General features: G+C 40.7%; 2 protein-coding genes and 1 non-coding gene across 10 annotated transcripts; all 3 read left to right on the top strand.

The window, feature by feature from the left end:
- Positions 1 to 103,775: 103,775 nt before the first annotated feature.
- On the top strand, positions 103,776 to 511,566 carry TNIK (TRAF2 and NCK interacting kinase). Of its 4 annotated transcripts, XM_036850969.1 has the most exons (34): positions 103,776 to 104,163; positions 193,008 to 193,073; positions 346,650 to 346,706; positions 362,609 to 362,734; positions 377,911 to 378,021; positions 381,497 to 381,587; positions 383,944 to 384,074; positions 399,330 to 399,384; positions 401,345 to 401,423; positions 409,169 to 409,344; positions 413,633 to 413,699; positions 417,021 to 417,225; positions 435,328 to 435,438; positions 436,285 to 436,371; positions 437,435 to 437,623; positions 446,366 to 446,530; positions 454,953 to 455,192; positions 457,633 to 457,739; positions 464,427 to 464,590; positions 466,626 to 466,723; positions 467,598 to 467,621; positions 473,198 to 473,382; positions 485,366 to 485,495; positions 490,999 to 491,163; positions 493,279 to 493,390; positions 493,604 to 493,690; positions 494,193 to 494,363; positions 496,185 to 496,328; positions 498,933 to 499,067; positions 502,275 to 502,375; positions 504,627 to 504,776; positions 507,067 to 507,226; positions 507,467 to 507,606; positions 509,809 to 511,566. In XM_036850969.1, the coding sequence occupies exons 1-34, from the start codon at positions 104,107 to 104,109 to the stop codon at positions 509,890 to 509,892; spliced, it is 4,170 nt and encodes a 1,389-aa protein (XP_036706864.1). In that variant the 5' UTR covers positions 103,776 to 104,106; the 3' UTR covers positions 509,893 to 511,566. The 4 variants fall into 4 exon arrangements, with proteins under 4 accessions (XP_036706864.1, XP_036706865.1, XP_036706866.1 ...); XM_036850970.1 differs by lacking the exon at positions 467,598 to 467,621; XM_036850971.1 differs by lacking the exon at positions 493,604 to 493,690.
- A 21,353-nt stretch (positions 511,567 to 532,919) lies between these two features.
- On the top strand, positions 532,920 to 565,810 carry SLC2A2 (solute carrier family 2 member 2). Of its 5 annotated transcripts, none has more exons than XM_036850974.1 (12): positions 532,920 to 533,022; positions 540,624 to 540,716; positions 545,134 to 545,396; positions 550,273 to 550,397; positions 553,019 to 553,134; positions 554,039 to 554,201; positions 554,688 to 554,875; positions 557,319 to 557,423; positions 561,280 to 561,381; positions 562,041 to 562,244; positions 562,332 to 562,553; positions 563,541 to 565,810. In XM_036850974.1, the coding sequence occupies exons 1-11, from the start codon at positions 533,008 to 533,010 to the stop codon at positions 562,530 to 562,532; spliced, it is 1,575 nt and encodes a 524-aa protein (XP_036706869.1). In that variant the 5' UTR covers positions 532,920 to 533,007; the 3' UTR covers positions 562,533 to 562,553; positions 563,541 to 565,810. The 5 variants fall into 5 exon arrangements, with proteins under 5 accessions (XP_036706869.1, XP_036706868.1, XP_036706871.1 ...); XM_036850977.1 differs by adding an exon at positions 536,111 to 536,179 and having other exon boundaries at positions 532,938 to 533,022; positions 562,332 to 564,312; XM_036850973.1 differs by having other exon boundaries at positions 562,332 to 564,312.
- Positions 547,388 to 547,460, top strand: TRNAG-GCC. Its single transcript has one exon. It is a non-coding gene; the product is annotated as a tRNA-Gly (tRNA).
- Positions 565,811 to 567,316: the final 1,506 nt, after the last annotated feature.

Genomic DNA, 567,316 nt, shown 5'->3' with positions numbered 1-567,316 from the left:
TGGGTTCTATTATAAGAATTGTCAAATGGCTGTCAAATGCCATTCATAAAAAGGAAAATCATAATAGATTTACAACACCTGAAAAAGAAGCCCATCGTATTCAGGATCCTGAATCTCAAATAAGCCACGGTATTTTTTTGTTCACTTAAGCCAACCTCAACTCTTCTTTCTATTGCTGTAAGTAGTAGGATCTGTTTCACCTGATATCATTTCTTAAAATGTATTTGCAAATAGCATGTATATTAGTAAGATATCTAACCTTTTTTAAAGGTCAGAAGAGGTATAGCAGGGAGAAGCATCCTCTCTGATGCTTTTATATGTCAGAGAAAGCTACAACAAATGCAATGTGTGTTGAAAACAGAAAATGGCCATTGTAACAACTCTGACATTATACTGCATGAAACGTTTAAATGTTAAATACTCTTTCTGTTTCTGCTAGTCTGTGACCCTCGAGTTTTTCACATGTGAAGACATGGATGCACATGAAGTAAAAGATTAAGGATCATGGATAATAGCAATACAATGGGGAACCAAATGTTCATATTTCATTAGCAAAAATAAAAAAAAAGAGAGAAATTTATCCCTGCCATTTTTTATTTATTGAAGAAAAAATACTGTTCAGCACAAATGCAGCTATTACCATCCAAAGTGCGATACAGATGAGCATTGAGAGTCTGAGGGGAAAACAAAGTCCCTCAGCCTTGAGCGTTTTCCCATCACATAGACCAGAGAAATAAATTATTGAACTGTATCTGAGTTTATATGGTTACCACGATTGAGAGCCTCAGCACAGAAGCAAACTACTTCAATTTATTGTAATTTTTTGCCCTTCATTCCTATGCTATGATAAGCACATTATAGACCATTAACAGCCTCCTATGGGACACCTGTCTCTGGTGGAGATTATTTGTGTGATAACTCTGCTACTTAGAAGATGTACATTAGCTTCCTGTGCTTGCAAAAATCCCAAATGGGTGCTCAACCTGTGTCTAACCTGAGACAGACACAAGCCAAGCGACCACCAATTTATCCCCTTCTCCAATGGCACCCAAACCAGTAAACATCAAGCAAGACCAAGCAATTGTTTTTTGCCTTGCTTCATCTCTCTGGAGATTTGTACAGTTAGGGATAGAAATTCAGAGGAATAAAAGACAGATAATAACAATTGAACATCCATCATAGGCCAAGCTTCCAATTTTACTGTTGAAGGTAGGACTTGTAGTAAAGAATACATAAGTCAATCAGTGAAAGTGCCCTGAAAATTGTAAAGGGCTGTATAACTATAAAACATGTACCTAGGACCAGAAATAGATTCAGGATTACTTCAGGATGAGTGCTTTGGGCTTGGAAATTCCAGAGAGCATGCACCAGACTCAAGTAACCTAAATTTTTTCTGTTAAATGTATCTCCTGTACTTGATAGCAAGGAGTCAGGGCCAGGAAAAAAATTTGACCCTCAGATGATACGGAGTGTATGTGTGGGTATTGTCTCCATTGACTATGTTGCTGTTTCATTCACCACTTCAGGGCCTTTTTTCATCAGAGCATGCCAGTTATTGACCAGGTAAGCCTACAGGAGGGCCATATAAGACCACTAAAAGGTCCACCCTTCTCCAAAGAGCTTCAAACATTTCAAAGTAGGATCTCAGAATAGTTGCTCATGGCAGATCAGAGCAGCTGTTATATTTTCACATTTTATGGAGCAGAGAACTGAGAGATTAAGTGACCTGGATAAGGTCTAAATAATGAGTAGAGAGAAAGGAACAGACTCTCTCCCCCCGCCCAAGGTGTTTAGAGCTGACAGAGTTAAGCCCCACCTCCCCACAAGTTTGAGGGAATGAGCCAGGTGAAGCAGCCCATACCTGTTCTGTGCTTCCCTTCACCCTCCCACGCTATCAGGCTACTAATAACATTAACTGCAGCCCGGGATAAAATGCTTCATTGACCTTTCCTGACCTTCTCCATTCCATTTCCAAAAATCTTAATGATCGGTTTGATTCTTGACCTTTTTTTTCTTTTTTTCTTTTGAGTTTAAAAAACTGAAAATCACTCAGACCATATCTATGAGTCATAGTAGGGGTGACTAAGGTGGAGTGAACATGAATTTCACAAGCATTGGAATAGAGGTCAAGATACTGAGAGGTCAGGGTGTTAGAAGAGCTACCCATCTGGACAATGAGATCACCCTAGTTAACAGTAAAAAACACATGAAAAATCTCATCTAGGTTGTTTGAGTGGGAATGACTAAAGGATTGATTGATGACAGGTAGAGAGTGATGAAATATAGCTAGTGGGAAGCAGCCGCATAGCACAGGGAGATCAGCTCGGTGCTTTGTGACCACCTAGAGGGGTAAGATAGGGAGGGTGGGAGGGAGACACAAGAGGGAAGAGATATGGGGATATATGTATATATATATAGCTGATTCACTTTGTTATAAAGCAGAAACTAACACACCATTGTAAAGCAATTATACTCCAATAAAGATGTTAAAAAATAAATTAGGGCATATCACCATGGTCAGTTTTAGAATACATCCATCACCTCAAACAAAAACCTGTATCTTTCAGCTATCACCTCTCAAACATCCCCCCTCCCCCCCGCCTCACTCGTAGGCACCACTAGTCTGTTTTTATATCAATAGATATGCCTTTTCTGGATATTTCATATAAAGGGAATCATATAATATGCAATTTTTATAACTGAATCTTTTTAGCATAATGTTTTCAAGGTTCATTATGTTGTAGCATGTATCAGAACTTAATTCATTTTTATGGCTGAATAATATTCCTTTGGATGGAAATACCAAATTTTGTTCATCCGTTCATCAGTTGATGGACATTTGGGTTGTTTACATCTTTTAGTTATTATTAATAAGGCTGCTATAAACATTTGCCTAGAAGTTTTGATGTGGACATATGTTTTCATTTCTCTTAGGTTCATACCTAGAAGTGAAATTGCTGGGTCATATGGTAACTCTTTCACTTTTTGGGGAACTGCCAGACTGTTTTTCAAAGTGGCTGCACCATTTTACATTCCCATCACTATGTATGAGGGTTCAATATCCTCACCGACATTTGTTATTATCTGATATTTTTATTATAATCATCCTAGTTGGTATGAAGTAGCATCTCATTGGAGTTTTCATTTACATTGTCCTGATGGCTAATGATGTAAAGAATATTTTCACATGCTCTTTGGTCATTTGCATATCTTCTTTGGAGAAACGTCTACTCAGATCCTTTGCCCATTTTTTATTGGTTTGTCTTTTTGTTATTGACTTATAAGAACTCTTTACATATCCTATACAGAAGTTCCTTGTCAGATATATCATTTGCAAGTATTTTCTCTTATTCTGTGGTTTATCTTTTCATTTTCTTCATAGTGTCCCTTGTAGCACAGAACTTTATTTTTTTAACATCTTTATTGGAGTATAATTGCTTTACAGTGTTGTGTTAGTTTCTGCTGTATAACAAAGTGAATCAGCTATACATATACATATATCCCCATAACCCTCCCTCTTGCATCTCCCTCCCACCCTCCTTATCCCACCTCTCTAGGTGGTCGCAAAGCACCAAGCTGATCTCCCTGTGCCATGCAGCTGCTTCCCACTAGCTATCTATTTTACATTTGGAAGTGTATATATGTCAGTGCTAATTTCTCACTTCGTCTCAGCTTACCCTTCCCCCTCCCTGTGTCTTCAAGTCCATTCTCTACGTCTGTGTCTTTATTCCTGTCCTGCCCCTAGTTTCATGAGAACCATTTTTTTTTAGATTCCATATATATGTGTTAGTATATGGTATTTGTATTCCTTTTTCTGACTTACTTCACTCTGTATGACAGTCTCTAGGTCCATCCACCTCACTACAAATAACTCAATTTCGTTTCTTTTTATGGCTGAGTAATATTCCATTGTATATATGTGCCACATCTTCTTTATCCATTCATCTGTTGATGGACACTTAGGTTGCTACCATGTCCTGGCTATTGTAAATAGTGCTGCAATGAACACTGTGGTACATGACTCTTTGAATTATAGTTTTCTCAGGGTATATGCCCAATATTGGGATAGCTGGGTCACATGGTAGTTCTATTTTTAGTTTTTTAAGGAACCTCCAAACTGTTCTCCATAGTGGCTGTATCAATTTACATTGACACCAACAGTGCAAGAGGGTTCCCTTTTCTTCACACCCTCTCCAGCATTTATTGTTTGTAGATTTTTTGATGATGGCCATTCTGACTGATGTGAGGTGATAACTCATTGTAGTTCTGATTTGCATTTCTCTAATGATTAGTGATGTTGAGCATCTTTTCATGTGTTTGTTGGCAATCTGTATATCTTCTTGGGAGAAATGTCTATTTAGGCCTTCTCTCCATTTTTGGATTGGGTTATTTGTTTTTTTGATATTGAGCTGCATGAGCTGCTTGTATATTTTGGAGATTAATCCTTTGTCAGTTGCTTTGTTTGCAAATATTTTCTCCCATTCTGAGGGTTGTCTTTTCATCTTGTTTATGGTTTCCTTTTCTGTGCAAAAGCTTTTAAGTTTCATTAGGTCCCATTTGTTTATTTTTGTTTTATTTCCATTTCTCTAGGACGTGGGTCAAAAAAGGATCTTGCTGTGGTTTATGTCATAGAGTGTTCTGCCTATGTTTTCCTCTAAGAGTTTTATAGTGTCTGGCCTTACATTTAGGTCTTCAATCCATTTTGAGTTTATTTCTGTGTATGGTGTTAGGAAGTGTTCTAATTTCATTCTTTTACATGTAGCTGTCCAGTTTTCCCAGCACCAATTATTGAAGAGGCTGCCTTTTCTCCATTGTATACTCTCGCCTCCTTTATCAAAGAAAAGGTGACCATATGTGCGTGGGTTTATCTCTGGGCTTTCTATCCTGTTCCATTGATCTATATTTCTGTTTTTGTGCCAGTACCATATTGTCTTGATTACTGTAGCTTTGTAGTATAGTCTGAAGTCTGGGAGCCTGACTCCTCCAGCTCCGTTTTTCTTTCTCAAGATTGCTTTGGCTATTCGGGGTCTTTTGTGTTTCCATACAAATTGTGACATTTTTTGTTCTAGTTCTGTGAAAAATGCCATTGGTAGTTTGATAGGGATTGCATTGAATCTGTAGATTGCTTTGGGTAGTAGAGTCATTTTCACAATGTTGATTCTTCCAATCCAAGAACATAGTATATCTTTCCATCTGTTTGTATCATCTTTAATTTCTTTCAGCAGTGTCTTATAGTTTTCTACATACAGGTGTTTTGTCTCCTTAGGTAGGTTTATTCCTAGGTATTTTATTGTTTTTGCTGCAGTGGTAAATGGGAGTGTTTCCTTAATTTCTCTTTCAGATGTTTCATCATTAGTGTATAGGAATGCAAGAGATTTCTGTGCATTAATTTTGTATCCTGCTACTCTACCAAATTCATTGATTAGCTCTAGTAGTTTTCTGGTAACATCTTTAGGATTCTCTATGCATAGTATCATGTCATCTGCAAACAGTGACAGTTTTACTTCTTCTTTTCCAATTTGTATTCCTTTTATTTCTTTTTCTTCTCTGATTGCTGTGGCTAAAACTTCCAAAACTATGTTGAATAATAGTGGTGAGAGTGGGCAACCTTGTCTTCTTCCTGATCTTACAGGAAATGCTTTCAGTTTTTCATCACTGAGAACGATGTTGGCTGTGGGTTTGTCATATATGGCCTTTATTATGTTGAGGTAGGTTCCCTCTGTGCCTACTTTCTGGAGAGTTTTTATCATAAATGGGTGTTGAATTTTGTTGAAAGCTTTTTCTGCATCTATTGAGATTATCATATGGTTTTTATCCTTCATTTTGTTAATATGGTGTATCACATTGATTGATTTGTGTATATTGAAGAGTCCTTGCATTCCTGTGATAAACCCCACTTGATCATGGTGTATGATCCTTTTAATGTGCTGTTGGATTCTGTTTGCTAGTATTTTGTTGAGGATTTTTACATCTGTGTTCATCAGAGATATTGACCTGTAGTTTTCTTTTTTTGTGACATCTTTGTCTGGTTTTGGTATCAGGGTGATGGTGGCCTCGTAGAATGAATTTGGGAGTGTTCCTCCCTCTGCTATATTTTGGAAGAGTTTGAGAAGGATAGGTGTTAGCTCTCCTCTAAATGTTTGATAGAATTTGCCTGTGAAGCCATCTGGTCCTAGCCTTTTGTTGTTGGAAGATTTTTAATCACAGTTTCAATTTCAGTGCTTGTGATTGGTCTGTTTATATTTTCTATTTCTTCCTGGTTCAGTCTCGAAAGGTTGTGCTTTTCTAAGAATTTGTCCATTTCTTCCAGGTTGTCCACTTTATTGGCATAGAGTTGCTTATAGTAATCTCTCATGATCCTTTGTATTTCTGCAGTGTCAGTTGTTACTTCTCCTTTTTCATTTCTAATTCTATTGAATTGAGTCTTCTCCCTTTTTTTTCTTGAGGAGTCTGGATAATGGTTTATCAATTTTGTTTATCTTCTCAAAGAACCAGATTTTAGTTTTATTGATCTTTGCTATTGTTTCCTTCATTTCTTTTTCATTTATTTCTGATCTGATCTTTATGATTTCTTTCCTTCTGCTAACTTTTGGTTTTTTTGGTTCTTCTTTCTCTAATTGCTTTAGGTGTAAGGTTAGGTTTATTTGAGATGTTTCTTGTTTCTTGAGGTAGGATTGTATTGCTATAAACTTCCCTCTTAGACTACTTTTGCTGCATCGCATAGGTTTTGGGTCGTTGTGTTTTCATTGTCATTTGTTTCTAGGTATTTTTTGATTTCCTCTTTGATTTCTTCAGTGATCTTTTTGGTTATTTAGTAGTGTATTGTTTAGCCTCCATGTGTTTGTACTTTTTACAGATTTTTTCCTGTAATTGATATCTAGTCTCATAGCATTGTGGTCGGAAAAGATACTTGATACGATTTCAATTTTCTTAAATATATCAAGGCTTGATTTGTGACCCAAGGTATGATCTATCCTGGAGAATGTTCCGTGAGCACTTGAGAAGAAAGTGTATTCTGTTGTTTTTGGATGGAATGTCCTATAAATATCAATTAAGTCCATCTTGTTTAATGTGTCATGTAAAGCTTGTGTTTCCTTATTTATTTTCATTTTTGATGATCTGTCCATTGGTGAAAGTGGGGTGTTAAAGTCCCCTACTATTATTGTGTTACTGTCAATTTCCCCTTTTATGGCTGTTAGCATTTGCCTTTTGTATTGAGGTGCTCCTATGTTGAGTGCATAAATATTTAGAATTGTTATATCTTCTTCTTGGATTGATCCCTTGATCATTATGTAGCGTCCTTCTTTGTCTCTTGTAATAGTCTTTATTTTAAAGTCTATTTTGTCTGATATGAGAATTACTACTCCAGCTTTCTTTTGATTTCCATTTGCATGGAATATCTTTTTCCATCCCCTCACTGTCAGTCTGTATGTGTCCCTAGGTCTGAGGTGGGTCTCTTGTAGACAGCATATGTACAGGTATTGTTTTTGTATCCATTCAGCCAGTCTGTGTCTTTTGGTTGGAGCATTTAATCCATTTACATTTAAGGTAATTATCAATATGTATGTTCCTATTACTATTTTCTTAATTGCTTTGGGTTTGTTTTTGTAGGTCTTTTCCTTCTCTTGTGTTTCCTGCCTAGAGAAGTTCCTTTAGCATTTGTTGTAAAGCTGGTTTGGTGGTGCTGAATTCTCTTAGCTTTTGCTTGTCTGTAAAGGTTTTAATTTCTCTGTCAATCTGAATGAGATCCTTGCTGGGTAGAATAATCTTGTTTGTAGGTTTTTCCCTTCATCACTTTAAATATGTCCTGCCACTCCCTTCTGGCTTGCAGAGTTTCTGCTGAAAGATCAGTTTTTAACCTTATGGGAATTCCCTTGTATGTTATTTGTTGCTCTTCCCTTGCTGCTTTCAGTTTTTTTTCTTTGTATTTAATTTTTGATAATTTGATTAATATGTGTCTCAGCATGTTTCTCTTTGTGTTTATCCAGTATGGGACTCTCTGTGCTTCCTGAGCTTGATTATTTCCTTTCACATGTTAGGGAAGTTTTTGACTATAATCTCTTCAAATATTTTCTCAGACCCTTTCTTTTTCTCTTCTTCTTCTGGGACCTCTATAGTTCGAATGTTGGTGCATTTAACGTTGTTCCAGAGGTCTCTGAGACTGTCCTCAATTCTTTTCATTCTTTTTTCTTTATTCTGTTCCCTGGCAGTTATTTCCACCATTTTATCTTCCAGCTCACTTATCCGTTCTTCTGCCTCAGTTATTCTGTTATTGATTCCTTCTAGAGTATTTTTAATTTCAGTAATTGTGTTGTTCATCACTGTTTGTTTGCTCTTTAGTTCTTCTAGATCCTTGTTAAATATTTCTTGTATTTTCTCCTTTCTCTTTCTGAGATTTTGGATCATCTTTACTATCATTACTCTGAATTCTTTTTCAGGAAGGTTGCCTATTTTGTCTTCATTTATTTGGTCTTGTAGGTTTTTACCTTGCTCCTTCGTCTGTAACATATTTTTTTGTCATTTCATTTTTTTTTTTTTTTGATGGGTGGTGCTGTATTCCTGTCTTACTGGTTGTTTGGCCTGAGATGTCCAGCACTGGAATTTGCACACAGTTAGATAGAGCTGGGTCTTGGTGCTGAGATGAGGACCTCTGGGAAGCCTCACTCTGATTGATATTCCCTGGGGTCTGAGGTTCTCTGTTAATCCAGTGGTTTGGACTTGGAGCTCCCACCCCAGGAGCCTGGGCCCAACCTCTGGCCTGGGAACCATGATCCTGCAAGCTTCGTGGCATGGTTAAAAAAAAAAAAAAAAAGGAAGAAAGAAAGAAAAAAAGCAGTACAATATCAAAGGATAAAAAACAAAATAAAATTAGAAAGATAAAAAATATATTAGGAAAAATAAAACTATAATTGAAAAAAGTGCAACAAGGTAAAATAAAACTACAGCAGAAAAAAGAAGATTTATTAGGAAAAGTAAAAATATAAAAGAATCAACAACAAAGAATCAACAAGGTAAAACAGAACCCCATCTAAAAGAGGAAAAAAGAAAAGGAAAAAAAAAGCCTTGTCTATGGGGGCGGAGTTTAGGCGGGGGTGGAACTTAGGCAGGGGTGGGGTTTAGGGTGGGGCGGGACCTAGGTGGGGGGAGTGGTGACGTTCAAGCATGGGGCGGGGCCTCTGCTTAGGACCTGTGCAGAAGGGAGAGGCAGCACATGGAAAGGAGGGCCTCTGGAGTGTGGGGTTCTGGAGTTTGGAGGTAGGGCTGTGGGTGAGGGTGTGTGGGTGGGGTTTAGCCCCAGTGTGTTGGAGGGGGTCTCCGAGTGTAGAGGTGGGGCCCTGGGTGGGGGTGTAGGGGTGGGGCTTGGGCTCTGCGCAGCAGGAGGGAGGCTCCGAGGGCAGAGGATTAGCCCAACAGGCTCCCTGGTGCCTAAGTGGACTGGGAAAGCACTGGCCCTGTTCTCTTCCATTCCCTCGCACCCCTCCCCCACCGTCTCCACCAGGGTCTCCCCCCATCGCCGTTGGACCCCTAACCATAGGTGGGTCCCACTGGGTGTAGGAACTCCTCCCCTCCCCCAGCCACCCCTCAGGGGTGCCGGTCCCCTAGTCCAGCCTTTACTTTTGCTCCCCCTTCCCTCCCTCCCACTCCCTCAGGACCCACATGGCTGGAGGGGCCTCTGTGGGCAGAGGATCAGGCCCGGGATCTCAGCAGGTTCCTGGGGGCCCAAGTGGGCAGGGGAAACCTGGCCATGCTCCCTTTTGATCCTCTGCCCTCCCAATGGTTCCCCAATTTCCCTCTTCGGGCATGGGATCCCTTCCCCTCCCCCAGCCGCCCCTTAGGGGCACCAGTCCCATCCCACCTCCACTTCTCCTCCCCCTTTACTCCCCCCACACCCCACGTCCTACCCTGTCGCTGGGGGTTCCTCCTGTCCCCTTAGGTGTCCGTGGTCCCCCACCAGTGCCTGGTAGGTGCCCTAGTTGTGAGGAGACGCGAATTCCACGTCCTCCTAGTACACCATCTTGACTCCGCCCCCAGAACATTTAATTTTGATGAAGTCCAGTTTATCTTTTTGTTTTTGTTGCTTGTGTTTTGGTGACATATCTTAGAATCTATTGCTAAATCCAAGATCACAAAGATTTACCCTGATATTTTTTCTAAGAGTTTTATGATTTTGACTTTTACATTTAGGTCTTTGATCAATTTATAGTTAATTTTTGTATATAGTGTGAAGTAAGAGTCCAACTTCATTCTTTTGTATGTGACTATCCTGTTCTTTCAGCAGCATTTACTGAAAAGACTATTCTTTCCCCATTGAATGGTTTTCACACGCATGTTGAAAATTAATTACCATAGATACATGGGTTTATTTATGGACTTTCAATTCTGTTAGTATATGTCTATCCTTATGCCAATACCAGTCTTGATTACTGTTGCTTTGTAGTAAGTTTTGAAATTGCGAAGTGTGCTTCCCCCAATTTGTTCTGGTTTTCCAAGATTGTATTGGCTATTCAGGGTCCCTTATGTTTCCATACAGATTTTAGTATCAGCCGGTCAATTTCTTGCAAAGAACCAGCTGGTATTCTGATACAGATTGCACTGAATCTATAGATCAATTTGGAGAGTATTGCCATCTTAACAATATTACGTCTTCTAATCCATGAACAAGGGGCTTCTAAATCTGTTTATTTAGATGATCTTTAATTTCTTTCAGCAGTGTTGTATAGTTTTCAGAGCTTCAGTTTTGTACTTCTTTGGTTAAATTTAACAATGAATACTTTAGAATAAGTATTTCTCATGCATATTTATTCTCAAGTATGGACATACTTACACTAAAAAATTATACCTTGTTTATATGAAATTCAAATTTAACTGATCATTCTGTATTTTATTTGGCAATCCTACCTTAAAAGTGACCAAAACGTAGAGTGAAGCATATGAGCCTACAGCTGTGAAGGGCATCTGAGTATCCAGAGACTAGAAGAGAAACAAAGAGAATTAGGTCTATATAAAAGCAAATATTTAGCTCATAGGAGGTTATAACAGTTAATTAGCATAATCTATTTTGTCTCTAGAAGTTGTTCTGCTTTCAACTTTACTCTGAAATATCATGTTGCTTTGAAGAAGAAAGTAAACATTTTGAAAATAAGTGCCATTAACCTGACCTTAAAAAAATATTTTAGTATCAAGCTTCAAGATGGCAAACCCTGAGCTATGTCTGTTACTCTCAGCAAAGTCATCTCTATTCTCCCAAGAGCAGAAACTTTCAATGCCCATGAAGCCTATGTGATATGGGTGTGATGTAGCGATATAGTTACACCCTTGAGCTCTTACTGGAATTGTTTCATGTTTGAGAAATTATTTTTTCAGCCTGATATCTAATAGGAAATAACTCTTTATGTCAAAATTCTGATCTGAGCTTTACCAAAATTAGCATGACAGTGGAAGAGACAACAGCCAGCAAACATGGAATAGTGATGGTCAGAGAAAGAAAATATTCAAAGTACTTATAGGAGAGAGAATGCATTTTTGGAGTAACAAGTGGTTTAACAGCAGGAACTTTTACAGAGTAGATTGGAGAAAATAAAACACCACTCTAGAATCAAATTATAAAAACAGTATCTAAAGTAAATTTGAGGGACTTCCCTGGTGGCTCATTGGCCGACTCCACGCTCCCAGTGCTGGGGGCCTGGGTTTGATCCCTGGTCAGGGAACTAGATCCCACATGCATGCCACAACTAAGAGTTTGCGTGCCACAACTAAGGAGCTCATGTGCCACAACTAAGGAGCCCGCCTGCCGCAACTAAGACCTGGCGCAAACAAATAATAAATAAATAAATAAATTTTAAATATAAAAAAAAAATAAACCTGAAATATCTGGAGATACAAAGTCTATGATTAATAAGTGCCCTGATACAAAGATACAACATCCCAGGCAGATTAGCCTGGGCCAAGGATATCATGAGACTCACAGAAATGAATCTGTATACTAGGCAATGTTCTTTAACAAGGAATAAACTGGTCCCTCTACAGAGACTCTTTTCTAAGTCACATTTACTTAAGATTCTTACTAGATCTTTAGAAAAAGAAAGTTGCGTATGGTATAAGCTCCCTATGTGTCGTATACATACTCACATATAATTGAGCCTGTGTTGACTTTACAGAGAATTTAATTATTCATATATTTAGCTTACATGTATGAAAGGGCATGTCCAAGAACAAGAGATTGATACCCAGTTGGGGCCACAGCAGGAAACACTAGGCAGGTAGCAGTTTCTTTTCCATGAGACTCCAGACATTTTGCAGGCTGACATCTTAGCCAGGTTAATCCCTGTCCTGGTGTGCTTCAGGCTAAAAAGAGTAAAATCTTACTGTCAGAACATTGGAGCCATCAACCATGCAAGAGCCCATGGTCTTTGTTCTGAGCTTAAAGAACAGGCATGACTTCTTGTGTGCCTGTTTGCTAACACATGCTTCTATGTGTGGGAGAATCCCATCTGACATTCCTTTAGCTGAAACATACTACCCAGTAGGAGTGTTGTAGAGGAGACCTATAGCTCTCACAAAACTCCAATCATGGGAGGCTACCAATACCCACGACCATAGAATCTAATGTACATGAAAGGACAAATTGGCTTAAGGTAATACACAACATTGATTTTAAAAATATGTTTTCCTCTAACCTATTATTGAGGAATAGGCTAAAGTGGGCTTTTCCATGGGTGACAATGATGCGAAGATGTGAACAACAAGGTGTTATGAATTCAGATTCTGAGATCCCAGTAAAAATACATAACTGGCATAAAGTTACTGCTCAGCCTTCTTGTGTTTTATTTTTCTAAATCAAACTAAAACCATTTCCAAATCTTGACTCGCCAGTGTGCTGAGAGGTCCTATATTAGTCATTAGTAAGAAGATTCTCTCCCTCCATCTAAGGTCACTTAAGAAACTCAAGAAGCTCAAACAGTCCAGAAAACTTGGGGAAAGGCCCTTAGTCTTAAGGACTCTGTAGCCACTAATGTTATGTGCATTTTACAGCCTTCCTGTTCCACTAGAGATGGGTGACTATTGGCCTTTCTTCCAAACCTGGGCAAGAGAATTTTTGATGTGTCTCCCAATGCCATGGCAGTGGATTGTTACAGTAATGACCCCTAATGAATCACATCTCCCTATATCTATGCCCTTGAGTTCCCTCCCATGTTGACTCAAGCTTTTGCCATATGACTTGCTTTGGCCATTGGGACATGATGCAAGCTTGAAGAGTGCTTGCACACTGGGGCTTATGCTCTCTTGCCACTGTGGGACCACCATGTGAAGAAGCCCAGGTCATTCTACTGGAGGATGAGACTACCTGGAGCCACGTCAAGCTGTCCCAGCTGAGACCTCCTGGACTCGTACGTTCCCAGTCAACCTGCCAGTTGTCTGCAGTCACATGAGTGACCTCAGGTGCAACCAACAGAACTGCCCAGCTGAACCCAGCCCAAATTCCTGACCCCTAGATTAGTCATGGGGAAATTAAATTTAAAAACTGTTTTTATTAAAGCCACTATGTTTTGAGATGGTCTGTACGGCAGGTGGTTTATAGGAGGGCCCTCTGATTCCAATCTCTGGCATTTATATCCTGCATAATCCCCACACCTTGTGTGTGGAGGGGACCCTCAACTTGCTTCTAGCCAGTGGAATATGGCAAAGGGGAGGGGATTTTGCAGATGTTATTAAGGTCAGTTGATTTTGAGTTAATCAAAAGGGAGGTTATCCTGGGTGACCCTGACTTAATTAAGTGAAAGTCCTTAAGAGAGGGACTGAGTTCTCTCAAGGCCAGAGACTCTTTCTCTATTGACTTTAAAAAAGCAAGTCATCATGAGTCTTATAGATGCAAGGCAATGAATTCTGCCACAACCTGAATGAATTTGGAAGCAGGCTTTTCCCCATTCAAACCTCCATATAAACATACAGCCCGGCTGACACCTTGATTACAGCCTTGTACTACCGTGAGCAGAGGACCAGCTAAGCCGTACCCAGACTACTGACCCAAAGGAATTGTGAGATAATAAATGTGTGTTGCTTTAAGCCGCTAAATTTGTGGTAATCTGTTACGTAGCAATAGAAAACTAATACAGCTTGTTACTCAGCAATATAGAACCTATACAGCCTCATTACCAGGTATTCAGTCCCTTTGTATCCATAGGCTGACCCTTTGAAAGTTCTGTCAACTTCTAGTGCATAAATCCAATGACTGCCCCAGTATTAGTGCTGGAAGTCCTGGGTCCCAGGAAATCCGTCAGTCCAAAGCAAACCAGGATGGTTAGACACCCTAACACATGATAGGTCACCATCACATGTAGACTGGCCACCCACGTCTTTCCTCTCAAGGGAAGATATAGCTCTTTCTATAGGGATTGTGGCCCACCTCCTTTTTAGCTTCCATCTTCAACTCTCAGCGAGCCATGGACTTCATCCCCTTCATTGAGCCAGAAAGCTGTTATTCCCACAGAGGTGGGAAGTGGAGTAGATAGAGTTATATGTAAGGAGCTCAGGCATTTTGAAGCACAAAAATTCCTGGTTGGGAGTGGAAGAAAGAACTTTATCTAGCAAGTTGAAAGCACCTAAAAAGCTGGAACAAGGTAATTTTTTTCTTCCATTTCTTTCTTCATAACTCATCTTGTTCAAACAGAATAAGAATTTGAGTAAAAAAGCCAGTGTGAACTGAGATGGGCTCTCGCTGCTACTCATGATTGGCAGGCTGAGACCAGACAGCTTCTCTCTTCGGATTCTCCTTAAGCCTGGCTCCAGACTAGCTTGGAGCCCTAGCTGGGCAAAGCTAGCAGAACTTACCAAAACCCCTCCAGCCTTGAAGAGGGGCCCAGAGCATCTCTTCAGGCTCTGGTCCTCCCTGCTGTCCGTTCCAGTCTTGTTCTGACTATATTGCCTCTTATTGGTTTTAGCGTCTTTCTGTCCAGTCCTTTTGCATAGGTGCTTAGGATTGGTCCTTGCTAATTCCTCTGCTGTCCACCAGCCAACCCGAACCTCATACCCAACCCCGGCTTCCAGAGCGCCAGCCTGGACTCTGAGCCCTACACCCGCCATTTATCCAAGAAGGAGTGTTAAGATATATGGGATAGCGTAATGCTGGCCTCACAAGCAATTAGGAATGTCTGAAGTTCCAACCTAGACCTGGCCCCAAGCTCTATCTCAATTTCTGTGTCCAATCAGCTAAATTGGGGATTTCCTGGGCTGCCCGTATGGCTCCGACACCCTCTCCCATTTCACATTCATCCAAAGGCTCTGACAGCTCTTAGAAGTACGCCAGGGTTATTCTACAAGGCTGACAAATAAGAATTCATGCTGCACAAAATCCAGCTAGATTCATAAAGAGAGGACTTCAAGTGGAAAAACAGAAAACTGACAAGGGTTCTCATCCCCAGTTCTCTGTTATCTGGAAAGGGAGGGTGTGAAAAGATGAGAAGCTCCCTTCAGAGTGGGCTGCATGAAGTAGAATTAACTATCTCAATAAAAATATGAGCGCACTTCTTCCCCAATCCCCATCCTATATAAATCTACACAGAAATTGTTTTGTTTGTTCTCAAATGGTCCATCAATTTTAGATATAGGACATGCTCAGGTTTCTGTAGAAAATTTAACTTTTTTGTTATCCTTACAAGAGTAGTTGTGAAGATGAAGATCTGACAGTCTGTAGATGAATGTTTTCTCAGTCTCTCTTTCAACTAACCCTATAAAATAGTCATCTGTATCAGTAACCTATTGTCACAATATGCTGCTTGACAGCTTCAGAATCCAGGGGCTTAAAACAGCAATCACTTACTCTTGTTTGCGCATCTGTGGGCTGGCTGAGGGTGGGCTGGTCTAGGTTGAGCATACATCCACATCTGCTTCATGGATCTGTCCTCCTCCTCAGACCACTGGGTTGGCCATTTTCCTCTCCTGACAATGGCAGAAGCACAAGAAGAAAGCACAACTGAAAACACAAATGCCTACTAAGGATTAACCTGGAACTGGCACATGGTCACTTTGCCCACATTCCATTGGCCACAGCAAGCCACATGCTCAAACACAACACCCACACTTCTAGTGGGAGCAACTGCAAAGTCACAGGGCAATGGGTGTGGCTACAAGGCTACAAAAATCAGAGCTGATAAGTCAGTGTACCAGGACATCTAACAGGGCGCTGTTTCCTATCCTTACAGTATCTCTCACCAAATCAATTCCATCTGGCTTTCCCCTAAGAATACCAATAGCACTCTGAACACATTTGAATTTCTTTCTTTGCCTGCCAAAGTACAGTCTTGCAAAGTGAAGTCTGAGGAGTCTTTTCCTCCTCAGATTCTGGCTTTCCTCAACAGTAAGATTTCTGGAACTCAGTCACTTCCAACTCTTCAATGTATCACTTGGGTGAGTATGAAGGTGGGTACCGCTCATGGAAGACTCATCTGCCCGGCCTCAAATAAAATAAGAGCTTCCAACTTTTCTTGGGGGAAAATATCCTGATTTAAATACTTTTGAATATGTTGTTTTGTCACTTTAAAGATTATGGTTTTTTTGAGTTTTTGATGTATTTTCCTGCGTCAGGATATGTATTTCATTCCTTTGTTTTCCCAGAGACTTAATATGGTTCTGGCCATGTTTTCCTGACTGCAAATCAGGTGCACAGGCTGACAAGGAGAGGGACAACAGGAAGGACTGTTTAAAGCTGGCAGTTACTGCATTTGACATATTGCCTAGTATTGATAATTTGTATTCTTCATATTTCCCCTCACAGGGTATTAAATTTTAATTCAACCCAAGGACCTCTGACTGTCTTCCATAAATAGGGAAAACTCTAGAGTCCTAGGCAACATTTTTATATGCAAAATGAGTCGCTAACTTATCATGCTAATTGTTCCGATGTTTATCCCCCGAAGTCCTAACTGCTCCCTTCACATTTGCACTAAATCTTCCTACCAGCCTATGGCATGCTGGGTGATAAGCAGTATATTTTTTTTTATGAGGTTCCACTTCCACAAACTGTATCACCTCGGAAGGAAATTTCTACCTCTGTTTGCCAGGATCTCGAGCCAGAAACATCCAATGAAAAAATGTAAGAGGGTCTCAGGAATCAACAGAGGTCAATGTCACTGTTTCTGGGTATCTAGGGCACAATCTAATCCTATAAAAATAAAATCAGAACTCACTGTGTGCCAGGCCCTATGCTAAGTGCTTTGCATACACCATATTAGTGAGTCTTCACGACAGCCCTGTAAGGTAGGTACCATTGCCTCTCAGGATACTGATGAGAAAATTGACCAGCCAAGTCCTTGTATATGTTGACAGAGCCTGGATTTGGACCCAGATGCATCTGACTCCATAGCTTACCTTTAACTTTTAAAGGTAAAAGGGCTCCTTTGCTACTATCTTCACGATGAGGAGGGATTATAATGGGACCCACAACCTCAGATGTGTTACCAAAGTCTACATCTGCTACATATTGTATTGACCCAAGAAGAAGAGATTCTTTAAGAACTATATTTAATCCCTTCTAATCCATCAAAGCAAATCTTGAATTATTTCCCTGTATTTCTTCTGTGTTTCTGTAAGAATGTCATTCCAAGGGCCCCCTCGGTTCTTGGGTATACATATTGAACCCAGGACTCAGATGCCTTCCCTTTAGGCATCTCCAGATTGTGTATCCTAATTTTTCTCCCCAATACACAAAATGTATATAATCGTTCTTCTTCTACACATTTTATTCACTGCCCTGTTTAATAATGAAAATTTCTTGCTTAAAAAGATGACTTTTATGCGAATATTCATAGCAGCCTTATTCATAATAGCAAAAAATTGGAAACAACCCAAATGTCCATCAGCTGGTGAACAGACAAATAAAATGTGGTCTATCAATACAATGGAACACTACTTAGCAATAAGGAGAAATGAAATACTGATAAATGCTACACCATGGGTAAACCTCAAAAACATTATACTAAGTGAAAGAAGCCAGCCACAAAAGAGCACATGTTGTATGATTCCATTTACATGGAATGCGCAGAAAAGGGAAATCTATCGAGACAGAAAACAAATTGGTGACTGTTTGAGGCTGTGGGGTGGGAAGGGGGATTAAGTGTAAAAGAGGTACAAGGGATCTTGTAGTGATAAAAATGTTCTGAAACTGCATTATGGTGATGGCTGCACAACTCAGTACATTTACTAAATATTAATGAATTGTATATTTAAAATCAGTTAGTTTTACCATATGTAAATTATACTTGAATAAATTGTTTAAAAAATAATCGATTCATGGAGAGTATTTTCAGTTTCATAAAAAATTGGTCAAACTCTTTGCACAGTAAGCTCCTGAGAGATGAATTTCTTCATCAGTACAATGAAGATAGAAATTTCTAACTCAAAGATAATTACCTGAATATCAAATGAGATATTAAAATGAAAACGCTTTGAAAAGTGAAAAATGGTTAATAAAGATTCCTTCGATTTAGCAGTGGATGGAAATTATTTCATTCTCTCCTCTAGGTGGTGCTAGAATCTAAAAATGAGCATGCCACTGGTAAAAGCAGCTGCTTTACACAAAATTACCTTTCCCTATGAGGTTACATCCCTAAAGGGAGTTTATAGTCCAACTGTCCTTCAGTCCAGAGCCTCCTCATGAATTAATCTTAGGATAATAGACATCCAACTTCAGTGCCAGCCTTCTAGCCTCTCACAAATTGTCAATTGCACATTCCATGTGTTGTATGGTCCCCTCTTTGTCCTGGGGGATTATCCCTCAGATTAAACTACATTCATCTTCCATTTCTCTCCATCTTCATGGAAACTTTAGTTTCCAACATATTGATAATTGTATACTTCTCTTCCGTTGCATTTTCAATACTCTCAATTGCTTTTAGTGTTTAGTTCAATTGGGAACGAGGGTCAATTCATCAAACCATTTGTAAAATGCCTCAAAAATAAACCCAAGCCTAGCAAATGTGGCCACATCAATGAAGAAATGCCACAGAAGGGCCCCTTCTTGCTGGCGCCATGTGTTGGTAGAAGGAACAGCTGGTGTGCTGTTACTTTGCTGTGTGCCATGTAGCTTTAGACATATGAAAATTAAGGCTTCGAAAGTTGTAAGATGAGCTTCTGTCTCATGTTCAGGACTTCGATCTGAGGCCAGCCCCCTATCTCCCTTCCTCTCTTTCGAAAGAAAAAGAAGTGTTTTTAGATTATTGTTTTGCTCTTCATCTGATGGTTTCTAAAAGCATTTGGTTCAAGTAGGAGAGCCAAGAGCCCAGGGTGCAAGGCACATGGGCCCCGCTGTGCAACAAGGACACTCAGGGCCATTATCTGAGGCCCTGAGCTCCTGCAGGACCACTTAACTCAGTTCCAAAGGGCGCCCAGGGCTGGTCTTTCAAGAGAGCATGAAAGCCGAAGCTTGTGCCCCATGATGTGTCTTGCAAAAGGAAGAATACAGAAGCAGCACGAGAACATTCGCACAGGAGTTGTGCAAACAGACAGCTCATTATTGAGAATTCTTTGCTGGTGAAGATGCTTTCCCGCAAGGGGAAGGGTTTGAAAAACAACTCTTGCCTCCTGGAGCCTGCTCTTGGGTGGAAACAAACCAGCTTTGAAAACACAATACCATAAAAGCTTTAAAAAATGGTATTTAAGGAGCATGGAAATAGCCTACGAGAAATTAATGCGAAATCAATTCAGGCACACAGTTTACATCTGCTGCGTTACCCAGAATGGCTCTCTTCTATAACTGGAAATCTATGGACCTAAATCTGGGATGACTGGAAGGAGATTTATGTCTTCTGAGATGTAGCTGCACAATCTGTCACCAGGTGGGAAAATCTGTAACCCTTTAGGGCCAGCAGAAGCTGGGGCCCTATTGTTAGAAAACGCACATTTAAAATCAACACCCAACGAAGTAAGTGCTGTTCACAGGTCTAGGCCTTTAAACTTGGCCCTCTGCCCGAACGGGCAGTCTTTCCACACCCAGGAGGCTTTGTCTTTCCTAAATATAGTTCCTAGCAAACAATGAGCTGCTCGTGGTTTGAAGGTTGACAGTGACTGCCCAGAAGAGACACAGCCAAGCTCATTGCTGTGCTGGAGCTGGGAACCCGGCTTCTCATGGGATCGGTGAGCAAACCCAGGGTCTGCTGTGGGCCTTCCTCGTGAAGTTTTCCCATCCCCACCCCTTGTCATGATGTTGATTTTTTAGTTCATCAAAACCATCGTGAGTTAGCTATGCACAAAGCACCTTTCAATTTCCAAGTTTGGAAATTACTTATAATCAAAGAGACGGAGAGGGAACATCAGAGGAGTGGGAGGCGAACGGGAAAAGGATGGTCTTGGGAAGTCACTGGAGTTTCAAGAAAGGGGAGTTTCAAGGAAGAGAAAGTTGGTAAGAGTGTCAAATGCCACAGAGAAGATGGGCAAGATAAGGACTCTCCATGCCCATGAGGCCGGACCTTTAGGAGGGCACGGTTCACCTGGGGGAACATTTCACGACATGGGAGGGGAAGCCAAAGGTTGAGTGGATGCAGATGAGCAGGCAGTAGGTGTTGGCCCTGCCGCCGCCTCCTGTGAAGGGAAATGGGAGGAGTTTGCCATTAAATAGGAAAGAGAATTTTTTCACACTGCAAGGACTTTTAGACATGGCATGCCTCTATCCAGTGCTGAAATCACAGCCTAGGAACTCTGATCTCGCCATCCTTCTTTGAATGGCTCATGGTAGGGTTTCAATAAATATTTGTGGAAGGAAGCAAATCTGCACTCTCAGAACTGCCTATATGCAGGTTGTTGAAAGCAGAATTTTTTTAAAAAGTCATATTGAAAGATTTCCACTCCTTTGTTTTTTAAGATTTTGCCCTTCTTAATTGCGTGACCTTGGACAAGTAACTTAACTTCTCTAGCCCTCAATTTCCTCACGTAAAAAAGTGGAAAAGTGCATGGCTCCTGCATAAGAGCGCACGGCTCAGAGTAAGGAGATTATACTTTCTCCTTCTCCTTATTATTATTATTCTCTTCATAACTGTTTGTCATCCTGGGAGCAATGGGAGGCGTGTGACATCTGTACTACATATCCAAAGAACTCACAGAATATTTTTGCATGAGGGGAAAGGTTTGAAAAACAGCTCTTGCCTCCTGAAGCCCTCCCTCGGTGGAAACAGAATTGCTTTTAAAATGCAATACCGTAGGGCTTGCCTGGTGGCGCAGTGGTTGAGAATCTGCCTGCCAATGCAGGGGACACGGGTTCGAGCCCTGGTCTGGGAAGATCCCACATGCCGCGGAGCAGCTGGGCCCGTGAGCCACAACTACTGAGCCTGCGCGTCTGGAGCCTGTGCTCCGCAACAAGAGAGGCCACGATAGTGAGAGGCCCGCGCACTGCGATGAAGAGTGGCCCCCGCTTGCCACAACTAGAAGAAAGCCCTCGCACAGTAACGAAGACCCAACACAGCCATAAATAAATAAATTAATTAATTTTAAAAAAATGCAATACCGTAGAAGCCCTTTTAAAAAATATTAATACGATTTCAAAAACGTTCTTAAGAAATTAAAAAAGTCAACACCAAGAATAAATCCTAATATAAACTACAGACTTTGGGTGATTATGACGTGTCCATGTAGGTTCATCAGTTATAACCAATATCCCTCTCTGGTGGGAGCATTAATAATTTGTGGGGACAGGGGGTCTCTGGAAAGTCTTTGTATCTTCTGCTCAAGTTTGCTGTGAACCTAAAACTTCTCTAAAAATATAGTCTTTTCTAAAAATTGAAGTATAATTGATTTATAATGTGTTAGTTTCAGGTATACAGCAAAGTGATTCAGTTTTGTATATTTATATATATATATTCTTCTTCAGATTCTTTTCCATCAAAGGTTATTATAAGATGTTGAATAGAGTTCCCTGTGCTGTGCAGTAGGTCCTTGTTGTTTATCCATCTTATATACAGTAGTGTGTATCTGTTCATCCCAAACTCCTAATTTGGGATTAACAGATCCCCCTTTCCCTTTTGGTAACTAGAAGTTTGTTTTCTATGTCTGTGAGTCTATCTCTGTTTTGTAAATAAGTTCATTTGTATCATTTTTTTAAATTCCACATATAAGTGATATCATATGGTATCTGTCTTTCTCTGTCTGGCTTCCTTCATTTAGTATGATAATCTCTAGGTCCATCCACGTTGCTGCAAACGACTTTATTTCATTCTTTTTTATGTCTAAAACAATAATCTTTAAAGAAGTCTGAAGCAATTCTCTATCTAATCGTGTTTGTAAAAGAAAGGAACCACTGCATCATGCCAGGACGATGGCAGGGCAGCTGTGCCAGGGCAGCTGTGGCTCTGGGCGGTTGGGGAGGGGGAGATAGCCTCTGTGTTCTGTGAAAGGCAGCCAGAGGAAGGGACTAGGATGGGTACAAGCCCAAGACTGGACTCTGACAGCACCTCGTGAGCTAAATTCTGTAGATCTTCCTGCATAGCTAGGGTACAGGTGAACTCCTGGGGGAAGCCTCCAGGTTGGACTCAGGTTACAGGGAGCGCCCAGTACTCTTGCCCATGACCGTAATGAGGTGAACTGTGGGGTTTTCTAGAAAACACCCTAAAATGAGACAGAGTAGCAATCTTATAGAAGAATTCTGTTGATGGCAGAGGCAGGAGTGCTAAGAAGTGACTGCCCTGCCTTGGTAATCAAGCAGGCCTGCTTTGAAATCTTGGCCTCATCACATGGTTGACTGACCTTAGGCAAGTTACCTAACTTCTGACCTTCAGCTCCTCATATGTCGAATGGGGATAGTAATAGGACCCGATTCAGAGGGCTGATGTCAGGCTCTGGGGAGACAGTGTGAATATAAGGCACTTTACAGTACTCAGTGAACAATGGCCAACTTTTTTTTTAAATCAGTGAATCTAACTCTTACCACCCTCTGCTTTTGTCCTTCATGGAAAACAAACAAACAAACACATTTCTACATGTTACTTCCAATTCCTGTTATTTCATTAGCTTTGAGGGAAGATTTCCTAGTGCAGATTTCCTTCCTTGTTCCTACAAAGATCCAGGATTGAATTGGGGAGGGGTTAGTGATAAAAGTGTTTTTCTTCTTTCTAAAGGTCAGAACCTAAGTTCATGTTTTCATACTGGTTTCTCTCTGACTCATCCTCATGCCTGAAGCAAACTGTATATTTCCTGTCTCATTTTCTTTGCCAGAAAAATGGACTTTATTTAATCTTTTCTCTCCCTGCCTTTCAGTACAACCTTACCATTTGGGGACAGTCTATAACCTGCATTTGAATGTTTTGTTTCCAGTTTCCTCTTCCAGGAGATGTTTTAGATTCCTTTCCAACAATAAGAAATGGGGGAAGTATTTCTCCAGTGGTATCATAGAGAACAATACCAGAGAGCTGTGGTTCTCACCTTGGGGTGATTTTGCACCCAAGAGACATTTGTCATTGTCTGAACACATTTTTTGGTTGTCACAACTGGGGGCCCCAGATCCTACTGGATTTCGTGGGTGGAGGCCAGGGTTGCTGCTAAACGTCCTACAATGCACAGGACAGCACCTCCACAACAAAGAATCATCTGGCCCAAATGCCAACAGTGCCATAATTAACAAACCCTGCTATAAAGAGTCTCGATATGTTAACTTTTCTCATTTACTTGTTCTTTTTACATTTTTGTCCTTGGTCTCAGTTTTCTTTATCCCCCCAAATCCAACTTCTTTCCCTCTCTGCTTTCTCCCTCTTACCACTAAGTCTTTTTTCATTCTCTCTTTCTATCTTCTTCCCTGACGTCGTTTAGTGTTTGATGACCCTCCAAAGTTCCTAGTCCTTGAAAAATATTCATGAATTTGCTTTTCCAGCTTGGTCACTATTTCACCATGTGCCCTTGGGCCAGTCATTTCACTGGCCAGTCATTTCTCCTCTCTGGGCCTCAGCTTCCTCCGTGTACATGGACACAGGACTGAATGACCTCTAAGACTCCAATCTGTGACTGACAATTGTCAGGAGAATTCAAATGCCTAGCACTCTTACAAGAAAGTCTTAGTGTGAGAGAGGGCCCCTATAAAAAAAAACAAAACACTGAGTTTATTGGTATATAGTGAGAAAGAAAAATGTGTTTATGTGGGTGTGTGAATATATGGACATTCAATCTTGTGAAGGCAATTAGGGGTAAGATAAAATTTATGGGAAAATTAAATGAGCTAAAAAGATAGATTGCAGCATTATTTGTAATAATAAAAAGTTGTAAACAATATAAATAACCAACAATTGTGGATTGAGACAAAAAAATATGGTATATTTATATGATGAAATACCATGCAGCTATTAATAATAATTATTAGGAAGTTTTTAACAACGTGGAAAATACTGTAATGCAGGTTACAAAATCATATATACTTTATACTCATATTTAGTGAAAGTATTTTCTAGAATGAACTTTTTTAATTAAATTATTTTGTCTTTTCCTACTTCAAAGGTAATACATGCTTATTTTAAATAATTTTGAAAACTCAGATAAGACAAAAGGAAAAAATTATCTACAGTTTGACCACCAGAGTTAACCTCTGAGACATCTTTCCAGTCTTTTTTTCATTCTATTTTTAAAATAATAGTAGGGTTATACTGTTTTTATGACCTGCATTTCCTTTCCTTGTCATTACATAGTCTTCTGCAAAGGCATTTATTTATGTTGCATAGTACTCCTTTGTATCTGTACTGGATCTAATTGAGGGAAAGTAAGTAAACTTTTAAAAAATGAAGAGTGCCAATTCACAGCCAGGGACCTGGTGGACCTGAATGATTGATGCTTCTCTTCATGACTAAATCAATGGAATTTCCATCAAGTGACAGCTTGAGCAGTGTTGGGCTTGTTAACTCCTATCACCCAATCATCAAATAGCAAGTTGGGTGGGGATCATGGAAGTCATTTAGGGCAACCCCTTCCCCTCCCTCTCCCCACATCCCCACTAGATGTTTGACTAAGGTCCTAACCCTCCAACTAACCTATGACCTGGTGTACTTGGTTTGATCAGCCAGACGGGGAGAACCATCTGTGTGACCCTCCGCTCTCCTCCAGTCTCCCTCCCGGCTCCATCCCCACTTCATCTCGTTGAAATGATGGGGTTGCTGTTTCCCAACCCTTTCTCCCAGGAAGGGGGTGGGGCCTCAGGGCCTTGTTTGTCATCGAGTTCCCATAACACAGGCTCAGTCTCAGACGCTCTTCCCTCTGTGATTCACTGCCAAGTCTGCATTCTGCTTGCCTGTCTGGGGATGTTATGACATCAGATTTATCTGGTTAAAGGGGGGAAAAAGTGCTTACCAGCTCATTTTTTCACCGCGGGCACTCTGAAAATCTTCTAAAGTTCACACAGCCTCACCAGCAGGATCAAAGCTTCAAAAGGCCCTCAGTGACATTGCCCTGGTCAAGGCCGCCTGGCCTGATGAAATTCCAAAGAAGACAAAACTGCTTTGTTCCAGAAACTCCTCCCTCTGTGTCCATATCCCATTTCAGATCCCGTTTCCCAGTGCCTTCCCAGCAGGCAGAAAGTAGCTGACAAATGGATTTTCCCATATCCTTCGGGGATTCAACACACTGGCAGTTGTAAAGAGAGCTACAGTGGGGCTTAATCCAAAGATGTGACTGGGCTACTATGGGACCTCAGGTGTCTCCGGGGGGCTGTTTGATCAAGAGACGCTTATAAGGCTTTCACCACGGGCTGTACCCCCTTCACTCACATCTGAAGGGTTGGGGTAGGGGAAACCAAAATTCAGGAAGCCCCACAGTGTGCCAGGCATGGTACCAAGTGCTTTCCATTGGTTTCCACATTTATTCCTCACAGCACTGTGCACTGCACATTGTTAATCTAATTTTAACCTAGAAGAACAGAGACTTCAAGAGGTGATGTCATTGGCAGAAGGGGCAGTCAGGATTTGAACTCAGGGCTGTTGATTCTAATGTTACATCAGAATGTTGCCTCCCCATAAGATTAGAACCCGTATACTTTCAAAGAAAAACAGAATGCCTGAGCCCTAAATTAGCGTGCTTCTGTGCTCCAACTTATAGGTTAATACAGTGTCTTTGTACACTGTAAACTTCCCTAACTGAGCCCTTTTGCTCCAGACATCAGGCACGCTGTAGGTTCTAAGAACAAGAAAAGGGGCTTCCCTGGTGGTCCAGTGGTAAAGAATCTGCCTTCCAATGCAGGGGATGCAGGTTTGATCCCTGGTCAGGGAACTAAGATCCCACGTGCCACGGGTCAACTAAGCCCACACGCCACAACTACTGAGCTCACGCGCCTCAACTAGAGCCCACATGCTGCAAACTACAGAGCCCACGCACTCTGGAGCCTGTGCGTCACAACTAGAGAGAGAAAACCCTCATGCCACAACTATAGAGAAGCCCGTGCCCCACAACAAAAGATCCTGCATGCCTCAATGAAGATCCCGCATGCCGCAACTAAGACGTGACACAGACAAAAAAAAAAAAAAAAAATTTAAAAATTAGAAGAAATAGGGCTTCCCTGGTGGCGCAGTGGTTGAGAATCTGCCTGCCAATGCAGGGGACATAGGTTCGAGCCCTGGTCTGGGAAGATCCCACATGCCGTGGAGCAACTGGGCCCGTGAGCCACAATTACTGAGCCTGTGCGTCTGGAGCCTGTGCTCCGCAACAAGAGAGGCCGCGATAGTGAGAGGCCCGCACACGGCGATGAGGAGTGGCCCCCACTTGCCGCAACTAGAGAAAGCCCTCACACAGAAACGAAGACCCAACACAGCCATAAATAAATAAATAAATAAATAAAAAGATCTTCAAAAAAAAAATTAGAAGAAATAAAATAAAACAAAGGACAAGAAAAGTCTCCAATTCACTTGTAGTGACTCTAATTATTGCCTCTCCTGCCTCCCTTGTCCCTTTGCAATTGCTTCCCCAGAGTCACAAAAGTGAGCCACAGAGGACCCGGAGCAGTGGTTCACAAAGTGTGGTCCTCGGACCAACAACATCAGCAATTCCTGGGAATTTTCTAGGAAGGCAGTTTCTGGGACCCCACTCCAGGTTTGAATCAGAAATTCCAAGGGTGGGGCCCACAATCTCTATTTTAACAAGCCCTCCAGATGATTCTGACGTGCTATAGCTTGAGAACCACTGACCTAGAGAATGTGATTAGCATACATCTTTGACTGCACCCCACATCCAGTCAGCTGCTAAGCTCTGTGAATGCTGCCTCCGCCTCCTTGTTTGTCTGCTTTGTCCTAGTTCGGGCCCAGTTAACTCCCGCCTGCACCGCGGCAGTGCCTCCCAGGAATCTCCCCTCTCGTCCCTCACTTACTGCTAGTCCATGCCACCCTCTGATACTGCGTTATCTCTCTGCTATGAAGATGTCATGTGGCCACTGGAATAAAATCCAAATTCCTTAGTGTGTGGCTACTGGGATAAAATCCAAATTCCTTAGCTTGATATTCCAGATCCTCCAAAATAGGCATCAGACTTTTCTTTTTGATCTTATTTCCTACTTGTCCTTCCCTTTATGCATCCTAGACCCAAGCTGTGCAAAACGACTCACTGTTTGCTACAGATTCATACTTCCTCCCCTCTGTGCCTTTGCTTATGTTATTCCCTCTGCCTGGAATCGCCTCCCACTCATCCCCACATAGCTGTTAAGGGTTAGCTCAAATGTCATCTCCTCCATGAAGTCTTTCTTCATCCTTCTAACTACTTTCTATTCTTTAAAAAAAATAAATAAATTTGAAGTAATTTATTTAATTTCCTATAGAATTAGGTTAGAATTTTGTCTTTTTGCATTTTTAAAATTTTTAAATTGAAGTATAATTGACCTACAACACTATGTTAGTTCCAGGTGCACAACATAGTGATTCAATATTTCTATACATTACAAAATCTTCCTTCCTTTTCTTGAAATCGTAGAATTTATCTTTACTTCTCTTATGGCGCTGATTAAATTATACTGTATGCCTCTTTGTGAGCATATTTTATCTCCCTCCTAGGTAGTAAGAGGACAGAGTTGTGCCTTTTATCATCTTTGCACTTCCTACAGCAACCAGCACAGTGACAGAGCTTAATACATGGCTGTTGAACGGATGAATGAGTGAATGAGTGAATGCTGGATCCACATAAGTAAAACTGAAAGATTTTTCATCCTTTATTCTAAATATGCCTGTCAAAATCAATGATATTATTATTGCTGTTTTCTAACAGTGTCCATTTTACCTCCTCTCAAAACTGAACCAGTTAGAAAGAATAGATTATAGCACAAAGTTTTCAGGGATGATAGTGTGGGTAGAAACAGATTGTTCCCATAATATCTGTGGCTTGAGTAACAATATAGGAGAATGAAATGACAGTTTTGTTGCTAACCTTCACCTTGAGCTGCATAATGGACAGCCAAGCCCCAGCAGGTTCTCCTGCTAAGCAAAATAAGGATAAAGCAGAAATGATTCTCAAGGAAGCAATTACTGGAATCTCAAAAGTCCCCAGCCAGAGTTGCTGGCCTGACTTCATTCCAAAGTTGGGAAAGAGACTTTCTGCTCAGACAAAATTAGTTAGGTAGGTTGTGCAATACTCTGCTCCATCTTGACGACACCACTCATTGAAAAACTTCTTCTACGTGGGCTGAAAGAGGTGACCAAGGGCAATTTTTCAGGCCCTCAGCCCTGGGGCACCAGCAAGAGTGTGTTAAGCACTGAACAAAACCCACAGCAGAAAACATAACTCTGGGTCCCTGGCTTTACGGTTCAGTGGGTGTGAAGAAGCAGAAGTGTCTAGTGTTCTTTAAGGACAGTCATGATTTTGATGGGTTTTAAGTTTTCCTGAAAATCCAAGCATTAGAGATGCAATTCCTCCTTTCAACAGCTCCGGGCTTCTAGTTCTGTGTGGTACTTGACTAGCATCTTCTCTCTGACTCAACAATTGTCTTTTCTTGGAAAAGACTTTGTCATCTTTCTAGCCTCACTTCAAGAAGGCAGTGGGCCCTTTCTCTCCAACCTGCACTTGGGCAGAAAGAAGAGTTAGGAAATGACACAACATCACAGAGTCGTGCCTGGCTGTCATGGTTCCACTTGAAGGCAAGTGGCCCCTTCTGCTTCCACCTCACTAAGCGGGATGTCTCCCCAGCCACGAGCGGCTCTTTTTGGCTGACGTCTCAGCCCTGGGACTTTTCTATCGTGTGTGGTGGCTTTGAGAGATGAGCCTCTGGGTGATCTTCCACGGTTCTTGCTTTGTCTTCTCCTGCGTGAAGATTCTTCTAAGAAGCAGGCAAACTTCCTAGGCCCCATATTCATTTTGTGTCTATTGGTGAGAGTCTATCCTGTGAATGTTTTGAGTGCCTGGACACTTGTTTTTAGCAGAATGCTCAATAGTCCCCCCTGTATCTCCAGATGAATTCCTAGGTGGGCTGACCGCATCGGAGCTGGTGTCACTGTGAAGCAGTCTTCCGGCAGTGTCAAAAAGCGCTCTTGTAGAGGAATGAATGTCTCATGACATGGAAAGGCGATCGCCATATGTTAAACATAAAATACAGGTTATAAAGTAATGAACATTGTAACATGTATACTCACACACAAATATGTGTAAAAAGGACAGATATTAAGTATTAACAGTAGCTATCTCTAGTAATGGGACGGGTTTTTCTTTTTTCTTTATTTTCCTAATTTTTTACAATGAACAGATTTTATTTTGGTGATAAGAAAAGAGAAGCAAAAGTATTTTCAATTTTCTGGGACTTCCCTGGTGGTCCAGTGGGTAAGACTCCGCGCTCCCAATGCAGGGGACCCGAGTTCCATCCCTGGTCAGTGAACTAGGTCCCACGTGCATGCCACAACTAAGAGTCCGCATGCCACAGCTAAGAAGTCCACATGCCGCAACTAAAAATTCCACATGCTACAACTAAAAAGCCCGCGTGCCGCAACTAAAGATCCTGCGTGCCACAACGAAGACCTGGTGCAGCCAAAATAAATAAATAAATAAATATTTTAAAAATATTTCAGTTTTCTAAACAAAGAAGTCCTTGGTGGAAAGAAGTTTGCAAGAGGACCTCTGTTAGTACCTGTAGGGGTTCAGATATACAGCACAGTGCTCTGATCTTAGCAATATGGGGCAAGTGAGCAGGGGCTGCTGGGACTTTGCAAAAGCTCAACCGCTGAGGCAGGCGACACCCAGACTCCATCCCATTCCAGCCATGGCTGACACCAAAGGAGCCAGCCAGGCAGCAGGAAATCCTCCGGAGTCTGGCAGGTAGGCTTTCTGACTCAATCAGATTTGGCAACTGAAACCACAGGGCAGGAGTGGCAGTGGTCCCCACTCTGAGGAATGGGGGGCGCACCTGAGGAGCTGACAAGAGGTCCCCTACTTTCTCTCAGCCCTCTCCTTATTGTGCAGAGTGAGTTCTGTACAGATTTCAGCAAAGCTCTGAAGCATTAATGCCCCCTAAGTACTATGCCCATTTAGTAAACACCCAGTTTTAGACAAATTGCTTGTTTTCCAAGGTCTGAATAGATTAAGTGCTGGAATTTTGAAAGATGCTATTTACCTGGGCTTTTTGGGAAAGTTCACATTAATTGTGCTCCCTGCTCCTTCCATTTCCTTTCCTGCCTCCTGTTTCCACCTTGACGTGCTAAAGGGGTCGACCATGCTCATGTCTCTATTAACTACCACATGGAAAGGCCATCATCAGCGTGGCCCTGGTGCACATCTTAATCAGGGGCAAAGAGCCCTGAACACATCGCACCCTTGAGAACTGCCTTGTGTGGCAGCATCGGGGGTCTCCACGCCCTGAATCTGGGATTGGCCAGGCTAGAGCAGAGCAAGACCCGTTACTCCTGGTACTGCTGTCCTCCACCTTGTGTAATTCCTCAGCTACTCTTCATCTTGCAGTCTCTTCGCTGTGCAGATGGATATACCAAGGGCAATGTGTTTATGGGGTACTGGTTCTCTTGCTGAAGCTCATGTTTCCTAGACTGCTACGCAATCTGTTTAAAGCTTGAGGCTGAACACATCGTCATTTAGCATAAACTTAAAAATTTTTAACACCAGAACACTTTTTAGCTCCTCCTTTCCTTATGTGTACTCTCCCCAATAAAGACTACTTGTTTATAGTCCCAGGGCAAAATCCTTGGGATGTGGGGACTGCTCCCAAGGCTCCTTTAAAATCTAGAGGTTCTAAGTCAAATCTCAGAGGTTTGTAAGGAAATAATGATAGGAATAAAATATAGAGTTATTTTCGCAAGTATTTTTATTAATAGTGAATCTGAACAGATGGCTAGAAGTCATATCTAAGACGTATGTGGGTAAGAATTTGAGACTTTGGTTCCACAGCTTAAGTCTAATAAAACTATAACCCATGGCATTTTTAAAGAAGTATTGAATCTCCTGTCCTGATGGCTGAAACTCTGTGGTCCTGGACAAATGTTCCCATCTCTCCTAAACCACTGAAAATCTTATTACAAATAATTTAAATGACATAAGCCTTCTATCCTCCCTGAGAGAGATTTCATAATATCCTGAAAGAAAAATGTGACTTTAAGAGATGAGACTAGTATGATCTCAACTACTTTTAAAAAGATATTCCTAAAAGCTTCTGCACAGCAAAGGAAACCATCAACAAAATGAAATGGCAACCTACTGAATGGGGGAAAATATTTGCAAGTCATATATCTGATAAGGGGTTAATATCCAAAATATATGAAGAACTCATGAATTGCAAAAAAAAACCTGATTTTAACATGGACAGAGGATCTGACTAGATTTCTCCTAAGAAGACATACAGATGACCAACAAGTATATAGAAGATGCTCAACATCACTAATCATCAGGGAAATACAAATCAAAATTTCAATGAGCTATCACCTCACACCTATCAGAATGGCTATTATCAAAAAGACAACTAATAATAAATGTTGGCAAGGATGTTGGGAAAAGGGAACCCTTGTGCATTGTTGGGAGGAAGGTAAACTGGTGCAGCCACTATGGAAAACAATGTGGAGGTTCCTCAAAAAATTAAAAAGAGAACTACCATATGACTCAGCAATTCCACTTCTGGGTATTTATCCAAAGAAAATGCAAACACTAATTTGAAAAGATATATGGGGCTTCCCTGGTGATGCAGTGGTTGAGAATCCACCTGCCAGTGCAGGGGACATGGGTCTGAGCCCTGGTCTGGGAAGATCCCACATGCTGCAGAGCAACTAAGCCCGTGCATCACAACTACTGAGCCTGCGCTCTACAGCCCGTGAGCCACAGCTACTGAAGCCCACGTGCCACAACTACTGAAGCCCACACGCCTAGAGCCCATGCTCCGCAACAAGAGAAGCCACTGTGATGAGAAGCCCGCGCCACAACAAAGAGTAGCCCCAGCTCACCGCAACTAGAGAAAGCCCATGCGCAGCAACGAAGACCCAAGACAGCCAAAAATAAATAAATAAATAAATTTATAATGTGACAAATTAAATGTGACAAATACATGTAAGCATACCTAATAGCTGCAACTTGCCTTAATAAAATGGGTTTAAAAGAAAAATAACAGAAAAGATATATGCACCTAATGTTCATTGCAGCATGTTTTCAATAGCCAAGATATGGATGCCTCTTAATGAAGAATGGATAAAGAAGATGTGGTACATGTATACAAGGAATACTATTAAGCCAAAGGAGAATGAAATCTTGCCTTTTGCAACAACATGGATGATCCTTGAAGGCGTTATGCTAAGTGAAAAAGTCAGACAGAGAAAGACAAATACTATATCATCTCACTTATACATGGAATCTAAAAAAACAAACAAACAAACAAAACAAAACAAAACAAAACCCACCACCACCAGCAAAAAACCAAGCTCATGGATAGAACAGATTGGTGGTTGCCAGAGGTGGAGAGTGGGCAAAATGATTGAAAGTGGTCAAAAGGTACAAACTTCCAGTCATAAAATAACTAAGTCATGGGGATGTAATACAGTGTGGTGACGATAGTTAACAATACTGTAGTGCGTATTTGAAAGTTGCTAAGAGAGTAGATATTGAAAGTCCTCATCACAAGAAAAAAAGTTTTGTAACTATGTATGGTGACGAATATTAACTAGACTTATTGTGGTGATCATTTCACAATACATACAAATATTGAATCATTATGTTGTATGCCTGAAACTAGTATAATGTTAAATGTCAATTATACCTCAATATAAAAAAAGATATTACAGTGCACAGCAAAAAGTCTCTAGAAAATGTGCTAAAACGAAATCTTTGGGTAGTGAAGTTAGGGGTGATTATTCACTCCCTTTGTTTTCAACAGTGAGTATGCTTGACTTTTATGATCAGGAAGAAAATTAACCATTTAAGAAAGGAAGGTTGAATGCTAAGCCACAATTATTATGTGGCTCATAGAATCAGCTTGATTTTAATCTGCAGCTGGGTCCTTTTTGACTCTTGTCTCACTTAACTGTTTGGCCAACAGATCTTTGAGGTTACACAACTGCCTGGGTCCTGTTTAAGAGAAATATATTTTTTCAGCTACAAAAGAAAATTCCAAGTTGTCAGGGGGGCCAAGCTCATAAAAAGAAAGCTTTTGAGAAAGAAGCTGTTTTCCACCCTTCGTGCATTCCACCCCATGACCAGCACTGTGTTAATGACAGAACTCCTGTGTGCGAACGTGTGTGGGGAAGTTTCTACGATACAGGGTTGCATTGTACAGGCAGCCTGTGTCCCGGAGGCTCACCGCAGCTGCGTGCCCTGGGGTCAGCATGAACAAATTCCCCTGCAGAAAGGGAGCCCCCCCGGGGAGCTCAGTGAAACCTTCTCAACTAGGAAAGCACGCAGTAAGAGCCAGAAGTTTGGGGATCTACAAAAGATAGCCCTAGAAACGAATAGCCTGACTTTAAGGCCCCTCTCTAACTTAAATTCTGGGGGGGAAATCCTCCCACAGCATTTACCTTTCCTTTCCCACCTCTCTTTCCTCCATCATTGATTCAATCCTTGCTCTTGACAAAGCTTCTTTGCCCTGTGGGTGATTTCCCCTAGCTGGCCTCTAAGAGTCAAGGAGAGGGAATTAGAGAAAATAAATGAGGGACCTAAGCTGTGTGCTATCACTCACTGTGTACAAGAGACAGAAAAGGCTAATTCTGTGACTGCCATGGAGAGCTTGGCTGTCAGGGATCTATAGGAAGAGGCCTAGGAGATTATATCATCAGCTCACAGATGGGAGAGTCTGAAAAAGCACTCCAAAGCTTCAGAGTTCTGTAATTCTTCTCCTACCTGACTGCTGAGGCTTAGTAATCTCCTACGACCTGGTTATCAGGGCTGGAAGCAGCATCAGAGGCAATCTCAAATCTCACCTGGGGATTGCCACCTCAGATGCCTCCAGAGGTCGGGAGAGTGACAAACATGAGTGAGGAACACTTGGAATAAGGTCAGAAGGAAAGGTCAGGGCCGAGTAAAACCGGAAATACAGGCATTTTCAAAACACTGTGGGGGCCAAATAAAACAGGGCTACTAGCCAACATTGTCACGCAGGCTGCTCATTTGTGACATACGGCTCCAAACTCATCCAAACTAATTTTGTGGATGAAGAAAAAAAGGCTCAGAGAGGTGAAGTGACTCCCTCCAGGTCACACAGCCATGCCGTGGTGGGGCCAGTGCTGGCAGCGCCGTCCCTGGACTCCGTGCCAGCGCTCTCCCCTCCTCACCACACCACCTCTTAGCCTGCACCTTGGGTGGAGTTGGGTCATTGAACAGTGTACTTCTCTCCTCTTCTGAAAGCTGATATCAGGCATTTTAGTGAGACTCAGGGAACTTTTTCCTGTAACTCCACATTCTGGTTTACCCAAGAGGTCACACCAGCTGCAAATGCCACCATCAGTTATGGCTTTCCCACACTGGGAATTTCTTCCTTTGACAGCATATGAAGTGTTTCCTTCTGTTGGGTTTCCTTCTGTTCCCCTCTGGGTACAATTTGAGAACTGGTTGATCCTCATTCCAAGGCCTCAGGCAACAAAAGGATGGTCTGGGTCTAAAACTTCTGAGTAAGGTATTCTGAGCATCAGTGCTGGAAGTTAACTCTAAATTTGTCCCTAAGATGTTGGATAAATTAATTACTAGTTGTAAAGCACTTTGAGAATTAGGGATGAAAGGATATATGGATCTACAAAATATTATTATAATTAATGAATACCTATCAGTAAACTGTGATTAAGAATAACGGGCATTCTCCACAGGTTATCAAGCTGAGGCATCTTTCACACGAGTCCTTTTAGTATCATCTGCTTTGCCAGAAATATTCTGTTTGTAATTTGCTCATGGGAGTTTTGGTTCAATGTAAAAAGGTACATTTTGTGCTTTGAAGAGAATACCATTGATATTTTTATACACCATGAGTTAGTAACAATGGATACTACACTTAATTTCCATTTATAATTTCTTACTCTTGGGAAACTTTTTCAAATTTCCTCAAGCTTAGTTTCAAGGAGAATCTTGTCAGATAATATATATATTTAGGTTTCCTCCTGTGACTGCTCCTCTGTCTAAGAACTCAATGTCCTTTTGACTTTCCAACTAGGAGAGACTCTTTTGATGTATAAATATCAAACACCATGCAGAGCTCAGGGTCTACACATAGTAAATGCTCAATAAACATCTGATGAATGAATGAGTGAGTAAGTGAGTGACAGGCAGGCCATGGTTGCCTGAGTCCAGTTTGGGAGCACGGATGATGTTAGCCCTCTGAGTTGGGAGGCTATATTAGTTCTTCAGGTAAATGGACAGACTGTCCTCTGGTAGCGGGACCTGGCTGGAATCCCTGATTTCTGAGGCTTGGTTTGGATTTCCAGTCCATCGCTCAAGCCCGTTTAGTAACTGGTAGTGGTCTTCCTGCTCAGTGGTGATGAAGACTGGTTTCATTACTTCATTTGTTTGTGGACCATTTATAAAAATTCCGAAGTCATCAGGCCTGAGAACATAACAAAGCAATCGAAGTGATTCCCCTGAGACTCACAAACCACACAGGTGCTGCTTTGAAACAGACATACTTAGGTTCAAATTCTAACCAATAATGACAAATATTTAAGCAGTGATTACACTATGCTAAGCACTTTGCATGTATTATCTTATTTAATCCTCACCATTACCTTAATGAAAGCGGTACTATAATTATGCCCATATTTAAGTTGAGAAATAAGAGGCAGAGAAGTAAAGTAATTCATCCCAAACAACACTGGTAAGTAGCAGAGCTGGGATCTGGGCTCGGATCTATCTGGTTCTAGGGTCTGACCTCTTTTTTTTTTTTTTTTTTTTTAATTTTATTTCATTTTTATTTATTTATATTTATTTTTGGCTGTGTTGGGTCTTCGTTTCTGCGCGAGGGCTTTCTCTAGTTCCGGCGAGCAGGGCCACTCTTCATCGCGGTGCGCGGGCCTCTCACTATCGCAGCCTCTCTTGTTGCGGAGCACAGGCTCCAGACGCGCAGGCTCAGTAGTTGTGGCACACGGGCCTAGTTGCTCCGCGGCATGTGGGATCTTCCCAGACCAGGGCTCGAACCCGTGTTCCCTGCATTGGCAGGCAGATTCTCAAACACTGCACCACCAGGGAAGCCCCTGACCTCTTAATCTCTATAATATATTGCCTCTTGTCAATCACAGCTTTGCCACTTATTACCTCTGTAGCCTTAAATGAGTCGCTTGACCTCTCTGAGACTTGGCTATCTCATCTTTAAAATGAAGATCATCACATCCACTTTGCAGCGTGTGTACCTGAACATCAGCCTCTTCTTTATTACTCTCTCTGACTCTAATCATAAGGTTCAAAGGGAGTTGTTCTTTTCTTACAGCACCGACTCCTGACCCCACTGATAGGTGAAAGGGTGAGCACATGACCCCAAAAGGCCCAATCAGAGTAGCCTATCTCCTTGGCCATAGTTGTTTGGTGAGGGGATGGACAACTGACTCAAGTCAGGTCAGTGGAGCCTCTCTCTGGGATTTTCTTTTACTTGGCACCAGAGAAGGTGAGCTTTAGCCCCCCTCAGTAGTGATAAAACAGAGAGATGGGAGCCAGGCTATGCTTCCCTGCGATAGGAGAAAGCCTGTCAGAGAGAATGAAACCAATGTAAAGACTGAAGCAGAAGGAATAGACGGAGAAAAAAATCCAGGTCTAAACACACTCAAGCCCTAGCAGCTCCTCTGCCATTTCCAGTATATTTACAGAGCCAACAGATCCCCATTTATGCCTAAGCTAATTTGAGTTATGTTTTCAGTTACTGGCACCAAAGAAACAAACAAACAAAAAGGATCCTGTCAAGTACAACATTGCATTGCACCTATATAAGCCTAAATGAGCACATGTAGGGAAACCCATTTATAAAGGGTCCAGATTTTAGATATACCATTAGTAGGCTTACAAGGAAGCTTGGGCAAGTTATATCACTACTGAGAATGGTGTCCCCTGGAGTTTACAGTACATAACCTTTGCACTCCAGTGCCATAGATATGATCATTACATGACGCAAAACTTGATTACTGGCTCATCTCCTCCCAGTGCAAACGTATTGCTCATTACAGGCCTTTGGAATCTTGGCTTTTACCAGTAGTTTTATTTTGTTACAGAGCTAGTGTCAAATATAAGAGAGGAAATTAAATACTTGCAAAATGCTCAAAAAAGCAGGCAACAATGATTTTATTTAGGACTTTTCAAGATCACATGCATCAATGCCTTTTTAGGATCTAAACTCCTTAAAGATACTATGAGGATACCTTTTAATTTCTATTTCATTAATACCTGGAACTTGAACACACAAAAAAAGAATGGGATGTTTTCAAGTGTCAAGCAAAATTCAGAAGCAGTTTTTTTCATCCCAATCATTTGGCATGTTATTTGTCACAATTATTTCCTGCTAGAGATAAGAAACATGCATTTTTATTTTTCAAATTTTATAGATGGGGAATTAGACCCAGAGAAACAGAAATAACATTAGTGGCATAATCCATACTGTTATATTATGGTTACTAGTACAGTAAATGTTAACTATATACATAGACACACACACACATATAGTTATCTCTTGCTATCCTATCACTATTTGAACTCAAGAACGAAATGAATATGTATAAATCCGTCCTGTCCTAGTAATTCTCCCTTTGCTCTCCAGATCAGGTTTCCACCCTCCAGTGCCTACTCTATGCCTAAGGCCTGCATCACCAGGGATCCCTTACCCTCTAGCTTCTAGGTGGGTATGGTCAATGGGAGATCAATGGCGAGCGTGGTTGGGGTATTTATTTCCCTCCTCCCCTGTGGTGGACACTGTGGGTGCTGTGCCTAGATGCCGGTTTCTGTGTGTCCATTTCTGCTTCTCTGTGCTTTGCTTCTGTTGGCTGACAGCTATAACTTTCTTCAGAAAACCACCTTTGGGCCACCAGATCTACTTCATCCAGTACAGGTAGAGAGCTGGGAGTGTCTGGGAGTTCATGTCCCCCAGGGTCTGCTTCTAGAGAACCTCAACCAAGACCTCCCCCACTATCCGTTCCTCCAGAATCTGTTCACAACCTCAGCAGTGGCTGAACCCCTCTATAGCCACAGATCCTGTCGTGTGGCCCCTCTTCCAGGACTCCAGTTGTCACGGAGGCCCTGGGAACACCATTTCTTCTCCTTGTTTCTTTAAGTCTAGGGATATTAACCACTGGTGCTAGTCCTTGGGTTCTTGTTGGTTCCCTTAAACTTGTCCACAGAACTCTAAAGTGTCTTTCTTTTCTCCTGCTAGAGATAGGATACATGCATTTTTATTTTTTTAATTTTATAGATTAAACCTTTTAAATGTACCATCTATTTCTGAATAGGACCCTGACTGAGAATCCTCTCTCCTCCCAATTCTGCTACTCACCAGCTAAAAGTTAAGAACCAAATTGATCCAGATATCAAGGTATCCCTTATTATCCAAGCACTCTGTCAAGAATGTCTCCATTTGAATTTAGGATCTAACAGATTATGAATAGTGAGGATAATTAGACACAGTCTCATACTCACATGTATACACACACACGAACACACAAACACACACACATCACACTTGCCTCATATAGTTATTTTGAAAGTTATGCTGAGGATAGTAAAAAAAAATCACTTTGATGAGAAGTGGTAGAAAATGCCTAAAAAATGTTAAGTAGTTTTCTGATTCTACCCATTAATTATTAACTGCGAAAGGAATTGCCCCCTTAATATACACAACTAGAAAACCAGACAAAATATATGAAACAACTGTTTGCAGATTTTGGACAGGCAAAGTAAGACTGTAATGGCTAAGAGAAAGGAAACACACTACAGGAGCCCTCCCTGTGATTACCCCAGTTATCGCCTGGAGGCAGTTTCCAGACTAAAGGGCAGGAAAAGGGAAACCCAAACAGAGGGCAGTAGTCCCATTCAGATGAGGAGACGGACATTAGATTTCAGGGAAGCTAAGGCAATGGAATCACTAGGACAGAGTACTGGAAATGAGGAAAATGCAGAGAGAACTCTGGAGCTCTGCTGATAGGCCCCTTGAAATCTTTGGCTGAATACTGACCTGTGCATATGTGGAGTGAAAACCATGAGTCTGGAAAAAGAAAAAGAAGAAAGAAGAAAGCTAAACCGTTCTTGGAGTTCATACAGGGTTGGGAAATGTTCACTTTTTTATCAACCAGAGTAGAAAGACTGCAAATACACAGGGCATTAGATATAGTATTTTGCTTTCTTAAAGGGGCTAAATTAGCCCTAAACCAAAGACTTCTTTGGACCCCACCTAACAAAGCTTAAAAGAAAACCTTGAAAGAATCAAGCTGTTTCCAAGTAACTTGACTGCATGTCAGAACAAAGTCCACAATTATTTAAAAGAATGCAACAAAATCCAGCACCCATAAACAAAACAAAAGAAAACAAAAATTTACAATGTTTGTTATCTAATAAAAAATTACCAGACATGAACCAAGCAGGACAATATGACCCATAATCAGTATAACAATAAATCAATATAAAATCCAGAAATGACAGAAAGGATGGAATTAGAAGAAAAAGACCATAAAAGAGTTGTTAGAAATATGCTCCGTGTGCTCAAGAATATAAAGAAAAACATGAATACAATGATAAGAGGAATAAAAGAAATAAAAAGAAGACCCAAGTGGAACATCTGGAGATGAAAAATGCAACAAAAATAGTGAACATGAAGACATAAGGACAGAAATTATCCAAAATAAAGAGAAGAAAAGATTTTTAAAAAATGAACAGAGACCTTTGAAAAAATGTCAAGCAGCCTAGCATATGGTAAATAGAATTCTAAGAGGAGAGGAGAGAGTAAAAACATAAAATATTTGAAGAAATTATGCTTGAAGATCTCCAAAATTTAATAAAAATGGTGAATTTATAGATCCAAGAATCTCAACAAACTTCAAACAAAATAAACAGAAAGAAAATGACATAGACATATTATAGTTAACTTGCTAAAAAACAGTGAAAAAGAGCAGCCAAAGAAAAGAAGTAAGATATAATAAGAACATGTTTCTTGTCAGAAACTATGAGCCAGAAGACATCTTTAAAGCACTGAAAGAAAATACAATGGTCAACCTAGGATGTTATGCCCACTGAAAATGTCTTTCAAAAACAAAGGTAAATGCACACTTTTTCATACAGACAAAAGCCAGCAGACCTCCACTACAAGAAATGTTAAAGGAAGTTCTTCAGGAAGAAGGAGAGTGGTAGCAGATGGAAATTTGCCATAACAAGGGAATAAAGAACATTGGAAATGGGAAATACGTGAGTCATACAAAAAACATTTTTCTCATTCTTTAATTGTGAGGTTTCTATTATATGTAGAATTAAAATGAATGATATCAGGACTTCCCTGGAGGCACAGTGGTTAAGAATCCACCTGCCAAAAAAAAAAAAAGAATCCGCCTGCCAATGCAGGGGACACAGGTTCAATCCCTGGTCTGGGAATATCCCACAGGCCGTGGAGCAACTAAGCCCATGTACCACAACTACTGAGTCTGTGCTCTAGAGCCCGCATGCCACAACTACTGAACCTGCATGCTGCAACTACTGAAGCCCACGTGCCTAGAGCCTGTGCTCGGCAACAAGAGAAGCCACCACAATTAGAAGCCCATGCACCACAATGAAGAGTAGCCCCCACTGGCTGCAACTAGAGACAGCCCGCGCGCAGCAACTAAGACCCAACGAAGCTCCCCCCACCCCCTCCCCAAAAAATGAATGACATCAAAGACTAGATGAAAGATTTTATACCGTACATAAAGTTGAAGATCGACTATGGTAAACTAAAGATGTATAATATAGATCCTAGAGCAATCACTAAAAACAAACAAAGAGCAACAATAACAATAAAAAACTAAGGAAGTACAGATAATAAACCAATTATGAAGCTAAAATGGGATCATAAAACATAAAGTAAAATAAATGAGTAAAAGAGGAGGAAAGAAACAAAGAACAGATGGGGGAAATAGAAAATAAAGAGCAATATGGTGATTTAAACCTAACAAATCAATTGTTACATCACATATAAATAGTCTAAACATTCCAACTAAAAAACAGAGATTGTCAGCTTGGAAAGAAAAATAAGAACAACTATATATTATCTATAAGAAACATGCTTTAAATAAAAAAACACAGCTAGATTGAAGGAAGAGGATGACGAAACATAACTTTGCAAACACTAATAAAAAGAACACTAGAGTGATGATATTAACTTCAAACAAAGTAGACTTCAGAGCCAGATATATTACTGAAGATGGAAAGGAACATTATATAGTTACAAAGAAGTTAATTCATTAAGTCAAGATCCTTAACTTGAATGTACCTAATAATAGAGCTCCAAAATACTTGAAACAAAACCTAAAAGAACTGAAAAAAGGAATAGACAAATACTCAATTATATTTGGAAATTTCAATCTGCCTCCCTTGGGAACTGATAGAACAAGTTGGCAAAAATCAGTAAGTACATAGAAGACTTGAAGCACACAATTAGCCAACTTGATATATTTGAGTGGTTCTGGGAATCAAACTCTAATGATGGAATCCTGGAATTGGTTTACTCACCAGCCAGATGAAAATGACCTCATCACTAGTGGTAGGTATTGATAGTTCTTGGAATGCTGTAACAAAGCAATTGTTAAAGCTTTCACCTGTAGAAAATGGGGATGGCATACAAGGAGAAGGGTACGCACTAGCCTGTAAAATGTCTCTGACATTTGAAAGGTATGAGGGGAAATAACTCTAAAGACTGTGGAATTGAGTGGCCAATTTAAAGCAAAGGGTGAGGGGACTTCCCTGGTGGCCCAGTGGGTAAGACTCTGTGCTCCCAATGCAGGGGGCCTGGGTTCGATCCCTGGTTGGGGAACCAGATCCCTCATGCGTGCCACAACTAATAGTTCACGTGCTGCAACTAAGACCTGGCGCAGCCTAAATAAATAAATAAATATTTAAAAAAATAAATAAATGAAGCAAAGGCTGATTGCCAAAGGGAGCCCTGGACAGCGTATAAAGAGACCCTTATTTCTTTCTCCAGAGGGCAGCAGGAGCTAAATGCCAGGCATAATAATTAATTGTAAGAGAGGTAGAATTTAAGAGAAACTGAATTCTCAGGTAGAGAAGTCCTATGCCGAAGTTAGAGCCTCTCTGTTTGCAAACTGTATCAACACATGCCTCAGCATCCTATACAAAATTCTTCCCAAACTCAATTGCTTTCAAGAATTGACCTATAAGACAAATCCTGAGGCAGCCCCTGCCAAGGCCCAGGTGGACAGATGACCATGACTACAACAATTCAGAAAAGTCTACAGTTTTCCCCTGAGACCCCAGTTCTATCGCCTCCCTCCATCAGCAGCCAAGGGTTTGCCTTGTAGTCAGGGAGTAACAAATGCTTGGAGCAACTCCTCTCAGTTTGTCTCACCTCCCTACTGGTGTCATTTAAGAGGATAGGTGATCTTCTGAATGCATTTGATTTCTTTCTGGAGGGTGCTTCTAGGCATAGCAGGGGAGCTGCAGGCAATTTCTGCTGTACACTCAGGGCTGAACTTCAGAGAGGAGAGAAGCAGAATTATTTCCCTAGAGGACAATTCAAACTTACTAAAGAAAAAGTTATGGGAGTTCCCAGCTGTATGGGTTTGGAAACATTTTGCTAGGCTTGGTCAGTTCAGTAGAAAATCCTTTGTGTTATGATTCGAGGGGGTTAGTGCAGTGAGGAGATTCTCATACCTAAAGTTGTTCAGAAAGCTGTTTAATGTATATAAGAGTTCCCACCTTACTGTAACACATTGCAAACCATATTCCAGTTACTTGTCTCCTATATTTTCTTTGAAATCACCAATAGAATTAAACAGTTGGGCTGGTCTCATCTAAGAAAAGAAGGAGAAAAGGCTAGCAATAAGACAGACATATAGACATAAAGAAAGACAACCACTATCTACACTAACTACAAACCCTCTCTGATCACATAAAATGCTTTGCCAGGTGGCTCTGGAGCTAGCTACACTTGCCAGGTTGCATTTACCCACTTCTGTTGGATTGCATCACCTGTGTTTCAAATGCTCTGGCCTTGTGAGATCCTCTCCCACAAGGAGGCATTTTGTGATGAGAATAACCTTAGTAGTAGTAGCTAAACATGGTGACTCATTTTTTGTATTGCTATATGTTGAACAGTCAAGCCCTGTCACTGGAGGTGAGGGCCTGAGGCCCCAGAACAGACAGAACAAGCCCCTGTGGCAGGGCTGGTACATGAGCAGAGCTGCCCTGGCTTCTTACTGGTCTTCCAGCCACAAACCTGCTTCTTGAAGTAGCTCTTCTGGCTGTGAAACTATGTTTTTTAGTTTTGTATTTGGCAAATTGTATGATTTTTAGTTATTCTGCCTTAGCTTCTATCACTCCCTGATTAACCTTCTCCCCCTGCCCTGCCCTTGCCTTTCTCCCCTCCAACTCATCCTGCACAATGATGGCATAACTTTCCCAAACCCCCGCCCGTCAAGTCTAAAAGCCTATTAGGACTGCTGACTAGTCAACACTTTAACGATGTCTCATTTTCTTTCGTAGCATTCATGGCCCTTTCCAAGCACAATCAACTAACTCCCCACTCTCCTCTCCCACCTAATCTCACCCCTGTTATACATTTTGCAACGCTGCAATAGATGTTAGAGTGACTATTTTTCAAAGCCCAAATCAGAACACTTGCTTAAGCAAATAAAAGAATAACCTGACGCTATTGGTAAAGAATATTTTCAATCTGTACAGTACTGGAACTGTCTAGGTCTTATGATATAATTTCTCCTTCCCATCTCTTGCCTGCCTCTGTGTCACTGTTTTTTCTGCCTAGAAGAACTTTTGACTTCCTCAATATCCCCACTCTCATTCCCCTGCCTGTTGGTACTCTATGTGTCTGTCCAGTCCCAGATTAAATGCACACCCTCCATTTCACAGTTTAAATTAATTTCTCTCCTCTTTGTGCCCTCAAGCCATTTAAAAATCCATTTCATATTTTCCCTTCACTAAAGAAGTATGTGTCTGTTATTCACCTTTATGTTCCCCTAACATCTAGTTATAATAAACCTTTCTTGAGCTTCTGTTATGTAACCAGCCCTCTTATTACCTCATTTGAGTCTCACAACAAACTTCTCATACATTATTACCATTTTACCACTGAGGAAATTGCATCTCGTGATGGTTAAGCAACTCATCCAGATTCTCACAGTTCGTAAGCCGTAGGCCTGGAATTCAAATCCGTTATCTGTGGCATCAGAGCTCTGCATACACAGGAAGTGTTCAAAACACAGTCTTCAGAAACTGAATTGAGTCAGGTACAGCAAAAGATAAGCGAATCGCTCCGCAGAAGAAGTTAACACTGCGGAGATTAGCGACCCTCATATTTTTTCTTTATAACAAGGAAGATACCAAATAATTGATTAGATTTCAAAAATCATTGCAGATGAAGTATGAGGTAAATAAATGTGAGCAGAGTAAAAAACAAAACAAAACAAAACAAAAAAAAACCCAAAAACAGCTTTGTTCAAAATGTATTTCCTCTCTCCTTTATCAGAGGTGAACGTTTTCCTTTTTGCTGCTGGCTGCGTAGTTGCTTGGACATCCTGATATACACTGAGTCAGGAGATGTTGGCGGAGTGTGGGCCATGGGGGCCTGTGGGCCCTGGGCTCACCCCCAGGCCACACACTCACCCACCTCTGCCCCACTGACCCAACCCCCGTGAGAAGTGTCACCTTGACACAAAGTGCCGTTCAACCAATGAGGGCCCCAGGGATGACCAGACAACAAAACTGATGCTGCTCCGTTGGAAGTATGCTGAAAAGAAGGCCAGCTGTGAAAATGCAGCAAGCTTAAGTGTCCTTGGAAAAGGTTCTCAGTCTCCTCTTGGTGCAGCAAAGGGCCCAGCCTTGTTTCATAGGCAGGGACCGAAAGGAGGAGTGGTATCATAATTATTACTGCCATTAATATTAATGCATGGATCCCACTTCTATCAAACCATCTTGATGACTTTATAATGGGTTCCTTGCAGGTCTGACTCATCTAAGGCTTCCAGAATAAAATTGCTTCATCAAATTTGGACTTTCTTGATGAGATGCCTCTGGCTTCATCACATGAGCAGCTCTCATAGAGTTGAAAGCCGGCTGCTATTCCATCTTAATTTCTTTTTCCTTTCTCCTCTCGCCCTTAGAGATTTTGGATAAAAGAGTTTATTAGCTGAGTTCACTGGCTTGTCTCCCCGAAGCCTGGAACTATACTTCAAACTCAGCCAAGGCCCTTCCTTTGAGAGTGTGCCAGCTACAGAAGACAGACAAGCAGGTGCAAACTGTTTGTTCTAGTCAGCTTTCCTGCAGAAAGCTTGAGAACATCCCACCCGGCCAGCGAGTGACACTCCCGACAGCAGAAAGCACGAGCAAGTGATCATCTTCATAGTCTGTACACAATTTCACAATCCATTTTCCACAATCCTAAAATCTAAAAAGCTCTGAAAAACAAGTTTTTGTTTTGTTTACAGATCTTTAGCAAGCTCACTTGGTGGTAAAATCTGATTGATATGAACTGGAATAAAGCTATTTATAATCATTATCTCATTTTAATATGAATATTTACACATTGTGCTGCAAAAAATTAACATGTTTAATTAACGATATTCCCTGAATGTGTCTGTGTGTGTGTGTATCTGAAATAACTCTAAATATCAAAGCACGTACAACCCCAGAGATTGTAGATAAGGAATCGTACACCCATAGTACAAAAACACAGTAAAAATCCCTGTGTCATAACTTAAGAAAAAGTCTTCCTCCATCTTGACATTCATGAATTTCTATTTCTCTCTTACTGAGTTGGAACTTCCTTGCTGGCCTAACAAAAGTTACTTTATTGTCACGGAAACAGTCTTAGACTGTGAGCTGGGAGATTGTTTAATCTCTCTGAACCTAAGTTTCCTCATCTGTGAAATAAGAATGAAAATTCCAGTTCTAATTTCTTCGAGGGAAGGTTTGAGACTCAAATGGGAAAGCCCTTTGAAAGGAGAAACGACCGCAGAAGTATCAGATATGATTATCAAAGCCAGGCCACATGACGATTCATTTGGGGCCCTTACAAAATTCTTTCAGATTAAAAAAAATATTGATACATGCTCCATTAGTTCATCTAGGCCCAGCCTCATGACCATCAATTTGTGAGTCTTGATGCCCTTTCACTCCTCAATCAATCACATTGGGTAAGTGTGGAAGACCAAACCTGGGCAAATTTATGATTATATATTTGCGTGAGTTTAAAAGCATGGGAGCACACCTGCTTAGATTGCATTAGGGTTCAAATACTACAGAACAAGACCTTCTGGTACATTGATTAATAAATATCTTTGGTAACACCAAAGTATTTTTTAAAAAATTTTTTTCCTCTTTGGAAAGAGAGCAAGACTGAGTGAAAGAGTTTATGCAACAGACAACTAGCACAGCTGTGTATGGTGATTACTCTTAAGTGGTTTGTATACTCTTAAGTGGTTTGTATTGGTGGATCAAAGTAATACCCAAAAGTAGGCAGATAAGATCCTAGTCACAGGCTGGAACCAGAGGGAGCAGAAACCAGCCCAACAAAACCAGATATAAAAAATAGAGAAAAAGACATATAGCAAAGAACAGGGAGTCTAGAACTCCACAGGGCTTTTGGCTGATGTACATTTGCCTTCCATGGGGCAAATTACTCTCTGTTCTCAGAGCTGCAAAATGTACATCTGTGGAACATATGTATGAGTTAGCTACCTTAAATAAGGACCTCAGAGAGGCCTAGAATGAAATGTAACAATGACAATAACAATTTGCAGTTAACTGACTGCTTACTGTAGGCGTTTAAATACATTATCTCACAATCTTCATACCATTTCTATGCGGTAAGTATGGTTAGCACCTTCATGCATTCTACTTATTGCTATTTAACAAACCACCCCAAAAGTCAGTGACTTGAAACAATAATTCCTTATTATCCTTCTTGGTTCTGTGGGATAACGGAGCTCAGCTGAGCGGCTGTCTTTCGGGATCTCATACAGTCACTGTTGGAAGTGACTGGGGCTGGTGACATCTGCTGACTCAGTTGTGCTGGCCATCATGACGGCTTCTTCACTCATGACTGTCCCCTTAGCTGGGGTAGCTGGAGCATCTGGGGGCTGGCTAGGCATCTCTTCTCTCTCTGGGTCTTCTCCACAGGCCAATTTGCACTTTCTCCAAGCATGGCAACTTCTAGGTAGTTCGATTTCTCTCTTTTTTAAAACATCTTTATTGGAGTATAACTGCTTTACAATGGTGTGTTAGTTTCTGCTGTATAACAAAGTGAATCAGCTATACATATACATATATCCCCATATCCCCTCCCTCTTGCGTCTCCCTCCGACCCTCCCTAACCCACCCCTCTAGGTGGTCACAAAGCACTGAGCTGATCTCCCTGTGCTATGCGGCTGCTTCCCACTAGCTATCTGTTTCACATTTGGTAGTGTCTATATGTCAATGCTACTGAGTAGTTGGATTTCTTATATGGCAGCTTTCTTCCCATCTAGGGGAAGTCCCAAGGGAACTAGGTGGAGGCTGCAAGGTTTCTTATGACCTAGCCTCAGAAGTCACGTTGAGTCCCTTCCATGAATTCTCTTGGTGAAAGTGAGTCACAGGGCCAATCCAGATTCAAAGGGAGGGGTTTTACAAAGGTGTAGATAGTAAGCCATGTGACTCATTCAGGGACCATCTTAGGAGACTAGCAAATATATATTTATAACAAATAGAAATATAAATATCTATAACAAATCATGTTATAAGTGAGAGAATTAAGGTTTACAAGGTTAAGTTACTTGTTCACGGTCTAACACCTTGCAGGTAGTCAAGGTGGAGTTCAAATCTTGCTCTTTATGATTCCACTATGCTACACTTTATCTAAGTAAAATTATCTCTGGAAAATGACTTAATTTACTACAACACCATTTACTAAGGCACTGCACAAAAAAGCATAAACATTAAGATCTCCATCCTCTAAACACTGTATCTAGAAGGCTGTGGTTTAGTGTGAAAACAACACTGGGCTTGAAATAAGAAATTCAGAGTTGGAATCCTGACCCTGTAACCTTGGGTAACTCATTTAATACCTTTGAAACTCAGTTTTCTCAAGGTAAAGTGGAGATAACAATGCCTTTCCTACACGACTGTGTAAAAATCAAACAAAACAAGTTACATGAGCATGATTTCGTTAGTGATAGAGTATTATATAAATAGTGGGCTTTAAATGAGAAGAGAGGCAGGGACCCCCAATCAGTCATATAACAACATAAAAGAGGAGCATGCCTCTTCCCAAGATGTATGCAAGTTGAGGCTTGATGGACGTCAGCCAGGATGTACTAGAAGTGACCGATGCAATTGCTGAGACGTTGTACCAGACGCCCTGTGAAGCTCCTTCCCTCCCTCTACGTTCTGACACCATTCATTTCCCTAGGCAGTTCCAACAATCTTGACAGCAGGAGGCACTTACTCCTTCACAAGATGGCAAAATACCATTTTGTCAGGGAATAAAGAGGACACCAGGGCCCCAAAGAGCAAAAACGGAGAGAAAATCCACTCAACTTTATGTCACCTTTATTTCACTTCTGTTTTTTTCACCTTAGCTTCAAAATGCTTGATATGGGCAGATGAGTTGGGAAGGAGATACTACAGAAGTTCACGGGGAGCCTCAGCTGTAGCCTAGTTTGAACTTGAGTGTAACCGAGTCTGACAGTCCTGTAGAAGTAAATGGGTGTGGATGGAGGAGAAGAGCCCAGGGGGCGTCCTGAGCTGGGTCCCGCCACCAGTCTGAGCCCCGGGGAGAGGGCACAGCAGCTACAGGCAGCCGTTAGGCACTCACACTCACGAGGTTTCCTCTGATGCTCTGGGGAACAAGCAGTGTGTCTTTCAGGCCCAGGAGGCAAAGAGAGACAAAGGGGATTTGACCACTTTCTCCTTTCTTCCTGGAACTCCTTGTAGTTTGGCACAGAGAGGGCCGTTTGGGCACTAAGGGTGTTACATAGGAAGGGGGAGTGAACCTCTGAACTGTAAGAAGTAATGTGAATGTCACCTTGTTTGTTTGGATATGAATAAATTCAGGATACAGACAGCTGACTCCTAATATACATTAATCTGTGTATAGCAGTGTTTCCCAAACATCACTCCAAGGATTCATGTTTACCCTTTCTCTCTCATATCTTTTAAATAATACTGCCCATGAAGCAAAAATAACTTTTTAAAGTTTTTTTTTCTATTTTTTAACATATCCAGTTCAGTGGTTTTTTAGTATATTCACAAGTTACAAGCATCACCACGATCTAATGCCATAGCATTTTTATCACACCAAAATGAAACCCATTAGTGGTCACTCCCCATTCTTCTCTCCCCAGTTTCTGGCAACCACTAATCTGCTTTCTGTCTCTATAGATTTGCCTTTTCTGGACATTGCATATAAATGGAATCATACACTATGTGGTCTTTCTGTCTGGCTTCTTTCACTTTACATAATGTTTTCAAGGTTCATTTATGTTGCAGCTTCTATCAGTACTTTGTTCTTTTTTATTGCCGAGTAATATGCCATGGCATGGGTATCCACATTCTGTTTATCCATTCGTCAATTGATGGACATTGTGTTGTTTCCATTTGGGGGCTATTATAAACATTCATATACAAGTTTTTCTATGGCTGTATGTTTTACAGTTCTCATGGGTATATACATGCCTAGGAGTAGAATTTCTGGGTCACATGGTAACTCTATGTTTAACTTTTTAAGAAACTGTCAAACTGTTTCAAATAAAACATTTTCATCGGGCTTCCCTGGTGGCGCAGAGGTTGAGAATCTGCCTGCCAATGCAGGGGACACAGGTTCGAGCCCTGGTCTGGGAAGATCCCACATGCCGCGGAGCAACTGGGCCCGTGAGCCACAACTACTGAGCGTGCGCGTCTGGAGCCTGTGCTCCGCAACAGGAGAGGCCGCGATAGTGAGAGGCCCGCGCACCGCGATGAAGAGTGGCCCCCGCTTGCCGCAACTAGAGAAAGCCCTCGCACAGAAATGAAGACCCAACACAGCTAAAATAAATAAATTTAAAAAAAAAAAAAAAAAAAAAAAAAAAAAAAAACATTTTCATCAATAACTTTCATGTTTTTCCTTAATGAACTCACAGACATTAATCAGTGCTTCTGATCAGCATGAGATAACCCTTATTACTATATTGACCTTTTACCTTTTTAGCCACAAGCAGAGAAATTTGTGGGCAAATGATAGTTTTCTTTAGACTTTTTGAAATTTTGCCAGTAGCTCAAGGTATCCTCATTAGAGTACCTTTGAAAGTCCATAGGGTCCTGAACTCCAGATTGGGAACGGGGCAAAGAGTAAGAACAGCTTTTGGAAATGTTTCACAAGAGTTTAGGACATCTATCCTCTCCTTTTTCCTCTTCCCTCAACCAGAGGCCTTTATTTTTTTTTAACTCTTAACAAACTTGATTCCCAATCCCACTTTAGGATTTTATGAACTAGTAAAAAAAATTTTTTTAAATGGTGGACTTACATATGTTTGCCAACTTTCTATTTTGCCAAATAAGAACATTAAAAAACCATTTTCTATCACAATGATTTAATTAAAGAAAGGCCAGCTCCAGATACTAGACTAAAAGGCAGTTTTTAAAATTCATTTTAATAACTGTTTTTACAGGGCTTCCCTGGTGGCGCAGTGGTTGAGAATCTGCCTGCTAATGCAGGGGACACGGGTTCGAGCCCTGGTCTGGGAGGATCCCACATGCCGCGGAGCAATTAGGCCCGTGAGCCACAAATACTGAGCCTGCGCGTCTGGAGCCTGTGCTCCGCAACAAGAGAGGCCACGATAGTGAGAGGCCCGCGCACCGCGATGAAGAGTGGCCCCCGCTTGCCGTAACTAGAGGAAGCCCTCGCACAGAAACGAAGACCCAACACAGCCAAAAAATAAATAAATAAATAAATAATAATTAATAACTGTTTTTACAAACTTACTAGTTTGTTTTTCTCATTTTGTTATGGACCACTGAAAATAACCTCATAGACTAGAAAGACAAAATCAGATCATACCAAGTGGAGACAGAATAATTGTCGACAGCACTATGTTAAAGTACAACTGTTCCTAGTCTCACCCACCTTGCTCTCATTAAGGACACGCTATCATTTCCTAGTGGTATGTTTTTCCCTTTAGCTCCTCCTTGTTAAGAAAGTTAGATTTCTGTGCCACACATATTCCTAGGCTTTGCTGATTTAAAAATGTGGGGAGGGACTTCCCTGGTGGCGCAGTGGTTAAGAATCCAACTGCCAATGCAGGGGTCACGGGTTTGATCCCTGGTCCGGGAAGATCCCACATGCTGCGGAGCAACTAAGCCCGTGCGCCACAACTACTGAGCCTGCGCTCTAGAGCCTGTGAGCCACAACTACTGAAGCCCACACGCCTAGAGCCCATCCCGTGCTCCACAAGAGAAACCACCGCAATGAGAAGCCTGCACACCACAACGAAGAGTAGCCCCAGCTCACCGCAACTAGAGAAAGCCCGCACGCAGCAACGAAGACCCAACACAGCCATAAATAAATAAATAAATAAATAAATAAATTTTTTAAAATGTGGGGAGAAAGGCCAGTAAGGGATGACTAAAAGAGGTTAAGTTGATCTAAAGAGCTGGGAAAACAAATTCCAGGGAATAACATCCTCTTGGGCTGAGGGTAATTTTCTTTGGGTGGGCATGGTGCTGGGGATGACAGATACCAGAAAGTGTGTGTGTTGTGAAAAACTTAGGGAGGGGCGACAAGAATAAACAGGAAATGTTGCTGGGATAAAGCAGGTCCTCTTTACTATTTTTCAGAAATATTATACAAGTAGACTGGAATTCATTTTTTAGAAAATACAGAGAGTGGACTTCATGATCTGGGATTCATAAAGGTCATACAAAATTGGACAGTAGTTGATGTCCAGCTTTCAGACCATCAATCTCTCATTACCACTGGTATTCCTTCGCTTCTTCTCCAAGACACTTTGATTCTCTTCCTCTATCTCCTAGGCAAAACTTCTCTTAGGAAATAAAGAAAATTTATTGTAGAGGATAGTATGCATGTGCTATATAGATATGAGTAATTATCCTTTGGGACTGGAGGGGGTAACTTTAATGGCCGTCTTTAGTTCATTTATTTGTTCATTCATTCACAAAACTCTCATTGAGTATCTTCTAAGTGAAAAGATTTTGCCTGAGTGCTAGCTGGATATACAGATAAAATTAATGCCTAGGCCTTGAATTAACAGATATTTGACCTGAGATACGTAAACAAAAAAAATTACAATGGTGCACAATAACAATATTACAAGGCACAGAGGGTGTGGAGTGATCAACTCAGTCTTTGGAGGAGTGGGTGGGGCAGGGGGAAAGTTCAATAAAGACTTCCTGGAAGAGGTGACAACTGAGCCTAAGATGGTAAACAGCAGCATACCGGGCAGACTAGGGTGGGGAGAATAATCCTGGAAGAGAGAACAGGGAAGAGTGAACTATTCACAGTTCCACTGTAAAAGGTGTGAGGCTGGGAATGGTGGACGTTTAGGCTGGAGTACAGGGAGCAGTCGTGGGGGTGACAGAGGCCAGTGAAAAGGTTTACTCAAAAAGGCATTATATGATTTGCATTCAGAAAGCTCACACTATAAGGCTGCAGAGGAGAGGGCAGGCTAGATGAAGAGAGACCAACTAGGCAGCTCTTGCAGCAGCCTAGGTGAGAGAGAATCCAGAGAAGGGCTATGATACAGTCCGTTGAGGCTGGAAAAGGGAAAGATTCATTCTGCCTGGGAAGATCTGGGAAGACATCCAGGAGATGGGATTTGACTGTCTTGAAAGAACTGAACTTCAAAGGCACAAACAGAAGAAAATGGGAACTCGTTGGAGATAGTCTGTGTTGACTCTAAACCCCCAATGCCCTGCACGGATCATGTCACAGAGCAAGCTTTTAATGTCTGGTTGTTGGATGAATGGAAAACAAATTCCAGGGTGTATTAGTTATCTCTTGATGTACTCCAAACTTTAGTGGCTGGAAATAATCACCATTTATTTTTGCTTTCCTGTCTACAGAGTAGACAGACAACTCTACTGGTCCGGGCCAGGCTTGGTTGACCTCAGTGTCAGCAGTCATCATTCACTCAAGCACCTGCAGTCCTCTAGTAGGTTCGTTAGTTGTCGGACGGCTGTCAGGTTGAGAGACAGGGTGACTGAGCCACATGTGTCTTAACATCTAAGTAGACTAGCCTGGGCTCATTCCCATGGTGGCACTGGGGTTCCAAGAGAGTGAACAAAAGCATGCAAGACCTCTTAAAGCTTAGGCTCAGAACTTGCATTGCATCACTTCTGTTGCATCTTGCTGGCCCAAGCAAGTCACAAGGCCAGCCCAGATTCAAGTGGAGGGGGAAAACGCCATTTCTTGATGAAAGAAAATGAAAAGTCACATTCCAAAGGGATGTGGATACAGTGGGGAAAAGAATCATGGTCATGATTATAATCCATCACACAGGCAGAAGGAAGAGGCTGAACGGGGTTGGGAGGTCAGACTGTGCTGAGCGCCATCAGGGCAGCATGGAATGACAGTGATCACTCACAGGCAGGCTGCAGGGATCTGGTGGTGGTACATAGAAGACAAGGCTGGATGAGAACGTAGAAACCAGACCAGGGAGGGCTTTGAAGGTCATGCTGAGGATGTTTGGGCTGTGTTCTCCACTCCTTCTCAAAAGTTTTTGAGGAACTTCCCTGGTGGAGCAGTGGTTGAGAATCCGCCTCTCAATGCAGGGGACACTGGTTGGAGCCCTGGTCCGGGAGGACCCCACATGCTGCGGAGCGACTGGGCCCGTGCACCACAACTACTGAGTCTGCGCTCTAGAGCCCGTGAGCCACAACTACTGAGCCCACATGCCACAACTACTGAGCCCGCGCGCCTAGAGCCCATGCTCTGCAACACGAGAGCCCACCGCAATGAGAAGCCCGTGCACTGCAGCAAAGAGTGGCCCCCGCTCGCCGCAACTGGAGAGAGCCTGCATGCAGCAACGGCGACCCAACGCAGCCATTAATTAATGAATTAATTAACTTAAAGAAAGTTTTTGAGGTAGGAAATGACACCATCAGAAGAAACCTCAACCGATGTGGGAGGTTAGGGGAGCTCATTTTAGGCCCTGGGGGCTCATCGTTCGGGAGTGGGCTGTGTATTGCAGCTGTGAGAAAGGCCCGTACAGCAGCAGGCTCTCCCTCTGGGTCTCCCCACCATTTCTCCTTGGCCTAGTGCTCTCTAAGGTGGCAACTAGACCCATTCCAAATGCCAAACCAGGGGCCAGCCCAAGTTTACTGAGACTTCCACACGAGTAAAGATTACAACATTCTCAACAACATGCAACACGTTTGCCAGCCCAGGCTAATTTTTAGCTACTCCTTCCTCTCCTTTGGAAGTATTTTGGACATAAAATGAAGGCAAATAACAATCTCTTACATTGGTGGGACATAAATACTAAACCTGGTGGTAGAGCCTATTGGTTATTTTCAAAGCCCAACCACATTCTCTTTTTTTTTTTTTTTTTTTAAAGGTGCATCTTGGGCTTCCCTGGTGGCGCAGTGGTTGAGAATCTGCCTGCCAATGCAGGGGACACGGGTTCGAGCCCTGGTCTGGGAAGATCCCACATGCCGCGGAGCAACTAAGCCCGTGAGCCACAACTACTGAGCCTGCGCGTCTGGAACCTGTGCTCCACAATAGGAGAGGCCGCGATAGTGAGAGGCCCATGCACCGCAATGAAGAGTGGCCCCCACTTGCCTCAACTAGAGAAAGCCCTCGCACAGAAACGAAGACCCAACACAGCCAAAATAAATAAATAAATAAAAGTGAAATTCTTAAAAAAAAAAAGGTGCATCTTTTTTTTTTTAATTTTATTTATTTATTTATTTATTTTGGCTGCGTTGGGTATTCATTGCTGCGTGAGGGCTTTTCTCTAGTTGTGGTGAGCGGGGGCTACTCTTCGTTGCAGTGCATGGGCTTCTCATTGCGGTGTCCTCTCTTGTTGCAGAGCACAGGCCTCAGGCGCATGGGCTTCAGTAGTTGTGGCATGCGGTCTCAGCAGTTGTGGCTCACGGGCTCCAGAGCTCAGGCTCAGTAGTTGTGGCGCATGGGCCTAGGTGCTCCATGGCATGTGGGATCCTCCCGGACCAGGGCTCGAACCCGTGTCCCCTGCATTGGCAGGCGGATTCTCAACCACTGCGCCACCAGGGAAGCCCCACATTCTCTTTTAAACTTTAAGTATTCTTCACATGTCCCTTGTATAGATCTTGAACTAACTTGGGGGTTTGCCCTACCTGTTCTGCAGTGTTGGGAACTCAACCAAAGAAAGGCTAGCAACAGAGTGGTAGATGCTGGGTCACTGGGACGTGAGTAGACTTAAATCCTAAGCCATCTTAAATGACAAAGTTCTTCCCCTCTAAGGATAAACTCCTTCCAATGATCTTTAAGGTGTACCAACATGACAGAATAGGTCCCATCACTCATGCTAAAAATGGCAGCATTTCAGACAGTTTAGCTCTCTTAAGAGGAATCCTGGGATGTTCTTCTCCCCACTTTGCTGTCATTAATTCCTATGCATCCTGTAGAGTTCCACTTCGACAATGTGAACTCAGGACCGTGGCCGTCTGGCTCCCTGCTCTATCACTAAGGTCTAACACTTAAGTGGTGCTTGATGATTATTAGTCAAATGAATATATGAATGAATATTGGAGCCAAACACAGCACTCACCAGTGTCACTTGCCCGTTGTGTTTTCGTGGGCAGGTTATTTGCTTAGCCGTCCTAAGCCTCAGATTTACCACATGTAAAGTGGTGTTAAGAGGCTCTACCTCAGAGTTTTCAGGGAAGAAAGTACCTACATAGGATCAGTGACATAGCGGATGCTCAATAAGCAAAAGATGAGAAAGGCAAGTTGGAGAAAGAGACAGCCCAAAATTCTGGCAAGGTGGAGTTCTCTCTAAAATGTGCAGAAGGAGACATATGGAGCAAACTAATTCGATTTATCTGCAGCTGGCAGGAAGGTGTCATGAGCCCACTCTAGCTTTTTGGGTTCCTGCCATCTCAGCAGAGCCATTCCCTTCCTCATCTGGAGGAAGTGCAGTCCATATGTCACATGGCAGCATGTTGTGGACCAAGCGTGAACTCCCATTACTAAGTACAGCTAATACATACTGCAAGGGGTTCCATTATGCACCCCCCCCCAAAAGATCTATCCAAGTCTTAACCCCTGGCACCTAAGAATGTGACATTATTTGGAAATGGGGTCTTCGCAGATGTAATCCAGTTAAGACACGGTCATACTGGATTAAGATGGGCCCTAAATCCAGTGACTGGTGTCTTTATAAGGGAAAGGAGAGGGAGATTTGGACACAGAGACACACACAGGGAAGAAGTCCATGTGACCGCAGAGATAGAAATTGGACTGATGTATCTGGAAGCCAAAGAATGCCAAGGATTGCTGGCAACTACCAGAAGCTGGAAGAGGCAAGGAAGGATTCTCCCCTAGAGCCTAGAGCCAAAACCTTAATTTCAGACGTCTAGCCTCCAGAACTGTGAGAGAATACATTTCTGTTGCTTTAAGCTGCCCAATTTGTGGCAATTTGTTATGGCAGTCCTAGCAAACTAGTACACATACAAATAGCTTTTTATTCTAGTCTCCAGGATTTGTTCCCAGCCTTTCCTGGAAAAAAATTCATATCCAGAACAAAATACTTTTAGGCAACAGGACATTTTCAGACATGTGAAATTAGTAGTCATAGGAGTAAACAAGGGTGACAAAGGAGTCATGTCATCATGAGGAAGCAGCAAAGGAGAGAGAGGCAAAAGGAAAATCATCAAGGCAAACGTGGGCATCAGCAGGGTGACAGCGGGCAGTGTCAGCCAGAGCCGGCTTCCAGCTGAGAGGGGCCAGGTGGGGCTGGCCTTGACAGTTGCTGCAGAAGACAGGTGTCGTGAAGTCAGCCTGCCCAGGACAATTGCAAAGGTCACACAAGGTCAGGCCAGAAGCCAAGCCTGGAAATGTCCACGTCAGGCATTTGATCATTCTTTCCATCCTACGTCACAGGGGCTCTGGGTTTGCTTACACTTGCAAAGGGTTAGTTTGGCACACCTGTGGAATTTTGACCTAAATCATTCCTGGAAAGCTGTGTTTCCTGTGAGTTTATGGTCTCAATCTATAATGGACCTTTCACCAGCCACTAGGGTATCCCCTTATATGGATATTACCTACAGGGACTTGGGTCATTCCATCCTCCTCACCTCCTGTATCCTAAGATTGGAATCCAAACCCCCATGAGTGGGCTGAACTCACCAGGGCTCAGGGCCAGATAAAGGGAGTAGCATCGTGGGAGAGCCACCGGCCCCTCACAGAGACACACAGCGGACTGGTGCGTGGCCTGTTGTAACAAATGACCATGGCTCCGTCCCCATTACCTCCAGTAAGGGAGAGAAAACTGTGGACCACATGTAACGTTAACTAGAGTTCCAACTCACACGGCTATTTTTGAAAGACTCCAAGTCGACGGTTGATGGTTAATTTTATTTAAAGATTATTCGTGAGGGCCATCTCTGCACAGGTCTCTGGACTGAGTCTGTGGGACTTGGGAGTCAGAGATCATGACTGTTGGAGGCTCATAATTCTGTGTGGGAGAAGGAGCCATGTGAGCATGTGGAGGTGAAGCCGGATGAAGGGACAGGCAAAGGCCAGTGGAGGAAGGATCACTCCCATGGACGCACGGGGGTTCTGAGCGCCTACCCTGTGCCAGGGGCTGGAGACACTGAGAATAAGCGAGGGCCTTGCCTTGGGGAGATTGAAGGCAAAATATGTTCAACATAAGCAGCCAATTTCTGGCCACTTCTCTCTCTCCTCCCTGCTCCCTGTACTTCCCTGTCTGGGTCACTCTGGCCTACTTTCTTCACAGCCTTCATCACTCTCTGAAACAATCTTGCTGGTTTATCTGTTACTGGTTCATCGTCTTTCTCCCTCTCTGGACCGTGTGCCCAGTGAGAGCTTACAGTATGCTCTCCCCAAACCCTAGAATGGTGCCTGGCACTTCATAGTTGCCCAACGAATATTTGTTGAGTGAATGAAATACAGCCCAACAGGAGTAAAAGAGGCCAGTAATGAAAAGAGATTAAGATTATTGTCTTTGAATCCAGACTCCCTGAGCTGCTCCCCCTACTCACTCTTTGAGCTTGATCTAGTTACTCGACCTTCGTATGCCTCAGTTTCCTCAACTGTGAAATGGGATCACTAAAACAACCTGCCTCATAGGATTGTTAGGAGGATTAAGTGAGTTCATATATGCAAAAAGCACTTCAAGCAAGGATTAGCAAACATTTTTTTTAACATCTTTATTGGAGTATAATTGCTTTACAATGGTGTGTTAGTTTCTGCTTTATAACAAAGTGAATCAGTTATACATATACATATGTTCCCATATCTCTTCCCTCTTGCGTCTCCCTCCCTCCCACCCTCCCTATCCCACCCCTCTAGGTGGTCACAAAGTAAATACTGCAGGCTTTGCAGGCCATATGGTCTCTTTACAATGACTCAACTCTGCCCTTTAGCACAAAAGCAGCCACAGACAATACATGAAGGAGTGTGGCTGTATTTCAATTAACATTAAGAATTATAGCACAACATATAACATAAGAATTATAACCCTAAATAATAATTTATTGGCTGGGGAACTCAAAGTCTTTCTTTTGCAACAAATTCACTGTGTGATTTCAAAACTCCCTAAGTCACAGTCTAGTCATCTGTAAATGGAGATAATAACTACTCTTTCCTAACTTGCTGGGTTATTTGGTGATCACATCAGTTAAAAGATGAAATGAAAGTACAAACCTACTATGTACAAGTAATGCAAAACACCGTACAAATATGGTTCTCAAGCACTGTTTGTATCCCAGGTTGCCATGCAATAGGTTAGTCAGCTACTATTATACTTGTTTTACAGGTGAGCAAACCAGAGATATTAAATGATTCATCTGAGGTCACACAGCTGATAAATGGAGGACCTAAATTTGAACCTAGGAAAATTTTATTGTAGCACAATGCTTGTCAGCAATAGCACGACACAACTCCCCATATATAACATGAACCTTACGCACAGAGTTTCTCTTGAATTTTTCTCCTTCACCTTTCTTAAGTATCCCATTTCCCTAGGCTCATCTCAGGCCAAAGAGTTCCAGAAGAATTGTAGCAGTTCCTTCCTGTCCTGGTAGTTATCAAGAAATCATCATAAACTCAGCCCACACTTTTTGTCAAACCAAAAAAAAAAAAAGAAAAAAAAGAAAGAAACGAAAAGAAAAATTCAGTGGTATGACTGTTCCTTAATTAGCTTTAATGCAAAAGAGAAAATTTCACAACATAATTCCAACCCTATCCCTTGCTCCCAATCATACATTTTCAAGAGGCACAAATAATCTATTCTAGTCAGTTTTTATGTAAGTTGAGTTGCATATGTTGTGTTATTGTAAGACACTCACTCAGCCTAAGTTTATAGTAACAAGGAGATGAAGCTTTTGGCAGATGATGAAGACTTATCTTACGTTGATTAGAATTCTAGAGTCTGTGATTATGGAAACTCAAAACCCCAGCTTTCACCTTCTGTGTGAGTGGAGCTTACAACCATGCTACCTGCCAGCTAAATGCCTGTGAGTGAATTGTCCAAGGGCTATGTATTTTTCACCCACTAGAGTAGCTAAAATTAAAAAGACTGACAATACCAAGTTTTGGTAAGAATGTGGGGAAACTAGAACGCTCTTGCATTGCTCATAGGGATGCAAAATGGTATAACCACTTGAGAAAACAGGTTGGTAGTTTCTTAAAAATTAAACTTACACTTCATATATGAACCAGCAATTCTACTTCTAGGTATCTACCTGAGCAAACTAAAAGTATATGTACACACAAAGATTTCCATGCAGATGTTCATAGTAGCATTATTCATAAGAGCCAAAGCCTGGTAACAATTCAAATGTTCATCATCTGATGAATGAATAAGCAAAATATTGTGTTTCCATGCAGTAGAATACTACTTGGGAATAAAAAGGAATGAACTACTGATACATGTAACTATATGAATGCATCTCAGAAAGAAATGAAAGAAGACAGACCTAAAAGACTGTATACTTCCATTCATATGAAATCTCTAGCAAAAGCAAAACTAAATAGCAGCAGAAAATAGATTGAGGAGCTGGGGGTCGGGGGAGCAGGGATAGACCATAAGGGGACATGAGGAAACTTTTGGGGGCTTTGGAAGTATTCTACATTTTTGACTGTGGTGATGGTTACATGACTATAAATTTTCTAAAGCTCATATAACTACACAGTTCAAGTGGGTGAATGTTAAGGTATATAAGTTACACTTCAATAAAGCTATGAAACAGAAGTGTTACGTATTTTTTAAGTTCAGCTATATTATTCTTTTTCAGAGTTGCATATTTATTTTAGAAAGTGTGCATGGTATAAAAATGGAAAACAAAAACCTTGATCCCACCCACCAGACATAACCACTATTAAATTTTTAATGAGTTAAGATTGAAAAAAATGTTATACCCTGAGAGTTTTCACTTAATATTATATCTTGAGCATTTTACAAAATTCTTCAAAAATCTAATTCTTCAAAATATAAATTCTTCAAAAACTCTTCAAAAATATAATTTTGGGTGGCTACATAATGATCTGTTGTGTGTGCTACAGTAGTAGACTTACTGACCAGCTCCCTTTTGTTAGACAATTAGATGTTTCCATATTTTACTCTTGTAAAGTTAGATCTTTTTTTTTTTTTTTTGAGAGAGAGAGACTGCCTTTTTTTTTTTTTTTTTTTTTTAATTTATTTTTGGCTGTTTTGGGCCTTTGGTGCTGCGCAAGGGCTTTCTCTAGTTGTGGCGAGCGGGGGTTACTCTTCATTGCTGTGCGCAGGCTTCTCATGGTGGTGGCTTCTCTTGTTGTGGAGCACGGGCTCTAGGCGCACGGGCTTCAGTAGTTGTGGCACAGGGGCTCAGCAGTTGTGGCTCGCGGGCTCTAGAGCGCAGGCTCAGTAGTTGTGGCGCACGGGCTTAGCTGCTCCGCAGCATGTGGGATCTTCCCGGACCAAGGATGGAACCCGTGTCCCCTGCACTGGCAGGCGGATTCTTAACCACTGTGCCACCAGGGAAGTCCCGTAAAGTTAGATTCTGAAAGTATAATTTAGTTCCAAAGGTTATGAATAGATTTTGAGGCTTTTGATAGATATTTTAAAGTACCTATCCAGAATCTTTCAGAACTATTGTGTAATCAGTGTAAGAGAGTGACCATATATCACTGCTACTCTGGCACCACTGAGTGTTTTCTTCTTTCTCTGTTTCTTCAGAGATTTTAGACTTCTTTGATTTCTGGTGAGGTTGATTTTTTCTAGTGCTGTGGCCGTCCCTGGGGTTGTTCACACACAGTCCAGTCCTTCTCCCACTGGGAACAGGATAGGTTTTCATTTCTCCTCCTTTGAAGATAGGCTCGCTTTGGCATATGACTTGCTTTGGCCAGTGAAATATGAGTGACGTGACATGTCGCTTCTGGCAAGGAGCTTTAAGGGTCAGTGCAAAACTTGCCACGTCCCCGCTTCCCTGCCTGGATAACCATGGAAGCATGAGTCAAGATGACGCCTCTGCCAGTCGAGGTCCTTGAGTGACCCTGTTGACCAGAGGTCCCCACCCAACTCACATTGGGAGGGAGCATGAGTGAGAAATAAACCACATTAAATTAAATTACTGAAATTCAGGGTTAGTTGTTACTACGGCATAACTGAGTTTATCCTGTCTCATGTATTTTTGTACGATAATAAAGTGAAACTTTGATCCGTGTCCTTCCATTTTAGGAAAATGCATAAATTGGTACTAGGATTGTGTGATTATGAAACAAAGGAAACCATATGTCTTCATGGCCAATGATGTTTCAATTTGAAAGTAATTTCCTATTGCATTTCTATAAATAGAGTGAAGAAAGGAAGTTATTTGGTTCATAGGAATAAAGTAAACCATGGGTTTTTATGGAAATGGCACCAAAAATTCTTAAGGAAGGGAAAAGTCAATTCTGGGACTCTGAATTGATCTATATTTAATTTGCTTTGTGTCCTTCTACTATTGTTACCCAGACAACATTGTGAGCATTGTGATTTAACGAAAGCACCCCATGCTGCTTTGATGAGAAGTGTTTAGAGGGGGTACACAGGACATGTTGTAACAGTCATGCTGCTGCCGATGGATGGAGCATTTTGTGTTTGGATCTCAAACAGGAAGTCATTTTTCTTGTCAAAGGAAAGATAATAAATGATCTTTCCCAAGGCCACACAAGCAGAAACACACACAGGATGCAGAAGGTCAGGTAGAGCTCCAGGGGCAGGGAAACAGAGGCTCACATGAATGGCAAGGAGATAATATCTTGCAAATAATATCAGTGGATAGATCAGAAATGTTCTGCCATAGGTATCAAGGACCCCAAAAAAGTGGCCTCACCGTACAAGTAAGCCTGAGATTTAGGGCCAGAATCCACACAGAATCCACAGAGCTCATAAAATGTAAGAAGAAAAGAAATCATGCCAAATGCCACTGGCTAAGTATTTTCACCCTACAAAGTGATAAAGCTCTCCTACATAGTATTTTTTGTTGTTGTACACAACATGTCGTGTGTGTGTGTGTGTGAATGTGTGTGTGTGTATACATATGTATTCATAGTCTAAGTACAATCATTCTCAAAAATCATTTTGCCATCGTTAAAAAGTCCCAAGTTTCAGAACTCTTCTGGGCATTGCTATAGAGAGGTATCTGGGCTGGTGGGTTCTTTACATGACTATTACAGTCAAGATTCTGGTGCCCAGAATGGGAAAAACAATAAATAAACAGCACCTATACATTCCATTGTCCCTGCTAAACAATGCATTGCTGTGTGGGTTTTTTGTTTGTTTGCTTGCTTGTTTGTTTGTTGAGAAGAGCTTTTGGTAAAGCATGAGTGATTTTTTCATTTACTACTGAAATATTTATAGTGACCTTGATGTGACTGATACAGGGGAAAAAATATCAAATATCAAAGAAATAGTAGGAGAATTATAGCTGGAAACAAGGATTTATAATGAACTTAGGTTAAAATCACAAAAATCAACAAACAATTTTTATGTTTGGAAGAATCATTAATGATTTTTGTTAATGATTAAGGTTAATCATTAATTAATGATTAACCTTAATCATTAATATTCAGATTTTAAATTTTGATTTCAAAGCCATTTTTAGTGAGAATATAGGAGAATTTTTACTTTTTCAAAATCAGAATATAAGACCACATCTTTGCTGGATTTAAATAATCACAAACCATCTACTAAGCAGCACGATTGAGCACAAAGGAAAAAAAAAAAACTACAGAACTACTTCTGCTAGAGAAGGTGATAATAAAGAGGTAAGAAAGCAGGTTAATTTTCTTCCCCTGTATATTTATAAGTAAAATAGGAATAATCCTTATGGTCATGGGGATTGATTTTGAAGGTCGTTACATCTTAATAATAACAACTAATATTTATTGAGTATCTACCATGTGGCAGACAATTTAATCTTCACAAAAACCCAGTCAAATCAGCTGTAGTAGACACTTACATCATGGTCCCCAATTAGCCACACCTCCCAGTATTCACACCCTTATGTATTTTTTCTGTGATGACTCTGAGCTTGGCCATATGACTTGCTTTGGCTAATGAGACACTGGCAAGCATGATATAAGCAGAGGCTGGATAAGTGCTTAAACATTGGATTTGTCCTCTTGAGATCTAGTTGCAACCTAAAAAGCTCAGGCTAAATTACTAAGTGATGAGAGGCCGCATGGAATGAGGCTCTGGAACCTGAGAGGTCATCTTAGATGATTCCAGCCCTAGCCAAGCTCCCTGAATGCAGCTGTATAAGGTATTCAAGCAAAACCAAAAGAAGAACCACCCAGCTGAGCCCTACCCCACAGAATAAAAAAAAAAAAACTAATAAATAATTGTTGTTTTAAGCCACTATATTTTGGGGTGATTTGTTACAAAGCAATAGCAATGGAAATATGGGTAATATAATTTACAATCAACAAATATGGAAACTACAGCTCAGAGAGGTTAAATGTATTGTCAAAGTCTTATAATATGATTGTAATTCCAAATGTACCCCATAAAATCTCAAGTCCTTTTCATTATACTCTCCTCTAAATTCCAAATTGAATATCTAAATCTCTCCTTAGCTAGATAAGAGACATCTCAAACATAAAATGTCCCAAACCAACTCTTAAGTTCCCCCATCTCCTCTCTCTGGGTTCCCTACTTCAGTAAATGGCACCGGTACCCACCTAGTTGCTCAGGCCAAAAATGTGGAGTTATCATTGAGCTCTTTCGTCCACTCACACCCCTCAACCAATCTCTTAGCAAATCCTTTCTACTCTGACTTCACAGGATCCTCTGAATCGGACCCTACTGCTCATCACCTCCTCCTCAGCTACCCCAGTGCAGGTTACCATCATGCCTTACTTGAACTACTTCCATAGCATTTGGGTTGGAGGGGGTCAGTGGGGGAAATGGCACCAGAGAGAGCCAAAGGCAAACGGAAAAGGGACAATAGAGCAACACCTTCTGAGTTAACAGCTTTTGCTGTTAACCCCACCCCATCCCTAGCACTCTTGGTTATCTTCAAGGAAATGAGGTTGGAATCTGGCAGCAAGAGAGGTCTGCTACCTCTCTTTCCCCTTGCTACAGAGGCTTTAGCTCATTTCTAGAAAAGCATAGCAACTGAATGTTTGTGTAACACACCCCCTGCAATTGATTTGGGAATAAGTTTCTACCTCTGACTTCAGGGAGATTACAAGGGTAGGGGATTAAGGTCTCCAGCAGGTGTTACGCTTCCTCTGCACACTAAAATGTTGCTTTGGATTTTGAAGATTTATTCCTCAAGGGAGGAGATTTGGACAGGGGAAGGTTAATTGACTAAGCAAGGCCAGGACTTCCCACAGAGAATGTTCTTCAAAAAAAAAAAAAAAAAAGCACCAGGATGTGTTAGCTCAATAAATAATTAATCAAACTGCCTATTCACAGACTAATAGAAAAATATTGCAGAATGCCTACATGTCAATCAGTGTGCAGTTAGTTAAATAAACACTATGCAGATGTTACTTGTAAATATAGATTTATACATTAATTTTATGCCTTACACAGGCAAAAACATAATATCTAGTAACTTTACTTCAAATTCTATTAAAATCTCATGGCCTTGAAAAGGTGACCTGACATCTTGTAGGCCAGATCCAGGGCTGAATAGACACGTCCCCTGCCACTGAGTGTACAATAGCCAAACGCTCAAATGACACTTGCCGCCCATACAGAGAAACATTGAGGGCCGTGATCCCCTGGGCCTGCTGGAATTCTCCTGACTTCAGGGTGCACAGCTGCAGCAGCAAATGCAAAGGCAGAATGTGTATCTGCAGATGCCCCAAACCCAGGTCTATCAGCAATTCCCATTTTTATCTAAATAATTTCCTAATTGTTTGATATGCTTTTAAAAGAAAAAGGATGGTGAAGTACTACTACTACTACTACAAGTCCTACTATGTCCCAGGAATTTAGTGCTTTATATGCTATTTTCCCCCTATTTAATCCTTACAACAACCCTGTGAAGCAGGTTCTATTTTTACCCTTTTTTTTTCAGATAAAATGTCTGGAACATGAAAAAACACAGAATAATCAAAGTTAGCTCACAGATAATGTGACAACAAATTGACACCATGTAGCTCCTAATGAGATGCACTCAGAAGGAAATAAAATCACTTCTATGGTTTTCTTGCTAAAAGTGCATAGCCTGAATTCAATCAAGGTCAGACAAACTCAAATTGAGAGGCATTCTAAAACATAGCTGGGCAGTACTCTTCAAGTGTGTCGAGGTCATGGAAGACAAAGATGTTGAAATCTGTTCCCTGTTAAGGGAGACAAAACAAGACAACTACATGCAGCATGTGGACCTGGACTGGATTCTGGACCAGAAAAAGAACATTAATGGGGACAACTGATGAACTTAAGGACTGTGGATCAGATAACAGTATTTTGCTAATGTTAACTTTCTGATTTTTATCATTTCACTGTGGCATGAAAAATGATAGCATTTGGGTAAACTAGGTGATGGGTATTCAGGAATTCTTTGTGCTATTTTTCTCACTTTTTTTTTTGCAAGTCAAAAGTTATTTCAAAATTAAAAGTTGAAAAATGGAAAAAAGAAACAAAAAGTTAAAAAAAAAACCCATAAAGTATGGCATCCCAGCAGGGAATCTCAGGAGACATAGGAGGTGGTACCAAATAAGGAATGGAAAATGAGAATGTTTCTCTTCCCACACCTCTTGATACCATTTGAGGTTTGTTCTTGGAGTGGTTCATCCAGAAGATAAATTTCTCTAGTGTAAAATTCTTGTGAATGACAGGCTGTTAGATTTGGAAGATAACTTAGAGGTATTCTTAGGGGCCTGGTTTTGCAAAAAAGACACCTGAAGCTCAGAAAGGCATGGGGATGATGGGCCTGAAGTCACACAACAGGAGAGCCAAGATTAGCGCCCAACAAGTTCTTCTGAGTCATGGGATACTATTTCTGTTCCACCACTCATTTCTGAAAGAGGACACCTCTGTGCCAGATGGAACTCAAGCCCAGAATCCATGGTTTAGGGGCCTCATCCATTAGCTCTGTGACTCTTTCTACCCACCCGCTAGAGGTTTACTTCTGCAAGCCAGATAGTCATTCATTCATTCAGCATATATCTATTGAGTCCCTCAACTGTCTGGTGCTGCTTGAAGGGCTACAGATAAAGCAACTATCAAAAACAAAGTTCTCAAATTCTAGTGGACCGGCCTGGGTACTGATCCATTTTCCACCACTAATGACCTGCATGACCTTGGGCGCACTTATTTACAGTTTTCTTTTCTGCAACATAGAGAAGATAGAATTACTGAAAGGTTGTTCCAAGTATTAAATATCACACCTAAGTTCTTAGGAGAATTGTCTGGCATGGAAATAGTCAATAAATGTTAAATATTACTGTTTTTTTTTTCTCTCCAACCTGAAACCTTGTCAGTTATGTTAGTTGGTGGGGATACCCGAGAGTTCTCAGAAATTCTATAGAATATTTCTAAATGCATTGAAAACTCACATTTAGGAAGGTGAGTTTTTCCAACAGAGTGATTTTCCATTTCCCACTCCATTTCTTTGTTATTTTCAAAGGTAGATAAACAATAAAAAGAAAGGTCAAGAAAGGCCAGCTGAGAAAATCGGTGCTGAGCGAGGAATTCAAAAGGGAGTTGTAATATGCAGAATATCTGGTAGGTTTTATCTAGATTCAGATGAGACAGTTCTTGGAGGCTGGTTGCATCTAGCCTCTTCATGGGCATAATTTGAATGCCACTTTAGCCAACCCTTGACTATTTCCACAAATGGAAAGAATAATAGGTACCGTACATAAAACAAGACAAGCCAAACCCACTAATGCTGCTTGGAGCAAGCTTCTGGGGCTTGCTATACCCTGAGAATGTGACCACTGATCCTCTGCCACATTCCTTGTCACCTGCCTCCCCAGGATCAGGTCCATCTAGGTATCCACCTTCTTCCCCTGCCCCACCTTCTCCCATAGCACCCAGCAGAGGACCTCAAACATAGAATGTGTTCAACAAATGTATGTGAAATAAATAAATAAATCTATCTGGGGGAGTCAAGCAATCAGAAAATAAGGTCTAATTGTAGTGAAAGTTCCTTCAATTCATTCAAAATTCTGTCTGTCCACACAGAGATGGTTGCAACTCAAGTGAATAGAATGTATTTCAGTTTCACAGGCTTCCTACAGAACAACTTTCAATGAGAGGGTATGGTCTTATATTCTCAGTCACAAACTCTTTAGAGAAATGACACTAAATAAATCTAATCAATAGATCTATTTGGCTATATATCCTATAGACCTGTGAGCAGAATTCATTGGTATTACAGTATGTGTATCTTCACCTTCCTTGCTAAGCAGGGATGAATCAGTATTTTTTAAAAGTGCCCCTGGTGACACTACGGAGCAGCCAGTGTTGAGACTCAATGCCATGGATGCATTACGTGGTCAAGTACCCAGCCCAGCAGATCATGGCATTTGTCAAATCCCAATTTCAAATTTTTGGAGGAAAGAATCTGTGTAACTCAGCTTGGGTCAGGTAGCTACCTCAATTCCAGTCAAGTTGGCCGGGCAGGCAGGAACACATAGTGCAAACAGGTTTGCTAAGGACCCCATTCTTGTGGTAGTTCACGCACTTCTTAAAGAAAATGGGGGAGTGCTACTGCAGGTTGGGCAGATACCTAAAAATGTGATGTGGCAAATATATAGAGTTGTTTCTACTTGTTTCAGAATAATTTAAAGTAGCTTACAAAGACCAAAGCAATGTAAACACCTTTTTAGAGCATCATTTGAACGAAGAGACCTAGTGGATAAGAAAAGAAGTTGTAGGAGGAATCAGATGACAAAGAGGTAAGGTTGGTGCTCCAAACTATGACATGAGGCCCAGCACACTCAACTAGAAGTGAATCCCAAACTTGGCTGTGAGTTTCTTTGCAGCAAACACAAAGAAAGTAAATCGGCGACATGATTCCGAAGATAAGACATACCAGTCACTAGTAAAAGGGCAGCTTTCCCTGAACAGAGAACTTAGAAGAATTTCTCTTGTGTGGTTTAGTGAGCCCTATTCTCAATGATCTTCCTGTAGGAAATAGGGCAATGAATTGTTATGACATCATTCTCTGTAAGTCTATGACCTAAGGCCAAGGGCAGAGGGCAGGGCAAGTGTAGAGAGCAGAGTGTAGCATGTGGTCCATGTAGAGTGTTTGAGGATGGGTCCCAACTGGTGGAACAGAGAACAACTTTTTTGAAGCATGACTTCATTTTCTTTTTTGAAGCGAAACCTACTGCTTCAAATTTCCCTCAAGCCTGCCCTGTTCCCCTGTAACCTCAACCCCCAGCCCAGCCACAAACTCTCTGTTATAAAAGTTGGGTTGTTTACTTAACAAGAGCCTAGTAGTTAGCTAGACAGAAACCACATTTGGGTTGGTCCCCTTGAAAGAGCCGTGAGGAAGTTCTTTGAGGTTCTCTATGTCACTGACATTAGTCGGTTTACAGAGGACAGATGAGCATTTGTGAAATGGGGACATGAAACGAAAAGGAAATGAGAAAAGGAAATAAAGTTCAACAGACAGGGCACTGCCATTTTGGGTTCACTTTTCAGAAAACCCACACTATCATTTATCCTCTACCTAAACCTGTTTCTGAAACAGACTTCATTCTGAGTTCCATTTTTTCTTATCCAAGCAGGAGAATTTCTATCTCCATGAGTTGAGTAGGGTCAACATATTAAAAAGCAAAACAAAACAAAACAACTGTGGCAAAGAATGTCTGTTGTGTGGGCAAACAACCCGAGGATGGGAGAGAGTCAGCCATGGGCCATCTGGAGATCATTTAGATAGTTGTCCATGCCTGCGTGCATCCAGAAACGGACTGCTCATCTGTGCTCTTCTTTTTTCTGTAGATGTCTACTGGGTCCATTGAGAAAGCCTGGACCATCCCGGGGCACAGAGAAGGAGGCAGTGGCCTTGGAAGGGGCATGGGCCTTAGAGTCAGACAGGCCTGGGTTCTACTCCTGCTCTCTTTGATAACTCAACCTGTCCCAGCCTGTTTTACAACCTCTGAAATGGAATAATAATTCCTTCCTCTTGAGGTTAACCATAATGTAACAATGCCAAAGTGTAGAAGTCATACAGCACATAAATCAGGATCTGGCAAGTAAATAGGAGGTGCTCCATCAATGAAGGTAGTTCATCCATCCATCCATCTACTTATTTTTATTCCCTTTTCCTGCTCTTTGCCAGATTTGAGTAACAGCTACACAGTCAAGCTAGAAACAAGAAATGGAGTAGCCATGAGAGATTTCGTGGTAAAGAATCAGCCTCCTTCAGAAAGAATCAGTTCCAGGGGAATATTCCATGCCTCCAGTGAAGTGAATTCAGAGGTGCATAGCTTAGTATTTCCCAATCCTTTAGATGTTAAGAGCAATGGAAAGTGGGAAGGGAGCTGACTTTCTCCAGTAATGGGAGGTTCTCACTGCTTCGTTCACCCTGAATGTTTGTCTTGTGGCCCATGCACTGGCTCTTAGGAATCCACCCGTCCATCTGCCCTTGCCATCCTGTAGCATGGTTCTGGTCAAATACCTACTTCTATAGATACAGTCTTCTCACTCCCTACCCTTCAGAAAAGAGAGTTCTAATGCTACTTGTCTCTATACTCTTGAAATGGGCCTATCTGACCTTCCTAGGATGCTTTTTTTTTTTTTTTTAATTAATTTATTTATTTTTGGCTGTGTTGGGTCTTCGTTTCTGTGCGAGGGCTTTCTCTAGTTGTGGCAAGCGGGGGCCACTCTTCATCGCGGTGCGCAGGCCTCTCACCGTCACGGCCTCTCTTGTTGTGGAGCACAGGCTCCAGATGCGCAGGCTCAGCAATCGTGGCTCACAGGCCCAGTTGCTCCGCGGCATGTGGGATCTTCCCAGACCAGGGCTCGAACCCGTGTGCCCTGCATTGGCAGGCAGATTCTCAACCACTGCGCCACCAGGGAAGCCCCCTAGGATGCTTTTAATCCTTTATTTATAACATTAATTTCTTTCTGATTATCAAAGTAATATTTTTTTATTATAAAAATCTGAAAAGTACAAACAAACCAAAAACAAAAAAACAAAAAACTCAAGGAGGAAAGGAGCAAGTCCTGCTAATTGCCCCACCTAGAGATGTCAGGCCTGCTAGCATCTCCCCAGCCTTTTTGTACCCAGCACACAGGCATTCTCTTTTTCTCCCCTCAAAAGCATCACATGAGGCATAGCACGGTATGTGCTTTCTTTACACAGCAATATATTGTAAGCATTTCCACCATACCATTAAATATTTTGCTTTCTTCTTATTTGAGTCTTTCTAATTTTTCTCAGAACCATAGTGAGAGCACCAAATCAGGAAGTCAGGAAACCAGGGTCCCACTTGGCTGGGTGACTGGGCAAATTATCCAGTCTTCATCTGGGTGATCTATACACTCTGTCTCAGCATCAAAGTTTTATGGTTCCAAGCAGAATAGTAATCTTTTCTTAAAAAACAAATGGATTCTGGGGACTTCCCTGATGGTCCAGTGGTTAAGACTCCGTGCTTCCACTGCAGGGGGCGCGGGTTTGATCCTGTGTCAGGGAACTAAGATCCTACATGATGCCCCCTGGCAAAAAAAAAAAAAAAAATTGATTCTGGATTTTAAAAACACAGACCCTCTGTAAAGCCCAGGTTTTCATAAGTTCAAATATATATAATCTTTGTGGGGGGAAAGATTGAGGACCATCAGGGGTCTTCCATGCATGCCAGAAGTTATTCAGAAAGGGAGGAAGAAATGCTTAAAATGCGTCAGTGAGGTATGGCCCTCTCCCACTGCTGGCCTTGGTCACTGGTATAAGTCTCTCCAGTTGCTGCTTCTGTGGCTTGCTGAATCTGAACTCTGATCCCTACCCAACCTTGAGATCTTTATAGTTTACTGAGGCAAATTATTGTGGCTGTAGAGGGAGCTGATCATGCCTCTCCTGTTACTTTAGCACTGTGACTGCCCTCATAGAAGTCCTTACTTGTGTTATTTGTGGAAAATGTTTCAAGAAGCTCCAGAACTTTTGTATCCTTGATTAAAAAGAAAAAAAAAAAAAATCAAGATAGATCCTGTGGCCAACTGAATGTTCTTTTCACCGAGCAGAGTTTTCACCATTGAATCTACATTTTTTAGTCATTGCACCAAGTCACAAATTCCCACTGTTCTAAAACCTAGTATTTCAAGGATTATTTCCACCAAAAATACTTTCTAACCTCTTTGATTAGGTTATAGGTGGTTAAATGGAAACAAATCAAGACAAATAATAAAAAAAAAAAGATGAAATAAACAAGTAGTATTGCCAAGAGAAAATGAGGAAATAAAATCATATAAGACACACACACATATACACATACACACATACATATACTACATATATAATCACCATGTTTGGTGAAAACAATTTTTTCACATAAATATTTGGTGGAGTTCAGTGCAGAAGGTTTGGAATCTAAGGACCTACAGGGTGTGTCATCCTGAGTAAGCTACTGAACACCTCATTTGTAAAATGGGACAGAAATACTGTTCACGAGGATTAAATAAGAAGGTGAAAGTAAAAGCAAATCTAACCTGTAAAGTGATATGCAAATGTGAAAAAAGCAAAAGTTTCTTGCCGCTCACAATAGGCAGATGCACAAGATGCCAATTCTCCAAATGATTTTACTTTCCTTAACAGAGGTTCCCCAGAACGAAGCTGCTGCGTTCTTGGGGTTTGCACTGCTGACTGCACCAGCCTCCGCAGAGTCATCTCCGGGGCTGACTCACGTATGGTCTAGTAGGCGGAACAGGAGTTCATGAGCCTGACCATCTGATCTCAGTTTTACCAGCTGCCTTGCTTAACGAGGTGACATACTTAGCTTCTTAGTGAGTCATTCTCTAAGATTCCAAACTGGGACCATCAGCTTCGTCCTCTACTTCACTCAGTGGTCAAGAGGAAGTCGGGATGACGACTGGGAGAGGAGGGATTTTTTGACCCTGGGAGACACTTCCTCTGAACTGGAGTGGCAGGGAGGGGCAGGGTGGTGCACTGGAGAGTGTGCAGGGGTCAGGCCTGGGCCGCTTCAGCTGGTACAATCTCTGCCTGGTGTACCTCAGTTTTGTTATCTGGAAAATGACAATATTTTTGCCTCTAAATGAGTTTGGGTTTTTTTTTTCAGCTTTATTGAGGCATCATTGACAAATATAAATGAGTTGATTATAATACTTATCCCTGATATTATACAATGATTTAAATTTACATACATAATGTTGCTCGGTTTATTCTCAAAAGAATCCTGAGTGATAGATAGTGTGATAGTTATTAGTCTCCTACATTAAAGGTGAAGAAATATGGGCTGTGATGGTTAATTCTGCACATGAACCTCACTGGGTAAGGGATGCCCAGAGAGCTGGTAAAACATTATTTCTGGTTATATCCATGAGCCTGTCTTCAGAAGAGATTAGCATTTGAATCAGAAGACTGAGTAAAGAGTGTCCTCACCAATGCAGGTGGGCATCACCCAATCTGTTGAGGTCCTGAGTAGAACAAGGTGGAGGAAGGGTGAATTCCTTCTCTTTGCTCCAGATGCCTCAGCCATCTACTCTTAACCCTGGACTCAGTATTCCTGGTTTTCAGGTGTTGAGACTCAGATTGAGACATTTGAGTCTCTATATCAGACTCAGATGGGCCCCCCGATTCTCAGGACTTCAGACTTAGACTGAATTACACCACTGGCTTCCCTGGTTCTCCAAGTGATAGCAGATCTCGGGACTTCCTGGCTTCCACGATGTTGTGAGCCAATTCCTATAACAGCTCTCCTCTTATATAAATGTATTTGTATATATTCCATCGGTTCTGTTTCTCTGAAGACCTCTAATACATGGGCTGAGAGAGACTGAGTACTAAAGTGCTCTAGTGGTTAAAACTCTCCAGTAGTTCCACGTTGGCTTCATCATGTAATCCAAACTCCTCAGCACGGTCACTATTCTAACCCCTGATCATTTCTTCAGCTCCAGCTCTACTCAAAACACCTGCAGTTTCTCCAAGGCAGTGGTTCTCAAAGTGCAGTTCCTGAACCAGCAGCATCACTTCGGCACTTGTTAGAAATGAAACTCTTGGGGCCCTCCCAGATGCACTGAATTAGACATTGTAAGGGTGGAGCCTGGCAATGTATGCTTTAACAAACCCTCCAGGCGACGGTGAGGCATGCTCACTGTTAGAGAATGCCTCTAAGGCATCCCACCCTCTCTCTCTTACCTCTAGGCTTTACCTCCTGCTGTCCCACCTGCCTGGAACACCCTCCAATCCTGTCTCAAGCTCCAACTCTGGCCTTCTCCTCACACTGTTTTCTGAGATCAAGGAGTCTACTTTACTTACTCCTGTATCCCCAGGGCCTAGCATAGTGTCTGGAACACAGTCAGTATCGAACAAAGGTTTGTTGAATGGAGAAATAAATGATTAAATGAATGAGTCATTGTGTGATACAACTAAAACTTGCACCTGTGTCAGCGGACTCCAAGCCAGACAGGATTATGTACCAGAAGTGTCAGCATGATGCCTGGGTCACAGTAAGTGACCTACAAATGTCTATTCTTCTCAACTTTGCTTCCTTTTTCTCTTTTAAAACATTTTGCAAAAACTCAAACACCGAATAAAGACAATGTTCTATTTTGATTGATTAACTGAAGAAAGGTGAAGAATGGTTTCCAGCCATCTACCTAAATGTCATGGTTTCCGAGAACATCACCACACTCAAAACTATGCTCTGCTATCATCAAAAATAATTTATTGTTGACTACTTAGAAAAGATCAATTTTCCTTTCTTCTCAATTATTTTTCATTTCAAACTTCTTTAAATAAAAATCTAAAATATTTTGGACATTTGAAAGATTAGCACTTGCACCATGATAATCCATATTTCCAGGGGTCCGCAACCCCCGGGTCTCAGACCGGTACTGGTTTGTGGCCTGTTAGGAACCAGGCCGCACAGCAGAAGGTGAGCGGTGGGCAAGGAGCGAAGCTTCATCTGCCCTCCCCATCGCTCCCCATCGCTCACATTACCGCCTGAACCATCCCCCGCCCCTTTCACCCCCCCACCCCCATGCCTCCCCCTCCCACCCCCCCACCCCCCCCCCCACCCCGGTCTGTGGAAAAATTGTCTTCCACAAAACCGGTCCCTGGTGCCAAAAAGGTTGGGGACCGCTGCATATATCTACTACCTGGAAAAGGGTTTCTCAGACTAGGATATTTGCATACAGATAATTTTTTGTTGTCAGAGGCTGTCCTGTGCATTGTAGGTTGTTTAGCAGGATTCCTGGCTTCCACCCACTAGATGCCAGTAGCAACATTACCCCTAATTTGTGACAGCCAGAAATGTCTCCAAACATTGCCAAGTATTTCTTAGGAAGTAAAATCATTCCCCCTCCCCCATTAAGAATCACTTAGATCAAACAGCATTTTGCTATATTTGCTTTACTATACAATTTTTTAAAAAACCTTTTGAAAATAAGTTGCATATACACTGGCAGTTCACCTCCATATACTTTAGCAAGCATCTCCTAAAATTAAGAATCTTGACCTACATAATTATACCATTATACATATAAGAATGTTTAGAAATCTCCAATATTATCTAATACCCAATCCACAGACTACTTGTACAAAGTAATATTGGTATTTGAGTCTGGGAAAGGAAAATATAATTTACTGATTAATTCTGATCCTATATCTGAGAAATGAATGATTATACAGTTGTCTTTGCTATTAGGTTGGGGCAAGGAATTTGATTTCAAATGGCTTCTCTTAGCTTCAGTGTTCTGGTCAAGTTTTCATGATCAAACTATAGCACAGTTGCATTAAGACAATTGGTGATTTAAAAAAAAATAACAAAAATGAAAATAAAAGTCTTTTTAAAAAATAAACCACGGACCACATGGATTGGCTGGCTGTATACTTTGGTACTTTCAATACCTAGATATTTTCATTTTCTCCTTCCATCATTTCCTCCCTGACCTCACTTTTTTTTCTATACAGCTTTGACAACTGGTACATCATCCTATGGTTAATTCTTATTTGACTCCTCATTTCCTTTGCCCTCCCCCCCCCCATCCTTTAGTCACAATTCTTGGCAAATCTATAGCCTTCAAAGAATTGAACTGTTACCTTCCTCTCACTTGCACCAAGGATCCTGTGATTTGCTGCAGAAAAATCATTCAGATTGATGCCACTATAAATCCTGGTCCCCATATTCAGCTGGGCTTCCACAGCCTAGAAATCCTATGATGTCTCCCCTAATCTCTGCAGTGACCATTTCACAGACCTCAGACCTCTGCACACTCTCATTATAGATGACATCACCTCTTACTCAGAGTCCAGAGAAGTTATCTGAAAAGAAAGCCTTCAACTTCCAGGCATGCAACCCACAAATTCAGGTGCATTCTATTCTAGTCTTTACTCCTTGTTTCCTGCCTTTAGAAAGTTCTTTCTACTTCTGCCTAAGACCCATGCCTTTTGCTCTGTTATGGAGTCTCTTTGTCCCTTTCCAGGGACTTGGTCTTCTGCTTATTCCTCCTCTCTCCTGTTTCTTTAATCACTCCCTTGCTTCTCCTTTATCTGAATATGCCCAGGTCTCTCTCAGCTGAAAAAGAACTCTTTATTGATCCCATGACAGCCCTCAACTACACCCTGATTACTTTCATCCTCTTAACAGCCAAATTCTTTGAAGATATTTCTGGAAAAAAACATTCATAGAGTTCATCAGGTTCTCACTCCTTCACTTCCAAGGAAACCGAAAACCTCTTCTCTAGCTCTTTTCCTTGGGCAATCTTATCTACTCTTATGGCTTCAGTTGCCCTCCATGTGCTGCTGACTTCTGATCCTTCTTCTGAGTTTTCCATTTTCTGGATTTCCAATTGCACAAGCACCTCAAACTCATCAGGTCCCAGGGTCAACTTGTTACTTTCCCCCACTCTCAAACAAGCTCCTACTTGCTTCCTATCTCAATGACTGACACAAGCCCCTCTCGATTGTCCAAGGCTAAAACCAGGAGACAACCTAAATAGTTCTCAGTCTTACTCTCAGTATCCAATTGATACCCAAGTGCTACAAGAATTCTACTTTCTAGAAGTGTCTCAGGCTCACACACTCAATGCCCACTGTGACCATCCCCATCAACATGCCTGTGTGACTCCAACAGCCTTGTAATCAACCTCTCTGCCTCCATTCTTGCTTCTCTTTAGTCCATTTGACAGGATGCAATCACCATAATCCTCCTAATCTGCAGATCTAATGACATCACTGGCTTACAACCCATTAATGGTTTTTTGGTATCCTTAGGACAAAGTCCCAACTCTAATTTGGTCACCTGTCCCTTTGTTAGCCTTCTACCTCTCCAGACTCACCCCAAGCCCCTTGCTCTCAACACCACCCACTCATAGACTTAGTGCTCCAAATATAATGACTTTATTTATTTTTAACATCTTTATTGGAGTATAATTGCTTTACAATGTTGTGTTAGTTTCTGCTGTATAACAAAGTGAATCAGCTATATGCATACATATATCTCCATATCCCCTCCCTCTCGCGTCTCCCTCCCGCCCTCCCTATCCCACCCCTCTAGGTGGACACAAAGCACCCAGCTGATCTCCCTGTGCTATGTGGCTGCTTCCCACTAGCTATCTATTTTACATTTGGTAGTGTATATATGTCCATGACACTCTCTCACTTCGTCACAGCTTCCCCTTCCCCTTCCCCGTGTCCTCAAGTTCATTCTCTACGTCTGCATCTTTATTCCTGTCCTGCCCCTAGGTTCTTCAGAACCATTTTTTTTTTTTTAGATTCCATATATATGTGTTAGCATACTGTATTTGTTTTTCTCTTTCTGACTTACTTCACTCTGTATGACAGTCTCTAGGTCCATCCACCTCACTACAAATAACTCAGTTTCGTTCCTTTTTATGACTGAGTAATATTCCATTGTACATATGTGCCACATCTTCTTTATCCATTCATCTGTCGACGGACACTTAGGTTGCTTCCATGTCCTGGCTATTGCAAATAGAGCCGCAATGAACACTGTGGTACATGACTCTTTTTGTATTATGGTTTTCTCAGGGTATATGCCCAGTAGTGGGATTGCTGGGTTGTATGGTAGTTCTATTTTTAGTTTTTTAAGGAACCTCCATACTGTTCTCCATAGTGGCTGTATCAATTTACATTCCCACCAACAGTGCAAGAAGGTTCCCTTTTCTCCACACCCTCCCCAGCATTTGTTGTTTGTAGAGTTTCTGATGATGCCCATTCTAACTGGTGTGAGGTGATACCTCATCATAGTTTTGATTTGCATTTCTCTAATGATTAGTGATGTTGAGCATCCTTTCATGTGTTTGTTGGCAATCTGTATATCTTCTTTGGAGAACAGTCTATTTAGGTCTTCTGCCCATTTTTGGATTGGGTTGTTTGTTTTTTTGATGTTGAGCTGCATGAGCTGCCTGTATATTTTGGAGATTAATCCTTTGTCAGTTGCTTCATTTGCAAATATTTTCTCCCATTCTGAGAGTTGTCTTTTCGTCTTGTTTATGGTTTCCTTTGCTGTGCAAAAGCTTTTAAGTTTCATTAGGTCCCATTTGTTTATTTTTGTTTTTATTTCCATTTCTCTAGGAGGGTCAAAAAGGATCTTGCTGTGATTTATGTCATAGAGTGTTCTGCCTATGTTTTCCTCTAAGAGTTTTATAGTGTCTGGCCTTACATTTAGGTCTTTAATCCATTTTGAGTTTATTTTTGTGTATGGTGTTAGGGAGTGCTCTAATTTCATTCTTTTACATGTAGCTCTCCAGTTTTCCCAGCACCACTTATTGAAGAGGCTGTCTTTTCTCCATTGTATACTCTTGCCTCCTTTATCAAAAATAAGGTGACCATATGTGCATGGGTTTATCTCTGGGCTTTCTATCCTGTTCCATTGATCTGTATTTCTGTTTTTGTGCCATTACCATACTGTCTTGATTACTGTAGCTTTGTAGTATAGCAAACATAAGGACTTTATTTAAGTGCCTCAAATGAGCTATCTGGTCTATCACTCTTCAAACTTTGCATATACAATTTTCTCTGCCTACAGATTAAAGACAACCACTGTCTTGAAACTGTTGGAAACTATTGCATACTCTGCACTATGATAGGCCAAAGCCTTTATATTAATAATGGAAGGTCCTTATGGTTTATATAATACTTCATACTTTAAAAAAATTTTTTGGCCACTCCATGCAGGTTGTGGGATCCTAGTTCCCCGACCAGGGATCGAACCCGGGCCCTTGGCAGTAAAAGTGCAGAGTCCCAACCACTGGGCCCCAGGGAATTCCCAATACCTCATACTTTTTTTGTAAGTAAAGTTTTGGTGTAGGAGCAATGTATACTCATCCCAGAAAATTTAGAAAAAGCAGGTATGCATGTAGTGTGTATACATAGAGACATAAATATATATAGACATAGATAAAGATAGATTTAAAGAATAGGGTCATCCTGTACATGCATATATTTTTAAACCAAACACTTTTCTTTGTGCTGAAAATGTTAGTAAATAATTTAACGGAACATCCAATTATATGCCCCTCATAATTAGAACAGTAGCAAACTGTAAGAAACCACCATAGCTTTGCATGAGCATTGTTTTTGACCTTCGAAGAACTTCCTGCAACTTTCCAGCTACCCTATTTTTTTTTATTGTGGTAAAATACACATGACATAACATTTACCATTTTAACCACTTCTAAGTGTACAATTCAGTGCCATTAACTACATTTACAATGTAGCGTAACCATCACTACTGTCCATTTCCAGAACTTTTCATCATCCTAAACAGAAACTTTGTACACATTAAACAGTGACTTCCCATTCCTCCCTTTCCCTGGCGCTTGGTAACCTCTACTTGTACACATTGTTTGTAATTTTTTTCACTTAATTTTCCAATACCTTTAACTATTCTGTAACATAATTTTTAATGAATGCAAATATTCTGTTGATTATACCATAATTTATTTAACTGGGTTCCTGTGTTTAGATTTTTAGATTAAGCCCAATTCTAATTTTTCACTCTCAGAACAACACTACACTGAACTTTCTTGCCTTATTTTTCGTTAAGCAGTTTTTATCTTCTCAAACCCTGTGAGGATTCAGAATCAATCATGTTATTGCCACATTTAAGATGAAATACTAGGACAGTGAAACTACTCTGTATGATACCATAATGATGGATATATTATTATATATGTGTCCAAATCCATAGGATGGACAACACCAAGGATGAACTGTAATGTTAACTATGGATTTTGAGTGATTATGATGTGTCAGTGGACATTCATCAGTTGTAATAAATGTGCCACTCTGATGCGGGATGTTGATAATAGGAGAGGCTAGCATGTGTGAGGGTAGAAGGTATATAGGAAATCTCTGTACTTTCTCCTCAATTTTCCTGTAAGCATAAAACTGCTCTAAAAAATTATCTTAATTAAAAGCAAAAAAAAAAGGAAATAGAGTTCAAAGATTCTGAGTGGTCCAGTGTCTCAGGGCTAAGGAGGGGAGAGCTGGGCCTGGCACCCAGGGCTTCTAAGTGCATGCCACTGTTCTAGCCTGTCTCAGTCTCGTCATTTCTCAGCTTAGCAGAGATGGCAGTTTGGACAGAATGGAGTATCAAGGGATAACAAGGACGTGTGGAGATACAGCTGAACAGAGCTGCCAAGGCTGGGTTAAGTGGGAAGAGTGCAGGCTTGAGATAACATAGGCAGGGGAGTTGTGAAAGGCTCATGGCCAGCAAGTCAAACTGGGATACCACAAGTCAAAGCAAGGGCAGCTAGTGATAGGGCTGCAACCAGCTCTGAAGGCAGCTAGGATGCAAGGATGGGCACCACCTTGCTCCCCAGTTCCCAAAATCCTCCATGCGAACTGCTTGCCAGCATGGAATTCTTAGCATCTGGAATCCACCCCTGTACTATGTGCCAATTTGATCATGAACACAGTAGTAATAATCCTATTTTGGGAACTGTTTTGAACAAATCTAACACCGCACATATTTAGCCACAATAAGGTTAAGCGGGCTAGTTAAAATTCCAGTCTTCTTTGCTTTTTTTTTTACTTTTTTTGGGGGTTTATTTTATTTATTTATTTATTTATTTATGGCTGTGTTGGGTCTTCGTTTCTGTGCGAGGGCTTTCTCTAGTTGTGGCAAGCGGGGGCCACTCTTCATTGCGGTGCGCGGGCCTCTCACTATCGCGGCCTCTCTTGTTGTGGAGCACAGGCTCCAGACGCGCAGGCTCAGTAATTGTGGCTCACGGGCCTAGTTGCTCCGCGGCATGTGGGATCTTCCCAGACCAGGGCTCGAACCCGTGTCCCCTGCATTGGCAGGCAGATTCTCAACCACTGCGCCACCAGGGAAGCCCCTTCTTTGCTTTTTGGCCAAAATGATGTTATCTTGGTGGGAAAAAACTGGTGTTTAAAGCAGATTGTCTTTGACCTTCAAACAATAACTTTTATTATTACTTCATAAATACAATTTTTGTGTGGGGGAAAAAAAAGTAAAACATTAGATCCACAGTGGAAAAATAACAAGGGACTCTTCAAAACAAATAGTTTCTAACTTTTCAACCAGTTAATGCTGACTTTTAGCCATTTTTCATTTATATAATTTTGATTAATCTGGGCTTCCCTGAAACCAGAGACTGGGACGGGGATTTGTGAGAAGGGAGCTTATTTGCGAGGTGATCCTGGGAAGCAGAAGTGTGGGAGTTGGGAAAGAAGAAACGCCAATTAAATGCTTGTTAAGGAGCTGGTTTCTTCTGTGAGCAACTGTGGCTCACTACTGCTGAGCGTTTCTAAGGGCCGAGTAGACCATGCCCTGGAATTGTCCCATCAGGGCACGGGAGGCTGGAGAGTTTGTCCATCAACTTCCAGCCCTTCCAGCACTGAAGGTTCCACCCTCTTACTCTCTCCTTCCCTGGCACTTCTGGGCTCTAGGTCTGACTCAGCAGCTTCTGTGGCTGTGGAAAAAGCCATGAGGCTCAAAACAGATCCTGCAAGGCGTGTACACTCAAGGTGGGCACAGGAAATACGTGCATGGAACTGGCCAACTCAGTTGCCCTGAAGTCGAGTGGGCTGAGGGCGTGTGGTTCAGAGAGCACAAGTGTCCGTACATATTACTTTTGTACTTAAATCTCTTCATTTAAAAACAAAACCAGGACTTCCCTGGTGGCGCAATGGTTAAGAGTCCGCCTGCCAATGCATGGGACATGGGTTCGATCCCTCGTCAGGGAAGATCCCACGTGCCGCAGAGCAACTAAGCCCATGCACCACAACTACTGAGGCTGCGTGCCACAACTACTGAAGCCCACATGCTTAGAGCCTGTTCTCCGCAGCGAGAGAAGCCACCGCAATGAGAAGCCTGAGCACCGCGACAAAGAGTAGCCCCCACTCGCCGCAACTAGAGAAAGCCCATGCGCAGCAATGAAGACCCAACGCAGCCAAAAATAAATAAATAAGTAAATAAATTAAAATAAATAAATAAATAAAAACAAAAACAAACACAGACACACACACACACAGACCCCTACAACAAGGACAAAGCTTTTGCTTCCAGCTAGTGCAGAAAAGCAAATTAATATTTTATTTATTTATTTATTTATTTATTTTTGGATCTATTCTCTGTTTATTCCATAACTAAATATTTACTGAGCACCTACTATGTGCCTGACCCTGTTCCGTTCCGTGTGATACAAGGGTGAATCAGATATGCATCGCTTAGTTTTACATGGTGCCTAAATTATTCCCTGAGTGGTGTCCTGATGGCCTGGAAGAGGTAATGCAACTTTCAAAAGTGAGACACCTTGCAGAGAAACTATCATGGCATGTGGAAATGACTCTCCAGTTCCACATGACAGGATTGTCAGGAAGAAGCTTCGCCACCCTTCCCCAGGCTAAGAGCCCAGATATCCAGAGGGGTCCCGCTTAGACTTCAATCCCAAGCGCATTTAATTTCAGATTTGTGTGACCCTCATCAGGCTCCTTCATCAAGTTGCAAGTTAATATTTTAAATGTTATATTAAATTTGGAATGTATAAGATGGCTATAATGAAAGAAATGGACAATAACAACTGTTGACAAGAATGTGAGCAAACTGGAACCCTCATATTGCTGGTGGGAATGCAAAATGATACAGCCACTTTAGAAAAGAGGTTGGCAGTTTCTTAACTTAAACTTACACTTCCAATATGGCCACCCAGCAATTCCATTTCTAGTAAGAGGACTGAAAACATATCCTCACATGAAAGCTTTTTACACAAATGTTCACAGCAGCATTATTCATAATAGGCAAAATGGAAACAACCTTAATGTCCATCATCTGGTAATTGGATAAACAAAATGTAGCATATCTATACAATGGAATATTATTCAGCCATAAATGTAAGGAGGTACTGATACATGCTACAACAAGGCTAGACCTTGAAAATATGATGCTAAGTGAAAGAGGCCAATTACCAAAGGTCTACATATTGTATGATTCCATTAATATGAAATGTCCGGAACAGGTAAATTCACAGTATCATGCACAAAGATTCTGTGGCTAGAGACAAAAAGTAGGTTAGTGGTTGCCTGGGGCAAGAGGTAGGAATGGGTTTTAGAATAAGGCATCCCTGGATTCAACACTACGAGTTTTGAAATCTTGGGCATTGTATTTAAAAACTCCTGCCCTCATTTTCCTCAGCTGAGGAAATAATAATGCCAACCTCCTGTGGCGATTCAACTGAGCAACTTAATAAGGTATCTGACACGAAACAAATTTAGTAATTGCTAATTATTATTATTATTATTGATAAAGAATACTGGGTGAAAAGAGCATAGGATAAGAGATACAAAGGCTAAAATACAGTAGAGAGTGGGCACAGAACCTTTGAGCAAGGTCATCTGTGTTAATAATTCGATCATTTAAGGTATCAAGGACTGCTTTAATTGAATTCCAACTATCAATATGATAAAATGTGTTCAAAGAATGGAGAAAAATTAAAATTAGTGTGGAGAACTAAGGGGAATATAAAGATAATTTCTAAACAGTTCTGGACTTAAAAGGTGGAACTTCGGCCTTATTCTTAAGACTTATATCAACAAGTAACTTTTACCAAGCCTGCCCCTGGGCCAGCACTCAGACAGACATTATTTCATTTAGTCCACATGAAAACACCAGAGGTAAGTGTTATTATTATCCCATTTTTCTAAATCAAAAAATGAATACTTAGGTAAATCAGAAAGAGAAAGACAATTACCATATATCACTTATATGTGGAATCTAAAATATGACACAAATGAACTTATCTATGAAACAGAAACAGACTCACAGACATAGAGAACAGACTTGTGGTTGCCAAGGGGGAGGAGGAGTGGGGGAGGGAAGGGTTGAGAGTCTGGGGTTAGCAGATGCAAACGATTATATAGAGAATGGATAAACAACAAGGTCCTACCGTATAGCTCAGGGAACTATACTCAATATCTTGTGATAAACCATTATGGAAAAGAGTATGAAAAAGAATGTATACATACGTATAACTGAATCACTTTGCTGTACAGCAGAAATTAACAGAACATATACTCTATGTATACTTAATAAAATAAATTTTAAAAAACCATCAACGAATACTTAGAAGATTTAAAGTAACTTTCCAAAGGTTGTACAGCTAGGAAGTGGCGGTGTCACCATCCAAACCCAGGTCTATCTAAATCTGCATGGTGCGCTTTACAAGGAAAGGAGGATGTCACGGAGGAGGCAGAGATGAAGACAAAGGTGAATCTTGAGGAGGACTGGAGTTCAGCTGGGGGCTTTCCTTTGAATGGCCTCATCTGGGACTTTGACTCTGCATACCTCTGGGCTTCGTTCACATTGCGTTCACTGTGCAGGGCCTTCGCTTACATAGAACACATTGTGAGTGCTGGAAGCCAGCTGCCTCCTCCACAGACGGCCAGGTGAGTGTGTGTGGTGAGGCTGGAAGGCAGGAAAGCGCTGGGACCAGAAGCTGGGGGATGTGATCAGGAGCGAATTAGAAATAAATGAAAGGGCAGACTGCAGCAGCCAGTTAAAGTAAGGAGCAGGAAAAGATGGGGTCTGGCGTTGTCAGAAAAGCAAGGAAAGGGTAATTTTGGCTCTGTATACTTTAAGGAAGAGTAGCCTTGGGGAGCAAAATGTCCTACAAGTCCACAGGCTCAGAAGAGCTGGGAAGAACTGGGAGTTCCACGAGGTGGGAGACAAGGAGAGGAAGGCAGAAGAGAGTCATAGAAGAACCTTGCCTACTTTACAGTTTCACCAAAGACTATTTCTGAGTTGTTGATTTTGCTGTAGATGGTGAAGTGGAAAAGAAAATAGGTTAGCAATTGGTCTTTTCACTTAAAAAAGCAAGACTCAGGAAGTTTCGATGACTCAGTTATGAAAGTGATAATCGTTTTTGAAGTGTAAAACATACAAGGGGAATTTTCTTTTTGTAGTTGTTTTTTTCACCGTTTGTCCAAAAAAAAATTTTGGAAAAGGGAACATATATATCTCATTTATGGAAGATGTGATTTCTACCCACAAGTTAGCTCAGCTATAATGTGGTAGATTTCTCCTTTGATTTTGGATGCCTGGGTTTAAATGTTTCAGCAGACTTCTGGAGCCCATTCTCCTGTTACAGTCATCACAGTGCGGTCTGACACGCTTTCACCAAGTCACCAGGTAAATGAGTAGCAGATAGGGTCAGTCTCGAAATCACAGATATTAAGGTTCAGTCCCAATGAAAGTTATAATAATATTTTAAAATTATGATAAACCCAAAATCATATATGAAAGTATTCAGAAATTCTAAATAACCTTTTAAAAAAGATTTAAATGGAATGTAGATCAATTCAAAGACATTTGAGAAGATGTATTCATGGTAGTTTAAAATCTAATTATGCAGTTAATAGTGTATGAATAATTAGACATTCAAAAATGTATAGATGGGGCTTCCCTGGTGGCGCAGTGGTTGGGAATCTGCCGGCCAATGCAGGGGACACGGGTTCGAGCCCTGGTCTGGGAGGATCCCACATGCCGCGGAGCAACTAGGCCCGTGAGCCACAACTACTGAGCCTGCGCGTCTGGAGCCTGTGCTCTGCAACAAGAGAGGCTGCGACAGTGAGAGGCCTGCGCACCGCGATGAGGAGTGGCCCCCGCTTGCCGCAACTGGAGAAAGCCCTCGCACAGAAACGAAGACCCAACACAGCCAAAAGTAAATAAATAAATAAAGGAGTTCCTCTTAAAAAAAAAAAAAAGTATACAGACATCACCCTTTACATACAGATTTCAAATCTAAGCTAGTGCCTCCAAACCATTTGAAAGCCATCATGTTTTCCAGGTGCATGAAACATGCCACCAAGGTTGCGGGTTGATTGTAGTAAATATTTTTAAGGAGAAAAACTCTCTACTTCATTGCCGTAGAGTAATTGCACTAATATTTCCCATCTGAACAAGGCCTAGACGTTTACACAGCAGTTTCACATGGATCTTCTTACTTATCCCTCATAGTAAAATAGATATTAACGTTATGCCTCTTTTACGGATTTTGGGATTGAACAGTAGAGTGAAATGAAGTGGTTTCCAAATATTTTGGCAGCCTAGCAAATTCTAATTAAGAAATCATATATATATAACCAATGGGCCGAAGGTATCCCTCACCCCACACTGCCTGGGCCAACCATACCCAGGAGGTTCTCTCATGCACAGTTTGAAGACCACCAGCGTAATTTGGGAAAAAAATGTGAGTTTTAAATTCAGACAAGCCTCATGTTGAAACCTGACTAAATAGATACAAGCTGAATATTTCTTTGGATGCATTATTTAACTCCCTAATTCTCGGTTTCCAATTTGTAAAATGGAAATGATAATATTGTAGAGTTCCTTGCACTATAAGTTCCTAGGCTTAAGCTTGACCTATCTCTGTCTCCCTAAAGTGATTCGCTCGAAGTATTGAAAGAGCAACTTGGAGAATCTAGGTCTTCTGCTACCAAATCTATGGCACTTTCTACCTATCATGTGATTACAGATTGTATTGTCAGTCGAGTTTGGAGGCCTTGACAGTGGCACAGTGTCCTCTTGCAAGGAAACATAGTAATGTGCACGTCCTGTTGTAGTGAGAGCAGCAGAGTGACAAATCAGGAGGCAACATTGAAAGTATGTGTTCTTAACCAGGTCTGAGACCCCTTGGATGAGCTCAAGAGCCGCATGAACTTCCCTGAAAATTTTTAGATGTGTGCAGATGTGCTTTTTTCTAGGGAGATGGTCCGTAGCTTCAAATTATCAAAAGCATCCAAAATGTAAGAAAAGTTCAGAACCTGTGGACTCCGGTGTCATACCTTGATCATGGACTCTGCTGTTTCTCTTACAAAGAAAGCCAGAGGTTGTTATCAGCTCTTCCAGTCTGTCAAACAGGGGCCTGTGATTCCCAAACATTAGTGAGCTTAAGAATCATCTGAAAATAATACAAATATGACTGTGTATTAGATGATATTAGAGACTGTTATTTTTGTTAGGTGCTATTCAAGAAAACTTTTCAGGGCTTCCCTGGTGGCGCAGTGGTTGCGAATCCGCCTGCCAATGCAGAGGACACGGGTTTGAGCCCTGGTCGGGGAGGATCCCACATGCCGCAGAGCAACTAGGCCAATGAGCCACAACTACTGAGCCTGCGTGTCTGGAGCCTGTGCTCTGCACCAAGAGAGGCCGCAATAGTGAGAGGCCCGCGCATCGCGATGAAGAGTGGCTCCCACTTGCCACACCTGGAGAAAGCCCTCGCACAGAAACGAAGACCCAACACAGCCAAAAATAAATAAATAAATAAATAAATTAAAAAAAGAAAAAAAAGAAAACTTTTCAAATAATTTAATTAATTTTCAATTAATGACTTAATTTTCAAATAATTTATTACCATAAAATGTTGCCACCATTCAAGGAAAAAGGTCCTATCAAGTTCATTCAATGATTCACTCTTATTTTATAGAAAAAGAGATTGATAATATATTCAATACAGAACAAATTAAAAAGAAAAACTATCTAAAGTTCACTGGACCTTTAACTAGCAGCCAGCTGGGTGGGTCAGTAACTATTTCCAGAACAAGTTTTAATTTCATTAAAGTCCATCAGAAAAGTGCTTAAGAATTTTATCATGAATGTAAGTATTTTTGCAGAAGGTGGCTATGAATTACATTATGCAAATATGTCTGTCTCTGACCTGGTTTGAGACCAGTTTTCTTTCTGATGTGATAGTGATATTGTTGTTCTGCACCCCGCCTTTTTTTTAAACTAAGATTTTTGTAAGTATTTATTGAAAGGAACAGATGTTTGTTCCCAAAAGTTACTGTAAATTTAAAATGAGAATGAGAAAAATCACAAGAGATTGGAATTACATATTTTACTTTTTATTTTGATTATTAATTTCTATTTTATTATTTTCCAGCTTTATTGAGATATAATAGATATATAACATTGTGTAAGTTTAAAGTATACAATGTGATGATTTGATACATAAGTTTATACTGTGAAATGACTACCACAACAGGTTAGTTAAAACCTCCATCATCTCTTACAATTACCTTTTTGTGTGTGTGTGGTGAGAACCTTTAAGATTTACTATATTAACAACTTTCAAGTATATAACACAGTATTGTTATAGTCACCATTTTGTACATTAGATCCCCAGAACTTATTCATTTTACAATTGGAAGTTTACACCCTTTGACCAGCATCTCCCCATTTCCTCACCCCGCAGCCCCTGGCAACCATCATTCTACTCTCTGTTTCTGTGAGTTTGCCTTTTTTAGATTCCACACATACATGAGATCATATAGCATTTGTCTTTCTCTATCTGACATATTTCACTTAGCATAATGCCCTCAAGGCCCATCCATGTTGTCACAAATGACAGGATTTCCTTCTTTCTCATGGCTGAATGATACTCCATTATTCTTTATCCATTCATCTGAAGATGGACACTTAAGTTGTTTCTGTATCTTGGTTACTGTGCAATGAACACAGAAGTGCAGAAATTTCATTTCCTTTAATCACATTGTTATTTTTTGTTTTGTTTTGTTTTTTGCTATTGAGTTGTGTGAGTTTCTTATATATTGGGTTGGCCAATAAGTTCGTTCGTTCCATAACATCTCATGGAAAAACCCAAATGAACTTATTGGCCAACCCAATATTGTGGATATTAACCCCTTATCAGATAGATAGTTTGCAAATATTTTCTCCCACTCCATAGGTTGCCTTTTCATTTTGTTGATCATTTCCTTTGCTGTGCAGAAGCTTTTTAGTGTGATGTATCCTATTTGTTTATTTTTGCTCTTTTTGCTTGTGCTTATGATGTTATATCCAAAAATCATTGCCAAGATCAATGCCAAGGAGCTTTTTCTCTATATTTTTTTTCTAGGAGTTTTATGATTTCAGGCCTATGTTTAAGTCTTTAATTCATTTTGAGTTAATTTTTGTGAGTAGTATAGGATAGGGTCCAATTTCATTCTTTTGCATGTGATATACAGTTTTTCCAGCATCACTTATTGAAAAGACTATCATTTTCCCATTCTAGATTCTGTTTCATAGGTCTGTGTGACTGTTTTTATGACAGTACCTACCGTTTTAATTAATAAAGCTTATAATATAGTTTGAAATCAGGAAGTGTGATGCCTCCAGCTTTGTTCTTTCTCAAGACTGCTTTGGCTATTCAGGGTCTTTTGTTGTTCCATTTAAATTTTAGGATTTTATTTTCAATTTCTATAAAAAATGTCATTGGAATTTTGATAGGGGTTGCAATGAACCTATAGATGACTTTGAGTAGTATGGATATTTTACCAATATTAATTCTTCTGATGCATGAACACAGGATATCTTTCCATTTAGTTGTGTCTTCTTCAATTTCTTTCAATAAAGTCAATAGTGTTCAGTGTTCAGATCTTTCATCTCCTTGGTTAAACTTATTTCTAAGTATTTTCTTGTTTTTGATGCTATTGTAAATGGGATTATTTTATTTCTTTTTCAGATATTTTCAGGTATCAGTGCTAGAAACACAATTGATTTCTGTATGTTCATTTTTTATCCTACAATTTTTGTATCCTGCAATTTTACTGAATTTGTTGATTAGTTCTAACACGTTTTTTGGTGGAGTCCTTAGGATTTTCTATGTATAAGATTATATCATCTTCAAACAGAGACAACTTTGCTTCTTCCTTTTCGATTTGGATGCCTTCTATTTCTTTTTCTTGCCTAATTGCTCTGTACTATGTTGAATAGCAGTGGAAAGAGTGGGCACACTTGTCCTGATCCTGATCTTAGAGGAAAAGTTTTCGAATATTCACTGTTGAATATGATGTTAACTGTGGGCTTGCCATATTTGGCATTTATTATGTTGAGGTATGTTCTTTCTATACCTAATTTGTTGAGAGTTTTTATCATAAAAGAATGTTGTATTTTGTCAAGTGCTTTTCCTTCATCTATTGAGATGATCATATGATTTTTATCCTTCATTTTGTTAATGTTTTGTGTCACATTTATTGATTTGGGTATGTTGAACCATCTTTGCATTCCAGGGATAAATCTGTAAAATGAGTTTGAGTGTTCTCCCCTCAGTTTTTTGGAAGGGTTTGAAAAGGACTGCTATTAATTCTTCCTTAAAGGTTTGGTAGAATTCACCAGTGAAACAGTTGGGCCCTGGACTTTTCTTTGTTGGGAGGTTTTTGATTATGGACTCAATCTCCTTACTCATATTGATCTCTTCAGATTTTCTTCTTCATGAATTAATCTTGTATGTTTCTAGGAATTTATCAATTTCTTCTAGGTTATTCAATTTGTTATACTCCTCCCCCTTTTTTATAATAAACTTCTTAAAATTTTACAATAGTTTTAGATTTACCAAAAAGTTGTAAAGATAGTACATAGTTCCTATATACCCCATACCAAGTTTCCCCTATTGTGAACATCTTATATTATTCTGATACCTTTATCACAACTAAAGAATATCCGCACATTACTATTAACTAAACAACACACTTTATTAAAATTTTACTAGTGCCTTTCTCATTATATCTTGTCAGGTGTGCATTCTATCAATAAGACTTATCACTGATCATGTTAACCTTGATTACTTGTCCAAGGCAGTGTTTCCTGTTTGCTAAATTTCTCTACTGTAAAGTTACTTTTGCCCCCTTTCATATTTTATGCTTTGAAAGCACATCACTAAGCTCAACCCACACTCAAATCCCACCCCCTTTTTTTGAGATACATATTGAAATATTTAGAGGTGAAATGAAATGATGTCAAAGATTTGTTTTAAAATATTTTAGCAAAGAAAAAGAAGCATGGGGGAGGGGCAGAGAGATAAGTAACTATGGTGATATACTCTTGACTGTAGAAGCTGGTGATGTATATACCAGAAGTTGCAAAGAATTCTATGCAACTTTTCTGGGCCTTTTTCACTGAGAGATCACCAACAGCATCTATAAATGTCTAGAACCTCTGTCTAACCAGCTTTAGGATACTATTTCTTTTCTTCATAAACTGGAGTCTGTCCTGAATTCCTTCCACCCCTCTCAGCTTTTCTGACATCTGTACATTTAACCTAAGTTTCATTATGTTCATTTTGAAGTTGGATTTTGTCTCATGTTGATATGGACTGAACGTTTGGGTTTACTGCCCCAAAGATTCCTATGTTGAAACCCTAATCTGCAAGGTGATGGGATCTTTGGGAGGTGATTAGGTTATAAGGGCAGAGCTCTCATGATTGAGATTAGTGCCCTTTATAGACAAGACCCCAGAAAGCTCGCTTGCCCTTTCTGCCATTTGAGGACACAAATGAGAAGATGGCTCTCTATGAGGAAGCAGACCCTGACTCTGCCAGCACTTGGATCTTGGACTTTCCAGACTCTGAAACTGTCAGAAATAAATTTCCGTTTTTATAAGCCAACTAATCTATAGTATTTTGTTATAGCAGCCCAAACAGACTAAGATACTTATGGAGGTAAAATCAATACTCATTATTCCTTTGGTCTAAGCAAAGACCTTACCCATCAAAGATGCTCAATAAATATTTGGGAATGGGAAAAAAAAATCATCTGGGAGGGTGCTTGTTTAAAAGTGAAGATTCCTGAGCCTTGCTTCCTCAATGTTCTGGAAATCTACATGTTAATTAAGCCCTACTTCTCTTTTTGATACAAGTGCCCATGGACTACGGTTTTAGAAACAATGCCTACATTATAAAAGCAGGGACCATTTTGATGATCCCTGTATTCAATACATGTTTTTGATGAATAGATATATTAAGTGAATGAATCTATACTCTTTGTGAATGGATGCAAAAGGTGGATCCACAACTGATTTTTATTAGCTTTTGACACAGTCATAGCCATGGGACTCTTGGTTTGTTCTCAGAGTCAACTAGTCACGTAAAATCTAACAAATATAAAAATGTTGACACCTAAAGGGCTCAAAAGACTTGTCCAAATTTTTCTGTATTCAAAGGGCCAGTTCTGTCCACCTTTATCAGCTACTTCTTTACACTGATTTATTGATTAATCTTATAAGCACCACTTTATTGCAGGCATTATGCTAGGTACTAGAGAAATAGAGCTGAACAAGGAAAGTTGCTTGTGTTCAACAGCTGAATGGTGGAAAAGAAAACCAACAAAACACAATATAGTATCTTAAGTGTTATAAGAGAGATAACACATATTCCAGTATAGACCACACAAGTCATCCATGTAATTGCACGAATCTCTATTAAATTAGAGATTTCTATTTTAATAGAAAAAATTAAAATTTTAAATTAGAGAATCTCTATTAGATTAAATCTCTATTAAATCTCTAGAGAGGTTTGGCCTCTGCCTTCTTTGGCCAAGTGACCAAAACAATTCCTCATTCCTTGTTTTGTCTCCTGAGTTCTCTGCCTTAAAGAACCCACTTGAGCAAACTTCTGGGCTCCATTATTGGCACTTCTTCCCCCACTAGAGGCAATACCAGGCATGGCACACCCACTCCTTTAGCTTGGAGATCTCAGGCAGCCCACACATTAAGGGAAATATGCTTAGTTGTGTACTTTACAGTTTCTTTTAGATAAAAAACACAGCACAAGTGGATGGTATCTGGGGTGCAATATGGTATAGTAGAAGGAACAGTGGATCGGAATCTCAGGGAAAACAATAACAGTAAATACAGTAAATACAGTATTTATACAGTAACAGTAAATACAGCCTTTTTTTTTTTTAAACACAAAGCCTTTAGTTCCCAAAGCTTTTTCCTGTGTTAACTCTGTGACATTGAGCAAGTCACATACTGTCTCTGGACCTTGGTTTCCTTATCTATAAAATGAGAGGGTTGGACTCGTTATCTCAAAGGTTCCTTCCAGCTTTAAAAGTCTGATAGAAACGTTTATGTACCTTATGACTTCATGTAAAGATCCAGCTGGGCTACTTCTCCCCTCTCCCAGCTCCGGGCTAACCTGTGGGCCTACGCCATTCAAGTACATGGACATGAACTAAAAAGCTGGAAATTATTTTGTGTATGGTGGGGTAAGGGAGGCTTAGAATCTAAAATTAAACAGGATACAGTTCTGTAGAAAAGTTCTGTAGAAAAAGTGGGAACTAATTGAGATAGCCAGCAGGAAGCAACATACCACAGGCTTTTGACATGGTCCAGACAGGCCCTGGTGGTCAGAATAGATGTCCTTTTATCATTTCTATTAAAGTATGTTTGGTCATTGACCAGACATGTATGGAATGCTAACTGTTGCAAGACACTAGGTTAGGTCCTAAAAATATTAAGGAAAAATCAAGCTGGAAACTCCATTATTCGGCTAGAATATAATTCAACTTAAAACTGCTTTAGGATTTAAGAAGATCAAGCAACTCCCAAAAAAATTATAAACAAACTTTTACAGTAAATATTGAAAGCTTACAGCTGCATATTAAAATTTCTATACATGTTTGTTGCCAGAAGTTTCTCAAAAAATGAAAACAGAAAATGCTGTTTTGAAAGGGCTTGCCAAATTTTTAGTAAAAATAGTTTTTTGTATTTGGGGAAAGTGTAATACTGGTATTTTAGATCAAGTGTTGTGTTTGTCTTTTAGATTAAAAGGTGCTAGATAATTAGGAAAATTGCTCTGAACCCATTTAATACAAAAAAGATATAGTCACTTGGCATTATTATTCCGAGCTAACTAGGTTAAAAAAAATCTATCTGGAACAAGAAATGAGAACTATAAAACAACTGTATTATTTTTCTTTTTTCTTTTGGGATTTGATCTCAGGCAGTTCAACTCCAGGGACCATGCTTTTCACCTCAGATCATACCATATGGGACACAGTATATGGAATTTCAGCCTCCTAAACACTTTGAGGTCCATCATGGAAAGGGAAGGAAGAAAGGGTAAGAGAGAAAACCAACTGGAAAAGAAGAAAGAATGCCACCAAAGGCCGGATATGGGGTTTCTGTGAGGCTAAAAACAGTGGTAATATTAGCAAAGGCTACCAGGAAGCTCAAAGGATAGGCTGTGCAGTTGGACAATGGGAAGTTGGAGTTTTATTCTCTAAGGCAGAGCTGTTTAAGATGATGATAAATTTCTGATTGGATCCCTAGGAGTAAGTTTAACTGCCCGGAGAGATTAAAGTGATTCTAGTGAAGAAGGTCCAAGAATTGTGAATCTATTTAGATAAATCTGTGACATGAATACTGATATCTCTTAGTAATGTGGTCTGAGAATGTGGTATCCATAACTGCTGCCTTTTGGAAATTATGAAACCTTGTGCCTTGTAGCCTGGTCAAATTTTATCAATTTCCTATGGCAGATTTGTGTATTCTTGGGTTATTGGTGTTGTTTTGCTTTGCTTTTACACACTCTGATTCTAATAAGGCAATTTAAATATTTATTCTTATTGAGATATGTTTGTGCTTACGCCTGATACATTATTCTTTGGTTGAAAGCAACAGCATAAACCAACTCTGGTTAACATGAACAAAAGGCAAAGATATTGAGGTCAGAGAATTGATTGTATGGCTGGAAGGATGTGCTAGGCTTTAGTTTCCAGAATTACTGCAACAATTTATTCTGTCCTACATGCTTTTCTACAATGTGACTGAGACACTCCTCCCATCGAAAGGTGGGATGTTTGTGTCTTCCTCTTGAATCTGCGTAGATTTGTGACAATGGTGGAAATGAAGTCACATGACTGCTGACGCTAGGCAGTCATGACGCTAGGTGATAGAGCTTCTGTCTGGTTCTCATGGGACGCTTGTTCTTGTAACTCAGCCACCATGCCATAAAGAAGCCTCAACAGCCCATGGAGAGACCAACGTGGAGAGGAACCAAACCTTCCAGCCACCAGCCTTGGTGGCCTCAGCGCATAGCCCAGGACCAAATCTGCCAGGTACATGAGTGAGCCATTTCAGAAATGGGTTCTCCAGCTGTAGCTGATGCTCTGTGGAGCAAATGAAACTTTCCCATCAAACCCTGCCCAGATTACAGATGTGTGAGCAAAAGAAAGAACTTGTTTTATTCACTAAGTTTTGAGGTGGTTTGTTACACAGCAATAGATAACTAGCACAGAGACCACGCTTGGAAATGGATCGGAAAAAGGCAACTTCTGAGAAATAGGAAGGAGGAAAGGACTCTAGTAAACACCTTATGGGTAGGGCACCACAATTGGAATGAATGGTCACTAACCATTTTCAGTCTGTTGCCATTCTTCTCAACTTCCAGGTTTCTGTGAAGGGTCCTTCTACTGTTCTGATTTCAGACACCTATCACCCTTTGGATACCAATGGGCAGAAAACCCAAGGAACAGCTCCAATATCTGTAACCAAGGGGAAAGAGACAATTATTCAAAAGGAAATATGGATACAGGAAGTTGAATTAGGGTGTTTTTTTTTTTTAAATCACAGCTGTGGCAAATTACCACAAACTTAGTGGCTTTAAACAGCACAAATTTATTATCTTACAGTCTGGAAGTATGAAGTCAAAAGGGGTCTTACTGGGCTAAAATTATGGTGTCTGCAGGGCCACATTCCTTTCTGATGGCTCTAGAGGGGAACCCATTTCTTTGCCTTTCCAGCTTCTAGAGCCTGCCCATATTCCTTGGCTTCTGGCCCCCTTCCTTCATTTTCAAAGCCAGCGATGTTGCATTTCTCTGTGTCTTTCTTCCATTTCATCTCTTCCTCTAATTTTGATTCCTCTTCTGCCTCCCTCTTTCACTGTTAAAGACCTCTGTGATTATATTGGGCCCACTTTGCTTAATTCAGGATAATCTCCCCATCTCAAATTCCTTAATTTAAGCACATATGCAAAGACCCTCTTGCCATGTAAGGTAACATACTCACAGGTTCTGGGGATTGGAACATGAACATCTTTGGCAGGGGGAGGGCATTAGTCTACCCACCGCAGGATACAAAAGCAGAAAGGATGCTGAGTGGGCCCCACCACTCCACAAGCATGTCCTTTACACTACATATTCTGGTTTATATTTTTTCTTTTCTTCATTTAACTTGAATTCATCAAGTTATCCTTTGTTCCTTTTTTTTCTATTCAAGTAGTTTATAACTTACACGTCTATATTTGCCTATATGGTGACACATATTTATCTTGCATAATTGACTTACATTTTTTCTGTGTTTAGAGAAAGTATATATATACATCTCCAAATAAGACAAAAATCTTAACATGCTTTTCTCTCTCTCCTTTCCCTTTATCATGGTGATAAGATTATTTTAGTTTTAGATTATCATTTTTTCTTTTTACTTTATGAATCAGCAATAAAACTTATTAAAACTTATTAAAAGTTTTAATTTTTATTTTCCATAACAGGAAGTGTTTGGTTGCACAAAACAAAATACACAACTAAAAGGAGCTTAAATAAAGAGAGAAAAACTTATGTCACATAAAAAGAAGTTCAGAGGTTGTTCCTGGATTAATTTAGTGGCTCAATGATGTGATTAAGGATCCAAGTGCTTTTCATATTCTGCTTTTTTTCTCAAGCTCATCCTAACCTGGTGATGGTTAGCAAGATGGCTGCTACAGCTCCAGCTATTAGTTATCTACTGTATTAGTTATCTACTGCTGCATAACAAATCAAGTGGCTTATAACAACAACATTTATTTTTTTATTTTTTTTTTATGGCTGTGTTGGGTCTTCGTTTCTGTGCGAGGGCTTTCTCCAGTTGTGACAAGCGGGGGCCACTCTTCATCGCGGTGAGCGGGCCTCTCACTATCGCGGCCTCTCCTGTTGCGGAGCACAGGCTCCAGACGCGCAGGCTCAGCAATTGTGGCTCACGGGCCCAGCCGCTCCGCGGCATGTGGGATCTTCCAGGACCAGGGCTCGAACCCGTGTCCCCTGCATTGGCAGGCGAATTCTCAACCACTGCGCCACCAGGGAAGCCCAACATTTATTATTTATCATGGTTTCTGTGAGGCAGGGATTTGGGAGCAGCTTGGTTGGATGGATCTAACTCAGGATCTCTCATGAGGTTGCAGTTAGGGCCAGGAGGGATTGTAGTCATCTGAAAGCTTGACTGTGCTGGAGGATCCCCTCCAAGGAAGCTTACATGGCTGGCAAGTTGCATGAATGTCTGCAGGACACGGTAGCTGGCTTCCCCTAGAGCAGTGGTTCTCAACTGGGGGTGATTTTGCTTTCTAAGGGACATTTAGCAATGTCTGGAGACATTTTTGGTTTCCCCAAAAGGAAAGTGTTATTGGCATCTGGTAAGTAGGGACCAGGGATGCTTCTAAACATCCAACACTGCACATGACAGCCCCCTACAACATGAGTTCTCAGGCCCAAAATGTCAATAGTGCTGAGGCTGAGAAACCCTGCCTTAGAGCAAGTGACCCAAGAAAACAAGGTAAAAGCTGAAATGCCTTTTATTACCCAGTTTTTATTACCCAGTTTTGGAAGTCCTCTGTATTCTATGTTGGACGGAAGTACACAAGAGCATACACCAGGAGGTGAGCTTCATTGGGAGCCACCTTGGAGGACGGCTGCCACAGGCAGGAGGCTTTTCCTGGTCTTCCTCTCTTCTCTTGCTTCCTTCTTTTCTTCTTCTTCTTTTTTTTTTTTTTTTCAGTTTTTTAAGAGGGAAACCATTCTTATACCCCCCTTTTATTTACTTAGTGTCGCATGATATATCCATGTCTAAACCAAGCATTAGGAGAGAGAATAGATAACTATGATGAGTGTAGACTAGTTAACATTCATTCTTTCTCTGGGGCTGGGGAGAGCCCATATTCTTGAAACACATGGAGGATAAATTCTCAAAATCAGAATTTTGCTGGTAAGGAAGAATGAGAATGACTTTGAGCGGGTAACAAACAGAGTTTGCTACTTTTGCTTACCATTGTCTTTTGTATTGCATGTTTTCTTTTTTTGATTCAGTTTTCCCTTTGGTGGAATACACTTTTCAATAATAATTTAAGAGATGATCAACCATTTGAATCCTTATGTATCTGAAAATATGTCATTATTTTGTATTCTCTCTGAAATGATAGTTTAGTTGGGTAGAGAATTCTGAGTTAAAAACAATTCCCTTAGACTACTTTGTTCGATTTTCTACTAGCATCCATTGTTGCTGATGAGAAGCAGGTGATCTGGTGAGAATTTCCTTTGTATCCTTGATGCTCTGAAACTCCTTCATGATGTGTTCAAGTGTGATGCTTTTTACTTATACACTAAACGAGAGCTTTTAACCTGAAGATATTGGAACGTTTTGTCTCATGTCTTTGAGTATTTCCTTCCATCCATTCTCTAGCTCTCTTGTTAGAGAAATGTTGAAACGTCTGGATTTATTCTCCATATTAATTAAATTTTTGCTCATTGCTTTATCCTTTCTCCTGAAATCTAGGAGAAAACTGGGCCCAATCTTCTAGCTTACTAATTTACCCTTCAGTTCAGCCTAAATCAGTATAGCATGGTGAGTAAGAGCCTGAGTTCAAATTCTGGTTCAACCATTTATTACTGTGCTGCCTTCAGTAAGTTAATTAACCTTTCTATTTTTCGGTTTACTCATCTGTAAAATGAATATTCTAATAATATTGCCTATTTTGTAAGATTATAAAGATTAAATATGTTAATACATGAATGCTTATAAGAGTATCTGCAGCACAGTATTAGTTTTTACTGTCCAACTCATTAAAACATTTCAATAAATAAATTCTTAATTAGTCCTCTAACTAGTTTGCTTTCATAATAATCTGATTGTTTTATGAATGTAAGATTCTGTATTATCCATCTGAGGTTAAAAAAAATATATATAATAAAACCTATTTTTGCTCCATTAAAAATAACTTGGAGCTTTCAATTTGTTTATTGACTGAAATCAGTTTCTGTCTTGGACTTCCCTGGTGGCGCAGTGGTTAAGAATCTGCCTGCCGGGCTTCCCTGGTGGCGCAGTGGTTGAGAGTCTGCCTGCTAATGCAGGGGACGCGGGTTCGAGCTCTGGTCTGGGAAGATCCCACGTGCCGCGGAGCAACTAGGCCCATGAGCCACAACTACTGAGCCTGTGCGTCTGGAGCCTGTGCTCCGCAACAAGAGAGGCCATGATAGTGAGAGGCCCACGCACCGCGATGAAGAGTGGCCCCCGCTTGCCGCAACTAGAGAAAGCCCTCGCACAGAAACGAAGATCCAACACAGCCAAAAATAAATAAATAAATAAATAAATTAAAAAAAAAAAAAAAAGAATCTGCCTGCCAGTGCAGGGGACACGGGTTCGATCCCTGGTCCAGGAAGATCCCACATGTCATGGAGCAACTAAGCCTGTGCGCCACAACTACTGAGCCCACGTGCCATAACTACTGAAGCCCACGAGCCTACAGCCCATGCTCCGCAACAAGAGAAGCCACTGCAATGAGAAGCTCACGCACCCCGACGAAGAGCAGCCCTCGCTCGCCACAACTAGAGAAAGCCTGCACACAGCAACGAAGATCCAACACAGCCAAAAATAAATAAATTAAAAAAAAAAAAAGAAAGAAAGAAATTAGTGCCTGTCTTTCATAGTAATAGATTTCCACGAATGATTGGTGATTGGTCTACTCAGTGTCTGGAAATCTCACTTGCCTATCTGTGGTACCACTTCTAAGTCTGAGTGCTTGCTTTGCTGATTGTGGTAGGAAGAGGGGCAGGACAGGGCATGGTGGAGGTCAGGCGATGTAAGTATGTATAGTTTACCTTCAGCATGTGTGTGTGTGTGGTCTCATTTCTCCTGGAAATTGGTGGTAGTCCCTTGGGGTGATACCTTGTTTCCTTGGCCCAAGCACCCATTAGTAACAATCCAGACTTAATGATTCCAAACATTTAGCAATATTTGCTTAAGATCTCTTTTTAAAAATAAATTTATTTATTTTATTTTTGGCTGTGTTGGGTCTTTGTTGCTGCGTGCGGGCTTTCTCTAGTTGCAGCGAGCAGGGGCTACTCTTCTTTGTGGTGCACGGGCTTCTCATTGTGGTGACTTCTCTTGTTGCGGAGCACAGGCTCTAGGCCCACGGGCTTCAGTAGTTGTGGCATGCAGATTTAATAGTTGTGGCTCACGGGCTCTAGAGCGCAGGCTCAGTAGTTGTGGTGCACGGGCTTAGTTGCTCCGCGGCATGTGGGATCTTCCCGGACCAGGGCTCAAACCCGTGTCCCCTGCATTGGCAGGCGGATTCTTAACCACTTCGCCACCAGGGAAGCCCTAAGATCTTTTAAAAAAAATTAAATTAGATACCATTGTTGGAGCCTCCTTTGTGCTTTCCCATACTCTTTCTCTTCTTCCCGTCTCACTGCCCCGAAGTTCATGCTTCTGTATCCTTCCTATGTCCATGCTTTTTGTAGTTATCTACATATTTAGACAGACATAAACAGTGTATCATATTGTTTTGCAGGCTTTCAAACTGCACATAAATGATAACAATTCTTTCAACCCTTCAGATTACACCAGGAAGAAAATCTCACTTTGGTCAAGTTTTGAATGCCTTTTCTGGCATTTGCTAATCTCTCTTTTAACAAATTAAAGATTCAGGGTAGGTAGTTACTTAGAATTTAATAATACTGTTTTATTTTCCATTGTATTTATTGTAATGATTTCCTTCTATTTTTTAGCAGGTGTTGCTAGCTTTCCATCCACAGTAGTGACTTATGTTTCCTTTTAAGTTAAATATGAGAAAAAAAGAAAAGTGTTGATTTAAAGAAAAATGTTAAGTAAATAACAACTGTCCAGGAGGTTTACAGATATGGCAAAACATTAGTTTTTACAGAAATGGCTGAAATTTGATATATACTCGACCTAAAAAATAAAGTTCAAGTTCCTTAAATGGGTGTGCAAAGCTCTACCTGATCTGACCCTCTGCTTTCCTCCTCAGCCCAGTCAGCACAATTACTTCACCTCCAGCACAAACTGCCTGGAGTTTCCTCCTTCCCTTACCAGCTGGAGGGACCTTGACTATTGTAATCTCTCCTTTTATGGTATTTCCTGCAACCAGCATCCCTGCCTCCACCTGACTCTCTTATCATCCTCTCAGGCTCCTAGGAAGCCCTCCCCCACTTAGTACACACCGCTGTGTGGAATATACGGTTTTCTAATCGGATTCTAAACCCAAGGGTAGAATTTAGTGCCAGTATCATGACATCCTTATGTCCTGACCAGCTGATTAACGCTAAAAGAAATGACCTATTTGTGATGTTTCAAATAAAATTGGGGGTATAAAATGAAGGTTCCCCTTGAAAAAAATGTTTACCTCATATTTCATATGCTTGGAGTTTTAAAAATAGTTCTGTTCATAGATATCAATACCTGATCTCAATTATTTTCTTTCAATACTGAGACAATACATTAACTTGTCATCTAGATTAAGGGTAAAAAAGGCACAGAGAAAGGAAAAATAAGGGCGATGAGAAATGATAGGTTTTTACGTCATTTCGACATTACTTGGTGGCTTAGTTACTACCTCGAGCTGGATGATTTTATTAGAAAATGTGAGATCAAATCAAATGTTTTGAATATGACACATTTAAACGTTTGACGTTTTAATGGCAAAAGCTCCTAAACTGTTATGGCCACTGAGATGTTGGAACAATTTTCAAGTTTCATGATGCACGATGCATATAAATAAATACAATATTATTAACAAAAACAGCAGATCGCATACCGAATGCTGTTTGAAAGTCTTCTAACGTCTGCAGTCCTGAAGAACTAACTACATTGGGTTCTGTTCATTCATTCAAAAGCATTGTTCTGAAGCTGATATTCATACCACACGACTAAAAAACCCTCACGACACTTGGCCAGAAGAAAATTCTCATCTTAACAGAGGTGCAGATAATGCTTTCGAAGCTACTGCTGTATTGGGAGAAAAGTTCAGTTTTAGCGTTTCATCCTATGTATTTCGCGTGGCCAAGGCCGGACAGGAAGGGCTGTGCGAGGAGGTTGGGGGAAGTGACTTGACACTCCAGATTACAGAATGTCAGGTTTACCACTGTAAACGTACAGCCTATAAATGAGAATGCGGGTGGAGTGAAATCTCTCTCACGCCGTACATCTTCTGGGTTACATCTTATCCGCCAGCCAAACTTTCTCTATCAATTTGGGTAGGTCAGCCAGAAAGGACGATGCAGGGTCCTGAGGCGGCGTGTGCTGCCTTACCCAGTATTGCCTTCCGAATTACCTGAAGCATTCAAGCCATTGCACCCAGAGAACAATCCTCGTTTCAATTCGGTCGTTTCCGTGGGGGAATTGCGGTACGGGTAGGTCCTGGGTGTGGCGAGGCCAAGAGGGAGCTCAGAGCTCCCAGCTTTCCCGCTTTTCGCAAACCTTCCCAGCCCGGAGGCGGCGAGTCACCGGCCCTCGAGAACTGCCATGCGGGGTCCCGGGGGCCGCAGGAGGACCCGACCCAGCGGCAGTTGCAAATTGCCGAAGCGGGGGTCTGGGCGCCCGGCGCGAGTGCGCTTCTCCCCCATTCGTTCCGCGGCTGGAGGCGGACCCCCTTCCTTGCACACAAGTCCTTATATGCACCGGTTGCAGCAGCCCGCGCTACTCCAGCCCCACAAATAATTAATGGGGGAGGGAGGGCGTCGCTCTTTTCCTTTTTCCCTCCGGATTTTTTTTCAACGTTGGAGCATTTGAACCCTGCCGAGAACCCCTCAAAATGCGACTGAAGGGCCATTTTGCTGCAGCGCACGAATTGGACACACAAAAATAAAGTCCCCTTGTCCCTACGATAAGCACGGCAGGGTTCAGGAACAGCTCTTTAAATCCAGCCCGATTAGCCCGCAAAACCTGGGCTGAAAGGGTGCGCGCCCCTCCCCCATCCACGTTGGTGCAGAGGGACCGGGTCAGGAAGCGCGGCCTCTCCCCAGTAGGAGACCACGCCTCCTCCGCCTCTTCCCCCCCGCCCCCTTTACTCCTCCCAGGAAGCGGTGATAGACAGTTCTGTGTGGTTCTCCACCCCCACCCCCCCCCAGCTGAGTGGAGGAGTTGATGTGTCTCATTATAACAGCCAGTGCAGCCGCCATCCACGCACAAGCAAAGAAGCATGTCCCATTTAAATACACCCACGCAGCCCCAGCGCCCTTAGCTGCTCAGGGCGCGCAGCCCACACGCACCGCGACTCCGGGCTTGGAGATCCGCGCAGAGGCTGGGCTCCCGGAGCCGGCGGACTGACGCGCGGAGGATCGCGATCAGGCGCTGTGGGGCCGGGGTGGGCGGGGGAGGCTGGGCCCCGGGCCTCTGGCGCGACACCCGCATGAGGACGCGAGTGAAATAGACCGAGGTGGAATTTTCAACGGGGAATCTTCGGGGTGGTTTTGGTCCATTTCTCCCGCGAAGAAGTCGACATGGCGAGCGACTCGCCGGCTCGCAGCCTGGATGAAATCGATCTCTCGGCTTTGAGGGTGAGCGGAATATGTTTTCTGATTTCTTTCCAGTGTTTTGGGTCAGGGTGAATGGGCTCGGTGCGTGGAACTGGGGCTCGGGCTGGTGGGCAGAGGCGGGCGAATGCGGCGCGAGGGAACCTGGATTCTCGTTTAGATTCGGGTGTTGCTGAGGTGCTCTTGGCTAAGCACCCACAGCAGGGGCTGTGCGGTACGTGTCCTCCTTTGGTGGCAGCCAAAGCTCCCCTGAGAACTCGTGGAGCTTATACCAGTTTCATCGTAGACCGGTGTAAGAGCATTAAAATGAAAGGCTCGTGTGTGTGTGCGTGCGTGTGTGTGTACACAAGCCCCGGGTAGTCGTCTAGTGCCAAGGCTCTAGACCCCACTGTCCCTTTCTGCAAAAAGAATAACAACAGCGCGAATGAAGGCACTGGTCCCTCACGTTTTCTAGCTACCTGCTAGATGACATTGTGAGCCTGGCTGTCCCCGCGAAGCCGAACCTGCCGCTCCAAGGGGGCAGCTATTGCTATGCTGGTCTTGTAGCTGGCAACTGCCTCCCCTTCCCCCCCTTTTCTGCCGTCGGCGCCCCGACTCCCTCTCAGCGCTCTCTTAAACGCAGGTCTGCCGCTCACCTTTATTTATCGTTTTAACTCAGCCCTGCCTGTGCTTTCTGACTTTGTGGCTGTGACATTTCAGTTTTATGGCTGAACTTAAGCAGGTGAAAGGGATGTGTTCTCTGATTTTCCCCAATCAGGCCGGAACTCCTGGGAGTGTGAGTGAGTGTGTGTGTGTGCGTGTGTGTGTGTTTTTTCTGTGTCTGTGGCTAGTCCTTTGTAAAGCACCTACCCCCACCCCCCTCCAGACCCCCTGGTTTGCATTTACCCTCACGTGAATTGCTTCAGACGCCGTTTCATTGTATTGACTAAGACATCACTGATATAGAATCCATTTTGCTGTTGTTTTGAGATCGAAATACCAGGAATCCTAGTGCAGCCTCGACGCCTCCCCACCCCCCAAGCCCAACACACTCCTTCGGGGAAGGGGGCAGAGCTTTCTTGCGATGTTAATTAGATGCTGCCTGCCTGGAAGCGGGGGGAGGGGTGTGGGTGGCAGCAGCAGCGGGGGTCTGAGAAGGATGGGCTACCAATCTTAGCACGGCTTTTTCCTCTCTTGAACTAAAAATAAATTTAAAAAAAAGCGATTGTATATACATGAGGCAGGGAGGGTCGGTGAGACCGAATTGATGGTAGCTCTCAACACAGAGACAGGCAGGATGGGTGAAGCTTGGAAGTTCACACGCCCTCCTGAAGAATACATTGTTAGATGCTAAATCTTGGGGTTGTATACCTGAATCTTCAGTACTTGCCTTGACATTGCCTTCTTCTCCACTGTTATTTTAAAGAACTACCTTTATGGTCAAAGTGGTACTTTTTCTTTAGTCTCGTTAATCCTCTCTCTCCTGACCTACCCTCCTCTTTTTAACTCCTCCCCCCCTTCTCCTTAATCCTTCCATCTCAGAGGTGAGGTTTCTGGGAGGCAGCCAAGGGGCTGAGAAGGAGCAGAGATGCCATTTGAAATGGCTTTTTTTGATAGTTGGTTAGCAAAAGCTCATTCATGCGTTATTACAGTAAGCTATTTCCTTGGCGCCGAAAGGCCACATTCAGAACCCGCTGCCCCCTGGGCAGCTGGGGGTGGAGGTTGGTAATGGGGTGGGTGCTTTGGCCAAGTCTGTGGCTTCCTGCTTTACAGACTGTGTGTGTTCATTTGCCCTACTTTCTGTGCTGGGAGTTTCTGCCAGCGGGTTAATCAGGTGGATGGATGGTCCAGACTTCAGGGTAGAGGAAAGTGGCAAAGCTGGGGAGGAGGACGGGGCGGGGGGATGGGAGTCTGAACAATGGGCAAGTCTTGCGATTTCCCTGAGCCGGAATCTCAACGTCGCTTCTTTAATGGATAGCACTCTGATACGATTGTAAATTGGGCTTGGTCTGGAGGTGTCCCTTGTGGGCTTTTTCCTGGGGAAGGTTTTCAGAGATACCCAGAGCTTGCAAGCTTATGAGCAACCACAAGGGCTCCTCGGCCGACCTGGAGTTCGATTCACACCTGGGAGATCTGCGCTCGGGAGATCAGTATTTTGAAAAGATATCTTTGCACAATTCACTGAAATTGCTCTTTGTGGCTTGGGCTTTAGTGCTTTGCCACTGTATTTCTGCCTGCAGGAGGTGTGGAAAGAGGGAGGGCTACAGCTTCCAGCTAGCCCAGGAGATGGGGAACTGCTAGCAGGATGACTTAAGTGCAGGTGTGGGGACAATTGCCTCCCGGAGGTCAGGGGTCTGCGACCAGTCTTGTGGTGGGTGAGTTGTGCAGGCCTGGAGCTGAGTCCAAAGGCCACAGAGGTAATCTCCACAAATCAGAGGGCAGATGATCTTTTTCTGTTTTCCCAGATTAAGAGAGATGGGCTCATGCAGGTGAGAGGTCTCATTTGTTCCTAAACCCTCAGGAAAGCCTGCCTGCTGAGAACTTCCTGGGGAATGCCTGACCCCTGAAATGCAGCCAAGGTCAGTGGCATCTAGGATAATTTACTGCAGCCTTACCAGTCCCTTGCTGTTTTGGTGGCTCTTTACACAATCAATGCCCTTTTTGTAAACTCTGTGCTCAATGCATTAAAAGCAGATCCTGTCTGGAGAGGCCTTTATCCTTTCTCACTTTGGGGGCTTATTGTTCTCAGCCAGTGATCCCAGACTGGACCCAGTCTAAATTTTCCCCAAATAGCAACAATGCATAATTTAAACCAGAACAACCAGGGAAGCACTGATCACTTAAATTATGCAAGATTTGGATGGTGTTAAAAAGTAAGAAAAGAGAGGATGGTTAGAAAAGAGGTGATCTGAATCCAGTTTTATTAGTCCTGATTTTTAGAGCTGTGGAGATGAACTAAGTCTTGAGGGAGAGGAATGATTTCATAGATTTAGAGCTGGAAGAGAATTGTAGAACACTTAGCCACTCCTTTCATTTAATACGTGGGAAGCTGTAGCCCAGAGAGGTCAAGTCTATTGCCCAAGGTCACACAGCCCCCTCCCTGCTTGGAGGTGGGGTGAGTAGGGAAGGGGAGAAGGGTGGTTTGGGGAGAGGATATAGGTTTCCTGACTTCTCATTCAGTGCTCTAAGTCACATTGTCTGTGGCTAAATCAGATATCAATAATACATTTTCTGCCTGAGCACAAAAAAAATGGCAGAGAGGAATTAGTTCACCAGGGTCATGGAATTTTATTTAGCAAAAATAGAGAAACTGCTTTATGCAGGTAAGCTCATAAAACATTAAACCATGGAGCTTTAAAGTATCTTTGGAATTCATCTTGTCCAACCCCTTCAATTCCTCCTCTGCAGGCAAATGACTGTCTGAATCATCTAGGACAGATGGTTGTCCTGCATGGTAACCTCTCTCTCCGTAACCCTTTTCCATCTAAACATATCTCAAGGGGTTGGTCTAGACCTACACATTATTCAGATGTCTCTGCATGCAAGGTTTATAGAGTTCTATGTATGTTTTGTATAATCTATGTGGATACTTTTATTCTACATAGTTTTACGGATATAAACTATCCATGTGGGTGTATGAAATGTGTGTATACATACATAGGCTATAGAAAACAATCTACTCATTCAGATGCAGGGCTTGAGTCATTCTTCCTTCAAGATATGACAGTATTAAAAGAAATGAGATGTACCACCAGTATGCTTTATTGCATAGGAGGTGAGGTCAGCCCAGAAAGCTTTTTGGAGATTAGCATACATCTGAATCTGAGCACCATGGCTGTCCTTAGCTTGGCCCACAGAGGAAGGCAGTCAAGGCCAAGATTGGCCGCTGCTGACTTCATACTCTTAAGTTTCTGCCAGGACTCACACTCACTTTTCTATTTGAACAGAATTGGATGACCTCTGCTTGTCTTTCTCCCTCTACCCCTCACTCCCTGCTGGGCCTAGATATTTCTTTCTCCATTGAAACCTAGGTTTAAAAATTGACCTCATCTGGAAGACTTGCATGCATTCTTCCTGCTACGCTTTTTACGTTTGTATTATAAACGGTATGGGGTTTTCTTTCTACCTGCTCGCTAAACTGTGGGCTCCTTGGGGCCAGAGGCTAGGTCTCGTTCATCTCTGAGTCCATAGTCCCAGTTAGTTGAATAAATGAATGAGTTAATGGAGTGGACTGAGCACTGGGTTCTGTGTCCATGTCTTAATAATTCTGTGACTTTGGATCAGTCCTTTGTCCATAATTAACTCAAAAATGGGAATGATCACAACTGCTTGCCTTCCTCATACACAGGTTTCAAAAATCAATAAGTATTTATGGCAGTGCTTTGAAAACTGTAAAGCACTACACAGATATGCTATTCCATGACTGAATAGAATTTTATGGGAAACTTGATGCCACCAACATTTGATCCCAATGATTGTGTGTAACAGAAAATGATCCTGAGAAAAAGATGTCAGGAGGTCGTGCATCTTTTTAATAGTACTTTTCCTTTGAATGTATCAGTATGGCCTTATGTTGACCTCTCATGGTCTCTGTCTGACCCTCTGATGGCCTGGGTTGACCTTTGCTCGAGGTGAGTTCAGCCCGGAAGCTTTTTGGAGATTAGCATATTTCTAAACCAGTATCAAGTATCAGCATTATTCATTAAAAACTTTTTCTTTTCTTTTTTTTAAGACTTTTTCTCCTCTTTATGGATTAACCATGATGCAAATAAAAACACATTTATTGTGCCTGTGCCTTTTCAAAGTTTGTGTGTGTGTGAGGTGGGGCAGGGAGTGGGTGCCTGAAATGATACACTACTAGTCCAGTATTTAAAACCTTCTGGTCAGAGGTCTCATGGGCTTCAAGAAATCTTGAAACATTAGTAATTCATTACCCCAGAGCAATTAATTAAATTTGGTCTTAAATGAGAATTCAGTAAAGTTGCATGAATTGCTAAGATAATGGTATCTTAAAATGATAATAGCATAACAGTTTTTTAATTAGATACATGTGCTGTTTTTTAGAGATATTAAACAGGTGTTTTCTTTGCCATGACGTTGCCTCATAATAAAATAGGGTGTAGTGGTAGTTACCAGAACATCAGAGAAATATGTGTAATCATTTTCAGTATTCATTATTAACTGGAGTAATCTTTGTACAAAAGCTAATATAAGTCATGGTTTGCTGTTTGCCAAATTATTGACTTAGGAGGTCATGGAATATTTTGTTGATGAAAGAATACCCAACACTTTTCCTTTATGGGTATATCACATTTTCCCCCCTTATCAGTAAGGCTCTTTGAAATCTCGTAATTTTGAGTCTTGCTGGTTGGCCCTTTCTTCTTTCTGTGTCTCTGTCTGCCCTGGAATTAATCTTCCGTGCCCTTCTTGTTCTATGCCATTCCTTCTTTCAGTGATAGTGGTTCTAAAGCCCACCCAGCTTTGAGCTACTGTGATCGAATCATGGCAGCCCTGCCCAGCTGAGCAGAATCAGTCTGAGTCTGCGTTTCTCATAGAATTTGGGATAACTTGTGTCTGAAAAATGCTTTCATGTTCAGTCGGTTCTTCCATTTCTGTGGGGCGGGGGAGTAGCTCTGTGAGAAGAGGGCCTGAACTAGCAGCTTGCTGAGAATTCCAAGAAAATCTGGGTGATAGTTTTGAAAGAAATGTTATCCTGCACATAGAAATATAAGGTTCCTAGCGGAGAGAGAGGGAGGACTTAAATAGAAAATGTTGGATGAGTTCTGCTTATAATTTCTTCCATTCTGGTTGGAAGCTTATTTCCCTCTAGAGAAAGATGATTCTCTCTCCACTTTTTTTACATGCCCAGGCTGCCTCTACTTATCTCAAGGGGGTGCCTGGAAATTCTCAAAACACATTTTATTTTACCCCAACCTTAAACATCTTTCCTTAATATCTATTGCCTGGGTCCCCTTGTCTCCAGTCCTCCTGCTGGGCAGCACTATGTTTCTACCACCAGCCTTCTCCTGGCCAGTTTCCCTTGTGCACTGCAGCCACGTTAGTCTTCCTAAAGCACAGTTTCAGTCTGGGTATTTTTTTTTTTAATTAATTAATTTATTTATTTATGGCTGTGTTGGGTCTTCATTTCTGTGCGAGGGCTTTCTCTAGTTGCGGAGAGCGGGGGCCACTCTTCATCGCGGTGCGCGGGCCTCTCACTGTCGCGGCCTCTCCCGTTGCGGAGCACAGGCTCCAGACGCACAGGCTCAGCAGTTGTGGCTCACGGGCCCAGTTGCTCCGTGGCATGTGGGATCTTCCCAGACCAGGGCTCGAACCCGTGTCCCCTGCATTGGCAGGCGGATTCTCAACCACTGCGCCACCAGGGAAGCCCCAGTCTGGGTATTTTTAATTCACGGTCTTCCCTGACTCCTCACAGTCTACAGAACAAAGACTAAACTCTTTACTTCAAGACCAGTTAAAATTCAGCTGGGCCCCGCACCATGCCCTGCAGTTAACGACCATTCCTTCTCACCTGCCATAGGGAACAGCTTCCTTCTCCCCAGGGATGCTCTTTAGGGGGTGACCTACCTTATTCTCTTTTTCTGTACCTACTACCCCAGCACTCAGCATTCCAATGCCACCTTTTCCACCAAATTTGCCCTGATCCTTTCAGAGAGAAATTAGCCCTGATCCTTTCAGAGAGAAATTAGCCCTCTCACTTGTAAATCCTCTCCGAACTGATCTCATAACTTTTTTTTAGACCTCAGAATTTTCTCTCTTGGATTATATTTACTACTAGACAGCAAGCTTCATGAAGGCAATGTGTATTTTTGATTTTCTTAGGAATCCCACCAGGATGACCTCTGGGGCTCCAGGATCCGGAAAATGTAGGTTGGGAATGGGAGCAAAGACTGCTGAATTGTTAAAAGTATGTTTAAATTAAAAAAAGCTTTTTGTTGTTCTCATTATAAAAGCAATGCATGATCATTGCAGAAAACTTGGAAAATGGAGAAAAAACAAAAAGAATTCATGATTCCCAATGATAACCACATATATATTTTGGTATATGGCTTAGTAGTTTTTTCTACACATAGCTAAATGGATAGTTTTAAAAATTAAGATTATGTTGTATATATTATCTACAACCTTTTTAAAAAAACTTAATAATCAGCCATTTTGCATACTCTTAATGTTTTTCTATGGCAAAATTTTTAAAAATTCTTTATCATGGGGAGCTTAAAACTTATGTAAAAGTAGAAAGATTACTGGAATGCTCCTACATTGCTGGTGGGAATGTAAAATGGTGCAGCCACTTAGGAAAACAGGTTGGCAGCTCCTTAAAGTGTTAACTAGAGAGTTACCATGTGCCCCAGCAATTCCAGTCCCAGGTATATACCAAAGAGACTTGAAAACATATATCCACACAAAAACTTGTACACCAATATTTTTAGTAGCATTATTCATAATAGCCAAAGAGGGGAAACAACCTAAACATCCATCAGTTGATGAATGAATGAACAAAATGCATTATATTCATAAGATGGCATATTATTCAGTGATGAAGTGTTGACACACGCTATAACATGGATGAACATTATGCTAAGTGAAAGAAGCCAGACACAAAAGGCCACATGTTATATAATTCCATTTATACGAAATGTCCAGAATAGACACATCCATAGAGACAGAAAGTAGATGAGGGGTTGCTGGAGCTGGAGGAGAGGGGGAGCAGGAAGAGACTGCCAGTGTCCTGGTCGTGGTGATGGTCGCTCAACTCCGTGCATATACTAAAAATCACTTGTATACTTCAAAAGGGTGAATTTATGGAATGTCAATTAAATCTAAATAAAACTATTTTAAAAAGTAGACAGTGTAATGAGCCCCCAAATTAACAATTATCCACTTGTACCCAATCTTATTTTATCTACACCCCCATCCTCTTCCTCTCCCATATTATTTTGAAGCATCATATCTTTTCACTTGTAAATATTTCAGTATTTCTAAAAGATGAACAATCTTAAAAATCACATAACCACAATACCATAATCATGCCTAAAAAAATGTAATTTTTAATTTCTTCATTCAGTCAGTGTTCAAATTTCTAATCATATGTTTTAAGGACCACTTAGCATTTTACTGTGGGGATGCATCATAATATATTTAACCAATTCCTATTGATGAAACTTTTGGCTATTTCCAACTTTTCAACTCATGCAAATAGCGCTTTGGTAATCAAACATCCTTATATATGTCTTTGTACACATTATTTTTATACATTTTACATTATTTATCCTTATACATAAGTCTTTGTATACATCTCTGTTTCCTTAGAATAACTTCTTAGAAGTGCAATTTACAGTGAAAGTTATAAATGATTTAAGGCTCTTGACATTGTTAAATTATCTCCCAATTTCCTGTGAGGTAAGTGTACAGATGAATGCATGAGGCTTGGAAAAATCAATTAATTTACCAAAGGTCGTAAAGCTTCTAAATGGCCGAACTTACGATTGACCTACCCCAAAGCCAGTGCCCATAGTAACTCACATGGCCAGTATTTGACTCATGGACCTTGTCATGACATCAGAATTATCTGATGTATTATCTCCCTGGGTTCACAGATTTCCCAGAAGACTTCCGTTTGGGGCACAAGATCTCTTTGATGAGCATAGTTGTGTTTTAAGTGTTATTTCCAAAATATTTCTTCCTTTGTGATTTTGTTTTTTAAGTAACCAAGGTCAGCTTAGAACATGGTAATTGTTCTTTTTCTTGTCTAAAAACCTGAAAGCATAACATACGTTTTGCGATTAGCAGTGATTTCCTTTTACATTGTATATAAGGTATGTTTATGTTTAATCTGCCATTCTCTTTGGAGAAGTATCCAACAAGTGTGTTTGGAAGGCATGTGGAATCAGGCTCAAAGGTTTCCATTTTTTAAGAATTGAAGACCACTGAGTTTGCGATTATCACAGAAGATAGCAAGATGGGAAGACGTGTTAGAACAGGAGCCATTCTCAAGCTTTTATCTGCCAGATAATTATTAAAATCAAAATCTGGAGTTACACTTTTTTTCAGACAGATATAGATATTTTAAGATCAGAATGGAGAAAATGGAAGATGGAGCTGGCAGCCAAAAGAGTAAAGAGCCCGGTGTTTTTGACCACAGTCTACTTTCCACCTGGTTTATAAGTAAGAAACTTATAACATCAGCATAACTTTGTGGTTTTCAGTCTTGTGGAGGCCAGCTGCCTTGACCTCACTAGATTTTACAACCTAACCCTCCATTTAAAATGCCTATGAATTATTTATACCTAGGGTAAAAATCTGAGCTTCACATGCACATGGTTTCATCATTTCTACTTCTAGGTGGTTTTTTTTTTTTTTTTTGGGCTTCCTGTAATCAAATTATAGCAGTGTGGCGGGTGGAATAGGTTGTAAGCAGTAATTGCAAACTGTATTTAAATAATAACATTTAGCATTTATAGAGCACTTTATATCTCAAAGTACTTGCAAACAATATCTAATTAAATACGCTTTCTGATTATAATCTGGATATAAATGCACTTAAATCCAGAACAGGGTCATGAGAAAAGTATGCATTTGAAGTTAATGCTTTAAAAACCTATGCAATAATTGGAGAGTTAGAGCTTGGGAGTCTGTTGGATTGTTTGCGTACATCCTTTTGTTCAGCCTGATGGCAAGTTTAGATTATATCTGCACCTTATCAATGCCTCTGCTTGATTTCTGACCATTAAGGACTGAGTGTTGATCATGGCTTTGGTCCTTACAGACACTAGAATATCAATAATGTAAATAAGCTTTAAAATGGGCTCCTTCACCACATTTTGTGCCCTGGCCTCAGATGAAACTCCCATTAGTAAGTGAAATGAAGTGGGGTAGTGAGCGGGAGAATGGCTATGCATTGTGGTTTAGTAATTTCTGTCTGAGAAAAATACATTAAACTGCGCAGTAGGATACATCATAAAGAAACGCACTGGAGAAAAGAAACGTCTTTAGTCTCACCATAGTAATGATTTCTTGCTGTTTTGGGCATGTGACTGTGTATTGTCCTCTTGCATGTACATCCTGTGTTGGCAATTTTGAGAGTGTCTGGAGCAAGGACTAGCGTGGCTTATCCAGTAGATAGAAGAGGATTCTGCGGCTGGTTGATTCTCAGTAAATGTGATCCTGTGCATTGTGATTTTCTAAGAGCTGGTTGACAGGTTAATTGCTTAAACAGTGGTTCTCAAAGTGAGATCCTCGTTTCAGCAGCTTCAAGATCATCTCTTAGGTCCTGCCTCTCTGACCTACTGAATCAGAAACTGTGGGGATGGGACCCAGCAGCCTGTGCATTAAGAAGCCTTCCAGGTAATTCTGATGCACTTTAGAGTTTAAGAACCACTGGCCTAAATGTTTAAAAGACAGTTGTTTCTTTCATGTTGGTTCATTCATTCATTCAACAAATATTTACTGAGCGTCTGCTGTGTACCTAGCATTGTTCTAGATGCGGAGGATATGATGATGAAGACGCACGTGAACGCTGTCCTCGTGGACCTTAGTGCCTAATAAATGGGAGAAGTATATGTTAAAGAAATCATACAAATGATTTACTAAATGCAGGTTGCTTTGAAAAAACACAGAATATATCCATAGAAGTTTGAGTTTGCCTGACACTGTTGCAGAGTAGGAAATAGTGATTTATATAAGGTAACTGGAACTTTTTCTTAAGGCTTATGGCTTCAAATTGTGGGAGGCACATACTTTTAAGAATATGGACTTTAAAACTTCACACTAGTATTTTATGAGTATGAATTGTTTGTAAGAAAGGGGAATACTTGAAATGGTATCGAGTATCACCTGATACCATTTCAGCTGATAATCCTGGACTGTTCTTTGCATTGCCTTTTTTTTATTAGCAAGTTTATTCAGAGGCCAGAAAAAGCCCCATCTCCATGATCAGGAAGATGCATCCTTCTGGTGTTAATTTCCTGTTTTTCCCTATGGATCTGTAGGGATTCAGTTTAAAGTCCCAGGAGGTGCTGACTTTTGCCTAGAAGCTGAAAAAAAGAATTGTATTCACAAACTCTTTCATCCCTTCTTTTGTTTGCAGTCTGAAATCTTTGGGTTGTTTATTTTTTGAGACTTGGAAAATGGAATGGGCGTTTGGAATCTAGACAGCAGGTTAGAGGATTTCCTTACAGAGAAATTCCACAGACATTCCTTGTAACAACAATCCCTAAACATCTCTGACCTAGCCACAAAGATGCCCTATGTTGTTATTTAATCTACAGTTCTCAGATAAACACACTGCTTATATTGCATGTGTTTTTATTTGGGGGAAGGTTGACGACGATTAAGGTTGTTAAGGCAGCTTTGTACACAACTTGATAATGAGCATGTATCAACATTTTATTTCATCCTCACTGCTGGGGAAGATGCTTTTGAAAAATTGAATTCAAAGACCCCTCTTGGAACATCTATTTTAAAGGAAAAAGATATGATTAGATAATAATTGGTAGACTGGATATAAAAAGTATCTGGTTGAAGATGATTATGTTTTTTGCAGTATTGACAATTAGGGGGACATATCCAACTTTCTCAGGAGAGGTTTTAATATTATTAAAATGTGCAGCATTTAAATCAGAAATGTTAGTTACTCTTTAGATGGGGGAGTGAATTAATTGCATTATTCAAGGTGTTCTGTTTGGGACCAAGTTTGGGACAGTTTTGTTTCTAGTACTGGTGGTATCTTAGGTTCTGGGGAGACTACGAATTTGAAATGGCTTCTTTGCAGCCATTTGCACGGTTGAAAGTGTCCTTTGAGTTTGGGAATGCTGTGGTTTTCTATTTGAACCCTTAAGACTCTCTTAGAGGCCAGAGACTGGGTAGTCTTATGTTTCATAAGGTCAAAGCCAAGTGTTAGCTGTTCCTAAAAGGCTACCCCCTCTTCTGTTTTCTTTAACTGGTAACTCTAGCACCCGTCAGAGAGAATACAGTTTTCTTTCTGTGCAAACAAATAAATAAAAGCACTGCTGAGCTCTCCTGCAGTTTTATTCCCAGGTGCTGCTCTGGGAAGAAACTGCACATGCTGTTTGGTGGGAACAATATGTATGTTCTCTCTGTGAGTGTTTCAAAGATGTAACTCATGCTGGTATTGTAGTCAGCATTTCTTGAATATAAACAGCTTTTATTTTTGGAGAAGAACAGATGTAAAAGTGTGAAATACAGAAGTCTACACATCTTGGCAGGGGGAAGGGAAGGAGGAGCAGGGTTTCTTTAAAATCATGGTAACCCAATCTTAGTTACTCCTTTGTTTTCCTGAATGACTGAAAATTAGCAGGGGAAATCTCCTGGAACCTGACCAGCTGGGTACCTAAACCTCCACTTAGCTGATTGCACCAGAAAGAGTGCTAACGGGTAATTAGCATAGGTCCTCCTAGGTCTTCATCTCTAGGAACAAAAAGGGTTCCTCCAAAGGAGGAAACCTGTAGGTGAAGAGAGGAGATTGTACACATTCAGTGAAATTTATATGACACTTTAAGTAAAATGTTAGAGAGACAGAGATCCAAGCCCCAGACGGGGTGGGGGTGGGGGTTGTTTTCTAGTTAGGAAAAGTGTGTGTGGAAAGCGTTTGGTGTCCCTCTGTGGTCTCTGAACCAAAGCTCTTGCCAGTCCTCTGGGTGCCCACCCCCTCTTTTAATTTGTGAGTACAGTATGTTTGTAAGAGGTACCTGGGGTTTTCAAAGCAGCAGGGGCATTCCTGTGACTCTTCTGTGTTCCCTTTAGGCCAGGTCTGTTTCTTTTCTTTTCTGGAAGCAGGGTCTCATCTTTGCAGCTCATCACCTGATATAATGCAAGTTGCATCAGATTTAAAGGAATAGTTCCCTGACTTTCTTTCGGGTTCCTGGCTGTGATTGCTGCCTTCTGCAAGTTTCTGCTAGTTTGTAGGATTCACAGTTAAGATTTTGTCCCCTGGGAAACTCTGTTTAGTGTGGGAAACACATTCTCATTTGTCATGGTTCTTGATAACTCTCCTTTGACAAATATTTTTGTCAAATGTTCTATGATTAGGTCTATATAGTTTTTTTTGGTATTGAGTTTTGCTACGAAATGATTTCAAGCATGTTTCAAAAGAACATCTCTGATAATTTCTTTTCTAAATTTCAGTGAAATTTGGAATGTGAATAAATTACAAGGCCACAGGAACTCCCCAGTTCACAGAAATGCTAGTTCCAACCTTATTCAGGCTCTGCTTCATGCTGTAATAAATGTGAATCTGGATTTTAGAATATACTTGAGAATGTGGATAAACTAGAATGCTCATATGTTGCTGGTGGGAATGTAAAATGGTTAAGCCATGTTGGAAAACAGTTTGGCTGTTCCTGAAAAAGTTAAACATAAATTTATTATATGACCTAGCAATTCCACTTCTGAATATCCACCCAAGAGAAATGAAAACATATGTCCAGGCAAAAAAAATTGTACATAGCAGCATTATTCATAATAGCCAAAAAGTAGAAATAACCCAAATGTCTAGCAACTGATGAAGAGGTAAACAAAATGTGGTGAAAGATGATGGAATACTCTTGAGCAGCAAGAAGGAATGAAGTATTGCTTCATGCTACAACATGGATGTGAAAGAAGCCAGACACAAAAGATCATATACTGTATAATTCCATTTACATGAAATGCCCAGAAAAGGTAAATCTATAGAGACAGAAAGTAGATTACTGGTTGGTTAGGGCTGGAGAAGAAAGTGGGGAGTGATTGCAAATGGGCATGCGGGATCTTTTTGAAGAAACAGAATATGTTCTAAAATTGGATGGAGGTAACATGAGTGAATTATACCTCAATAAAGCTGTTAAAATGTAATATGCCTGAGACATTACTTCATAGTTGGACCAGCTCCATACACTATGAGGGCAAATTCCCCAGTCTGGTTACTCTGGTATTTCTAGGAAGGCCTTCTCTTCAGTACCTTGAGGGATGGGGACTCTGGTCTTATCTTCTGCTTTCTACTTACCTTCATGTCATCCCTTCTAGAACTTTATAATTGTTACTGTAATAATTTCCTTCAAGATAAAGTGGATGAGGCCCAGATAACTTATCTCTCCTTCCAAAGAAAGGAGGACTTTGGAGCCAGGACTAGGGTAACTACAGTAGTTCTCTCTTATCCATGGGGGATACATTCCAGGACCCCCAGTGGATGCTTGAAACAGCAGGTAGTACCGAACCCTATGTATACTATCTTTTTGCCTATACACACCTACCTATGACAAGTTTAATTTATAAATTAGGCATATAAGAGATTAACTACAATAAGTCATAATAGGCTCAAAGTGAGAGATTGGTTCAAGATGGTGGAGTAGAAGGACGTGCACTCACTCCCTCTTGCGAGAACACTGGAATCACAACTAACTGCTGAACAATCATCGACAGGAAGACACTGGAACTCACCAGAAAAGATACCCCACATCCAAAGACAAAGGTGAAGCCACAATGAGACGGTAGGAGGGGCGCAGTCACAATAAAATCAAATCCCATAACTGCTGGGTGGGTGACTCACAAACTGTAGAACACTTATACCACAGAAGTCCACCCACTGGAGTGAAGGTTCTGAGCCCCACGTCAGGGTTCCCAACCTGGGGGATCCAGTAATGGAAGGAGAGATTCCTAGAGAATCAGACTTTGAAGGCTAGTGGGATTTGATTGCAGGACTTCGACAGGACTGGGGGAAACAGAGACTCCACCCTTGGAGGGCACACACAAAGTAGTGTGCACACTGGGACCCAGGTGAAGGAGCAGTGACCCCATAGGAGACTGAACCAGACCTACCTGCTAGTGTTGGAGGGTCTCCTGCAGAGGCGGGGGGTGGCTGTGGCTCCCCATTGGGACAAGGACACTGGCAGCAGAAGTTCTGGGAAGTACTCCTTGGTGTGATCCCTCCCAGAGTCCACTGTTAGCCCCACCAAACAGCTGGAGTAGGCTCCAGTGCTGGGTCACCTCAGGCCAAACAACCAACAGGGAGGGAACCCAGCCCCACCCATCAGCAGTCAAGCGGATTAAAGTTTTACTGAGCTCTGCCCACCAGAGCAACACCCAGCTCTACCCACCACCAGTCCCTCCCATCAGGAAGCTTGCACAAGCCTCTTAGATAGTCTCACCCACCAGAGGGCAGACAGCAGAAGCAAGAAGAACTACAGTTCTGCAGCATGTGGAAGGAAAACCACATTCACAGAAAGACAAAATGCAAAGGCAGAGGACTTTGTACCAGGTGAAGGAACAAGGTGAAACCCCAGAAAAACAACTAAATGAAGTGGAGATAGGCAACCTTCCAGAAAAAGAATTCAGAATAATGATAGTGAAGATGATCCAGGACCTCATCCTGGAAAAACAATGGAGGCAAAGATCAAGAAGATGCAAGAAATGTTTAACAAAGACCTAGAAGAATTAAAGAACAAACACCTAGAAGAATTAAAGAACAAACAAACAGATGAACAATACAATAACTGAAATGAAAAATACACTAGAAGGAATCAATAGCAGAATAACTGAGGCAGAAGAAGGGATAAGTGACCTGAAAGACAGAACGGTGGAATTCACTGCCACAGAACAGAATAAAAAAAAAAGAATGGAAAGAAATGAAGAGAGCCTAAGAGACCTCTGGGACATCATTAAACGCAACAACATTCACATTATAGGGGTCACAGAAGGAGAAGAGAGAGAGAAAGGACCCGAGAAAATATTTGAAAAGATTATGGTTGAAAAGTTCCCTAACATGGGAAAAGAAATAGCCACCCAAGTCCAGGAAGTGCAGAGAGTCCCAGGCAGGATAAATCCAAGGAGAAACACACCGAGACACATAGTAATCAAACTGACAAAAATTAAAGACAAAAGAAAAATTATTAAAAGCAACAAGGGAAAACGACAAATAACATACAAGGGAACTCCCATAAGGTTAACAGCTGATTTCTCAGCAGAAACTCTACAAGCCAGAAGAGAGGGGCACAATACATTTAAAATGATGAAAGGGAAGAACTTACAACCAAGATTACTCTACCGGATCTCATTCAGATTCGACAGAGAAATCAAAAGCTTTACAGACAAGCAAAAGCTAAGAGAATTCAGCACCACCGAACCAGCTCTACAACAAATGCTAAAGGAACTTCTCTAAGTGGGAAACACAAGAGAAGAAAAGACCTACAAAAACAAACCCAAAACAATTAAGAAAATAGTAATAGGAACATACATATCGATAATTACCTTAAACATGAATGGATTAAATGCTCCAACCAAAGGACACAGGCTTGCTGAAGGGATACAAAAACAAGACCTATATATATGCTGTCTACAAGAGATGCACTTCAGACCTAGGGACACAAGCAGACTGAAAGTGAGGGGTTGGAAAAAGATATTTCATGCAAATGGAAATCAAAAGAAAGCTGGAGTAGCAATACTCATAGCAGATAAAATAGACTTTAAAATAAAGAATGTTACAAGAGACAAGGAAGGAAACTACATAATGATCAAGGGATCAATCCAAGAAGAAGGTATAACAATTATATATGCACCCAACATAGGAGCACCTCAATACATAAGGCAACTGCGAACAGCTATAAAAGAGGAAATCGACAGTAACACAATAATAGTGGGGGACTTTAACACCTCCCTTACACCAATGGACAGATCATCCAGACAGAAAATTAATAAGGAAACACAAGATTTAAATGACACAATAGACCAGATAGGTTTAATTGATATTTATAGGACATTCCATCCAAAAACAGCAGATTACACTTTCTTCTCAAGTGCGCACGGAACATTCTCCAGGACAGATCACATCTTGGGTCACAAATCAAGCCTCAGTAAATTTAAGAAAATTGAAATCATATCAAGCATCTTTTCCGACCACAACGTGATGAGATTAGAAATCAATTACAGGGAGAAAAACGTAAAAAACACAAACACATGGAGGCTAAACAATACGTTATTAAATAACCAAGAGATCACTGAAGAAATCAAAGAGGAAATCCAAAAATACCTAGAGACAAAATGGCAATGAAAACATGACAATCCAAATCCTACGGGATGCAGCAAAAGCAGTTCTAGGAGGGAAGTTTATAGCAATACAATCCTACCTCAAGAAACAAGAAAAATCTCAAATAAACAATCTAACCTTACACCTAAAGGAACTAGAGAAAGAAGAACAAACAAAACCCAAAGTTAGTAGCAGGAAAGAAATCATAAAGATCAGAGCAGAAATAAATGAAATAGAAACAAAGAAAACAATAGCAAAGATCAATAAAACTAAAAGCTGGTTCTTTGAGAAGATAAACAAAATTGATAAACCTTTAGCCAGACTCATCAAGAAAAAGAGGGAGAGGACTGAAATCAATAAAATTAGAAATGAAAAAGGAGAAGTTACAACAGACACTGCAGAAATACAAAGCATCCTAAGAGACTACTATAAGCAACTCTATGCCAATGAAATGGACAACCTGGAAGAAATGGACAAATTCTTAGAAAGGTATGACCTTCCAAGACTGAACCAGGAAGAAATAGAAAATATGAACAGACCAATCACAAGTAATGAAATTGAAACTGTGATTAAAAATCTTCCAAAAAAAAAAAAAAAGGGTAGCTGCTGCTGTTAATTTTTAAATAAGCATATATACGTGTGTGTGTGTAACTGAATCACTTTGCTGTACACTTGAAACTAACACAACATCTTTAATTAACTATACTTCAATTAAAAAAAATCATCTATATTTTGAACCTAATGGGTTGAACCTGCAGAAGGGGTATTGGAAGGCCTCTGCCAGGGATTTGTGTTGGCCATAACATGTTTGTTTTGAAGGTGTAGCTTGGGTTGTAATGGTTTTTAAGAAGGCACCTGGGGACTTCCCTGGTGGCACAGTGGTTAAGAATCTGCCTGCCAATGCAGGGGACACAGGTTTGAGCCCTGGTCTGGGAAGATCCCACATGCCGTAGAGCAACTAAGCCCACGAGCCACAGCTACTGAGCCTGCGTGCCACAACTACTGAAGCCCACGTGCCTAGAGTCCATGGTCCGCAACAAGAGAAGCCACCTCAATGAGAAACCCGTGCACCGCTATGAAGAGTAGCCCCTGCTCGCTGCAACTAAAGAAAGCCTGCGCGCAACAACGAAGACCCAACGCAGCTAAAAATAAATAAATAAATAAATAAATTTTAAAAAAAAGAAAGAGAAAAATAAGTCATAATAAAATAGAACAATTATAACAATATACTGAAATAAAAATTATGCGAATGCGGTCTCTCTCTCAAAATATCTTGTAGAAATTTAATGCCTTTTCCATCTCAACTAAGCACTTATCACACACTATGGCCATAACTTTTGCAGTCTGAGGTGCAACAGCAAAACTAGTATGAATTTCTTTTTCCTTCTTCACAGTTTCACAGGTAGAAGATTTGTTCTTACCATAGATCTTAGCAACCTCTGCATGCAATTTTTTTTCTTTCCTTATTAAGTTGAGGACTTTCACCTTCTCACTTAAAGGAAGCACTTTATGGCTTCTCTTTGGCAAATGTGAATGACCACCATGGCTAATCTTGCATTATGGGGCCATTATTAAGTAGAAAGGGTAACTTGAACACAAACACTGTGATAATGTGACAGTTGATTTGATAAAGAGTTGGCTACCAAGTGACTAAGGGGCAGATACACTGTTCAAAGGGATGATTCAGGCCTCGGCAAGATGAAGCAGGACGGCGAGATTTCATCACGGGTGCACAATTGAAAACGTATGAATTGTTCATTTCTGGAATGTTCCATTTGATATTTTCAGACTACGGTAGACCACAGGTAACTGAAACCACAGAAACTGAAACTGTGGAGAAGTGGGGACTACTGTATTCCTGTCTGAAACCGTTCCGTACTGAACGACTTTCAAAACGTTTCGGGCTGCGCCTCGTCCCTGTGCTGTCCCTCTGCCTGACTTCTCATCCAGTCCCGACTGTTGACAGGTAATTTGTCTCCCCACCCCTCCCCCAGGGGAGACTGTAATCTCTACAAAGACAGGACCTAGGTTTTGTTTTTCCTCATATCTAATTCTCAATGAAATGATTTCTCATGACTTACAGCCCAAGGCCAAACTCTTTAATTTAGGAAGGCCTTCTATGATCTGACCATTCCTCACTTCTTTACAATATCAGCGGTCACCACTCCCTCTCTACACACTAACCCAGTGATTTTCAAATTGTAATGAGTTGTGGAGTCACTTCAATGGGTTACAGTCAGCTTTGGAAAAAAAATTATTAGAATGGAGTAGACAGATATTACTGTGCATGTACTGTATTGTATATGTGTGTATTTGGTCACAATGTAGAACTGTAGAATGTATTTCTTACAGGGTACCAGGACCAGAAGTTTGAAGTTCACTGCTGCAGCTCAGTCCATAGGAATGCGTGAGACCCATTAGAGGGATTTTCATTTGCAGGTTCTAGTTCAGTAGTTAAGCCGGGGGCCCACAGATCTGTACCTCTGTGGCCCTCCCATAATTCAGATGTGTGTGGTCTGCATTCTAAGAAACTATAACAGAGCGCGGTTGCTAGTTGCTAGCTGATTTAGACCTCTTGTTCATTTATTAAACACCCACTAGGAGATAGGAGCAATGCCACGGCCCTGGACACAGTGGTGGACACAAGAGCTACAGTCCAGTTGGAAAGATGGAAGAGTGTAGGCTGTGGCTTCTTCTGCTTGGGAACCCCCCACCCCCATCTTTGCTCCATCAACTCTGTGATTTTTTTAAATTAATTAATTAATTTGTTTATTTATTGGCTGCGTTGGGTCTTCATTGCTGCGGGCTGTCTCTAGTTGCGGCGAGCGGGGGCTACTCTTCATTGTGGTGCACGGGCTCTAGGCCCACGGGCTTCAGTAGTTGTGGCATGCAGGCTCAGTCGTTGTGGCTCACGGGCTCTAGAGCGCAGGCTCAGTAGTTGTGGTGCACGGACTTAGTTGCTCCGTGGCATGTGGGATCTTCCGGGACCAGGGCTCGAACCTGTGTCCCCTGCATTGGCAGGCGGATTCTTAACCACTGCGCCACCAGGGAAGTCCCTAACTCTGTGATTAACAGCTATTCATCTTTCAAATTTCAACTCAGAAGAGTTAGACATGACTTCTGCTACTTTTTATAAAGTTCAATGACATTGGTATTTGGGTAGAGATTCAAGGAAGATGAGAAGCTGAAAGGAGCTATGATCACTTGAGAAAAGGGATCCGTGAGACCAGAGAAGCTGAGCTCTAGGGGTGACAGTGGGGGACTGAACGGGTCAGTTGTCACAGAGGAATGAGTTGCTGGAAATGACAGTAGACACCATAGCCATGGATCAGCCTCTGGGAGATGTGGGAAAGGAAAGAGGCTTGGGAATGTCCCCAAAATAGCAAAACTGGGAGGGGGCTCAGAGCCAATTATCACTGTGGTCATCCCCCAGGCTGGCATGGCCTTGATATCAAACAGAGGCAGAGGAGGAGCCATGGACACAGTCGTATTCTGCATAGGAAAACTGTAAGGAGCAGCCTACAGGCTTGTACCGTCTGGTGTGCACCAGTGAGGTTGGGGAGAGGTTGACTCCCCCCTTCTGAGTAGCTGGGATACAGGGTGGAATGTTCATGAAACCAGTGGAAACTGAGCGGAGGTTTAGCGTTTGGTGGCTGCTTGTGCCAGGTGTTGAGCCAGGGGCTGGCAGGCAGGTGGCGCAGGCTGGTGGCTCATGCTGGCCTTGGTTAGGGCAGAGATTTGGTCCTCAACTTTGCAGTTCCCAGACGTGATGTAGTCAGGGTACCAAGTTCCAAGTCACACAAACACATGGATGCACCTGACACTGATCTGGAACACGATTTATATAAGAATAATAATAATAGTAACACCAATATTAAGATCTAATACCTTTTTAGACCACTTGCCATGTATGAGGCATGGGCTAATTATTATAAAAGTCTGGTCTTATTGATGCTTTTTGTGATATGTACTATATTATTCTTCTAATTTTACAGATGTGGGAACTGAGGCTTAGGTTAAAAGACTTGTTGAAAATGATGGAGCCTGGTTTTGAACTCAGGCTGGTCTGATTTTGAAAAAAATTAATTAATTGGTTTACATTTGTATCCTTTATTATACCTATCACATAACTCAATGATGGGCACGCTCTTGGGGTTAGCCTGTTTGGATCCTGCAGCTTCACTGTGAACCGAATGGATAGGGGACTTGTTTTACCATTTAGTGTTTTTAGCCTGTAAGAGGAGAAATTGTGATATTGGGAAATGAAACCTTAAGAAAGTACAGCGGCGCCAAAGATATTGAAAAACCCGTGTACCAGGCAGCTGTGAGACCTAATGTTGCCATTATTTGAACCCTCCTAGGGTCTTAGGAAGTTCAATGGGAAGAAGCAGACAGGGATTTTGAGATGGTGAAATGGCCTTTAATTATTGCTTTTCTATCTCCTCTCAGACTTTAAAGTGGTTCATTAACACAGCAGACTATAAACCTCTTTATAAGCACAGGCCTGGTAAATGAGACACCAGTGAATTTTTATTGGTGACAAGTCACAGTGAATGTACAGCAATTATATTCCCAATTTTGTTCCATGGACTTTAAAAGGCACTGCATGTGGGGCAGCTTCACCAATGACTAGCAGGAAGGCAGGGTAAAGGACATTGTGTTACATCGTGGTATTGGATAGCTAGCTCCTAATCAGCTGGGTGTCCATCCCCTGGATTTCCTCAGCACCTGTCGTTTGTGGCACATTGTGGGCACTCGGATATCTGCTGAATGAAGTCATCTGAAACCTTCTAAGCTTACTTTGGAGAAGTGTATGAAAGAGAAAGATTCTCTCCCTAACCCAGGGGCATCAGATGAAGTTCCAGGATTGCCTCTTGGTGTGGTCAGCAGATGAGGGGTTTCAGTTACCTAATAAGAGCTGGGAATGATGGGGTCAACCCTGGCAGTAGACTCACTGACTGCTGTGGGAGAGAGTTCTGCCCTTGGCTGGTCTGCTCTGGGACAGAAGGAAGGACTGAGCTATTCTTCGTTGGCTAAGGTGCTTGAGTATCTCATGCAGATATAAATCCCAGAGCATCCCAGAAGCAGAGAGGTATTAGCCTAGAACTAAGTCTTGGGGGCATAAGAAAAAAACTCTTTTCCTTTGTCTATGCTGAAATCTGTCTATTTTGTTCGTTTTATTTTCAGCTTCTAAATATTGATTAGCTTTAGTGAGTGCTTTCTGGATCTTGTGGTCCCTTCCTTACAGATGTAGGGGGATAAGGCCCATGGCAGTTAAACGGCATTCAGGGAACAGAGCAAGCTAGAGGGGGAGCTTTTCCCATCAGGTCTGCAGATTACAGTTCAGCAACAAGCCTATCCCCATGTCTCCATGTTCTCTACCGGGTATTGCCTGTTAAGCTTGGATACTTTTTTCTTTTACAAATGCAGACTGCTGCACTTCACAGTAATTAGCCGATATGACTGTAATGGAGTCTGGCTTCATTGGATAGAATCTTTGAAATCAAGTGTATTAAATTGACTCTTCCTTTCTCGGGTAATAATGAGTAGAAATTCCTGCTATAAACATAGAATTAATAGATTCTAAGCTTTTATAGGCTTTGGGGCAGTAATAAAAGGAGAGGGGAGGGACTTCCCTGGTGCTCCAGTGGTTAAGACTTCGCCTTCCAATGCAGGGGGTGCAGGTTCGATCGATCCCTGGTCAGGGAGCTAAGATCCCACATGTCTTGTGGCCAAAAAGCCAAAACATAAAACACAAGCAATATTGTAATCAACTCAGTAAAGACTTTAAAAGTGGTCCGTATCAAAAAATAAATAAATAAATTAAAAAAAAAAAAAAAAGGAGAGGGGAAATGGCATGGATACAGCCGCACTTGATTTCATTCTTTTTGAGGTGTGCTGAGATTCTTGAGAACCTGGCCAAGTGATCCCAAGGGGGCAGATGCACCAAGGGCTCTGTGTGAGGATGGGAAAGGATGGCGAAGTGGATCCACTGCCTATTCCGATGCAGATGTGTGCTGGAAAGGTCAAATCTTCAACTTGTTCTCAGTCCTTCTAAAATCAGGGAGTGTCAATGAATGATGGTGGCCCCTGGCATCTGGTTAGGATTCTCCAGATGACACCTTGGCAGTGAATTCAGCCAGAACATTTTTGTCAGTTCCACGGAGAGTAACCTGTATGAGAGGTGACCATGACATAATTTGGGCTTATCTCATTTGTTTTCAGAGTCACAAGAAGCAGAATGGCTTAGAAGTTACATCAGGGATCAGACTCTGGATTTGAGTCCCAGCCCTACAGCTTAAAAGCTTTGCAACTTGGGGCAAGTTGTGTAAATTCTCTAGGCTTTTTCCACACCTGTTAAATGCAGATAATAATAGTATACCTAGGGATATTGTAAGAATTTAAAAAACATATTTCAGTACAGCAGAGGTTAACACAACATTGTAAATCAACTATACTTGAATAATATAAATTAAAAAATAAAAAGAACCATATTTCATATAAAGTACTTAGGACAGTGCTTGCCGTATTACAAATGCATGATAAAGTGTTCAACACATTCAATACCAGCATCATTTTTCCAAATAATTGGAAAGCCCACTATGAATCTGGAGCAGAGAAATCAACTGGGTGTACGTAGGTAGATTCACAAGGTATAGGTTCTGCTCTCAAGAAGCCCAAAGTGAGAGTTAGAGACAGATAGAAAAATAGATATATTCATTAGGATCACTGGGGTGGATGGTTAGTTGTATAGAGGCAAGGAAGGTGGGGGAAGTGGACCAAGATGGGCACTGAGATGTCCAGGGAGCTGAAATACCTTGAAGAAATTCAAAAGGATTCTGTGGTGGGAGTGCCAGTGATACAAAACATTGATGTGGATGAAGTATGGGTTGTTCCTTAGAAGTAGCCTTTGCATCTTTTCTGTGCTCTTCTGCCTTGCTGTCCCCACCCCAGAACAAGCTTTCTCTCCTGCTTGCCACCCTCTGACTCCAGTCTTTCTGTCTTCAATTTTTCTCTTATAGGATATGAAAAAAAATCATACGTGTATGAAGCGTTGTTTATTAATAAGCAGCAGTGTATGTGTCCTGCTTTGTATGAGAAAGTCTAAAAATTGCTAATCAGTATGGAACTGAAAACTTTAAAAAAATAATTAATTAATTTGGCTGTGCTGTGTGGCATGTGGGATCTTAGTTCCCCAACCAGGGATCGAACCCGTGTCCCCAGCAGTGGAAGCACTGAGTCTTAACCTCTGGACCACCAGGGAAGTCCCTGGAACTGAAAACTTTTAAGCTTTAAAATATCCTTGCTTCTGTTTCAGGAAATCTGTTAATACAACATATTAGTAGGCCAAAGGATATTAACTCTGGAATTATTTCAACTGCCATCAAAGATATGGGTAAAATTTAGTAGTCATTCTTGATTTAAAGACAAAACAAAACAAAAAACAACTACTCTTATTAAACTAACTCTTACTTTCCCTATTACGCTTATTAATAGGGGGATTCTTCTTAACTTGATAGGGAATGTGTCTGAAACCAACAGCCCACCTCATATCTAGTTGTTAAAAACCAGAAACTCTGTGTGGGCGACACTGTTGATTACCAGCCTATCAGCCATTCCCATCTCCTTTCTTGTTGTCAAAGCTCTGAGTTTGTTTCGGTGTTTACCCCTCCCATGCTCTCAGGGGAGTGGACCCCCTCCCCAGCCCCAGCATAGAGGGGGTGGGATAGATTAAGCCAGTCCCTTGGCTTCTGTTTTTTTGTTGTTGATGATGAGTTTAGGCAAGTCACGTGACACAGTCCTGGCCAGTGAGGGGCCTGGGGGAATCCTTCCTGGGAGCTCCTGGGAAGGCTTTCCTCACTTTTACAAATTGGTTTTTACAAAGGAGACTTTCCCTGTCCTGGACTTGGAAATCGTCTGTAAGACTGTGATGCGTAGATTTGCTGGAGCCATCTGGTAACCATGAGGGGAGAGCTTGGAGAGTCACAGAAAAACGGACTCAGGTCCCCCCTACATTGTTGGGCAGCTGAATTAATCAACCCTGGAACTGGCCTGATTCCAGACGTCATATTATACTAGCTAACAATTTCCTCATTGTTTAAGCCACTTATAGTTGTGTATTCTTTCACTTGCAGTTGCAAACATCCTGATTGATATATATTTCTTTTGAAATCAGGGACCACAGAAGGACGTTAGGGTTAAGATAAGGACCAATAATTATATATATATATATATATATATATATAATGTTCTGGAAATTCTAGCCATTTGAAATAAGGCAAGGCATAGAAGAGAACAAGAGTTATAAGTATTAGATGATAGGGACAATATCGTCATTTTATACAAATGGTGCCTTTAAAACTTAGGAGGGTCAACTGAAAAAAATTATTAAAACAGTAATAATTCAGTGTGGTTGGTTACAAAATAAGTATACCTAAATCAGTAGCATTCTTATTAGCCAGACAAAATAACCAATTAGAAAATACATTTAAAAAAATGATAGCTTTAATAACAAAAATGGCAAAATATATGGGAATAAATTTACCAAGAGCTCTGCAGGACCTATATGAAGGAAAATTTAAATCACAGCAAGGAGTATACTGAAGACTTGAGTCAATGCAGAGATACCCCATGTTCCTGGATAGCAGACTTAGTAATGTAAAGGTATCTATTCTTCTCATGTGAATATGGGATTTCAATAAAAATATCAAGCAGGAATTTGTTTTAGGACTTGGCAAAATGATTCTAAATGTCAGCTGAAAGAATTATCAGACAAGAACAGCTTCCGAGCCTCCTGGTAAAACTTGTTTCTGTCATTTGTGTTTGTGTGTGTTATAAATGTCTATATTGTATTATTTGCTGTATAAAAGTTTTAACAGTTATAACTTCATAGTAGATTAAGATTTTTATTAATATAAAAACACTCTGTCCCAGGTAGACTTTTTCTAGGAATTATTTTTGGTTTCTTGACTTTTTCTTTGTGTTTTTGCTTGATGTATTTGATCTTCCTTTTTATTTCTAGACTTTGTCTTGATTTATTTCACTGTAGGCAACATATAGTAAGATTTTGTTTTTGAACCTAATCTAAGGGTTTTCTTTTGTTTCTTTTTGGTTTTTTTGTTTTGAGTTTTCAAGAGGGTTAAACCATTTGGTTTTATTGATATGTTTGATCTTCTGTTATGTTTTTAATTCCACCTTCCTTAGTGTCTGCTTTGTTTTTCTGTGTAAACTGTTTTCAAACATACAATTTAAATATATACTTAAACCTGTAGTTCTCTAATTATGCAAATTAATAGTAAAATGAGATCCTTTAATGTCCTTGTTGCATAATAAAAGAGTGAAACCTTATTTCCTCTACTCTGATCCGATGCTTCTCCTGCACTTCCCAGTGTTTAATTCAACCTGATATTACAGATTGAGATCTTCTTTGATCTCAACTTAATACTATATCCTTCTTATTTTTAAAAGATTACATTTTAAATTAATATTTGAATATATTAAAACAATATATTGTTTTTCAAGGATGCTTTTTGTGATTTGCATTAGATTGGTTACACTAAATTGGTTGGTTTTTTTCTCTGTTATATTCTTGTGTTCCAAATTATGATTTATCAGTTAGCTGGAATGTACACTTTCCTTTTATTTTTAAGGAATATTATGTATGTTTGATATTTTATGAGTTCTTGCATAGCTTAAAAATTTTCTTTTCCCTTTCTTCATACACAATAATTTGGGAATACAATTATTTTATCACAACACTTTCCTCACCAAACTTTGGAGATGGATCATTGGCTTGTGGTGTTAAACATTGTGAAAGAGAGGTTTGGGGCTGGTGATATTACTTTATAGTTAACCTGATTTTCTGCCTGATTAGTTGTATGAGTTTTAAAAAGTACTTGAAATTACTTTTTTGGGGCACAGGTGGGGTCTGTTTTCAGTTATTTTGCTTGGAACTGAGTGCATTTTTGCTTCTGGGAGCTGGTTTTGGTCCATGCATAAATATTTACCTTTACCATTTTTATTATTCTCTGTTGAATTTCTTCCTGTGGAATAAATATCTATTTGCTTTGTTTGGATCTCTGTCCCCTGTGGTCCCTTTATGTCTCCTTTCCTATCTTCATTTTTTAAATCTGCCTTATAAAACTGCATCTGGTAGTGTTTCATGTTTGTCTTTCACGGCGTGGCTGTTATTTCCACAGTGTTAGTTCTGTCTGTACTACCTCCACTTTTCCATTTGCATTTTAGGCTCCCTTGTGTTCTTATTTCATTTCTGTCCTCATCTCAGTCTTTTCTTCCCTTTGGCTGCTTGCTTCAGTCTTAAGGAGGCCATCTCCTCTTGCAGTTCTACATTTTGAGGACATCATGAAGGTACATTCTAAAATTTTTATATGTCATATGTTTTTTATGTTTTCTTTTGAGTCATCAGGACGTAATGCAGACTAAGAGAAGTGGACTAATGTCCCAGTGTCACAGAGCTATTATTGCTGTTGTATTTTCTGTTCATACATTCCCTAAAAGAGGTGATGAACCAGTCCCAGGATTTGCCAAAAGGCAAGGTGGAAGTTGCCAGCCTGGGTGGCAGCTTCCCGGTGTGTGACTTTAGTGAACTTGAACGGCAGTTTGCATGCACTTGAATCCTGTGTACAATATACTTATTTTCTCGGTGACTCAGTTTTCTTATCTGTAAAATGGGGATAATGACTTTACCTATCTCAGGATTATTTGGAAGGTTAAATGAGATGATAGATATAAAAATACTAATAAAAAATTATCCTAAATGTAGAAATAAGCTACTGTACTATTGCTTACATAAAACAAAAATATGTCCTTAAAAGTGTTTTTTTTAGATTTTAAAGTTAATATATGCAGATTGAATAAATTGGGAGATACAAAAATAATAAAGAAGGAGTGAAAAAATTATGTGTAATCCTCTCTGAGATGTAACTCCTCTTACTATTTTGGCATTGCCTTTTCCAGTCTTTCTGTTCATTTAAGAAATGTATATATATATAGTATATATATATATAGTATATATATACAGTGTATATATATATGTGTGTGTGTGTGTGTGTGTGTGTGTGTGTGTGTGTATATACATACACTAAAAAGACTGTACTGGTATGGAACCCTGGACTTTTTGGCAATAAAACTCCAAAGAGACTAGATGTACAAAAATATGCTAAGATCTAATATGACTGCTACCACGGTTCACAGTAGACATGAATAAAAGAGTATTTTTTTAGGGATTAAATTGAACATATTGCAATATTCCAAGATATTTTTTACTGTTATTCTTTTTTTTTTTTCCAGGAGAAAAAAAAATTCATTCTGGGCCCTTTTAATTTAATTGTTCTTAAATATGGTTGTCTAAGTAGCCAAAACAAGTAGGGTAGACCAATCAAATAAGTGTAACTCATTATTACTGAATTTCCTGAAGGCATATTAAACCTGGTTCAATTTGACTTGGTTCTACTTTTCATCTTATCTAACATACAAATTGTTTAAAATTATGGTCTGATCATCTTGTGGTAGGTATTTTTTATTTAGCTACCTTTTCCTGTATTCACCATTAAAGTACAACCTCAGGCCTTCGGAACTATTTTCCAAAGTTGATATATAAAAGAAGATTCTCTGTTTATTTACTTAATATTAAAATATTTAGTGTTAGATAAAATAATTTACTTTCATGTTATTTATCTAATATTAAATTTAAAATATTTAAATAAGCTCTTGAGTAAAACAACATTATTTTCTTGGCTCATGTTAAAAACTTGCACACTTTCGTTTTTTAGTCTAAATTTTTTCCCTAAAATTAGGGGTTGGGAGCAAAATTCACTTGATATTTAATGGGACGATACCTCTAAAACAGTATTGCAAACTCAAGTTTCTCGAGAGACAGCTATACACTAGATAGTGTCCTTGGTATTTTGCATAGCATTTAGTTGGTAAAATAAAATAATGTAAGGCAGTATTTTATAAGTCAGTGGTTCTCAAATTTCAGCCTGCGTTAGCCTCACCTGGAGAGCTTGGTAAAGCAGATTGCTGGACACTAGCTCCAGAGATTCTGATTCAGTAAGTCTGGGGTGATGCCCAAGAATTTGCATTTTAACAAGGTGACGCTGATTCTGCTGGTGCCAGGGCCACACTTTGAGTTATAAGTGACATAGGAGTGGTAAGGTCAGTAAATTCTAGGGGAGGAGTATTGCAGACTGTTCTTGGTTGGGATGTGTGTGTGCAGTTCTAGGGCAAGATAAGGTAGATATGAACAGGACCTTGATGGGTGTATATGAGAGTCCGCCCTCTGTGTCTGCTTGTTCCCTACCTGTGGATTCAACCAATCTCTGATGGAAAATACTTGCGGATGGAAATCCCAGAAAGTTACAAAAAGCAAAACTTGAATTTGTCCCATGCTGGCAACTATTTACATAGCATTTGCATTATATGTACAACTACTTATATCTCATTTATGTTGTTTTCGGTATTATAAGTAACGTAGAGATGATTTAAAGTATATTGGAGGATTGTGGGTAGGTTATATGTGAGTACTATACCATTTTATATAAGGGACTTGAGCATACCTGGATTTTGGTGTCTAAGGGTGGAGTGGGGTATCCTGGAACCAATCCCTCCCCTCAGATACCAAGGGTTGATTGTACAGGGTACAGAAGAGAAGCTGGAGGAGAGAACAACCAGAGAGTGAACTATGTGAGCAGTGGTGCAGAGGTGAGAACGGGTAAGGTTTGCCTGAGGGGTAGAGAGACCATCTGAAAGGAGAAAGTGTTTTTTGCTGGACATTTGTAAAAATGATAGTAATAATAATAATTGTAATAAAATTGGACAGCTCGGTAGAGACTGGATTCTTAAAAGTCTTTAATATTTTTTAATATAAATTTATTTATTTTATTTATTTATGTTTGGCTGCGTTGGGTCTTCGTTGCTGCGCTTGGGCTTTCTCTGGTTGCGACCAGCGGGGGCTACTCTTCCTTTTGTGGTGCGCAGGCTTCTTACTGTGGTGGCTTCTCTTGTTGCAGAGCACGGGCTCTAGACACATGGGCTTCAGTAGTTGTGGCTCGCGGGCTCTAGAGCACAGGCTTAGTAGCTGTGGTGCACGGGCTTAGTAGCTCCGCAGCATGTGGGATCTTCCCGGACCAGAGCTCGAACCCATTGGCGGGCGGATTCTTAACCACTGCGCCACCAGGGAAGTCCGAAAGTTTCTTTTAAAAGAAAAGCAAAAATAACCAAAATCAGGCCTCCCTCATATACTCTTGTGCTCCCCCCCTCCTTCTTCCTTCCTTTCTCTTTCCCTCTTAACTTCTGAAGTAATGTGGAGCCAATAAATATCATTGATCAGATCAGCAGCATGATGGAAATTGTTTAAGAAAATTAAGCTGGTGGCCTTGTAAAATGAATTGAAGAGGGGAGAAGGGAGGATCTTGTAGAAATCCTAGGCTTAGGAAATAAAAGTTTTTATGCTGGGATTGTTAGATCCTTAAAGTGAACAGGGCAGTTAGAATAAGGTGGAGTGTTTGGTTTGGGCCTGGGGAATTTGACGGGGCAGCATGACTTCTAGCAGGAATGTGCAGTTCCTGGCTGTGGATACAGCGCTGGAGCTTAGGAGACAGGTGAAAACTAAATATAGAGATATGACAATTGATGGATGGATTGATTGATTCATTTGTCTAATCACCAGTGTTCCAGGCACGGAACTGGGACGGTCTGAGTGGCTGTAAGTGTAAGGTCCCGGTAGTGTGGCTTCAGAGGGACAGAGAAAAGTCAGAGGCTGTAACATCTGAGAGAAATAAAAGGAGGAGACAGTCAGAGAGAAAGGGGAGAATGTGGAAGGAAGATCACAGCCACCGCAGTGAATCAGGATACATCATCTTCCCGAGGTGAGAATCTGAGGAGGGAGGGGGTTAGGCAGTGCCAGATGCTGCAGCTGCAAGAGAATTGCAGCTGCTGGGCTGGATGCTTGGAATGTCCTGGTGACCCTGCAGGAGTGTTGTAAGGAAGGGAAGAGGCGGTGTCTTTTGTGGGAGAGGAGGGAGAGTCCTTAAGGGAAGGCGGTGGTTACAGTTCAATTGTGCAGGAAATGTAGGGTCAAGCATTAGGACAGCAGAAAGCTAATGTGCTTTCTTTCCTCTTCTTAAAGTGAGGAAGACCTTTGGGTGGTTGATGACAGGGGCCAGGAAGCAATGGTGGGGCAGAGATAAAGGCGTGATCCAGCTGTCTCGCCCATTTCAGTAAAGGGCCACTCTCTCCTTCCTTGGGATCATCACTGGCTCTTCCCTTTTCCTACACCGCACATCGGATCTATCAGAAAATTCTTTTGGTACTACATTCCCTTCAAAAGTGTATCCAGAATCGCAACCTCTCGTAACTACTGACCACCAGCCACTGTCGTCTTTCTCCTGAATTGCTGAGATAGTCTCCTAACTGATCTCCCAGCCCCTTCCTTGACCTTGAGTCTGTCCTTGACAGTGTCTGGAGTGATCCTAATGACCGTTACGTTGGATCATGCCACTACACAGATTTCACCTGGGGTTTCTTCTCTTTTACTAGATCAGAGTAAATGCTGATTTCCTTACAACGGCCTACAGGGCCCTGGCACCTCCCACCCCGTGCCCCCATACACACCTCCCTCATTGTTCTGCTCTCATCTGCTGCCTTCCCATCACGGGTGTCCGCCACACTGGCGTCTTTGCTATCCCTCAACCCTTCCAGGAATGCTCTTTTCCAAGTATCTGCTTGGCATCTCGCCTCTTTGAGGTCTTTGCTTACACACATGCCATCTCTTTTAAGTGAGGGCTCCCAGGACCTGCTTTCATAAATTGCACCTCTGTGGTGCTTAGCATCTTCTAACTCTATGTTTACATCTATGTTTTATTTATTGTCTGTCTCTCGCTCTGCCTACTTGGCTGTAAACTCCATGAAGGCAAGGATTTGTCCCTTGGTTTGGTTCATTGCTATATTCCCAGTGGCTAGAATGCCTCTTCGAAAGTTGGCTCTAAGTGAATTTTTAATTAATGTGAGAGAACGTGTGCATGGTGATTGAGGGAGACAGGCCTTAGAGGGTAATGATAACAGCTACTGTTTGTTAAACATCTCACTCTGTTGATGTGTTATTGTATTTAAATTTTACAACTGCCTTACACAGTGGGCATTGTATTCCATTTTAAAGCCAAGAAAGCTGAATATTGGAGAGATTAATAAACTTTCATAAGGTTAATAAACTTGTACCAGTTCTTAGATTGTGGAGGCACTCTTATATACCTGACTAAGAAAAGGGGATCAAAGGCAGAGGATTTAGTCTTAGAAATCAGGAAGAATTTTTCTCAAATTGGGAAGAAAGGTAGAGAAGATAGGTGAAGAAATTTAAGAGCTGAGATTGAAAGGAGAGTGTATGAGCAATCTCTTTTCTGATGACCTTGATTTTTCTTAGTAAAGAAGGAAACCAGCTTATCTATTGAGATACAGAGGAGGTGACTGGGGATTTCAGGAGGGTAGGGAAGGTATGAAAATAGATCTATCTGGGCAATCTGCTGAAGGATCTACAGGAGATCAAACAGTAGGATTCTTGAGATGTATTTAGGACCCGGTTAGAGTAACCAATCAGCCAACAAAAGGATGTTAGCAATGAATGGCATCTTTGAGATCATTTAATGTAGCTCCCGAATTTTATACTTTATCACTCTGTATCCCTTTTGTCTGCTATTTACCAAGACTAATGGTCACTTCCACTCATCTTTGAAGATCTTACATCAATCAGTTTTCCTTATTTTTTTTTTTTTTTTTTGTTTATTATCTTCATCATTCTTTATTTTTATTGAGTTATAACTGATATAACATTATATTAGTTTCAGGTGTACAACATAATGATTCAACATTTGTATATATGTAAAATGATCACCACAGTAAGTCTTGTTAACATCTGTCACCATGCATGGTTACAGTTTCTTTTTTCTTGTGATGAGAACTTTTAAGATTTACTCTCTTAACTTTCAAATATGCAATATAGTACCATTAACTATAGCTACCATGCTGTACATTACATCCTCATGACAATTATTTTATAAGTGGAAGTTTGTATCTTTTGACCACCTTTACCCACCCCTTCACCCCCTGCCTCTGGTAATCCCCAGTCTATTCTTTGTATCTGTGAACTTGTTTTTTGTCGTTTGTTTGTTTTTTAAGATAACACATACAAGTGAGATAATACAGTATTTGTCTCTGACATTTCACTTAGCATAATGTCTTCAAGGTCCATCCATTTCATCACAAATGGCACAATTTCTTTTTTATTGTGCAGTAATATTCCATTGTGTATATATCCATTCATCCATTGATGGATACTTAGGTTGTTGCCATGTCTTGGCTATTGCAAATAATGCTGCTATGAACAAGGGGTTGCAGATATCTTTTCAAATTAGTGTTTTTGTTTTCTTTGAATAAATACTCAGAGGTGGAATTGTTGGATCACATGGTAGTCCTATTTTTAATTTTTTGAGGAAACTCCATACTGTTTTCCATAGTGGCCACCGCTGTCGTCATCATTCTTGAGTAATTATTTGTCCAGGTCGACTACCATTCAACACCTGGATCTTGCTCTTCATTGCCCTGCCCAGCTCCAGTGACCATAACCTTTCCCCTCTTCAGTCACTGGTATCTGTGGCTGGACTTGAATAGTCTATGGCCTTATAAGGAAAGCAGTGAATGGTTGACAGTAGTAGGGTGTTGTGAGAAGGGGTTGACAGATAGATGATACCAAGGAGGGGAGGAAGATTTGGAGGGTCTAGAGAGAATAGTGCTCCAGTCAAAGTGGGGAGAGATTTGAGGCCAGATAGAACTGAATAAAACTCATTCCTGTTTAAAATAGGTTTATATGTATTCCAAGATGATTTTGATGTTTAAAAATATGCACTTTTACATTTATGGTGCTGTCATTTCTTATCTTTTTGATAAGTAGAACCCATTGTTCACATTAAAACTGTTTTGTTTAAAAATGGAAAAAGTTACCAATGAGATGTTTTCTGCATAGAATTAAGGGTTAATATTTACTCTGTAGGTATGGGTGATAAATATAGCATGAGTGTTAAATATTAATTTCTTAAAATTAGAATTTGTAGATAAATTATGCATCTTATCTATATTTAGCCAAAGAGATGCTAAAAAGTTGGCATTTATATTTGTGTGAATTAGTGTTACTATATATAACATTATGAACATCTATTTGAGAAAAATTGTTAGTTTGTGCACCCATGTTTCGGTATTTGGCAGGTTGCTTAAATTGTGGTTTCTATGGAAGTTAGTACATGCACATTAAAAACAAATATTAACTTCATTGCCTTCTTCTAAAGCACACAAATCAATCATATATAATTGAATGAGAGTGCACATAAATGCAATATACCAGTTTGTATGAATTCAGATTATGTTTTAATATAAAGAGTTTGGTTTTAAAGGATTTATGTAATTGTAGTCATTTCCTCTATTTAGTAACAGGTGCACAGGTTTATATAGCTGTTCAATAAAAAACTATTCACATATTGACAGGATGCCATGCATTGACTGATTTGCACATTGGCCAAAATGTCTGCAGCTTTAGCCATGGAAAACAGATGGAAAGTTCAACCTGGTTTAAAATGGCAGTTAGAATCACATATTCTCATTGGAGAAGGGATGTGATTAGCTTCTTAGTCTGCCTTTTCATTTATGCAGAGGAGGATTCCAAAGTTCTGAAGATTTCAACTACTCAAAGCCAACCCATTTGGGAAGTGTTAGAGCACTAACAAGAGCTTATTATTATGTCAATGAAGAGAATTAGTTTCGTTAAGAAATTTTTTTTTCTGGGACTGAGTGGTGGGAGAAGTGAAGAGATGTTGGTCAAAGGGTATAGAGTTCCAGTTAGAGGATGATTAAGTTCTGGGGATCTAATGTACAGCACTATCGTATTTGAAATACAGTAATGTATTTGAAAGTTGTTAACAGAATAGATCTTAAATGTTCTCACCACAAAAAAGAAATGGTAATTATATGACTTGATGGAGGTGTTAGCTAATGTTACAGTGGTAATCATTTTGCAGGATGTAAGTGTATTAAATCAACAGGTTGTACACCTTAAACTTGCACAGTTATATGTCAATTATATCTCAACAAAGCTGAAAAAATACTATTAATTGAAAAAAATTTTTTTTACCACAGTTTCACCAGACTGTGAGCTCTTCAAGGGTTAAAGCTAAGAACGGTCCTCATTACTTACTCATCTTTGTATCTCAGTGTGCAGTACAATTTCTGGTCCATATTAGGTATTTGATGAATGGATAACTACCAAAAGTAAGTTTATTTTCCTTTTTTTTTAAATTTGAATTTTATTTTATTTATTTATTTTTTTACACAGCAGGTTCTTATTAGTTATCTATTTTATACATATTAGTGCATATATGTCAGTCCCAATCTCCCAATTCATCCCACCACCACTCCCCCACCCCCGCCTTCCCCCCTTGGTATTTTCCTTTTTTCTGACAACAGTTCTTTTAAAAAAGTAATAAAACAAAAGAAGATATTCCGAGAAAGTAGAGATTTTGAAAAACAATGAATAATTATTGAATTAAAGCAGACACCATTTAGCTGGTTTTTAAAAGCTATATAAATATTGTTTTCATGTTTGTAATCTAATTTACTAATTCACAGAAGTAAATGGCCCAACTCTAAACAGTGTGTGTATATGATTGCATGTATATAAACACATATGTATTTGTGTGTACAATCAAATGGTGGGTGGGGCGGTGCCTATTTGTGGTGTACGACCATGGGCACCAAAAGGCTGATAATACTATGACCTCTGACAGAGAATATGCGTCAAAGTTGAACCCATAGCATCACTTTATACACAGTACCATGCAAGGGCCATGGAAAGAAGTGTGTGTTTTCTAGGTGGTAGGCTGGTAGGCTGTCTCCTGAGAGGACTCGCCTCACATGGGTGAAATTACCATGATGGGTCATTTCTGCCATTCAGGCTCAGGAATCTTGGTGTATGTTGGACACTGTGTATCACCTCATTTAATTCTCATGCCAACTGAGAACGACTGCAGTGCTTTCCCCCACTTCACAGATTAGGGGAACTGGGGGGTTAAAAGACTGGCCCAAGGTCACACAGCTATTGAGTGAGAGTGGTGGGATTTAAACCCAGGGCTTTCAAAAAGTCTTTATTCTTTCATCTTTAAGTAGTAATCTGGGGCCATGATTGTTTATTTTTTAAAACAGTTTTTTTGGGACATAATTCACAAAACATACAATTTATCCATTTGAAATGTGTGATTCAGTGGATTTTAGTGTATTCACAGAGCTGTACAGCCATCATCACCACCAATTGTAGAACATTTTCGTCACCCCAAAAAGAAACCTCTTACTCATTATGGTCACTCCCCATTTCCCTCCAACTCCCTCCTCACTCCAGCCCTAGGCAACCATTAATTTACTTTCTGTATCTATAGGTTTGCCTATTATGGACCTTTCATAAAAATAGATTTGTATAATATGCGGTTCTTTGTGACTGGCTTCTTTAGCATAGTAGTTTCAATATCCATCCATTGTTGTAGCACATGTCAATATTCCATTCCTTTTTGAATAATATACCATTGTACATGTATACCACATTTTGTGTATCCATTCATCAGTTGATGGACATTTGTCTTGTTGTCCCTTTTTGCCTAGTATGAATAATGCTGCTATGAACATTTGTGTGCAAGTTTTGGGTGGACATATGTTTTCGTTTCCCTTGGTTATAGACCTGAGGGTGGAATTGCTGGATCTTATGGTTTGGGCCACGTTTTAACCTCTAAGGTTATGTGTAGATCATTTTGGAAGTTGCCAGAGTACCCAAAATACATTCAGGTAGCAAAATATGGAAGAGCTACCCAACGGTTTATGCGGTATTTTTGAAGTTTGATAATCATGTTCCCTTCTCTGTCCCACATAGGAACACTCAATGGAATTTCGGAATCTTAGAATTGGAAAGCAAGTGAGAGGTGACCTAGTCTAATCGCTTTATTATAAAGATGAGGAAGCTGAAGCTCAGAGACTCACGTCTCAAGATTGTGCAGCTGGCCGGACCCAGACCAAACACAGTCTCTTTTTCTCCCAGGGCTTGATTTCCACTGGGTTAGCCTCTCAAAGAGGGATTGGTTCTTAGAAATGAGGCTCAGTTGCTGAAGGAAAGATGCTTCATGTGTAGTTTGCCACTGGCTGAAATCTATCAGGAGTGACATTCTAGAATTAGGTCATTGTAATTCTTTGGGATATGCTATGTGGCCTTGGAGAAAGCTTGTCTTGCAAAGCACTTTGATTACAGGAAGGGGGTGCATGAGGCCCCAGCAGAGGTAGTGGTCTTGGAGGTTGACACAAAAGAGTGTTAGTAAGTATAAAAGACATATAATTGTTGAAGTTCAGTGAGCAGTCTGATTTCAGTAAAGTAGAATGTGAATGTCTCAGAGCCTGATGATCCAAGAAATTTACAAATGTCAAGATTCACAAATGGAAATGGAAATTAAAAAAGCAAGGTGTGAGATGAAAAGCAGAAGGTTAAATGATTTTTAAATGTTATAACACCTTTCATAATACCGGAATCAATTCAATACGTACTAAAGATAAAGAAATAAGCAACTGTAAAATTTCTCATTGAAGAGGGTGAGTGAAGATGCAGTTGATGTGAATGGAGAAGGTGTATAAATCATGATGTGAGGATGATTTGGTGAAACAAGCCTTGTTAGCAGAGTATTCAGAAGAGCATACTAAATATTCCTAATGCCATCTCAATTTGAAATAAGGTGTGATACTGACTTACTGAGTCACTTATTTAATTTTTTATACATGGAAAGAATGTCTTGATTTTCCAATTTCTTCAAAAAACATTTTTTTGAGATGTGAAGAATAGTTTTATTGTTAAACATTTCATGAAATATATAAGAGGCTTGGCAATTGAATGTAAGTTGCAAAATATGAACGATGTATTAGTTCCTCAGTACCTTTTGTAGCACAGAGATTCAGGGTCATTTAAAAATTCAAGCAAATAAACAGTCATTACACAGTCTAAATTCAAGAATATTAGTTAAAAAAATTCAACAACCGGGCTTCCCTGGTGGCGCAGTGGTTGAGAATCTGCCTGCCAATGCAGGGGACACGGGTTCGAGCCCTGGTCTGGGAAGATCCCACATGCCGCGGAGCGACTAGGCCCGTGAGCCACAACTACTGAGCCTGCGCGTCTGGAGCCTGTGCTCCGCAACAAGAGAGGCCGCGATAGTGAGAGGCCCGCGCACCGCGATGAAGAGTGGTCCCCACTTGCCGCAACTAGAGAAAGCCCTCACACAGAAACGAAGACCCAACACAGCCATAAATAAATAAATAAATAAAAGTAAAAAAAAAAAAAAATTCAACAACCTATGTACCTATGAGCTATGTACTCCATGTGAGGCATTGTGTTAGCCTCAAGGAATGCCAGGATTAACCAGGTATCATTTCTACTCAAGGAATTTACAATTTAATGGTTGAAGTAGTATTTAACGAGAAGTATACTGAATGTTAATGGTGAGAGAGACAGAGAGAGAGAGAAATACACAAAAAGAATAATAGAAGTACAAGAGGCAGACAGGCTTAGGAAATACATGTTTCATAATCATCTTGTAAATAAGGATTTACAAGCCCTGTCTCCTCCAATTAACATTAAAGATGCCCTATGGAGTCTAAGCCCTGTTGAGCTCAGGGTATAGATCTTATTGTGACCAGGTGTATGTACTTGGAGAAGGACATGATGTATGTGGAAAATACATAGTAATTACTTGTGGGTGACTAATGATAAATTGTATCTTGACTTTAAATAAAGCAAATAGGTGTACCTGGTAAAACTTTTGTAACCTATGCAGTCCGTATTCAACTTTTCAGTTCCTCAATTTTTATAGCTATATTTTCCCAATCCAGGATCCAACCTAGTTTTGTTTTTTTTTTTTAAATTGGAGTATAGTTGATTTACAATGTTGTGTCAGTTTCAGGTGTACAGCAAAGTGAATCAGTTATACATATACATATATCCACTCTTTTTTAGATTCTTTTCCCATATAGGCCATTACAGTGTATTAAATAGAGTTTCCTGTACTATGTAGTAGGTTCTTATTAGTTATCTATTTTACATATAGTAGTGTGTATATGTCAATCCCAATCTTCCAATTTATCTCTCCCCTCCTTACCACCTGGTAACCATAAGTTTGTTTTCTAAATCTGTAACTCCATTTCTGTTTTGTAGATAAGTTCATTTGTACCTTTTTTATATTCCACATATAAGTGATATCATATGATATTTGTCTTTTTCTGCCTTACTTCACTCAGTATGACAGTCTCTAGGTCCATTCGTGTTGCTGCAAATGTTGCTGCAAATATTTTGTCCTTTTTTATGGCTAAGTAATATGCCATTGTATATACGTACCACATCTTTATCCATTCCTCTGTTGATGGATGTTTAGGTTGCTTCCATGTCCTGGCTATTGTAAATAGTGCTGCAGTGAACATTGGGGTACATGTATCTTTTTGAATTATGGTTTTCTCAGGGTATATGCCCAGTAGTAGGATTGCTGGGTCATATGGTAATTCTATTTTTAGTTTTCTAAGGAACCTCCATATTGTTCTCCATAGTGGCTGTACCAATTTACATTCCCACCAACAGTGTAAGAGGGTTCCCTTTTCTCCACACCCTTTCCAGCATTTACTGTGTGTAGATTTTTTGTTGATGGCCATTCTGACTGGTATGAGGTGATACCTCACTGTAGCTTTGATTTGCATTTTTTTTTAATCTAGGAGAATCTTCCTGTCTTTTTTGATTTTCCTGACATTAATGTTTTGGGGATTCCTGACCAGTTATCTTGTGAGACGTCCCGCATTCTGGACATGTGATGATTTTCTCATAATTCCATTCAGGTTAAATATTTTTAGCAAGAGTACTTCATGGCCTATGTTGAGTAGTTCTTATTGCATCAGATTGGAGCTTGTGAGGTCATGTTGTTCTCCTCTTACTTGATGAATGCCAGTTTACTGTCATACATGCAAAACCCAAGAAATAACTTGGCCCTTTTTCCAGAAGGATAGCCTGAGGCATGTGATAGAAGTGCCTTAGGCAATGAGAGGCCAGTTGGCTGGGGTAGGAGAGGTGTGTAGGTCATTAATCTGTTCTTATCAACTGAATGGCATTAGCTCCAGTGATGTAACCTGTTTGTAACAGTTGAAATCGTGGTCGTTCTGGTACCAGGGATTCTGCCTCCTTGTGCTGTGTCCCATCCATAGCACTCATTGTTCTTTGCATTTATCCTAGTTGTGAGATTGGGTTTTGTTCTTTTGGTTTCATGCGTAAGAATCTTTTCAAATTGGAAGAAGTAGAGGTTTTAAACAGGGAAGTTTATAGGCTGCATTCCTTTATTCAACACATTTTCATTGGGAGCTTCCTATTGTCGGGCACCATTCTAAGTGCTGGTGAACTATACAAAGATCTGCCCTCATGGGAGCTTACATTCTAGTGGGGAGACCACTGATAAACACAGAAAGAGAAAAATTTGTCAAATGTCACATAGTGTTAAATACCATGATGAAACATTACGGAAAGTGTTAACAGAGTATGTGGGGGGATGCTGATGAGATGAGATGGGCTGAAGGCCTCTTTGAGGTGACATTTATGCGGAGGTGGGAATGAAGTAAGGCAGCGCGCCGTGCAGTGGTGTGGTCCCTGAACAGGTACCCACATGGAGCATCCTCTGTATGTCTGAGGAGAGCCAGGAGACTGGCTGGGCAGCTGGAGGGCAGTGAGTGAGGGGAGCCTGGTAGAAAACTGGATGTAGGAAGAGTATTTAAATGCAGTCCCTGCTGAGTATGGTAACAGGAAACTCCTGCAGGTTGGAGCTGTATGCACCTACTTTACTGCAAGAAGAACAAGTATGGAAGACCCTGAAAATGGCTAGTGTAAAAATAGACTTTAACTGAGGTCTCCCACTTAGTCCCATGTGTTATAAAACTGCATTAAATAAATAGCATTTGACAATTTTGCTTTTCATTCCTATCTCCAAGGTGATAGTACAAGTACTTTAGCCAAAATACAGTTACCAGTGGGTTCTGCTCTTTCCAGCTGGGCATCTCTTTGTAAAGATGTGCAAATAGTTTTAAATCCTGTGGTGCCATAAAAGGAGCATTGAACTAGGAGTTGGAAGATTTGAACCAACAAACTGGCATGAGGGAAAGCTCTCGAACCTTCTCTAGCATTCCCATTTTTCACACTAAGATAAGCCCTCTGGGTGTCTGATGGGGCTGCTGGAAAGATGGAAGGCGATGATGGATTGGACGTGCTTTATAAACTGTGGTGCACTCTGCAAGTCTAAGGTATTATCATTTAGACCTTTATTATAGTTTCGCTAAACAGCGGCAGTCTATTATCTACCTCTCATTTGAAAGGGGGATGACAAATAGTTACTTCAAGGTAAAATGCTTCTCAAAGAGCAGAGTCTGATCAGTGCACCTTAAAGGACGTAATGAATTATTCAGCTGTTCTTCAAACTGGCATATCTGAAGTAAGGAAATGATCACTTTTCACTCCCTTTTCAACCTCCTGGAAATCAGCATGCTCAGTATGAGATCCTATCTGGAGAATCTTCTTGAGTTTCAATGCCGGATTAATACACTAGAAACAGCTTTGTGCTTCTTGGAGAAGTGGAAATTTGAGAAGGATTCGTGCATCTAACTGAGGCAATTGGCAAACATTCATTGAGTGTCTAACATAGATAGATGCAAAGATGGATGGATGGATGGATGGATGGATGGATGGATGGCTGGATAGGTAGGTAGACAGAGAAATAGATTAGATGATTGATGCTCTGGGGGATAGAAAAAATGTGTGAGAAATGGACATTGATAATAATTGTAGCAGACATTATTAAGCACTTATATGTACCTGCATGAATCCTCCCCCAAGCCATAGAAGGTAACTAATATTATTATCCTGTTTTACAGGGGAGGAAAATACTATTTAGAGAGGTTAATTTGCTTGCTCAAGGTCATAGAGCTAGAAAATTGGAGAGCTGGGATTTGACTTCAGATTTGCCTGTTATAAACCTATACCCGTAACCATATATGCTCTCTCAAGTTGTATATGGTAGCACTGGGGAGAGAAGAATTTTCTCTAAGGGAAGTTACATAACAATACTGAACCATGCATATATGCAGTGGAGAGGAGAAGGCCACACATGTAGGACTTCAGAGGAAGAAAAGAATAGATTACTGGGAGCTGAACTGGTCATGGGAGGTGTCTTAGTTTGTTCAGGCTGCTATAACAAAATACCACAGGCTGGGTAGCTTATAAACAACAGAAATTCATTACTTTGAGATCAGGGTACCAGTATGGTTGAGTGAGGGTCCCCTTCCGAGTCACAGACTTCTAGCATCTTTAGGTGGAGAAAGGGACAAGGGAGCTTTCTGGGCTTTCTTTTTTTTTTTTCCCCCCCTTTTATTTATTTATTTAATTAATTATTTAACATCTTTAGTGGAGTATAATTGCTTTACAATGTTGTGTTAGTTTCTGCTATGTAACAAAGTGTATCAGCTATATATATACATATATCCCCATATCTCCTCCCTCTTGCGTCTCCCTCCCATCCTCTCTATCCCCCCCACTAGGTGGTCACAAAGCACCGAGCTGATCTCCCTGTGCTATGTGGCTGCTTCCCACTTGCTATCTCTTTTACATCTGGTAGTGTATATAGGTCCATGCCACTCTCTCAGTGGCCTTTCTTTTTATAAGAACACTAATCCCATTCGTGAAGCCCACTCTCTTGACCTAATCACTTCCCAAAGGCCCACTTCCTAATACTATCATCTTAGGAGTTAGGATGTCAACATATGAATCTTGGGAAGGACGCAACCATTCAGACCATATCGGGAGGATTGATGGAAGAAGAGGCCCTTTAGCAGAGACTTAAAAGATTGAGGGGACTGGAATGGGAGAAAATGAATAGGAGCTGGTGCTCAGGGGAACGGGCCGGTGCAGATCCAGAAGTGGGAAGGAGCAAGGTACATACAGCCAGGGACAAGTGGGCTGAGGGGCCCCATCCTTCCTAAAAGGAGAATTCCATATGAGGCATTAGGAGAGATAGGATTAGAACAGAAGCCTGCATCTCTGCTGTGAGGTATAGAGGTGTCCAGGCAGCGGAGCCTGGGTCTTATTACTCCATTAACATCAAAGATCCTTTCACAGCCCTGAAGCCAGCTAGTGATTTAATGAGAGCTGTGTCTGAAGAGGACTTCATTTGGAATCAGATGTAAGGACCTACTAGAGTTGAAAAGTTTGGATATGAGTAAAAATACATTTTTGTATGATGTTATTACATATTTATGTATCTCTAGGGAAAAGGAAAAGGAAAATATGTACTGATTCCTTGTGCTATGAACACAGGCTATACAGTCTCTCTCAGAGTTATACCCAGTCCATGTTTAAAACGGGGTCAAGGCTGTAGAGAGGGAGCCCTGTCTAAGGTACAATCTCCCTGCTGGGCTTGGCAAGGGGTGTTCGTGTTCCTGATGATTCTAGGTTTCTTTCTCTTTCTTGTGATTCATTTGTATGTGCCTAATCATTTCCCCTCTGGTCTGCATAATAAAAATAGCTATCATTTGTTGAAAACTTATGTTCTGAGAATTCACAGCAACTGAAAGAATTAAGTGTTCTCTGTTTTGCTGATTAGAAACAGGCTCAGAGAGGTTAAAAACTAAAGTCACATAACTAGCACAGTAATTGGTGGCGTTGGGAATGATACTAGCTTTATGTAGTCAGAAAACTCCTGTTTCTTCTTCCATCTTTGTGGTAGTTAAGAGTATGAACTTAATTGTTGACCGTCCCCGCCCCCTTGCTTGCTAAGTGCTCTAGGGCAGGTTATTAAATGTATATGCGCCTCATTTTCCTAATCTGTAAAATGAGGACAGACAGAGGATCTACCTGGCATGTTATAAGGGCTCAAGTAATAGCTCTTTTATGATTAATTTTTAAGTATTATTTTCTATCACCAAATCCTTGTGTTGGCTGTAACTCTCTGGTGCTCGGAAAAAGACTCCAATTCTGGCACAAAGGAAAAAGGAACGTCTTTGAAAATTCATTCCAGTTTGTGCGTATTAATTTGAAAACTCTAATTAGCTGTCTATTTTTTCCCTGGGATTTTCTTAACCCAGTTTCCATGTCGATGCTGCACACCCTCTCCTCTGTACCCATCACCGGGATCATCACCTGCTGCTCCGTGTTGGACTCTGGATACTTCAAGTTGGTGAAGCAAGAGGGAACTTGATGTTGCCTCACTGTCAGTCTTGCCTTGTCCTCAACAGGGAAGAACTGCCTCTCCCCAAAGTGAAAAGAGTTATTCCAGCTGTCCTACCTTATTTGGACCTTGCGGGGCAAGGACGAGCTCAAGTGCCTTCAGGATGGTTTGAGATTTCTAGAGAAGTCACTCAGCAAATTTCTGGCTATTATGGAACCAGCCAAGCCAGGCAAATAAGGCTACTTACTTGGTAGCAGTTATCAGGAGAGGGGGAAGACAAAAGATTCAGAGAGTACCAATTCCCACAGGGCTTACTAATCATCTAAAACTGAAAACTCCTCTCCTTGTCCTTTGTGTGTTCTTCTAGGGCCTAGAACGCCAGAGATATTCATTAATGAGCCACTGGTAGGGATAAGCTTTGGTGTAATTGCTAAGTTGGCCTTTCCAGGAGTTACTTCTTTCTTGCCTGACTTTAATGAGCAGTTTTATATACAGATATATTCTCCAGTACTGGTAGTATTGATTTCTGGGTCTAATTTAAAACAACCCGAAGTATTCCTGCTCATCTCAATGACTGTTCACAACAGGAATTCAAACACAGGTTTGCATTGCTAATGTTCTGAGAATCTGTCCAGTACTAATTATCCATTCATTTCCACTTGGAAGACCAGCAGAAGAAGATGAGCAGTGAAGTCTTACAGCAATCAAAATTTGAAATTAAGGCTTCCCTGGTGGCACAGTGGTTAAGGATCCTCCTGCCAATGCAGGGGACACGGGTTCGAGCCCTGGTCCGGGAAGATCCCACATGCAGCGGAGCAACTAAGCTCGTGCGCCACAGCTACTGAGCCTGTGCTCTAGAGCCCATGAGCCACAACTACTGAAGCCCATGCACCTGGATCCCATGCTCCGCAACTAAAGAAGCCACTGCTCCGCAATGAAGAGTAGCCCCGACTCGCCGCAACTAGAGAAAGCCCGCGTGCAGCAATGAAGACCCAACGCAGCCAAGAATAAATAAAAAATAAAAAATAAAAAATAAAAAAGTAAATAAATCCTTTAAAAAAATTTGAAATTAAACCTATTGCAGCTCCATGAAAATACTAATGGTATTTTTTTCCCCAGAAGACATGATAACACTTGCAAGAGGTATGTAAATTTGATGGTTGTCAGTGATTAGAGCCAACTCTTTTACTTCTCTTTCTTTCTAATAACTTGCCCAGCCTTGGAGATCGGCAGTGAAATGAAAACACTGCAAATAGCTAACTCGCGTAATTCACCAATACCTCTTTTTATTTCCCAGCAATAAGACTGTGATAACCTGGGGGTGTGGGTATTCACATGTGCAGAAATCTGATCCACTGGAGCTCACTCTGCCTTCAGCCCTTTGTTTGTGATGGAGACCATGCAGGACTATCTGAGTGTAGTGTGTTAATGCCGGCTTCAGTTCTCCTGTTGAGAAGTAGGGTCTATACCTCCTTCCCTTTGAATTTGGGTGTGTTTGATGACTGCTTTGCCATGTAAAATATGGCAGAAGTGACTCTGTGTCAGTTTTCTGGGCAAAGGCTTCAAGAGAATGCAGCCTTCACTTTCTGTGTATTGGAACACTTGCTCCATGTAAGAAGTCTGAGTACTCTGAGACTGCCATGCCGTGAGGAAGCTCAGGATACTTGTTTGGAGAGGTTGCGTGGAACAGAGATGCCAATCGACCATCTCAGCAAGGTGCCAGACATGTGGGTGAAAAGTCTTCAGATGATTCCAGCTTCAGCAGGGAAGTGAGAGCTCCTAGAACCATGAAAGATAATAAAAAATGTTATTTTCAGCCATTAAGTTTTGGGGTGGTTAGTTATCCAGCATTAGATAACCAGAACAGGGAGATGTTTTATTCTTTACTGTCAGAGGAGAAAAGATGCTTTTGATGCCCTAGAATTGAGTATTTCTGTTTCTATAGTCAGATGCTGGGACCTCTTTAGACTGATGTTATCAGGGTTCTTTTGAGTTTCCTCGAGGACCAAAGAACCCTGTATAAATTTCTGCTCCTTATTGCTGGATTCTAATTTCTTTTTATTTAACTTCACCTTACTTGTTTGTACAAAGTTGTGGTGAATATAAATTTCCATTCCTCTGGCATAATATCCATGAAAAGCTAGTGTTGCACTGGCCAGAAGAAACACTGGGCCAGGTAGGAAGAACCTAGAAATTGGCAGAAAGGAGAGAGTAAAAATCATTGAAAACGCTGCTTGTACTAAAAAATGGAGAGAGAGAGAGAAAACTCCAGAAGTTTTGGTTTTGACTTTTTTTAACTTTCGGCATGAATGAAAAGACAATTCAAAGTGACTGGTTCCTCTGAAACCCCATGTGGTGTGTGTGGTGTTTAGGGGACCAGAAGATAAGGTCCCTAAGCTTTGTCTGTGTCCATCCAGTTCATCATCTTCTCAACTATACGGGTAATGAGGGTCGTGGAGACCTTTGTTTGGTCTGTTTATTTTCAACAGCTTGGGATTGAAGACTATATATTATATCTAAAGTTTATATGTGGCCCTTCTATGAATCAGTTAGTCAGTGGACATACATAGCAGTAAAATAATGTTAGTGCTTTTCAGATTTAGTGTTTAGCTTTTTCTTTTCACTCATAGGTGATGGTAGATTGAAATCATGTTTTCCTCCAGATAGAGAAAGTGCCCAGCACTTTGCTAGGTATTGAGAATTCTAAGGCAAGTTTCACTCCAGAGGAACTCACAGTGCTTTTGTTTTTGACTCTTGTTTTTGTTTGTTTTTAATTCCACTATCTGTTTTCCAAATTGAGTGGGGGAAGAAAAACCCCTACTGTAGTATTTTAGTTCTCTATGTAGACTTTTTCTCTCCCTTCTGTTTAATGAAGAAGTAGAATTTATACCAGGTACAGAACAAAAACATAATGCGAGAGATGTTATGTTTACTTTGTCCTTTTTTTTAGAAGAAGCTGCCACCAAAATGATTTTAATGGAAATTGTATCTTGTTGTGATTCTTATCATACTGTTAGGATTTTCTCTTTCATCTTTAGCGGTTCCTGGGCATTGTTGTATCAGAATGAGTGCTTCAGAGTAGGTGTGTCCTTCACTGCAGGTTGTGAAAGCTGACTCAGAACCATAGTGGCTGAAGGGGTTGGAGACAGGAAGCAGCCGTGAGGCACCTGAACTGCTTCCTTTCTGAATGGTCAGATGATACCGCGGATGCTCCCGTGGGCCTGATGAGACGGGTGGGTGCAGCTCATGGCTCTGGGATGCTCATATGTGTCCCATACTGGGAGATGCTGGTGTCTCAGCGTGCACACTTAGGGGAGCTGAGCCGCAGCAGGAACCACACAACACTTGTGAGAGTAAAGTTAAAAACATTAAACCTTTAGATGTTTCTGTTCCCTTGGAAAATGGAGATAAAAGTTCTGCTCTTCTGCTGAAGGGCATTTACTGAGTGCTGATTTGCAGAGGGGAGGCGCTGCTTCCCTGCCTGCCTTCTCTTTTCTGCCAACGGAGAACAGAGTTTGGGGGGGTATCTACCTCCCAGCCTGTTTAAGATGCTATGAACCCAGTAAAAATTGCTGTATTTATAATGGTGGCCAATTGTTCCCCTAACTGCACTGCATTAAAATGAGGGAAAGTGGACCAAAGCAACAAGGCAATTTTCATTTTACAAGTAAAAGAGTTTCTAAATTTGGAACAGAACTGTGGAAAGTTAATAGAGTCTTAGTGGTGTTGAAGGTCATCTGGATGGATGCTTGCTTTTTTAAAAAAACTTTTTATTTTATATTGGAGTAGAGTTGATTAACAATGTTGTGTTAGTTTCAGGTATACAGTAAAGTGATTCAGTTATACATATACTTGTATCTATTCTTTTTTTTTCTTTATTGGTGTATAATTGCTTTACAATGGTGTGTTAGTTTCTGCTTTATAACAAAGTGAATCAGCTGTATGTATACATATATCCCCATATCTCCTCCCTCTTGCATCTCTCTCCCACCCTCCCTATCCCACCCCTCTAGGTGGTCACAGAGCACTGAGCTGATCTCCCTGTGCTATGTAGCTGCTTCCCACTAGCTATCTGTTTTACATTTGGTAGTATATATAAGTCTACGCCCACTCTCACTTCGTCCCAGCTTACCCTTCCCCCTCCATGTCCTCAAGTGCATTCTCTACATCTGCGTCTTTATTCCTGTCCTGCCCCTAAGTTCTACAGAACCATTTTTTTTTTTAAGATTCCATATATATGTGTTAGCATACGGTATTTATTTTTCTGACTTACTTCACTCTGTATGACAGTCTCTAGGTCCATCCACCTCACTACAAATAACTCAACTTTGTTTCTTTTTATGGCTGAGTAATATTCCATTGTATATATGTGCCACATCTTCTTTATCCATTCATCTGTTGATGGACACTTAGGTTGCTTCCATGTCCTGGCTATTGTAAATAGAGCTGCAATGAACATTGTGGTACATGACTCTTTTTGAATCATGGTTTTCTCAGGATATATGCCCAGTAGTGGGATTGCTGGGTTGTATGGTAGTTCTATTTTTAGTTTTTTAAGGAACCTCCACACTGTTCTCCATAGTGGCTGTATCAATTTACATTCCCACCAACAGTGCAAGAGAGTTCCCTTTTCTCCACACCCTCTCCAGCATTTATTGTTTGTAGATTTTTTGATGATGGCCATTCTGACTGGTGTGAGGTGATACCCCATTGTAGTTTTGATTTGCATTTCTCTAATGATTAGTGATGTTGAGCATCCTTTCATGTGTTTGTTGGCAACTGTATATCTCACACACATATGGTCACCTTATTTTTGATAAAGGAGGCAAGAATATACAATGGAGAAAAGACAGCCTCTTCAATAAGTGGTGCTGGAAAAACTGGACAGCTGCATGTAAAAGAATGAAATTAGAACACTCCCTAACACCATACACAAAAATAAACTCAAAATGGATTAAAGACCTAAATGTAAGGCCAGACACTGTAAAACTCTTAGAGGAAAACATAGGCAGAACACTCTGACATAAATCACAGCAAGATCCTTTTTGACCCAGCTCCTAGAGAAATGGAAATAAAAACAAAAATAAACAAATGGGACCTAATGAAACTTAAAAGCTTTTGCACAGCAAAGGAAACCATAAACAAGACGAAAAGACAACTCTCAGAATGGGAGAAAATATTTGCAAATGAAGCAACTGACAAAGGATTAATCTCCAAGATTTACAAGCAGCTCATGCAGCTCAATATCAAAACAACAAACAACCCAATCCACAAATGGGCAGAAGACCTAAATAGACGTAAATAGACATTTCTCCATGTATCTATTCTTTTTCAAGTTCTTTTCCCAGTTAGGTTGTTACAGAATACTGAGCAGAGTTCCCTGTGCTCTGCAGTAGGTCGTTGTTGGTTATCTGTTTTAAATATGATGCTTGCTTTCTTTTTATGACATCCCTGCCAAGATGGTCATCATCCCCTGTGCCCACCTTCCCCCCTTTTCATCACTGACCACTGTAGACAGCCACCCTAGTTCTCTTTGACTTCTTTCGCCCACTTTCTTCAGCTCAACGGCTCTTTCTACTTTTCTACTTTTCCTTACCCCCTTTCACCCACTGAACACCAGTGGAGACCCCTTCCCCCAGTCAGGAGGTCAGGCCTCCTGACCTTTCCTCCCCGACCTCTCCTGGAGGGGCCTCTCCCCGTCCTCTTCTACTTCTCCCCACTTCCATCCCCTCCACTGAGCGTGACTGGGAGGCCTCCTCCACTCCCATTCTGCCTCTTTCCCCCGCTTTGCTCTGGGTAAAATCTTATGGGATCTATTATGATCCTTGTCAGCAATCACTGTGCTATCTAATGTGTTCAGTACAGACTCAGTGAATTGAGGACTGTTGCACTTCTGGATGCTTCCATTTTCCATCTGTAAAATGGGGACGTGGTCACTTACTCTGGCCGGTTAATTGGTGGGATGTTTTCTAGAGAGTTTTTGGCCCGTGATTGCTCTGTGTGGAGTGTCTGCTGCATGCCTCAGAGCTCTGGGTTCTGTTCAACCCCCGACTCTCTGGTCATCTTGCTCCAGATCCCTGCCACGTACTCACCCTGGCATCTGATTTCTGTTATCTAGGGAGGCACTTTAATGGAATAGCCATAAGGTTCTGCGATTAAGGACTGTCTGCTGGCAGCAGGGACCACCGCCGAACCAACAGCAAGCGCATGCTGTGGTTTTTTCTTCTAGCTCTTCTTTGGTCATCCATCATTGAATACCTAAGTATTAACTCGGCTGTGTGCTTGTGATCCTGGTATTATATACCCCAATATACTTGTCAACCTATGTTGTAGCATCAAACATAAATTATCACAAAGTTTAGGCCACACAGAGTTTTACTAATGGCTGCATTTTCTCCAGTCCTTTCTAGTCTTAGCTCTGTAGAGCTATGGATCTTCTGAGGAGTCAGATGAATGATTTCTTTGGCTATAGCTCAGGATTTTCCTTAAATTCTTACTTACCCTCAACTTGGCCTGTTTTTTTCAGCATGAGCATGACTCTTGTGGTGTTCTACTAAACTAGTGCTATTTGACAACTGTGAATTTTTATTTTAAGTAGCGTTTCCTAGCAGGGTATCATACTCTTACTTCTGGAGATTAAATTTGGTTTAAAAAAAATAGAGTTTTGGGATGCTCTGTGAAAGTTGTAGAGGAGAAAATCTATAAGTCTTCTGCACTGGTTATCAGTCGTGGCCAACGTAATCTGCTACATGGAGTAGAATAGAGTCAGCTTCTCCATTTCTATTTTGAAGTTGTTTGAATTGAATGGATCTATTTTCTCCAGATTGCTGTTTTACTCAATGGTTGCCTGTGTATCAGTGTTGCTCTGATCTTTCACCAAATTGGTATTTGGGAGTTCTTTGTACATTTACTTCTTTAGTCTTTTCAAGACATACACTGGTAAACTAAGAGTAGAAAAATTTTAAGACCATCACGTCATCCAAACAAGATGGTCAAGTGTCTTATATGATTATTTCAGGGTTACTTTGTTTCCACAGAAAACAAGGGGTAGAAAATTGATAACTTATTAAATACCCCTTACTTGAGTAATTAAAGTACTGGTTAGTTTGGCAAAGGACTAGTTATAGGATTGTTTCTATACTGTGAGATCACTTTTACAAATCAACAAAACGGTTATATGAGGGATGCTGACTTATATATTATTTACAAAGCTAAAGAGAACATTTCTTTGTTTATCTAAAGCATTCCACCTACTGGTTTTTTGGGTGATTTATCTCTATTTTCATGATATATCTTTTAATTTAATCGATTATAAGTTTTTCCTACAGAGTTAGACTGCCTGCATTCAAATCCCCACACTTACTAATGTGTAACCTTTAACACATTGCTTACCCCTTTCTCTATCTCTATTTCCTCATGTGTAAAATGGAATAATGATTCTACCTACCTCTACCAACCCGTGTGGGCTTATAAAGTCAGCTTTATTGATTTTTTTTTAATTGTACTGTTCTGAGGACCATTATATCTGACCTAACGATTTAAAAAGAAGATGCTGGGTTTCACATTTCTAATTGCGTTAAAGGTTTGAATTGAGCTGATATGTTATAGGTTTGGCATAGAGGAAATACTATCTAGAGTAAGTACTTAGCTGAGTGGAGAAACTGCCAACCTGGCAACCAAGAAGTCCTGGTCTCCACCCTAAGTTCTGTCAATTATGTGCTTGGAAAAATCACTGCTCTGAGCCGTAGACTCCCTGTCTGTGCAAATGGAGAAAATAGTATTTTCCTTGCCAAGCTTACAAGACTCATAAGAGAATTAATTAGCATAATCAATGAGAGAACATATATGAACTCTCTTTTTTTAAAATAAACTGTGCACTCTGCAGTTGTGAAGTAGATTTGACTGAAGGCTGGCAGGAATTCGAGATTCCTCAGATTTTCTTTAGCTCATTTTTTAAAAAAAACCCTCAAGACTCAAACCATCTTTAGTAACAGCCAAACATGTGTGAGATCAGATTGCTCATGATTTCTTAATGAATGTGTTATGAAGATTCATTAAATTAATGAACTGATGAAAATTAGTTGCAGTGATAGGAAATAAAGTTGGCAAGTTTTAATTTTTATTCTTTTTACTTAGTCCTTGTTCCCGAGAAGAGTGGTTCTCAGAGGCTTTTGGAAATACGGCATGTGGGAGGGGGTAGTTTTGGTTGTCATAATGAATGGGGCATCATAATGGCATTTGGGGGTCAGTGGCCAGGGATGCTGACCTCCATGCAATGAGCAGGGCAGTCCAGCTTAACAAAGAATTGTCCTGTTCAAAATTCTAATAGTGCCCCCGTCAAAAACAACTTGTTACCTGATTTCTTTTTTTTTTAAATTTTTTTTAAATTTAAAAAAAATTTTAAACTTTTTGTAATTTTTAAAAAAATTTTTTTAAGTTTTTGTTTTTTTTTGTTTATTTTGGCTGCATTGGGTCTTTGTTGCTGCGTGCAGGCTTTCTCTAGTTGCGGTGAGCAGGGGCTGCTCTTCGTTGCGGTGCGCGGGCTTCTCATTGAGGTGGCTTCCCTCGTTGCAGAGCACGGGCTCTAGGCGTGCAGGCTTCAGTAGTTGCGGCACGCAGGCTCTAGAGTGTGCAGGCTTCAGTAGTTGCGGTGCATGGGCTCAGTAGTAGTGCGGCATGGGATCTAGGGTGCGAGGGCTTCAGCAGTTGTGGCACGCGGGCTCAGTAGTTGTGGCACATGGCTTAGTTGCTCTGCGGCATGTGGGACCTTCCCCGACCAGGGGTCAAACCTGTTCCCCTGCATTGGCAGGCGGATTCTTAACCACTGCGCCACCAGGGAAGTCCCTACCTGATTTCTGTATCCTTACATAGGTCCTACATGTGACCTTTTAAAGTAGTACCCAGCCAGTGCCACTTTACAGAAGACAAGTGGCTGCACTTCATGTTTTCATTAATTGGAAATGCTTCTCCCACTTCTCTCATCTTCACTGATTTCATTTTCATTGCTGTAGTCGTGTCCCGGGACGTTTTACCTTTGAGTCTCTGTAGATGTGCACAGTATGAAGGCCAAGTATAGGTGAACAGTTGTTGCTGTGAAAAACAAGACCAACTAAAGCTACTGGCCTATCAACACCTTTTAAAAAATATTTAGAATTTACTTTCTTTTATTTTTGAGTAGGTAATACACTCCCATGGTTCAAAAATGAAAACAACATAAAAGTTATACTTTCAAAAGTCTCACTCCTATTCTTGTCCTAATCCACCCATTGCTTTCATCCACCTCTTATAAGAAGCCATTTTTATTAGTTTCTTACTGTGCTTCCATTGTTTCTTTATTTGAGCAAATGTGAATATATAGTAATTTACCTCTCTTTCTAATGCAAAGCTCTTATCTGTTTGTTTCCTTAGTTTCTTATGTGCTCATCCCTAGTGTTTCCCTTTATTCTTGCTCATGTGAGAACTGCCAGTATATTTAGCTACAGCAGGTGTTTAGCTCCTTCATCGGCTTGGAGTCATTTCTTTTGGAGCCTTGAATCCCTCCAGTCTGGATGGCCTGTTGTCCTGCTGTCCTGGGCCTTCCTTTCACCTTCATCCTTTGGCCCTCTCTGTTGGATCTCCTTTCCTCGATTCCATGTCTACTCTTTCTTAGTTTACTCCCTTATTTTCAAGGTGAGCATCTTTCAGGAGGTTTCAGAGAAAGGGTGGAAAATTTCAGACACTGCGTATCTGAGTATGTCTTTATCATGTTCTCATGATTTCTGGATAGTTTTGCTTGGTAAAGAGTTCTAAGTAGGAAGCCATACTTTATTTGTAGATGTGTGAATATATAGGTCATGTGTAAGTGTGTGACTTTATTTCCTCTAAAAGGTGAGAACATTAATTGATTTGAGCTGGATATATTTCAGTGTGATTCTGCCTACCCTGGAACAAAAAAGACTAATGAACAATATAGAAAAAATTCTGAATTTCGGAGAGCTAGCCTTTGATTCTAGTACCTTGTCTCTCCTACTAGGAATTAAGGGTGTTTTTTGAGCATGAAAGAAGGATACTTTTAATTAGGTGATTAAGTGTTGCTGTAAGGATATTATTGTACACATTGTTCATTGTATTACTGTCAGTTTATGAAGGAAAAAAATGTTCATGCTTCAGTCACAGCAATACCAGTATTTCCCCTTAGTTTTGGAAACCATCAGTTATTCTGCAGATCCTGTTTCACTCTTTGCATTCACTACTGTGTGATCACAGCCAAATATGTGACCCACTACTAGGATTAAGAAAAGGGACCTGTTTGCATGTCCATTCATTTCCATTGGGCACCAAATAAAATTTCCCCTACCCTTTAGTTCTCTTTAGACTGATTGCCTCACTTTCTTATTTTTGGTCTGTTGTCTTTGCCAACCTCCACACATCCTTTTCAAATGAGGTGGGAGCAGCAATAATGGAACACACAGGCTCAGAATGTCTTACCCTAAAACAGCCTCACGTGGGCTTTCTAAAGGGAGCATTATTTTCCATTCTTTTATTTTAAGTCTTTTGGCAGTAGCCATATTTATAGTAAAAATGGTACCAGTTATCTTTAGTCATTATCCCAAGAACGCTCAACCACCAACTATTCAATAGTATGAATGGAAACCTATAGAAATATATGGTTATTAGCATCTCTTGTTTGGGAGCTTTAACACCCAACATAGTTTGTGAATTTTCCTTTTAATTGAGCAGTAACTGCTGACTTAGATTTCACTAGTTCCTAAGAAACAGGGATCACCAGAAATAAATAACAACAGCAGTAGCAGCAACAACAATAACAGCTAATTTATTGAGCTCTTGTTTTGTGTGAGACACTGGGCTACGTTTAAATGCATTACTTAATTCTCCTAACTGCCCTATGAGGTTGATATTAAATTGCTTCTTTGCTCTTTCATGCCAGTTTCTCTGGAACCTACTACATTTATATTCATCTGACCATCTGCTTCTCATTGGTCTCTGCGCTACTGAGCCCTATGGGGGAAAACGATTCCAGGGTGGACATTGGTGTTACTAGATGTTCCATAAAATGGTGGTCCCCACCTCTTGCCCTCAGATGCCTTGCTCTGAGCAGTGCCCAGAGACCACGCTAAGACTTTACTGCTCCTAAAGTCCTCTACTCTTGCCTCCTCTCTCGGCATGACCTTATCCCCTAATTAAGAGAACTTTGAACTCTTTCCTCCTTCAGTTTCCTGCCCTTATGTCTATGAATGTGTTTTCTTCTGTACTCAGCATCCCCTCCTTTCTAACTAGTGATTCTTAACCAGCACGGTGCACCTGAATCAATTGGGAACTTAAAAAAAAAAACAAACTCAGCCTGGCCCGTGTCCCCGAAGATGATGGTTTAACAGATCTTGTGGGGTTCAGGTGGTTGTTATTCTTATCAACATGATTCTTTTCATGGCTGCCTAGTATTCTAGCATTGAGATGTTCATAGTTTATTTAAGTCATCCCCTGTTGTTGAACATTTAGGCTGTTTCCAATTTGTGCTCTTATAAATAATGCTACACTTAATAACCTTGAACATAATTGCTCGTGCATGGCTGATTATTTCTTTAGGATACCTTTCTAGATGCTGAATGCTGCTGGGTTTCAGGGTGGGACCAGCACTCTTATGTGTGGTGGTTGTAATATCTTCTCAGGAGATTGTGATGTGCTCCCTGGGTAAGAATCAGTGGGCCGGGCTCCCCGTGATGGAGTGACTCTTTTGTTTGACAGTGGTCCTCACCCAGGTTTTTGTTCCTAACCCCTCCTTCTGTTCTTCTAGAACTAGACCTGCCCCGCTCTTATTCCCTTCTGTCTTGAATTTTTGTTGACCCCCCCTTTTCCTTATATCCCTCACTGTAACTTCAAACACAGATTGGATTCTTCTCTTTACGCTTTGATGACTGGCCTGTGTCTCTCCTGCCATTCTCAGATAAGCCCTTAAAGAATAGTTTATATTTTTTACCCTGTGTGGTTCTGACTTCAGTCCAACCTAAATCATTCTGATAAAGAACATCAGTGCTCACTAGAAGCCAGATCCAGAGGGCACTTTTGGGATCTGTCCCATAGCGGCTTCCTTGGGGCATGTGATGATCAGAAGACTCTCTTCCTTTGCCTTTTGGTGACACCATCCACTCCTAGTTCTCCTAATTCTCTTGCTCAATCTCTTTCTCATTTTTAGTGTTTCTAAAAGAAATAATTTTTTCAGAAAGATTAAGAATAAAATAGAATTTTACTTTATTTACAGAATGGGGTAGTGGAAGAGCATTGTTGGGTAGGAAAGGTCTTTCTGGCAGGGGTCTGGATCTAGCATTTTTTTGTGAGGAAAATGAGGACCTCAGGGGATGAATTTGGCATTATTTCTTAAAACCCCTCTAAGTCAAATTCAGAAAACTTAAACTTTTAGGTTTTTGGTTTAATCATAGGATGACAAGAGAATTGTGGGTACAGAGGTTGGTTTCTACAATTCAAGAAAACCAGTCAATCCCTAGATCATTTTTGAGTCTGGTAAATTTACTGGAAGCTAAGTCAGATCTAGGGCACCCTTGTGTGTATATGTGTTCTGGGACCCCGACAGTGGACCTGCTTCACAGAAACCTATTGCGCAGTTACGTGTAGCCCAGAGCAGGACAACCCATCAATCAGCACTCTTGACTTCCTTATGCTTTGATTTTTTTTTTTTGTTCCTTCCCTCTCCCCTCCATACAAGAGTAAAGCATGCTTCGTGTAAAAAACAGAAAATATTGAAAAAATGATGGAGAATAAAATAAATTTTATTATCACCCATTATTTCATCGCTCAGATATAGACACCTCTAAACATTTTGGTATATTTCCTTCCATTATTCTTATTTATGCAAATACTCATATACATGTTTTTATCGATTAAATTTGGATCAAACTCTATAGAGTGTTGTTTATTCTGTTTTTTGGTAATGATCTTTATTATGTCATGAAAAATTCTTATCAACATGATTCTTTTCATGGCTGCCTAGTATTCTAGCATTGAGATGTTCATAATTTATTTAAGTAATCCCCTGTTGCTGAACATTTAGGCTGTTTCCAATTTGTGCTGTTATAAATAATGCTACACTTAATAACCTTGAACATAATTGCTCGTGCATTGCTGATTATTTCTTTAGGATACCTTTCTAGATGCTGAATGCTGCTGGGTTTCAGAGTAGGACCAGCACTCTTATGATTGATTGGCCTCCAGCTAAACCAGCCTCCAAGAGGGAGGGAGGCTCAGGGACCGAGGGAATTTGCCTGCTGCTTAAATTTGTTCACATTTGCTTGAGGGCTTCTAGACTGCATGCTGGATTTCAAAATAAAGAATTTTTTCAGGAATCCATAAATGGGAATTTCTTCAGGAATCCATGAATGGTAAGCTTTGTCACAGGTGAAATTGAATACATATGCTTCAGAATAAATTCCTATTTGCTAGAGACTGGGTCTGAATTTTCTCTGTTCTTTGTATGCTCTGGGTGAGTTCTAAGCTATTTCAAAGAAGAGCAATGTAGCATCTACTGTTTGCCAGCCAATGTGCTTACCTCCAGGGATACAAAAGTAACTAAGCCCTCAAGGGGCTTACTCGCTGTGCAGGGACAGACAGGGCAGAGGCTTATTGTGGGTAAGACTCGTCGTGGGAACACAGAAAAGTCTCTGATTTGGGGGGACTAACAGGGCCAGGAAAGCCAGCAAGGGCCTGGAGTGCAAAAGTGATGTCTGAGCTGAATCTTGAAGAACGAGAAATGTTTCTTTTTGCAGAGAAGGAAGATGCTCCAAGGGGAGGGAAGGGCATGTGCAAAACCATGGAATTGTGTTGGTGACATGACAAGGCAAGGGAACCATGCATACATTCCCATAGGTGGCATCTAAGCAGAACTTCCCAACCTTTGTGCCACACGAGGCGACAGGTCTCCATAGACAGTGATCCTGTCAGTCTCAGGGCTGAGCCCCTAGGCCCGGAGCAGGTTCACCCATTTACCTCAATGCACTATGTGAAAAAGCTTAGGTAACATGATTTGGGCACATGGTACAAGGATAGTGGGGGATAGGCTAGAAAGTTGGGCTGGGAACAGATTGTGAAGGGCTGTGTGGGCTGTGCAAGGAGGAGTTTGGATTCCTTTGTCAGCTATTTCGGGATGTCTGTCTATTACAGGCCACTGTGGAGGTAGAAGATATGGGTCCTCAAGTGGCTTAACAACTGGCATCCTTTTTTGCTATCTTAGCAATTCCACAATATGCATTCTTTCCCCCAAATAACAATCTGATGCTATTAGCTCTGTACACTGGCCTGTTTCACACATCTTTAGGGAAAATATTGCAGTGTTGGAACTACACGGTGGAAACTTGCAGTTGTGAAGTCTGTTTTGAGCTGGCAAAAGGTGACAGTCTAAGGAGGAATGATTTGAAAAGTGCTAATAGTAAAACATCAGTTATTTTGGTATCTCCAAAAGTTCTGTGCTATTTACTGTGACTGGTGTGAAAAGAATCAGTAAATGGGAAAATTGTGTTTTGGCCAACATATATTAAAGCTCCACATATCACTGCTGTATTTTCTTTTTCCAGCATTTCCTATTCATTACATCGCACTTCGTATCTGAGGTCTAAGAATTCCTTAGCAGTGAGGTTAAGAAAAAACAATGTTAAGATTCCTAAAGGGATATTAGATAGCCCTTTGCTTTACTATATTTTTGTTTTGTAGATAATGTGAATCTAGACCATAGAACTAAGCAGAAGAGAAAAAAATGTGCTTATGTCATGTAATAGAAATAGTTTCATTAAATAGTTTGATAAACTCTACATACTAGCGTCTGGTGTACGTGCATCATCTGAATGAATTTGGATTTTAGGAAACCATATACGTCTTGGTATATGTATTTTCTTTGAGGTATAAATATATGACAGTGGAAAAAAATATATGACAGTGATATCTCTGTTTTTAAAAGTAAATATAATTTTTTGTAAGTTGTCATTTTGCAAGTTTAATTGTTACTGCATGGAGGGACTTCATTTTTTTTCTCCTGTTCTTAACTAATTGCACTTCAAGATGAGGGGAGTATGGAGTTCCCATGAGTAGCTGAGCAGTCAGCATATTTTCATGGCACTTGTCATGGGGTATTTAGAATCCTTGCTTTGTGGGACCGACCCCACATCATTCTGAGCAGCGGTACGACGTGAGTCTGAGACACTCAGAAATACCACATTAAAATTCAGAGGCCCTTCTGTATTGGCTAACTTCTTAACCCCCTCAACATAGATAACATAGAGGTAAGTAATGTACTCCTTGGTCTGTCACCTCTCTGTGTCCATCAATCTGGCCACGACTCACAGAAAAGGCGTGCAGTAGACTGTGGAAAACAAGGCAGGCATTCAGTAGGAGAACCAGAGACAGGTGCCCTTAGCACTCTTGTAGTGAAGGCTTTAGAGATTGACACATCAGACCCACACTGATTGTTGAGGGTGTGAATAGATTTTCCAGATGCCACATTTCAGGGACTCTGAGATGAAGCTTCTGCACTTTAATCTCTCTCCTGCCACCCCCTGCCCACTTTCTGGTCATCATATGATGACATCATACAATGTCAGCATATTCCTGGCAATATAGACTCTTGGTGGGAAGTAGATTTATCTTAATTTTTATAAACATACTTGCTGGAAAATAAGTCTGAAAAAATAGACTATGCCTAATGGGTTGAGATTTCTGTAGGTCTTCAATATTGGTCCACTTTTATATTCCACCTTTAGTGGTCTCATTATTAAAATTACAAAAATTGTGGACCGGGTCTAAAAGGAAAATGCTTTTAAAAGGATGTTTTGGGAGTCCAAGGAGTGAACCAAGAATGGCTAGGAAGTGGGGACGCCTTGATTCTGTTAAGTTCAGTTGTCTTCTTGACACTGGCTGTCTTTAACAGCTAGAGGATTTCAGTTCTTAGAAGGTGGTGTCTACACATATGTGAATAATTGATTTGTAACTACTTATAAGGTTGATAAAACTTGCCACTGCCATTGAGCATCTACCTTTGGCTGAATAGGTTGGTTTAGCACCATAAGTCATTAATGTACTTTTATCTTTTTGTCTCCTGGGAATCAGTATAAAAGCTGGTGAACCCAGTTCCTCAAAAGGTTAAATAGAGTTACCCTATGACTGAGCAATTCCACTTCTAGCTATTATATTCCCAAGATAAATGAAAACATATGTCCACATAAAAAGTTGTATGTGAATGACCATAGTGGAGTTATCCTTAATAGCCAAAAGGTGGAAGCAACCCAAATGTCCAGAAGCTGACAAATGGATAAGCAAGATTTGGCATCTTCATACAATGGAATATTATTTGGCCATAAAAAGGAATGAAGCACTGATACAAGCTGCTACGTGGATGAACCTTGAAAACATTATGCTAAGTGAAAATAGCCAGTCACAAGAGATCACACAGTGGATGATTTTATTCATATAAAGTGACAGGAAAATCTACAGAAGCAGGAAGTAGATGAGTGGTTGCTTAGGGCTGAGGCTGGAGAGGATGAGGGGATGGGGGTGATAGCCAAAGGGCATGGGGTTTCTTTTTGAGGTGATGAAAATGTTCTAAAAATGACTGTAGTGACGGTTGCACACATCTGTGAATATACCAAAAACCCCTGAATTATACACTTCAAACGAGTGATTGTATGGTTTGTGAATTATATCTGAAGAAAACTGTTTTTTGAAAAAGGTAAGAAATGATAAGAAACATAAAATTCAAGGTAGCAGTTACCATGGGCAGTGGGAGGAGCATACCTCAAGGAGGGTGGTTTCAAAGAGTGGTAGTGTTCTGTTTCCTTAGCTGGCTAGTGGCTACATCGATGTTCACTGTGTTCAATTTATCATAATTTTTATTTAAACTGTACACAGGTATCATAAGCACTCCTGGCATCTATTATATTTCATAAATAAAAAAAATCTCTGATGCAAAAAAGCTGGTAACTCATAGAAAAGATCTCTTTTCAATATATAATTTTAAAAAATCAAACGTCATTCCATGGATACTTTTTTTTTTTTTAATTAATTAATTTATTTATTTATGGCTGTGTTGGGTCTTCGTTTCTGTGCGAGGGCTTTCTCTAGCTGCGGCAAGCGGGGGCCACTCTTCATCGCGGTGCGCGGGCCTCTCACTATCGCGGCCTCTCTTGTTGCGGAGCACAGGCTCCAGACGCGCAGGCTCAGTAGTTGTGGCTCACGGGGCCTAGTTGCTCCGCGGCATGTGGGATCCTCCCAGACCAGGGCGCGAACCCGTGTCCCCTGCATTAGCAGGCAGATTCCCAACCACTGCGCCACCAGGGAAACCCCCATGGATACTTATTGCTTCATTCGACTGCCATCATCATCATTGTCATCATCACCATCACCATTTTCCAGTTTCTTGAGTAGCTGGTGCATCTCCAGTGTCCTATGCACTGTAATGGAGCATGTAATGAGATCTCTGTGATTGGAGAAAGAGATATTAGTAATGCTAGTTGTAATAATAGAGACCATTTATTAGGGGCCTGTTAAATGCCAAGCACTATTAGAAGAGCTTTATATGCAATCTTTAATTTAATTCCTAGCATGACCCTATGAGATGTGTATGCAAATCCCTATTTTACTGATGTCAAAACTAAGGCTGGGAGAGATTAAGTGAAGTGTTCAGAATCACAGAGCTAGTTAAGTAGGAGAAAGATTTGGAATTTTAACCCAAAGTAATACCAGAGTCTGTACTCTTAACGACCATGCCATGTTAGCTTTTACTATACCAGCGCTCTGTGAGCTTCTAAAACCCATGCTCCACTTTATGAAAATATCATGCCCTCTCTTCCATTGAGAATCACTATCTTTTTTCTTTCTCCATCTGCCAAGATCCCTTTGTCAAATCTTATATTCTTTAGTTCAGTGAAAAGAAGAGAGTATTTGTTTTCTAGATATAAAATTATACTGAATATGCATTTTCAAATGACACATTTCCCCTGGACTTTTCGACATGCCCTCTCCCCCCCAACACACAACCTTGAAAGTTTTGAGCACAAGCCTCTTTCGCTAATCTCAGAATCCATTTTCACACTGGAAAATAGTATTGGATCAGGGCCAGGTATTAGAAGAGCAGGTAGCTTTCACTGGAGAGTAAATAACAGAATTGTAGATTGTAAGAGAACTTAGAGATCAGCAGTCTAAAATTTTCATTTTTCGGACAAGGGGGACCTGAGACTTTAGGAGTAACCAAGAAGACGTGAAATCCTATCTGATTACTGATGACCTAGAAAATCATGAACTTTGTGAACTTGTGATTCACCCTGTGAACTGAGGAAGAGAATGTCATGAGGTTTGTTCATCCATCCTTTCAATAATTCTGTTTTGATCTCAACTCCATCCTGGGAAGCGTCCCAAGGGCTTTGTATCAGAAACATGCAAGATGCAGCCTTTGCCTTCACAGAAATCATGGTCTATTGGAGGATATAGAGAAAGAACTCCAAATTATGGTATGATAATGCTATAATAAAGCAAGGAGGTTGTGGGACATCAGAAGATGGACATTTATTTCAGCCCTGGGGAAGGGGAGTTATCAGAGAAAGAGATTTTAGGTAGTCGATACTTGAGCTGAATCCTGAAAGGTATATGGAATTGAGAGAAATTTGGTACATTGAGGAAAATGCTCATAATTTGGCAGGAGGCAAGAGGAGATGATGCTGAGAAAGTAGGTCTGGGACATGTCATGGGCCTCTTACTCCTTCCTTACCCACAGGTAAAGGGAATTCATCGGCTCATTTAAATTAGGGGAAGGGTCACATGACCAGAGAGATTGCTCTGATGGCAGTGTCCAAGGATGTATTGGGGAGAAAGGACAAATTCAAGGGGAAAGATGGTTTTACTCTTGAGAAGTATTAAACAGTTCTGTGTGGTGCATATAATTGATTGTCAGATGCTATTTTATATCCTAAAAGAAGAAAACCAGTATTTTAATTTTCAGCTGTATTTCAGTTCCAGAGATGATCAAATGTGAAAACAAAAAAGTGTATTTTAGAATTGATGAAAGGCAGTCTTAAGTACTTAATATGTATTTGTCAAAGAATGGCTGAAAGATTTTTTTTCCATCAGTGTCCTGTGTAGACTTGGAATAAAAGAAAATACCTGAGAAATGAACAGTACATTTGGCGCATGAGTTGACACATTAAAATTATTAAAGAAATGACTGATTCTTTTCCTTGAACACTTGTCCTATTGTGGGTGTAACAGTCACTCTTGATAGCATATTTTGGAAAAGAGATTTCAGAATTGGCTGAATGAGGAAGTGCTCTTGGTGGGGGGGTGACGTTATTCCATTTAGATTTCAGGTCAAATAGTGAAGCTGTGTTTGTGGACCTACAACTGTCTCCCTAGGGGACCATCATATGGTTCAAGAGGCCGTGTTTAAAAATCAGTGATAAGGTCCTGGCGTGATTAAAAAGAAATACCCAAGGATAATTTACAGGTCTGCCCTTGGGGGCACTCCTGGAGGGAAATTGCTGTTTGTATGCTTAGCTTATGTTTTTCGATGATTGTTCTCTCTTGCTGCAGCTGGGTGTTTCCTGATCCTCGGGTCGGTCGTGTCTGCTCTTCCCCCACATTTGCTCAGTGGGATTCCAGCCAGGAATGTCTAAGAGACAAGGGCAGCTGGGTCTGCACTGACCTCGAGATTGCATTTTGCTTCTGTTGCTGTTTCGGCTCGGTTCACACCATTTGGGGGCACTTCTCCAGGCAGAATGCGGCGAGGCTGCCAAACTTGGATACATTCTTCACATTCTCCATGTGTTTGTACTTGTGCAACCCGAGAAAGCACACTGAGCCTGGAGAGAAGGGGTGAGGGAGGTGGTGGAAATGCTGTCCGCCTTTAGATATACTGATAAGGGGGCCCTTTTACGATCGTTCCTAGAAATGTGACTTATGTGGGCATGTCGCACCGTGTAGAAGCGGCAAGGACACTGCTTATTGGAAAAGAGGACAGAAAGGTTGTGGAAACTCTTTCTTTGGGACAGACTCGGATGGCTATTCTTGTGCGCAGTGAAAGGGTTGAAAGTTTCCTCTCTTAGGAGACTAAAGAATGCTTTTAAAAGATCCTTGTATAAGACAACTGTATTTTCTTAACAAGGAGTTAGAATAATTGCTGACTGTCTTTGGGCAGATCAAGGATGTGATCTTTTCATATACTGAAAATGCCACACGTTAATATGTCAATATGCCTTTCCCTTAGGTGGAGCCCCATGGACCTTCTGTGGGCGTTTCTGTCACTACTTTTCATCTGGTCTTGCCTACACCAGCCCTCTCCTCCCTTTGCTCACAGCCACCCGTTTGGATATTGTGACTAGAACTTGCTTTAAATGTCCAGCTCTCCACCAGGTCCCTTCATGTGTCCTTCATCTACCCCTGCCCTGAACCTTCTTGCCCAATTTTTAGTCCTGCTGTGTGACTCCTACCATTTGCCTTTGTCCAAATGCTGCCTTTCAACATCTGGGCCCCAACTCAGGCCCCTAAACGAAATATTCCTTGCTTCTTGCCTATTGGAAGGAATTTCTCCTTGCTCTGAACTGCCATGGCTTCGTTTGTACTTTTTTGTGTGCTCCTTAATTAGTTTCTGCCTTGCATGATGGATACAGGCATTAATTTTTCCTGGAAACCAGACATTCTGTTGAAAACTACCTGGGGCAGATTTCCCTTTCTTTAAAAAAATGAGAAAAATGATAATATGTTACATGTTAATTCCAAAGCCCCAACCAATTTCCTAAAGTGTAAATAAAACACAGTAGAGATATCTGTAAGTAAGCTCCTTTGTTAGGATATAAAATGCTTAAACCTCACTAAGGACTGTTTTGTGCATAGATATGCAGTCAGCAGCCATCCCAGACCACTCTTTGTGCTGACTGAGTTTGACACTTTCCAAAATCTTCTACACGTCACTCTGATGTTTCACCAGTTGAGTTTGAAGTATAAGTTAATACTTACCTCAGATCGTGTTTTGTTTAAAATATTCTTTTGAGTTTTGCAGTAAAAAAATTTTTGGATATATGCATTGGCCAAGATATTGTTTATTGAGGTGTGTATAGTCTCTGAGGCTTTAGAATTGAAAATCAAGAGGCACCGAGACAGTTAGGCTGCTTCCATGTCTTGGCTATTGTAAGTGGTGCTGCAACGTAAATGTCCACTGACAGATGAATGGATAAGAAGATGTGGTGTGTGTGTGTGTGTGTACACACACACACACACACACACACACACACAGAGAATGGAATATTACTCAGCCATAAAAAAGAATGAAATAATGCCATTTGCAGCAACATGGATGGACCTAGAGATTATCATACTAAGTGAAGTAAGTCAGACAGAGAAAGACAAATAACATATGATATCACTTTTATGATATGTGGAATCTAAAAAAATTACTAAACAGAAACAGACTCACAGACATAGAAAACAAACTTATGGTTACCAAAGGGGAAAGGTGTGTGAGGAGGGATAAATTAGGAGTTTGGGATTAACATACACACACACTACTATATATAAAATAGATAATCAATAAGGACATATTGTATAGCACAGGGAACTCTACTTAATATTCTGTAAAAACCTGTATGGGAAGAGAATCTGAAAAAGAATAGATATATGTATATGTATAACTGAATCACTTTGCTGCACACCTGAAACTAACACAACATTGTAAATCAACTATACTCCAATATAAAATAAAAATTAAAAAAAAACCTTACTCGGGGCTTCCCTGGTGGTGCAGTGGTTGAGAGTCCGCCTGCCAGTGCAGGGGACACGGGTTCGAGCCCTGGTCTGGGAAGATCCCACGTGCCGCGGAGCAGCTGGGCCCGTGAGCCACAATTACTGAGCCTGCGCGTCTGGAGCCTGTGCTGCGCAACAAGAGAGGCCATGATAGTGAGAGGCCCGCGCACCGCGATGAAGAGTGGCCCCCGGCTTGCCACAACTAGAGAAAGCCCTCACACAGAAAAGAAGACCCAGCACAGCCATAAATAAAATAAATAAATCAAATTAAAAAAAAGAAAAAAGAAAATACTCCCTATTAAAAAAAAAAAAAAAAAACCTTACTCTAAAAAAAAAAGAGGCATCTGGGAAGCTGTTAAGGAGGGAGATGGTCTGCAGGTATGTCTGTTCTTGTGTCTCAGTTTCCTCTCCCTCTGTAGTCCCTAAGCTCATTGAGGGCAGGAGGCACACCCGATTGATCTTTGTGTTTTCTGTAAGACCAAGCATAACTACCCTGGGTAGTTGCTTACCATTTTTTGGAATGAATTAGTTGACTTTGTGCAGACTTGAAGGGACATTTTGAGCTGTTACTTTGTTAGAATTTTAGTCAGCTATCTTCAGCAGTTATAAAGTGTTGGGAACTTTTGGATCTTGAAGTTCTTTCCTCTCAGTCATCGAGCAGATTTTTCTTTGTGTCTGCTATAAGTTTGTCAAAGTCTTGTTGCCCCACATCTTATGGCCTTATATACAGACATCAAAAAGTTGTCTTACAAGCGTCTTGTGACAGAAAACAGAAATAGATATTTATGAAATGGAAGATGCTTTCTTTCAGTTGACTGATCATGTTATTGTTATATACAAACACCCCACCCCCTAATACACACAGATAATACAAGACAGATAAAAAAGATAAAAATAGTTTCTGTCCTTAGGACTTGGAGTCTAGATGAGAGTGAGTCATGCCAGCCAAGGTGATCTGTGCGAGATGAGTCTTAGAGATTGTGGCTGCATCCTGTGGAAAGTTGTGGCTAAGGAGCAGGAGGGCCCCCAACCTCTTCTCAGGTGACTCAGGCGCGTAGGCAGCTCAGAGTTTGTTCTTCTCTTATGAGATGCGGGTGAGTGTACCACGAGGCCAGCTCGTGTTGAAGGATTATTGAAGGGTCAACCAAGATTCTGGATATTAGAGCCCTTTCAAATGATCAAATGTTTGGATCTTCTTCCTTCAAAAATGCACGTGCACAAAACATGGACTCTGGTTCCAGGAGGTTCACAGGCTGTAATGGGCACAGGTTAAGATCTGTTTGATAGATTATAGGGTAGAGGAGGAAAAAGAATTTGTTTCCTCTACCCATCTTAGGTCTGTTGGTGGGGCCCTACAGATTAGATTGACAAGAGAGATTAACAAGACAAAAACATATATTTTTAAAAAAACATGTACATCATGCATACATTCGGGAGAACCCAATGATGAGTAACTCAAAGGGGTGGTTATAACTTGGGTTTATATAGCTTATTAACAAAAAAGCAGTACATTTGTAGAGAAGAGAAACGACAAAGAAAATGGGTTTTAGGCTTCCAAGAGCTGCAAACTCTGGGAAGGTAAATATACAGGGCAAGCCAATGGAAGTCAAGGGTCTGTTAGTTAGATTTGTTATTTAGATTCCTCTGGTGCCATCTCTGGGCCAAAAGAATCTAGAGTTGTTTCCGGGGATTAATAAGAATCACACTGCCCTTCCTGGTCGAGTGGAGAGGGCAGAGTGTGTGTGTGTGTGTGTGTGTGTGTGTGTGTGTGTGCCTGCTTCTTCAGTTGTCTTCAGCTCAAAATAATCCTTATGTCAAAGTGGCATATTTTGGGGAGGCATATTCTGAACCCCACGCAACAGCTACAAACTAGCATATTCATCTCATGAAGGGCAGGTGTTAGGTTAACATGCATCTACTCAGCTAGTCAGGGAAGCAGGTTGATGGTCTTGGACTTTCACTTGAAAGATGCTGGGGTCACCAACATCACCCAGCATCAAGTGCTTCGTTGGAAGCAGAGACCAAGTGCAGTGTGGCAGTTTGTTGGCGGCTTCTGCGAACCTAACCAAGTCATTTAGTTTTATTAATTGAGTGGCTATGTGGGAGACCCTGTGAAATAGGGGCTGTTCAGAGGGGTGTGTGAACCATAATTGCTCAGCCCACGAGGGAATGATGGTGAGAACTGAAGGCCTAGAAAAGAGATCAGATGTGGTTACGGTGACAAAAGACATAAAATGAGGCTGCGATCTTGCTCCATTATTATTTATTATCCACTTTCAATCCTATTCGTGTTGCTTTCAAAGACGGTGTGGCAACTATTAACATGGAGTTAACACCGAGTGGGGATCTGACAAGAGTATATTCAGTTGGGTGGCGTTTTAATTAAAGTGCTGAGAATAATTACTCTTATATGTGGCTGATTGTGTGCACTTTGGGGCAGGAAGAGAGGCACCTTGATCATCAGGCTTTGCTTGACCTTGGTCAGTCAGTGCCAGGAGGGGACAGTGAATTTCTCACATGTTGCCTGAAAGTTGGATTTGCCAGTCATGGCTTGGCCACGGAAGGTGCATGGAAACCTTAATTCTCTTGGGAGTGAGGACCACTTCTGTTGCACACCATTCACGATGTATTCCTGTTATGTTGTGTTGTGCTGGGGTGCCGTTCACGTAGGACGCCAAGTGAATGGTGCCTTTCGGGGTTGTGAGCAGAGGTGCACCAGGTTGCCAGTCTCAAGGTGGACGTAATGGGTTGGTGGAAACAAGAGGTTCCTCCAGGGAGGGGTTGGCGGGACATGTGTGATAAAGTCTCAGTGATGGATGACTTTGATGTCTTGATGCTCACCGCTTTGCTGGATGGCAGTCATATTGCTGTTTCATTGGAAACCCTGAGCCGCTCTCTAAGGACTCATTTCAGTACCCCGGGAGGTAGGAGTCCCCATGTGGGCTGCTCTTCAATTGTAGCACGAACATTATCTTTGTAAAAGAATCTTCTGCGGCCACATACGTGGCACAGAGCAGGCTGCTCAGTGTTCCATTAAATGATTCACAGGTCCCCTAATGACAGACTTAATGGGCGTGCAACATCTGCCCATTAAGAGTATGTGCTCGGAGACACTCAGAAGTACCCATTGCTGGCGCTCTACAAATGCGGCACCTCCCGGTGTCTGCTCCTGGAAGACTGGGATCGTGACTTTTCATCCGTGGCTCTCCCAGTGCACAGTACAGAGCTGGCGTAGAGCAGGCACTCGGGAAATATTTGGAGAATGATTTTTTCCAACGTGCCATTGAAAAAATTGTTCATGAGTGCTGATGCAGAATTTGTTGAAGTGAGCTGTTTGTTTCAAATTTCCTAAGTTACAGCGTTGACCAACAGGAGTGAATTTAGTTTCTGATACTGCCTTCCATGACTGCAGTCACATCCTCTTTGTTGTTTGAGCAAAAGGAAGGAAGGTGCCACTTTCTGAGGCCCTAAAAAGTGCTAGGTGTTCTGCCAGATTCTTTGTAGGCAGGTCGTAGGTCAGTCCAGTCCTGACTTTAGTCACTTGTTTGCTGTGTTTGGGCTTCAGTTTTCTCATCTGTAAAACTGAAATACTCAGGTCCACCTTGTAGAATTCTTGCCAGGATTACAGATAATACATGTAAGTGCTTTTAGCACATAGTAAATGCTCAAGAAATGAAAACTGTCATTCACTCATTCATTCATTCATTCAACACTTACTGAGGAGCTCCTGTGAGTTTTGACACTGTCAGAAATTAGAGATACCAATATGACTCAGAACTATTTCAAGTAGCTCACTCACAGTTTAGAAGGGGGAGTCAGACGCTTGAGCACATAATTACAATACATGGCAGGTGCTGTAGTCACTTTCTAGAACAAATACTGTGAGAACAGAGAGGAGGAGCAACTAAGCTCTTCTGGGGAAAGGAAGTGGGTTTTAGGGAGGGCTTGGCGGACATGATGCTTAATCTGATTTGAGGGTGGAAACCAGCTGGTGAGGAAGATGCTTGTGAACAGACTAATTGAAGCTGGTTAAAGTAGAGCAAGGGGGTGGTGTGTGTGTGAGGGTGTGTGTGTGTGTGTGCAGAAGTGGTAGGGGAAGGAGTGTCTTCTGCGGTAGACACACTTTCTTCCCAAGAAATTTAGGAAACTCAACAAAATAAAATAGCACGCTGAAACTCACATGGGTAGCGAGTAGCCCGGCCTGAAATTGGAACTGAAATGATTTGTGCAATGCCACTACTCCTTCCTCCTTTTTATACCTAATTCTAAATATATGTAAATTACATTCTTAAGTGTGTTTCATATTACTTCTTAGAGCCCCAACCTTTTCAGGAGGAGAGTATCTCTAGTTAATAATATGTGTCAATGGCAAGTCCTCTGTTAGAAAGATGAGGTGCTGAGCCAGACCTTTCAGCAGTGGTTGTTTGGATGAGTGAGATCTGCTGGGTTTCTCCAGCAAGCCAAGCAGCCACCTTGTGAGGAGGAAATGAAGACCTGGCCTTGTGGTCAGGAGGGATGAGATGGTACTAAGAGATGGAGGCTCAGGGCAGGTTTGCCAGCTCCGTTCCTGGCCAGTATTTCCATTGAGTACTTTAGGGCATATAGAAATCACAAAAATGCACACAGGCAGTTTATTTATGTTATATTATTCCTGGAGAGGGTTAAAGTAAGTAAACATATTAAATACCCACGTCGTTCGCTGGTAGGAGCCCTTTTTCTACGTTGGAATGGTCTGCCCCATCCCCCAGTCCTCTGCCGTCATTATTGATTAATAATGATTGTACAGTCATTGCTTTGGTTCTCCTGGAGTCCAAGTTCTGAACTACTAAGCCACGTTAACTGTACATTTTGCCTGTGGAGAACTTAAAATTATTCCACTTGCACCTATAAGATGCAACTAGTACAAGAATTAGTGTCTTCTTGCCAGTTCTAGCTAGAACTTCACATGCCTCATTCTTAGTGGTTAGAATCTCCTAGTACTACAGTGGCTTTGGTACAAGTCAGATGGTTCTACTCAAGAGGGAAAGTTTAATGACATGTAGATTTTTCAGTTGTTTTCATTTTAAATTCATTGTTTGACTTAATAATCAACTGCACAAAATTCTACTTCTTTCTAAAAATATCTTCAGCCACGTATTCCCCAAGACTCTTGTCTCAAATAAGCATTTGAATATAGTGGCTGAGAAGGGCACATGAGAAGGCTGTTTGAAAGAACTATCCCTAGAAAGATTTGGAACAAGTGTGGAAGATGTGAGAGAGAGCTGATATCAGGTTTTGGGGATGTTACCACAGGCTCGTTTTAGGTACACATTCACTGGCAAACAGTATGTCCATGAAGTGGATACTTTGTCTACAAATATTAGATGCTTAGCATTATGCTGTATGGTATGGTCACCTACTGAGTGGAATTCTGTATCAGGGTGAGAATTTCTGCACGTAACAAAGGATGCTTACCTACTGGGTTTTAAGTAAGCCTTAGTTTACTGATCTCTGAAGCACTCCTCGGACAGGGAACTGGTATTTTAATTGTTGGATGGCTGCTTATTCTTCAAAATTGAATCTGCATTCTTCTTGATTAAGTTATTTTAAGCCTTTTAATTGTGAAATATATACTGAAAAGTGCACAGAACAAAAATGTTTAGCTCATTTAATAAACACCTGTGTGACCATCTTTCTATTTGAGAACTAGAATCATCCTATTTGCCTGAGAGAGCAACCTCACTAATCCAAAGAATTGGGAGGAGGAGGGGGCATTTTTATATTGGTGAAAAGTAAGACAATAATAATTTGTAAAGAGTCTTAATCCCTTTTAAGCTTAGATATCTGTGAGGTACAAGAATGGCAGTGTTAACACAGGTTGTGGAGTGCCGGCTTTAGTAGAGACGTCTGATTGTAATTAGCCAGTGATCGGATGTGAATGGCACTTGACTGCAATGTTTTTTAAAAAATAAGTATTCCTTTTATTATTTTTTAAATGTATTACTTTCTTAAACCCTATTCTGTGTGAGCAATAGAAAATTAAACTGCTGTCCAGCTGTAACTTAAGTAATTTCAAGTTCTGAATGAATAGAGGTGAAATAAAGGGCATTGACTCTATTAGAAAATTAGGGATATGGGTAGTATAGGTGAACAGTATACTTCTGAATACTGCATACCAAAACATCCCTGTAGGTGAAAGAGAGTAAATTTGAGCCCCTAGAGATGCTGGTGGACTGACGGAAGTAACTCCACTGGAAACCTGAAATTTATTAGAAGCTTTCTGCTTTATCTTTAACATGGACACAAACTTATCCATGCTTAATTTAATATATTAAAATAAATATGTAAGTCCTCAAGGAAAATAGGCTTTCCAGGAAGACGCATCGTATTCGAATGTGGATTCACAGATTCTCTGGCACCTAGCTGTGTACTCCTGAGGAATGCATATCCATATCTTCATGATACATAAAGTCTGCCTTACTTACTCTTTATTTCACCAATGAAAAAGTAAATAACAGCTTATATATGTTATCTTATTGTGAGTCTTGGTAAAATTATTTATTTACCTAACCAACATTTATTAAGTGCCCTCTGTGGCCTGGATACTGTGCGAGTTGCTAAGAATATTAATAGGAAGAGAGCCTGGCCCCTGCTTTTTGGGAAGAGGGAGCATAGTTGAGTGCGGACGGACGATGAATGTAAACAAGTTACTACAGCAGTGTAACTTTATTATATATTTGTTCCTTTGTTGCCTGGGAGAAATGAGGCTTCAAACATGGCATTTTGTTAAAAAAAAAATACTGGCTTTTTATTCGTTATCCCATGTGGGTCTGCCACTTTGTCATAGCTATGTGGGTTCAGTGCTTGAAATCTGTTTGCCTCATGAAATGCTTATGGACCCAAGGTTTCTAGAAATAATCTAAATCTTGCTGAATGAGGGTGCTGTCCTATGAGTGACGTTTCCAGGTTCGGATTATTTCTGACGGAAGTGATACATGCAGTTAACGTGTATCCTTTTAAAATAATACCATTAGAAAATAAACTTCTCCCCTCTGCTAATCTCTCCCTGCTTGTGCAAATCCTGTGTGTATTTCCAAGTCCAGCCTGGTGCCCGCCTTTTCTTTTCAGCCTTCCTTGACTGTGTTGTTTGTATCCATCTCCCCCTCCACCTGAACTCTCTTGGCATTTCCATTGTGTTCTGCTAAACTCCATCGCGTCTCCTTGAGTCGAGTTCTTGAGAAACGGGTTCCAGCAAATGCTGCCTCCTTATTCCTCAGACCCCAAAGTACCCTCCAGTCTCAGGCTCCTGCCCCAGTAGACCTGCCTGGCAAACTGGAAGCCTCAGGACTCCCTTAACTGTTCTTTCCCAAGCTCTGGAGCTGAGAAAGCCCCAGGTCTGCTATGAATTCCTTCTCCTGCGGCTTATGCTGGCGGCCCCTCCCATGCCTTCCTCAGCATTTTCCAAGCCGTAGGTACTCTCAGCTTAGGTACCTTACCATGACCACTGCTTGAGCAGGCAGAGCCAGATGCCCCCTTTATCTCTCTCCTCATTCCTTCCATTAAAACTCCAACCTCAAATCCTATAAAATGGAATAAGCTGAACATTATTTTGTAGTGGCCCTAATATGCAGTTTTGTCCTTCAAGGGTGGCCACCCTTGAGCGTGGGTTCAGGAGTGGAAAATTTGTGATGGGCATATTTTATTTTTGTACTAATGGATAACAACCCGACTTCACCCTGGCAAAATTCTTTCATGCTTGTGTTTCATTTCAACTTTAGTACAACCCTGAAAGGCAGGCAGGGAAATGGTATTCTTATTTCTACTTTATAGGAGAAAAAACCAAGAACTAGAGAATTTCAGTGGATTTGGTCAATGTCAGAAAAAACTGTAAATGATGAAGTCAGGTTCAGAACTATGATCTTCTAAAGCACAGTCCTTTCATTTCTCTTCATTTATATTATATTTATTTTCCTCTGTTATGACTAATTAGACATGCTCCTTGAAGGAAGCTCATGTTATGATATCTGAATCCTCCATAACACCAGACAACTCAATTTTCATTCCATTTTATATTAGGGAATTATTAGTATATTAGTAAATTATTAAACGTTAGTATACTCTTATCGTTAGTAATAGTTTCGTCATTTAGTGAGGATCTGTTAGTTATCATGCTCCTTGCTGGGTATTTTCCACAAACTTTCCCTCATTCTCACCATAATTCTGCTAAGTAGGTTTGATCAGTACTTTTGTAACATCAATCTTCACTCGAATCACCTGGGATCTCATTAAAATATTAATTCTGATTCAGTAGTTCCGGGCAGAGCCCAAGATTCTGTATTTCTAACCCCTCCCAGGTGCTGTGGACCCTGCTGGTCATGGACCACACTTTGAGTAGCATCTGGTCGCTAGGTGAAGAAACTGTGGCTGAAAGAGATTAAGTAATTTTTCAAAGATTACACACCAGGAAGTGGCAAAGCCCCACTCAAACCCTGATCGGTTGGTACACAAATTACAACTCACGCTCCCATGTCACACTACTGATGTGTCAGGCATCACTGTTAAACATCTTGGGAGATCAGAGGTAATGAAGACATAGACCTTGCTCCCTGAAGAGTTGCCTTCCAGGGCAGTAAGACAGACACATTTCAGGCAGCTTTGGGGATGCAGTTTAATGTGGAGTTTACACTAATGCAATGCTGGGAGGGTCTTAGGTGTGAAATATGACTTGAGTTGGACCTCAAAGGACTAGTAAGACTTTGACAGAAATGGGAGCAAAGGACTTTCTTGACAGCAAGAACAAGGACACAGAACGTAAGAGCATCTTCTGGGCCTGGTGAGCAGTTGGCTGTAGCTGATGCATGGAGACAGGCTGCCTGTGCTTTAAAGATACAGCCTGGGGTTGGATGGTGAAATAGAATAGGCCAGGGGAGCCACTGGGGTTTGGGGGAGGGGTCTACAATAGGACATTGCACGTACCCAGGAGATGGGCCCTGGTCAATTTAATGTGATCTAGGTGTTAGTAATCCACTGCCCATACTATGCTGTTGACATCTCCGTAGAATTCTGTGGCCAGTTACAGGTCGCTTACTCCACGGTGGCCTTTACTGTTGTTTGTATAGAGCCATCTTAATAAAATCTCTTTGCCGGTGGCAATAAAGGATATATTACGTTCTTGCCTATTCCAAATTTTCCTAGGCTATGAACATGCTGTTTTTCCACAGACCAGTAATAAACATTCTTCTTAAAAGAAGCATTGTTCCTTCGGTAGCAACTTGTAATGGGAAAAGTGGAATATAGACAAAATGCAATCCTGGTCTGAACGGAGACCGGTTTTTCTTTGTGTGAATAACCAACATTCCAGTCAGGTTGCCACGGTGATGCTGAGATTTTTTTAACTGTTCATGCCAGCAGTCAGAGAATGTTGCCCAATTAGTTATTCTCAGCTGCTAGGTTACCTTGACAGTGGCTCCAAAAGCAGGTTTTGAGTTTAAAGGCACTCAAAAGAGCATCAGAGGACTTGTAGTTCTGCTCTTCTCAGTGTGGTACTAGGACTACAAGCCCCAGCATGCCCAGGTTTAGTCCATACAGGTTGTGGTCAGCCAGGAGAGCGCAAACTCCATTTTTCAATTCGGTTCCCCCCACCCTCCTTAGTAACAAAGGGTTCCACGGATTCCTGTGTCACCAGTCAGCTTTGTAAGGGTTTTCATTGTTTCCAGGGCTGCCTTCAGATGTTGCAGGTTGGAGACAGTGGGGAGAATGTGCGTTTTGGCATTGGACATTGATCTTATGTAGGTTACTCTCTTAGTCTCAGTTTTCTCTCTTGTGAACAATCTACCTTACAGGATCAATGCAGAGATCAAATAAAATAATTTTTGCAAAATGTTCTGTACAATGTCTGTGGTATAGGAGATAACCTAGTAAAAAGTGATTCTTTGGAGATATTGTTTCAGATATCATAAAACATTATACAGTGAGATTATTATTATCACCATCTTTGGGTCATTTCTGTCAGTCAGAACAGGCTAAGACGTGCTGTGGTAACAAATAATCTTAGAGACTTAATACAACTAAAGTTTATTTCTTGACCATGCCACATGTCCAGAGCCCGTCAGGAGAGACTCTGTTCATCAGCTACCCAAGGATACAGACTAGTGGAGGCTTCATGTCCACATATGCTTCCATAGTTATCAAAATATCTCACACTAACAATCAAATATTCCCTCTGAAAGTGGCACATCACTTACACTCACATTGCATTGGCCAAAGCAAATAATGTGGCCACACCCAACTTAAAGAGGGGTGAGGAAGTGCCATCTTGTAATGTGCCAGTGGAAGGAGAACAGGAATATCTGTTGAACAACTATAATATCTGCAACCTCTACCAAAGCAAAGGCTGATGAAGAAGAGTACTTTAAAGAAGGACTGTTAGTTTAACACAAATAAATAAAAATATCTGAACAGTAAACTTCAAAGTAAATGAATTAGAATTCAGCTGTATTGGACAGAAAACCCTAAATATTAGAGAGTTTAGGAAGATATAAGTTTATTTCTCTCTCAATTTAAAGAAGTCCAGATATAGGCAGTCCAGTGGTGGTACGGTATAGTTCCATGGGTATCAGAGACTTAGAATCATTTTATTGTTCTGCCATAACAACCTAGCGTGAGGCTTCCATTCGTAAATTCACCTCAGGGTCAGAAATGGCTGCAGGGCTCCAGCCATCGCATATACATTCCAGGGAGCTGGAAGGAGGAGGTTGGAGGACAAAAGAGTGCTTCTCTCAGCTAAGTCAGCTCCATTTGAGCAACCCTTCTGAAAGTCCCACACAATAATTCTGCTTACTCATCACTGACCAGAACTTAGTCACATATTCACCCCTAGCTTCAAGGAAGATAGGGCATGTAGTTTTTGATCTGGGTGCTTTGTCTCCCAAATAAAATTGGGAGTTTTTGTTACTAAGGACCAATGGGAGAATGGACATTGGGTGGCACTGGGCAGTTCCTGCTCTAGTAACTTAAGATGGAAACTTTGCTTAAGCATGAATGAGAAGGGAAGGATTGCTGTGTACACTATCATTTTCTAACCTGTGCTCCACAGAACACCAGTGCTTAGAGAGACACAAGGGTCCCTTAAAAAGTGTTCTACAGCCAGACAGTTTTGGGAATGTGGAAAGCTTCGCCCTCTCTTGGAGATTTCCAGGGCATATTAATACATTAAAGGCTCTGAGAGGCCCTGCAATAAAGAAAGAACTAAATTGCTAACCTTTTAAACTCGGTGTTCCCAAACCTCTTTGACAATGGAAATTCATCGCCTTTGGAAGTCTGGAGGGACACAGAGAAGTTTAGTTTGAGTTTCTTGGATTTGCAAAACTATTTAGACCCTTGAAAAGATGGTCTAAAGCCCCCATTCAGAAAAGTATCCACCCTGTAAAACAAACAAACTTGTATATCCTTAGTGCCAGCCTAGTCATAGGGACAAAAGCCTTGAAGAAAAAAAATGGATCAGATGCCAGTGAAGCCTTGTCAAAAACAATCTGTATAAGGGTTGTTGTTAACCAGCCATCTGTGCCATTAGTGGCGACACCAAGTGATGAACCGGGATGGGCTCACACTGCCGTCTTCCAGATGACAGGCCCCTACCCCAGGTTGATGTTGATGGGCTCTTGGCTGTTTCTCCCGGCCTCTTAGCGGTGCTGCCCCTCTCTGGAAGTGAGAGTCATAGGGGATCCAGCCAGCCAGTACTAACCTCCTCATCCCACAGAGAGGGCCTGTTGTCCAGGGCATGGTTGCTTATAGGTGTGGGGAGAAAGACTGAAAATGCTTTCAAGCAAATGTGTGTCGTTGGTCTGTTGGAAGCAGGCAGTAAATGAGTACCTTTGGGGGAAGGGTTAAGGCTCCTTTTTCCAAAATGCAACCTTGGATGCTTTCCTAATCTTTCTTACTTAATTATTTAGGTAATCAGTTCTCGTCTTTAAAGTCCATCTGCTGCAATTGCTATCTTTTTTCTTCATCTAAGCATCTTTGAAAAGGCAAAATGCCAAAATCTTTGCTAGTCTGGTTCCCATCATTTCGACCTCGTGTTGCTGGAAATGCTGGAAAGTTACCTTGTCCTGACAGGCCTAGAGAGATCCCATGTTTGCATATCTGTAAACTGTGTGATACATTTCCCCAAACAGCTGTATAATCTCTGCAACAACCTGATGGTGGGAGGGAAGGGGCCGGGGTGGGAGGCCTTTATGTACATATTGACCTTTAGAGCAACTTAAATGTTAGAGCTGGAACAGACTGTGGGAGAGTTGAGGCAAGTCCTGGAAGGTGGAGTTCCCTTCCTTGTCCAAAATCTGCCATGTGACCTAGTATCCTGGAGAATTCTCTCCGGCTGCTTCATGGAGTTATGTGCCTTTCCCTGACTGCAGTCGTGTTGGAAATTGTCCCTGAAGAGAGTGGTGGGTTCTGTTTATTCCACATGTGCACAGGCAGGTTTGTGGCCACAGCTCAGGGACTCCAGGTCAGGAAGGGTGAGACGGGCTGGCTGGGAATCCCAAGAGTTGACAAAGGATTACAGTACCCAAATCAGAATAAATTTCCAAGTTAGATTATAAGCCTTTCTCAGCTCTCTTTTTAATTTTATGTTCCTAATTATGCATGCCCATTTTTCCAAGATAAGCCAACAAACAACAATCAACAATTATGTAGAATTCTCTGTTTTCTCTTGTATGGAAATACAGTTGATCCTTGAACAACATGGGTTTTAACTGTACGGGTCCACTTATAAGCAGATTCTTTTCAATAAATACCTACTACAGTACTACACCATCCATGGCTGGTTGAATCCATGGATGCAGAACTGTGGCTACACAGGGCCAACTGTAAAGTCATATGAAGATTTTCAGCACCCCTAACCCCTGCGTCGTTCAAGGGTCAACTGTAATTTGGAACTAAGCTAAATATGAGTGTGAATATACAAGGTCTGTGAACTGAGAAAAGTGTATTTTGAAAAATCCCATTCAACTATGCTGATATGTACTTGTGAACTAGTAAATTCATTGTTTCAATGATACCAACTTGGCGATCTGTGATAAATCTTGTTACATCGCTTCTGGGTGTGAAATAAATTCACTTCTCAACCCAAGTACCTGGAATTTACACCTGAATACTGGTGCCTACATTCCCCCTCCCCCCAGCGCCAGTTCCTGCTCTCTTCCCTTCTAGGTCCACTGTTTGAACGACAGTGAGTGATTACTCTGGTTTATCGAAGGATTTTATTGAACACAGAGAAAGACTAAAAGTCAAAGGACTTGGGGTCTTGACCTTAATCTGCAACTAACTAGTTGAGACCTTGGACACGCCACCTAAACTCTTCTTGTTGGAAAAACCTATGATTTTATGAGTATATAGGACTTGCCTGGGCCTCACTTTGTTCTTCTGTAAAAAAATGAGGAGAGGGATTTTGTTGATACAATCTCAGAAATCCCTGCTCCAGATGTCAGAGATCTTATCGTAAGGTGGCTTTTGGTGGTGGAACTGGTGACCCCAGTGGGGACATGATTCATCCGGCAGCTATTTATTAAGTTTATAATTTATTAGGTCTATATTATATATTTATATTAAGTCTACATTTATTAGGTCTATAATGTCCCGGTCACTGATCTAAGTAGTGGGGGCACTGCAGTGAACCAAACCAGTATAAGTCTTTCCTTCTTAGAATTTGCATTCTACGGTAAGGGATTATTAACACACACTTTTGAGTACTTACATTATGCCAGACATTGCTTTAAATGTTTTCTATATATTAATTATTTTGTAGTAATCCTTGGAAGTAAGTACGACTATTATCAGTCTTTTACAGTTGAGGAAACTGAGGCACAGAGAGATTAAATAATCTGTTCAAGGTCACAGCTAGTAAAGGGGAAAGCTGGGATCAGAGTCAGGCTTTCTGGCTGTAGTCAGTGGTCTTAACTACTATGGTTTACTGCTTCTCACTGTCAATTGATTGGTTAACTTAAAGTAGTCAGCGTTGATCCTAGCTGATGGCAAAGTAAGAAAAAAAGAAACGGTAGCTTTGGATGGAAATCTCAGCGCCCACTTGGTCTCCGTGTCTGGGACTCCAGGCTCTGATGGGAAGGAGGGGCATCGAGCAGCTGTGGTACATTTTACTTCCGGATTCCCAGCCACTTGCCTGGTTGCCTCCGCCTGGTTTGAGGTTACTGGCCCTTCTCTGGCTCCATGGTTAAACTGCAAGGCCTTCATCAACCCCACAGCCCCAAGTTAATTTCAGCATTGGCCATTTGTAGAGAAGTGAGAAATAGTGATGGGCTTGGATTACAAATATCTGGATTTGAATTCTGCCTCTACTACTGACAATGCTGTCATCTTGGGCAACTTTCAATGATACCAGCAGCAAGGGCAATAATAGCAGTAGCTTTTTTTTGTTAAGCACTACTGTGCATCGTGCTAAATGCTTTATATATGTTGTCTCTGATCCTCCGGACAATCCTCATGGGAGGTATTTTTTTTCCTCCCTTTGCAGTCTGCCCTTGGCTGCTGTTTCTACCACATACTATTTAACCTTGAGCCAGTTGATTCCCTGAAGCTTTTGTTTCATCATCTGGAAATTGGGGTTAGTAATATCTACTTCCCACCGTCGCTATGAAGATTAAATATGAAAAGGTATATAAAGCATTTAGGCCATAGTCTATCCCAGAGACAGTGGTAATGACCATTATAGCTTAAGGTCTCACCCCTATTAATCTGAAGAGCCAGGTTTCAGATCTCGTTCTAGAGGCTGCTTCTTGAGGACAGGCGGGAGATGCAGCATCCCGAGTGGAGCAGGTGAGCAGTGGCAGGCGTGGGGAAGCTGGTCTACTGCCGCTGGCTGCTGAGTAGCAGGTGGAACTGGGACCCGAACGGGAAGTGGGGAGGCTCCGGCCCCCCTGACCCGAGGGCTAGCAGCTATCAGCATCGAGGGCCGTGTCCCTTGGGGTTTGGCTGGGACCATGTCCAGAACCTGCCAGAGTTAGTACTGGTAAAAGGACGCCACTACCGTCTAGCCAAGCACAGCCGTAAGGGGCAGTGGGCATCCTGGAGTCAGCCTGCACTTAGCACTGCCCTTCCCAGCGGACAACCAAGGACATGTGGCACTGGGGAGGTGCCCAGCTTGTGTGGGATACAGCCTTGCAAAGACCGCAGGCCAAGCGGGACTCTCCCATTTTACAGATGGGGAAATCAGAATATGAGAGGTCAAATAACACCAGCAAGGAGCAGAATCCCGACGTGAAACCTAACATTTTTGCACCAATCCTCTGATAGCTCTGCGGAGCTTAATTTATACAGATGATCAAGTGAGAAAATTCAGCAACCAGTGTTTTAGCTTTGTGTTATTTTTATATGCATTTTTTACTTGAATTATCTGTTCCATTTGAGAGGCATGGCTTGGGCAGTATGTTAATGAAGAGAAATCTGGGCTGTTTTGTAGATCTCCCAGGAATATGCTCTCGGAGCACCTTTTATTTTTCCTGCATGTCGCTTGTCATTGTAATTTAACGGCTGTGTACGTGTAGTTATGTGCTCATGTCTATTCCTTCATCAGACTGGAAGCACCAAGAGACAGGGCCAGTGTACCGCCTGCTTCCACCCCAGACAGTAGGTGCGTGGGAGGGTGCCGGCAGCACCCAGGGACTGAATAAACCCCGTTGTGGAAGGCAAGACCTTTGGCTCCTCAGACCCTCACATTAGGAGGGAGGGCCAGTGAAAAATGATTCGAGGCACTTGGCCTGGCTCTGAGTGCAGCACGGACTAGAATTGGGGGTGCTGTGCTGAGTCAGCACGATGGTTCCCAGTGCTCTACTTACTGTGGAATAACGACGATGTTGAAAAGCCTGAAGGCTCAAGATAAATATGGAGAGTTCTCCTACTGTTCCTGTTTTCTTTGTCCTGTTTTGCTTTTGTAAGCATATGCTTGTCAGTTAGGGCTGAAACCGAACAAATCAGCTGCTAAGTATGGTTCTAAGAGAAATAACATTTTGGTCTTTTTAAGGCCCGTGAGTTTGGAGTAAGCACAGTCTTCTAGCAGATGTCAGTAGGGAAGCTGCGGGTAGGCAGTCGTTCTGGGAGCTGTATCAGCCGTCCACATTCTGCGAGGGTTTATTTCACCCTGACGCAGAACTGGTGACCTCAAGTGAAAGATCTGGCACAGAATGGCCATGTCTTGAAGAAGAGGAGTTTGGGAGAAGGGTTGTCTAGAGTCTGTACAAGCTCCCAATTTCTCTCTTGATTTCATTTTCAGAGAAGGGGGAAAGGGCTGGGAAGAATATGTATCACCTTTTATGATGCTAAGGAAGTAGTCATCCTAGTTGTATATTTAGGTTTGGCTTTTCCAATCTTTGGGATTTAGTCCAGAGATGTTATTTAGTATTCTGATAAATCCAGTGTCATTCAGGGGACCTGGAAGAATTAAAGTATAACTCAGTGACTGGGAATATTAACTCCTAGATCTTAAATCACGCCACCCTGCTGAGAAGTCAGACTTGAGCCTGCCAATGCCACCTGAATTTCATCAGCTGATAGACGAGAGAATTTATTCCAGCATCCCAGGAGCCCCGAAAAGTTAATGCGTCTTTCCAAATGTCTCGCTGATTTCTAAAGAGACACTTGTTTGTCCATAGATATCTGACTTGGTTTGTTAAGCATGTGGCGATCTTGGTTAATAAACAATCGGTGTTCTTATACTGGCTTTATGAGTTGAAAATATTTGAAACACACCCTGAATTTTTCTGCAGCATATTCCTTGTGTATTAAATGAATTCTTTTTTCAAAGGGAAAAAGAAAAGGAAGGAAAGAGGTTAATATTTATTGAAGTCCTATTAAGTATCAGGCCCTGAGCTAGTCTAGACACTTTCACAGTCTTCACAGTAACCCTGCCTGGGACATACTAGTGTTCCCTTTTTAAAGATGGAGAAACTGAGACTCAGGGCAGTTTTGAAACTTGCCCAGGGCTGGAGAGCTAGCAAGTGGAAAATCAAGGGCCGGGAATTCTGATTCTGTGAAGCTGATGGGGTGGTGAGTGGTTAAGGGCCTGGGGTTTGGAGTCTGACCCATCCCGGCTCAGCCACCCGTTGTTGGTGTGACCTTGACTTAGTGCTTACTTTCTCTGAGGCTCCGTTTCCTCCTCTGTAAAACAAAGGCAAGGACAGCAACCACTTGATAGAGTTGTGATAATCAAATAACCTATCCATGGAAAGTGCTTAGAATAGTACCTAGCACGTAAGTGCTCATGAAATGTTAGTGATTATTGTGATTTTTATTATTATGACTAATCAAATTTGCCTTCATCAGTAACTTGCTGAAAAGATACATTTTCTTTCATGGAACAGCATGTCTTTTGATATGTCGTTATATTTCATTATGAAATAATGTAACCTGCTCTACCTTAGAATTAAATTTTCTTTTCAGCCTCCCAGCAAAGGTTAAGATCTGAATAAAGGCATGTGTAGCCAACAGGGATTCCTGACTTTGGTAAATGTCAATGATTTGCTCATTTCTCCTTGGTGTATGTAACCTTCTTCCATGCTGCCCATCCTGGCTTTAGGAGCCTCTAAGCAAACATGAGAGGGAGGATTAAGCTGATTCTTTTCTCTTACCCTTCCTGTCTCTGTAACATGATCATTAGGCACAGCGGCTTCTCCTTGTTGCATTGCACGTGGCCTCATCCTGACAGCCTGTCTTCTCCACGTACCTGAGGCACAGCTTACAACAATGGCCCTTATGAATTTTCTTTAGAGCTGGGACGACCATAGGAGCTTATGCATGTGACAGTTTTGTGCAGCTGGGAGCCGGGTCAGGGGGGTGCGGAAGGGGCAGTGGCTGGGACAGCTATGTCTAGATGGAAAAAGAAATGACGTAAGCTTGTTAGACCTTTGGCTCTACATTCTGATCCCATTTTTTGTGACTTCCTCTACTTATATTGTGGAGCATTGTGGGACATCAACCTTATTGAGTAAATAGTTATGTCTAGCAGTTGTGTGTTGGACACCATGCTAAGTGCTGGAAACACTAAGATAAATATGCTCCAGTGCTTGCTCTCAGGCCATTTGTAATTCATCAAGAGAGAGAAATGGAAGAGGGGACCTCACTGTGTGAGAGCGGTTATCACGGAGCCATGCACAACGTGCTGTGGGGGCAGAGAGGCGGGGGCACTAATTTGAGACAGGCTTCACAGAGGAGGTGTCACACTGGACCTTCAAGGATGGGCCTTGCCTCATAGAGAACAGTAGAAGGAATAATCGTGGCAGGCAGACCGTATGAACTGAGGCAGAGAGACATGGCTAAGTGTGATGTGTCAGGGAAGTGAGGTTTGAAGTGGTTGGATGTAGCACACAATGATGGAACACGAAGCTGGGAATGAAAGCTGGGCCTAAGAATGACAGGACCTTGACTTTCAATTTGAACCACCTTGTGTAGGATTTTAAAGCGCGGTGTGTTGTGTTTAGAAATGTCTATTTTAGAAAGATTGGTGTGAAGGATAGGTTGAAAGGAGGAGAGAATTGATTGAAATAAACAGTCCCAGCAAGAGATGGTGAGGGCTGTTGTACGAACAGCGTGGAGTAGACGGACGTGGTGGACTTCTGGAGATAAAACCCTTAGCACTTAGTGAACAACAGGAGCATGGAACCTTGGGGTCAGCCAACCTTTAAGGTATGGGCAGAAGAAAGAAAAATCTCTCTGAGAGGCTGGATGACGGAAGAGAAAGGAGTGGGTGGATTTCAACAAGAGTGGCTATGCTCAGCAGTGTCAGTGCCTCAGAGGGAACAACCAGGACAGACTGAGAAGAGACCATTATGAACAAGAGATCGAGGTCCCTGGTGAGCCAGGAGAAGTTACTTTAGAGTCCTGCAAGAATGGAGAACACAGCTGAATGCTTACAACATTCAAGCTATATCAGTATTCCCCAAGAAAGTCTCTGACATTTATATGCATTTGTGTAAGGGAATATTCACAAACATCCAGCTGTCCAGGTACTTGGATTGGGGGAGAGGGAATAGGGAAGCTTAAGAGTCAGTGCTAAGTTCAAGTGTCCCTGAACAATAACTCTGCCTTGTGCTTTCTAGGGTCTCAGAGAGCCTCCTCCTTGCAAACACCATGACTCTAATTGTGTCGTTTTGTCTTAGTACTATCAGTATACTGTAGAAGGTAGATGCTTGGAGACTTCTCTTCCCTCCTTGCAAACACCATGACTCTAATTGTGCCGTTTTGTCTTATTACTATCCGCATACTGTAGAAGGTAGATGCTTGGAGACTTCTCTTCCAGTTCCAAGTGGGCCCTCATTTCTAGCCACGATGCTTGTAGCGGATGCCATGGTGTGTCACCCAGATTCCCTGTCCACTGCTGAGGTGCTCATGGTCTACCTGCTGGGAGTGTAGGCGGCTAGCGATGGTTCTCACCTGGGAATTGTCCTCGGCTGAAGAGTGTCCCTTCACCCAAGATCATAACCTCTGGGACGGGGATGGGGGACAGCCTGCACGCAATGACTAGTCAATGGAGGTGGAGTACAGAGGCCCCCATGCCTCAAGGTAGGGTAATTCTGAAGAGTCATCCCAACTCTAGAGCTCCTGTGGGAGCAGATGAAGTCTTGGTCCCACTGCATTGCACTGACTTCCGTCATCCGCTCAGTCCAGGCCTTCCTCAGTCACTCCCCACTAGCGTTGGTTATGAGGCACATCCCAGTGAACCCTCTGTGTAAATCTTGGTGATTCTCAGAGTCTGTTTCCCGGGGAACCACCCTAATTTGACGACTGTTTCCGGTTTGGTTGCTTACCCAAGGCGGGATGCCAATCAAACTCTGTAGTCCCTCTGATCTTTGCTTCTGAGCCCGTTGATGTGTCCAGTGGGAAGAGCCTCTCTTCCAGCAGCTGGAATGAAAGTCTTGGCATTGAACCTTCTTGGCTCCGACTGGCTGGACCAATATGCCTATGAATGGATTGTTTGAGGAGAGGAAGGAACCTAGGAGTCAGCTGCCTGGCTCATATTGAGACCTGCCCATTACACCCCAGCCCTGAGGAGAGGTCTGTGAGGTGGGGTGACCCCTGGGTGTAGAAGTGGGTCCCGCTCTGCACCTTGTTTCTGCTCCTGCCTCTCCTTCCACCCTCCTTATGCTTCCCGGGCTCCTTACGGCAGCTGGTACTCACCATCCTACATGTCCTTTCTTTTGTTCATATTTTTTTTTTAGTCAAGAAAAATGAATGTTGAAAACACAGTTGAGGGGCTTCCCTAGTGGCGCAGTGGTTAAGAATCCGCCTGCCAATGCAGGGAACACAGGTTCAAGCCCTGGTCCGGGAAGATCCCACGTGCCACGGAGCAACTAAGCCCTTGCGCCCCAGCTACTGAGCCTGTGCTCTAGAGCCCATGAGCCACAACTGCTGAGCCCGCGTGCCTAGAGCCCGTGCTCCGCAACAAGAGAAGCCACTGCAACGAGAAGCCCACACACCGCAAGGAAGAGTAGCCCCCGCTCACCGCAACTAGAGAAAGCCCGCGTGCAGCAACGAAGACCCAATGCGGCCAAAGATAAATAAATAAATAAACATTAAAAAAAGGAAAACAACACAAAATTGAGATATTTCAAGCAAATGTAGGACCTCTCTTGAAATTTGTTGCAGAAACACCACTGCACAAACAAACTACTGGGAAGCACAGCTTAGAAACAAACAGCAGCTGCCACCATTTGTGGGCTACTTCTCCCCCTTTTCCTCATTTCTTTCTAATTCCATTCGTAGTAAAACCTGCTGCTCTAATGGCCTAGTAGATTGACAAACACGATTTTTCTTTCCCATCTTGAGGCACCTCCCAGGTGGCCTTGACAGTGACTTTTAGCTCTGGGGTCTCCGTCTGCAGAGCTCTAGGTCCTTTTCCCATGGTCTCCTGTCTCATGGTTCCATCTGGGATGATGTCCACACCTCCCTGACCAGGTGGGACATAGCTGGAACTTCTGGACTTCTCCATCTGTCGGGACATGAGTCTGGAGTGGGGTTTCTTGCCTTCCTGGCTTTAAAACAATGGATAATGCTAATTGCAGTCTTTGTGAATGACTAAGTGCTTCAGCTATTGCTGTTTTGTCTTATTTCTTGCTTTTTAAATTTGTTTTCTATGTGAGATCTTTGAAGACGCATCACAAAGGGCTATTCTTGGGCCTGATTTACTGAAGACTGTCACTTTAAAGAGCTTTAACTTGTCACCTCCGACTCATTTGTCCCCTTCCCTGTGAATAGCAGCCCATCTCCCTTTAAATGCTACTAGAGGTGTGGGATTCCTCAGCTTAAAAATGATTCCTGTCCGATATTAGGTTTGCTGACTACGTGCAGGTGTGGTGCTAGGCCCTCACTTACTCTTCCCCAGAGCTCTGCTGGGTAGATGTCCTCCCCGTTTTATCTGTGCGGAGACTGAGTTGCTCTCCCAGGGGAGAGATCTGGGATCACGCCACCAGACAAGGCAGAGCTGGGGCTCAGCCCAGGCCTGTCTGAAGCTAAAATCCAGCCTTTCCCCCGCCTGCTTCTCAGTCACTGTCACACCATATGGCAGTGCTCTGTAAACCTGTTGACTGGAGAGGGGAAATGCTTTTTAGGCCAGAGGCTGACGTTTTTTTCATTTGTCCCCCAGAGTTTTTTTTTTTTTAAAGTGAGTTCGTGCCTAACATTTAAAAATGAGATCTCACATGAAACAAAATGTAGTTTTTCTTCAACAAAATCTTCAGACCTGGCAAGACTGTGCTCATAGGTTGACATGACAACGATTGGTTCCAGCTGGCCCCCCTGCCCCCCAAAGGGAACGTGACTTCCTCAGTTTGTCACAGGCCCCTGCGGCCCCCTCACTCTTTTCCGTTACTTGCCTGGCCTCTGTGGACATGTATGTTTGTGATTCATGAGCTAGGCCTTTAAAGAAATCATTTCTGTCCAGTTAGGAATCAGAGGAGGTCAAAGGCACTTTCTGTCTCTGAGTTGAATCTTAAAGCTTTGATTTTTCTTCTCAGCTTTCAGGGATGGTAATTTGGTAATAATATCCACGATTATTGGATATTTATTGAGCGCTCCAACACAGCTGACTCTTGAGGGTTAGCAGACACCTGTTCGGTGCTAAGAACTTGCATAGTTCTCCGGTTTCGTTTGCATTCTAGTTCCTGCCCGGGACTCTCCAGGTCCTGCAGGAACTGGAGGCCAGCCGCAAAAGCGTATTTTGCAGAAGCAGCATTGTCGAGAGGGGAGATGAATCCAGAGAAATACTTTCTGAGAGAGGAAGTTAGGTTGATTCCATTTTCTCTTGGAAACTGTTGACTTCTGCAGGGAAGATTGCCCCACAACACAGGAGCACTCCTTTCTGAACTGCCAGTGTTCGACACAATGAGCAGCTCAGAAATGTCAAACAGAAGGATCTTCAAAATTAGAACCCCTTCAGGATGATGAGCCTTTCAGTTTAGCCCGATGTACCTGCAAGTGTATTTCCATTTGACAGTGAGAAATGCATTAATTCTTTTTTTTATCGTTTCAACGAAGTCTTGTTTCCTTTTGTCTGATTTAAACACATCTCATAGAAATGTAAATTAGAAACAAATAGATTTTGACTCATTTCATAGCCGCAGCTGAATTAAATTTTAATGCTCTCTAATATTAACATATCAGAGCCCCCCCCAAAGCTAAAGTTGTTATCTATTTGCTTATTTTAAATGCGTATTTGCTTTTGATTAAGACAACGGCTAGCATATTGTTTTGACTTTTTATTGTTTATTTTCTTTCAGGACCCTGCAGGGATCTTTGAATTGGTGGAACTTGTTGGCAATGGAACATACGGACAAGTGTATAAGGTAAGTTCCTTGAGCTTGAACATGGCTTATGTGTGGTTTCGGTTCATGAATGCGGAATAGCAGTGCTGTCTGTTCTCACTCATACATGTCTCATAACAGATTTAAAATGAAATAATATACTTGTTAATTGACTCTCCATCTTTTTAAATGTATCTGTAGTCCCATTGCCTAAACTGGATTCTGGGATTTGGGCATTTCCCTTCATTATATATGATAGAGCTTATAGCTGACACATGCATTCTGATGGTGCATATCCGAAGCTCTTTAAATGTTTCGTTTCTTTACTTTAATCACTGCCAGAACTGGTTTTCAAAGGCGCGAAGGATGCTATTTACTTTAGAAATTTAAGCTATTAAAGTATCACAGCTGGAAAAGTAGATTTGTCACTGGCCTAGGGCATGAGTTAAATGAATTTAGTGAACACTGTTAGGAGAAAACTGGCCACCTCACAAAGAAAGGCCTAATGGCAGCAACGACTCTTACAAGATCGGAAATACTTAGAAGTTAAACTTGAGCTGAGATTGAGCTGAGGAATGAAAAGTTCTTCTTTCCCTTTTACTAAATTTGTGCTTACAAATTCACTCCAAACATGCTTTTAAAACATATTTTCTCCCAGAAAATGATCTGAAAAAGTGATTGTTTAGAAAAGTGGGTTGATTCTCCTGATTATCAAAAGAAAATGGAAATTAACTTTTTGGACTAAAGCTCAGGGGGTTTTAGTGAATGAGCTATTGAAATAAATGCCTTCAAAACAAACCAACTGTTTCCGCATGATTATTTCAAGGGAAATATCCGTCACTTTCCTGAGTGGTAGTGATATGGGATGGCATTTTCACTACAAATTCTCTCTTGTTGTTCTATTTTTAAAAAATTACTTCTTTGAGTCCTAAACTTCTCTTAGTTGATTAAAATTATTGTAGAAGTCATCCAGATTGTAATATTTCCGATTCTACAGAATGTCAAAAGTATATGTGTGTGTATATATATACATATATATATATATATATAAAAATATATAAATACTTAAGCCTTTATTTACCAGGAGGTACCCTTTGGTGTCCACTCCAGGGGAAAATTTCTCTCTTGCAAGAAATGATTATTTCCTAAAATGTCAACCCCCTGCAATTAGACAAAATGTAGTCTACTCCAGCTGTTCACTTGACACTGATTCTGTCTGACACAAGAAAGAAAGGTGTCTCAGCAAATGCTTTTAAATACTTCCAGTGAAGATAATCAAGTTGGAAGATCATGCTATTGCATTTTGAGAAGTTGGATTGAACTTGTGAATTAATGTGAGCTTATGAATTAAGCCCTGATTTAGGTAGAGAGTTACTTCTGATTCGCTGTCAATATGGAGAAGCAACTCTGTATAATGCTGTTGGTTTTATAGTCCATTCCATTGTCCTGTGCTTCCCACCTGTAGAATACACATCTGGGAGATGATTCACAGCTTTGTCCACTAATCTAAGAGGTGGACAGTACACTCTTGCAAGGCAGGATAACAAAGAGATAAGGATTCTCAATTAAGGATGAGAATGTTTGGAAAATCCAAAATTAGCTCTAATTTCTTGTTACCTGAAAAAAAAAGAAAAGGAAACAAGTGGCAAGATGTCTCAGATCTTCAGAGAGGAAAGAAATTCACCAACTACGTTGTTAACACTATTGTTCTAAAGGGTGCCCTTCTCTTAGTGGTTGATACAGAAATTTGGCCTCTCTCAAGCTGAGGGGAGACTGCAAAGATGGCCATGGTGATCACATTGGACTTTGAGACAGGAGGCTTGGTTTCTTTTACCAGCCCTATGTATTGTTTTGTGGTACAGCAGCTTTTCTGTGCATTAGTCAAGTGAGAGTGTTTGCTATAAATGTTTTGGGGACTTGGAGTGATTTACCTGAAGGATTAATCCTCCATGCCCAGTTAAGGGTTTGGTTTCTAGACGACCCAGATGATATTAGGTGGCACCCCCTCAAGAACAGAGACACCTGGGTTTTCTGGGTCACTAATCCAGTCCTGCTGTTACTCCGAGCCCTGAAGGATCAAAGCTTAATAAACTGCAAAACCTGAACTCAAATACACGTGAACCTAAAGAGAAATAATTGAGGAAGTGATTGTCCACATTATAGGTTATATTTAACTTTTATGGAATAGGTATATTTCTAAAATAGTGTAAACATAAATATAAATTTTAAAGCCCTAGGAACAGATTTCTATACCAAAAAAGTCTGTGATAAATACTTTCTTTACATTAAATATTAAATCTTTGATTTAAATTTTTTGTAACCCTGGCTTTTGTTGTTCCTGGATTTCATAAAATGAGGTATAATTTTATGAACAATTATACAGATGTAGCCTTTCTTTTCTGGAAAGATTCTTATAAGTTTCTTTTAATAAGCTGTCCTAAGAGAGTCATAATATAATTTTATTTACAAGTAGTTTTTAAGAAGTAGACTTAATTCAATAAACAAAAAGTATACATAGATATTAAGAGAGTATTTCTTGAAGTATATCTTCATATAAGCCACTTACATCTAGATGTGGAAACATATTTTATATAAAGGTCATTAATAACATTTAGCTTTTCAAAGTTGCTTCTAGCCTTACTCCCAAGTCTAGCTTGGTCTGTCTCTCCTTGGAAGGTTAGATTTGTTTATCATTTTGGTCCCAGGTGGTCAAGTGGCAGTTCAGTATCTGTTTTTTGCTTTATTTACTAGACAGGTTGCATAAATAATGAAGAGTAAAGAGGCTGTGTCAGGGTTTTTAATGAGGAAATCACCTTCTTGGGACTATGGCTCCCATGAAAAAAATGAACCAACAAAAGGCCACATACCCGTTTGCTAAAGGCTTTGGCTGTTAATTGGCATGCCACTTATTGGGACCTAATGGAATCCAGACACATTTTTGTTAAAATAGAGTAATTATTTTAATAGGTCCAAATAATTATTTAATGTTTATTGCTAAAACACCATTAAATCTTAGCCACAGATTTCAAAAATGAATGTTAGTCTATCCTGTTTCTTAATTTGCCCTTTGGAACTGTATATTGGTTATTGCAGAGATGGAGATGTACTTTATTCTGGGGTGACAACGTGAATTGGGAATATGGTGGATTCCTCAGTATCTCTCAGGTTTCTCTTAAAACCTCCTCCTCTAGGTTGTAAAGTATGAAGTAAAGAGGCCATATTGGTGGTTATAGTACTTGTTGAGAGAGAACACTGTGACTGAGTATGTGTGTGTGTGTTTTCAAAGGGTTGCAAAGGTCCTTATAGGTCATCTGGCCCAACCATGCCTCTGCCAGCGTCTGTTCAGCCCATCCTTGATCACCTCCACTTGTGTGGGATTCATTACCTCCCAGTCATTCCATTTGCCTGCAATTCCCTTTGAATGTTCATTATCATGTTGAGCCAAGATTCTGCCTTCCTAAAATGTTTACCGGTTCAAGCTCGTTCCACTCCCTCGGAGCTATTTAAAAAAATAAATGTAATCTTCTTCCACAAGAACATAGTCCTTCAGATATTTGAAGAAGACTTCTCCCTTCTTCCCCCAAACACATACTTGTGTCTCCTCATCTCCAGGCAATGTAGCCACAGTTGCTGAATTAATTCTTCGTATGACTTAGACTTGAGGTCCTTCATTATCCTGGCTTCTGCCCTGAAACGATTCTAACATATTAATAAAAATAATACTTCATACTTTAAAATAGCTTTCTATGTCATGAAACATTTTGTATGTATTATCTGATTTCTGATTTAATTTCAATAATAATTTCATGCGAACCTTTTTCTCACCTCAGGGTCTTTCTAGTAATAGTTTCTTCTGTCTAGAGAACTTGCCCCTCAACCCTCTCATGACTGGCTTTCTCTCCTTCAGGTCCCAGCTCAAATGTTACCTGCTCAAGGAAACCACTTTTCATCCTTGTGTCTAATAGAGCCAGCCACTGCCACTGCCTCCCACCTCCCAATGACTTTCTCTGTCAACGTGTTTTTTTGTCTTCATGGCATTGCCACTCTCCGAAATTATTTTACTTCTTTGTTTATGTATATATTAAACAATTTAAATGCATAATAAGGAAAAAATAAGGGTAGGGACCTAGTCCATCTAGCCATCACTGTATCCCCCATCTGGTACATAGTAGATGGTGACCTGTGTGTGGCCCAGAATTGAGCTCTGTCTTCCTTGATAATTCTATTTATATTCATTCCCAGTTCTTTCAGCATTTCCCATAAAATATCAGTCTGCTTACTTCAGATGTGCATATTTGGACAAAAGTCATCAACAGAATTCTCTCCCTGTTTTTTATGGTAGGGGTGTGGATTTTATGTTAAATTAATTATTGATAGTCTGTAGAAGCAAGACACATGCTGGAAATTTACAAATGAGGCAAATCCATTTTCTGGGGTTCACCCTCCTGGCAGAGGTTCCCAGAGTTTACTATGCAAAACAAATATTTGAGAAATGGTTAAAAATGTAGATTTCCAGGCCTAACCTCTCAAATTTTGATTCAGTAGGTCTGGTTGGGGTCCAGGAATCTGCACTTCTAATAAGTGTATGGGTTCATTCTGATGTTCAGGGCCCTGGGGCCACACCTCCAGAAACTCTGCAAAAATGATTGTAGATTATCCTGTTGTAGGGCCACTTGAGTGAATGTTAATCCTAATGTTTTTTGTAATCATTTACTTTAGGGTTTTTGTGCCGACTCTAACATGCATAAACTGAGAAAAGTAAAAAAACACAAAGATCTGGACCTGAGATGTGATGCCAGCCAGTTCTGACATACTCATTCTGAGATTTGACTTTCGCTGTTTTTATTTGACATGCTTGTGATTACAGTTTAAGGTTGTTTCTGAATAATTCAACTCAAGACCTGACAATTGATACGGTCAAAACTGACCTGGTATAGATAGAAGAATCTGAGCCTGTTGTATGAGATTTCCTTAAATCTATATATTGTGATCTCTTAATAAACTTTCTGTTGAAGTGAGACAAAACATTTTAATAGTAGGCTTATTAATATTCTTGCTATGGAGGTGATTCTATGACATACTCAGGATGCAATGTAGCTTTTCATATTCTGTTCTAATGAATCATGAATTATACTATTCACTTCTTGTTCGGTAAGGAGTGAGTATGGGAGAATGTTGTGTTTCTTAAATAATAGTGGCATTTGTTTTTTAAACAAAAATTCAAATATAAAGAATACATTATTTCACATTTGTTGAGTGCCAGTGAAAAAAGCCCTGTGCTTTGTGTGGGAAGAATGCAGAGCCAACCGAGGTGGTCCCTACTCTAAAAAGTGTGCAATCAGATTAACTAATTAGGACTCTGAAGGCTTACTGTGTGCTAAAGCTTTTCATATATGGTGTCTTAGTTACTCCTTATGATTTTATAGGGGAGGAAACTAAAGCACATTTTTTAAACCACATTATCCCTTCAAGGCAGGATTTCTCAGCCTTGGTACTGGGTTGAGAAACATTGGGGTCAGATAGCTCTTCGTTGTGGAGGTGCTGTCCTGTGCATTGTAGGATGTTTAGCAGCAACCTTGGCCTCCATGCATGAGATGCCAGTGCACCCCAAAGTCCTGACAATCAGAAATGTCTCCAGACATTGCCAACTGTCTCCTGAGGGGCAAAGTTGTCCACAGCTGAGGACCACTTCTCTAAGCATAAGAGAAAATAGCAAAAACTCTTAAAATTGATGTGCAAACAGAGACAGTGGGAGTGTAGAATATAGAGCAATGTGAATCAGAGTGGGGACCTGAATGAACTGTGGGAAGGGGATTTAGAAGAAGCTTAGAGGCCTTGGCACGTGCATATCTTGGGGTATAATTTAGCATTTTTATAAGTGGAAAGGAGTGTAATGGAAAGGACTTAGGAGCAGGACTGAGCTGGCGTCCAGTCTGTTTCTGCCTCGTTCTAGTTTTGTGAAGATGGCCAACTTGCTCTCTGAGTAACAGTACTGTTAGTAATAGTACAGTGTAGGGTTGTTATGAAAACTAAAGTGTAATGTGTGTGGAATCCCTCAGCCCAGTGCCTGACACATAGTAGGCACTCAGCAACCTTTTCTTCTTCCCAAACACACGCGCCAGGGGAAGCCTAGCTTACCAGCTCTTTCCTTGGTCTTGGTTTTGCAGAAGAGTTTCTGATGTGCAAGAAGCATTCATAGAAGATGAGGTCAGAAACACACACATCTTTGTGCTTCACCTTCTACCTTTGAGTTCTTGGTTTTTATGTATGTTCAGAATTGCATTATTTATATTAAATCCAATTCTTAATTCTTCTTTATGGCATTTGATGACATAATTGCCATTCAGATACTATAGTTGGTCTTTGTTTAAAGAAAGCCAATTTCTCAATAATTTGTAAGAAGAAGTAGATTATAGTTGTTCTTTGTTTAAAGAAAGCCAATTTCTCAATAATCTGTAAGAAGTAGATTATTAGAGGATAAGAAGAACTGGGTGTAGCACTCTGGGATTTTAGTGAGGTGAGAGTGATTTTTAAATAATTATATATTTTACAAATTTGGGGGGAAGAATCAACAGTTTTTCCCCTTAAGATAGTACAAGATCTAAGTAGAGAGCCCTTTTTATGAGATTCGTAAGGAGAGTGGGGTAGTAAGGACCTCACTTAGGAACTGAGGATCTGTCTTTATGGGTTTGGCTCTACCTCTAACTTGCCGTAGCTTTGAGCTTGCCATATCACCACTTAGAGCTTCAGGTTTTCTCATCTGTAAAATGAGGATAAAAATGCCTTTCCTGATATATCCTATCAGGTTACTGTGAGATTGAAATGAATTAAGGACTATGAAAGTATTTTGTTAAATTTAAACTGCTATGTACACTTAAGGTTTGATTATTGCTATTGTCTTTTATTACAAGGTAGGTGACAGAGTCCTGTATACAGGGACTAGGGAAGCTTAATCCTGAGTTGACCTTTCTCTTCTTCATCCTTATGCCCATTAAGCTGTGTGTTACCAAGTACATGAAAGTCCCCTCTGGGTGGCCCGACTCCAGCTACAGATTCATTCTTGCACCCCTTCTGTTTTGTGATCTTCAGGCAAACAGGGTCATTGGATTGAGTGGAGGTCTCTCTGGCTTTGCCTTTGCCTCACTGACATTTGTTAGCTAGACAGTCACATTTCCCAAAGTGTGCTTAGTGGAACCCCAAGATCAGCTCTGTGAAAAAAGAATAGAGTGACTAAAGAGGTTTCATAGTGCTCCTAACCATCCCTTACTCTTGAATATTAGCATTTATAGTACTTTGTTCTACCCAATATTTTCCCTATTTATTTAACTGTGGAATCTCCCCTTTCCTCTCCCTACCCAAGTAACTGCTTTTAATGCCTCTTGGAACTATTCCATAGAACACAGAAAATCAGGATGGTTTATGTCCGGGTACCGTAGCTGAGTACCCATCTCCCCATTGCCGCAGCCTCCGTATCATCCTTCGCATCAGGGGCATTTTATATAAAACATGGCTGCAGGGCTATCTTTCCTGTTCCCCTATAAACCAGGATCTTGGGCCAGGTCTAGTATGCCGATCACCTTTAAAAATAATTTTCGTACTGTTTATAGTAACAGATTATCTATTAAAATTGATATAGCCCAAGGGTACTGGTTGGTTTCATTCAATTAAAAAAAGTTGTACCTGCCAAAAATACCCAAGCACTATTTTTCTAGGAGTGCAGAAATTGTGATTTTTAACATCAAATAGACATGTCTCTAAGATGCTGTAGCACGTGCAAAGCATTGTTCTTAGTCATAGGTTCATTTGACTATAGCTAAGACTTTAGGATTACTTAGTTATTATTATTTAGTCTCAGAAGGTACCTTCATTGCAGTTGGCCAGAATTATAGGTAACAATTTTACTCCTGCCTCATAAGTAGAATCATTTACCCTTGAAATGGGTTGGCTTGATGAGCTTTTCATAAATCCCCATGTTCTTTGCATCTAATTTGGCTCAAGACAATGTCACCTCATGCTGTGATCATTGGGTGTAATGAATTAGATGGCTGCCATGTAAGCACAGAGGGAAGACCTTTGTGAGCCTGTGTGCCATATGCATAAGGAAGGTCACTTTCTCTGCTGGGTGGCCAGACCTCCAGAGTTGCTACTAAAACTTGCCACAGGGGACTTTGTAGGATTTCTTTTTGCTACTCGTGTTTCTCAGCCCTCACTGTTTACGGAAATCATCTGGATAGCTTTGAAAAACTAAACATATCTGGGCCCTTCTTTAGAGATTTGGTTCTAGTGGGTCTGGTGTAGGACTGTGTAAAGCTGGTTTCTAGCACTTCCCAGATGCTTCTAATGCAAAGCCAGAATTGAGGTCCACTGGGCTAAGGTATTGCCTCTCAGGTAGCTTACAGGCTCTTTTTGGTGTCTTTGCCTTTGGGGAGGAGTCTCTTCCACTCTTATCTCTATCCTGGGGTTTTGTTTACCTTGTTTGTTCATTTATTCAACATCAGCCTTTAGAATAAGCATCTATTATCGGCTTGGCACATGTGTGCCACCTTTCCTTAGAAGTGTTTAGATTACTTTAGTTCAAAATTCTTCCCTTCCATCTCATATCAGTGAATTACCAAATAACTTGGTGCACTGGCACCCTGGTGACTTGTAGTTTTTAGATCTCATAACACCCTTAATGATTTGGTGATTATAAGGCAGTCTCAAGTAATTAAACAATCAATAGTTACTATGTAATTACCATTATTTGGGGGTTTTTTGTAACCTGTGAAATGAAACTCCCTCAGGATTACAGGCACAGAATTTAGGGCCATGCACAGTTTTAACTCTTTAGACATGGGAAACATTTGAGACTCTCTTAAAAAGAATAATTAATTGGGGCCCTGGATTAAATTTCTTATCTTTGTGGTTTAACCTCAAATATAATTTTATTAAGTCCACTTGGATATTTTGCATGTGCAAAAATAAGTATCTACTGTTTGGCAAGCAAGTATGTGTTCTCTATTAAGTAGGAGCCCTGCTCGGTGGTGAGGATCTGGAATGGGGGAGTGAAGCCTTGCCCGGGCCTCCAAATCGGGCAGAGTACAGCCCCTTCTGTCGAGTGCTGTGGCCTTGGGCATTGCTTCTGATTTTGGTCCTGTTGCTAACTTTCCCAAGCAATGCACAGAACTGCTGTGTGTTTTGTTCCCATCCACAACAAAGGAAGAGAGGATAGCAGCTGGCTCACCGAGAACTCTTAATAAATACAAAATAGCTACCATAATAATAATGATAATAACGAGATCATCTTTTTGGACTGCAGGGAAGAGTTATGAACTAAATTATGTGAAGAGCTCAGTCTCCTTTAGGAGGAAGGTGCTCTATTGTTTTAGAAAACTTGCCCATGATTACATAATATAGCCCGTTGGGACATATAGTCTTTGGCAGGCCACTAGCATGTTCCAGATGATGCTTTTCTTTAGAGTATTTCTTGAGAAATTCAGTTTTATTTTGTGCATCACGTTCAGGAACGCAGTAGGAGGCTCTCAATTGAATTTACTAGAAATCTTACTACTTTTTAGTTTTGCCTCGTTCTTTCTCTCTCCCTCTCTCCTTCCCCCACCCTCTCTTATTGTGGTAAAATATGCATGCCATAAAATATTGTTCAGTAGCATTAAGTACATTCACATTGTTGTGCAACCACCACCACTATCCAAATCCAGAACTTTTTCACCATCCCAAACTGAAACTCTGTACTCAGTAAACAGTAATTCCCTACTGCCCACTCCCCCTCTTTCCCCCAGCCTCTGGTTTTCCTTTTAAAGAGTATTCCCAGTAAACTTAATTGTAGAAGTGATGGTTGCCTGGAGAGTTTCTTGTAACACCTGCTCTCCAACAAGGCCGGAAGGGTCCTGCACATCTGCGTGTCCGTGTGTCTGTGTTCCTCAGGATGACTCACTGGCTGCTTTATCCTCCAGGTGACTGACTGCCCAGCACCTGCAGAGCAGCATCTTGTTCCAGGAAGCTGAAACCGGCTGAGGCCCTTGACTTTTTCAGCCTGTTTATATCTAAATAAAATGATCCTTCTCAGGTGGAGGTAGAAGTAGAGGTAGAGGTCAATCAATGTGCAAGCATTTTCTATGAATCCTAACAGAGTCTTGTTAATGTTTTCTCTATTAAACTGGGCTGTGATTATTTTTATCACACTTTTATAATGAGATTCCCCTTTACCTTTAAATGCAGCACCTGTTTTCTTTTTTAGTAAGTAAATTTTTTTTTCTTCCATATGAAACTCCAGTATTTCATACGACGGCAGAATGTTCTGGAAGGAGGTGGTCAGGGTGTCCCCGATGCAGCTGTCCTTTCTCCAGTGTGCCACTCCCCTGAACACCCCTCCTGCATCCATCCACAGAGCAGCCCCGCACTGAGGTCCCCAGGCCCAGATTCCTCAGGACGTGACCTCTGTCTCCCTGTCCAGCCTTGTCCTGGGCGGATCCGCACTCACGCGTGCGCAGTGCTATCACAGTGCTAGCAGTTTCTGTTTATCCGTGCCACCTACCCGACAGCCTTAACCCTTGGCTCAGAAGCAGCCCTCCTTCTCTGCACCCTGGGACACTTGCTGACCTCTCCTCATCATCCTGCCCTCACTGTTTTGTAATGTTCTGTCTGGCTGTTTCCACTCTGAACTCTGAGCTCCTTGAGTTCCGGAACATTACTTTACTTTTTCTCTAGCGCCAATACAGAGTAGATGGTTAAAAATATCAACTGTAAAGAAAAGGATACCACTTTCACGTTTTGCTGAGCTTGGAATGCCCTATCTCAGTGGAATATGTGTCATTTTTGCTTAATCTCAACTGTTGAAGCATATACATCAAGGAGACTGACCCTCAATATAGTATTTAATACTAGCCAACAGCTGCTAAATACTGGTAAGTTACATCAAAACCGTGTCCACCTACTGTGCATTATCACAGAAAAAAAATAGGATAAGGAAAAAACTGTTTCGCCTTTTTTTTTTCCCAATTATTAATTTATTTATTTATGGCTATGTTGGGTCTTCGTTTCTGTGCGAGGGCTTTCTCTAGTTGTGGCAAGCGGGGGCCACTCTTCATCGCGGTGCGCGGGCCTCTCACTATCGCGGCCTCACTTGTTGCGGAGCACAGGCTCCAGACGCGCAGGCTCAGTAGTTGTGGCTCATGGGCCCAGTTGCTCCGCAGCATGTGGGACTCTCCCAGACCAGGGCTCGAACCCGTGTCCCCCGCACTGGCAGGCAGACTCTCAACCACTGCGCCACCAGGGACGCCTTTGCCTTCTTTTTGAAACTGGTTTCACGGACATGATCTAAAACTGTCCCTGTGGCTAAATGGCTACAGGCCGTTTAAACTTGTAAAGACCCTGTTACACACTTCTGGGAACAGAGGTGGGTTTTCTTAGGTTTTCCTTTTGCTCCCCTGTCTCCAGGACTGTGGAATTGAACATCAATATTGATGATTATAACAGTTTTTATAAAACCTTCGTCTTCATTCTATTTGACCTTCACAGTATCCTCACAAGTGAGACAGAAGGGATATGATTATCCCTGTTTTAAAGTTGAAGAAGTTAGGTCTCAGTTTATAAATGACTTTCCTGAGGTCAACAAGTAGGCGATAGAGCCTGACTCGTGGTCACATAGCCTAAATTCTCTCAGCTCCACACACAAGTTCCCCAGAAGGAAATCTGGGGTGGGAGGAGGGGATGGAGAATCCCCCTAGATGTTTGGCAGGGATTGGTCTTGCCCTGCTCTTGCATTGCATGTTTAGAATTCATTTCAAGTAGATCCCTGATAAGTCTGAATATATAATATAAAGCAGTGATGACATAACTTGTTTCAATATATAGTTGGTCTAATCTTTATATCCAAAATACTGAAAGGTGATTGATGGTTGGGTATTTAATCACTGGTTTCTTACACTATGTTTTTATACAACAAGCAAAATTGCTATTTCCCCAGAAAGATAGGAAGGGAATTCTTTTCCATCTACAAAAAGGAACTTGGGCTTGTTACATTTTACAATGTAAAATGCTGCTGTGCTGATCATCTGAGGGAGTTGGTTGCTTCTTTTCTCATGACTTGTTTTTGGTGGGAGGGGGCAGGAATAGCATATTTCTAGACTTCTTCAAAAATCAGCTCCAATATCCAGGTGCGTGATTTTTCCTCCAAAAGACTCTGCAATCAGACTGGAGCTTGATAAATGTTTGTTGAATTGAATTGATTTATTCTCTCAGCTGCAGTCGTGTACTTTTGGAGCAAATGGATGAATCTTACTGCTCTGGAGACCGGGCAAATATTTGCCAGTGCATAATCTGTACTTTTCTCTCCAGTTAGCTGTAACCTGGTGTGGCATTGTGGTAGATTGCTTACTCTTTGCCTTTGTGTTTTCCCCTCTTAGGGGGGCCTAGGTTTGTGTGTTTGGGGTTGAGGATGGGGAGAGACAGTGAAACAGAGGATAAAAGGACAGAATTTCTGGGTAATGTAGTTGAGAGTGATCTGGCAACAGTATCAAGATACAAACTATTTGTTGAATAATTTATCATGAATGCAGATTGGGAATCTCTCTGTAGAGACTCCATTTCTGTTTCCATTAAGGATCACACTAGTCACGTTTTTTTTTTTTTTCCCTTCAGATTTTAAGTAGGTAGTGCCCATGACCCAAGAACTCCAGCAATGCCTCTAAAGGCCATTATCAGATGCTTCAATGAGAAGTTTGACCTGTATTCACCTCATTCGTTCTCTTTATGTGTCAAAAGAGTGAAAGTTAGTGAAAACGAAAGACAATGAGTCTTTTCGTTTGGATGGAGGCAGAGTTGATTGTATATTCTCTTAAAAGGAGTTTCAAATGAAGCAGATTCTGATTTCCCCCAGCTAACCCTTCTGATGATTTTAGCAGAAGAGGAATGTTTTGTCACCTAAATGTTTGGTACATTTGGTTCTACAATTTTGTACCCACTTACCCACGTTGAGAGATCCTTCAGAACTTTCAAAACCTTTTATTCCCTGAAGAAACCTATCACGGAAGCTCAGCACCCAAACTGCTCCCCTCCCCACAGGGATCTGCCTGTCTGTTGAGTGCTGAAAGGAGGAAGTGCTCGGCGCCCAGCCTGAATGGTCTGCGGCAGGATGGGGATGGGGTGGGATGAGCAGATGCCTAATGAGGAGCCCAGGCTGCCCTCTTCCTTGCGTCTCCAGCTTACCCGTTGCTCAGGACGAGACTTGCTTGAACAAGACTAATGACTACAGTTAATCATCTGAGTAAATATGTTCTAAATTTAAGGTGTGTCCAAGAAACCAGTGTTGGAGTGTTGGTAGGGGATAAGGAAAAACACAAAATAGGGAGAAAAAAACAACAACAAGCCTACCATCAAAACCCAAAACAAAAATAGCAGCGTCCAGAACAAAAAGCTCGTTGTTTGACCATTCTTTTCCAGTCCAGAAGCAAAGGAGATTTATGAATACTGGTTCAGCTGATGAGTAATACCATGGTCAATTGTGGTCTTTGAAGTTCGTCCTAAGTACTACATATCGTGGTGTTAGTTCTCCTTCAAATCCATCTATTTGTGAACATGTAAAAGTAAGACAGGTACTGATGTGCTTCCCATCGCACTCCAGTCACAACTTCCATCACCCCCAGCATTCTGCCGTCTGCATGATCAGTGTTGAAGAGACTCCTTATTCCGTGCATTGGTCTCCAGGGAGCGTCTCGGCATTTCCAAGTCTGTGGTCCTCATGTTGTTGTTCTAACACTTGAATCCAGAGATTGGGTGGGATTATGATACCCATTTGCTGACTGAGACCATGAACATCCAGAGGTTTCAACGTCTTAGTCAGGATCTTGCCTCTCAGGAAGGGTGTGACCCACAGAGCTCACAAGCCCACAGAGCTCTGCTAACGAGCCCTCCTCTCTGCTTTCTGAGGTCCTGGTTAAAGCCCAGAGGTTTTCTTTCCAGATTTCCTTGAGGGACATAGCTCAGGGAGCTAACCAGCTCAGGTCTGTGGGCACATGAGGTTTAAGTGACTTCTCTGTGGCTGGTGTCTCTTTCAGAGTAAATATGGGGGAGAAAATCCCCTCTTCACAGTTTGTGTTTTGGGTTAAAATAGAAGCGGTTAAGTGCTTAGTGTTGAATATTAGTTAAAAAAAATGAGTAGATGTACAAGGGTATGTATATCTATTTGATGTTGGTGTTGACAGGGTTCTATGCTTTATTGGAATTGGATTTCTCCCTAAGAAGAGGTAGCAGTTGAGGCCAGTTCCTGGTGGTGCAGTGTCACCCTATGATATATATGTGGCCAGAAAAGCTGATTTTGTTAGAATAATGGCACTTCATACTAACATACACTTTTGGGGAGATTTGGAGCATGGAGGATATTTACAAAAAATTCTCCAGAATAAAAGTTGGAAGAACTAACAAATATCAGCTTTGCTTGGATGAAGGACTGGAGCATCTCGATGAAATGCTCAAAGCCTAAGAACTGACTTACAGGGGAAAACACAGCCCAGTGACCTGTGTGCCATGGAAGGTCACACTGAGGAAGAATGTTTCTATCTTTCTAGACTTGAACCTTAGAGGTTAAGATGCATTCAGAGCTCTTGGTAGTTTGTTAAAGAACAGTCTCCTTATATTTGTTACCCTGGGTCCTCTCTTGTGGTTAGGAGTTTCATAGATTTAATTTGTGCTTTAGGTGGCAGTATTTTTTTTTTTAATTGAAATATAGTTGGTGTACAATGTTATGTTAGTTTCAGGTATACTACATAATAGTTTGACATTTGCATATATCATGAAATGATCACCACCATAAGTCTAGTAACCAATTGTCCCATGCAAAGTTATTACATTATTATTGACCATATTCCTTATACTGTATCCCTGTGACTTATTTATTATATTAGTGAAGGTTTGGACCTCCTTATCCCCTTCACCTATGTCCCCTCTCCCTCTCTCTGGCAACCACCCGTTTATTCTCTGTATCTATGAGTCTGTTTTTGTTTTGTTTGTTTGTTTTGTTTTTAAGATTCCACATGTAAGTGAGATCCTGTGGTATTTGTCTTTTTCTGTGTGACTTATTTCACTTAATACCCTCTAAGTCCATCCATGTTGTTGCAAATGGCAAGATTTCATTCTTTTTTATGGTTGAGTGATATTGAATTATATATATGTATGTACCATATCTTTATCCATTTGTCTATCCATGGACACTTAGGTTGCTTCCATATCTTAGCTATTATAAATAATGCCTCAATGAACATTGGAATGCATATATCTTTTTGTTTTTGTTTTTTTTGGTTTTTTTAAATTTATTTATTTTATTTATTTATTTTTGGCTGTGTTGGGTCTTCGTTGCTGTGTGCGGGCTTTCTCTAGTTGCGGTGAGCGGGGGCTACTCTCTTCATTGCGGTGCGCAGGCTTCTCATTGCGGTGGCTTCTCTTGTTGTGGAGCACGGGCTCTAGGCGCATGGGCTTCAGTAGTTGTGGCACTTGGGCTCAGTAGTTGTGGCTCACGGGCTCTAGAGCGCAGGCTCAGTAGCTGTGGCGCATGAGCTTAGTTGCTCTGCGGCATCTTCCCGGACCAGGGCTCGAACCCGTGTCCCCTGCATTGGCAGGCGGATTCTTAACCACTGCGCCACCAGGGAAGCCCTGGAATGCATATATCTTTTTGAATTAGTGTTTTTGTTTTCTTTGAGTAAATACTCAGAAGTGAAATTGCTGGATCTTATAGCAGTTCTATTTTTAACTTTTCGAGGAGCCTCTATATTGTTTTCCATGGTGGCTTCACCAATGTGCCATCCCAACAACAGTGCACACCTCACCAACACTTGTTATTTGTTGTCTGTTTGATGATAGCCATTCTGACAGGTGTGCAGTGGTATCTCATTGTGGTTTTAAGTGGAAGTTCTTGACTTTTCTTGTGGTTCATGTGTCTCTTTAAAGCTCAAGGACTGACTTTGTTCTGCTAACAATAGAAGCAGTACTGGTATGTAAATATATATGTATAGTGTATATATATAGCACTTATGCCCATTAGAGGAAAGACTCCATTCCACAGCGTCATAAGGTAGATACTTAATACTTATGATCCCTGCTGTTCAGATGAAGAATCTGGCCTTAGAAAGCTTGACTTGCCCTAGGTCACTCCGACAACTGGAAGTTGAACCCACCTACAACCTTTTGATACCAAAGACTTAAGCAAATATAATTCATTGGAAGAATGAAAGCAAGGTGGGGCTGAACTCAAGCATTCGGTGATTTAACCTTTAATTTAAAAATTTCTGGCTTAACAGAGATCTACGGTCCCCAGTTCTTAGGGTCCCTTTTAAAGCGGAGGGGTAACACTAGCAAGCCATTATTCCTCAGCATTGTTTACATACTTTATTTCTCCTCTCTGACCATTTTAAAAAGGTTAAAGAGAATTATTTTTCTGCTTACAAGTGACCTAGTAATTCTGCTAATATGTCAAAATAAGTGTGCTTTAAAATATCCCACTTAAGAGGACAAGTGACTTAATGGTAGAAACCCAGCCAAAACATGTTGCTATTCTAGAAGGTTCTTTGGCTTGGGTCAATCAAGTAACCTTGACATCACTTCTGCATCTCTGAGTACCTTAAAAACTTATTAATTTTCAGAGAGGAGATGTGGGCTGAACTTGACCTTTTAAAGTGTCTTACAAGAAAGAGTTTTCCAAGTAGTTTCAGACTATAAACAGAAGTTTAAGAAATTTGTTGAAAAACCTGTCCTTAAGTGCCCTCAGGTATTTTAAAACTGCTGTTTATGTATTCCTATTGATATGCTAATCACAAGTTGTTCTTCAATATTAGAGCATTTCCTCCAGAGAATTTGTACTGCATGCATTTGTTTCATTTAACTATACAGTAAAATAGTTCCTTATTTACATAGTGGTGCCAACTCTCGCATCCAAAGTAGTCTGAGTTAGAGAGGCTTACTGAGTATTAAACACATTTAGGTCAAGGATTCACCATTTTGGAGAATCTGAAATTATTAGTTGCTTACTCTGTGGATCACTGGACACTAGAGAACAGGTGGCTCAGTGACGGAAGGGATGCCTTTAGCTTCATGTGTGGAATAATGGTCTCTCTCCCTATCCGGAGTGAGATATCCTTGTGGAGTCCGAAAGCTTAAAAAGTGAATGGATATTTCTAAGGACTGTCTAGAGTTTTTAATGCCACATGACTATAATGGAAATTTTTTTAGATCACTATGGATTTGAACCCAAGGTGGGCCTTTCAAAAATTCAAACAAATACCCCCCCCCCCCCTTTTTTTTTGTGCCTCACCATGTGGCATGCAGGAACTTAGTTCCCAGACCAGAGATCAAACCCTCGCCCCCTGCAGTGGAAGGATGGAGTCTTAACCACTGGACCTCCAGGGAAGTCCCCAGAATCTGCTTTTTAATGAGATTCCCCAGATGATTTGTAGGCACATTTAAATTTGGGAAGCATGAAATTAGGCCACGTCCTTGGCCCTGAGAACTGGAGACCACTTGATTAGGTGAAACACCTTTTCTAGATAAAGAGAAGGCATAAATCCAGATTCAGAATAGGCTGGGTGCCTGAATGGGACATCTAGCCTCTGTGTTGAACTCTTCCTCTGGGAAGTGAGAAGGTGAAGGCAAGGCCTTGATGCTCACTGCTGGCTGACTTGTCACGTCCGCAGAGATAAGTCACACACTTGGATCAGTGAAGGGGAGAAGGCAGATCTTCTTAGCTCTGGCGATAACCATGATGATGGAGCCTTACAGTCTTCAAGCGCAGAGTACATACAGATTGGCTGAGTATGTACAGAGACATTTGGCTGCTACTATGCCTTGGAGGTTTTCCTTGGAACTTTTATAAATTCAGCGATAGTCCTAAAACTCTGTCCTTTAAGATATTGCAAAACTTTCTCTGGTGCTGTTATATTTCACATTAAAATGAAATAAAAAGAACAAGAACATGAGAGTAAATGAATTCTATTCTTCTCAAAATAAAGATTCAATCAAATCACCTACTGGAAATATGAGAAGGTGATGCATAATGCAGTTTTTGTGTGAATACTTCATATGATTAATCACAGAGTCTCTAAGATGGCTTTCTTTCAAGAGTTGAGAGATTTGTCACATGTTTTAGGGTGATGGGATAGAAGCTAGAATCATTCACACGCACATATACACACACCTACTTCTATATCTGCATGCATATATACAATGTACCTACAAACACTCTTCCTATGGTTGTTGGGAATAGTAAATGAGATAATGTACATAAAGCATATACGGCACGTAATAAAGTATCCAGTAAGTGGTAATTATTATTATAAGAAGCAGCAGAGCAAAGTGGTTAAGAGCATAGGCTTTGGCATTAGATCCCTTGAGTCTAGAATCTTGACTCTGCCACTTATTGGCTGTTCGACCTAGAGTTAATTGCTTAACCTTTCTGTCCTTGGTTTCATCTGCTGAAAAATAGGAATAATAATAGTACCTATTATTCATAAAGTTCATATAGTTCATAAAGATTAAATGAGATGATACATGAAATGCATTTAGAAGAATTTAAAAATGAGTACTCAAAAAAAAAAAAAGTGTTAGCTCCTTTCTATATACAGTACAGTCTGTTACCTGGAGTCCCAGTTAAAGGATTGAGTTCTTTAGACATTTTATTTTTTAAAGGAACAGAACTTTAAGCTTTTTACATGGAAATCTTTCACTTCCTCTTGCTTATTTAATTGTAGTAGTTAATTTTTCTCATCCCAATGGGATGTCAACAAGCAGTAAAATCAAATATGATCTTGGGTGGCCTCGGCCTGCAGTGGCTTGAAGCAGGGTTTCAGTTCCCGGCCAGAGATTGAGGTTGGGCCGCGGCAGTGAGAGCGCTGAATGCTAGCCACTGGACCACCAGGACCAGTGGCTAGTGACAAGGCCCCGGCCCTTCGGCTTTGCAGAAAAAAATTCCCACCAAGACGGAAAGTAGTGAAACATGGAAAGTGTTTATTAGGAGGAAAAGTAGTACGTGTGGATAGACACCTGGGCAGACTCAGAGAGAGAGAGTCGTACCCTCGTGGTAGTTTGAATCACTTATATGGGGCACTTCTTCTGGGCTTCCTTTGGCCAATCATCTTGCTTTGCCTGGTTCTGAGTCCGTATTTGGTTCATCTCAGGCTCCTCCCATGTGTGCACTTGCATCTCTTAGCCACGATGGATTCTAGCGAAGAGGCCTATGGGTAGGTTGACATCACCTACTGTGGGTGGCACCCCCTCCCTTTTTGACCTTCAAGGAACCTTTCTGTGTGTGTGTAGTTGGGAGGGTCTCCTTGACTTCGAGAATGAGGAATATATGGTCTTTTTTATCTTTTACCTGGGCAGGGCTCAGCTTCTCCTCCCTCCTGCTATTTTGGAGTATCTGTCCACAGGGGACAAACTCCAGCCGCTCGGCCTGGGCCCATCTATCTCCTGCCTCAAATCCCCCCTTGGGAGATGTGAACCCCAAGAAATCTTTATTGGGAGAAGAAGGGTGGAGGTCTGTCTTCTGTAGCTTCTTTAGACTGGTATGGGCTCGTACATCCTACCTAGTGGGGTCACAGAGCTCTCTCCCTGTCTCATTAAGGGGCCCAGGGGACTTCTGTGTTGTTATTCCAGTAGGCTCTGTTCCGAGGAGTGGCTAGAATCTCTGCATCACTGTCATCTTTGTCTGGGAAACCGTTCCTTAGAAAGAATACTTGAATCTGGTATTATTTAATCTCTTCAGATGTTTACGGTAACTCCTTCATTCTGAGAGTTGAGAATAGCTGTAAAGTAGCTCCAGAAATACTTCAGGCATCCTGGGTCAAAAAGACCAGTTCCCTTAATCTAGATCAGATTCAAAAATATGTACTGACTACCAGCTTTGTCCAGGGGTTAAGAACATGACTTTGGGTCTAAGCAGACCTGAGTTCAAATTCTGATTCTGCTTATTACTAGCTACAATATTTTTGTCCAAATACTAGGTGAGGATGATGGTATAGCTAATATTGGCCAGAGCTGAATGAAACAACTGAGAATCTTATTTACTCTCCTCAAAAATGTTTGCAGTAGGTTGTATTTCTATGTCTTATTTGCTTTGCGGTTCCCGTAAATGTTCATGAGAAATATATAGACTTTTCTTTGGGCAGCCCTTCTTGCAGATCCCTGGAAAAATTTCATTGGCCATTAAAAACAACATAAGGCCTTCTTGCTTTGAGAGTAGTAAGTCCCTTCCCTCTGAGTTAACAACTCTAAGACATACAAGAGAAAAAAGAAGCCCTAGAATACTACTTTTCGAAGGTCCTGGATGCACTGGCTGTTTCGTGTGTCAGCAATGGGTCTGTGCTCTGGGGAGCTAAAGCATGCAAAGAATGGATTGATTTCAAGTACTAGCGGGGAAAATATCCTTCCCTACCTCCAAAACATGACTGAAATGGAATGGATTTTTGGAATGTTAGACACACTGGGCCAGAAAATTATTCTGACTTTCCATCATCGTATTTTGACGGGGGCCCCAGACAGGTAGTTTTGGGAAGATTGTGTCAAATTTGTGTTGAGCAAGGGTAAACAATCTAATCATGTGATGCTGCTCTCTTGGGAATCAGGAGGTGACTTCCTCCAGGCCCTGGAGTGATTAGTTTATGCCCCAAGGCTGTCTGACCCTCGTAAAATGATCCCAGCTGGATGGACTGGACTTGCTGATCTCATTTTTACATGAATGTCTTATTCTTGGAGGAATCTTTATCACTATCTGCCTCTGTCCGTACAACGCAAGACTTACGTAGGACCATTTCACGTGCCAGTAAAAGGAGATGCTTTGTTCCAACCAGCAAATATTTCTTGCTCTCAACATCGTGACCTACTAATTCTGAAAAACAATTATGATATATGATTTAAAATGGAATTAAGCAATCAGACCATTATCCAAATTTCTAATTTTCCAAAAAGGGAAACTTTATTGCTACCATGAATGGGAAATCCATTATTTTTAATTACACTTTAATATGTAATACATACTTTTCAAATTAAAAATGTTAGCCATTGTCCCATCACATCATGGTGTTATTTGGACCACCATACTTTAAGAAATATTATTGTCACCTGTGTTTTGAGGTTTACCAGCACAACAGTACCAACTACCCAGGGTCACAGTGTGATTCTCATGGACCCTAGGCTCTTACTTTTGCCTTCGTGGTCTCCTGACTCCGTAAAAAACATTTGAAGTTAGATTTTACAATTTCCTTGGCATAAAGACAAATATATTAATATTATATATTAAAACATTTACTTTGACCTAAGAGTTAATTGTTTTCTTCTGATTTTAAAATTCGTAGGACATTTCTGTCAGCTGCAAAAAGCATTGTGGGTCCCCTGCGCTGTACCCACAGTGCCCTGTGAAGGAGTCGGTCTGTAACTATGCATCTCCTGATATCAAGAGGTCTGGGGGCTTCCTTCCAGGTGGTGGTGGGGAAACCACAAAAATGAAATATATTTGAAATCTTGTGTTTTAGCTTGAAAATTCGGGTGGATTTTGCCTTTTATACATTGGAATAGTTATTGTTGCTTCAACTTAAGATTATCTGAACTTAATTCTTACAGAAAGGTAAATTTAAAAAAGAGTTTTGTAGTTTCCCACCCCTGCTGGGCATAGCGTTACCAAACCAGGTTCATTTGCCCAACATGCAGCAAGGCAAATGCAGAGATGCTGAGGTTTGCAGCAGAGAAAGGGTTTATTCACGAGGCAGCCAAGTGAGGAGACAAGTCTCAGGTCCGCCTCCCAGAAGGTGAGGGGCTCCGGATATTTATGAGATAAAGAAGCAGGGTGGCCTGAGGCGTGGGGAGCATGGGGAAAGGTGACTGGAGATAAGAAAAAAGTGAGGTAATTGTCGTTCTGCAGAGGCACAACTAAGCTAGCTACTGGCTTCTTCGTGGGATGCATGTTCAGAATATGGTGGCCTTAGCACGCTCTGAGGGTAGAGTTTTTGGCCCTCTGACCTCAAAAGTCAACCTAGTGGATACTGGTGCTTGCCCAGTTAGAGAGGGGTCAATGGTCCTAACCAGTCTTAACCAAACGGCCTGAGCTCAAACTGGACAGGGTTGACTCCAAATTTCTGAAAAACAACTTGGGCAAACGTCTTTTATATTTAGGCTATGTGATGCTTGAAGGACTTGCTACGTTTTTGTAAGAGCCATTAAGGCAAGTTTGATCAGCGAAGGCAGAGATTACAGTTTATTATTTATAATGGCTGACTGATGACTACCCTCACAGGTCCTATAGGATGATGTGCCCCCCGGAAGTACATGGTCCTGGTTTGGGAAACCCAGGCATAAGGCATTTAAAGCTTAGAGAGCCTTTTTAAAAAAAACAAACAAAAAAAAACCTATGGTCAAGGGTAGGAATTGGGTTATGATGGATTATGTCAAAAACAAATAAAACTACAGGTATTATCCTAATCTGTTGTGACCATAATCGGGTGATCTTAAGGTGAATAAAAGTCCATTAGGATTCTTAGACGAGCCTAGAAGAATCTATAAAGCACTGTTTAGCTTCAGGCTCATTGTAAGTACCTCCTTCTTAGGGGCCTCGAGTGATTTAGACTCTTAGCTATTTCTGGCAAAGAGGAAGAACAGCCACTCCTGATGACACTAAAATTCTTCTTTTCACCTGCTCCTTTTAAGAAGTCACTTCCCTAGGTTTCCTTGTTGTTTGGAGGAGGACGGTTTTTTCTCTTGTCCTCTCATTACTGTCTTAGCCAGGACAGGCTATTATAAAAGCTTTTTGTTTGTGAGATCAGTTCTCTGATTTCTAACTTCCTCTCTCAAACCTCAGTGCCACACTTGAACTTCTCCCAAATTGCTCCTGCTGCCGCTCAGATGTCTTCTCTGTATTGTATGCTAAATGCAAGGGTCTTTATTTAGGTACTTTGCTCTCTGGAAAGAAAATCCTAATGGGTCACCCAGTTTGCTGATTTCTCTGTAGGTGTGACCAGCTAAGTGCTACCATAATGGGGTTGAAACAGAGTCATTTGGATCAGGAGCTCATTTGTCCCGAGTCTAATGTAGCCTACAGGCTTCTCTTCTAATTTTTTTTGTGATAGCCCCTTCTCAGCCAAAGGCCAGCTTTGGGGCCACTGAGGACTTGAATACCAGGGATCTAGATACTACTTAGAACCAGCCTGACTGCCAAAAAGAAGAGACATAGTGTGCTCTGTGTGATTGGTGCCTGAGATAGGATGTCTTGTTCTTTTTTCTTTTTTCTCCAGCAAATGAAACCAATGAATGAAGGACATATTATGACTCCAAAAAACCAACTATGAGTCGTCCATAACATCTAATCTCCTGAGTTTGATTTTCATCACTAATCTCAGCTGGACTCTACTTTCTTATTTCTTCTCAATTCCCTCTTCTGTTTTCTGTCTCTACCACCCCTGTCCAGGTCCAGGCAATGCATATCCTCTCATCCGAGTGCCTGCAGTGGATTCTCCCCTGGAGTTATCCCTGCAAGCCCTGCATTCCCACCATGCAGCCATAGAGGTCATATGAAAATGTTTACTTGACTCTGTCTCTCTCCACCTAAAAGCCTTCAAATCGTTTCCCATTTGATCAAGACCAAACTTAGCCTACAAGGCCCAGCATGATGTGACTACGGCTTCTTCTCCAAACTCAGTTTTCATTGCTTGCTTTAATTAATTAATTAATTAATTAATCAATCAATCAATTAATTAATTAATTTTTGGCTGCATTGGGTCTTTGTTGCTGTGCACGGACTTTCTCTAGTTGCGGCGAGCAAGGGCTACTCTTCCTTGAGGTGCACGGGCTTCTCACTGCGGTGGCTTCTCTTGTTGCGGAGCACAGGCTCTAGGCGCATGGGCTTCAGTAGTTGTGGCATGCAGGCTCAATAGTTGTGGCTTGCGGGCTCTAGAGCGCAGGCTCAGTAGTTGTGGCGCACGGACTTAGTTGCTCCGCGGCATGTGGGATCTTCCTGGACCAGGGCTCGAACCCATATCCCCTGCATTGGCAGGCGGATTCTTAACCACTGCGCCACCAGGGAAGTCCCTCATTGCTTTCGTTTAATACAGCAAACCCAATTTGCTCCTGCCCATCTCAAGGCCTTTGCACATGCTGTTCCTTCTTCCTGGAATGCTCTTTCTCCTCTTATTAACTCCTTCATGTCACTTCCTCACAAAAACCTTTCCTCATCCTCCAGAAGACCCCGGTCCCTGTTTTCAGTTCTCATACCCCACCCCCGCCAAATCCTTCAGGGTGCTACACTCAGATTACGTGGTATGTATAGTTGAATAATGCCTTTCTCCTTTATCTGACTGCAAGCTTTGTGAGGACAGGGACTTATCTACTTTGCTCATCATATTATTCCCAGTAACTAGCACAGTACCTCGTAAAGACTAGATGTTTAATCAATAAAAGAATAAGTAGAATGTAGTGCATAGATTATGTGCTTCGTATGTCCATGAATAAAGTATGACACTTACCTATTGGAGTCATCTGAAAAGATTTAATTATGGACCATATCTCTTACAAGGCAGAGGGTTATATAACATATTTTCAATGATTTTGCTTCATAAATGGTAAAAATCAATGTTTTGGGGCTTAAAAGAGTGGTTATTTATCTACAGTGGCTCGATTCTGCAGAGATTGTTAAGCTTTTAGAGGAATTAGTGATCAACCGTGTCAAGCGTGGGCTGACTGCACTGCCTTTGTTCCTGCTGTCCCATCTGCCTGGAATCTTCTCCTCCAGATACCCCTGCTGCTTGCTCCTTCACTTCCTCCAGGTCTCTGCTCAAATGTCATTTTATTAGGGGCCTTCCAGACCACCTCTTAGAAAGTAACACCTCACACTCTGGACCTCCTATTCGTTGTTCTCCTTACTGTGTTTAATTGTTTCTTCCATAGCAATCATCATTAATCTGCCATTCATTCATTCTTTCATTTCAGCCTCTGTCCACTAAACTCCTCCTTGAGGATAAGGACTCTGTTTAATGAGTACTCTATCTTAGCATCTAGATCCATGCTAGATACCTAGAAGACATCGAAAGCATATTTTTGGAATACATGAATGATCATGGTAAAGAAAACCTCAACATTTTATTCCTTTGTTTCTAAGGAATAAGGAAGGAAAAAAAGTCCACTTTCATTTTTCATCTCTTTATGCCCTTCACGGAAACCTGCGTCTTCTCGGGTTTTCTCTTTGCTGATGCAGGAAAAGCAACTCTGGGTTTTCAGGTGGGTGCAAAGGTCGAGTTCCTCCCCACCAGATTGTGTGCCCCATTTCAGCTCCTGACATTCTGTTAGAAATCTCTAACCCTTAAAGACTTCTCTTTCTCAGATTTCTTCATGAGCCTCGGATACAACTATAAACACACACTTTTGCCTCGTGGCTAAAGTAAAAGAACTTAGGATATTTTCACCTAAAAAATAGCAGCTTGCTCTTCATTAAGCCGGCAGCCTACGGCCTGCTCCTGTATTCAATCCTTCTCCCGGCAAGAAATATAACAAAGGAGGAGGCTGGTGGTCACAAGCCAGGACATTGCAGGGTTCATTAATTACTTGGAAAATGGTGCCTGGGTTGCAGCCAGAATCCCAAACAAAGGAAGGAAATAGCTCCTGTTCTCCAATTGACAAGTTGTTGAGTGAGGTAAGAATGAAACTCATTTGGGTAAGTTAAGAAGGGAAAAAATCAGATGGTAGCAGTACTTTTGTTCAAGAACAAGGATACAGTTAAGACATATTCCCAACCCCAAGGGGGTTGATTCATATCAGTGGAGACCATGGAAATCATTATCTGCTCCTGGCCATGAGACGAATTCATTGTCTCTAATAAAGGGATTGGGAACTCCAATTTAGGAAAAGTGTTGATGGTGTCGGAGCTGGGGCCCGAGTACATGATATCTGTACAAATGAGTTATTAATCTCAGCAGTTTCTATATTGGTTGGATCCTTATGACAACTATGTTGTAAACATACAAAGAGTTAAATACTCTTACATAAAATAGTATCCATAATTTTGGTAAGGCTAATAATCCTAAACCATCTTAGCAAATTTGTTGTAATAAAATGGGGATAGTTTCAAGTAGGAGTCAGTTAAGAAAAATGAGAATTTCTTAATGTTGATGTGAAAAGAGATGATTAAGAAAAATATATTTAGTGGGTTGAGTAGTGGAATCTTGTTGTGATTATATTTGGGGGCAATGTTCGCAAAACTCAGGCTTTGGCTTTTATAATTCTGAGCTGTGCAAAATACAAAGGAAGGTCTGATCATCTAATACTTGCCTGAAATGAGGCCATCAGTAATTCCTTTCTTGGGTGTGATTTACACAGTTTTCAGTACTGATTGGCCATAATATAAAACTGTTGCATTAGAAAAAAAGGAAAATGAAAACACACACACACACACACACACACACACACACACCACCACCACCACCACCACCACCACCACCACCACCACCACCACTATCACCACAAAACCCCTAAACCTTCTTGTGGCTGTTTCATAACCTATAAAGAATACTTGTTTATTCAAAGAGGGAGCTACTTTTGGAGTTTGCAGGCAATCTCAAGGTCAAGCCCTTTGGGAGGAGTTTACGAAAACTGCCCACTGAAGGGTCATATGTTTAACTTCCCTGACATGTGAATGCAGAGTGAAAATTAAAATTGTGCTGTAGTCATGCAGAGAGAAATGCAAACAGTCAAGATTCAGGCATTAAAGGAGAATTGTTTGGTTTGAGGGTTCTTTTTTTGCATTGGGGGCTTGGAGGAGTTGAGAAATGAAATAGTACTATTTCTAGGAAGAGGCAAAGACTGAGAACTGAATTGAGTAATGGGAGAGGAAGGAAGAAACACACTTAGTTTGAAATGTTGATTTCTGCTCAGACCAGGCATGTTGAAAGCTTGGTCTGAAAATTGGCTGGGCAGATTCATGTGACAAAGGGGCTGCCCTTTTCATTTTACTGAAACGAGTGAGGCATTTAAGCTCATTTGTGCCTTTTGAGTAAACCACCAAACAACTCTTAAATAGCTGACTTGGTTGTGATGAGATACTGGGTCTGAGATACAACCAGAATAATCATTGAAGAAAAAGACTAGAAATCCCGATTATGATACATAACTCTAGGAGACCCTTGGAGAAGCAGGAGAAAATAGGTGCAGTATAAATGATCTCTAATGGAAACCATGTAGCATGCACAGTCATGGTGCCCACCAGTCTACAGGTTGACTCCAAAGAATCTGCAGAACAAGGCTTAAGTGAAACAAGGTTTTGTTTCAAAAGGGTGGAAAGCAGGTGTGGTGATAGTCATTACTACTGTTCATCCCCCCATTCTGGGTATGCAGTGGTTCTCACATGTCCTTATCACCTTGTCGGTGGGTGGGGCTATGTGACTAGTTAATGACCAATGCGTTGTGGGCAAAAGTGATGGAGTGGAGCATTTAATTACTGGTCTCAGTGCCTTCAGACTTCTCTTTCCCTTGGTCAAGGTGACCAACAACCTTAGAGATGGTGGATGCTCAGTGAGCCTCAGTGCTTTGTTTTTTAATGAAATGAAGTTGGTATTTTATTCGGTTTTCATTAGTTTTCCCCTAATGTCTGTTTTCTGTTCCAGGATCCCAGGCAGGATACTACATTACATTCAGATGTTATGTCTCCTTAGGCGCCTCTTGACTATGACAGTGTCTCAGAGTCTCCTTGTTTTTGATGCCCTTGACAGCTTTGAGGAGTGCTGGTTTAACAGTTCATAAGATGCCCCTCAATGGTCTGATGGTTTCTTCGTGATTAGATTGGGTTTAGGGTAAGAAGACCACAGAAGTAAAGTACTCATCACATCATCTGAAGGGTACACACAATCAAAATGACTTGTCCCTGTTGCTGTTGACTGTCATCACCTGGTTGAGGTTCCTCCACTGTACATTTACGCCCTTTGTTTCCATGTTGTCCTTTTTGGAAGGACATCACAATGCCCAGCCTGCATTTAAGAAATGGGGACTTATACTCATCCTTGAGAAAAGAGTATCTGCATACATTATTTAGAATTATTCTGCACAGGGGATTTGCCTTTCCCCCTGACATTTATGTATTTGTTCATTTATTTAGCTCAGTATGGACACACGGATATTTTTATATTTTGAGTTTTACGCAAATACAACCTTATTTATTTTGTTGCTCAAATTGTTCCAGCTTTGGCCATTGGAAGCTCTCAGTAGTCTGCTGTGTCTCTTTGACATAAGACACCATTTTTTAGGGGGGGAGCACTTCCTTTCTTTCTGGCACCACAAGATGCTTCAGAGCGACTGCAGTATGCAAAGCCTTTCTGTCAACCTGTAAAAAAAACCCATGTATTCTCATTAAGAAAACAAAACTCTATCAAGCTAATGAGATTCTAGAGTTGTTGGTTTCAAAGTGTAATGTAGATCAGTGATTCTCAAACACTCAGGTGTTTCTGGGTCCAGCAGCATCAGTATCAGTTGGGAACTTGTTAGATATGCATATTCTCTGGTTCACCCCTTGATATAATGAACAGAAACAGATGGGGACCCAACAGTCTGTGTTTCACAAACCCTCCAGTGTGTTCTGTTGCACTCTGAAGTTCAAGAACCTCTGAGCCAGACTACATGAATTTTGTGAATGGCAACATAAAAGACACAAACTCAGTGAATCTTTTGGTTGTCTTAGATTATTGTATGTTGTTCCAAAGCAAACCTTAAAAAAACTACTCTAAACCAAGGTGGTTGGTTTTCTTCATATGGAAGATGCAAGAAATCTTGAAAATATACTGATGTGAAGGAATATTTCTTAGAGATGGGGTAACAGGGCTTGCTGGGCACTGTCTCCATTTTATAGACCTCAGAAGCAGCTCTGTTAACTTCAGGAATTCCTCCTGAAGGAATAATAATATGGTGGATTCAACAGTGCTTGGTGAACCAGAATGAATATCTGGGATTATTTTTGTGTTGGGCCTCTCCTCCACTAGATTTTAAGCACCATAAGGATGAAGACTTTGGGTTGTAGCAATCACTAGTGCCTAGAACAATGCCTGGTCCATACATGGATGAACTCATTGAATGTTTGTGGAATAATCACATTATTTTTCAGTCTTTTGTTTCCACATTATACCTTAGGATTCCTACCTCATCTGCACACCACCTGTACTGTTCTATTAAGTTTTTTAAGAATTGAGGGAGAATTTACATACAATGGAATATACAGTTCTTCAGTGTACACTTTAATGAGGTTTGACAGATTCATCTATAGTATACTAATTTTCTTGAAGTTGACAATTTTATTCGATTTACAACTATATCAATAGCCATGAACTTGTGGTTTTGTAATCTTTGTTATATATTTTCTAGTCAACATTAAAATCAATGCATATTTATTAAAAGGGAAATATTAATCCTAATATTACCCAAAGTGCTCACTCACCTAAGCTATTTTGAGTAGCATTGCAGAGAAAGGATTGTCTACTGCAATGTGAAACTTCAAGCACCGGTTAGTGGATGGGGAATGTTTGAGTGCAGTGTGGCGTCATGGCAGATTGGGCTCCTGCAATCCCCTTGGCATAGCCTGAATTATCAGAGAAATGTCTGAGTCTGTTGTCTCAATGAAACAACATGTTTGATACACTGGACTGTTGAGATACCTCACGTACTTCCATCTGCCTCTTAAACAGCTTTCTTCATTCATCCATCTATCCTTCTTCATCCAACTTTTGTTCTGCCTTACAAGAGGAGGACAACTTGCTTGTTTCTGAATTTGTAGTTGTTTTTTATTTTAAAAGACCAAGGGCCTTTATGCCATTGTGATGAGAGGGACAGGGGAGGGACTTTTGGACCAAAGAAGGGATTGTTTCCATTGGACTGCCTGGTTATTTCTTCCATGATACCTTTGGAAGAAGTTGACTGCTTTGGAACAGTTTGGCACATTCTGAAAATTAATTTGCTCCATAGGCATCTTTGGTACACCAGTTACATGTAGGCTCTGTATAGGCACTCCAGGACTGTCCTTAGGGAGCTGCCTTTTGGGAGAAAGGAGTAGAGTCTGCAAGTAAGTACAATTAACAGAGCATAACGTCAGGCATTCCAGAAGACTCGAGCTGTGTGCCGTGTGATAAGGCTGTACTCTGTTCACTAGCTTGAAATAAGATGGGAGTAAATTAAAATTCGAATACTATTCATCTTGTTTTATTAAATTAGGCTTACTGGTAACCACAGGCTAGTAATTCAGACCCCAGTGGCTGAAAAACGTGAGCCAAGTGCTGTCAAGATGCAGTTGTATCTGCTTTAGTATGTGTTTGCAACAAGAAATTTACTGAGTTTTCATATTATAAAAGTAATATATGCTTGTTGGTGATATATTAGAAATTTAGAAATATGCAGAAAAATGTTCATGAAAAACCTTAATCATTCATAATTCAACTGTTATTGCTGGTATTTTTTTTTTTAAATGTGTTTTCCCATAGTTAGGATCATACTGTGTGTAAATCTTATAACTTTGTAAATATTATAAGCACTTTCTTATGCCGTCAGTATTCTTTATAGTATTTTGATGGCAGAATGCAAGCCCATTGTGTGTATCTGCCATACTTTATTTAACAGTTTTATTATTCATTCCAGTTTCTCGCTGTCACATCTTTGAACATTAATCTCTATGAATTTTATATGATTTTTGTATATAATTATATAAAAATATTTCTAGATAAAACTAGGCGAAGACCAGTTAATACTGCCAAGCAAGGCAAGCTGGGAGGGTCTGGAATTTATCCCATGAGCTGGTGTGTGCCAACAAACACACCTTGCAGGTGCTGCCAGGAAGCTTAGTCTGGTGGTCAAGGCATACAATCTGAAAATTACAACAGACCTGATTCTGGTTGTCACCTGGCATTAGGGGATCCAGAAAGCTTGCAGACTATCCCAAGTCCTCTTAGATGGTCTTAAGACTGGGCAAGAGGGAGTAAGTATCAGGAGGTCAAGTGGGAAGCAACGTGGCCATCAGTCAGCCTGGGATTCAGCTGAAGGACCTCAGTCTCATCAACCCACAAACATTATCCAGGGCCTACTGTGTACCAGGCACTGTGCTGGGAGCTTGGGAAACCTCAGTGAACAGACAGACACCAATCTCTGCCTTCATGAAACTTACATTGTAGTGAGGAAATTCTTCCTTGGACAGGCACTGACAAAAGCAAGGTGGAACTCTGGTTCTTGAGGAACTAGAATATTGAGTGTATTCCAAGGGAGTCTCAAGTACGGGGAAGGAACAGAGCTGATTATCAGAATGCACAAGGCCACAGCCAAACTCACAGCAAGGGTGACTTATCACTGAGTCACAGAAGAGACACCTGAAAGTGCACCTTTCTGGTCCAAGGTCACATTGGACTAAACAATGAGCACCTGCCTCAGCCTGCAAATGGGGGTCCAGTGCTGGCATCTGGATGCCAATAGCTGGTTATGGGAGATGGAAGTTAGTGCCAATGACTAAAGTGGAGAATTCAGAACTGTGTTACAGCATCTAGCTTCCTGCCTGGTGTGTATCATAGTAGGTTTTGAATGAAGTGTTGTTGAAGCAAATACGTGAATTTAGGAAAAAAGAAAGATTAGCATTATGGGCGAGGCATGGAAGAAAGAAAATAAGACTAAAAGATAGTCATTAGGAGTCTGGGTTCCAGAGTCAGGCAATCCTAGGTTCAATTCTTAACTCTTCCATTTTCAAGGTCTTTGAGATTTGAACTCATTACTTAATATCTCTGAGTCTCAGTTGCCTCATCTGTCAATTGGGCTAGTAATAGTAATACTAACCACACTTTAGGGTTGTGAGGCAGTTCTTATAAAGAGCCAAGCATATTTCTTGGCACACAGTAAGTGTTCAATAAATGTTAGCTACTAAAAACAACAGTAATAATTTTTTAAATGAATGGTTTTTGAGGGGATATTATAAATATATTACACATTCTGTGGTGAGGTCCAACTTTCTTTTTGATCAGTATCCTGACCTTAGAAGATGGAGAAACGTTATTGTTTCTGTAGAGAAGATGAACTATGATGAAATTTGATACACACACACCTCTGCACATCACCTGTTATTCCTACTGAAATGAGGGTTTCTCCCAGCTTAGAGATGAGGCAAGGAAAAGTAGAAGGATTAGCATGTGTGATATTATTCAAAAATTAATTGTTGGTTGATTGAACATAAAAGACTTGGAGGGGGAAGCCACATGATACACGTATCTTCCTTCAATCACATTATGATAATAATTACAGAAAAATGGGTCCATATAGGAGAACCTGGTTGAAGAGGCAGATCAAGCTGCCATATGGCTTTATTGTTCTCTCTTGTGGGAACAACATCTCTCCCTTCTGATCAGGCTAGGATGGTATAAAAGAATAAAAGACCCAGAGCTAGGGTCACTATTTATTAATGTTGTATTTTGGTTTGGATTCCGCTCGTTGAAACAGTGTTGATCCCGAGGGCATTTTTAAGTTCTCACATTGGGAAGAGTCTAGGAATCTTTGCTTGCACAGAATATTTTGAGAAAATATTTCTAGAAGTGAATCAAATGGCCAGGCATTTCCTTTGAGCGGATGATCTTCTACCTTTGACTACTGAGGAACTTGGGCCTGGATAAGAATTCTGTTAGGAACGATGCTATCACAGAAGATGCAGTAAGGCAGGGTGAGGGGTATATGTAATTGGCATCTGTTTTTATGGGTAGGGAACACTTAGGTGGGAATAGGGAGCTGAAGTTTCACTGAAAGTTTTACCCACTCCAAACTCCAGATTGACATATGCGTTGTACCATTCACAGCAACACGGATGGACCTAGAGATTATCATACTAAGTGAAGTAAGCAAGACCGAGAAAGACAAATAAATGATATCGCTTATATGTGGAATCTGAAAGAAAAAGATACAACGAACTTATTTATGAAACAGAAATAGACTTATAGACAGAGAAAACAAAGTTATGGTTACCGAAGGGGATAGTGTGGGTGGGGAGAGATAAATTAGGAGTTTGGGATTAGCATGTACACACTACTATATATAAAATAGGTAACCAACAAGGACCCACTGTATAGCACAGGGAACTATACTCAATATTTTGTAGTAAACCATAAGGGAAAAGAATCTGAAAAAGAATGTATATATACACACATGTGTGTGTGTGTGTGTGTGTGTGTGTGTGTGTATTTATATAACTGAATCACTGTGCTATATGCCTGAAACTAACCTGACATTGTAAGCACCTATAATTCAATTAAAAAAAAAACAAGAAATATGGCATTGTAGCTGTCTCTGCACCAATAGGATGCCCAGATTTAAACTGTACATACATGTATGCCCCTGTGCCCGGTGTTGCTGTGTCTTCATTCATCCTTTGGACTCCGTGTCCCTTCCTCACGCTTGCGTATCGGCGGTCTCTTGCCTCCTCCCAGCTGAAAACCTGTTTCTGTTCTCCCCCTTCCTAGGACTTCCTCCATGTAGGCAGCATGGTGTGTCCCTCTGTTCTCACCATGAGACTGTCATCCTTCTCTCGATCCAGTTGAAGGGGTATTTGTGTCTTTGTTGTTGTTTTTCTTCTTAGGAGCCTTCTGCCTTGGCATGAGATTGTCGTGGATGGACTCCTGATAAGTCAGGCTCCCCCTGGAGCTGTAATAACACTGGTCTCCTGTAGTCATATTAACCTTTATGCAGCGCTGGCACATTCTCTTTCCCGTTTGACTGGCACAAAATGCTCTGAGGTGGGCAGTACGTACTTTACTATTCCCATTTTATAGAACAGGAAACTGTCTTAGAGCAGTGAGGTCACGACTGCTGGAAGGGATGGAGCTGCTTTAGAAACGGAGGCTCTCCCAGGCAGGGAGGGGGCCCGTGCTTCTCATCCCTGTGAGGGTTTCAGTGAGCACGAGGCCATTAGAATCAACAAAAAGGGGCTTCCCTGGGGGCCCAGTGGTTGAGAATCCGCCTGCCAATGCAGGGGACACGGGTTCGAGCCCTGGTCCAGGAAGATCCCACATGCTGCGGAGCAACTAAGCCTGTGTGCCACAACTACTGAGCCTGTGCTCTAGAGCCCGAGAGCCACAACTACTGAGCCCACGTGCCACAACTACTGAAGCTCACGTGCCTAGAGCCCATGCTCCGCAACAAGAGAAGCCACCACAATGGGAAGCCTGCACACCACAATGAAGAGTAGCCCCCGCTCGCTGCAACTAGAGGAAGCCCGCGCAAAGCAATGAAGACCCAACACAGCCAAAAATAAATTAAATAAAATAAATTAAAAAAAAAAAAAAGAATCAACAAAAAGGAATTCTGGGGACTTATTTTGATACACTGCCCTGGAGCACAATCTCTATTCCTGCCCCAATTTGCTGTCCTTAAACATGATAATATGTTCAGGCACACCTCATTTTATTGCACTTCTCAGATATTGCGTATTTTACAAATTGAAAGTTTGTGTCAACCCTGCATTAAGCACCATCTTCCCAACAACACTTGCTCACTTCGTGTCTCTGTGTCATATTTTGGAAATTGTCTCAATATTTCAAACTTTTTCATTATTGTTATATTATGATGATCTGTGATCAGTGATCTTTGATGTTACTATTGCAAAAAGATTACGACTCACTGAAGGCCCAGTGAGTTGATGGTTAGCATTTTTAAGCAATGAAGTATTTTTTAATTAAGGTATGTACTTTTTTTAGACATAAAACTATTACATACTTAATCGACTAAAGTATAGTGTAAATGTAACTTTTATATGCACTGAGAAACCAAAAAAATTCATGTGACTCGCTTTATTTTGTTATTTGCTTTATTGCGGTGGTCTGGAAACAAACCCACAACATCTCTGAGGTATGCTTGTGTTTTGATATCGTTTATGGCTGTAGAACTAGAAAATTTGACTCAGAGATGCATCAGAGTTGGTTGGTAAGTCCCCTCAAACTTTCTGTGTGTCTGGAAATCCCAGGGACATTTATTAACTGACTCTGCCTATCTCTAACACAGAGCCCTGACCTGAAAATAAATCATAAAATGTATGTCATCAGGTCCCTTGGAGAAGCCTACAGGCTTGATTCTTGGAGAGTCTTTCAGGCCTGTACTCAGAGCCATATGCTTATTTTTTAAGTAATTACAGACGCTTGTAGCTGGCTAAACAGCAGATTACAGTGGCTGGCGTGGTGGGCCATTTGAGGGGAGCACAGAGACAACTGTAACATCCCTGAGAGGGAGGAAGATAGATAGAAAAACTGTGAAGATGAAATACAGACCTAATTTTTAAAGAAAAACATGTAGTTGAATGGTATGGGCAACATGACTCAGTTGTTTCCGCAAGAAAATGGTTAAGAACTCTGACTCGAAGAAGTGTTTAATTCACCTTAGAAATATTCCATGAAAATCAGAGGAAAACAAAAAACTATTTTGTCAGTTTTGAATATTAATCAAAATGTATTGGAGAAATCTAAATGAGTAATGTAGCTTTACTTTTCACTAAAAATATTTGGTTCACCAAAGAAGGCACATGCAACCCATAAGCACATGTAAAGATACTCAACATCAGTCATCAGGCAAATTCAAATTCAGATGGCAATGAGGTATACTCTGCACCATGTGTATAACTAAAATGAAAAAGACTGACAGTATCAAATGTTGGCAAGGATATGTAGCAACTGGAACTCTTAAGCATTGCTGGGAAGTATGTAGAACGATACAGCCACTTTCAAAAACATTTTGGCAGTTTCTTATAAACTTATTCATACACTTACCATAAGATTAGGCAAGTCTACTTGTAGGTATTACCCAGGAGAAATACAACCCATGCTAACAGAATGATCTGTATGTGAATGTTCATAGCAGCTTTAGTCATAATAGCCAAAAGCTGGAAAAGATCCAAATATCTATCAGTTGGAGAATGGAAAAACGATCTGTGGTACATCTAAACAGCAGGATACTTCTCAGCAATGAAGATAAACAAACTGATACATATTGATACAACAACATAGATGAATCTCAAAATCTTCACGCTAAGTGAAAGAAACCAGTCTCCAAGGCTATTTACCCCGTGATTTCATTTCTATGACATTCTAGAAAAGGCAAAACTATAGAGATGGAGAAGAGATCACTGAACTAGGATTACGGGAGAGGATTTGACTACAAAGAATCATGAGGAATTCTGGGGGGGCCGATTGTCATGGCGGCTACATAACTATTCGGGTTGGCCAGAAAGTTCATTCGGGTTTTTGGTAACATCTTACTGAAAGACCCGAATGAACTTTTTGGCAACCCAGTGTGTACGTTTGTCAAAACTCATCAAACTGTACACTTTTAAAAAGTGAGTTTATCATATATATATAAATTATATGACAATTTTTAAAAATCAAATATTTTGGAAACTGAATTACTAAATCAGTAGAAAATCTACATAGTTTCTTATATTTGTCTAGATTTTTAACAAAATTTTATTTCATGCCAATGTTGGCCAGGTGCCGTGCTTGCCCCTAGGGATAAAAATCTCAATAAAACGTGACCCTGCCCTGGCTACTTTTGCCTGAGTTCCGGAGACCCTTTTGCATTAGGGAGATTCCCCAGTATAACCCAAGTTTATAGAAGGTTGCTAGTGACTGGCTTTTATTTATTTATCTTGCATCTGTTTTATTTTATTTTTTTTAATTAATTTTTTATTGGAGTATAGTTGATTTAAAATGTTGTTTAGTTTGTACTGTACAGAAAAGTGAGTCCGTTATACATATACATGTATCCACTTCTTTTTAGATTCTTTTCACATATAGGTCATTACAGAGGATTGAATAGAGTTCCCTGTACTGTACAGTAGGTTCTTATTAGTTGTCTATTTTATGTATAGTAGTGTGTATATGTCAATCCCAATCTCCCAATTTATCCTACCTCCCTTTCCCCCTTGGTAACCATGTTTGTTTTCTGCATCTGTGGCTCAATTTCTGTTTTGTAAATAGGTTCATTGTGACTGGCTTTTAGAAGGAGAACATTTTTGAGGGGACATGTTATCAGTCATCTCTGTCTCTAAAAATTAGACTCAGAAAGTCACCTCAAATGATAGTGATCTGTTGTGAGCAGTAGTAGAATAATTCATTATCAGAGGGGTTTGGACAGTGTATGGTAAAAAATCAGCTATCAGTTATTCAACTGAATAGATCAACTATTCACGACACAGGTTTTTTAATTTAATGCAAGCTATGTTCCCCATCATACTTTGCTTTTTCCTAAGGAAATTTTTGGCATGTTAGAGGCCCAGTAACAATATGGTGCTGTTAGACTTGGTGAGTAAACTGCAGCACCCGCTCAGGCCTTCATGGGTCTGTCCCCCACCCCATCCCCACTACCCCTCTCTTTTTTGGCAGCCTTAGGTTAGTTAATCTGTAAAAGAAAGAAGAAGGAATGGCTGGAAGGTAGCTCGATGCTAGACTATATTTAGAAGGCTCTTCCACACTGCACTTGAATGCCATTTTTTTTTTTTTAATTTATTTATTTTTGGCTGTGTTGGGTCTTCATTGCTGCACGTGGGCTTTCTCTAGTTGCAGTGAGAAGGGGCTGCTCTTCGTTGTGGTGCGGGGCTTCCCATTGCAGTGGCTTCTCTTGTTGCGGAGCATGGGCTCTAGGCACGCGGGCTCAGTAGTTGTGGTGCACGGGCTTAGTTGCTCCGCGGCATGTGGGATCTTCCCGGACCAGGGCTCGAACCCGTGTCCCCTGCATTGGCAGGCGGATTCTTAACCACTGTGCCACCAGGGAAGCCCATGTCATATTTTTGAGATCCTTGCAGGGCAAGGCTGTTTCTGGATGCCCTAGTGTGACCATGCATCAGCCCTTTGGTCTGAAAAATCTCTGGTGCCCACAGGTCCTAATGGAAGTGAACTGCGTTCTGTGCACCTTCTGTTCTCCGTCCTCCTCCTTTATCTCCCCATGCACCTCTGCCAGTATTCTATTCCACTCACCCCATCTCCTCAGAGAGGGGCCCTCCGTTCCAAACAGTCACAGTGGAGGGGTTATGTGTGTGGAGAGAAAGACAGACCCACTAAAACAGCAAACAGGCTGCAAGCTGCTTGGGTGATCTTTCTAAAAGGCAACTCTGACACCATCCTTCCAGTTCTTAAAACCCTTCTCATTTTGGAAATCCAAGCCCTGCTGTGGGTCCTCGAGTTCAACCCTTGCCCCTCCTCCTCACTAGCACCTGCTGCATTAGTTATGCTAAACTACTTGTATCTTCTCAAAAGCACCTTGACACTGTCTCTTTGTCTTTGTTTGCATGGAGGGCCTTCTGTCTGAAATGCATCTCTTCTTTTTGTCTTCTAGATGAATTTCCAGTCGGCCTTGAGGTGAAACTTAAACCTCTCCTTTTCTTCCCTGACCTCTTGGGCCTCTTTCCTGAGGAGGTAGTCAGTCACCTTCCCTTCCCTGAGCTCCGCTGTGTATCTCTGATATAGGATTTATTAGACTCAGCGCTAATGATGTGCTTATATGCTTTTGTCACTATTCTTTGATTTTCTTGAAGTTGTCATTTTGTTCAAGACATCAGTGAATAAACAATGATAAAGGAAATGAACCCATTTGTCATCAGAAGTTACAGGAAGGAGCTAATAATACCCTGTACCCAGGCACAGATAAGACAACTGGTACTTTATTTTCCCAGGTGCAGCTGTCCAGACAGGGACATGTTACCCTGGGTGCAGAGGAAGTAAAATCATATTATTAACTAACTTCACCTTCGCCTAACATTTACCAAGCTTGTGCTGCATGCCAGGACACATGAAGGACATTGTCACATTCAAGATCTCATTACAACCTCCTGGCAAGCTTGTGAAGGATGTCTTGTTATCCCCATCTTACAGATAGGGAAACTAGGACTTAGAGGGCCTAGGTGACAAGGCCAAAGTCAAAAGAGAGGTAAAAACTGAGTCTGAACCAGAGGTTGTGGATCTGTCAGGATCTACTTCTTTGGCAGAGTTTTTAATGTTATATATGCCTTCTTTTTTCTTGGCCCTGTGCTGGGCTAAGGCTTTTGGGTTTGGAGCTTCTGATGGACCTTGTGAAGTTCCTCTCTAGTTTGTGGAGGTGGGGCGGGATTCTTTGTGGAGAAGGCACTGATGCTTGAGTGGTCCAGGGAGTGATGATGGTTGTAATGGTGGAGATGGTGTGGGGGAAGAAACAAGACCATGGCACTGGAAGACTTGCTCTCAGGCTCCAGGAGGAGGACTTCTGGGTTGTCCAGCTCAGTCAGCCAGGGAAGGAAAGGGGATGGCAATTAAAAGACAAACACACTGCCCCAGGGTAAATATTACCTTTGGCAGGAGAAGTTCCCTGTGTCATATCTCTCCTGTAATTGAGCATGGGGTGCAAGGGGGAAGGGCACTACATGGGGCCTTTCTAGAATTTCCCCAGTCTAGAGAATTGAGGAAACCTTTGAAAGACCTTGCAGGAGGATGGGGCTTGGAAAAAAAAAAAAAAAGGATGGGGCTTGCCAGGCAGGTAATTCTAATAAGTAAAACCTGTCAGTCCTCTCAGTCAAAGGGGGCTTGGCTACTCATTTCCCACCAGTTATTGCTGTGGGAATTTCGGCACAGTGTTGTCAGATCTTATGATTTTTTTGAGAGAAGCCAGATTTCATGTTAAATTTCCAAATGATTAAATTTGAATTTAAAATTAAAAAGCACAGGGAACTCTACTCAAAATTCTGTAATAACCTACATGGGAAAAGAATCTGAAAAATAATGGATATATGTATAACTGAATCACTTTGTTGTACACCTGAAACTAACACAACATTGTAGATTGACTATACTCCAATATAAAGTAAAAATAAATTAAAAATTAAATTAAATTACATTAAAATGAGACTCCATCCTCCTCCCTACCCTCCTTCTTGTCAAACAAAATGTCTTCAAGAATGTCACTGCTGAACGATTCTTATTTCTATGGAACTCACCTGCATATCACAGATTACCAGCACTACATCCCCTCCCATCCAATATTGCTTTCCTGTCATTCTGCCCAATAAGATGCCCTCAACTTTGCAAATAACTCCTAGGGAAACAAAAATCCCAGCTGAGGTTTTTCCAGTATCATCATAGACAGTATCCGGGTATCTCTGTCTGTGTTTCTTTTGCTGGGAATAGTCTTGGGCCAAATGTGACACTTGACACTCTTGGTAAACTCTTTCTTCGTCTCAGCCATCTTGCCCCTATTACTCCAATTTCAGTGGGTTTTGTTTGAGGAGATGCACCTGGCTTTTGGTTTAGCTGAATCAGGAGGTGGTTTGGCGGGCAGAAGGATTACCCGGAGACATTTGGGCATCTCACACCTTTCTTTGGCTCTAGCAGCCCTGACTCACAGTAGATATTCAGTCCTGAGGCGCTTTCCAGGAAGAGCCATAGCTTGTGAAACTGGCAGGGTTCCAGCCACTGTGGAAGGTTGTCATATGCGGCGGCAGCGCTTGGAGCTGAGGTTGGGTGATGCTTGCTCTTCAAGAGTAAGTTAATTTTTTGGAAAGCAGTTTGGCCGTGTCTAAAAATATGCATCCATCTCTGAAGAAATGATCAGAAATATGCACAATTATATTGCATGTAAAACTAATTCCGATAGCTAAAAATAGTAGACAAATTAAATGATTCACAGTAGGAGAATGATTAAAGAAATTTGGGCTTAGCCATATGATAAGTAGCCCTTTAAAACAGTGTTTGTGTGTATATGTAGCTTCATATCCTGTTTTCTTTGGATTAATATGGCATTTTCCCATGTCATTAAAAATTCCTCATAAATTTAGATATAGGTATATGTATACCTATTTTCATAGCTGTTTTTCTTTTCTATAATTTTTTGTATTTTCCCCAATATTCCACAGTTTAAAAAAACTTTTAAAGTATTACTTTTTAAAAAATAAACTTTTTATTTTAGTATAGCTTTTCTTTTTCAAAGAAAGGATAGCATAGAGTTGCAGTATACCTTACCCATTTTCCCCATACTCTTTATAAAATTAGAATAAAAGTTATTTTTTAAATGATAAGAAAGAGCTTTCTGTGGCTTATATTATCACAAGCCACATAATTATTTACTTTAAAGGAGGTTTTTAAGGAAAAAAAATTAATGTTCTTTATTAAAAGGCAGGTGGGACCACCACTTACTTATAATGCTACATTTAACTGAGATCTCAAGCATTTCACAGGTACTGATGGAATGTTAGAACATTCAGAGACCCTCTTTAACTTTGCTATCTGTCCTAAAGTGATTTAAAAGAATCTGTTGTTTATCATTGACTTACTTTTGGATTTGATTCCAAAATAGACTTGTATTTAAGACAAAAGAAGTTATTCATCCTGCCTCTTTAAGTATTTATTATTTCTTCTCAAACTTCCTTAGTCCTATAACAGTCAGTTTTGTATGGGTCTGTAATGGATATGAGTTTTAAGATCCAGTCATGTGAAATTGAATTTACCAAGTGGGTGCTATTTTCATACTTTGTTTTGACTGATCAGCTCACCAAAGCTGAAAGCTAAAAATAATAAACCCTGTCATTTTAGCAAGTCATCAGAGAAAACATTAAGAAATGACAGCAGTTGGAATTGAGTAGGTTTTCTCTGCCATGTTGTTCCTGAATGGAGGGTCTTTAGGAAAGGCCTGGCGGAGGCCCTAGATCTGGGGCAACCCCTTTCTTCACTCAGAAAGGATAGGAGCTGGTTCACCCGAGGGTTTGGGAACTAGTTAACGATCCCTAGTGCTTTGCTCTCAGTCAGGCACTAGAACGTGTACTGCAGTTTCAGAAGATCACAAAATCTTGTTTTCATGTCACAGTTTCAAAGGCTTATATTATTCAATTCAAGAATTTTGTCACAACTGGTACCTGCATAGCTTGAATTTTTCTGTTATTTTATGGGACGATCGTCTATGTCTTTTGTCCCTATATTCTGAAGTGAGGCCAAACAGACCCGTCCCACCTACTCACCTGCCACTTACTCTTCTTTGGGTAGGAGCCTTGTGGGTGTTTTAACTCAGGGGTCTGTTCGGGTAGGAAGAGGGTGTGTTGTGATGAATCGGCTCGTTGTCATCATAATTGGGATGGTAGGTCTGAAGGACAGAGCAGTGAAGGTTCTCCTTTGGGTTTGGTTTGGAGAATATAATGGCAATATCATTTTTCAGATTCTCCCAAGAAGATTTTGTCCCCCACGTTCTCCACCCGCAGGTTAAAAATACCCCAATTATGAAATGACCCCATCGCTCCTCCAGTTTATAAGGCAGAATCCCTGGCATGTCAAAAACAAAACCAAAAACCCACCCTTTGTTTTTAGAATACTGCTGCCTTCTCCGTTAACATTCTTAACTAAGGGAAAATCTATACATTCTATCTCTAGAAGGCCAGCTGGAGAGGGAGAAGAAAAGAAAATTAAGAAACAATTTGGTTGGTTATCATTAATCCTTGTTTAGCCCTGTGGGAAAATAAGCTTTTCTTCTTCCATCTTTGTTAGCGGGTAGATTAAATTGGTTAAAGGATACTGCAGCCTGTGAAAGAAAAAACAGTGGCACTTCACAAAGATACTCCAAAGCAGCTGAAAATATTTTTTCCTTCAGCTGCTGTCTAAGATTAAATGGCCCTTAAGTGATTTGGGGTCAGTATCTAATAAGCATATTTTTGTCCCAAATGAAAAACCAGCACAACTAGGCCTTCTCCACAGAGCATAAACCTAGGTGCATCTACTGGTACTTCTTAGGAAAAGAAGATCATTCAGTGTTTTATTTTTGCAAACCTTCAGTTGCTAAGATCTGAATCATCTATTTGGGGCACTCAGAGCTGCCTAATGGAAGCTGCATATTTGAGGGGAATTAAAAACCACTTTCCTTCCAGCCTCCCCATCCCTCCCCCATCTGCAACAACCTTTGACACTGCATAGATTTTGAAAGTAACACTGTAAGATTAGTGCCAGGGGTCTTTCAAAGGATGCTTGTAACTGAAAATCTGTTTTCTTATCCCTCAAAGCTGAAAGCCATAAAGAAAAGAAAAGAAAATGCTTTTAATGAACAGCCTTTGCAGAATCAGCTCCTTGTAACTTCCCTCCTTCACGTGAATCAAAAATAGCTGAAAGTAGGTCATATTGTAAAAATGAATTAGGCTTCGCTTCACATTTTATTGACTTTACTAGACTTTTTTTCATTCACAGTGGCTGATTGTTAGCTAATGACTGACCTAAATAAAAAGGGATTGATTCTCTTATTTTCTTTATTTTGCCATCTACTCCTTCAGAATATCAGTGGAGCCCACTATGTGCTGGGGGTTTTTACTTTTTTTGTTTCTCATGCTCACGACAACCCTGAAAGTTGGAATTTTTATCCTCATTTTATCTATGAGGGAACTGAAACTCATAGAGTTCAAGGTAAATGGCCCAAAGACACACAGCTCGTTAGTAAAAGATCTGAAAACTGGACACATTTCTTTGTCCAGAAGCCCTGATGTTTTCAACTACATTCTCTTTATTTAAAAAATTTTTATATTAGATAGTTATTAGTGAGAAATAAACTGAAATAAAATTGGCACTCTTAATGCCTCATAAAACAATGAAAAATATTTACCGTAATATTAAATAATTTTTGAAAATGACAACAACGCAACATTTATTTGAATTGAGCCTTAGTTTGGTCCAGGCACTGTTTAACTTTCACAGTGATCCAGAGATTGGGTTCCATTTTCTTGCCATTTTACTGATGAGTCTCCAAAAAGTTAAGATGCTTGTCCAAGGTCACAAAGTCAGTAAATGGCAGAGCCCAGACTCAAACCCTGCTGTTGTTGCCAAAATCTTGGCTCTCTGTGCACCAATGCCAAACAGAAATACGGAGGCAGAGTTATGGAGGAGAAAGAAAGAGTGGCTTAATTTCTTTGCCAGGCAAAGAGGGAACACAGTAGGCTAGCGCCTCAAGAACTGTGCCCCCCTCCCTGGGGAATAGGGAGAGGTTTACATAGTCAGGACTCATGGTCAGAGGTATGAGATAAGGATCAAGGCAGTAACAGTCTTGCATTCTTCTTTCTTCTGCAAGGTTTCAAAAGGGTGGGGTTGCTGACAAGATTAGGGTGTGTGCGGGGTGGGGGGGGGTGTCTCAGGTGGTCGAGTCTTCTAATCTTGATGAGCTTCCCTGATCCCTTTAATCTTGCCTCAGGTGGTTTCCTGGCTGCTCCTCCCTTGAAAGCAACTGTTCGTATATACACTAATATGTATAAAATAGATAACTAATAAGAACCTGGTATATAAAAAATAAATAAATAAAATTCTGAAAAAAAAGAAAAAAAAAAGAAAGCAACTGTTTGAATCTGCCCTTTGGAACTCAGGGACAGTCATGGAGGCTGGAGTCTTGCCTACGAGAAATGGGGGACAAAAAGCTTCTGTGCCCGGGAGCCCCACGGGGCCCTGCTCAGCATCACTGTCTTCATAGTCCAAGGGCTTTATCTCACTACAGCAACTTGAGTTTAACATAAAAAGTGGTCAGTATAAATGAAAATGAAATGAAATATTAGTCTTGTGAGTTCATGTCCTTATAATATTTTATCATAGAAAAATAATATTTTTGGGCTTAAGTATCAATAATTTTCATGGGCAAATTATTACAGAATGTGTTTCTCTTCTAACCCTCTTATTGTGAACAAAGTTTAAAGTGGTCTTGAAGGGTTACCCTTTCTCCCTCTGAAAGACTGGTTGAGGATGAAGTTGGGCTCTTGCAGAGTGGGGACTAAGTTCCCTGCAGGGGTTGAGACTGTGGCCTCAGAAGAGATTAGAAAGATCCTGGTAAAACACTGAAGGCAAACCTAGACTTTCTCTGCTTGCAGCCAGTCCTGCAGTGAGCTAATAGAAGGGTGACTCTCTCAACCTTCTCCTCCTGCTTAGGACATGCTTTCCCATGTCATGTGCTCGTGATTTGGTGGTGGGGAGGGGTTGCTTCTGTAGGCACCCCACCAGTGTGAACTGGCCACCATACCACTTTATAACATCCCTTTGAGGGGAAGCAGGCCCTGAGTTACATGTTTTTAGAACACAGCTCCTATGCAAGCTCCGGGCTTCCTATATATATGGTATTTTAATCTATAAATTTGCAAATAAAAAACAAAGTATTCAGTTCAAGTATATTTTTCTGAACACGAGAAATTAAACATTTTCAGGGCAACTCTTTTACTGCATCTTTACTTTGGTGGCAGATTCACCCAGAATGAAGCAAAACACCAAGCAGTATGAAATAAAAACTGTCCAATCCAAAGAAAACCCTCTCTTATTTGTGTAACCAAGATATCAGGGCCCAGTCCATACCCATCTTTTATGTAAGGCCCCCCAAATACTCAGGTTATTTAAATTCACTAATCTTTGAGAAGATGGGATTGGTCATTTATTCATTCAAAATATTTATTTAGCACCCACTTATGTGTCAGGTTCTAAACCCTAGGGATACATGGATTTCATATGAGTGAGATAAATAGACAATACACAAATAAACAAGTAATATTTAACAAGTCAGATGGTGAAGCTGCTATAGAGAAAAATTAAATAGGGCATAAGGAGTGTTGTATGTGTGTGTGTGTATGTGTGTGTGTAGTAAGGGGTTCTTGCTTCATTGAAGGCCTCAAGAATAGTGTAACATGTGAGCATATACATAAGGGACGTGAAGGAGCAAGACTTCAGGCTATCTTGAGAAAGGCCGTGGTAGAAATAGCAAGTGCAAAGGCCCCGAGGTAGAGTGGTGGTATTGTATTGAGAATCAACAGGGAAGTGGCAGTCTCAGACAACTCAGATGGGGCTCTTCTGCTCTGACTGAGAGAGGATCCTCAGGCTGGGCTTCCTCAGTGACTTCCTGTGACAGCCCAAGTCCACCCTATGACTGCCTCTATTCTCAAGGGGCAAAATAACTCCTTTAAAGGGGTTGGGGAAAGGCAAACAGAAGCTATACCCAAGCTGGAGAGGGTGGGAAGCCAACCATTTACATATTTAAATACTCCCTTCACAACCCATAAAATGCATATCATTTTAATTGAGCATTTAAATCTTTCTCAAGGGTAGGTATTTCAAGCATTTCAAGCTTTATGCCAATTATTGCATCATCTTAAAAGAGAAGCTTTTAAATTAATTAAACCCATTACACTTGAATATCTGATTCTTGCCAATACATAATTTAAAATCCTCACTTCAAAGTAATTTGGTAAAGTTTACTAACCCTATCAAAATGTCCTAAACTATGCACCTGGAGAAACATTACCCAGTTTCTGGATAGGAGCCAAATGGCCCTGTGAAAGGACTTTTCATTGTAGCCCCAGGAAGGCAAGTCTGAGGTGTGGTCTGGCCTCAGTCTTAGAGATTCTGATTCAGTGAGTCTGGAAAGGTCACAGGATTCTTTTTCCAAACAAGTGATTTTCTTAATGAGCCAACTTTGAGAGCCACTGATCTGGGGTAAAGAGAATATGGATTCTATGTTGTACAGAAGAACACAGTGGGCCATCAATCTGGTCTGGCTCAGAAGAGGAAGGGGCAATCATTGCAACTTCTTTTATGTAGCTGTATTAGTTAGGGAAGGCTCAGCTATGCCGCAGTAACAAATAACCCCCAAATCTCAGTGGCTTAATGCTCTAAAGTCTATTTCTTGATCTTGCAAAGTCCAGGGTCATTGTTCTGATGGGTGACTCTCTTCCAAGCAGTGCACACTGGTGACTTTGATCCAGTCACACTGTCCCTTAGGGCCTCCTCAGAGACTCCTGCAGAGACAGATGAAGAAAGAGAGTGTCCATCCTTGTGGGTCATTTTAGGGACCAGGCCTGGAACTGTCTAGCCCTTCTGTTCATATTCTATTAAGCAGAACTTGAGCCCTCCTAGATGAAAGGGGCCAGGAAAGGTAGCTTATGTGCTCAGTAGTCAAGAGAAATAGTTGATGTTGGCCATGGCAACACACATAGCATTGGGTCTGCAGCCACAGTCTATAGTCCTCTCCCTGATGCAATTTGCTACAGGTTCCCAGTATTTTTCCACCCAGGTCTGCTGGATACTCCAATCCATTATCTGGATTATTGACCTCTCCACCCTCAACCCTAATTTGATGTAGCATGAGGAAGAACCCACCCTGGTTCAAACAAATCCCACTGAGATAATAATTGCATAACAGGACCTCCCTCTCCCAACCTCAGCCATTCCAGACATCATTTCTGCCTTGAAGTAGGAGTCTCATCCCAGGGATAGCACAGGTTCTTTCCTTTCTTTACCAAAGATTCTCTAAAAATTCATCATTTTTACAATGCTTCTTGTGTTTTTGGCGACAGGGATGTTTACGGTCCAGAGCAGACATACTGTAGGAGTGGATGATTCTAAGTATGGTGTTTGTGAGTTGAGGACTTTCTAGACAGTCTAAAAATATAAGCAGATGAGATATGAATCCTAGGAAGGGCTCATTCAAGGGCAGAGATGGTTTGCCTCTACCGTATGACGAAGCATAAGTACTCAATATGAACTAATGAATTAAACGATATCATTACGTATAATTCCACAGATTTGGGTTTCTCAAAGGATGGTTTCAACCAGAAGCATCCGCATCACCTGGGAACTTTTAAGAAATGCACATTCTTAGGCCCTATCCCAGACCCACAGAATTAGACATTCTGGGCACAGAGGGCAGCAACCTGTGTTTTGACAGCCCTCCAGGTGATTTTGATGCACATCAGTGTTTGCGAATCACTGGCATAGATTTTACATGTTGATTGCAGTTTTATCTAAATCTAAGTAGTAATTAAGGAGTCTGAATGGGATTTCTTTTCCTGTGGGAGAAAGAGATGGACATAAGCCTTTTAAGACACTTGTTAGAGAAACTGCTACTCTTTTAGATTAGATGCCTGCTTCTTTTGTATGTCTGCCTACAATACTCTGTAGTGAGAATCAATATCTAGAAAGGTAGCTTGAGGCAGTTCAAGTGCCTAAGATTATCCATTATTTTTTACGTATACTACATAATCAAGCAAAAGAAACAGGATAACAAATTTTAAAAACGTTTTAAAAGCAAAACTGATTCAAAACGCCTTTGTATTGGGTTGGCCAAAAAGTTCGTTTGGTTTTTTCCGTAGGATGGCTCCAGTAGCTCTCAGTTGTCTTTAACTTCATCTGAAACAATTTTGTTAGATTGTATTGTGACAGCTGTCATATCAGCATGCATTTTTTAAGAAAAACTTATCAATTGGTGAATTTTTGTGTAGCCATTTTAATATTGAAGATGGAAGAAAAAAAACAACGTTTTCGGCATATTATGTTTTATTATTTCAAGAAAGGCAAAAACGCAAAAAAAAAGATTTGTGCAGTGTATGGAGGAGGTGCTGTGACTGATCGAACGTGTCAAAAGTGGTTTGCGAAGTTTCGTGCTGGAGATTTCTCGCTGGACGATGCTCCACGGTCGGGTAGACCAGTTGAAGTTTATAGCGATCAAATCGAGACATTAACTGAGAACAATCAACGTTATAGCACGTGGGAGATAGCTGACATACTCAAAATATTCAAATCAAGTATTGAAAATCATTTGCACCACCTTGGTCATGTTAATCGCTTTGGTGTTTGAGTTCCCTATAAGTTAAGTGGAAAAAAAACCTTCTGGACCGTATTTCCGTATGCGATTCTCTACTTAAATGTAATGAAAACGTAAAACAAATTGTGACGGGTGATGAAAAGTGGACACTGTACAATAAAGTGGAACGGAAGAGATTGTGGGGCAAGCGAAATGAACTACCACCAACCACACCAAAGGTCAGTCTTCATCCAAAGAAGGGGATTGTTGTGTATATGGTGGGATTGGAAGGGAGTCCCCTATTATGAGCTTTCTCCAGAAAACCAAACGATTAATTCCAACAAGTACTGCTCCCAATTAGACCAACTGAAAACAGCACTCGACGAAAAGCGTCCAGAATTAGTCAACAGAAAACGCATAATCTTCCATCAGGATAACGCAAGACTGCATGTTTCTTTGATGACCAGGCAAAAACTGTTACAGTTTGTCTGGGAAGTTCTGATTCATCCACCGTATTCATCAGATATTGCGCATTCAGGTTTCCATTTATTTTGGTCTTTACAAAATTCTCTTAATGGAAAAAATTTCAGTTCCCAGGAAGACTGTAAAAGGCACCTGGAAAAGTTCTTTGCTCAAAAAGATAAAACATTTTGGGAAGATGGAATTATTGCCTGAAAAATGACAGAAGTAGTGGAACAAAACGGTGAATGCATTGTTCAATAAGGTTCTTGGTGTAAATGAAAGATGTGTCTTTTTACTTTAAAAACTGAAGGAACTTTTTGGCCAGCCTTAGTTTTCCTGTTGCTTTTACTGATTACTTTTGGCCACTCTTCTCTTTGTCGATCCAAAACTCTGGTCATGATGACTTTTTAGGGCCCTGAAATGTGTAATCCTATTTATTGGAAGCATTTCCAACTGTCCTCCTCTCCTGCCCCATAACATGCCATCCTAGATGAACAGTCCCAGGGGGACCCTAGGACGCGATTATGGACCTCAGTCATTGTGATGTCTGGAGGATGGAGGAGATGAAGCTTGGGAACAGAGTGGACCCAACCCTGCAGGGCTCTGGGAATTGCTCTGGGAATTGCTTTCTGGCACAAGTCCCTGATGTCAGCAAGGTTTGCTTCTTTTTCATACAAGTGGTGGAAGCAGATTTAAAATAAAAATGCCACGGGCTTCCCTGGTGGCGCAGTGGTTGAGAATCTGCCTGCCAATGCAGGGGACACGGGTTCGAGCCCTGGTCTGGGAAAATCCCACATGCTGCGGAGCAACTAAGCCCGTGCGCCACAACTACTGAGCCTGCGCGTCTGGAGCCTGTGCTCCGCAACAAGAGAGGCCGCGATAGTGAGAGGCCCGCGCACCACGATGAAGAGTGGCGCCCGCTTGCCGCAACTAGAGAAAGCCCTCGCACAGAAACGAAGACCCAACACAGCCAAAAATAAATAAATAAATAAATAAATTTAAAAATAGAGCAATAAAGTCAAAAAAAAAAAAAATGCCTGACCTCCTGGCCCTCCTGCAAACATCAACTAATGAATGAATCAAAACTCAAAATATGCCCCTTCCAAAGTGGTCTTCTAGCATGTTAGAGAATTGTTGTCTGCTTCCCTGAATCCTTAAAATGTCACTGACCTTGGCTGTTTTTGTGGGCCACAACTAAAGCTGCCAAATAAAATACAGGACACTCAGTTAAATTTAAATTTCAGATAAACAAAAATAACATTTTAGTGTAAGCATGTCTCATAACCAGTAAGGATGAAATATTTGAATGTTGACTATTTGAATATAGAATGTGTGAACATTTGCATTTTAGGTAAACAACTAGTTTTTTTCTAGTCTAAGTATATTTCACATTGCATACTTAGTTATGGGACATACTTATACTAAGGAATTAATTTATCTGAAATTTAAATCTAGCCAGGCATCCAGAAGTATTACTTGTTAAATATTTTTTATTAGCCACAACTCATGGCAAAGAAATACTTGGAGGCCACTAAGATGTCCAGGGCTTCTTATCAATCCCTCGACATAGCCCCAAGTCAGCAAAGGCATTTGGCCTTTGGACTCTTTGTTTATGAAGCCATTGTTACTTTATCATTGCCACTCTGGTTTTGGGCAACCTGTCCTTTCTCCTCTCTTAGTGTTCAACTTCCTGGTCTCTGCCTTGTGTGGAGAGAAAGGCTGACCTATTAGAAACAGCACCAGCCAATGTGAGTTCTTCCCTTTAACCAACTAGTCTCGCCCTGAAGATTACGTTAATCTTTCCATTTTGGAGCTAGGTACTATCTGGATAGTTGTGGGTCAAAAAGCCTGGTGTTTCTGAAAGCTTAGCTAACTCCAGTTCTTTTGTATGATTTTTATCTTTGGTAAATCACAGAACCTCTCTTAACTCTCAAACCGAGTCTTTGTGTAGGTGAAGGTGGCCATCTAATTACCATCAATTAGATGAAGAGAACACCTGACCCCCACCAGCTCGGGTCCTAATGAGAGAACCAGTGTAGATAGTGTCAGATACAAATCGCTGAATGGGACTGTCAGCCTTCTGAGTGAAAACAGAGACCTAGCGGCAGCCGTGTAAAGTCATTTTGTTCTTTCTGTCCTAGATTTCAGTTGCTGCTTCTCTCTGGAGACTTTGTAGGCTTGCTTAGTTCTCTATCAAGTCAACAGGAACATAGGACACTGAGGAGGCCTGGAAGAGTGAGAGACTCTGACCCAGTTTGAATGTCCCCATAGTTCAGTTACTCCAAAGAATTCAAGCCTTAAAGGCACAGAACCTTGAAGTCACTAGAGCTTCACCCAGGGTCCTCCCAACACAGGGATTGCAGAATATTGCTGAAATCATCTTTTTCCTGTTCCTCTCCTTCCCTTTCACTTTGTGTGTATGGGAATTTCAAGCGTAGAAAAACCATAATGTGGATTTATTTTATTTGGACACGGAGTCTTTGCTATCTGGGTGGAGTTCTGCTTGGGAGCGACCAGCTGTCACTGCCAGTGGCTGCTAGGATCGCCTTGTGGAATTAGGCAGGGTGGTGTTTTGCTTTTAGTTTTAAATGCCGTTGGATGGTTGCTAGATGGGTAGTAGTCTCGCTTCTGTTTTCCATGGAGGGGTCTTGGTTTTGGTTACACTAAAACCAAATCAGATTAGATACACTCAAAAAAGAGAAATTTGCACTCACAATCTGTTGATGGTGCACAGCACTCACACTTTGACATTAGTCATAAACTGGATCGAGACCTCATCAGAGGCTCAAATGCTCCCTTTGCTCTAAATCACAGCTTGTAAAGAACAGAGTGTGAGAACACAGAGATAGTGAGGTGGTGGCAGTTTTTCTCATTGCTACTTGATTTTGGGGGTGGGCAGCAACTACACACTGTTTTAAGAGTTTTCAACATGATGATACTGAAATTACTTCAAATCTTTTCTAATCCCACCCTACCCCTCAGACCGTGTTTAGTCCTCCGATCTATACTTTTGTAATTTCTTACAGTTGTAACGAATATATTGGACTGGGAATCCCTGAGGGCAGAGTTGATGTCCACCTGTTGACTTTGGAATCATCATTGCCCAGCACTGACCGGGAACACAGATGCTCAACAGAAAGACGAATGAATTAGACTTTAGAGCAATGTAATCCATGGCACCCTGACTTCAATAGCAGATTGTAATACGCAGTGTTTTAGGACTAATCAAGTTTTAGAATGTCACAAAAGAGAAGCTGGAACTTGGTCCACATGGAAATTACCTATTTGCTCGTTAAGAGGTTAAGGGACCATTTTCTACTCCTGCCTCCCTTCCAACTTCTGGTCATCTTTACCCACTGAAAGAGGGTCCACATGACATATAAAAAAATCTTTCATTAGTAAGATATTGGGAAAATAAATCTCACATACTAAAACAGAAGATGGCAAGCTTTTTTTGTAAATAGCCAAATAGTCAATATTTCAGGCTTTGTGGAAATAGGGTTTTTGTCACACCTACTCAGTTACTGCCCTTGTAACATGAGAGCAGCCGTAGACAATAGGCAGAGGAATGAGCATGGCTGTGTTCCAGTCAGACTGCTTCTATGGACACTGAAATGTGAACTTCATATAACTTTCACATGTCATGAAATGTTATTCTTTAAGAAAATTTTTCCCCAAACATTTAACAATGTGAAATCATTTTTAACTCACTGGCTATTACAAAAAACAGGTGGTAGATTGGATATGGCCTGCTGGCCAGAGTTTGGCGACCCCTGCACTAAAAACAAACAACTAGTACCAAAGTCGAAGCTTTGTTGGGAAAAAGGGACATTTTTGCTCTATCTGCCGTATAGCTTTCCTACATAGCTAATCGCTGAAATGAGACACAAAGGAGCTTTTTCCTCCCGTCTTATTTTTGTACCACTTTTTGTTTAGGTATGCACGCATGCATGCTTGCCTCTGTGCCCACATACGTGTGTGGTAGAAAGACCAAGTTTTCAGATTGCATTCGATATATTTCCTGAGCCTTTTGGGATGGTGAAAGGGAAATGTGGAAAATACAGTATGATCCCAGTTTTTTTTTAAAAGCACATTATGCAAAAAATGATGTACTTTATATATGCTTGTAATAAGTTCTGGAAGGTATTTACTAAATGATAACAGTGGTTACCTGTGAGAATTGAGAGCAGGATTGGTGAAGGGGCAGTACTTGACCTTGTTCTGAATTGTTTACTTGAAAATAAAAATGATCCTTGCATTGTTTGTGGAATTAAAATTAGGTGTTTAATTTAAAATATATATTCATGAAAAAGTAAATGCTGCCTGCTTCTGTGACACTGTAGTCTTTTCATATTGATCCTTCTTGAAGTACAACTTTTCGGAAGTCCTTTCATGTAGGAGAGAATTGATAAATAGACGTGTTCAGATTTCGTAGGAGCAAGACTGTCTTCTCAAGGGATGCTGATAATTAAAATAACATGAAAGTACAATAAAATCCCACAATCTACTATACTATGGATCCAGTGCGTATACTCAGAGTTTCAGAACGCATTTCTTACTAACACACAAAAGGCCTTTAAAGCAGGTGGTGTCTTTGTCCCCTGATACCAATGTGTTTTAATAAGCTTCCTCTAGATTTTCAAAGTCTTTGGTCAAATTGGAACTGACATTTATGCTAATTAGCTGGGTTTGGGAGCTCAAAACAGGTAAAATTGAATTACAGTGGGCTCCAAATTATGTTTATTTTCAAAATGATGGCTCTGAAGAATATTTGGTTCCATTTGTCAGTTATTTCCTATCTTGCTACTTCTACCATCCTTTCCCTGCCTGGTGTGTTAATCTGGTAATCTGAAATCTTTTTGTCTGCCTGTAATGTGATAGGCTGTTTTCCTGTGGTCCATCTGTCTCCTACAGGAGGTGAAAGTACTTTTCAGAAATGTCTTGGGTTGATGTTATTAATCTTTATAAGCAGAGAAATTCCCTGAATAATTTAATAGCCAAATGGCATGAGGGGGACTTGGTATGAAAATGAATTTTTCTGTCAGCTTTAAAAATCACAGCATGGCCAGCCTTTCATCCATGCAACTCAAATATCAAAACACTGGATGTTTATTCTCTTTTATGCAGGTTTTTCTATTTTGCAACACCTAAGGTGAGGAGGCAACATTTAGAAAATTTGAGTTTACTTTTTTTTCTGTTAAAAAAAAAAACACAACAAACTAACCAGCAAAAAGAAAGGCTTTCTTGTTCTCTGAAGCAACAGATGCTGCCTTTGACCTTGGGATTTAAGGGCAAATCTATTCTTGTTTACATGTCTTGAATTTCTTGGGTTTGCCAGTATGAAGGCAGCAGTTGGGAATGAGTGCTTTTGAAAGTATATGAATGATTAAACAAAGAAATTAGTCTGCACAGCTGTTGTTAAAGAAATGGTTGTTCTCCCCTGTCCTTCTAGTTCACTAAGATACAATTTTAAAAATTATTGTTATTATTTTGTCTTCTTTTCTACTTTTAATTGGAGTGATCCTACTTATAGGTGTCACAGCCTCTGGGTATCTGGTCTTGCATCTGACACCCTGCTTCCTAATGAAGGTGTCTATGGAGTCAGACGCATGTGATTTACAGGGTCCCCTTGGTCCTCCATGTTGGATGAGGACATACAGCCAGTCCTGTTTAGGCAAGCCAGCAGGAGTGGGAATATTAATAACCAAACATGTTTTTTTTTCTCTCTGACACAACCTCTTTAGAATGCCATTTGTTTGCCCTCTCTTTTGGAAAGTCATTTACAAAGGTGGCAAAAGCTTTAGAAAAAAATATGAGGACCAGGTAAAATTACTCTGCATGAGGTATGCCCACTTGGGATTAATATTATTTCATTAGAAGACCATTAGCAAGTTTGTTGTTGTCGTTGTTGTTTGAATCAAAACCAATAGATATGCATTAAATATTTTTGCTTCATTTTTCATGAATCGTATATTTGAGAAGGAAATCTTGATGATGAGAAACTCTTACTTTTGAGCCACAAAGAATTCGTGTCTTTATGCTTTCAGATAGTACTGAGACCAGAAATACTTTTCCCCTCTAAGTGTCATAAAACACAATCACATCTCTTTCCACATTACCTTTTCAACCTAAGGAAACTGACAGTGACATAGATAAATCAATTTCTTTGTTTCCCTTCATAGATAATTTTACTGAGTTTTGTTTTTTTTTAATAATCTTCTAGATTTAACCTTTTATTTGTGGACCATTACAGTGAAGCCCCTAATAGCAGTTTATATAGTTTTATTAGTCACTCTATAGACAGAAGACAAGACATATTAGAATGTCATCATGGATATTTAGCTAGCAAATTTAAATCAAAACATCTTTGTTCCATTAACTTTGCCTGCTAATTAAAGAACAGGTAAGCTGCTCAGGTATAACAGGTCAATGTGGAAGAAGCCAGGGGGCTCATGGAAGGCCCCCTTTTCTCTGGCTTGATCAGTAATAAGAGATCAAATATACCAGGGAGGTCAACTTCCTCTGGGAATGAGGTTCTTTTGCAGGCACTGGGTGTCAAATACTTAGTGAGTAGCCATAGGATTGACTGTCCTTTCCGATGCTCTCAGAGTCATTTTATTCTTAAACTTCTCAGAATCCCTACAAATTTTGGTAAGAATAGATGTTTGACATTTCAATATTTAGAATACTGATTGTCCTCGTAAGGAGATACTTGACACCTTGCCTTCTCAAATTGATGCTTCTGGAAGGCAGCATCGGAATATCTATTAGGGTAGTTGGCATATATATACAGCAAGGTAGTTATAACCTTCTGGAGAATTTCTTTTTTTTTTTAAAGGTTTATTTATTATTTATTTATTTATTTAATTTATTTTTGGTTGCATCGGGTCTTAGTTGCAGCACGCGGAATCTTCGTTGTGGTGCATGGGCTTCTCTCTAGTTGCGGCGTGTGGGTTTTCTCTCTCTAGTTGAGGCGCAAGCTCAGTAGTTGTGGCATGTGGGCTGAGTTGCCCCGCGGCATGTGGGATCTAAGTTCCCTGACCAGGGATTGAACCCGCGTCCCCTGCATTGTAAGGCGGATTCTGTACCACTGGACCACTAGGGAAGTCCCTGGAGGATTTCTTAATGATCTTTTTAGGGCATTTTCCTTGTTAACTTCTGGTACCTTAAGAAGGTCCCAGTGCATTTCACTGAATGCCTTGAGAAACTGAAGCTATAAAGGAGTATTAAGAAACTTGATTCTCTAATCAACTGTTCAGAATTCCATTTTATTGGTTCAGGAATCCAAGATGGATGCTTAAAATTTGTTTATCCAACCAACCAATTACCTAGTCAACCAGCCAACCAGCCAACCAGCCAACCAACCAAGCTCACTGAATATCTTGCCTTGGAACTCTTTCCTAAAACCTTCCCAAATCTTTTCAACAGTTCCAAGAAAAGATGATAATGTGTGTTTTATAAACCGTAACAGTTAGACTTGTTAATTTATCAATAATGGGAAAAACAACCCTAACTGTCATTTTAACATGTCTTCATGCTTAATTTTTTCCAGACTGTGGTTAGAGATCAACTGGGGAGAATTCTTGCCCAATAGTGATAACATTTTCTTAAAAATTATAGAATGTTGCCCATTCTGTAAAACTCCAAAGTAAAAAGTATAAAGCATTCCTCAAGACAGAATTTATTTCCGGATGTTTTTACATGTAATTTTTAACACTATGGGTCTAGTATAAATTTTCTTTTACACTCATATTATTGGCATATTTGTAGGTACAATGTTAATTTTTGGAGTCCACTAGAATGAAATATATTGCATTAAGTGCCTAAGCTAAGATGTCTTAATTTGAGAGTTATAAAAGAAGTCTAGTGCATTTTAGAAGTTGCTTTTTTCAGTTAAAAATTATTTTGGTCTTTTGGCAAAAGGATAAAGTTCATAGGCCATGGGAGAAACTGCAGTTTAAAAATAATTAGCTTTGAAGATTTATTCTAATCTGTCTTTGTTTGAGTAAGAACGTGGCTGGGGGTTTTAGGAGAATGGGTTAGAAGAGGAAATTTACAATATTGCCTAATAAGAACTAGATTATACATAAAATAGGTATTGACTTTAAAAATTTTTTGCTTTGGGGCTTCCCTGGTGGCGCAGTGGTTAAGAATCTGCCTGCCAATGCAGGGGACCCGGGTTCGAGCCCTTGTCCAGGAGGATCCCACATGCTGCGGAACAGCTAAGCCTGTGGGCCACAACTACCGAGCCTGCGCTCTAGAGCCCACAAGCCACAACTACTGAGCCCGCATGACACAACTACTGAAGCCCGCGCGCCTAGAGCCCGTGCTCCACAACAAGAGAAGCCACCGCAATGAGAAGCCTTGCACCGCAACGAAGAGTAGCCCCCACTCGCTGCAACTATAAAAAGCCCACGCACAGCAACGAAGACCCAACGCAGCCAAAAATATAAATAAATAACTAAATAAAAAAATTTTTTTTGCTTTGAATTTCTCTAAAACCTTCTATGTCCACTTAAACTTATGTGTTTTTTTTTTTTTTTTTTTTGCCATGCCGCGTGGCTTGCAAGATCTTAGTTCCCCGACCAGGGATTGAACCTGTGCCCCCTTCAGTGGAAGCACGGAGTCCTAACCACTGGACCACCAGGGAATTCCCTAAACTTATCCTTCTTAAACAGAAATTTAGGAACATTAGTACCTAAAAATCTATATTTTGGAAAATGATTTCTTGGACTCAGTGTTTGGGATGTATTTGTTTTTGCATATGTTTAAATTGTGCTATGCTTGTATTTTGACTAGACATTAAATAATTGTTGGAGTACAATGGCTAACCTGTTTCCAAAGATATCTTAATCCTTTCACGTGGCCAGGTTTAGGCCAAACCATGTAGTAGGAAAAAGCATAGGTTTTAGGTGGAGACAGACCTAGCTCAAACCTAAGCCTCTTGTTAATTAGCTATTTAACTTCGTGTAAGTTATCTAAGCCCACTGAAGCTCAAGAATTATATACTTTCTAAATGTCAGGCACTATACTAGGAATAAGCAAACACTTTTTCTTTTCTTTGGGAGGTTACTATCCAGTGGGAGAGGTAGACTCATAGGCATAATTTTAATATATGTAGTGGGTATGTTCAAGGTCAGAGAAATGTGCTCAGAGTACCATGGAGTTGGGACCCTCCTGCCTGACAGCTCGCATTTATTGAACATCTAACTATGTGCTAGCATAGTGCTAAGACTTAAATACCAGCATGAGACAGATAAACACAGTTCTGACCCTGTCTTGGAGCCTAAATAACAAAGAGATGACTGTAAATTAGAAATTCTGGGGCCTACCTTGTAGGGTTTGAGGATGAAATGAGTTGTCTTTCTCCTTCATGCCATCTCCGTCCTGCTCACGAGACCCTCTGCATGCACCCGGTGCCCCATTTGCTTAAGCAGAACTTGCTGGCTGGGGCAGATTCTCTGTGGGTAGCTGTTTCTCTTGGTTAACAGTTCCATATCATGAATTCCTTTATAGGTGAATGGTTGAATACTTCTATCTAAGAATGTTTGCATTATTACCAAAGACCTTTGGAGGCAGCAAGACCATAAATAAACATCTCTTCATTTGGCAGAGTTTCAGCCGCTGAACAGATCTCCATGGGTAACTGGGGTGTCTCCTTCAGGTCCCACTGTAATGGTGCCTGGCGGCTCTCCAGATGTCAGTGGTAAGATGTGGGGTCCCTGGTGCTTCGTGGAGAGAACGACAGATGGTAACCCCGCTCCGTCTCAGATGTGAATGTTATTGGTCTGTGGGCTTGCCAAGCTCAAATGCAAACCAAAGGAAAAAAATCAGTCTTGATTCAGAAGTTGGAATGCTTTGCTACAAGTGAAAGGTCTTCTTACTGCTTTGATAGAAAAATCCATCTTCACCTGGGCTTTCAATTCCAGGTTGTCGTCCTGAGAAGAGGTTTAGGATCTGTGACATCACCCTATTTAAGTACTTCTCAGATATGATCTTTTAATTATAAAAGATATATAATTGTATAGTTTATATAATAAAATAATATAAATGATATACATGATATAAGTAATTAATAACTATAAAATGTAATCACTTATGTATAACTCTTAGTTCTTTAGGCAAATAAATACATAGTAGATTCACAGTTAAATATAAAATACTCCTTGTAGTAGTATAAGAACTATCACTTAGGCAGGAGGATAAAGAAAGAATATAAGCTTGAATCATATCTATATATTTTTTCCTTTTGAAGCACGGGTAGGATTGCATCATTTCCTTTTTAACAAAGATCAGTGGCACCTTATTGCACTCAGAACAGCCTGTGCTCAGGGGCCTCTATGAGCTGCCTTTCATCTGCTTTTTATCCCAAGTATTTTCACATCCTTTGGGTACCCTTTGCCTCAGCTTATCTGGTCTATTAGCTGTTCCCCTGAAGACCATGCTTTATATCTTGAGGCCTTTGCTCATACTGTTTGGTCAGTAGAGAATACATTTTACTCCTTATCCATTTATGAGATTCTACTAATCCCACAAGACTGAGTTCAAATGCCTTCTCTTTCATGAAACCTTCCACAGTCCTACTAATCAGAATCAATTATTTCTTCCTTTCTGTTCCTCATTGTGGGCCTATGGTGTGTATCACTATTACCTGTATAGGCTTCTGTCATTCCTGCTTATATTTAACTAATTCATTCACCCATCCATCTGTTCATTCAACAATTATTTCCTGAATGCTTACTGGAACTGTGCAAGGAGATGAGAATGTAATGGAGAGCAGAAAACAGACATGGTGCCTGTGCTCTGGGAGCTTACGGTGTTAAGGCAGAGATGGGCAGTAAGGACACAATGAAACCCACAGAGCTAAAACTGCACCTGTTATAAGAGCAAGGGAGATAAAGAGATTTGTATATCTCTGTCTCTCTAGACTGTAATCTCCTTAACATCAGTGACAGCCTCTTGCTTGGTAGAGAAGGCAATAAGATAAGCCAGCTATGACCCTGTGGTGGGGTACACTCTCTCTGTTGTGGTTGAATTGTGTCTCCCCAAAAGATGCGTGGACGTTCTACCCCCTAGTACCTACAAATACGACTTTATTAGGAAATAGGGTCTTTGCAGATATAATCAAGCTAAGTTGCGGTCATACCTGATAAGGTTGGGCCATAATCCAATATGATTGGTGTCCAATAAGAAGAGGAGAAAAGACACAGATGCAGAGGAGAATACCATGTGAAGACAGAGGCAGAGATTGGAGTGATGAGTTTACAAGCCAAGGAATGCCGAGGAGTGGTGGCAGGCACCCGAAGCTGGAAGAGAGGCAGGGAACAGATTCTCCTTCAGAAGCTCCAGCAGGAACCAGTTCTGGTGACACCTAGATTTTGGACTTCTAGCCTCTAGAACTGTGAGAGGATAAATTTCTGTTGTTTTAGGCCACCCAGTTTGTGGTAAATTGTTATGGCAGCCCAAGAAAATGAATGTGCTCTCATAAGAGGGAAGTTCATATGAACTAGGGCCCAACGCAGTAATGTTGGGTAAACGAATGAATTTGGATGAATGATGGAGTGAATGAATAGAGTATTGTGTTTGTTCTGTTCAATGCTGAAAGACCAGGGTGAGTTCAGGATATTTTTTCTGTTCCACCTCTCTTTTAGGAGTAAAAAATGTGAATTCACAGTTAACAACATCATCATCAGTTGAGGAGGCTGAACTGAATTACTTAATTGCCCACAGGACTCTGTCTTTAGAAATAAAGTTGTGTGTGTTGTCACTATGGCTAGTGAGGGAATTTATTTTATTTTATTTTAATAAACTTTATTATTAAGAACAGTTTTATTTACTTATTTATTTATTTTTAATATTTATTTTATTTACTTATTTTATTTATTTGGTTGTTCCGGGTCTTGGTTGTGGCAGGCAGGCTCCTTAGTTGCGGCAGGCATGCTCCTTAGTTGTGGCATGCAAACTCTTAGTTGCGGCATGCATGTGGGATCTAGTTCCCTGACCAGGGATCGAACCTGGGCCCCCTGCACTGGGAGTGTGGAATCTTAACCACTGCACCACCAGAGAAGTCCCTAGTGAGGGAATATAAAAAGTTAAAATCACTATATGTTGAAATAGTAACTCTTCCCCTTCTCCCTCCAAAGTAGAATCTTAGTCCTTATGTCTCCATCCCCTGCTTCCTCAGACAATTTGTGTTTGTCCCTCCGGTTGAATGGCTCACTTTAGGATAAAGCAGCAATTATACTTTTTTTTTTTTTTGGTTGTTATTAATGAGTTGTTAGAATTTGTGTTTCATTTTATATTTTACAGTTGTTGTTTGAATTCCATAGTCCTCAGGAATTCATGATATTTTAATTTTGTTTTATTTGTGAAGGAAAAACAATGAAAGGACCAAGATGTGCAGTGACAACTGAAAGCTATACTAATCAGATGTTCATTAAACTGAAGTGCTATCCCACCTTCTTCTGCCTGGAGGCCCTTCAACTCCTTCTGCCTCCTGAATCCTTCTAACTCTTGATCCATCACAACGCCAAGTCTGTAAAGCTTCCACGACCTTCTCAAGTCTCACACATCTCTATTTCACTTTATTTATTTATTTATTTTTAATTTTGGCTGTGTTGGGTCTTCATTGCTGCGCACGGGCTTCCTCTAGTTGCGGCGAGCGGGGGCTACTCTTCGTTGCGGGGCACGGGCTTCTCATTGCGGTGCCTTCTCTTGTTGTGAAGCATGGGCTCTAGGAACGTGGGCTTCAGTAGTTGTGGCACGCGGGCTCAGTAGTTGTGGCTCGTGGGCTCTAGAGCGCAGGCTCAGTAGTTGTGGTGCACAGGCTTAGTTGCTCTGCGGCATGTGGGATCTTCCCCAACCAGGGATCGAACCCGTGTCCCCTGCATTGGCAGGCAGATTCTTAACCACTGCGCCACCAGGGAAGTCCCTCCATTTCACTTTATTATATGAAGTTTTGTCTGTGTGTGTTTTCCCAAGTAGATTTTGAGTCCTGGAAGGACAGGTAACCAAACTCTCCCAGTGGGCATGCAGGAACCATCTCTTTAATGAGTGATCAAATAAATGAGTCAATGAATGAATGAAATTCCCAGAAATTCCTGAGTTAGGCCAGGAATCCCCTGACTTTTAGCAGCCACTTCCCTTTTTATATATCCAGGACCATAACCATGGAACTCTGCGGTGAGTCCCCATGCAAGTCACACAGGGGCAGGAACAGGATGGCAGTGCCAGCCTGGAGAACTTCCAGGTCAGCCTTTAGCTCTACATGGATCTCCTAGTCTTGTTGTCCATGAAGAATTGAGTCAGATATTTTCATAGGCTCTTCTCTTGAGACCATTGCTCACAGGTGCCAGCCAAAGGTCGCAGGGTCGTATCCAGATGGGGCAAGACTGGTCACTGTTGTGGTTCTTCGAACAGAGGGATAAGGCTGAAGTCAAGTCTCCTAATCTGGAAATCCCTGATGCCCAGAGCCTACAGGCTGCATCAAGGGGTAGGGTTGTCAGGTGACTCCAGCAACAGAGAACTCAGTGGTCCCTTACTCTGGAGAGTGCGGCTCATTTTCCTTACGTTCTTTACTTCTCATCTCCGCATCTGCAAGATGATGAACATACTGTGATATGACACCAAGCGTTCAGCATTTATTGAGCACCTAAAACATTCAGGATAGGATGTTGAAGTGAACTTGCAGCCAGGGTCTTCCTCCACGTACCCCACTCCCACCCCAGCACCTCCTATGCAGCCTCCCACATGTCAGATGACAGTACACGTATCAAATGAAGACCAGTTCTCAGGAGCACGGTACAGCACCAACAGAAAGGAATGGTCCTTGAGCAGTTAATTTCGTACAATAAATGATTTATCGGAGGGAATACATTTTCAAGAGAGAATTTCTATCACGTTTATTCTCAAGATTCGGGTGGTGGGATTGCAGTTCCCAGGGGGATGGATCTGCTCTTTGTGTATGTGTGTTTTTCCTCATTGTTTAAATGTTGGTACCCTTTCTCTCCCACTTCTCCCTGAAGCCAGAACCCTGCTTTGAGGAAGCATGGCTGCATCTTTGTTATTCCACAATACACTAATCTTTTATTATTATTATTAGTGAACATCACGCTGTTGGAATTATTTTTACGTGCAAGAATACTCTTATGGCATATCCCTCCAACGACAAAAGGAGCAATTATAGATTTTACTTTCTGGGATTGGTAGATAAGGAAAACAGCAGTAAGCTGTTTCTGGGACCCTCTCTGCCACTCAGTCTGTGTGTCCTTCATCAAGTCACCTAATCTCTCCACATTTTTAATCCACAATTTTCCTAATCTTTAAAACGAGCAGGTTGAAGTTGATCTCTGAATTCCCTTCCAGCTCTACTGTTCTGTGATTTTTTAGCTATATGTAATTCTAGCCTTTTTCTTTTCTTTTTTTTGGGGGAGGGGTAATCTAAAAGTTGGTAAACAACACCACAAATAATGATAAAGATAAATTTTTCAAAATTGGACAAGCTGGAATCCTTAGAGGCAATATTCCTGGTTTTGAATTTATAAACTACCTGCTGGTAAAAATCTCTTGAGTAGTTTCTAAACATTTGTATTCTTACTTCCTTCATTTTCAAAACGCTGTCTTCATGATTGCAAAGCGAGTTTCCTGGAATGTAATCTCTTATTCTGTGTAGCATGCTGGGAGCATTCAGGATCCACTCGGAGAAGTTAAGCACACAAGATCTTGAAGGTCAGAAGTACCTTTAATGACACTCTGTGGTCCATTACCCTCGTCTTTAAGCATTAGTAATTGCCATGTATACTCAAGGAAGTGCCCCACATGGGAGCTGCTGGATTTGGGCCACAAACCAGAATTCAGGAATATGCATCTTGTGAAAGCCAAAGTAGTTAGTATTGTCAGAGACACATCGGTGATGCTGCAGAATGAATGAACTGGGCATTGTGCCATTCCTGCTGGAAAAAAGTGGGGCAGTGTATTAAGTTTCAATACCATACATGAAGGAAACTGGTAAGTTTACTGGATATATTTTAGAAATGTGAAAATTGACAATGAAACAGAAAGGAGACCTCCAGTAAAGGAAGAGTCCTGGGACAAAAGGTTGAAAGCCTTCAGTTAAGAAGATCTTCTGACCTATTGGATACCCACCAAGAACAGGGCAGTTTGGGCAAACACATCCTAGGTGGTTTGTGTCTGTAGCAGTTAAATCCTCTGATTGACTTCAGTTTTCTGGAACCCATCACAGAGCAGCTGTTCTGGATAGTCAAGCTACCACCTTCTAGTTCCAGCGTTTTTTAAAATTTGAAAATGGAAATATTTAAAATGCTATACCACATATAGTTACAGAGATTTTCCTTGTTATAAAAATAACATTTTCTGATAATTTTGGAAGAAGAAGAAAAATACAGAAGGAACTCACCATTGGTAATCCCAATATCCTGGTATAACCTTTTGTTAACGTTTTGATGTATTTCCTTCTAGTCTTTTTTTTTTTAACCCATACTTTAAACATAGCAGATATACAATTGTGTACCCATTTTAAAAATCATATATGCCAAGCATTATCTGCCCTTTTTTGATCAGGAGTGGCCTCTAGGGACAGCTGAGGGCATGCAGATCAGTGCCACAAAATGTCTCCCCTCCCTCTTCCTTTCCACTCAGCCCAGCGGGTGGTGTGTGGGCAGGTAGCTTCCTGAGGAAGGGCTGCACTCTCGGAGACACCCTGCCCATGGTGTGCGGGCACCTTCCCTCTCCATCCTCTGGGGGAAATCACATGTACTCTTGGGGGCTTTGGCACTTTCTGGACTTGCATGTATGTTAGTTGCTGAAATTTTTCCTGCCCCTTCCAACCCAGCTATAAAAATCGAGGTGGCTAAGCTTTTGCTTATCTAAATTGCAGCAAAGATGATGAGGAAAGAGCAAAATATAAATGATGGGTTTTGTTCTCTAAATTCCTTTGTAAAGAAAAGGTATTATTTGATGTATTGTTCCACTTAACAGAACTTGTTAAAATCACAGGGAAAGCCAGGGGGAAAATGCTTGGAGAACCTTTACAGTCACTATTTCTGGGTCAGCTGATGTCAAGTGACACATGTTTGGTTGTTGGTGTCGACTGAAAAAAAAAACGCCCAACGTGATAGTTATGAATTAAGTTTTATTTGGGGCAAAATGAGGACTATAGCCTGGGAGACAGCCTCTCAGGTAGCTCTGAGGAACTGCTACAAAGAGGTAGTGTAGGAGGTCAGTATATATGTGATTTTAGTGAAGGGGATATATGTGCAATCAGGCACATATTTTGGCAGAAGCTTGCTCTAGTCACGAGGAGCAGATGTCTCCGTTAATGATTTTAGTGCTTTTCTAGGTATGAGAAGATGCAAGAAATTGGGCTCATAAAATCTCCTGAAAATATCTATCTATCTGAAGGCCTCTTCTGCAAGTTTTTCCCAGAGCACAAAGTGCCTCATTCCTGATCTCCACCCTGAACTCCTTTCAGGGTGTGTTGAAGGTCAGAGACTACAGTGGCTAGTGACTTTATTCTTGTAGAACCAGATGGCCAGTGACAATTTTTAGTTGGGACTGGGAAGGTTCTTGATATTAAGAGGTTGCTCCCAGGAAGCAGCCTAGTATGGAGGAACCAGCATGAGTCTTGGAATCAGATAGACCTGGAATTGAATGCTGGTTTCCCTTTACTTCTCTGTGTGATCTTGAGCGTGTTATCTAACTATTATGACCATCATTTTCTTCATCTATGGACCACAGATGGTGAGGCATACTTGCCAGATGGTTAGGGAGAGGAAATGACAATATGTGTGGAGTTCCTAGCACATAGTAGGTACTTACTTAGGGAACTTGTTTCTTCTGTTTTCCCTGGAGGTTTCTGGGAAGTGTGCAGAAGGAATACAATTCATCTTCGAGGCAGTGAATGATGATAATAAAATGCCACATAAACACCTTGCACAAAATATTAATCAGCAGAAAGGTTCTCATCATATATTATGAGTTTTCTTTTTCTCATATTACAAAGATTTGGGTGAGAAATTCACTGAATTGAAAAATATTTTTCTCTGCTGTCAGAACGTGCTTTTATATTTGTGAATAAAGCTTGCAGTGTACCTTTCTATTACATTCTCACCACTACCGCCCTTCCAAACTTTTCATGAGTGGGAGTGGTGAGTGGATATTGGGATTTGGGGGGGTCACTTTGAGTAGAAAGATATACACATTTGGGGAAACATCATGATAGTTGGATGATATGGGTAGAACACGTGTTTCATAAGAGCTTGATATATTCCTGGAAGGAAGTAAAAAGGTAAATATTTTTGCTTCGTGCTTGTAGCAACCGTTCCGAAGCGCAGCATCAGCCTTTTTTCCCTCTGCTTATCAACATATAAGATGAGGGACCACCATACGACCCAGCAATCCCACTACTGGGCATATACCCTGAGAAAACCATAATTCCAAAAGAGTCATGTACCACAATGTTCATTGCAGCTCTATTTACAATAGCCAGGACATGGAAGCAACCTAAGTGTCCATCGACAGACGAATGGATAAAGAAGGTGTGGCACATATATACAATGGAATATTACTCAGCCATAAAAAGAAACAAAATTGAGTTATTTGTAGTGAGGTGGATGGACCTAGAGTCAGTCATACAGAGTGAAGTAAGTCAGAAAGAGAAAAACAAATACCGTACGCTAACACATATATATGGAATCTAAAAAAAAAAAAAAATGGTTCTGAAGAACCTAGGGGCAGGACAGGAATAAAGACACAGAGGTAGAGAATGGACTTGAGGACACGGGGAGGGGCAAGGGTAAGCTGGGACGAAGTGAGAGAGTGGCATGGACATATATACACTACCAAATGTAAAATAGATAGCTAGTGGGAAGCAGCTGCATGGCACAGGGAGATCAGCTCTGTGCTTTGTGACCACCTAGAGGGGTGGGATAGGGAGGGAGGAAGGGAGACGCAAGAGGGAGGAGATATGGGGATATATGTATATATATAGCTGATTCACTTTGTTATACAGCAGAAACTAACACACCATTGTAAAGCAGTTATACTCCAATAAAGATGTTTAAAAAAAAAAAGTGGGTACTTAACAATTACTTAAAATAAAATGGCAAGTCATGCTCGTAAACAACAACAACAAAAAAGATGAGGGACTAGTAGATTTTTATCATAATGCTTGAAAAGACAAGCTTTATTTAAGTAATAAATATTAATATGTAACCTGAGATTGCTTAATAATAGTGTATAACAGGAAAAGGAATTGAGAAAATTTCTCATACAAAAAAATTAAAGAAATTAAGCAAAATTCCGTATTTTCCATCCTAGCTATTTACCTCACTTTTCTAAGCTCGATGCATTTCTTCTCAATAAACTTAAGTATGTCTCATTTTGCTTGGTGAAGTAACTTTATTTTTATCATTAAACTCATTCTGAAGGGAAAGACAGAGGTTGTAATACAGAAAGTCCAAAGTTCAATTCCGTCTTTAGAAATGGGTGACAAAGGTTCCTTCAGAAGTCCCACCTGCCCTGTGGAGCATCTTTAGTGATACCCAATATATCATTGAACAGAAAATTCAAATTTTTTCTCTTGAGAAGAGGCATCAGTTTACGAGGAGTAATTATTAAACGCCTATTCTACTAGATGGGGGAGTGGAACAGATAAAGTCAAACCCCTATTTTCTTTTCTTTCTTAGCCTTCAGGAAGGTCAGAACCAGATTTAATGCAGTATAAGTAGTAATTGTAGCTTTATTATTTTGCTCATTTGCTTCCCCTTTTCTCTCTCTCAGATTTTTAATTTCTAAATTTACAGTCCTATATTCATTAACTGATTCAGTCATCAAACGTATTTTCTGTGCTAGTTATAAGGGAAAGAAAAAGACCTATAAATCTCAAAATCATGGTGGGTTGAAACCCTGTATGTAAACAAAAACTAAGTTCAACAGAGTCTGTATTCCATCAAGCCCTGACCCACCATCTGTCGAGGGAGAAGAAGCATACCAGACGTAACACAGGGCTGCACAGGGGAACCTTTTCGTTTGCCAGGCAGAGAGCTATGGGAAAGACATTATAGGAGAGGCAGTAATGTGTATCTTTTGTGATAGATCACTTAACATTTTAAAAAGAGCAGATAAATTGTAAATAATCGTGAAAAATGAGTAAAGAAGTAAAGGTGATCATTACAATGGGGACAAGTTAAGTAATAGGCAAGGAGGTATGTGACCACGAGCTTCAGTGAATGACCATGTAGATAGCATTTCAGAAAAGGATATATTTGTAAGAACAGAATGGAGGAACAGTGGACGGTGAATTAGATGAATGCCTTCTCCCCAAGAGGAGAAAAAGCAGTTCCAGGCAAGGAAAAAGCCAAATACTGGTAAGAGCTAGAGATCGCTGGAATTCTACCACTTAAAGGAAAAAAGTTCAAGGATGTTTACGTTTTTTATTTTTAAACACCCAGCTGCTTGTGTGACACCGTGTTACAAAGTTATTACTTAGATTCTGAATGAAAGGGCTCTCTCAATAAGACTTTTACCCCTTATAAAATTTAGTTTCAGAATCCCTTTACATTCTTAAAAATTATTGAGGACTCCGAAAATCTTTTGTTTATGTGGGTTATACCTATCAATGTTTATTGTATTATCAAAAAATGGAAATTTATAAAATACAATGAGGAGTTTTAAAGTACAAGTATATGCAGGCAGCCATTTCAAACAAGGTCCTGTATAGCACAGGGAACTATATTCAATATCCTATGATAAACCGTAATGGAAAATAATATAAAAATAAAGAATGTATATATGTGTATAACTGAGTCTCTTTGCTGCACAGCAGAGATTGGCACATCACTGTAAACCAACTATACTTCAAAAAAATTTTTTTAATAATAAATCATTACTTATTATTGATTATTATAGAGTGATGGTATCATCTGGAGGGATGTAGCCTCTGAAAAACTCCATTGTACAATCATGGAAGATGAGAGTGAAAAAGGCAAGTTACACCATAGATAGTTTGACTTCATGGACCCTCCTTCCCCCCTGCCCCTCCACCCCAGAAAGGAAAGGGTCTCAGAGACCCTCACAGGTCCCCAAACTACTTTGAGAACCGCTCTACACCATCGACATAATAGCCGTTTATACTCAATTTGAGGTGATTGTACTAATTCAGTAAACTATCATTCACTTCTTTTTCCAAAATGAATAACTTTGTATGAAGGGTTAAAAATAAAGAAGGTTGAATTTCACAAATTGCTTTGTGGTCCGGCATTGGAACGGCTGGTAGTAAAAAAGAAAGAAAACTCAACAATAACAACAACAACAACAAAAGAAAAAATTCCATGGTTTCTAACTTTTCAATTGTTTTTAAACATGTTAAATTAGATTTATAAATCAGTTGAGTGGAGAGAATGTATTTTTGTCATATATCATAAGCAACTTCTTGACCCTGGGAGTAAGTGAACATGGAATGTGTGTGTGGTCCCCAGACTGGGGAGTATTTAGGAAGAGGCCTTCCCTCCAAGTCCTGGTTTATGTGGATGAGCCTGGAGGCAGGGTTTGGATTGATCACCGTGGCCTGCCAAGCTCTTCCAGCTTTCCAGGTTCTCCCCAGAGAGATAGCGCGGAATAGCAAGTCTGTCCCCACTACGCCCTCGCCCCAGCACCATGCATAGACTTCTGTGTCTGAAGAGTTCAAAGGCCAAAAGAATGATTTAGGAAATGGGGTTTGGAGGCCTATGCAAAGGAAGGTTTGGCATTAGGGCAGATTTTTTTTTACTATTTTAACATCTTTATTGAAGTATAATTGCTTTACAATGGCGTGTTAGTTTCTGCTTTATAACAAAGTGAATCAGCTACACATATACCTATATCCCCATATCTCCTCCCTCTTGCGTCTCCCTCCCACCCTCCCTATCCCTCCCCAAGGCAGATGTTTTTGACACTAGCTGCCCTTTTTCTAGTCGACCTCTGACTGTGGCCGTGAATCCCACTGTCAGTCTTTCTTCTGAAGATGCACAGATGAATCTCCCTAAAACATGAAGCACGCTGTTGACTTTGTTCTTAGGGCCTGTGTCTGCTAAATCTGCCCAGGCAGTTCCCATTGCTGCTGGCCGAGATTTCCCCATCACCACGACAGCAGAGCACACATGCCTTCCCTCTTTAAAGAGTTTGTTATTTCAAGAAAAGCTGAGCATGGAATTGCTGGGAATCACTGCTGCTGGGTCTAACCACCGAGAGCAAATTTTCCCTACTGGTTGTTTTTCTTTCTAGTTTCCTGGGCTTTGGTGGTATTTACATTTAGGCCCTGTCATTTCACTGTTTCATGAAAATCCACTTGAGCGAGACACTTGGCATCCAAAAATAAAATTTTTTTTTTTTGGTTCAAATTGAGTCCAAATGTCTAACAGTCTCACCATTGATCACTGAAATGGAAAGATTTTAAAAATTTCATCTGCTTATTTTTTCTGCTTTAAATCCGATAACAAGTCATTTAGCACGCCCTGAGGGGCACGGCTGGCATCTATAACCTGTCTTCTTATTTTAACGTTGCTTTCTACTCCACACTATCAGATCTGTGATGCAAAGCTATTGAAAGAGTTCCAGATGAATTTCCAAATTTCCACTCAGTGTGGCCTTTTTCTTCATGGTCTGGTTGAACAGAAAGAAGGAAAACAAAAAAACCATGTGTGCTGTATAATGGCCACACTAAAGCAAGGTCACATTTAGCTCTCTAAGACCGCTGTTAACCTAAGTTGTCTTAACCTAAGTTAAGACGCTGTTAAGTGTTTGTTAACGTTGTTCCAAGCCCCTTTCTTACTTAAGCTTGCCCATGGCCCCATCCTTCTTAGCCCCACTGTCGTGCATACTCCTTTGCTTTCCCAGTGGGGCTCTCGTATGGAGCAAGGATTTTTCTCCCACTCCTGCATGCTCATCCAACTGGGCTTGCCTCGCCTCCCTGCGGACATCCCACGCTGTATTCTTTCTGTCTCACCTTTTACATAATTCCTCTCACCTCGATTCCGCTCTGGATTCCCCTCCTGCAAGGTCCAGCTTAGGCTCCACTTCCTCCTGGGGCTTCCTCAACTAAAACGTGAGTCCATATTGCTTGACTCTTCCAGGTCCTCTGCATAAAGCCAGTCTACCCTCTACATTATCCTGCAAGTCCTGGTGCCTTCCTCCTGGGGACGAGACCACAGGCTAGCAATGACATTCTCCTTTACCAGACTCCGCTGGAGCCAGGAAACCATGCATAGAGTGTTTACTCACACATGCTAGCTTTTGAAGAGTTGGTCTTAGAAGAATAGTTCCATACACATGTTTGACAGACAGGAGACAGCGAAGGAAAAATGTGTGAGTTGGACCTTGGGGTGCCTAGTTCTAAGCTTTTTGTATGAAGTTTGTGCCATATAAAGCCCCAAATTTTTGATGGAAACACAAGCATTTAGTCCTATCATCTGAATGTTTTGAAATGTTATATATTCTATATAGAAACATGTTCTATTTACATATATATATAATGTATTTATGTATTTAGAAAAGTAAGGACATGTGTTGGGCTGTTGAAAAAATATTTTTCCTTATGTTGATTGAAAGGACACGTTCTAGTCCTACAGTGATATCAGATCCTTTGATACCTGAAATGTGTTTCATAATGTTAAGTAAAACATCACAGATTATTCATTTAAAAAATGCTAAAGCCATACATTAGGCCAAATAGAGTCTGGAATTTTGGTGTGGAAAAATGAAGGAGGAGGGCTGACTGTCTCCAGTTTCAAATTTTTTCCCAGTAGGAACTACCTTTTTCTTTTTATTATTGGACAATAAAAGATGAGGGAAGGGTCATTTTGATCCTGCTCAATTTTAATAGGAATATTACTTTTGAGCTGTGTGATAAACAGAAACTTTGACTTTATGAATTTGGTGTTGATTGGTGTTAGCTCCACTACCTTTGTTATAAAGGCATTTTTTATAATGTTAGTACTAGACAATCTGTAAAGAAAAACAATCACTTCATAAGCTGAATCTGATTTTGCATCACGTAGCTGCAACTGGAAAGACTGGTTGATAATGAGAAGGGAAACAGATGACCTGAGCAAGAGAGATTTGGGCCTGATGTGGAGCAGATGGTGGAGGAGATGGAGACCGCAGGGTAGAAATATCTCAGTGTCTTCTGCAGGTGCAAAGGGCTTTATGAAAGGGCAGAGAATGGGTGGAAGGTGGGACCTTGAGTTGTCATTCCTTTATGTACACATCACATCTTTCAATTTTTCTCTTTAGGTACCGAAAGATTATTTACAAAGAATTCATGACTTTCCTTTGAAACATATAATGTATTCATTCCTATGTGGACTTCTGCCAGCATTTTAAGGCATTTCTTATTGGCTAGTCAGAGAATTCATAATTGAAAAGAAAATTTTAAAGTCTAATGTTTAGGTTCCTACGTCAGCCAGGGCTTGGTTGGGAGCATGTTTGAGGGCATAGGCACACTCACCCACATTGTCCCAAAGCTCAACCAACACTCGAAGTGGGTTCCTCGAAGTGGGTTACTGAGCATTTCACACTATTTGGTTGTGAAATTTGTGCAACTTTTCATTGGCCTAGATAAGTGAGAAGTTGTCCCGTTTCTGAAGCATACTTGTTTTAAGTCTGTAGGTATAGTAAAACAGATGACTCTCTTCAGGTGTGGCACTTGAAGCATCTTTCAAAGTAGGAGTGCACCTGGGGACTGTCCCATCATTCAGATGAGGCCCACTGTGTCACAGAGGAGCTTGTGAGGCCAAGAGCACAGACTTCATCCAATTGGCCCCTTAGCCCTTCTGATTTCTGTGACCCACAATTGTAACCCAAGCTCAGCAAGCTGCTGTTTTTTACATTTTTCTCCTACTTTATTTATTTATTTTTAAATACATATTTATTTATTTATTTATTTATTTTGTTTTTGTTTTTTTTTTTTAAACATCTTTATTGAAGTATAATTGCCTTACAATGGTGTGTTAGCTTCTGCTTTATAACAAAGTGAATCAGTTATACATATACAATATGTTCCCATTTCTCTTCCCTCTTGCATCTCCCTCCCTCCCACCTTCCCCATCCCACCCCTCTAGGTGGTCACAAAGCACCGAGCTGATCTCCCTGTGCTATGCGGCTGCTTCCCACTAGTTATCTATTTTACATTTGGTAGTGTATATATGTCCATGACACTCTCTTACCCTGTCACATCTCACCCCACCCCCTCCCCATATCCTCAAGTCCATTCTCTAGTAGGTCTGTGTCTTTATTCCGTCTTGCCACTAGGTTCTTCATGGCCTTTTTTTTTTTTTTTCCCCTTAGATTCCGTATATATGTGTTAGCATACTGTATTTGTTTTTCTCTTTCTGACTTACTTCACTCTGTATGACAGACTCTAACTCCATCCACCTCATTACAAATACCTCCATTTCATTTCTTTTTATGGCTGAGTAATATTCCATTGTATATATGTGCCACATCTTCTTTATCCATTCATCTGTCGATGGACATTTAGGTTGCTTCCATATCCTGGCTATTGTAAATAGAGCTGCAATGAACATTTTGGTACATGACTCTTTTTGACCTATGGTTTTCTCAGGGTATATGCCCAGTATTGGGATTGCTGGGTCGTATGGTAGTTCTATTTGTAGTTTTTTAAGGAACCTCCATACTGTTCTCCATAGTGGCTGTATCAATTTACATTCCCACCAACAGTGCAAGAGTGTTCCCTTTCCTCCACATCCTCTCCAGCATTTATTGTTTCTAGATTTTTTGATGATGGCCATTCTGACCGGTGTGAGATGATATCTCATTGTAGTTTTGATTTGCATTTCTCTAATGATTAATGATGTTGAGCATTCTTTCATGTGTCTGTAGGCCATCTGTATATCTTCTTTGGAGAAATGTCTGTTTAGGTCTTCTGCCCATTTTTGGATTGGGTTGTTCATTTTTTTGTTATTGAGCTGCATGAGCTGCTTGTAAATCTTGGAGATTAATCCTTTGTCAGTTGCTTCATTTGCAAATATTTTCTCCCAATCTGATGGTTGTCTTTTGGTCTTGTTTATGGTTTCCTTTGCTGTGCAAAAGCTTTTAAGTTTCATTAGGTCCCATTTGTTTATTTGTGTTCTTATTTCCATTTCTCTGGGAGCTGGGTCAAAAAGAATCTTGCTGTGATGTATGTCATAGAGTGTTCTGCCTATGTTTTCCTCTAAGAGTTTGATAGTGTCTGCCCTTACACTTAGGTCTTTAATCCATTTTGAGTTTATTTTTGTGCATGGTGTCAGGGAGTGTTCTAATTTCATACTTTTACATGTATCTGTCCAATTTTCCCAGCACCACTTATTGAAGAGGCTGTCTTTTCTCCACTGTATATGCTTGCCTCCTTTATCAAAGATAAGGTGACCATATGTGTGTGGGTTTATCTCTGGGCTTTCTATCCTGTTCCATTGATCTATATTTCTGTTTTTGTGCCAGTACCAAACTGTCTTGATTACTGAAGCTTTGTAATATAGTCTGAAGTCAGGGAGCCTGATTCCCCCAGCTCCCATATTTATTTATTTATTTTTATTTTTGGCTGCGTTGGGTCTTTGTTGCTGTGAACGACCTTCTCATTGCGGTGGCTTCTCTTGCTGCAGAGCACGGGCTCTAGGTGCGTGGGCTTCAGTAGTTGTGGCATGCAGGCTCAGTAGTTGTAGCGCTCGGGCTTAGTTGCTCTGCGGCACATGGGATCTTCCCGAACCACGTCAAACCCATGTCCCCTGCATTGGCAGGCAGATTCTTAACCACTGTGCCACCAGGGAAGCCCCCTACTTTATTTTTAATGGAAACTTTAAAATTAAGCAGAAGAACTGTGAACATGGTACAATGCACACCCACATAATTTTCATCTTAATTTACCAGTTTTGCTTTGTGTCTCTTCTCACATATAAGTATGTATATTCACACATTTTTTTTTTTCCTGAACCATTTGAAAGTAAGTTGCAGACACCATGCTCCTTTACCCCCTCAGTACTTCAGCATTATCATCGAAGAACAAGGACCTATCCCTGTGTAATCACGAAACCATCAAGTGCCAAGGAATTTGACACCAATATATATTGCCATTTAATACACAGTCCTTATTTAGATTTCCCAAGTGGTTCAAATAATTATCTGTACAACTGGTTTGCTCAAGGATCGTGCATTGCCTGTAGTTGTTCTCTTACTTTAGTCTTCTTTAATCTGGAATAGTTCTCCACTTTTTTTGTCTTTTATAACATTGCAGTGCAGTGTTGAAAAAGTTCTCATCAGTTGTTTGGTGCAATGCCCCACAATCTGGATTTGTCTGCTTTCTTCCTTATGATTAGATTCAAGTTAATTAATTTTGTGAGAGCACCATGTAGACAATATTTTGTCCTTCCTGTTGAATCATATCAGGAGCCACATAATGCTTGTCCCATTACTGGTGGTGCTGAGTTTGATCCCTTGGTTAAACTGGTACCCACTAGATTTCCCCATTGCAGAGATTTCTCCTTTTCCTTTTTGTAATTAATAAGTAACCTGTTGGGTAATGCTTTGAGAACCGTGCGACTCACTTGTTCCCTTCCAAACTTTGACCCAATGGTTTTGACATCCATTAAGAATCTTTGCCTGAATCAATTATTATTTCAATGGTTGCTGAAGTCCAGAACCTTTTAACTAAGCACTACTGGTTATTGTAAGAACCAAGGAAGCTCCAAGGAAATAGAGCTTTAAGGCATTAAAAGCGCCAAGGCACTGATTGACCAAACATGTACCTATTCGTCCTCATACCCTTTCTGCCTAGCATCACGCATGGCACGGAGAGAGACCTAGCTGAACCTTCATGGTTGAGAGAATAATAAGAAGGATGGCACTTTACTATTTCTTTTTAATTAAATATAACATTTTCTGCTTAGAACACTAGTTATTTCTTTCAGAAAAACATGGATATTTGAGTGCTTTATCAGTGTGCTCTGTGGTTTTTACCAGCCTGCAGCATTTCTTCCACCACCATCATTTTCACTAAAAGTACAGATTTCTCCTCACCATTCTTCTCCCAGGATCATCTTTAAAGCAACATATTTCCAAGTCCTATAAGGCAATAATGTGTCTCTTCCAGAAATAATGTGAGGTATTTTCCCCCTTTCTCTTCCTGAGAAAATTTCTCCCTTACAACCATCAAAATATGTCATGTTGATTTTTACTCCCAATAGGATATTTGTAAACTTGAGAGGAGCAAAACTATACTACCATTTTCTGTGGTACCACAGGGCATGGCTATACTGTGTAATTGCCAACAGAGAATGCTGTGCATGGTTGCACCATTTTAATAAGTACAGTAGGTTTACCAGTCACAAAGTTACTATAAATCTCCTCATATCCAAGGGCTCAAGCCAGGGTGTGTTTCTGGATCTCACTGCCAAGTCAGAAATATTGCCTGTCTTGTAGACCTTTTGGTTTACATCTAAAGATGGAATCCTGTTTGTCTTTGTAAACCCTCTTCCTCACACAGTTCCTGATGGTTAGTAGTTAGTAAAAGAATTTGTGTTCTATTCATGTTTATTAATATTCAGGAAATTTAGTGTTAGCATAACTACTGATTGTTTAATTTGAAAGAAATGATTCATCCTTGTGATATATGTTTCTGGCTCATCAGAATGGCAAAAATATGAAATGCCACAAATTGCCCCCGTGCCTGTGAGGTAGTGTACTGACTTTCTTTTATGGACTTTTCACCAAAGTCTGTGGCCACCACTCAGCACGCTTCAGACTCTGTCACCTTGTGTTGCCACCAAACATCTGAAGCTGGACCTGGGTTGTTGGAGCTTTCTAACTTTTGTAAATCTTATGCTAACTTTATTAAAATGTTGAAGAGGCTAAAATGATGGGAAATCAACCTGGCTCATTTGTTCTCCAACTTCAAATTGGAAAGCTGTTTTATAGTTCTGCGTGGAGCCCCATTTCATTCTTTCAAACAGGAGAGAGATGTCCCCCAGCACACAACTGTCTGAAGCTGAGCGGCAACTAGTTATCATAAAAGCTACCTTTAAATGTGTTAAGTGGTCAAGCAGTCCCCAAGCAGCAGTGTCGCGGCTGGTAGGGCAGTTACTGCACTGGATCACCACACTTCCATAGGTTTGGCTCCTAAGGACACAAGGAGCTCAAATGGCTTCAGACATGTATCCCTTAGACAGTGAAAGTGAGATCAGCGTGGCGTCAGCGCCCTGCCTCCCTGGCCCCATACACAGGATGACACTGAACTGGAGGGGCCAAATGACAGGTGGCACTGGCAGTGGGTCGTTCTGTCCTAGAGGAGCCATCTCTAAATTACAGCCAAGTAGTGTTACAGACACGGAAGCCTGCAGCTGTGCCCTCTCTGCAGGGTAGGGGCGTGAGGTGGAAAGTCCTGTATTCTATTGAAATGAGGGAAATGGTTGGGAAATGGCCTTGTGGCAGGCTCCCACCCGACTGGGAGGTGGATGAGGACCTGCCGTGTGGCAGCCCCCCACAAGGCTGCTTATCTCCCTTCATTTCAGCAGGAATTGCAGGGCATCCTGCCAAGGCTTGGGTCAGACAGCAGATAAGCTTTGCCCCCCGTGGCTGGTTGGAGACGTGCTCGGTTGCCAGGGTGCCGTGATGGAGCTCTTCCCTACACATTGCCCTCCTTCTCATCTCTCAGTGTGGGAGGAAGTTGCAGAAGTAAAGCATCTGGAATTCTGTGAAGCTGGTTAGGTGAACATTTTAAGGTTTTTGGACTTGAAACATTATTTTATTCAGGATAGGAGAGATGTGCTGCAGGAACAAATAATCCCATCTTCCCGTGGCTTAACACACAAAGATTTGGTTTGTTTTTTTTTTTTTTTAAATTTTATTTATTTTTGGCTGCATTGGGTCTTCGTTGTTGCACGCAGGCTTTCTCTAGTTGCGGCGAGCGGGGGCTACTCTTCGTTGTGGTGCACGGACTTCTCATTGAGGTGGCTTCTCTTGTTGCGGAGCACTGGCTCTAGGCACTCAAGCTTCAGTAGTTGCAGCGCGCGGGCTCAGTAGTTGTGGCTCTCGGGCTCTAGAGCACAGGCTCAACAGTTGTGGCACACAGGCTTAGTTGCTCTGCGGCATGTGGGATCTTCCCAGACCAGGGCTCGAACCCGTGTCCCCTGCATTGGCAGGCGGATTCTAAACCACTGTGCCACCAGGGAAGCCCAAGATTTGGTTTTTGTTCACTTTACACATCCAGCAAGAGTTGGCGGTGGTGTCGTACCCCATACAGTCATTCAGGGGTCGCTGCTGGTGGCAGCAGCTTTACCACCTTGTAGCTCTAGTGTCTCAAACCTTCAGTCCCCACAACAAGAAAAAGGCACAGTCAGAAGATCTCGTACCAGCTCTTCTACGCTTTGGCCTAAAAGTGACACAAGTCACTTCTGCCCACAGCTTATAGGTCAGAAGTATCACATGGCCCAACCTAACCGCAGAGAGGCTGGGAAGCGTGGGGACAGACAGATGGAGTATTTGGTGAGCACACTGTCTTTACCACAGGCACCCATCTCCCCAGAGGCAACCCACCAGCCTGGCTTAGAGCTTTCACAGGTAGATATTGACCCATAAAAGTTCCGTGAGTGAATGCTTTACATTTTACAAAGTGTTTTCACAATAAATGCCCAAAGAAAGAGGCAAAGAATCAGAGATTCAGAGAAAGGGGCTTGCCCAAGACCCGGACAGCGAATGATGGTGTTCCTGCCATCAGAAAATACCCTTGGTCCATGCGTACTGCCTGGATGGAAAGCAGCACACACTTTAGCCTGTACTGATTTTGGTAGAGGCTAGGAAGATAATTCTGTACTTGTTCATATTGAATGGAAATTAAGAGGTAGATGAACACCATCCTGAATCATCAGAGACACTGCTACTCTTGAAACAGTTTGCATTCACCAGGCTGACCCTGGTCTAAAGTGTAAGGAGGTAAACCTCTCTCTGTAGGTGAAGGAAATGAAACGGTATCTGTATGGCAGGTGCAGAACATTTTCCTCTCCACGTAAGTCTAAGTAGAGATTTAATTGCTGCTCTTCAGAAGTGCAAAACAAGAGAATGTAATAATTAGAACTGTCATTATATACTTTCTCTTCTTCTGATGCTGATATTAGCTGGCTTAAATGTATTTTTAACCTTTACTTCAGTGATCATTATTCAATTTTTAACATAAAATTCAAACTGATTTCATTTTTTTACACTTAAAATCATTTAAAAGAAAAGATCCAGGTTAATTTAGCTGAGGAAGACATATGAAACAAGTAATAAAATTATATTCAGAGTTCCTTTTTTCTCAAAGACATGACGGAAAACAGTCTCTGAATTTCATATGATCTGTCAGTAATAAAAGAGATGTCCAGATTTTGTTGGGATACAAGTAAAAATGATAATTTGGGGAAAGTGTTTCAAATAGCCTTTCCCTGACATACACAATTTTGACATTATCATATTCAGCCCTGACAGAGATCACCCGTGAGTCAGTTATATTAACATAACTCGGGGGGAACCAGCAGTTTATGTTGGCGCTATTGGAGCTCCAGTGGGAAACCCTCTTTTTTTTCTCAGTGCATTACTTACATGTAAAAGTTGAGGTGAGGATGAAGAAGAAAAGTATATACTGAACCAACACATCACCTTCCTAGTCTCCTCTCTCTGTGGGCGTGGCATCTGTGTTTTGATCACTCCAGATGTTGAAGAGTCAACGGGAGAAAAACACAGCTGTGTGTTGGTGCTTGAAATGGAATGCGGACATCCCTTCCCTTGTCCTCTCCTCCTCCCACCTCCAATCGCTCTCCTTTTGGAAAGAGGAGGTATCGAGGGGCTGGCATCTCAGAGCAAACACTGAGAATGACACCAAATTATAGCTATGTCCAGACACCTAGGATCTTGACTGGCCTGTAAGAGGCAAGGACTGCAGTGAAATACACGTCAGGGAATTTGATTTCTTCCTCGGTCTGAACAGCTGAATGATAGAAGGGAAAAAAGGTAAAGTCCTTCTTGTTATATTACTAACATCTGAGAACAGGGAAGCCGAAAAGAAATTGTGCTGCAAAATAAGGATACAATTCCCAATGTGTTCTCTACCACTTATCTCTGGAATAGAAGAGAAAATTGTTCTGTAAAAGGACTTGGAAAATTATTTATGCTCTAGATAATAAAATGTGTCCTTTGAAAATTAGTTATAAAAATTTCAAACAAATATGAAAGTAGATAGAATGAATTACTTATATCTTAACCATCTTCAATAAATCATCAATATTTTGGCCATCCTGTTTCACCTACTCTGTCACCACCCCTGCTTCCCTTTTATTTTTTGGGTAGAGAATTTTAAAGCAAGTTCTAAATATTATGTAAAGTGACTTACTCCAAATCTCATAGCTAGAAAGTGGTGAATCCAGGACTCAAACCTCTGGCTCCAGCACCTCGTGCTCTGCAGGAACAGACAAGGCAGCTGAGAAGACCACTTAGGTGGAGTTGTTCTTAAAATCAATGTAACAAACAAATAAACAAACAAAACATTGTGGAGAACCTCCAAACTGTCTCTGAATCTAGGTGCTCCACATATTTTCTTAAAAGTGTGTGAGTGTGTGGAGTGTGGATTTAGGATTCAGTGCCAGAAGGCTTCTCCACTGGTGTAGCATTTTATTGTTGCACTCATGAAAGACTTGTTGACTGCAGGGGCTGCTTCTCTTCTGAAGCATATTTATAGAAATTCACGTCTGCTGATGCACTCTGCCAACAGTTCGCGAATTTAAAATAGCGGGTGTCAAGCATCGGTCACGTGCGAGTGAAGGCCAGCACCCATGGGTGCCTTCCACTGTGCTCTGACAAGTGTGAGGAGTTGACTGTTTAATTACAGCATTTTGGGAATGAACAAAGTTTTGACACTGATTATTCTTGATTGTTTAAAAATATACTGTTTTTAAGGAAGATGTAGGACACAATTTAAATCACTGCTGATGTCTCAGTGGTGATGAATCAGTAATTTGAATTTGATTCAGTTACATTTACTGAGCCCAAGCAGAGAAGTCAGACCCTGAATTGAGTCCTCTGTGATCTGTGGAGGTCAAAGAAAAATCCTGGAGTGGGGCATGACCTGCTTTTAAAAAGCTGGCACCCTTTCTTGCATGAGGGAGTAGCCAAATCAGAACAGGTCAGATACCCAAGAAGAGGGGTTGGTGTAGTGACAGCCGTCCCATCAGGAAGGTCCCACCCTCCCCGGTCTCCCTCCCTCCCTGGTCCAAGGTGGTCCAGGCAGGAGCCACAGTTGTAGCATCTTCCTAGGCCACAATGGAAACAACATCGTGGGCTCCAGGAAGCCACTGTGTAAAATGTTCTTAATTTCCCTGGAGGGAAGGGAGGAAGAGCTTTCAATTACCGTGAACACTGGTTACTTTCTCAGGTTAGCTAATTGGACTCTCGGATAGCAAAGACTTTGTGGAGAGGGTGAGAGGCAGGATTAGTAAATTGTGATTACCAAACCGCTAGGAAGGAAATGGGGGGACGTGAGCCTTGAGCACTGTGGAGCTGGAGTGAGTACCCCAGGTTCCTGTGTGGGGAGAAGTCTGCTGAAGTGGAGAGAACAGTTCTGAGGACGGCCTGTCTCTGCATTTCTTGGGGAGAAGCCTAATACTGGGGGCTAGAAGGTGAACAGGAAGCAGAGACCTAATATCCAGAGTCTTCCTTACAAAAGGGAGGTTTCTGAGACAGGATGGCTCCTTCCTCCCCTCTGCTTTGAAGGAACATAACCTAGCACAGAGCTTCCCAGATTTTAGTGCAGTTTCCCGAACTTTACGCTCACCAAAACCCCAGACTCTCTTTCTCCTGGGCATAGAATTAGACCCATTTCCTGGCTTCTGAGAGTTAAGTGTGGTCATAGACTGAGTTCTAGCCAGTGGCATGTGGGCAGATGGATCTACATTTTTTCTAAACCTGGCCAATAAAAACCTGCCATACTCTATGACATGCGTGTTCTCTCTCTTCCCTGACTGCCGGCCAGACATGCTCAAAGTGATCTTAGAATTCATGTGTTGAACTTGGTAGAGACTTTGTCATTCCTAGTCTCTGAATGAACATGTGGACAACTACGATAGATCAGAACATCCAGTTGGAATTTTCATGAGCAAGAATTAAGTTCTGTTGTGTTGAGCTACAGAGATTTGGGAAATGGGGGGATATCTGTTATAGCAACTAGAATTATCCAGTCTACTACAAATCTTTTTCCTATTCTTATCTGTATATGACCAATACTGTCATTTATTATTTTATAGTCCATTCAGTTTTTGTGAATTTGACTTTTAAATTAAACTTCATATGATTATCACAAATGGAAAACAGTTATCACTACAAATAGAAGGTAACTCTAAAAATACATCAAGTGTAAACAAAATAATGTTATTCATTTCTAGCTAGAAGCTATTGCCTGGAGAAGGTTCTTCACATGAGACCTGCTGTCTCTATGTTTGAAAAGGGGGAAATTAGCCACTATTAGAGGTGTTAAAGGCATATTAGCACCAAACTGAGATTTATTCCTTGACAGAATCAGAAGAGTTGTGATTCAGTGCTATTTAATGTTGTGTCTCAGCCACCTGATGGCATCTGGTTTACCAGCAATGCACAGCCTGCTCTTAGGAAACAAAGACCTACTAAGCAGAGATCAGATATAAATGAAGGTTTGAGGGTGAGCTGAAATGCACAATAGAAGATGCTCATTGGCCATCATAAGTAGACCCAAAACGATGTGACTCTTGTAAAGGGTTGGGTAAAATGAGATTAAAGTGGGTAAAGAAAGACTTGGCAGCCTGTGGTTCACCATTTAAAGTTTGATTATATACGTATATTGTTTTTTGAGATTTTTTAAAAATTGAGATATTTGTGCTTTCCATTCCTTGTATGATAGAATGAACTTTGAACACACTAACATTCCACAGATAACAACTATGACTCAGGACAAAATATTAAAAAGTAGCTACCTGAAAGTTCTTGAGAGTGAAAAAAGGCAAGCAGGTTTTGTAGAGCAGTGGGGCATCTGAAAGAAGGGCATCTGAGTTGTCTGTTTTTGTAGCTTTGACTTCAAAGCATTCTTCAGTTGTTGCCTGGCCCAGAACAGCTGAAGCTCTGATGAAACCTGCTATCTCTCTTGCCTGGGTTACAAAAGGACGGAGGCTGGAGTGACCATAGCTACCTGAAAGTAAGCGGGGGGGTGGGGGGCTACCAGAAAGAAGAGAGTCAGACAAGGAAAGCCCCAGTTGTATGTGTAAACTTTGCCCAAGTCTCTGGTTGATAAGCACTGGACAGACTCAAAGCAGCACAGTGAAAGTAAAAGAACTTAACTGAGATTTGATCTGTTACCTACAGCAGGCAAGACAAAGTTTGCAGTTTAACAAAGTTAATTACCATTAACATAAACATCAATACTGTTCACAGGAATATAACAAAATGGAGAGTCTTCACAAAGTAGTATTCGCAGTGTTCAGTATACAATCCAAAATTACTTGGCCTACAAAGAGGCAGGAATCTATGACCCATTCTCAAGAGAAAATGGTCAGAAGCCAACCCTGAGATGATCTGGTTGTTGGAATTATCAGACAGTGATTTTAAAACAACTATTTTAATTGAGATAAAGGAAAATATTCTTGTAACAAATGAATGGAAGTATAGGGAATGTCAGCAAGAAAGTAGGAAACATAGAAAAGCACAAATGGGAAATTTCAGAACTAAAAAATACAATATCTGAAACAAAAATATCCTCCATATGGACTCAATTAATAGCAGAATGGAAGTAAGAGGGGAAAGATTCAGTAAATGTAAAGATAAATCAATAGAAACCATCCCTGAAGAAAAAAAGAAAAAAGGGGTTAAAAAGTGAACAGAACCCTAAGGGACAATATTAAAGTCTAAAATATGTTTAATATCCCAGAAGGAAAGGAGAAAGAGAATGGGGCCAAAAAAAGGTTGAAGAGATAATAGCCAAATTTTTTTCAAATTTCATGGAAGACATAAATTTATAGATTCAAAAAGCTCAGTGAAACCCAAACAAGATAAATACAAAAAAAAAAAAAATACACCAAAGCACACTATAGTCAAGTTGCTGAAAACTAAAGATAAGAAGACAATCTTGAGGGCAGTCAGAGGAAAATGGCACACTACATACAGGATAACTGATTCAAATGACTGTGGACTTCCCGTCCAAAGCTGTGAAGGCTGGAAGAGAGTGGAACAGTGTATCTTTAAAGTTCTAGAGAGGGAAAAAAACCCTGGCAAACCAGAAATCTACATCTAGTGAAAATATTCTTTGAGAATAGAGGCAAAGATATTTTTAAATAAACAGAAACTTAAGAGACTTCATTGCCAGCAGATCTGTATTATAAGAAATGCTGAAGAGAGTTCTTTAATCTGTAGAGAAATATTATGAGAAGGAAACTTGAATTTTACAGGAAGTAATGTAAAACATCAGAAATGGTAGATACCTGTATAAATAAAAAAGACTATGTTTCTTCTCAATTTGATTAAAATACATAAGACTATTTACAGCAAAAACTATATCATTATCTTGTGGGCCTTTTAATATATGTAGATGTAATACATTTGACAACCATAGCATGAAGTACAGTGCATTGGGGGAGGGGACTTTAAATGGAATATATGGTTGCAGGGTTTCTGTATTTTCTGTGAAATTGGTACTGTATTAACTCTAAATAGATGGTGAAAGGTTAAGGATTATATTCTCTAGAGCAACACTGAAAAAAAATAGTGCAGAGAGCATAGCTAAAAACAACCCAGTGGGTATATTAAAAAGGAATTCAAAAAATTAATTGAGGTGTTTGTTTTATGGATAGACTAACGTAGTTAGAGAGCAGGTCTTTTTCGGTTCTGTGGGCTTGTCATAGAATCATCATATTTGATTTACCATTCCTTCCTTCTGCTTCTCTGGCTGCTTTCATTGAATTAACTCTTCCCATAGAAGTACTGCACTTTGTCACCGTGTTTCCCTATTAATTTCCCTATTAATGTGTGAGCTTCAGAGTTACAGTGCTGTTCCTTCAACACTTAAGGTGATGAGGATTAGGAAGTTTCAGATGAAAAAAAATATTTAACACATGTCTTCTGTAGAATACAGATTGTCCTCTCTTAAAGATAACCTGCTGGCAAGTTACAAGCCAAAGATTACTATGGGGGGCTGAGAGGTGGCTCATAATATTATTAGTAGTGGATAAATGGGATCTGATGTCCAGAATATTTGCGTTTTCTTAATAAAGTCAGATTTTGTTACATAATAATCACTGCCATTTATCCCATACCGGTTATGTGCCAGGCACTATACGGGGCTTTTTACCTGTCATATATCATTTAACGTTCAAAATAATGCCAATGAGAAAAATTATAATTGCACTGTTTTACAGATGGGGGAATAGATGTAGGGAGGTCAAGTAACTTGTCTTAGACCATGTAGTTAATGATGATTGGCTGGGATTTAAACTTACCCTTCACACACATCGCATTTCCTCCCATTTGAAGTTTTCAAATTTAAATGTTGACATCTGCTTTGTCATCATCATTCATCCACAGATATTTCTGAGGACTTGAGAATAACAAGTTGCAGCAAGTTACATGATCCAGTGGTGATGCTAGATGGTACATGCCTTCCCAAGAGCCCAAGATGCTAGAAGCTCTTTTTCCCATATTCCTCTACTTCTATCTTAAAATATTAGCCTACTTAAATCTCATAGCATTTGTAAAATGACTTGTTATTTTCTACTATACAGAGGAATAAACTGAGGCCCAAATGAATGGTAATGTAAGAGCTAGGTGTGAAATCATATATCTGGGCTCAAATCTAAACTGAAGCCTTCTCTTACACTTTAATTTTGAATCCCTATTCTAGAACTTCAGTGGTAAGGACATGTTTTTTGAAGTGTTCCAGGATTGAGCTGGCTCCTGGCAAAGTCAGGGTAGTGAGAGGATGGGAATAGCATTTACATAAGCCTGTCACATTTTCTCCTGTCTCATGTCTGGACTGTCATGGCAGGATATCAGACCGGTAGTGACATTTATAGGAGATGGCACATTTTTATTTGGAAAGACGAAGAGTTTTTAAGACCTTACTAAAACCAAATTCCAAGTTTACTTAGAAGTCTAGCCTTTTAAAGGTGTGAAGTAATCTTAGAGAAAGCCATTCTCATACTCTCTTTGTACAGGTGCTTTCAAGACCAAGAGAGGTTTAATGTCCACTTCAGAGGGAGGGACAGTTAGTCATCCTAGAACCAGAGCTACCATTCAGATGTCCTAACTCCCAATTTAGGGCAATCCTAACCACATTTTATTTCCACTTCCCCTTAACTATTCTTGAAGTAATGAGCTCTTCGAGAGGTTTCCCTTTATTCTTCTTGAACTACCTCTGAAAGGGCGCTTATAATGAAAATGTACATGTTATAACTTAAATTTTTTAACCCACCTTGGAACAAGTTATCATTTGAAGGTGATTCATAAGTTTAAAGAGGGGAAGAACTGTAAAGGAGGAAGTTCACTGACTGGTAATCTTGGATGTTTTTATCAGTACCGGCAACACTAACCTTGAATGAAACACTCAACAACATTTAAGACCTTATTTGACCTGCTGTTGCCTTAGATTTGATTAGAGTCAAAACTTGTAATCTTTTAAAACCATATCACTGTGAGATATAGTAAAATTTCTAGTAAGTTTCCAAAATACATCATTTTCACTTAAGTGGAAATTTTTAGAAGAGATGGTTGTCACCAAGCCAATCGTTAAAGCCAATAGGCACATAATCCTGTTAGATTCAGGTTCTGTACAACTGGGGTGACCTTCTTAGAGTTTGCATTAAAACCAAAGGAAAATTCATAAAATGAATTGATTAGATATACTAAGGCTATTTTTTAGATATAATGAATTTAAAGTTTAGCTATACTGAATTTGAAAAAGATCAATGATAAAAATAGGATTTGACATTATATACTAAGGTAATAGAGTTGAAATCTTTCTCAACAATTAAAATGAGAATTTTTATCTAGTTTTTGCTAGGAAAAAAGAAAGATTTGCAACAGCATATAATACCCGGGATTATCCTGATTTGGCTTGAGGACCATAGAGGACGCCCCTACATCTGCCTTAACATATTCCTGGAAACAATAGCACTGAGTGATTTATCCTAAAGCAGATATGTTCTTCTGTGAGAACAATATTATGAACAGGAGCAGCTTTTCTGAATAAAGACTTGGCATCGTATAAACCATCTTACCAACAATAAGCTATAAAAACAGATATGAAATATAGAGTACAATTCTAGTGTCATAAAGCTTCTACAGTAATTGATTATACAAGAGATCTCCCTGTACTAGAAAGTGGTACACAGCCCTACAAACGACAACATTGTATCATAAGTGAGATTGTGTAAATGGAAGTACTTTGCATGGCTGTGGCTTGTATTTGGTATCAGGTAATGTTACTTGAGTCAGAACACATATTAAAACATTTATTTGCTTTCCAAGGTGATGTTTCTGCCTTTAAAATTTTATGTCTCAATTTACAATGTATACTTTTGATATGAAAGATTATGAAAGAATTACATATGATTATGAAAGAATGACATAGACTTCCTGGAAGACCTAGGCTTCTTCCAGAGATGTCGGAATAGGTTCCCCACCTCTCTTTAATTTCCAGGTAATGAGTCAAGGCACTCGTGAGTTACCTCTTACTCTCAGTTTGTGTTCTAAGTACTTACTACAGGAGGGCCTCCTTAGGTATCGGTTATGGTGCCGATGATGGTGATGATGAAGGAGAAGGAAGAACATTTCTGAGAATAACAGATAACTCAGATCTCTGACTTTGTCCCTTTACCATCTTAGTTAATCCAGATACGCTATTTCAATGGCTCACCATCAGCATATTCCCCTCTCCTCCCACCAAAGGGTAACCAGGAAATATTGAATTAAGTATTTTTTTCTCCTTCATAACTGTAAGGTATATTTGACATCTCCCAGGAAACCTAAGGCGAATAAGACTGTGTCCTATTCCTGATTCTTCGGGAATGGAGTGGACCAGTCCACTCAATGACCAAGTCCCCAAACAGCCAATTTGTCTCAAACTGATTTTCATAAAGAATTCTCCTAGAACAGTGTTTGTCAAGCCTCACAAAGCACCAGAGCCACCAAGGCCCAGGCCTCATCCCCAGACATTGTGGTCCAGTTGTTTTGTGGTGGGGATGGCAGGGTTTTTTTTAAAGCTCTCCAGGAGAGTCTAATGTACAGCCAGGGCTGAGAACTGCTGCGATACGCCTTCTTATCTGCCAAATGGAAGAATAAGGATTAATTTTATTAACATCTGACAAATAGATTGAAAATGAAAATGGGTGCTTCTTAATAATTATTATTATTTATTCATCACCTACTCTATTACATTATCTCTACACTCTTGCTTTCTCATCATCTTTTTTCTTTGAGTAAATGCAGTTAAAATTAGGCAGGCTAGGACTTCCCTGGTGGCGCAGTGGTTAAGAATCCGCCTGCCAATGCAGGGCACATGGGTTCGAGCCCTGGTCCGGGAAGATCCCACATGCCGCTGAGCAACTAAGCCCGTGCGCCACAACTACTGAGCCTGCACTCTAGAGCCTGCATGCCACAACTGCTGAAGCCTGTGCGCCTAGAGCCCGTGCTCTGCAACAAGAGAAGCCACTGCAATGAGAAGCCCGCGCACTGCAATGACGAGTAGCCCCCGCTCACCACAACTAGAGAAAGCCCACGTGCAGCAACGAAGACCCAACGCAGCCAAAATAAATAAATAAATAAATTTATTTAAAAAAAAAATCAGGCAGGCTGGCATATTAGCTACTGCTAACAAATTCAGCAGCGTGAATATTGCTGAGGAATTTCAATGGCTGATGTGTTTGTCCCAGCCTTGGGTATAAATGATACATTATTAACAGCTTATAAAGATAACAGTTTTATCAAAAATTTATCTGCTTGAATTTTATCATTGAAGACAGGTAATTCCTGTCTGTAGAAGATAAATAGTCTGTATCCTTTAAATAATTTAAGGCATATTTCATGCTAATATTCTGTGCTTGCCTTATGTTTTTCACTGAAAAGGTGTTTACCTAATATCTTAAAGCAGGGCTATTATTAACTTAGTTCTCAAGGAAGGAAGGTTTTAAAAATACTTTTCCCTACTCTACATTTTTCTTACTGTAAGCGTGTGACAAAACCTTGGCATCTATTCAGAATAACTTTTCTGCTTCCTTTCTGCCTTTTAGTCAATGCGTATTTTATCTGAATTCGCCCCCTTCCACCTCCTCACCCTTTGGTAATCTATAGGAAACCAGACCTTACTAATTTGAGTGTTTGCTCCCCAAATTACTTATTATTGATTAGTTCATATTAGCTAGAGCTTGTGGAAGATTTGTATGACTCTATGGGTTATAAAAAATGTGTAAAGGCCTCTTAAATAATGTGCAATTTTGAGAGAAACTGCAAAGATAGAGGAATTTTTTAAAGACTGGCTATTGGCAATAGATTGCTCATTATAAAAGGCTGCATGTGAGGGGACATTTTTGGCAAAGTAAAATAATTCGGGAGTGGAAACCAGCTGTGGACAGAGAGGTTTTCTTCTATTCATGTACCTATGTATTGCCCAACATCCATCCAGATGTTGTTTTCAAAGCTAATTTTTGTGATGCTCTAGGATGTTCAGGGGTTCTGAAACTTCAGTGTGCATCGGAATCTCTTGGAGAACTTGTTAGTACAGAAATTGCTGGGCCCCTTCCAGAAAGTCTCAATCATAGGTCCGGTATGGGGCCAAGACTTTGCATTCATGAATGAGTTCCCAGGCGATGCTGATATTTCTGATTGAATAATGAGCAAATATTAGTGAAAACCCGAAAGTTTGGGTCTGAGAGATGAGATATTGATACCATTCAGCTGAATGAAGTTGTGCCACAACTCTGTCCTGCAAGTAACCCAAATTATGTCCACCTGAAGGAACCTTTGGGGGTTGTGGGAGACCCGAAGATGGCGGAGAGGCAGTTCCCACGTTAATTCTGGGGAGATGGGTCTCCTCGCATCCCCAGGCAGCGCCATATCTGCCTGGTTTCCTCTAGTCCCTGTAATTTGAGGAACTTCTGGGAACCAGTTACTGGTGTTGCAGCGCCTGGCAGTTTACCAAGGCTTCCAGAACCCTATTTGGGTGGTGGGAATTCCTGTTCCTCAGCTGCCGTCCCCATGGCCCTGTATCTATAAAGTTTCTTCCCAGCTACACAGAATTCTACTTCCTCCTCTCCTTGGTTTACAGAGGACAGGAGTTATGGTTTCTCCTGAATGGCCAGCTTTGTCTGGCTGCCAAAAGCCTCTCTTTTTCAGAGTCCTTAATTGGTCGTCAGCAAGACTGAACTCCTCAGCAACTTGGTGAGAGGGACCGTTCAGTGATGGTGATGGTTATGATTTTGAAGCATTAGCACCAAAGTTTGAAATTCTCCTAAGTGAATAATTTTGGGGGATCTACTTCCTGTAGTTATACAATTGGCTTTCTCATATGCGCATTGAGGTTGCCAAATCTCATATATAATCCTCATCTCCCATCAAAAAAGAAAAAAGGGTAGTTCTATTTTTGTGGAAAAAGAGGAAAGAATCCAGGAAACATTTCAGAAGACTGTTTTCTTAGCTCCTTTTCCTGGTACATATGAAATTCAAGGAGAATTTGGTCAGTTGCTAACATTACATGAGATTTTTAAGAAGTATAAAATTTAGCTTCCCTCCACTACTCCACAAGACACCGAAAAACTTCCAGTTTACACAGTTTAGATAAAATTATTCTTCTATAAAGGCCTCTATTTTCTTATTCATAAGAGTTTCCATAAGAAGGTAGTGTGGAAGGGGACCTGTGTGTGCTAGGGTCCCACTCTCATTGTGCAGCTGACATAAGCTGGGTCCCAGTGTCTGAGGAGCCCACCTACACCATTCCCCTGGAATAATTAAGAACAGCATTTGTCCAAGTCTGTTAGAAGATGAGGGTTCTATTCACCTCCAGGTGCTGTCTCTCCTCTTCCCTCTCTTTCATGGAGTTTGACATTCTAAATTTCTGCTTTGAATCTTACAGAAAGAAAGTAGTTTGTATTTTTCCTGAGATTTTTACATCATTTGTCATGAGCTTCTGAGAATAGTTCAGTATAGCTGTTTTGATATCTCTATTTTTCTTTTCAGTTTCAATTGTTATTTTAAAAAGCTTCAAGATACCATTAGGAGAATCCACAGATAGTTCCTGTGGCAGATATGGTGATTAAAAAAATACTTTTGGCCCTGCCTCAAGTCAGTGACCTATAAATACTCCTGCTGGCTCTTCTTTCTCTTCTTTGTGATTCACTGGGATGGAGATCTTGGCCTGATGCTGTGAGCAAAATGTTACTTTGACGATAACCGAAGATTGTAATATGTACCGGAATTGAAGACACTGATTGTGGCCTGGATGATTTCTTGTAGCCCAGACACTCATTGTCTAGATCACATCTCAAGCCTGTGCTATGAGTGGGGCACAGGATGCCCGTTCACATAATCACAGTTTTTAAATTGTACTGTACAATGGCGGTGAACATTGCCCTTACTGACCTTCAAGTATGGAAGATCCAGAGGGCTGTCTGAGATGTATATAAATGTGTATATGTATGTGTAAGAGAGCAAAGTAACCTATAGTTTGTACAGTTTTAGAGTTAACTGTTGAGATATCAGAAATATTAATGATACTTAAAATGAATTGTTTGCTCATTTGGACTAGGCACTGTGTTAAGCATTTTATGTGTATTAACTTATTTAATCCTCACAGCAGCCCTATGAGATAGATTCTGTTACTATCCCCATTTGCAGATTAAGAAACTGAGACTGAAAGAAGATAAATAACTTATTCATTATTTCACAGAGGGTAAATAGCAACATCAGAATTTGAACCCGTATCTATCCGGCTTGAAAGCAAAGTTCTTCTGCACTTTGCTACCCTGAGGAAATTTCTGTTTGTGGTCTTACATGATCAAAGCTTTTGTTGACTGTGTAATGCCATTCCTCTTCCTCGCCAACCTTGGATTTTTCATATGAGAAAGGGCATGGGAGGCTGCTTCCTGCTTTTCTTCCCCTCTGTTCTTGTGTTTCACCTTCAGAGTACTTTTATTTTTTTAAGGCACAAGAGAAATAGAAAGTAGCTCCCATCCAAGCAAAATTGGGGGACCAGATCTCATCCTTCTCAGTTTAACCAGAATATTATATTTCCCAATAATAGATAGGAACTATTTGTATTTAATGCTATGCATTCTATGAGGGTATTATTAATCCCTTGCTTCTTCATAGGGGTACTTCCTGGAAGTGTGGCCGAGACTGTTTATTCAGTAGGTTCCCAGCACCATCTGTTTTACTGACTGTTCTAGATGTCATCAGGGTATTTCTGTAGAGCCGTAGTCAGCATTATAGTAACATGAAATATCTATCTCTCTACTGTTATTACAGTAATTATTGTATGTGATTACATTAATATTAATTATTATAATTATTAGTTGACTGCATTAATATTAATACATAGTGTATTAATGTTGATACTTCATATTTATTGGGTAATAAGTATTAAAATATTAGCCCTAATTTATAGTAACAGCATTTAAGCTGAAGTTTATAGATACCTGATATTCAAAAATTTTATATAATATTATGCATTAATATTGATTTCTTTTAAGGTGAAGAATGCTTTTATTTCATCTTTTGATACATCTCTGAAGAATTGTTCTTTTGGAGGCAGTTCCAATTTAGAGACAGTTTGGACTATATAACATCATGATAATTCTCAAGGTGGGATCAAAAGGAATAACAAAAAGGAGCTAACATTTGAAATGTCTGGAAATAACAATAATTGCTATTTATCAAGAATTTACTGTGTGTCAGGCATAGTGCTGAACATTTTATAAACCTTTTTTCATATAAACTCTATGAGCTATAATTATTTTTGTCCTTACTTACAGAAAATTGACGTTCAGAGATTAAGCATCTGGTCCAAGGGCACAAGGGCACACAGCTTCTAAGTGGTGGACCCTGGAAGCTGGGACCTTGCACATGATGCTCAATTGCCTCTTAAAACCCAAGAGTCTGTTACCCTGTACAAAAGTCTCATCTACAGTGATCAGATAGAACCACAGCAGTTGTAAGAGCTGTTGAGGCTCAGTTGATGCTTCATGTGATTATCTGGATATTGGGCAGGGGCAAGACCATCCAAGAGGTGCAAGGCTGAGGGATGTGACCCACTGGTGCGAACGATACGGAGAGTTAGTGCCTATCTATTCGTAAGTGTCCTGTATCCAGGGGGGAACAGGCAGGGCATAGGTTCTGATTTAAAAAGGAAGAGAATCCAGATGGGAAAGTACTTGGCTAGTTGTATTTAAGTAAGCTCACATCTGTAAAACTGTAGAAACTGTAACTGTTTTCCCAAGGGTAGGAATGGATGGTGATGTCCCTAGTTTCGTGAATCTTCTTCCATGTGATGGATGGGTTATAAGCAGATATGTATTAATACCTGGAAAGGCAAGGTTGATTCTCGAGGACTCTAGCACCAGACTGCATGGGCATGAATCCAAATTCTACCTCTTATTAGCTTTGTGGGCTTGGGCAATTTACATCATCTCTCTGTGCCTTAGTTTCCTCATCTGTAAAATGGAGAGGATAATAATAGTATCCCATCATAAAGTTGTTGTATCAATTAAATTAGATAACATATGTGAAATGCTTAGAACAAAGCTATTGTTCTAAATGTTAGTGGCTGTTATCACCACCACCACCATCATCATTGTTGCTGATGAGAAAGATGTTAAGTGCTTGGATAAAGCAGCTCAGACAAAGCCCTGACCAAATTATGAACCATTTTGAGAGTCATGAAAACAGCAGTTATGGAAATGAATGCCAGTAGCTAGAGTTGGCAAAAGGGTGACTGTCTGGCACAGTCATATACTGGTAGTGGGAGGGCAAATTGATATAATTCTTGGGAAGTCAGGAGATCTGTTATCAAAGGTTCTAAGAAGGCACAAGCCCTTCAACCTAGTTTTGCTTCTAGAAATAATTTGACATGTGTCTAAACTGGGTACAAGGATGTTAATTGAAGATATTAAAAATAGAGATTTATGTTTATGGACATGGAAAGATGTGATAATAATAAAGTGAAGAAAAGCAAGGTACAAATACTATATATAGGAGTCTCCTATTAAAAACATATGTCTTAGTAGATACCTTCAAATGAGTTTGTTTTTTAGTTTATTTAAAGCCAGAGGTAATAAGTTAACATCCTATTCTCAGAATTGGCTTACCCTTTTTTTTTTTTTGCTAGTTATACACAGTTTTGTCCATAAATGTCTACATATAAACTTTTCATCCAAATACTAAGAATGATGAGATCCTGCTTTTTTTTATGAGTCTTTTTTTTCTCCTGTGGAGGAGAATTACTATCTTTTTCATCGACATTCCTGAGGAATGCTGCAGATTCTAATCAATACAGTAATATTTCTCACTAACTTGGGGAAGTGCAATTTTAAAAGACTCCTACTACCCTGAAATTTTGATGCAATTCTAAGGGAATGAATCCTACATATTCTATCATCGCACATCCATTGAGAATCCCTGATGTGGAATAAAGATTTTTGTCACAAACGTTAAGTTCTTTTGAAGGTCAGATGAGTTCTATGCAGAAAGACCTCCTGTAATACTGAAGAGGTATGACTGTTTGATGTTCACTTTAAATACACAATTTAGGTAAAGTCAGCCCTTGTAATTTAGAAGGAATACTGCTATTTTTTAAAAATGTTTTTATTAGCAGACCATTACTTTATTTCCTATTTTCTCTTCCGATAATTTGGATTTATGTCCATGCAATATGGCAACTTAAAGGACTGTGATGAAAAATTCCAAGGACATGGCATTCAGACCACTGTATCTTTTAAAAAAAAATTTATAGTATGTGTTTTGATGCCCAGCTGCTGCGTCTTTGACCTAGAATGCTGACTGCTTGTGTTAGTTGATGTTGATAGGCTTCATTCTAATATCTACATTGAGATACAGGCAGAAATTCATTTTTATGTGTGCATGTAAAGGTTGCTGTTTTTTTGACAGGTAATGTCCAGCATGTAGCAATAAAAATGCAAGAGCCAGGTTCTTACTGTTATCTGAAAGGTCAGGAGAATTACAATGTGATGACAGACTCTTCCCATTGCTGTATAATGGAGACAGGGATCTTTAACATGCCCCAAATGAGAAAACACTGGACATCAAGTCTTGGGACATGTCTGTTTCTATTAGGTGAGCTATGCTCATAAGAGAGGCAGCCCCCAACTTAGAAACTGACTCTTCTCTAAAAATCAAGCTGACCGTAGATAACATTTTCCCAGAAAATTAGTGTTACAAATCAGGGATCAGTGAAATTTTTCTGTAAAGGGCCAGATTGTAAATAGTTTAGGTTTTGTGGGCTATGCAGTCTCTGTTGCAACTACTTACCTCTGCTGTTGTAGCAGAAAGCAGCTCTAGACAATATGTAAAGACATGGGTGTGTGATTGTGTTCCAGTAAACTTTATTTATAAACACAGGCAATGAACCAGATTTAGTTTGTCAACACTTGTTATAAATGACCATTCATTTCCCAGACCAGATCACAGAAATTTATTTATCTTGTAAGTTGTCAATACATTGTACATATACAACAATACTATTTTTGTTAATTAAATTTTAGTTATAATAATGCTAGTACACTCACAACAAACAAAAGTTCAGGACCAGATGGCTTCACTGGTGAATTCTACCAAACATTTAAAGAAGAATTGATACTAATCCTTCTCAAACTCTTCCCAAAAATTAAAGACGAGGGAATACTTCCAAACTCATTTTACGAGGCCAGCATTACCCTGGAACCAAAACCAGACAAGGACAGCACAAGAAAGGAAAATTACAAGCCAGTATTTATGATGAACAGAGATGCAAAAATCCTCAACAAAATATTTGCCAACCGAATTCAGCACTGTCATACACAATGATCAAGAGTGATTTATTCCAGGGATGCAAGGATGGTTCAACATCTGCAAATCAATTAATGTGATGATACTTACATTAACAAAATGAAGGATTAAAATCATATGATCATCTCAATAGATGCAGAACACACTTTTAACAAAATTCAACATCCATTTGAGATTAAAAGTCTCAACAAAGTGGGTATAGAGGGAACATAGCGTAACATAATAAAGGTAATATATGACAAGCCCACAGTTGACATCATTTCATACTCAATGGTGAAAATCTAAAAGCTAACCCTCTAAGATCAGGAACAAAACAGGATTCCCTATCCTGCCACTTGTTTTCATCATAGTATTGGAAGTCCTAACCAGAAAAATAAATAAAAGGCATCCAAGTTGGAAAGGAAGGGAAACAGTCAATATTTGTGGATGACATTGATTTTATATATAGAAAACCCTAAAGACTTCACTAAAAAACTATTAGAACTAATAAATGAATTCAGTAAAGTTGTAGGGCACAAAATCAGTATGTGGAAATCTGTCGTGTTTCTATACACTAATACTGAACTATCAGAAACAGAAATTAAGAAAATAATCCCGTTTACAATTGCATGAAAAAGAATGAAATACCTAGGAATAAATTAAACCAAGGAGGTGAAAGACTTGTACACTAAAAACTATAAGACACTGATGAAAGAAATTGAAGAAGACACAAATAAATGAAGAGATATTCTGTGCTTATGGATTGGAAGGATTAATATTGTTAAAATGTCCATATGACACAGAACAATCTACAGATTCAATGCAATCCCTATGAAAATTCCAATGGCACTTTTCACAGACATAGAACAAGTAATTTTAAAATTCGCGTGTAACCACAGAAGACCTTGAATAGCCAAAGCAATCTTGAATAAAAAGAACAAAGCTGGAGGCATTATGCTCCCTGATGTCAAAATATATTACAAACCTATAGTAATCAAGACAGCATAGTATTGACATAAAACCAGACACATAGATCAGAGGAACAGAACTGAGAGCCCAGAAATAAATCCATACATATCGTCAATTAATTTATGACAAAGGAGCCAAGAATATACAATGGGGAAAGGACAGTCTCTTCAATAAATGGTGATGGAAAAACTGGACCTTCGCATAATAAAGGCCTTATATGACAAGCCCAGTCAATGGTGAAAAGCTGAAAGCTTTTCCTCTAAGATCTGGAACAAGACAAGGATGGCCACTCTCACCACTTTTATATGCCCAGTCTTGCCACATGCAAAAGAATGAAACCGGACCACTATCTTACATCATACACAGCAATTAACTTAAAATGGATTAAAAGCTTGAATATAAGACCTGAAAGTATAAATCTTCTAGAAGAAAGCATAGGCAGTAAGCTCCTTGACATCATTCTTGGTTTTAATTTTTTGGATTTGATCCCAAAAGGAAAGGCAAGGAAAGCAAAAGTAAGCAACTGGAACTACATCAAGCTAAAAAGCTTCTGCACAGTAAAGGAAATCATCAACAAAATGAAAAGACAACTTTCTAAATAGGAGAAAATATTTGTAAATCATATATCTGGTAAGGGGTTAATATCCAAAATATATAAATATCTCATATAACTCAACAACAAAAAAAACAAACTACCCCATTTAAAAATGGGCAGAGGATCTGAATTGACATTTTTCCTAAGAAGATGTTCAGATGGCCAATAGGTACATGAAAAGATGCTCAAAATTACTAATCATCAGGTAAATGAAAATCAAAACCACAATGACATATCACCTCACACCTGTTAAAATAGCTAATATCAAAAATACAAGAAATAACCAGTGTTGCTGAGGATGTGGCAAAAAGGGAACCCTGTGCACTGTTGAGGGGAATGTATTGATAAATTGGTGCAGCCACCATAGAAAACAGTATGGAAGCTCTTCAAAAAATGAAAAAGAGAACTACCATATGATCCAATATTTCCACTTCTGAATATTAATCCAAAGAAAAAGAAACCACTAACTCAAAAAGATATATGCACCTCCATGTACATTGTAGCATTGTTTACAATTGCCAAGATATGGAAACAACCTAAGTGGCCATCAATGGATGAATGGATAAAGATGTTGTACACGTATACAATGGAATACTATTCAGTCACACACACACAAAAAAAGAAAATTGCCATCCATCTACATGGATGGACCTAGAGGGCATTATACTAAGTGAAATAAGTCAGACTGAGAAAGATAAACACCATATGATCTCACTTATATGTGGAATCTGGAAAAAAAAAAAAAGAAAGAAAAAAGAAAAAAACCAAGATCATAGATACAGAGAAAGACCGGTGGTTGCCAAGGATAGGGGGCTTGGGTAGGCAAAATGGGTGAAAGGGGTCTAAAGGTACAAACTTTAGTTATAAAATAAATATGTCATGGGGATGTAATGTACAACATGGCAACTATAGTTAATAATACTGTATTGGATATTTGAAAGTTGCTAAGAAAGTAGATCTTAAAATTCTCATCACAAGAAAATTCTGTAATTATGTATGGTGATGAATGTTAACTAGACTTATTGTGGTGATCATTTCACAATATATACAAACGTCAAATCATTATGTTGTATACTTGAAACTAATATAATGTTTTATGTCATTTATACCTGAAAAAATGCCAGTATGCATCTAAAAGCAACAAACTTCTACTTACTACTTCCTAGACTTGTACCCTAATATAACCGCTTATTTCTCCTTTAGATATTTTTTTCTGCATATTGCCTTCAAATCTCAATGTAAAGGCTTTTTTTTAAAAAATTAATTAATTAATTTTTGGCTGTGTTGGGTCTTCGTTTCTGTGCGAGGGCTTTTTCTCTAGTTGCGGCGAGCGGGGGCCACTCTTCATTGCGGTGCGCGGGCCTCTCACTATCGCGACCTCTCTTGTTTCGGAGCACAGGCTCCAGACGCGCAGGCTCAGTCGTTGTGGCTCACGGACCTAGTTACTCCGCGGCATGTGGGATCTTCCCAGGGCTCGAACCCGTGTCCCCTGCATTAGCAGGCAGATTCTCAACCACTGCACCACCAGGGAAGCCTCAATGTAAAGGCTTTTATTGTTGTTTCCTAATTTATTAGTTTTAGACATCCATTGGCTTTCTGCTAAGATAGGTGAGAATTTAGTTCACTGATATTCTCACGTACCCATTCTTCCATACACACAATGTAATTGTTATTTTTTGTTTCTCTACTTGTTACTGAAATAAATATTCATACCAAGAAGTTCACTTCTTAAGTACACAGCTTGATGACTTTTCACTAACAGAATCTTTTAGATTCCCTATTTTGTAAAATTAGGACCTTAACTCTCCTGCATTCCCCACCTCTTTTTACTTTTGTGGAACAAGGCTCATAGAGTTTCATTTCTGTAGCTTTCTATTTTCATGGAATTTCCAAATGCTGTTTTTTCTCCTGCCCTTTCGCCCTTCAATCACAACTTCAATTTTGTGATTCCCACAACAGAGTTTACTTCTGTGTAAAGTAAACTGTGCCCTTTTTCCCCGGGTCCTCCTCCCCAGGGTCCTTCGTCCCTCTGCTTTTTAGGCCTGCTGCTCACCTGTCCTTTGGGCGTTTCCTGCTTCAGATCTACTGGTTCTACAAAATCATCCTGTCTTCATTCAATGGTCACTCCTTCGCTCTGGTTGTACATATCTTCACTTACCTTTCTACAAAAAGGTGTCAAGGGCCTAACTTTGTGTTTGAGTGTTCGAAGATGTTTTTTATTCTATTCTTATATTGGATTGATTATCAGGATGAATATAAAACTCTAAGATGAATGTCATTTTCCTTTGGCTCCATTCTTAGGGGTTGGGAGGGTGACTGGTAAGAATGGGGTAGAGGGAAAGAGGGACTTTTCAGTGGGAATGTGATTTTTCTTCAGTCTTCCAGCCTCCCGAAAAGTCTTAATTCTTACTCCTCTGTGATTTCTATTCCCCTTAGAGGACCAGTTTTCCTCTTTTCTTCTTTTTATATGAAGGCACATTTTGTGATGACTTCAAATTCTGAAATTACATCATGATTTTATGAGAAATGAGAATATTTTCTGATTCATCCTCTATTTAATTTTTAATTTAAAAAGTAATTTTTAATTAACAGGATTTTTTCTTGCTTGCTCATTCTCCTTTTTCTATAGCATTCTTTTCTTGTTTTATGGATATATTTTCTTGACTCTCATTGGGATATTTGAGGTTCTTTTCTATTGCCTGTTTTATTTGTATTTTCTTTAAGACCATTTTTCTCCCATTTATTTATCTTGTTTGTGTTCTTCTGTGTTCGAGGTTTGCCTCATTTATCATGTTTATCCATTCACATTGAAGAGTGAGGCCATTATCCAGCGGCTTTGTGATTCTCTATGTGAGCTTTATGTGGAGTCTTTTTCTCTGAGGCATTCCAGTTTCTTTATTGAAGATTGCTATAAATTTATTTTTTGGGCGGGGATGGGGTGGGCAGCAGGGGCAATGTCTGACATGAGAGAAAGAGAATGTTTGCTGGCAGGATGGAGGGGCCACATGGTTGGGGTAAGTGATTGGTTGTTGCATATACAGGCTTTCAAATAATTTCTTTTTCCTGCCCCTCATCTCACTCTCATCCTTTGTCCTACAAGGAATCTCAAGTGTTGCCAAGTTCTGCAAGGTCATTTGGGTCCTTTCCATGGATTTCCTCATTGTGGACTATTCTACCATATTTCATTATCACTCTTCCATCTTTTTTCTGACTTCTAGACTTGTTTGGATCTCTTACCTTCGCAGGGCCCTTTGCATTTAAAAAAATGTTGTGGATTTATGTGATTTTTAATCTTTTAACTCTCATTTTAGTGGGGTTGATTGAGAGAGAGACAACCAACTTGTATGGTCAATCAGAAGTCACAATATTGTTTTCTACACCTGTAGTTTGAATCGCTTTTAGACAATATTTTATTCTACTGTCCATTTAATATCTGTATATGGATTGGCCTGCCAACTTGACCTTCATCCGTGTGAGAATTAATCGGAACTCAAGATTCTAGGACCATATTTCTAGACTACATTATAACATTCCCCGTTCTACTTCCCTCTTCTTAATCCCTCCTCTTATCTTGTGTGATGCTTGGCAGAAACTCAGGGGGCTGGAGGAGGTCACTCCTTATTCATTAGTCAGCCAAAAGCTGTCGGTCGCTTCTGAGATGATTTCTACTCCTTCCTTGGCCCCTATCCCTACATGCAAGCTGAGAGAGAGAATGGGTTTATCCATAGCTTTGATAATAAATTGTATTTTGATACGTTAGAGCAGCCCACACATGACTGTGTCTTGCTTTTTGGTCCTGAAAATTCCCAACATCCCAAATTAACTGGAGAAGTACAGAAAATTAGAATGAGGATGTCCATGTGTCTTCTGTGCTTTTCCCTCTGCTAAGGCTTTTCCCTGCATGCTAAAGAATGTTCGCTAGCTGGTCTCCCTGTGGGATATAGGACTTTGGGCGGCTTATTTCACCTTAAACACAGAGCGAGGCATTGCTGGTACAGAGCCTGCTAACTCACTTCCTCTCTCCCATTTTCTATCGGGCCGTTATGAATATACATGTCTATGTTTTGCAAGAGGACGGAGAGAAATCGGGGGTCTGGGGTGTCGGTACTCAGCTCCTTAGGAAGACTTATGTCTTATTGATGTTCCAGGCTTCTTCATGAAAGTTTAAAGTAAATCAAGCTGTTAATTCACAGATTTTCTTACTCCAGTTTCCCTCCTGAGAAAACTAAACATTACAAATAGTTTCCGTGGTTCATTGTCAGTTGTCAGAAAGTCTCTGTCATTCCCATGCCAATTTCTTTAGACTCTAGTCACATTTTTTATTACATCAAATCACATTAAATAACAAGTTTTTGTGTTTTTTTTGTTTTTTTTAAGTAACACATACCCAAGTGGTAAATTTTGAGCTTCCAGGGTAAAAAAGTTATTGAAAAGCTGTAGACTTTTGCTTTTTTAACCAAAGGTAATTTTCTAAGCCTTTTTACAAACTCAGAAATTGTCAGACCCAAGGTTCCCATGAGGCTTCCCAGATGTAGTCCTGGTGGTGGCCTGTCCCATGGAATTTGAGGCTCCATCTAATGCCACTTGAACCCTTTACTCCCTGTGTGAGTGTGGGCTGGTCACTTCGCTACATCCACATCCCTTATTTGGATAAGTGTCCATGTGAGCACTGCACATCATCCCCTTCTAAGTGCTTGTGGATTTTCCAGGAAGCTTGTCCAGACTCATCTTCAGAAACCTGGGGCATATTTGCTGTTATGGGAAAGCATCTAAGTGGAGACCCACGTCCAGACTGTGATGGTCTTTCCAGTCCATCCCTCTGGACAGAACACTTCTGTCTGAAATGGGAGAATCTCTTTGAGCACAAAGTAGGCTACTGTGTATATTAAACCAAAATGTACTGAGAACTACGTGGTTGAACTATGTGGTTTTAAACTTGGGGAATGGTTAAAAGGGAGGCAGCGGCTATCAAGTCGAAATACGCATAATTCTGTTGACTACAAGTTACTCTTGTCCCATGATCTAGCACTCAAATTTGACCTCCGTAAATAGATGCTGGGGACTCCTCTTGGAGATGACTTCCTATGACAGCCCTGGCCTTAGCAGGTCCCAACTGTGTGCATTCAGGACCACTTGTGTGGACTTAAAAGGAAAGAGGGACTCATCAGACGTTTAAAAAGGGATTACTGCTAATGAAAATCCACATGAGTCCCTGGAAAATTACTTTTCCTGTGTATTTACTCATTCATCCCACACTGTTGTGCCCACCATAGAATGGCACTGTGTGAGATGCAGTGGGTAGCTTAGATATGGGTCACAATCCCTGCCTATCAGGGCACTGAGGAGCTAGGGCTGACAGCAAGGCAGGTTTTGAAAATAACTAAATAGATTTAAAGTGCAAATATAATATATTCGAATATAATATGGTATAATATGTTAAGTATATTATAGTATTTATTATATTATGATTTTATATTAAGGTTAAGTTGTCAGACCAACCCCTATGCAAATATAATAAAATATTTAATATACTCTAAATATATAATAACTTTAGTGCAAAAGGGGACACATTTAAATTGGGTGAGTAGACTCATGTGTTACCACTGCTTTCTCATAATTATGTAAACAAATATAAACTGATTTTTGGATAAGGTTTGGCAGCATTCAAAATACAACTTTTAAAAATCTTTAATAGACATTTCCAGCTTGTGAAAATGACATAAGCATAGTTTAAAATATGTTGTTGTTTTATGCACTTTTAACTATCACTTATTATCTGAGCATATGTGCATGTGTTTAAATGCAAACAAATTGTAGAGAAGGTACAGTGTAATCAGCGAGGCATGGAACATTGCTCTGATTCACTTGACCTTCTCAAAATCTTTTCTGATTTCTTCTTCCTATCCTCATGTAGAGTAGTTAGTGTGAAAGTCAGTCTTTAAAAGAAACAAACAAAATATCAACAATAAAAATCTCTTAGCAAGGGCTCAAATTGTAGCCAAGTCAAAATGAACAGAGTGCATTTTGTGAATCAAGAGCCTTGGACTCTTTTAAATTCTTCTTCAGCTGTGCCTGGAAATTTTTTTCCCAGAGTATTCATGATCCCCAGTAGGGACACAGGATCATGACAGGTATTGCCACATGTACTGGTTAACATTAGCTGCTAAACAAACAAACCCTTAGGTGGCTCATATATAATAGCAGCTTATTTCTTGCTTAAGAAAGGTCCAAAACAGGTGCTCCTTGGAAGAAGAGCAGCTATTTTTCAAAAGGTGATTCAGGGACCCGGACTCCTTCCATTTTGTGATTCTGCCACTTAAAAAATATATCTTGCAGTGTTTGTCTGCTTCAAGCCAGTGGAAGAGAAAATACTTGGGTGGGGAGAAAGAGACTATATTGGTAGGATATTACAGCCAAACCTGGAAAAATTGCACATCGCTTTTGTTCACATTTGATTGGCTAGAAATATGTGTCTAGGATTAACAGCAAGGACACAGGGTATTGTAGCCAGCTATGCTTCCGAGTTTGGAACACCTAACCAATCTCTGTCTCACCAAGTTTTGTGTGTTTTCAGGCTGTGTACACAAAAGTGGATGGCTCTGAAGGCTTTGGTATTAATTCACAGCTGGCTCTTACCTCAAATTTCCTCTTCCCTTGGAAAGCGAGTATGTGTGGTAAAGGAATACTGCCCTCCATAATAAAAATAGAACTTCATACCAGTAAAGTTTGTGCTGAAGGAGAATCTTTTGCTGATATAGGTCCTTCACTGACTTTGATACTGCTGTGGGGAAGAGGTGAAGGGTGTTCTAGCCAGGTGGTACTGCCTGGAGCTGATGGTGTGTGTCTCCTCCCAACTCTGAGTTTATTGACAGCACATCGGTAGTTTGAAATTGGCCATGGCAATAGCATTTACACCACAGAAATCGGCAAGCACTAGGGGTGTTTCCCCTAGAGAGCTGGTTGTAAACGTTTACCATCACACCATTGTTCATGCTTTAAGACGGCTGGAATGGCTAAAGGACACTTTACTGAAGACTGGAAGGGAGCATCAATCAACACAAGATTAAACAAATTAGGTAAACTCAAGGTAAAAGCAAGACAATTGTCTGGCTTATCCCTCCTCAGCCTGAGAGCAGCCTCTTCAAGAACTGTTTCTTCTTGGTTCCCCAGCTGTCTCCATGTGTATGGTGCCATCTTAGGAGAGGCCCCTCAGCGACTCGCAGCTAAAGAACTCTAACCCATGACTGAGATGTGGAAATCCTTTTCCCATTTGCTAAAGGCCTGGCTTCTGGGTCCTGGATTTCCTCAGAGGTTGACACTACAATTACCTTCTCTGTCAGTGAAACCCTTGGTGCTCACATCTTGCCTACAGACCCTCAACAGGAGGACTTTGGCAACCCCAACACTAGTCATGGCTCCAGTAGGGTGGAATGAGGGAAAGTAATGGTCAGTTCTGTAAGTCATGCATGTGTTTGCGTGGCAACCAGGGACCAGAAAAGGGAGCTAGTTTGTCTTTTCTTTCCTCCTGATGTCATCACGCAGCACCCTTACCATGACTAGATGGCGGCTGTAATGTTGTGGACTCCTTCTTTTGACACATTTGCCTGAATTTTCCAGGGAGAAACAATTCAACAATTAAATTCAACACATGTTTGGAGTGCCAGTTGTGTGCAAGATGCTTCAGACCATACAAAGGAGACTTTGAGTCTTATAATTGAATAGTGGGGTTCAGGCAAGTATCTAACACTCAAGGGTAATTCTGAGAATGAAACTTAATTGGAACTTAATTAAAAAATTTAAATTTGCTTGTAAGCAGATGTGAGTATTAGCATCCCAGGCATCAATTACATTTTTTCCTTTTTAATTCAATTTAAAAACTATATACAGTAGGTTGTGGAACAGTGTTCTAGGCACATTCCTGGATACAGACGTGATTAAGACATGGTCTCTGTTTTCTAAGAACTTAATATATACATAAATAACTAAAGTCAAAACAGTCACAAGTACTTTAATAAAAACAGCCTTTCTGTAAAGGGTGCTTTGAAACTATATGGGAAGTAGAGATTAATTTTGGAAAGAATTTTTATGGCGGAAATGTTATTTGGTTTTGATCGTGAAGAATAATATTTTAACAGATGGACATGAGTATTTCCAGAATGAAGGTCGAGTTTGAGCTCAGGCTTGGAGACAGGACATGGAAGGTGAGTTAGGGGGTGTATAGAGGGCAGGTCGTGGGAAATGACCTTGAAAAGCTAAGTCAGGGTCTTATTGTAAAGGAGTCTTAGTGCCAGGCAAGGGAACTTAAACTTGATGTTCATGATCTGAATGAAGCCAATAACCATTTTCTTTTTTAAAATAATAATCAGATTGGCTTTTACAAAGATTAGTCAGATGACAGGGTAAGAGGATGAAGAAGGCAAATGATAAGAATAATGCAAACATGCAAGTGATGTGTAAATGCCAAAACTATTAGAGTAGGCAACACAGTGGGAAAGGGACACATTTAGAAGCGGAGTCGTTACAGGACTTGAAGACAGGCTTTGAAACCAGACACAGTGAGGATAAGATTGTCCTTAGGGGAAGCTAGAACCCAACCACTCCCTGCTACATGTAGTGTGTCTTGATCTTGTATCAGGGGCCATGCTCAGAGGATGCAGGGGAAGTGACAAATAGTCTCTGAATTCATCTTAGTAGAGGAGGCAGAAAGGTGAACGAATGAGTGTTGTATTAAGAACATTTACAGGGTCCGGCTGTGGAATGAAATAACAGAAAAATGAGGACCATCACTCCAAATCCACCTATGAATGTGCCATTGTCTATTGAAATCATTTTATACCTATTAACTCAATTAACCTTTCTGATAGCCCTATGAAGCAGGAACTTTTATTACCTCTATTATGTAGATGAAGAAACTGAGGCACTGAGCATGAAAAGACTTCCCCGGGATCACCCAACTAGGTGATGGTAGAGACAGGATTCAAACCCAACTCCATGCTCTTGGGTTCAAACCCAAGAAGCAGGATTCAAACCCAGGTGTAACCACTGCACCCTGTCAGGAGTTTGTGTGGTGGGCAGCTGTAAGAGGAGCCAGCAAAGTTGGGGAAGGGTATTTCAGGAAGTGAAATTAACATGTGAAAAGGCATAGAGAGAGTTCAAGGATGAGGTTGAAGATTAGAGATGAGTTTTATTTGGGGCATTTTTTGACTGCTGCTGTGATATTTAGATGGGATGTCTCACTAAGGAGATGGGTGTTTTTGGAGAAGTTACCAGGCGTCTTCCCTTTGGCCTCTCTCCTGTCCGTGTTGGCAGACGTTCTCTAGTGCATTCCATATATGTTTCATCTCTATGTGAGCAGGGAAGTAGATCTCAAGGAGGAAGATGTAGTACACCTGCTAGCTCTTTCCTAAGGGGTTCAATTGTTCATTGAGAATCCACTCCAATTTAATAATTGCACAGTATTTTCAGTAACAGTGGATGCTGTGGGAATGCTGCCATGACCCACTTGCCCCCCAACCCTTGAGGAACTCACAATTTGGTGGGTGTCCAGCCCAACTGTGGCAGTACCTGAGTAGCTCCTTCCAAACTTGGAAAGGTAGGGTTAACTAAGAAAAAAACCCTTATCTTCTCAGTTTCCAGGCCAGAATTGAACTGCTTAAAATGAGTGTGAATGTGAGTGTGTGCCTGTGTGTGTGGTTGTGAGTGTATTTTCTATTGAGGTATAGGAATCAGCATAGATGATTGATCTCATAGGTGAAGAAGTGAAGATCATTCTAGATGTTCATTATTTTCGAAGTTCTCTGAAACATACAAAACATATGGAACTCTTTGTGGCCCTTGTCTTAGAACAGTTGCTTTATCTGCCCCTCATTTAAAATGTGTTCACTCTGATCTTAATACAGGAGTGAAAAAAAACCATTTCAGCGGTGATTGTCATACACACCACCTTCTTGCTGAAGATGAAAGAAAGTGGAACTCCAGTCTCTCCAGCATAGGTCATTCAGTGGTCTCCATGTAGGAAGTAATAAAAGAACACCAGCCATGGCTGTGGTTTGTGGAGCAGCTATCCCCTAATAAGAGAGAAATCATATTTTGAGACAACCAAAAAAAAAAAAAATTGCCATTGTGCCCATGGTTCTGTTCTAAGTGGTACCACTGAATTAAAGCTCTCCAAGAAAATTAAGTATTGAGGCGGGGAGGGGGCATTGTGTGATGTATGTTAGCTAAAATACTAAACACTCCAATATAACATCAATATATAATTTGTATGGTTACAAATATTACTGGCATAAATAATTCATGCTGTTGCTTTTTATTCACTTGATTCACAGCGTCTTTGTCATTTTTATCAGTCATGATGCCATTGCAATCTTGCACATTGTGTTTAAAGAATACTTGAGGAAATGTTTCAACTGTGTGTCTGGATGGTGTAATGTATTTATTCATTTAGTCAGATGAAATGAAATAGTGTTTAATATGCATGTCTGCATTACACTAGATACTCTCTAAATAAATTACAGACAGTATTACTTTCATTGTAAGAAAAATTATAGTTTGATTTTTTTCAAGAAGCCAAATGCAGCCATTTTGTACTTTTAATTACAATTTCTTGAAGCTTTTCAAATAAGCATTGAGTAATCCTGAAAAGTTTTGTATTGAGTTGTCAATACGAAAACTTTGGTACCTTGAGTGAGCTATATCAGATGAGTTGAATTAGTCTGAAGAAATGGAAAACAAGTTTTTTATGCATGGGGCTAATATGCTGGAAAGTGGGAATTGCTGTGCCATAGGCGTGCCTTTGTGTTTGCAGTACTCCTTGCCGCAGCTGTTGTTCTGGCCACGGAAGCATTCCTGAGAGCTGCCAGCTCTCGTCACTGGCACGGTGCATTTGGTCCCCTTCCTGCTTTCCTCTTCCAGTCCTCTCTCCAGCTCTCTGGAGCTCTGATCTTCAGCCTGTCCAGTTCCTCCTCTTGTGACATGCCACCCAGGTCTTCTCACTGCAATTACCTTCCCCCTCACCTTCGCCCAAAAGAAAACTCCAGTTCTTTCCCACAGCTGGTCTCTGCCTAAGGTTATATCTCAGGGGATGATTGAAGTAATTTATGTTCAGGTTTGGGTGACTGGTGTCAGAGAAAACCAGAACTGGACAGTAGTGAAAGCAGTAAAAACAGATTATATTCAGGACTATGGCAGTAAGGGAAAAGAGACCTCAGTATAGAACTGGGCTCCCCTCCAAGTACCACAAAAATAAGTGGCGATTTATAGTCGAGGATCAAAGTATTGGGTCTCTGGATGGAAAATTACTCAAAGGGTAGGGTGATTCTTGCTAACTGACCTAACAGGATTCTTGCAGACAGCAGTTCAGGGTCATCAGTTATTAGCTGGGAGATGGTGGGGTGTGAGGAAGGTGATCATATACCAAGGGTAGGGGATTCTGGCTAAAAACCACTGACAGAATTCTTGCTAAAATTGGGCAAAGATGGACATGAAAGTCCGAAAGTTGAGACCTAGCTGGAAAAAGGATACAGAAGAGCTGGACTAAACTTTAGTGAAGGAGATACTTGTTGTCACTGGTAAGCATATTATTCTTAAAAGAGGGGTTGTATATTAAATGAGGAGCAAATCAACTTGATGTCAGGCTCAAGTTTGAGACAGTCTTCTGAGAGGACTCTTCCCAGTGCAGCCCTGACTGTAATGCCGTGCAGTGGGAGAGTTACGTTAGGCTTCTTCTGATGAAGAGGGAAAGGGGAGATGAGGGTTCAGGGCCATTGTCAAGGTTTGGAGTTGGCAGGGACTGGCTGTGCAGTCTGTGTCTATCTTGCATATTGTGGAATCCTCAGCCCCCAGGGACAAATAGGGAGAGCTCAGTAAATTTGTTAAATGAATTAATTTCACAGGGCAGGAAACTGGCACATAGAGAGGTTGGAAAACCTTGCTCTGTTCTCTTACACATTTCAATCCTATGAAAAATTACCTTTATTTTTCCTGCCCTCTCCAAAGGTTATGGTCACTAGGTAATTGTCAGTACCTTTCTCATGGGTGGCACTGTATGTAATTCCTCCACACGAGGAGATAGGTTGATTGTCATCTATTTAGTCTCTGGAATCAGAAGGATGAAGACAAAGCATTTTAGTGTCATATTAATTTATTGTAGCCCATAGAGCTGCCTTGAGAGGAAAATTTTTTGAACTCATGACCATCTCCCATGACTGGAACATTCAGGCTGTAAACATATAGCCAGCGGAGGAGGGATAAATTAGACCTGGGATTATCTGACTCTGATTTCAGGCTCCTGTCTGCCCTGCCACACTTCTTTTCTAAATTAAGTGTACTCCCTTTACTGGATCTTATTTCACTTCGGAAGAGGTTGGCCCCTCATCTTCTGTTGCAATCTGCTGAGCCAGGAATCCTTTGGTACTGTATTGAACCAAGCCAGGTGAAGAGAGTGCCCCGCCCTGGCAGCCTTGGCTGCCTTTCTGAGAACCTTTTTGGCTCCTCTAAGCAAGATGTCAATTCTGTATTTACCAGCTCTCACATGGTGACTCACCCCTGCCACAGAGAGTGATACCACTGTAACACCAAGATGGATTGATCCCAAACTCTCCTTTAATATACGCCCTGAATAATATTTTTCCCTATTAACCCTTAAAAATGAAAAAAATAAAATTAAGTTGCATCCGAAGAAATATAGCATGGATTTATCTGTGCCAGCTTCTTATCACTAGAAAAAGTCTAGTAAAGCTGAAAATGCCGTTTGCCGTGTCTAGGCTTGCCATTCTAAGAGAGGCATTTTAAACAGCAATCTGAGAGTGAAATGTTTTTGGATTTTACACTGGCCAGGCTGTTCTGAACAGACTCTCAGTGAGAATAGTCAAATATGACAGTCATCTGCTTTGGGGAACAGAACGAAGCCCGTTTCACTTAAGCTGCACTGAGTTTTCAACTTGGAAGACAGTGGCTTCTGGTTTCTCAAAGGCCAGGGGAAGGAAGTGTTTTCAAGGCATTCTCTAATTTTTTTCAGGTTGTTTTTTCCAAATTTCTATTCAGTTCCCTTTGTGTAAAATGTACCCTTTTCCAGCTAAGATCCAGATTTTCCCATGTAAGCATCCAGATTTCACAACTCGGTTGGATTAGACTCTTGGCAAATCTCAAAGTGTGGTAGAGCAGGGCTGCATTCTAAATTAGCAGGAGGACAGAATAATGAGCGCTGAGAACCCCAAACAGGGATTTCAGATAAAGAGGAGTCCAGCCCTTGTTCTGTGTGCTTAGGTGACAGCTTTGGGGGCGACCTTAGCAAAACTCATTCCTCCTTTCTGTGGGAGAAGATGGAAGGAGACGAGAGGGGGAGATGCTCCCAGAAGCTTGGTAGTGGTTGTTCTTTAATGTTCCCAAGTATTAGACCCTAATGTAGGCTTTAATGGAATTTCAAAATATTTATGAATCCTTTATCTCCTGAGCAGTTACGCCCTGAGAAGGGTGGTGAAATGACAATTCCTAGAAACTTCAGCAGCTTACATTATTTTTGTGTTCACTTGGTAAAATTCATGTCCACGGACCTTTGTCAACAATGATCAGATTTGTGGAATAGGAACCCCCTTCTTCGCCTCCTTCCTTCCTTCCCCTTTCCTTTCTCCATTCTCTTATCCTCTGTCCATCCTTCTTCCTCCTTCCTGCTCTCCTTCCCCCTTCTTGCCTTCCTCGCTTTCTTTTTCTCTCTCAACTCTGACAGCTCTCTGGGATCCTGTCCCATTTGCATCTGCCCCCTCTTGATTCTAGACTGCATTTGGAGGTATGCTAAACCAGGAAGTATGTTAAATTCAAGCTGCCAGGACAAGCTGGCTGCCTCTGGAGGCCCCCAGGAGTTGCAGGGTTACTGAACAGGCAACTGTAGCTCCTTATCTGGTAGTTCTTGCCCTTTTCCAGACTTTACAAAGGAAAAATGCTTCTTTACAACAAACACCTAGTGATTCAGGCCAGTCTTTCATAGGACTCAACCACTGCCCAGTCTCTTTTTTAAAGTCCCCCTTTCCTCCTGTTTTCTAGTTAACCTTGATTCAATTAACATTGGCTTGTTGAGTCAGTGGTAGCATATTCACAAATGAATCACCTTATGAGGATGATTTTAATTACCATTTTCCTGCAACCTTTAGCCATTCTTGCATATGTGTTGGTTGGGAGCATCTGCTGGAATTGAAAATGCAAAGAAATTAAACACTTGAAGAGTGGCACTCTTCCAATTTTTTTTTTTTTGTTTTCACAAGACAGTTTTGAAATCTGTGTTGCTACCAGGATGAATGCAGATCTGAGACCACACAGTTCCCGGAAATACCTGTTGTGTCATCAAAAACAAAAGCATCAAGTTCAACTAAGGAAGCTCTTGTAGCCTGTGGCTTTTCTGAAAAGAAGTCAATGTAGGTTTTGAAAATGAGCATCCACACATCTGAACATTCACTGCTTAAAAATCCTATCCAAATTGGTCCTAAGTCACAATTCCTCCAGATTTTCTTTTATTATTTGAAATATTTTCCGTATTTGATTCTTCAAATGGCAAGCAGCTGTCCAATTTCCTTGGATTCTGTCATTTGCCAGCTTTCTCTTTCAAAAATACGCTTCGTGCACCATATTCTGCTTCTCAGTGCCCGCATTTCGGGAGAACCGGGGTTCACTTGCACGTTCTCACGTTACATGAGCAACCGCAGCAGAGCAACTTCCTCTAGTAAATGTTTAACGGGCGCGTATTTTGTGTGCCCTGCCATACGAGGCACTGACAAGGTTCCTGGCCTCACGGAGCTTGTGGCCCAGGTGTTTAGGAAGGTAAGAGCGGCAGTTCTCAGTACTTGGCAGCCCCTAGGGCCTCAGTCCACAGCCTCTGAAGGGAACCCCCCCCCCCCAAAAGCATCTCCGCTCTCTCATGGCAGAGGTCTGAATGCTGTGGGTGAGCGTGGGGGACCATTCCACAGCATTTCTGCCCCTCTGTTTCCTCACCTGTAAAATGAGTTGACCTAAACTTACCTCTAAGATCTCCGTAATCTCTAAAATGTGGGACGGTAGCTTCATTCCTCTGTGTATGCAATTGTACTTTAAGCTGTGCTCATTCATTTATCCCACAGTGTAAGCTAGTTTTTGGGATCTCCTTCCAATCTGAGAGCCTCCTGAGGTGAGATTTGCATAAGGAATGGGGGATGGGGTGCTTGGGCGTAGGGGAGGGAGAACACTATTGCAGACAAACTGCCTTTTGTTTCACAGTCCTCCCGAGTGCTAATAAGAGCTCCCACACTCCTTAACATGTCTCATGTGATCTGGCGCTAGCTTTCACCTCCACCTTCACAACTCTCTGCCTCACACCCAACATCCAGCCTCACTTAAACACTGTGTTCCCACGTGCACCAGGCCTCCTCTCACCCTTCACATCAGGCCCTCCTACTTCAAGTCTCAGCTTCAAGGTTGCTTCCATCAGGAAGCCCTCCCTGTACCACTTGCTCCAGGCCAGGGTAAGAGCCCCTTATCTGCCCTCTCTTAATCCTTCGGGCTTTCTCCTAATAATGGCTCTTGTCCGAAATGTTGTAATATCTTTTTACTTCTCTGGGACCTTCACTGTACTGTTCACTCCCTGAGGAAAAGAATTGTGCTTTACTACATCATTGCATATAGGCAATGCCTGCCGAACACTAGGTACTCCATACATGTTTGTTGAACAGGTAAATGAATGAGTGGAGGTTTTAAAAAAATTAACATTTTTGAAATTATTTGTTTCTGAAATTATTTTTAAGTCATTGAAATATGAAAGCCTTACTCTTTATTTTCTCCTCGAAAGTGTTTTGCTCTATTAACAGAAATGCAATCTGGCACAGTCAGTACTTGTATTTGTCCTAACTAAGTCCCTTTCTTAAACCCCTCTAGTTTTTTTTTTTTTTTTAATATATTTATTTATTTTTGGCTGTGTTGGGTCTTCGTTTCTGTGCGAGGGCTTTCTCTAGTTGCGGCAAGCGGGGGCCACTCTTCATCGCGGTGCGCGGGCCTCTCACTATCGCGGCCTCCCTTGTTGCGGAGCACAGGCTCCAGACGCGCAGGCTCAGTAGTTGTGGCTCACGGGCCCAGTTGCTCCGCGGCATGTGGGATCTTCCCAGACCAGGGCTCGAACCCGTGTCCCCTGCATTAGCAGGCAGATTCTCAACCACTGCGCCACCAGGGAAGCCCCAACCCCTCTAGTTTTTGATTCATTCCAAAAATTAGATTTTGAAAGCTTTCAGGCATACAAATCTCAATCTGCATCCCCCTACGAACAAAAACCTCAATGACTCTCTGGTCACCTGGCAGAGTTTTTGCAGGGAGCGTCACGTACATCATGGCTCTACTACCTAAATCAGTGCTACATGTGCCTTCCCGAGAATCCCACGCTTTTTTGAGCTAGAAAGGACTTTAAGACTTATGTGACACAACTCACTTGTTTTTAAGTGTGGGAGTTGCATGGTGACTTTTCAAGGTGACAGAGCTTATGAATTGGAAGGCTTTCAGCTTGTCTGTAGGCTGGTTTACTTGGAGGCTCAGCATGGCTGTTGAAGTTCAGTGTGTCAGATGTAGGTGCAATGACGTCCACAGCCTAAGAGGAGCTGTTTCTTTCTATGGGTGTTTCATCAGCAAGGAGTCTTTTCCCAGAAAACCTTCAGCAGATTTTGCCTCCTTTCTCATTGGCCAGAAGAGGTCACACTCACTTCTAAGCCAGTCAGTTGCAAGAGGGCTAGGATTATCAAGATAGGTCAGGATTCATACCTTTACTTGGAATAGTGCCATTTCATTGAGGGGTGGATACTAGAACAAAATTGGGGTTCCCTTATCCAGAAAGTAAGGGAGAATAATTTGGTTTTGGTAGACAAGCGACTGCTTAGCAACAGACCTGGAACTTGAATTCCTTTGTAATTCTCCATAGATGTATTAGTATAACTGCTTTCCACAGTGCTTCAACCACAGGGCTTGGCAAAGGCTACTCCCCTTGGAATGCCGGGTAGAATAACTTCAAGGTTAGGAATGGGTGACTTCCGTTCTCACTTGTCAATTCTGCCTGGAGCTTGAGAGGAGCTGCCTCCAGACATTGATCTTTCATCTTCCGGAGTATTTTTAAGAGTTGTGTTAGAATTTTTTGTTTTACTTACGGGCTCTGGGGGGCAAGCAGATAAATTGAGATGTGGAATGCCAGCTTTTGTTCTTTCTGTCAGTGTCCAGATGCATGTGATGAAGAATGGCATTCAGGCTCATCTCAGACAGGAGGTGGAGTGAGGTGGGGTGGGCTGTGATGGGGGCGGGGGGGACATGAGGAAGACAGGCAGAAGCTGAACCTGCTTGTTTTATTAAAAGGTCAGTGAAATCAAACAGAGCAGACAGCTTTTACAAGCAGAACTAAGGAAATGGAAACGTCTGGGTCAGTCTGCTCTTGCTCTAGGATGGCTAATCAGCAGCGTGGTGACACATCCCTTCGAGAGGTCTATGGTGAGCAGAGTTAGGCCGTGCTCCCGGTGACTCCAGAATGGTCTACCACTGACCCCACTGCTGCGTTAGGATCGAAAAGGTTACAAACAGGAATACTCATGTTTTATCCCAGTTATTCATACTGTGTTACCCAGGAATCAGCTCAAATGTTACCTCCTCAGAGAGACTTTTTGTACCCAAACCAATCTAAAGTTGTGTGTCCCCTCCCTCCCCTCCAAGCCATCTTGCCTCTGTGTTTCGACTCCAATTTTATTTTCTGAATACCACGTATGTTGATCTGGAATGATCTTCATTTATGTATTTACTTGTGTAACTTCATTAGAACGAGGACCTTGTCTGTCTCACCTGCTGCTCCTGGAACAATGACCCATAGGATAAATGCTCAGTTGTTGAATAGATGAGTCATGCTTTATACAAGGAGGTCATACTTTATCCAATGAAGACAGGAAATTAAAATAGATTTCTTTACCTTTGGCATTATAACATGGCCATTTGCCTTGATTTTTGCAAAAATGATATTCGTTTACCCATCCACCTAACAAACATTTCTTGACTACTAACTGGGAACTATCATTGGTGCTGGGGCCCTTGTTCAAAAGTAGACTGACATTTAGTAGGGAAGACAGACATTTACATGTAAATGTGAAGATATCATGATTAAAATTATATACAAGGAAAGGAGGAAACAATTGATTGTCCCTGGGAAGAAGTGTCAGGAAGACACCGAAAGTAATGCTTGGGCTGGATCATGAAATATATATGACTGTTTACCAAACAAAAGTGGGGAGAGCAATCCTGGCAGGGAAATCAGCACGAGCTAAGGTGGCACGGCCTGGAAGGATGGGAGAAACGCTATAGCCCTAAATGGCCAGAGAGGAGCCTTGCAAGTGTGAAGGTTGTGGGGAGGGGACATGGTACCAAAGCGGAGATTTGAGAGCTAGACAAAGGCCCTATAGGGAAAGCTTTGTATATTACACTAAGGATTTTGACTCTAATCTGTAAAATACATAAGAATAGAATATGAAGAGCTATCAAGAAATTTTAAACTATGCAATGTACTTATCAGTGTTGTGTCTTGAGACATCATTTATGAAAATATACTGGTTAGATAAGAGTAGAGCTGGCTTGATTTATGACTTCTCACACAGCCCTGTGCTGATTTATGGGCCATCATCTATCTGGTAGGAGGTTTCTAATGGCAGCCATCCTCTCCTCTCCTCTTCTCCCCTCCCCTCCCCTTCCTTCCCCTCCTCTCTTCTCTCCTTTCCTTTCCTTTTTAAAATCAGTGCCTTTAATAAAGACCTTGGAGGCCTAAATGTGGAATTTATAGATAAGACAAAGGTGGTGAGGATCACTAATCTAGGGGTTGATAAAACCAAAATGATCTTAGTGGGGAGGAGGTACTGTGAAGCAAGGTGACATTGTATAGGGCCAAATGTAACACTCTGAAATAAAACTGAGCAAGTCAGGAGAAGGAGAAGGGGCAGGCTCACAACTAAATCTTCTTATAGCTGCCTGGGTGCCCTTCATCTCAGGAAAATGAACAGCCCTGCTTGTCTCTGCCCAGCACTAAGGTTGTGTTTGGGTCTCCAGATCTTAGCAGGGATATTGACCATTTGGGGGTACTTCCAGTGGAGGAAAACAGCCAAAATGGTGAAGAGTCTGGGATTCATATGATATATAATAATAGTTACAGAAACTAGGGATCATTATTTGGGGAAAATATCATCTGAAACATGAGATCAATCTCTGAAATGTTTGAAAGATTGTCATGTGTGAGAGGGCTTGGAAAAGAGTTAGGATGACTTAGCAAGTCAGTAGAAAGGCACCGAGTGTCTGCTATGTGTCAGGTGTTCTGCTATGGAGACTGGTAAGAATCATTCCCTGGTGTTAAGGTACCCCACGTCTCTTGGTATTTGTTGGATGTATGTAAGTGTGTTTTGGTGTGCCTGTTGAATGAAGGAAGTAAGAGAAGAGGAGAGTGGACAAATTTGGGGGCTATGTTGTAAAAGATCCCTCATGCCATGGTTGGGATGTAATCCCAAATGCCTCAGCTCTGCTGGGTTTAATGAACTAAGTTTCCTTTGTATGTTTACTTTGGAATATAGGGAACATAGTCCTAATTCTGAGTTTCTATATAAGGTTGGAAATGGTGATGAAGGAAATATTATTTATGGTGTAAGATCTTATTAGCATTTGCTACAGAGATAAGATTGTATGTTGGATATATATCAAGTCCTATATTGTATGCAAGAGATTATATGAAAATATTTGTTAGTTTTGAGTGTTGCCTTGAGAAGAGCTGCATTAATGCAGTGCAGAAATGTTGAATACCTCCAATATGGGTATGCTTATTTGCATGTGATGAGTTAGAAAAAAAGAAGAATTCATTTACTTTAAAGTAATTGGGCTGTGTAAATAATATATTTTTATGTTTGCTTGGAATAACTACGCTCCCCTCATCACACCTAAAACTTTAAAATGAAAATACCACAATAAAAACAAATATATGACCATTGGTGGAATTGGTACACAAGAATAAGTAAGTTAACTTCTTTAACATCTCCTTAAAATGTACCTGTCACTATTCTGGGTCCTTTATATGTGCTACTCATTTCAGGAACATAGAAGCCCTAAGAAATAAGTACAAGTGAGGGTCTGATGCTCATGGAAGTGGAGTATTTTCCCAGAGTCACATGGCTTAGTGCCTAGCAGACCAGGAACTTCAGAGCCTTTGTCTTTTCCGTTGCAATCAGGAAAGCTTTAGGGATGCAACTGGGATGACCAAGGCTGCACCTGGACCTACTGGAAACTCTTGAGGTATACAATGTTAGTGAAAACAGTCAGCAGAATTATAGTCCAGAATTTTTTCCGTTATGTGTCTAGCTATTCTTTGCATTAGCACCCTTTCAAAGAGATAAAAAGATTAATAGACAGATAGATGACAGGCAAATGGATGGGTTTATGTGTGGATGGACAGATTGGCAGAAAGTTGTTAAGTATCAGTAGTCGTGGGATGTTAGGTTAAAGTTACAATTATATATGCTAACTTCCCAAGCTTATTGCCACCTTTGCTTTTCTTCAGCATTGTGTAGAAGGCAATTTGTGAAACGGACATGTAATCTTTCTTGTCTATCATATATTCTTCTGTGAAACTGTATTATAAAGATGTTTTGATTTAAATCCATCAGTCCCCTCCCTATCCCTTTATGAAATATAGTAGGTTAAAGGGCAGGCTGGTCTATTCCTTTATGAAATATGGTAAGTTAAAAGGCAGGCTGGTCTATTCCTTTATGAAATATGGTAAGTTAAAAGGCCGGTCATCTCCAAGCAGTTTCATTCAAAATGGCAGTGTTGAGGAAAATAGTGGTAAATACTACTGATATTCTTTTCTTTTTTTTAAAAATTAATTAATTAATTAATTTTTGGCTGTGTTGGGTCTTCGTTGCTGCGCACGGGCTTTCTCTAGTTGCGGTGAGCGGGGGCTACTCTTTCTTGCGTTGCACGGGCTTCTCATTGCAGTGGCTTCTCTTGTGGCAGAGCACGGGCTCTAGGCACATGGGCTTCAGTAGTTGTGGCACGCGGGCTCAGTAGTTGTGGCACCCGGGCTTAGTTGCTCCATGGCATGTGGGATCTTCCCGGACTGGGGCTCAAAGCCGTGTCCCCTGAATTGGCAGGTGGATTCTTAACCACTGAGCCACCAGGGAAGTCCCACTACTGATATTCTTACTCCTACCATTACCCATCCCACCCACACTAGAGGAAGGGCTTTTGCATCAATCCTTATTTAAATCTCACAAAAACCAGAAGTGGCCAGGTTTACCTTTGGTTTGCAAAAATTAAGCAGGCTGCTCAAGGACATGCACTGGGGGCAGAGCAGACCTTAGACAGAGGCTCTGAGGTCCAGGGCTTTGCTTGCTCCTTAACTCCACAACACTAAAGTGGACTGACTGTGTCTTTCTAGCTGGTGAATCTCCAGCACTTAACATTGTGTCTTGTGCACAGTAGGCCTTTGATGGTGGAAGAAAGGAAAGCAGACAAAATCTCTATAAAATATGATTCATATGCTTTTAAATAATCTAGTGTTAGTGGTCCTAGATTTTTATTAAACACCTAATGTAAAATAAACCCTTAGTCTAGGAAAAGATTTAAAAGAAAGAATCTGCAATATTTCAGTAGTAACCCTAGTTATACTTAAAGCAGTTGATTTTGGAAAAACACCTCAATTGACCCAAAGGGATTTGTAAAGCATTTTAGCCATTAAAGGAAAGGAAAGTTCTACTGAGTTTTTTAAATGCTGTGTGAGCCCATTTGTTTAAACTAAACCCTGAAGTATCTTAGATTTTAATGAAACTAGCTGAACATTTAGCTAAAAACAACTCATTGGGAACCAGATGGTGCAGCTGCCATTGTGAGCCAAGCCCAACTCTCTTGTTTTCTGAAGTGCATGTCAATTTAGCTTCACAGAACTCACAGGACAAAGATACTATTAATTCTGGGAGCCTCTGTACCCTAGTCACCCTCTCTACCCCATCCCTTCCAAATCAACACATCCTTCCCCTCTTGGAAAGAGCATTGGGTGAAGGGCGAGGGCAATGAAACAGGCAATGACAGAGTTCAGAACGATGATTCCATGATATGATAAAGAGTGCCTGGCTAAAAAGTACAAGAAGTGAGTGCTATTCAGTCGTGGCTACCACTTTTCAGTGTTTGACTCAGTTTCTGCAAATTCTTGACCTTTAGCCATTTGGTTAGACCGGTAGTTTGTTTTCTTTCCACTCTTTCTATACAGTAATCTACTGGGTTCTTCCTTTACATTTATGGGTACTTGGGTCTTCCCAGCACTTGAGGGAAGCAAACTGCGAAGCACAAGAATTATTTCAGCCCTCAGGGGCTTAGTGTTAGAGACTCATCACGTCTTCGATGGTCGTGGCTAGACTCCTGTGAGGGTCAGCTTCTAGGCCACCGGGCAGAGCTTCCAGAGGTGGTTATCAACTGCCAGTTGACAGCTACCAATTCTTCCTTCATCCTAAAACCTAAGGCTTCTTCCATCATCCATGAGATAAGTCCCTAACGGTGGCCCCTAAAAGAGCGACACGACTGAGTCCTGCTTAAAGGTGTCAGCACTGTGCCTGAATGTTAGGCCTTGTCTAAAATTTATTCCCTAAATATTTTTTAAGCACCCACACTGTGTGCCAGGTACACACATACACACTTAAAGCACATAGTCAGTTGCAAGACATAAGCTGTGCTCGTGGAAATCACAAACACAGGTCATTACAAGGCTGACAGACTCATGGACATTTGTAGGGAGAAATCAAACTTCAGTGGTATGTGTGTGTGTGTGTGTGTGTGGGTGTGAGAGAAAGTGAACTGAGCAGTCCAAGGAGTAGGCGAGGATCATTGGTTACTGCATTTGTAATGAGATCACCATCAAAGAAATTGTCTCTGCTTATACTTCACAGGGAAGATAAACACCACTCCCACAGTTTCTGAGAGGACCAGGTGAACAGAAAGTAAAAATCCTGGGAACTAGGCTGAAAGGGCAGAAAAGGGGCAGGACAAGGCATGGTGTCCCTGGAAGAGATGGAGAGAAGTCCTAAATGGGGCTTGGTGTGAAAGAACTTCCCTTTCATCTGTTGTAAGTTGGAACTTGGCTGACCCTCACCAAGAGGAGCCTGAGCCGTGCTTTCCTTTCCCGGCTCCACGGGCAGCTGGTGCCGGGACTGTAGGCAGTTGTTTTGAGCCCTGGCTCCCCGTTGGCTCTCCTTTCTTTGACTGACAGGGGGCCCTGGAAATAGGTGAGGGGAATTAGAAAACAGCTAGAGGGAGAAATAAATGAGTCATCTTCCCCTCTCCTAGGCCTTTATTATTTGCATTTTCTCTCTGAGAGTTGATTTGGGTCAGCTGGGAAATCACGAGCGGCATAGTGTGGCTCTTCAAGGGTTCCGTATTTATCGATGCCGAGGGCTCTTTGGAATGTGTCTTTCCTTTGTTCTGTTCCTCCGTAGTGGTGGGAGTTCTAGATAAAATATTAACCATAAAGGTTTTTTTTTATCATTTCCAGTTACACAGAGATATTAAGAGTTATGGCCACGAAGCCTTGGTACAGCTATATTTTACTGCCCACGTGTCTTCCCTGAGATGACACATATGCTCTTCATTTTGCTGCCATTATTCTTCATGAGATCTTGGGGGCATCAGTCATCTCTGTGGTGGAAAAATGAAGACTTAGGGAAAAAAAGCACCGGTCCGTAAGCACGGGTGGTGTTTGTCTGCATTGGTAAGGGACAATCTCCGAATGCAAAAACCAAAAAAGGCTCTGACCTGTACCTCTGGAATGAGATTCATCAGCAATGAAACCAGAACCCTGACCAGCAGTTGGTGTTGCAGAGGTGTTTGGAGAAGCTGTGCTGCTGTCAGCATATGCAGAATTCAATCCCCACAGGCAGTGTAGTGCGATCACAGGGTCTGGGCTGCGATGGAAGAGTAGGGATGCCTGCCCTCCAGGGCATCACATGAAGTGCGGCTTAGTTTATGGCAAAGATGAATGGGGTGTTAATGTTCCCAGAGAAGACGCTCTGGGCAAATGGCCTTCCTGGCTCTCTTGGGTACCCGTGAGAACCCAGGCTGGGCTTTACAGGCGGCATGGGTTCTCAAGTACCTGAGATGCCCAGCTTGCTTTTATTGTCATCAAAGTGTTATTTTCCATTCCGAGAAGCCAGATCACAAGGACAGGGTGCTGTGATGAGCACATATACAATTAAATTAGGTCTATGCTAATAACAATTGTCATCATATCTTGAGGATCTGCTTTGTATTTTACATGGACCATCTCCAAGCGCCTATCTGAGATGGGAGATGCTATTATTCGGAGAAGAGGAGACTGAGGGTCACATGACTGGTAGAGGTAGAACTGGGATTTGCATGCCTGCAATGCTAAATAAATTCACTTGCTGCCGTAATGCGGACAGGTATATGTAATGGCTTAAATTTCTTTGTTGTTGAGCATGTGGAAGGTGAACTCCCAGTCCTACAGCAGCATGTGCCCTGGTCCTCCCCGCACACAATTCCCTGATTCTTCTAACACTCCAGACCTCCGCAGAGTGCCACACAGCGGCGAGCAACATCCTCCTTTGAGACGGAACAGGTCTAGAGCTGCCTCTTTCATGGCTTCATTCTCCTCCTGACCATTTCAAGGCAGCCGTTCATTATGTCCTCCCCACTTTAGAGCTAGAATAAATAGTTCCTTGTGGGTGCTGTTCAAGTTTAAAGAAAGATGGAAAGGATGTTCAGACCTGGGGAAGTGGAAGTATCTCTTAGCGGTAGAGTTATTTTTTTCCTGATTTTTTCACACCAAACTGGAAACATGCACGGTCACACACCCATTCCTTGGTGAAGTGCAGAGGGCCCTCTCTGCATGAAGGAGGCCAAAGTTATTGTACTGTCCTGCATAAGCATTTAGTTTATTTTGATCCTTGGCCTCAAACTCCAGTCTTCATCCCAGCTAGGCTTCTTCCAAATGCCCTTCTGGGGTCATACAGAAGCCTAGGCATCAAAATGGGATGGGTTCCGAATCCATCCATCCCCACTCATGGAAATAAATGGCTTCTCTTTTGTGTCAGTAGGAAGTAAATCAGATGGCCCTTCAGCTATTCACCGTCTTTAAAGTGGTAACTGACCTTGAAGCTTAGAGGAAATCGGCTAGAGGTGAATATAGTATTTCCTGAGGTTTCATGGACTAGCTCCCCAAGAACCCTTTGTCCTTCCTGTCCGTGGCTTTGGTTTCTGAGTGTTTGTGAAGTAACGCAGAGAGGAGCTCCCCAAGCATCTCACTTGGTTAAGAAACTAGAGTGTCCCCAGGCTGTTTCCCAGCAAAATGCTCCGCCTCCCTGGACTGTAGCACATAAGCTAATCAACCTCTTTATAGATTTTTTTTTTTAATCAACCTCTTTATAGATTTTTTTCCTCCTTATTTTAATTCTCAGCTGGTATTTCTCTAGGCCCTGGGCCTTGGGAATTGTAGAGTCATTTGTTGAATTTCTGGCAGTGTGAGAATTTCTAATAGTCGGCTTTTGGTTCTCATGCGTGGTGAAGTAGGAGAAAATAACTGAGGAAGGAAACAAGACTTGGAAACATCCTGAAACAACAACCATGCTTCAAACAGGCAAGGCGGTGAGGCTGTGGACACTTTTCCTTTTTGCCTCGTGGGGTTTATGTTTTCCTTCTTTTTTCCCTGCATGGCAATGTAGTAAATATCTGTCTTACGGGCTGCTCAGAATACTTTGTTGTCTCCTCCTTTCTGTGGTTCTATAGAACCACCTTCCTTCTTGTTCCACCTGGGGAACTAGATAACCCTGTATCCACTCTAAATATGAACCCAAGGAGATGTGACAGATTTGAAACCATCGAGGGCTTAGAAAGGACAGAGCAGACTCTTGTGGTGTTTATGACTTCTCAGCGTCCTTTTAACAGAAGGACATTTCTGAAGCACTAAGCCGCAGCCCCACCTGTGGTGTCTAAAGGTACCCGGGGATGTGAGCCACGACACCTAAGGATATACAACAAAATCAGCTTTGTTCCTTTGGGCCTGTGACACAAACTATCCCTTTGCCCGTATTCAGGCTCCTCAGCTTGAATTCATCTCATCGTCTGACTTATCAGACAACTTTGTATTTCCTCTCTGCTGCTTTTGAAGAGTCAGTAGAGTGGGTACGTGGTTAGGCTACCTGTGAACACCTTCTTTGGAAATTTGCCACTGCAAGATATATTACAGTCTGTTGATGAGCAGGTGATGTCTAGGTAGTGAATAGAAAAATAGCTAAAGCTTGTATCTGGAGCTTGCAAAACACGGAACTTTCAAAATGATTTGTAGTTTGTTTCTGAAACTGCCTCGGCTCTACCTAAGCCGGGGAGCATTGCTTATCACCAGACAGCATTTGTCACCCAGATTGCTTTAGAAAAATCTACTGTTTCTTCATGGAGGGTTAGGGGATAGAAGTTGAGGGCTCTTTTAGGTTTATTTGAACCTGGGATTTTCCATAAACCAAAGGAGTGATTAATAGCATCTCCATCAGAGTGATTAATAGCATCTCCATCAGTATCACAGGTGTTGTTGGCCAGATGTTTCTTTCAAGAACTTCACTCCTTTATTTTCTAAATTGAATTGGCATCGAATAAAACACATTGCAACTTCAAAATCAGCTCCAGCCCGGCAGAATAAGATGTAGTTACGAACCAAAATTAGGGGATGAGGCTGAGGTGGGACGGGTGCTGCAAATTCAAAGTGATCTTTAGATACATTAAAATGGCTTTCTCATTTTGAATCTTTGGGAAAGCCATATCATTAATCTACAGGCTAAATCCCTTTTCATTTTGCTTCTTAGAACACAATTGTTAAAGCCATTGCCATACTCCAAACAAGAAAGTACTTATCTTGCTTATTTGAAAATAGTGAAGAATCATAAATATTTTCCATAAATAACATTTCTGTGCTTATATTTTGCATATCACATTCTGATTCTGAAATAGGATTAAAACATTGGGTCTCTTTTGTTGTGTTATCTGCCCACAAACTTTATCACAAAATGATGGATTAATGTTATAAAACTAAGATTTTCATTTAGCCCTTAAATCTTAGTTGGAAAGGGATGGATAGATTATGTGTCTCTATTGGTTAGCAGTTGAGAGTCTTCATCCAGTAATAGAAATTTGATTCGTAATAATATTGTTTGTTTTCCACCAAAAAGAGAGGCTTGTGGGTTTATTAATATCAACACAGTGTGAAACTTCTGGGTGATGCTTGTATCTAACTTAATTTATTTTGGTGCTGTATATCCAGAAACTGAATTTACAGTTGCAGGGAGTCTGGATTTATAAGAGGAAGTTGTGAGCAAGAGTTAAAACCCTAAGAATTGAGTTCTCCGGTAGTCTGGGTAAAGCCTGAAATTCTGTAAATTGATTAATCATCCCTTCATCTTGTGGCAGCCTGATAGGGGAAGAGTGTGGGTGGTTTTTGGGGTCAGAAGAATTGGAGAATGGACTTTAAGAAAGTCAATTCATCTTTCAAAGACTATTTGGGGATTTTATTCTATAAAATGCCTTTAATAATGGATAGCCTACATTAAGAAGATCAGTGTTAATGAGCTACAGAATGTCTTTGTTGTGTTGTTATACAAGTGCTAGAAGTTACTATCATTTCTTGCTAAAATGAACGTATCCTTATGAAAGAGGATACTTAATGTAGTTACTAGTCATTTGTATTTCGGTGTGAATTGAGGATTTAAGAGTGGATTTTTTTTTTTTAAGTGAAATATAAAGAGAGATTGAGATTGCTGGTTGTCTGAGCCATGTCCAGATCCTGAAAGTTATGAAACATTTCATAATTTTGCCAGTTGTGTGTTTTTATTTTTTTTAATTTTTAAAATTATTATTATTTTTTGGCTGTGTTGGGTCTTCATTGCTGTGAGCGGGCTTTCTGTTGTTGCGGCGAGCAGGGGCTACTCTTCATTGCAATGCGCAGGCTTCTCATTGCAGTGGCTTGTCTTGTTGCGGAGCACAGGCTGTAGGTGTGCAGGCTTCAGTAGTTGCAGCATGCAGGCTCAGTAGTTGCAGCACACGGGCCCTAGAGCATGCGGGCTTCAGTAGTTGCAGCGTGTGGTCTCAGTAGTTGCAGCGCACAGGCTCTAGGGTGCGCTTCAGTAGTTGTGACACACAGGCTCAGTTGTTGTGGCTCGTGGGCTCTAGAGCATGGACTCAGTAGTTGTGGCACACGGGCTTAGTTGCTCCGCGGCATGTGGGATCTTCCCAGATCAGGGATCAAACCTGTGTCCCCTGCGTTGGCAGGTGGATTCTTAACCACTGCACCACCAGGGAAGTCCCCAGTTGTGTGTTTTTAAAAAGAGGTTATTTAAACAATGGAAGGCCAGCTAGTTACATCTTTTGTTCTGTTGAATTCTCCGGAAGTACTTATTAGTAGAATAAAGACATTTCCTGCCATTTTCCAATCTTCGGTAACTAGTTTTTAACTTAATTTTGTGGATTTTGTTCTTTAAGGGAGAAGGTGGCTGGATTCATTGATCAGATTTCCCTGTGGGGAGGATGGTGGAGAAGGTTTGTCACTCGCCTTTACTCTAGGGTCGTGGTAACCCTGCCAGCCTACATTTCTTCCTAGTTGTGACATTTCAGAGAATTTAAAAAACTAACTGCCCTTTGGTATCTTACATTCTTGAAATCAGATCTAAAAGAAGGAGGGTTAAAACACCCATATGGTCCCAAGCTCAAGCTCAGGGTTGGGGTAACAGAGGAGCATGCAGAGGCTTCATGGCAGATTTTGCTTTTAGCTTGATTTACCAGACAAACCAAATCCGAAGGTGGAAGAATGGAGCCTGAGTGAGGGGCCTGGAATGAGAGGCCTTCGCAGCCTCCCACAGGCTGCCAGAAGGGCTGCTCTGAAGTCCTGGCTTAATATTCCCAGATACTTTTGTGAATTCAAAAAGTGAAGGAGAGTGGCTTACTTCTGCCCTAGTAAAACCATGCATTCTAAAATACGAAATGCTTCACCACCCCTTCCTTCCATTTAAATTTTCTTTAAATGCCCATTTTCTCTCTCTGACTTGGTAAAATCCCAGCTGTTGATTTTCACGTTCTAAGGGAACTGGATGGTGTCACTTGGACCTAGTGTTCCGCCCAACCCACCACCCTTATCCCTTTTTCGCTTTCTTACAAAACCCAGATTTGTTTTCTCTCTCCTAAAGAGATAAACTAACCAAACTGCTTTCTTACATCAAAGTTCCAGTATGAATGTCAAAGAACCAATTCTATACAATGATAGACAATATTGCTCTGATTGAATTCACACTGGCAGGCCACATGCTGGCTTTAGGACTTTCCCTTCTAAGTGGGGAGAGCAATGCAGTGCTACCACCATTATATTTTCATATGCAGGCTACCTACCTTGAATTATCAGAAGACAAATGGAAATTTATGACACTTTCAGGGACAATATGGTATACAAGATGCTGGTTCTTTTCATGATTTTGTTTCCATCTTCTCCTCTTCCCCCACCTCCAATGTCTAATGTCATCTGTTCATATAAATGAATGCGTAAAATTTTCTACCAGCTGCGCAAATCCCTTTGGTTTTCTAGTTCTTATGTTCAGAGTATTTATGTAGAGTTAAAATTTGAAGCCTAGTCAGTCGTTTATTCAATACCTACCATATGCCCGGCACTAGGCTGGAGCCAGGTGGCGAGCATAGGAAAGGTATAGAGGCATTCTCTCTCCATAAACTGCTTACGGTGAAGACGAATTTATGAAAACAAACACACACACAAACTAGAGAGTAACACAGAAGGTTTTACAGGTGACCAATTAAGTAAAGAGAAGACATGCAGACCCCAAAATTTAATTGTGCAAATCAATGTCCTTCCTTCAGAGTAGAGGACTATACCTTTTTCTTTCAAAAATAATGCAATTGCCTTATGTATTTGAGGGCTACCTTCTTTTGGAGATGAGGTGCACAAACTACCAAGTAGCTTTTTGGTCACTTATCATTTTAGCTTTACAGTGCTTTTATTCAACATGATCCTTCTCCTTCTTTACCTGTTTGGAAAGATATCAAACTCTTTCAAAAAATCAAATATGCTCTCTGACAAATATAGATGGGTCATAATTCTTTTTCAGTATTCAGAGGAATGTGGTGAAGGCAGTTTTAAAATGATTTAAACATCACTGGTATTAATGCCTAGAGACAAAATCCATTTTCAGTGCAAGTCCCAGTAGTTTTGTTAAATAAAACTGGACACAATATTTATATTAAATATCAAATAGTCTAATAGGAAATTAGAGTTTTTGGTAATTTAGGCCCCAACTAAGCACATATATTCTGTGGGTCTGAGTTAGATGAAAAATCTCATAATAAGGAGTATCGTGCAATGCCCTTGCACCCTGCTTCCACCCCAGCCCTAGGTTGCTAACCTGCTTAGGCCAGAGGAAATTACCCCAAAACAGTGGAAGGAAGGTTGATAACTATTATGGCATTTCCTACTTTTCACTTCTGGGCCCAACTATCAGTACACATCATCAAAATCATGCCCCAAACACGTTCAGACATCATCTCAGACCTCCAGCAGCAACAGTGACAAGCCTCATGCTGGAACAGACCAAAGCAGTCGACACTCTTGAAATCATCATCTTTTAAAGGTGTCAAGAAATTATCACTTCTCCTTCCTACAGTAAGTCCTTACATCTGTGTCCTGGCCTCTACTATTTGTCCAGGTCTGCCCAGGAAAACCATGAAGGTTACAACATGTGCTCTGGTTTATCTTCCCCATTACCCACCTTTAAATTGTCTGGCAGTCGATGTATATAGGTGATACCTTTTGTTGGGTTTACTGGTTTTCCCGCTGCAGTTTAGATGAGCTTCAGCCATTCCTTGGTCAAACAAACATTTTCAGATGCATCATAACATATTATGCTTGTGGTCATTTGCTAGTTGGTGCCTTTGAATAAGATACACTGTATTTAACAGTGGTCTTGGACACCATCAGTGGATGATTGCTGCAACAGAGAATTGTAAGGAAAAGAAAAAGTTTCCAACACAAGCGTCTGATATCCCAAATGTAAAGTAATAATGGAAAATTGTAGCATTTTCAGAGCATCATACATTTTACAAACTTTCATCTGCCAGCTCATTTAGTTCTTACAACAGCCTTAGGTATCATTACTCTTGTTTTACTGGTGGAAACTGAGGCCCAGAGAGATCGTAGTGATTTGCTGGTGGTCACGCAGCTGGTGGGTGACAGCGCCTGGTGCAGAACTGAGATTCTCCGAACACGGGGGCAGTGTTCTCCCTTCCTCCCACAGCTGAAGGAGTTGGAGTCCTTGCTGTTCTCTCAGTTGCCTGCGTGGCGTTGGAGGAGTAGGCTGGAAGGGGTTAATATCATTGCGCACAAATGTCTCCAACAGCTCTAACATTCATTTTTGCTAGTCTTTCAAGTCTACCAGGTTTGAGCACATGAGATTAAAGAAAAGACATAATTCAGATTTGCAGGAATCCCTATCCCTGAACACTTTGAGGAACCAGGGCTTGGATTACATCTTAGAATTTTTGAAGTGCTGACGCTATGTAACCCAACCTCATTTCTGTGAAGACACTGTCTCATCTGTCAACACCAGCTTCCCAGCAAACAGGGCCAGTGGGTCTCCCCAAGGTCCTCCCCATGAATGTTAGTGGGTGCTGATGCTGGCACAAAGCAAGGCTTCTATCCGGGCATGAAGAAGCTCCCTCTGAGAAGGGAGTGATCAGTGTGGACCCAAGTAAGTGGGGAGTTTTCCCGAACACGTGACCTCTGAGATGTGGAGCAGAAGTTGGGTGAAATCTGGATGGGGAGGTAGTAAAGGCTGAGGCATGGAGAGGGTATGTGGGAGTGGCTAAGAGCCAGGCCTTACCAGCTGTGTGATCTTGTGACTGTGCCCCACTCTCCTCATCTGTAGAATGGGGATGGGGGATGGTAACAGTACCTACTTCACGTGGGTGATGTGTGGATTAAATAGCAGTCCAGGTAAAGTCCTAACCTGGCAAATAATTACTCAGGAAAAGCAAGCTAGTAGCTACTAATAGTGAGAATAGGAATCCCAGGAACAGTTGGAGAATCTTGATAAGCTGGGTTGGATGGACCTTGGCTGACAGAGGAAAACCCTGCTGCTTCAAGAGTGGGTGAAATAAATAGCTATGGTATAACTGTATGTGAGAATGTGTGAAGAACATGCTTTCCTGCAGGCTCCTCACTTTAATATGTAGTAAAGGGCAGTAATAGCTAATGTCATAGGTAGCAAATTTGACATTTTTTCGTTTGCGTTTTGTAATGAATTATTCCAGATTGAATTATGTTTACCACCATCGTTCCATCTGAATATGCCTGTTCATGTATAATATCCTGAGGGCTGCCCAGGATGGGGTTAGCAGTAACTAACTGCAGTAGGGCTCTGATTTGCCATTTATGCCTGCCGCCAGCACCCTCAGCTTCCTTGGATTTTCTGGGCTCGAGTGACTCTTCTTAAAGAAAATGGCAGCCCCATTTACATTTGAACAAATCAGATGTTCACTTTTGGGTATATACCTAAATATACCTGGGTCGGAAATATGTGATGTTATATCTCCTTATCTTCCTAAATCATCCTAAAGCAGCCTGGTACTTGATAGCTAGTGGGGTACAGTGCAGTGAAATGATGGCCGACCTGCCACTTCAGTCTGGATTTATGTTTCATAAGCTAAAATGGTTCTTAGCTATTTTTGTTGCCATGTTAGATAGCTATTTATATTTAATGCTTTTATAATAAGAAAACACTGTGTAAAAAGGTACATTTTAACAGAATTTCATAAGCTTCTACACTAGAGGTAATAACCAGAATACTGAAAATAATACTGTCACTTTCACTTGCATTTTAAGTCAGATTTATAGCTTTCTTTTATTTATAACTTGGTTCTAGACTGAAAGCAAAATCACCATCTTATTTCTTATTCAAAGGTTGGAAGAAAAGAGTACCAAGTGAAATGATTTTGTATGAAATGATCACAGGATTTGGCAGCAAAGGTCTGGATTAAAACCTTGGTCTTGCCATTAATCAGCTGTGACTTTGAATAAGTCACCTAATCTTTGGCTCATTAGTGAAATGGGATAATATTGATACTATAATTGTATTACTATGACCTGTAACAACACCCCACTCTTGTGACTCACAGCCTGGACTTATCATGACCCAGGTCTGTTCTGCTTTTAAAATCTTAAATATGCAGCGTCCCAATCTCAGAACACAGTCTTTGACTCTCCTGTTTATACTCCCTCACACCCTGCACACCTGCTCTTTATGAATAAACCCTCTGGTCCCTTCTGCCAGTCTTGAAACTTTAATATCTTGTCTATCCAGCCTTGGGGCCCATGATTCCTTATTTTAATCATTGTAAGCCAACATGTGCTATCTCCTGTGCCCTTTGTCTACCCGAATATCCACCTTGCAGACACCTTACCTTAGATCAATCCAACCATTTGTTTCCTTTTTCTGCATTCGGACTGCATGACACAACTCAGGGAAAAGCACAAAACCCAACCCCAGTGGCACTTGGTACTACTTAATCGTCTATGGTACATACCTACTCAGTTCCTTCTCCTGTTCCTGGAAGAATTACTCCAAAACTTTTCCTCTCCTCCCTTCTACTGCCCCTGGCTTCAGTACTCTCTGCAGGTGCCCTTCCTGCCTGCCTCTTGGAGAAAGTAGAGCCAGTGGACAGGTGTCCCACAATGCTTCTCTCTCCCTCCACCAGCTCATCTTTGCCCACCTACATTCTTACCTTCTTCCATCCTGTCTTGGTGCAAGACCTCTCCCTTCTTCTGTTCAAGACTGGCCCTCCTGCAAGGGTGTAGGCTCCCTTCTCCTGTTTCTGGGGCCTCGCTCCTCTCTCCCTGTGTTGCCTCTTTCCTCTCAGCATAGACTTCTTCAGTGAGACCTCAGTATCAGTATCTATCTCTTTCCAAACTGAGCCAACTTTTTTCTACCTTCTTTGCCTCCCCTCGGTCACCTCCCATTTTTTCCCTTCCCTATGTTTAATCTGGCTTCTGTCTCTGCCTTATAATTCCTGCTTTTATCCCCAGAGGCCTCATCATTGCCAGATTGAATGAGCCCTTTTCAGTCCTTATTTCACTCGGTCTCCTGTAGCATCCAGTTCTGACTATACCCTCCTTTTTGAAACTCACCACACCCTCCTTTCTGAAATTTTCTCGTTCCTTAACTTCCTTTGACATTGCAACTTTCTCTTTTCTCAGCCTCTGGTTATTTTTTCTTAGTGTCCTTTGTGAGTTCTTCTGTCTCAATAAGACCAGCTCAACCCCCTGAAGCTTAGCCTCCTTACTGGCTGCCTAGTGGGCACATGAGTCTGGTGTTCATCAAGCCCCTGAAACCTTGTATGTTTCAGGCTGAAGTCACGCCTCCCCTCTTCATGTTTTCCTATGAGTCTTCTGTCTCAAGGAGTGGTACCCTGATGCACCCAGATACACACACCAGAAATGTCAGCACCTTCCTGTATAAAAGTCCTGTTGATTCTACTTCTTATTTATCCCTTGGATCCATTCTCTTCTCTCCGCCACAGACTGTGTTTCAGATCCTGACTGGTTTAATAGTCTCCAAATCATGCTAGAGGGTGGATGAACTGAGTCCTGGAGCTGATGGTGGTGTGTGAGGAGGTGAGGATGGGGTGTGGAAGACAGTGACAGTGTGTCCTTTCTGGAATCCAATCTGGTCCTGTGACTCCCAGCATAAACCCTTTAATGTCATACTCTTTAGTATGGCGTCAGAAGTTCTTCTTGATTGGGACCCTGTCTATTTCTCCAACCGTATTTCCTGCTGTTTTCCATACACATATGTTGTCACAGCCATACACAGATTCTGGCTCTTCCTAATACTTTGACCAATACCTGTGTTCAGTGCCTTAAATGTCCTTCCCTGTCTTTCTCCTGATCTAGTCCCTTTGATCCTTTAGGACTGAATTAAAGTCTTAACTTTGCTACCATTCCTGTCCAGCCCAATCTGTGTTGTCTGCTCTGGCTCCGATTCTGTGAAATATTTGGGCATCTGTCCATCATAATATCAGTTTCTCAAGCTGAGAGTTTCTGAAAACTCCATTTTGAGAAATCATAGCTGAAAACCCCAAATCTTGAGAGAGTAACTAGTGCTAGAAAGACTAAGGTTGCAAGTAAACTCCTGAAAGCCCTGTGAAATATTTTTGGGTTATTAAATGAAGCAATAAAGAAAATGTAGTAAGTGAAATGACCATCAATGAGAAACTACATCTCTTAAATAATAGATATTTTGGACAAGGTGTGTAACCGCTTTGTATCTTAGTTTCCTTGTCTGTAAAATGAGGATAATACTAATACCTACCTCATAGTTGGTCATGATGAGTTAAGATACGTAAAAGGCTTAAAACAGTGCCTGACATAGTAAGCACTAAGTAGGTATTAGCTATGAATGATACATTTCACTTACCATCTATTGTGACCACATACTGTTTATTATTTCCAGCCCCCATATTTTTACTGATGTAATTAGAATCTGTCTTGTTTTGAAGTGTGAATATAAAGGCACATTTTCTTTTTTGTTGTTTTGTTTTTTTAAATTTTATTTTATTTATTTATTTTTTATACCGCAGGTTCTTATCAGTTATCTATTTTATACATATCAGTGTATACATGTCAATCCAAATCTCCCAATTCATCACACCACCACCCCCACCCCGCTTCCCCCCTTGGTGTCCATACGTTTGTTCTCTACATCTGTGTCTCTATTTCTGCCCTGCAAACCGGTTCATCTGTACCATTTTTCTTGATTCCACATATATGTGTTAATATACGATATTTGTTTTTCTCTTTCTGACTTACTTCACTCTGTATGACAGTCTCTAGGTCCATCCACGTCTCTACAAATGACCCAATTTCGTTCCTTTTTAATGGCTGAGTAATATTCCATTGTATATATGTACCACATCTTCTTTATCCATGCATCTGTCGATGGGCATTTAGGTTGCTTCCATGACCTGGCTATTGTAAATAGTGCTGCAATGAACATTGGGGTGCATGTGTCTTTTTGAATTATGGTTTTTTTTCTGGGTATATGCCCAGTAGTGGGATTGCTGGGTCATATGGTAGTTCTATTTTTAGTTTTTTAAGGAACCTCCATACTGTTCTCCATAGTGACTGTATCAATTTACATTCCCACCAACAGTGCAAGAGGGTTCCCTTTTCTCCACACCCTCTCCAGCATTTGTTGTTTGTAGATTTTCTGATGATGCCCATTCTAACTGGTGTGAGGTGATACCTCATTGTAGTTTTGATTTGCATTTCTCTAATAATTAGTGATGTTGAGCATCTTTTCATGTGCCTCTTGGCCATCTGTATGTCTTCTTTGGAGAAATGTCTGTTTAGGTCTTCTGCCCATTTTTGGATTGGGTTGTTTGTTTTTTAATATTGAGCTGCATGAGCTGTTTCTATATTTTGGAGATTAATCCTTTGTCCGTTGATTGGTTTGCAAATATTTTCTCCCCTTCTGAGGGTTGTCTTTTCATCTTGTTTATAGTTTCCTTTGCTGTGCAAAAGCTTTTAAGTTTCATTAGGTCCCATTTGTTTGTTTTTGTTTTTATTTCCATTACTCTAGGAGGTGGGTCAAAAAAGATCTTTCTGTGATTTATGTCAAAGAGTGTTCTTCTTATGTTTTCCTCTAAGAGTTTTATAGTGTCTGGTCTTACATTTAGGGTAGACACATTTTCTTTGACTGCTTCTCCAATCCAAGTGTTCAATGGCATCTAATTTATTACTCACAGTTGTGGAGTCATCTTAGTTTCCACTGTTGTCTCAAACAAGTACCTTTTTATTTGACTTGGGAAGAGTTTGGATGATGTTTATCTAAGCAAGTCCAGCTCAGAGTATCCTAGTATGCATTTCTCAACTCCCTCAGGGCTCAGGATTTGCTCTGTCCCGTGACATCCAGAATGTGGCAGAATAGGCTGATATGGGTTCATTACCCTCTTCTGCAACATTCTCTCTCTTTCCCTGCCTCCCTCCCTTCCTCTCCCTTTCTCTCGCCTTCTTTCTCTCATTCACGCTCTTTGCCATCTGCCTGAAGTTCCACTCTCCCGTTTTCCTTGCCTTTACTTCCTTTATGTTTTCAAGACAGCCGTATACAAACACCTACTTCTGCTTCTTTTCTACTCCCCACCTCCAATTCTCTTTTTCTTACCATTTCCCACAGGACTTGATGTTCGTTTCCTTAAATGAAAATATTCACAATATTAAAAATGTATAATGTAGGGAAGCTGTGACTTTAAGTTCCATGAGGGCAAGAAATAGCGTTTTATTCATATTTGTATTAGTAGGTATTCAGAGGAAAGTTATCAATAGCAAATGAGATGATCTATAGGAAAGAAATGTATAAATTGTAAAAAACAAATCACTGTACAGATTTTTAACACTTAATCTGGGTTTCCCCTTTTCCATTATGGAGTACTATAACACCTTCATCATGCTAAAATCCTGAGGTTCTAATTCTGTTTTTGTAAAAGTATCTTAAAAAGATGTCCCCACCTCCCTAGGTAACTCTGACCCTTTAATCAAGTCTACTTTATAGAAAATTTAAATTTTAAATTATGAGTTAAATTTATTGTTTCTTTTATTTTTCATATAAAAGGTGATCCACTGTTCTAATGACATTCATATAGTTGATGCCTGTTACTATATATTTTTCTCAGCCTGTTCCTTAGCCTGTGATATCATGAATGTGTTGACACCTTCCTCCAAATCATTCAGATCACTCTCACAGGAACCTCTAACTTCTCTAAGTTCAATTTAGGTTGTGGAGTTAGTATTAATTACATCTTTACCTAAGTGCAGTGTTGAAGAGTAAAGGTCTAAGGTCTTTGTTTTATAGAACCCAAATCCCTACACCGCTGGCTCCTTTATACACAATGGAGGTTGACGTTTCAACAGATCTGAATTCCTGTTTCCTCTTATTCCAACTTCTTTTTTCCAAATCATTTGCTTTAATACTGTATTTCCTAAGAGTATCTGAGAATATCGGTAATCCAGAAAGAAATTGTTCATAAATAATTAATGGTGCAGTTAAGTGCAAAATAGTTAACAAACTTATACAAATCTTTCTAAGTAGCTTCCTTGCTCCTTTTTCATAATCTCATAGTACTTTCAGGTCTCTTGTTGAAGTCTAGTCAAGTTCCTATGATATATAGAGAGAGAACCAGTAAGTTGTTGTTATCTTACTGCCATTGAATTAATTTTTCAAGTAAGTGAAATATATCAAATAGAGGTGTCTCGATTAATAAAATACAATCATAAAGTTCATTTCCATCTGACCTTTGTAACACACAGGCCGGTAGATTAAATTTCAAATTGAAAAATATGATATTTTCTTAATAGCATCTTCCTCTAAAACTGTGGCAGAAATAATATGTGACCAGACTGGAGAGTGATTCTGTACCAGCAAATATAAACTGAAATGCAGGAAGTTCCTTGCTGTCATTTATCAAACTGTTTGAGAAAAGTTTTGTTCTTTCAGGATAAGTGAATATATTTGAGAATGTATTATAATGTTGATTATTTGAGTAAAAAAAATCTTTGATGAGAATAGTATAGCACTAAGCACAAAGTTAAAATTGTATTATGGCCTTTAAAAGACAGCCTCTCTTGCGCTTCCCTGGTGGCACAGTGGTTAAGAGTCTGCCTGCCAGTGCAGGGGACACATGTTCAAGCCCTGGTCCAGGAAGATCCCACATGCCACAGAGCAACTGGGCCTGTGTGCCACAATTACTGAGCCCGTGTGCTGCAACTACTGAAGCCCACGCGCCTAGAGCCTGTGCTTCGCAACAAGAGAAGCCACCTCAGTGAGAAGCCCGCACGTAGCAACGAAGACCCAACTCAGCCAGAAATTAATTAATTAATTAAAAAAAAAAAAAAAAAAGACAGCCTCTCTCAAATCTCAATCCTCTTCAATTTTTTTCTGCAGTAGGGTTGTCCTTGGAGGACCTTGCAAAATAAATTAGAAAAGAATATTCTGGATCTAATAAAAACAGTTCTCTCTCAATGAGATAAGGTGGATTTCTTTCTTGCTATTTTTCTTTAAGGTAATTATTGTGTCCTGTAAGGACCACGTATATTAGAGATTTTCTTTTTAATGGTGTCTTCACCAAAATAAGATGCCATGACTTGAGGAAGCCTCTGAAAATGAAACAAACAGGAAACAAAACCATATTTTTATAAATCTTCTTTTAGGAGTAAACTCTATTAAAATGAACTTAAATTAGTGCAAGAAATTTTAATAATTTTAATAATTATGATTATTATGACTCAGACATTCAGAGACTGACACAGCACTTTATACATATAACAGGTGCTCAGTAAGTAGTCTGTGAATTTAAATTTTAATTACAGGCTGCCATGTTGTTCAAGTCCAGGAAATTTCCATTTATATAGAAAAGAATGGGATTGGTGTTTCTTGGAGTTGTGTAACAATGTGGCTGTGACTAGGGTAAGAAGGTTTTTTTAAAACTTATTATAATTATTATGCCCATTTTATGTGAAATTAGTAGATTTCCTTTATAAAACCTTTCTTTGTAAAAACTTGACCACATTCCAACGTGTGCTGAAATCCATTTCCATTTATAAAAATGATGTCTTTTTGGAAAGTTTTTTATGGTCTTATTTTGCTTAATAAGGGAATCTTGTACTGATTGTATTTGTGATATGTCGTGAACCCCTGAACAGAAATTGTCAAGGTTAGACAACTCTATTGGACGTTATCATGAACAACACAATGAAATGTTGACTCAGTCAGTTGAGTCATAAGAACTCACTCTATCTGGTTGCTCTTGTTTGCATTTTTGTCCTATAAAACAGGCACAGCAAGTATTTCTCTTTCCTTTCTTCATAAAATGCATGAAAAGTTAAAAGAGATTTGCCTAGAGCCTTATTGAAAAATTGGAAACTGATCAAATTCTGAATAGAATGTATATACTGTTACCCTTCAGCTCCACTGCATTTACTATCTTCCGAGGATTTTTCGTCGATATTGAGCTTGTTTTCTAAAAGGTATTTTTCTCAAAGAGAAAAGGTGAATATTAAAACATGTAAAAACAGAAATATAATGTTTTAAAAAGTGTACAAGCCTTTTAAGCATAGTATGTACAGTTCTTATGTAGTTTTCAATGGTCGCATCTGTAAATTGTTGAATGTCCATCAATGATTAATAAATTAATACATTGTATTATTACTGGCATTAAAATACTATCATTTAATGGTTTGCTAAATCTAAGACAGATTTTTCTGGTTAGGAGATCTTGAGATGTCATAAGTCACACTTTAATAATAAAAACTATGAGTTCAGTTATTTGCTTAAATGAGCACCATTTTGATTTTCTTACCATCCTTACTGAAGACAGAAGCCATGGATGAAATAAGTCATTAATGTTGCAAATGCAAGACTGCTGGGCTAAATACCAAAGAAATGCAGATGGATACTGATATTTTGGCTAGTAGGCAAGTACCTAAGGCCCAAGGTGACAGAAATCAGGTCCTGGCGACTAGGTTTAAATTAGATTTGATATTTGAATCTTTGGCCATATGCCTACACCTATTCCACAACTGGAAATGAGGAAGAGGAGGAAGGAAAGGCAATTCTTCATTCTTTTGTGCAGGTGACCTTAGCTGATTGAGGTCTTACAGGTTTAGGTGAATATACTAGCTCCATCTTTCCACACGTGTGTCAAGGAAAGTTTATCCAGTGTCCTGTTTGGTTCAAAAAGCACAAACAACATCATCCTTAATTTCTACCTGTAAGGTTGAGCTGTTGGCTGTTGCTAGCAGGAATATAATTTGGAGATGCAGTCACCTCCACTTATATACTTTGTAATGTTTCCATACTCTTATATTATATAACTTTTCAATCCGTGTTGCTAATATTTAAATAGAACAATTATATATGTTTACACAAATAAATCTTCCAAGACAAAATATACTCTGATTGTCAGGCATTTTATTTTATAGTTCTATTCTTTACCCTTTAGCGTTAGGGAGATTTTTTTAAAATTGTTTTTCTTTTTTTAAAATTTATTTATTTTATTTATTTATTTTTGGCTGCGTTGGGTCTTCGTTGCGGTGCGTGGGCTTCTCACTGCAGTGGCTTCTCTTGTTGCGGAGCACGGGCTCTAGGCGCGCGGGCTCAGTAGTTGTGGCACATGGGCTCAGTAGTTGTGGCTCATGGGCTCTAGTGCGCAGGCTCAGTAGTTGTGGCGCACGGGCTTAGTTGCTCCGCGGCATGTGGGATCTTCCCGGACCAGGGCTCGAACCCTGGTCCCCTGCATTGGCAGGCAGATTCTTAACCACTGCGCCACCAAGGAAGCCCGAGAATTTTAAATAGAATTAAAAAGGAGTAATACATTTTTGCTTGGTTTACTTTTATTCAAGGCCAATCTGAATGGAAAATACAACCTGCAAAAAATTTGCTTCTCTGAGCCTCAGTTTTCTCATTTGATGACAGTACTTGTTCTATCAGTTGTTATGCCTCCGAATAAGAGATGCTGGGATTTTTTTATGAGAATAGAGGGACCTGGACAAGTGTTGCCACCAAGGTTGGGGATTCATTCTTACAGCCAGTATTGATTGAGTGCAGGCACTGATCTGCCACTGAAGACAGAGAGTGAACAAGACAAAGAGAAGTGTCTTCCCTCAAGACACCTCCATTCTGGAGTGAGAGCTGCCCAATGTACAAAATAAATAATAAAACTTATCATTTGTTCGATGACAATAAAGCAGGGGACGAGGATAGTAAGAGCTAGGGTGGAGCTGAATTTTCAGATAGGATGGCCAGGGAAGGACTCCTGAGAAAAGATGACTTTTGAATCAAAATCTGAAGCAAGTAGAGCAAGAAGGAAATGTAAAGTTCCAGGGCTGGGTCGGGGGGCCGGGGGAGGCGGACAGCAGGAGGGCAGAACAGAACCTTTTAAGTAACACTGACAACACTGAAATATCATCATCATTTACCCAGGCACTATACCACGAGTGTATATATATATTAATTGAATCCTCACAACAACCTAGCGAGTGAATAATTTTATACCCAATTCACAGATAAGGAAACTATCCACCAAAAGTAATTCTAGACCCAGGAAGTTGTACAAGGGCTCCTCACACCTCCTCCAAAGCTTTTCCTCTTAATTTCCATACTCATCTCTCAGGTGCTCAAAGCTCCTGCTCAGTTTGGTGATTTTCTCTGAGACTAGGTGAAATCCCTGCTTGAGACGAGAAGATTGGTCGAAAAGTCAGCCAGATGCTCTCCTTGTCCTTCTCACAATCCCTGATCAGTCAGTCTAGGCTGGAAGCATGAAACTGTGGTGGGAGAGAAGAATTTCACTGGAGTCAGGGGAACCTCACCCTCCTTGAGAGGAAGCTACCTGACAGGTCACAGTTGGATCGCAGCTAAATTTAGCTGCAAATCAATGCACTTATTAACTAGTCAGTGACCTGCCTAGATCCTGGGGCACATCATATTTACTTAAGAGCCCTCTTTCTTTCTCAGGTGTCGTCATCTTTCGCCCAGCATTATTGTTCTGGAGGGAGGGTGGAGGCTTCTGAGAGGCACATGAGCAGTTCCTCCCAGCAGCTTGCGTCCCAGGGATGGATGCGTTTGCTGACAAATTGCTGTAGTCCGTGTTGACCACCACTTTGAAAGATTATAAGTATGTAAGAGCCTTCCTGCATTTATAAAAGGCTTTCAGTTTTCAAATGTCATTTTTGTCCTCTTCCCTTCCTACCTAAAAACTGATTTGCCTTCGCTTGGAAAGCATAGTTGCTAATGCAAATCTGTGTTGCTGACACACAAGACCTCCGTTGGCAGGAGAGAGGTTTTAGCCTTTGCAGAGATCTGGGTCCTCTGCTGTTGCATGTGGAACCATGACAATGACATAACCATTTCATACACTGTGCTGGATCCATATTTGGGATGTTTTTCTTTGGCCACTTTCAAGAAACTTGAGCTCTTGAATCCCCAGTTGCCTAAAATGGGTGAACGGTGTCATTAATAGAGAATAATGTTGCTCATCTTATTCTTTCTTTTAAAAAAAAGAAATCCGCTTTCCTCATTTCTTGGAAACAGATCACTTACAACAACTGCAAGATTCCTACATCCCTTCATTTGAAGAACCTATGTTGGATAAAGGCAAATATCTTTATTCTTATATAGTTGACCTTTATATTTAAGCATAAAGTTTCATCATGAATTCTGTTTTAATCAAACAAAATAATGTATTCCTGAATTGAGCTGCCAATAGTTAAAAACTATAAACATTGGAGAAGGGGGAAAGAACACACACACACACACACTATGGAGAGTTGAGAAGATCTAACCGTTGTTGAGAAATGAAAATAGGATATTCTTTCCAAAATTAATGTAATTAGCAAAAATTATACTTCTGTGTCCAAGTTTTAAATATAAACCAAATTTTATTTAGCCCCAATATTACTTTATCAGTTGTTTTTTGAAATTTAGAAAATGCTGCTTCATTGGGAGACAGTGAAGATTTTAGAATTGGCCTCCTAACACACACAGAAGCCGGACGGAGAGTGGCTTCACAGGCTATTGGGTATTACCTGTGTTCTAAAAGGCCATGGATGTTGGAATTTGAGAAATATGCCCCTCATTTGTAAGTACTGCTAAGCAAAGAAAGGAGTGACATCTCCACTCCTCCCCACCTCCACTGGAGATCCCAGAGGGCAGGGCCTTATCTTTTGATCTTTGTAACCTTAGTGCCTCTGGGGGCTATGACATTTACCAGAATTCAGCATTCATTGAGCACCTATTAAGTGTCAAATTCTTTTACATCGGGGTTTGTCAGTCTTGGCCCCGTTGACAATGGGAGCCCAATAATTCTTTGTTGGGGGTGGGAAATGTCCTGTACACTGTAGAAGGTTACCGTCTCCGGCCTCTACCCACTAGATATCGGTAGCAGCACTGAACACTGGTGACCGTCAAAAAATGTCTCCAGGCATCCACACATATCACCTGGGGTGGGGCTAAAATTGGCCCTTAAAAGGTGTGAGGTAAAGAGGGTTTTTTTTTTCTTTTAGGCTAAAGCATAGATAACTATTCAAAATCCCCACCCTCGACCCCCATCTACATCTATATGCACACGCGCGCACGCGCACACACACATATTCTTGCAGAGTTCTTACAGAGGAAGCATTTGGTTGAGAGCACTCATTGTAGCCTTCCTTTCATGGAAATCATTATGACTCCAGTAAATTGCTCACTACATTTCATCTGTCGCCTGCGTTCCTGCTCAGATACAACTAAAGCCTATTGAAATTGATTTTTGTGTCAGTAACAGAGCAGGGATTCAGTGAGAACATGAAAGCTTCCCTCTTATTACTAGTCTTTTTTTCCCCGTATTACTTTAGATTTGGTGGGCCCTAATTATATTCCAGTGCTTCTTCTGCTGACACTTCCTTTGTTTTAATTAAAACTTCTGGAGGTTGGAGGACACTGTGGGAGAGGGTTTATGCACCAACAGCCCTGATGAAGAGTCAAATGGGTCCCTATTTGTGTTCCTGCCGCCCCAAGAATGATGTCTGGGAACGCTGTGGTCCTTTGCCTTTGTTTTTCTCTCCACCTCGGTGCGGTTCTTTCTCTTCCTGCACAGCTCTGAGATTCCAGACCCGCTCTTGCTGCTGCACAGACGTTCTAAGTGACCCAGATGGCGCTGTGGGTGGACTGGTTTCCTATTAAAGCCATAAATTAGGTGAAATGAAATGCAGTACTGTCTTTTTATTATTATTATTTATCTCTGCCCCCGTGCCTGTTGGTGCCTCGTGGTGCAACGCCAACCCCGCCCACTCCCGACCACGTGGTTGTAAATCTGACCACAGGGGCGGGGGCTATAATTGACAAACCTATGCAAGGCCTGGAAGGAAGACATAATATATCTTCTTAATCTGCAGCTGGGAGGTGGGATCTACCAGAGGTCCTCAGGGGAAGACAGAGTTGCCTCGTAAAATAGTCCGTAGAGAGGGAGCTGTTGATTGGAAATCTAAAAAAATGAGCTGCCCTTCCCCAAGAGGTTGGATCTGTGCTGCCTAGGGTTAGTACTCTTTCAGGAAAAGCGGAGGCAGAGATGGAGGAACTGTAGCAGGGCAGCATCTTGCTTCTCGCCTGTCATACCTTTGTCTTCCTCAGGTAAACTGTGAGATTCTGAAACGCAGAATGCTAAGGTCTCCTCAGGTCTCCAGGATTACTCCACGGCCCGGTGTGGGTGTTCACACTTGGGAAAGAGCAAAAGCGAAACCTTCTTGAGCAAAATACTCACATCGGACCAAGTGGCGTCTTCCTCCAGTCCCCAGACCGCGAGCCATTCTTACAGTCTCTCTTCCTGCCCTTCTTAAAGTAGGCATTTCCCCCAGTTCTATCAAGCTGCTCCCAGATGAAGCCGTGATGGGTCACTGGAATCTCTCTTCACTGTGGTTGGAGGCAGCTTACAGGGTCCACTAGTCCTAGAAACTTCATGTTTCCCAGTGTGATTTAGCACCTATTCTTTGTGAGATGCTGTCCTTGACGATGTCAGAGGATTAAACAGACCCAAGGCTCTGAGGAGCTTTCACTTTCGGTTCTAGCGTGTAGGAGTCCTGGTCCCATGGCCTTAGAGACTAACGAGGAAAGAGAAATTGGTCTCCATAGCATTCACATGGGTTATTTATTGTAAGCTGTTGAGCACTGTATACATTGTTACGTTTAACCTTTTACGGACAGCGTCAAGAACAGCCCATATTTGTATCTTAAGGGGATTCCTAGTGTTTCTACCATACTGTACCCATGTGTTCTAAAACACCTGTGCCTGACTCTCCGCTTTCATAGAGCACTAAAATCTCACCCTGCCACCCCAATGAAAAACAAAAATAACTGTTGGGAACCAACATAGGGTTGTTTACTTTTACTTTTAAACAATTGAGAACGTGTAATTAATGGACATTTTAATGCCAAAAATCCTAAGAAGCCTGCTTAAGTTGAATACTTGTGGCTTTCTGGAAAACTTTGTCATGAGGTTCTTATTTTTCTCCTTTTACTGAAGTTGGGTAAAGACTTCATCCTAGACTGGTGTCCAGGAACCAGGGCTTTTAAGTGCCATGCATATCCTCACGTGCCACCTGGACCTGGGGGACAGGGAAGGCTGTCATGCTGGGTGGGAAGAGGTAGACTATTGGGGAGGCCCCGGGAGCTGGCTGCATGCAAATATTCTATGCCCAGCCTTTGAACCCTCATATCTAGGGGGCTTTATCCTGCCAGAAGTTAATGTACAAAAGCCACAAATGTGATTGTGGTAATTCTGTGGCATACATTAGATGAGAGCCAGTAAGATCTTCTGTTTTGTGCTCATTTGGGGGGTTGAGAGAGGTTATTGGGCAGTGTGTTCTTGGCTTAAGGCCATAGCCAAGAGACTGGTTCTGCTACTTTTTTGAGCTCTCCTCACCTCACAGCCTGTCTGCTCGTCACTGCTGTCACTTCAGCTGTGTACGCCTTTCCTCGGTACAGGCAACAGGCTCCCTGCCACGGACTCTGCATACATTAACTATTGAATGCTAAAAATTGTGACTGTTCGATTTTTTTCTTTTAATCATCCATTTTGATTTTTATAAACTGAGCCAAACTGGCAGCCATGAAGACAGAGGAATGCTAGTTTCTAACAAAGAAAAATGAGACACAGTCTTTTCTTCCCTGCCCTGTGTCTGTGAGCAAGCCGCAATTCTCAGTTGGCCCAGCCCCGAACAATCTTGAAAACAATCCATTTTCTGCTTCTCGGAGGTGCCAAGCAGAGGAATTCACAGTGAGTGGTGTTGAGATGGAGAGCTGTTGCTTGGGAACTGTCCTGTATCGCTACCTTGCTTCATCTTTGCCACAGTCTGGGAGCAGTGAGGGCTGGATCACAGCTCTGTCTGTGTGGGCAGGAGGATTTTTTAAGCCTCAGATGAATGGCACATGCAGGCCAAGGAAAAATAGAGGCCCCATTAACCTGGGGAAACTCTAGAAGCAGACACTGTGCCAAGCATCTTCTGTGAACATTCTTGTTCCTTGATCATAAGGATTTACAAAGTCTTCTCATAAAGTTGTCTTGTCTACCTCTTTGCCTCAAGACATGTACCAAAGAATGGTAGTATTCCTGAAGATGTTCAGATAGGTATCTTAACTATGCTTTAATCTTAACTGTGAGTGGAAAATCAGAGTTCATCTTCACTCTCAGAGGGAAAGCTAAGACCAATTTCTAGTTTCTCTGTGATCTCTGCAGAGGGGAAGTAAATTGGCCTCTATAGAGTTTAAGGGAACTTCATCCACTAAAATCATCTTCTGATTTATTTAAGAGTGAAATGATTGTAATCCCTACTTACAACCCCACCTCATCTGCTCCTGTACACTTTGTGGCTGGATAAAAATTGTGTGTGTGTGTGTGTGTGTGTGTGTGTGTGTTGGTGGGGGGAGGGGAGGGGAATGGAAGAAACTGATGTGGACATATGGATGGTATTGACCAAGAACCTGAATACGACCCTCAAAGGTCATTACTTCATTCAGTCCATTATTTCGCAAATGTTTATTGAATCCCTGCTGTGTCAAGCACTCTGGAAAACATGGGGGTAAATATATATCCCATCCATCCCCAAGTCTTGTTGATTTGACCTCCTGAATATCTCTGGACTCTCTCTACCTCTCACCTTCTCCATTATTTCCATCCTAGTCCAAGTTGCCATTAGCTCTCAAATGAATTACCAAGCAGTACTGTGTTATTCTTCCATTATCTTTTCAAGTTTCCTCTATTCCCTGCCCTGCATCCAAAGTGATTTTTTCAAAATGAAAACTTGATGACCCTACATTCTTGCTTCAAACCCTTCAGTGGCTGCCCATTGGTCTTAAGATAAAGATAGAACTCCTCAGAGTGGCCTGTGAGGCCCTGCATGGACTCACTAGACATGTACTGTCTACTCCAGCCATACTGGACTGCTTTCAGTTACTCAAATGCTCAAGCAACTACACCACAGGACTTTTGAACATGTTGTTCCCTTTATCTGGGATATATTTCCCAATGCTTGACCTAGTTTTTTCTATTCATCCTTTAGGTCAGAGCTTTTCTAAAAACTTCCACCCCATAGTAAGAAATATTATTTTACATTAACACTGAGAATACAGATAGGTAGGTAGGTAGGAAGATAGAAGGATGATAGATAAATAGATAGATGAGTCTTTGATTGAGTTCCCTAGGAAACAGATTCTCAGGGCAGAGATGTGTTTGTAGGAAGTGTTTTGGGAGGTACGCTCAGGATCAACACCTATAAGAGAGTGAAGACAGATTTGGGCAGAGGAAGGAGTTGAAGGCAGTTTCAAAGCCCCAGGCAATCCCCCCAAAAAGGAGCTCTGGAGCTGGGATGGCCCTTCAAAGTTTTCCACTTTGACATAAATGATGTAGGCTTTTGTATTCCTACATCAACCAATCATTGAATGTTTGCTGCCTCCAGGTCAGGGACATTACCTTAGGCAAGGAGCATGACCTTGGGTCCAACTGCTCTCTTTGACTAAGGGTATTTCCTGAAGAAAGACTCAGAGTAGCCCAGTCCTGAAGGAGGGATCTGGGGAGCACACCACAGCATCCACTACAGTCAATTCCTTATGATGCTTGGATCCATCTGCTTTGCATAATAAGTTCTGGAAACACTTCCTCTGGGATTCTGGCTGGTCTCTTTTCCCAGGCAAAGTTGTGGGAAGAAAGCCCCCACCATTACATATTGTCTAATGGTTGTACCTGTTGCTCATCATATCCTTCCTCTGCTACCCGTTTTAATCTCCCCCACCTTGTTTAGCATCTTTGCTGGTCTATATGGCAATCTTGTTGGGGTGACGCACATATTTATTCCTGAGAAGTCCAATCTCCTGCTCAACACGCCTTTCTCAGGCTTGACTGCTGCTGTTGTCCATTTACCAAAAAAAAAAAAAAAAAAAATGGGTAGAATATAAAAAGACTCTTATCTTCTGCAGCCTGAGGGTAGAAAAAGCTGAGGACCAGATCCAGGAATTAATTATTAGGGTAAAGCAAAAGTTGAATCCTCAATTCAAGCCTGATTGGGAAGGGATGAGCTCTGAAACTTGGAATGGAGACGTCCAAGTTGATGCACTTAAAAGCTTGAAACCTCTCATCCCTGGAATCCTCTGCACATACAGAAGTGATGTTCCCATCCTTTTTTTTTTTCTTTTGGCCATGCCGTGAGGCATGCAGGATCTTAGTTCCCTGACCAGGGATTGAACCTGTGCCCCCTGCATTGGGAGCACAGAGTCTTAACCACTGGACCACCAGGGAAGTCCCGATGTTCCCATCTTGATTGAAGATACTGCACAGGCCTTGGAATTTAACCTGATCTCCCTTATGATTTTCACACATTGTCTTCAGCTGATCAATCACTGTAGCTTTCCACTGTCTTTCGCTAGAAGTCTCAGCAAAAGCCATCTGATTCTACTTTTTTAAACTACTGTTTCCTCAGGACATCGCAAAAGTCCGAAATATTGGACTCACCAGTGTGTTCCCTGGCACCTGTATCCCACTTCAGTTCCGCACTAGTGAACGTGTTGACAGTGACACTGCTACAGCACGCCAGGGGCTATCAGTGAGCCACCTGCCACCAGTGATGGGAGTCTTATTGACAGCTACTCTGAGAGCCTATCTCCTCAGGCCATTCCTGGTACCAATTGTCTAAGATGGAGTTTCCCCAGGAACAGATCCTGAGATGATTTATATGTAGGAATTTTACTGGGAAGTGTAGGATCTACACCTGTGAAGAAAGTAGCATTGTGTAGAGGAAGAAGTTTAACTGTAATACAGTCTCAACAAAGACCTCACCCATCCCGAGGAGAGGTCAGGAGCTAAGCGGGCTCTTCAGAATTGCCCAACTCTAAGACTAAAGGCCTGAGCCTTTATACTTCTGTATCAACCAGAAATTGGATTTGGCTGTCTCCAGGATGGAACATGACCTTGGGCTGAGGGCAATTCCCAGAGAGGGCCTTGGTTGAGACCTCTCAGATACTTCAGTCTTGAAAGGAGAATCGGGGTGGTACTCTACAGTATCAATGACAGATAGGTGATCGATGTAACCGTAACAGTTGATCCGTGAAACAACAGCTGCCGTTATTACATGTTCTACACTGTGATTTTTTTTTTCTATTTCATTTGATTTATTTTCATGGTTCTTATGGTGCACATTTTGAAAATCACAGTATTGGATTACGATCAGTAGGTTAGTGTAGGATGCTGTGAAAACACACAGGTAAGGGCATTTGCTTGCAATCAGGAAATTGAAGAACTCTTCCTCAATAAAGGTGAGATCAAATCTAAGCTAAGCACGAAGAGCTAGAAACACTACCTGTGTGAGTCCTTGGATAAGGAGGAATGGAGACGGTGGGTGGAGTGTCTGCATTTTCCACAACCCTGGTTTGCTCATGTGCTCCACTGGAAACAAATGTATTTCAGTGACCTAGAAATGAAAGGACTCTCTCTTCCAGGCTTGCCTCAATCTAGCAGTTCTAAAGCCATCTTGCTGTTCCTTAGAAAATAACAGCAATAGCAGAGCCCAGGCTTGCATGGCTATTTCAGACAAAACCATTGTTTTTCTCTTGTACTTATTTTAGGGAGTAGGTAAAGGGGCAACATAGTCCCTTGGTATCTGTGGTGGGGTGGGGGTCAGGGCTGGGTATTGGTTCCAGGACCCCACTTGGATACCAAAATCTGTGGATGCTCAAGTCCTTTATATAAAATAGCATAGTATTTGCATATAACCTATACACATTCTCCCGTATAGTTTACATCATCTCTAGATTACTTATAATACCTAATACAATGTAAATGCTATGTAAATAGTTGCTGGCATGCAAAAGTTTTGCTTTTTGGAACTTTCCAGATTTTTTTTCCCTGAGTATTTTCTGTCTGAGTTGGGTTGAACGTATGAGTGTGGAACCTGTGGATACAGAGGGCTAAAGGTACTATAATCCTTGAAGCTACTATAATCTTCAAACGTGAGGTAGAAGAAAAAAAAGAAGAGGAGCAGAGTGTGTGTGTAAATCTGTCTAAGCACTGGAATGGAGTATGCCCACCTGTTGTCCAACCCCAGTTCATGTGCCTGATGCACAGTGAGGCCAAACAGATCAAAATGTCAAGAGTTTGGAGCAGAGAAGGGTTTATTGCAGGGGCCCAGCAAGGAGAATGGGTGGTTCGTGTTCAAAAGACCCAAACTCCCCGATGGCTTTCAGGCAAGTGTTTTTAAAGACAGCGTTAGAGGAGAGGGTTGTAGGATATGTGACCAGCTTGTGGACCGTCTTCTGATGAGCTCCTGGTGAGGTTACAGGGTGGTGTTTCTGAAACTCAACCTTCTGGTTCCAACCAGTCTGGGGTCTGCATGCTTGTGGTCAGCCTGCAGTCACCATCCTCCACTTGGCTGGGGGTCTTAGTTTCCAGAGAACAACTCAAAGGTATGCATCAGATTGTTATCTATCCCCCTTTGGGAGGAACTAGGTGTCCCGTGACTCTATTGTCCTAATCATTAGCTTCTTGACCCTGCTCTTTGGAACTCAGGGAAGGCCTGGGAGAAAAAAGCCTTTTTCTACAAACAAGAAACGGGAGACACTAAGGGGCTTTTGTACCCAGGAGGGCCCCACAGGGTCCTGCTTAGTTTCAATCCCCTCTTTTCTTTGATACTCCTCAGTCTTGAGGCGAACAGCTGTAGAACTAGAAAGGGAATAGAGAGCTTAATCATAAACTCGGCAGAGGAATTCTGGTTTAGCGACACTCAACTTCACGCCAGCCGAGTGACCCCACAGCCTCTGCTTTCCCTGATTTGATTTGACGGGGTTTTTTTCTTCCTTTCTTTCAGAGGGCCTTTTTATGCTTGAGGTCATGATTGAGGCTTTGGGTCCCACTGGAATACCAATTTTGTTTTTCTAGATTTAGTCTGTTATTTTTGTTATTGTTGGTTATTTCAGTAGAAAAAAAAAATCTTACTTCATTCTTTATTAAGAAATGACTCAGCAATTGCAATCTGATGGGATATTTTCCCATAATTTTCGTGGATAAAAAATTTTAACTCTTTGTCTCCTTTAAAGTTTCTTTTCCCCCAGAATATCATTTTTACTCCTTGGTTGACTATGTAGTTTAGATCCAAACTAGAGTCTATGATTATATTTTTAATTTCTCTTTAAGTGGAAATAAGTTAAAATTAGGAGTAGTATTGAATTTTTACCTCAAAATTCTCTTGTAATAACATCCTCCCCATTGCCCTCAAATAAAAAAAAAAAATTAAATCCTACATGAAACAGAGACGAATGGGTCATGTTTAATTCAAGTTAAGTGAAGTATGAAAAGGTTTGTTTAAAAAAATTGTTTAAATTTTAGTGATAAGCGTTTCTAATTCATGGGCGATTGGGATTGACATGTATACACTGATGTGTACAAAACTGATGACTAATAAGAACCTGCTATATAAAAATATAAATAAAATAAAGTAACAATTTCTAATTCAGGAGCTGGAAGGCAGAACTGGAACAGGTGAGAAAGTGTCCTGGGTTTAGGTCCCCATTAGTTGTGAGATATTGGCCTCATCTCTAAAAGAAGGATTAGATTAGGCACCTTAGGGGCTATTCCTACTCAATTTATTTGTGACTTTATGAAGTTGTCTCTTTAAACACTGTCTGAACAATGATGTGCCTCAGGTTTCTAGTGGTCTTTAGGTCAGCTGATTCCTAGCCATTCCCTCAAAGTCTGCCTTCATCTGGATCCTAATTTGGTTTGGCATCCTCTAGTGATGCAAAAGGCAACTCACGCTGGGCAGCCTCCTTTGTGGCTCCCCCATCAAAGGATGACAGCTCAGCAGCCATCCTGTTCCAGAGCACAGGACGCCTTTGCTTGGGACTGAGCTGAGGCTGCTAATTGTTCCGCCTCCAGGATCTCATTTAAGCCCAAACTGCCATCCCAAAGGTGTATTATTCAGTCATCTGTCAGACCCATCGAGAACGGTTATTTCAGCTTAGAAGGGAGATTTAAAAATGGAGGAGAAGTAGGTTGTTTTCTTTTCTAGTGTTATGTCATAAGCGGTTGCTAAAACAAAAACAAAAACAACCCTGTGTCTTAAGTTCAAAAAAGTCACAGCTATTTAATTTATTTATTTCAAACCAAGAGCTGCTCAATGCCTGATGCCATTTACATTTGAAATGTAAAGTGCATTGTATCCTGTCCACTCCCTCCCTGGCTGCTGATGGAAAGAACTAGGTGTTGACATGTCCTTGTAACAAATTATTCGCTCAAAGAAGATTCCCTGTCACTTAAGGAGTTAAAAATAGAGTGTAACATTTCTCAAACTGTGTTGGCTGAGGTGACTTCAGGAGCTCCCTGGGGCAGTTAGGAGGCTGCTCAAACCCCTGCTTGAACAAGGAGGTTGGATGCCTTTCAAGATTTTTGGTGGGAAAAGGTTCTGCTGCAAATGGAACCAGAGGGGAAGCACAGGAGAGAGGGAAGGAGACCAGCGAGGGGGGGGGGGGCGGGATTAATGGTCCTGTGGGCTCAGTGCTGTAGTAGAAACATGGAATGTTCATTACTAGCACAGAGGCCAGGGGTGAATCTACAAAGTGAGTAAGCTTACTGGGGAGTTGGGAGTGAAGGGCATTCCAGGCCAAGAAAACACACCATCAGGGAGGCAAGAAACAATGCAATACGTTTAGAGAATGCAGTTTAGTGTCAGGGACCACAGTGTAAGAGCAGGTGGGAGCCCACCAAGGTGGCGTGGCAGACGGGGTCAGTTCTTAGAGGTCCCCTCAAGACATACCCAGGTGTTCCCCTTTCCTGGCTGCGTGGCACCATTAAAAGAATTTCAAGGTGAATCAGCTGTGTGACATCAGCCAGACCCTCTGTATTTGTCTGCAGTCCCCTACACTCCTTTAGTGCTTTAGTAGAGAAATACCCATTGTTTAAGGTATGATTTGTGGCCCTTACTGTAAAGATTTTCTGTTCTCGAAGAGAAGCTAATGACTCCTTTGTTAAGGTCACCATTACAGTATCGCAGACTTACTGGGACCTGGACAACCCTGGAGGTCATTCAGTGTCTATCAACAGAGGGTGCTGTAGCTACTTCACCTTTGTGCAAGATTGACCCAGGCTCTGCAGGAAGTTAGTATTGCTGGCCCCTGGGCACTAAGTGGCAGTAATACTACTCTCCCCACTCAGTCATTGTGAAAACTAAATTTCCAACTAATTTTCCTAAATTTCCTTGGGGTGGTGTTGACAGTGACACCTACTTCCCCCACCTCCGACCACTGAGCCCAGGCTCCCCACATTTTGCAGGTGAGGAAACCAGGGTCCAGATGGGTTACATAACTTGCTCCCAGTGAACCAGCTGGTCATGGGCAGAACCAGCCCTCTGGAATTCCGGTCCAGGGCTCTTGGTGTGGTAATGCTTCAGCCCCCTCCCTCAATTTCTTGAAAGTTGAAGTACGCCTGTGACCCTATTAGGTTACTGATTTGATGTCTTCTTCTTTGTGCTCTTTTCTGAGTGAGGAGGAAAGGGAGGGAGCAGAATGGAGGTTGAAAGGTGAAGGAAGCACTCTCAGAATCAGGTAGATCCATACACAAAGCTGAGATATATGAGAAGAAAAGGGGCAGGCAGCACCAAAGCAATCTCCTCCAGCTTCAAGTGGACATGACTCCACTACCTGCTGTTGTTGTTCATCCATAAACATGCTGCCCCATCTACGGGCTAGGCACCCACTATTCCAGGCACTGGAAATACAATGATGAGACACGGTCCCTTCCTTCATGAAACATATAGCTTAAGAGGGAAGACAACACTTAAAATTAATCACGAGACAGGACTATAAATAATTATAGCCAGCATCTGCTGACAGCTATTCTGTGCCAGGTACTGTCAAGCACTTTATATACATTATCTCATTCAATCCTCCTTGCAATACTATGAGTTAGGTACTATCATTATTTCCATTTTTCAGACGAGGAAACTGAGGCCTAGAAGGTTAAAGGATTTGCCTAAGGTCATGCGGCTGGGATTTGAATCCAGCTGATCTTGGAAGGTATATTATACTGCATAATAGCAATAGTAGGTAAAATGTATTTTAGAAGCCACATAGAAAATGCATTTAGAAGTAATGGATATTGACCATCTTTGCTGCTGTCTGAGAGTCAGATGTAGACTTCATGTTTCTCAAGGAGCAAGTACAGAGAAATCTCCTCTTTGGGATTGCCCCCTCACCACACCCTGTTCTCTTCCAGTTCCTTGTGGTTGGTGCTTCACTGTGGTTGCAAAGACCAGGGATACCTACTCTGGGGAAGCAGTTCCTTATGCTCAATACTGTCTCTTTGATCACAAATTCGGATTGATTGCTATCTGTTTTGTTTTAGGCCCCCTTTTAAGATGAAGATAAATTCATAGTCTGAAGTGAAGAGTAGCAGAATCATATCCAGTTTGAGGACTGTTACAGGATATTTTAATAATCAAGGAAACTAAAGTTTCTGCACATACCAAGTGTTTTCCAACCGAGGAGATGCTTATGTCTCCTCCACCCAGATCTAGCTCCCCTTCCATGTAAATCCTCCTCTCACTCAACCCCTTATCTAACACCTTGAAGAGGAGGTAAAACCAAATTATTCGACATTGTCTCTTTTATTTAACTTGCCAACCACTCTGAAAACAAACCCAACAGACAAAGTGATGGAGATGTTTTACAAAATAAACATTAAATAGAGATTGATCTTCAAAGCATTTAAGATTTCTGTGTGTGTGTCTGTCTGTCTGTCTTCCCCATTGGCACTCTGTAACATTGATCTACGTAATTGTTCTTTACAGTTGAAATCTAATGTTAATATTGCTCATCAGGACTGAATTATTTTTAAAAATTTTTTTACAGGGTCGTCATGTCAAAACGGGCCAGCTTGCAGCTATCAAGGTTATGGATGTCACAGGGGTAATGTATCATTATATTGCCGTCTCAAAGCTATATATTTGTAATAGAGAAGTTAGTGACAGAGAAAAATCATTTTTTGGAAATAGAATTTTTTTAGACATCTAAGACCTTTCCCCACTTGTGCTTAACATAAAAATTAGGAGTATTCAGCAGCTGACCAAGATGACCATGGGTAAATCACTCTAATTAAACTAGATACCTACACACTGCCTTATGTAGTCAGAGTGAAGAACATGTGTGCCAATAATTTACATAAACACAGCCAAGGACATTTGCAGATGAAGACAGAACAAGGATTTGAAGGTATTAAGAGAGTAATACTGAGATTACACAGAAGAGGTGGGTCTTCATAGTTTTCCCCAAAGTCCACCTAACACTGGAGTAGACAAGAGTTTGGATAACTCTAAAATCCTAGTAGGATGTGTAACATGAATATTTTCCTCCCCCAAATGTTATAGACCAAATAATCACAATAACTACAAATACTTATTATTATAAGCAACACTGAAACAAAATTTCTGCCTGGATTATCAAAAGCAATCTAAGGAATAGACTTTATTTTAAATACCATCTTATGCTTTCAATCCTTTTTGCTAGGTCTATTTAAAATATTTAAATGCCTTTTCTAGAGTACAGAGCAAAAATCAGACTTGAAAGGACTTATTGGAAATCAAAAGCATGTTAATGATTTTCTGTTGTCCCCAGGGATTTTTCTAAGATGTCTGTCAGCTGTACACAAAAGCTAAAAGACCAAAGTCTTCCATTTGGCCCAGAAGTGGATTATTTAATGTAAAGAGATGTAGAATGAATGGGTCACACAAAGGTATCAAGAACCAGTATACAAATAAGAAAAACACACAGTACGTCCATAGGTCAGACTTCAGTCCATACCTTCTCTGGTCCAGTTTGCTACCTTTGATAAGTATACATTATATGCTACACTATTAACCATGATACTAATTTCACTAATTTTCATTTATACCACACATTGTACTGTCTTCCTTTCCTTACTTATTATTTATCTGAATTCCTTTTTAAGTTCTATGCATTTTAAAACTTATATGCATTTTTAACAAGAAAAAATTTTGTTCCCATATGTTTAGAAGAACTTAGATAAAGTAATCCTTCCTTTTATTTGTCCTAAATGCATTATTCAAATTTCAGAGCTTGCAAACCAGTTCAAATATTTCATCCCAATTAGTTTATTAATTCACCTGGCCTTTGCTGAGTAAGAAAATACATGCAGATTATATTAATAAGGTTTAGGTTCTGCCACTTGCAGGAGAAAACTCAAAATAACAGAGGCTTAAGTATGATGGAAGTGTTATGCTCTCTTACGTTAAAGGAGTCTAGGGGCGACAGTCCAGGGATGTGTAACAGCAATGTGATGGAGTAGGAGGGTGTTTTTATCTTTCTGCTCCATCATTCTGACACGTGGCTTCCACACTTAAGGTCAGTTCTGTGATTTAAGGTAACTGTTGGATTTCCATTGATCACATTCTTTGGCAGGCAAAAAAAAAAGCAGTGCGGGGAGGGGGGGAGTAGGTGGGAGCAGAGTGTACAGAAGACAGCCCTTCCAGTGAAATTTTTTCTACTCGCATACAACGTTTCTATTTACTTCTGCAGTCATTGGCTACCTAGCTGCAAGGAAGCTGGGAAATGTGGTCTTTCATTCTACCAACCTGTCCAGTTAATTTGGGTTCTATTATTAGTCAGGAATGAAGAGAGAATGGATACTTGTATTGTTAATTAGCAGGGTCTGACACAAAAATCAAGGTCAGATACTATCAGTCTCTACATAGAAACCCATTAGAAATGTGTAAATCTTTTACAAAGCTCCCAGCACAAAACAAGTCAGAATTTATTTTGCAATTCTGCTAAAGTCATACTACTGTATTTTCCTTGAATTGAATAGGATCTCCACATAATGTGATGCACTTGGCAGTTGAACAACTAATGGATGTGGATGGAGCCCAAGACATTAATGCTGTAAAGTTCTGTTGTGTGGGTCTGCAGAACTACAGTTGAGTTCCACTGACGTCATTAATCTCAGTGTACAAAGCTGTATATTGATGCACAAAGTATGACTTGAGAGCACTGAATATCACTTTTTCTGGTTCTGTTTGTGAGATTTTAAATTGTTCAAAGAATCATTTACTATTTCTAGACCACCTTGCTTGGAATCAAAAAAGTTACACAGCAATTTATCCCAGAGTATGTATTTTCAGTTTAAGCAGTGTCAGTTGGCCTCTCTAAACTGGGTTTCACAAGGCAACTGAGACCTACAGAAAATGATTTAGAGTCTATTTTCTCAACTCTCCCCAGCATGGTACAGAGCTAGCACCATTTTCAATGCATAGGAGAGTCAATCTATTGCATACAATGGATGCTTTATAGTATTTAGGCTTAATTCTCTCGGGGGAACCTCTGTTGAAAGGGCTGGATAGTTCCTTGATTTAGACACATCATTGACCATTATGTAACCACTGACCCCTAACAAAGGCAAACATGGATACACATCAGGAAATGGTTTTCTTATTTCCCATGGTGTATGATCCAGCATCAAATGACTTTTGTATCACCCCCTTACACATCACAGTCAACATAAAATTTCCTTTGTGAAACTCATGTGGTATCCTCAGAAAACAATCTATTTCATTTTGTCATGTTGTCTTTTGTGTATTATGGAACGCTGCAAAAGCTTCTTACCAATTATTATAATTGTGCTCATTATAGCTGCTCTGAGATGAATTCTCAAAGGTCATCTTTGTTAATTGTTTGCAGTGATCTACTGCGAAGTTACTATAGTTTATCGTAATGAATTTGATAAAACTATAAGCTTGAAATCAATTTTTAAATTATTGTTTTCTTTCTATACCATTTCCTTTTTTAGAAGAAAATAACCATAGAGAAAACTGGATATAATGCTTATGTTCTTCTGTTTCAGAGCTGAGACACTTCCAAATTTGCTAATATTTGCTTCAGAATTAGGGCTTAAACTCAGACTCAGTCTTTGAAGTTCTTTTAGTTTCTGAAGTAATTATGAGAATTTCTGCATTTTGTCGCTTTCTGGGGATTTCTTCCCAGCTGGATTGTGTACGTTAATCATCTAAACAAACTGGACCCTCTCGGGTAGTGTTCCTCAAGGTGGACAGCCAGCATTTGCAGGCTGTCAGCACCCCTGGGGTGTTCATCCGAAAGGCAGATTCCTGGGCTTGCTGCAGAATTCTGGGTGGAAGAAGCTGCCTTTCTACAAGCTCCTCAAGGAGCTTCATGCACACCAAAGTCAGAGGAGCACTTTTCTAGGGACTTGTATTTACTGCTTTCTGGTTACCAAGTATGAAGAGACCATGATTCTTTGATAATCCTGCAAATAATACCCATCTTCATTTGAACCAAAATTCCTGATGTAAACTAGTCCCTTTACAATGATACCTTGAAGCCCATGTAGGACTTAATAAGATAATAACTTACTGTCATAGGCTTTCATCTTCACAATGACTGGTTGTGATCATTACCCAGGACACTTTGGGTTGTAGTACCAAAGCCCCACTCAGACTAGATGAAGCTGAAAACAGAATTTATTGTCTTCTGTATATTTTTTAAAAAAAGAAAAAACAAAAAAAGGCTCAGCAAGATCTAGGAAGTCACATGACTGATTAGGAATTTTGTATCTCTCCATCTCTGGGCTCTGCTTTCTTTCTACCAGCAGCTCCAGGCTCATGTTCTAATTACTTCATTACCCTTAGTCCCAGCAAGAGTGCCAGTGTGAACATCAGTGGCCCAGCTTGGGTCACCTCACCATCCGACAACCATACCCTGTTTCTCTCCAGCCACATCTGGGTTGGGTGCCTGGCCCTGGAACCTACCACAGGGACTGAGAGTTGGAAAGGATTCCTCAAACAAAAACCTAAGAACTGTTAAAGCAAAGGGTAGGATAGATGCTGGGCAGGGAAAAACAAGAGAATTCAACGTATTACTGTAAGATCAAATCATTTTAGTAGATGTATTTAAAACTGACTTAGTCCTTAAGTGCCTCTCTAGTTACATTTTTTATATTTCAGCCTGAAATAATAATGGTAGCTAACATTGATGGAGTGACTATTATGTGCCAGAACTCTTTACAATACTTTCTATATATTGATTCACTGAATGCCCTTAACAACCACCAGACTCCATTAGTAGGTCCGTTATAGAGATGAGAAAACCAGGCATATTAAGTATCTTGCTCAATGTAACATGTAAATGGTGGAGTGAATATTTCAACCTGAGTATTTCAGTTCTACTTTTTAAGTCCACCCTGTTTCTCACACTGCCATAGATCTTCAGTTAACATAGAAGGATATTTAGTGTTTAATTAATTTATTTGATAAACATTTACTAAACACCTACTTTATGACAGACACTTGAAATTCAAAAATGACAAATTGGTTCTTTGCCTGAAGGGGAGCTGACAATAATACAACCTTGCTCTAAATATTTGTAGGTAAATCTAATCCATTTTATAATAAAGTCGTACAAGTCATAAATAAAGTTACATATACAGTTTGATGTGACAGTGAGGGGTAGTAATTAAGCCCAGGAGGACAATCAGACTAGAACGTTCCTGGCCAAGAAAACAGTCTGTGCCAAGGCATGGAGGCTGAGAGAGGTGGAACATGTTCTGGAAACTATCACATAGTTTAGTTTTAGTATAAAAAATGTGCTGAGGAGAGAGTGATACAAGGGGAATCTGGACAAGTTAGGGTCAGGTCATGAGGGAATTCATTACAAGGTTTTCAAACTTTTTAATTTTCCCAATAGAACCCTGAGAGCAAAGAGTCTTAAGCAAAAACCCATTAGATAGAAGAGATACAAGGCGGGTTGTTTTTTACAAGGGGCGGGAGGCTGTCAGTCCCGGCCCCGGCCTCACACCACTGCTAGAGCCAGTGTGGAAGCCAGAAGTTAAATAGCAAAGTAACAGGATGGGATTTGCTTACTAGAAGGATCCATCTTAAGCCCTGCTTGATTGAGTTTCTATTTCTGTCTCACTTACTGAATTCCTGTGGGTGAAGCTTTCAACCAGTCTCCGTCTCTCTTTGAAGAGTAAGGAAGCAGCTTTCTCCCGGTAGCTTCTGGTAGAGTGCTTTGCCCATAGTTAATGGGCTCGTTGAATGTTTGCTGAAATTGGACCAAAAAAAAAAAGGAAACATCTTTTCATCTTCGGTTACTGGGAGAAATCAGGGGACACGCTGCTCCAGGCACATTTGATTCCTCCTTCCCAAAGGGAGGGCAATTCAGTGGAATGATTGGTAGCATAGAAGGTAATATTAGTAACAGTAATAACAACAACAACAGCCAGAGTCAAAAATAAAGATGGCTATCATTGATTGCTTATATGTGCCAAGCATTGTTCTTAGTACTTAATACAATATACACTAACTCATTTAATCCTTGAAACAATTCCCATTAGAGGAGCAGTGCTAATAATAGCCATTTTACAAATGAGGAATTAATTGAAAGCCAGAAATCCTAAATAACTTGCCCAAGCGCCACAGACAGTAAATGGCAGAGTTGGAATTTGAATCCAGCCAGTCAGGGTGTGCCCACCTTCCCCACGGCCCTGTTGTAAAGAATGAGAGATGGGGGTTGGGAGTCGGGGGGCATCACCAGAGCATGGCCTTCAGATTCAGATAGAGCTGGGTTCACGCCCACTCCTCTCCTTACTGCCCTTGGGCAAATTTTTTAACTTTTCTGAATCTCATTTTTCTTATCTGTTAGATGGGAATACAAACATTGCAAACTTGTTTTGCGACTAAAATTATATAATATCTAGTGCTTGGTACATAACAGTTCCTCACTAAATATTAGTCCTGGTAAGAGACGGTGAATGCCTGCATGGGGCAGGCAATAGGAATGAGGAGAGCATGTTATAATGTGCATTGGACTTATGTAGCTGGGGATGGTAGCCTGTGCTATGAACCACATGCCGTACATGCCATATGTGGGTTAGTTCATTGTCAATATATGTAAGTAGTTTGACTCAGCCCTGTCTTCACTACCTCAGTTACAAAGTTATTAGTCTTACCCTGAACCACAGGTAACTGTCAAAATGACTTAGTGTAGAGCAGGATCCAGGAGAGAGAGTGGGGCTGGATTCCAGAAGCTGAAGACTGAAATCACAATAATTCATTTTTTCATTCACTTAAGAATGAATGAATGTGCTATGCTCTGGGGTGATAGCGGTGAATAAGACAGACACAGGCGCTATCTTTTGGAATCTTACATTCCAGTGTCAGAGAAAGACGTTTAACAAACAGTTGAACAGTTATTTGACAGTTCTGATGAACTTTCAAGGAGTGTACAGAGAGTATTAAGGGAGAATTTCAGAAGGAAACTGACCTATCTAGGTGGCCAGTACGTTCGTTCTCTGATAAAGTAACAACTACATGAGATCAGAGGATGGGTAGATATTGGTGAGGTTGGTAGGGCGTTCCCAGCTGTGGAAGCCTGACTCTCAGCAAAGCCTGGGAATCCCCACCCCAGGCTCTTCTGCTGCAGAGACCCTTCTAGACACCTCTTTGGGACTTTTCAAGTAGATAAAGTTAGCGGAAAGACCAGTCAGATAAAGCACATGATGAGAACTTTTAACAGAGAAAAGATAAACAGATTTTTTTTTGTCTCTATAATACCCTCCACCTTTGGGGCTATTTCCAGTGTCTCAATTCTGTGTGTTGTACAGCACGTAGAACTTGGAAAGCTTCTAAGTTCTAAAAATGAACAAGCTGAGCTGCTTACTCCACGCACACTTCAGCATTTCTCCTTACATACTGATTACACCCCTTTGGTGGCTTATGTGTGTCTGGGTCTCTGCACGTGTGCATGCGTGCTGAGTGGGTGGCCTTGTAGTATGTGTATGCCTGCATGCTACAGAGATTGCTTAAGAGCAAAAAATGGACCTGGGGACTCCTGTCTATACCCCACACTAATGAAGGTGAACACTTAGGTGCACTAGTTGTTAGAAGTGTTTTTCCATTGTGATGGTTTGTTTTTAGTAGTGCCTTTCATTTGTGTACCTCAAAGTATTTGATCAAAACTATAATTAGTTCTTTTATCCCCCTAGTGGAATCGAGATGCATGAAGGTAAGGAGATTGGCCCACAGAGGCTGGGGTGCCTGGAATCATTAAGCAGGCCGTTCAAATCCAGATTTGTTACCAAGTTCCTCAATCATGGACAGTGGGGGGTCTCCTTTCGTAGATCCGTGCTCTCCTTTTCATGCCAGCACATCTTTGCCATCTCACATTTATGTCCCTCTTTTGACTTTACTTGGTTCCCTCTTGTTGAGCTCTTTTGAGGCTTGACCTCCTCATCAATACGTTGGCTTTCTGAATGACGTGAAGCTCACCTTTAGTTTTCCTTTTATGAAGAGTCCTCTCTTTCTCGTTTAAAGCCTGCTGACTTTAAGGAGCCCAGAACAGGAACTGTGCATTATCCATCTTGGTACCTCCTGCAGAGCCTGCTGACCTAGGACCTGGCACATAGTAGATGCTATACAAAATGATATTATATTTGTAAAAACAAGAGAGCAGAGAAAATATAAAGACTAGAAAGCCAGATGAAGAAAAAACAGATCCAAATTACAAGCCACAGGGAATTTGATAGTTATTTTTTCCAGTAACCAAAGACAAAAGGGAAGACATTATCATTTACACTGTTAATACCATCAGAAAAGACGACCCATTCCGATTCCTGTGGGCTGTTACCTGAATTGTAGGTGGAGGATTCTTGAGGATGTAAGCCATCTCATTTATTTATTTATTTTAATTTTCTTGAAGTACAGTTGTTTTACAATATTGTGTTAATTTCTGCTGTTCTGGAAAGTGATTCAGTTATATATATATATATATATATATATATATATATATATGTATACACATATATATATTTTTTTTCATGTTCTTTTCCATTTTGGTTTATCACAGGATATTGAATATAGTTCCTTGTGCAAGTAGGACAAGTAGGACCTTGTTGTTCATCCATCCTATACATAATAGTTTGCATCTGCTAATTCCAGACTCCCCAAACTCCCAACCCTACCCCACCCCTGACCCTAGCAACCACAGGTCTGTTCTCTATGTCTGTGATTGTTTCTGTTTCTTAGATAGGTTCATTTGTTTCATATTTTAGATTCCACATATAAGCAATATTTGTCTTTCTCTTTCTGACTTCACTTAGTATGATGATCTCTAGGTCCATCCATGTTGCTGCAAAAGCTGTCTCATTTATCATAGATTTTAAATGAATGACAACATTCCTAGGATTAAAACCTATTTTTAAGATTCATAGTCCTCTTGGGAGTCATACATCCATGCAGGCTTGGGTGTGAGAAGGATGCATGTCACCCTCGTGTTGTCTGCTTCTCTAAGGGATACTACTTCCTACTAAAGAGAGAGCAGGTTAGCCTAGTGGTAAAGAAGAGCACTGCAAACTGTCACTCATCTGGGTTTACCCTAGTTTTGACACTTCATGTCTCTCTTACCCCGGGCATGTTGCTTAACCTCCCCTTATTCCATATGTATAAATATGGATAATATTACTTCTCTCATACACTTAGTGTGAGAAGGAAATGTAGTTATTTATAAAGCATTTGAGGGACTTCCCTCGTGGTGCAGTGGTTAAGAATTCTCCTGCCAATGCAGGGGACTTGGGTTCCATCCCTGGTCCGGGAAGATCCCACATGCCGTGGAGCAACTACGCCTGTACTCCACAGTTACTGAGCCTGTGCCTCTATAGAGCCCACAAGCCACAACTACTAAGCCTGCACACCACAGCTACTGAAGCCCGCACGCCTAGAGCCCGAGCTTTGCAACAAGAGAAGCCACCGCAATGAGAAGCCCACGCACCGCAACAAAGAGTAGCCCCCGCTCGCTGCAACTAGAGAAAAGCCCGCACGCAGCAATGAAGACCCAACACAGCCAAAAATAAATAAATAAATAAATAAATAATAAAATAAAGCATTTGAGACCCATATGTAGAACACAGTGTTTAGTGCACATTGTTACTATTACGACATCTCTTGTAGACATTTTTCATTTTCTCTCCGTGGCACCGACGATTCCCATAGGAGACAATATGCCCTACCCTGTCCAGCTACAGGGCCTTGGTAATCACTGTTTCTCTGCCAGGAAACCAATCCCTCCTCAGTCACATCACATTATACTTTTTCTTTCCCCTAACTGGGTAACCTCCAGCATGGCTTTTAAAATTCAGCTCACACTTGGATTTTTCGGCTCTCTCCCCTAATGCGCCTAATAACATCAGCTACCCATACCTCTCAAGTTAGTAATTTTGCATGTATCTGTATCATTCTTTGATTTCTATTTGTGTTCTCCACGAGACTATAGTAAGTTTCACTGTGGAAGAGCTTGAATGTTTTATGTCCATTGTTGTATTACACTCGGCCCTCTGTATTCACAGTGTTAGTTGAATCTGAGGATGTGTAACCCAGGGATATGGCAGGCCGACTGTACTATGCTACTTTACATAAGGGACTTAAACATCTGTGGATTTTGGTATCCATGGAGGATCCTGGAACCAATCCCTTATGGATACTGAGGGACGACTGTATTATATTATTATTATTATTTAGCATTGTGCCTGGGATAGAGTAGCAGATAAATATTTATTGAATGAATCCATTTAGTTTAGGGTTAACATATACAACAAATCCAAGTGCCGCTTGCAGTATGCTGTGGCAAAGACCCAAGTTCTATCAGTGCTGCAATGAAGAAATATGGGCTTAGGCAACTCGTTGAATCATGCTAGACCTGTTTCCCTAGATCTGTAAATACATAGTTTGCAGGTGCTTACCCACCTTGAGATAATTTTAGAGGATCCATACACGCTTAAGTCTCATTTAATGTTTCATATATTTTAATATTTAATAAACTGATTTTTTAAAAAAACCCTCAAACTCAATGTTATATACCAACTTTGAACACACTAGAAAATTGCAGCTTCTCAAGGGGGAGTGAGGATGGGGGAGGAATGGATTGGGAGTTTGGGATTAGCAGATGCAAACTATTATATATAGGAAGGATAAACAACAAGGTCCCACTGTACAGCACAGGGAACTCTATTCAATATCCAGTGATAAACCATAATGGAAAAGAATATGTACATATATGTATAACTGAATCACTTTGCTGTATAGCAGAAATTAATACAACATTATAAGTCAACTGTACTTCAATAAAATAAATTAAAAAAATAAAAGAAAACAGCAACTTTTCAATTTGTAATCTGGGTTACTCCATTCATGTGCAGAATGTCATTCAGTATGAATTTTCCACTGAAATTTTAAGGCATGCTCTTTAAGAGTAATTGTTACCACTTACAATTACCCATCTGAGGAAATGTAGATTTTCTCTATCCTTTGGAACCAAAACAGAACTGAAAATTAATAAGATATTGAAGCTGATATGTGACTTTTTCTTTCAAAAATTCTAAATTTGTCTTCACTAAAATAACTCCTTTGTTGTCATTGATTAACTTTATATCTAGATATTACATAGTTTAATTTTTTTAAGAGTTTAGTCACCCTTTGTTTCTTTTTTAAAAAACTATTTTATATTGGAGTATAGTTGATTAACAATGTTGTGTTAGTTTTGGGTGTACAGCAAAGTGATACAGTTATAAATATACAAGTATCTATTCTTTTTCAAATTCTTTTCCCATTTAGGTTGTTACATAATATTGAGTAGTATTCCCTGTGCCCTACAGTAGGTCCTTGTTGGTTATCCATTTTAAATATAGCTGTGTGTACTACATATAATAGTTTAATTTATAAAAATAAATGTTTACTGATTTTAAAAGTCTAGTTTTTATTGAGGCTGTATATTGGCATCCTGAATAAAATTTCTGTTGGAGAAAGGGATTTTAGTGCTACAAATTATTAAATTTTTTTTTTAGATCACATTTTAGAAGATGTTAGTAATCCCTACAAATTCTAATAGTCTATGATTCTTTAACAATAACTTGTCTTCAATTTTTTGTCACATTCAGTCAGCAACAAAGGTGAAAATGGTAGACGTGTTAACACAAAAACCTGCCTAATGCCAGCAACCACTGTGGAGAGCAGGACAGGTGAGCAGGGGCAGAAGTGGTTCTAGCCAGTGTCCGAACATCCGGGGTGTAGTCGCATTTATGAGTCTCTACACCTCATACTTCCTTGCGAGTTCAAACTGACCAGTCCCTTGGATTGTTGTAAGAATTACACAGGTTTATTCCTCTTCCATGGGTTGAGAGCTGAACGTTGGGCAAACCCTTTGTTATAGAGCACACTAATATGAAGTGTCTCGTTAATTCTGTTTTTAAATCCTACTGTATCGTAGGTGCTTAAAGTATATTCCCCTATGTAATAAATATGCAACTTAAAATCCCTCCTTTATCCCCTGGAATCATTCATAAGCAAATATTAGTGTGTGCTAACAAGCTCCTTTAATTGGAGGACCAAAGGCAGGTTTCTCTTCAGCCCTGGCTTAAGGTGCTCCTAAACTCTCCTTTCATGATTTAGCAGCTTTGGTTTTATCACTGTAGGTAATTGCCTTTTTTCTGTCTAGGAGTTTTCAGTTTAGAATTAAGAGCACTGACTTTGAAGTCAGACGAATCTTGGCTTTGGTTCTTAGCTCTAACATTTAAAATAGGAATAAACTCTCTGAAACTCATTTTCCTTATTTGTTCAATGGGATCATTAAAAACATGTACTTCATAGAGCTGTTTTGAATATTAAATGAGATAATACACATACAACCTCTGGGACAAAACATTACATAAGGTTGGCTTTGGCTATATTTTATGACCACGGTTGTGATCATCATATAGTCATCAGAGGTGGTCGGTGGCTTGAAAGCATTGTCTGGGATCATCCGTTTCCTTGCATTTGAAAAGCACTGTCTCTTCACCTGTTTTATCATCTTCCAGGAGGCTGGTTCTCGTTTTTCACATAGAAGTGTTCTCTGCAAGCAGTGAGAGAAGTCCACCCCTACACACAAATACTTTTCAAGTCTCTGCTGCGTTGCATTTCCTAATGTCCCATTGGCCAAAGCAAATCACATGGCCAAGCCCAGAGACAAGCAGAGGAAATGGACTCCACCTCTTCATGTTGGGGGGCTGCCACATATCGGGCCGCTTTTCCTTTTAGTCTACCACAAATAGTAAGCAGTAAATAGATTCTCGTCATCTTGAGAAAAAACAATCTTCTTTATGTTGATAATAAAGCTGTGCTTACATAAGCACTTAATCATTTCTAAGCCTTAGGAGGTGACTTTGATAGGTATTCTTTTTCCCATTTACAGGTGAAAAAAACTGACATTCGGAGAGTTTAAATGGCCATGCCTGACTTTACATAAGTCAGCTTGGACAAGATTTTGAAGTCTTCTGATTGAAATAATGGTTCTTCCTAGAGTATTGGACTTAGCTTATTAAAATTACTCCCTTTTAACATTTGTGACAATTTGGTACCATTACTTTGTTTTTCACTGTGACCCAGTGGTCATTAGTTTCCCAGTGAGCTTGACCCCTGTGCTCAATTCTCAAGACATAAGAATAATCCATTTACAAAATAGAAGATAAGCTTCTTATAACTTTGTAATCTAATTCTAGCCTCAGTTGTTGTTTTGTCCTTTTGAAAGCATCGTAACCCATCTCCTTCAATGAGCCGTATTGTAAGAGGTTGGACTGCTTATGAAGGGGTTAAATGTGTTCTTATGGTCATAATAAGTGCCTCCCTTTCAGTTTCACTGAGTAACTTACGGCCATCATTGCACTAGTCTTGAAATCTGGATAAACAGTAGCCCTGAAGGCCTGATAAATTTCACGCTCACTTACAAGGTCATATTAGATGAAGATCAAGGTTATATATTAGAGCTACGTAACCATGATCCACAGTGGTTCCATAACTGTGTTTGGAATTTAAACAATTTAAACCTAAAACTCAAATTACTTACATTCCTGCCCTCTCCTACCTTTGTTATTTACTTATTGGTTGAGAAGATTAATAATAATGTTTATTTTGTATTATATTTTATAACTTTCACACACTTCATTTAATTTTCACAGAAGATTGGGGCCTATAATAATATTGATACTATTATAAAATCTGTATCTCCTTATAGATGAGAAAAATTAGGCTCCAAAAGGTAGGTTACTTTCCTGACATCACGCAGCCAGAAAGGAGTGCAGCTCAAGCCGAACATGCACCCCACCTGCCACCCCTCATTTTCCTGACTTAATGCATATGCTTTCTTCATTACCATGTTGCCTCAGTTTACCTTTGCAAAGCCATGGAGAACGTGCTGACTTCATTCTGGTCTCCAGTACTATTTATTTTGGATTTCATTATATACTGAATCACACTGTTATTTAACTGTTTCATAAGTTCTTGTTTCCTGAATGATATGGTGAGCTTTTTAAGGCACTTTTTCCTCCTCTCTTTCTCCTGCATCAGCCACCATCCCATTGAGAACCTGAGGCAGGTAGCAAATACTTGTAGAACCAGCCCCGCTTCTCACTAAGAATGACCCAAGCTGAGTCTGTCCGGCTGCCGCTGGAAAATGACGGGTGTTTTACTGTCTCATGTGCTTGCCTCTTTAATCGAAAGCAGATGCCAGACTGCCCCAGAAACCCTCAGGTTTGTTTTCTCCCCTTTTATCTAGGCTTCCCTAAAGTACATCTGCTCACATCCTATATTCATCCACAATTATCAGGCCCCGCGTGGTGGGTTTAAAATAGCTAATATGCACAATCGTCAGACATTTGGAGGCCTGCTGCAGGACCCTGCAACAAGTTGAAGGACTGTGAAGGTCAGTCTCTCCTTAGGCCTGCAGTGGAGGCGTAGGCAGTTTCTGATAGCCGCAGGGAAGATTTCTTTGGTCAGCATGTGCCATCCCAGCCCCTCACTCCTCTACTCCCCTCCTTTGTTAAGGCCACGTGCTTCCTCTTAGCTCAGCATCCCAAGCATACATTCTATTTTGAGACTACCTAGTCTTTGACTTAGTTAAGCCACGTCATACGTAACATACTCCGTTCTCCTAGATTTGCAAACCTCCATTGCTTTTTACTAAAACTTATTTTTGTGTGGTCAGCAAATGTCAGCATTTCACCACTCTCCTCCTCTTATTTTTACCAGTTCCTTTCAAGCTGTAAGGAATGCTGCTGTAACTGGTTGGAACTTTTGTAGGTATTCATTCTTTTATTCATATTTATTCACAGGCATTTTGCTTGATGCTAGGATGTTATTTATAAGGAGCAAAAGCAGGCAGGATCCCTGTGTTGATAGTTTTTATGGATTGACAGGGAAGAGAGGCTTCAATCAAATGTTTAGATAGATAAATGTGGATTGCCGTTCTGGTAGGTGCTGCAAAGGAAGAGACACGTGACGATCCCTGGGGCTAGAACCACAGGCAGGCAGATCAGAGAACTTTGCTGGGGAAGGGATCCTGGAACTGAGATCTGAAGGCAGAAGGGCGCTTACAATCCATGGAGAAGGGAGTCAAGTAAAAGGGCAATTATAACACAGTATGACCCATACCTCTGTTCTAGTACCAACAAATGTGTGTGCAGGTTTGGGGGTGGACAAGATATAGTGGGGAGACTTGACATTACCCGAGAGAATTAGGGAAAACATCCCTCAAGAGTGTCCATTAAACTCGGTCAGGAAGGATGAGTAGAAATTATGTGAAGAAGAGGAAGGGGAAAGAAGGCATTCATGGGAGACCACAGAAGGGCCCAGCAACGTAGAGACCAAGTAGCTGGAGGAGGTGAGGGTACAGACAGGGACACACCGTGAATGGTCTTTCAGGTAATGGCCATGTAACATCTTACACTCAGAGATTCTTACTGCTGCATCTAAAACAGTTTTCCTGGGCTAGAAATATTTTCCACCAACCTCAAGAATAAAATACTATGTAAAAGTCCAATTGATGTATACACTTCAAAGTGAAATTATGAGGGACTTCCCTGGTGGTCCAGTGGTTAAGACTCCACACTTCCAGTGCAGGGGGCCCGGGTTCAATCCCTAATCAGGGAACTAGATCCTGCGTGCCACAACTAAGGCCCAGCGCAGCCAAATAAATAAATAAATATTTAAAAAAAAAATTATGGGAGGACACACACACTCTTCACCAGTGATATCAGGTTCTCTTGGAAAGGCCCAAGTTAGTGGACTCCAAATTGAAACTGGGAATGAGTGAAATCTGAATTAGGAAACTTACTCTGTAGGAGGGTTCTTTCTTTTCACATTCGTGGCACTACCACATGTCCCCTTTCTTTTCATGTGTACTTTCCTGAAGGTGAGATGGGTACTCCTGCTTTGTGAATATCCTCAGATGGAGGGAACTTACCCTTGCTCCCTTTCCCATCTGACTTTCATCATCTTCCATCGGGGACTTCAATAAAAGGAGACTTCAAAGAAAATGAACCTAACAAATTTTAAATCGAAGAGCCTGTATTTTTTTTCTTCTCACTTTTCTTAATCTTCCCTATACCAGGTATGATCAGTGATAGGTACTTGATGGACATAGTACCCAGAGGCCAAGAGTGAGTTTTATCTTAATAGCTTGTCTACCTTAATCTCTTCCAGGTGAAAGGATGAGGAATTTTTTTTTTTCCTAGCAGGTTGCCTGCTATATTGGTTTGCTGTACAAACAGAAGACCCCCTTGGACTGCCAATGTGTTATCTTGTAAATTTTTTCTTTGTAGTCAAGGAAGAAAGTCAAGTTATATGGTAATTATGCTTGTTTGTTACCACAGAAGAAAAAACTTAAGAAAGAAATTATTGCATAGTTGATATAGATGGTGATGAAAAACAGAATCCTACTAAAGACACTGGATTTTCATGACAATATTTATTGTTCTAATATAGGATGAAGAGGAAGAAATCAAACAAGAAATTAACATGTTGAAGAAATATTCTCATCACCGGAATATTGCTACATACTATGGTGCTTTTATCAAAAAGAACCCACCAGGCATGGATGACCAACTCTGGGTATGTAGTGCTGCCCAAATTTGCTTTTCTTTTTTTTTTTTTAATTATTTATTTATTTATTTATTTATTTATTTATTTTTTGGCTGTGTTGGGTCTTCGTTTCCGTTTCTGTGAGAGGGCTTCCTCTAGTTGCGGCAAACGGGGGCCACTCTTCATCACGGTGCGCGGGCCTCTCACTATCGCGGCCTCTCTTGTTGCGGAGCACAGGCTCCAGACGCGCAGGCTCAGCAATTGTGGCTCACGGGCCTAGTCGCTCCGCGGCATGTGGGATCTTCCCAGACCAGGGCTCGAACCCGTGTCCCCTGCATTGGCAGGCAGATTCTCAACCACTGCGCCACCAGGGAAGCCCCAAATTTGCTTTTCTTACATAGAAAACACCCAGGACTGAATAGTGCATTTCTCTATCCTCATTACTAAGTTCAGTTGTTCTTCGAAATCCTTTACTCCATGATATCTATAAATTGTGTTTTCGACGTTTTCTCCCATTTCCTTGAATAACTCTCTATCTTCTATCCCTTAATGTGGACCGTCCCTAAAGCTAGTTGTTAGGCTCTCTGTTTTTTTTCCCACTAATGACTACCTTTACTGAGTTTTTATTATACTTTAGGTACCATGCTGTTTGCTTTTTATGAATCTTATCATTTATTCCAGCTCTTTGAGGTAGACATTATTATTATCTTCATTTTTTTGGATGACAAAACTAAGGTTTACAGAGAAGTAAACTCATGTCCTGTATTTTGGCTTAAACATCTTTGCTGCAGGCAGTTTCACCACAAGCAGTTTCACCACACAACTAATTGGCCATAGACAATTTTGCTGTAAAAGATAAAATAATGAATATAAAATAAAGGACAAAAGGAAACATGAAAAACTAATAACAATTTTTAAAAGATTTTACTGTGAAAAATGAAAATTCAAAAAATATTTGAATACGTTTAAAATGTGTGTAGATCTCTGGTTATAGTTGTATTCAGGTATATTTTAGAAAAAGCTGGTATTGAATTCAGGTATATTTTAAAGACTTTTTTGATGTCCGTCATTAAAGATTCAGGATCTAATATTGAATGTAAGTTCTTTACAATATAAAAAATACAAAAAATGCAATAATCAAAGTAAAAAATGCAAATAGCTTATTTAAGAAATATATGATGAGAAGGAATTTAGTAGCCTTTAGAGATAAAGAGTTTTTATAAATCAATAAGAAAATATGTGAAATGATTAATAGAAAGATTGAGTTAAGACAAGGCAGCAATTAACAAAGTAATAAATATCAATTACCAATAAAGATGTTTTTAAAGTGTAATCTTACTGACAATATAAATGCAAAAGAAAACAAGAATTAGATACCACTTCTTATCCAGGAGATTGGCAAAGATTTTTTTTAATGATATACTCAGAATGGACATTCACGCCCCCTGCTTGTAGAAATGAGTGTTGGTACAACTTTACACAAGGACAGTTGGAACACACACACACACACACACACACACAGACACAGAGATATCTATATCTGTATCTATATCTATATTTAATCTCCCAAAGAAAATGCCTTACTTTTGACCCAGTATTTTCACACACAGGACTGTATCCTAAATGAATATTTGGGTAACTACATAAAAATATATGTAGATGCTAACTAATAGGGAATCACTTAAGTAAATCCATTAAGGGACAATATTCAGCCAGTTAAAATGATGTAGATCTATGTTTACAAATGGATGAACATGAACAATTATAGTAAGGGTTCTTAAAAGCTTTTTTAGAGGCTATGATTAGATATAGTACATTTTCATTTTTGTCAATAAAAGAAAGAAAAAGGAAAAAATATATATACATATATTAACATGATGGGGATGTCTAGAATAATGTACGCCAATAATGTTGAAGATATTTGTTTCTGGGCAGTAATTTCAGTAATTTAATTTTGGAAACTTTTTTTCATGTCTTTTTTAATTGCTTCTCATTGGACTATCTTTGCTCCTCATATAGACAGGCTCTGAGGATAAGGAATGTGTCTTTTGCATCTCAGTGTCTTCCTCAACTCTAGGAAGGGGCTGGGCATGTGATGCTGACAAAATAGTTGTTTTGTGAATGAAAGTGATATTATTGGTACAAACTTGGTTGCTATTATTATGATTATTATTATTACTACTACTACTATTATTATTGGTTCAAACCAATAATTGCTACAGGTACTTGTGAGAGTTCAGTTTCCCTGTGGCCTGCATGTTCAGCAGGATATGATGAGATGGCACAAGTTTAAATATCTCTGTGTTCCCAAAGGACTTTTATATTGCCAGGAATCTAGCATTTTAGCAATGACCCTTGCCTTGCTTCAAGCTGCAGCAGATGACAAGAGGAGAATGATAGCTATTTTGATACTGTCTGCAGAAGCATTTTTTGGTTTGGTCAGAGCTATGGCTCCAGATTAAAAGAAAGCATTAATACGGCTTTGGAATCACCTCTGGCTTATCACCTGAGGTAGTACAACTATTTCCAGATGAGTCACACGTAACTATTAATATCACTCCTTTTGTGAGATGGGCCAGACAGGATAGTTTTCTTATTAGGCTGAACTATTAAAATTTGGGTATATATATTACAAATCATTGGTTGAGGAAGGAGAGGAGTGGTCAAGCAGGGCTTGACTTGTTTTCACCTTTTTCCTAATGCTGAGATTTTTTTAAGCTGGAAGGAAAATTAGTTGTCATTTATTTTACTGGATCCCAGTGAAGCTAATTGTCTTTCTCAGAGCCTCCGAGCTCATTAATGGATGGACACAGGACAAGAATGCAGATGTCTTGAAATGTGACTGTTTAGCTTGGCCTGAAGTTCTGTGAAAGGCACTGGAAGTTTTGGAGTTTTTTAATTTTTTTTTTTCTTAATGAGCAAAATCTGCAGTCCGTTTTCAGACTGGCACTGGAAGAAAGAAGCAAGCCTGTTTGCATCTGCACGGCACAAACAGGAGGTTTTATGCTCTGGAAACAAGTCACTGCCCACCATTTCGCACCCTGGCCAGTTGCTCTTCCCATGGAGATGGTTGTGGTTGCTGGGAGCTAGGAGCCTGCATGAGTATGTGTTCATTTATTCACCCATTCATTCATTCATCCAACAAATACATATCAAGCACTTGCTAGACGCAAGGCACTCTTACGGACACTTATGATATATCAATGAACAAAAGTGATAAAAGCCCCTACTTGCATGCAGCTTGCATTCTTGCTACAGACCACAAACAATAAACATAATAAGTCAGAAAGCTACTCAGCATGCTGGAAGAGGATAAATGCCTGGAAGAGCAGGGAAAGACTAATGAGGATTGCAGGTAGGTGCTGTAGTGGCCAGGGGAAGCCCCATTGTAGATAACTCGAGGAAGGGCATTCCAGGCCCGGTGTCTTCCAGGAATAACAATGAGGCCAGTGTGACTGGAAGATGTAGGAGTGAGACCTGGGGCCAGATCAGGCAGGGCCTTACAGGACATTGGCAGGATGTCAGCTTTTACTCTGAGTGAGCTGGGGGCCACTGGAGGGTTTTGAAGATGAAGGGATGGAATCTGACCCATAGAGTGAAGGGGTCCCTCTGGTTGCTGGGTTGAGACTAGACCAGATGGGGGCCAGAGGAGGAGCAGGAAGGCCAATGAGGAGACTTTTTCAGCAAGCTGATCCCCTTCCTGAAGTTCACAAAAGGGCGTCTACAAGTAGTGATCACTTCCAAACCTGCGCCATGTGGGGAGGAGCTCTGCCTTCACATTCCATTTTCCCCACCTGCAATCAAATGCTGGTGGCAAAATGCAGCAATTATATGCCCCACATTCTGCTTGGTAGACAGAGAGCCTCCCTTTTGTCAGATTTGTGCCCATGCAGAGGGCTCTTCTGACTGTCCCCACTAGAAATGGTCCATTAGCTTCTATGTCACTGGGGATAAAAATACAAAGCTATGAAATGCCTCATGGGTACAAGAGTATCATTTCTTTTTCTAGTTGTTCTTCTTCTATTTGATGGCAAACTAAGGAGGAACTTAGAAAATTAAAGGCAGAACAGAAACATAGTAGTTGGTAAATTAACACCAGATCACAATATTGATGGGAACTTGGTTATAGAATATAATAGTGTGTACTTGTTCCAAGGCCTCTGACTCACTAAATTTGGGCCATTCTGTGTTAATAACAATGGCAAGTAATATTTATCACCTACTTGCCATGTGCCAAGTACTGTATTTGTTTGCATTGTCATATTATTTCATTAGATCTTCACAACCCCTCTGCAAATTAGATATTCTCATTATCCCCACTTTACAGATGAGGAAATTAGCCTCAGAGCAGTTAAGAAGTTTGCTTAAGGATTCACAACTAATGAGTGATGAAGCCAGTCTATTAGCTAACCCCAAGCTGCCTCATGCTAGAATCAAGCCCCTGAACCCTACATTCTTCTCCTTTTTGTTGTGAAAAATAGTTCCAATAGTTGTGAAAAATAGTTTCAGAGGTTGGTGTTCCAAATAGGATTGAAGCTTTGCGTTTACACAAATTTATTTTGAGTTCACCGTTCATCTTCATTTGTCAGTTTCCCCAGCTTTCAAAGAGGACAGCAAGACCTGCTAGCTGCTAGGAAGACAGCATTTCTTAACGTCTAAGAAATATACTTTGAAAAGTACATTAAACCTTTTGGGAGTGTTTTAGCAAATAATTGCAAAGGTCACAGGTAGTTGACTCTTTGGGCTAATGGCATTCTGTTAGGATTACATTTTTATAAAAATATTATTATGGATTATATAGAGACAGAGCCTGTAGCAACCAAGGGCAGCACTCTCTAACATTTATTCCCAGTTTTCAGGTGACAGGAACTATTCCCCAGGTATTTCTTTTGCTGTGGCTGGAGGACAGAGGTTTGCACATAGGCCACCAACCAATATATGTGCTGTTTCAGGTGTCTGATTGAATTATAATCTGTGTGAATTCTATCAGTCTTGTCATAGAGATAAACTGTTGTTTCGTACCAGCTCTTTGTGGAAATACAACTACTTCTGATAATGGCCAAGTAATTCTCCCTTATCAACTGCTCAGGGCCTGATCCGGAAATCAAAAAAGGGAGCTCTTTCAATAAAGATTCCGATCTCTCAGAAACAAGGCGAACCCTGACACACAACATGGCCATCTCATTCTGCTGCATCTCAGCTAAGAGAAGCTCTCCACTTTGCTGCGTGCCATTCAGACACTGGGAGTGAGAAGGCCTGTCTATTAAATGGGTTAACTTCCTAAAGTTAGTGAGCGAAATCACAAATATTTTGCTACCTTTTTTTGATACCACCGCAACAATCACGGGGCTAGACTATCTCATAAAAGGAAAAACATTTCTGATTAGCTTCCAAAATGTAGGTTGGTCAAGTGACATAGCAGATGATTATACTGAGATGACTCAATAAGCCATTTATTAGACTGTATCCTTGAAGACTTGCAGAGCTAAGCGTTAAGAAATTATATTGCGTGCATTTAGGGGAAACATGCTAGCAGCTGGCTGAGACCTGGCCTGGCGTCCGGAGACCTGGAGTCTCACCTTGACCAGAGGCAGCATCACTGTCATTGGTTTCTTTCTTATAAAAACGATAACTTTGGACGAGGTCTGAGTTTTCAAACTGACGACCCGGAGACTAATTGCTGCCCAGGTAAATGGGTTTAGTTTGGCCCACAGAAGGTGGTGGTGCTTTAATGATGCCAACGTTAGAAAAAAAATACAGCAGTTCCACACAAAAGTCTGGATTCCTTGAAAGGTTTTGAAAAATCAGATGATCTGGAACTCTTGGGCCTGAAGTGCTGAATATCAGCAGCACGTTAGAGCAGTAGCTCAGCTGTCTAGAGGGCACGCGCCCACTCCGATTGCACAAGAGCCCCGTCACTGCCTGCTGTCTTCCATGCACACTCCACTTCATGCACTGACATTGCTTTTCCACGCCCCATGTAAGACCATCTGGGAATGAGATACTGGGATGAACCAAGATGTCTTTCAATCACCAATGGGGGATCCTTTCTAGAATCTGCAGTGATGTTGGCCACAGCCCCCGAAATCCAAGTTTCTTATAGTTTGGATTTACATTGCTGTAGCATCTTGGTTTGGCAAAAAGCATGCTTACTAACATTTTTGGTTGTCTTAAGATTGAAATGTAAAGTGCTGCAGATAGTACCATTAAAAATCCAGCCACCTGTATCTGAGTCTTCTGAACAGTTCATTGAAATTTACTCTTTTCTTAGTTCTGTGCATCAGAAATGAGGCTTTCATAGGGGAGAGGGGGTTAATTAGTGTTTGATAATTTTATTACTAAAGAATTCTCTTCCTTCATATATACAGCCTAGGTCACTTGTCTGGAGAAGTGATTGAATCTTATTATTTGTGAGTAGAAATTTGTAAAGGCTGAATTTGGTAAATATAGAAGCGTGCCTGAAATAGTAGGAGGAGGGATTGTAAACAGTCTCCAAGTCTTGGAGCTGCCCCATTGCATGACCCGTAGAGACAGAATGTAAGTTGCTTACATACAAACACAGAGCTAAAGCTGCACCTGATTTAATACTTTGCAACTGGGCTTGAGTTCAGCTTTAATGGAGTCATTTTTATGAATTAACGGGTGATTCTGTGACAAGAATGTGAAAATGATTTCTTCTTTTATCCCAAAGAATTTCATTTGAACTGTGCTTAAACTGCTTTTCACCTTAGCAAAAGGAAGACTTTATATATGCTTACAGTTACTCTGCTAATGGTCTATACAACCCTCTGTTTCCTATTCTAGATTAATTTTGAGCTGAAGTCAATATTCCTGTTTGTGTTGCACTTCTCAAAATTCTCAACTACCAAGTTTCTTAGTCCTAAGTCCTCTAAAGCCAGTGTTGCTTTTACTTTTCCTATTTTTAACTTTCCTGAAAACTTGCTCCCCTATCCCCATCCCAAATTCTTCTAAAACTAGCCTTTAAGGTTAGTTTCTATGATTGAGTCCATTACTCAAGTGGGCATGTGGTGATTTACCCCTGACAGGAAATACCCTCCAGAAGATCTTGCATGCATACTGAGAAATTTGAGTACCAGGTACCAAATCCAAGATGCAGCTAACTTCTCTTTCTTTTTTTTTTTTTTTTTTTTTTTTTTAAAGTTTAACCTTTAGGCCTTTTTTTTTTTTTAATTTTATTTATTTATTTATTTATGACTGTGCTGGGTCTTCGTTTCTGCGCGAGGGCTTTCTCCAGTTGCGGCGAGTGGGGGCCACTCTTCATCGCAGTGCACGGGCCTCGCACTATCGTGGCCTCTCTTGTTGCGGAGCACAGGCTCCAGACGCGCAGGCTCAGTAGTTGTGGCTCACGGGCCTAGTCGCTCCGCGGCATGTGGGATCTTCCCAGACCAGGGCTTGAACCCGTGTCCCCTGCATTGGCAGGCAGATTCTCAACCACTGCGCCACCAGGGAAGCCCCCTAACTTCTCTTTCTTTGAATGCTGTCATGCTGATTCTCAGATGGCTCTCTCCTTAGACATGGGCGACTACTGAGCGTTTCTAGCTGTCCTTTGAGCAGGCTTCTTGTTGCTAAAAATACCAGCTGGCTTAGTAGATTCAAACTGTGATTGTCATTCTCAACATATAAAGTGGTTCATATCCAGAAACTTTATTGACAAAACCTGAGACTTCACATCCTTGGGGCTCATCTTTTTATGTTTGGAAGACTTAGAATTTGTAGTTATAAGCATTCTGTTTTCAAGTCCAAGAATATAATTCAGAAGCCAAAGGAGTTTTTGTTTCCCCAAATACATGCTAGTTTAAAAATGAATGCAAGGGACTTCCCCAGGGGCGCAGTGGTTAAGAATCCGCCTGCCAACGCAGGGGACACGGGTTCGATCCTTGGTCTGGGGAGATCCCACATGCCGTGGAGCAACTAAGCCTGTGCGCTACAACTACTGAGCCTGCACTTTAGAGCCCGTGAGCCACAACTACTGAGCCCGCGTGCCACAACTACTGAAACCCACGCACCTAGAGCCCATGCTCTGCAACAAGAGAAGCCACTGCAATGAGAAGCCCGCACACGGCAAGGAAGAGTAGCCCCTGCTCAAAGCAACTAGAGAAAGCCCGCATGCAGCAACGAAGACCTAACGCAGCCAAAAATAAATAAATAAAAATAAACAAATACATAAAATTTTTAAAAATTAATAAAAATGAATGCAAAAGCCAGTATAGGTTGCTTTTCCAAATTTGAAATTCCCCACAGTTTTGCTTTACCTTTACATCTGAAATGTTAACTGAAATGATAAATGTATACCCACCAATTTTTGTACTTCCATACACACATTTTATATTGTGCAACTTAAACTACCTTTGGCAAATGAAGCAGCATTCTGTAACAAAGTACTGAGTTTGGGTTTTGTTAACACCTTCATAAATCATGCAGATGGGATCTTTGGCTATTCCCAGCTACACATGATAAAAATATCCTGTGCCTTGCTGATGTTTCTGGACCTTCAAGGTCAATAGGCTGATCCTTTGCAGACTTGTGAATTCTTGGAAGTTTATCTTTCCTCTCCTTTTCTTAGATTGCCCCTGCAATTGCTTGGTGCAGACTTCTTTCATCTTAGGTCGACCTTCATCCTCCCGCTCCCTCCTCTTCCTCACCCCTGTCTCCCACCCCTCCTTTTACTACAAAAGAGAAGGAATCTGTTAGTAGTCATTTTTCTTGTGGGTGACTGACTAGTGACATTTGGGGGGAATATGTTCTTGTCAAGATATTCTAGGCTAGTCCTGCAGTCTTAAAATAACTTAAAGCTTTGTTTCTTGTTATAGGAACTTAAAACCAATTAACTAGCAAGTGAGTGAATACTATAGGGACCCCAGAAATCATCCTAAGCCTCTTAGGCTGACTCTGCGAATAAACCTTTTTAAATTCTTTCAGAGGTGACTCGGGTTGGAAAAAAGCAAGTTAGAAGTGACCACATCTGCTGATTCCAAACCCATGCCCCTCCCGGTTAGGGGACGACCTCAGGGAAGACTCACATAGTGCTTCTGGGACTGCTTCTGGGATCAGCTGAGGCCAAAGACTCTTTTCTTTTCTTTTTTTTTTTAATTAATTTTTATTGGAGTATAGTTGCTTTACAATGTTGTGTTGGTTTCTATTGTGCAGCGAAGTGAATCACCTATACATAAACATAGATCCCCTCTTTTTTTTGGATTTCCTTCCCATTTAGGTCACCACAGAGCACTGAGTAGAGTTCCCTGTGCTATACAGTAGGTTCTCATTAGTTATCTCTTTTATATGTAGTAGTGTATATATGTCAATCCCAATTTCCCAAAGACCCTTTTCTTAAATACCGTCCTGAAGGAGGGGGAAAGCACAGGAGGGCATAATAAGTACCTCCTTACCCCACAACCTCTAAGAGAGAGTATCCTGCTCATCAGACAAAAGTATGTGATAAACAACCATGCAAATTGTGAAATATGTTAGAACTCTTTGTTTTAAAAAATTAACCATTTTAATTTGCATAGAAACAACTACCCACATTCAACAATCCAGGCAACCTTTTCCCTAACAGTTGGATTGCACTACACACTGTGCTGCTTTTTAAATATTTCCACCTTGACAAGGTTCCAGGTCCAGCCCAGGCCCAGCCCCCATCGTGCCTGAGCGCAGTTCTGTCCTCACTTTAACTTAACCTTCTTCCTTTCTTCCCAAGTGACATGCATGTGTATTTTCATTTTTCTGACCCAGTTATGTAGGTGATATTGAATGAGGATTTCAAATATAAGATTCTCTTTAAACCTCTTACACCGTCTTCCAACCCTCCAAATAAAAAGATCCAGTGTTTTAGGATGCACTGCTGTGTCTTCTTGCTGTATGATACAAGCTTGAAAAAAAGACATGTGTCCTTGGTACTCTTTCATTAACAGAAGTTTTAGAAACACATGTGCACCATGCCCTTTATAGGTGCTCTTTCAGCCATCTCCTCACCATCCAAGTGAAGCAGACCTTGGGGAGCTATTAATGCTATCTTCCAAGTTGGAAACTTTTTTTAATAAATGCAAACAGACCAAAGAATGGATAAGTAATAGAGTTTGAGATTTCTGGCTACCAGAAGCTTTCCATTCTGTAAAACACAGTGCTCACATCACACATATAAGGCTGATGCTTTTATTTTGTTTTAATAGTGATGGTGGCGGGGTGCTGAGCCCAGCGGAGCTAGGGAACATGCCCAAGGTCATACAGCTAGTGCTTGAGAAAGCATGATGCTTTCAACCCTGCTCTAGTTACTTAATGAGTATATATACCATGGATAAGGCTGCAGACCATAACTAAGCTTCATTTCCAAATAAATAAAGAAAAGGGAATTGAGGAAAAGGAGAATTAATGAAACAATAAGTGCAAATCACTCAGCCCAGTGCCTGGCACACGGTAACTTCTCAGTAAATGTTAGCAAGCATTGTTGCCCCAGTGTCAACTCTTTGAGGACTTTCTTTCAGGAAGAATATTAATGATGCATTATTTCTTGCTTGTGAGATGTGAAGTTATTGACTTATCACTGCTGGGCTTGGCATGTTGAGCCCTGTTTCTGTTTATTAATGTGATGAGGTTACTTGTGGTGAGGGAGTGTCCCCGCTTTGTGGTGGCAGTAATTATCAGTGTTGCTGTGAGGCTGCAGGAACCGATTGCTAGCAAAGGCTGGTTTCTTTCTTTCTTTTTCTTTAAAAAAAATCCCATTACATAATTTAACAATCATTTTGTTCCATAGTGAGATGAAAAGAACTTAGCAGCCTTCAGCTGGAGCTGAATGGAGAAGCAAATTATAGAAACCACTGACATTAGTGCCTGGCTAGAGCAGGATTGTTTCCTACTGAATATCTGAAAGTATTTTGTCCAATCTAATTTTGAAAGACTGGAGTCACTGGGCTTCCACTGCTTTCCTTGCGAACTATAATTATGTGGTTAATAGAGCTCAATGGTGGGACATTTTCCCCAGCTGATACAGGTGCAATGGATGCACTTGTAGGAGGTCTGGTTGCTGTGTTTTTCAAGATAAGATTTGGAGAAGGGGCACAAACATGTTTTGCTCACTTGAGAAAGTGTTCTTTTCTTTCTACCCAAAGATGTTTCTTTGGTCCATCCTGCTGCTGTTAAACCACAATTTACATAACTGAGATTTTCTTTAACTTTGTATTTATAGAGAATCCCCAAAATACACAAAAGTAGACAGAACAGTATAATGTGCCCAAAACTATCCCCAACAGTCATCAAACCAGTAGTCAATCCTGCCCCATCTACACAGCCATCTACTTCCTCCCTTCTATTATTTTGAAACAAATCTCATCATCTTTAAAAAAAAAAATTCTGGTAAAATACACATAGCTTGAAATTTACCATTTTAATAATTTTAAAGTGTATAATTCAGTGGGATTAAGTACACAATGTTGTGCAAACATCACCTCTGTCTAGTTCTAGAACTTTTTCATCACCCCAAAAGGTAACTCTGTACCCATTAAGCTGGAACTCCCATTCTTCCCTCCACCTAGTGCCTGGAAGCCACTAATCTGCTTTCTGTCTCTGTGTATTTGCCTATTCTGGATATTTCATATAAATGGATTCATACAATATTTAGCTTTTTTCCTCTGGCTTATTTCAGTTAGCACAATGTTTTCAAGATTCATCCAATGTTGTATCATGCATCAGTACTTCATTCCTTTTCGCAGCTGATAATACTCTATTGTATGGCTATACCACATTTTATTTATTCATCTGATGGTGGACAGTTTGTTTAATTCCACCTTTTGTCTATTGTGAACAGTGCTGCTTTGAACATTCATATGCAAGTTTTTGTCTGAACACCTGTTTTCAATTTTGGGGGGTATATACCTAGAAGTGGAATTGCTAGGTCATGTGGTATTTCTATGTTTTAACTTATTGAGGAACCATCAAACAGTTTGTCTCAGTTTACATTCCCTCCAGCAATGTAGGACGGTTCCAATTTCTCCACATTTTGCCAGCATATTATTTTCTGCTTTTCTTTTTTTTTAAATTATAGTCATCCTAGAAGGTGTGGAGTGGTATCTCATTCTGCTTTTGACTCACGTTTTCCTAATGACTATTGATGTGGAACATTGTTAGCTATTTGTATATATTTGTATATATTCTTTGGAGAAATGTCTATTCAAGTGTTTTGCCTGTTTTTAAATTGTGTTGTTTATATTTTTGTTGTTGAGTTGTAAGAGTTCTTTATACAATCTGGATACTAGACCCTTATTAGATATGTGATTTGCACATATTTTTCCCATTCTATGGGTTTTCATTTCACTCTCTTGATAGTATCCTTCAATTTTTAATGTTGATGAAATCCAATTTATCTCTTTCTTTTGTTGTTTGTGCTTTTGCTGTCTTAGTTAAGAAACCATTGCCAAGTCCAAGGTCATGGAAATTTACCCCATGTTCTCTCCTAAGAGTTTTACAGTTGTAATTCTTATAGTTAGGTCTTTGATCCATTTTGAGATATTTTTTGTATGTGGCGTGAGGTGAGGGTTCAACATCATTCTTTCACATGTGGATATCCAGTTGACCCAGCACTATTTGTAGAAGAAACTATCATCATATCGTTTTATCCATAGTACTCCAGTGTGTTTCTCTAAAATATAGGACGTTTTTTCACATATCCACACTACTATTATCACACTTAAAAAAGTCAACCACATTTCCTTAGTGTCAGCAAATATCTAGACTGTAGATTGTCTCAAAAATTTTAGCAGCATTAAAAAAAAAAAATCTGTATCCAGATAAGTTGCATCCATTGCAATTTGTTGGTATATCTTCTTAAATGTTTTAAAATCTACAGATTTCCCCTCCATCTCTCTTTATCCTTCTTGATATATATTTGTTGAAGCAAATGGGCCATTTACCCCATGGAGTTTTTTTGTTTTTTTTTTTAATTTATTTTTGGTATATGAACATCTAGTTGCCTATATATTCTTTTTTTTCTTTTTTCCAAATTTATTTATTTATTTATTTATGGCTGTGTTGGATCTTCGTTTCTGTGCGAGGGCTTTCTCTAGTTGTGGTGAGCGGGGGCCACTCTTCATCGCGGTGCGCAGGCCTCTCACTATCGCGGCCTCTCTTGTTGCGGAGCACAGGCTCCAGACGCGCAGGCTCAGTAGTTGTGGCTCACGGGCCTAGTTGCTCCGCGGCATGTGGGATCCTCCCAGACCAGGGCTCGAACCCGTGTCCCCTGCATTAGCAGGCAGATTCTCAACCACTGTGTCACCAGGGAAACCCCCTGTGGAGTTTTTTATTCTAGGTTTTGTTGATTATATCCCCATGATGTAACATGTTCCTCAGTCCTCTGAATTTCCTGTAAAGTGGTAACTGGAAGTAGAGGCTTGATCAGATTTAGTTTTGGGGTTTTGTTTTGTTTAGTTTTTTTGTTTTTGGCAAGACTACTCCTTAGGTGATGTTGTGTTATTCTAATCAAGAAGCAAATCATAACTGGTTATTTCTTTTCTTTTTTTTTATGTTAGCAGCCATTGATCATCAGTGCCTAAATCCACTAGTTTATTAGAGGCTGTGAAATAATGATATTGTAATTCTATTATGTCTTCTTCACTTATTAGATGGAATATTTGTTTTTTGTGAAGAGAAGTTTTACCTCTTTTATTATTTAATCACTGTGGTAAAACTTGTATAAGAAAGGCAGTGTAAATTCTTCATTCTTTCCCTTTATCTACCAGTCTCAATATAAGAAGTTGGTTCTTCATTTTCTTCAAACAGTGCCAATTATATTCTTTTTAAGGGGTGTCTTTATTAATGCATTTAGTTCAGCATATTTAATGTGTTTCAAGATATTGCAGTTTTTATTCTTACTGATGCTCAAATTATCCCATCTTTGGCCAGTGAGACCTCTTAAAGTTGATTCCTCAGTCCTGTCTAACATGATATTGTGGTCTTTGATAGCTTCCTGGCTCTCATATATGGTAATTTTACAACTCTTACTGGGTTGGAACGAGGTCTGTTGTGGCATTTTCAAATTTCCTTACAAAAGCTCCTGATCAGTCTCCACGGGTACTCTGGAGAAGATTGGAGGGTTTCATTACCCTTTGTAAAATCATAAGAAGATAAATCAGAACAGACATTAGAAACTCATTCAGGAAACTCATTTCATGAGTTTTTATTGTTTCAACCAGACATGCAGAAAAAAAAGGGAACATTATTTCTGCCCAAAGATTTTGCAGCCTGGTGGGGTATCTTTTGCGACCTGGTGACATGGTGCTGAGGTTAGGACTGTACATTTGGACAAAGCCAAAACCATCAATGTGATTTCATTATGGCCCCGTTTTAGTTCTGTTTCTAGTGTCAAATCAGAGATTGATTGCTAGTCATTCTAAATTATTGTCATAAAAAGATGACTTTTGTGGCAGACTTTTTGAAGAAGAGGGAGAATGTATGGAAATGGATGTGTTTCTCTAAACCTAGAAAATGAATGTAAAAGCAAATGGATAGCTTTTCCTCCTCTAGTCTCTACTTCTCCATTTAACTAAGGGAGATGTTCATTTTCTGCCTATTTTATAAAGTTGCTGAGTACTGTAATGAGTTTATATTTATAGAGAACTTGGAGCTTTGGGGATGAAAAGTGCTAAATTAGGGCTTATTGTTTATTGAATTTATTTGATATGTCCAGCCTCCTGGGAACCTTTGCTGAAGTTAATTAAAAGCAGATAGTCCTCACTCTGACGGCTTACAGGGCCACTTACAAGCCAATAACATAAACAGTGTGCACTGAATTGTTCTGACTTGGGATTGCCTAGACAACCACAGCTCTTTCAGACAGGGGAATGATGCTACTTTTATAGGAAAGAAGAGTTTGACCGTTGGATAAAAACACAGGGATATTCTCAACTACATCTGTACCACCTAGCTGCCCTCATTTAAAACAAATACTTAGAATATGAAGAGTTTCCTAGTTTTCCAGCTATAATTTTCAGGTTGGAAAATTAAAAATAATCTTTCCTTTCTTTCATTTTGGGAAAAAATTAAGATAAAAATTTAGGTTTTATATATCGTTTTATGGTCACTTTTTCTTTGCAGGAATGGCATTCCAAAGCATCCAGGTGGGACACCTTATGCTTTCTTAACTCATTGGAAGCCGTGAAGTGTAATTATAATAATGGCGTGTTTGCTTCCTTTGCCAGTTGGTGATGGAGTTTTGTGGTGCTGGCTCTGTCACTGACCTGATCAAGAACACGAAAGGTAACACGTTGAAGGAAGAGTGGATCGCGTACATCTGCAGGGAGATCTTACGAGTAAGTGACAACACGTGGTACCTTGGGAGGTGGTGAACTTTGCACTGACCTTCCACTAATTTGTAAACATGTTAGAAACCTCCTTAGAGCTTTATTCTGACAGTGATGATGGCAGTGGTAGTGTGTTGTGGTCTGCTGTAATGGAAGTGAGAGCCATTCTGAACAGGCGTGTGCACTCTCATTTGGAGGGTTAATTGGGTGATTTCTCTTAACTTGGGATTCATTTCCTATGGGATTTCCAATTGGAAATCTGATTTTAGATCACAGAGATAGTGTCCCACTTAGGAAATGGATTGTTTAGGGATATTTTGATCACTCATTTGAGTTTTCCATTTGTGAAAGTTTATAACTAATTTAAGGCTTGTGTGACTTTAGCCATTTTAGTACATATAACCTAGTTTAATTGATTTTACCTTAAAAAAATTCTTTGAGGCGATATCTAAAACCAGTCAAGACAGTGGACAAGAATGTGCCCATTTGCCCAGTTTTGCCCACAAATCCGACAATCAAACAGTCTAGACAATAGTGTCATGTGTTTGCTGAGTTCACTTCAGGGAGAAGGAGGTAATTGGTCATATTTTCGTTTGTTCAGATTAGTTTAATTTTCTCTTCCTACTAATAAGGAGGCTATTATATGTCCACTGAGCATTCTTACTAGATCTGCTTGGCAGCTATTTATTTATTTATTTATTTATTTATTTATTTACTCTGCCTTCTTAATATAAGGGGACAAAAGGTAAAACAGTTTGCATGATGTGTCCAAGATATGCCTTTGAGAGACAGATTATGTGCTGGGGAAGAAAGGAAAGGAGGGAGGGAGGGAGGGAGGGAGGAAGGCATTAAAAAATTATGTTTATCCCTTTAATTCAACCCACGTTAGGAAAAGAAACAAATAGAAAATGAAATTTTAAAATGATAGCAGTTGTATTAGCATAAAAATTCAAATACTTGAAAATAAATGTACAGAAACATGTGAGTGATTTCTACACTGGAAACTACAAAATATTACAGACAAATTAAAGAAGACATTAATAAATAGAGGTGCATATACTATTTCATGAATTAGAATGCTCAATATTATAATGATGTTATTTCTCCCTAATCTGATCCTTGGCATCATTAAACTGCCTATCAAAATCCTTCTAGGTACGTTTGTCGATCTTGACAAGCTGATTTTTAAAACATTGTATGGCAATACAAAAGGCCAAGAATAGCCAAGGCAATTTTGAGGAACAAAGCTGAAGAATTTATGCTGCCAGTTACCAGGACTTATTATAAAGCTGCTAAGTAATTTAAACAGAGTGGTATTGTCACAAGAATAGACAATGACCAATGAAACAGAATGGAGAGTCCATGAACAGACCCACTTCATACGGACACCTGATTTATGACAAAAGCAGTGCCGCAACACATAGGGAAAGGGTCTTTTAATCAGTAAATAGTGCTTGATCAATTGAATATCCATATAAAAACATGAAGCTTATACCTGCTTTATATCATGTTTAAAAATTAATTCCAGGTGGATTATGGTTATAAATACAAAAGATATAAAAAATAAAACTCTTAAGAGAAAATATAGGATAATACCTTCATGGTTTGGAGTAGGCAAAAAGATTTCTCAGAGCACAAAACAAAATTTGAGGGAAAAACAATGAGGTATGGTTGCTGAACTCCTTCAAATCTGACATGTATCTCCAAGTATTGATGTGCCATTGTGTAAAGTTAATTTGGATTTCTGATGTAGAATTTTACTCATTCAGGAAAGCATGACAGATTATTTAGTCATCCAGACCACCCTATGGGTGCCAAGAATCTACTGAGTCTCCAGGGCTGGTTCTGCCTACTCTGGCTTTCTGCACTCCTGGGTCACCCTACTGGGGATCAGTCATGTGATCTCCAGGGTTCTAAAAGCAGCAAGGATGTTTCACCCCATGAGTATCTCTCAATAGCTGGTTTTAAAACGTGTGAAAACATGGTTTTCTTCCTTCTTCCAGTACGTCCTCCCAAATGGTAATACTGGTATTTGAGAAATAGTGACTCATTGGAAGGGACATTTGATCACCCAAAGGTCCCTAGCCACAAGAAGTTTCAGAGACACTCCATGTATTTTATGATCTCATTAAATACAACCTTTGGCTTGCTTACGTGCTGTGGTATCTGCTTCCAACCACTTTGATGGTAAAAGAAGGAAATGGATCTTCAGTCCCTCTTTTAAGGATTCATGGAGTGGTAATATGCTGTGAAAACTATACATTTTAATCTATTTGATACCTACCTCAAGCCAAATCGACTAGATAAAAAAGGTAGTTTTATAAGACCCAAACTAGTGCCTCAAACTGTCCTGTCTCATGGTTTATGTTTACTGATATTCCTAAACACAAACATGGATCTTTTGGGGCATTCATATTCTCATGCTGAATTTTCTCAACAAAAGGGGATTCAGATATCTAGTTGTGTTTTTTTTTTCTTTTTGTTTCAACTTCATCTTTCATACCGTGGTTTTGTTATTGTGGAGAAAAAATTAAAACTACAGAAAATCATAAAGAAAAAAACAGCAACACTTGGGTACCCAATACCTTGAATTAACAAGTGTTAACATAACATGATTTACTTCAGTACTCCACTTTTAGATTCTCTTAGGTTACAGTTTATCTGAGAAACATGAGACCACCTTAGAACAAGTCTGTAGTTTTTAGAACCCACACCACAAAAAAACCCCAAAATCAGAGTAATTCATGGAGAAATGGAACACAATCAGGTTGAGATGTCACTGAATAATTATTTCACATGATGAGCACAAAGTCACAAATATAAAGCACGAAAAATGACAGTGATGAACATTAAAAAAGGAAATCGAAATTGCTGTTTTCCTTTTTTAATGTGAGACATTGGCTAAAGCCAATGGGAAATTTCTTGGCTGGTCTGAGTAATATTTTATTGTGTTTAATTCAAATTGTGTAATAACTTTTAACTTTTAAATTCAAAAATTGCACAAAAAAGTGGAGGGTAACTTTTAACTTTTAAATTCAAAAATTGCACAAAAAAGTGGAGGCTTCAGTTAAATCAGATTTCTGTACAGACTCTGTAGATATTACTGTTACCAGCTGGCAAATACAGGTGGTCCTCACTATTCACAGTACTGTTAGCTGAAACATGTGCGTGTTGAAACCGTGTCATGGCCTGTGTGGGTCCTTGTTACCCGAGATCAAAGCTGATATGCAAGTGTTTTCATTTAACACCGTACCAGGCATTGCAATGACCACCTGTATATTTCAGTTTATATTGATCATTGCCTGAAGTTTAGAACAAACAAACATTGTACTCCATTTAGAATTATGACCACATGAAAGATATAAATAAAATAATGAAAGTATCTCTGGGTGAGTTTAAATTTTTTGGATCATTAATACTCAAAATAATTTTTTACATCTGGATTTATATTCCTATTAACCTTCTCAACTCTCCTTCATTCCAGGGGCTGAGTCACCTGCACCAGCATAAAGTGATTCATCGAGATATTAAAGGGCAAAATGTCTTGCTGACTGAAAATGCAGAAGTTAAACTAGGTAAGAACAGAATCCAGTGAGCCTAGGAATTGCAGGAAATGATAGGATTGTTTCAGCTGTTTTTTCTTTTTAAATGATGAATAAATTTGTCACTGTGGATTTGGAGGTCATTGTACCTAGAATGGAAAGGAAAATGTTTCTTTGGCTATTTAAAAAAACATTTTCTAAAAGCACTTTGAGGAGTGAATTGGTATACAATATGGTTGGTAAGCAGATCCACGTGCTTAATTGGTGTGTAGAAACAATTGAGTTTGTTTTTTAAGCAAAGACCCTTTAGATTAGAAGTGACTGACCTTGGAATGGTTTCCCCTATCTTACAGTTTGTTTATATTGTTGCTGCTATAACAGACAATGATGACATTTTTTTAATTGAAAATATCCACAGTTAGACATTCATTATTTAGAAAAATGAATGCCTGCTATATTCCCATATGTTTTAAGTTATATTTACATCGATTTCATTATTATCTAGGGCACCTGTACAAAATGGACGCTCAATATTCTACTTCACGTGCATACTAATTATCCCACTTCCATCTGCCAGAGTTATCAGTGAGGGAACCCTTTTCTCTGGTCTATTAGCCCTACCCACAATAAGTCTGGGATTATCCAGATAAGGTAGAGAATCCCCACATGCATTTGACTACTTGATGTATATGAGTAAGAGCCTAGATTGACAGATACCCTATAGGATATGCAATTTGTCTTCTACAAAAGAATCACTGTCCGTATGATTGTTTATTTTCAAAGAGATTTAAATGTCTCCAATGGTTATATCCCAAACACTTGCTCTTGCCTTTTTGTTAAAATATACAATTTCCGTTTTTTTCTTAGTTAAAATTTGGGCCCAAACTTTCATCTCATGAATATTCCCTGTTAAAACAAAAGCATACGTTAGGTAGGGAGAGCAGTTATATATGTACTGACTACATAAGCTATCCTCAGAATAGTCACTCAGCACTAATTAACAGTTACTTGTTGAGAGAATATTATATGCCAGGTCCTGTACAAAATGCTTTTATGTAGATGATTTCACTTAAACAGCAGAGCAACACCATGTGAATCTCATCATCCTCATTTCATGGATTCGGATAATGAAGCTCAAAGAGGTCGATCTAGTAGCCCTAGGTTGCATCACTAATAAGTGTCAGAGATGAGATGCAAATTTAGGCAGTCTGACTCCAGAAACTTAGCTGTTAACTACTTTCTTTGCATCCTCTAAATACTATCCTTTATGGCCCAAGCTTGCCTTTTATTTAACACCTCTTTTTGGCCGCCCATGGAGCCCTGATGTAACCAGATATAACCCCCTGTGCTTTTCTCATTGGTACACTTTATCCATTTATACATGCAGTTTAAAAGTATACATTCACTAGAGATTATCATACTAACTAAGTCAGACAGAGAAGGACAAATATCGTACAATATCACTTATATGTGGAATCTAAAAACATGATACAAATGAACTTATTTGCAAAACAGAAACAGACTCACAGACAGAGAAAAAAACTTATGGTTATCAAAGGGGAAAGGTCGGGGGGAGGGATAAATTAGGAGGCTGGGATTAACATACATACACTCCTACGTATAAAATAGATAATCAGCAAGGACCTACTGTATAGCACAAGGAACTCTACTCAGTACTCTGTAATAACCTATATGGGAAAAGAATCTGAAAAAGAATAGATACATGTGTATGTATAACTGAATCACTTTGCTGTACACCTAAAACTAACACAACACTGTAAATCAACTATACTCCAATATAAAATAAAAAAAATTTTTTAAATATATACATTCACAATAGTGAAAAGGAAGAAGCAACCTGAGTGTCCACCAACAGATGAATGGATAAACAAAATGTGGCACCTACATACAATAGACTATTATTTGGTCTTAAAAAGGAAGGAAATTCTGATACATGCTGCAACATGCATTAACCTTGAGGATATTATGTTAGGTGAAATAAGCTAGTCTCCAAAAGACTAATACTGTATGATTCCACTTATATGATGTATCTGTAGTAGTCAGATCCATAGAGACATAAAGTAGAATGGTGCTTTCCCGGGGCCGGGGCCGGCGGGGTGGGGAGGTGAGGAGAAAGAGAAGTTAACGTTTAATGGCTACAGAGTTTCAGTTGAGGAAGATGAAAAAGTTCTGGAGTAGGATGGTGCTTATGGTTGCACAACAATGTGAATGTACTTAATACCACAAAACCGTCCACTATAAAGTGGTTAAAATAGTAAATTTTATGTTATGTATATTTTACCACAGTAAAAAAAAAAATACACATTCATTTTATCACTGTGTAAGACCTTAGATCATAGACTTTATTCATTTGTCTTCCCTTAACTAGTGGACTTTGGAGTCAGTGCCCAGCTCGATCGAACAGTGGGCAGGAGGAATACCTTCATCGGGACGCCCTACTGGATGGCTCCAGAAGTTATTGCCTGTGACGAAAACCCAGATGCCACATATGATTTCAAGGTATGACTTCTTACTTCTTCATTACGTTTCGAAGCCTGCCTAACATCTCACCCTGAGACTGATGGAGAATTCTCTCATGGCTTTGGGCTTGTGAGTTATATAATCCAAAGGGAAAACTTAAAAACATTACTTGAGTTTAAAATTAGAAGACATCCAAGTGAGAATCTTTGTAATGAACTCATCCGTCATATCTGATGGCCTATTTGTAAAAAATGTTTAAACCATTTTCTATATTCTTTTGAACTTCTCTTGCTTCTTATTAGAAAACAGATTTCTATTTTGGTTATAGTTTAGATTTTTGGCAAAGTATATATATTCTGAGAGCTTTTCATGTTAAAAGAAACCAAGGTATGAGTTTGCTTTTGGGGGTCATTTTTTTCTGATTAAAAATAATCATATTTACTCATTTCTACATTGCTCAGAATTTAATTATTAGAGCTTCTTTTCTTTTTTTTAAATATTTTTTTATGATGATGAAAGCTTGATGGTATTCACATTGCTTAATTTGTGTCATGCTTTATTTATTTATTTATTTATTTATTTATTTATTTATTTATGGCTGTGTTGGGTCTTCGTTTCTGTGCGAGGGCTTTCTTTAGTTGTGGCAAGCGGGGGCCACTCTTCATCGCAGTGCGCGGGCCTCTCACTATCACGGCCTCTCTTGTTGAGGAGCACAGGCTCCAGACGCGCAGGCTCAGTAATTGTGGCTCATGGGCTTAGTTACTCCGCGGCATGTGGGATCTTCCCAGACCAGGGCTCGAACCCATGTCCCCTGCATTGGCAGGCAGATTCTCAACCACTGCGCCACCAGGGAAGCCCTAGAGCTTCTTTTCAATAAGAGAGAACCAAATGGGATGTTGGTAGCTACTTTATGGTGTTTCTGTAGCCTGTTGCAGTGTTTCATAGAAATTTGATTTGTGGCTTGATACTTTGTACCATAAACTAGAAATTTGCTAATAAATTCAAAGCAGTGTTCAAGTAGAGTGGTGGAAGTTGTCCCCTTCTCCAAGAAGCCCTCCTCTTTTTCATTCTGTTAGGCGATAATCAAACATAATTTGTGTTTCCTGTCCCATCCATAGCTGCAATGTCAGGTGACATTGTTGTCGTGAATTACAGCTGCAAGTTGAGACCTTAAGGTTGGAGGTAAATGGGATGTAGGAACTGTGGGTGTTCAGATTGTCCAGTAGACAGAGAGACACCCTGTGGTCTCTGTGTAGATCACAGGACAACCTTGGGGAAAACCTGATAGTCATTTCATAGGTGAATGGACCTCTTTTTCAATTATTTGAGGTAACATTGGTTTATAACGTGTTTCATGTGTACAACATTATAATTCAACTTCTGCATACCCTACAGCATGCTCACCACCAGAAGTCTTGTTTCCATCCATCACCATACAATTGATCCCTTTTCCCCTTTTTGTGCCCCCTTTCCGCTATGGTAACCACCAATCTGTTCTCTGTAACTATGTGTTCATTTTTGTTTTGTTTGTTCATTTCTTTCTTTTTTTCTTAAATTTTTTCTATTGAAGTATAGTTGATTTACAATGCTGTGCCAATCCCTACAGCAAAGAGACTCAGTTATACATACGTACATATTCTTTTCCATTATGGTTTATCACAGGTTATGGAATATAGTTCCCTGTGCTATACAGTAAGACCTTATTGTTTATCCATTCTAAATGTAATAGTTTGCAACTACCACCCCCAAACTCCCAGTCCATCCCTCTCCCTCCCCTCTCCCCCCACAAGTTGGCAACCACAAGTCTGTTCTCTATGTCTAGGAGTCTGTTTCTGTTTTGTAGATAGGTGCATTTGTGCCTTATTTTAGGTTCCACATATAAGTGATATCATGATATTTGTCTTTCTCTTTCTGACTTACTTCACTTTGTATGATAATCTCATGTTGCATCCATGTTGCTGCAAATGGCCTTATTTTGTTCTTTTTTATGACTGAGTAGTAGTCCATTGTATATATGTACCATGTCTTTATCCATTCATCTGTTGATGGACATTTAGGTTGTTTCCATGTTTTGGCTATTGTGAACAGTGCTGCTATCAACATAAGGGTACATGTATCTTTTTGATTTTTTTAGCATCTTTATTGGAGTATAATTGTTTTACAATGGTGTGTTAGTTTCTGCTGTATATAACAAAGTGACTCAGAAGCTGGGACGAAGTGAGAGAGTGGCATGGACATATATACACTACCAAATGTAAAATAGATAGCTAGTGGGAAGCAGCCACATAGCACAGGGAGATCAGCTCCATGCTTTGTGACCACCTAGAGGGGTGGGATAGGGAGGGTGGGAGGGAGACGCAAGAGGGAGGAGATATGGGGATATATGTTTATGTTCATTTATTTCTTATATTCCACATATGAGTGAAATCATACAGTATTTGTCTTTCTCCATTTGACTTATTTCATTTACCATAATAGCCTCAAGGTCCATCCATGTTGTCACAAATGGCAAGAGTTCATCTTTTTATGGCTGAGTAGTATTCCATTGGGTGTATAGATATATATTTTATATATATATATATATATATATATATATATATCACATCTTCTTTATCCATTGATCCATTGATAGGCACTTAGGTTATTTCCATACCTTGGCTATTGTAAATATTACTGTAGTGCATATATCTTTTCAAATTAGTGTTTTCATATTCTTTGGATAGATACCCAGAAGTGGAATAGCTGGATCATATGGTAGTTCTAGTCTTAATTTTTTAAGGCTCTCCCTACTGTTTTCCATAGTTACTGCACCAGTTTACACTCTCACCAACAGTGTACAAGGGTTCCCTTTTCTCCTCATACTCTCCAACTCTTTGTTATTTCTTGTTTTTGTTTTTTATAATAGCTGTTCTAACAAATGTGAGGTGATATCTCATTGTGGTTTTGATTTGCAATTCCCTAATAATTAGTGATGTTGAACATCTTTTCACATGTCCGTTGGTCATCTGTATGTCTTCCTTGGAAAAAATATCTATCATCTCCTCTGCCCATTTTTTCAATTAGATTGTTTGGGGGTTTTTTGTTGTTGAGTTGTATGAGTTTTTAATATTTTGGATATTAACCTTTTGTAGGATATATGACTTGCAAATATCTTCTTCTATTCAGTAGGTTGCCTTTTTGAATTGTTGATGGTTTCCTTTGCTGTGCAGAAGCTTTTTAGTGTGATGTGGTCCCACTTGTTTATTTTTGCTTTTGTTGCCCTTGACTGAGGAGACATATTCAAAAAGATATTGCTAAGACTGATGTCAAAGAGTGTACCACCTATGTTTTCTTCTAGGAGTTTTATGGTTTCAGGTCTTATATTCAAATCTTTAATCCATTTTAAGTTAATTTTTGTATACCATGTAAGATGGCAGTCTAGTTTCATTCTTTTGCATGTGGCTGTCCAGTTTTCCCACCACATTTATTGATGAAACTTTCCTTTATCCACTGTATGTTCTTGGCTCCTTTGTCTTAATTAGTTGTCTGTATGTGTGGAGGGCTCTCCATTCTGTTCCATTGATCTGTGTGTCTGTTTTTATGCCAATACTCTGCAGTTTTGATCACTATAGCTTTGTAGTATAATTTAAAATCAGGGAATATGATACCTCCAGCTTTGTTCTTTTTTCCTTAGGATTGCTTTGGCTTTTCAGGATCTTTTGTGGTTCCATACACATTTTAGAGTTTTTTATTCTGTTTCTGTAAAAAATGTCATTGGGATTTTGACAAGGATTGTATTGAATCTGTATATTACTTTAGGTATATGGACTTTTTAACAATGTTAATACCTCCAATCCATGAGCACAGAATAGTTTTCTATTTCTTTGTGTCTTCTTCAATTTCTTGAAACAATGTCTTATGGTTTTCAGTAACAGTTTTCACCTCCTTGGTTAAATTTATTCCTAGATATTTTATTCTTTTTGTTGCAATTGTAAATGAGATTTTCTTAATTTCTCTTTCTGCTAGTTTGTTAGTGTATAAGAACACAATAGATTTTTGTATATTTATTTTGCAACTTCACTGTATTCGTTTATTATTTCTAACAGTTTCTTTAGTAGTGTCTTTAGGATTTTCTATGTGTAAAATCAATAGAAAACCAATGTCATCTGCAAATAGTGACAGTTTTACTTCTTCCTTTTCAATTTGGATGCATTTTATTTCTTTTTCTTGCCTATCTGCTCTGGCTAGGACTTCCAATACTATGCTGACTAAGAGTGTAAGAGTGGTGAGTGGGCATCCTTGTCTTGTTCCTGATTTTAGAGGGCTAGCTTTCAGGTTTTGACCACTGAGTATATTAGCTGTGGGTTTGTCATAGATGGCCTTTGTTATGTTGAGGTACGTTCCTTCTATATCCATTTTATTGAGAGTTTTTTTTTTTAACACAAATGGATGTTAAATCTTGTCAAATGTTTTTCCTGCATCTATTGAGATGATCATACGATTTTTATCCTTCAGTTTGTTAATATGGTGTATCACATTGATTCCAGATGTTGAACCTTCCTTGCATCCCTGGAATAAATCACACTTGATCCTTTTAATGTGTTGTTGTTTTGGTTAATACTTTGTTGAGGATTCTTGCATCTATGTTCATCAGAGGTATTGGCCTGTAGTTTTCTTTTTTTGTCTGGTTTTGGTATCAGGGTAATGTTGCCCTCGTCAAATGAATTAAGAAGTGTTCTAGCCTCTTCAGTTTTTTGGAAGAGTTTGAGAAGTTTAGGTATGACATCTTCTTTGAATGCTTCATCAGTGAAGCCTCTTGGTCCTGAACTTTTGTTTTGGAGGATGTTTTTGATTACTGTTTCAATCTCCTTACTAGTGATTGGTCTACTCAGATTTTTTATTTCTTCATAATTCAGTCTTGGAAGGGTGTATGCTTCTAAGAATTTATCTGTTTCTTCTAGACTGTCCAATTTGTTGGCGTATAGCTGTTCATAGTAGTCTCATAATTCTTTGTATTTCTATGGTATCTGTTGTAAGAGAAATGAACTTCTCTTTCATTTCTGATTTTATTTATTTGAGCCTTCTCTCTTATTTTCTTCATGAATCTAGCTAAAGGTTTGTCAATTTTATCTTTTCAAGAACGTAGGCGCATGGACTTTTCTTTCTTTTTTTTTTTTTGGAGTATAATTGCTTTACAATGGTGTGTTAGTTTCTGCTTTATAACGAAGTGAATCAGTTATACATATACATATATCCCCATATCTCCTCCCTCTTGTGTCTCCCTCCCACCCTCCCTATCCCACCCCTCTAGGTGGTCACAGAGCACCGAGCTGATCTCCCTGTGCTATGTGGCTGCTTCCCACTAGCTATCTGTTTTACATTTGGTAGTGTATATATGTCCATAGATACACTACCATTCTCTCACTTTGTCCCAGCTTACCCTTCCCCCTCCCTGTGTCCTCAAGTCCATTCTCTAGTAGGTCTGTGTCTTTGTTTCCGTCTTGCCCCTAGGTTCTTCATGACCTTTTTTTTTTTTTTTTTTTTTTTAAGATTCCATATATATGTGTTAGCATATGGTATTTGTTTTCCTCTTTCTGACTTACTTCTCTCTGTAGGTGCATGGACTTTTCACCTAAGTACTTTAATGATCACCTTGAAACACCCTCATCTTACAGCTATGGAAACTGAGGTCCAAGACCTTTGCAAGTGCACGCCCCATTAGTGATCTTGTCAGAGACTTGATCCCACATCTCCCACTCTCTGTTTAGAGCTCTTTCCAATATATTACCCTTCCTCGCTCTGATGCAATCCTATATAAATATCCAATTTACCAACAAAACAGCCTCTGAAGAGTATATTTGAAGAATTCCTCTATTAAAGAACATTTTTAGTTCTCCACATGTGGGGTTATTATGGAAATCAGGTCACAAAGATGCAGACACTGCAGTGTCTTTGGGACCCAGTGTCTCAGGGCATTGACAAAATTATTTGCTTCTTTGGAGAAATGCAAGCTTGAAGGTCTAAAAACAAAATAATCTCCTATAAATTTCCTCCTTCTTTCAGAGTTAGTCACTGTAATAACCTGACACCAATCTGTCTGGAAACAGCTGCCAAGTTAAAAATTAATCTCTTGCCAAAATAAATGTCATTTATTTAAACTGCTAATGATAAGCACATTTAAATAATTTGATTTGCAAATCCCTTCAGAGGAGCCACTACAAAATACATGTCCCAGACCAGATACGTGTATCATAATTGGCTATAAGCAATTCTTCAAACTATAGTTATACCTAACAAGTGCTAACGAGTCTACATCTGGGCCACAGATATTTTAGACTGCTTTATAACATACCATGGAGAATCACAGTGTTTCAAACTTTCAACCTTAGCTTAGCCTTTTAAGTATTTTGGCAGGCTGTAGTATATATGGGACTTTTGTTCTGAGGCATAAAGTTGATCCCTGTGGGACTTCCCTGGCAGTCCAGTGGTTAATTAAGACTCTGCACTTCAAATGCAGGGGGCGTGGATTCGATCCCTGGTTGGGAAACTAAGATCCCACATGCCACGCGGCGAGGCCAAAAAAATAAAAAATATATATATAAAAAAATAGATCCCTGTGATGTAGTTGTTTTCAGTAGAGTAACTAGAAGAGGATTTCCTCTGGTGAAGCCAAAGCTTGGAGTTAAACTGGTATCTTAAACCTCTTTGTTCAGATTAGGACTAAGAAATACAATTTGGGGTCAGTGAAAAAATTTTTGAGCCTAATGCATAACCCTAGGTGTGGACAAAGCCTGATGTATGAATAACCACAGGGGGCATCATGCTGCACAGGGTGATTTCAGAGGTGCTGGAAGTCCTTGTGACTATGAAAGTATCCTGAGACATTAATAAGTTGAAGATTAATTTCTGTGCCTTTTATTAAAAAATAAAGAATCCTGATGAGAGAACAGATTCAACTCTATCAGCCATTTTCGACCTTAGTACAAATTAGTTTTTTAGGATTGTCATAAATGTAGGTTGTACAAGAGGAAGAAGAAGTCATGGCAAAAATATGAGCTTCACTGATCACTTGTCCTGGGAGCATAACAAAAGGGTAGATTAGGAAGACCAAGCAGAAAGGAAGATTTGGGGGTTCTTTGAAGATTCATTTTAACTACTTTGTAGTTTTACTGTGGATCAGAGAAGAAGCTCTACTTTAAATAATCTTTCTACTTCTTCTTTGGCATCAGATCCTATACTTTTTTCTGTTCACTATTCTTAGGAATGTAGCCTGTCACCAGGAGACAGCTTGACAATATACTGACTTTCAAAACCCTTTATTCATTCACTCCGCGTGTATTTATTGAATACCCACTATGCAAAAGGAATTAGACAAGCTCTATCTGTATGGGCAGTTTTCATCTAGAAAGTCCATTTGCGACCCCGTCAAAGTTAAATGGTTTGTTACTGTGTGTTTGGTTGTCCATTTGAGCCAGAGTATATCCCAGCCTCAGAAACTGATGTCAGCATTTGGGGCTTTCACGTGCTGTAGATACTTTCAGCCTAGAGGGCATGTTTAGAATAAAAGATGACTTGAAGGCCACTGGGCTTTGTTAGGTTTTCTATCACAAAAGCCCTTTCTTTAAAATAAAGACAAAATGCAAAAGAGTATAGTTTGGTTTTATTACAAAGATTTGATTATTTCTTCATTATTTATTATTTTATTTGTCTACAGTGTCTTTAGAAACTGCTATAAATTTTTTTTTTTAAACTGGAGAAATTCAATAAAATAAGAGCCTCTGTGGAAAGTAGTCTGAAGAGCTCATGCTTTTTTTTGCAATCTGGTTTTGTCTGATAATCTACTGGGCACAGTAAGTAACTGACTGAAAATAACCCCTATCCTAAGGAGGAGTGCCAGAATCTCATTTGCCTGGTGTGTTCACTTTCCCCTAGAGGCCCTTCCTTTCTTGTTTTCAGAAAATCTGTCAAAACACTTCAAGCAAAAGGAAAGGTTTCATTCTCCTGATAAGTATGTGGGGCAATAATGAAAGCTTTCTCATTTAATAATAAGCATTCAAAAGACTTGAAATTAATAAAACTGTTCAAAATTCCTAGGCTGTTTAAATTGCTATTTTTTTTAACTTCAATTTCATTTCAGTTGGATGGGATTTGGCAAGTATTTTATAGTCCTATGTATTTATTGCTTTAACAGAACCACTCACTAAAGAAAGTTTTCTGTGGCCAAAAGCCCATTCATAGGGAATTGGCTAAATAAAGACTGGCACATCTGTCCACTGGAATACTACGCAGCCATTTGAACAATGAGGTAGTGTATATGTTGAAGTTGGGCAGATCCCAAGATACAGTGTTAGGTACACAAAGCAACTTACAGTATAGTACACATAATAGACTCTTATTCTCCCCTACCCCATGGATAAATGGCATGTGGATGGAGAACTTAAACTTTTTATTTTATGTATCTTTCTGTCCTGTTCTAATTTTTTAAACCATAAATGGTCATGCTTTCATAGTGGTTTAGTCAAGTAAGAGAAGTACAGTGAAATGGCATATCCCCTCAACCCCACCACACATCCTCTGGCCTGATCTGTGCTAATGTCATTTGTTATTCACCTAAACTCTGTTTATGAGACTGTGCACACAGGTGCTGTGGACCATTTAAAGTCATAGGTGTCTCCTGCAGAGTTTGGGTCAGTATTGTGCTCTGGCTGTAGAGCAAATACTCATTCTCCAGTGTTATGGGTAATTGGCTTTATTCAGGCAGAATGAAAAGAGCCCCTGTAGGTAAGAGGCTCGACTGGAGATAAAGCGAGCAAGCTGACTAGTCAGGGGAGCATCAGCAAGATGCATGCGGGGTGTCGCGTAAGAGGATGATATTCACATCGCAGAATGAGGTTTACCTCTCAACTGAGACCTGGCCTCTGTCTACTGAAATTTCAACAAAGGTCTCATGCCCACGCGATAAGAAGGAAAGATGATACACACACCGTTATTATTATGAGCGGAAACAAACTTCTATTAAACACATTTCTCATGCTCCACGTTCACACCCACCTACACAGCATTCCTTACTCAGATATATCACCACCTCCTCTGGGCTCCAGGCTGATCCCCAGGTGAAGAGAATAAGCTACTCTTCCAGTATTTTCCCTCTGGTCAGATAACAAATGTAGTTGAACAAGGGACTCTGTGGGAAATGGGATTATGAATAACTACCTGTACTTGATTATCCTCAGTCACCCTGAACTCACCACCCTGCTTCTGTTTATATATAATGTAGTATATAAGTATACGGCATAGGGAATAAGTCAGCGTTTTGAAGTTGGACAGGACTGGTTTAAAATGTAGACTTCATCTCCTTGCACTCTATTCCTTCAGGGAAGTTATTTAACCTTTCTGAGTCTCTGTGGGAATAACGATTGTATATTACAACGTTATATTAGAATAAAGTGAGCTAACATATGTAAAGGAATTAATTCAATGCCTATTTGTTAAGTACTCAATATACGATAGTTAATATTTGTGTTTATGTGTCATGTGAAGGTACTGCCATTTGGAGCCATTTTGACCTAAAATAAACCCCCAGCAATATCATAGGGTTTGAACTGCCTGTTTGCATTATACACCTCTAATTGTCTGCTTACATTGAGCCAGAATCTGTTTCTCTATAACTTCTATCTCTAGATTAAGGTGCTGCCCTTAGGGACCCATACAATAAATTCAATTTCCTTTTTCCAGCTGGAACATTTCCAAAAAGTGAATAAAGAATAAATTACATGACAAAAGACTAATTTCTGGTCTTGGTAAAATGGCCGATTTCTTGGTCTTGGTAAAACTTGGTAGAATCCACTGCACCGGTTATGCCTGGTATGAAGCTATTGTCTGTCAACTCTAGACCACCTTGCTACCCTCTGCTGTGGGATGATGGGGCCAGGATTCAGCTAACCCCACTTCTGCCTGTCCCTCTGGGTAGACTGCAAGGCTGGAGAAGGAAGGACACGCCCTTTCCTGTTTGCTTCCCCTAAGCTTCCTGTTTGCTCCTGCATCATCCCAGCAACTTCTTTGAGTACCAGGGCTCCTTGTCAGCTTACCTGACTCAAGTTTGCTGGTTGAACTGCCAGTCAGTGATAACTGGACCTCAGGATCTGTCTGTGCCACTATTTGTTAAATACCCACTATAGACACTGCGTTGTGTTATGAACTTTGCAGATATTATCTCACTGAATTCTCGATCAACCCTGCAAGATAGGTGTTCTCTTTGGGCTACAGGTGAGGAGATGGGTTCAGAGGAGTCGAGGGGCTCGCCCCAGCTCTGCTGGCTGCGCAGCATGTGTTCTTTCTGCCTCTCGGCGCACTCTGGGGCTCTGCTCCTGGGCCCCCTTTCCTCTCCTTCCTTGTGTGGCTTTGCACAAGGAAGTGTTCTTTTCTTCAAAAAGTGAAGTGTTCTTTTCTTCACTTGTTGAGCAGCCTAGCCCCAAGAGGAATGCTCTGTCATTACGTTCAAGTTGCCTTCGTGCCAGCTGGCCCCTCACCAGCCCGAAGTTGTGTGCTTGCCTCTGCCTTCTTGTAGGCACTAGAATTTGTCTCTGTTCTGTTTGTAATGCACACAGGACTGGGCTATTAATCATGCCACGGGCCAGGCTGCACAGCACCTCTAGAATAATGAATTACCCAGCTCCTGCCAAAATGAGTCCCACCACGGCCACGAAGGAAACTTATCTCTCCCTGACTCTCTCCTCATCTTGTTCCTCCCACTTCCCTCTCTCGTCTCCTGTGATCTGTCTTGACAGTTGTAATTGGAACATTTTCTCCCATATTTAAGCTCTGAAGTGTCTCTGGGACTCACTAATGTATCCAAAGGCTTAAACAAGGCCCGTCAAGGACGTTTATTGCTTTCTAGCATGGGCAGTTAAGCATAGCTTACAAGCAGCTCTGGGTATATAGGGCCAGGAATATAAATGTTCCTTTTGGAAAACAAGAGAATCCCAGGGGGAAAAAATGATCTTAATGATGATATCAAATGAAGGCTTAAAGAAGAAGTAATTTCTGGCTTGGTCACGTGACAAAGGATGCACAGGAGTTGGGATGCTGTGACCTTTGGTTTGAAGGGGTTGTTTGGGAGGTTTGGGGAAAGCAGCCTAAGAGAGGATCTGAGATGCTGTGTACTGAATAAAGGAAACATCTCTCTTCACTAACCCTTCCCTCTTCCTATGGGATAAATCCAGGATCACCTAACAACTGGGACCTCTCTTTTTCCTTAGTATCGAAATACGCTTTCTCAAATTATTGCTCTATACATATTATCACTAAGAAATGCTTTTAGCTGTACTTATGTTTCTTATGTCACCGGAATTCTGGAGGCAGGCAGTCCAGGGTTTGTGTGGTGGCTCGCTGATGTCTTCAAAACCCAGGCTCCTGCCTTTCTGCCCTGTCATCATTAATTTGTTGACTTATTGCCTCATGGTTGCAAGATGGTTGCTGTAGCTCCAGGTAGCATGTTTTTATTCAAGGCACTAAGAAGTAGGGAAGAGTTGTCAAGACACCAGCTATATTTGTCACTTATTTCAGGAAAAGCAAAAGCTCTTCCAGAAGCTCCCAGAAGATGTTTGCCTGAGTCTCATGAGGTCACATCCTTAACTGCCATCCTTAGCTGCAGGGAAATCTGGATAAACAAGTTTAGCTTTCCTATACTCTGAAATGGAGGCAGCAAGGGCAATGGGGGCTGAAATGCCTGTTGGGTTAGCCAACAAACGGTACTGGCCACAACCAAGTAGAGGGAAATCGAAGAAGACTAAACTGGGCAGGCAAAGGCAGTCTCACCTCACCGTAGAGGAGAAGAAAATGATGAATATTCTTGAGCCCACTGTGTGCCAGGTTTTGTGCTAGGCAGCATACCTACACGCATACATGTCACAGTTGTCTCTCTTGCGTAACGGAAAGCTAAGCTCTGAGCAGTCTTCCAGGTGCGGTTCAGTTGGGAACCTGGACTTGAATCCAGGTCTGTCTGACTTGAAAGCCTATTCATGCTGCCTCTAGGAAAAGCTGAGCACTGGTTTGGGGTGTGCCTCATGGAATCTCAGCACCTTCATCTGAGTTGCCACACCTTCAATTACTTGTAGACAAAGTAGGAATCTGAAGCAATTATTTTATGGGCCCCAAAAGGTTTTTTTAAGTGAATTCTCAGGTCCTTACAGTGTGATGATAGTTAAAAAAAGAACTAGCCTGGGAGGCAGGAGACCAAGCTCTGATTAAAACTTGGTGCTGAGTTGCTCTGTGATCTTGGGTGAGTCATTTTTTTCTCATCTGGGAAATGAAAGGTTGGACTAGATGATCTAGAAAAGGTCTAACAGCCTTAAGACACTTAGGTTTTGCTCCTTTCTCTCATGCATCTTTCATGTGTTCATTCATTCAGCAAGTATTTATTAAGTGCCTACTATGTGCCAGGCACTGTTCTGGTACTGTGTACCAGTCAACAAAGCAAAGATCCCTGCCCTTGTGGACTTCATGTTCTAGTGTGTGTGTGTTGGGGACAGGGACACAAACAATGAACAAAAAACATAATAAATTAGTGACAAGTCAGTTACACAGCTGTCAGAAGATGACCAGTTCTCTGGGGAACAAAAGTGGGAAAGGGGAAGGGATCTGGCAGTGCTGGGAGAGAGGTTCGGTGGTCCTCACTGAGAACACAGCATTTGAGCAAAGACTTTATGGAAGGGAGGGAGTCAGCCAACTCATAATTGGGCTTGATCCCACAGGCAGAGGGAGTACCAGGAGTTTGCCTGAGTTTCCTGAGCATTTTCTTCCCCTGTCTGAGGACTGGCCTGGAGCCTTTCGCATCCCAGTTCCATCATTTCCTTTCAGCTGTGTCGGCTTTCAAACCAGCTCAAGCTTCCTAGACTTAAAGGCCATTTAAATTTGACTTTGCTATGGCAAGTAGGTGCATAGAGCCTGACCACCACCTTCATATTTGCACCTCGGTTCACACTGCAGAAACACTCGGTTCCTCGAGATGTTGGGAAGGTGGTGGGAGAACTACCCAAGGCCTGGAGTCTTATCAAAACAGCCCAACCCACCAGTTCCAGACTGTTCTTGCTGCATTTCCTGTTGAATGCTTCCTGCACACTAGTGACTCAGGGTTTTCATCTTGTTCCCCAATGATTGTCTGTGTCAGTCAACCATAACGTTCCAGGTACAAGAGAGCTGTGTGGTCATCTCTACCAGTTACTGCTCCTGAGCCAGCCTGTGATGGGTGGCCTGGGCTTTCCCCATTAGCTGCAGAAGGAACCGCAGTGAGCAAGGCCAGCAGCCTGCGGGAAGACTCAGCCATTTGCTGGGCTGTGCCGGCTGTGTGTGTGTGTGTGTGTGTGTGTGTGTGTGTGTGTGTGTGTTCAGTGACAACTTTGAATACACTTGAAATGGAAGACAGAGAAAGGACAACAGTTGACTTCTTGAGTTGTGTTCTATGCAGAGAAGTTACTTAGAATCTGTAGTCAGTGGTTTTGCACAGGTGCATTGTTATCCCCATTTGGACTGAGAACTTTTATGAACTGTAATATTTATGTGGACAGGTTGATGGCTTGTGAATTAAAGAATCCCCCCTTGGTCCTAGTGTGGGGTTAGCGTGTGCCCCAGCTCCCTGCTCGAAGGTAGATCGCACTTTAGGCAAGAGTCTAGACCCCGTAGAAAGCCCCCTGTAGATTGTATGGGCCTCGGTCCAAATACTGAACAAGCCTGGGTATCACCCACTGGATATTGAGAAGTTTGGTCCTAGGGAATGGCTCAGGGTGGATTTCATAGTTCTCTTCCAGTTACATATCCTTTCCGTGTGGCCTTGACATTTGTTTGATAGGAATAGCAAGGGAACTTAACTTTGATCTCTGAAATCTGAGTGAGGTTACCGGTGAGAGTTTGGAATTATGTACAAAATGCAGGATACATTTAAAATGAAAGGAGGGTGAAAGTCTTCCTCAGGACTGTGGGCCATTGAACTGAATTTTACATGTGTTTTCTTATGGTTTTCCCATTTTTTGATTTGTTTCCCTCCTATGCACTATTTAGAAACTACTGAGCCATGGACACAGAGTAGGGGAGAAGCATAGTGCTAGAGATGGAGATTGCACAGGTTGAGGTGGAGACATTAGCCTAGAAAATTCTGATAAGAGCATAAAAGTCAGTCTGAGGATAAGAAAGACAGTAAGGCTATAGGATTTCTATTTTACATATTTGTCTACTTACAAGATAAAAGATATTGTTCATTCATTCAACAAATATATCAAACACCTACTACTACTGTGGCCGGCTCTATTCTAAGCACTGAGATACAGCAGTAAACACCACCATCTAAAAGCTTCCCCGTCCTCATCTTGTTTGGTTAAATGATATGAAATTACTGTTTCTGTAGGTTAAAAACAATTGATTATAAATACAATGTGATCTAGCATTTACTCTATGATCCAGCCATGCCACTCCTAGGTTTTTACTCAAAAGAAGTAAGAGCATGCATCCAAACAAAGACTTGTATGTGAGTATTTGTAGCAGATTTATTTTTAATGGCCTTGACTGGAAGCAACCCAAATGTCCGTCAACAAGTGAATGGATAAACAAATTGTAGTGTAGCCGTACAATGGAACACTACTCGGCAGTAAGAAGGACTGAAGTACTGATACACGCGGCAATATGGATGGACCTTAAATACATTGCGCCAAGTGAAAGAAACCAGAGGATTTCATTTTATACAAAACTTTAGAAGATGCAAACTAATCCATAGTAACAGAAAGCAGATCAATGGTTGCCTTGGAACAAGAGCTGGGGTTGGGGGCAGGAAGGGCAGGAGGGAGAGACTACAAAGGGGCAAGTGGGACCTTTTGGGGTGATGGATGTGTTTGCTGTCTTGATGGTGGTGATGGTTTCACAGGTGTATACACACATCAAACCCTTTCAAATAGTACACTTTGAATATGCACAGTTAATTATATGACAGTTATACCTCAACGAAGGTGTTAAAAACAGTCGACCAGCAGCAATTTCATATGTTTCGATCAATAGATAAATGTTAGTGATAAATTAATGTTTGAAACCTTATATTCACTTTTCATACCTGGATTGAAAACTCACCGTGTGTCAGGCACCGTGAAAGTTATTATCAATGGAAAGCGAATGAGGCTGTACCCGCTTTAAAGCTTAGCGGGCAAAATCAGTTTGTAAAGAGACGGCTGGACAGCTTTCCCACAGGCAGTTCTGAAGCAGTTGCCAGGTTTAACCAAGTTATCCTGTGTTGACTGCATTTACGCATGTGTCTGTGCCTTCCTTCTTTTTCAGAGTGACTTGTGGTCTTTGGGAATCACCGCCATCGAGATGGCAGAAGGTGCTCCCCGTAAGTACCTTCCTCTGGGTGAAATCTGTTGCTGGTCTGCCCTGCAGGTACTGACGCTTCCTTGCCAGGAGCTGCAGTAGCTTTATTTCTGCTACACCGAGCCCTGCATGGACTCAAGCTGGCATAGTGAGAAAGCAGAGTCATCCTAAATCAACCAGGAATCCCTTCATTTCAGAGGGGTGTGAGGATCTTGTGTTCATGAGGGGAAACAAGAAAGCAAACGGAAGCAAACTTTGAGAGTCTAATCTGTTTACAGATCTGGCGTGTAGTTTATTCTTGAACTACTCTTCGCCTGTAGTAAAACTGCGACCAAGCCACAAAGGCTGTAAACGCCAACGTAACAAAAATTCACAGCCGATTTTCAGTGCATGGGTTATGTGAGCACTTGCACTCCATTTCTCTCACTCCTATTAAAATACCGCTGTTTAGGGTTTTAGATTTCCCTGCTTATTGGAGGCAGAGTGGCCAGGGTTCTGCCTACCTGGAGAACCTCTCCAATTCCTGGAGATCTTGAGCACAGACCCCACAGAGAATCTCCCCAGCCCCGTGGTCACCACGAGCATGCACCTCAGAGATTCCACGCAGGAAGTGCAACTGACCAGGGGCAGCTGCCACCGTGACACCGAGGCTGCACCTCCCGAGGGCCACTCCGCACCAGTGACCGAGCGTGGCAGGAATATAAGGCAGACCCTTTCCTGGAAGACAGGGATTCCTTAGAAGGCAGCTTTCACTCCTTAGTTTCCCTCCTTGCTTTCCTTAGAGTGTGGGACAGCCTAGCACGCTCCACCTACTTTTTCTCCCTCCCAGCACACTTCACAGCAATCTGACAACTCTCCCAGCCTTCCCTCGCTCCCTCTCTGTTCAGACAAGAATTTCCCCCAGTAATATCCTCTCATGTTTAATACCACCTTGGTGTCTGCTTTCCAGAGGACCCGGACCAAAGCAGGCCCCCTGTTTGTATGACGGGTCATTGTGCTCATATGACTTTTTACCCTCAAGTTATCATAGTTTTCTTATTTCTCATTCCAGAGTTGGTAGAATTCATCTGTAGCATGACTGGAGTGTTTATTGACAAAAATCCCCTCATCCACAATGCTGATAGGCATTTATGAATCAGAAAAATAATATTGGCAGTCTTGAAACAATATCATCATTCTTAATGAGTAGTAGAGAGGGCTAAAAATAAATTTCCACCCACCGAATCCTTTAGCTTTGGGGGAGAATATGTTCTTATTCTAGGCACAAAGGAAAAGATACTCCCAGATGAAAAGTAAACTAGTGAAATATTCTGATTAAGATAAGAACGTATGAGTGTTTTCACTAAATGTCATCTTCACAATTTGAGATATTTTTATCTCTTCTGCCAGACTTCCTTTGCCTTAATCCTCTGGTCTTCCTGGGGCCATTGAACAAAACAAAACCCCAAAAAAACCCATCATGAAAAGCCATCCAAAGTGTTTGGAAATACAGATAGAAAGGTGTTCTGGTCTAGTGCTTTATACTCCAAAAATCCATGAAGGTAACATTGCATTTCCAGCATCTAAGAAATAGTGGATTATCAAATATCTTTTATTTTATGATTTGGGACTTTACTAATTAAAGATAACTTACTATCTCCATTGTAGTTGTTATCTTGATGTTGTTTACTTGGAGTCTTAGATGGTTATTTATAGCAAAGCAAAGGTTGTTGAGCCTTTAACTTGTTGTCCTTGAAAATGAAGTGAAAAGTAGACATGACATGTTAACAATCTCTAATTGAAATGCGTTGGATTATATGAGACTCCTATAATCAGCTCATTTAACTGCTCACCAAACGGAAGCTTTATGATCTTCTGACGCCGCTCACTGGTCATGCCTGGACTCAGGGAGCCATTTGGCAGCATTACCAGCACAGCTAGGAGGGGCTTGGCCTAGGTTTGGCCTCCTAACCCAAGCTGGCCCTTGTTTTGGTCTCTTGCAGCTCTGTGTGACATGCACCCCATGAGAGCCCTCTTTCTCATCCCCCGGAACCCAGCACCTCGGCTGAAGTCCAAGAAGTGGTGAGTTTGGTCTTCAGTGTTTTACAGGTCTAAGAGCAGGGTTTTCTGTGATTCTGTTTTGGATGAGCTCAAATCCTTAGGTCCTGCTGACAAGATTAGAGTAATATGTACTAAGACTTGGTGAGTGATTATGATGTTATTCATCTTAAAGTATATATTGAGGACCTACTATTTGCACAGTAAGTCCTTATCTTCACACCTTCAAGGTAAGGAGGTATGAGCTAAAATGGGTAGCAGAACCCAAGTAATAACATGGAAGTGCTTTGATTTATTACTCCGAGTAATATCTTTCCTGGTATCACAGAACATGTCATCAGAAAGGGTGATAGTTTAGAGTCAGCCCATTAGATTGGCTAACGTTCTTCTGTTCCTTAAGACATTAACTCCCTAAATGTGTATACACGCTCGGTAGTATGCGAGATGATTTCACTGCTCTGTGCATGAGCATTTATAATTTTTATTTTTGCTGTTGCTTTCTCTTTATGGCAGGTGATACTGGCTTCTTATTTGGGGCAGTGATATAACTTTTCCATCTAATAAACTAATTCACACAAAAAGTGACTTAAAGAAAAATGCTAAGTGAATACTTGTATGGGTGGTGAAGTGTAGGGTAAAAATTGTGCTGGTAGTGTATGATTGACTAGAGTTTGGGAACAGAGTTCTACAGGTTAGGCCAGGAGCTGGACTTTTGACTATTTTGTGCACTTACATCAGGGTCTTTGTGTCTTGTCATTCTGTGACAAAAAATTCATTGCTCCTCCCCTTCCCCCTGTGGATATGGTATATCCTCCTTGGTACATTCTCAATTCTGATTCCCTTTGCCCTGGGCCCAACTCCTGGACCATTTATGACCTCCTACCCTTTTCTAGAGACATATTCTAGGCAGCTTGAGCCTGAAGGGACAAGACTCTTCTGCCCCTTTTCTTTTTTCTTTTTCTTTTTTTTTTTTAATAAATTTATTTATTTTTATTTTTGGCTGCATTGGATCTTCGTTACTGTGTGTGGGCTTTCTCTAGTTGTGGTGAGCAGGGGCTACTCTTCGTTGCGGTGTGTGGGCTTCTCATTGTGGTGGCTTCTCTTGTTGGAGAGCACGGGCTCTAGGCACGCGAGCTTCAGTAGTTGTAGCATGCGGGCTCAGTAGTTGTGGTTCTCGGGCACTAGAGCACAGGCTCAGTAGTTGTGGCGCACGGGCTTAGTTGCTCCGCGGCATGTAGGATCCTCCCGGACCAGGGATCGAACCCGTGTCCCCTGCATTGGCAGGCGGATTCCTAACCACTGCGCCACCAGGGAAGCCCCTCTTCTGCCCCTTTTCATACCACTTCGTGATCAGGTCCTTGACCGAGGCCCTCATGTTTCTCATGCACCCACCCACAGTTTCACCCTCCACTATATGAGAGCAATCTTAATTAATACCATCATCCAGGAATGACATAACGACCCTGGTCGAACAAGAGAAAGGCGTACTGCACAGAGAGAGGGAAAGGAAACAGCCAGAAGAGACGACAGCCTCGGAGTTAGTTGCCGAGGGCTGCACAGGAAGAGAGTGAGAGTTGCTATTGGTAACGAGGAGGCAGAGCATCCCTCCTCCCCTCTCCAGAGGGTCACTGTGGTGTGAGACAATCACTCTCTCCCCAGCAACAGCCTTCCATTGGGCACCACACAGCACGTGATCCGCAGGCGCCCAGAGGCCCTGCTTCCTCCCTTCTCTCTGGAACAGACTCCTGGGGAGGAGTTGGCTCGGTCTGTCCCTTGGAAGTGTCAGTGGCACTGTGAAGCCCTCCGCTAGCTTTCTGCTTGTGCTTCATGCCAAGCCTCCCGGGAAGGGGGGTGGGAGGGTTGCTGAGTCCAGTGGGCTTCACCTGCCCTGTCCCCTCCCTTCCTCCTCTGCCTTCACGGCTGCTGGACAAAATGACCATCCACACGTCTGCTGTTTGCCTGGCACGGAGTGGCCACGCACCTCGTTTCAGAAATATTTGTGTTGATTGCCAACTTTAAAAAATCTGGCGGTTGAGCAGTCCATGGAGATTTCTGACCTTTTTTTGACAAAGGTGCAGCAATACTGTCCTGCCCAGTGGTTCCTGCTCCCTTTTAAGGTGAGAGCTTGTGCTTCTGCCCCCGTCACTGCCTCTCCCAACCCAGAAGCTGGTATCTGTCGGTCACCCCACTTGTCCTGTTTCCTTCTTACCCCTGGTCTGCACCGCCCTTTGTGTGACCCGTCTGGCCCCCAGAAAAGTGAGTGACTGGCCCCGGCACTACAGTTTCTGCATTCGTTGACCTTGCTCCAAAAAGGGCAAACCCTGCACCGACCTTGTCTGAGAAATACAGACCTGGGGAGAAATACAGGCTAACTTCTCTGCTGTGAACCTTTGGCAGTGAGAGCTAATTGTGATAATGCTGTAGGGAGCTGGATCAGTCCAGGAACAGTGAGGAAGGAGACCAGGCCACCTTCATTTCACCAGCCTCCTTGCACGCCCTTGCCTGGCTTGGAAGGAAAGCCAGTTACGAGCAGGAGTCCCACACTGCCAGGCAGGGGATGGGAAAATGACTTGACTGTTTGAGAGCAAGTGGGAAAAACAAAAGCCCTGGTAAAATACCCTTTTTCACTCAGAACCCAGCCTTTATAAAGACGGCTGTGCAGCCTCGGGCCACAGGACACTTGGTGTGGCTTGAATTTCTCTGCCATAGAATTCCAGTGTTTAAGTGAAAATTTGTCTTGAACGACCAGGTCCAAAGTGATTTAAAATAGAATAGGGTTTGAGAGGAAGTGAAATATTTCTGTCTGTTTTCCTTTTCCTTCTTTCCCTCCTCCCCCATCAAAAGAAACAAAACTCTAAAATGTTCTTTTATATCCAACTCTTCTCTACTTAAATGAGTTATCAGATGAAGTACACTGTTCCTAGTGTATATTCCAGCATATGACCAAAGGGGGCGCCATTGTGGCAGAGACGGCAGTGAACTCTTCATTATAAGCATTCATTCAGCTGAGGGTCATTTCCAAGGAACGTAACTGAGTCTACAACATACAAGGCATATGTACGTTGTAGACTCAGCAACTTATACGTATGTATGTGTATTTAAGATATATATATATATATAAATTTAAACTACATATGTAAAGTATATATTTAATCTTTTTAATATATTTTTTATTGAATGACGGAGTCTTTAAATTCTGTAGTGCTTTACGATTTTCAAAAGTTTCACACACATGATTTCGTATAGTCCCATAATAACCCTTTTTTTCCTTAACCACAACCCTGCCAGACAGATGCTCTGAGTCCTCACTTTATGGGTGAGAGTCTGAGGCTTAGGGAGGTTATGCTCCTTGCACTAGGCTGTACAGTCTTCGTTTGCCAAGTCTGTAACCCATATTCTTTCTACTGTACCATTTGACCTCTTAAAGTTCAAGGTTAAAGTGGTAGAGAAGGAGCTGTACTCATCCCTAAGTGTGAGCACTTGTTCCTTGAGACTTAACATTAGGGAAAGAAAGGCAGTCACACTGCTGTTTTCCCCTTTTGTTATGGGAGGAAAGGAAAGCGTCCCTGCAAGCAGGAGCCGGGCCCTTCCTCCCCCGTCAGTGTAGTGAGGAGAGGCCTCGGGCTAAGGAAGTCCTGTGGTCCGGGCTCCAGTCAATGTTCACGTGGCTCAGACCTTTGATTAGGCCTCCAGGAGGGTTACAACCTGAGTTGAATCAGAGGGGAAGAAGGATGCCCTCACCGTCTGTCTCCATGTCAACAAATGACCAGTGCGGTGGGATTCCCATGTTCCCCTCCTGCTCTGTGTGTAGTTGGATTCAACCCACATGGGTAACCATCTCCTTCAAAAGATTTCCTCTCCCTTCTCTTCCCACCGTGCTCACCCCGGTTCCCCTGCCCTCACACGTATACTCCATGCCGTAGCTTCCCTCCAGGGGTCTCTGGAGAAGGATGGAAATGACTCTGTTCCTGTGAAAGATGGTCGGTCTTGTCCTTTTCACATGCCCTTTAAATGTGAAGATTCCACACAGGCAAAGCAGCACTCGACTGAGCGCATCAGAAAAGTCCCAACTGCTTATCTCTGGAAAGAGGTATAAGATTCCTGGTCCAAGCCACTCATGCTCCAGATGGAGACTGGAGGCCTGGTATGGTTAACTGGCTTATCCTGAGTCCCAGGTTCATGGCAGCCTGGAACCCCAGCCTTCTGCTTTTACTCCAGAGCTTACAACCATTTCTGTTATTTTATGAAACACCAGTTCTGATTCGTGCTGGGTTATCAAGCACTTTTGTTTTCGAAATGACAATGCTCTTGGGTGGGGAGGGGACTGTAAATAATATAATGATAATAGAAAGGAAATATCAGAAAATACTTCAAATAGACTGAATTTACTACTAGTAGTGTGACTTTGGACTTTATTGAAATCAAAACAACAGTTATCACACAAACTTTTTTTAAATTAACCTTTTTTTGCAGTCTCCTTAGAGATAATAATGATCCTGGTGACTTTTCCTGCTAATGCATCTAATCCTAGTATATGTAAAATAATTCCCTTAAAGAACTCTATACTATTTGGTTCAATCCAAGTGGGGAAAATCACCTTCAAATTTCTGCTCGTAGCCCTCAAGGCAGATCCTCCTGTTCTTTAAGCCTGGTAGTGGTCAGAGATGCTGGGACATTGTCATCATAGTAGTAGTAATAATAATAACAATCATAGCAAACACACATACAGCATTTATGATGTAACAGGCCTGGTTCTAACTCATTTAATCATCACAACAGTCTTTTGAGATAAGTACTAACAGTATCCCCATTTGCAGCCAGGGAAACTGAGGCACAGAAAAGTTAAGGGATCTGCCTAAAATCGCACAGTTAGTAAATGATGGAAACTGAAATAGAGAAAAAGAGTAGTTCTGGGCAAGTGCACATTTTAAAGATCAAATTGCATGTAGGGAGTCTGAAGATTACCAAAAACTTTTAGCCCAGCTCACTAAAACATTATAGTGATTAATGTCATAATCGTTCAGGCATTTTTAATTCCTCTAACACAATACATAAACAGGAAAAATCTGGGAAGATAAAGTGTTCAGTGACACTGGTATTAGAAGAACTAGTATCTCAGACTGTAAGTACCAGTCACTAACATTTATCTCTCGGTGCCAACCCTTGGGAAATTAGTATTACTAATCTTGAGCTTTTTTTTTTAAAGTGACAGAACTAAATTACCAGCAGCCAAGACTGAAACAATAAAGTTATAGAAATGTACTTTAAACCCATTAGGCCTCTCGGCAAAGAGTCAGGTGATGCTTAATGTAGGTGAAGTATTTTTACTTTTAATTAAACATGTAATTAAGCATATTGATTCTTTGGTCACAGTAACTTAAATGGAGACAATGAATCTTTCTTTGAAGATTTGTTTTAAGTAGCATTATTTTCTCTTCACTGAGAACCATTTGCAGATGACATGGGATAGACTGCCAGCTTTGTAGTTCTACACGTCTTGGCCCATCCTTTGGGCTCCAAAGTATTCTCTTGAATATCTCTTGAGGTTCCTTCTCACCAGGAGAGATAATGGAAAAAAAACTCTGCTGTAGCTGTTCCCATTAAACTCCCTGAACACTCTCTCATCCCGGAGATGTCTCTGACTTTTGTGAGGTGTCAGTATCGGGGAAGGGAATGTACAGTCTATTAAGTCTGGATCTCTTTTTAAATTGATTATGATTTCTTTTATTTATCGTCCCCTAATGAATAGTTGCCCTCTATAAAGAACAAACTTTTTCTTCCAAGTTGCAAGCAGAAAAAAAAGAACTGCCATTTGCATTCCTCGTGAATATTGAATAGCTTTCTGTCTTCATTTGTTTTTGTTTTCACCTTTTTAATGCTGATTTTCTACCTAGAAGAGTACTATGTGGAGTTTGTCTATTTCTTTATGCAGGTTAACCTTATTCTTTTCATTTTATTCCTTAGGACTGTCCATTATTTCATTATGGTTTTTTGTGGTTTTTTGTGTTTTTTTGTTTTTGCAAAGTCCCTCCTTAGATGATATCACATTAGTGCCTCCACAGATTAATCCGATGGATAGAAAGAAAGTGTATGAAGTGATATCTTCTCTCTAAGCCTTCATCTCTGTCCCTCAGAAGCACGCATTTGAAGCCACATGACAGCTCTCGCCCAGAATTCTCACCCGATAACCATCCACGCGTTCATCTGTTTGTCAAACACGTAGTGTGCTGGTGATAGGAAGGTGACTCAGGCAGCTCCCAACTCTGGGGAGAACTTCCAGTGTCGGGGAGGCAGGGCTACGAGCTGAAGGACTTAGAGGGAGGTGCTTAGAATGTCCATCCTACTGTTCCTATGTCTAGTCCTCAGTGTTTCCAATCCTGATTCATCCTGAGCTGACCTTCAGGTGACCTTTACTTCTATGTAAAATAATTTAAAAGCTTGAACATAGCCTGGAAATTTAAGGAGGAAAACATACCAGTAGTTCAGTACTACTTTAAAAACATGGAGTGAGGTGAAAAACTGCTTTGACCGGGGCCGAAATGGAGAGTGGTACGTATAGCAGTGCCCTCTCCCATTTGAATCTTGAAGAACACGATCACCATTGCGTTCTGTGTGGTGAGGACACCTTTCAGGCCTGAAGGATATATATACAGGGCCCGCCGGGAAGTTTGGGGAAGCTTGCGGAAGCTTGCTTCGGGGATCTGCTCCTGTAACTCCCCAGTGCTCCACAGGAGGGCAACAGAGAGCGCAAAATGGATTCATTCCTGAGCAGGGTTGGGCCACGAGGAGGGTGAGCAGGGTTCCCCCAAGGTCTCCAAGGGTGATGTGCCCTGCTGACAATGGGGCACCTTGGAAAGGCATGCTGTAGAGTCATGAGCTTAATTATTTATGATGCTGGACAATTTCTTGGAACTTTCAGACAGAACATGCATGCCCAACTCATGAATCATAGCTCAAGTCATCATTAGTATCTACCACGCTGTGGACTTGTGCCCTATTCGCGGGTATCTCTCACAGCTTTCCCCTGCTGCTCCCCTGTGTGTCCCTGGCACAGGGTTTATCTCTGAGGAAATGGTGCCTTTCTAGAAAGAGATAAATTTGCTTCTGGGTATGAACTTAGTCCCTGTAAGTTAAGTTTCCAAGTCTGTGGATTGATAGCAAACATACACATACATCCTGTTCTTATTCATCGGAAAACAAAGTTCAAAAGTGATTCAAAACTGCCAGTTAAAAAATTTGCCTAATGTTCATTTTACCATATAAGAATCTTGCTCATTCCTACATAATGTACTCCCCCTTACCTGTCCAACCCTGGTTTTACTTTTCCCAGCTTGCATTTTCTGCTGCATTTAGAGAACTCACCTCAGTGTCCCCTGACATATAGTATGCTCAATCCCAGCCTTAGTTTTTCACTGATTTTCTACTTCCCCGAACTATCCTTTCCCAAGGGTGATTTTTCTCCTAATTCTTTAAGGCCCAGCTCTGGTTCCCTCATTCCAGTAGACCTTCCAGGTGTGATTCTTATCGGGGTCTTTCTCTTCTCTGGTGCCTGTTGGTCTTCTGTGTGATATTATGTATAAACTGTGCAAAAATGCTTTCGTGCTATAACTACCATACACTGCCTGAGTTGTGTGTTGATGGCAATGATGCCTTTGAACCCCACTGTGCCTAATAAAGAGCTAGACCGACTTTGTGATTGGTTGATCCCTAAAGTTTGCTTTTCTTTGGATTGTCTTTTTATCTATGGGTTCACCTCTTCTGTTTGGCAGGTCAAAAAAATTCCAGTCCTTTATTGAGAGCTGTTTGGTAAAGAATCACAGCCAGCGACCAGCTACAGAACAACTGATGAAGCATCCATTTATACGAGACCAACCTAATGAACGACAGGTCCGCATTCAGCTCAAGGACCATATTGATAGAACAAAGAAGAAGCGAGGAGAGAAAGGTGAGACACACGTTTGTATTTCAGCGAGGGAAACAAAAGACCAAGTGAGTCATGGGCTCTTGAGGTATTGGAGGGACGGTGGGGATTTCAAACAGGCCTGCATTGTTCTTTAGTGTGAAGGGCTGCCTCTGAGATCACAGCCTGCGGGCATCACTAGGCTGCTGAAATGGAATCTTTCATGAAAGAATAGAACCTCGGGAAATATTACCTTTTCCAGGCACTGAACAAAAAGTCATGTTGAGTGATACTATGAAGTGGTTTAATACGACAAGTGATTTTCTTAATTCAAATGAATATTCATGTTTCGAAGACTCAAAATCTACAGAAGACAGGCAACCTTAAAAAAAAAAACCCATCTAGTTGATATTTTTCAGTGCTGGCACTCTTCACCATTTAAGTTTTCGTGCTCTGAGGCTCATTTCTAATTTAGTTATTTGGAAGTCAGAATGACTTTTATTATAGTCAAAGCGATATAAAAGAAGTTGCCAAGCTGCTGTATGGAACATCACATTTTCTTCTTTATAGATTCAAAAACTCTTTTCTCTTATGGCTCTAGCTGTTAGACCATACTACCTTTTCACTGCATCACTGGAAAAGACATGAGTCCAAACTTGGGGCCCTGGGACTGTGCCCAAGTTGTTTGAAAAGATACTCAAAATTCCTTAACTAGCATCCTGACCAAGGTGAAAACTCACGTGGTCTGGGGCAGGTTTTATGACTTAGTTGGGTAGGGAGGTAGGGAAGGTTGAGGATGGGAAGGAAAGGGGGGGATGCAGAGAACAGACAAGGTGAGAGCTCCCTGGTGGGAGCAGGAGGGGGCAGCTGGCCAGGCTGACAGTGAGGGGGCGATAGAGGGCTGGCCAGGTGAGCATTGAGTATGCGGGCAGGGGGTGGGCAGGTAGAGAGCAGAGGGGAAGGCCAGGGGCCGAGGGTGGGAGGTACATGGTGATGTGCTTGGCTCCACTTCTGCACTCTCCATCTTTCTCCTCTGTTCGTCACGATCCAGACGGAACGGGGAGGGTGGTGGGCAGCACAGAAGAGAGGGTGCCCTCCTTTTATTTGAACTTCCCCTCTTCTTTGCCTCTGCAGTTAATATCTTCAGGTGGCAAGGTATGAGCAGGGTCCTAGGGGTGGAGTGGTGAGCCCTGTAGGGGTCAGGACTGGGCAGAGGTAAGATCAGCAGAAGCTAAGGGAGGAGAAATCCTCAGTGAAGCTTCAAGGGAAGAGTTCCTTCTTTGCAGCCGGCCTCGGGGATGCAGGAAAATGTGTGATCAGGTTAGACTCAGGAATGGGAGGTTATGAAGCCAATCCAAAAAGGAGGCTCATCTTCAGTCATTAGTGGATGGAAGGGATGAGGTATCAATCAGGGCCCAAGGAGTTGGGAGGGCAGCCCAAGCTGGAGAGAAATAGATGAGTCAGGTCAAAAAGTGCCGGGACTGATTTTTCCATGCTACTTATTAATAGTGGTCTTGGGCCACTCCATGAAGTCAGACTTTTAAAGGGAAGAGTTTAGTGTTAATCAACTATACTCCAGTATGAAATAAAAAGTTAAAAAAAATAAAAAATTTCAAAAATAAAGATAAAGGGAATAGTTTAGGGCAGTGTGTCAGACATGCAGCCCATTAAAGGCCAACTTTTCTAAAAAGAAAATTTATTTTCCTATAGGTATATAGAATAGGTTAAGGACTCAGACTCTTCTTTTCAGACTCAAATTCTGAGTTCAACTTCTATTTCTACCCCTTAATGGTTATGTGAACTTCACCCCAGTTTTCTCATCTTTAAAATAGGAATGGGGGTATAATAATAATTAGTATTGTCTGGCATTTTTGCAAAGATTAAATGAGATGATGCATGTAAAATGCTTAATACAATGTCTGGCACATAGATGTACTGAATAAATGTAAGCTATCCTTATTTAGACAATTTTTATTGACCTACAGTTTTTCAGTACTGTTCAGGGTTACCTTCTGAGATCATGTGACCTCTGCCTCTGACCTGTAAGAGTGGGTAAAGCTTGTGCCTTGGATTGTTTTCACATTTTGGGGGCACAAACTCTAGAATGTGACTTAGAACTCACCACCCCATGAAAACAGACTATTTTTAATGTGTTCCCTCTCTGCAGGGTAAAGAGTAAGATCCTTGGGAGTAGGCTTACTCGAGAGTTGCATGATGATTTAAGGAACCTCATTCTGTTTAGGCTTCGAGCCACCAGCAGCCTTCTTTTTTGTTTGCTCCCCAAGAAAGAGTGTTGCTCAAAATGAGACTTCATTCCAGTTGCTCAGTTTGATTAAATGACTTGACTTGCTCCTTCTAAAATTTTTTCATTCTCTTAGTAGCTCTAAGACCTGCTTCTGGTAGAATCAAAAATGTTTAATGTGCATTGCTTTGATTTTTTTAACCTGATATTATTTTTTCCTTCAGATATGTTGATACATGCTAATTTAAGCCACTGATATAAAAGCAATCACGCTGGATTCTGGTGAAGTATTATAGTTGAGGAGATTGACAAATGAAATTTTTACCCTAGAGAGGAGAAATAATTAGATTAATTGTGTGCTTCTTTTCCTTGCTATAATTTACTTTACTAGATAAAATTTCTGCATTTTACTTTGAACTCTCTGTTGATTCATTTAAGGAAAGTTTGGAATACTAAACTTTCAATGTGGAATACTGAAACACTTTATGAAGTTTCTTTACATTTTCGTAAAATAATACTTTTTAAAAAGTAGCCTGAAAACTTCATACTTATCTAAACATGTGAAGCTAATTTTTACATGATTTTTAAAAATACTCTTGAAGTCATCGTGCTATGGCTTCCTTTCATCATCCCTTTAATGGCTAAATAGTATGGAAAGCAAAATGTGTTTATGATCAAATTCCATGGTTCTCATCATGTGACTGCTGCCTCCTGGTGGTAACATAACCAAATTGCAGTTTCAGTTTCTTTTCAGGGGTGTACAAATGTCTTCAAAGTTGTAATTACTAACACATAGCTATCAAGGGATGATAGCCCTGTGACAACCTCCCTGATTAAAATGAAAAGCTCCTCCAAAGTCTCCCCATTGCCTACGAAAAAGTCCTCAGCATGGTATATATAAAGATCATTAAGCTACATCAGACCTGCTGGGCTTTCTCACTCCATCTGCTTTCTCACACCAGCCACTCACAACTCAGTGTTTCCTGAACATTCATGCACTATAATACTGTTAGCCTTACTCAGGTGGTTATGTTGCTTAGAATGCCCCTTTCCCAGCACTTTCAGCTGCCATCTGCCTAAAAAAGGGCTACTGATCTTCCAAGGTCCAGCTCATTTCTTCCTCAAAGACTTCACTGTTACCTTCCCCCATTATGACCCATGGACTTAGCCGCTTTTTTGTCTGATATCTCATTGCTCTTTTTTATGTAATTCTATTTTGTATATAATGTGTTGGAAAGAATGCTAATTATAAAGTTGGAAAAATTCTGGATTGAATTCTGAATCCAAATCTCAGATGTATTGGTCATATTAATAAACTGCTTATAATCTCAGTATCTTTGCTTGCAAAACGGGTATTATGTTAAAGGATTGTTATGAGAAGTACATGAGAGAACATAAGTATCTAGCATAGTGACCAGCGTGGGCGATACCCAATAAAGATTAGTTCTCTTTCTTCATAATCATGGAGACTCTGATTATTTACTTATCTATCTTGACCATTAGATTCTAATCTCCTCCGAAGCAAAGACTCGATCTTGTTCATTATGGCATGTTAACTTGCTTAATATATTAGGGAATTAAATGAATGTCCCCAGTGGGTCAATCAAAACACATTTAAATCTATATTTTTAATAGCACACGTTGTCAAAAGTTTCTGTCTGGTATTAAGATATCTAAAGGCAATTTGTGAGTCTATGTACGTCATAATAAAATTCCTACGTAAAAAATGATTACTCCTGTCAGTAAGTTAACAGTGGCCCAATAAAAGATTGGGTTAGGTGGTCCTATAATGGGAGTTAACACAAACTGAAAAGTTATGTTTCAGCTCCTTGTCTTCACTTTCATGTGAATGCCAGGCATTAGGGAGAGAATCTAGAGTCGGCTGGGGCAGTCTTGGATGTTAATTCCATGTGCTTGAATCTAGCTGGTGGGCACTGTTGGATCACAAGTCAGGAGGCCTGGAGCCTGTCCCAGGTCAGCATTAAGGGCAACTCTTTGGGCCTCAGTTTACTTATACATAAAATGAGGGCATGAGCTTTACCGAGCTGTAGCATCTTTTTGCACGCTAATATTCTGTGGGTCTCTCTTTAGATGAGACGGAGTATGAGTACAGCGGGAGTGAGGAAGAAGAGGAGGAGAATGACTCAGGAGAGCCCAGGTAAGCGAGCAAGAGCTATCTTCTCAGTTTCACATTTTGCACTGTGGTTGTGTGAAATTCACATCCTTTTGATTTATAGGTTCATTTTTAAGAATCAAGCAGGGTGGTCTTATTTAATTTATTGCCCACAAATGTACTCATTAATTTGGGAAAATTTCCCTAGGCAGACTCTTACAAGAACATGGAAATCAGGATATTCTTTATCTTGTCTTTCAAGATTTATTTCCTTGTTTCCTCACATGTGTAACATGTAGAATGTGTAGGAGGCAATTATCTGGGTAATACAGGTCTAAAAGTGCCTAAAACTGCAACTTTCTGGAGACCAAAGTGGTATTTTTGGACTTGAGTTATCCAGTCCATTACTTCATACCTTTGAGACATTTAGGTGGCCACTGTCCTCGTCACATGGCATGTGTTTTCAACACAGCCTAAGCCAAGAGGAAACAGTTTCCAGGATATCAAATTACACTCTTAAGGTGAACCCTAAATAGAAACTTCCATTCCCATTCCTCTTGTCGTACGTTGGCCCCCAGAATTAAGTGCTGCTTTATTATCATCATTCCTATGTTTTGAATTTCACTTGACTTTGATTCTGACTTTCTTCTAGTCTGTGTTCATAAGTAATTAATGCCAATGTGCTCACACTGCCAGGATTTCTCTTTTGTAAGAGAATTCAGCTGATGGCAGTTTGGTGAATCAAGGGGCATGGGCATGCACACCAGGGCGGATGCACTGTACATGTGAAGTGAGATTACTGGGGGAAATGCACAAAGCAGAAGGGTCACTGGGGTATATGGGTCCCCATCCTCTAGCCATCCAAGGAAGGGACCCAGTACTCAATAAGGAGCAGTTCTTGTACGACTGAGGCAGAAATTCTGAACCAGGGAAGGGGCCAGTTCAGCCACTGCTGCTAGAATAAGCTAGTGCACTCCTTTTCTGAGCTAATTCAGACCTACCAAGCTGGATTATTGCTAAAACTACTGGAAGAGGATGGGATTGAGGTTACAGGGCCATCAGTTTTTCTCTCTTCACCTGTTACGGGAATTTTCAAGGTCAAAGACTGAAAGAGAATTCTTTCCTTCCATCTAGACATTTTCTGCCCCTAGTTTAGCTGCATAAATATGGTGACTGCCAAGTAATGACATGGAAAATGAACATTCTTGTAAAGCAAAGGACCAAATGCCTTGCTTTCAGAGTCGTACGCTATTTTTCCAAAGCTCACCCAGACAGTCACGTCAGCCCTTCTGATCACTCTTCATGGAGCTGAGAACCTCATCTTAACTAACACTTGCTAAACCGCATGTTAGGAGTCACTTAGTGGGTGACCTAGGCATCTCTTAACATTTCTATAATTGTCACATGTCTTTATATCACATCGAAGATTATGTTCCAAGTCCTGTTTTATGGACACATCTAATTAATTTTCATGAAATCCTGTAAAATAGAAAGGGATAGTGGTTATCTCATTATAGAAATGAGGTAACAGCCCAACGGTAGCAACCAGCTCTCACACAGAGTTAATGATTCAGTCAGTAGTACATCTCGGGTCACCTGACATTGATTCAACGTCAGTTAATATTAATGGATCGTCCTCATGTGCATGGGAGGCTGGGTTCCCTAAGCCCCACCACCTTTGCACAGACCATGTGGCCTGAGTAGATAAGCCCCTCCTTTGGGGGGTTGTTTAAAGTTCTACACAAAGGCTGTTGGTTTTAAAGGAGGCTTATTAGTAGAATCCAAGCACTGTCTATGAGCCATGCCTTTTGATGTCATTTTATGGCAGTATCTCACATAGCACGCTACCCACTCTCCAAGACAGAATGATCCCCTTGTCAATCACCAAACCTGCTCCTCCCCTTTCGTTCCCCATCCCAGTTTGCATCACCACCACAGCCCAGACGCCAGGAAAAAAACTGCAAGTCATCCCTCACTCCACACATTAGATCCATCAACAGGTTTCATTAACTCTCTCCCCAGATGCTCCTCCCAGCCTCCATCCCCACCTCCCCGACCTGGTTAGTCTCTACCCCAGAGCCACTGTAGTCACAGCCCAATTGGTAGCCTTGCTTGCCCTTGTACCCACTGCAGAACATCTTCTATTCAGCAGCCAAACAAATCTGATCATGTTACCCTCCTGTTAATAAGCTTTCCATGTGTGGCTTCCACAGCCTCATGCTTTACCCTCTCTGCTCTGTCTCTGACTTCCTCTTGTACCCCTCTCCCTGTCATTTGCTCTGCCCTGGGAAGACTGCCTGGGCTTCAGACCCTCAAAAAGGCCACCCCTGTTGCCACGACTAGCCTCTAAACTTGCTTTTCCTTCTGCCTGAAAGGTTCTTCCCCTACCTCCTCGTGTGACTGACTCTTCATCATTTGGGGCCCATCTCCACTATCAGCTTCTGGGAGAGGTCTTCCCTGATCACCCCATCTCAAGCAGAACCCTCATCCTAGCCCCAGTGCCCTGCCACTGTCCCTCTTAAACTCTTACACTTTTTTTGTCTTCTATAGAGCCTATTAATATCTGAAATTATGTTATTTGTAATAATTTGTCTGCCTGTCTAATTATTTGCCTGTCTCTCTTCCCCACAAGAAAATAACTAGAGGGAGAATTTGTTTAGCTACTGCTGTATCCACTAGAGCCTATTATAGTGCCTGCCGCATAGTAGGTACTCAATAATTATTTAACGGATTTATTTCAAGGGGAAGCTGCCGGAAAGATTAAAAGGGCTAGGTCTGTATGAGTAAGTAGGAACCATTTCCCTCCTCCTTGCTGGGCTGCAAGCAGAACCAAGGAGTCTGTAGCTTTGTACTGTTCAAGGAGGTGATGTGGGTGAAGACGAGGTACCCATCCAAGGAGAGCAAGCTCCCTCACCGCTCCAGATTATTCATTTTTATTTGCTGGCTTAGCTCTTGCCTTTCTTTAAAGTGAAAATAAGCTGGCCTGGGGCTCAGGGCTTACGTACTCACTACAGCTTTTAGAAATAGAGGGGCGAGGGAGTGGTGTGGACGGGCCGGGAGAGAGGTGGTGGCTTCAGGCATGTGACATCTCTGCGGCGACGGAGCAGCCTAGGCATGCCGTGGTCACACTGGAGGGGAGGCTGGACTCGCGTCTGTTACCCGGACTCTCGTCTGTTACCTGGACTCTTGTTTCTTTTGGGGGGTGAGCAGTGGAATTAACGGAGGGGTCTGCGAGCCCGTGCTTGAGCACGTGGCCTCTTTCCCCGCAGGTGGGTGCGGTACCCGCCTGGCTCTCCTCCGCCGGGACCCCCGGTAGCGGTGGCCCCTCCGTGCGCGGGACGCTGATCTGTCTCTCCCGCCGCGCAGCTCCATCCTGAACCTGCCCGGCGAGTCGACGCTGCGGCGGGACTTCCTGCGGCTGCAGCTGGCCAACAAGGAGCGGTCCGAGGCCCTGCGGCGGCAGCAGCTAGAGCAGCAGCAGCGGGAGAACGAGGAGCACAAGCGGCAGCTGCTGGCCGAGCGCCAGAAGCGCATCGAGGAGCAGAAGGAACAGCGACGCCGGCTGGAGGAGGTGAGGCCCCCCGGCCGCTTCTGCCGCCCGCCCCCTGCGGCTGCGGCCCCTTCCTGGGCGTGGCCGGCGCCCGAGGTCCCGCCCGTGGGGCCGAGGCCGTAGCCTGCTTGCAGCACGCGTGGCTGAACTGCCAAGGAGGCTGCAGCCAAACGCTCTCACAAGCGGGGGCACTTCCCTGGCTGGGGGCGGTGTAACCTTGGTGTGGTCACGTCGGCAAAGCAGGTGAAGGCTTCAGCCTCTTCAAGGCTTGCCCAGGTACCACCTTCTTAGTGAGGCTTCCTTGAGCCCCCCACTTAAAATCACAGCCCCTCTCTATATCATGTCCTGTCGCTCTTCCCTGCTTAATTTTTTTTATATAACTCTTATCACCTTCACATGTGTGTGCTTTATGTACTTTCGTATATCTGTCTCTCCGCACTAGAATGTAAGCTCCCTGAGGACGGGAGATTCTCTCTTTTATCCCTACGTATCTCTACATCGTGTATCTAGACATTAGTGTCTAAAACAGTGCCCGTCACACAGTAGGCGCCTCCTAAATATTTGTGGGATGAATGAACTCCTAAATATTTGTGGAACGAATGAACTAATATACAAGTGGATGAGTCAATGACCAAGAGGTGACGTATAGGTGTTGACTAGACCACAGTGACCACAGTGAATAGGCAGAGAAGCGAGGCGTCAAATATGGAAAAGCAGGGCCTGCCTATTGCTACTCCTTTGTTACTCCTCTGAACACGGAAGAAAGCATTTCACGAGTCCTTCCACGCACGCCTTGGTAGCCAGGGCCTGTCCCGTAGCTAGTGGGCAAGCCTTGCCTTCACCAGTAGGTGTGCTGCCATCTGTGTGGGAACCCGTAGTGCCAGCCACACTCTCCTGCATGGCTTACCCTGGGCCAGGCTTCCACCCGTGTGGTCTTACAGACGTTTATTAAAGCCTCTTTCCCAGAACTTGGGTCCAGGGCCTCCTTCCTCTGCCAGATAAATCAAAACCTCTAGACAGTTAGGAAACTGAGAGACCATGGCTGTTGGGGAAGTTGGATGGCAGATGAAAGCTTCACTAACGGCATGGTAATGGGGGAGTAATTTTACAGTTCTCCCAGACACCATCTTGTTCCTCATTAACGGTTTACAGCAATTCATTTGCTCTGTCAGGTGGCCACTTCAGTTAGAGGGTGGTGAATTGCAGGCTCCAGGAGCGGCTTGCTTTTTATTTTATTTAATTTATTTATTTATTTATTTTTTTTTTTAAAACACTTTTATTTATTTATTTATTTATTTATTTATTGGCTGTGTTGGGTCTTCGTTTCTGTGCGAGGGCTTTCTCTAGTTGTGGCAAGGGGGGGCCACTCTCTTCATCGCGGTGCGCGGGTCTCTCACTATCGCGGCCTCTCTTGTTGCGGAGCACAGGCTCCAGACGCGCAGGCTCAGTAGTTGTGGCTCACGGGCCCAGTTGCTCCGTGGCATGTGGGATCTTCCCAGACCAGGGCTCGAACCCGTGTCCCCTGCGTTGGCAGGCAGATTCTCAACCACTGCGCCACCAGGGAAGCCCGTGGCTTGCTTTTTAAATCGTACATCCAGGTCCAGCCTTCCCAGATCAGTGAGGGCTTCCGTTCCAGTTTGCAATAAATCCCATCAACCTCATTATGTCCCTAGAGTATTAGTATGCAGACCGGCAGCAGTCATACCCAACAGTCACAATCATTGAGTGACTTCTGTGTGCCAAATACCGGGTGGGGTGCTTTGCTTACATCCAGGATGTCACCGCTATCGTGGATTTGTGTATATCCATGATCTCTCGTGCAAAGTGTGCATATCTCCATTTAACAAAGAGGAAACTGAGGTTCAAAGAGGGGAAGAAATTGGTCCCACGTCACAGAGCCAGTAAGTACAAAGCCAGGATTCACACCCAGGTCTGCCTTCTCCCAATGGCCATGCGGGCCCTGATGCACTAAGGGTAGATATGTAATCAGAGCCGTGAACTGTGACCCTCAGAATTGAACCTTATAAGCGTCTGCAAACAGCAGTAGGCAAATGAAGGACTTTCCAATCTAAGTAAGTCTAGGATGTTGTCGGAGTGACGAATGCTCAGCCCGTAAAGGGTTTGAAGGTCACCTACCATCCTGTATTCTCAGAATTACACTATAGTAGACGGAGGCATTGTAGTGCCGAGGGGGCAGAAGCCTTCAAAGGAGCAGGCAAAGGCAGGGTGAAGGGAGATGTGGGTGGTAATTAGCCAGCTCTCAGAAGTAAAGTACAAAGTGTAGGAGTGGAGGTGCCTGCCTCACCTCTGGTTACTCTCCTGGGCACAAATTGAAATTCTCAGACAGGTCCTTGCAGCTGTGCCTCGGTGTCATTTCCTTCTGCCCACCCAGGCCGGCTGCAGCCTCTTGTACTGGCCCCCAGCCCAGCGCTGCACCGTTTCCTTCAGTCTCTCGGGTCTCCTGAGGACCACGGCCTCTGCTGTATGGATCCAAGTCTTACTCCTTTTAACTTCTGATCAAACCTCTCTCCGCAGCCAGTACCCTCTCAGGCTCTGCCCCCCAACCCTGCCTTTCCTGCTTCTTTCCTGATTTGTGTTTATTCCTTCCAAGGGCATTTCCCGAGGCCCTCACCTCATTGGAGCATCATGCCCTGGAAATCTGGACCATTTGCCTTTCCCCTGTCTGGCTAATGAGCTCCTTGCCTGGTGATTTGCTACACTTAGTTTCAGGCTAAAAGCATTTACCAAGTAACCCTAGAAAATCCCCATTGTCATCCCATAAAACGTTTAACATACCAGAGAATGCAAACACGTGTACACAGACACACACGCACACTCTTATATGAATTGCCTTCTTTTTTTTAAATTTTAACACAAGAACCCTTGGCCTTTGAACCTAGGTCCTCAGTTGGTACAGTCTTTTCAGAGGATGCATTGTATTGTTTTGGTTTTATTTTTTTAGATTTTCTTCCTCTCGTACCTGGTTTGATCTATTTAAACATTATATGTTTTTTTTTCATCAAGTTGCTTGAATAACAATTTCTAACAGTTAGGAAGCACTTAACCGTAAGACAGGTACTCTGTTCAGTACTTCATGTGAATTGTCTCATTTAATCCTCACAAGAACCCCCAGTCTAAAGAAAATGCAGGTGAGTCTCAGAGAGGTTAACAACTTGCTAATAGTTACGCAGCTTGAGACAAAGCGAGGTTTCAAACCCAGCAGATTGGACTCCAGAGCCCAGCCGCTGTCACTGCATCTGTCCTGCCTCTCCCCCGGCAAGCCAGAGTCAGTGTGCTTTTCCATAGTCTTCACCTGGCCTCTGTTTCTGTGGTCTTTTACACTGAGAATTTAAGGATTTCGGAGCAAGGTCAAAGAAGCTGCACTCGGCAGGTGCTCATCTTTGAGCTGGATTCTGGCTCTCAGGCTCCCAGTCAGAGCCCCTGCCAAGGCCTCCTCGTGTCTGTTCTTTTGCTGCATTTTCTGGAGCCTCTGTCATGGATGTTTTCAGGCTCAGTGGGGCACAGGCATCCAGTGGGGCACACCCTCTGTATCCCCACCCCACGGGCACAGAAGGCGTGCATGGAGACACTTTGCTCTAGGCATCAATGTGCATGCGCCCTAGCTTCTCACCAGAAGCAGGAATGCTTGTGGCCACAGGGCATCAAGAGATTTTACCCGCTTTATCTTTTGATCCTTTATCTTGTATTGCACAATAGAGAAAAAAAAGAAATACTGAATACTCAGATGACTGTAAGTTCTGAACCCCTAAGTAATGACTGTCCCCGCCGCCCGGGATTCCTCTCCCGCCTCCGGTCCTGCTGGATCCCATCCACGTCTGCTGCCCTGGCCTGTGGTGACCACTTCTGTTTCTGATGCTGAGTAGGAACTTGCACTACATTGTCACATAGAAGCAGTTAAAGCCCGTAGTTAGGCTTGTGAACTTCACTTCATTGTGAGCCAGGTGGCCTTGTGCAGGCATCCTGGGAAATACATTCCCTTTTCCAAATAAAGGCCCTTCAGACACCCCTTTGGTGACACGAGGCTGTGTAGGTTGTAGCCTTCGACTTCCTCAGTGATCTCAGATGTCACCTCCAACCAGAGTTTCTAAGGAATCCCTGTCTGCCCTTTGCTATTGATAGGCAACCATGTGGTTTTGGCTAGGTTCTAAACCAGGATCTGTATATTCTTAGAAGGACTTTGTACACTGAATGTAGTCATTTATCAGTTTCATGAAAAGGACGTGGCTTCAGGCCAATTAAATGGTAGGTACACGACACTGCTTTTGACCAATGATAAAGTACAATTTATAACTAAGTTCCAAGAATCTGATTAAACCCAGCTAAGATGAGTAAGTCCATCAATAGTGAGAAAAAGTACATAGAGGGCTTCTTCTATTTTTATTCAGTTCAGTAGAAGTTACTGGCACTTGGCCTAGTCAATGCACAACTTGTTTTACTCTCCATCACAGAGTTAGGGCCCAGGAATCAGGACCTTGAGGTGCTGGGTCACCTACTCTGGTCATCTTTTCAGACCAACCTTGGGCAGAAGATTTGTGGTGATGCTTGATTGTGCTCAAGAGTTTTGAAATGATGTTAGTAATTACTATATATATTTTTCAACTTGCTGAGAGCCCTCTTTCTATACCTTCATTGTGGGGAGAGTATCTTTGAGTCACAGAAATGAATCACATTGACCCCAGGAGCACGAACCCGCTCCATGGTAGCAAGTTTTATTCTTTGGAGAATTGTATTCAGTTCTTTAAGCCACCTAGATCTCATTTGGTGCCCTCAAGGCGATCATAACATCATCCAGTTGTAAAAACAACCAACTCTAGCTGAAAGATATTATACTGCTTTGGTTCTATCACTAGAAAAAAAAAAGTTAAATACCACCAGTATCTTACTGGCCAGGAATAGTTGAGCACTGATGTACAAAATGAGAGCCTGGAGTCTAAAATTCCCTATAAGCCTCTAGCTTTTTACTGTGAGTGACTGGGGCTTTTAAGGACGTTGAGATGAAGTGTTTGTTTAAGTGTATGGTAGAATTAAAACTTTTGTCCTATTCCTACCCGCAGTCACTTGACAGATTTAGTGGATGCATAGCTCCGCTCTGCGGACAGCCATGCTGGACCCTGGGAATGGTCTGCCCTTGTGAAGACGAGATCTGTGAGGGAGACAGGCATTCAGCAAATAATCACCCAAATAACCATTTTCACCATCATTGCCAGACTGCTGTGGTGGAGAAGAATGGCGCACTAGGGGAGCAGACCGCGGGGGTGGGAGCCTAGGCGGGAGTGGAGGCCCGTGGGTCAGCATTCAGCTGAAGGCGGTGGGGGGCACGCGGGGATGCTAGGCAGGGAAGCCAAGGCACTGTGTTGCTGGGCTTCGTAAGCCTGGTTAAGGAATTTCATATTTTGTTCTAAGAATAGAGGGAAGTCATTGATATGTTTCAACCAAGGGGATATGATCAGATCTGCTGGGTTTTTTTGTTGTTGTTTTTTGTTTTTTTTTATGTGATCCTTTTTTTCTTACTTTGTATTGGAGTATAGTTGATTTACAATGTTGTGTTAGTTTCAGGTGTACAGCAAAGTGAATCAGTTATACATATACATATTTCCACTCTTTTTTTTTTTTAGATTCTTTTCCCATATAGGCCATTACAGAGTTTTGAGTAGAGTTCCCTGTGCTATACAGCAGGTTCTTATTAGTTATCTATTTTATATATAGTAATGTGTATATGTCAATCCCAATCTCCCATTTTATCCCTGCCGCCCCCCCATCCCTTGGTAACCATAAGTTTGTTTTGTACATCCATGACTCTATTTTTGTTTTGTAAATAAGTTCATTTGTGCCCTTTTCTTTAGATTCTACATATAAGCGATATCATATGATATTTGTCTTTCTGTCGGATCTGCGTTTCTGAAATGAAACTTGGGCTGCAGGGAAAGTGGGTGGAAGGAAGCAAGAGTGGATAGGAGAGACCAGTTAGCCCAGGCCAGAGAGGGTGGTGCTTTAGGTGGATGGTGCTTGGGTGGGGATTGAGGAAAGTGGTCACATTTGAGAGAGATGGAGCCTATAGAACGTGCAGGATGCGGTGGTTGATCAGATGTCTTCCATGAAGGAGCGCAGGTGGTCACAGAAGGTTCTCCGATGTCAGGCTGGAGCGTCCAGGTGGAGGACCAGGTTTGCGAGCAGGAGGATAAGATCACTTTGGAATGTAGTGAGTTAAAGATGCCTGTGAGGCAGCCAGTGGTGAAGCCAAGGATGCAGTTGGATTATATAGTTAGAGCCAGAGAAGAGGGCTTGAGAATGGGAAGAAAAATGGGAATTACTGGTTTATGGTCATGGAAGTAGACATTGAGAGGAGGAGAGTCTAGGAGCTAGACTCTCTGAGAACTCGAGTAGGGGAGGAGAAGCAAGCAGAGAAGACTAATAAGGACGTAGGAGAGTTTAATGTTGTTGCAGAGAAAACTGCATATTCAAGCGGACCATGGAGTTACAGGACCAGCTCTGCAGAACGCTGCCCAAAGGAGTAAGCCAACAGCAGCCCTTCGTTTCAGTGACAAAGAAGACATTGGAAAGGTAGTTTTAGTGTAGTACTCTCTAGAAATGTATCCGTTTCGTCTCTGCTTTGGAGAGAAGGAAGCAACCTGCTCGGGAAGTCAGAAGGTCTAGATCTGAGGGCCACCGTGCACCACCTGCCTGCCTGGGCAGTTCCCTAAGTCTCCCCAGAGCTCCGCTTCCTAAGCTCTACGAGGAGGCTTCTAAGAAAGCTTGTTCCCACCACCAAAGTTGTTCTGAGGATTAACCAGGAAGATGGATGTGAAAGACCTGGCTTTGTCAACCGCCAAGAGCTAGACAGATCTCACTTTCAATTGACTTGTCAATTCCAGGTTAAACATGACTAATGGGCCCCACTCGTGCTTCCGTTTGGAAAACTTTTTGTAATTACATGCTCATACATTGTGGTCAGCTTTGCTCACATCATCTCTCAGTATTCACTTTCACTCAGGGTGACCAGGCCAGTTTCACAGAAGTTGTGGCAGCTGGAGCCCAAATGCAGAAAAGCCACTGGTGGGTATGGTTACTCTTTGGGACCTAAGTAGTTTCTCCCAGGTGCTTTCAGACCAAAAAGGGGATCAAGGGGAAACTACAGAAGAGTCAATGAGCAACAGAGCATTTGGGGAAATTCTGTTGAGAGTAGTATTTTGGCTGACATTATCTTCCTTATTAGATGTAAGTTCTTTAACTTTCCTGTGCCTCAGTTTCCTCGTCTGTAAAACTGGAAATAATAGTAGCATTTACCTCCCAGGGCTATTGTAAGGATTAAATGAGTCGATTCATAGAAAGCCTTAGAATAGCAGCAGCACTTAGAACATACTCAGTAAATATTAGTTGTTAGTATTGTTGGAGCGGGTGCCTTTGGCTGAAGTCCAAGGTATAATTTCCAAAAGTTTACTCTTTTACATGTGACAGTAAAACCTTCTTGAATTTATTAAAATAAATGTACCAACAGGTAAACTTTTATTCATACCTTGGGAAGAATATTTGTTTATAATACTAGTAGGGATTTGGTTATGTCATCAAGAGAAAAAGAAATATATCCAGTTTTTAAGTGGCTGGCTAGCAGATTAGTGCAGGGGCAAAGCACACCGGCTTTGAAGCTGCGGAGACCAAGGCTTAATCCTAGCTACGTGACCTAGGGCAAATTACTTGCCCTCTCTGACCCTCAGCTTCCTCATATACACAATCAAGATACTGTTTACTTGGCAGAATTGTCGTAGGGTAAATGTAGTCATAGGTACAGAAGGCTTGGCACAGTGCCTGACAGAAGAACAGACTGACATTGGTGGGAGAATATTTTATTGTTATTTTGCAACTGGTGATTTCAAAGTTGTTAGGTTTTTTTGTTTTGTTTTAAGGGCTTTCTGAACAGATGGCCTCTCCCATTGCCTGTCTTCCTTCATTCTCTAATGTACCTTGCCTGTTTACTTTTCCATCCCTCTTTGAGGGCTCTTCTCTGAGAGCCCTCTTGCTCTTGTCTTGCCGGGGTCTGCATCTACTGTCAACATAGCTAGCAGTCCTGGCCTTCCAGCACAGGGCGGCAGCCCATTCTTCATCCTTCTGGATGCACCTCATCTTACAGGATCAGCTGCCACCTTGGAAGGTCTCCTCCTCCCAGCCAAGCCTCAGAGGACCCTCCCCTGGGGAAACTCTGCTTTTTGATGGATGCTCTCATCAGTATTTTCCTTGTTGTCACTTCCCACACTGTGTAATTATGATCCCATCGTCGCCACCAGTGGCTGCATGAAGTCTCACCTGCTACCAGCATCTAAACAAAACCCCTAAGAAGGTAGAGCTCTTGTGATGCCTGAAGAGTAGACTTATGGGCACCTGGGACACAGCACCTTGGGAGTGACCCTTTCTCCAGGAAGGGAGAAACAAGACAGTCAAGGGTACAGTAGGAGATTGCCTAGGTTTGAATCCCGGCTCTGCCACTTACTGCCTTTGTGATCTTGGGCAAGACATGACTTCTCTATGCCTCCGTTTGCTCATTTATAGCATGGGAGAGTAACAGTTTCCAGGATTAAATGTTTCTACATCCAAAGCACTTAGAACAGTACCTGGCACCAAGTACCTGAATAATCAAGAAAAGAGCTGCCCATGAGGGGAACAGCGTTCTTTCCCATCATCCGCCTGCTGTGGCTGCTCTTAGTCATTTCTTTTCCAGGTGAGGGCTCACAGCTGACTGCGTCCTGAGCAGGCAGGAGACAGGGAATGCTGCCTTCCCACCCACAGGCCACACTCCCAGGCCCTCAGCCGGAAGAAACACCGTGAACAAGAATAACTCTCCCATTTCAGGGCCTGGAGTGTTAATTCGTCGGCACTGCTGAGAAGCGGCCTTTAGTTCACTTAATCATTAACTGTAGGCATCCTAATGAGTCCTGCGAGTGGCGTCCGCTGGTCGGGGGCAGAGCAGCTCTTTCTTCCTGGGTGCTGTTAGCAGCGGCACCAAGATTGAACGCTTACTAGCTGGGTTTTTTTTTTTTTTTTTTTTTAATAACATCTTTATTGGAGTATAATTGCTTTACGATGGTGTGTTAGTTTCTGCTTTATAACAAAGTGAATCAGCTATACATATACATATATCCCCATATCTCCTCCCTATCCCACCCCTCTAGGTGGTCACAAAGCACCAAGCTGATCTCCCTGTGCTAGCTGGGCTTTTGCTCTGTTATTTCAGTAACTGAGCAGAGATTATGAAACAGATGGGAGCCAGGCTGGCAAAGTGGATGCTCACTTTCCGGGGCAGGGCCTGCCCACGGCCTCTGGCGAGGTCCGCGTCGGGCACGCGTGTAATTCACACACGTGCTTCAAGAGGTCGTGTGGTTTGCATGGATGTATGGAACCCTGCTTCCCAGTGGATCCCAGAAAGGTTCCCTGTTCTAACTTACCTGCCATGCTTGCAGGAGTCTGGTTGTGTCCACTTGGTCACCTGGGTCCTGTGATGGGAGGGGCTTCCTGCCCAGGTGAGGAGGTTGGGCTGAAATTCCTGTACTGCAGCCTAAAATGCTACTGATATTTGAAATCCTTTTGCTCAGACCCCTTTCTACACTTCCAAGGAATGGGAAGGATAGGCCAGTATTTTATATTTATAGCATTTCATACTGGAAGAAAAAAAAAAACAAAAAACCCAGCATTAGGCAGTTTCTGGCCCTGGGTGTATCTAGGGCAGCTTAGGTGGATGACAGGGGTTGTTTTTAAGTGACAGTGAGGAATGGGCATTACAACTGCCTTCAGTTGTCCAGGGTCTTCATGGAATCTCTTTTATTACATCCAGTCTGCATCTCTTATGTTACACCATCATTATTCTTAGCTGTTCCCAACCATAGAACTATGACAACAAAATAGTTTCACAGAAAATACTATTTCGCATGACATTTAAATCAAATTGTTTTCATTTCACTCTTGTTTTCTTCAGTCAATGAGCGGTTTCATGGAATCATAGAGGTTGAGGAACATAAGAGACCTCAAAAGTGGTCTAAGCCAGTTCTTCTCTCAAAGCAAGAATCCCTTTGACAATACTCCTCAGTCATTTAACCTGTTTAACATATTATCTCTGCTTATACTCTTAGAGGCTTGAGGCAGCCTATTCTATTTTTGAACAACTCCTACTGTTAGAAAATGTATCCTGTTATTGATTCACGTCCTTGTGCTATCCCTGCATTAATACAAATTATACCAAACAAAACTAAAATGCCTTCCACCTAAGCCCCAGAAATGGTTGAAGACAACGATAGTGTTCTTGCCCAAATGTCACCAGTTCCTGCAACCTTGCTATATATGACGTAATTTAGCATCTTCACCATCATCCCAGATGTGCGGGAGTGGTCCTCTCTGTAGACATTGTATTAATAAACTGGTTTATAATGGGCTTGTTTTCATAGGACTCAATGTGAAAATCTCATATTAAGTCTTCATGACGATGGCAGAAGGAATTTGAGAGTTACATCTGCACTTGACTTTTACACTAACCTACAGAGTCATAGGTGCTCAGGATGTCCATTGGGCCATCTTGCTCCTCTATATGATACCCAGGAAAACCAGCCATTCTCCCCAGGGAAACTGCAGCTCAGAAGTAAGCTCATAAATAATCACACTGACTAGCATCCAAAGAAGAGACAGGACCAGAATTCTTCATGAAGCCTCCTCGCAGCTCAGCCTGTTTAGAACTTTCTTTCCACATGCTACCTGCATAAAGACTAGCTTGGCTCACATGTACTCAGACAGTGCTTAGCCTTGGGGCTGCCTAGTGATCAAGAGTTGGCTAGGGAGCTCAAAAGAAGAGTCTCATTTAAGCTGTTAATTTTCCAGGAAAGCTCTGAACGGGTGGGTTGGATGGTTTATCTTTAATAGTGTAAAGTACGTGTAAAAAGAAAAGAATGAGGTATATCTAGCTGGTCTAGTTTTCTCAGTGGTTCTCTGATTACTGTTTCTGTGAGGAAAAGACAGGTAACAAAGTGAAGGTAGAGGGGAAAATGGCCACTTGAAAAAGCATTAATAAAACATTCTTCACTTTGTATATATACACGTCTCAGCCATAGATGTCTTTCAAATCCATAGAGGCAGCATGGCAAGAGCCAGATGCAGAGTATCATTCTGGCTTTGCACTTACCAACCCAGTGAAGTTGGGCAAGATATTGGCCTGTGTGTGCCTCGGTTTCCTTATCTGTCAAGTGGGGATAATGATGGCAGTGCATGCCTAAAGGGTTGTGATAAGAACTAAATGAGTTACTGTGAGCGAAGGGCTTAGGACAGTGCCTGGCATCATAGGAGGCACTACCCAACTGTTTGTTCTTATCATGAATAATTATTATTCATTTTTGTGATTCTGATTACTTTGTAGTGAATTCAGAGGTGCCAGACTGCTTCACCATCATTCTCATTCTCGTCCTCCCTATAAAAAAAGGCTTGGAATCCCAGTGTTAGTTGCAAGGAATCATGCCCTTGCCCTGCAGTGGGTGGTGTGCAATGGTCTTTCCAAAGCTGAAACTTTCACAGATGTTAAAATGAGCAAATGGGGTACCCAGAAGCTTGAATGCCTCTTGTCACAAGTATAGCTCCTGCAAAGCTTATACAGAACAGTCCTATTTAAGTGAGGGGGCATGTGTGCTGTGCGGTCGATTCGAGAGACCATGCTGGGGCCTTTCATTTCGAATGTCTTTGAACAGAGAGAGCCCCTGTGTCAAGGGGAAGGTTTGAGGTACTTCCCAAGGAGCCTGGCTTGATCCTGCACTGGCTGCTGTGCTGTCCTCTGGAGGCCCGCTCTGATCTTCCACAGTCAGTGGGGTCTCCTCTCACCACTTCCAGGTGGTCACCCAGGATAAAGAGAAGCAGAGCTCTCCAAGAGCACGCCAGAATTCTGCTTCACTTCCCTTCTCATTCTGAATTGTCAGTCGATTTTTGCTTTGCGATGTAGCATATTCTTGCTTAGACTCTTAGAATGAACAGACTTGTAAGATCACCTTATCTTCCCCCTCATTGAAGGTTTGGGTTAAGGTGACTCATTCAAGGTCATACAACATTCACTCATTCATTAAACAAGTATTTATTGAGACTGTGTGGTATGGTCTGCAGTGTTTGTATCAGTGGCAGAGCAGGACTGGAATCTAGTCTTACTATTTCTGATCCAGTGTTCTGTCCCTCAGGTCCTGTGGCCTCTCATACCTACTCCCCTCCCCCAGTGATATGTCACTTTGCAGCTGTGGGATATTAATTCTCAAATGTGAATGTTACCTTTGAGTCTGTATAATAGGAAACACAATGTGTGTAAAAGATAGAAGGGCCCAAAACCTTTACACAAAGGCAACTAGCCTTGTTTTCCCCCAAATCTATCAGAATGTTGTAAGAGTCAAACTCAAGTTCAACCTGAGCAGTCAGCAGGTAGAAAAAAGCAGCAGAGTGTCCTATCTGGATTGGATGCCTCTCCAATTGATAGAATACTCTGCCAGGCACTGGGGACTCGGGGGATAGTAGGGCACAGCCTGCTCCACCATTTTCCAGCCGTGTGACATGGAACAGTACACTTCTCTGAGCTTCAATTTGCTTATCTGTAAAATGGGAATGATAGCAATAAACTTCAGAGTCACATTGTGGAATTTAATGAACTGAAGCATGTAAATCACCCAGCCCAGCAAATACCTGGCGCACATAGACAGTGCCTGTTAGGATGATTTGTATTCCTTCCATGATTTCCCTCAACTTGTTATGTGGCCACTGACAAGGAATTGAACCTTCCTGAAAGTCTTTAAATGAGGGAAATAAAGAAAATGACATTTGCATCACCCAACAGGGCTAATGTGAGGCTCCAATTAGAATAATATAGAATGAAATACTTCTTTTGGTAAAAAAAAGAAAAAGAAAATCAGAAAAACAAAAAAAGAACACCATACACGCAGATTACAACCCTGTGCTTTTTCCAAAGATCCTGTATCCTTAGAATGATGGGTGAGCTGTACTTAGCCATATTTGCTCTGGTCCATGGCACAGAGTTTTAGATTAGATAGGAGATTGGGCTACGCTTCCCTATAGGTCCCAGCCAGTTCTAGACATGTTACTGTAGTTCAGTTTAACCACTTCTCCAACGAGAGGGTGTGGTAGCATCAGAGCAAATTGATCCCCACTTCTGGGAAAATGACATTAACCACATGCTCAGGTGACAGACACAGAGGTGGCATCTTCATGAGTTTAAAGAACCAAATGACAAGTCTACAGTTTCTCGATTATCTCCGTTTTGATCTTCCCAGGGGAGATTTTGAAGTTTCAAAAGACATGGAGGGCCAAGCTATTGTTTGCCTGTGTATACCCTTCTTTATGACTTTTTTTCATTCCAAAAAGATGCTTTAAGGTGGCTTACAAAGATTAATGCAGAAACTAAAAATAAAATAAACAAGAAAAATAAAGTAGAAAGGAACAATAAAGTTGAAGAGAAAAGCAAGGTGAAGCCAGGGTAGGGTCAGTTCATAGAACGCCTGTACAATGTGGTGTCTGGGTGCCAGAGGTGGGCCCCCGTCTGACTCTGAAAGTCTTAACAGCTAAGGAAAGAGACAGACTTGAATGGGTCAAGATTCATGTTGTCCGGATAAGAGTAGACCCATTGCTCAAGCAAGCTTTCCGAGATCAGTGAAAACCCGTGCACTCGCCTGGGAGTGGTTGAATAGTGCTAGGAATAACGTCTGAGTTATTTATATGAATAAACTCAGCACTTCTTAGCTTTTTTCCACTCTTCTCATAATACTGTAAAATGCAATTCATATTCTAACAGGTCATCAGAGTCACTTCTACGAGGCCAGAGCACCCTGGTGCAGTACACACCTTTCTACTGGTTAAACTTAATCCAAAAAGAACATTTAAAGGAATCAAAGGAAAGAAAGAGCAACTCCATGGCCTTTGTGATGAACACCCATGTGTATTATTTCTCACAACTTTAATGCAATTTGAATAGTTAAGGGCTAAGATAATATGCTCTTGAAGAGCTGAAGGGGATAGGATTATTTCCTCCATTAAAATGAACATACTTGAAAGTACAGCCGCACAGCCTTCACCTGGCCGTGGCCTGAGGGGAGCACCCACTGGGGAAGACAAAAACTGTCCTAAAAGAATCATTCTTTAGGAACACCAGTAGAAGGCAAAGGGACAAAAAGACCCCTATGATCTACTCCCTAGATCAAGGCAACAATGATTTTAGCCTGGAAAAGTTTCAGAGTAGGTATTATCAGTCCTTCCCAACCAGAAAAAAAATTAAGAAACTTGTAAGAACCTATTGAATGTCTAGTTTTATGTGCTGTAATTTTTGGAGATGGCTCCAAGAAGATGTGGATGAAAATGTACTTCTAGGCAGTTCAGTATATTTGGGGCGGTGGGGTGGGGAGTTCCTGCTGAGAGTTTAGAGTAGTTGGTTTAAGCTATTCTTTTGTGACAGAACCACTGTCATCTTTATGCATAACTCAGTGACATTTAGAAATTTTTTTTGAAACTTCTTTCGGTAATTATTTGTGAGTTTTATCTTATTTTATTTATTTATTTATGCATTTATTTTTTTGGCCGCTCTGCGCAGCATGTGGGATCTTAGTTCCCCGACCAGGGATCGAACCCGTGCCCCCTGCGTTGGAAGCTTGGAGTCCTAACCACTGGACTGCCAGGGAAGTCCCTAGAAAAATTTTTATTTCTTCCCTTTTCTACTCCGTCCAGCTTAGACTCCTATTCCCTTATTTTCTTTTCCTGCCTTTCTCTAAGATGGAAAATAAATCCCATGCCAGTGCCAATCGTGGGTGGCTCTCTTTTTAGAAAAACATTCCAAGCCTTGTCTATGCTCAGCATAAAAGAATATTCTGGGCCGGGAGGGCGTCAAAGGGTGAAGGGGTGGTCTGAGGTTCTGCGAGCCTTTCTCCTCTTCTCTTGCTGCCCCATCTGTAGTATATAAAACAACAAACATCAGTGCTATCAGGCTCTTTATGGGATATAGTGGGAGGTAAAAACCAGAGTAGAGCAGAGACCCTGCCCACGATCTAGATTGCAGAGTAGATGAGACATTTCAAATAACCATAACATAAGGCATGGTGTGCTATAAGCACTGATAGGAAGGGAAAGCACCCCTCCAAAAAAAAAGTTAGGATGGTACTGAATTGTCTGCTTTTGCCGCAAGTTTCTTATTCGGTTCAATTGAACAAAATCTCTGCACCTGCCAGGTGCCAGGCCCCCCGTGAGGGGCTGGTGGGTCCAGTGGGGGTCAAGCGCAGGCCTTGCTCTCAGATTGCTACTTCTAGCAAGAGTCATCAAAGCTTTGTAAAGGTGTCTGCTTGAGGCCAGGGACTTGGTCTTTCTCTGACATGTTTTGATATGTCCCCTCAAACAGTCCCACAGCCAGGAGGAGAGAGAGCAAAGAATTTTCCTGGAAAGGTGATTAACATTGAGGCACAGCAGCTAGAAACTGGCAAGGTGCCTTCCGCAAGGTTGGGGAAGTGATTTATTTTTCCAGCCTCACCACAGGAACCAAGGCCCTGGCAGATGCCACCATGCCTTAGCAGCAGCTGATCCAGATGAGATCATTATTAATTATTAGTCACTTTAGAGTGTCTTTTTCAGAAACTACAGAGTTCTTAGGAAGCCCAGACTCTCCTGAGTTGCAATCAATACTATGTACACCTTGCACAGGGACCTGAGTGGCCTGTAATTATAAAACAGTATTGATTCCTGGAAAGGGGGTTGAAAATGTACAAATCCTTCACATAAAAATCAGCTAAATCTTCAAAAGGCTTGACTATATTTTTTCCTCAAGAAAGAGACTGATGGTGGGAGTAAAAAACTTGAAATGTTAGCTAAATTAGGGCTGTTTCCTGCCAGGAGCCAGATCTGTACACATAATTATTTTATTCTCTGTGCTGGCATTGATTCCCTTTGGTTGAGTGTTGGAAATATCTCTGTTTTGGGTCTGTAATCCAAATTATTCAGTCAGTTCCTATGATGATGTTTTCTACTCGCATCTTCCTGTATTATTTTTCTGTAAAACAAATAATCACATGTCTGGAACTTGACTCATCCCTGCCCCCCAGCACACCCCTCATTCCCATCCCTGAACTTGTATATCACACCACCTGCCATGCTCCTGGGCCAGAAACTTCACTCACCACTCACCCTCACACACCCCATAGTCACCAAATTCTGCCCGTTTTATTTTTGGCCTAATTCTAATTTCTGCTTCTAAGTTGGCGTCCACTACAGTCCTGTTGGAATGACTGGAAATCCGGACAGTTTTTAGTTTTTCTTCCTTTTGGCTGCGTCTCAGCAGCAATTACGAACATGGATTCTCCAGCTGCCTTTGCTTAGCGCATGGGTGCCCTGTCATTTTCTGTCTGGATCCGTAGAACGGCCTCACATTGCATCTTCAGCTTCTAATCCTGCCCTTCCCGTGGCGGGTAGGAGCCCCCTTGAAAATGCAGGTTTGGTCATGGCGTTTGGTGGCATATAGTCTTCCAGCGGCTCCCCATTGCCTACAATCTAAGATGCACAAACAATTCTTGATCTGGAAGTGACAGAAATTGAGTTTCAAAAGATGCACTTTATCTCCCAAGCCTCAGAGACTGTTGGAAGAGAGCAGGTCTAGAGGATTGCAGGCACCAGCCACATCAGGAAGGCCACCTCATTCGTGGGCTTCTTTGACACTTTGACTATCTGTGGTTGGTTTAGCTGGGCTTGGGACAGAGAGTTTTTGTCCTAGAAAGCTGTTTCCCAGGTTTTATAGAGCTAACTTCTCAGTGAGATACAGTCACAATCCATTTTATTTTGGATACCTCCTGCTTCCTCAGCAAGGCAGTGAAGTGCTGTTGAGACTGTTACAGGGGAATGGACCCTCTGATCAGCCCCTCCAAACCTTGTATTTGAGGGAGAAGAAATCCTAATGCCAGTACGGGGCTCCAACACAAAGGGCCTGCAATATTTCTCAAAAGAGGCACTCCTGGCCTGTGGTACGGGGAAACACTTTGTAACGTATGAGTGTCCCACACATGCCAAATGCTCCAAGGATTGGGGAACGGTACCATCCCCACCTAGGAAACCTTGGCTCCTGTCACGACTCCTAAGATGTTCTCCTTACTGAGAATATAATGAAGAACTGGGTTAATTATGATCTGTCACTCCTGTTGCCTCTTCATCTTCTGTATTGATTGAGTTCAGACTGGAGTCACATTGCCTGTGTTTGAAATCAAGCTCCACCACTTAACTGAGTATGACCTTGAATGTGGGCATGACCTCGGACAACTACTTAATCTCTCTGTGCCTCTGTTTTCTCATTTAAAATAGGAGATAGTAGTATTAATAATATCTACCTGAAAAGATTTTTGTGCAGGTGAAATAGGATAAAGCATGAAAGGTGCTTGCCGTGACGTCCACTTTCAGAGGCATAATGATCGTATGAGATGATGATGTCTCCTGAGCTTAACATCGTACTTGAGTGACAAGAAGTTGAAATCGACACTTTAAAGTGACTGCCCCAGAAAAGAAAGGCAGCAGGGTCTATCAGAAAGTCGAGTGACCAGGTGGGAGTCAGGAGATTCTGTTTTGCCCACAGTCACAGTTACTGTGTAGCCTTGAACATGTCACTTCCCTTCTCCGGTGCTTGCTTGCTTGATCTATGATACATTTGCCCTACGTGGTGTCAAAAGGACTGAATGGCACGAGCACTGCGAATGTGCTTTAAAGCCTGTAGCATCTCACAAACAGTTTGATGGTATATAATAAGTAACTGATTGTACATCGGTGTTCTCCCTACCCCTGATTTGAAAACCCTCCTCAGCCAACTGGGAGGACGCATTGAATGGGAACTTCTTGGGAGACGCATAAACCCGGGGAGCCCACCTTGCGTGGTAGACACTGAATTGCTCTCTAGCAGCCCATCCTGGCCAATGCGTCCCCCCGATGGCACAGGCGAGGAGCCCTCAGGCAGGCAGGCAGGCGGGCATCTCGTGAAGAGCTCGCATCCCCGGTCCTGCAGCTCTCCCTGCCGGCTTCCCGACACCCTTCGCCGCTGCGCGTTCCCTTCATGGCTGTCTGCTTGTCGCCCCACAGCAACAAAGGCGAGAGAAGGAGCTGCGCAAGCAGCAGGAGAGGGAGCAGCGGCGGCACTACGAAGAGCAGATGCGCCGGGAGGAGGAGAGGAGACGCGCGGAGCACGAGCAGGTACCGCGGCAGCCCCGCCGACGGCCCCGCGCGGACGGCAGCACCAGCCGCCTCTGGGCTGTGGGTCGCCTTCTCTTAGGTCTGCTCAGGTTTAAGCAGGTTTTTACTCTTTCGCAAGCAACTATTCTCACCTATTCAAGAAGTCAAACGCACAACCTTGGCAAAGGCCACTCGTTCAACCTGGCTTCCTCCCCAGGCCGAAGTCCCCCGACGCACCTGGATCTCGTGATTTTCCCAACCCTGGGCATCTACTCTGAAAGTAGCACTGAAGCGTGATAAGCAAGCCAAGTGCTCCTCTTTCATCGCTTCAGAAGAGCTTTTCTACTCAGGCAACTCTGGTCTCCGTGACTTGGAGCCGTCGATGCAGGCCCCTTTCTCTCTTTGTTAGAATCACATTCTGACAGTGCAGTGAAACTGCAAGATGGTTCCATTACAGAGGCAGTGCATGATGGCATTCAGCCATTATTTTACCCCTGCTGCTTGCACAGGAGCCTCTGAACTTTATAGCGTTGTTAATTTCAGGTAGCCCCTAAAGAGGGAACCTGTCATGAAAAGTTTTGAAATATAGCTCGGTTCTCCAAACCAAAGAGTAACAGCAAAGCACTGAGCCATCTCAATCCGCTGCAGTTGCAGGTAGAGGGCTTGTGCTTTTGACTGCATTGAAACGCTTTTGCTTCGGTGCGGGGTACCTTTCCTGTTTAGTGAGGAGGTGTCTGGGTATTTTTTCCCCTCCTTCCTTCCACACTTCACTTGGCAGTTCTTGTCACCTTTGAAATTACCGGTTCTTTTTCTCTCTCTCTTTCTCTCGTTGTGTTCCTCTGAATTCTCTGCCACCTACCTCTCCAGGAGTACATCAGGCGACAGTTAGAGGAAGAGCAGAGACAGTTAGAGATCTTGCAGCAGCAGCTACTGCATGAACAAGCTCTACTTCTGGTAATGGGAAAGCCAAGCCAGCTGACCTGCTCTGTGTTCATCGCGTGTGTGTGTGTGTGTGTGTGTGTGTGTGGTCTCCTCTAACATGCCAGTCAGGAAGGAGGGGATCCTCCAAGCCTCAAGGACCTGGAAAATCTCCTAAAACTTAATTCGTTTCCTGACCCAGTGTGCTGAGTCAATATGTTTAATATACTTGTTATGCATTCTTTATTAACTCCAGCTATTTGTGAAACTTTAACATGAATCCAGCCTTATTATAAGTTCAGACTGTTTTTGAGACCCACTGTGTTTATTGCAGAGTAATGTTTGAGGTCATTTGCAACATGCTGGAACACAATCACAGCAAAGTGCCCCTCTTCCATAAGAACCCACTCAGCTCTGTAGTCATATTTCATTTGCAGACTATTAGTTTTGCCCTTACGATGGGAACATTTTGTGTTCCCTGCTCAGGAGGCCTCCACTTGAAGTACTTTTTATTATTATTATTGCACTGCTCTCCAAATGAGCTTCTTGGTGTATCTTTTTTTTTAACTGAACTTTTTATTCAGTGGCATTGTGATATTTTTTTAGCCTGTACATGGTTTTTGCTGATGGTTTCGTTGGTCCAAGTTTTGTTAAACAAAAGATGATTTAGGCAGTATCTTTAGGTACTTATTTCGTTTTGTACTTAATTGTACATGTTTGAATGATATAATTACTAAACCAGGAAGTGGACGGTTCCTTATAGGGGTTGTGTGCTGACCATCCAAATGTCCTCATTATTGCCACTTTCTTGGTTACAATTCATCAAGGGCAAGTCACTTTGCAAAGGGTGGTATTCTGTAGGGGTTGCCACTAAAACAATAGTGTTTTCATTAAATGCCACATTCTGTGCAGACGCTAACCCAAGGCTGTAGTTTATCTCTATGGCACATCCTGATGTCCTCTTGTGGTTCTGTTGGTATTAAGGTCCTTTGTTATTTATCATCTCTTTTGGTTCCATTGCATGCTTCACTGGTACTGGCCAATGGTTTCCGTATGGTGATTTAGCCTTTTCTTTGTTCTCCTTTCCTGATCTGGACAGGAATATAAGCGCAAACAGTTGGAAGAACAGAGACAAGCAGAAAGACTACAGAGACAGCTAAAGCAAGAGAGAGACTACTTGGTTTCCCTTCAGCATCAGCGGCAGGAGCAGAGGCCTGTGGAGAAGAAGCCACTGTACCATTACAAAGAAGGGATGAGTCCTAGTGAGAAACCAGCGTGGGCCAAGGAGGTAAGTCAGCAAGCAAGTACAGCCTGTACCTGTGCTGTATTGGGGAAATTGGCCATAATGAGTTTCTCCAGTAGAAATAGAGAGTTAAACTAGTGCTACAAAGTTGGAAAATAATTCATTATGAGACACACATGCTTTGCTTTGGGAAGAACTGTAACATTATTTCTCTACCTTAATCCATTTGTTCTTCTTTTTGTAAGTAACAACAGGAAGTAGAAAATCCTTTTCCTTATTGGAATCTAATTGAGTTTGTGGCAGGAGGATTTTTAGTGACTTTTGCATGGAAGAATATGACTTAAAACTTAAGGAATTCTAGGTAGGATCATTTCCTATCCATACCTAGACCCTAAAAGTGATCATTAGTATTATCACTAACATTCCATGTTCTGTGGTAACAGTGAACACACAATTGGACCCAGACTTGTGATTGTCGTTCACTTACCGGGTCAGAGGTCATTTATATTTCTTTTGCAAATACTTTCAAAGTAATGGTCCTTCATTTGCTCAACTACTAGACTAAGAAAGAATTTTCAGGAACTTGACTCTGTGATGAGCTATTTAAAAATCTCATTAAAAATTATTTGAATAGTAGGGAAAAAAAGGGTGGTAACCAAATGAGTAAGGCAAACAAACAAAATAATAACTCTCGCCAAGATCAGCAACCCTTCTAGGAAGTCGCTGTGTCATCTCATATGCCTGACACCCTGGTTTTCAGTTCTGTCATTAATGTGGCAACTAATGATTTCCTTTATTTTCTTGTGAGCAAAGCTAGTCATTTGAAAGGGTGATTTATATTACTCTGCATTTTCTTCTAGTATCTTCAGATATTTATAGCTAGAGCTTATTTCAAGTTATCTAGACTACAATATTACCAGAACCCGATTTCTTATGTAAGATCCTATTTGTATAATTTTTAATTTTCTGCTCTATCTTACATATGTATAGAAAATGCTTGAAATTATGTTGTCCTAATGTTAATAATGGCTGTTTATTGGAAGTAGAAACTATAGAGTTTTTTCTTTAAACTCTTTAATACTTTTATGTATTATGTTTTATGTGTTTATGTTTAAATCCTTTATAATGATTTTATACTATTTTTACAAAATTAATAACTTTTAAAACTTAAAAACTAAATCTGTAGAGAAAAGTCATTCAGTGTCAAGAACGTTTTTGATCACTTTCCCTTAGAGTCTATGAGTGCGATTTGTATTTACCTATGTCTGTAACAACTGCCTCTTTCTCCCAGGTCAGTAACTCAATTTTGTGATCCTACTCCTGGGTACAGCACCAACCCCTTAATAACCCACCTGTTCTTCCAGCTAAGCACAATCACTATGCTGTTAAACAGCAGCTGATGTGGTTCCTGGCTAGCAGAGATGTGTCACCTTCCTCCACTGCTAAACCATTCTTTAACCACATCAAGCTGAAACCCTCAGCTAAGCCAGACTCACAGCTCATGATCATGGCAGGTATTGAGAGGCTGAAAAACTAGCCTCTCCTAAGCTAATGCCAGTAGCACCTGCAGAAATTAATGATTCCAGATCAAGACCCCTGTTTGAGCATCACTCATGGAAGAAAGATGGACCAGCTTATCCTATTAGACTTGGTCTTGAAGAGCAACTGAAGCCGCAGAGAGCCTCAAGGACCACAGTGAGATCAACAAAGCCATCTCGCTCCCAAAGATGTAGCCCAACTCGAAAGTCAGGACTTAAGGTCATTTGTGTGTCCTCTCCCAGCATCTCCAAAGTGATGAGCCCCCAGTTGTCCATTACAGCAAGTAAGGAGGGCCTTAGAGACTCATGTGTACCTCGGGGCAGGAGGGGCATGAATTCATGCATCCATACAAGTACCTCGATTCCTCTAAGAAGTGCTGCATCACTAAATGACCTCTCTTTGATGCATGACCACCTGACCTTCAGTGTTCCCAGCCCCAAGCATGAGTTTAGGAAAGGAACACCAACAGATCCCATTGGAGAAGACCATGATGCCTTGCAAAGCATACCAGAATTTCTTCTGTCCCTTGTGCAGCTCCCTCATGCACGAATGTACCAGAAAAGGGGGGGAAACATAAAGCAGTTTCCACTTCCTTCTTTCCACCTCTACCCAGCATGTTTTGATTTGAACTTAAACATTTTGACTTCATTATTTTCTAATTACTATTTGTCCTTATTATTAAATTTCCTGGCCTGTCCTCTCTCTTCAGAACTAATTCACAGTTCCCAAGCTTTCAGAAGCCATGCCGTTCCTGGGGGCAAATCTTTGCAGATATCATCAGGGCAGTCTTGTAGACCTCCTAATTCCCCTGTGCTTCTCGGCCAGGCTCCTAGCAGTAAAGGAAACATAGCCAGTGGGAGTGCAGACAGCATGACTGTGTCATCAAGCACACCCGATGTGAGGTTCCTGGGCCATCCTAGGTCTGGGCCACCTCTGGTGGGTGACGTCTTCCAAGGTCCTTGGCTTCCTGACAGCTGGAGTTCTTCCTTTGGGCTTCATGGACTTTTAGACATGTGGGAACATTCTTTTAGGATTTTAGACTTAGTCCTATCCTCCTGGGTGTGTTTAACATAATCCAGCTTCCAACTAACCACCTATCTATTCATGAAACAGTTCCCAAGTCTTAGAGTGGGTATTCATATTTTAGAAGAAAGATGAAACATTTAGATGATAGAATGAGTGACAGTGCTAAATTGGGAATTGGAGCAACTGGTATACAAATAAGTACAAATAATTGTCTGCTTTAGTTTAATTCATCATTTTTTAACACCCACTTCTTAAAATGGGAATAAAAATGAGTGTGAAAATCCTTATTTTCCTGATCTCTCAATGCTTCTAATCAACAATGTATGAACTTTTCTTCTAGAGCTTTATTTACAGGTTTCTTTTCTTATAGTAGGAGGTAGGTGGGGTTGAAAGTAGCCAGACAGTGAAATACATTTCAAGACTTTAGATATGGACAGAATTTCTAGCTCAGCAGTATCTTAATTATCAACCAATAAAAAGAACCTGGGTTCTTTTTTTGGAAGTAGAATAAAAGGTACCATTTTCTTTTTCAAAGGCATCCTCTGCGAGGATATAAATTTGAAAATATCCCCACCAGGGTTGGGTAGGCAGCAGCTATACCATGGTCTCCTGTGGTAGAGGGTCTGGGCTTTTTTGCTCCATATGCTGATGAAGACATCACCTGGCCATCTTCCACCCACAGCAGCCTCTTCTGTAATCTGCTCCCATAATTGTTTTCTAACTCAGCTCTAAACCTTCTCATCAGGGTGGCTTTTCCTTCTTTGATTACTTTTCCATCCACTTACTTTTCCTTATTTCCAATCGACCTTTTTTTTCATTAGCAGTGTAATATTGTTATAATGTTTCATCCTCCGTGTTTTTGTTGCTTCATTTTGTAAAACATAAATCATCACATTTCTCATTTCCTTTCTTATTAATCTGTCGGATGTAGTAAGAACAAATGAAAATACTTGGTTATTGGCAAATCTTGAGCTCTTCTCTCTCTCCTTTTACTGAGTATTCTAGTTGTCCTAAATGTTACATTGACTTTGATTTTCAGATTTCAGCCAGAAAGGAACATTAATGTCTCCATTAAAAGGAGGAGTGGGGGGCATTCTCACCCCTTTCAAATTCTCTGCCGTTTCTAGATTGGAATGGAAGTCAGATTTGTTTTGTGAAAACATCAATATGATATTCTGTTAAACATCAGCAAAATTTGAAGGTTTTTTTTCCCCACTGGCACTTTTTGAAAGATGGATATTCCTTTTCTTATAATGCCCTTTCTTTATAATGGTACAGATTCCTGTTTCTTATAATGGCATGTGATTGTCTCGGCCTGGCAATAATTATTTTTTTATTTTCACCAGCACACAGCAGTGACAGAATGCTCTGTCTACATGAGTGTTGCATGAGATGGTATTTTAATTTTTTTTTAACACTTCATCTTGTTCTTTCTCTCTGATGCATGCCAGTCATCTGGCCATGGTTTTATTTGGCAAATGATGGGCCAAGATGTCTCTTTATATCCCATCAGCCCATTGGACTTTGAAATCCTTGTACATAAGAACTCTTCTCCACTTATTTTCTCTGCTCTACACTGATGGTTTTTTCTTTTTATATATGAGGTCCCATATTACTATTTAGAGAGTTTATGGCTTTTTTCCCATCTTTCCTCAGTTTCTACTTATCTCTCTTAAGATTTAGCATGAGAGAGACCTGACAGGAAATAGGAAAGAGCTTGTTTGAGTTCAAGCTCTTCCACTTATGGTCTTTGTGACCTGGAAGTCTCATAGGCTTCCTGAGGTGCAGCCTCCCCATCTGCACTTCCTGTCTCAAGATTGGGAGGATCCTGGGCAACCATGTATGTGAATGTGCCATTGAAACTGTAGGCGCTGTACAAATGCAAATGAAATACACGATTCAACATATTTCTATTTTGCTCCCAAGGCCATTGTTGCCCACAAGGAATAAGTGTTTTGCCTCTCTTGTTTCTGGTTGGGATTTCACATGAGCAGTTCACATGCATCTCCCATCTCTTCCACTTACCTCTCCCCAGTGATAGATACACACCTTTTTAATTTCCCATCTCAGCTTGCCAAAGATTTGCCTCATTACTTTTAAGTTATGTGCTCCATTCACATGAGGATCTGTACTTTTCTGTGCAATCATTGGTTAGGAGTAGTTCTTGGAAAAGTAGTCCAGGCCCTTATCTTTAGACAAGATTACGTTTTAAGCATTCCCTATGAATGAGAGCCTCCGCTGTCCTCAAAGATGCCCTAGAGAAGGGATAGCAGCAGTCTTACTCAGCAACCATCTGCCCATGTGGTTTTGCCAAAAGACAGCGTGACTCAACTCTTGATGTGCCCAGTGAGTGCAGGGTCAGAGTACCTAACGAGGACTTAAAAATCATTGGACTTCTTTCTCTTCCTCCAGCATTGCCAGTAAACACAAAAATCAAATTGTTCTGTCCAGTTGGGGAAAAAATATTCCCATACGATTGTGTTCAATTCACCACATATTAGCTGTTGAGGCGGGCCTTCTAAGAGCTTCGTAAACCCCACAGGCCCTACAGTCATATAGAGTATTATTAAAATGCACCCATATGACATAGTAAATATATTCTGTTGTCAACATTTTAAAAATTACTTCTACAATTTTGTTTTGAAATTCTCTCTCAGCAGCTATCATTCATTATTGCTAAGTGAGACATTGGAAGCTATAAATTGTTTTCAAATGTATAAAACAATTTAAAAGTTGACATTGGTATAATGTTTACACTTATACATGTTTCAATGTATTTTTATTTATTTTGAAATTTTTTCACATCCTGTAATTAACATGTTTCTTTTCAGGTCATCTGTATTCATGCAACTTTTATGTATCTCAGAGGCCTTAGACATCACTCTTTTAGTACCCAGTGAATAACACAGTCCTGCCTGGAGCAGAATTTTATTTCTGAGACCACAGTTATTTTTTCTTTCTCCCCGTAATGCTGTAATAAATAGTATAGCATTTCTGTGGAGGTTATCCAAACCTCTCCAAAGTTATTTTAGTTTTGATGTTAAAATGATCCTTTTAATAAGAAAAAAACCTGATTCTATAGTAAAATTGATCAGTCTCTCCTAATGTTGTTCTCTGTATTTATTGATAATCCCGCCAAGTGTGAAATCCTTTGTTATAAATGTCCTGTTGTTATGGTCTAGCACCTTGACACTGTTTATCTGATGCTACTAGAACACTCTTTTTTGGTGGTACTTAAGATATTTTACAACTTCTTGGCAACAGGAGGTTGGAGCAAAGGCTCAGCTAATAGATTTTTTTTTTTTAGTATCATGAAAGGCAGACTGAAACATATCTTGATTGTAAGCCAGTTTTTAATCACAATACATTCTTAATCTGGGGGAAAACACCTTTTTTGTCTCACTCACTGTTCAGTCAGTAGACATAAGATGTGATGAATCAGGAGACAGGCCTTTGCCCAGTAGCAAAATAAGCAGAAGGGCCAGCTTCCCCTCTGTCCATTTGAAACTGTTATTTGGATGTTTAATTTGATATATTTGCTCCAATACCCTGTGGTGCAAATGCAATAGACAGCATCATCTTCCTAAAGACTTCAGGACAAGATTTTCTTGAGACAAAGTAGCCTGATGCCTCATTGTTACACCTGTCACATAGATTTTCAAATTTCTTTGGACAAACTCCAACCCAGGAAATTTCACCACATTGGACTTATCCTGAAATAATCTGCTGAGTATAGCAATAGATTATTCACACCATATATTTTATGATGGCACAAACTGAAACATAGTAATGGTAGGATTTAGTATTACACTAACTTAGAGAAGGCATAGGAAATGTTACTAGAGGTACATTAGTGATAGCTACACGTGACTAATCAAACCCATTAACTGCCTGTGAAAATTAGCACCCCACTTTGTGCCCCATTCATTTCTAACAACAGCTTTAGGGCCCGTGTGGCCCACGGTCCTATTAGAGACAAAGGTGCTGCCTTTACTGGAGCCTTGTTACTGGCAGTTGCCAAAAAAATTCTTTATCTCAAATATAATTTCTTTGTTCAAGACGGAGTCTTGAGGGACAGACTTTTAGACTGTTATTTTTAATGTGCTGTTTCTGAATGTGGGTTTAAAACAGTCTGAGGATATTTTACAGCTAAGAAAACAATAATAGCAAGTACTCTTCACTCCCTTATAATATTTGGTTCCTAAATATCAGGTAATAAGTGGCTGTAGTTTGGATAGTCAGGTATTTATCTGAAAATGAGTCCAAACCTCTTGGATTCCTGACCTCAGACAGCAATGGTTTGGATGGTGAGAGTTCAGATAGTGAGGGGTACTTATACATGTGATTTATCTATTTAATGATCTTCCCTGGAAATAAGAAAATGGTTGATATTTGACTAATTCCAGTCGTCTGGAAATAGTCACCTTCTTTTCAAAGAGTCTAGTATTTGGAAAAGCAATACATTGCATGCCTTGGTCTCAGTTTATCTGTGGTTGTCTTTGCAGGACTTTCTCTTCTTTGTGGTCTTATCTCAAGTCAGGCTTTGTTATTTCCTTTTGCTCAATGCAATAATAGCCCATTATTGCTGATGTAATACTTTGCACACATACACATACACAAAGTATACATGTTCTGGTTTATATTCCTGGCTTTTTGCAGCTAATCTTATTTGGTATGTGGTAAGCCTCTGGGACGTGGAATTTCAAAACCAAAGTCAACTAGATGCCAATTGTATGTACCCTGCACAGCCACGGTCAGGGAAGAGGTGTTCAAATTACCACTAAGTAGAGGCAAGAGGGTGGTTTTCTACACTATGGCACATCTTAACATGTTAACATGTTTGTAGTTGATTTGAGAGTTTTAAAAACAGACTTATTTTGTGTATGAGACTGAGTCTGCCTCTAGGAAGATTCAAAATAAGGTAGGGAGGATGGGAAAGAATAGCTCTTTTGAATTTTCCTTTCAAATCAGGAAGTAAAATGAATAAAAAAGCTCTTGGCTGTGACATACAAATATGTCTTGAGGACCTGCATGTGGGTTCCATGACAGGCTCTTGCAACACAAAGATAGTGAGTCGGCAGAAGAGAGTTAGGGGTCATCAGGGTGGGGTGCATTGCCCCCGTGAATTTGGAAATTACAACTGTCAAATTGACCCTAAAGAAATAAAGGGCAGGACAAGGTGGACCTGGAAGAAACGTGCTAGACCTCTTAAAGCTGTCGAAGATTTTAAATCATGTCTTGCAGTGTACATTTTGTTTATCTAAAATTTCCTTTAATTTGTCCTCTGCCACAGTCTGTCTGCAGCAAATAAGTTACCAAAGGTAACTTTTACCTGTAAAGAGAGCCTTCCCTGTAAAGCACTTCTGATCAGTTATCCCCTCTGGGCTGAGAGAGACTCTGCAGAAAGGGAATGACAAGGAAATGAAGTGTCCAGAAAGGAGAGAGGGCTGGAGGAGGGAGAGGAGAGGCGGAGTAGCAAGAATGAATGCCATGTGTGGAGAAACAGGCAGGAGGAGGGTAGAGGGAGGTAGTGGAGCCCAGGCTGGAATGGAAAGAAGGCGCTGGGACAGTGTATTCTAGGGAGCCGGGAGAGACACCTGAAAAGAAAGGGAGAAAAAGAGAGAAAAAGAAAATGATGCGGGAAGTCAGTTTAAGACAGGCCATGCTCATGGAGTGAGCTGCCTGAGAGGCCCACTTGCCTATGAGTAGGGCACGTAAAGAAATCAATGGCGCTCAGCTGATCCTCTTGCCAGCCCTCCTGTGTCCTTCCCTGCCCTGTCCCGTGAGTCAGCTCAAAGCTGTTTTCTATTTTCCCCAAGCAATCGTAATGCCCGCCGTAGTTACCTCTCTCCCTCACTGACCCCTGGCTTTGTGACCGATTAGCAGGACGGTGTTCCAACTAACGCACGATAAACTCTTAAGCAGATCCCGAATTCCTAGCCAACGGAATAGCACGAGATAATGGGTGATGGAAGGATGATGGCTTAAGCGTTCTGTGAGTTTTTCATGCTAGTAGTTACTCTGACAGAAAGAGCTTTTTGCAAATTTCTGATGCAGAGCAGATAGAGAGAGCTTCAGCCTTCTAAAGTGATTTGATCAGAGGGGTGCAAAATGGCTGTGCAGGTGACAACAGAAAATCCTAACTGGGAAGTAAATCAGCTTCCATCCATTGAGGCACTCTTTTTTCTTTCTTTCTTCTTTTCTCATTTTTTTGGCTTCTAGGTAGAAGAACGGTCAAGGCTCAACCGGCAGAGTTCACCTGCCATGCCTCACAAGGTTGCCAACAGGATATCAGACCCCAACCTGCCCCCACGGTCGGAGTCCTTCAGCATCAGTGGGGTTCAGCCTGCTCGGACACCCCCCATGCTCAGACCAGTAGATCCCCAGGTACATCCTTCCTTCATTCCGCTGGCTTTTTTCAACAGGTATACAGTAAAGTCGAATAAAAGCCCAGGGAATTGTAACACGGATTCAGGCATGGGTCCAGCCAAGTCATAGCTTTCAATATCAAATCTCTAGTAAGATAGGAGACCCCACTGAATGTGAAGGGCAGCAGAAGGAGTGAGAAAGAAAAAAGCACCATCCTTAACTTTAAGCCAACCACAAAGTCACTTCTTGGTCAATTGGCCTCTCTAGAGACCCGGAGGAGTTCCTGCCAGGTCAGAACGAGCATCCTTTTAGTTGTAATTACCAAAACTAAAATTTGTGTAGACCTTTCATACGTATAAACTATTATATTATCTTTTGTTCCTTGGGATTTTCGCATGAGCCTGAAACTGGAAAAATTAAATGGACTAGGTTAAGTAAAATTGTGTCTTCTAAGCCAGTGGTTTTCAAAGTGTGGTCACTGGGCCAGCAGCATAACATCACCCAGAAACTTGGTAGAAACGCAGATTCTGAGTCCCACCTCAGACCTACTGGTCAGCAGCTCTAGGGTTGGGGCCCGGCAGTCTGTGGTTTAATAGCCTCCAAGCGATTGTGATGCACTTTGAAGTTTGAGAACCATTGTTTTAAGCTATTTGGAAAAGAAAAGAAGATATCTCCACTTTTAGATAAGGAAGAAGTTTCTGGAAGTTTTAGAGGATTTTATATATACCAAAAATGAAATAGGAATTGAAATGAAGTATGAAATTTCATGAAAAATAAAGGTAATATAGATGTTTTCACCCAAATGTCTTAAACTTCCTCCAGGTATCCACCGGTGTTAACACTTCCACAGAATATTCTGAGGTCACCTTTGAAATATGTAATGCTATTTGAACTGGAGTTTAAGAGTAGATACAATCAAGGAGTCTTGGTTTTTAAGTTTACCTTTAGTATATGAGGTCCAAGATTTTTCAGTACCAGCCAGCTTGGCACTTGTTTTTTTATTTGTATATAATGAGTCCAGGCCTAACCTTCCATGGGGTACATTTTTTTTTTTTAATAGAAATCATGCCAATTATAAACCATGGTTATAAGCAGACTCAGTTTGCAAACATAACTGCTGCAAATTTCAAGGTTTTTTTAAATTAAATTAAATTTTTTTTTTACAGCAGGTTCTTATTAGTTATCCATTTTATACATATTAGTGTATACAGGTTAATCCCAATCTCCCAATTCATCCCACCACCACCATCCCCACCCCGCCGCTTTCCCCCCTTGGTGTCCATACGTTTTTCTCTACATCTGTGTCTCAATTTCTGCCCTGCAATCGGTTCATCTGTACCATTTTTCTAGGTTCCACATATATGCATTAATATACGATATTTGTTTTTCTCTTTCTGACTTATTTCACTCTGTATGACAGTCTCTAGATCCATTCACCTCTCTCCAAATGACCCAATTTCGTTCCTTTTTGTGGCTGAGTAATATTCCATTGTATATATGTGCCACTTCTTCTTTATCCATTTGTCTGTCAACGGGCATCTAGGTTGCTTCCATGACCTGGCTATTGAAAACAGTGCCGCAATGAACATTGGGGTGCATGTGTCTTTTTGAATTATGGTTTTCTCTGGGTATATGCCCAGTAGTGGGATGGCTGGGTCATATGGTAATTCTATTTTTAGTTTTTTAAGGAACCTCCATACTGTTCTCCATAGTGGCTGTATCAATTTACATTCCCACCAACAGTGCAAGAGGGTTCCCTTTGCTCCACACCCTCTCCAGCATTTGTTGTTTGTAGATTTTCTGATGATGCCCATTCTAACAGGTGTGAGGTGATACCTCATTGTAGTTTTGATTTTCATTTCTGTAATAATTAGTGATGGTGAGCAGCTTTTCATGTGCTTCTTGGCCATCTGTATGTCTTCTTTGGAGAAATGTCTATTTAGGTCTTCTGCCCATTTTTGGATTGGGTTGTTTGTTTTTTTAATATTGAGCTGCATGAGCTGTTTATATATTTTGGAGATTAATCCTTTGTCCATTGATTCGTTTGCAAATATTTTCTCCCATTCTGAGGGTTGTCTTTTCATCTTGTTTGTAGTTTCCTTTGCTTTGCAAAAGCTTTGAAGTTTCATTAGGTCCCATTTGTTTATTTTTGTTTTTATTTCCATTACTCTAGGAGGTGGATCAAAAAAGATCTTGCTGTGATTTATGTCAAAGTGTGTTCTTCCTATGTTTTCCTCTAAGAATCTTATAGTGTCCAGTCTTACATTTAGGTCTCTAATCCATTTTGAGTTTATTTTTGTGTATGGTGTTAAGGAGTGTTCTAATTTCATTCTTTTACATGTAGCTGTCCAGTTTTCCCAGCACCACTTATTGAAGAGACTGTCTTTTCTCCATTGTATATCTTTGCCTCCTTTGTCTTAGATTACTTGATCATAGGTGCTTGGGTTTATCTCTGGGCTTTCTATCCTGTTCCATTGATCTGTATTTCTGCTATTGTGCCAGTACCATATTGTCTTGATTACTGTAGCTTTGTAGTATAGTCTGAAGTCAGGGAGTCTGATTCCTCCAGCTCTGTTTTTTTCCCTCAAGACTGCTTTGGCTATTCGGGGTCTTTTGTGTCTCCATACAAATTTTAAGATTTTTTGTTCTAGTTCTGTAAAAAATGCCATTGGTAATTTGATAGGGATTGCATTGAACCTGTAGATTGCTTTGGGGAGTATAGTCATTTTCACAATATTGATTCTTCCAATCCAAGAACATGGTATATCTCTCCATCTGTTGGTATCATCTTTAATTTCTTTCATCAGTGTCTTATGGTTTTCTGCATACAGGTCTTTTGTCTCCCTAGGTAGGTTTATTCCTAGGTATTTTATTCTTTTTGTTGCAGTGGAAAATAGGAGTGTTTCCTTAATTTCTCTTTCAGATTTTTCATCATTAGTGTATAGGAATGTAAGAGATTTCTGTGCATTAATTTTGTATCCTGCAACTTTACCAAATTCATTGGTTAGCTCTAGTAGTTTTCTGGTGGCATCTTTACGATTCTCTATGTATAGTATCATGTCATCTGCAAACAGTGACAGTTTTACTTCTTCTTTTCCAGTTTATATTCCTTTTCTTTTTCTTCTCTGACTGCCGTGACTAGGACTTCCAAAACTATGTTGAATAATATTGGTGAGAGTGGACATCCTTGTCTTATTCCTGATCTTAGAGGAAATGCTTTCAGTTTTTCACCATTGAGAATGATGTTTGCTGTGGGTTTGTCATATATGGCTTTTATTATGTTGAGGTAGGTTCCCTCTATGCCCACTTTCTGGAGAGTTTTTATCAGAAATCGGTGTTGAATTTTGTCAAAAGCTTTTTCTGCATCTATTGAGATGATCACATGGTTTTTCTTCTTCAATTTGTTAATATGGTGTATCACATTGATCAATTTGCATATATTGAAGAATCCTTGCATCCCTGGGATAAATCCCACTTGATCGTAGTGTATGATTCTTTTAATGTGTTGTTGGATTCTGTTTGCTAGTATTTTGTTGAGGACTTTTGCATCTAAATTCATCAGTGATATTGGTCTGTAATTTTCTTTTTTTGTAGTATCTTTGTCTGGTTTTGATATCAGGGTGATGGTGGCCTCATAGAATGAGTTTGGGAGTGTTCCTTCCTCTGCAATTTTTTGGAAGAGTTTGAGAAGGATGGGTGTTATCTCTTCTCTAAATGTTTGATAGAATTCACCTGTGAAGCCATCTGGTCCTGCACTTTTATTTGTTGGAGGATTTTTAATCACAGTTTCAATTTCATTACTTGTGATTGGTCTGTTCATATTTTCTATTTCTTCCTGGTTCAGTCTTGGAAGGTTATACCTTTCTAAGAATTTGTCCATTTCTTCCAGGTTGTCCATTTTATTGGCATAGAGTTGCTTGTAGTAGTTTCTTAGGATGCTTTGTATTTCTGCGGTGTCTGTTGTAACTTCTCCTTTTTCATTTCTAATTTTATTGATTTGAGTCCTCTCCTTCTTTTTCTTGATGAGTCTGGCTAATGGTTTATCAATTTGGTTTATCTTCTCAAAGAAGCAGCTTTTAGTTTTATTGATCTTTGCTATTGTTTTCTTTGTTTCTATTTCATTTATTTCTCCTCTGATCTTTATGATTTCTTTCCTTCTGCTAACTTTGGGTTTTGTTTGTTCTTCTTTCTCTAGTTCCTTTAGGTGTAAGGTTAGATTGTTTATTTGAGATTTTTCTTGTTTCTTGAGGTAGGCTTGCATTGCTATAAACTTCCCTCTTAGAACTACTTTTGCTGCATCCCATAGGTTTTGGATCGTCGTGTTTTCATTGTCCTTTGTCTCTAGGTGTTTTTTGATTTCCTCTTTGATTTCTTCAGTGATCTTTTGGTTATTTAGTAACATATTGCTTAGCCTCCATGTGTTTGTGTTTTTTACGGTTTTTTTCCCTATAATTGATTTCTAATCTCATAGCATTGTGGTCAGAAAAGATGCTTGACATGATTTCAATTTTGTTAAGTTTACTGAGGCTTGATTTGTGACCCAAGATGTGATCTATCCTGGAGAATGTTCTGTGCGCACTAGAGAAGAAAGTGTAATCTGCTGTTTTTGGATGGAATGTCCTATAAATATCAATTAAACCTATCTGGTCTATTGTGTCATTTAAAGCTTGTGTTTCCTTATCAATTTTCTGTTTGGATGATCTGTCCATTGGTGTAAGTGAGGTGTTAAATTCCCTCACTGTTACTGTGTTACTGTTGATTTCCTCTTTTATGGCTGTTAGCAGTTGCCTTATGTATTGAGGTGCTCCTATGTTGGGTGCATATATATTTATAATTGCTATATCTTCTTCTTGGATTGATCCCTTGATCATTATGTAGTGTCCTTCTTTGTCTCTTGTAACATTCTTTATTTTAAAGTCTATTTTATCTGCTATGAGTATTGCTACTCCAGCTTTCTTTTAATTTCCATTTGCATTTAATATCTTTCCATCCCCTCACTTTCAGTCTGTATGTGTCCCTAGGTCTGAAGTGGGTCTCTTACAGACAGCATATATATGGGTCTTGTTTTTGTATCCATCCAGCGAGCCTGTGTCTTTTGGTTGGAACATTTAATCCATTCATGTTTAAGGTAATTATCGATGTGTATGTTCCTATTACCATATTCTTAATTGTTTTGGGTTTGTTTTTATAGGTCCTTTTCTTCTCTTGTGTTTCCCACTTAGAGAAGTTCCTTTAGCATTTGTTGTAGAGCTGGTTTGGTGGTGCTGAATTCTCTTAGCTTTTGCTTGTCTGTAAAGCTTTTGATTTCTCCATCGAATCTGAATGAGATCCTTGCCAGGTAGAGTAATCTTGGTTGTAGGTTCTTCCCTTTCATCACTTTAAATATGTCATGCCACTCCCTTCTGGCTTGTAGAGTTTCTGCTGAGAAATCAGCTGTTAACGTTACGGGAGTTCCCTTGTATGTTATTTTTCGTTTTTCCCTTGCTGCTTTCAATAATTTTCTTTGTCTTTAATCTTTGCCAATTTGATTACTATGTGTCTCGGTGTGTTTCTCCTTGGGTTTATCCTGTATGGGACTCTCTGCACTTCCTGGACTTGGGTGGCTATTTCCTTTCCCATGTTAGGGAAATTTTCAACTATAATCTCTTCAAATATTTGCTTGTGTCCTTCTGGGACCCCTATAATGTGAATGTTGTTGCGTTTAATGTTGTCCCAGAGGTCTCTTAGGCTCTCTTCATTTCTTTTCATTCTTTTTTCTTTATTCTGTTCCGCAGCAGTGAATTCCACCATTCTGTCTTCCAGGTCACTTATCCATTCTTCTGCCTCAGTTATTCTGCTATTGATTCCTTCTAGTGTATTTTTCATTTCAGTTATTGTATTGTTCATCTCTGTTTGTTCTTTAATTCTTCTAGATCTTTGTTAAACATTTCTTGCATCTTCTTGATCTTTGCCTCCATTCTTTTTCCAGGATGAGGTCCTGGATTATCTTCACTATCATTATTCTGAATGGAATTCTTTTTCTGGAAGGTTGCCTATCTGCACTTCATTTAGTTGTTTTTCTGGGGTTTTATCTTGTTCCTTCATCTGGTACATAGCCCTCTGCATTTTCATCTTGTCTGTCTTTCTGTGAATGTGGTTTTTGTTCCACAGGCTGCAAGAATGTAGTTCTTCTTGCTTCTGCTGTCTACCCTCTGGTGGATGAGGCTATCTAAGAGGCTTGTCCATGGGGTACATTTTTATAGAAACTTCTCTTTTAACACACAAACTTCCTCTTTAAAAAGCCCCTAACTTTGACCTTTTAGGGTACTTTTGCCCTGTAAAAGGGGGAAGTAGAGGGAAAACTTATGAAACTCTATTGAAGTGACTAGGAAATGAAAATGTAGGTATCCTGTGACAGCTAATTGGATTAAACATTCTTCAGGAGCTTCAATTATTGTTTTTATTTTGGGTGCTCTTTTAAAGTAGGTTTGTATTTTGTACTACATTTTTAAGAAGTTATTTTATTGAAGTATAGTTGATTTACAATGTTGTGTTAGTTTCTGTTTTACAGCAAAGTGATTCAGTTAAACATAAATATATTACATTCTTTTCATATTCTTTTCCATTATGGTTTATCACAGGATACTGAATATAGTTCCCTGTGCTATACAGTAGGACCTTGTTGTTTATCCATTCTATACATGATAGTTCGCATCTGTTACTCTCAAACTCCCAATCCGTTCCTTCCCCAACCCCCTCCGCCTTTACAACCACAAGTCTGTTCTCAATGTCTGTGAGTCTGTTTCATAGATAAGTTCATTTTTGTCATATTTTAGATTCCACATATAAGTGATACCTTATTGTATTTGTCTTTTTCTTTCTGACTTACTTCACTTTGTATGATAATCTCTGGGTCCATCTATGTTGCTGCAAATGGCAGTATTTCATTCTTTTTTATGGCTGAGTAATATTCCATTGTATATATGTACCACATCTTCTTTATCCATTCCTCTGTTGATGGACATTTAGGTTGCTTCCATGTCGTGGCTGTTGTAAACAGTGCTGCTGTGAACACTGGGGTGCATGTACTACACATTTGTAAGATAGGCTTTGTTTTCATATTAATACTTAATATATTGAATGATATTTACCCTTAATATAAATTTGATTGGTTACAGTTCTATTCTGGTTGAAGCATAACATTCCACTGAACTGGACTTTGAGAATTTCCTCTGAACCATAATGAATAACATGGCAGGTTTCAGACCCAGGATGGTCTGAAGAGGCTGGGACAGGGCTGCTCCAGGGATAAGACCTCAAGGGCAAGAGGAACGGAGCCAGGCTGGTGGAGGAGGGCTGTAGAAATGCTCCCCAGCAGTCTGGGCACTGAGATTTCAATCCAAAGAGGGTCTGGTAGGTCCCTTGTACAAAGCAGATACTAGATTAATGTTTGTGGAATTAACAGTTTAATTTAGAAAGTACTCTAGATGTTTTCCCAGCCAAGATTGACTGAGCACCTTCACATGCCAGGCACAGTGCTAGACTCTGAGATAGGAGGTCAGACATGGCTCTTGTCTCTGAGGAGCTTACCTATGAGATGGAGGGGGACTCAGGCTCACATGAGCACAAACAGTGAAGTGTGAACAGTGCTAATGGTAAAGGGTACTCTGAACTCTAGATGTTCATGATTTGTCTTAAAAAGCCACACTTCTGCCTAAAGACTACATTTCTTCCCTGCATGAACAACATCAACACATGCCAAACTGTGAGACTTCCACAACTCTAAAAGAAACGTCCTGGTGTCGAGAGATATATAATATCCTAGCTGGTAAGAGCCAGTTCACCAGAAAGCAGGATAGTGTAGCAGTTAGGCTGTGGGGTTACAATACCGGAACTACAATTAAGCGTATGTGTGGGTTACAATCCAGGCTCTGGCACATATTAACTGTGAAATCTAGGTTGTTACTTACCCTCTCTAATCCTTACATTCTCATGAGTAAAATGAGGAAAATAATTGTGTCCATCTCATGGTGGATTTAGTGAGTTCACAAGAAGTAAGATGTTCAGAGCAATTCTTGTGTCACAGAGCACTCTCTGAAGTCAAACTTAGGAGGTTGAAAGGAGGAAGTTTGTAGCATTAGAAGAGAAGTGCTCGTAAATATATTGTATTGCTGCTCAATAAATGTTCACTAAAAATCATTATCATGACACTTATTTCACTGACTTCTTAGCAGTCCCAAGTCAATCATTTAACTCTTTGCCAGGAACCCTGGTGCAGCCCTCCAGCTCTAAATGGGAAATTCAAGAGGGCTTTGAAAATCATGCTGCAGAGAACTGTGATGGGCTCTGTGTACTCCGGTTCTTTCTCCCTAAAATTTTATTTTCCCTTCCCCTGAGTGAGGTCCTAGCTGATCTGCTTTTTCTTCTAATAACACTGCTGTGATGTTGGTTTGATGCTTAGATCCCACATCTGGTAGCTGTGAAATCCCAGGGACCTGCCTTGACCGCCTCCCAATCGGTGCACGAGCAGCCCACGAAGGGCCTCTCTGGGTTTCAGGAGGCCCTGAACGTGAGCTCTCACCGTGTGGAGATGCCGCGCCAGAACTCGGATCCCACCTCTGAAAACCCACCTCTCCCCACTCGCATCGAGAAGTTTGACCGAAGCTCTTGGTTACGACAGGAAGAAGACATTCCACCAAAGGTAATATTACTGGGGTTTTTATCGACATCACTATCATCGTCATCATTGTTTGTTATTATTATTATTATTATTACTATTACTATTACTATTACTGTTATCATTGTTATTACCCCTGTTCCAGACCATTCATAGTATTGAAGAACCTGGCACCAAAGCACCGTCCCTTCTCACGTTTGTTTTGGTCCCTCCTCATTCCCAAGCTAAGACTTGGAGTGTCGTTTATCATTTCTGATCTCCATTTTCCCCAAAGAAATGGAGGCTCAGGTAGACTGAATGACTTGGAAGCATATATCCTGTATCCAGAGAACTCGCAACCCCAAGCATTCCAAACTGTTCTTTTAACTATCCATCTTAAGAAATAGAATAATATGGATATTTTCATCGATGACTTAATCTATGTCTAGACAAATTTAAAATTTCCAGATTAAAAAGTAAAGAATTTTTTTATTCCTATTTTTAATAACCCAAAGTGAAAACAGGTTTCAAATGTCCAGAAGATAGTAATGCTCTTAGAATATTTTAGTTGGTTCCACTTAAGGAAAGCTCCTTCTAGGCCAGGTTATAATTTAATTCCAGCCTTAATTGATTACTGAGGATTAAACTCTAGGGTAAAATGACCAGCCATTCCACTGGTTTGGTTTCATTTGTTTTGTTTTTGCCTATACCAAGTTGTTGTACATTCCAAAAAATGTCCTAAAACGTGGCCATGCATCTCACTACAGACAACCTGGAAATATCAAAATACTGTAGAAATTTTTGCATCAGATTCTTCCCAGTTCAGGATTCCCCTTTCTCCTGAACTCAGCGTAAGAGCTATGACAAATAGAATGTCCCGCAATTTCCGGAAATCGATGCCATTGTTGATTCCAGAAAAAAATAAGACCTTTTTACCCAATGATTTTCAAATATTTTTCCTCATCTTCCTCTCAGAAGGATATTATACCAGGATTTCCATTATTTTGAAAATGAAATTAGCTGATAATGGCTCTTTTGTTGTTGTTCTCATCTTGTGGAAGCAGAGATGCCATCAGAAGAAGTTATTTATGGAGCAGAGTTCAATCTGGAAAATAGGATGGGCAGAGGAGCAGACAGGAGAGCTGGGGAAACATTTGACATTATTGGTCCGCTCTCTAAAAACACGCAGGCACACACTTATAACTCTGGGAGAAAAAATTGAGACCAATACAAAGATTTTAGATTTTAATAATTCATTAGACTCTCTCTCTCTACAACTATTTCAGTTGACCAAGTGCAAAAGGAAAAATAGTGATAGTAATATTTAATTTGAGCAGGTGGGAACACTGATTTGGTTATTCTGCTTCACTTCACTGACTCATCTTTCTAGGTCTTTATCTTAAAATGTATTATAATAACCATTAAGATCCGTATTAGTGTTAAATATCATTTAATATACTAAACATAATATTAAAACAAAGCATAATTTAAAAATACCTAGTACAAAACATAAACCTACTTTAAAAGGGCCTCCAAAAATAAATAAAAGTTGAAGCAGCTGATGAATGTTTAGCCCAACCAGCTGTCACAGGAGATGTACATTTTCATTTCCTAGTCACTTTTCATAAAGTAAGTTTTTCCTCTACTCTCCCCTCATGTTGGACTCCTTTGGTACACTTACCAGTATTTGATTTCATTAGAAAATGTTTCATAACATGAGGCATACTTGAATTCTACCTTAGGCCCTGGACAGATAAGCTAATGATACGTTTTCCTACTGTACCTCGCAGTCTGACTGATATTCACATAGTTTTTTGAAGACCTTCTAGTATTTTCAGTATTAGTCCTGTTTTGTATTACGTTTGCAAATTGACCTTCCAAAGTTCAGAGTTGGCGGTTTGTTTTTAATTAGCAATTGCAAGTTGATTAGGAAGTGGAACCGTTCAGGATCTACTGCAGTAGTTTTTCTGAGCTCACTAACATGTGGCTTATGTCCTAAGTTCTAGCCTGATACCCTAATTTCTCACCAGATTTCATAATTTCCTTACCTGTTTATCAGTTGTATTGTGAGTTAAAAATGGAACTCGGTTTATCTGGATGTCTCATCAGATGCAATTTCCAATGATCAGCTGAGTTAATGATACCCCAGAGAAATTTCTGATATCCACCACTCTTGTGCAAACGAAGGAAATCAATTATTTTAGCCCAGTGAATCAAAATAATTCGCTTGGTCTGTTTCTAAATTTGTTTTTAAAATTGAGCACTTTGTACTCCCTAATGGTGGCTGAAATGTGCCTCATTGCCTTTCGTTTGATTTTGTTTAGGGAGTTAAATATTTCTTTGAGAAATGCAAGATGTTTCTTTCCTGTTTCTGATAGTTCTGTATCTCCTGGCAGATCTTAGGAAAGGAGTAGGCTGCTTTTCAGGCAGAACCCTGCGGAAGCTATTTTATGGAAAATATTTCTGAATTCTGGTTTTCTTTCAGGTGCCTCAAAGAACAACTTCTATATCCCCAGCATTAGCGAGAAAGAATTCTCCTGGAAATGGTAGTGCTCTAGGACCCAGACTAGGATCTCAACCCATCAGAGCAAGGTAAGGGAAGGAAGATGGGTAAGTTGAAGGGAGAAGTCCCCACCTACCATTGTCATTGTTGCTTTCCTAAAAAAATGTCTTTGTTCTTTTTTCACTTCAGAGGCATGTTGGCTGTCCACCCAGACTGTAAGCTTTGGTGGACCAGACACATGCCTTTTATTTCTGCAGTAGCCTTTCACAGAAATCAGTGTACAGTGAGGGCTCATGAATGAACGAGTCAATGAATCACAGAGTCAACGAATGAATCAGCCCAGAATCCAACCAGGTTTACCTTACTTGGCAGTTTTGTAAATGTGGGAGTAAGACTACACATAGAAGTCTGGGTGCAGCGCCCCTGACCGTTACTTCAGAGACCGTTTCATGAAGCCAGCCAAACAAAATGGCCTGATCTGAGATGATTTTAGCATCAGGTCAAGAAATGTGCCGTGGGAGCTATTGAGACAGTACAAAGTAATTGCCAAAGAAATGCTGTAGCCACCAGCTGCAGAACTTCCCTAGTTTGGCAAATTACAGAAGAACTAGTTCTCATGAGGAAATCACCTCTGGCATTAAGGAACGTCACTGAAATACTGTGATGTTCCCACTGTTGCTCTGTGCTCTCCTAGAATTTTCTACCAACCCTGTGTATTCCTACAATCAGGAAGTTGCATCCACCTACTGGTTGGTGTCGAGGTCTCAAGAGAAGAAGCTGGAAAATAAACAATATCCTTACAGTATCTGAGCAGATTTTATGTGGTAACAGATGCTGTTTGCTGCTATAGTTCATCAAGCTTCCCTCAGATTTTTCATGAAGAGTACACTCCTTTTTAGGATCAACTGAAATAGCAAATGGCCTCTGCTGAGACTATAAAAAGGAACTTGGGCAGGCTGTTTTATCCGTCTTCATTGTGTTCATAAGAGGACTCTTGCTAGTCAAAGAGAAGGAGAGGGGCTTCCCTGGTGGCACAGTGGTTGAGAATCTGCCTGCCAGTGCAGGGGCCATGGGTTTGAGCCCTGGTCTGGGAAGATCCCACATGCCGCGGAGCAACTGGGCCCGTGAGCCACAACTACTGAGCCTGCGCGTCTGGAGCCTGTGCTCCGCAACGAGAGAGGCCGCGACAGTGAGAGGCCCGCGCACCGCGATGAAGAGTGGCCCCCGCTTGCTGCAACTAGAGAACAGCCCTCGCACAGAAACAAAGACCCAACACAGCCAAAAATAAATAAATAAATAAAATAGGTTGCAGTTTAAAAAAAAAAAAGAGAGAAGGAGAGACTGAAAATGAAGGTTATGACTATTTGTACAGATCCTAAAATATGGAATGCTTTTGATCATAAAGCTTTCATTTTCCTCTTCCCATGAAAAGCCTTAGGAAGGGGTCAGTCCATAAATAAGATGGAACTGCACTAAAAACATTCATCCCTTGAGGGCAAAGAAGCTAGCTCATCTGAGTGGAGTTGCCAATGAGCAATTTTTGTCCAGTGACTCGTCAGGTTCACGCTGAGCTGGTGCTGTGAGCAGCTGAGGAAGCCTGGAGCAGACTGTGACCAGGGAGCCAAAGGAATGTCAGCCTGGATTGCCGGCCTGAACTTTAACAGTCCCCCTCTTCGAGCAGTGATAAGCCCCCAATTATCAGTACTTCTTGCTCATTTGAACCCTGCCTTCAAGGCTGTGTTCATTAGATCAGTTGTTTAGAATTTTAGTTGCTATAGATCAAGCATCATTTCAACTTTAAATCTTTTTCCCTCTCTCAACCATAAAGAAAGAGAACTGTCATTCTATAGCCAAATAAAAAGCAACTCTTTGTTCCCTCTGAAATGTTATTTTAATGACATTAAGGCCCTAAGATAACTGGTGTTTGATGGTCAGTGGTTTGCAAAACACGTGCTTTTCCCTTGGAACCTCTTAAACATTGTACTTTTTACAAAGAATGCAGACCTTGTGAAGACAGCTAATGTTTTTCTGCTTACAGAGAAGGTAGAGAGGAAGTGAGCTAAGAGGTAATAATTACTTACCTGCAATGAAAGTCAGAGGCATCGCAGGGGAGGATGGAGAATCCCTATCTCTGCCTTGTGGAACAATCTGCCCAGCAAGCCTGTCCCTTGCTGTCACGTATCTCTAAGTGACCAGCATTTAAGATGTGAATCAGACTTTGCAACTCTAGACTCGATTGCATTTTAAAACGTTTTGGGATTTGGTATACTTACTGTGCTAGAGATGGCTTTAGTTCACCTTTGTTGCATAATATAGCATGCCAAGACATAGTGGCCTGAGATAGTAACGATTTATTATTGCTCACGATTCTGTGGGTTGGCTGCAAAGTTGTTCCGCTGGTCTCACCTGGGCTCGCTTATGCAGCTGCACTGAGCTGATAGGTCAGCTGTATCATCACATGGTCTTCCATCCTGGGCTTCTTGACTGTTTGGTGATTTCAGGACAACATCCCAAGAGGGAAAGCCCCAATACACAAGCACTTTTGAAGCCTTTGCTTCTATCATCTTTACTGATGTCCCATTGGCAACCATAAGTCACACGGCCAAGCCCAGAGTCAGTGTGTAAAGGAAATACACAGGGGCACAGACAATGGGAGACGTGATTCACGGGCGGTGGGAGCGGAGTGGGAGGGAGGCTGTTACTGAACTTAGAGACTGTCTTATTTTCTATTGGTTCTAATAAAGTCCTCATAGTTATTTTTGTACCATTTGTCAGACAACTGCCCATCCGTAAAGCCATTTAAAAAAAGGGTTGCTTTTAAATATTTTGTCCTTTGCAATACTGTATAGACTCCCAAATGCCTTATACTGCCTTAAATGTCAAGGTGAACAGTTGAGTTTAAATCATGATTTGATTTGTTCATTTTTTAAATTTCTGCTTTAAAACCTTCCATGCACTTTAACATTTAACTTTGATTCATGTGTTCTTTTAAAGCACATTAAAATTTGATTAGACAAGTACAGAGTATGAAAAGATTTAAATTAATCCAGTAACACCCAGTCAAAACCCAATGACTAAATGCTTAATTTCAAAAAATAATTCTCCATCCCATCCCAAACCTGTCTTCTTATGGCTTGTTTGTTCTCATTTGCTATGTCATCAAAGAACAAAGTAAAATGAATTTTGGTGGGCAGCCAGTTAATTATAGACTTGGCCCTAGTATTTAGGCCAAGAAATCACTTTGTAGTCCTAATTTTCTGTTTTGACTTTTTTATATGACTCAAGTAAATGGAATAATTTTCACTTTACTGTGTGTTTTATAGACCAAACAGCATTCTCTGCAGGATGGCAAATGTCTGAGCTAAAAGTTAGCATTTAAAGAAATCTATATGAATGTTTTCACGTTTTTACACATTTGGATCTGAGTAGGCTCAGTTAATATATGAACAAGGAAAATCTGTTATTTCATGGAATTCTTCTGAAATTGATCCCCTCTAAGAGCATTTATCTCAGCCCCCTTGGCCCCTAGGCCAGACTAAATTACAACATAATAAGGAAGAGAAAAATATGAACAGTGTGACATTTTCTCAAAACACTCATATTTTACCAAAAAAGCAAATAAGGTAGGAACGCATTTTAAAGGTTTCCCTCTTTCTATGTGTGGTTACATAGAAACTAAACACTTCTTTGAGACTCCAGCAGCAAAAATAGCACCCTATTAAGATCGGCGCCCACACTGGTTAGCTCCAGTTGGAGGGGACTTGTACTAACAAGGCCCAGGTCGGGGATTTAATGCCCATGGGATCCAATTAACTTCACACTGAAAGAGGCCCTTGAGCCCCAGTCAGAGATGCAGGTTCTTCCCGGCTGGTTCTGCTGATGCCCAGGCCACTCTTCTATGCCAGGACAACCCTGGCCTGGGCCTTATCATCTAACATGGCAGCAGCCTCCTATCTGGTCAACCTGCCTCCGTCCTGACCAGTCATTCATAAGCCGGCCCTGGGAGGCCCATGTTCTCTGCCAGACTTTAAGGCCATTGCTGCATAAGCCGCCCATTTCTTCTGATGACCCACTCTCCCAGGGTTTCCTAACGCAGATTTGGTACCCAGTCAGGATGGCGTCCTCTTTACATCAACAAGCCCCAGGAAAACCCCAGTCAATGTCTGCTCACACTCTTCCCCCACCCCTCTGAAGCCTAATCAAGTCCTGTCTCCTTCCTGACACCACTGTTGACCGCTCCAGGCTGCATGCCTTGTTTCCTAAACTCCAACACCATTTGCAGATGCTCGCACAACGTATGGAGTTTTGCCTTGCTGGCTGTTGTCTCCACTGCACCTGTCTCATCTCTAGGATTATGTTGTACCTTGACCCTCTGCCCTGTGACCTGTACTCTCCTCCATCCCTCAAACTGGTCCACTGGTCTCACAAAGCAGGTATTTAATAGAAAGGTTTTGGTTAAATGATCAAAGGAGTGCTGTATTCGAGCAAAGAGCTGGATCCTGCTGCCACACGACAGCTGCCAGGGAAAATACTCAGAACTCACTGAACTGTATCCTCTTCATAGATTTTTTTTTTCATACAAAGAACACTACATTACATCTCCACAAAATGAGAGCAACCACCAAGAAACCCTAGTATGCCCATCACCCTTGACCCGTAATATAATTTTTAGAAAAAATATTTTTAGAATTTATTAATTATACATAAATAATTCTTGACCACTACTGTTTAATGAAAGAGGACAGTGGGGAAGAATTCATTATTTGGGAATGAAAGGAGATAGGATTGTTTCTTTTTGAAAAAAAAAATGAAAAATTTGAAAGGTGGCATATTGCAGAAGTATCACACATTTATCATTTTAGGTATTCTCCAAACAGGAGGGAGGGTATTTCCATTATGGATCCAAATCTATTTCAATCAATTAAATGCTAGCAGTTTTCACAAAAATAATTACTACTCAAAGGAGTGCCATAAAGATACCAAGAATTTTTTAAGTTTTCCTTAAGTTTACCAACACTCACTTCTGCAGTCAGTTTTACTGTTAGGTTGACTTAGCAACCCCTTTACCATAAAAAATTTAAGTGGTGAATATTGTCATAAATTCTACATTTGTATGATCAAAATTAATAAATTATGAGGACATATTTTATTTTCACATGTTTTCCAGGACCACCAGCATGTCTTCTAATAACCCAATATTTAAGAATTTTTGCAACTCGACCAAATATTTTCGCCAAATATGTTACTGCAAAGCAAGACTCTTGTGTTTTCAGAAAGAAATTATTTGCTTTTGTTGCTGCTTTAATGATGCCATTTTGTGGCCAGATTTTAACAGACCAAACTGCAAGTGTCTCAAGGGAAGGGACCGTATTATTTTCACATTTATACATGAAGCATCTGACACCCAACACAGTGCAGAGTACCTGTTACCCACTTGATACTCCTGAAATGGGCAGAGCAAAAGGAAAGCATAGAATTACATTTTTTTAATAACATCTTTATTGGAGTATAATTGCTTTACAATGGTGTGTTAGTTTCTGCTGTATAACAAAGTGAATCAGCTATATGTATACATATATCCCCGTATCTCCTCCCTCTCGCGTCTCCCTCCCACCCTCCCTATCCCACCCCTCTAGGTGGTCACAAACGACCGAGTTGATCTCCCTGTGCTATGCAGCTGCTTCCCACTAGCTATCTATTTTACATTTGGTAGTGTATATATGTCCATGCCACTCTCTCACTTCGTCCCAGCTTCCCCTTCCCCCTCCCCGTGTCCTCAAGTCCATTCTCTACATCTGCATCTTTATTCCTGTCCTGCCCCTAGGTTCTTCAGAACCTTTTTTTTTTTTTTTTATTCCATATATATGTGTTAGCATATGGTATTTGTTTTTCTCTTTCTGACTTACTTCACTTAATTTTTAAAAACTGCACTAAAACAACAAAATACAATTTTTTACAAATTAGTTAGCTGTTCATAATAAAGCCTGGTGAGAATTCAGTGAGATGGATCATCTCATGCAGTTCAGTGAAAACTGGCAGTATGTTTATACATTCACATACGTATATATGTGCACATACATACCTAAGTTCATGCCCTTCCACCCAAGAATTCCAGTTCTAGGAGAGATGTGATTGTGAATATTTGTATGCATCTAGATGGTTATTTCACTGTTATGTATAATAGCAATGTATCGGAAGCACCTAACAATAGAAGAATGGTTGAACTAATTTATCTATATAATGGAATACTATGCAGCTATTATTGTTTTTAGAAGCATAAGAAGCTGCTCACAATGCAGTCTATAGGGGAAAAAAGCAAGATGCAAAATTGAATATACAGTGTGCTTCCATACATACAAAAGAAGAAAGACTAGAAGATAATATTCCATCCAGTAAAATATAGTTGAATATCTCGATTCAGAGGTTGCATACATTGCTTCCCTATTTTTACCTTGTAATATTTTCAAGTGTTTTACAATGAGAATAGGAAAAGGGGTTTAAAAGAAAGCCTCCTTTGAAGATTCACCATTTCAGAGCTAATACGTTCGGTGTGATGACCCAAGAGTTAGGTCATGAGTTCTTCCCATCCAGATGCAGAATCTGGCCAGGAGCTCCACAGAGGATAGCATGACTATCATTACCATTGACCCCTGTAATGCAAGGTCATATAAGTACTCTCTTTACCCCTTTGTACTGGGAATGGGACTGGACTATGCTTGTGTCTACCAGAGCCAAGGTCTTGAGAGTGTAATCTCTGTGCTCTGCTGTCCATGCAGCAACCCTGACCTCCGGAGAACTGAGCCCATCGTGGAGAGCCCCTTGCAGAGGACCAGCAGTGGCAGTTCCTCCAGCTCCAGCACCCCTAGCTCCCAGCCCAGCTCCCAAGGTGGCTCTCAACCTGGGTCACAAGCAGGATCCAGCGAACGGACGAGGGTTCGAGGTAATGCTTTCCCCTACCTTTCCAGGACAGCATTCCCTGAGGAGGAGAGCCATGCACAGGGAATCAGATTACTTCCTGACTTCTGTGACTTCTGGTCCTGGCATGGCCACCACTGTGTGTTGCTGAAGAGCCGCTTAACTGCTCTCAGCCTCAGTCTCCTTAGGGGAGTGGACCACCATCCCCAGTTATATGTGTGACATCAGTGTAGACTAAATCCTTTCTAATTGCAGATACCGGTGTCCTCCAGGGAGATCACAGAATATTGGTCTTATTTGAAAATGTAGTCATCAGTCATCTGAATTTCCATTTCCATTTGATTGATTGGTTAGAGTTTCATGGACCCCCAAGTATCCTCTTCCCCTTGTGTCAACTGTGTTCAGAATACAAGGTATTTTTCAAAGGGAAAGTTAATAAAGGCTAATGTAGAATAAATATACACTTGAGAGAAGATATAAAATCTATGACTTAAAAAGTATACTTGACTCTTCTGGGTTTTCCTATTAGAGAGGTAAAAATTAGCCTCTCTGACCATTTAATTCAAGTCATTCTTCATTGCTTAGTTTTCATTAATGAGGAAGCTTGTGAAAAACATTAATGTGTCCAGCTAATTATACATGATAACCTATTGTTTATAGCTAATCAAAATGTACTCTTTCTGCATAATCTTCTTCAGAAGATAATTTTGCCTCCAAGTAATAAAGACCGGGATTTTTTTTAAGTGCAATTTGGAAAACACTTATAAATTACTCTTCCTAATGAAAACCACCAGTTCTTTATTCTCTCTTAGCCTCTTCATTAGACACAATCATACTTTACCTCCTAATATTTCTTTGAGTAAACTCACTGTACGTCCGTTTTGGAAAGGTCGATGTCAGACGTGCAATGCTTGTGTCTATGAATTGGGATAGGGACTGGCCTGCGGCTGTCCCATGTGCAATCTTCTGACATCAGTGGCACCACCCAGAGCCATGTATACTTTTGTTGCCTTGATCCAGATGTAAAGTTACTGACTTTGGAAAACTGCCATTCCCTTACCTTTTTTCTATTCATAAGCAACTTAATTTGCTTAGTTACAGCAAGTGCTAAAGAAAACCAAACTTAGGTAGACCATTTTAATTCTCTGATCTGGTTCAGGTTTAATTCTTATCTTCTTTCCTGTGGCCTTTGGTTTTTCTGGGTTAAAAGCACTCATATCCCTGGTGTATCCCTACCCAGGAAAGACCACTTTGAAACCAAACAAAGGAATCTCTCCCACCTTAGATTGCTTCTTCTCTACCTATAAGCTCATAGATCGGAGGGATGCTCTTCACTTGTAGCTGTCAGTCAGCCCTCCCCCAGCTCTTGCTCTATAACCTCTCTTCTAGGGCCCTTCCCCTTTATCACCAACACTCTCCTTCCTGCCCTCACCCTAGACAACTCCCCTTTCCTCCCCCCATTTAAAAATCGTTCCTCCAAATAAAACAGGTTTCTATTTTTTTCTACAACATTTTGTCAGAAAAACTTATCCCGATGGGTAAGTGGTAAAAGAAGAAATCAAACATAGAATGCTAACTCAGAGGCTGGTTTAGTATAATAACTGAGAATAGGACTTTGAGAAATCAGACAGAATCCCAGGTCTGCGTATAACTTCAGTGTAACCTTAGGCTAGTTGTGTCATCTCTCTAAGTCTGTGTTCAACTGTCATACAGGAAAACAGTGCCACGTCATTGGGTTGGAGCAAGGATTCAATGAGACAATTGACATAGAAAGCGTTTAGCACTAAGCCTGACACAAAATTAGTGCTCAGTAAATGGCGGTGCTGGCTAGTTTTTCTTATTATTACCAGTGACCTCCAGGTTATAAGACTAAATGTGTATGGCTGATTTTGTTTGCCTGAACATTGACTGTTTTTTCACGGATGTGCTTGAGGATTTGCTTAAGTGAATGAGGTGTCCGCTGAGTCATTTCCAAGGCTGACTCACCACAGAACTCCAGAACTTGAGCCAGCACCTTCTGACGGTCTTTATCTTTCTTGGCCCTCTGTTTTTTCCTCTAGCCAACAGTAAGTCGGAAGGATCACCTGTGCTCCCCCATGAGCCTTCCAAAGTGAAACCTGAAGAATCCAGGGAAATTACCCGACCTAGTCGACCGGCTGTGAGTGCTTTTCTCTCAAACCGTTTTGAACTCTTTTAATTTCCCAGAGAACCCGCAGGATAAAGTAGTTGGGGATGCACTCATGACTATGAAACAAAAAATGTTGCGATTAATAAGAACGGATGCTAGAAGCATCTGGAAGGAAGTCATACCTGATTAGGAAAGAAATGAACAGATCTTGGATTGCTTATCTGCCTTTGGTTATTTTGCTGATCTTTAGCACTATGTTACAGAATAAAACAGGAAGAGAAATAACTCACATTATTCCATAATTTCTACTCAGCAGCTTTAGCAAAAACATGTTGAAAGTAACAATTAAGAATATTTGGGCACTTTCTATGGATTTCTCTTGTATATTCTGGCCTTTTCCTATATTATTTTCCACATGAATTAATATTACAATTTTTCTGCTGCATTTCTGCCGCTCTAGGACTGTATTTTCTAGACCAAAACTTGATAAGCATGGTCTGATAGGGGGCTGACAACCTGAAATCTAGCTTCATTGCTGTAACACGTCAGACCCCAAATAGCCTTAAAGAAAGAAATAAGAGCATAGAAGCTGAAATTTGAAAGTTGGAAATTATTTGGAATGAGTTATTATCCACTTATTTTATTTAAATTTTCCAAGAATCTTTTCTGTGAAATGGATGTGAAGATGTTTTCGTTTACTTTATTTTTTTACATTTTAAAGTAAGGAAGTACAGTGAGGGTAACAATGAAGGGCATTCACACCATTCTGGGTTGAGGTTCTTCTTGCCCTTTTGCATTTATCAGTTGTGTACTAACAATTTCCATTTTGTGTCTAACCTGCTGCCTTTCTTCCGGCTTTTCCCCCTCCCGTGGATTCTTCTGGATTGGTTTCCTCTTATCTCAGAGCTATAAGAAAGCTATAGACGAGGTTAGTATTACCTTTGCTTGGTCATGCTTTCACAAGATGTAAATATAAACTGACTTCCTGAGGCTGATATTCAGAAAGGCGGCCAATTGGATCACAGATTAAAGTTCATTCCTTTGGAGTGATCTGCTGGGAGGAGAGCCCTTTCACAGACGCCAGCCTGAGCCCCTCAGACACTGTGTATAGCTCCAGAGACCTTCCTTCTAGCCAAAATGTCACTTTTCCAATGTTCCAGTCTAGCTAAAAATAAGCATCGGTGCTTTGTTATTGGCACAGTTTCTCATTCTAGTATCTTCCAGTAGCAAAACCTGAGCTTTTAACCTGCACTCGCCAGCCTTGCTAGGGGATGGCAGTTTTACTAACAAAGAAAAGAGACATCATTCTAGGGTCGTCCAAATTTATAGTGTGTGATTTGTGAACAAGGAGTTACCGGGTATTGTTAGATTAATTTGTGGGACATTAACTACAGCATCAGCAGCAACATCAGCTTTAGTTAATGAATCCTGGCGAGTTAAGTAACTTTATTTCCTTATCTGTGGTGACATTTTTCCATTAGAAAAATATATGGCTTTGCCAATCTTAAGTAGCTTGCTAAGAAGGATGACTGCCTCACTGCTCTTTGTCAGACCTGCGTGAATACAGCATAGTGGAGTTGTTTTGGAAGAGAGAGGCCTTCTGCAAAGAGTCCTAACTGCATGGAATCTGAAGGCTAGCATTATGGCTTTAAGGCTGAGCACCGTTTTTGTGAAATAATATGGAAAAAGCACTGGCTTTGGGAGTGAACAAGCTGCATTCAAATTCTGGCTGCCCCAATAAATAACTGGAGGGGCCAGTCTCACGAACTCTCTGGGCCAGTTTCCTCATCTGTAAAATGGGGATAAAAACACCTGCCTTTCCTCGCTCACAAGATTGTTTAGGTTCACTCAAGATCATGAGTGCGAGAGCATTTTCTGAAGTGTGAAGTGCTATGTAAAGCCAGGGCCTGAGGCTTGGAGCTATTCTGGTGGGAGAAGCATGTTTCTATGTGTCTGATCTTTACCAAAAAGCATCACTTTTTCAGAATTATGACCGCCTCACCATTCAGAGTGATTTAGAAAGTCATTATCATAGTTAAAGAATTATTGCTTATAAAAAAAAAAAGATTCTACATGTCTACAGTGTGTGAATGGCATTATAGAAAGAAAAAAGGGAAATGTTTTTAATTGCTCTGTGCTACAGCCTTGCCCCTTCTCCTCACGAGATTGAGAAGGACAGGGATTATCACAAATGTTATCAGTTTTCTCCCAAACAGTCCTGGTGCTCAGGCTGCCAATAAAATGGTCGCGTGTGTGCACAACTCAAGGTTTCCTCTTATGAGTCCAGAAGTTAGCTTGGAGGTGGCTGTCATGAGGGAAAGGGCTCCCATGGATTTTATCTGGTTAACCCAGGATATTTTAGGCTTTTAAAAATTGCTTTATTTATTTCAGGATACTCTAGCACACTGGACAGAGATGAGAGGTAGGCAACAGAGGTAGAAATAATTGAGGGGGTGAAAGCTGTACACCAAAATCTCTAGAGCCATGGATGACTGGAAAAAGCCCTCCAGGTGATTCTTCTAACCCTACCCCTTGAGTATCACTGATCCAGGCCACTAAAAACACAGGATTCCTTGGTTCTACCTAACCCGGTGGTCCTCAACCAGGGATAAGTATCCCCCCCCAACTCCCCTTCCCTTAGGAGACATTTGGCAAAGCCTGGAGTCAGTTTGGTTGTCACAACTTGGAGGTGGGAAGCGGTGCTACTGGCATCTTGTATATAGAGCGGAGAGTTGCTGCTAAACAATCTACAATGCACAGGAAAACAACCTACAATAGAGACTTATCCACCCCAAGTGTCAGTAGTGCCACAGTCAAAAAACCTTGAGCTAAATCTCTCTCCCATCTCCCTTCCTAGGTTTTAAGATGGCTTCCATCTCCCGTGACTGATATGCCATTTAGATAACCCGAGTTTGAAATGAACAGTCTTAAAATGCCAAAAACATATTGCTTATTTTTGCTAATTTAATGATTTGAGTTCCATAAAAGTCAGTCTGAGGGAGGGTCCATGCATTTGGCATTCCTTCCTATGGAATATGAGATTGTGCAGCGTCGTCTGTGATTATTTAATACAACCCTCCAAAATAAATATTCTTTTTACTTTAGCACAATTAAATAGATGTCATGAAGATTAGATACATAAGCAAACACTGGCTTTACCACCACTTCTTTATTGTATGTAGAAATCTGACAAATTCCAGAGCACATCCATAGGCTGGACAGAACTGGAACAAAGTTTTTTTCCCTCAGTTGAATATATCAAAGTCAAGTGACTTCCCCAAGTCATATCTTTAGATTTCCTAAAAAGGAAATGAATTATTTTAATATGTAAAGAAAAAAACAACTTTAAAATTTTTAACTATTATTTTAATAGTTTAAAAAATTGAACTAAAATTTGCATAAACTATATTGTTTTTAAAAAGATACCCAAAAGAGCAGCTTTTAAAGCAGAGTATGCATAATTGTCAGATTAAATAAGCCTTTTTGAAAGAAAAATTATATCAAGTTGATTCTAAAAAGTGTGACATGAAAGAAACCTTTGGGTGAGAGCCCCTTAACTATCTTTACTCAGTAGTCAAAAAGCTTAACATTTTGCCGTATTTCTTTTCCAGTTATACATTCTCAAATATTTTTATTGTAAATAGCACTTTTTTTCTCTTTTTAATACTTTTTAGCTCCAGGCTTGAGACAGTCAAGCAATAAATTACCACAAAAACTCATTATATGGAGAAGATTGGTATTGTCAGAAAATAAAGCATATGAAAATGGATCTGAATGCAATGGTGTCAATTTTAGATCATGTCTATTTCCTATAACTTTGCTATTGTAAGTTCTTCCAGGGTGGATGGATAAGGAACAAAACTTCAGCTAAACACACAGACTATGGGCAATGGAAGATTAATTTTCTTTGGCTGGGTTATTAGTTTTGAGTTACTCACTATTGGTACCTTGGGATTTTCATATATGTCTCACCTGCCAAGCTGTTACCAATTAAACTTAAAAGGAATTTGCAGTTATTTCTAAAGTTTCAGGAAAGATAGCTTTTTAATAACACAGAAACCAAAAAAAAAAAAAAAAACCTCTAATTAAAAGTGAAATTATAAAGCAGGTCAGAGCTTTAAAAGTGTTCCTAAATACAGTGTTTGGAGAAATTCAGGTGATTTTAACAAGTGAGAGTTACTTTAAATCAATGGGCTTTGGACCAGCTAAATATTTCTAAATAGTTTTGATTTTTTAAAATCTTCTTTGTCTTGCTTTGAAATGTCAGCGATAAGGAAAACCAACCCATGGGGAAAATGTATTATTAATTTAAATAAATCATAGTTAATATTATTATATTTTACTCAGAATTACTGACATTAGAAATAAACTCTCTTAACCATATTCTCTCTTTAAGTTATAATGTTTTTTTAATGACAAGTAACATTTTAAATGCTAGTTGTATTCTTTGATGAGACATAACATGGTCCTAACATAGAGAAGGAAAAATACAAAATAAATTTATCTAATTTTTAAATTATTTTATTGGTTTGGAGGATTATAATGTCCTTTTTCATTAATTGCTTTAACAAATATCTAAACTGTATTTTCCCAATGTGCTCAAGTGTAGCATACCCTTCACTTTCTCGTCAATTTGATAAAGATAAAGATTGGCAATTGTCAAGAGGAAATAAGAAGTAAAAAGCTGAAATCTGAACATTAGCTTTTCTTATTTTGGCCCATCACCAAAGAAACCGGAAATAAATTTGCATAAAATTCTGTGTGGTAATTTTCCTCTTCATTAATGGTGTACATTATATTTAAACAGTTTGAGTCTTTTTAATACAATTTTATTTTCATTTTCATGGATGGGATAAATATATCCACTGAGATTGAGGCCATGTGTGTGTGCATGTGTGTAAAAGCCCAGCAAGCATGTTTGGGTGGAAAATGCACAATTTGAATTTTCAAAAGCTTCCCTTTTCCAAGGGCTTCAATTCAAATGACTACAGAACAAATGTAAAAGTTGTCATTGCTGTCCCTTTGATTTTTATGAAATTAGAAAGAAACCAATCCTTCACTTAACACCTTGAACTTTCTAAATTTCTAGACCAAATAAAAAACCTGAAGCATTTTCTGTCCTTAGTCTTAACCAATACATTAATGCCTCACATATAGGCAACAGTAAAGAAACAGGATGATCTGTTGTCTTCTCAAAATAAAATTATATTTATAATTTAGTTACACACATTTATCACAACTTTTCTTCTAACCTATCAGGATAGATTATCAGATGTCATTTAGATCACCTATATTGCTCTAACCTTACATCAGGTGAATTGGACAAATACATTTCTGGATTGAAATAAAGAGAGAATATGGCCATAAGAAAACTGTGGGATTTAGTATCTTCAAATGAGTTTCTTTCTCCCTAATCCCCTGTCTCTCACTGAATGCTCTGATTCCCACATGGGTCACTAATATAGGGAGAAATGGTAAGACTGATGTCAAATTGTTTTCTCTTCATTTGCATGCTGTGTGCCAAGGGCAGTTTAACCCATGCAAATTAGAGCGGCCATGCTTTTGCAGAACAGCTTCCCTCTGCATTGCTCTGAAAGCATGTACAATAAAAGGTAGTCAGATATGCAGCACACTGCCTGCCATGTGCCTGGTGATTAACTACCACCTCATCACATCCATAAGGCTAAAGCTTTCATCATGCTCATGGAAAACTGAAAATTTACCTCTTCCTTTTGGTGTTCGCACATTCATTTCAGTATTCTTCGCCAGGGTTTCTGCCAGGTGACGCAATATAAAACAAAAGAAAATGAAACACCTATCATTCTGGAAGAGAACTCTTTTTTTGTTTTTGTTTGTTTTATTTTGTTGTTGTTCCTCTTGATTAACTCAGCTCTGTGGCTATAAATTTCAGTGGCACTGGGCTTTGGGGTGGGCCATTATCTGATGTGGTGCCTCGGCTCTCCAGGGAATGATGACACACCAAATGAGTCATTGTAGCAGCTGGAACCTTGGGAATTGCTCTGTTCTGTGACTGATGCTAGATTTTGGTACAGTAGCAATCATAAGAGGAGAAAGGCCATGACTGTGGCTTGGGCAGGAGTCTCAAAATAGTGGGAAATAATTTCTAATCCTTTGGGTAATTAACTATGAGGGTGGGTGACCAACTTCACCTTCCCAAAATAAAATGTGAACCCAGTGTTTGTATGTATGTGTACACGCACAGTGCACATACACATATATACACATGCAGATTCAGAACCAAACAGTCTCAGTCTAGCAATTGGTTGTGAACAAAGTTTAAATTTATTTCATCTTTCTTTTCTAGTTTCTCCGCACTACAAACATCGTTTTCTTGGTTTCATGCAGTAACTATGTTTGTAACAGTTCTATAGAGAGCTTTTTTTTCTTGTTTATTTCTTGTTGCTTAAGCCGGAGACTTGCTGAGAGATGTCTCTTTGGTCGTATCTATAATTCATATACGCTGGACACACTTTTCTCTTGTAGGATCTGACGGCATTAGCCAAAGAATTAAGAGAACTCCGGATTGAAGAAACAAACCGCCCACTGAAGAAAGTGACGGATTACTCCTCCTCAAGTGAAGAGTCGGAAAGCAGTGATGAAGAGGAGGAAGATGGAGAGAGCGAGACCCAGGACGGGACAGTGGCTGTCAGCGACATACCCAGACTGATGTAAGAGACCTGCGTTTTACAATATTGTTTCTGTTTCTTTATGTTTTGGTTTTTTGGCCCCGAGGCCTGTGGGATCTTAACTGACCAGGGATCGAACCCGCACCCCCTGCATTGGAAGGCGAAGTCTTAACCACTGGACCACCAGGGAGGTCCCTCCCGAGACCTGCTTCATCACTGTAGGCCAGGAGAGGTTAGGTCTCCAAGACAGAAGGACAGAAAATATGAATTAAATATAAGATCATTTGTGAGTCTCGGGCAGGATCAGTTGACTTTGGGGATTCACATTTTTATTAGAGCATAGTTCTATATTCACCCCTCTCCCTAGACACAGTTACTTAGAATGTGTAGCACTTCTAGGACTGCATATGCTTTGTCTAAGCTGTTGTGGCGTTCACCATCCCTTGGGTGATGCTTTCTTGGTTCCTGTCATCTCCGGGCAAGTGATACTGACAGCCACACCCTAGAACTAAAGAGCAAAATTATAGGCAGTGGCATTTCGGGGTTAAAACTGACACCATGAGACGTATATTTCACTGTCACCACCACCACTAAGGTGGAATGCAGGAGGCAGCATGGGTTAGTACCCCAGCAAAACAATCAGGAGTCGAACAAACCTGCAGAGAAACTTCTGAGTGTTTGACTTAAATACACCCCTGATTTTCTACTTCATCTTCTCCATTGTCTCTTTTATGTGATCCTCTTTGCTGCGGCCTGTGACTTCACCACGTACAGTCTTCTTTTTTAGATATTTATAGCTACCTAGCTTTCCCTTAGTATTTATAGCCTTTACTTCTCTTTTCTTTTTTTAAGTGAGAGGGAGGCTCCCTTTTTCTCATCGGACTGGATCCTAAAAAAGAACCTCTCCTCTTCCCCTATTACTTCCCCAATTCAAACAAACATATTCATACAATCACACTCACATCTCTCATTTCCTCTCCCAAATAAACACAAGGTGCCCAGCCCTGGTTTGCCATAACTTTGATAAAGAGCAATGCTAACTTTTCCATCTTCAGTCCTCCTTCACTTCCATTTCTTTGACTCAGCTACCACTCCTGGTCATCACATCACATTTACTCCCTATAGAGAAGATGTCATTTCAGGCCACAGATTACAGTCCTGTCCAGCAGAGACTGGAGAGAACAGGGCCTCCCAGTCTGCAGGAAATGTCATCCATTGATTAATGATCGTTACATACAAGCAATTCTGAGAGACAAATCCAATTATCATAGCTGAAAATCCATACTTGTTATTTTACTGCTGATTACCCAGTTATTGACAACCATAAATATACTAAAATATGACATTTGGAAACCAATTGCATTAAATTGCTTTTTTAACAGCAAATAAAGTTGTTCTAGAGGCAAAATCACTAATCCAGAACATTCCCACAAAATATGCTGGTCCTTTCAGTTTTTGTCTTGACTCGGCATTGGTTCATTCTTTTAACAGATGTTCTGAATTCCCTTTAAGCACGGAGCATACAGCTATGAGGGTGGATTGTGAATTTAAAAGATTGGTAAGACTTCTACTCTGTGCTAGACCCCATACTGAGGGCTTTGAGACATTCAGGAAGTGCGTACATGAATTCTGCCTTCCAAAAGTTTACATTCTAGTTGGAGAGAGACAAAATTATACATGGAGAAGTTCAGAGTAATATAAATAGTTGGAAGAATAACCAATAGCCTTGGAAGAGATGTTAAATCACATTTGGATTTTTTTTTTTAAGATTTATTTATTGATTGATTGATTGATTGCTATGTTGGGTCTTCATTTCTGTGCTAGGGCTTTCTCTAGTTGCGGCAAGCGGGGGCCACTCTTCATCGCGGTGCGCGGGCCTCTCACTATCGCGGCCTCTCTTGTTGCGGAGCACAGGCTCCAGACACGCAGGCTCAGTAGTTGTGGCTCACGGGCCTAGTTGCTCCGCGACATGTGGGATCTTCCCAGACCAGAGCTCGAACCCGTGTCCCCTGCATTAGCAGGCAGATTCTCAACCACTGCGCCACCAGGGAAGCCCTTCGCATTTGGTTTTTAAGCCTCCTGTCATATTTTGTAAGGCTCTAAGTGGTATTTACCCTCGTATCTCTAAAGGCAAGTCCATCTCTTCCGCCACAATGGAAACACCCACCTTTCTAAAATTGCCTAAATATACCATGCTGTGCTGCGCTTTCTCTGCTGTCTGGCACTCTCTTGTTCCTTTAGAAATCACCTGTCACGGCCCAGCCCGTACAGGCAGAGCCCGTCCCTTCCTCTGTGCTGCATGGTGTCTCCTGTGCATTCCTGCCATTTCATGGAGTACCTTGAATCAGGTTATTTATTACATGTTGTCTCCCTCTCTGCACTGTGAGATCCTTGAGGGTGAGGATTGAGCCTTATTTACTCTCTACTCTTAACACCTTGCCTGGTGTCTGGAATAGAGTCGGTCTTCAGTGACTTTGATTTACACTTAACTGCACTGCACTGAAATTGCAAATCCTGGCTTCAAAGTGTTTATAGCCTAATCCAGAGGAAAGACGTGTACACAAATAACTGTCATCAAGGTAAAAAGGAACACAGAGTGATGTTAGAATCCCAGGTGGGGGGAGTTGAAGTAAAGGCACAGAAGGTTAAGTTTGGTGGGAATATAGATGGTATGAGGTGGGGGGAAAGTCTGGACTAGTGAAACCAGACCGGCATCATGTAGCCAGTGGGGAACCGTCGAAGGTCTCCTGAGCTGGGGAGTGACATGATTGGTGCCATGTTTGAGAGAAATCATTTCATCAAAGTGATTTGGAAAGAGAACAGACTAGATACTGGCAAAGGCATTCAGAGGATCTATTACTGTAATCCCAAGAAGTAATAAATGGGCTGTCATTGAATACTTATAGTGGAGGCAAAACTTGACGTGGCTCTTGAAGAATTGCTAAATTTTAGACAGATTGACATGACTGTCCATTAAAGAACATTTAAAATATGTAACTGTATATGAAACATACTCAGAGAAGAAACAGGATACAGATGTGTGCATGTGTATGTGTGTGTTTATTCCAATTTGCCAAATATATGCACTTTTGTGAATATAAAATATTGGGTTGGCCCAAAAGTTCATTCGGGTTTTTCCATAAGAGCTTACGGAAAGACCCGAACGAACTTTTGGGCCAACCCTATATATACAGTCTGTTCTGCTACAGCATGAGCAGTTGTATGCCTGAGAAACTTCATACTATTAAAAAATCCATTGTTTCTTTAGGAATAAGACATTTCTGAGTTAGACTCCTTCTTACGTACATTCTTATCACTTTTATTTTCTACTGTTAAGGTAAACCTTCACATTTTGTGCTGTATTTTTTAAAGCAAAAAATTAATATATTAATTATATAAATATATTGCAACACAGTTCACTATCATGAAGTCTATACAAAAGAGCTTTTTAGAAATAGAGCACAGCCATTCCGACAAGCAGCTGGAGATCCTGATGTGCAATATAACAACTTCTTCTATGTACAGTGTTGGCTTCATATTAATAGTATGAGGTTTAACCTATAAGAGTGCACATAACTAAGATTATATTCCATAACTAACCAACTGCACTATTTCCCAGTGCCTCATGCATAGAAAAATAATGAGTGAGGGGGAATTATAATAGTGGTTACCTGTGGATTATACAACTCAGAAGGATTTTTATTTTATGTATAGCCCCAATTTTATGATAAGCATGCACTATTTTTATAATCAGGAGAAAAATAAAAGCTTTGTAGAATAGGAGGGAGGGAATGAAAGGCACGTAAGCTGATTTGCATCAGCCCAAGCAAGCTGAAGAGGCAGCCTTTAGTATCAGTATCTTCCCTCAAGTACCAGCACATGCTTCAGATCAGTACATATGAGGCGTGGTCTTCATCATTAGGACCATCTATTGCTATTGCAGTCCCTGAATTTTGCACAATCTCATAAAATGCAGTCTGGACAGTGAAAGCCACACGTCTATGTCTTATGTCCCCTCTTTCCCAGTCTCACTAGAAAGCCATGGTTCTGGCCCCGTTCACCAGCCAGGCTATTGTTGTGCCCACCCCGCCTCTTGCCTGCCGTCCTCTCAGCCGTCCTGTCGGTTGGTTCAGCCTTTGGTCTGAGTAGTGTTGTAGAAGCGTGGCTGTGGTCGTGCTGTATCCCTAGTGCCCTACAACTCTTTGCATTCCTAGGCCGCATGACTGTCACAGCATATGCTCCAGCCAAACTGACCTTCTCATTGTTCTTTCCGAATGCCTTGCACTTTTCCAATGTTGTCTTTTCTTGGAATGACCTCCTCTCCCTCTGTCCCACATTCTCACTTACATCTGCCTTGCATTTGAGTATTTGCGTTGTTTTTATGCTCTTCCAGATGCTAATCTCTGTAGTTTCAGGAACCGTGTCTTCTTCAGCTTTTATATCCACTACCCAGTGCCAAACCAAGGGCCTTTCATGTAGCAGGTGTTGGATAATGTATATTGAATTGAATTAAATCAATACCTGCAGGAACACTTTGACAAATCCAATTAGAGATTATTGTTCTAAACATGTGACCTAATTACAGTAAATTTTCTATAGTTTTCCTTCTAATTAGTTGATGTGTTTTGTTTTTCACAGTCTTTATAGAAATTCAGGCAACTGATTCTTCCTACCCAGACTCTATATCAGAAAAATAATTTTTAGAACAAAGGATTATCTTAACTATAAAATGTTAGAGTTGTTTTAGCCTTAGTGTTTTTAAACCATTGCCTTTTTTTTTTTTTTTTTTTTAATTTATTTTTATTTATTTATTTATTTATTTATGGCTGTGCTGGGTCTTCGTTTCTGCGCGAGGACTCTCTCTAGTTGCGGCAAGCGGGGGCCACCCTTCATCGCGGTGCGCGGGCCTCTCACTATCCTGGCCTCTCTTGTTGCGGAGCACAGGCTCCAGACGCGCAGGCTCAGCAGTTGTGGCTCACGGGCCCAGCCGCTCCGCGGCATGTGGGATCCTCCCAGACCAGGGCTCGAACCCGTGTCCCCTGCATTGGCAGGCAGACTCTCAACCACTGCGCCACCAGGGAAGCCCTAAACCATTGCCTTTTAAAATTATTATTAATAAACTCTATTTTTTAGAATAGTTTTAGAGTTACAGAAAAATTGAGCAGATAATGTAGAGTTCCCATGACACTCCCTCCACCGACTCCCACCCCCTTACCCCTCCCCCGCACAGTTTTCCCTGTTAGTAACACTGTACAAAGGTTATATAGAGTGAAGCAGAATCCTGGGGACCAGTAGCATTTAAGAGGAGCTTATGAAGAAAACAGAGAACAAAGGGATAAAAGGAAAACCAGGGGAAAGTTGTCTCAAAAGCCAGAGGAGTACAGAAGAATGGGGCGGAGTGATGAGTCATATCAGACACAGGCAAGAGACCAAACACCATGTCAAAGAGCAATCATTGAAACTGAGAGCTTAGGAATGACTTAGGGAGTTTCCTTAAGGTGCTTGAAGTCAAGTATAAGAAGTAGTCATCTGAGGAGTGAACCAGAGTGTGTTAGGGAATAAACTGGAGAACTTTGCAAGGAGAACTTTAAGGAAAGAGAAATGTAAGTGTGGGTAGTAAATACTGAATTAGGGTCAAGAGAGATGTTTTAATGAAATGGGAGACAGGAGAGACCTTATCTTGTTTATTGATTGGAAGAAAGAGAGAAGGATTGTGAAAACACAGGAAGGAGAAGGAGAGGAATAACTTCCAATTGACGTTGGTCCTCTGCTCTTCTATTTAAGCCTTCTTACTGAGTTAGAAATACTGCATTGCTAAACTAATTTTTTTGTCTTTTGCCAATCACTTTATGTACCTTATTAGTCTCTCAATCTCCATTAGATTATAATCCTCTGGAAGTTTAGGGTTATGTCTTATTTTTCAGATATTTATTCTAGCGTCTGGTACAATGTATATCACATAACAAACTTTTAACACGTAAATGAATGAATGAATGCACGAAAGAATTTCTAAGGGGTTGATGAAGATTGACATGGCAGAGTTGGGAGCTTGGAGCCATAAAAGAAACACACAGAGACAGAGGACGAAAGGACAACCAGGGGAGTAAGAAGGACAGAAAGAAGTGATCAACGACAACAGACACAGCAAGATGTCTTCTTTTACGATTTAAAAATGTTCTGCAGTCCCTGAAACATGAACTGTGGGCTGCACTTTGCCTTTTAAAAGAAATGTGTAGAGAAGTACTTTGGAGCACGCAGAAATTTATGGGAATTTTCCATCATCAAAAGCCATTACCTTATATCAGACGACATGGTAGCAGAAAAATTAGTGGTGTGAGCAGTTAATACTAGGTACACAGAATGAGCAGGTATATACAGAAGATTCACAATACAACAGACAAATCCTGCACAATCCTGCACAATAGAACAACCTTAAACTAAGAGGAATTGCTCACTATTTTAGAAGAAAATTGACAAAGGAAGGAATATAGATTATCATCTTTTAGTCAATCTATGAGGAATATTACTAGTAGAAATAATGTAGAATAAAACTCAAAACAGCCCAAAATGATCACCATAAAAATTTATCATAAATGAAGCAGTTCTGGCTCATAAAATTGAAAGTATAAAATTGACTCAGGAAAAAAAGTCTCAGAAAAATATTCAGCAAAAGGTAAAACTGACAGTGGTTAACACTATACACTAACACTATTGATTAAAAATTGACAGTGAATCAAATCTTAATAAAATTTATACCTTTAAAGTTGGACCTGGTAGAAGTAGTGAACACAGAGCCTTTGAAAGATGATATGGACAAAAAAGCTGATTGGTGTATCAAATTTTTGCTATAACATTTACATAGAAAAGGATTGGAACCAGTGATGGTAATTTTAGCAAAATTATGATGAAAATGCAAAAATTGGGGAAGAATTTAACTGAGATATGTAGAAAATTAATTAAGGAATTGTCGGATTGGAAAGAGCTCTAGGAAATACCTTCTTCATGAAAATTCATCCATGTTGAGATATTTCTGATTAAAATGTTTGGATAGAATCATAACACCACACTATAAAACTCTTAGAGGAAAACATAGGGAGAACACTTTTGACATAAATCACAGCAAGATCTTTTTTGATCCACCTCCTAGAGTAATGGAAATAAAAACAAAAGTAAACAAATGGGACCTAATGAAACCTAAAAGCTTCTGCACAGCAAAGGAAACCATAAACAAGACAAAAAGACAACTCCCAGGATGGGAGAAAATAATTGCAAATGAATCAACAGACAAGGAATTAATCTCCAAAATATACAAACAGCTCATGCAGCTCAATATCAAAATAACAAACAATGAAATCAAAAAATGGGCAGAAGACCTAAATAGACATTTCTCCAAAGAAGACATACAGGTGGCTAAGAGGCACATGAAAAGATGCTCAACATCACTAATTATTAGAGAAAAGCAAATCAAAACTACAGTGAGGTATCACCTCACACCAGTCAGAATGGCCATCATCACAAAATCTACAGACAATAAATGCTGGAGAGGGTGTGGAGAAAAGGGAACCCTCTTGCACTGTTGGTGGGAGTGTAAATTGATACAGCCACTATGGAGAATAGTATGGAGGTTCCTTAAAAAACAAAAAATAGAATTACCATATGACCCAGCCATCCCACTACTGGGCATATACCCAGAGAAAACCATAATTCAAAAAGACACACGCACCCCAATGTTCATTGCGGCACTATTTACAGTAGCCAGGTCATGGAAGCAACCTAAATGCCCATCCACAGACGAATGGATAAAGAAGTTGTGGCACATATATACAATGGAATATTACTCAGCCATAAAAAGTAATGAAATTGGGTCATTTGTAGAGACGTGGATGGACCTAGAGATTGTCATACAGAGTGAAGTAAGTCAGAAAGAGAAAAACAAATATCGTATATTAACGCATATATGTGGAATCTAGAAAAATGATACAGATGAACCAGTTTGCAGGGCAGAAATAGAGACACAGATGTAGAGAACAAACGTATGGACACTAAGGGGGGAAAGCGGCGGGGAGGTGGTGGTGGTGGTGGGATGAATTGGGAGATTGGGATTGACATATATACACTAATATGTATAAAATAGATAACTAATAAGAACCTGCTGTATAAAACATAAATAAAATAAAATTCCAAAATAAAAAAAGAATCAGAACACCATTGGGGTAAAAACAGACATGGAGCCAAAATATCTTTAATCTTTGAACTCAGGTGAGACTCTGAAAGAGAACTTGATTGTACAGTGTTAGCCTGGTGGCTAGATGACCACCAGGTCCATCTAGCCTCTGACAGTGGCAAAGAATGCCTGAGTGATGAAGGAAAGTGCCTCCTGTCCTAGGAGACTTTGGCTCTTGATAAATGCTTCATTTGCTGATTTATTTGTTTTACACCACCTTGCCTTAAACAAGAATTTAAGGCAACTAAAAATAAAATACCTACAAGGTAAAACAAATTTTCAAATAAATGAGTGAAGAAATCAGAGTTTTGAGAATTATTCTGATTTACCAATCTAGCAATACACCAGGAATTCATTACAGCAATTTCTTTTTCTGTGTCTCTTGAACACTATTAATAGCTCCTTTCTGGGAGTGAAATATTGAAAATGCTTCTTTGGAGTTTCTTCCCAAACACATCAGTTCTAACCTGTACTTAAATGTATTCAATCCACTGCTCTAGTTTTGTAATTTCAAAGTAAGTGTCTTCCTGTACATTTTTTTTGTCTGGATTCACCTCTTCATATTTTCGCCTCTCCATTTTGGATAAAACTCCTTGACAGGTGTCTTCTCTGTCCCAGAGATGTCATGAGACTGGTGTGTTTCTTGTTTCTTAGATTGAATATTCCATCAAGTCCTTGGACTTTGATAGGATCCAAGAAACCGAAGATGCCTTTTTTTTTTTTTTTTTTTTTACTTTTTAAAAAAATTTATTTGTTTATTTATTTTAACATCTTTATTGGAGTATAATTGCTTTACAATGTTGTGTGAGTTTCTGCTGTATTACAAAGTGAGTTAGCTGTACATATACATATATCCCCATATCCCCTCCCTCTTGCATCTCCATCCCACCCTCCCTATCCCACTCCTCTAGGTGGTCACAAAGCACGGAACTGATCTCCCTATGCTATGCAGCTGCTATCCCACTAGCTATCTATTTTACATTTGGTAGTGTATATATGTCAATGCCACTCTCTCACTTTGTCCCAGCTTACCCTTCCCCCTCCCCGTGTCCTCAAATCCATTCTCTATGTCTGCGTCTTTATTCCTGTCCTGCCCCTAGGTTCATCAGAACCTTTTTTTTTTTTTTTTTATTCTATATATATGTGTTAGCATACAGTATTTGTTTTTCTCTTTCTGACTTACTTCACTCTGTAAAACAGACTCTAGGTCCATCCACCTCACTACAAATAACTCAATTTCGTTTCTTTTTATGGCTGAGTAATATTCCATTGTATATATGTGCCACGTCTTCTTTATCCATTCATCTGTTGATGGACACTTAGTTGCTTCCATGTCCTGGCTATTGTAAATAGAGCTGCAATGAACATTGTGGTACGTGTATCTTTTTGAATGATGGTTTTCTCAGGGTATATGCCCAGTAGTGGGATTGCTGGGTCATATGGTAGTTCTATTTTTAGTTCTTTAAGGAACCTCCATACTGTTCTCCATAGTGGCTGTATCAATTCAATCACAGCAAGATCCTTTTTGACCCACCTCCTAGAGAAATGGAAATAAAATCAAAAATAAACAAATGGGACCTAATGAAACTTAAAAGCTTTTGCATAGCAAAGAAAACCATAAACAAGACAAAAAGACAACCCTCAGAATGGGAGAAAATATTTGCAAATGAAGCAACTGACAAAGGATTAATCTCCAAAATATACAAGGAGCACATGCAGCTCAATATCAAAAAAGCAAACAACCCAATCCACAAATGGGCAGAATAGACTGACTTCTCCTAAAGTGCAGGAGGGCTAAAATGGAGTTGTAGACATGTAACCTCCCAAGAAACTGGCCAGAAAAAATGCAGTGCTGACCCCTACCTCAGGTGGCTATTAGCTGGGCCTAGTGAGGGAGGGTGTGAGAACCTGTGGTTCCAGGGTAACTGTCTGTTTTTATACAGCTATGTTTTCATACTTCTCCTTTAAAGCACCTATCACTGCTGCAATTAAATGATTTTTAGTATGAAAAAAAAATGAGCAGAAGACCTAAATAGACATTTCTGCAAAGAAGATACACAGATTGCCAACAAACACATGAAAGGATGCTCAACATCACTAATCATTAGAGAAATGCAAATCAAAACTACAATGAGGTATCACCTCACACCAGTCAGAATGGCCATCATCAAAAAATCTACAAACAATAAATGCTAGAGAGGGTGTGGAGAAAAGGGAACCCTCTTGCACTGTTGGTGGGAATGTACATTTTTTTTTACTTTTTTAAATTTATTTTTTATTGAAGTATAGTTGATTTACAATGTTGTGCTAATTTCTGCTGTACAGCAAAGTGACTCAGTTATACATATATATACATTCTTTTTTCTATTATTTTCCATATGGTTTATCCCAGGATATTGAATACAGTTCCCTGTGCTATGTAGTGGGACCTTGTTGTTTCTCCATTCTATATGTAATAGTTTGCCTCTGTTAACTCCAAATTCCCAGTCCATCCCTCCCCCACTCCCTCCCCCTTGGCATCCACAAGTCTCTTCTCTATGTCTGTGAGTCTGTTTCCGTTTCATACGTACATAGGTTCATTTCTGTTGTATTTTAGATTCCACATATAAGTGATATCATATGGTATTCCTCTTCAGAGATGCTTTTTTAATGTATGAGAAGCAATTAAAAGAAAAGAACAAAATGGTAGAAGATGTAATTAATACACCTGAGAGAAACAAACCCTGGTGCCTTTCCTATTTTTAAAAAACCCACTTTACAAGAGAGTTGGCTGCACAGTAGGGTAACAATAGGTGCAGCATTGAAAACTGAAGTCCTGCAGGTGAGCCGCATTGCCCGCCTGGTCCTCAGTTTCCCACGGTGCTGTGCTCTGTGCCAAGGGCCACAGCAAGCCTCATTCTCCGCTCTCAGGGCAGAGGTGTCAAGATCCTATTCCCTTCTCCCACTGTATCTTAAACACAAAAGCAAGAGACAAACTGGAAATAAATATACCACAGTGTGAGGTGATTACAGAGATTTTAGAAAGTACTAGACACTCTTGAGTTAAACAGCCTCGTTAATGGGTGCCTGGTATACCAGAATGCCCTTCATTGATATTCTTCTCTCTAAATAGTGTAAAACCCACTTATGAAATGATTATTTTTTATACTCCTACTCTGTGCCAAGCTCTATGCTGGGTACTAGGTATACAGGGATGAACAAAGAGACCAGAATTCTGCCCTCAAAAGCATCTGTTCTAATGAGAGAGAATAGAAAAGTTAAAAGAGTCAAAAGGATAAAGAATTACAAATTGTGGTGGGAACTATTAAGGAAAAAAGGATGAAGAGAAAGAAGAGGGGCTAGTGGGATAAGACACTGATGGGTGGTGAGAGAAGGCTTCTCAGGGAAAGTATCAGATAAGATGAAATCACATAAATGAGAGGGAACCAGCCAAGAGCCAGGGTGAGAGAGAGCTTTCCAGGCAGAGGGAACAACATGTGCAAAATTCAGGGCGCCTGCTGGTCAGAAACAGGGTAGGGAGGGCTTAGAGATCATGCAGAGCCCGGTTGCTCATGCTGGCTGCCAGGTCGAGAGCAGGTCCAGAGGGGACGCTGCAGAAGTGGGACCTCAGTTCAAGCATCCGTGCAGCATTAAAGATGAAAGCGGAATGTACTTCAGGCCACTGACCTTTACACTTAAAATGGTTTAAATGGTAAATTTCATGTTATGTATATTTCACTACAATAAAAAATATTACTGTGGACAGGAAACAGGTGTTCGCTAAACATACACTGTCGTGAATGTTGTTCCTTCCCATTTCAGACCCACAGGAGCCCCCGGGAGCGCTGAGCAGTACAATGTGGGAATGGTCGGCACGCACGGGCTGGAGACCTCTCACGCAGACACTTTCAGCAGCAGTATTTCAAGAGAAGGGACCTTGATGATAAGAGAAGTAAGTTGGTATAAAAACTGTAGAAGAAGTGCATTTCTTAATTGGTTTTTATATTAGAGCTTTCCCAGAGGATGCTTACTGCTTGTATTTTAGGGAATGGGGTGGGGGGAGGGAGAAGGACTCGTGTTTCTAAATGGTTGAGTGATTTTAATTGTCTTCCTTCTTTCCTGCATCCTTCTGAGCTTAATCACATTTGTCCAGATTCTTCAGTGGAAGCTATGCAAATCGGAATATAGCATTTGAGCCTGAGGATATAAGGCTGGCAAACCCAGATGTTTCCTACCACAGGAAAACAGAAATGAATGGTCTATCCAAATAACATCAGTGGCCTTGTTATGCCTTCTCCTCCCCATCCCAGGTTTTATCCTTGTGGATTTTATGTAGAAAATGCTCAGTAGTTCCAAGAAATGGTGATATCATCTTATCTAGTTAAATTAACATTAAAGACTATTAAGCTGTACTGGTGAAAGAACAAAGAAATACGAAGATGTACTTAAAAATGCACCTTAGCACTTTGAGGAATTTTGTCTTTTTAAACTCTAGGAACATCATTTGGGGACAGGGGGCACACATTCCCTTGCACCTGTCCCTCCAACATGCACTACCTCCCCATTGTATCTGTGCCGATAAGAAGGGCCTGGACACATTAGAATCTGTCTTTTCTTCTTTTTCACTTCATCATCACCGTGCAAGCAGGTCTTTTCTTGGAAGGAAAGTAATGTCTGGAAAGGAACATTGGGCAAAAGTTACTTGACCTCTCCCTGCAACAATTTTGTCATCTATAAAATTTCATAAGTAATAGTATATGACTCACAAGATGATTGAGGGGATTAAATAAGTTAATGCATGTAAGCATCCAATAAATGTTACCTATTCTATTTCCATAGCGTCAAGCTCTCCTTTTACTTGTTATCGCTTCCCACTCTTCCTTCTGAAACACAAACGTATATCATCTGCCATTCCCCTTCCTCAGCCAGGGTAGATTGGAAAACAGTAATAGCAGGCTTTGCTTTCCAAAAAGGCAGAGGGCATCTCATTTTTGTTAGAAAGAAAGGAACTGTAGTTTTGAGATGAATAAGGCCTTTGAAATAATAATGGGCAGTAGAGCTATAACTGGAAGACTAGTTCACAAAGCAACTTGCTAGAATTTCGTTTTATGGCCTTGCCGAATCTTTCAAGTAGGCTTTAAAGAGCCCTTTCACAGAAGCCTGAAATGAAAAATGGACTTGGCTGCTGAAGTTGACATTGTGTCGTGCTGGCATATAAATCTCCCAGCGCGGTGAATGGATACTTTCAATGCAAATGTAGAGGGCTTCTCTCACTAGACCTTGCCACTTGGGAAAACATGAGGGGAAATGTTCTGGAATGAGTTACTCTCTGACTCCAAATAAAAGGACTCCAATATCTAATGTGGTTTCAAATTTGCTTGAGTCGTTAGGACAGAGTCAGTACCTTGACGTGGATATTTGGAGCCACATTTTTGAGTTCAGTTGCCAGCCGCATCCAAATGGCTCCATATTGTTGAAAGCATTCCAATACTCTATGACCACAGTCAATCACCTTGAAAATTGCATTCAGCAGTGTCATATATGAATTTGATCTATTGCAGGCCCTAAAATCTTTTTGTCCTCTCAATTTCTAAATTGTTCTTTTTATTTTTTATTTTTTTTTAATTGTTCTTTTTACAAACGTGGGCTTTTAAAGTAACAACCTGAGTTGAAATCCATTAAAAGTATGTGTATTAAAAAGATAAATACAAATTAAAGTATGACAAAAGGATAAGAAAATAAAAACTCTTTATGGTTCAGTTCCCCAAGATGAACATCAAGGAGAATCACTTAACTCGTACTTCTTGTTGGAGTGGACCAGATGCTTCTATGGGGGCACGCTGGCTCTCCTACCCATGGTCTTGTCAGAGGCAATCCCCCCTTGTAGTGCACACCCCTGCCCCTGTGGTTCTACCTTTCCCCCTCCTACAGCCCCATAGGACCTTTCTTTACTCTCCTTCTAGAATACACCACACCAGCTGTCATCTACCACTTTGTCCACAGGGACCCATCTCCTGGAAGAGCTCCTCTTCCTCCCCCACTGCAGCCCACTCTTCACCCAGCAGACCCCTGGGGGTCTGGCTCAGCTTCCCTTCCTCCTTGAAGCCTCTCCTGGGACTCCGTGGGCCTCTGTCCATAGCACCTTCCTTATTGCCCAGCTGGTATCTCTCCAGGGTCTGTCCACCCACTGAACGAGGATACCAGCTTACCGTCATGAAGGCTCTTTTGGTTACAAGTACTAGAAAAAAGAACTCACAACAGATTAAGAAAAAAAAGGCGGAGTAGGTATCAGAGATTCAGAGGTGTTTCCTAGAAGGAATCCAAAGGCAGAAAGCAAGTTGGGACCCTGTATAGGGTTGGAACCAGAAACTGAAAAGGGATTAGGAGCTCAGGCAGCTTCTTGTGTGCAGATCTCTGGCTCCCTCACTGCCTGTCTCTCCTTACCCTCATCTCTGTTTCCTCCACTTTTCTCCCTTGTTCTCTCTGTCCACACACCAGCTTCCTCTTCCCCCTCAAGCACGTGCTCTCACGTCTCCACACCCACCCTCCCAAGTGCAAGGTGTTCACCACATCCCAGTTCAGCTGCCCAGCAGAGACCGACCAGTATCTCTCAGGCCTAACTGGAAATTCCAGTGGGAATCTGATCGTGCTTGGCTCAGGTGTGCGCTCCTGGTCCAGTCAATCAGCTGTGTCTGAGGGCGGAGCCACATAGAACCGCAGCCACCAGAGCTGGGCTCTGCTTCCAGACAGCCTCCGTTCAGACCCTGATTTCACCACTCACAGCCCATGTCACGTGGGGCAAGTTAATTGAATTCTTTACACTGAAGCTTTTCCATCTGTAAAATGGGGATAATATAAGCTAGCCCCCGGTGGAAGTGTGAGGAGATGAACCTAAGGTGTTCAGCGCGATACCCAGCATCTACTGATGCTCAGAACATTCTAGCGCCCGCCGCCATGGGACTGGTGAGGGCATGAAGATCGTAGAGCTCTTTGGGGCTCTGTTAATGAGATCGTAGAGGACAGAGCTGCTGTTCATTTATCTTTGTGTTCCCAGCAGAATGGCACACAGAAGGTATTTAATTCTAGAGGGTGCTGGTTGAATGAACAAAAGGGTGATGACTCAGAAGTGGGAAGATTCAGGGGTCACTGCTGAATTCCTTCAAGCTTCTCACTGTCTGGGCCATTTCCCCCCCCTGAGCCTCTTCGGGTCTTTCTTTGATAACCAGTGTGTCTGCATTAATTTTTGGCTTGAGGCAGAACACTGCTGATACAAGAGAGACCACAAAACTCTAAAGAGACAATGTGCGATTTATGCTACTGGAAAGTTGGAGGGAAATGGCAAAAAGCTTTTCAGTATTTGAACAGAAGTAAGAAGGCGGGAGAAGCTGCCCAGTACACAAAAAATAGGGGATAATACAATAAATTAGGACTGAACCCCTTAAATGTAATTTAGAAGATGAAATGTTCAGATGAACACTGTGACAAAATGAGTCCAGAAAATGCCCCTCTCCTGGACAGTCGTGGGCCAGAAGTATTGTGCCCAGAAACACAGAGGGCGCTAAGGCTATCTATCCAGTTATTTCTCAAGCTTCCTAGTAACGTCAATTACATGCACCCCTTCAGGAACTTGGGGGTCTGTTTCATCTTTCCCCAAAAAGTGCCTCCTTTCACTTCCAGCCAGAGGCAGGTGCAGAGCTATAACTGCAAGACCAGGACAGGCTCCGGAAGGAAGAAGCCAGGCCAGTGAGGTGGTCAAAGAAACAGCACGAACCCTTCCTTGCCATGCCAGCCCCAAACAAGGCAGGGAGTGTGTCTGCCTTGCTCCTGATCGATTCCTTCATGTTCAGCAAAATGCTTCACACTTAGTAGACACTCAGAAATGTTGGGCAAATGAATGAAAAAGAGAAAAGGCAAAGAGGGAATCATTACTTAATCAGGCCTGCTGTAAGAAACCTCAGTGAGCCAGTCATATAAATGTGAAATCAGAAAGTGCAATACTAGCCAGGACTACAGTGTGGGCACTGGCTTTTTGGGAGCGGGATTTTCTTTTAATTCTGTATGTCGTCCCTAGCATCTTTGAGAGGAGGCTTTGCTCTCCACGGCAATAATTTCCAACGTGTTAGGTCATGCAACCTTATCAGTAAGAATTTCAGGGACTGCCACATAACACAGTGTATTTATTTGTTTACAAATTATGCATTTGTCCTACTGCACTAACATTATATACTTTATAAAATACCTTTAAAGGACATTAAAAAGGAATGCTATAGGCTGCCCTCCACAGCTCGGTTTATGCTGACTCTGGTGGCCGCCTGGAGGAGATCCTGGAAGGGGAAGGGAGGGGAGAGGTGGGCTCTGGGGATGGGTGCGAGGACCCGACCCGAGGGGAGAGGGATTGGCCCCTAGGGGAGGGCTGACCCAGCTGACTTAGTGGCCCAGAGTCTCTCCCTCACTCCCAAACCTCAGAGGAAGACTTTACCCAGGGCACAGATTCCTCAAGGGCCTGGATGACTCTGGAGGAAGGGCTGCGGGGCCCGAGGTCTGGGTTCCTGCCCCCGCTTGCCCACTCGAGCTTCTGGAGCAGGCAGTGGCGTCCAGCCAAAGCAGGCACACTCCCGGGCTCTGCTGCCTTCACCATCTTGGGCTGTGTGACCTTGGACTGCTTATTTAACGTCTCTGAGCCACAATTAATAAATGAGATAATATTTGTGGGGGGGGGGAAGGATGCTATAAACAATATTTCAGGCGCTTTGCTAGTCATGATAACTTCATCTTTTTTTTTTTTTTTTTTTACCAGCTCCTGGCACAAGCCGCCATAGTTGCTTACCGAGAGATTCAACATTAGTGATAGTGGATGTAAACCCATATTTTCAAATAATCTTTAGATCATTTCCATGTTTTCTTTGTAACTCTCATCAGATATGATTAGTTAATCATTGGTTTGACCTCGTGACGGACAGAGAACCCTGTGAGTTGGGAATCTTCTCTGCATTTTCTTGGAGTACGCTGGGCGTGAATTATTAGTGTTACATATCCTCCTACCGCTTCTTTTCAGCGATATTTTAGGTGATGTTTCTGTTTAGTGGGTTTGTGTCTTTGTAACCTGGTGATGAGACCTGGTGTGCGTGCACAGCGCACACGCACACAGTGCACGGCCCCCTAGTGCCCCTGCGCCCGCGGCATTCCTGTCTTCCTGCAGGGCACCTCCTCATCGTATGTGACCCCTGGCTGCCCTTCATGCAGGGGCATAAGGCCCCAGCGTCAAGCCATGTACTAAACATTAGCAAAGCTTAACTTTTTTCGTATTTTCTTAGATAAGATAGAAATCTGAACATCTTCCCACTCCCCAGTGGGACGGTTTGCAGGCCATGGCAGCTGTGCTGTGTGAGGGGTGACATCGCTCTGTGGCCTTTGCCTTCCCTCTCTAACGGCCACCATGTGTTGTGCCCCCTCAGACGTCTGGAGAGAAGAAGCGATCTGGCCATAGTGACAGCAACGGCTTCGCCGGTCACATCAACCTCCCGGACCTGGTGCAGCAGAGCCATTCCCCTGCGGGGACCCCCACTGAGGGCCTGGGACGCGTCTCCACCCACCCCCAGGAGATGGACTCTGGGACTGAAGTAGGTGCTGGGCGATAGCCACAACAGCTCTGTCCTCCTGCAGGGGGTTCTGAGACCCCGGGCCCCTCAAGAAGGAGGCTTTGCCAAGCTCCCAGAAGCGTGTTTGGTTGGGTTTTATTATACTATATAACTACTTATGCATATGCGCAAATGGACCAAATCCTAGAAGCAGAGCAGTGAAAAGTTCTCAGGTAGCATCTGGACCAAAGCCTGTTTTTACAGAAGCAAATAGTGAAGCTCAGAGAGGTTAAGTGCCTTGCCTAAAGGCACACAGCTGTTTTGTGACAGAGCTGAGACCAGAACTAGGACCTCCTATCTCCCAGGCCAGGAAAGGAAACTTCAACCTATAGAGATTCCAAGGCCAATAGTTGAGGTTCATAGTTACATTAATTTAGTCAAACTAAGTTTGACTTAGGTGAAATAAGGTTGAAATGATTTGTTTATGAAAAATAAAAATAGATACGTTCTCAAAGTGTTCATCTTCCTAAACTCCAAACCGCACAAGAAAGGGAAAAGTGGGATATTATCTTTCCCGCACTGAAAAGAGTCTGGGGAAAAAAGCCAGAATAAACAATCTGCCGGGAAGTGCTTGTAGATGTCGTTGACGGAGCTTGACCAGTCGGATGAGATCACGGTGCTTGGTCATGTTTCATGAATAGTCCTGTGAATCACACATAGACCCTACATGTGTTTATAACGCATACAGTTTATAACGCTGTTTTTGAGGTTGTCCATACACTGAGTTTTTATGATGCACCGTGTGGATTCTAAAGCTATAGAGCAGATGAACTTTGCCGCAAGGAAAAGAACATAGAGCGTTGTTATAGCTTCATGCACTGTGGACAGTTGTTTTCTGCCTGACTTTGGGTACCAAGGAGGACTCCGTGCGGTCAGACCCCACTCCACATTCTGCTGCTTCCCCAGCTCTAAGTGGGAATGCCAGTACTTGCACACCTCCTTCATGGACTTCTAAAGATCAAAGGAGAGAGTGTCTGTGAAAGTGCTCTGTTTGGGAGGGGGAGTCCTACCTTATGGAGGATGAAATGGTTTTGATTTCATAACGTGAAGGGGAAATCTTGAATTAAAGTCAGATTGGGCCTTTGTGGTTTTCTCCTTATGTGTTTAGGGGTCTTGGGATACTGCTTTTATTTTTAAATAAAAACCTGAAAAAAAAAACTAAAAAAATTAAAACTTAAAGACATTTATCCCCCAAAAAGATGCTTCTTATATTAAGTGCAGATCTGTTTATAATATTAAAAGGACTTGAGTGTAAGTAGGAGTGGAGATGACAGACAAAATTGGGAGACGGTTATTGAAGCTCCTTTGACAAAACTCAAAAATGGAATATTGGGACATGAAGCCTTGATAGTTTACTGTTCCCTAGTTTAGTTCTGACTTCATATCTTAATTGTGCTCTCTAAGCCCTTGAGATTATTTTTTAAAAAAGCCCTTAAGGTGTATTGCCTGCAAACCTAGTATCTTCATGAAGTTCCCACATAGGGCATATAAGTATGAGTATCCTTTTAAAGAAACTATCATGGAAAGGAAAAATCTTCATTCCCTGGATGAAATTGTCCCTGAATTGCAGATTTTAAGGCTTCTTGAGCCAACACCAATCCACCTGCATCACCAGGCCAGCATGGAAAGCCCCAAAGGCCCCAAGAGGGAGTCTTTGGTTGATCATGTGTTCAGGATGAAGTGCTGCTGTGTTGCTATGCTTACTTAGTTTACTGCCAATTTGTGTCAGCTTTTCTTAAAACCATTTGGTCAATAGGAGATTGCTTTTACATCGAGGGAGAAATAGGCTCTGTCACTACAGCCGTCTTATCAGATATTAAGGTGCCACGTATGGTCCATAATATAATTTGCTCACTACAGTTCTTGCAGTCTGATGATTAATGAAACCCTGCAGAGGCATAATGGTTAGTGAGGAACCAGTATCAGTAGAAGCTGGAGAGAGAAGCACACACTTTGACTTGGGGGTCAGAGTGTGAACAGTTGGATGGTTTGAAGAGTCTCTAATAATTTTAGAGCCCAAGCAAAGTATTATTAGCATCGTTTGTTGCTGCAGTATATATCTATCTGCTCTTCTTAATCTTCTTGCTTATTGATTAGTATGGCATGGGGAGCAGCACCAAAGCCTCCTTCACCCCCTTTGTGGACCCCAGAGTGTACCAGACGTCTCCCACTGATGAAGATGAAGAGGATGAGGAATCTTCAGCTGCCGGTAAGCTAGAAGGCCCCGATGTTTTAGAAACAGCTTGGTTTTCCTTTCTGATATGACCTGATAAAAAATTAATTATCAGTTCAATAGTTAAGCCATTAACTGCTTAGGCCCTGTCTTAAAGGGAAGACTTTTTATTACTTTTTTTTTTTGATAGGATTCCTCAAACAAAGTTCTTTCTATTTTTTTTCATCTCTTCTATTTTGATTCTGGTAGGAACGCAGAGGTATCCAGGGGGCCTAGGAAAAGCTGTTCCTCAGAGACCTCCAAACTCACCACATATTTCTCAGAAGCAATTTCTGGGTACAGTGCTGTGCACGCAGTAGACACAATAAATGCGTGTTGAGTTGTGTTGAGTTCTAGGTGTGTGCTTCCCACTTCAAAAGTCTGGCTGATTTAGAGGAGAGCCTTGCTTTCTAGAATTCTGCAACTCACTAATCATCAGACTCAACTTAGGCCAGTTTGTCAATTGATAATGTGGAATTTCAAAAAGTAAATCTGTCCTGCATATATTACAGGAGATGAGGATGGTGTGTTTAATTTTATGAGATGAATATTAATTCCCTAAACTACTCAAGTAGTGTCTATAAGCCTGTCTTACTAACGGATAAAACACTGCCTTTATGAATGACATAACTTTATTCTACTAAAAAAGTGTAAAATATTTATAGTTTCAGTGTTTCTTTGCCTTTACCATAATGCACACTAAACAAGGAGAAATCATAGTTATTTGAAGCCCCTTTTCCATATCTCCATTGGTTGTATTTTAAGATGCCACTGACTTCTCTGATTCTTTTTCTCAAAGCTCTGTTTACTAGCGAACTTCTTAGGCAAGAACAGGCCAAACTAAATGAAGCAAGAAAGATTTCAGTGGTAAACGTAAACCCAACCAACATTCGGCCTCATAGCGACACACCAGAAATCAGAAAATACAAGAAGCGATTCAACTCAGAAATACTTTGTGCAGCTCTGTGGGGTAAGTTGGTGCTTTTTTACCATTCATTAATGAATTGACCCTCAAACAGGAATCTTACTATCAGGAGAGCGCTGATTGAATCATGGGTGTTAGAGACCCGATTTGGGACTGTCTCGGCCTCAAGAGAGACCAAGAGCAATTTTATATTTAGAAAGAACTGATACCCTAACTGATACAATTTTATATTTAGAAGGAACTGATACCCAGGATAGCAATGAGATTCAGAGTGACCTTGTCACATAACAGTGATGACCTAAGCCAACAACAGAACTAACTACCACTTAATATACGCCCACTCTGTGCCCAGCACTGTGTGATGTGCCCCACGTCCTGTCTCTGTGATCCATACAACGTTCTGCAAGGGCAGTAATGGCGTGACCTTCATGTGACAGTTGAAAAAGCTGCACAGAATGTTTTAGTGAATTGCCAAAGGCCATACCAGTAGTAGTAGCAAGAGAAAACTTGAAAAGGACAACAAATGATGAGCCTTCCCTTTTAGTTCAAAACATCAACCTGCAGTTCTTGTGAAAAAGATCTGCAGATTTTAGCTGACCTCAGACTCAGAATAGGTGTGATGAGATTCTATCAAAATCCTGGTCTGTGTTACCATAAACATGACATACAGATCAAGGAAGGGCATGGCTCATCTGCACCCATCTAAAATACTACACCTAGTTTGGAGCACCACAGTTTTATAAGGGCAAAAGCATTTGAGTTGTTAGCAGGGATGAGCACAGAGCCTGGAAACCATTTCAGGGGAGTAAGGCTCTGTCCTCTGGAGAAGAGACTATTAGAAGACAACAAGATAACCATGTTTAATATTGACTAACATGTGGTTGAAAGAGCAGACATTCACGTTACTTAGAAGACAGATGTGCAGTAAGCAAAAGAAGTGGAAAAGCTACCCGTTCATAAATATAGGCCATTGCACGGCAGAACTCACAATGTGTGCGCGTGTCTGTGTGTATGTTGGGAGTCAGGGGTGTTTATTTGCCTAGAGATGAATTTTCAAGATTGTAGCTATCCAGACAAGACCACTTACCTACCAGAGTTTTTGTAATAGGAATTACTGCATGGGAGGTGGGCTGGACTAGAGTTAGATGCCTGAGAAGTCCCTTACAGCAGCGGTCCCCAACCTTTTTGGCACCAGGGACCGGTTTCGTGGAAGACAATTTTTCCACGGACAGCGGGGGGCGGGGAATTGGGGACCCCTGCCTTAACAGTCAATATTTCTGTGACTCTTGGGCTATTAATACCTGCACTTGAATTGGCTTATCATTTCCCTAACAAAGAGCAGAACCTTAAGGGATGGGATGTAAATTAAGCTTTGGTGTGAGAAGGAAGAAGGGCTTTTCTTCCCATGGAGTATGGGAATGGGGCACTCTATTATATGTAGAAGGTGGGTAGGCTAGAAATCACTGCATGAATAGGAGTGGGGTGAACCTTGGGAAAGTCTGGAGGTATGATTTATAGAGAGAGCCAAGAAAAGGGCGGGTGTTACAGGAAAGGAATAAAGGCAGATTGTGCTAGCATCACATCCGTGCCTCAGGCTCCTCTTGAGAAGAACTCTATTTTAGGTAGTAAAGGGCTACATGTAATGAATGCTGCTACTACTTTATAAAAGAAAACTAATTTCATTACCAAAGGGACAGTGATTTAATTACCGTCTCAGAGCTACTACTTCTACACTCCCTACTGTAGTACCTGCTTGCCCATTAGTTTATATTTACAAGTCACAGTTTCTTAGGTTTTAAAGGGACCCTGCATGCAGAAGAGTAAAGTCCATAAGAGTCAGTCTTGGGATGCTTCTTAAATTTGCAGGTGTAAACCTCCTGGTGGGAACTGAAAATGGCCTGATGCTTTTGGACCGAAGCGGGCAAGGCAAAGTTTATAATCTGATCAACCGGAGGCGATTTCAGCAGATGGATGTGCTAGAGGGACTGAATGTCCTCGTGACGATATCAGGTATGTTGCTGGGATGACCAAGTCCTCCAGGTCTACACAGATGGGAAAGGTGATCACCTCACTTCTGAAGGAATAGTAAGCTCTGCCCTTCCCAGCCAAAGAGCAGAAAGATAAATTATGGCAGTAGGGCCAGAATGACATCACCCATGTTTTGTAACTCCAGAGATTCTGACCTTCAAAGGGAAGTCTCTCACCTCTGCCTGAAATCTGAATCAGACAGAGACATACCACCACGGCTGTGTACGTATGGGCCTTCACCCTCTGCCAGGACTCAGCAAGGATCCTTTTAAGACGTCTGCACTCCGGTCATTGCCATCTACTCTCAGGTGGAGAATATAAAAATGTAGGCTTCTGGATGAAGTGGGAGATTGATATTGACATATATACACTAATATGTATAAAATAGATAACTAATAAGAACCTGCTGTATAAAAAATAAAATTCTAAAAAATAAAAAAATAAATGTAGGCTTCTGGGAGTGAGAAATTTTGCAAGCAGAAACTTCTCTGGTCTCTTTTCTTATAAGAACTGCTTTAGTTTATAGTTCACTGACATTTTAGCAAGTGCAGCTGGCCCATTGGGTGATTAGTCTGCAAGGAGATTGGAAGGTAGGAATCATTGCCACCCTCTGCAGCTTTCCAGTTCCCAAAAAGAGCTTAAAAAAAAAAAAGAGAGACAAAAGTGAAGGCCTTACTACTGACAAGTTAAAAATGTAACCTGAAGGAGTCTATGTTCTTGAAAGTTTTTTCTTTTGGATGGTGTTTGAAGGAGTTTAATAAATAATACCCCCCTTTTCCCCTCCCATCCCATCCAGTATGAAACCGACAGTACCCCTGCACATTAGAACCACCTGAGGAGATGTGAAAACTCCAGGATGCACCCCAGACTAGCGGGTCAGAATCTGGGAGTGTGGCCCAGGTCTCAGAAGCTTTCATGGCTCTTGAGGTGTCTCCACTGTGCAGCCAAGTTTGAGAACCAGCCATTGTTTTGCAAAGAGAAACATAGGGCTTCTCTTGGGTTGAACCTTGAATAAAGTTTAACTCTTCAGCTGTACTTCTGTTTTGAGAAAATGCCCTCATTTGATGCTACAATTTCCTCTTTTACCTGTCCATTGAATGCTCAGTTTCATCTCTTTTTATCCTCCCCAAATAAGGGTTCGCCAAGTAAATTCTTCTTGTATTATCATTTGAGTTTAATTCAGCGTACTCCTTTATTCTGGGTAATGCGTTCTTGATTGCAACACTCCCAAATCAAATTTAAAACCGTACATCTGCCAGTCACCTACCAAAAGTGGAAATGATATCAGAAAATTCATGTTCAGACTTCATTATGTTGTTAGTGACACATCCCATTTTTAAAAGTGCAACCATTTCCTTTTGTCATGAGGTGCATAGGTAGGGAAAGAAGAAAATGAAAACAGGAGCCAAATTTTCTTGAACTGCCCTCGGATCTGTGTTAGTACAGAGAGGAGAAAGCACCAGCCCTCCTGCCCATCCTAGCTATAGAAATCAATTCATATTCAAGACTTTTGGTTATAAAAAGGAATAGTAACTGCACGTGGTTCCCTTAATTTAGGTTATAAATGTACTCTCCTGTCAAATCCAGTGTGCAATGCTTTAATGAATTCTTTTCTTCTGGTATATATCACAGCTGCAAAATATGAAACATTTTTTGACACCTAAGAGAACTCAAAGGAAAATAAGTACCCAAGAAGTATAACCCACAGGCTTAAATTACTGATCACTTAGGAAAAGCCACCCCAAGGGACATCTTCTTATCTGGTACTCAGATAATCTCAATATATTAAATTTTGCTCCTCAATTTAAAACTCCTCAATGTTTTTAAGATGTTTCCTTACCATTACTAAGAATTCTTTACTCCATGATCTCTTTCCCATCATTTACCAAAGGGAACTTTTGTGTTTTTTTCCAAGTACACATCTTTTTCTCTGTTCTTATTTTTGTTTGACACTCCTTTCAGGGATCTCAGCACTGTAAACATGTCCAAGGGTTATTTTCTGAGCCCTGATTGCTGTCATTGAACTTGTTTCTCATATCTCCTTAAGAAATTCCTTTTTCTGTTTGGTAAAATGAAACTACTACCAGCTGTTACCTTTAAAGTAATAGAGGAGGCGAGTATGGGGGGCTCTGCATTAATGTATGCTGTTGGGTAGAAGGTGAGGGAAAGGTAGTCACACCTGAGTGTGCTGAAATGTCCAGTTGTCAGAACTCCTTCATGTAATTAGATCTGGAATGTTTTGGAACACTGATCAACCATTCCGTTACAGAATTAGGTCTTACTGAGCAGACACTGCCCTTTGCTCTGGGAGGAGAGAATAAGAGCACCTTGCTCAAATAAGAAAGCGCCAGAAGGTAAAGACAAATTATGCAATGGTTATTTGCCCAAAACACTTGGACCTGTTTTGATCGTAAGTTCTGGCAGAGACAATACTTTGATGATGCTGGAGACACTGGTTATTGTGCCTTCACACATACACAGACACACACACAAGTGTAAATAAACATAAATAAAATGGAGATGGGGAAGGATTGAGAGAAAAACCTGTCTCAGGGCCTTGAAATTAAAGTTCTGTTACTTCAACAGGAAAGAAGAATAAGCTACGAGTTTACTATCTTTCATGGTTAAGAAACAGAATATTACACAATGACCCAGAAGTAGAAAAGAAACAAGGCTGGATCACTGTTGGGGACTTGGAAGGCTGTATACATTACAAAGTTGGTAAGTCTCAAGACATGGAATTGTTTGCTCAATCCAAGTTATTCAGTTAAGTTTCATGTAGTTTTTTTCCATCAGATATTGATGATGCATTTGTGACCAGTTTAAGACACTGCTGGAACCTTAAATATACTTGCATTATTTCCCCAAAAAGTCAGATTGATGAAGTTCAAAGAATGCATTCAGAATAAAGTCTTAGGCTCCAGTTTGAACTCACTCCCAAAGACCCATTAAAATAACCATGAAGGAATAAAAGTGCTGTAAACCTACAAGGACAAAGGGACCAGGAGAAGAGAAAACAGATAAGAGATGTCAACAAAATTGAACAAGAATTGTTAGATGACTAGGAACAGAACTAGCTGACCAGGAAATGCTGAATTCTAAGTCTGCTGTGTGGAATGTCATCAAAATCAATCCAGTCACTCAACAGAACCCAGAAAGGCCCAGGACCTGAGGCCCCAGGTGTATCTGAGGTGGAGGTGGAGGGTGGGATTGAAAATGGGAGGATTGTTGGAAAACTGATGAACAGCAAATCCTCCAGAACCCAGTCAGGCAGCCACCCTCCCTGACAGCAGCAGAAGATGAAAGGTGGGCACAGCCAATCTGTTGATGGGGAATATTGAATTATAAGGACACACTAATACACACACACACACACACACACCCTTCCCCTGTTTAGCACCCCAGATGTTGCCAGCCATGCTTATACTCCCAAGCAAGAGATTGAAAGATGGTCTTTGGAGAAACTAAATGGCCAGCAAGAATAGATGTTGAGGTACTAATATTTGAAATGCCATGAAAAGAGCATGCTATCGAACCACCTTAAAAGTGAAACCCATCAGTCGATAAGCCTACTAGAGCAGACAGTGGGAAAATCCACTAATGGGAAGGAAACTTAAACAGAAAGAAGGGACTTTAGAGGAAACAAGGATAATGAGGAATGGAACAAAAAATTTTTAAAAGAAACTATCAATATAATAACTTCAGAGAGATTAGAAATACTGTTTCCATAAAAGAAGAATAGGTGTTATTTTTTTTAAAAAAGATGGAACAGGGTTGGAGAATGTCATTCAGGGACCAAGAAAAAAATTTTGGAAATTAAAATATATTGGCAGGAATAAAAAATGCAGTAGAAGGGTCGGAAGACAAAGATGAGAAATGTCCTAGAAGTAGAATGAAAAGAAAAGAAAAAAGAGAGAATAGGTAAGAAAATTAAAGTTTTAGTCCAAGTGGGTCAAAATGTAAGTTACATGAGTTTTAGGAAAAAGATTAAGAAATGGAAGGAGAAGAAAGCATCAAAGAAAGAATACAAGAAAAGTTTCTAGAATTAAGACCTCAAAATCTCAAATTAAAAAGATTCACTGAGTACCTAGTATAGTGAATGAAAAAAGACTCACAAGAAGACATAGCAACATGATATTTCAGTACCCAGGAAATGAAAAGGCTCTTAAAGCTTTCAAATTATAAGTAAATAAATAAACAGTTTACATGTAATAGACACAGAATTAGGTGGCCTGGGACTTACAGCAGTGCTAGAAGGTTAGAAGACAATGGAGGGGACTTCCCTGGCAGTCCAGTGGTTAAAACTCCATGCTCCCACTGCAGGCAGCGAGGGTTTGATCCCTGGTCAGGGAACTAAAATCCCACATGCTGTGCAGCGCAGCCAAGAAAAAAGAAAAAAGACAATGGAGCAAGGCTTTCAAAGTTCTAAAGGAAAAATTTTTTTCACTTAGTATTTTATAACCCATCTGTATTAGCCAGGGCTCTCCAGAGAAACAGAACAAGGATGTGTATATATATAGAGAGAGAGACGGAGAAGGAGAAAGAAATTAGTCCAGGCAAAGTGGGACAATGGAGGGTTCAGGAAGAGGTACCTACAAGAAAAATAAAATGTTACTAATAGATTACCTGCCATATTTGACTGTACTGACAGCACTAACAGAAAGTTTCTGTGTGCTTAGAGATAGATACATAGAAAATAAGGAGGTGAAAAAAATTTAGGAAAGCAAGAAAGGAATTATAATAATGGTATACTACATGCCTCATCTATGAACAATAATGATTTAAACACAGGATATTGACTTAACCAAAACTTGTAAGTATAACTATATTGGAGGTGTGGGGAGGAAGAGATGTGTACGTTTGAGAGCGAGAGATCTAGAGAGAGGAGATTGCTGTAAGAGACTAAACCCTTTCCATTCTCCAGAGTCAGTAGGTAATATCTACAGCTGAAAAAAGTTGTAAATAACATTATCAGCACGTCATTTAGAAATATGGAAATAAATCGCTGAAGAAGTATTTGAAAGTATATTAAAGACAGAATAGTAAACAGGAGAGGCATGCTACAGAAGAAGAGCTCAGAGAACAAGAATTTGGTCAGTTATCCTGGGCTAAATTCTTTAGGACACAGAATATTCTGTTTGTTCAAACATTTTATAAATAAAAAGACTGCCATGTGTACTGTCTTAGTCTGTTCAAGCTGCTATAACAGAATACCACAGACTGGGTGGCTTATAAACAACATGAATTTATTTCTCACAGCTCTAGAGGCTGGGAAGAGCCAAGATCAAAGTGGTGGCAGATTCAGTATCTGGTGAGGGCCTGCTTCCTGGGTCATAGACAGTGGTCTTTTTCCTATAACCTCACATAGCAGGAAGGGAGAGGGATCTCTCTGGGATCTCATGTTAAGGGCACTGGTCCTTTTTGAATTCCTAATAACTGGAATCCAAATTTGAATAGTAAGCGAACGGCAGCCATTATGTCTCTACCCATTTGTTGATTTTTCTACCATCTTGCCATACCAGCTCTCAGCTGCTTACATGTGGGTGAACATAAAAGCCAGGCAAGGAGACATGGAGGATTTTTATACAGATTCTTCTTACAATAAATAATTCACATCTAGACCTAGTGCTTAGAGGCAATCCTAAGCTAGTTACATCTTTAGATGAAGGAAAGAGCCTTCAGTATGAAGCAAAAGGCCCCAGGTATCCTGTAAACCAAGTACCTTAAAGGAAGTTAAATCTGTATCTATGAGAACATCCCACACCAGAGCATTACCCTCAATCAGGATGATAGATATGTGTGTGTATATATATATATATATATATATATATGTATATATATATATATATATAGTGGTTTACACATTCATTAATACAAAAACTTGAATAAATTAATGAACTATTTTAATTCATAATTTTTCTATTACAGTCAAATATGAAAGGATCAAATTCTTGGTGATTGCCTTAAAGAATGCTGTGGAGATATATGCTTGGGCTCCTAAACCATATCATAAGTTCATGGCATTTAAGGTAAGCAGGCATGTGATTACCTAACAAGGGCTTGTTTTTTTATATAGTTTAGGTTCCCATCAGTTAACAGTGGTTAACTTACACATACACTAGTACCAATTTTTCTGTATATAATAAACCTCTTTTAAAAGTGTAGGAGCTCTTATTTGTTATTCTAAAAGTAAAGACTAGGTATTAGTAAATACTGTTAATTAGTCACATTAAAATTTGGGTCCGCCCTCCTCCATTTCAGGTCTATACATCATCATCTCTAAGTGGCACTTAGTGTGGAATGGTTACCAGGCAAAGCAGTCATTATGATATTAGGCAATGAGATTTATTATACACCCACCTAACTAGGGCACTCTCTTGATATTTCGTCTGAAAAAGGCAGACCGACAGCAAGCAGCACTGAATCTCAAGCTTGAACTGAGTCTCTAAATCTTGTAATCCTCGTAAGCCTTTTGGGGAAAAGTCGCTAAAACTCACTTGATGCTCATATATCCCCATTGCTGTTGGACTTCTCTGAAATGAATACTGAATGGAAATGGCCTAGTTTCTCTGCCTCCTTCAATTTTCATTGCTGTTTCATTTTTTATCTTGTCTAAGTCTGTACCCACTGTGGTTGGCTTGATAACTCATGAGATTCAACAGAAGTAGGATGGGGAAATGCTGGTCCCGTTGACTCCAGATCATGAAAGCTGACCCCCAAATGCCAGAAGGACCAGTACTTACAGGCACCCTGATGTTTTCAGAGCTGCACAGTCTACCCATAGCCAGTGTGAATTTACCTTCTGTTCATTCTTACCCTCTGCCTACATCTCTCTCTTTCTTTATATCTCCTTGGCCCTGACTTTTTCTCCCCACCTTTATGACTATTATCTTTCTTTGACCCTTTATGTATTTTCTGTTGCCACATATGCCACGTGAGGGCAGAAGCTGCCTTGGGAACATTACAAAGCCCTCTTCAGGGCTGAATCACCCCTGGCTTCTGTCTTGTTCCTTTAGCAGGGCAAGGAGTTCATTTGTGATGTGCTCAGGAAGATGCGAAATGGGCCCCACTCGTTAACCCCGCTTTTATGGAGAGAAATGTTTGGAATGCATTAAGTTAGTAATAACACTTCAGGGATGACTCCTGAAAGCTACAGTGGTGCTGCTGTCCTGCCAAAATCTCTCTTCACAAAAGCTTTTCAATCGAGATCCCGTTCCCGTTCCGGTTCTGAAGTTACTGTCATCAGTGCACTAGCCAAAGTGCAGGATTGACTGCAAAATGCTTTGTTGAGCAAACCATGGCCAGCCTAGAAAGAGGGAAGAGCAAAGGCAAGGACTCGAAGAGGAAAGACTGGAGCCGGCAGGGGGTCGAGCCCTCCTGTGGGACAAGGAGACGAGGCTCGAACCTCCCATATGTGAGAACGATGTTAGCAAAAGAGAAGGAGGGAAGGGTCTGTTAGGTGATGGTGGCATGATAGCCGAGGCACTTGTGGTTTCACAGACTCTCGCCCAGACTTCAAGGCCAATACAGGTAGAGTGTGGATTAAATAATGGCAAAGGAAAACAGAGGAACACTTGACAGTTAGTTGGGGCTTAGACTCCGGAGTCTCACACACAGAACTTTGATAAACGTGGCTGGAGCTCTTTTTTTCTTTTCCTTTTAAACCCAGCTAGCCAACGTAAGCCGTGAGTCTTGAAATGAATCATCCCCACCGTCCTCTATCGCCCAAACCCAAGTCTCAGATCTCAACATTAAGTTTAGAGAAAGCGCCAGCCTGATGTGTACTCACTCACCCAGGAGAGTCAGAACCAGAGCACACCTGTTAACCCTGAACAGGCTTAGCACAGGGCTGGCCCGCCTGCCCACACAGTCTGTCTCTGAAAAGGTAGTAGCCATGCCTGGGCCTGGCTGTCCCTTGGGAAGGAGAGGCACCAGAGAGGTGACTGGACCTTCTTCTTGGGGAAAAGGCCAGAAATAAACAGGGAAGAACAGCAGCACCCAGACACCAAGCTTTTAATATATGATGACACTATCAAAACTGACAACTGTCAACCAGCTTCTCTGCCCTGGAGCACAAGGGGTAGAAAAAGGGGAGCAAATGGATGCTAGACTCTTCCTCCCAGAGTCAGAATATGAATAGCCCTGAAACTGAAAGAAAGATTTCCTAGCTTTCCAATTTAAGAAAGTCAGACATTAACTTCCACGGGAAATGGCTAAAGGAAAAATTTATTAAGATAACGTCTTTGAATGATGTGGGTACTCATGGGGTGATTTTTAAAGTCTTTTGCAGATCTCCAGCACAAGCCACTGCTTGTTGATCTCACAGTAGAAGAAGGTCAAAGATTAAAGGTTATTTTTGGTTCACACACTGGTTTCCATGTAATTGATGTTGATTCAGGAAACTCTTATGATATCTACATACCATCTCATGTAAGTTCCTGGAAGCAGACTGTCAAGACTCTCTGTTCCACAACCTGTGTGTATAGATTTGTTTTTGTACATTTTTAGTGGAGGTCATGCTAACTTCTACTAATCAGTAAAGCAGATGGACTTTTGGTCTTCACTAAATAGATGAGGCTTTTAAGACATAAAACATGTAAATTTAACTGATTTTTATGGCTGCTTAAAATTGAGTAACACGTAATAGCAGTTATTTGCCATTTACTGGACATGTTGTCTCATTGGATTTTACATTAAAATACATACAGTGTTTTTCATTCAAGGGCATAGATTCTGTTTTTTAAGCAAGACTATAGTAGATGAGCTTCTATTTTTAGTTTTTGAAGGAGATTGCTTCACTTTATGTGGGAGAAGTCCAGGGATCCTTTTTCTGCTATTGTTCCTCTCTTCAAGTGGAGGGCAGTGTCACGTGGCGGAATCAGACACCCTGGAGCACATGCTCTGGCTCTTGCATGTATTCGCTTTGCAATAGTGGACACGTTAGGCAGCCTGTCCAACCCTCAGCTTTCACATCTGTAAAATGGGGCTAAGATGATCTATCACATAGGGTTATCGTCAGCATTAAGTGAGGTCATACATCTAAAGTAGTTGGCACAGGGCCCTGCAAATTGTACTATTAATATTACTATACTGACACATTGCCTAAAACATGACTTTTAAGGGACGTGCCGCCCATGGTTTCATGTAGTAGGATGAGTGCACTGTAAATTGTGTTTCCTCTAATGTATGTAGTCTCAAGGCTAACATACAGTAGAAATTATTCGTCAGCAAAGTCTGAGACCTAATCTGTTGCTGTTTGGTATTTTGAGACTTTAAAGACTTTACTCCAAAGGAGCACAACAATTGAAAAAAGTTGTTTTGGTGCACGACACACACACGTCATTGGTTGTTACGTTACAGCTTTTCTCGTGTGTGTATGTGCACACAGGACTCACAGCCCGTGCTCTTGGTGAGGGGACTGGGCTGTCCCCACGATCATCCTCCATCCCCTCATTCCTGTCCACCATGTACCTACCGGACGGCCATGACATTCTCAACCAGGGCATCACAGCAACACCATGTCTCTTTTCCCAGAACAAGTCAATCTACACTTATCTGAATAGTATGATTTTTTTTTTTAGTGAACGGTAATTTTTAAATTTTTTCTCAACAAGCCATTAATTTGGACTACAGTAAGTCCCCTACATAAGAACGAGTTCCATTCCGAGAGCAAGTTCGTAAGTTTAGTTTGTTCATAAGTCCAACGAAGTTAGCCTAGGTACCCAACTAACACAATCAGCTATATAGTACTGTACTGTAATAGGTTTATGATACTTTTCACACAAATAATACATAAAAAACAAACACAAAAAATAAAGAAAACATTTTTAATCTTACAGTACAGTACCTTGAAAAGTACAGTAGTACAGTACAACAGCTGGCACTTCTTAGCAGTACCAGCTACATCACTGCTGCTTTTACGCTTGCTTCCGGACATCCTGGGCTTGATATAACAATACTGTACTACTGTACTCTACACAGTACTGTAAAAGTAAAGTACACAAAAGCACAACCACTTGTAGAGGATGCACGCACGTCACAATGTACACCAGGCACGTGAAGATTGGACATGCGAACACACGTTTGCACCTTGGAAAGTTCGCACCTTGAAGGTTCGTATGTAAGGGACTTATTTAGGCACCCAGATAAACAACTGTATTGACTGTTCATAGCCTGTTTTGGTCCCACCTTTTGGCCCCATTTGGGCTGTTTCCATTAGATCCAACTGGATTGCATTCTCCTCATCTTTTTTGGAAGTGGATAGAAAACACGAGATTTTCAATGTCCACGGCAATGTGCTCAAATCCCAATTCTACCACCACATACTAGTGCAGCTTTGGTCAAATTACATAAGCCCTCTGAGATGCAGTTGCTTCATCTGTAGACAGAAATATCTAGCATAGGGAGCTGTTCTAAAGGCCAGAAGTTATACATGGAAAGGGCCCACGCTTGGCACAGGGCAGGTGCTCCATAGTTGTAGTTGTTGCTTTTAGAACAGGTAAATTGGATTCTCAACCTAGTGCCTAAGTTTGTATTTACCAAGGTATTTGACAGGTCGGTGGTTAAATTAAGCAAAACAAAACGTCAGTCTCTAGAATGTAAATGGAAAAGGGAAAAGAAAAAAAAAATTTTTTTTTTTTGTGCAATTCTTAGAGAGTAATAGCTAAGATACTGTCTTATTTTTTAAAAGAATAATGCCTGGCCTTTCTTTGTCTTCTAGATTCAGGGCAATATCACTCCTCATGCCATTGTCATCTTGCCTAAAACAGATGGAATGGAAATGCTTGTTTGCTATGAGGATGAGGGGGTGTATGTAAACACCTACGGCCGGATAACTAAGGATGTGGTGCTCCAATGGGGAGAAATGCCCACGTCTGTGGGTAGGTTAACCATTCCTTATCTCCTTCAGCAGTTACACCCCCCAAATGAAACGAAAGTCAAGAAATGTGAAACAACCATTTGATTCCACAAAAAAAAAGTCTGTGAATAACACTTGTAAGACTTGCTTTGTCTGTTTATCTCAAGTCGTTTGTCATTTTTGTGGTTAAGATGTGAACAGATGCTGTGAGTTATTGCCCATCTAATGTTTTTAATGCAGTTTTGGAAATTCCTTTTGACAGCCTACATTCATTCCAATCAGATAATGGGCTGGGGCGAGAAAGCTATTGAGATCCGGTCAGTGGAAACAGGACATTTGGATGGAGTATTTATGCATAAGCGAGCTCAAAGGTTAAAGTTTCTATGTGAAAGAAATGATAAGGTAAATCCGTTTCAACATTTGCATTAGTGTTTGCATTTTAAGAGACCGCCAGGTACCTGTGAAACCTTCATTTTCCTTTATACTGATTTGAATCACATCTGTGTTAAACAATCAATATTATCTTGAAATGGCATTATTTGGTTTGATTCCTGTGAACCCTCAAATATATTATTCACACATCAAAAAAGACATAAAAACATCTAAAAAATTTCTTGTAAACTCTTAGTAACTTGTGTGGCTTGCAGGCCTTAAGATGACTCAGCAAATACCCCAAATTCTCCTAAGCACTTAGAAGAGTTGGCCTCTCATTAGTCATCTCACAGTGGGTGAACTTTATACCCCACTTTTAGACTTTTCACAAAATCACTATTGGGACGTAACCCATCACATTATATTCGATTTTAAATGTAAAACATTTGACATGTAGAAATATAAACTTTTAAAAAGTGTCACCCCATTCCTTAAGGAATGCACAATCACAAACTCAACTAGTGCCATGTCCTGTGTCATTCCAGCCATGTTTCTTCTGAAGTGTCATAGGGGGACTGTTTTCCAGTGAAATCGGCGGTGTTTGTCTGGCATGATCAGTCGCCCAGAAGGCGTATCCTGCAGCAGTGCTGCTTCTCCCTTGCCCTCCCTGTAGACTAACCCAGAGTTTTTGTAGCTAAGCTATGCTGTATTTGTGAATTCATCCTTTGGGACTATGGCCAACTTAGAAATGCTGTCCCCAAAACAGCAGACATAAACATCTATAGAAAAGAACGTGACAGGTTGAACAGACCTGCATCTCTTGGCTCACTCCCGTTCCCCAGAAGCCAGGCTGGTCTTAGTCTGGCCCTGGAGTAGCCAACTACTCTGACCTGGTGTGGTCTGGTGTGGTCTGGGTGGCAACAGCTGGGGATGGCAAGGATGGTCCCAGGCCCTTATCAGAATACGCCAGAAAACAGACCTGACCCCTAGTAAAATTCCAGCCCCCGCCTAGTCTCTGGGAATCATAAGACTAGGAGTGATCTGGGCACAGACACCCATGCTCCAGTTCATTGAAGTCCCACCCCAGAAAGCCAATTTCAAGTCACGACCACACCCTCAGCAGCAGGCTGGGACCACACCAGCATCTGGGGCCCGAGGTTTAGAGCCAGGGCTCACAGAACCTGGAGAGAACAGCGGCCCTTTCTTTCCCTCATTGTGTTCCCATGGGTCCTCTGTGCTTCCCCGTTTTGATTCACTGACCCTAACAGTAGCTTTACTTACATATGTAGCATTAGCTGAACGGTGAGCATTTCCACAGAACTTCCTAAGACGTTGTTGGGAGAGACAGCAATTCTTCTGAAGAAACTGTGGGAATGAAGTAGCAGAGACTTTATACTAATGACAAAAGTAAATGCCTTGGACCAAAGTTTGGTGTTGGCTGACTGAAGAACTGGGCCACAGCCCAGAATATTATTTTTCTGGGCAGTGGTTCATTGATGTTCAGCTCAAGCAAGCAGTACCCCAAATTTTGCTCGCTTCTCTCAGTCGTTTGATAAAATGATTTAGCAGGCCCAGACCGAATGGACTGTGGTTCTCCTTACTAATGCCATGATCTCCTTTGGCCTAGGATATGCATTCATCAGCAGAGAAACCAAGCATTAACTCTTGGAATGCCAAAGTGAATAGGCATTAAACACCTTACCCTATCTGACCAGAACCACTTATTTTTTTTTCTTAATTGAGAAATGAAGTTGTATAGTAGTCAGTAGGCCCCAAATTCCCCCTTGACTTTGGAAATGTGAGAGGATTCTCTTCATTCCCGAAGTCTGCCCTCTTGTTATTAGGGGAGAGAAAAGGGGAGCCCCTGTGGCTTTCCAGAAATTAACAAAGGACGTGTTGTGTCCTAGACCAGAAATCCAGCATATTATCCTAGCACGAAACTCCCTTGTAAAAAGTGAGCGCCCAAAGGGTTGTTACAAATCAAGATATAACCCCTTCTGGGTCCCTGAAGGCCAATGCCACAGTCAGTCATAGTAACCTTCATAGGAATAAAGGCAGGAATGTTTACAGAGGATGCACTGTATTAAAAGGCACTTTATAAACACCAGCCATTAAGTCCTAAGAGCTGACACATGGCAAGGATAGGACATGTGAGAGAAAATGGATGGACGGTTGAAGAAAAGAGGGAAAGAAACCATGCGGTTGAACTAACTTCTTTTTAATTTCAAACAGGTATTTTTTGCATCCGTGCGATCTGGAGGAAGTAGCCAAGTGTTTTTCATGACCCTCAACAGAAATTCCATGATGAACTGGTAACAGAAGAGCACTTGGCACTTATCTTCATGGCGTTATTTCTAATTTAAAAGAACATAACTCATGTGGACTTATGCCAGTCTAGAGGCAGAATCAGAAGGCTTGGTTGACCATACCGCTTTACCCTTTTCCTCTCCCTCCACCCGTCCCAGTACAGTCCATCTTTCAATGTTGCAGCCTGGTTGAGAAGGAGAGAAAAAGGTGGCAGGAATTTCCAGGAGATCCCCAAGAATGCTGCGTTGTCTGTGGACAAAGATGGACCACGTGCCCTTCGGAGTTAGGGATAGAAACAAATATTGTGTGCTCTTATGATTAAGCTGTGTTCTGGTGGGTTTTTGAGTTTTATTTTGTTTTGTTTTTTTACCTTTTTTCTTTACCCCTTTACTTTGTAAGAATGGGGAAAGAATGCATACTGAGAAAATGTCTGTTTTTAATTCTGTCTGCCTGCTAGCTTTCAGTATACAATGTGTTGTAAAATTTCCAATTTCGAATGGTGAGAGACAGCACAATAAATGTACCTTATCTCTTTACACTGAAGGCCATAACTACATAGTGGGGTAATTGTAGAACTCTTTTGCCTTCACGAACCCAAAAGGTTGCTTTTTGATAGCAACTGCTAATGGATTTTTAAAAGAGAAGAAAAATACTAGTTTTCCCCTCTTTTGGGAAATAGATTTTAAATGGCTAAACTACTAGCCTTAGACTAATAAAATCAACTACCATTTTTGTGAGTCTGGCAGGCCCTATTTTATATGGCCCTGTACAGAACAGAGTGTGTTGAATGGGATAGTAGTGCCATTGAGTTGAGTTGCCTCTAGTGAATGAGGGACTCTATAATACAACATTGCCTCAGCGATTATGCAACAGATCAGGGCAAAAGATGGGATGACAGAGGGGGTCAGACAGAAAGAGCTGCTGGAAACAAGCTAAAAATGTATATACACACACACACACACTTTTTTTTTTCCAAATGCACAAAACTTCCCAGCTTAGAGGTCACTCTGTTCGGGCTTCGTTAGGAGTTAAGACTTTGTTCTTTCTGGGAATTGGAGAATAAATAAGATCCAGGCTCTGGTCGTTCCCAGCTTTCTCCTGAGGGTGCCACTTTCCCAAGATGAAAACTGTGACTGAAAAAATAATAATAATAAATGTTTCTGAGCTGCCTGTGTTCTCTCTGGGTTGGTGAGAGAAGGGACTAGACTACTAAGCCTGCCTGAGACCCAGTGGGCATCATTGGTTCAGATGTTATAGAACTTGAAAGCAAGGCTTTGGCCAAAATTCTGAGACCCTAATCATTTTACCTTCCTCCAAATTACCCAACATACGGTAAACAACATTTGTGCAGAATATGTATGTATTTCGTTCAGGTTGACTTGTGTCCTTATAGACTCTTACGCGGATGATTTGAACTTTTACGTGACTGTCTGGGATTTCTTTTTCCAAAGCTACCAGCATGGCCGCCTGTGGTATCAAGGTGTTGCAAAACGATATCTGTGTTGCGCTTCCTGTTTTAACCTACCTCGTTTCGTTTGTTTTGTTTCACTGTTCATCACAGCAGTGTTATCTCCAGGAGACATATAGAGAGCTCAACTGGCAATCTCAGGTGCATTTAATATTTTAAAATGAAACAGTAGTTGACCAAATTGTTCTTCTTGAAAAATTGAAAAAAAAAAAAAATCCAACAACAAAACTAATGTGGCTTGTTTCTGGAGAAAACAATTACTCTAAACAGATCAAAAAAAAAAAATCTATGATCCTACTGATTTTGCCTAAATACATGAGCAGCTGATGTACTATTAATGAGAACAAAATACACATTAGGAAAACGGCGCCATTTCAATCTGGTGGCTTGGGCAAGGGGAGACAGGGAAGGGGAAATATTCTAGTTCTGTTATAGATGATTCTGCCCCTTCTGTAAATGTGGTTGTCATTTGCAGTTATTTTAAGCAGGTAACACAGGAATGGAATTGAGGATTATCTTCAGGCGATCACCAAGATGTCCTCATTGTGGTCCCTTTAGTGCTCAAAAGCAATGATATCCTCCCGTTCTCATTTTTACTGCTAAGGTTCTGCTGCTGAACAATATTATCTTCACAAATTCCGTGCAACAAATTCAGCAATGACATTTTGGATTGAATTTAGCAACTACTGTAATTGGATGCTGACGTGGACAAGATATATTGATTTGGGTCTCATCCCCGCATGTGATTGCCGCCAGCTCTTTATATCGCTGCTGTGGTATTTTAAACCAGAAGCTTCTTTAAATTATGTTGCAAACTGATCTTTGTTTTTATGTTTTGTTTTGTTTTTATTTCTAAGTGGTAAGTTCGAAACACACAGCTTTAAATGATTTTTTTATTGTGGGATTTTGGGTACAGTTAAGAAATAAAAGGGAATCATTGTGTTTAAACATAAGGTAGTTTGTGAATGTATTTTTTAAAGCCTAGATTCATTGAAACAAAAAATCATAAGAGAACAATATTAATGCAGTCTTGTTTACAGTATGTACAGTGACATAACATAGAACATGAGCTTTTCTGGTGCCAACAACAATAAAACACAGACGTTAAACATCAAGCCATGCCTTTTATATTTTTGTACAAATATCTACACAGAGTACAAGGCAAAACCAAATTTAAAAAGGGCCTCCCACAAATCTGTGCTCCTTAAAAGATTTCTAAAGAATTCTTTGAAGCTTTTATCTCCAAAAATACATTTTCCTCCATCAGGACTGACCCTAGCCCTGAAATACTGAGGCCTAGGTCATGCAGAATATTTCAGAATAACTATTCTTGGGCCTGTAACAATTCCCAACTTTATGGTGTGCTTTAATTCTTTATTCCTTTTTTTGGGGTGGGCAGGGGTGAGGGGGTGGTTGTACTTTTCCTCCCTCTTAATATCATCTTAAAAATAAAATGAGCCAGTTCTAGAGATAAAATCCCCAACAGGAAAAAATAAAACTAAAAACTGAAACGAGTTTCAAGACCAAAGAAATTTTTATTAAGATTTCTATGCAAAGAGAAACTGAGCCCTCCCTCCCCCAAAGTAAGTTTCTCTAGATCTTTTCTGTCCTTGCTACTCTCAGTTGATAATCATGCATAAAATCCACTGCAGCTGCTCACACCGTCGTCGTGGGCCGGGGTCTGTCAGGTGACTATCATTCCTGAGTGCTAGTCCGGGACTCTAGAGAAGATTCCTCCATGCAGTGGGTAATGGCAACAGCGGACCTGTAAGATCCCTTCAGATGGGGAGAGTACTCTCTCTCCATGCCAATTACATTCAGACCATTGTCCTTGCACACAGTATAAGTGAAGACAGCTTGCACTGTGCCACATAAAATCTAATGACTCTGTTTAGATATCATTTTTCTTGAAGACTTTCGAACAGTGCTTCAAGAAGACTTAGAGCTACTTCAACAGTATAGATGAAGGCACAGATGCCATCCCACAAGGCCACTCAAACAGGGACTCCATTTTTCTAACACTTTGACACTGCTTTCCAAGACACGCTTCTTACATACGTTGCATCAAGTACACATTTTTTAAAAGCATCTTAATGCCTGGTTGTCAAGACCTACTAACAGTTTTCTGTCTGCTCTTGTGACTTATTGGTAATTGGTGTCTCTGGTCGCTCCTGTGCAGTAGATTAGAAAGAGATGTGAAATTCAGGCCGGAGCCATTTTGGTTTTGTCCGTTGCCAGACAAGAAGGGGCTGAAGTCTGACCTCACATTCCATGCAGTTTAAAAAAAAAAAAAATGTTTTCCCTACCAGTATGTGTCCCACTTCCTGTCACTGTATTCTTGAAATGTTGAAGAGCTATTTGTGTTATAGTGTGTGCTGTCTTTGAAAGTCTGCTTGAACAGGCATCACTTGCATTTGTGCTGACTGCTTTAAGGTATGAGATGTGCTACATTATTTTTAAGAAAGAAGATGCAGTTACTGGTCAAACTTTTTTAACCTTCTGGAGGAAAATAGGAGAATATCCATAACATGCTGATGGCAATTCTGAATGACCCTGCCATGCTCCCGATGTTCCCAAATCTGATTCTATGTTCTGACCATCTCAACAGTTTCTGTGAATTATTAGTTACCTTTTAGTTCATCCCTCAAAACTTTAAATCTAACTATATCAAAGAATAACAAACAAATCCAAAGCTGACCTCCCTGAGACTATACAGTTACAACATAAAATCCAAAAATCTAAATTTGATTTCATTTACCTGCCAGCATTTCTCATAAATACCATTACATTTTGGCCTTGATCAGGATTGCAATATCAAGAACCTTAAAATGTGCTGCTCTCCTTTTATGGGTCCCAAAATGGGTATAAACTGATCTTCTTTCAGAAGCTCCAGCAAAAAAGAAAACCTCCTGAGAATTTGCAAGTTCAAAACTGACCATTTGTACATGTCTACCAAATATTTTCTAGTGTTGTTTGATTTGCATATTGTATCATTGTTCTGGGACTTTTTCCATAGACAATTAGAATATTCAAAAATTTGCATAGCATCAAACAGTATGAGATCATAACTCTCTGCTTTGAACTTCATTCTTCTAGGGCTGTCATTCCAGAAAATGCCAGAATGCACCAAAATAAAACTCATAAAAGCATTTTAAAAGCAAAAATCCCTGGATAAGTTTTGAGATATTCTAAATTCAGACCAAAATCTTTGACTCTGTCCACGATGCCAAACATTTGGATGAAGACTAGAAAATACAGTTTAAAACAGAAATGTTCTAAAGTTTCCAGATTTTTGCTTTATGTAGATATCTTCAAACTAACTCAACTCCTTGCATGATAGGGTTTGGTTTTGATGGTTTGTTTTTATCACACTAAATTGCATTGCACAGTTGAGGCTGGGCAAATACTGGAGGAAAGGTGAGTTTTCATTTCCAGCAATGGATCATTGTTTGTCCATAGCAAATATCCATGCCCCAGCTGCCTCTTCCTCCTATCTTTTCCCCTGGGGTTAGTATTAAGGAATAGTAATTCTGTATTATGGTTTATTTTAAAACCTCAGACATCACCCTGGATCAGAATTTCAAGTGTTAGGTGACAGCAAGAAATAAATCTGCAGCAGGAAAAAACAAAAAAGGATGACAGCTTGGATGAAGTTTAAAATTGGATGTTGTGAAACTATTTTTGTGCATTTTAGCTATCTTTTTTACAATGTTAACATAACTGTAGAAATGCCAAATTTATAATATTGGAAGGGAAAACTATCATTTCGCTATGCCTACAAGTGTTTACATTGTTTAAATCTCCAGTTTTCTAAAGTGTTTTAAATTGTCAAAAATGTGCTGAAACTGGATAAGTCTCACCTGTGTCAGGGTATAAAAGAAGAAAATCTTCTTGGCATATTTTCTAGTCTAAACCTTTTGGTTACTTTCAAGTACTTTTTTTTTTCCCCTGCATTCAAAAAGCCTTCAGTTACTGTTGTCTAAGTTTGTTCCAAGCTGTAGTTAGAAATGATTTGATAGGTTCTAAGCCGGGGTTTTCCCATACTGTGACTGCCACACCCTGGAATATACTATTTTATGTTATCTCTATCAAAATGTGAAAAATAAAATATTGATAGTAGTAGGACGGCTGCTTGTTCTTCATTGCCACTTCCAGACTATTATCCCTTCTTCCTCCTAAACACTTCAATGCTTTGAAGCTCTTGCCATCAGCCTATAAGTTCTCCAGTTACCTTCGGTCACTCCCCCTCATTGCTTCAGTATCTTGGCTCTTAGCTCACTGTCACCATCTCCAACACCACCCTTGATTAATTCTTGGTGATTTCAAGAACCACTTAGAGAATCCCTGGCTTCTCAGTTTCCTGATCTTGAACAGTGAAACTTACCATTACCAATTACCTCAACACCTCCTAAACTGGTAGCAGGCAATTCTTCCCATTTGCTCTAGGTGGATCCCATTCTTTGTCACCAAATAAAGGTCATCACCCCAAAAATCTTCTGTGTCACCAGCTTTACTCATTCTATTGGAGGGCTGCACTGCATTCATGCTGCAATCTCTTGTGTTATAAACACCCTGGGCCCCACTACCATCCCTAACTGCCATCTTACTTATCTGTTCCCCTTCACACAAAAAAAAACAAATCAGCTTTTCATCCCCACCACAAGCAGCTCTTGCTAAGGACACCAGTTATATCCACACTGTCAAATGCAATGGCCAGGTCTCTGACTTCGTGCCGTTTAACTTACCTGCAGTCTTTAACACAGGTAATAACTCCTTCCTTCTTGAAGTATTGAATAGTTTCTCAGCTCTGGGACATCCCTCTCATGTTCTCTCACCTCTCTGACCATTCCTTATTGGTCTCCTTTGCTGAATTCCTAGAGTGCCCAGCACTGGACATCCCCTTTCTAAGTGATCTCTTCTAGTCTTGGGGCTTGAAAAACCATCATATTTTTATCAATACTAATATTTTTATCTCCAGCCCTAATCTCTTTTCTGAAAGCCAGATTTATATGTCTAACTACTTACTTGGCATCTTCACTGGATGCATAATTGACATCTCAAACTCAACATATTTAAAACTAAACTAATCTGCACCACACCTACAGATCTACTCCCATTACAGTCTTGTCTATGTCAGTAAATGGCAACTTTGTTCCTCCAGACCAGACCATCTTATCATTTCCCTTCATTTTTCTCTTTCACATACCACATGCAATCCATTAAAAACAAAACACCCTTTTCCCCCGCCCACCGGCCCACTTTAGAAAATATCCATAATCCAAGCTGAGACCATGCCACATCTTACCTGAGATGACACTTTTAAAACATCCACTAATATACCAGTTTATGCCACTTTTCTGCTCAAGTGCTCAGTGTCTTTCCATCTCACTCAGAATGTCAACTTCCTTACAGTGGCCTATAAGGCCCTAATAAATCTGACCTAGCCTTTGCTCCATTCCCAACCACCACTACCACTTCTCTGACCTCATCTACTATTACCCTAGTTCACTTTGCTCCAGCCACACTGCCCTCCTTGCTTTACCCAGGAGACCCTCAAAGCATGCTCCTGTCTCAGGGTCTTTGCCCTGGCTGTTCCCTCTGTCTGGAAAGCTCTCCATTCATGTATCTGTATCATGTGCTCCCCGCTTCCTTTGGATCTCTGCACAAATATCCCTAAACTATCAGAGACCTATATAAAATAATTTCCAATCCCCCACTTAGTCTCTGCCTTTCACAGCGCTTATCAACATCTAGTTTGTTCACTGGCCTATCTCCAGTACATATAATAATGCCTGGCAAATAGTAATCACTCAGTACATATTTATCAGATGAACGAATGAATGACAATAAATAATAACAGAGTTTGGGGATTTTTTATTAAGGTATAAAACTATAAGTTCATTTTCATTTCAATATCAAAACAAAAAGCTGCGTCCAAAGTCTGTATCATAAAAGCATAGGTCTGCTTTCATGTAGATAATGGAAAACCTAATGGATTTGCTTTCCTGGAAGGCTATTGTGGATGGAAAACACCTCGCTATAATCCTGGCTGTACTTTCTTGCTCCATGAATCATCTTAACAAGCCAAGCTGCAGGGCTGGAAGAGAGGCTGTCATATAGAACCTTGAGAAAAATGTATTTCAAAACCATTACATTTATACAGATAATGATCCATTTTAAGCTACTGGCATTGCAATAAGTACAGAGTTACTAGAAGTGGGAAGAGGATACTGAATTTTGTTTTCTGGTCTAAATGTTTAAAAATGATAACAACAAATTATTTTCTAAAACAAGAAATAAACAACATTAAAGGTATTCTCCTGCCAAATGCAGCTTCAAGAAAGCCTAATGACATTTGGGTCTTATGATTCTTCCAAGTGACGGTAGTTCTGAGGCTTCCCTGGGCAGCCTCTAACATCTGTATATATTCAGCTCCACTGAATGTTGTTGCATGAAGTTTTGTTGTAGGAAATTGACACATGCCTTCTGATGAATTTATTGTTTCACTCAGTCTTGTAAAGGTCACAGCTTGTAGTTTCAGTTTGTTCAATCATGTATTTTCCTGCTCACTTAATAAAAGAAATATTTTAAAAAATAAAGGAAGAAGATAATGAAATGATGTAATATGAAGCAATATAACAGTGAAAGAATTTTTTTGTTCCTCTATTATTTTCCATGTCTTTTCACAAATCTGTTGAGATGAAAGATAATATGTAATTCATGCTAAATAGCAAGGGTGATGGTCTTAATCAATCTTTTCCAGGACCAAAGCCATTTTTGGATTCCATGGTACTTAGCTGTAGATTCCTGGAGTCCTTTACAGCAGATACAGAGCATTGGTTCCAGGTACAGATAGAGAATGTGGAACAGATGCTAAGAAATGCCCAAGGTGTCAGTCATTGTGAACAATCTAAGCATCACAAATTCCAGTTGTAGAGACCCCATAAATGATTTTCAAATGAGTTCTCAATAATTTACGTGAAAATATTTGAGCGTTGGCTTTCTTTAAAATTGAATATCACCAGCTTGAAAACATGTTTTTATATATCCATAAGCAACTAAGTTCATGTTCCATGACAATAACAGTTTGAAAGAAGATCACCTCCAGCCAAGAAAAATAGTCATCTTGGTTTCCAAAGTTCAAAGTTAATTTACCAGATGGTGTCATGAGGACATGGATTAGCAACTTCATGGTCCGAGCAAATATTTCAGCCCTACACCCAGTGCTGCATGATCTCGGGTCATCTTGTATTACTAAACTCGTTTAGTAATAGAGATGCCAGTTAAGACTGAGGAATTTAGGGCTAGAAGGCATCACTGGACCAGAAAGAAAGAGCATAGCCTTCAGGTCAATCTGATGCTTTCCCCTATCTCACCCTTCCTCCTCACGAGGACAGCCATTCATAATTGGAGGCCCATCAATCTGGGCAGGCCAAAGTTATCACCAGTCCAAGACAAAGGACAACACAGTGAGCTTTCCATAAAGCTCATTTAAAGACAGTCTTATTTGGACGCAGCATGTTCTCACTGTATAGTGAAAAGATGTATTTGAGAGTCTGGTGATAATATATACACATTCATTTCATTAAATGTTCTCGTTTGGCAAAATTAAAAATTGGCAGCCTTTTTGTTGGTCCCCACAGGATTTGGGGTTGTATGGGGTTTTGTTTTTGAAATTTTCCTGCTTAGCGAAAAAAATTTTTAACGTGGTAATAACTGCTCTAGAGTACTTATAGAAGTCCAGATCTTTTTTTAGTATAGAAATGTACTGCCCATCTCAAAAATTGAAGGGCTAAATATAGAAAGGGGGGAAAAGGGGAAGAGCATGATCCAACATCAGGAACAAAGCAGATGCCCGCCCTGGTGTCCATATTTAGACTTTTGTTGCTGGCTTTATCGAGGTAAGTGGTGGTTAATCGCAGGCAGAATTCAAACAACTTCCACAGGCCCAGGTACCAGCGCAGAGTGAACACGCTGTGACAGAAGACATTGCAAAACACAGAAGTCATCAACTAACTGCATCCCGGCCACCTAATAAGCCTGAGTTTCCCAATCATTTTCAATATGATGACTTCCCATCATAACCACCTACGAAACTAAAAAGCAGCAAAAAGTTCAGTAACACTTTTAAATGAAACTGCAATTTATAAGCCACGCTCGTTTGAAAAAAAGCACTTATACATGTGAGTCATTTAGTCTAAAAACAATGCTTGGTATACGCTTGGATACTGGACCCTTTGTTATAGATCCCCACCCGCAAGCCCTGCTGAGGTTCCTGGCCCATAATTTGGAAAACGTAACTATGAGCATTTTCCCTAAGAATCTTCATTTGTATCTTGGTTGTGTTTTATGGCAATGTTTAATGTGTATATATTAACGGTCATTGGTTCAGTTCATCTTAATAAAGCTGCCTTGTCACCGTCAAGTATCAGAGAGCTCAAAAAAATTCATCATAGTATTTTTATTTTTTGCCTGTTTATATGCCATCTTATTTTTTAAAGTGTTTGAGACAGCCACGATCTGACTTTTGACAAGCCACCCACACAAACCCACCTGTGTAGAGAAAAAGCAAAGCAACCATTTATTTACCAGCTGCTTAATACATAGCAGGCCTCACTGCTGGATGCTAAGGCAGAAACAGCTGATGAAGAAATGATCCCTGCCTCTAAGGTGCTGCAGACTCCTTTTGCTCCAGGGCAGGTGGGGAAGGCAGGGGAGGAATACAAACAGACACAGAGACAATAGCGAAAGAAGCAGAGCCCAGTGTTTGACAGAGGAATGCAGGGACTACTATGGGACTGAAGAGAAGGGACCCTCTGCCTGGAATGGTTATGGAGGGCTTCCAGGAGCAGGTGGCCTTTACCAGGTTATGGGACAGGAAAAAGGGAGAGAGGCATTCCAACAAGAGGGAGCGGCTTGAACAAAGGCACAGAGGAATGCAGAGCATGTGGGCCTGGAAATGGCAAGTAGTTCAGCATGACTAGAGAAAGTGCTGGTGGAGCAGGAAAAACAATCACCTGACTACATGAACGTGGAGCATATTCTTTACACCCCTATGCCAGTCCTCTAACATAGGCCCCAGGGGTTTCAAATTCCTGATTCAGCCAGCTGCCTGGCCAACGTGGGCAATGTTTGATGAATGAATCACGCCGTCAGTTAAGAACGCAGTGATTCCTGTGTGTTTGTGGTGAAACCCGTGAGAATGGATCATTTCGTGAATGTAATTCCCAGCGTTCTTTTAGTTGCTGTCTGTAGGACTCAAAGTCCCCAGATTTCTTCACTGAAGCCCAGCTTTGAAGCATGAAGGTGGCCCGGGCCCTACTCACCCAAACTCTCCTGGTCATAGGAATCACCCACGTGCTGGTTACTCAGGCAGACCTTCTGGAACACCCCAACCCTGCTCTGAGCAGTAGTCTGTAATTTGGGAGCCCGTGGTCATGATCCCCCCCCCCACCCAATCCCGCACTTTGAGAAACACTATACTTCTGGAGTTTTTCTTTCTTCCCCTTTGAACAATTCTGCATGTTTCCAGTATGTCTAGACACCAAAAGTGCATGCAAACAACCACCCTGTTTCATGTTGTGCAGGCGTCTTGGTACCACCTTTTGTCCCAAGTAGGGATTGCAGAAGTCTTGCCCAGGTGCTGCTGTGACCAGCCAAATGGGACGAGCCATCTGGGCCACCGACCTCGCTCCTCATCTACCATGCTGCGTCCCGTCGTCACTGGGGCACACTCCTTCTCACAGCCGGGAGCTTTGCTGCCCACGGGGGCCTGAGCCTCCGACTTGGAGACGCAACATTGCAGCACGTGGCCTCAGCTCAGAGGGCCTTGCTGAAGACACAGGATGCCTACCTGCTCTCCTACTCGGGTCCTTTTCTTCTTGTTTTCTTAACTTAATAACACCTTTTACTTTTAAAATATACCCTTTTAAAACTACATTCTACTGCTATTATTTTTGCCTATTTGCATACACTTTGCTCTTCTTAAATGGCTTTGAACTGCTTTTCTTTTTTCATGCTGACCCTCTTTCTATCTCAAAATTTCAAACCTCCATTGACTTTTACCATCTTTTTTATTGTCTCTTAGATTTAGGTTGAGATAAAAAATTTCTATTGCTACTTGTTTAATACTTGTCTTTTTATACTCAACTTCTAATTTCTCTTACTTAGCTATTCACTTTTTTAAAACTTTTTATTGGAGTATAGCTGATTTACAGTGGTGTGTTAGTTTCAGGTGTACAGCAAAGCTATTTACGTTCTATTTAACCTCTCCCTTTTATTTTTATTTTATTTTATTTTTTTTGGCTGCGTTGGGTCTTTGTTGCTGCGCGCGGGCTTTCTCTAGTTGCAGCGAGCGGGGGCTGCTCTTTGTTGCGGTGTGCAGGCTTTTCATTGTGGTGGCTTCTCTTGTTGATGAGCATGGGCTCTAGGTGCAAGGGCTTCAGTAGTTGCAGCATGCGGGCCCTAGAGCATGCAGGCTTCAGTAGTTGCAGTGCGTGGGCTCAGTAGTTGTGACTCGTGGGCTCTAGAGCGCAAGCTCAGTAGTTGTGGCTCATGGGCTCTAGAGCGCAGGCTCAGTAGTTGTGGCGCACGGGCTTGGCTGCTCCGCAGCATGTGGGATCTTCCCGGACCAGGGCTTGAACCCGTGTCCCCTGCATTGTCAGGCAGATTCTCAACCACTGCGCCACCAGGGAAGTCCAACCTCTCCCTTTTATTTGACAGCTGTATTGATTTCTACTTCTTTGTGACTTTAAATCCTTCTTACTTTGCTTTTCTCCTTTGAATATTTTTATGCTTAAATATCTCCATTTACCTTTGTATGTTATTTGCTTTTACCCTTTTTCCTCTTTTTACTTACATTTTATGCTTTAATCTACATTTATATTCTCTCATTACTCTTAATTTCTTGGTCTCTTGGTTTGTTTCATTGGTCTTGCCTACTTTTTATATGTTCTAATTATTTGTTTCATTATGCATTTTAATTTTTTCCAACATATTTAAAATCTTTCCCTAATTTTAATTTTAATTTAGAGCTCATTCTGTTTAACCCCCTCATTTTGTGAATGGGGACACTGAGCTGCAAAGAGAAATAACTTGCTCAAGATCTTAGGGTGGGCAGTGGTGGAACCTAAATAAGAAGCTGGCTCTTTTGGTGACCAGTCTGGTGCTCTTTTGACCAAACCACTCCATCAACAATGACCCTGCAAAGAGCACCTGTCTTCTTTAAAATAAAGAACACCTGAGTAGCATCTCATCCAAGAGCATTTGGTTCCTGAGACATCAGAGTCAAGACTGTGATTCAGTGTCAGTGATCACCCTGGGAGAAGGCTTTCCTTGGCCTTTCACTAAAAGGACATGAGAAAACAATGGGAAAAAGGGAAAGCTGAGAACTGGGACTTTATTTGTGAAATACATGGAAGAACAGAATCTGAAGTCAGAACACAATGTGTGAGCTGGGTGACCCTAAGCAAACAGACATCTCTGAGCCTCTGTTTTCTTATTTCTAAAAGGGGGATCATGAGGTCATTCCTGCCCTACTCACATTTGTGTTATGTTGATCAGATCAGATCACCGATAGAAAAGCTCTCTGTAAACTTTGTGCATAGTTGTTCTTATAATGCCCATAAAATTCAAGAGAAATGTTAGAGGAATAACTACATAAAAAAGAACACCGTTTTTACTTTTTAAATATGTATATTGGTTTATCTAAAGAGGGAAAGAATAAGGTGCTTTTGCTACTCTCAATACCCAAAATCATATTTTTCCTTTTTTAAAAAACCAAATTACCTTTTTTTGACATTCTGTTGTTTGATGCACATTTCCATTTGGTGCTCTTGGGTTTATAGTCCTGTGTTATACGCCTGCTTCATTCCTTAAGTTTTGATGGTTAAAAAAAAGTGAATATAATGCTACCTTAATGAAAGATACTTTATAAGAAAGTCTGTCTTTAGACTCAGATTTGATCTTACTAATCAAGCAGTGACTTCTGCGTCAAACTCACGGTTTCTCCCCCAATCTAGTTCTTGCTTCCACATTCCCAACAGCACTCTGCTACAATCTTTGTGGAAGTTAACAATGACAATCGGAAAAAAACATTACCTTGTGCATCTGGTATTTAAGATGCTTTTTTATTTCATTACCCAGTAAACTTTTCAGACAGCAATCTTTCAGTGCCTTGGCATCTGGAGAAGTTATCTCCTAGGCAGAGCTGGCTCTGTAGCAGCAAATTAATGGATTAAAATGCTAAGGGAATTCTCACTGGCAAGAAATCTGTAAGGACAATGGATGAGTCAGGTCAGATGCTACTGATGAGGACAAAAGGACCACGGACATTCTAGTGTTGGGGCCGCCTCCTAGCCAGTGCTATAACCACCGGAAATGAACTAGAATTTGTCACTCAGGACACTTAGCTATGGGGACACTCGACCATCTCTTCGCCCTTCAGTATGAAGCCATCAGCAAGAAACCTATCCTTGCTGTGATCTTACATGTCTTGGAAGGACAAAATTTCAGGGAACTTAGAGCCTAACCCTTCAGAGACCACGGGTCCAGGTCCCTGAGTGGCTCAAGGTGGGCTGGAGGGCTGCATCAGCCGTGGAACAAGAAGCCTCCTAGGACAGCACTCTTTCCTCCCCACCAAGCCACATTCCGGACCCTCTTCATCCTGCTCCCATCAGTGGCAAAACAAAGGCAACAGAGCACACCGTAAGGCTTGGTTGGAATCTTACAGTTGGGTCAGGGTGAGAGACCCTGTGCTCTTGCTGTAGCAGAACAAAGCAATTTCCCCCTTCAGTTCGGCATAGGCCACCTGAGGAGACCCTGGGAAGAGAGAAGAAAAAGGAGCGAACAGAAGTGAGAAGAGAGGCAGGACACAAACATGGGGTGGACTCCAGCTGTGAGGGGAGACCGTGGCCACCACAAAGGAGGGCTCCATTCTGCAGCTGCCTTGGACATCCCTAGAGGCTCAGAGGATTGCTTCTAGGACAGTGGACACTGTGTTATCTACTGCATGGAGGCACCAAGGCACTGAGCTTCAATTTTTGATGTACTCATTTGACTCACCGATGAAAAATGAAAACAACTTCCTCTCCCCGCCAACCACCACAAAGTGCTTCCCCAAACCCACTTGCCCTGTTCCAAGAGGGAAGATGATTTCAAGTTGTAAGGGAGAGAGAAATACTATTTGGGTTTATTTTTACCAGTCTTGCCACTGACTCTCCAAGTCTCTGAACAGATGCCAGAGCCCACACTGGGTGTTGGTAAGCACTGGGGATTTTCTGAGGAGAATGGGGCTAATAAATTGAAGCTGATTCTGTCTCTTAAAGATCTACAAGACAAAAAAGCACCTGGTCAACAACTCACCCATCACCGAGTTGCACCATTTGCTTGTTACAGGACATTCCTGGAACTCCTCTATGTCTGGTAAACAGCTGTCACGAGAACCATTTCTCCCTGACACTGCTCCTTTTACTGGTGACCTATTGGTCAATAACACTGAGCAACATTGTTTGTTATACCTCAATGATGACCTCATGATCTTCACTCCCACTTTTTTATGTCAACCACATAAGCCTCCCTTAGTACCCCGCAAACTAGCAGCAAAAGGTACTGAAGGCAGCGATAGAAAATAGCACACTGTTGGAAAATGATTAACCCACAGACATTAAAGAGACGCAAACTCATAAACAGAAAGATGCCCTGCAGAGTATTGTGGGCGTTTAGGCACACTTGATTGAAAAATGGTTAGGAACAGAGAATTTCAATTGACTTATTTTAAACTGAGATGACTCAAGAATTGCAAACAAAAATTTTCTGCATGCAGTAGCACCATTCAATTTAGACTGAATTGCCCAATGATTAATTAATTTGGGGCAGAGCCCACTGATAAATTACCATAGATGCACATCTGTCAAAGGAATTTGTCACAGATTGTCAAACCTTCCTTACGTGAATGACACAAATCCAGGGAAGTGCCCACTCAGTAGGTGGCCCCTTGTTCTTTTAATGAACCAAATAACACAAACTCCAGGCTAAAGAAAAGGAGCAGAACTCACATAGCTAGTCAACCCTGGGAGTCACAGGACCCTATACTAACTTTTGGAGCAGATGTTAAATTAAGAACAAATCATGGAAACTGACAGCAGAAAAATAGTAACAGCTGACATCTACTGAGAGTTTACTATGTGCTGGGCTTTATTCTAAGCACTGTATCCATACTATCTTATTTAACCCCCGCAAAAATCCCATGAATCCAATACAATCTCCATCTTACACATGAAGAGACAGAGATTATCTACTTTGTTCTACAGATGAAGTCTAGAGAAGTTAAGCAAGACTTACCCATAGTCAAAAAGCCAAACGCTCTGGAGAGGGAGAACCCAAAAAGCATCTCTTGACCCCAGTCCAGTGCTCCAAACGCTTGTGAGAGGGTGGCATGAATTCATCTTACAAGGTTCCTTGGGTTCAGAAAAGATATAAAACCATTCCAGGAAGGGAAAACTTTTCATCCTTTCTAAAGTGATGGCCACCAGGCTAAAGGGGTCAGCCAGGTAGCATCTGGCTTAGCAGAAGTGGTGACAGAGCAGCTCTTCTTCTCATGTTCCCTCTCAGACAACATCGGCAACATTCTCGTGTTCTCTCATCATACAACATCTCTCTCAGCATCGGCCTGGGGTGCTGGAAAAGCATATCCAGACACCTGAGGGATTGCGCATCACTTGTCTATGGCTTCTGTGCCATACCAAGGAGGGCAAATTAAGAGGACGCTTTTTTTTTTCTTTTTAATAAATTTATTTATTTATTTTACTTATTTATTTTTGGCCGCTTTGGGTCTTCGTTGCTGCACGTGGGCTTTCTCTAGTTGCGGCAAGCGGGGGCTACTCTTCATTGCGGTGTGGGGGCTCCTCATTGTGGTGGCTTCTCTTGTTGCAGAACACGGGCTCTAGGCGTGTGGGCTTCAGTAGTTGTGGCATGCAGGCTCAGTAGTTGCGGCACACGGGCTTAGTTGCTCCGTGGCATGTGGGGTCTTCCCGGACCAGGGATCGAACCCATGTCCCCTGCATTGGCAAGCGGATTCTTAACCACTGCGTCACCAGGGAAGTCCAAGAGGAAGCTTCTTGAGGAGTAGTAGTTAAATTAAAACTTCATCCTAACATGGCAGAGGACAAATTTGGAGAGGAGGCAAAGTGACAGAAACAGTTAAGAGTAGAAGATTCAAAGGGGATGGTGGTTGGAAAGACACCTACCAAACTGAAGACAGAGACATCTCTGAGGCGCTCTCTTGGTTGAAGGTGGAGGTAGAGGGTTAGTTCAGCTTCATCTGTATTCTACAAAATTTTCTCAATGACAATCGTCTCATGTATTTATGTTTAATTTGCCATTAAAATGAAGTAAATATTTTTGAAAGGAGAAAAAGAGACAAAGGAAAAGTGAGGACAGTGCCTAGACTGTACAGCTATTGGGTAGCTTTTCATCTGGTACCTGAGACTCCCAATGTGGGTCATTGAAAGGCTGTTAATGTCAGTGTATCTGTCCAAGAAGTAGACAGTCACAGCCCCAGTGACCAGGGCTACTTCCTCTTCCCTGCACCTGGGGCTATAGGTTTGCCTTTGGGAGGGGGTTAAGAGGTCCCACAGGCCTCTGTGTACATTTGGGTTATCACCTAAGATTGTCTGAGTGTCTCCAGGTGACCACTGAGCTAGTCAGAAGAATCTACTAATCCCTTCTTATCCACCTATAGATTCATTGAATTGACGCATTAACAGGCAAGTTTAAAAGAAAGAAAAGAAAAGGAATAAAGGAAATAGGGCAATTTATTGGCTGTCACAGACAGAACTGGCACAAACAACCTGCCCCATGTCCTTCCCTCTTAGTGCCAGCACAGGACACTCTCCTTAAGATACTAGCAGGCTCCCCTAGCCATGGATATGGCTGAAAATAGAGACCATCACTGACCTTGGACAAAGACTTACCTCGCTGGACCTCTGCCAAGGCTCATTTCCAGGGGAAGCCCAAGAGGTCAGTGTGGGTCCCAGAGCACCATCAGGAACAATATGCCAGCCTCAGCAGGCCTTCCTGGAGACCTGGACTCCATTCCTTTTAGTGTCCTCCATCTTTCCTCTTTCACTCATTGTCCCACCCAACCCACACTCACATTACTGTCTGTCAGAGAAATATCTACACTTAATTAAACCCCTCCCTCAAGTCTATTACATCAAAGCTCAGACTTCAGTGCTCATTGGATTATTTATTCCTAAAACCTACTCTAAGAAATAAGCGTCTAATATTATTGGCCCAACTATCTCACATTGCTTAGGGACACAAAGTTTAATTAAGGCTTGAATTTGAAACATTTTGTGGCCACTAAATTGTCTCCAAACTATTTACTGAAATTGTTTAGGGTCTTCTAAAATTAAATAATCTCAAATCCCTATTCTCAATGCATTCAGTAAAGTCCTCATTTTATCTTTTCACAAGGAAAGCTATCATAGGTATTCTTATTAAATGGTATTCTCCATACAACAGATAACTTTCTATTTGGATTGTAGGTAGAACTGAAAGAAGGAGTAGGCGTGAGGGTCTCTAGACTTGGCAGAAAACATGACAATGCTTTTGAAGTTTAAACAACTGTTCGCTCTTACCCTTAGTGGTCAAGAATCCAGTTATTAATTGTTGAATAAGTTGGGCCATACGGCATATGAATGTAAAGAGAGCCAACGTTCACTGTGGAGTAGATCACATGATGACAAGCTTCAAAAATGTCTTGCAGGACAGTAACAACAATGGTGGGCTATAGCAGAAAGATCTGAAGTTAAAAATCTGGGTTCATATGGAACCTAATAAGTTGTCATTTGGGAAAGTTTGAGGTGCTCTCAATGTAGGCTCTAAAACTTGGATCCCAATCCCTATAGCATGTAAATTCTTGGAAGACAGGAATCTTATCTGATGGGTTCACTGTTGTCTCCAGTTCTGGCACATAAAAGATAATCTACAAACATCTGTTGGAAGGCTGAATGAGTAATCACAGCTTTTCCACTGATTAGCCATGGAAACTTGCGATAGATCCTTCAATGCTCTGAGCCTTAGTCTTCTCACAGGTAAATGAGAATATTTTATTTAAATGGTGCTATAGGGATGAAGTGACAATGTGTGAAATTCTGAACTATGGTAGGTGTTCAATAGTTTAGAAAGAGGTGGTAGGAACTTGATTGTTAATTATTTTTCTAACTCTTAGTCCATTTGTGAAGTTGCCTCTTGCCTTGCTGGTTGTTTGTCTAAAAGTTGAAGATAATCTTCACGCTCAAAAGACCCAAACCACCCTGAAAGCTTTTGGGGAAGGGTTTTTAAAGGCAACGTGAGGAAGAGGGTCGAAAGGTGCCTGATTGGCTTGTGGACATTCTTCTGATTGGTTGGTAGTGCGGTAACCGGGTGGTATTTCGGGAATCAACATCATCAACCTTCTGGTTCCAACTAGTCTGGGGTCTATGTGCTTGTGGTCAGCATGCGGTAAAGGTTAACTTCTTCCACCTGGTGGGGGTTTTAATATCTGCAAATCAGCTCAAGGGTATAGCTCAGGATATTACCTATAGCCCCCGAGGAGGAACTAAAGCTCCTTGACTTTGTTTTATGGCTAAACTATGATGAGCTTCTCTTGCTTGACGATATTCCTTTGTTTCTGCATTGTCTCATTTCACTGATTAAATTTGCTCTTTGGAACTCAAGGAGGCTAAAGCTTTTTTACAAACAAGAGGGAGAGGACACGGGGTGTGTTGTGGTTAGGAGGGGCGTCTGTTCCCGGGAAGGCCTCGCAGGGTCCTGCTTGGTTTCAGTAGGACTGAGTAGCTGAAATTTAAATTTTTAATTAACTTAAATTTAAATAGCCACATGTGGCTAGTGGCAACTATACTGAACAGCACAGATGCAGGATATTTTTATCATCACAAAACATACTATTGCACAGGGCTAGTATGGATGGTTCTTAAAGCCATTATATCTGATGAGTTCATCTACAGAATGAATGTAGATAAAAAGAGGAACAGGCCAAGGACTGAGCCCTGGACAACAATACCATTTAGAAGTCTAGGAATAAAGAGGGAGTAAGATAATAAGAGGCAGTTGCCATTGAGTTCAAGTGATCATATTGTCATGAGAACAAGAGAAGAAAAAGTTTTAAGAAAAGGGATAGTGCTCCAATGGACACAGAATTGTCCATTAGCCTTAGGGAGATGCAGATTTTTGGGAAACCCATAAAAAGCTACTTCAGAGGCACGGTGAGGGACAAAAACCCACTTAAGTTGGATTGAGGAGAAAAGGATGGTGAGTAGTGAAGTGAGTGTAGACAATTTTTCAGAAGAGTTCTACCATGAAGGGAAACAAAACAATAATTCAGTTAGAAGATGAGCAAAAGATATGAAGAGACATTTCACCAAAAAGGATATACAGATGTCAGATAATTAAATTATATGTCCAACATCATTAACCATTAAAGAAATGTAAAATAAAACCACAATAAGATATCACTACACCTTTCAGAATGGCTAAAGTAAAAAATAATGACAACATCAAATGATGAGGGTGCAGAAAAACTGAATCACTCATACATTCCTGGTAAGAATGTAAAATGGCAGTTTCTTAAAAACTAAATGTGCAAATACCATACGACCCAACAACTGCACTCATGGACATTTATTCCAGAAAAAGAAGACTTAATGGTTACACAAAAAGGTTTTTCTTTATTTACATGAATATTTATGGCGGCTTTATTTGTAATAACCCAGAACTGGAAAGGACTGAGATGTCCTTCAAAGGTTAATGATTAAACAGGCTGTGGTACATCCATTCCATGGAACAATACTCAGCAATAAAAGCAAACAACTGACACATGCAACTTGGATGCATCTTGAAGGAATTATACTGAGTGAAAAACACCAACCTCAAAGGTAGCATGCTGTGATGATTAATTTGATGTCTCAACTTGGGGCCACAGTACTCAGACATTTGGTTAAACATTATTCTGAATATTTCTCTGAGGGTTTTGGATGAGATTTATATTTAAATCAGTGGACTTTATAAAGATGCAGACATAGAGAACGGCCTTGAGGACACGAAGGGGGAAGGGTAAGCTGGGACGAAGTGAGAGAGTGGCATGGACCTATATACACTACCAAATGTAAAATAGATAGCTGTGGGAAGCAGCCACATAGCACAGGGAGATCAGTTCCCTGCTTTGTGACCACCTAGAGGGGTGCGATAGGGAGGGTGGGAGGGAGATGCAAGACGGAGGGGATATGGGGATATATGTATATGTATAGCTGATTCGCTTTGTTATACAGCAGAAACTAACACACCATTGTAAAGCAATTATACTCCAATAAAGATGTTAAAAAATAAAAAATAAAAAAATAAAATAAAATGAAAAAATAAGTAATCAGAATGTGACTTAAAGGGTTTACAAAGTGAACCCTAAAAAAACAACCACACAGAGCTGTTTCACGCCGCCCAGAGGGGATCTGTGGGTGATTCTGGACACTGGCGCACCTCACTGAGGGGCCCCCATCCAGACAACAAAGCGAGAAAAGCCTGACTTTATCCCACAGCCAGGGAAACACGAAGACGCCTTCATGCAATCGGACCCGCAGCTCCTCGGGTGGGCGCTAAGGCAAACTCTCCTGAGAGGCCGAAATGCATTATCAGTTCTCCGGAGGCTAAATCCCAGTGCAATCACTGCAACAATTCCTCCACCCTACAGCCGGAGATAAAGTTTCAGCCATCCCTAAAATGTGCAGAGATTATTCATTTCTGAGTAAGAGAACAGGAGAGGTCTGGGCTAAACCGGAGGAAACTGGTCTAGGTGGCTTAAGGTCCAGCGTCCCGGTTAAGCGAGTGGCAGGGCGTGCTTCCAATGCAGAGAACAGCTCCCTTGCGCGCTGTGCGCGCAGCTCCAACCCGGCAGGAGAAGTTAAAGGCTCCCCGGCCCCACGCAGCACTCAAGGCCATCTCTTAAAAGGAAGATTCAAAAAACAAAGGTTGGTAAACAGAGGGAACTATCATTTTTGACAGCCGCACAAAGGCTTTCTGGCAGAGTGTCCTGTCGCTGGAAAATGATTGCTAAGGAATCGTCTCCTGATTAAATACGCTCAGACAATTGGTCGTGCGCATCACCAGCTGAAACTGGAGCAGAAAGCCAGGAGCCGGCTACGCACTGACGGCAGCGCGGCTACCTGGGGGTCTTTAAATTCTGATTGCAAAACTGCTCCCCAAAGCTGGAGTCTGCAAGGGAGACTGCCTTATGTTATGATTCAATGGGTTAATCCATGTAAAGCGCTGAGAGCAGCACCTGGCACTAAACAAGAACTCAGTAAAGATTAACCATCTTTGTTAGTAATATTCATTCATGCCTTTCCACTAAGAAATTACTGTATTGCTGTTTATGGTTACGTTTCTCTCTCCTTATGCATTTTGAGCTCCAAAGTGTCGTGTTTATATCATGCATCTCAGAGCCTGGGACTGTGCTGGGCTCAATAAAAGTTTGTGATTTGAATTGAATGATACTCACTTGCATTACCTTGCAGAAGTGATACAAATGAAAAGAGTGGGGAAATAAAAGACAAATGAAATCTGAGTCTCCTTTACCTCCTCATTCTCTGTTTCTTCATAACACCCCTCATTTATGGGGCTGTTCGTTACATCTTCTCTGCTGGACACCAGTAACACGGTTTGCCAGGCACAGTTCAAGCTCAGCCAATTTTGATGTCACCTGCCCACCCACCCCGACTGGACATGGTAGAGGATGTGCAGACGGGCACAAGCCCAAGCCCTGGGAGAGTTATTTGAGAGCTCCACTACTGCCTCCTTCAGGTGCCTCTTGACATACACCGAACCAGTAACTATAACAGCAAAAACAAGAGCAACCAACATTTGCTGAGCACCTATTATTCACCGTGCTAAACACTTTCATATATTACCACATTTAACCCAACCAATAAACAAAGTGTATAGTCTGTTATTTTCATTCTATCAGGTGAAAAAACTAAGGCACAGAAAAGTCACAATGAGCCACTTGTTTAAGGTCACAACACCAGTAAAATGGTGAGATTCAAACCCAAGTTCCTGACTCTCCAAACGCATTCAGGTCACCACTCAAGCCTACAGTGACCTCTGGCCACACAGTCCAGCTCTGAAACGCAAGTACCACAGTACTGTTTCTCTGCAGGGCAGTGCATGTGCCTCCCACGCACCTGTCTTTCTTTTCCCCACAGCATAGCGTGGCAGCCCAGCTTCTCTCATTTTCGACAAAAGACCCCAAAGATTTCTTTTTTCACCTGCCCCTGGTTACTGCCCCATTTAGAATGTGCCTTAAAACATGACCGCCCCTGGTTTCTAACTTACGCCTAAGGGACCTGCTCCCATTTTCTTTCCTGGTGGAACAAAGGCATTGAAGCCACAAGTCACAGAGGCAAAGCATTTATTGATTGGATTCTCATCAATATTCACCCTCTGCCCAAGATTAGACTTGGCCTCATGCCTTCTTTGCCTTGCTCCTCCTACTCTAATGTATAACTAGTCTCAGAAAGCTGGAGGAGGACAGTCAGGGACCAGCCACTGCATCTGCCACACTCACCACAGGACCTGGAATCAGGAGGAGGACAACCCACAAAATGACAGAAGATAAGGTACAGTCGTATTATGTCCATTTGAGGACATGAATAGGGAAATCTGTTGAAGTCAGTGAGCATATTGAGGATTTGGGGGATGTTGGGTGTAGCTATCACAGATCAAAGCTACTTCTCTTGGCCGATTGATAGTTTGGCTGCTAAAATAATCATAGTTTTTATTCAGTAATTGGGATTTTAAGTGTACTTGCTCTCTTTTCTGACTAGTCTGTGTAATGTTTTCTCGAGTGGTACTACATAACCATAGTACGGAAGGAATGTGCAAAAAAAGGCATATTAACCCAAATCTAACTAATCGTGAAACTGATCTGAAATCTTCAAAAATATCAATATTTGAAAAACAAGGGGTAGAAGGCCTGTTCTAGATTAAAGGAGACTAAGAAGAACTGATGACCAAATGCAACACGTGATCTTAGATGGTGGAAGGAAGAAGAAAACAGCTCTAAGGGACAATATGGGGATACTGAGAAATTTTGAAAATGGTATATTAGATAATGTTTTATAACTATTACATTCTTGGATATGATAATGGTATTGTAATTATGTAGGAGAATGTTCTTAGTGAGTATATGCTGAAGTATTTAGGAGTGAAGTGACACAAGTATCTGCTGCTTATTTTCAAATGATTCAGCCAAAACAACACACACACACACACACACACACACACACACACACACACACACACACGGAGAGTTAAACAAATGTGGTAAAGGTTAACCATTGGTGAACACAGGTGAAGGTTATGGAGTATTCACTGCACTACTCTTTCAACTTCTCTGTAGATATACTTTTCAAAATAAAAACTTGAAAATAAAAAGGGTATAGTGCTGTTGCTGTTTTCTAAGTATCCCCCAACCAAATGCACCCACCTCTGCACACAATCATACAAGTAGGTACATGCGTGTTAGAGTAGGACCTCTAAGTTCTGATCTGGTGTAACTTACTCTGCTGAGCCATCTTTCATGTCAGTAAGTGAAAGGCTAGGTGCACAGGCTTTGTAGTCAGGGGCCTGGATTTGGAGTGTGCTGATACTACTTACCTGTTGTGATACTGGGGTTAAGTTATTTAACTGGCCTATCCACTAATTGAGATTTTAAGGATATTTTCTCTGTTTTCTGACTAGTCTGTGTGATTTTCTCAAGTGCTTTTCTCTATTGCAACAAATTAAGGACACACTGGGATATAACATAAGGATATAGTATGGGCTATACAGGGATTATAATAGTTCTCTACTGTATGGGAGTAATTAAATGAGATAATATTAGAGAAACTCAGATGACAAACATTTTAATGTCAACAGTTATGTATTTATATAATGTGTATTTAAGGAATAACTAGGATTTCATGATTTCCTATAACAGCCCAGGATACAGCTAAAGTAGTTAAAACTTTAAAAACAGTATAAAGACAAATATTAAGTTAATAACTATACAGATGGTATGTAGATTTGGCAAAAATTATGAAGGTAGTGTTCAAACAGCTGAAGTTTGGTAGATACTGCAAAAAGAAAGGTGCTTAACCACGGTGCCTGGCACATAGCCTATGATCAAGTTTCATATAGAACTATCATTAAATTCCCTTAGGGGCCTTTAGAAATTGTGTTGTAGTACTTCTCTTGAGAATTAAGGTATTGCCTAAAAAGGGAACCCAGAAAGAATGAGAACTGATGTAAAGCACAATGTTATAGCTTTGTAAAACCACCCAGACTTTGAAAGAAGTGAACTAAGCATGAGACTGAGGGTTAGGAGACCTGGGTTCTCACTCTGGATATACCCAGTAATGCACTGTATAATTCAAAAGACTTGGACTCAGATTCTTCAACTGAAAAAGGAAGAGATTAGCCTAGAATCCATTGCTCTCAAAGGTCCCTTTCAGCTTGAAAATTCTATGGCTTGAGAAGCTCCTGGACTTTTCCAAAGTAGGGTGCAAGATCGCCTTTGGGTTGGTGTACATAGTATTTTGTAGAGGAAAGAGTGCAAGCTCTGCTCCCTACCTAGTCAATCAATAGATGCTGAAAATCTGCCTTTTTGTTTGGCAGTGGGAGTGTAAGATGAGCTCTGGTTTCCAATACAAGAGTATCTGTTATTCATCAGCTATGTGTGTTGGGCATACCACTTAATCTCTGAGCCCTGGTTTCCTCACCTGTAAAATGGGGATAATTTCATGTACTTTGCAGTAGTGTTGTGAAGATTATTGGTGATGTCTAAAAATTTGACAGGTGGTTGTTTGGCAAGAGTGATAAATGTGATGATAATGATGTGATTAAAGATCAGTTGTTTTTTTAGCCCTTTCACTATTTATCGGAAGACCACAGTGTGTATCTTATTCCGCCTTTATAACAATTCTATGCATTAACTATTATTATACCCATTTTCAGGGTAAAGAAACTGAGATTTGGGGATGTTAAGGGCCTAGCTGGGACTCTTCCAGGTTTTCTGACTCCCAAGCCTATTTGTTTTTCCTAATAGACTCCATCTGATTTCTAAGCCACAAAATAAACACCACATTTGTTTTATGTTAAGGTTCAGCCACTTGCCCATTCTACTCTTCGACATTTATCCAGCAGCATATTTTTAATTGGATATAGAACATAGTTTCTTTAACCTAAAATTATTAAGCTCCAAATTAAGACAGTCTTTCTAAAAGTGCATGCTTAATACCCTGTTGCCTATGAAGAAGTTGAGAGAAAAGGCTTGAATATCTTCTGCCACTTGGTGGATATATGGCCTTTAGATGAGTTCATTACCCTTTCCATATCATTACCTTTTCCCATATGTAAAATGGTATAATAATTTCCACTTACAAGGTTGTTGAGAGAGCAGGCAAACCATTTAGAACACAGAGCCTGGACAAGAGTAAGTTCCTCTCTAAGTTCTCACCGTTTTCACTGGCTCCTATGTACCTATCCTTGAGTCAACCTCTTGGATATTAGATTGAATGAATGGAGGTTAATGGGCCAATTCAAACTAAGTTGTTTAGTAGTTTTCAGAAATTTTCCCTCTCATAAACAAAACTTTCTCTGACCAAGTCTAACCACAAAGAAGGTTAACTACAAATGTTATCTCTTTTTATTTCACAATGGAAAAAGAAATGATGGGAAGTGAAGAGCCAGTTCAAAATGGAGTTCAGAGAGGGAAATCAAACCTGAAAATAAGAGGTACAAAACAAAAACAAAAAAGAAAATGCAATCAAACAGTTCCAGAGACTTTGATATTTGGTATAATCACTTTGGTTGGGAATCCAAGTGGCCCGCTTAAAATAAATGAGATTGCTCCTTATCTGACCAACTGGATGAAATTTCTTTTTTTTTGATTGCTACTTTAATGGCTCAATTAATTACCTTAAATTAATTACCAATTTAATTACTCATACAATTTTTTGGATGAAATTTCTTTTTTTTAAAAATTAATCAATTTATTTATTTTTGGCTGTGTTGGGTCTTCGTTTCTGTGCGAGGGCTTTCTCCAGTTGCGGCGAGTGGGGGCCACTCTTCATCGCGGTGCACGGGCCTTTCACTGTCGCGGCCTCTCTTATTGCGGAGCACAGGCTCCAGACGCGCAGGCTCAGTAGTTGTGGCTCACGGGCCTAGTTGCTCCGCGGCATGTGGGATCTTCCCAGACCAGGGCTCGAACCCGTGTCCCCTGCATTGGCAGGCAGACTCTCACCCACTGCACCACCAGGGAAGCCCCGAAATTTCTTTTTTTTCTTTTTTTTTTTTGATTGCTACTTTAATTACTCAATTAATTACCTTAAATTAATTACCAATTTAATTACTCATACAATTTTTTGGATGAAATTTCTATCTCAAGGAGTTAAAGTGGGGAACTGCAGGCCATGGGTGGCAGTACCAGAGCCAACACTGAAAAAGAAGCCAGGAAGACCAGAGGACAAAGACTTCAAGAACACCCTAAGATTTCTAAATGTTTAAAACCTCTCTTATCTCCCCCACAGTGGCTTTTTTGTTATCCCTCTAATGTGAGAAAGTGATCTTGGGGGCAGCTCCAATATTTCGATAGTAATGACTTAGAACAATTTGATTGGAAGGTAATGGGACAGGAGTTCCAGAGATCTTCTACGTTTGAAAATTAGCCTACATTTTTGTCAAAGCAATGAAGGAACAGCTAACACTGTTGTGACTGAGACTGTCATTTGGAGTGGAAGAGGAAGGCTGATGGAGATTATAGGGGACCAGATCCGCTGCAGCCACTACCTTCATCCCCAACTTCCATTTCTGTAGCACCGCTGCTCACCATTGCTCACCAGTTGGGCTCAAAATAAGAAGAAAGGAACCAAATGCTTGTCCGGTGGGGACAGGAAGAGAGAGCCAGCGGAGAGCAGAAGCCCAGGGATGGAGTGGGAGGGGCAGTCACTAAGACAACAAGTGCTGGGAGACTGCCACGGAAGAAAAGGAGATGCAGGGATGAAACTGGGCAAGTATATCGTAGCCCTGGGCTTGGTGTTGGGTAGGACCTGAGGTTCTTCTTCAGCTGAGCTACAGATGAGCAGTTGAGTAGCCCTTTTTGATTTTCATCAGCAACCTCACAGAAGTTTTTTATGGGTGTGTGAGGAAGGAGGGGATTTGTGTGGTGAGTGGTGGGAAAATGGAAAATGCGCTTGGAACTGGTCGGTGTTTGGTGATTTGCTTCAGCATCACAATCGGCAAATCCTATAAATATGCGCACGCTTAGTTTTTTTTTTTCAATTTAGAAAGATGAGGATCCTAGAGTTTCAGACCTGTTTGGCTTGTGAATGTTTGTTTCTGATCAATGAGAAATGCAAAATAACCAAGTAATTAAAAGCGTAAGTTCTGGATCCAAATCATTATTCTAGCAATACAAGTTACTGGCTGTAAGACTTTAACTAGTCTAGTTATCTATAAAATAGGGATACTAATGGTACTGTCATGAGGAGTGTGGTTGGCAGAATAATGGTCCTCAAAAGATGTCCACAACCTTGTCCCCAGAACCTGTGAATATGTTACCTCACGTAGTAAAAAGGGCTTTACAAATGCCATTACCGTTATGGACCTTGAGATAGGGAGATTCTGGCTATGAAGATGGAGGAAGGGCATGACTAATCAAGGAATGCTCTGGCCTCCAGAGCTGGGAATGGCCCTTGCGTTACAGCTAGCACAGACATTGGTCCTTCAACCTCAAGGAACTAAATTCTATCATCAACCCAAATTTTCCCCTACATCCTCCAGAAAGGAACACAGCTTGCCAACACCTAAATTTTAGTCTGATGAGACTAGTGTCAGACCTTCTCATCTACAAAAACTGTAAAATAATAAATTTGTGTTATTTAAGCCACTGCTTTGTTTGGTTATTTGTAATAGCAACAAGAGAAAACTATTACAGGTAAATGACATAATACACATACCGCCGTGAATGGCATGCAGTAGGCAAAATATTCAGTATTAGGCATTGAAGCTGTGTTTGCATTGCACCTAACATCAGATTGTCCAGATTGTAGTAATGGAGATTATCAAGAAGGGGGTTAAAGCCTGCTTAAGGCACTTCTTGGTCCCCTTATTACTAATGATGCTATCTGTAAATGGGGTGAAATTCTCTGTCCTTGGAAACAGCTTAAAGGGAAAAAGGATTTAAGGAGAAATCACCAACCAAGTGAATGGAACCTCATCTTAGCTTTGGCTGCCTGAGCCACTGCATTTTAGATGTCTCCAGTTCCATTTTAGAGGATAATTCAAAGTCTCTGGTAATCCCACACACCATAACCATACCGTGTGTGTGTATTTGTGTGTGCAAGCACTCGCACATGTGCACTTTTTACATATATTTTATTTATAATTATTTTACTATTATTAATAAATAACTATATATGTATATATGATTTATATCTAATAAATACAAATGTGAATTATATAATTATATGATATATAAGATATTATATATATGCTTCATAGTTATATGATATTATATGGTTCTTTGGAGATATATATATATATCATATTAGCATATAATTTGGGTCAGCTTTGATGTCTTGTCTTTCAGGGAACAAAGTTACTGGGAGGGAAAGTCTATATAGTTGCCACCTGCAATTAATTCTGAATTAGTAGAAAGAGAGAGAACATACAGATTCCCAATCCTCACCCCAGAGATTCCAATCCGCTAGTAGATCTGAGGTGAGCCCCAGGAAGCTACACATGTAATAAGCTCTTCAAGTAAAGTCTGGTTTTAGGACCACTAGACAGTAACTTCAAGGGCTCTCAGGGTGGTACTGTGATAATACTTTGCTGATGATGACACTGTGAAACTTCTGATCTCCAGCTTAATTGGGGAATACGGAGGTCTGGTTAATTAGCTATTCTTCATGCTGGAGTAGGGGGATTTATAATTATTTGCCAATTTAGAGAAAAACTGAAGATTATATAGGAAAAGTGGCTTGGGTCACATACCCACTAGGTATCAGAGTGGGAACTAAACGCTGTGTTGATATGACTCATTCATTCATTCAACAAAGTTCCTGCTATATCTCATGTCATTTACTTTAAAATTTCAAATTACATAATTTTACATGAAATATTTTCCTTATAAAATGTATAATAATATAAATAAAAGAAAAATACTCTTTTACCCCACCTCTCCAGTCTCACATTCCTCCTCAAAGGTCATCCTTTTGTTGTTTGTTCTTCAAGAAAATATTCTATGAATTACATAAAACACACACAAATCAAATAACACTTAGGTTTAAGTCTTTTTAAAAAAATAATGAGATTTCACAATTTCCTTTGTCACTTAAAAAGTCAGTATATAACAATCACATTATTCTAACTGCAGCATAATGTGTTTTATGTATCATGATGTATTTGAATCTATTTGGCCGTTCCACTGAATGACATTTAGATTCTTTCCACAATTCTTGCTATAACATGCACAAAAATGCTGCGTCAAATATCCTTATACGTGACTCTGTATGCATGATATGATTTCTCTAAGATGGTTAGACATGTAATTATAAGTTGAAAGGGATGGATGCTCTGCCACTTTCTACAGTTTTTTGTAGCTGCATGAAGCTGGGGAGAAAATAATATCCCTTAATTCACAACTCTAGGTTCAACAAGTTGCAGATCCTGAAAGCTATTTTACCTAGATGTTGATGTGGATTGTGATGCCTCTTAGATGAGTTTTGAGGTGTTTCTGTGTCATGGCAATGTCCAGCAGAGCTCCCTATCTCTTTGTTACTGGTGTCTTATTTGACTTTTCAATGATTTTTAAAATTTTATTTTAAAACTGTTTTTATCTTGGCAGTGGCCTTTAGTCAGCAGCAATTCTAGTTCACAGTCCTGATTTTGAAGCTTAAAAGAATATATACACATATATATATGGGAAAGTATGTCCGGTTCCTCCCCTGGACGAAGCTGTCCCAGATTTTTGCTGCTTTAGCAGTGTAGGGGAAATGAAAGGTGACCCCACAGTCCCATATGAATGAGCCCTGCCAGGAGCATAGGGCACACAGTGAATGAGTATCAAGGGGCACGAAACAGCCAGTGGAGCCTGTCAGAAGTCCAAGCTGCAGAGTGATGGGATGATGGTAACTGGAATTGCCTGGTGTTTCCCAGCCCTGTGTTTCGTTCCCCACAGGTCACCAGGACCTTGGTTTTTACTGTCTTCACTGCCGTGCTGGGTTCCTTCCAGTTTGGATATGACATTGGCGTGATCAATGCACCTCAACAGGCAAGTGAAACATGCACAAGTTCTCTTTTTGGCAATTTCTAACAGTGACAGAAAGGTATCTGCTCCGCATGCAGAGAGATAAGGTGTGTCCACGTGGGGAACACGGGATAATCCTGGTCTTCTGTCAGGTTCCACAGGCATGGTTCCAAGGCTGATAACTTGGCCTTGACTCCTCACTTTAAAACCCTCACAGAAAAAGAAAGAGTAATAAATAATCCTTGATCTCTGATTCAGCTATTCGCTGAGCTCACAGAAAACTCCAGCTAGAATACCACATGCCTAAGGATTTTTTTTAAAAAAACTTAAGAGCTGATTGAAGCATGCATTCAGAGCTCCCAGACGCACAGATGGAAATGCCAGGGAATAAGAGGAAACAATGGAAGGATAGGGTTGTTTCAGTGCACAAACATGTACTGAGCACCAACTCACTGTGCGTCAGGCACTAACATATGCTCTCCCCCATTTGACTCGCCCAACAACCTTATTATGCCCATTTCTTGTCCAGATCAAAACATTTTGGAACCCTGCGGGGGTGGGGGGTAGGCAGGGGAGGGGATGGAATTGGATGAAGGAGGTCAAAGGTACAAACTTCCAGGTATAGGATAAATAAGTACTAGGGATGTAACGTACAACATGATAAATATAATTAACACTGCTGTATGTTATATATGAAAGTTTTTGAGACAGTAAATCCTGAGTTCTCATCACAAGAAAAAAAAAGACAAACAAGCAAACAAAACACTTAGGAGCCCTAACACTAACAAGATTCTAGTCCCTCCCCCTACTCCTGTCTCCCATAGGTGACCCAAAGTAAAATAATACAAAACTTTTAAATAATAGTCAAGAAGGCCAACAAAGTTTGGGTTTTCTCCATGTTGACTATTTGAATGGGTATTTTTTAAAAATATTGAATAATTTCTATCATTTTTCTCATTTACTTTGTGCATCCCTACTCTGGTTTCCAGTGAATAGACAGGAGAAGGATGTCATTTTTCTCAGATCCCACAGCCTGTAAGTGGGGAAACCAGGACTTCGTCCCCTCTGCTCTGAATCAGACTGTCAGGTCATTTAGGGTGGGATTGATGTCTTATTCTTCTTCCTGGCACCAGTGCCAAGCATAATGATTGATGTAAACAATAAAGTGTTTAGTGAATGAAGAAGAGAGAGAGAAAGAGACAGAGAGAGAGAGAAGAGAAGCTAGGGGAAGGGGTGGCATAAGGTGATGGTACAAGCATTTGTTCGGTGCCTTCTATGAATCCATCATATTTCATCTGCTTCTCTTACGACACTGGACTCCAAGGAAAATGTAACAGACTGCAGGGTGTGAACGTGTGAAGTGTGTACTTGCCACAGTCCATCTGCTGAAAAGGGTTGCTCCTTGAGCTAAAAGATGTGCCCTGGTTAGGTACCACATAGCATCATGAGTGTGGCAGCCCTTGCCAAGGCTGAGAGACTTAGGGAATAACTCTGGGGGCCATATTATTTTTTCTGTGGGTGATAACAGCACATGCTAATTTAACAGGATTCTTGAAATTTGGAATTGGTAGAACCTTTTCTCTTCTTGTGGGAGAACTTTTCAAATCCTTGTTTAAAGCATCCTCTTCAATCTCGGAGGGAAAATTAATCTAAGGTTTCCCCTCCTCCAATCCAAGTCCTAGAGCCAGACCTAAACACAGAGATCCCCCATCCACATCCGGCTTAGTGCCCTCTCTATAACCCCTTCCTTCTGTATGGAAAGATCTGCTTAAACACTATTAAGTAAGAAGAGTCATTCAGGCCCATTTGTTTTTATTAGCAGAATGACATTTGGAATTATTTTAGGGTATTTTAAAGTCACACTTTTTTTACGAGTATGAAAACTATGCATGCCTGTTGCAGAAAGCTTTAGAAGAAAAAAATTCATGATTTTTCATGTAGAGCAAACTGCTGAGAACATTTGGGATATTTCTTTTCAGCCTTTCTTCTGTGTATATTATCCATATAGAGTGGCCTTCCATGAGGTAAATGTCTGGATCAGACCTCTTTTATTGTAAGAGGATATCATTCTTTCCCTCATCAGCTGATTTTACCACATAGGACTTTGCCCAGGACTGGCAACCTAGGGCAGCTGCATTCCAGGTCCTTGTCAGAGGTCCTCCCAGCTCATTGCTGCTGAATAGTGACCAAATCATCAAGAGGAATGACACAGAAGGAAGAGAGCCTGAAGGATGTGCCTTTACTCGATTATACTTTTGTTTGATCTTTACCTCTACTGAAACACATTATAAAATATGGCACTGTGAAATCTAGTTTTGAACGTTGTTTATTCTGTTACATACTGAACTCTGTGAGGACCCATACAAGAAACTTCCTTCAGGTCTCAACACCTTCTCAGGTACTACTGAGTTGTTTTTGATCTTCAGAATTCACCAGTATATATGACTGTTTTCCTCTCTTTTCACTGGCTGCTAGGAAGCTTATTAATAAATTTAGAGCTCACCTAAAGCAAGGATACAGCACCTAGTGTTTGAATTTGTATATCAACTTTATTTTTGGCCTCATCTTTCCCAATCTTTATTCTTATTCCTACTTTTATGTTTCTATTAAAATATTTACAGAAGCCAATTTAAATCCTGCTATGCAGGGGTAACAGTGGAGTGAAAATATATCTTTTCAAACTTCAGGATATTTTCAATTTGGATAGTTGCCAACCTTTAAAACTTGAAGAATTTTACATAAAAATCCAGATTTCTGGCTTCTCTTTAAAAATTAAAGAAATAGACATTTCTCCAAAGAAGATATACAGATTGCCAACAAATACATGAAAGGATGCTCAACATCACTAATCATTAGAGAAATGCAAATCAAAACTACAATGAGGTATCACCTCACACCAGTGAGAATGGCCATCATCAAAAAATCTACAAACAATAAATGCTGGAGAGGGTGTGGAGAAAGGGAACCCTCTTGCACTGTTGGTGGGAATGTAAACTGATACAGCCACTATGGAGAACAGTATGGAGGTTCCTTAAAAAACTAAAAATAGAACTACCATATGACCCAGCAATCCCACTACTGGGCATATACCCTGAGAAAACCATAATTCAAAAATATACATGTACCACAATGTTCACTGCAGCACTATTTACAATAGCCAGGTCATGGAAGCAACCTAAGTGTCCATCAACAGATAAATGGATAAAGAAGGTGTGGCACATATATATACAACGGAATATTACTCAGTCATAAAAAGAAACAAAATTGAGTTATTTGTAGTGAGCTGGATGGACCTAGAGTCTGTCATACAGAGTGAAGTAAGTCAGAAAGAGAAAAACAAATACCATATGGTAACACATATATATGGAATCTAAAAAAAAAAAATGGTTCTGATGAACCTAGGGGCAAGACAGGAATAAAGACTCAGACGTAGAGAATGGACCTGAGGACATGGGGAGTGGGAAGGGTAAGCTGGGACGAAGTGAGAGAGTGGCATGGACATATATTCACTACCAAATGTAAAATAGATAGCTAGTGGGAAGCAGCTGCTTAGCACAGGGAGATCAGTTCTGTGCTTTGTGACCACCTAGAGGGGTGGGATAGGGAGGGTGGGAGGGAGATGCAAGAGGGAGGAGATATGGGGATATATGTATATGTATAGCTGATTCACTTTGTTATACAGCAGAAACTAACACAACATTGTAAAGCAATTTTACTCCAATAAAGATGTTAAAAAAAAAATTAAAGGTCATGCAACACTAGTCTCACATTGCAACTTCCTCCTTCAGATGGGACAAATAAATTCTGCCAACTCACTATTACATTCTCAAAATTACAGACAGTATTTCAGTCCTCTAGTCATCAAGATCCTTCTTGCCTCCTTCACTTGTTTGTTCCTGTCTGGTTCCTGTTGGCACTGGAATTTGTGACCTCTGTTTCATAGGATACGGTCAACTGAAACAACTATACGCGTTAGTATGTGTGTAACACACATAATTGAGATAATCCTGTTTAAACACCTAACAAATATTTTTTTTTTTTTTTTATTCCTTAACCCTCCCTTTATTTTATAAATTTATTTATTTATTTATTTTTGGCTGTGTTGGGTCTTCGTTTCTATGCGAGGGCTTTCTCCAGTTGCGGCGAGCGGGGGCCACTCTTCATCGCGGTGCGCGGGCCTCTCACTATCGCGGCCTCTCTTGTTGCAGAGCACAGGCTCCAGACGCGCAGGCTCAGTAATTGTGGCTCACGGGCCCAGTTGCTCCGCGGCATGTGGGATCTTCCCAGACCAGGGCTCGAACCCGTGTCCCCTGCATTGGCAGGCGGACTCCCAACCACTGCGCCACCAGGGAAGCCCCCTAACAAATATTTTAAAGGAAAAACAAAAATATACAGAATGTTTGAAATATTGGAGCTATTTTTCTTTATTTTATCTCCTTAGGTAATAATAACCCATTATAGACATGTTTTGGGTGTTCCGCTTGATGACCGAAAAGCTATCAACAGCTATGCTATCAACACTACAGAGGAACTACCCACAAGCCCATTCCTAAGGGTCCCAACACCAACCCCTTGGGCTGAGGAAGAGCCTGTGGCATCTGCCAGCCTCATCACCATGTTCTGGTCCCTGTCTGTGTCCAGCTTTCCAGTTGGTGGAATGATTGCCTCATTCTTTGGTGGGTTGCTTGGGGACCAGCTTGGAAGGTAGGCAAATTTCATAAACAAGCATAAACACAGAAACTTCAGTATTTTGGGTGTCATAATTTGTTTAGAAAGAAATCATCTTTCCTTTTGTGGAGTAGTTTCAGAGTTGTTTTTTCAACTCACGACCCTATGAGTTAGGTTGGTATTGGACCAAATAATGGAGAAATCTGTTGCAACCATCGGCTTAATAGTGGAGGCATTTACAGCAAAAGTGAGTTTGGTGTGTATTTCTAGATAATCACTCTGATTCTCTGACTTTGTAACTTGTAAAACATATTGAGAAACCACTGCACAAGTGGTTTACTCAGGAACTCAGTGGGGAGTCAAGCGTGGAATTTTTAACCTGGGAGTCGATTGTTGGCTTCATCAAATTGCTCCATTCCTCAGACATTCAGGTTTTCATTTTCGGATTAGAATTTGACATTTGGATCAGTCAGGTCCTAAGGTCCAGTCAATATCCCCAGCTCCCAGTTGCCCAATATACTTGGTATGGGGTTTCTAGCTGCTGCTCCTTTTATCTCAAAGCCCCAACCACAGATGAAGCAAGTGGTGTCTCCATTTCTCTACTTTGGTTTCTATTACGTGTTTTGGATTAAAAACATCAGTGGAACTCCTTCACACTCAAATTTCATTTAGTCATGTGATGTACTAAAGCTCTTGGATTCCCCACACCCCCATAGAGAGGAAGTAAAACAGAAAATAAAACGGTTATTTCTTTAGATTTATTTTCTGCTCTTTGTATCCATCTTTTATCACTTTTTTTCTCATGATAAAAACATGCAAATATGGAAAATTTAGAAAATGCAAAAACCTTTAAAGTTCTAAATGATATAGGCAACTATCGTAGTAATACTGGATTACAATTCATTTAACTATTTTTTTAATATTTATTTATTGTATTTATTTATTTTCCATATATATATATATATATATATATATATATATATATATATATATATACTTTTTTTTTTTTTTGGCTGCGTTGGGTCTTAGTTGCAGCACACAGGATCTTTGTTGAGGCATGTAGGATCTTTTTTGTTATGACACACAGTCTGCTCAGGTTTCTCTCTAGTTGTGGTGTGCGGGTTTTCTCTCTCTCGTTGAGGCGCGCGAGCTCAGTAGTTGTGGCGCGTGGCCTTAGTTGCCCTGCAGCATGTGGGATCTTAGTTCCCTGACCAGGGATCGAACGCGCGTCCCCTGTATTGGAAGGCGGATTCTTTACCACTGGACCACCAGGGGAGTCCCTTATTTAATTATTAAAATCCCTACTTTTTTTTTTCTTGGCCATGCCACATGGCATGCAGGAATCTTATTTCCCGGACCAGGGATCGAACCCGCACCCCCTGCAGTGGAAGTGCAGAGTCTTAACAACTGGACCACCAGGGAAGTCCTAAAATTCCTACTTTAAATTACAGTTTTCCCTCTCTGGTTATTAAATTCTGATAAGTTCTTCCTCTTGTACTGGAGCTTTCGTATAATAAGACTGTAAGAATTTCTCTTAAGTAATGGGTAGCATGGTAATGCAAGTTTTATTCTTACTCTTATTTGAGAGGGACTTCCTCTACCATAAAAGAAAATGGTCAGTTCTTCAAATTTTTATCAACTTACTGGTGTTTAGCTGATCTTTAAATCAGTATCCATAAATTATGCAGGTCATTAACTGGCTTTAATTATTTTAAAAATTTAAAAATCATTTCAATTTGCACCAAGTTGGTTTAAGCAGTAGTTGGAAATTTTTCTAGATTAATTATGTCTAAAATAAATAAAATTAAGCAAAGCTAAGTTAAATTTTTAAATATGGATAGACCGACTCTTTTAGCAGCTATTGATGTTTTATACTTCTTCTCATCACTGAAGAAAAAATTTAAGCCCTTGTCCCTCATTTAAAGACGAGATTCTAACAATACAGTGACTTACTCTAAAACATTTAATTAGTGTCCTGGTGATGGAATCAGGATGCATGTCTTCTCAAGTCTTAGGATTTAGGGGCGTCCCTGGTGGTCCAGTGGGTAAGACTCTGTGCTGCCAAAGCAGAGGGTCCGGGTTCGATCCCTGGTCAGGGAACTAGATCCCACATGCATGCCACAACTAAGAGCCTGAATGCCTCAACTACAGATCCCGCATGCTGCAACTAAAACATGCCACAACGAAGATCCTGCGTGCTGCAACTAAGATGAAGCGCAGCCAAAAAAAAAAAAAAACAGTCTTAGGATTTAGCATCAACAATGGTCATACCCCAAAACAATGTCAAATGACCATTTATCAAATTATTTATTGTGAACTAAAGTGAGACTTCCTCCAACTCTCAGTAGAAAAATGATCCTCCTTGAAAATAGCCCTAAAACTAATAATTTTAACTTCAAAATTAAGACAAAATAGTTCAGTCTCTCTCACAAAACTATTTTTCTAGGGAGATTCACTGAGAAATAACATGATAGTCCTTATTGCCAGGGTCATTGCTCTACTAGTTAAAAGTAAATAAAAGTGTACTTTTCCGTTACTGCTTTAAAAAACATCTTTCCTTGTAATTGTGTTAATAGTCAATAGATGTCTATAGCCACTATTTTATAGATTTGGGTTCTCAAAGTCAAATTTTACTTAAAATTTAAGTACCAGGCTAAGGTGGGGGAGACCATGATCTGGGCAATCCACACTACCACGAGTGAAGGAAGGTATACACAGCTTGCCTCTGAATATGTTCTTCCTTTTGTATCAAAAATGGAACTCACCAAAATAAAGCATTAACCTTTGGTTTCACACAGATCAAATCCCAGCTCTGTCACTTAATAGCTATGTGAAAATGAGCAAGTTACCTCAGTTCTCTAAGACGTTTCCCTCCATCTGCAATGTGGGGAAAAAAATACCTCCCTCGTGGCATTATTGTAAGGATTAAATTAAAATGAATATAAAAGGTTTAGTACACTGCTTGGCACAAAGTGAGAAGGCAGCAAGTGTAGATGATGATGATGAAGAAGCCTATGCCTACAGAAGTATTTAGAGCAAGATTTAAAGAAATATACTTAGACATATATTTCTTTCTCCCTGATTCAACCATTTTGTGTATTTTTAGATTATTTATTCTTGGCCATTTCTCACGTCTGAGCAGAAGTTAAAATCCTTTAAGGTGTATAGAGTGCTCCAGCATCCACCGGTGGTAAGGAAGAGGGACTTTAGAGCAATCCGGCATCAAAAATACTTTCAGGCTATCTATCTCTTTTACGACTTTTTATCTTTTTCCCGCCTAATGGAATATACTATTAGCTAGCTAGTAACAGTTTCCTAGGGTAAATTATTGAATTTGCCTGCCCTCTGTCCTTGTGTAAAGAAAAAGCACTTCACAGAGAAACACCCCTGTCTTTTTCTACTATGCAGTTCTGAAGCTGGTCAGCTCTAAAGCACTCTTTTTACCTGTCTCTGGGTAGTTGATAACTTGCATATACTAGTTTGCCGTTACTGCTCTAATGAATTACTACAAACTTAATGGCTTAAAACAACACAAATTTGTTTCCTTACAGTTTTGGAGACCCAAATTCAGTTTCACTTGGCTGAAGTCACAGTGTCAGCAGGGCTCATTCTTTCTGGAGGCTCTGAGGAAGAGTCCATTTCCTTTCCCTTTCCCAGCTTCTGGTGACCATTTCTGTTCCTTGGCTTGTGGCCCCTTCCTCCATCTTCAGAGCACATCACTACAAGCTTTATTTCTTTCATCACATCACCTTCTCTTCTGCCTTCCTAGTATAAGGATAGTCGTGATTACATCATTGGGCCCGACTGGATAATCTCTTCAATTCAAAATCCTTAATTTAATCAATCTGCAAAATCCCTTTGCCATATAAAGTAACATATTCCCAGGGTCTGAAGATTAGGATGTGGACTCTTGTGGGGTATTATCCAGCCTATCACATGGTTTTTTGGGCAATCATTGCAGTATGAGATTATATAGTTTTATTTTCCAGAAAAAAAAAAAAATCTGTTTGGTGTTTAAGATACTTGCTTAGAAAAAGCTCACCTATTAAAGTTTGAAACACTGAAATAGAGCATAACAAGATACCTACATTTCTTTGTGGGACAAAAATTTTCACACCTGTTCACTCAAATTCCTTTATTGGCCTTAGCATCGACTGAACTTTGAAGAAGGTTTTTGTGTACCTCACTTTCCCATTTAACAGGAGGAAGAGTATCAGATACCTGCAAATGTCAATTTTCATATGATTAATTTTGAAAATGATGTTTTTGTTGCTATTGTCAGCTTTATTACATATTTTACATTGGTTGACATTAATTCATAGATTCTGGAAATATGCTGGCATACAATGATAAAATAGGGATAACTATAGTTCTCTATGATAAGGCTTAAAGTAAAAGCATGTTTTAATTTACTTCCAAATAATTCATACTAAAGAAAACTTAACTTTGAAAGTTCCTTTCATGATCTATATCAACTAAAAACTTGTACCATTAAAAGAAAAAAAAAGGGATGTCATAGATTACAACTACGGAATTAAATTTCGCTATCACCAGGCAATTATTGTTTAAAACAATCAACTTCTAGAAAACTTAATTGTTAACTATTTGAAAAGGTGTCAGAAGTGTTACCTTAAGGCAAACCAGTCATCATTACAATTGAATCATCTCTATCAAAATGTGGAGATCAGGTACATGCAACCCAAATTCTCTCATTATATATATATTACTTATTGTTAATGCTTTAACCCACAGACAGATCAAAGTAGCAATCATGGTTTAAGATTCCCCAACTAGCTCTATCAGCAAAATTAAAATATTCAGTCTTAGGTAAAAATCTCAGCATGCTCTGAAAGCAAACAATTTTACCAAGTTTTGATGCTAAATTTATAATCCTTGCTTTTCAAATTTTCAGAATCAAAGCCATGTTGGTAGCAAACATTCTCTCATTAGTTGGAGCTCTCTTGATGGGGTTTTCGAAATTGGGACCATCTCACATTCTTATAATTTCAGGAAGAGGCATATCAGGACTCTACTGTGGTAAGTCATGCACACACACGCATACACACACACGCACACTCCCACACAAACACATACACACACCTGAAAATTATTCTGAAGGCAGATGTGGTTACATGTAGGGAATTTTTTTGAGCCTTGAGTGACATCGTGAAAGGGAAAGGCAGTAACATAAAGTTGTAGTCCTGAGTCAGGGAGGTTTGGGAACAGTAAGTGGAGTTGTAAGGGTATATTCTTATCCACAGCAATGACAGCATTTCTAGTCGTATGATCTAAGACAAATTATTTAACTTTGTTTCCTTATCCAGTAAGTGAGAAGGATAACAGTATCTACCTCCTGGAGATTCTTGTGAGAATAAGTGTTCAGCTAGAATCTGACTACAGCAAACTGCCAAATGTGCTAGCTGTTATCATTACTCCCGTTGTTCAGTCGACAGTGGAAGACTGCTATGCCCAGACCCCTAACTCTACCCTTATGGCCTACCTGGCCACTGATGTCTCTGTCTCTCCTATCTGGAAAGACCCTGACATCCTGGCCCATCTCTCAGACCACATTCCCTAGCCCTAAATGCTTCCACATGTAGCTGGTTGAAGGGTTAAAGTGGTGCTGACCATGCGGAGAGGGAATCAGGCAGAATCAGTTGGTAGCGGGGCTCAGAATGGAGGAAGGGTGCTCCTCCTAAGAACTTCACATCTAAACAGCTGAATCACTATTTCTTGGAGACAGCTTTGCAAACTACCTGAAGCAACTTATCAGCAGAAAGGGAGGATCGTGCATTCTCTAAAATAGTCAAATCTTTGCTTCTCAATCCCAGCGACACCCATTGTCCCAAATCATAGCCACTAATAATATCCACTGGGGTTGGGAGAGGAAAGGTGAGGGCACAAAATGGTGTATAAAATATTTTTAACAATTTTACCTGCAAAGAGGAAAGACTATAATTCCATGCATCTTCAATGATCAGTTGAAACAAAAGTCTAAGATTACTTGTCTCTTTTTGTTGTTTTCATTGCTAATAAAAATAACTGAAAGGGTAGCTTGATCCAGGTAAAGAGTCACCCCACTTGTGGAAAAAGCTTTGGATTCAGAGTGAATCGATTCTGGCACTGTCTCTGTCTGGCCTTAGTAATTGAATGTGAGACTCAGTTTCCTCTTCTGTAAAATGCAAATAATAACACAATCAAAGAAGTCCAAATCATGATTCTTCTATCTTTTCTCTCTATTTTTTAAAATATAGCAAGAAAAAAATTACAAAATATTTTTGGTAAAGTTGAAAATAAATGCTGTAAACATAACATGGAGCAACCTATCACTAGCATAGCCAAGTAACTTGTACTCTCCAACCACCTTTTAAAATTATGTCTGATCCTATTATGAGCATTAAAATTGCTAAAACTTATAGGAAATACAATTTGACTTCAGGTTCATGTGACTTCAGACCTGTGAGCTTACCTGCACTTTCTGTTCTTGGGGTACAATGTTAGGCATTACAGAAAAATAGTACAGCCTAGAATAGGACCAAACAAATGGGGTTTTTTCCCCTTCTTCTTTAAGATCAACAGACCACACATTAGAGTTACATGTAAAAGCAGAAATTCAGATGCTGTATCAATCATGTAAATGTTCATGTGATATTAAGAACAATTTGAAGCCTTAAAAAATATTGAAAAAAAATATTGAAACAATTCCTCAAAGCATCTTCTATATATTTGATAGGCAGGCCGTCTCTCTAAGAGGAAGTCTCTGACAAATCTTACTTTTAAATTCTTAAGAAAATGCCAAACATCGCATTCAGCCTTGCTCATTGATAGTCACTGACCTTTTTATGCACTCAGCAAATGGCTAGATACTCCACCATTTCCAACATGACTGATTACATCTGCAACTAGGAAAACTATAGAAGGCAGAATGCCCTAGAGCTTTTTAAATTTCAGTATTCCTTTAAGCACCAGAAGTCTTTATGCAAATAAAATCTTTTCTGAAGCCTATTATTTGGAGAAAATAAAGAAGCTAGGTTTGCTCTGGTTGGAGTGATTGGGGGAAGAGCCTCTGAGTTCCTCAACCCCTTCCACCTTCCCCCTCAGCCTGGCCAACTCAACTGTGATCTTGAGGCACCTCCACATTGTGGAAACTCAGACAGGGCTTGTAGTTCTCCACTAACACTCTATTGCACTGTGATCTTGGCTAAGTGGTTTCTCACCTTTATCAAGTAAAGAAGTTGGCCTAGATAAGTTCTAATTTCCTTTAATCCCACAAATCTAGAGTGAGAATATTATTGTGTTTTTAAGAATATTGTTAAAGCATTCTTCAGTCTCTTTTCTGAAGATAACCTAAGGCATTATGGTACAAACTCAATATTAACATGGATTTTTTTTAACTAAATAAGACAATGCTATGAATAATTGCCAAATGCATCACTAACCATTCCTTTCTCTTTGTATATCCAACTACAACTTCATTTGGAGTCGCATCAACAAACATTCTTTGCGTAAACGGTGTGTAATTGTTGGTGACAAGGGCTCTTCCTTCCAATGAACTCAGGAAGGGAGTTTCAGCAGAATATTGACTGTACTTAAACAAAATTATTGTTATTGAGATAGTCCTTGCTACACTTTAACGTTTATGTTCATGTTTCATTTAGGGTTAATTTCAGGCTTGGTTCCAATGTACATTGGTGAAATTGCTCCAACCACGCTCAGGGGTGCTATTGGTGCCCTTCATCAGCTGGCCATTGTCACAGGCATTCTTATTAGTCAGGTAAAACTCCCATCCCCTTCCTCACCCATCCTCTACTTTACCCAACTTCTCCTTCCCTGATTGTCCACTCTCACTGTAGAACAACACAGAGGAAAAAGGCAGTTCCACAGGTGGTAGTGGAGGTGGTATAGAGACATAGGCTTTTTAGCTCAAAGCTAAAGTACTACTACTCCACTCCTCACTTTTCCCCTTGGAGTTGTGGTGGGGTTGGCACTGGAGGTGACCTGGTAAGCCAAGTCTTGAACTGCTGGAGCTATTCTAGAATTTAATTATTCCATTTATATTTCAAGGAATAAAAAATTTCAAAATTTTGCCTACCCAGGTTTCCTTTGTTCTGAGCATCTTACCTGCTCAAATTTAATATGCAAATGCTTACAATAGCAGTTTTTGTTCAGCTGACTGTATTCTTTCCTTCTGTCCTACGTTCTCAGAGGGAGTCCTAGAACCTCAAACCTATGGCTATCCAGAGGATAAACTACTTGCAGTAGGGATCACAAAACTAGTTCTCATCAGAGTAATTGTTTTATCTATGTAACCCCATTCTATTTAAGTTCTGGGTAATGTAAGAAGAAATTTTTTTAACAAAGGTCCAAAGATCCACGATTTTTGCTGTTGTTTTAGATATCAAATGTGTGCTTAAAAGTTTGGTTGATTCTCATCCTAAATGTCCCATAGGAGTTAATGAAAACAAATCTAGGTGAATTCTTTGTAAAACAAGGAGTCCATAATTCAGTTCAGATGAGACACACTAGCAGTAGTTTTCATCTTGTGCATGCTTGTGCATACGTGAGTCACAGTTGTCAGGGATTACTATCAAATAGCCAATGTGCTTTTTCAACAAATTGTTTCAGAAAGCAGATCCAAAGTGATGTGCAGTTGATATGCTTCCTCCCTGACTTTTCAGATCGTTGGCCTCGACTTTATCCTGGGCAATCATGAGCTGTGGCACATCCTGCTTGGTCTGTCTGCTGTGCCAGCTGTTTTGCAATCTTTGCTGCTCTTCTTCTGTCCAGAAAGCCCCAGATACCTTTACATCAAGTTGGATGAGGAAGCCAAAGCAAAGAAAAGTAAGTCTATGGGTGGTTTTACCTTCTTCCTATTGTTTTGGAACTATCAGCTAATGAGAAAGAGTGTGCATGAATGGATACTCATGAAATTGGTACCAGTGCTTTCCAAATGAAGTCAGTGATTATATGTAAGAAGAATATGCAAGATCACTTAATATGACTGGTGCATGCCATTTTGCAACCATAAACATTCACCAAACCCGAATAGAAAATCCACATACAGAGACTTCTAAAAGACTTTCCTACATTATCCTTCTATGATAATGAGGATCACAATTTTGTTTGTCATAAGATGAAGGGAAATGTTCTGCTTTTTTGAGAAATAAAAAAGCAGGATTTAATTTAACAAGAAAGAATTTCCAACACCCATGCTATTAAGTACCAGAAAGGGCTATGCAGAACTGTAGCTCTTTCAATAACATAATACAAATAAATTTATTTTTGTTTTGACCTGAGTTGTGTCAACCTGATCATTTTGGGGAACAGGCTTGAAGAGACTCAGAGGATGTGATGATGTCACCAAAGACATCAATGAGATGAGAAAAGAAAGGGAAGAAGCATCAAGTGAAAAGAAAGTCTCCATAGTTCAGCTCTTCACCAATTCCAGCTACCAACAGCCTATTCTAGTGGCATTGATGCTGCACATGGCTCAGCAATTTTCTGGAATCAATGGGGTAAGTTTAAGAACGTCCCCTAACTCTTAAGAGCAAAGTGAATTAAGATAGATGAGGAAAGGGGTTTGAGTTTAAATAACTAAAGGATACTTTAAAATGTTGACATCACATGTCTTACTACAACAAATATATTGAATGAGCATTAATTTTTTGTCTTGACTCATCTGCCTTCTAAAATCAGCTTACAGTTTTTTTCAATGTCAATAATCAATGGTCTGCATGTCTACTATGATGAAGGTTAAAAGGCAAGTCATAATGAATACAAAAGAGGGAAAAGGAGAATAAATATAACTAGAAGACTAAATTACAAGGGGCTTCCAGAGTTGAGTATCAAATTTAGGATTTCTGATAGCCTAAGCAAAAGGATTCCATGATTCCCTCTGTCTATTGAAATGAAGTATACCAGATAGCCTGGTGCAAAGAAGTTTCCTGCTATCCAAGAAACTTGCACTCTATTTGGGGAGATAGCACACAAAATAAACAATAGAGTGAACTGACATGATATTGGTGAGTAAGGGTAATAGAAAAGACATGACTGAAAAACATTCTGAGTACTAAACTAGCTAGCATTTAGGTTTTGAATTGAAATTCTCGTATTATGCAGACTAAAATTGTTCTACTGACAATTAGCTACTAGCAGAAAAAAATTAAGCATTTGTTTAGAAACTAGATAAAGAAAATCACTTATCCCCTTTCATTGCTGTTAAAAATGTGGTTTGGGCTTTTATAGTGAGCCAATCCTAGATTCACAAAGACACTTTGGGGGTGACTGATGCATGGGCAGAGACTTGGGGGAAGCAAAGAAAGCAAAAGTTGAAGCATGAGTTGAAGCAAAAGAAGACCTGAGCCTCACTCCACAAAGTGAATGCTGCTCTGCTGTGGTCTCCATCCTCCTTTAACAGGTCCTTGACACTCATTTTTTATCTCTTAACTCTTTATAACTTTGGGGCTCAGAGACCGAATCTGTATCCTCTCTCTCAGCTCTGCTTGTATATCCAATAGCACAACACTTAATCTCTCTAAACCTCCCTGCTTTAGCTTGCATCCCAGTGCCTGACTCAGAGGCAGCCAGGAAGTGTCGAACCACAGGCTGTCAGGTATCCTAAAATGGTGGGCTGGTGTGCAGTGAGTAATCCACTCCTCACTGAACACAGCCTGAACAGTCCTCCTGCGTCAGCCATGTCTGCAGGAAGAGGCACCAGCAGCAGGACATGTTATGTGGGAAAGGAACTGATGGAAGATGACAGAACAAAAAAGATGATCTAAAAGACTATTATAAACATACGGACATAACTAAATAATAAAGCCTATTAGGGAGGTTGGGAATCAGATTTCTCCATCCACTGAGATTGGTGGAAAATTTTGGGTTACATGCAATGACAAGCAGAACTCTTATACACACTGGTGAGAGTACAAATCGATACAACTTTTTTTTTTTAATTTTTATTGAGGTATAATTGATTTACAGTGTTGTGTTAGTTTCAGGTGTACAGCAATCTGTTATACAAATACATATATCCACTCTTTTTTTAGATTCTTTTCCCATATAGGCCATTACAGAGTACTGAGTAGAGTTCCCTGTGCTACACAGTAGGTCCCCATTAGCTATCTATTTTATATATAGTAGTATGTATGTGACACAACTTCTTTGGAAAACTGTTTGGCAGTATCTATCAAAGCTGAGAACATGCATACACTACAACCCAACAATTCTATTCCTAGGTGTAAATGTATACATATTTTACCAAAAGGCTTGTACTAGAATGTTCATAGCAGCACTATTCATAACCACTCTAAATGATAACTACCTAAATACCCATCAATAGTAGAATGAGTAACTAAATTGTGGTGTATTAATACAATTATACACTAAACAGCAATGATAATGAACAGCCTGAAAATACAACAATATGGATAATTCTAACAAACGTAATGTTGATGCCAGATACAAAATACACACTATGTGGTTCCATTTATATCAAGTACAAGACTAGGCAAAATTTATCTATAAGGATAGAAGTTGAAAGCGTTTCCTTTGAGAAAAGGGTGACATTTAGGGGGCTTCTGGAGGGCAGGAAATGACTTATTTTTGATCTAGACTATACAGGTGTGTTTAGTTTGTGAAAATTAATTGAGCCGTACACTTAAAACGATATGTGTACTTTTTTGCATGTATTTTATACTTTAACAAAAAAATAAAGTGCAGATGTAGAGTTTTCAGCTAAATATAAGGAGAACTTTTAAGTGACTGGAAGCTTTACACACTGAAGGAAGATTGTGGTTTCTCCTTCCCTGGAAGAAGAGGGTGGATAAAGCCTTTTGGGAGTTCTAGGGACCCTGGTTCCATTGAAACACCTAAAAATAAACAAACTAAAATAACTCTTGCTTTAAAGCCATGAGTGCTAGGCTTCTTGATTAAGGCTAAACTATTATTATTTTGCAGATATTTTACTACTCAACCAGCATTTTTCAGACAGCTGGAATCAGCCAACCTGTTTATGCAACCATTGGAGTTGGTGCTGTCAACACAGTTTTCACTGCTCTCTCCGTAAGTAAAATACTCTATATAAATATTCTGCTTGTTCCTCAGTCCAGAAATGGGAGTAAAATAACCTTGTAATATAAAAGTGACCTATGACTTATTGTCCACATGTAGTGGGTATGTAGACAGAACCAAGTGGGTCACAGGAAGAGTCCTATATGTGAATAACCAACCACCGTATTGAGATTAGGCATAACTGAACAGGTGGATCACTGGTCCTCCTTATCTGCTGAAGATGTCATTTGTCACTCATTTGTGAATTAGTAACTCACTTGGGGACACAGACGCTTGGTATTTTTGTGTAAATACCTGGGCTCTTTCTCCTTTGCTCTGTACTTAAGCCCCTTGGTATTAGCAAACAGCTTGTCATTTCTATCAACATTGGATCCTAGATCCTCTCCTTCCATGGTTGAAAATTTTTATCCTGACATCTTAGAAAAAACATTTTAAAAATAAACATGGTCCTCTCAATTAGATATCTAAGCCTCTAGCAAAATTAAACTGATTCAGTAAATTCTTATGATGTTAGGCCATTGGGCAGAACTTCCAGGTAGTTCACAAGGCCATGGCTTCTGGTGATGTATATGACTGTGATATTATGAGAGGACGGAATAGAAGCGGTTTATAACTTGAAATGTTATTGCTATTTTTGAAATGTAACTTTTTTCAAATGTCAAATGTTATTATATACTTTTTAAAATTTTTTTCAACAAGGGAAGAGGTCATATACTCTTCTTAAGACCAAATACCTTATCTAAGGAACAATTCAGTATATTGACAGTAATAATATTTAATATAACAATCTAAGAATTAAAGTAAACAAAAAACAACAACAAAACCCCCCAAACTTCCCAACTAACGTAACTCACTTTAAAATGAGGATAATTGAGCGTATTTTTATCTTTGAATGCAGATGTTAAAAAAGCTTGTGCTTTTTAATTTTGGTCACAGTGCTATATACTCAATATACTTTAGTCACTTGCTTTTCGTTCTCTGCACATGGACTTTTAACTATTACCTAGAGTAGTCAATAAATTACAGCCTGGCTACCTAGATCAAAAGGCAGGTTTGTCCAGACCACATTAAACAGAACTGGACCTTGGAAAGAGACGAAGAACAGATAATAAGGGAACACCAGTTCTTCCGTAGAAATGCCTTTAGAGATAATGCCTGTTCAATCCAAAAGGCCACTCTAAACCAATAAAGGGTTGGTACTAGGATGGAATCCAAGGGACTATTCTCATTCTTTTGCCTCCTGAGATAATATTTTTGCAAATCCCACTTCAACATATTTTTCTCATATAGAGACTCTGATTAAAACATTTTACGTGTAACAGGATTTGCTATGTAAAGCATCATGTTATCAAGATCAGGGTAACCCAAACTCTAAGAATGCCTAAAGAGAAAACTACTGCAGAATTCCATTTTTGTCCTCCCCCCCACCAGCCAGCCCCATGGAGTGGGAGGAGTTGTTTTGAAAATAGAGCCTTGATTATTTTGAATATATCGTTTTTGAACTCATCCTTTTATTCTGTGAAAGTTTTTGCATGACTGACATAATTTTAAAAAGTCAACTCTAATCAGCTGTCTAATTAACCCTCCAGGACTACAGATAACAGTTAACATTTTTAATTATATTTGTTTTTGAAAAGTTGTTTTAAAGTTCAAAGAAGTACAAAAAGGACAGCCTCTCAGTCATCCAGTTTCTCTCGCCAAAATCAACCAATGTTACCGAATTCCGTGTATCCTTTCAAATAAAGATGTGCAATTAGGAATATGTACTGATAACATATTAATATTTCAACAATTTGGAAGGAACATAATCAATCTTTTTTTTCTGGATGAGTACTTGGAGAAAGAGATAGACTTTCCTAACTCGATGCTGAATTATGTTCCACATTTCCATATTTTCTTTTAAACTAATGAGCTGGTATAAGGGAGCCTGTAATCTTGAGTGAGAAAACAAAACAGGAAGAATATAAAGGGAACTGGAAGGCAACATGGGTCTAGAGGAGAAAGAGTGGCTCCAAGTAGGCATCCAGGATCTGAGCAATGTACAGTGTCCGCAGCGAAAATGAGAATTAAGGTCAGGTAGACATCTCTGGCCCCTGACCAAATCTCACCCTGTATCACACCCCTTCCTTAGTGCTCACCTAGCCCCAAGGAGGGAGTCCAACTCAATTTTCAAGGCATGTAGTTTTAGAGTTTATAATCCTATTAACAATAATTGTTCAGAAATGGAAGAAACAGACACAGTAAAAGTCCTTATTCCTGAAGAAATCCTCCAGTTTTCTTGGCAGCTTGACATGGTGTCATCAAATCAGATTTAAAAGTCATAATTAAAGAGTCAAAATATATAGAGAAATTTTATGAACTTGAGAAAGGTTTGTTTTTCCCACTTTTTTCTCAACAATTAAATGTGGGCTCCTTGCTTCCCTGGTGGCCCAGTGGTAAAGAAGCCACCTTCCAATGCATGGGACGCGGGTTTGATCCCTGGTCAGGGAACTAAGATCCCACATGCCACGGGGCAACTAAGCCCGTGCGCCACAACTATTGAGCTTGCACTCTAGAGCCCGTGAGCCACAGCTACTGAAGCCCGCACACCCTAGAGCCCGTGCTCCGCGACTACTGAGCTGGAGCGCCTCAACAAGACAGCCCACGTACCACAAATTACAGAGCCCACACGCTCTGGAACCCGCACGCCTCAACTAGTGAGAGAAAACCTGCACACCACAACTAAGAGAGAAGCCCGCGCACCACAACGAAAGATCCCGCATGCTGCAACTAAGACTCCACAGAGCCAAAAAAATAAAGAAAATTTAAAAAAAAATTTTTTTTAATGTGGCTCCTTGCTTACCACCCGGAAGTGATTTGAAACTCTAATATGAAATGCCTCTGAGATGAAAGGGGCTTTCATTGTAGGTGAAAAGAAATGTTTCTCAGATATTTTCAGAGCCAAAGCTCACTATACTAAGGGTATTGGATTGCTGTTGATTTACTGATAGATTTATGAGCCTAACCAATTTACTCACTGAAGTGAGAAATTATGACAGGTAGTTTTTGTGTGTGTGACTCACCAACCTTGTCAGTATTCCAAGGATCAAGCAAGAGTCTATTCAACAAACTCTGGTCCTGGCTAATTGTAAATCTTAATCATTAGTGCAAAGATCCACAGACCAAAGGAATCGACGCCAAATCTCCTGAATTAGGATAAGAAAGCACTTTAACCTTTTGCTTTAAAGTCTTATCTTTTCAAGTGGATAGTTCATTACCAGCACCAGGTACATTTAGGCTCACCAGAAAAATGCGGACCTGACTATTTTGGTAAGGCCATCAAATTCCGTATGCTGCCCCTGAGTGGTCACAGTTTGACTTTATTTGCAGTAAGAAAGTTGGATGAGAATAGTTAACACATCAACAGTTGTACTGTTTCAGGGGTCTGCAGTGCTCAAACCCTTGCAATTATAACTTAGGATAATTATCAGAAGGGAAATTAATGTCATTTTTATGTAGGACCTTCGTATTTTAAGTCTACAGGAAATATATTGGGAGAGATCCAAGATGTCCAGTCTCTAAATATTGTACCCAAAGTGATAAACATCAGGTGGTGGTAATGCTATGGTTCTTTCTCTAGAATGGCCTGTTCAAATCAATGTGACGAAAGGAAGCCAGTATTTGTTAATCACCTCTGTTCACTGAGACCAGCTCTGCCACCCCAGGCAAGAGTCACTCCCCTCCTGAGTTCCACATCTGTAAAACGGAATAACAGAACGGCCTCTTTCCAGCTGTATAAATTGAAATGATCTCTTTGGCAGTAAAAACGATTTAAGTATAAAGCCAATGTGTTTTAAAATTTTCCTAGGTATTCCTTGTGGAGAAGGCAGGGCGCCGCTCTCTGTTTTTAATCGGAATGAGTGGGATGTTTGTTTGTGCCATCTTCATGTCGGTGGGACTTGTGCTACTGGTGAGTTTGGTGCCTGCACTGAGATTTTTGGTTACCATATGATAGCACTTCTGAGCTGCAGGTTAAACGTTTGAGATTGACTTACGAAATAAAGCAAGAGGAACAGCATATAATACAAAGGCGAAATGTAAAGAAAAAGAGAATTAGTTTAGGGGTTTAAATATAGAACATCAGCAGGTAAATTGTGCTTGTTACCCAGAGAGGCAGTGTATATAATAGTAGAGCGCAAGCTCTGGGATTAGCCCAACCAGGTTCTAATCCTGGCTCTGCCACTTGGCTGCCTGTGTGACCTTGGACAAGCACCTAGACCTTTCCAGCCCAGCACCAGCATCCACTGCTTTACAGGAGGTCATGCATCCTGTCTAGCAACCTTGGTGTGAGTAGAAGCAAAGGTCACTGGATCCTTGCTTTTCCTCTTTTGCAGGAAAAGAGTGACTAAGAGTCATGGAAAATCCTAATCCAGAGGATTTCCTATAGCACAAAAGATTTAAGGATGACTAATAAACTTGTCTATGACTAGAATAACTTATACTTAATTGAATATAAACACATCAAGAAGGGAGCTATGTCATCTCTGAACTCAATGAGAATCTACCTAGCTAAAGGAAGAAGCAGTCAATGTCAGTTCCACTTTTGCTTTGTTTCTGTTTTCTCCTCAGAATAAATTGGCTTGGATGAGTTACATGAGCATGACAGCCATCTTCCTCTTTGTCAGTTTTTTTGAAATTGGACCAGGCCCCATCCCCTGGTTCATGGTGGCTGAGTTTTTCAGTCAAGGACCACGCCCTGCTGCTTTAGCAATAGCTGCGTTCAGCAACTGGACCTGCAATTTCATTATAGCTCTGTGTTTCCAGTACATTGCGGTAAGCAGCCTAATACTGTACAAATTTACTGAACAGAAGATAAGGTTGAAGAGCTGCTAATTGGAACTCTGTTTATTCTCTGTGCAGGACTTCTGTGGACCTTATGTGTTTTTCCTCTTTGCTGGTATAGTCCTGGCCTTTACTCTGTTTACATTTTTCAAAGTTCCAGAAACCAAAGGAAAGTCCTTTGAGGAAATCGCAGCAGAGTTCCAAAAGAAGAGTGCTTCAGCCAAAGCACCAAAAGCTGCTGTAGAAATGGAATTCCTTGGAGCTACAGAGACTGTGTAAAGATAACCTGCTTTTTGACAGGTACAGAAACAGGAAAGAAGTGGTGTTTTTTAAATGACAATTTTTTTGAGAATTTTATATCTACATCTTGAAGTACTGTTTTATTTTTTAAAGAGATGTTATAGGCTTTGATCAGAAATGTCATCAAATATTACAAAGAAAGTATTTTTTTAACTTCGAGAATCTATTTTGGGCGGTAAGACTCTATAATTAAGTAAACCAAAAAGTCTAGCTCATTTTGGTACACTAAATGGCAAGTACATTCTAATGTTCTTAGTGCTGTCCTTTACAACAAGAGTATCCTGAAGTTGAAGCAGTTTCAGAGTTATTGCTTCATTGCACGTGACTAGAAACCTGAAGACACAACCAATATTTACATATTTAAATACGATTAAGTTGGAATTTTCCTACCCACAGACCTCATATCAATACTAAAGGAGATATGACTAGTGGCAGTAAGGTCCATGTTAAAATTGATAACTTTTCCAATTTTTCCCCTCAGCTTTTTTCTTGCGCATTAGAATTTGTGCTGTGCTTAAAAAGTTTTTTCTGTTATTTTTCATGTGGAATAGTTTATTAAGCACATTAAAATATGGTTATAAAGAAAAACTTTTATTTTGGGTAGACTTACCAAAATCTTTCAGTATCTGGGGAAAAAATTTTTTTTTGTTACTTTGATGACCAAATGGTTTTTGTAAGATTAAACACTAAAAGGTTTTACCTGGTCATTTAGCATGGGTTATCAGTTAATATTAACAGCTATTATAAACCCATGTTAATTCCTTGCTGGTTCAATCCTTTGAGCTATAGTTTGTCTTGCTTTTTAATTGAGCACAGCTTGGTTTTCTGAGCTGTGTTATAAAATATACTCAAATAGTGATAAATCAAACACTTTGTATATCTCCTCAAACTCCAAGTAAGTTAGAACAGTCTAACCTAGGATATTGGAAGTAAAAGATTGCTCTGTTTGTTAAAAAATATTTTCTGAATTCTTATGTTTTAAAATAGAGTTGAAAAGGTAAGGTTGGAAGATCCTGAAGGCAGCCTCCTGAAAATTCATGAATGTTTAATTTCAGACTTGATCAATATCCTTTTTTAATTTTCTTGAAAAGACTTGAGTTCCCTAACACAAAACAATCATCCCATTTGATGTTTCCTTTTTTGCCTTAGCAGTATATGGATGCTATCTAAGCTGTTCTATTGCAATTGCTACCATTTATTGTACACTACCTATGTGCCAGGCACTGTTACAAGTGCTTTTATGTGGACAAATTGGAAATACACAGATAATTGAACAGACTTTCACTTACAGTCAATTTTGCAACTATGGAAATACAGTTCTGATGGATACCAAAGGCTTAGCAGGGAGCTAAAGTATCTCCAGGCTGTTTTCCTCACAAAGTAGAGCACTGAATCAATCTTTTTTACAGTTGCTTTAATGTGCATAAAAGAAAGGCACTTTTAAAAAAGTTTTCTTTAAGAGTGGGAAAAACAAATACTGAACACTTGGTGGGGGGTTGTTTTTTTCTCTTTTTCTTTTTCTCCTTTCTTTTTCTTTCCTTTTTTTTTTTTTTTTTTTTTTGACCAAAGGTGTTTACCTTTACGTAATTTGACATTCCAAACAACATGAAATTATTTCTTTTCACTTTGATTTTTGTTTCCTCTGGGCCAATTTGGGATAAACTACTTTCACTTAGGACTTCAGAACACAGTCAAAGTGAGCTTAAATTGTTCAGTAGACCTTTTTGCTAAACTGTGACCTCTGTTAAAAAAAAAAAAAGTAGGGACTCTGAATAGGGCAGAAGCAGGAAAATGGCTCATCTTGCGGCTCCTGTCTTCTTCAGGATGCTGAAGCATCAGGATGCTGATGGCCTTTGAGAAGCCCAAAGCTGCACTGGTAAAGAAATTTAACATATTTATAGGCGATGAATGTGACTTATTCACATTCTTTAATCACTATTCCTGACCTCATTTAGAATAAAGTAGTAAAGGTTTAAATAAAGAACCCAAAAGACCCCTTTTAAATTTTAATTAATTATTCTGATTGACCACAAATACCAAAAATTCAGACCCTGAAGTTTTCTGCCTCAGAGAAATGTAAATGGCATACATTGTTTCCCTTTCATAATTTTTTCCTTTCAGAGATACAAGTGAGTTGAAAAGAAACATTAAGATGAAATAAGAGGCTAAGACAAAGGAACTAGCTTAACATGATAAAAAAATACTCCTAGGTTTTCAACAATATTCATCATAATATATAATAATATCAGTACTTATTAATTAGATTTAATCCCAGGGAAATTAGACATGTGTTTGAATGTTTAATTTTCATAGTATGCTATCATTCTTGTGGAATTATTTTCATACTCTAACATCCTTACAAATGTGATTTTCTCTTAGCTTGCTCGGAGCATGATTACACTTCTTGGTCTGGCCACTCATCAGCTAGGTCTAGTGTTGCCCACTGTCATGACACCAATGCAAGGATCTTCTCTCACTTCCTTCTCCCCACTCTCCTCTACACGATCAGCACAGTAATGCATGCTGAGACACAGTAAGAGAATGCCCCTCCTCAAGGAGCTCAGTCTATTGAGGAGTTCAGGAAGACCAGGGTATAAACATCCCCATCTGCATCTTTTTCCTTCCATGAACCTCAAACTGTAGGCCTCTTTTGTAAAGAGGGCTCAATCATATACCTACCTCAGAGAGTTGTTGTGAGGATTAAACGTAACGTGCTAAGCAGAGTGTCTGGTACAAAGGGGGCGCTCAATAAATGTTACTTAGAATTAGTATTCATGAAGATACTGTTAGGATACAGGACTGTCATATATAAGATAGTTCCAATTTTTTGTTTTGAATAAGAAAATGTTTTATAAATTCAAGGTAATATTTTCTTACTTCAAGCAACAGTCTCACGATGACAAGGGAATGGTAAGAATTAGGGGAGATATTAGGCTATCTAACTCTTAAACCCATATCTGATATTTCTAAGTAGGTTATAAGAGTTTCTATTGTATTTTTTAAACTTGCTTTTGCCTAAGTTATTTTTTAAGAGGTCTATATGTAATATTGTTTCTTTGGCTAATACTAAGTACAAAATAAAATGCTATATATCATATTTAAATGTAATTTAATAGGATTAAATCACAGGGCAAGACCAAACCTTGATAAGCCTCAAAAATTGCAAAAGTGTATCAACCAGTATACATGCATAAGCTGCTTCTTCTTGCTAGCTTATTGTTGCAAACGTAGCAAATAAAGCAGAGTATTAGGCAATATCTTGTGCTTACAGTGTCCTAAGCAAAGGTGCTGAGTAAAGTATATATAATTTTTCATTACAATTCTGTATTAGTGACCTGAAGAGAAAAGGTTTATTGTCAGCCACTCTGAGCCATCTGCTGGTGTTTTTACTGCTTTCTAATTGAGTGCACATTAGAAAGAATCATCATGAAAATAAACTTGTTTTATTAGTATGTATACACTACTAGTATGTATACACATACATAAACTATATGAATGTATACATATTTATAGTATGTATACACTATAGTTTTATGTCAATAAGTATATTTCCAAATACTGTGTTGTTTTATTTTATGTAGAAAATAACCACATTTAAGAAAATTGATATTGGTTTATTGTATATACTCATTCCCTTCTCACAGTATCTTTCCTATTCTCATTTTAAAGATAATATGTGAGTTACATTTTAAACCAAAATTTTATTTCCATCAAGCAGTTGTTTTGATTATCAGTAGTAGAAAAAACTAACCTGTAGGCTAGGTAAGAACAATTTGAAGAGGAATGAATGACTCCCTTTGATGAAAATAGAAATAATTTAATTCAGTAAATATTGAATTGCACTCCTATTATGAACAAGACAATTTATTAAAGTTTTGTAAAAGATACAAAGCTTAGAAAACATGGTCCCTATCCTCATTCACCTGCATACTCATAAAGGGGATAAAATTTGAAAAAAAATAGTTATAGTACAAAGGAGAGAAAATGAAGAACTGTAAGTTAGTGGTTTTAAAATTTTTAAGTTAACATCTAAAATTTTTCATCATATGTTTAAATAGCTGCCAAGGATATAATTTTCAAAATATAGTATATGTTTACATTTTAAAATTGCTATGCTCTATTTATTCAATAGCATTTAATTACCATAGTAATTTGTTACTCACCATAACCATTTAAAATATATATATAAATATATTTTTATATTTAACAGTTGGAAAATTTACTGCATTATTTTCTATTCTCATATTTCTGTTCCATTTCCCCCAAAGAATTTTATCCTAAAGTAATAAATACACATGCTTTAAAATATTTTTGATGATTCTAAGTTTCTGCAACAAAAAATATCTATAATTTGAATTTTAATTTTTAAAAATGTCCTGTGTCTACAAAGGTCAAAATGTTTAACCTCTTTTTCTTTTCTGGATTGAGTTAGCATTTATGATAATTAGTAGCACACAACTGATGAAAATTATCCATATTACAAATTTTGATAAAATTATTCATTTTTTTATTTTTTAATTTTTTTATTGAAGTATAGTTGATTTACAATATTGTGCCAATCTCTGCTGTACAGCAAAGTGACTCAGTTATATACGTTTATCATTTTTAAAATATTTATTTTAGAAATTCATCTCAGTGAGAAGTATGGGTTTTCTTCAAATAATTTAAGTATTAATGGATAGATATTTCTTATTACTAATGTGAAACAGTGTTCAACATAAGTCCTATCATTACTTTTTGTTATTATAGATATATTGAAAATC

The sequence above is a fragment of the Balaenoptera musculus genome, chromosome 4, assembly GCF_009873245.2.
Source record: "Balaenoptera musculus isolate JJ_BM4_2016_0621 chromosome 4, mBalMus1.pri.v3, whole genome shotgun sequence".
NCBI lineage: Eukaryota > Metazoa > Chordata > Mammalia > Artiodactyla > Balaenopteridae > Balaenoptera > Balaenoptera musculus.
The sequence above is the reverse complement of the archived record's forward strand: the minus strand, read 5'-3'. Positions and strand labels throughout refer to the sequence as shown.

Coding starts and splice junctions, on each gene's coding strand:
- TNIK (XM_036850969.1), top strand. CDS start 104,107: ATGGCGAGCGACTCGCCGGCTCGCAGCCTGGATGAAATCGATCTCTCG. Junction 437,624..446,365: donor AACCAGCGTGGGCCAAGGAG/GTAAGTCAGCAA, acceptor TTTGGCTTCTAG/GTAGAAGAACGGTCAAGGCT. Junction 446,531..454,952: donor TCAGACCAGTAGATCCCCAG/GTACATCCTTCC, acceptor TTTGATGCTTAG/ATCCCACATCTGGTAGCTGT.
- SLC2A2 (XM_036850974.1), top strand. Junction 540,717..545,133: donor TGATCAATGCACCTCAACAG/GCAAGTGAAACA, acceptor TTATCTCCTTAG/GTAATAATAACCCATTATAG. Junction 545,397..550,272: donor CTTGGGGACCAGCTTGGAAG/GTAGGCAAATTT, acceptor TCAAATTTTCAG/AATCAAAGCCATGTTGGTAG.